This window comes from Gopherus flavomarginatus, chromosome 21, assembly GCF_025201925.1.
Source record: "Gopherus flavomarginatus isolate rGopFla2 chromosome 21, rGopFla2.mat.asm, whole genome shotgun sequence".
NCBI lineage: Eukaryota > Metazoa > Chordata > Testudines > Testudinidae > Gopherus > Gopherus flavomarginatus.
This window is the reverse complement of record NC_066637.1, coordinates 11,317,522-11,872,450: the sequence shown is the minus strand read 5'-3', so window position 1 is coordinate 11,872,450 and position 554,929 is coordinate 11,317,522. Positions and strand designations below refer to the sequence as shown.

Genomic DNA, 554,929 nt, shown 5'->3' with positions numbered 1-554,929 from the left:
TGCAGTGGAGTGAAGTGTGAAGGCCAGCTGTTTTTTGTTCCTTGTGCACATAAAAATGTTTAATTTTTAAAAAATGGGGTAAGTATTTGTGTACGTATGTGTGCACACATTCTCAGACCAACCGCCCCCCCTTTTCCCCCAGCAAACCCTCTTAAAATTAAGATTGAGAATTCAGATAAACGTAAGGGTAAAAACATTAGAGATGGTGTAACAAAACAAGCATTACAGCACATGAAATTCAGAGTTGATATGGAAAAGCACATTTAAGGCACCCCAGCCACTTTAACTCTTCTCTATAGTTAACCCCCTTCATTTTCAGTTTAAACCAATTTTTACCAAAAAATTCCTAGTTTTTACAAAAAATAATATTCCTTTTTTTCTGATTTTCACCTACTTTTTTATCATTCAAACATATACAAATAACTCGTTTTATTAGGAAAATACAATACATTGCATGAGATATATGTATTATGATAATACATTAGTCTGTGTGTATATGTAAAGCTGCCTGTTGAAATAAGGCTATGTGTTAGTCTAGAAGATACACACAGGCACACATGCAAGCTCTGAAGTGTGCGCATCTGAACGTACTGATGAATCTCATGTACACATCCAAGCTGTTAGCAGATAACAGGTTTAAAGATTTGACACGCTAAAATGGGAAGAAAATGAAAATCTGTATCAATATATTTCAGAACACTAGGAAGTATTCAAAAGTTTAAAGAAAAAACAAACAGGAGAAAAGGATGAAGTTGAGTGTATGTGCTACAAATGGTGTGGCCCAATTATTAAATGTAAATATTTATAGGCTAATAGTTCTAAGTCTACAACAGTAAACTGTTTATTCAAATAATAAGTTTTATTTGATTAGAGATATATTGTTTTCTTAAACTCAAAGGTGGTGTGTTTTGATTTGCTTTGGTTCTGCAGCAAACCATATTGATGAACGGAATTCAAAGCATTAATCTACTGAATACTTTTCCCCCGTCTTTCCATCCACCAAAATCCCTATTTTACCCATAAAAATTAATAATTTTTGCACAGATTTTCACCCGTTTTTGTTGTTGTGGTAATAAACACTGATAAATTCCCAGGAAACACAAAATAAAATAAACTGAAAATGAAGGGCCCTACCTATAGTGATGCAATCCATATTAATATTTGTAGTCCCAGATTAAATTTAAACTGACTTCTAAAGACACTTTTTTCATATTAAATTTGAGGTAAGACACTCAAACAAACATGAATCTTCCCTGTAATGACAAAAAATCAGTGTACTTTAATCTTGGATCATAGGCCCAGATGCTCAATGGTATTTAGGATCCTGACTCCCACTGATTTCAATAGGATTTAGGTGCCTAAATACTATTGAGGATGTGGGCCACAAACACTGGAATACATCAGTCGTAACTGTATGGTTATTTCGTGGGGATGTGATGGCTGAATTAAGGATACCTTAACACATTTTCTGCTGTATTTGCCCAATTCTGTTACATTTCCCCTATGCTGATTATATTTAAAACAATGAAAACACTTCTCTTGGTACTACAGTATTATAGCGTTAAAGTTTATTACAAGTAAAACCCAATTCTCTGAAGGTATAAGGGGACAGTCTGATGTCCAGCTAATTGGGATCTTCAGTCATGCAGAGCTTTCCATTCAGGGCTTACTCACTCTCTCACCACTTCAAAAGTTATTTTTCCTCTCTTGGTATCCTGCTATTCATTGATTTATCTCATTAGACTGACCTAACACTTGGTAAAGCACCCCCATCCTTTCATGTATTTATACCTGCTCCTGTATTTTTTACTTCATACATCTGATGAAGTGGGTTCTAGCCCACGAAAGCTTATGCCCAAATAAATTTGTTAGTCTCTAAGGTACCACAAGGACTCCTCGTTGTTTTTTTTCTTTTTTTTTTCTTTTTCTTTTTTTTTTTTGCTAAACTCCTGTGATGCTCCTAAGGGGACAACCTATAGCCTGGAGTTTGTTAATCAGTGTGGGAAATCATTATTATCCCTTTAACCCTTGTGGGATGTTGGCTAGAGCAGGGGACTTGTTGCTGGGACTCCTGAGGTCTATTCCTATCTCTGCTACAGACTTGCTTTATGACCGTAGTCAAATTATTTAACTTCCTATTGCTGTGCCTGCCTGTAAAATGGGGAGAATAATACATAACACTGAGGTATTTTTTAGCCTTAATTCATTAATATCTGTAAAGTTCTTTGACCAAGAAAGGTGCTAGAGATCTGCAGGGTTTTATTCTTATTACCACCAAAAGGTGGTCTTCCCCAGCCATTCATTTGGTTACAATATGTCTCTAAATCATTGCTCTTCTGCTTAGGCTGTTACCACCACACCCCCAACCTACTCTTGTGCTTAGACAGCCTTGCTGCATTCACCCTGCTCATGCAAACTGCTCCTTCATTTTGTAATTTAATTGAATACATGTTTTTTCCCTGCGCATTGTCTCAGACAAAGTTGGCAGGACCTCAAAGCATGTGAGGGGGAGGGAAAGGCAAGTTAAATGCATCAAAGGAGACAAGGCTAATGAGGCCTTTTGCTGGGAATGCAATGAAGAACAAAGTGAACAAGTTATGCAGCTTTCAGAACATAACAGGCTCCTTTGCTGAGTGCTCAAAAAGTTTGTGGAGTTTGGCTTTTTGGATGAATGAAATGTGAGATAACTGTGCAAAACTTTTAGACAAAGCGTTAGTGTATGTGACAAATGTTATGTCAGCTTAATGACAGGGTGTACTTTATGCAATGAGACAGGACCTCAGAGTTTGGTCTGAGTCTTTCTAGAGAGCCAAAGCTACTCACATGGACCCTGTCTAAACGCATGTTTCCATATGTCATCTCATTGAAACCCAAAGAAAGAAAGATCCCACATGTTAGATTGACAATCTGCTTAAACCATCATAATTCTTACATAGTGGTTGACAGGTTTGAGTCTGGGGTTGATAAATGCACTGCACAAAGCTGCATTCATAGAATACAAATTGTTTTCCTTATAGCATCTTTCATTCTCAAGGTGAATGCAGTAGTTACTGGTATTGTGGTGACTGTATAGGCAAACCAGGCAACTGTTTTCTCAGCAATGACTTGCAGACAGATATACACATTAGATACTGTTTTATGAGAGAGGAAATGTAGGTAGGGCATGTGTCCCCTTTCATTAGATAAAATGCTGGGGATCTTCAGTATCAGCTTAGTTTCATGTCTTATCCAAAGCCTAGTACCTCTAATAGCCTCATTATGCTGTCAGATCCCAAGCAAGAACTCCCATTGTTTTACCCTGAGCAAGATCTATGGCTCTTAGGCTTTGAGATTCACCTAGTACTGCTGTATATAGGCTTATAACTGGACAACACCTTCTGTAAGGTTGTATTGTAATGTTAGCAGCGCTGGTTTTGAACCTCAGGCACTTTGTCACTCATGTGGCCTCCTGTATCTTGTAAGGAGGGTTCCTCTGGTCTGTTCTCTATCTGTGATTTTACTGTGGCCTTCCCTCTTAATTTAAAAAAGAATTGACTAAACCAAATTAATTGAAATCTGGACAGGTTAATATGCAATATTCATGGAACAAGCAGCATGTGGTTCCCTGGAGCTTTGCCAAGGTTGAGAGAGAAACTATTCTATTCCTGAGTAAGAAGGAATCTCATTTGAGCATTGAATCCCCATTCACCTGTCTTCCTCATTCCCCTTTTTCATACTGCTATGTTTTGGGCAAAGTGATAGGAAGAGGTTAGAACTGTAGCTGCTGGTTGTGTACAACCCCTTCAGATGTTGTGGTCTTTTCTACAAAGGGTTGTTTGTGAGGTTCTGCTTCATGAATTTCTCTTTGTGGCAAAGGGTGTTTGTAGTGACCCTTGTAGAGAAGAGACAGGACTCACTAGGACTGAACATAGAAGGGATTTGATATTTAGGCTACTGGATGTGTATGGTCAGATTACAGGACAGGCTGCACATCTGTCCCTCCTCTGGTCTCTCTCAAGTGGACTCCCTCACATGTCAGGCCTTTACCTATGCTGGGGAGGACTCTTGCAATTCACCCACTCTTAGACTGGACCCTGGGCTAGAGTATCCCGTGTACTCACTGTGCTTACCCTACAGATCCGACTGAGTTGGGGCGCCTGTGATTCTTCCTTTCTGGAGTCTGTGACTGGTGGTATCCAGCAACCAGGCAGTCTTCCCAAACCAATGTAATGCATTTTAGCAAGAAGAACAAAGCTTCCAGGGGAAAAAAAATAGGTTTTTAAAACAACAGTCTACACAGTTTTACCACTTCCTGCTGGAAATCCTAGACAGGCCTATCTTCCTCAGACCTACGTGGTCCTGGGCCTCAATCTGGTTCTTCTTGAACAACTACACGCTCTCTTTTAGAGAGGGTCCCTTTTAATTCTGAGAGTTTTTATTCTCCTGTGTTCATGGGTCTTATCCTGTCCTGGTCAGAACCATTGGGTAGGTAGGCTGGAGAGGAGGCAAAATCATCAAAACGAATAGTTCTGGCATTGTCCTGTAACAGCTCATCATTGTTTGCTGAGAGGTGGCTACCTTGAGCTATTCTTTTCCTTCTAGCATGTTTTTCCAGACAGCCTCCTGTTGAGTTAAACCAACAGAATCCTACAGAAAATACCCCACTACCCAGACCAATGTAGAATATTCATAAATTATGACTAAGGCTATGTTTTAGTCACGGGTATTTCTAGTAAAAGTCACAGGCAGTAAACAAGAAGTTGCGGTCCATGACTTGTCCATGATTTTTACTAAAAATACCCGTGACTAAAACTTGGGGGGGCTGTCTGGGGACCACACAGGTGCTGGGGCAGGGTGGCCCAAGTACTGGGGGGTGGTGCACGGCCTGGCACCCCCACTGGTGCTGGGGAGAGGGGCGGGTAGGTGGCGGGGCTGGCAGGCTCCCTACCTGGCTCCGTGCCTCCCCCCGAGCAGCAGTAGAGTTTGGGTGTGGAAGGGGGCAGGGGATTGAGGGCACGGGACAGGGTGAGGCTGGCTCTGGAAGTGGTGATATCCCCCTCGCTCAGCTGCTAGGCAGAGGTGTGACCAGGCAGCTCTCTGCTGTGGGGGATGCAGGGGCCCCAAGACTGCCCCAGCAGCAGCTGGTGCGATGGGGCTGCCTGCTGCAGAAGTCATGGAGGTCATGGAAAGTCACAGAATCCATGACCTCCGTGACAGACACACAGCTTTAATTATGACAGAGTAGCTATAAATCCATCACACAGGGAGCCTGTAGTTCTCCTTCACTAGCACAGCCTGTGCTGCCTACCCTAACCATTCAGGATCATTCTAATTCCTGCAGTCATGGAAAGGACTGCTGACTGCATGACAGTGTTGAGTGGTGTGTTGTCCTCCCTCTCCCCGATTATACAACTTTGGGTCTCCAAGAGCCACATGGAGAGGGAGAAGCAATGGCTGTTCAGAATGCTGCTATTCCCACCTGGTATGGCTGCATTAATGACATCAATGTTCTGTTTTCCATGGGGTAGCCCTCTAGATACATTAAACTCTCTCATTTCATACTTTTCAGTGATGCTATAAAACAATAAATTAATAGCTTTTTCCACATTTTTAAGCAATCACTTTTTATATGCCTGGATAATTGCCCTTAAACATTTCTGTAAATTATTGTTTAAAAATATCAGAATAAAATGATAAACTCAATAATTGGTGTATCAGTCATATAAAACATTACATTAGTTGAAAGTCATGTATGACAGATATCTGTAAATCAATTGATTTTTCTTCAAATATATATGAAGAGGAAACCATATAATGCAAGCAGTGGGAGGGGTGTAAGAACTCCAAATAGTTCTGGCTGTGGCCTTCTTTACAAGACAAGTGGAGAGAGAACTCTCAGTATATCTTCCCCATGCAATTCCTTCAGTATTACTTAAAACAGATGGCTGTACCACCCTATTCTGGGGAGAATGGGCTGTTCCATTTTGATAGTTGTATTTATTGTGGCAATGTAGGGCTGGAAGGTACCTTGAGAAGTCATCATGTGAAGCTCCCTGCGTTCTGGTAGAAGCAACTAAACCTAGACCATCCCTGACAGGTGTTTGTTCAACCTGTTCTTAACCTCCAACAATGAGGATTCCACAACATCCCTTGGAAGCCTATTCCAGAGCTTATCTACCCTTAGAATCATAAAGTTTTTCCAAATATCTAACTTAAGTCTTCCTTGCTGCAGATTAAGCCAATTACTTCTTGTCTTACCTTCCATGAACACACAGAACAATTGATCACCGTCCTCTTTATAACAACCCTTAACATATTGAAGACTATTATCAGGTCCCCCTTCAGTCTACTTTTCTCAAGACTGAACATGCCCACTTTTGTTTAACTATTCCTATGACGTTTTGTAAACCTTTTATCATTTTTGTTGCTCTCCTTTGGACTCCAGTTTTTCCACATCTTCCTTGAAGCATGGCAGCCAGAATTGGACAAAGTACTCCAGCTGAGGCCTCACCAGTGCTGAGTAAAGGGGGACAATTACTTCTCATGATTTCCCTACAACACAGCTGTTAATATACCCCAGAATGATATTAGCCTTTTCACAGCTGCATCACACTGTTGACTTGTATTCAGTTTGTGATCCCAAACCCTTTTAAGTGGTACTACCACCTAGCCAGTTATTCTCCATTTTGTAGTTTGTGTATTTTCCTTCCTAAGTGAAGTGCTTTGCCCTTGTCTTTATTGAATTTTATCTAGTTGAATTCAGACCAGTTCTCCAATTTATCAAGGTCATTTTGAATTATAATCCTGGCCTTCAAAGTGCTTGCAGCCCCTCCCAGGTTGATGTCATCTGCAAAGTTGATAAGCATACTCTCCACCCAGTTATCCAAGTCATTAGTGAAAATACTGAATAGTACCTGACCCAGGACTGACATCTGCAGGACCCCACTAGATATACCTTCCTAGTTTGACAGTGAACGATTCATAACTGCTCTTTCAACCTGTTGTGCACCTGCCTTATAATAATCTAGACCATACATTTCCCTAGTTTGCTTATGAGAATGTCATGTTGGACTATGTCAAAAGCCTTGCTAAAATCAAGGGTTCTCTACACTATTCCACCCAAGCTAGCCTCACTTGAGGGGAGAGGGTGATTCAGTTTCTAATGCCAGTCAGACTGGGGCTAAACCAACACTAGATCTCCGTTCTAGAGGGAACGCTTCCTTGGAATAGTGGATTCAGTCTCTTGGCCTGATTTTTCAGAGGTTCTGAGCACTCATGGCTCCCATTTAAATCAGTAGGAGCAATAGGTGCTCAGCACCTCTGAAAACCGAGCCATCTATGTTGATTTAACATTAGGATTGGCCATATCAGTTAACTGGCATATCCTGACACTGTTGTGAAAGGACCATGTTTTGTATAGTTAGGTTAAAGAACTGAATTCGCTTTCCAGGTTGCCATTATCCTGAGATTCCCACATTTTCTATCCATGCTCAATGTGCATCCTAAATCCTATTTTGACGGCGCCAAGCTGGCATTGAGTCAAACAGTGTTGTTTGTACATGCTGTAAGTACTGAGCTGTGATTGCAGGCTGTCAGCATTACCAGACTGCACCATGTCAAGTGAAATGTATAGGTTATCAGTCAGACTGTTTCAAGAGGTTTCTGTGGCATTTGGCCAAAGTGACCTCTTGCTAACAAAGCATCTGGTGGTAACTTCACTAATGAGCAGAGTAAGCACCAACCGTGGACTAGATTTCACACAGGTAAGCAGCTTGGAGAGAGTGGTGAGTGAACTGTCTTGATTCAGAGTCTTGTAGCTGTAAAATAGTCAGAAAAAGGACAATTATTTGCAATAAAGACTTTTTCCCAAAGCTGGTTCCTCAGTTCTGGCAGCATACAGGCTCAGAATTAAGCAATTTCAAATCAATCTGTTCATTCTCAGTGAAAGCTGTGATTTTTGCAGCACTTTCCTTGTTATACTTTGAGCTTAATATTAAGTTTCAAGTAAGACAATTAGCAGTAGCATTTGCTAACTGCACACCGGTGAGCATGCAGATATTTAATTCACTGACTCCTCCACACCAGCAGTTCAGCATGCCCATGGGTGTAGACAAAGGCAATGCAGTGATAGTAGCCATCGTGTGTGTTCAGTTAAGTGTGCCCACAGGCACAGAACATAATCCAATATAATAACTATTTGTTGCCCTAGGCTAAGTGTGCCCAGGGGTACAAGCAAACTCAGTATAATGATTAGCCACTAACCCTCATAAAGAGCGCCCACAGGTGCAAAGGAACATCTATGGGCATCTAAATACAACCTTGTGCTAAAGAATTTAGCTATGGATACTTCAAAAACACGGAGCATTTCAGCCTGTTTCTGATCTCAGTTAGGCCAGTATAAAGAAGGAGGATTCAATGGAATGATACTGTTGTAGTTAGGATCAGAACCAGGCCTTTTGTCTGTAAATATTTCATAAACTTCGCTCCTCAACGCACATCCCCACTTACCTTCTTTTAAACCTGCATTAGTCATCCTCTCACACTAAATAGCCACTGAGTCAACCTGCCACCTCATTTTAGCTCGTTGGAGGGTAGCCATATTTTGGACTCTGCAAAACATTATAGAAGCATCAGGGTCACTATGCTGCTGCCCATTAGAAATAATTGTAAGAGTAATAATAAGGCATTCATTGCCGCAGGGCCATTGGGACTGCATCCGGAAGCAGTCTGCATCACAAGTGAAATTGCCGAGCCCATGCCTGCTCTTGTATATGTCAGCACAACCTTCTTTGCCCCACACTTTGAGTACAGCACACGCTGAGTGTCACTAGTTAAGGGGACAAACAGCAGCCTGGAGGCAGTTCAGTTATTCATTTATGTTTATAGATTAAAGCTGTTAGAACTATTACATGCAGAGATTAGAGCCCCAGGAGCCATGTCTTTGAGAGGGAGGTGCTATTCCTTGGGGAGATGAGATCATCAGAGCTTCTTGGCTGTTGGCTAAAGTTGAAAAATACATGTTTTAAAAATTAAAGTCAATGCTTTTTTGTTATCCATTTTCTTACCTTCTCCTTAACAGAGCTTTCCATATCCAGAGAAAGGAGAAGAGCTCAAGGTTCCATGAAGCCCACTAGGGACTCACCATGGGCTCACTGCTGAGCTCCCCTGCTGCACAGATCACCCACATGGCCAAACCCTGCTGCTACTCCCCTTCCCAGGCTGTTGGCCAAGGAACTGGCAAGCAGGAAGGGGGCAGAGTTGGGTCACAGTCACAATGCAGCACAATCAGTTTTGCTCTGTGATGCCCCTTCTTTAGCCTGGATAGCAAGGTGCTAATCCAGCCCGAGGCTAATATAATTAACCAGGAAGGCCTTCAGATACCATCAGGATGGGGGCTAATATGAAACTCTACAATAGATACAGTTAAGGGTTCTTTATTGCCTGAACTTTTATTTTAAATTGTGGGAAGCCCAATTTCTCATCAGCACTGGGTAATACCACTGAAGTAAGTAGGATAACCTGGGTCATTCAGCGCAGTTTGGCTCTGGGTACATATTCTGTAAATTAATGATAGAGCAGTGAAGCAACACTTTGCTTCCTGGGAATAAATGGTACAGGACATTGGTCAAACTCTACACATGCAAAGTATCTGACAGTAAAATTTGTCTTATTGCCCCAATATTTATACCCCTCTCAATACCCTCATTTGGGATAGCTTACAGTATTTTGTTAGGGAAAAGTTTCAGTGGCCACTGAGGGCTTGTCTACACTTAAAGCTGTACCAATGTAGCACTTCAATGAAGACACTACCTGCCGATGGGAGGGATTCACCTCCCTGAGAGGCAGTAGCTTGGTCAATGGGAGAATTCTAGTGCTGTCTACCCTGGGGGTTAAATCAATTTAACTGTGTCGCTCATGAGTGTTGTTTTCCTCGTATAGATCAGGCCTGATTTTTAGGTATCTCAGGGCTGGTCTATACTGGAAGCTTATATAGGCATAGCTACATCTCTCAGGGGTGTGAAAAATCCACACCCCTGAACAACATAGTTATACTGACTGTAACCCCCTGTAGAGACAGCGTTATGTTGGTGGGAGATTGTCTCACAGTGACATTTCTACCGCCTCTTGTGGAGGTGGAGTAACTAAGCCAGCAGGAGAGCTGTCTCCCGTCGGCTTAGAGCGTCTTCATCAAAATGCTAGAGTGGCACAACTGCATCAGTGCAACTGCACCAATGCAGCATTTATAGTGTAGACCAGCCCCAACCCCCAATGTAGACTGCACTAGATTGATGGAGAAATTCTTCCATCGACCTAGCTGCCGCCTGTTGGGGAGGTGGATTAGCTCTTGGGAAGAGGATTAACTGGCCACTTCACCTTGAATATTCCCTTGATATTTTGTTAACTACTTATGCTAAACAATCTGTTCCATCTTGTATTTAGCTGTGATACTCTGAGTATGTTTCCCAGACCTTAAGAAGAGCTCTGTGTAAGCTTGAAAATGTGTCTCTTTCACCAACAGAAGTTGTTCCGATAAAAGATATTACCTCACCTGCTTTATCTGTCTGGTGTCACAGAGAAACAAGCAAGGGAGCCAGTGGAATTATCTGAGGGCAGGGTTGATGTGGCTGCATTTCTTTGTACGAGTGGGTTCAACCACCCATAGATCTGATGTGCTTCCAACAGCCATCCATCTGTCCAGAACCCTGCCACAATCCGCAGGGCTATTGGGCAGAGAGCTCAGTCAGGGAAGAAAACACTACTGTGGCAATTGGAAAATCAGCACAAAATGCAGGATCCCTTCTGATTCAGAGGAGACGTCCTGAGCCCCAGGAACTCCTGACCTCCACAGCTGCTGCCTGCAGTTGGACCTCACAACCTCCATCTTTGTTTATGTGCTGTGCATAAGCCTTGGAGAACAGGAGAGATCCATGAAAGCAGAGTGAGAGACATTTCCTGGTGTATCTATTGACACTGCAAATCCCCAAGTGCAAATGTCTTTCTTGTTTTAATGAGCAGAGAGCTGCACTGAAACAGTGCTGTTATAGTCTCCTGCTGGAGTAACTGCCAGCTCTGGAGCATTTAGGCAGAAATGTTTACCTGCTCTCTGTGCAATGGGCTAGGGAAATGTTTTCCCCCCAGGTAGTGGCACATGCACTGGAAAAATGCCAGCCAGTGGGAGGGTGTGGCATTAATATTTAGCAGGGCTGGACATTATGTAATATGTCCCACTCCCTGTGGCCTATAGTCCTAGCAGCCTGCAGCATATTTGGAAGATTTAAACTGGTAAGTTTATCTCTCTGTGTCTCTCTTCATACATTAGCCTTGCTCATAGGAGCTGGCAATCAGGAGGCAAAGCATAGTGGTATGTAGGCTCTGAATCTCCACCCGCTTGTTTCAGAGAGAGCCAAGCAACTGTCAAATGGTGGCGTCTTGTGCAAGGAGAGCACATGGATCACATTCATCCCATTTTGTTTTGTAGGGTCAGCTGGAATTGTTCACAAGCCACCTCCCCAGAACTGCAGGGCCATCCATAGCAGGGTATGAGAAGAACTGTCACCATGGTTGTGTTCATCAGGGACTCATCCTGTCCGTTATCAGAGTTTAATTCTTGGTTGGAGGGTGACATGGAGTTCCCGGTGGAACTTGCTGCCTTTCACAGTCCATTGGAACTGGGAGTCAGAGACCTTCTTGTGTACTGCAACCCCCACCATGGACTGATAACAGGGTATGAACCTTCACCAGAGACCTCTGTGACTAAAGGACTAAATCCATGAACTGGGAAGAGTAGCAGGAAGTTATCCTCAGACCTCTCAATCTGCCAAGGCCCAAATATGGGACACAATATGTGACAAAGATCCCAGATGAGGAGCGCACACACAAATTATTAGTGCTGGAGACTTTAAACACTATTCTTCTAGCGTGAATAACCCCTTCTGTACCCTCTGTTTCATAAGTCTTAATTTCTCATGTGAATAATGTTCTACAATGAAAGCAAGGCGCCACCATTTGGTATGGAATATAGATCACTTTAGAACTAGAAGCAGTCATGGAAAAGTGAGACAATGGATCAGCTCCAGAGAGAGGGCACATAATACACATTGCACAGTGGGGTCCAGCTTCAAGACACCGATGAGTATTTAGATTGAGGGGAGCAAGCAGCCAGCATCATAGAACCCGATGGACTCCTTATTCAGGCAAAGTCACAAAAAGAGTAAGAGCTCCACCTGTCTCCTCGTGACTCTTCTCAGCACCCTTGTGTTTATATTGCATTTACTCACTTCGGCGCTATTCAGTTAGCATTAAAGCCAACCAATGGGGAAACTGAGGCACAGAGCAGCAAAGTGATTTGCCCAATGTCACACTGGAAGTCTCTAGCAGAGACCCATGCCTCCTGACACCCAGTCCTTAGCCTGAATTATTATTTATTTGTATTAGCATAGTGCTTGGGAGCCCCAGTCACAGACCAGGGCCCCATTGGGTTAGGTGTTGTATAAGCTTCCTCCCAACAGCTATAAAAATCTTGGCCATGAGTGATCTCATGGGAAACAGGATAAGCCCTCATCACAATGATGAAGTTTACACTGTATCAAGGCAGAAGACAGGACGAATGGATGACTCAGGGTATTGCTAATGGGCAATTGCTGCCTCATCCTCAACATCCTGACCTGCACTCTAACACATGCCAATCCAGCTCTGGCAAAGCCCTCGATCCTGACCTCAGAGAAGGTGATACATGTGACCTCAATGCAGTGATAAAAATGCCCGAGCCTGCACGTGCCTCATCTCCATTCCAGCTTCCAGTGAAGCTGCACTGGTTGAGAAATCCAACTGAGAAGACTACTAATGCAGTCCAGAGTTATGTATGGAAGTGCAGAGGAAGAAAGTGGAGGCTTTTAGCTGTTGGGAAATAAGGCCAAAGAAAGAAGGACAGGCACATCAATTATATCCTAAATAAAGAAAACAAGTGAAAGTCCTGGCTTCTAAATTGTTTCTGGCCTTGCAGCTCTGTCTGTAGTTCTCTTGGCAAATGTAGCCTGAAGAAGGCTACTGGGCCTATTTAGGTTTTCCCTTTACACAATGGCATTGAGACATTTCTGCCGTGGCAAAGGGTGTGTGTGTTATTTCCGTTTCTTTCTTGAAATCAGATTACAGAATCCATGTAATATTTTAAGGGCTCTGATGATCTCTCCTTGAGGAGGATCCACACTGCTCTGAGCATTGAACCAGGTGCCTCACTCCAGTGTTGGCTGAGGGAAGGAAATTGCATGTGAAGTGCAAGGCTGACACCTGGAGGGCAACTGCTGAGGTGTAGCTAGCTGGGTCTTAATGAGAAAGCCAGAAACTCTATGCAAGATGCAAACTCAGCTTTGGGAATGTTGCAAGGGGAAGGAAAAGACCAGCTTCTTGGATCCTCCCTCCTTTTCTAATAAAGGTTTCAGAAGCACTAATTATTTCCCCTCTTTTCCATCATTAAGGAAACAAAGCTTTTCACTCCAGATTTGCCACCTCTGTTTCTCAGGAGTGGAGATGAGTCTGAGATGAGGCAAACGCTCCATCCAATCTGGATCTGCGCTCCCTCACAGTTCAAGTGTGTTTGGATCCAGGACCCATCCCTACCTACCAGTTGTTTCACATCATCTAAGGTTAGTTTCTCATTTATTTTTTTTTAGTCTGATGCTTTTGAATAGCTGGATCTCAGATTTCTCCCTATGTGCTAGCTTCTTATAGCTGCTGCTTTATTACGTGAGTAATCTTGGCCTGTAACTTTCTGGGATAATGGCTTGCTGGGGGTTGCCTTTTGGAGAACCAGGACCCAGCAGGGGCAGCATCAGGTAGAACTTGTCCTCCTCATCCCCTGGCTCTCCCAGGAGCCACAAAGAGGCTGCTCCTGAAGTTGTTCATGATTGGGGGCACAGGGCAGGTTCAAGGACATGATCTGCATAATTTTCATGTTCAACCCCTAAGCTGGCAATTGCCCCAGGCATCCATCCCACCAATCACTCAAGCTTTTGGGATCAATTTTACACCAAGACAGGAATTGTCCCTTTGATTTTGAATGTTATTTTTATTGAGTGTGTGTTAATAACAGTTATTTACTGTACTGGTGTTACAGTATATGCAGTATCTCAGGAACCCAAAGATTATGTTGATATTATATGCCCTTTAATTCCATGCATTACGTGCAACATTATACTGTTACTGTGATTCATGTCTCTATAAATTCTGCTTAGCTGTAAATTGTCATTTTTACGACATGGAGAAAATCTTAGAATTGGCTGAAGCATGGTTCTCATACACAGCTCTACCAATACACCTATGGTACCCCTTGCTATTCCTGTCCTAGGCCTCCATACTGCTCTTCTGATGAACCTCAGTCTTGACCCAAAGCACCCCCTGGTTTTCCAGCCCTCTCAAAGCTCTGTCAATACTCCTCAGTCCTCCTCAACAGCACCCCTGCTCTTCCACCCCTACTCTACCCTACCCTACCCAACCCTACAGTTCTGCCGAAGCCCCATTACCTTGACTTGCTGGAGACCCCTGCTGGTGATGACTTTGTGTCTTTATTATGGATTATCAATTGTATTGAATTATGCCGGATCACGTGGTCATTTAGGGTCGTGGTCAAATATCCACCAAGGACTAAAGTAAGGCCCTGGCCACTAAACCCTTCACCTGTGACTCACTCCGTATTTGAAATCTGGATTTGTGGTGGTGCTTTGCTAACCCAATTTGTCAGCCTCCTAACCTCCCTATTCCAGCCCTGGCAGATTATTTTCCTTGAAAATGGTGCCATAGATTGTTTCCAGGTGAATCCTAAATAGATTCCAGGTACCTTGACGTTATCCCTGAGTAGATATTTTCTAAGGGCCCAATCCTACAAGGTACTGAGCAGTCTGGCCCTGATTTAGCAAAGCACTGAAGCACATACGTGACTGTAAGCATGTGAGTGGTCCCCTGGAGGTTCATGAGACTATTCACATGCTTTAAGTTAAGCATGAGTTTGCATGCTTTACTGGTTGGGATCAGAGTACTGAGCACCTTGGAAGACTGAGCCCATAGAACTAAATTCTTGCCCCCAAATCTTTGCATTTGTCCCCCAAAACAAAGCTCCCAAGCCGAGACCCGGCCTACTACTTTCTGGAGCATTCGTCATTTCCAGCTGCAGACTCATGGAGAGAAATCCTGGAAGCATCAATAAATCCACTTTGACAGTGGATAAAGAGCTGTGAAAGAAGTAACATCAGGCTGATGATGTGGCTTTATTTCTCAGAGAAAGATCCATTTTGTGGGGTGGAATAAAAATGCCAGCCAAATCAAACGCCAGGAAGTATCATACTCAATTGACTGCCAGTAGAAATTTAAAAAAAAAAAAAAAAAAGAGAAGGGGGAGACACGTGACATATAGGAAAATCAAATACTAACGTACACTGAAGCCCTGCACACCTGCTACCTGAATGTGACAAAGGTATGTGTTCTTACATTAGCATTAATTTGCTTTGCATGTCCCTGTTTGCTCAGACAAAGCCAGGGTTACTTGTGAGGGGCTTTAAAGACCTGGTGGGATTCACACTTTGGACATGAGGGGGCAGTGTTATCTGCTGTTTGTTGGCAGTGAAACTCATTTTGCTGTGTAATATAGGGGATGGTTCATTACAGTCAGTTCACTTCTACCTCCCAAGTTGCAGTGGCGAAATCTGGAGTGCTGCCCCTTTCCAACCAGGGGATGCAGGCTTTTTAAACCACCTCGTTCAAAGTGGGGACACTGGCCTTTTAAAAGATCACAGCTCTCTCAGCCCAAATGGGGAACAAAGCCCAGCCTAACAATTACGAAACTCTTTTTTTTATTTGAGCATGCAGGTTTTAGGGGCCGCTGCCGCACTCTGAGGTTAATAATCAGTTTTAATATTCACTTAGGGGGCAGTAAAAAAAGAATGAAAATTTCCTAATTTGAAAATGGACTTGATTGGCAGCTTTATTATCTCTGTAAGGTGCATGGCATTCCACACAATCAAGTCGTTTTTAAAAATAATCTTGCTGCTTAAGTTGTACACGCCACTAATTGCATTTTAATAAGTCTCTTTAAAATTTTTCCATATTTTTTAATATCCTAATATTAGATAAGTGATTGCTGGGGACACTGGAGAGTACTGAAGTTTATAGAAAGAGGAACACCATAATGAAGCTTTATTGGGGTGGCATCACCAAACAATTGCTGTGATAGCAACACTCCCAAGCTTGGAGAAGTGCCAAATATCCCCTCTGGAACTGACTCAGACACTAGCCTTTGTGGCTCAGGAGTGACTTGGAAAATGGATGCTTTTGGCTCATAAATGGCCTCTTTCTGGGGTGGAAATTATTCAGAAACCTGCTTCTTTTGGCTTTGGACACTGGCTTCTATGGGTATACCTACAAGATTTTGAGCCTTTGTGGGTCATTTTTTCCAAATGTTCTCAGCAACCATGAAACTGAGAGAGAGCCCTGCACTAGCAGATGTGGGATGATCTGCCACCCACATAGGTCTCATCCTGCTCTTTAGTATTGATTGGCTTACACCATGGCTTGTAAGGGGCTAGACAATGGGCTTCTTTTTGGCTAAGAAATTGACCTGTTTCTGGCTCAGAAACTGGCTCTTTTCTCCTTCTCAGTGTGTATGTTCGAAGCTGTAGCAAATCAGAAACCATCTCATTCATGAAAGAGCTTTTTTATTTCCTTGTGACCTGCCTGGTCTAGATCTTGACTGATGTAATGAAAAGTTTACCAGAGTGGCGCTCACAGATGCCAGGGGTTATGAAGTGCTTCAGTGAGAATGAGAGAATGATAACTTCTGAATGAGGATGTACAAATGGGGTGATGCACTTTTACTCCTCAAAATCAGGCCGTACGTAGGATGCGAGGGTCTCTGGGAACATGTATTAAAGTATGTGTGTGTGGAAATGTATGAGTGTGTACAACCAGCATTATTAGTAGCCTCCCCAAATGGAGAGGGGCACATAGAGATGGCAACATATTAGAAATTAATCATAATGAAAAAGAGCAAATATATTTGAACTGGTGACAGAGCTGAACCAAAACCACGGATCCAAATCCAAACTGTGAGCTGGATCTTGCACCTGGATCCACATGGGTGAACCCCTGCACTGGATGGACATGAGGATGGGGGTGGGGCAGCGCACACTGTTCCAGTTGTAGGATTTGGTGCTATCTGCAGCTGAAACAGAGTGTTCCCATAGTGTGTGGTCTCCAAGTAGACCCTGGGGCAGTCAGGTAATTTTCAGTGCCATGCTCTGGCATTATTATCTAAGTGAAAATCAATGAAAAAAAGGCCTTTCAACCACCCCCCCTTTTTAAAAGCAAGTTACAGTAGAATTGGCTCATAGAGAACCTGATCATGATGAAGCAACACTTGTGTAACAGAAGAATGAACCCTGCAATTCCAGTTATACTGCAGACCAGTTATATTGGATGCTTAGCACAGAATAACATTGTTCTGGGTAAAAAATGACTCCATAGTGTTGCCAAATCTTTCAATAATTGTTGTTTTTCTTAAAGCCCCAGCTCCTGGAGTCATGGTGTAGTATGGTAGACTCTCAGCTTTCATTAAAAACCTCCCATGTTTCTAGCAGTTTCATGGTTGCTGAGAAAATTTGGAAAAAATGACCCACAAAGGGTCAAAATCTTGAAGGCAAGTAAAAAGAATCCATAATTATTATCTTTTAAAAATGTCATTTTTAAGCTAATTTCATGATTTTTTGGGAGGCTTGACTAATGATTTAACATTTTTATAAATGACTTGGAAGAAAGCATAAAATCATCACTGATAAAGTTTGCAGATGACACAAAAATCATTAGCGTGATAAATAGTGAAGGTCAGGTCATTGATTCAGAGTGATCTGAATCTCTTGGTAAATTGGGTGCATGCAAACAATATGTGTTTTAATACATCTAGGAACAAAGAATGTAGGCCAGACTTACATCAAGAAAGATGTTGATAAATTGGAGAGGGTTCAGAGAAGAGCCACAAGAATGATTAAAAGATTAGAAAACGTGCCCTATACTAATAGACTCAAAGAGCTCGATCTATTTAGCTTAACAGAGAAAAGTCTAAGGGGTTATTTGATTATAGTCTATTAAGTATCTACAAATCCCTGACAATTTTAAAATCAAGATGGGATGTTTTTCTAAATGATCTGCTCTAGGAATTATTTTAAGGAAGTTGTATGGCCTGTATTATACAGGGGGTCAGACTAGAAGATCACAACATTCCGTTCTGGCCTTAGAAGCTATGAATCTATGAACTTTTGAATGTGTGGAGTTGATGATATTACTAATAAAAAGATCCTTTGGAGTGGTGTGTTGAAAAAGAGCTACTTTCTGACTGCCTGGAGAAAAAGATTATCTGTCTGTCTGTCTGTCTATCTATCCTCATGTGCATCGTCATAGAATCTTTCGACCTGCTCCTGCCCCTCCATAACATTTCTGGTCCTTAATTTCAGTGGGAGTTTTGCCACTGCCTCTAACAATAGCATAATTGGTCCTTTTGTTTGGTACTGTGCACATAGGGACAATTTATCCATTAGTAGCCAAATGGTTATTCCCAGTGGTGCAACTTCATTGGGCCTCCAAGAAGTGTGAGATGCTACTGAACAGAAAGCAAAACCCTTAAAATTAGCCAGGAGCTAAAACAGAGTTAGCAGCTTCCAAACTTCCTTTCTTCCTTCCTTCCTTCCTTTCTTTCTTGAAACAAAAGAGGAGAAGTTCCTGAAGGTCTTACTTCTTACTGAAAGGCTGGGAGGCACATGTTCAGCAAACTTTTGAACAGGAAGTAAATATCCAGGTCATATTTAGCCCTTTTCATGTGGTTCTTTTAATCCCCCAGATTGGGTTTCAGAGAAGTTTTACAGTTTCAGTTTTACAAAGCAAACCTTCCTTTAATGTTGGCGTTTTAAAGAAAAAGCTTCAGTCAAAACATGTGTGTTTTACATCAGCCAGATGTGACGTGCAGGGGAACGGGCCACAATGTGGCAGCCAGCTCTGCTGTGGGAGTTGGATGTGTTGCTGCAGTTGGAATAACTGGACTGATGGTGGGGGCTAGAATTCCCAGTGGAGGGATAAGCATATGGACTCTTTCCTCATGTGGTTTTCTCTCCCATCTCCTTGAACTTATACTTGCAGTCCCAAGCCAGGGCTATTATTGTTTGTGTTACAGTAGCAGCTAGAGACCTCAATTGAGATCATGGCCCCATTGTGCTAGGTGCTGTACATATGGACAGCAAGAGACAGTTCCTCCCCTGAAGAGTTTTAAGTCTGTCTAGACAAGCGACACAAAGGATGTGATGGGAAACACTGGGGAAGTGAGTTACCCAGGGTCACCCAGCCAGCCAGTGGCAGAATCAGGAATAGAAGTGAGGTCTCTTGAGTCCCAGGCCAGTGCTCTATCCACTAGACTATACTGCCTCTCATATGCTGCTTTTCTATTTGATCAACCTTGTCCCTTTAAAAATATCTTCTATATTAATAATAATACTTTGCCCTTCTGCACCACTTTTTCTTGAGGCCTTTTGCAAATCTAAATGAATTCAGCTTCAGAGCATCCCCCAGAAGTAGGTGAGATTTGATTTTTAACTTTCATCTCTCCAGCAATTGGGATAGATGACACCTACTTCATCAAGGATCTTTGCTGTGCATGCCAAGAGCATTGAGGAAAGGGCTGAGGCCGGTTTATAACTTTAGTAAATATCCCAAGTTATTGTTTTTAAAGTTCACCTCATTGATGTGAATTACCTTCATCTCCATCCAACAACACAAGCTCTTTCTATAGCACATTCTCCTCACCAGCCCTGCTGCCATCTGACTCAGGAGATTAACCCATGTTCAAGTGGAGAACATCCTTGTAGGAGTGCCTTTCAGAGGTATCCTTTGAAGAATCCCCTCCATGTTCCTTACCTGGAATTTGGAGCAACGAAATAAGGGACTGTTTCCAGAACTCCAACCCAAGTTTTATCCTAAGCCCAGTGCATGATGGGACAGGAATTGGAAAGGTTGGTCAGTGCAATGAGTATAGAATGGTCATGCTATGTAGATGTGCTCCACAAAGTGGCTAGTGCTGTATCTCACTATGGAGTCTGTGTGCCTTGATTTCTGAATCACCTGCGGCAGAAAGGAGTGTGTGCCTAGAATGATTTGCTTTCCCTTTTCCTAATTACCTGTCCACACTTATGCTCCCTTACCTAGGTCATTAAACTGTAGGATTGGTCATGGAAACCTGTGTAAAAATAACAGCCCTTGAATTAACACCATTAGTTTTTCCTTTATTAGCGTTATATTTTTATTGTGTTTTATTTTTGCCAGTATAAGGTTTTTGGCATTTGAGTCTGGGCTCTCTGGTGATCTCCTAGAAGTGACATGAATAAGACTGCACTGGATTGCCCCTCTTCCCTGACTGACATTGGATGTAGGTTTCCTCTTTGCTCTGGCTGGACATATTGATCAGATGATGTATAGTGGGTTTGTGGTGTTTTTATTGCGGGTCTGTGGGGTTGGGTGGAAGTGGGTTGTTTCTCTGCATTGAATGCATGGGATGGAATGTAGTAGGGCAGATTGTCTCTGTGTATTACACTGGAGAGGATCTGATGGCTTATCTTTTTAGAGAGGGCTGGTTTGGATGGGATGTAGGCAGTAGGTCAGAAATGACTTTGGATTGTTTGGGATGGATGGTTAGTGGGGCTGGTTCAGCTGATTGTCTCTTTGCACTGGAGCTAATGAGGGGAGATAAGAGTGAGAGGTTGTGAAATGGGCTGCATGAGATAGAGAGAGACTGGGAAAGTTGTCTCTTTGGGTTGTCTGAGATAAGGCTGGATTAGATCAAATTGGGCTGGGGTTGCCCTTTTGGTGGGCATTTTATCTGGTGGAATTAGATCCTCTTCTCAGGATGAAGTGGATTTGAAACGTCACGGTGTGATTATACCCTCTCCCCAAGACCTTTCTCTTTGACTGGTGAATGTCTTGGCAAATTGTTCATAAGACAGGAGTACCAGAAAAGTGGTATTTATTTTAATAGATGGGCACTGTGATCCTGAGCATTACTTGTCTGTATAGAGTTTTCCTCTCATCCTTTCTCTGTGGTGCCACAACTCATCAACTGCCACCCTCAGCAAAGGGTCCTTGTCCTTGTTATCTTTTAATGTGCTGTGGTAGAAGTTGGGTGTGTGCTGAGATGGGAGTGGGGGCTTCTCAAAAGATTATGGGACTCTCTCAAAGATGCTGAGCACCTGAAGCATCCATTGACATCAGCTGGACTCACAGCTGGTTATCACATCTGAAAATCAGTCCCAATATGGGGAGCAGGTGGCTAAGTTAATTCCTGGTGTCACACCACTAAAGTCAGTGGAGTCATATCAAGGATAATTTTGGCCTATTATCTGATCAGACTCCTGGCTGAAAATTACTCTGTCAGAAGAGTAAACAGAAGAGAAAACAGAGACTTTGGCCCAGGGTATAACCAGATTTTGGATTCTAGTGGACACCAAAAAGCACTTCCCTTTTTCAGACCTGCTCAGTCAGTGCTCTTCTCTCTGTTGCAAGAGGAGTGGCACAACCTGAGTGTTTGCATTAAATTGACTGACTAACACATGGAAAAGGCAGGACGGCTTCCTGGGGCATCTCTTATCTGCAGGCCCAATCAGTGGGGAAGGAGGGATGGTCCAGTGGATAGGGTACCAGACTGGAACTGAAGAGATACAGGAGCAGTAACTGACTCTGCCATTGACTCCCCAAGTGACCTTGACCAAATCACTTAATCTATCCTGTACCTTAGTTTCCTGAGAATCTCCCTGTAAGATAGGGAAGTAGTAAGAATAAAATCCATTTGTAGCTGTGAGACCCTCAGTTGCTGCAGTGATGAAGGACATATAAGTACCTAGATAACACATAGTCTGCTGAATATCTATTGATGACAATACTTTACAGGGCTATTACACCATCTGTGAAAGCTTATGAAGCACCTCACTGATGCTGCTTATGCTTTCCCTTGCCTCCAGGAGGCAGCACTTTACAATCCCCGATTACAGATGGTCAAACTGATTTTTCCCCAAGTGCCAGGATGGCAAATCTGGAGATAAAACTCTGGATTCCCAGACCCCTGCTCTAACCATTAGACATTTGCCTCTCCATGACAGCTCTGTGCAATCCCAGGACTCATTTATTTTCCCTATTAAAACAGAAGTAAACAAATATTTTCTTTCCAAGGTCCATTGGGGCTGGGGAAAAAATGGAAGTAAAATTAAAAATAAAATGACATAAGTCCCTCTTGGCTCAGAGTTGTCCAGTCTCCTTTATATTCACACTTCTCTTTGTTATGTTTCCTTGAAGTCGAACCTCCCCGGAGAAGGGAACCTTAGAGTTTCTGGTACTGTAGAAGAAATGCTTCAAGAAAAAGAAAAATAATTGCAGCTGCAATGTTAAAAATAAGAAGCTAATCAAAGGCAGCCCATGTGGGCGCCACTTTCATCTCTCATCTTCAAAGAGGTGCAAACAAACATTGTCGGCTTGCCAAACAGCAGCCTCAGCGGCTGACAATCCTATTACTCCTCCAGCATCCACCCTCCCCTTCCACGCTGCCGAGCCCATAGGCATGGGAGCCCAGGTTTGATGCCAAAGTGAGAACCTCTAGCCAGTGAGGGGAAGCCACATATGGAATTCCTCTGTGGATCCAAATCATTTCATAACAAACATACTTGTGCCCCGTAGGGGAAGGTCCACTTCTTGTTCTGTTGCCTTTAGATCCTGTCTAATAATAATAATAAAACCACCACTCATTCCCCACACTTCTAAAAAGCCTCTGGATCAGAGGGTTTTTCTTCCCCAAACGGTTCTTTTTTAAATCATATTCAGACCATGATGAAATCCAGATGTAGCTAGTGCAGTTTGAGAGTGTGGACTAGCAGTCAGAGCAGGGGACTTGGGAATTTGGACTCTTGGGTTCTACTCCCAGTTCTGCTATGGACTAACTGTGGGCAAATCAACGCAACCACCCTCTCTTGTGCCTCTGTTTACGCACTGAGGTGTTGCTGATTGCTGCAAAAGTGTTCTGAATGCCTCAAAGATACAATTTAAGAGCAAAGTGTTAAAAGTGGGATTGAATCCGGACTTTTTTCTCTAGCTATAAAATAGCCAAAAGTGTCTCTCAGGGGAAATCCATAGGGACTAGTGCTGGGAAATGCCAAAGAATAATGTAACTAGCCACAGTCTTACATTTATAGGAAGCAGAACTTGGGATAGTTTCCCTTTATAGGGAATGCAAACGGGAATGACCTAAGCAACTGCTGTATGACACCATTTCTCCCTACAGACATGATGAGAAAGGAGATTTATCTGGAACTGAAAAGACCTATTTCCAGGAAGGGACAGAGCTGAGTTTAGTCATTACATAGTGCTGTGTGAAGTCTGGATGCTAGCACCTGGCTATAAAGCACCGAGCTGTATGAAATGAAGTAGCCTCTCCCATGGGTGGGGTCTGGGTATGACCTCCAAGACAAGTTGCTCTATATTTCTTCCACTAGAGACTCTCCTGGCAGCACAGTTCTAGGTCTTTGGGATTTGGGGGAGAAGTGTTATGCTTGGGTGGATATTTCCTACCTTGCCTTTTGCTGGATATATTGATGGTTAACATTTCCACAGCAGTTTGTAAAGAAATCTCCATCCAGGAGTCCTGGCAAAGTGAGCCCAGGCATGAGACCTGGTGCTGAATCTGCCCAGAATTCTCAACATTGGTGGCTGCAAATATTCGTCAATATTAATATCCAAAGTCTTTTGGAACTCTCAAGTGGAGCTGAGGTGAGATGTCTGTGAGTGGACTGAAGCTCTGAGTAACAGCTGTCAGCTCTGCCCCAGGCCTGACCCAGCTTCACCCCTGGAGCTCTGTGTTTAATTCCAAAGACATTCACAAGGAATCTCTCCCTATAAAGAAGGGGAAGGACAACATGGCAACAATACCCCTACCAGAATGATCTATTGCAAATGGTGGCTTCTGAGTGACCAGTGTGAGGTTGCTGGGTCTCAGGCTTGCCCCAAGTGTGGCACTATTGAGAGACCAAGGGTTGAATGGACTGTGGGGAATGGACTCCTTTCGGGTCTAGAGGGGGTCAGAGTGTGAGGCTGGGCTGGAGTGAAGGAGCTGTCCTGTACAGAATGGAAGCTGTCTTTTAGGACTATCAGTGCAGGGACTCACTGGACTGGGTTCTATTCCTGGCTATGCCACTTGTCTGCTGGGTGACCTTGGACAAGTCACTTCGCCACTCTGTGCCTCAGTTTCCCCACCTGTAAAATGGGGATAGTGGTACTGACCTCCTTTCTGAAGTGCAGTAAGGTCTGTAGATTAAAGGTGTTGGGTATTGTAATTCAGCATTGAATTGCATCTTGGTGCTTGCCAGAATTTTGACTGAGAACTCTCTCCTGCTGCCCTGTACCTGTCTGGGGCCTCACTGCTCCTTGACCTCATTAGTAGCATTACAGTAGCTGTGGGAGCAGTTCACTGGTGAGGTCACCCACCCGCAGGAGCCTCCTGGGGCCTGCACTGGGTTCATAAGGGGAGGGGAAGGGGGAAGCAGGATTGAATCCATGTGCCGACTTCTCAGTAATGAGGAAAACCTGTCCCAGCCAGGGAAGGATTCAGTTAAGAGGCCAGAGGAACTCCAGTGAAGTGGGGTAGGGAACTGGGATGTCTAGGGCTGCTGCACCTGGCAGGAATAAAGGTGCATGGCATAAGCACAGGCCGCTGCCATAAAGGAAGAGAAATTGACTCCCAAGTAGCCCTGATCTCCCCTTCTCCCATACAGTATGCAACAAGGTAGAGATTAGACCATTACACCCAAGGGAAGTCACAGAGCTGTGCTCTCTTTTTATGGACAGTAGCAGGAAATCAACAGATTGGAACCAAATGGGAGGCCCAACTTGAACCAGATGTGACCCCAGGGCGAGGAGAAACTCAGGGATGCTTTCACTCTGACATATCCACTGGTGTTGGGAGGACGGTGGTAGCAGCAGTCTGTCAGACACTGCTGGATTGTGTCATCCCTGTGGTAACAGAGTGACTGGATGTCATAGTTGGGCTGGAGTGAGGCAACAGTAGGGTTTTCTAATGGAAATAACAAGCTGCCTCCCAAGGTTTTGGGTGTGTGTCCTGGGTCATCATAATGAGACCTACACCCACCCCAGCACATTCCTCTCTGTTTTGAGCTAAAAGAGTGGCTCCACTAGCTAGTTGCAATTATCCCTTGTGTGGACTTGCCTCTGTAGTCACTGCTGACCCACAGTGCCCTCTTCTTCCACCTGGCCTGCCCCACAGAATATCATCCGACTCAATTTCTTTCCCACCTTCCCTCTGGATTAACACAAAATCTAAAAATATAATAAAATGGCTCCTATTGTGGACCAAATCCCTGCACCCAAACCTTGGGTTCTTTGGATCTGGGGTTTTGGTTTGAGCCTACCCCCCCTTTACCTAGTAGTAATTCAGTTTCAGACTCTGGGGAAAGAGTGAGGGCTAGTGAAATTAAAATGTGGTGTTGACTACTCATGCAATATTTAGTATTTTTCTTAAAGCCTCAACTCCTGGAGTCAAGTGATTAGGTGACAATCTTGGCTTTCATTTAAAAAAGTCAGTTTCTAGACCTGCTGGTTGCAGAGAAAAACTTAAAAAGGTGACCACTAAAGGGCTAAGAATCAGAAGGTCAGTATAAGAATCAGCATTTATTCATATTTAACTGTCATGTTTTTTAAGCCAATCTCATGATTATTTGGGGCCTGATTCATGAATTTTGCCCACTTAGGGTTGACCATGCTGAAATGAAGTTGCCAGAGGCCAATCCCTCCTCTCTTTCTCTACCCCTTTGCTCCCTTTCTAATCTAATCAACAATTTCAGAACCAGAACCAGTTAAACTCTTTCAGAGCCCATTTAAGCATTCAGCACACTCTGCCCTGTATGTGCCCTTGGACCTGAGCCAGGCCCAGGGTGATGCTGTAATGCATGATGGAGAGGCATAGACTCACCCAACTCTTGATATCCTTGGTGCTGTCTCAGGTAGGATGGTTTGCTAATGGATTATTCCAAATGAGAAGCAGCTTGTGGGGTCCCTCTGCCCACTAGAAGAGAATCTCATCAGCTAATGACTATGAGGACTTTCATGGCTGGAGCTGGTGCTTTTTCACTATTCTCACAGGGCCTGATCCTTAAGCCCACTGATGCTGATTGTCTTTCCATTGATTTAGATAGACTTTGGGTCAGACTCGTAACTCAGATGGTGGCAGGCTAGCAATAAACCAGTCAGCAGGGTACTGTCTAGCCTGGGAAAACATTCTCATCCTCCTGTACCTGCACAATCAGCTAAGCAGGTTGGTAATTCAGGAACAGCCCAAGGGAAGCAGCAGGAAGGAGATCTGATTCTTCCCTGCCTTGCGCCATTTACTGTACAATCTATGCACCGGCGAGCATGAAAACGGCACCATTCTGATCAAGTAGCATTTTACGTTTTCCTAGGATGAGTGTAAATGACACTCAAGGTGCAAAGCAGGGGAGGATCGGGCCCAGTGGTTAATAGTGGTAACGTGCGGATGAGGAAGAAGGCTAAGTCTGGACTGAAAATAAAGTAAGATGCCATAAGGGATAAGAATGGAATGTGATGAATATGGACCTAATGATACAACTGGAGCCCACTGCCTAAGACCCTGTCAGCACGCTAACATTTTACAACCCGTATCTGAACCCTCCCGGGGGAGGCGAGGAGCGGTTAGCCTCCAACATGTTTTTAATTAACCCAGTTGAAATGTGGTGTTGACAGGGCTCTCCAAGGTTTGCTGAACAGCTCTGTTAGCTGGCCCTCCCAGGTGGTCCCATATCAATGCATGGGAGGTGGTTGCCAAATGGCTACCTTGCAAGACAGGTCGGGGTTTGGACTGGACCAGCCGATGCTGCCAAAGCTGCAGCCTGAGGGGGCTCCTGGGTTCTTTATTGACATTGCTCTGCAGAGCCGATACTGGCATAGACGAATGAGCTGGATTCTAATCTGCCCCGTGCATCATCGTTCGGTGCTGTGAGTGCAGAATCATTATTTCCTGGTGGTGATGAAAGAGACAGAAAGAACCCAGCGATGTGTTCAGATCCCAGGTGGGGTTTGTGGTGGCGACAGTCAGAGGAAACATCTCATGGATTTGCAACTGGAATGACTATCCTGCTGAGTAAGTGAGAGAATTAACAGGGAATCCTACTATGTCTCTTATGCAGAGTCACCCAGACCACAACCCCGCTGAGAGACGGGTTGGGAAGGGAAAGCAGCTCTCTGAAAACACACGAAAGCCTGTACATTGGCGCTGCATTCTGGCCTTGCACCAGCAGATTTCCAGATAAGTTCCCTCAAGTCAGCAGAGCTTCTCAGGTTTGTCAGTGAAACCAGAATCTGGCCCTATGCTGACATTAATGGAATGACAGGTGGGAGTAGTCTGACTTCTGAGACCCCCCTGGCCCTTATTGCCTCTGTTACCCTGGCAGAGTTTAAGCTGCACGGGCAGCCTGCTAGTTGCTAAAGGGAGCTGGGGCTGCAGAGGCAGTGATGGACCTGGGAACAGCCTCTCAGCGCGAGGCAGAGCAAGGTGCAAGGCTAAAAGGATGTTGGGTTGGAGCTTCTGGCTATTCTCCTGCAAAGCCTGCATCAGAGAGCCCATTAAATGGAGTGAAACCACACTCCTTTCCTGGAGAAAATGCAAGTGGGCTTGTCAACAAGGCACTTTCCGACCACCATACCAAACTCCTTCATGGAAACTTAACAGAATTGACAATGTAGTGATTTACGGCCATTTCCCTCTGAGTTTGCTTCAGTCTGTTTGCACCATTGCCATGGCAGCAAAGGAACTATTTACTCATCCCGCCACCTTGCCACATCCTGGTCTTCTGTCTGAGACAAAGCTTGGCTTGATATGAAATGGCAAGCAGAGCCACTTAGAACTGGCAGGCTTTAGAGTCACGGATGGCTTTGTCTCTGGCTCTTCTCCCTTCCAGAGATTATCTAGTCAGACTGAAAGGGGAAAAGCCTCACCAAATAATCCTACCTGCTTATAGAGCTGCTTCATTCAAGGGCCTTGGAGTGCTTTATAACCATCAGCCTCTACCTGAGATAGAAAGGAGCTACACCAGCACTAGATTTGGTCATGTATCCCCAGGAAATAAGCATTGTCGTTGGGGAAACTGAGGCATAGAGCAGTGTAAGTGATTTGCTCAGAAAGTTAATGGCAAAACTGGGAACTATCCTGATGCCCAGACCCCTGCTCTAATCTCTATTACCAGGTATAGTGCTTTGTGGGCCAGATTCACCATTGTCCTACTAGTCATGCAAATATTGACATCAGTGCAGTGGTAATGTTTCACACTCACTTTACACATTTTGCACAAGGAGCATGGCAATAGTGAATTGGACCCTCAATATTCAAACTCCATTGCAAAATTAACTAATTAATCCTAACAGCATGCCTGAGAGAGAGTTTAATAACTTCATAGAGTTTAGGATCACATGGGACCATTGGGTCATCTAATCTGACATCATGTATCACAGACCATTAATTTTCTCCCGAATATCCCTATATTGAGACCAGACAGACTAAAGCATTTCATTCCCTAGGAAACAAAAGTGTATGCCATAGGGAGAGACTGAGGTGCCAATGCTCGAGGCCCTTGCAATGGCAGGGAATTGATTAGATGAGAGATGTCCAAATGATCTCAGTGGGCAAATCATGGCCTACACTGCAGAGGAAAGTGAAAAACCCCAAGGTCCCTGACAATCTGCCTGTTCCTTCCTGACTGCCAATCTGGCGACCAATATATGACCCTGAGCATGTGGGCAATACAGCAGGAAGGCACTGAAGAAGAGGATTCTAGTCTATACCACCTCAGAGCTCTGGGTCACCCCATCTAGTGTCCCTTCTCCAGCTGTGGATAATCTCTGATGCTTCAGAGGAAGGCAAAAACACTACCGCAGAATACACCTAACCAGTTGTGCATGAGGAAAAAAATCCTTCCTGAGCCCTGCAGATAACTAGATAGGTGGGCAGTACTATTGCCTGTTTACAGATTGGACAAGGGAGCTAAATGGTTAAAAGTCGCATAGCAAAGCAGTGACAGCCTTGACTAGAATCCAGGTCTCCTGGCTGTGAACGCTCTGTGCTAGTCAGTTGGCCACACTGGTGGCATTTTAATGCAAGGTGGACAAGCAGTGGCATGAGACAAACCTTTTCCCTCTGTGTGCCACTGATGTAGGTAAAATGGATCCTTAGCCCCAGCCACCAGATCTTCATAAGAGTTCAGTATACTGAGTGCTGGGCACTGGTGAAAATATGGTCCCATATTATTGCACAAAAACCCTTCCAGCGACCCCCATATACAAGAGTATTTTTCTGATTAGTTGGTTGGTTTCCCCAGAAAAGATTTGGAAAAGAGGTAGCAAAAGTGTTTGGGACCTGAAGCCTGTGGAATAAATTTACAGGGCGAGAGCAGTGGGTCATCCAGCATGTGCTTATTTAGTTAATGTCTTTAATGTGCTTTGAAATCCTGATGGGAAAATATCCAGTGTAAATTGCCACATGTGCAGCTTGTGAGAATTGTGTCACTTGGGGCTTCCCTGCCTGGTTATGTGTACTGAGTGAGGCATGACTGTACCCACACGTCCTTTTTTTTTAAATTGTAGGGGCAAGAGAACTGTCATGGGTCAAATTTTCAAATGCAGGCAACAACATTTTACCTATGAAATGAATGAAACCTGCATTTGTGCCTGCAAATAGGCTTTTGCTTGCACACTTGAGTAACTGTGCATGTGTGTCCATTTGCTCGCACAATTACCTGTTTAGAGTGTGTGCAAATGCAGGTTCTAAGGTATGCTCAGGACAGTAGAAGTTGGTTTGGATGTGCTTTGCACAGGGTTATATTGCAGTTCAGCCACTGAAAGCTACATTGTTGCAACTAATGTTACAGTCTGAACCTGTGTCTAATTCAGTCAGGGCACAGATTTGTGCTGTGTTCAAAGGCTTCTCAGCTGTGAGGCCTTGGAATCTCTTCTCTGTTTAATGCAAGCAAGGGCTCCATGTGGGTGCTTTGCAGTGCTTAGGCACACCATAAAAACAGGCTCCTGGAAGTCAGCAGAGATGTGAGTGGATCTAAAAGAGCCCATGATGACACTTGTAGGGTAAGTCAGTTTGTCAGTCAGCCCAGCGGGAGTGGCAGAAAATCTTTCTCAGCCCTTCCCTCTATTTCTGCTGCTACACTTATAGGTGGGGTATTGCAAGTTCCAGTAGTGGATGATATCGTTATGCTCTCCGTTGTGTACTGGTTGGGGGAGCAAAAAGCAATAGCTGGGTCTTCTGTATTCCCATTTGCCCTAACTGAAGCCTAAACTGCTCTTTAACAGGACTGTGGACCTGCCTTTTGGAGCCAGAGATTGTCCAGCTCTGAATGAGACAGGGATGAAAAGAGTCCCTTCTTTTTCATCTCTTGCCACAAAGCTGTGGTGAAAGTTCTTAGGGTTTCTTTGGCCTGTGTGGTCACGGTGTGATGGATTTTCTGTTTACGCACAGCCAGGCACTGTTAAATGAGCAGCACAAACCAAAGAGAGTGTAAGGGCTTGAGAAGGGTGAGCTAGTTTTCAGGAGGTGGAAGGGAAGGATTTTTGAGGTTGGAGAAGGATCACTCTCTAAAGAGCTTGCTTTCTCTTTCTACTGAGCTGGATTCTGGGGAAGACACTGGAGGGCAGGATATGCTAAAGCAGTGGTCCCCAACCTTTTTTGTCTGGCGGGCACCGGATGATGAGCCACCGAAATGCTGCTGAGAAGCGGCAACATCAAGAGGTGCCACCGCCGAAATGCTGCCGAAAATCAGTGGCGTTTCGGTGGCGACACCTCTTGATGATGATGCTTTTCAGTGGCGATGCTTCTTGATGTCACCGCTTTTTGGTGGCATTTCGGCGGATGTTTGTCTGCCGGCCAGTACAAGAGTGCAGATAGATGTCCCAGTGGGCGCTATGGTGCCTCTGGGCACCGCGTTGGGGACCACTGTGCTAAAGCATAGTAGGCCTGATATACCTAGGTTATCTGCTTTGCGCAGGCAAAATGTGAGGTAAATGAGGGGTTTACATATGCCATGAAGGGTGCAGGCATATTTTGGGGATGCACCTATCTTTGAAAATTTATACCTCTAAAATGTGAACTCTCTTAATGAGTGGGTCTTGCTCCCTAATTCTTTGGGGCCAGATTCTTACCTCGATGCGGTAGATTTACACATGTGGCAAGTGTCAGGTTAAGGCCAGTGATGCTCCTGGTTGTGATAGTCAGAGTCCTGTGATCAGATTACAGTGGGTCTCACTGGCAGTGAACTTGGAGGTAGTGAAGCTAGAGGGCAGATCCTGATTTGCTCTGGTGCATTGCTGTTGGGGTTCTAGTAAGTCTCCATTCAGAGCGGTGGTGATCTGTGAAAACAATCACTTACTATAAGAGGATTCTGCTGGCTGTGACATGCATGTTCCCTGTGGTGCTGATAGTCTTAGGCACAGCTGTGGGTCACGTCTCATAGTTGACTAGGTGCATTGGTTATTAGCAATAGGGCTGGGACCAGTGATACAAGTGGTGGGACCGCTCTGCATTTCAATAACGCCTTTCATCCAAAGTGCCGTACTAACAGTCATTGAATCCTCTGAGTAAGTTTCATTGTCTCAATTTTCCAGATAAAGAATCTCCGGCACAGAGAGCTTAAGGAATGGGTCCAGGGTCACTAGTGTCAGTGGCTGAACTCTGAATCGAACCCAGGCGTTCTCACCCCCAGTCCTGCACTTTAACTGCGAGGCTGCTCTAATGGTTGTGCAATAGTTTGCAAATTTTGGCTCTGCTGTTGGCTGGTGCTGGAAGCACTATAGAGGTCTGTGCCTGGGGGAAGAAGGCCCTTATATTGCTCATGAGCAGCACGTTCTGGCTGACCCATGGACTGCTTAGGAGGTGGTGGCCAGGAGAATGTGGTGACAGTAGCATGGCTGACCACACCCCTCCTCCCCATATGCTGGAGAAACTTTACAAAGCCTGGTCTGAGTTCTCACCCTTGTGAGGCAAAAGGCAGAAACCTCTCGATGTGCCCGAGTTCTGCTTGTCTCCTCCAAAATCCCTGGGGCAATGGTTTACAGGGGCTTAACCGTTCAGTCCATAACAGTCTAAGTAAGGGCACTCATTTTAGAATGGCCCTGGTTAACTCCGAGAGTTCTACGCCATCCCGGACAGGCTGCTTTGTGGGACAGTGATGTCAGAAAGCAAGGAAGGCTGGAATAGTATGTGAAACAAGCAGGCCCAGCATCCTTGGGGAAGAGCTGCTGGTGGGGGAGGGGGTGTCGGATAATTCATTCTCCATGTTAATTCAGCTCTTTGGGCCAAGTACCAAGTCCGTTAAAATGTTTGTTCAATACGTTTGGACCAGAGGTAAAACTCCATCTATTCTAATACATAATTTTACTGCATGACTCATTGATGCAAATCCGTTTGGCTTTCTCCAAAGGGGCTGTGCAGGGAAGGGAAGAGTGAGTGTGTGTGTGTGTGTGTGTCGGGGGTGGGGGTCTAGACTCCAGATTAACACCCAAGAATGAGATTCTGCTCTTGGTTACACTCTCATGATCCTGCTGGACTGCAGATGGAGACCCAGGTGTTGTTTCTGGTGCAGCCATGGCTCTTTGGCAGACCTGACCTGCGTTCTCACCAAGACAACGTAATTGGGACATAAGTGAATTCTAGTCAGTTCGGGAAACACATCCTTTCAGTTCCTGAAAACATGCTATTATTAATTAAAGAGCGCAAATACTAAGGGGGCCGCACGCCTTTCGTTGGCTGGTCTCAGACTTGTGCCTCTCCATTCGTCTCTTCTTGCTAAATTTTTCAGTGTTTTTAACATCAGACTGATGTTACGTATAATTACCAACTTTGCACCAAAATTATATTTGACATGGCTTGTGTGGGAAATTAGAGCATTTCAGAGACTACAAATTCACCTGGGAAGATGAGCCAGGCAAGACAAGGCAACATGGAGTGGAAGTAATTTGAATATTACATGTGCCCTCCTGAAAATGCCAAAATCATTTAAATTGCTAGAAAGGATATTTTCCCTAATTAACTGTGTGTGCTGGAGGGTTCATAACTGTGCTTTGGAGATGGAGGCCAGGCCAGGAGAGCAGAGGCTGCTTTTGCACCACAGGGGGCAGTAAAGAATGGGCAGTGGAAGGGAAAAGGCCCCCCCCCCCGCGAAATCCTAGCATGTTAATTACTATCTCTGCAGCTGTTTGCTCTTAAAAAGAGATGCTTGTTTCTGAACATGTTTTCCAGAACATGCCACATCTCTCCCCTGTCTCTCCAGTGATACCCATAGCTGGGGGTTGGGGGAGGAACAGCAATAGCCCTTGCTCCCAATCCACACCCTGCACTAACTCCTTGTTCAGGAGGCTGGAACTGCATCAATCTGTAGCTTCTTCAATACCGTCTCTCCTTCAGCTGCTGGCCTCGCCACGCTGCCCTCAGACGTTTCTCAGGGTCCCACAAACGCTCCTTCCAGGCCCTACTCTAGCCCTCTTCCAGATATCCCTGGGCCCAGCTGACACGTGCTTGTACTTCCCTTCACATGTACAACTAGCAGCCAAGCCAAGTCTGGCTTTTTTCTCTAAATTACCCTGATTGCTGTTGACATTTGCTCCTCATATATGAGGAGACTGAGAGAGAGATGGACACACACACGCACACACACAGACAGATGCGCACACACACAGACAGACAGACATGCGCACACACACATGGATCCTCTCTCTTCCTGCGCATCGATTGTTTAAGCACTAAGCCATCCGCTGACTCTTGTGACTCTAAATGACATAGTGGTTTTTTGAGGTTTTCCTCCCCACAGCTGTGGAAACCGCACTGGCTCCCTAGTCCCTCTGATGTGAGGGCTTCCCCCTGCGACTGGGGAGTGAGGACTGGCGCACACTCCATCTCCCTCTCTACCAGCACTGCGCCTGTGGTTTCTGCTTCGTTACATATTCATTTTTATAATGCAATTATTATCTTGTGGGGAGAAAAGAGAAAAAAATGATGCCCTAATTAGCTGCTTAAAGCTCTTGAAAGGCTGTTGGTAACTAGGTTCAGCAAGACTGTTTTGGACAAGTTAAGACTGAGGAGAGCTCTGTGCACTCATGCCTTCATAGGAAAGATATAGGACCAGGATAAGAGCCTGATCCTGTGGAGATGAGCACTGCCTGCACCAAGCACTCTGCTTTCTCAGCACTGTCAAGGTCACACCCTTATAGATGGATCCCCTGTCAGTGACAGCCATGAGCAGTGATCATCCACACAGCAATCCCAGTCCCTGGTTCCCCACTGCCACCTTGCACTATGCAAAGGGTGTATCAAACACTCTTTCCACTGTAAGTGAGTGGAGAGTTCAAACTTCCCCCCTTGTTTTGCACAAGTGTAAATGATGGTGCAGGTTGCGAGGCAGGGAGAACAAGGCCCCTAATCTCTTCTATAGCAACCCTGGCCCTGGCAAATGGCACCCCACTGGCTCACAGCACACTTCACATCAGCAATTATCATCTTCTTCATGGCACATCCCAGAGGGAGGTAGCCTCCTTGCAGATCAAGCGCCAGCCAGATGATCTATAACTAGGTCCTCACCACAGCAAGGAGAGTAAATGCTGGCTAAGGACACTGAGGCACATGCCTGCTCTTCGGAGAATTGCCATGGTATCTTCAATGTCCACAGCAGGGCCAGCACCTGTTATGGTCTCCTACACAAGCCTCCCTGGCTCCTCACAGTAAACAGATCCTTGGCTTACTTACCTGGCAAAGGTGAAGGACTTGGTTGATTTTGAATGTTACTCTCCAAAGAGCTAAATTGATCCCTTATGGGTTCTCCATTGATTTCAATAGAGTCCAGCTGGGGATGACTCTGGCTCAGAAGGTTGATGTGTTCCAAACCTCCAGTCAAAGACTGAAGGCCAAGAGCCTGTCCCAGATGATGAATGCCTGGGAGCTGTTTATATTAGGGTTCAGCAATGTCATGATTCTGTGTAACTTGTTGCAATTGCCCATCCCACATCCTGGCCTGAGGGAAGGATATTGCACCTGAGCAGGAAGAGGAGGAGCTCAAGGAAAATCTGAAAATCCAGAAGTGTTATTTACACGCTGTTTGCATCAGATAGTTCAGGCAGCTGCTCACTAATCCATGCTGTACAGGAAAGGAAGGGAGTGGGTGAATAATGCGCCCTGCTGTATGACTTTCCCCTTGCTCTTGAGGTGATGATTACCTCCTCATGCAGGTGGGTGGACACAAGCATGCCAAATACACATCCTTGCTATTCCCTCCGTTATTCCCTGTCCCCTTAGTGCAGCACCTGTGCTGGGGATGCACGTGCAGATTGCTGGACAGACTCAGTTTACCCTACTCCTTGTCCAATCAACCATTTTATTTCCATGCCACTTGCATGGACAGCCTGTGTCACTTTCTCAGACTGTAGTCAGTGACCGCAGGTAGGATCCGAACTCCATGGTGATAAGCACACTGAAGATGAGATCTGGATGGTGAATGGATAGATGGGCAAATGGTGGATAAGGCAGTCAACTGGTCTTTGCTAGTGCCTGTTGCCAGAAATATAGGAGAGTGTGCAATTCTCCAATCTTCCTAATATCGCAGTGTGATGCTGCCCTGTTCCCGTTCCCTACTGTCACCTCCACCAGCCTCCCTGTCGCCTAGCCTCCCAAACATGGAGTCTTCTTCAATCCCTCTCAGTCCTTTGTTCTCTGAGGCTTTGGTCAAATCCTGCCTCTTCCTCCTTTAATGTCCCTAATGCCCATCCTTCCTCTCTTTCCCCCTGCTGGTCCCTGCTTTGGTTCTCTTGCCCTGCAATGACTGTCCATACCCTCACTCCCTATTGGCCTTCCCAAAACAATATGGTTAAGGTACTCTTCCTTTCCTGCTGTTCTTACCATGTCACCCCACTTGACCCATTCACTGTCTTTCTGTCACTGCTTAGCCTCTGCCTATGTCTCTACACTCATTTCATCCCACTCCCCCAACCCAGCTGCCTTGGTCTCCCTCTCTCACTGGTGATGTTACCTTCTTGTTTTTCCTTCATGCTGCCATTATGCCTGAAAGAACCTTCCTTCTCCTATGGGCCAGGCGGCCTCTCTTGCAGCCGAGGAGCATGACAGTCTTGCAGGCTGTCGGTATAAACCATGGAAGCCGTCAGCGGAGACCCCTCCTTGCTCTAGATGGAACTGAGAATTGTGGGAGGACTCTGCAGCAAAGGAAGTAGCATGCACAGCCTCCCAGGAGCTGACAGCACCACCAGTGAGAGCATGGCAGGAGCCCGTACCCTTTGCTCAGGTGCCATTTTCCTTCCCCAGTGGGATGCCCCCCACCAGTGAGACTGTTACAGGATAGTATCTATACTGTGAGTGCAATGGGGAAAGCCACCCTCCTACTGTAGGGCTTCCCTGCTGTTCTAGAGGAGCTGCTGGTTCCGCCTGAGCAGAGGATTTGTCTAATTTCTCTCACAGCTCTCTCCATGCTGACAGGGATGCCGCAGTCTCCTTTCTTGGCACTAGATGGTGCCAAGAACCCTCGTGCAGTAGCAGTGAGCATTAGGCCCCTGCTTGCTTTGTACCATGATGAGAAGATGCCTCTTGCTTCACATGGAGGCTTTTCAGGAATTGTTCTTTGCCGAGTCCCCAAGGGGCCATTTCCCCGATCTGCCTCTCAGTGACTGGGCTCGCAGGCCCCTGTGTATCCAGCAATCAAGGCAGAGATTTCTGGAGTGGAAAGATGTCACAGATACTAGTTGGTGTGTGGGGAGGGGAGGTTTATCTTTTGGGTCATGGCTTGAGGATAGGATTTTCACAGGGTATTTGGTTCATCTCTCTCTTTCTGGTTTTTTAGTTCTTTAAATCTGGGCTGAATGTGGTACAAATGAAAGCGAGGGGCTGTGAGGCCTATCCAGAGCCAGGTACGCTATGGGCAGGGGCAAGCTCCCCATACTCTGCTCTGCCAGTGCACCTCACTCCTGGTCTGCAGTAGATCTTGCTGTTCCATTTCTGCCCCCAATACTGCCACTTATTCAGCTCTAGCAGTGCATCTCAGGCCTGACTTGCTGTCCATGATCCTTTCCTGAACAGAGACCTCTAACACGTAATTGTTTCATGGCACGGACAAAACATCCAAAAGCAAGGTTGAGACCAGCAAACTCGTTCCACTTATGTCACCACTTGGATTTGAACAGACTCCTGCAGAGCCCCCAGTAACTATCTCCTAACAATGAGCACCTGTAGAGCTTATCTCCTTCAGAGCTCCCAGCACCTACTATCTGCAGAGCCCTGAAGGTTGACACTGGTGACACCCTCCCCCCCATATCTGAAACCACTGTAATAACTGCTTTGCATTTATATAGGGCCTCTGATCTTAGGATCTTGATGCTCTTTCTGAGCATTAGAGGTAGGGTGATGTTTACCCATAACACTTGGCTACCTCACAGGTAAACTCAGGCCCCGAGAATTGAAGTGACTTGCCTGAGGTCGCACAGTCAATCAGTGGTGAAGCTGGGGATGGAAACCTGTTTCCCCAGCACTAGCTCCCAGTTGACAGTCCTTCTCCATCTCCCAGCAGCAAATGCCCCCTGAATTGCAAAGCATCACACATCACTGCAGGAAGTGGCAATGTGAAACCCCAGCTACAGAGGGGAACAAATCCAACCTTCAGGGCCCAACCTTTCAGTTTCCTAAATTGGTCCAGGTCAGAGAACTCAGCATGCCTAACTCACCCCCTACTCTGTGCCCTGTGACCCAAGATGTGGGGCAGGTGAGAATCGGCCCATTGTGTTCCCATCTCAGGGTTCTTGGCCCCTTATATCATGTCTTGTTCCATTCCCAAAGCTGCGTAATCCTTGTTTTAATTTTTTTCCTACACCATTTCTGTGACCCCCTCCTGCCCCAGATGAGTGCCTGTTCAGGGCATCAACTGTCACATCCTCTTGACAGCCCTCCGATCAGGTCACTGTGGCCATGCCACATCACTGTGCATGATGTAATGTGACAAAGCTGGTGCAACCGTAGAGGGAAATGGGGGGGGGGTGGGGGAAGAACCACTGAGGCCTGCTGAGAGTCTGCAAGGAATGAAAAGGAAAAGCTGCTTTTTCCAGGGCGGGGTGCCCAGATGTAGAGGGTCTGAGGGGTGCTGGATCCAACTATCAGCTGGAATATTTAAAGTCTATGATCTCTGTATGCAAAAAGGAAATGTACTCAAGGGGTCAGGCAGCTTTGTGGTGTCTCTTCTCCCCACCACCCTACATAAAACTGCATTACTGATTTTTCACTTGCTAAGTCCCTAGACCCAGCTGGCTCTCCTGGATGGCATACTGACAACTCCAGCTCAACAGGACCAAAACTAAGCTGCTTCTTGTCCCTCTTAACCATGTTCTGCCTCTTCTTTCTTCCACCACTACCATCTTCTCTACCCCTCTCAGGACCAAAACGTGAGTGTCCCCTGTGACTCCTGGCTCTCTTCCTCCCTACAAAGCTAGCCTGTTGCCACATCTTGCTGCTCCCTCCTGCGAAGCATTTCAAAAATTTGACCCTTCCTGTCCATCCCAGGGACTAAAACTGGTCCAGGTGTTGGTCTTCTGCCTTGAGGACTGGAATCTCCTTCTCTCTGGGACTGCCTGATATGCTATGCATTACTCCTTTTCACTCCAGCTACAGTGTGAACGTTGGCTCCCTCCCCTGTTGCTATGAGCTCACCCCGCCTACCTTTGGCTGCCATATCCATTTCAGACTTCTCCAAGACCACAGATGACGCTGCCCTGGCCTAACTTCAGATCCTGTCTCTTATGTTCTCCACTTACTTCACCCCAGTCACACTCATTGCATTCTCCCCATACTCCCGTCTTTGTGCCTTCTTCTGTGCACCTGTCCCCTTCCCTTCAGGATTCACTTCTGTCCCAGTTCACACATGGTAACCCATGACGGTCAGGAGGCCTTCTCTGTCCCCAATGTGAAACAAAAGGAGAAGCTGTGAGGAAAGGAGGCAGTTTGAAGGGAAACTGTGGCTCCCTTGAGACATGCACATAACAAACCCAATTAACCCTGTTGTATCCTCATTGGGGCAACAGGGTGTGTGTGTCTCTGTCCCCAAAGCTGAGGTAATGTGGTGGGAGAGCGGGGTGGAAACTGAAGTGGGTTATCAGAGGTTTCTACAGAAAACTGTGCTGAGATGATCAAATCTATGAGAGATGTTTGTGTGGGATAGCAGAGCTGTGCTGGATTTGACTAGTGGGGGTAGGTTCTGTGGGAATACAAAGGAGGAGGTGAAGTCTGCGATGAGATGTTGAGGCAGGATGGTGGAGCTGGCAGCAGGCTATAAAAGTGCAGGGACATCCTAAGTGTGATGGAGGATGATATGGATGGGACGGGGGTCAATGCTGGAATGGAGGGAGATGGCCCTATATGTTGTGATGGGATTTAAGGGGGAGTAGGGTAGAAACGTGGGTGGGTTTTTGAAGGGACTGACAGTATCTGCATTAGAACTTAGAAGCTAAATGGGAGTGGTGGGCATGCTCTGCAGCGTAGGGTGGTGGCGAAAGCTGTGTGCTGACAGGGCTGAGCGAAGAAGTTGAGGATGGAGAAAAGCTGATGCAATGGTTTATGGAAATAGATGGTAGAATTTGGCTGATGTGCGCCAGGGAGGCTGGGGTCAGGTGTGGAGGGAGAGTCCCCGATGCATGCTGAAGCTGCAGGGGAGGCTCTGGGAGCTGAGTAAGGCCTGTGAAGGAAATAGTGGAATTGAGCTGCCAGATGGAAGAGAGAGGTTTTGGCAGGTGGAGTTGGGGCGGGGGGAGAGTCAGCTTCCCCCCACCCCCTGCCCTTGCTCACTTTTAGATTTTTCAGCTCCAAATGGTTCTTATCATTTATTTGTATTATGGTAGAGCTCAGAGAGCCCCATGCAGTAGGCCTCATGGTGCTACCGACAGGGTAAAAACTGGCCTCAAAAAATTGATAGTCCTAAATAGGCAGAACTAGACAAAAAACAGTAACTAGAGTTGGTGGAAAAACTTAATGACCTTTTTTCCCATTGAAATTTCAGATTTTGACACCCCTTCGCCCCCAAAATGGGCCAAAATTTTCACCGAAACACAGACTTGTCTTCCGTTCTCACTGACTCATGTCGATGTCACATCTCCAAAGTACAAAGCTCATTAATTACGCTTTCCCCGCAGAGCCCCTTTCTCCAGAGCTCAGGGCTCCCCTTTTCCCTACCAGAAAATTCCCCCAACGGCCCCTTTAAACCACCTCTCACTTCCCCATCTCTCTGATGCCGAGCAAAGAGAAGAGCAGCATTAAACTGCTGAGGAGTCCTTTGCAATCCCCCCTTCCATCATTTGCTCTAATACCTTTTTGATTATCTTGGTGGACACAGATATAAATGGTGCGCCTCCGATCCCTCACTCATGAGCCATCTCCATATTATTATTATTTTTTTTTGCATTTTCTTTTTAAAATAAAAATGACTGCTGATGTTTATGCCCCTGTAATACATTATGTATTATTTTGTTTTAAGCGCTGCCTTTTGCATCCTGACAGTAACAATAAAATGTGAGTATGGGATTCCTAATACAGACAGACTAATGTTTCCACTGCTAGCCTTCCCTATCTCTTCTTTTTTTTCTTTCTGCTCTCTAAGCACTTTTGAAAAGGCTCCTTTTATATTCCTAATAAAATTAGAGCAAAATACATCGATTTACTGGAAAAGAGGGTTTGTTTTTTTTGTTTTTGTTTTTTTTTCTCCTTGATGATAGCACTTTTCCCCCTCTGCCTCCACCTTTAAAACACTGGTGAATATTCCAGTTCAAAGTTCTCTAAATTCATCTTAACCATTGAATGATTCTGCCCTGTTGTAGAGCATTGATTGGTGCCCCCAGTCCAGGCTGATTCTTCTATGGGTGTCTGATGATATAATTTTCTCTCCTCCCACCATGTGTTTTATTTGCACCAAGCACATATTTGCAGATCCCTGGTAAATGGCCAGTCCTCCTGCACTGGGAGCTGAACTGGGAGGGACCTCATCAGTCCTTTTCTATCTCTAGATTATCCAGTCCAGATTCTGATCTCACTTACACTGATTTTTGCCTTGCTGTTACTTGTGTTGTCCCTTACCCCAGGGCCAGGGGGCTGTAAAATGCTACCAAGTCACAACGACTGGGGTTTGGCACTCGCTTTATGCTGCTGTTGATGCCCATACAAAGTGCAAGACCATGGGGACCCAGGCCCATTGACTTCAGTGGCATTATTTTTGATTTGTGCTACAGAGAGGTCAGAATCAGGCTCTCTACCTCTAGTTGGATTCCTTTCTTGTGGAGCACTCTTGCAGGCAGCCTGGTTGGAGCTGCTGGAAGAGGAGGGGAGGATTGGAACCTCTTGATTGGAAAGCTTTTGGAACCTGTCATTGTGCTTTGGAGATTTTAAATTTCCAGGATATTCATTTAGTTAAGAAACAGCCTGCCACACCAATTTAATGAGAGTGGGAGGAGACAGCCTCCCTCAGTTTTCCTTGTAACAGTTGTGTTAAAATATTGATACAACACTTAAGTTTTTCCATTAACTAGTTGTTAGTTTTTAAAAAGAGTGCCCATGCTAGAGATCTCCTGGCGAGCAGAATCTTCAAGACAGGGCACCTCTTGCTGAGCAACAATTCATCCATTCAGGAGAACGAGGCTATAGATAAGGTGGGCTAGATTTTGAAGGTGCTGAGCACCCACAGCTTCCACCAAAACCAGCAGAAACTGCTGGTGCTCAGCTCGTCTGAAAACAAGACCTCTCTGCAACTCTGGAACTGTTGCATCCAGTCAAATCTCCAGCCTATCCAGTCCAGCATCCTGTCTCTGAGACTACATCTAACACTGGCAAATATAGGTCCTGTGGTTTGCCACGGGTGGTAGTGGAGGTGGAAGCCATAGCATAATTGGGGATCAGAACAGGGCTCGACAGCCTGACGGTGAAAACTCCTGAGCCCTGTCTGTGCTCCAGTTTCCACTATTACTACCACCAGTAGTGAACTGTGGGTCCCAGTCTGAGGATGGTCTTGTGCTTAAGGCTTTGGGAGTCGATTCTGAGCTCTGCTTCAGTCTTGTTGTGTAGACAACAAGTCACTTACCCTCTCTGTGCCTGAGTTCTGCATCTATAAAATGGGGCAGTAATCTTTCCTTTCTCCTGCCTTGTGCTTGCCTTGTCTCTGTAGATTGTAAGCTCTCTGGAGCAGGAACTGTCTCTTACCATGTTTGTATTGTGCCTGGTACAATGGGGGCCCATTCTCAGCTCAAAAGTTCTGACATCCAATGACAAGAGTTGCTTGGGCTCTTTCTTGGACTGATGGTGTTCAGACCTCAAAGGCACTGGCAGGATCCCACAATTCTTCTCTCTGGGGCTAGAGGGGGACTGGTTTTCTCCATCTCCATGCAGTCTAGAGCTTCATCAATGGCTCCTGACCCTTGGACTGAAGAGTGTGCTACCTTTGTTGCTGCATGTCCATTCTCCATGTGCAGACCACGAATTGAGCCAAACTGGGTATGCTGGTGGCTGTTAATGCAGATCTCTGTTCGTGGGGACTCAGCCCAAGCTGAATCCAAGCATTCTTTTTAAGATGAAAATGAGAAAAGAATTAATTTTAATGAGTGATGTTTTTGCAGCCACTTGCCCTGCCATGTGCCCCCCTCCCTGCTGTGCTGCACGATCTGCCATCATGTCAGCATTCTGTGATCAAACTCCTTCCATGAGGGGATACCTTACAAGGGTTTCTGTGTCAGTTCCAGTCCCCAAAGAACTTTGCCAGTCCATTAAGAGCCCGACAGACTGTACAGGGAAATGCTGGAACAAGAGGGGAGGAGAGATGCAGGCTAGAGAATAAGGAGGCAGGAAAGAGGAAGAAAAGATTAGTTTGAGCAGAAATTCAGTATCTGAAAATGGCTTTCACGGGGGATCGTCTTCAGCATTCTCTTTGCTGCTGAGGGTGAGGGGGGCTGCAGAGAACTGTTCACCTTGGAGGGTACAGGCAAAGAGCCTTCTGAGCTCAGGAGTTCTACCCTGGGCTCTTGACAACATTCCCATGGTGCCCGGTTTGCTCTGCATCCCTGACTCATGGCTCCTAGGGCAAGATTCTCAAGGAAACTTGGTACATTGGGTGCTGGGCTGCTCTGCAGATCTGGCTCAATTCAGATGACTAAGTGGGAGCTGAGCCCTCTTGAGCATCTGGCCCTGACTGCAGGTACTGAGCACCTGAAAATGTAGCCCTTACTGCACAATCCAGTGCCTACCGAAGTCAATGGAAGCCTTTCTGTTGGCTTCAGTGAGCATTGGATCATGCCCCAGTGAGGAAGTAAGAAAAAAATTGAGAGTCAATCTCTCTCTCTCATATGTGTATGCCAGACTTGTTTTGCTGCTGCATTAGCCTCTCCAGAAGGCCAGGGGCAGAGAAGGGTGGTTAAGCCATAGTGCCCATCATTGCCCTTTATGGTGTTTACTCTTGCGATGCAGGCACTTGTGAACCGTGATCTGGACTGAGGTCAACCCAACCGGTTTCACCTTACTTTGACACAGTCTGCAACCTGACTCCGATCTGGATGCAGTTTGCATATAGCAGTGAGAGCATGTCCTATTGAGAACGATGCCAGGATGGGTGCAGTTCCTACACTGGAGAATGAGAGCAAGGTGAGTGATTGGCTGCTTCGGCCACAGACTATCGGACAGAGTCTAGATGGTTGCATGGTGGTCCCTGTAGCCAAGGGCAGCTCTATGTTTTTTGCTGTCCCAAGCATGGCAGTCAGGCAGCCTTCGGCGGCACGCCTGCGGGCGGTCCTCTGGTCACACGGATTCGGTGGCGTTTCTGCCTGTGATCTTCCAGTCCCGCGCCTTCGGCATACCTGCTGCTGAATTGCTGCTGAACCCACGGGACCGGCGGACCTCCCGCAACAACGCCTCCAAAGGCTCCCTGACTGCCGCACTCACGGGAACCGGCACGCCGCCCTCCGCAGCTTGCCGCCCCAGGCACAGGCTTGGTGCCTGGAGCCGCCTCTGCCTTTAGCAGACTCAGTCTGGTTCCTTGCAGGGCACTAACCCTTCCCCCAAACCATCTCTACACATGACACAAATCTCACCCCTTGATAGCAGCCTCAGCACAGAGGCCAAGCTGTGGATGGGCACCAGAGGCTCAATTAATCCCTCACATCTAAGAGCTGTCCCCGCGAGTCAATGGGGATGGAGTTTGGGGAGTCTGTGCCATAACTGAGAAGTCCAAGGTTTAGGAGGCCACAACAGCTCTCACTCCAGGCTGCCCAGGTGCATAAGTAGGTACATATCCTCATCACAGTCTGAGTCCAGTCTGAGCAGGGCTTTAGTCTGGACCTTCCTCCTGCATCCAAACTGAAAAATTCGAACTCCCACTAATGAAAGCTCTGATCACATTTAATCACAGGGTGGTACAAACCCTGGCAAGGATCCACACTGGACTCTCCAGCAGGAACTCTAGACAATGCCATTCTGCTAGTGATCAGAGTGCGGTGGCTAGGAGTCCGGGAAGCTGAGTTCTAATCATCACTCTTCTACTGGAGGATCTTGGGCAAGTCACCAAGGCCCCAGCTTTCAAAAGCAGCCTCTAATTTTGGGGTCCTCCGTTGCTGGGTGCCTAACATGAGATGCTCATGCCTGAAAATGAAGACACCCTAAATCAGTGGAGACCTTTGGAAAAAAATGAGATTTCACCACTTGCTGCCTCAGTTTCCCCACCTATAAAATGGGGATGTTCCCCCATCTTTGCTCAGCATTTTGAGAGCCTTGGGTGAAGGCTTCAAGCTATTATTATCTTCACCTGCTCCGCTGTCTGTTCCAGAGCCTGTTATGAACCCAATCCTGTTCCCATGCCCCTTCCTGGTTATTACATGTGATGCATGAGCTGAGGGCGTCCTGCTCACTTTACCCCCACCATCCAGCACAAAATTCCCAATCTAACCCTCTTTATCTGTGAGATTCCCAACCGGGGCAATTTCCTCCCTGAGGTGCTAGAACAGCTGAACCCAGCAGGAACAGATGGAGAGGGAGGAGATGGTGGATTCTTGGCATGGATTTATATATATTTGGTTCCCGTCTGATAGGGATCTTGGGTACACTCCGCGCGAGGCCATGCTGCTGGCTGTGCTCCTTTTACCAGCACACCGAGATTCCCCCAAAAACCACATGCCCAAACAACTCCATTCAGATTCGGGTGTCTCCAAATCCCAGCTCACTTGGTCCTTGAAGCAGGTTCTGAGAGCAATCAAAGCTGCTGCAGTGCAGTTTCCGACCTGAGAATTTCCTTCCTGTGTGTGTGTGTGTGTGTGTGTGTGTGTGTGTGTGTGTGTGTGTGTGTGTGTGTATTTACGTGTTTCAAAAAAAAAAACAAACCCATTTTGGTTTTGTGCACTAAGCACTTTTGAGGGCAGTATGGGGCCCCGTAATATGGAGGTTTATAACCTCCTCGGCTAATGCTCTCTGACACTCTGTTTTGATATCATTACTACATTATACTCACAATTTTTGAGTGAAAAAATACAGTACTTAGAAAGTCGAAATTCATAAATAAATTCATGTCAAACCGCACTTAATATTGATTTTGTTAGTGTTCAGATTCAATAATAAGGTACTGCGTGCATGAATATTTAAATATAATCATCATTTCTGCATCTCCTAATGGCCTCTGCTCTTCTACACTCAATTTAAACACAATTTAAAAACTATAATGTATTGAAAAATACTAGGATTTAGCAATAAATCACCATTGGGATACTCCAAGCCTTTTATAGGATGGCTCAATATGTGCTTCTCAGGGGACAGCACAATTAGATTCATGTTTTTAAACTTCTCAATTATCCATATACCATAATTTTATGTGAAAGTTTGTTTCCCTTCCTCCCCCCAACCTCGGTTCCCCCCTCACCCCCCCAGCTCCTCTCCCAGTAGGAAGCGGAGAAATCGCTAAGTGTTCTCTTAGCTGGGTTAGTATAGTAAAAAGGAGTCAAAGGTTGCAGTCCTCAAACTGAATTAAATCCAGAGACTGCCAGGGAAAGCAGAACGCTGACTCACTTAATCACATTATTTGGGGAAAAAATCTTGGGGGGGGGGAATGAAAGAGATAAAATGACTCAAAATGAACTTGCCAAGGAGGAAGCAGAGTTTTTATATTTATTTAAAAAGCAATATTCATCTTTATCAAATAGAGGCAGGATGGTTCGATGAGGATGGAACTGGCTGGACTTCTGCGCAGTTGCAGGCAGAAGAAGGATAGCCCTGGCAGTTGTTCTCCCAGGCAAGACTGGCGATGGGATGGGAGAAGGGGAGTTAACTGGGACCTCTGGTCCCCTGGTGCCATCTCTATTTGTTTATTGATAGACAGTTTCTGTGGTGCTCGTTGCTGTTGGAGCTGAATGCCCCAGGCTCTGAGGTCAAAATTCTTATCCTCATTCTGTGGATGGGGAAACTGAGGCACAGGTGGGCAAAGCAACTTGCCTGAGAGCACACAGTGAGTTGGTGGTAGAACTGGGGGCAGAACCTGTGCCCTGTACCATCAGGCCCCCCTTTTTCTTGGCATCCTGGCTCAAGGAGTTGGAAAGAGGCTCATATGTGTCAATGCAAAAAAATAATACAGTGGTGCCAACCCCCATGGAAGGTAACAGCTGCTGATGGCACACTGGTATTGCTGGCTACACAGATGCAGATGGCATGTGTTACAAAATGCAGGTAGGCCACCAGTATGATTGGATAGGGATGGCGCTTTCATGTCTGATGCACATGGTACGTTAGTATCGCTGGGTGATGCACAGAAAGCAATAAATGCAGAGGGTGCCCTGGCAGTGCTATATGCAGAGGGCACAGTGATAGCAACCCATCACATGGGTAGCATCAAAGGCTACCAGTGGATCGCTGGCATGAACGGGTTGTGCAGGGATGTGAGTAAATGATGTACACTGCACTGGTAGAGAACACCTCATGATGGGGGATGGCACAAACATTGCATTGACGTGAACGTGGGCTGGCTGCCTTTGCCACGAGTTAACTATCGCAAATAAGTGGAGGTGAACCCATTAGACCACATCACATCCACTGAGGTTATGGTTATGCCACATAAGTTTGCTAAAAAACAACATTAGGAATGTGTTTTAATGTTGCATCGGCACAATTTTTTCCTCCTGCAAAGCCAGACTGCCTTAGGGCCATGCATCCAACTGCATAGACCTCTGAGGGGGAGGAAATGATGGTTAGCGAGGGGCAGGCAGACTAACCATGATCTCAGGGAGCTGTTCTGTGTACAGAACCCTATTGGTTTGAAGGCCTGCTTGCTCACCTGTCTGGGAGGGTAAGAACCAGATTCCTTGTACCCTTGAGGAGAGGAGATTCTCAGCAATTCTCCCATGAGGATGAGGCTCCCACTTTGAGCCCTAATTATTTGCAGGAAAACCTACTTGAAATCCAGTCACCAGTCCAGGAGTTGGGTATTGCCCGTCTCTGCCCTGTGCTAATTGGCTGTTTGCACCAACCCTCTGGGGCCCCCTTCCTCTCCTCCACACTTGCCCATCTTACCCTCGTCTCCTGTGCTCTGTCCTCCTAACCCACTCCCTGCCCTTTTATTTTCATTTACCTGATTCTCTCCTAACTAATCCTCCCCAGCCACCAAAACAGTGGCACTAACATGACATTTGCCTCAATCCTCTGCTGCTTTCCCCACTCTGTGTCTGTTTTATGTATTGGGATTGGAAGCACTTTAGGACGGGAACTGGCAACTCTTCTATATTTGTGCAGCGCCTGGCACAATGGGACCCCACTTTTGGTCGGACCTGAGGCGTTACCATAACAAACATGATTAGTAATTTGGTAGCGGGATGGGATTTTTTTTTTAAATGCTGCTGTTTGCAAGGTACGGGAAGGTAGAAACAATCCCAGCTGAGAGGAATGAATGGGGAGCATGCAGGTGAGGCGATACAAGTGCATAGCAAATTCCATTTCCTGGCAATTTATCTCATGGGCCCCACTCTCAGCTGTGTGGAATCACTATGGAAAATGCTTGGACTTTGATAGATTCTAGTGGATTACTGGCATTGATGAGTGCAGAAGGCACACTAGCAATGACAGAAGCCGGGGTTACCATGGCGCTGATAGATGCAGGTGGCAGATACCAAGATCAATAGGCTGATATTCAGTGATGGAGATGGCAGATCGATAAATAGTTTCCTGGAATTGATAGATTCAGGTGAATTGGGATACAAAAGAGTCGTTGTCCTTTCCTGTGTCCTGGCCTCAAACCCAGCTTCACCCATGCAAGACACCACAGTGAGATGAAACTCACCATAGACTGTGCAGCTCCTCATAATATGATTGTCTTCCTCCTTTTTTGTGTGCTTCGGTCAGCAGTGAAATGGTTAATACTGCTGACATGTAAATGGACTTCATTAGGTTTCAGAGTTAACCTTTTGTTGAGCTGAAGAGAGGGACAGTTCACACCTTTACCAGTTAGAGCAGTTGTTCCAGGCAGTCTGCAGAGTTAGCCACACATCACTACATCAGTTACACTCAGTTCAAATTCTGAAGATTATTATCACAACCAGGAGGAATAGAAGCTTAATTTTTTTTAAATGAAGGTGTAGAATCAGTAGCTCAAAAAGAGAAGACTTAAAAAAAAATAGAATGACTGGCAGAGCCAATGCAAGTGACCCAACTCAAGCCCTGCAGATGGCACTGTTGGGTTGTGTAGACAGACCCTATCCAGAGGTTGAAAGGGCAGGGCTTAAGCCTTTTCCTCTGACCAGAAGAAGCACCCCAACTTGCCTGTCCTAAGCACAGGCGTTTGCATTACATTAAGACTGCACCAGAGAATTAGCTAATTCTCCCACCCAAGACATTCTAATGAGTGAGGTGTTTTCTAGGGGAGTGCAGGTGGCACCCTAGCACACAGGGTGCTCATCAGACATTGTTTATAATAGGTGAACCACCTCTGACAACTGTGGGTTGCAATGATAAATGTGAATAGCAAATGGGTATTGATAGATACTGTCGGTGCTTTGGCGCTGGTGGATGATGCAGATGACATATTGCTATTAGTAAATAAATGCAGATGGTACCTTGGTACTGAGAGACGTGTGACACAGTGGGATAAAGTGGCATTGATGGCTGAAGGCATGCACTATTGATAGATTTGTTTTGCTGCCCCCCTAGCTCTTTGAACCCCTCCATTGGCTGCCTGTCTTTTATGCATCACACTGAAGCCCCTTATCCTCATTTGCGAGCCTCTACATAATCTTCCTCCCTCTCTGCTGCCCATTCCCTGTGTTGGTCCCAATCCTTTGGTCCTGCTTCTCTCTACTGCTCTGCTTCCGCTTTCACCTTTGGGCCTTGTCTCATACTGCCTTCTCGGCCTGGAGTACTCCTTGTCACCCATCAGGGACCCTCTTCCTCTTCATCTGTCTCAGCACTTGCTCAGCACCTGACTGTATTAAGGGGATGTCTGTCACAGTAGGGAGTTCTCTCAAGACCAGGGAAGTTTTTTTGCTGGCTGTTGCGGGAAGGAGGTGTAGGGGTTGTGTCAGGACTGAGGACTAAAATATGGGTCCCTTTGGAGAAGCATCAGAACATTTGGCTGCTTATCTGACTTGAGCCTTCATTCCAAACTCTGTGATGTTCACTCATCACTACCTGGAAGACTGGATTCTCTAACCTTATCAGATTGTTGCTTTAGCCTTTGGAAATGGGAGACCTGGACTTGAGACCCACCTTGAGACCTAATTTTCCAAGGTGATGATTTCCTGCAGCTCTGCTTGAGGTCAGTGGGCACCTCTGAAGATTAGGCATCTCAGGTTGAGCATGTAAACAGTGAAGTGTCTACAATCCATAGGAATATTTAATTTAATACAAAATTTGTATCTGCATCTATTTGCAAACATGGTACAGAGATACCTGCAGATTTGCAGGGCTCTAGATGTAAAATTTGGATCTGCATCCATCCATGATCTGCAGTGGTCCACAGATACCAAGCTGCAGATTTGCCTGGCTCTACCGATCCCTCTATCTAAAATATCTTCAGAAACACCTCCCCTTCAAATGCTGATTTGATTTTTGTTCTTTTTCTTCCTTTATCGATTGCTGAACTAATATTGGTTAGACTCCTGATTGGCTGACCAAAATCCCCAGTCACTGACTCCAAGATGCCAAATGAGATTGGAAAAATCCATAGGAATATTTAATGCAGAGAAACAGACCAAGGAACATCCTGGCTTCCTTTGCTCCCAGCCAGACAAACAAGTAACTCTGTTGGCCATTTATTTCTCTGAGAGATCTTTGTATGTGGCCTTGTACACCTTCCTGGTGGTGTTGCTGATTAGACAAGCTGGCTGTCACATGCCCTTGCCCCTTCCTTCTGGTGACCTGTGGTGAAATGTACCCTCAGTGTGAACTCTTCCTCGAAGGTGGAGGCAACGTGGTCTAGAGGCTACAGCCCAGGAATGAGAATTAAGAGACATGGATTCTACTCCTTGTTCTGCCACTGATTCAGGGTCATCTGTAAAACAGAGCTAATAATACCTTTTGTGAAGTGTTTTGAGATCGCTGGATGGGAGGTGCCAAAGATGACAGATAACACTTGTCATCCTTATGGGTCATTGCCATACTTGCTAATTAAATCTGGAGATGGATCTAGATGTGAACTTCATTGCGCAGATCTGAATTCCCTTCAAGTTCAGTTAGTTTGGATCTGGGGCTTTGGTTCAGACCCATGACAGCAATTAGGCCCATAAAGTCAGGATCTGGTTCTCCTTTCTCCCACAACTTGTCTAGACCAGACCCATTCTGTAATTAACTCAAATAGCATAAAACTCATTGGGTACCACAGCTCCAAGTGGGCTCAGGAGGGGCCAGCTGCTTTCAATGACATGGTGGTGGAGAGCTTGGTGGTCTGTAGGGGACGTTCCTGGCACGATGGACTTGCTGCTGTATGTGCTAACGTATTAGAATTGCTGCATTTCTGATCCCTGACTTGCTGGGCCTAGATTGTGTTCTAGTTCTGGCAGTGGCAAACACTGTATGCTGGGGTGGGATGGCTCATAATTAGGGACCAGCTGGCAAGAAGAATCAGTGGGTCTTGGTCGCTAGTGGTTGGTAGTTGGTACAACAATTGTAGCCTCTGGCGGATGAAGTTATGGCAGGTCACTTCAGAGTCTGAGACTCGCTTGCTGGGAGAAAAGCACAGCTAGTGCCCAGCCCTCAGGGGCGGCTCTAGACATTTCACTGCCCCAAGCATGGCGTCATGCCACCAGGGGGGGCACTCTGCTGCTCGCCGGTCCCACGGCTCTGGTGGACCTCCCGCAGGCATGCTTGCGGAGGGTCCTCTGGTACCGCGGCTCCGGTGGACCTCCTGCTGGCATGCCTGCAGAAGGTCCGCTGGTCCCTCAGCTTCAGTGGAGCCGCGGGACCAGCGGACCCTCCGCAGGCATGCCGCCGAAGGCACCCTGCCTGCCACCGTCCCAGCGACCGGCAGAACGCCCCCCGCGGCATGCCGCCCCAAGCACGCGCTTGGCGTGCTGGGGCCTGGAGCCGCCTCTGCCAGCCCTTCTAGTGGGAGTTGTCTCCTGTCATCCCCAGCACTGGCAGCTTCACCTCCCCATGGCAATCTGCTTTGCATTACTCACAGTTCCCTGGCTTGTGCTGTGGAAGCTACAGCTCATTACCCAGCTTGCCCAGTGTGAGAATCTGCCTTCATGGTGGGCAGCAGGAGCTCTTGTCACAGAAGCTTCAGTACCACCTTGGAGCCTCCAGCTTTTACCCCACATCTCAATAGTCACTGTCTCCACCAGCACATGACATCTTGTCGCAGTGACTTGCAGTCTCTTACCCCTAATGCCCAGCAGCTGAATTTCAATGTGGTGACCTATAATGTCACACACTGACATTTTCCCAATTAAATCAGAGTGCATTGGGAGGTCAGGGGAAGCATGGCCAAGGGAGTAACCTAGAGTGGGGATGCTAAGACCCTCAATCTCTCAGATATCCCCCCACTTTTCTCCCCATATAGGTTTTGGGTTGAAATGGTTCGTGTCACCAATAACCACTGACAAAGTCCAAGGCGTAGCCACGTCTTAAGAGGTCCTTTCCCTATAGTGATGTGGGCAAATTGTGCTTGGCCTAAGTGGCCTTGCTTGGGGCCGGCCCCACAATTTCTTGCAGCCGGACTGAATAGAGTTCAGTAGCACAAGGGCTGCTCCAGGCTGCTACCACCAGCAGCATTAGTCCCTTCAAAGAGAGCAGGGATGGGCTGTGGCTTCACCTCAGTTCCTGGAAAAATCATGGAGCAGGTCCTCAAGGAATCCATTTTGAAGCATTTGGAGGAGAGGAAGGTTATCAGGAACAGTCAACATGGATTCTCCAAGGGCAAGTCATGCCCGACTAACTTAATTGCCTTCTATGATGAGATAACTGGCTCTGTGGATATGGGGAAAGCGGTGGACGTGATATACCTTGACTTTAGCAAAGGTTTTGATATGGTCTCCCACAGTATTCTTGCCAGCAAGCTAAAGAAGTATGGATTGGATGAATGGACTATAAGGTGGATAGAAAGCTGGCTAGATCATCGAGCACTGATCAACAGATTGATGTCTAGGTGGCAGCCAGTATCAAGCGGAGTACCCCACAGGTCAGTCCTAGGGCTGGTTTTGTTCAACCTCTTTATTAATGATCTAGATGAATTGCACCCTCTGCAAGTTTGTGGATGACCCTAAACTGCGGGGAGAAGTAGATATGGTCCAGAGTGACCTAGACAAATTAGAGAATTGGGCCAAAAGAAAGCCTGATGAGGTTTGACAAGTGCAGAGTCCTGCACTTAGGCTGGAAGAATCCCATGCACTGCTACAGGCTGGGGACCAACTGGCTAAGCAGCAGTTCTGCAGAAAAGGACCTGGGGATTACAGTGGATGAGAAGCTGGATATGAGTCTACAGTGTGCCCTTGTTGCCAAGAAGGCTAACAGCGTATTGTGCTGCATTAGTAGGAGCATTGCCAGCAGATTGAGGGAAAAGATTTGTTCCCCTCTATTAGGCACTGGTGAGGCCACCTCTGGACTATTGTGTCCAGTTTTGGGCCCCCCACTACAGAAAGGATGTGAACAAATCGGTGAGAGTCAAGCGGAGGGTGACGGAATTGATTAGGGGGCTGGAGCACATGACTTCTGAGCAGAGGCTGAGGAAACTGGGCTTATTTAGTCTGTAGAAAAGAAGAGTGAGGGGGGATTTGATAGCAGCCTTCAACTATCTGAAGGCAGGGTTCCAAAGAGGATGGAGTTAGGCTGTTCTCAGTGGCGGCAGATGTCAGAAGAAGGAGAAATGGTCTCAAGTTGCAGTGGGGAAGGTCTAGGTTGGATATTAGGGAAAAACTATTTCACTAGGAGGATGGTGAAGCACTGGAATGAGTTATCTAGGGAGGTGATGGACTCTCCATCCTTAGAGGTTTTTAAGGCCTGGCTTTACAAAGCTCTGGCTGGGATGATTTAGTTGGGGTTGGTCCTGCTTTGAGCAGGGGTTGAACTAGATGACCTCCTGAGGTCTCTTCCAACCCTAATCTTCTATGAGTTGTGATGAAGTTCCTCCTCTGTCTTGGTGGGTTCTGTGCCTTCTGGCGAATTTGGTCACCTGAGAGGTGCGCAGCAGTCCTCAGTTTGGCTCCTTTTGTTAGTGGCACAAACCTGCCATTCACTTGGTTAACCTCATGACCGGCCAGCATTGGGAAAAGGAAAAGAACAATCCCAGCGGTCTCTGCTGGCCCACCTAATGGGTTGGGGGACAGGCCAGAGACCTTCCCCTCTGGTTGGACCCACAGTCCAGATCAACTCCTCTTATATCAAATAGGGAGTTGAGGGGATGGGGGGGAACCCAGGCCCACCCTCTACTCCGGGTTCCAGTCCAGTGGATTGCAGCTATCTATAGTGTCTCCTGTAACAGCTGCGTGACAGCTACAACTCCCTGGGCTACTTCGCCGTGGCCTCCTCCCAACACCTTCTTTATCCTCACTACAGGACCTTCCTCCTGATGTCTGGTAATGCTTGTACTTTGCAGTCCTCCAGCAGTACACCTACTCAGTCTCAGCTTCTTGTACCTCTTACTCCTCACACATGAAGTGACTGAGGTGAGGTCCTTTTTAAACCAGGTGCCCTGATTAGCCTGCTTGTCTTACTTGATTTTAGCAGCTTCTTAATTGGCTCCAGGTGTCCTAATTAGTCTGTCTGCCTTAATTTGTTCCAGCAAGTTCTTGATTGTTCTGGAACTGCTCCTGTTACCTTACCCAGGGAAAAGGGACCACCTTAACCTGGGGCTAATATATCTGCCTTCTATTACTTTCATGTAGCCATCTGGCCCGACCCTGTCACAGATTCTGTGACCCCTCCTTATCCCATTGATACTGGCCCAGCATAGTGAAGAGCATGTGCTACAGCATGTAGAAGATGTCTTAGGTGCTGCTCTGGCCTGTGCTCCCCCTAGACCTTGGATCCTCCACCTGAACTGAGCTCTGCTGGAGAAATAAATTAAGGAGTGAAGGGAATGGGAGCAGAGAGTGGAGAGGGGCTGGATAGCATATTTTAATCTCTGAACTTCCCTTTCGTCTGGTGCAAAAGCAATTACCTTTGATTTCTGCCCTGGCTGCAACTCTTCTTGTCATCACAGTTCCCAGATTGCAGGAAATAACCTGATTCTGTGTCCGAGCTGAGACGACAGCAGGTGAAACTCCTGGCCATGGCGTGGCTGGAGCAAGCCTGTTTTCAGGGGAGAAAAATCCAAGCTTCTGTGGAAGCTGCAGCTGCATTTGGCTCGAAAGCTTCTGTTTTTTCTTTTAAAAAAACACACTTCCCACACCCCCCTCAAACCAAGCCCGAGGACACTTATTCTTTGAAAGCTGCAGAACTTTGAACAGGTGCAAGAGGAAACAGCTGCCTGGGCCCTGTGCGCAGATATTCCTGCTAATGCTTTCTTAGAACTTAATCTCCAAAACCATCTGCTTATGGCAAACACATTTCCCTGAGGGTGAAGCAAACCCTTGCCTTACTCTGCTGCAGCCAGAGCAAGGATTTTTAACAGCAACAAAAAAAAAAAGCGGGGGGAAGGTTCAAGGGATATGACAAAGGGCCTGATTCTCCTCTCTCCTACACCAAGTTGACGCTGGTGTTACTCCACTGACTTTAGGCTGGTTTCTCTAGCTTCACTCGAGCCCAGGATCTGTCCCAAGGTCATAGGGACAGTGCTCACGCCAGGATTTGGAACAGCTGTGGGTCAAGAGGAAGATCATGAATGCTGGAAACACACAGGGCCAAATCTTCTTACTCAAGCTTTTAATTAGGTCCTTACTAAGGCAGAACTTCCATGGGGCCAAACTCTGAAGATCTAGCCCTGACCTGCATACTCTCCACCCTCCCCATTGAGGGATTTACCGACCAAGGCATTCAGACGATGATGCTAAAGAACCATTCTGGTGAGACAGACAGAGTGTGCTGCATGTTTATCCAGGAACTAAATAAAGTGGAGAAGCAATTGGAAGACTGTCTGGTCTCATGGCTGGAGCCCTAGGCTGGGACAGGGGAGACCTGGCTTCTATACCCGGCTCTGCTGTTGGCCTTGTGTAAGTTTCGTGGCATCTAGTAGACAAGGAGGGTGAGAAACAGAGCAATTTGAGATGGGAATACTCTCTCACAAGGGGGCCCCTTATCTTGGTTGGTGCTCATAGGCACTGCCTTGGTAATAGTTCAGAACAAGCCAAAGAAGCTCTAAATTAGTTCAAACCTGCCCATTGTCATCAGCCATTCTACTTACTCATGACCTGTGGAAATTCAGGAGCAGAGGCCAAATCACTATCACCCAATCGGCTCCTGCTGCAGCCTGAACCATTGAGCTGCTAATGAAAAGCCAGTCTGTCAATTTCAGTCAAAAAAAAAAAAAAAAAAAAGAGAAGCTATTAGCCATTGCTGCCCTGTGACTGCCAGAGGCACTGTGGTGACAGGAATGGGTCACACTTCAGCTTGTGACTGAAGGGTCCCTAACTACAGAGAGACACTTAGAGACTTCCCCCTGCATTTGGTGCTGGCCATAAAAAATTGATCATCCTTTGTTATAGCTTCACTTCTGTCACTTTCCATCCTGGAGTCTGTTTTTTACAGAAAACAAGCTACATTCATCAAAAATGACAGAACACAGACTTAATGTAATCATGTATGAGAACATGAATTGCAAATGCAGAACACAAGCACTAAAATGTATTTTCCATTACTGCCACAAAATGAAATAATCATGAACGTTTTCCCCAAGAATGAGAACACATGTAGAGTACACCGACACCTCAAGAAACGGCACCAGGCCCTGGCTTCAGGTGCAGGTGGGCATGGGACCTGCTTATGGCACGGGGCAGCATTCTGTGCTCTGCCATCACTGGCAGAAATGGCTGCACTTGTGGGTCCCAAAATAAATCCTTGCGCTGGTTATCAGCCACTGCTGCTTCATTGCTGGCTTTTTGAATGACACCTAAAGTCCTGGCCATTTGTGCTTGCTAAAGATCCCACGGAACTTTTTACAAGAGTAGAGGTGCTAGATTGAGATGCTTTATTGTCTAGCACTTAAAGCAGAAACTGGGGAGTCCAGGAGACCTGTGTTCTGTCCCCAGATCTCCCATTGACTTGCATGTGACCTGGGACAAGTCACTTTAACCTTTCTGTACCTCAGTTTACCAGCTATGCTAATAAAAATTAATAATGCGAGTTTGACAAATATGGGTATTTTTGTCTCTGCAATTTGTAACTTGGTTAATTGCATTCTGTCTTCCCCTTCCAGATTCATTGGTGTGCTGCATTCCTGTCCTCTGTTAAACAACTGCTGTCTCACAGGTAAGTGAAATTGTATGCATCAGTTTGTGAAGTACTTTGGTGCAAGGTTCTGTATAAATGGGTTGTCTCTGCTGTTCAGGATCTCAAGAGAGAAGGAAGGCTGATAATATTGGGAATTATTTAACAGATCTGTAGATGGAAGAGAATTTAATTCATGTTAGTTATTTAGATTATACGCCTGTTCCGACTTCCCCGCTCCCCCTACCCCAAATTCTTATCCGGCCTGTAGGCACATTTGCCATATATTGAAAATACAAAGCAGCTAATGGAGGAATTGTAGTTTGCCTTGCAGGAGAGCAGTCAGGCGTCCGACATGATCGTGTCCAGAAGCAAAGCTACTGACTTTATCTAAGCATTGCGTTCAGGCAACACTAAGTGCTGCACGGAATGATATAGAGGAGGGGTTCTCAAACTTTATTGCTGCGTGACCACCTTCTGACAACAAAAATTATTACAGGACCCCAGGAGGGGGGACTGAAGCCTGAGCCTGCCCAAGCCCCACCACCTGGGTGGGGACGAGGGCAAAGCCAATGCCCCAGACCAGAGGGCCAAATCCTAAGCCCAAGGGCTTCAGCCCCAGGGAGGGGGCCTGTAACTTTAGCCCTGCCGCCCAGGGCTGAAGTCCTCAAGCTCGGGCTTTGGCTTTCCAGAAAGTCTAAGCCAGCCCTGGTGACCCCATTAAAATGGGGTCACGACCCACTTTGGGGTCCCAACCCACAATTTGAGAACCATTGGCATAGAGAGAATAAAGCAGGGAGAGAGAGGCTGGTCTCTACCAGAAGAAGGCGCTGTTAGGAGTGGGTTAGATGCAGAGCAACATGATGTTGATCTCCATTTTGGCTGCAGGCCCTGGGTTAAATGAAGGGATACACATGGGATAGACTGGTTCTTCTTCAGCCAACGGGGTGCTGAAGAGAACGGGGACTAGCAATTTGTGTAGTGGTTAGAGCAGTATATGCCTCAGGCAGTGTTGAGCACTGCAGAAAATGGAACAGTGTGAGAGATTTTATTCTCTGATTTAAAATTGTGTCTCTGCATGAGAGCAGTTCAGAGTATGAAAAATACATAAAACAAATAGGCCCCGCAGCTGTAAAATCAGAGAGAAAATTTGTGGATCTGGAAAAGATTTTTAAACTTTTTTTTTGGTATCGTATCAGTAAGAAAGAAATATGCTGACACACTTCCTCTCAGCTGCTTATGCATCTCATTCTGTCAGGCATGTTTGCTCATCCATCTTCGTGTACATATCCATATGGACATTCACACTCCTACATCCATGTATATGTGTTGCGTACTTCATGTCTGATGTACGCGGGCTCACACAAATCTTATATTCAGCCACCCAGCTTCCTGTGAGTTAACATGGATTCACATGCATGTATGGCAGTGCACTTCCTTGTACATGTATGCACCTGTGTTCACACATCTGAATATGCGAGGACTGATGTAGAAGAGGTGAACAAAATATTTACAGTGAAGCACAAAGCTGTACCGTTTTCCATTTCATGCCCAGTGGGGATGTTGGGCCTATTTTAAATGAAAGGTAACAGTCCTAGGAGTCTGAAGTTCAGCATTTTAATATTTGACATGGTTTTAACTAGCCATGCCTTAGCTCAGAAGCTCTTCAGATCAGGCAGTGTGTATACCTGTTTCTCTGTACAGCATCTAGCACACAGGGCCTGACTGGGACCTCAGGTGCTATTGCAAAGCAAGTATGGTAATTAGGGACAATAGCAATTGTCTGATTTGATGGAAATTTGAAGGGCATGAAATTGCCTCAAAAGAAACTTCAGAAACTTCACATGACATTCTGCAGAAACTTGGTCATCTGATTACTCAGCTCTGTTTCACGCACTCTGATACAGCTTTGCATGTGTCCATCTATTTAAACTTGCACTTCATGCATGCATATGTACACTCAGAAAGCCATGTGCACTCTCACATGAATGTAGATGTCTATTCACACTGCTTGCATAGATGTGCACACGTACAGATTTCCGTGTAGCCACATGTTTGTAAGTCATATCTATGTGCCCATATATTCTCCCAGGCATTCATGTACAGGATGTGTACATCATTATAAGTGTGCATGTAGAATATGTACATACAAGTGTGTGTGTATGTAAAAATATAAATATGCTTTATACATGCGTTTGTTTTTATATATATATAATGAGAGATATGTACATGTATTTGTGTACACACAGAATCAGTACATTTGTTTATCCTCCCACTATACATACCTTCCAGAAGAGGGCACCTGTCTCCCAGCCCAGACAACCTTCTGTTAGCCCACAGCCTCTTACACCTGGGCACTTAAATCTTTCTTGCCAACTAGAGGTTAATAATGCCAGCACAGAGTGAAATATTAAGGCAGGCACTTGAAATTCAAAGTGTTTCTTTTAATTAATGGGTGGATGCCGCAGGATTATCCAATCTAGCTCTTAAATTAATCTTAATTACATGGATTTTGTAATTTTGGCATTAGCCAGCCTAACAAAATATGTATTTCATAATCCTAGAAACGACTGAAAAAGGCTGCAGCTGAGTAGTCAGCCGATGATGTTATCAGCCTCTGTGGCTGTGGGTGTCAGTGTCATCAGGGAGTGTCTGAGATCTTATCTGAAAGCCCAAATTAATTCACTTCTGCAAATATCAAAACAAGCTTTTTTGGCTGGCATGCGGGGAATATGCAAGACTAATTTCTGAGGTGTTACATCTTGGAGGTTCTGTGCTGTCTAATGCTGATGGAATAGGGAGTCAGGATGGGTAGGAGGCAAGGGAAGGAAACCTGTCCTACATCCTGCTAGACAATGTACTGGCTACAAAATAATGTAAAAAGCCCTCTGTTGCTCATATTCTATTTTACTTATTGGTCTAATGGTTTGGGTACAGAACAGGGAGTCAGGAGACCTGTGTTCTACTTCTGGCTCTGTCACGGACCTGCTCTGTGCCCTTGAGCAAATCACTTAACCTTTCTGCACTTCTTTTTCTCTCCTATCCTTGGTCTGCCTTGTCTGTTTTTTAAATTGCAAGATTTCTAGGTAGGGACTGTCTGTCTGTACAGTGCATAGGACAGTGGGGCCTTGAACTCGGTGGGCTTCTCTAGGTGCTACTATATAATAATGGGTGTATGGTATTGTCCTAGGAGACTTGATACTGGGACTCTCCATAAGGGATGCACCTATGGGGTCTCTCTAAGCGGTCACTGTGCCAACCTTAAATATACAACAGAGCCTGGGCTAGATCATCTGGGTTGTTTATGAGAAATATACGCCCACCTAACCAGCCACCAGACATCCTTTGAACAAGAAGCATGGCCTTTGGTATTCACCAGGGAATAACATAGCTGCTTCTCACAAATGAAATGGAAAGATGATTGAGCTGACTGGAAGTGAATGCCATTGGGAACTGCTGTTTGGCCTCCTTTTTCCAAATGCAAACCAGAGGGACGATGCAAGGGTGGGGAGTCTGTTTGTGGCCAAGAGTGACTAAATGTAGGTCAGTGGGGTGTCACCACTCCCCCATTGTCATTCCAAGCCTGCATGGGGCCAGGATTCAGCACTGTGCCCCCAGCTCTGAGAGGGAGCTGCCTGCGTGAGCGTATCCCAGAGCACACACTTTCTAATACACACAGGCACAGCTGGCCATTCACACCTGCACATTTGATTCCCATGGCGTCACTACCCAAACATCCTCCTCTCATTAATCTACAACATAATAGAAGCCTCACAAGTGGCTGTAGCATTTTTCCCTCCACCATGAGCAGGTGGAGGCTACCTGCGAGTTTCTACATCTGTCCAGCTTTGTCCTCAATGTGTGGTTGTTTGGGTGACAGAGCAGACTATCCGAAGATGAAGTCTCCAGCATACCTGTAAGCTGTACTGTATATTCTGGTCCCTATTATCAGAACCTCTTTGCGGTTGGCTGATCTTCTGTTAGAGAAGTTTCTCTTGTCCTCATTAACCATGTTTACCTGTTTGAAGCTTTTTACGGAGAGTATTTTATCACAGCATTTTGTTTGAATCAATTTGAGTGTTTGCTTTAACAGCATTTTCGCAGGCGTAATTGAAAACAATGTTAAATCTGATGTCAATTTGCCTAATTGATGTGAAAACTTGATTTAGGCCAGGGAGGGGTGGATTTCCTCACCTTGGTCTTATGAATAAATTGCTCATCTGGAAAGAGAGGTAAAATCCAGCGCATGCTAGCAGCCACTAGGGTTCTCTCTACAGGGCAGAATTTTCAAAGGAGTCAGGTGTTCATCTCTCATTGAAAGTTGATGGGATTTGGTGCCTAACTCCCTTAGGGTTACTTGAAAAGCTGAGCCCCTGCATGTGTGTTTGTATTGACTAGAGTTGAGGGCTGTAGTAGGACACTGTTGTTCCATGTGTTAGGGAAGGGGGGAAAATGTTCAAAAGTGGGATCTAATGGAATGAGATGATCTTGGAGGCAGAGTGAAGAAGATAAGAGCAGACACACAAGGAGCCGTTCAGTCAAGACAAGGCAAGTTGCAGGATGATAAAGCAGCTGGAGGCTGAGGACCAACAGCAGCCCAATCAGTAACCAAATCAGTGTAAGAGAAGTGCCAAGGAAGCGGAGGCAAGGGAGCTAAAGCAAAAGACATCTTAGGCCCCTTTTTTACCAACAGGGAGCAACTGATCTGGGAACATGAGAGTACCAGGGAACCTGAGGTGTGTGACCCTGAGTTCCTTCAATTCAGCACACAAAGAAATTGGTTTGTATAGGAATATAGTAGCACGAGGGGTTAGATCTGAAGGAAGTGTATTATCTCTCTGTTAGTCAGTCTCTAGCTATTGGGAGGAAACTTTCCTTGTGGACAGGTTATCTCATAACTGCATTCCCTGTGGTCTCTTGCACCTTCCTCCAAAGGGGGGGAGGGATATCTTGGTGGTCTGAGCATTGGTCTGCTAAACCCAGGGTTGTGAGCTCAATCCTTGAGGGGGCCATTTAGGGATCTGGGGCAAAAATCTGTCTGGGGATTGGTCCTGCTTTGAGCAGGGGGTTGGACTAGATATTCTATGAAAGCAGCTCTTCCTGGGCCACCATTAGCTCTGTTTAACTGCCCTGTAACTGATTCTCTGTTTACTAGTTGGCTTCCCTTTCCTTTCTCCATTTACAGCATGGCTTCCAGTGTTCAAAGCAGCCTCAGATCTTTGAGACAGTCCCACATGAAGCTAAGGAAGCTGCTTCTTCAGAAGGATTGTCATTTGCCCAGCCTTAACTATGGAGTCTTCTAGGATGCCACAGCCTCCTTCCTTGCTCTGATCAGGAGGTCCAGTTGATGAGCATCCTGAGATGCTGAACGTACGAAACTGTTGGTGGATATTTTTGAAAAGTTGTAGCTTAAACGAGCAGGTCCTTGATGTTGGTTCTATCCCTGTGGCCTAGAACCAAGACAGCTTGGTACCGACCTTCCAAAAAGGCCGAGAAGAGTGATGCTGGGCAATGACTGGCTTGTCAATCAAACTTTGATTCAGAGTAAAACAATTTGATCAAATGCAAAGGGGGGAAGATCCATTGTGATAGCAGCAACACAGGCATCACAGGGCATAGGTTTATAAAGGACAATCCAGACCAACTTTAGTGCTCTTCTGATTCAGATGACTAACATCACTTGTCTGAGTCCTTGTCTGTGACGGAGAACTTTCCCTGGTGTGATAGACGCTGGTCCAGTTGTGCTGTGCATCCCCTACTATAGATGCACTTAACCTTAAACCCAGTGTACCTTAAACTGGGTTAGCGTTGTGGGGTCAACTACTGCATTCAGCTCAATCTGTTTAGAAGAGTCTGTTTTGCACCAGTGGAACTGGATGCGTTTTGGTGTAAGCTTTTGATTATTGGCAAGGCCTCAGATTCTCTTCCTCTGAATTAACTTGATTTCCCACTAACTCACATGGTGCTGTCAAATGAGGGGCTGATCAGTACCTGTTGTGCCCATTTCTAAGACCCCCTTTTGAGCTGAAGTGCTGTGGCAGCTGGTAGGCAGAGTTCCAGGGCACAGCCAAGATCAGGAAGACAACTGCCACTCCTGGCTGGTCAGGAAGGGACAAAGTCATTCTCTAGGAATGACGACAGCCAGCAGAAGGAAAGCTGATGGCAGACACCTCCCTATGACTTAAATATTCTTCCAGACCCTGCCTGCAAACTGCAGTGGCATCTCCTTCAGAAGTCCATGGAAGTCAGCAGGCAGAAACCGGGGTGTATCTGAACCTTGAAATGAAGGCTGAGCAGTATAAAAAGGAACCTGCAGAGATAGAGAAATAGGGGAACAAACTAACAGGACCTACAGGGAAACAAAGTGTGTCAGGCTGAGGTGCAAGGTCTCATCTCTTGGGTTACTAAACAAAATCGAGCTGTCTGAGTAAGGTCATTGGACAGGGTTCTCATTAAAAGTCTATTAAACAGCAACAGCTGCCAGAGGATGGACATCTGCTAGGTGCAGAGAGCCAGGGGGAAGCAATGCATAAAGCCCTTTCCCCGATGGAAGCTACTTGCAGATACAGTAGGACATGGAAGGTGAGTCCTCATGTAAGATACTTTTACTTGCAGCAGGCAGGTTCTCCTAGCTGACCGTGGCTACCAAGAGACAGTTTTACTCAGAGAAGCGATACCCAGTAAAAGAGCAAGACCATTTAATGCATGGACAAGTTCGTCTTTACTGGTACTCTTAATGCCCTTCTCTAAAGGCTGCTGAATAAATCCTGCAGCTCTGCAGCGCTTCCCCAGGTGACATATTGTTCCTAGTGATGAGCAAATTCTCTGCCAGTTTTTCCAAGGTTCCTCCAAAACACAGGTTTCTCCCGGGATGTTGGCATGACATTGAAGGCTGCTGCCTGCAGTTGTCTTCATGGTCTGTATTAACTTCTGGGCCCAGGGTGAATCTTCTCCTTTACCAAAGCACTGTTCCCTTTCTGATGTTCCATGTACTGCACTGGTCCTGAAAGTCCACACATAGGGCAAACCCATCTAATTGTCAGAGAGAGATTCCAGCGCTCCTTAGACCTCCCACTTATGGGGTATGCCCTCATTGACATCCCAAATCAATAAGCGTTCAGTCAAGTTTGTGTATTTCAAGACAGCTTGCTAAATAACGCCCACCGCTACCCTCTGTGGACTTCTTTGACATTCATATTGAGGGAGGGTCTGTGGTGGTTGATGTCTTCAGGAATACGTAGTGGAGAGAGGCAGAGGAGAATAACCTTCCCTAGGTATTTGGTACCCATATTGTTTAGAGTCTCCTGTTTGCAACGAATATGTGGAACACGTTAGCAGGGAGGCTAAGATCCTCCTGCCACTCTGTTTCAGATTCCTTCCCTTTATCTATACCTGTACACACCCCTCTGTCTGTCTCTGCCCACAATGATGCCGGGAACCCAAGCTCACAATTATTCAATTTTAAAAAATATTTAATGCAAAAATTATTTTCGTTCCATGGTCTGTTCTTTGCACAGGGCCCAGAGGGGCTCCATGTCCATTATCTGTGACACTGATTCCTAGCTTCAGGCTCCTTTTCTCTGGCCTACGCATGTATGATCCTGTAGACTTATGGGGTGAGAGCCTATCCTCCACCCTCTCCATGTCTTATGGGGAGGTCTATTGTTTGCGGCCTCAGATGGAACATGGCATCTGAACTCCCCACTCTCACACAAGGAGAGAGATCCCAGACATGTGGACCATTGGAGAAGACCAGGATTACATTAAATTTCACCACGGAGTCTGCATCTCAGGCTGACTGCAGGGGGAGATGGCATCCTTGCTTGTATCCATTGATGAAGCAGTGGTAGGATATTATTATTTATTAACATTAATACCTAAGGACAAGCCAGGTCAGGGTCCCATTCTAGTAGGCTCTCTACTGGGGCTGAACGGGGCCACTACAATTTCTCTCTTGCTTCTTCAACAGCAGAGTTCTGTTCCATGGCTTGGGCTTCCAGGTGCTTTGGTCATACAAATAGCTAGTAATAATAGTAGGCGAGCCAATGCCTGCAAGTTAAGATGGGGTTTGTTGGAGGAAGAGTTTGTAGAATTAAGCTCAATTCCCTGGGCCTGATTCTTGTTTACACCAGGGCTCTGGCTTTGCAAAGAGGCCTTAAAGCAGGGGTCAATTGCCCCCTGTTGAGTTCTGTCTCCTCCAGTTTCTCGAGAGGCCTGAGATGTGGTGGTAGCAGTAGAAGGTCAGTGTCTAGTTCTCTAGCATGGTGTCTGTCTCTCTGCTCCTGCTACAGAGCTTGAGGGCACCAAGGGCTAAATAATCACACAGGGCCAGCTCCCCAGCTGGCATGAATCAGCATAACTCCCTAGCTGTGAGCAGATCAGTGCCAACTGACGGCAGCAGAGGACCTGGCCCCTAGAATGCATTACTCTCTCATTACCTCCTTTGTAAGTCAGACAAGTCCTTCGAGTGTCCTGTCCCATTGCAATGTTAGAGAAGGTCGCCTCCCCTCACCCCACCCCCCCAGACTGTCCCTTCTCCTCTGGATAAGCAGCATTCCTCCCCCTTGCATTCCCAGTCCCTCACGCTTCACCAGAATTAAATTCATCATTCATTTTTTATGGTTTATACATAGCAGTAATTTATGTTTTCAAATATATTGAGGTCACACTTTAGCAGAAAAAGAGTGTTTCACATTTAAATTGAAGACATGTTCGTTCCATTAAAGGGAGATGTTTTGGACAATTTTAAAAGGCTAAAAGTAGTAGAAAGTAACATTAAAATAAAATTTGAGAGATGTAATTACACCTAATTGTACCATAAAATAATCAATACTGCATTACATTATTTCTGACTTCCCCGGTTATAGCCTTTTTTTGTTAAGCTTTTGAATATTGATGAGGTGAAAGGGGTCGCAGTCTACTCTCGGAGGTCTAATGGAGGTGGAATTAAGGTGATGTCCTCTCCTATTATATTTGCACGGAAGGGCGAGCGCTTGCCTTGCTCGAGCCAGGGAGATAACATGGCTTCAGAAGCCAATACCTCGGCAACATTTCTTGAGCCAATATTAGGCTGTCAGTAACTGCTGACTGGGAAGCTGGGAACAGCCGCGTGCTCTCCCCTTCGCAGGCCCACTCAATTAGACACGGCAGAATGCAGAGGAAATGATGCTCACGTCAACCGAGATCACTGACAGCTGGAGACCAGGGGGGAACCAGTTCCTTCCAGTTCAACCAACACTTTTTGCTTTGTCTCCTCTTTCCGGGAATTTGAGGAGGCTTTTTGTGGTGTGTTTATATTTGTGTAAGTTCCTTCTCTCTCCCCCTCCGCCACGCAACAGACCCTTTCTCTGTTAAAATGAAAACCCCACCTCATCTAGGGGCATTCACCCTCTACCCCCTTACATACGCACATAACCACACCAAGGAGGGTTGCTGCAGCTGTTGTGATTTGCTGCAGGTGCTCAGGTTGGAAGCTCACCTCCCTCTGCATTTTATCCCAGCGAGTACAGATCTGGATGCATGTTCCTCCATCACCCCAGAGTTCCCATGCTGGTAGAGACTGAAAAATTATGCTCTTCATTTGGTGCAGCATCTCTGTTCCTGTTTAAACTCCAGAGTTCCTCCTGGCCTATGATAGGAAGGGGTCATGTGCCAGGAGGGGACTGGCTAGACCCTTCTCCTGTCCCTGTGCAGTTTTCTCCTGAGCTGGGGATGAGGCTGTCTGTCTTTTTCCTACCCTGGGCTGGAGTTGTCTCTGCATTTTTCGAGCAGTTTTGTCTTAGTAAAAATGGAATAAGGACTCCAGGATTGGGTCCTTAACATCTGTGCCTCTCAGTGCCTCCAGCTGTAGAATGAGGATAATAGCCATCTGAGAAAAGGCCTGTGAGATCTCCAAGTCCCAGGTGCTATTGGGGTAAACTTTGCACCCATTGAATCAATGTCAAAACTCCCACTGACTCAGTAGTGACAAATCAAACCATTTATAAGAGCAACAAAGTATTATTACTGTTGTTTGATTTTCCTGAGATCTCTCTTTCTATCCCCACATCTATCTATCCATCCCTCTTTTTATATTGGTTTTGTTTTAATAAATAAACAAAATCCAGTGGTACTGCTGCATTATCCATTTCACATTGCATGGCATCATCAGATTACAGCGTTCCTTACAAAAGAAAAGATAATGAGCAGACTCAGATCATTACCATTAATAATAAAAAACAATATAATGTATTTTTAAAACTTTTCTTAATGCAACACCAGCCCATTTGCCCCAGCTGCTCCTGTCTTCCAAAATTAAACAAATAAATGAATGAAAGTGGTGGGAGGGTGGTATCCAAAGTACAGCTCCAATCCTGGGATCTTACTGTTCTCTGGCTGTGGTATCTTTGCAGAGGGCCTGTTCTCCTCCCCACGCCTCAAACATCACTGCATCCTGGGAAAGCACCTTCCCTGTGGAGCCCTGCAAATTATTCCTTCTCTTACCCCTGCCTCTGTGCACTTCAGTTTATTGCCCTTGAGCTGCTTGTTGTGCACCTCTAAGCACTCCGCCTGTACCACTCGCTCTGCACTCCAAAGTTATTCCTCACCGTGACCCCCAGTGTGTAACCCCCCAATTATTCTTTCCCTTATATTGCCCCCAGGTATCCAAAAATTATTAGTTTTTGTCTCTCCCTGGGCACCCCAAACCTTATCTCCATGTGGCACCTTGTGTATTCTCCTTGTACCCACCACAGTGTACCCCATTATGTTCCACTTTGCAAGTCAAATGTTACCCCTTTTGTTAGAACAACTGGGCAGTTTATTTGCACAAAAGCAGACTCCCTGCAGCCCCCCGTTGAATTCTGAACTCTGCACCTATGAGCAGATTGAATTTGTTTCAATTGACTAACAGAACAAGCAGCAGTTTCTTTTTTTTTTTTCTAATTTGGAAATGGAAGGGACAGTATTAGGAAATTTACATTTGCGAATATGATATTTAATTAGCAATATTAATAAATTAATAGAAGTAAAGAGCCTTGGTGAGACTCGAGATTAATAAAACATGCTCTAGCTGAGTAAATGAGGTGAGCTGGAGATGTGATGCCCATAGAGAATTGAGGGTGAAACTCATTCCCCAAATACCCCTTTAACCAATGAATGAGGGGCAGTGCTGGTCGTGGTCAGGGACTGCAGGACAGTTATGCAGTTGGTCACTTCCAGAGCAGAAGTGCAGAGGGCTGGATTCTGCCACATTAACTCATGCAAGTAAAGTCGTCCCAGAATTGATGGGGTCTCTTGCATGGGGAGTCCACACTCCCATGAATGAGGAAGGGGTGTGCAGTCAGTTCCAGGGCGTGTAGAAGTTCAATTTCAAATGAAGGCCCTGATCCTGCAGTCTTCACTATGACAGCAGATCCTCAGGCAGGTGTGTTTCTGGTGCTCCGCACAGCTGGAGGGAGCCTCTCTCACAGATCAGCTGGCAGGACTGGAGCCCTGACTTCATGTTTGTAGACCATCCCCTGGGTATTCTGGCAGCACTAGAGTTAGGGGTGGGGAGGGAACCAAATCACAACCCCGAGTCTGAATCCCTTTGGAGAAGCTTGGCTCCAGATCTACCTCATTTCTTATAGGATCCATCAGAAGAGGAGCAAACTCCTGAAGTCCATGGAGGACCTCCCCAGGCAAATCTGAGTCAGTTGGGAAGCACTCAGCTGTTAAACAAACAGTGAGGTAGATGACTGAACCTCATGGTTCGGTCTCTTTTCTCTGAGATGGGGCCAAACTCTCACTCTCCATTCCAGTTCTGAACCTGGTGGCCCACCCCATCTTGAGTTATGAATGAAGTGGCTTTTTCAGCCCTCAGCCCTTGTTCTCAGTCAGTGGCAGACACTCAGTGATGGCTTCATTCACCCTCACTTCTTATAGTGTTAGATTCAAGATGGTCAGTTACCTTGGGCTGCCAACTGTCTGAGAGGCAGCTCTGGGTATGTCTTGCCCTGCTGTTGTCATCATCCTCAGCTGCTTTCAACTGCTTTATATGTTTTGGTGGTGGAAGCGGGTTAGAGAATATCTTTTGGGATGAAAATCCTCTTGCTCCTTTCTATCTGTTGGTGTTTGGTTTATACCACGCACATTTATATACTTAAAAAACCTCCATCCCCACTACACCGCACAATATATATATGTCATTTGTGGGCTTATTGTATTAGTTTTATTATAGCCATGGTAGAGGAAGTTGAGTGACTTGGCTATAATGAGGCAGTGACAGAGATGTAAATAGAACCTGGTATCCTGGGGCCCAGAAGAGCAGGAGACCAAGGGAGAAAAGTCTTTGAAATGTTTGGACAGATCCCTAGATTTATTTACTTTTTTTAAAGCCAGAAGGGACCATTATAGTCAGTTTTGATTTTCAGTGCATCCCAGGAGTTGAATCGCACCCAGAGGTTGCTGCATCCAGCTTGGTAGCTTGTGTGGACTAAAGTCTATCTTTTAGAAAGACATCAGCTCCGGATTTAAAAACTCCTAAGTGGCAGAGAATTCACCATGTCCGTTCCTAATCTGTTCCCCTGGCTTACTATGCTCCCTGTGAAAAGTTTGCTGGTTATATTGTAGTTGGCTGCTTTTGCACTGTTCATGTGCGGGTGGGAGTGGAGGTGGGGATGGGAAAGGGGTGCAGCGGAGCAGTGGGATGTGAACTATGTGGTGTAGTGGAGAGGGTAAAGGGCCAAGGGTCAGGAGACCTGGGTTCTAAATTCAACTCTGCCACTTGCTGCAGTATGGCCTTGCATGACTCATTTGGGGCTTGTCTACATAGCGAGCCAGCATGTGGCAAGCCAAGGTGTGAATCTATAGCAGGGGTTCTCAAACTGGGGGTTGGGACCCCTCAGGGGGTCACAAGGTTATTACATAGGGGGTCACAAGCTGTCAGCCTCTATCCCAAACCCTGCTTTGCCTCCAGCATTTATAATGGTAAATATATTTAAAAGTGTTTTTAAGTTATAAGGGGGAGGGTCACACTGAGAGGCTTGCTATGTGAAAGAGATCACCAGTACAAAAGTTTGAGAACCACTGCTATAGCCTGCTGCACACTAACTCACTGTGTGCACCCTGCTGCTGTGCCTTAAAAGTTCTGTGGCAGACTCTTGTGTAAAACATTAGTGCTCAGTGGCTGGGCCCACATGGTCATTTAGCATGCTATAGATTTAGACCCTGACTGGCCTCACTTTAACATGCCACATAGACAAGCTCTACACCCCTTTTTGTGCCTCAGTTTCTCCATCTGTATAAAGGGGATAATAACATTTACCCTTTGTCAAGCACTCTGCCTTGCTTGCATGAGGCGTTCTGCTGTCCCTTCCTTTGAGGGGTCCTCGGCATTTCAAGCCAAGTCTGTGCTAAAAGGAATCACAGTTGCCACTGGGCACAGGCTTTTAGTAGCACTGAGCACGGTTTGCCCTTCTCTGCACTTGTAGCTAACCCTTGTTCTGCACCAGTTCTGCTGCCCCCACCTGCTGTCAGCCAAGGGGCGATTCCTGTAGGGCAGACAAGACCGAGGAACAGGGACTTTCTCTTATGAGGGGTCTGATTCTGCCAGCCTCATTCCTGCCAAGCAGCACTCCATAGGCTATCCCATTGAAATCTGGGGAGAAGACTAAGATTCAGTTTAACTTGAGGCAGGGCATTGGAGTGTGACCCAGCTGGGGTGCTGGGGCCTCAGTGGGAGTAGGGCTTGTGGATGCTATGGCAACAATGGAACGTGCTGTACATGTGCTCTGTGTTGTTTAAAAAGGTTTCCCCTTTGAAATGCTCGCCTGACATATCACCACAGGCAGAGGCCTCCAGCAAGCTGAGTGGCTCTGCCGTCCTAGGGAAGGTTTGCCCTAGGGAGAAAACGGGTCTGAGTGCATCATCGGATGGCTCCAGCCAAAAAGGCAGCTCTTCTCAAGGCAGACCCAGCAGGGGCGACGGCAAAGCGATGTCAGCGCGGGCTGAGCGGAGAAGAATGGACGCATTAAGCAAAGGTCTGACACAGCAGGAGATAAACTACTGTGAGGTTCCCAGAGGCTAAACGCAGCTAGGTGTCCTAGTTTAAATACAGATCTGTCTTGCAGCTTGGGGCAAGGGTGCCAATCCAACCTGAAGGCTGCTGAGAGAGGAACATACTCTCTGCTTTGGACCAATTGGCTGCTTTTAACAGAGGTCCCCCCCAGTCAGCAAAGCGCTTGAGCAGCTGCCTAAAGGTAAGCACGTGCTTGAATGCTTTGCTGAATTAGGGCCTGGGCATCCGGGGTTCATCTGCACTGAACAATGTTAGATCTTTTCACGGCAAAGGGAGAGCGGGAGTTGCCCTTGCCCTGGCCTTACCTGCCCTGCTCCATCACAGCAGGCAGTGTCCTTTACGGAATTGGGGCATCAGGTGCCCTGGCTTCCGTTCTGAGGCAGGCTGCTGAGTTGCTGATGTGGTAAAATGGGATTTTTGGGGAGTAATATTTGTATGATTCCTGTGTGGGTTTTGATTTCCTCCTACACCTTGCATGGCTACCTGGGGTGGGGTAGGGCGTGCTCTTGTTCTGCCCTCAGAGACATAGACAGGTATGTGTCATCGAACTATCTGGCCCATTAAAGAACAGGCTGAAATGGACCCAAATCAGCAGAGGATCTGGCAAGATAAAGAGACGCACCAACAACTGAACAATCCACACCCAACAGCAGGAAACCCAGCGGGCAAGACGTGAACTGAGCTGGAGAGCAAAGAGGGAAAAGGAGGCAGGTGAAGGAGAGAAGGCCTGCGCCGGGAAGGATTCTAGCAGTAGCCCTGATCTGGGTGACCAAAAGGACAAGAGAGAGAAACAGAGACGGAGTCCATCACAGCTTGGCTGGCTCGTAATGTTGCTGGTTTGACGAGGATAGACTATGGTTTAACTTCCTGCAGGAGTCTGGCTGGGCTAGATTTGCTGAAGGGAACCACGAAGAGAGACAGGGAACGCTGGTGCCAAAGTCCGAGTCTCGAAGTTTTAGAGGCCACAGAAACTGTACGGGTCCTTGGGGCCAGGCACAGCTCACTGCCTGGAGACTGGTGATGAACTGGGGCATAGATCAGTGCTTGTGACTGTGACAGCTGGGAAACCTTGATCATATCACCCCTTTGTGCCCCAGCCTCTTCACCTGTAAAACTCGGATACGAAGAGCAGAACGAAGCTGGCTCTCGAGTCTGCCCGTGCAGAGCCCGTGCAGCAAATTGCTCTCAGAGGAACACAAGCTGAATGGAGCCTTCCTGGCTGGTTCAGCACCCCCAAGCCTGTAAGCATTAACGTAGTGGAGGCTGTCACCTGGACACCTGGCTCAGGAGGGGATGAGAGGGAAGAGCAAAGGGCCCCTCAGGAACTGAGCTTCCGGTAAAGGCAGCGGCTCTCCCAGGGCCTGTGTGACGTCCCTGCGCATCGCTGTGGCTCCTCTGCAGAGCGTGGGCGAGGTGATTTTTTGTTAGTGGACAGAGCTCTGGCCCCATGCGGCCGCGCAAGGCGAGAGCCAAGGCCACGGAACACTCAAACTCATGGCACCCAGCACCTGAAGGGAAGAGGCATCTGTAGCATAGATTGGACATGCCAAGTGAACATTTCAGTGGAGGGGCAGCTCTCCTCCAGAGAAGGCAGGAGGTTATCAATAAGAGGAGGAGATCTCTTGGCTGTTCTCCATATCCTCAGCGCTCGCAGAAGCTCTTGTGCTTGAGCTATGGACTAGGCGCAAGGGGCCATGTTTCCCCACTCATTACACAAGGCCCTAGGACTCCTAGATTCTAATTTCAGCTCTGCCACTACCTGTCTTTGGGCAAAGCTCCTTGCCTCAGTTTCACCATTGGCAAATGGGAATAATAGTAGATGATGGGGCTGTTTGTGAGGCTTGATTCACTCCCTGCTCCTCTGTGTGAAATGTGACCAACTCAGAACCTTCCACTCATTCCAGGCAGCACTTTGCACTACTATAAAGGATGACACCAGGGGCCAGGCTGAAGGGGGATAACCAGTGCATGTGATTACCCCCTCTCCCCTTGTTCCTGTGCTGGCCCGGCTGCTCAGCCTCCTGAGCTCTGTTTGAGCCCAGCATGTAGCTCCCTGCACTGAGTCACGTTGGCCTTACCCAAACCCTTTGTTAGTTTTGGAACGTTTGCTGACAACACCACAGCAACACCAGGCCCAGTTCTGAGTCAGGACGTGGCCAAAGTGAGCCCTGTGCCCACAGGCAATGCTTTGCACATTCTCCGATGGGATGGGACATATGCCAGAGAGCCAGGGAGCATGTCCGCACGAGGCTCTTCCTCATTGGTGAGCTGTGCAGTACTGGCTGAGTACATTGCTCAGCCCAGCCTCCGGGACGGCTCCGTCTCTCTGACCCTCTCACTCTCTGCGCTCTGACTGCTCCTCTCCTTGGCTCTGCTCCCACCTGTGCCTTTCTTCATGCCACCCTGAATCCTGGAACAGCCTCCGTCTTGCTGTGCACCAAGCGAGCAATACTTCTCCTTCGGGGCCATATCAAAACTCATTTTTTTCAGCAGTGGCTCCCGTAGGGCTCTGCACTGCATCACTGCTCCCCCCTCCCCTATGCTGTGCAGTGCATCATTGCTCCCTGCTCCTGCTCACTTTTCCCTGCGCTGCATCACTGCTCCCCACTTCCCTACTGCTCTGCACTGCATTACTGCTCCCATCATTGCTCCCTGCTCCTCTACTATTCTACATTGCATCACTGCTCCCCTACTACTCTGGCCTGCATCACTGCTCTCTGCATTACTGCTTCTTTGCTGGCCAATGCTGGATTATTGATCTCCACCAATCCGCTCTTCTTTTCTACTCTTCTGCATTGCTGCTTTCTGCTGCAACACTGATCTCTCGTGCATCACTCTGGATTGTTCTACAATGCATCACCCATCTGCACTGAGCCATTTGTCTCTGTTGTGCACTGCACCACTGCCTCCCTGCTCCACCTCTGTCTGCTCTCACACTAGGTATTTTTTTTAAATATTGAACAAGTAATGTATGAAGCCAAGTCACATAGACAACACATGTCTCCTGAGATCATCCGTGCTCTCTTGTGGTGTCATCTCTCTCCCTTTCCTATGCCCTACATGCTGCTGCGTTTGTCTTGTGTTATCTCTGTGAGCTCCTTGGGACAGAGACCCTCTCCGTTTATTCAGCCATGCGGCCTCTGCATAACCATGCTGCCAGCTAGATGATTAACAGTCAGGGCTACAGAGCACGTTGCAGTAGTGAAAATACACATCAAATGGTGTGTCTGATGCAAAGAGCTGAGAATCCAAGGGTCTGGCCGTGCGTTCCTTGTGTTCCCCAAAGTCCCATTGGCTTCAGGAGAAGTCTGGAGATCGTAGAGCCCTAGAGAAGCTCACAATGAAGTGCTAGTAGCACAGGTAGCAGTTGGTGCAATGGCATGTACGCAGGCCTCCCAGGACAGCTGGAGTTTCCAGAGGAGAGCTGAAGGAGGGCAGAAGGGTACTAGGAGAATATAGATAATGATCCTGTTTGTGGTGTAAGAGCCCACCTGGAAACAGGAGTGGGGGAAGGAGACAAAGGAGAGGAGTGAGCTTGGGCAGGTGCAGGGTGTAGGAAGTGATGAGTTCATCGAGGCAGGTAGGAATGGAGCTCTGCAGCATCAGGAAGTGGAATATGCATTGGGATCATCCGGGGTAAATAAAAAGCCATGGTGTAATCTCCAAGGTGTCGGCCAGCATGGTACGTTCTGGGGTTTGGCTGCCTTGATGACAGCAGCACATGCACAGGCTCCGGGGCTGACACACCCATACAGGGAGGGCAGCTGTGTTAGAATCTTTTAGTGACACTGCTTCTGGGACCGTGCTAGGCAGTGAACGCCTATTGGGCCTTAGCGGAACTGGGCCTTTAAGCAGTCAGGCCGCCTTGCTTAAGTTCTGAAAGGTGAGCTGTCCGGTGTGCAACAAATGAACCCCATCTAGGTGGCAAAGCGCCAAAGACAGCATTGTCAAATAATGCAGGTCCTTCTAAGGAAGAGGCTGCAGGTGCCTGGCCCTAGGGCTGTATATATATAGGGCTGTATATGTATATATAGGGCTGACTTGTGGCCCTTGGATACTGTGCTGTGCCCACTGGGCCTTTGCTTCGGCTAAGAGGTATGAGCAGTGCTCTTGGCTGGTTATGCTCACACATGGTTCCCTTACCCCCTTTGGTGTGAATGCCAGAGTGTTGCATGCGCAGATGCTGCAGAAAACCGAATCCCACTGTATTTGTCCTTCCACCTCTCCTGGGCTTCCTTGGCCTCCAGGAGCCAACTATGGGGTCCAGATTGTACCAGTGCCTGGCTCCGTGTGGAATTCCACTGTCCAGGTGCTGAAATGTCTTGCCAAGACAATAGCTTGTTCTTTCAGCCCCACCAGCAGTATAGCAAAAGGAAGACAAAGTGATCTCTAAGTGAAATGCCCTGGGCCTGGGAGGAGTCGGGATCCTGGTCTCTGCATTTAAGACCCATCCCTGAGGCATGCACAATCCCAAGAGAGAAATAGCAGTCCCCCACACAGGGCCATGGTTGTTAATGTGCATCACGTGGAGCATGGGCCTGACACATGCCAGAGGCTGGCAAGCGTCATACGAATTCCTAGAGACACCCTGCTGCAGCACGCCACCTCCTTCCTGCCCTGCCCTTCCAGTCCTGGCTCCCTAAGCTGAGGCTGCCAGTCAGATCAGACTTGGGCGCTGGTGTCGTGAAGAGGAGAGACCAAGTGGCACACATTCCTTGGAAGCCTTATGGGGGGTTGTTGGCTGAAGTCAGTAGCCAGGGATTGGCTCTGCCCCCACTACTTGAAATGGAGCTCCATGTAAATGACTAGAGTGGATGTTGCAGGAGACAGATGAAAGGGGGTCAGGGGCACTTCAGTGGGCAATATGATATGGACCAGAATGGGCGTGGAGCCTGACTCCTGAAGGCACAGCCCAAGGACGTGGTTTCAGGCCTATTCTCGCCTCTGACTCTAAAGAGCGCAACTGTGCTCTGGGAGCTCCACTCTGCCCTTGCAGCTATGTCAATGATGACACAGGTGTAACCCTAGGCAGAAGGGATCAGGGCCAGCTTTGTGCTCTGCAAGTCCTCAAGCAAGAGGAGATCCCAACCTGCCAAGAGCTGGGGCCAGAACTGGCTTGCGAGTTTTCCACACTGGCCCCAACAGGAAGCATCATGCTTGGCTGCATCCGGAATGCCTGGGGAAGGGAGACTTGTTCTTCATCCTTCTGGTAACACAGCCAGAGGAGTGGGAGTCTGGCAGTGGCTGAGTTTCCTTCCCCTTGTGTCCAGCTGAAGGACACAAGGAGTATCGTGCTGGCCCAGAGTGAAACCAGAATGGAGAATAAAGGTTGCAGCCTCCCAGGGCACAAGGCATCCCCTTGCTTTGTCTGGGCTGCAGCCCAGCTCTGTGAAGGGTTCAAAGCCCCAACAGACACCAGGATTGCTGCCTGAGTTTGGAGTCAGGGAATTTCTGCTTCCCCCTTCTTTGCTCTGGCCCTGAAATGTGGCATCCTCAGCTGAGCAGCTCATTATTTTGTGAAATGTGGCAGGGATCCAGCATCTGTGCCAGGGAGGCAGTAGGAATCTGATGCCAGTGCACAGCTCTCCCAGCAGTGTGATCCACCCACCTGCATGCTAATGCAACGATTCACACTGCCAGCCCCAGGTAGGGATAAGAGCCTCTCACTAATCCACTAGTACCTGGATTCACACTCCCAGCTATTGAGTATGGCATGAATCTGACACACCATGCACTGGTTCCAGAAGTCACACTCCCAGCTACTGAGCACGGGATGAAGCAATCTGCTGGCTTTATTTTCACCTGCTAGAGCACCAACACACTAGCTTCCTGTAAAGATCCAAGGCGTCTTCTGTACTAGGTCATGTTCTCCGAATGCCAGAAAATCGACTTCCAAAGCAGGTCATGTTCTCACTACTGAGTCATGGCTCACGGATAAAGGGTGGGCAAAAAAAGCGCTTCAAAAACACCTTTGAAGCCAGCACAAAGAAGTGCAATATTGACATAAACTCACAGGAAACCCAGGCCCTCGACCGACCAAAATGGAAAAGCACCTTGTGGCAAGGATCCCCATAGTTCGAGATCCAATGGAGACAACAGGAATCAGAGAAATAGGAAAGGAGGAAAGAACGTGCATCCTGACTCAACAATCCAGACCTGCCCCTTCCCTTGGGAAATGTCTGCCCTAATTTTGTTAAGATATGTGGATCCCAAATCAGTCTCATTTCCCACCTGCGGATCCACCAGCAATAACTGACTATCATTTTATGGAAGACAATCATCCTCTAACTCCAAGGGCTTGCCGACAAGGATAGTTAGGCAGAACTATAACTAGAGCTACCACTAGAGGGCACTCAGAACTCTGCATGTATCTCACTACCATTACACAGCCAGGGTGGATTCAGACAACCCTGGCTGGAATCCTCCATTGCTTCCTGGAGCATTACCCCAAAAGGAATTTTCCAGAAGCACTTGGGTTTTGTGATGGGGTGTTTAGAGCCCAGAGATTGGGTGGGAAGGGGTTAATCTCTCTTTCTCCCCTACCTCTCCAGAGGCAGCAACACAGTTCACTTCCCTGAGAACATAGTTTGATGGGTAGCAGGCTTAGGCTGGCTATGGGGTCTCCCACTCAGGATGCTCTCTGGGGACTGAGTCTGGCAGTGAGACTCCTGTGGGGATGGGGGCATCTTCAGAGAATGGGCTGGGGCTGAAGTGAACCACTCTCTAGACCTGTGGGTTTTGGCTGGGGGAAACCTGGTTGTGTGTTTTTAGCCCTTCAAGGGGTGGGATATTCTTTACATATCCTCTTCTGCCATACAGCACAAGACAGAACAAAGATATTAACACCTCCCCGAGGCTTGGGGCTCTCCTGGCTTTGCCCAGCCTGCTATGCTCCCCTGTGAAATGTTCCAGCATCCCCTCCCCGAAGGGAACTCGAGCATCTAATGGGCCTACTCCATTTCTAAATAATCTGATCTCCTAAGTGCCCTTGAACATAGCCATGAAACCCCCTGGGCGTGCTGTAGGGATGGGCCTGAGCCAGCACTCCCGCTCTGAGCACCCCAAGCTTTGAGGGGGCATCCCAAATTCACATTGGGATCCAGAGTTGGCACATGGGAAACTACCTTTCTAATCTGCCGGACCAGAACCCTGGTGTTACCTGCCCCATGCCCCTGCTGGGTTGACTTTGGTGATCTGAACTAAACCCATCCCAGATCCTATTTCAGTTTCAACCAAAAGGACATTTCCTGAAGCTTTCAACTTGGAATCAAATCTCCAAGGAACTTAGGGCTTCAGAAGTCCTGGACTATGTTCAGACCCGCTCTGAACCCATAGGTATCACCTGGTCCTTGGCTTTTAACAAATGTGACCATTTCTCAACAAACACCTCATACTGTAATGCCCCAATTGGATCCTTTCAGCTGCCACCAAGGATGTACAACTGGCAAGTACAGTTTGTCCAAAGTCCTTTAAGTAGGCTTGGCAGAATTCAATTTTTAAAAAATTGAATTTATCAGTTGTTGTTTTAAAATTTTTCAGATTTTTATCAGTTTATATTTTCCCAGTTGCAAGAAATTATAAGCTGCTCAAACAATGGGGTGGGGGTTCAGAAGATAATTATTTAATGCCAGTAGATGCTGAAATTTAAAAAGTTAAAGCTTTATAACCATTAAAACTTAAATTGTCAACATCACATGTCAAAATATACAAAGTCAATATCCTTAAATCAAACTCTTAAGTTCCCAAGTAGCATTTTCTTTCTTTGCCTGTCCGTACACTGTGATTGCTATGGATGGAAATTTGTTTGAGGGTGTACAGTGAAATTGATGTTTACCAACATTTACCGATAATCTACCTTTAACTGTGACTGATTCTCTGTCACCTAGGCATAGAATCATAGAATATCAGGGTTGGAAGGGACCTCAGGAGGTCATCTAGTCCAACCCCCTGTTCAATGCAGGACCAATTCCCAACTAAATCATCCCAGCCAGGGCTTTGTCAAGTCTGACCTTAAAAACCTCTAAGGAAGGAGATTCCACCACCTCCCTAAGTAACCCATTCCAGTGCTTCACCACTCTCCGAGTGAAAGTTTTTCCTAATATCCAACCTAAACCTCCCCCCCTGCAACTTGAGACCACTACTCTCTGTTCTATCATCTGGTGCCACTGAGAACAGTCTAGATCCATCCTCTTTGGAACCCCCTTTCAGGTAGTTGAAAGCAGCTATCAAATCCCCCCTCATTCTTCTCTTCCGAAGACTAAGCAATCCCAGTTCCCTCAGTCTCTCTTCATAAGTCATGTGCTCCAGCCCCCTAATCATTGAGGCAGATCTGCCATCAGGTGGGGGAAATCTATCCCCAGTTCTTTCTGGAATAGAGGCAGTAGGATATGGATATATAGGGAGCAACGTCCTTTGGGGACTCTTGTTCAGCAGTGGCTGAAGTGTTTTCTAGTTGCAACTTTGCAGAGGTTTGTAACTTGTCTAAGGACCCTGATGTCCAGTAGGGGGCGCCTTGGTTATGTATTATTCATTGCTCGGCAGTCCAAAGTCTCTCATTCATCTGAAAGAACAATCTGCCAAGGAGATCTGGTACAAGCCATCAAAATATTTTGGCAGCTCTGCAAAGTGACAGTTTAAGTGAACACAGAGGGTGTTTAACCATTTAAGGACTGAATAATGAGACAAGCACAAAGGAAGGATTTGTCGTTCCCCAGACTCAGCTAGCTCAGTACAGTTATTAGACCAAATTGTCGTCTTGCCACATCCGAGCTGTATCCCTCTCCCCCGGCCCCACCAGCACCCCTGTGCTTTGTAGAGCACCAGAATCCAGCAGCAGCCACACTACATCATGCTGCAGGTACAGGAGCCACTGCTGCCTACACACGACGCTTCTGCAAAGCCTGGTTATACAAGGTTTAATTACAATACTTGGCTCTTGTGAAGTGCTTTCTAGCTAAAGATCTCAAAATGCTTTCTAAGCACTAAGCAAGCCACAAACACCCTCTCTCCTCCTTGTGTGGGAGGGTTTGTTACACTTTTTTTTTTTTTTTTTTTTTTTTTTTTTTTACAGTTGCGAGAAACTTAGGTTTGGGGAGAAAGGATTTGTCCGAGGTCACACAGTGAGTCAGTGGCAGAGCCAGGAATATAATCCAGGAGTCTTCTTGATTTATTCTTTGCTTTTACTGCTAGGCCACACTACCCACTCTGAGAAACTGCTGTGCATGGAATCTGCTGGGATATGGTGATCAAACTGGCCGTTGTGTTGATCCAAAGTAAGATCCCCCAGTGATCTGCATGTTCATGGCAGAGCAGGCTCCTTTTGGGAGCTGCTCACCAGTCCCTGTACAGGCAGTGCTGGGGCAAGCCTGCCCACTGCCGGAGTTCGTTTCTCTTTATTTATTTTTATGAACTGCAGGTGTGGAGGGAGCAGGTCCTCAGCTCAAGGTCTCAGCATCCAAGGCTGGGGGAGCCAGTTCGGCTGCAGCGTGTTCATGTCTTGGAAAGTGCCATGCTCCAGCACCTCCTTCTCCTCCCCCGCCCCCTGCAAAAGGTCAAGGAAATGAATGGGACAGCAAGATGTGCGATCCTGGAAATTTTTAGCAAGCCGTTGGTTTTTACATTGCAGATTTCATTCCATGTGCACGGCTGTTAATATCAGCAAGACATTAGCTCTGAAAAACACCCGTCACACTAAAAGGGCTCCGTCAAACTGGCTTGCCATGAATTACTGGGCTCAAGCTTCCTTTATTAGCCTGGTATTTGTACAGCAGGGAAATCAACCTCAGGCCCCCACCAAAGACAAAACCTCATAGCAAAAATAATTTTACCTCCAGAAGAGCTGATGGCTACTCCAGAATCTGGGATAGAGGGGAATGAGAGATCACTCCTTGTGGGGAAGCTTCTATCTTGAGAGACCACCCCAAAGTCACTCTATTCTGCTTCATCTGTATTAAAATTCCCATCTCTATGGAGCACAATTTTTTTGTCATTCCTCGAACTGTCACTTAGAACCAATTACTTTATTTAGGTAGATTTTTGTCTCAGGAAAGGGATGGGCTCTCTGTGTGCTGGGGGGAGACTGAATCCCCAGATCCCAGCAGGTCTGTGGTTACGTGTTGGACTCAGGGTCACAATTTGACTCAGATTTCGTTTCATTTGCACAAAGACTCGTTGACGCCCGGGCCTAATGAACATCAATATTCTTAATGACAAGGAAAAGATCTGTTTTATGGGACTCCAGACAGGCAGCGAGTCTCTGTGCTCCTATTTTCCTGCAGAATCGCAGGAAAGTAGCCCCTATGTCTCACATGTCCGGGCTTCCGCCCTTGCAAAGTTCGGACCCTGAGTCTTAGAGAAGGCTCCCCAAAAGAGAGCCCCTTCTATGGAAACCTCTGTCAAAGTTTTGCAGACTATCTGCTTTGCTGTCCTCCCAGTCTTGCTTTTGTGTTTCCAATAAGCAAATCCAGTCACACATTCTTCCTTTATAGTGTTGATGAGACTGCTGTTTTTCCTACTATAAGATTAGTAAAAGCATGGTTAAATTTTGAGCGGGGGGGTAGTTTTTTCTTGTTTACCAAAAACTAAAAATGCAAAGAGAGGTGAGATTTAAAAAAAAAATTGTAGCAACCCAAGTTTAAGATTCAAAGGGCTGCATTTGTCAATTTCACTTGGACTTTTTGGTTTGTTTTGGGTTTAGGGTTTTTTAAATTTATTTATTAAAAAAAAAATTTCCATATAATTTTGCATTTCTACCCTTAGCCTTTTGCATCTTTGGCTACCAGATGTGTCCCACACTGAAGAATTATTTCTCCTCCCTAGAGTGAAATAAATGCAATCAATATGAGTATTGCTCTCAGGGCCTTGAAATATTACATTAATGTTCCATGTGGTGACATTTTAGCTGGAATTTTCAAATACATTATGATGGTTCAAATTAATATTTATCAGATCAGCTTTTATATTTTGCAAAAGAGAGAGAGGGAGAGAGAGAGAGAGAGTAAGCATTATTAAAATACAAAATGCAGATGAATTCCAAAATCGATGGTCCATTTTACCAGCACTTTCAAGGAGCTGTGTTTTGCTTTCTGGTTTTGTTTTTAAATTTATTAGTTTTACAGGCAAATCTATTTATCTTCCTCCATTTTTGTTCACCCTTTCAGTATTTTCCAGTTATTTCTTTATTCCACCCCTCTTTATTATCCCAAAATGTAAATTATGATGTTAGCTGGAGTTTTTAAATATTTTTTCTTTTCAATGATTAAATCTGCTACATGACATCTTTGTCCTTTCTATAAATTAAATCATCTTTGCTTTCCACCTTTAGCCACTGCCAGCAGCAATACTCTGATTGCCAGCAATAAAAGTCCTCACTTTACGGTCTTTATTTCCTACACAAAGCAACTCCCGCCTCTTTTTCCCCTCCTCCTCCCCCCCCCCAGCTTATGGTGCCTTTTTTTTGCTGAGGGGGTGGTGGGACTTACTCCTGTTTTCAGTGTTTCTCCATAAACAAGGAATTTGCGGAAAGAGATTTTGGGGGGGGGGCCCGAAACCATATTCCACTTTATTTCAGTCATTCCTAATAGATTGTTCTATGAGGTGGAAAATCCAGGCAGATTAATGGTTTCATTTGTTTTGCCTTTAAAAAAAAATTTTTTTTGATTTGGTGAAAATGTTTGAAAATACCTTTTCTAGACTAAATGCAGCTTTAAAGATTTGCAGATTATCAGCAGACCAGCTGAATTTTTGTGTGACACAGTACTACTTGCAAAATAACCCTTCCCTCCCCTACACATGAAAAAATTTAGGAACTGTCTAAGATCTTACAGCATTGTCTTGAAAGCCTGTGCAATTCTTAGAGGAGAAATTTTGAAAGGGTTAATATTCCAGTTTAGAACCAAACAGCACTTCCAAACTTTTCCAGCTTTTTTCTCTCTTGGAGATAGTTTTGCTGAAAAAATATTTCATTGTTTGGTACACATTCTCATGGAGACGTGTGTGTGTGTGTGTGTGTGTGTGTGTGTGTATATACACACACACACACACACACATACAAAGAGACATACACATTCTCTGAGTATATAGCTACACATACACAACACTGCCCTTCCTATTTTCCTTCAGTGCTGATCTGGGCAAAAGAACGACAGGAAACTTAAAAAAGAAAAGGAGGAGGAATCGATTGTTCGACCCGCACTTGAACTCTCCTGAAAGAGATAAAGCAGAATTTTCAATAGGTCCCCTGCCCTTTTCACCAGGAGGGAAAGAGGAGAAGAAAAACAAGAGATATTTATATGACAGCAGCTGCTGAAAATAGCATTTCAGAGCAATAAAAAAAAAAGGCAAAAGAGAGTCAGTGGTGAAAAAGAAAAAGCTGAGAAACTCTTCTTTCTGTGCTCCCCAACTGGTGCATGAGTGGCTCATCCTGGAAATGCACACATGCTTCCTATAGATCTGTTTGAAATTATAGTTGTCATTGAGAGTGAATTTATGCTTCTATTGATCTGCAAAAGGAAAATATTAAATGGTTTGGTTTTGATCTTTAGCTGACCTCAGGGTCAAGGGTAGCCTAAGATTAGTATTCATAAAATTCATCACCAAATTGTAGTCTGCATCCAGTTTATGCAAACATAGGGAAAACATCCAAAGATAAATAACAAAGCAACATGGCAAGCAGTTCCTTCCCCACCTCCTCCCCCAAAAACCCATACAATCAAAACAGGGAAATATATACACATGCATAAAGCCAGAGAATCATTCACAACGTACAAAGGGGGAAGAGAAACAAAATAGCTAGAGAAAAGCACACACCCAATGAAATACACAGGAAAAAGACACCGGACCCAGAACAAATATAAATACTTACAGTAAAACATGCTCACACAACCATTGCAATACAAGTAGAGAGAAACACACAGAGAGAAACACAAATATAAAGAGACATATGCACAAGTATCCTATATAGTGAAACACACAAAGAAATAATGTACCCACCAAATCTTACACAAAGAAGAAAAACAGCAAACCCAAACAAGGTGAACACATGTACAAAGTGCAGTGTACTTACATAGTGAAACATGCTTAAAACTAATGTACCTGCCCATACACAAACATCGTGAAACCCACTAATAGTGTAAAACTTGCTTGTTCTTAAACATAGTGGTACCCAAAGTTAGTGGAACATATAGGCTTAGTGAAACACACTCATGTACTAGTGAAATACATGTGTATAGTTGTGAAACTCCTTCATAAAGTGAAACCCACTCATTTCCAGATACAGGGAGGCATGCTCCTAAGCATAGCAGAATGCATTAAAAACACCCTCTGACATAGTGAAACCAACTTACTCACAACGATAATGAAGTCCACCTACAAACACTGAGGTTCATGGCCACAGTGAAAACATTTCTGCCTCTTCACAGGCAAACACACGGCCATATACAAACCAACATGTGCACCAAAGGATATGTGCATCAGCCCCAAGAGGGATGCAAGAAACACACTCAGGACTCACTATTCAAACCCATCTCTGTCCCCAATGGCAGAAGTGTTTGGTAATGTTCACTTGCTAAAAATAAACACCAATTGCCTCATTTTGCAATGGGAAGGCACCTGTGACCTGCAGAGCCCTAGATGGAATTTGGACCATGTTAAATACTTGGGTTCAAATCTGTGAGGGTGATCAAGACGTTTCTCAGACACACCTCCCCTGTGTCATCAAACTCATGCACAGGGCCCTTATAAATGAGAAAAAAAAATGGTGCAAACCAAAAAGTAGGTAGATTTTCTATAGAGAGAGGGAGGGGGAAGAGAGTAGTAACATTTCTTTATAAAGACCTTTTTTTATTCAACTTTTTTCATGGAACATTTTCATTTTGGCTGAAATTCTCGTGTTTTGTTTTGGTTGCTTAAAAAACTGAAAAAAATTTATAGGAAAATTATTTTTTAATTTCTCTTTAAAAATCATTGGCATTTTTGACCAGCCCTAAGCTTTACACATGCTTCATTTCTATTGGATAGTCTCTGCTATAATTGTTCTTTATATCACAATATACAGGCCCCAACAAGGTCAGGGACCCATTGTGCCATGTGCAATATGAACACATTGTAAGAAGCAGTCCTTGCCCTGAGGAGCTCACATTTGAGCTAGACCAGACAGAGAAAGGGAGCATTATTATCCCCATTTTACAGAGGGGAAACTGAGGCACAGAAAGATGCAATGACTTGCCCAAGATCACCCAGGGTGTCTGTGGCAAATTGAACCCACATCTCCTGAGTCCCACTCCAGTGCTTTAATCACTAGATCATCCTTCCTTTCAAGTTAAATACTTTCTGGCATGGATTTATATTGCTGATCATTTGTATCTGTAAGGCCCCAACATGTACAAGACACAAAGAACATAGCCCTGATTCTGAGCAGTTTACAGTCTAAGCCATTGGACATAATAAACCACACCCCATATACCCTAGCGCTCTCTGCTGAAGAGTCTGTCTTAGGTCTTGTCTACACTGGAAGGAGCTTGCCTGTATCCTAGTGGAGATGCAGTATATACCAGCAAAGCGTGCTTTTGCCAGTATAGTTTATACCGGTTCCCTGAATGAAATAAGCCATACCGGGAAGAGCTATTTTTTGCTTATATAACTTTGTCTACCCTAGGGCTCTTGTTGGCATAGCTATGTTGGTTAAGGTGTGTAAACTTAGTATTAGAGCATCTTTGTATGGGCAATGACCGCATTATGGACCTGCACCAGCACTCCAGGTTGTAAGAGAGGAAGGCGTGGGGTAGGTTGGTGAATAAACAGCAAGGGAGAGAATGCCAGAGCTGGAAGGAGTTGTGAAGATGGGAGTGTGAGATGGAGATGGAGGGAGAGGTGCAGTGATATTTACTGATTCAATGGAGAGGGGAAGGAATGACTGCAGAGATGTAAATACAGTTTGTTTGAAATGGGGCCGATTCTGCGTAGGTCGTACAAACTGCATCCCCTGAACCACCTGGAGTCACTGGGACAGCGGGTGAAGGCATGCAGAACAGGTCTGTACACAAGGAGCAATCTATTGTGTCTTCCTGATGGTAAGGAAGAAACAGGCTGTAGTTATTATGGGGATGCTTTATTCAGGCTGTGGGACACAGAGCCTGTGGTTCTCTCTGGCTCTGCGAGGTCTTTGGAGAGGAGCACTATGTTTTTCCTACCTCCAGAGTGCTGGGGGGATTATATATTCTATTGCAGCATTTCCAGTATCTCCTCTCCATGGTGAAAAAGGGCCGCTTTGTGGATCAGGTGTCCCCAAGCTGCTCCTGGATGCTGGCTCCTTCCCTGGCACGACCTCATCAGCATTGGTTTTAGAGATGCTGCTTCTGTTCAGTCAGACACCGCGGGGGCTGGAAGGTCAATGGGGAGAACGAGAGTGGCCTGGACTTGGCATTTTAAACCCGCCTTGTGCTGGCAGGAGCCTGGAGCTCCTGTTAGTCTCATTTTCTCTCCCCAGGCTTCTGCCAGGCCTGCACGACAGGGAGATCCCTTAGGACCTGATCCACGCCCCTTGAAGCAAGGAGGAAGATTCCCACTGACTTCAGTGGGCTTTGGATCAGCCTCCTAGTAAGCAGAGTTAAGTGCAGATGTGCAAGAACAGAAAGCCTTTAATTCACAAAACACCAGGATCCAAAACAGGCTAATGGGCCACACCACAGATTCAGTCCGGCTGCAGCCTGGCACTTTCAGACTAAGCTGGAGCCTGCATTCACGGTGAGCACGGTGGGCTCTTGTTCCAGGAGAGCTCTTTTGCTGTGTATATCTTACTAGTCTGGTGTCCTCTGGCACCGCTTTATATCTGCTCTTAACAGGTCTCACCTAGGGAGATTTTCAGGTCTGTGCGGGATGGGGTCAGGGAGAATTTCCCTGTCCCGTGCAAACCAGCCACCGCAGTTGACTTTTTGCTGTGGTTGGAGCCTGCACAGATCCCCTGCCCACAGCCCAAGGACTTGCCTGTGGTGATGAAGTACAAATAACACTCGTGTGCCACCCAGAGTGCGCTCAGCCTACTACAGCCCAAAGGGAGAGGGGAAGGGCAGCATTTAGAATTCCAAGAGACTGGTATGTGGTCATGGCATACTGGCACCAGTGACAGCACTGGCAATTCAGTGTGTCTCTGGAGGGTGGGGGATGATGAGGGGGCAGGGGACGGTTGAGAGAAGAAGACAGGATCTGTCTATTATGGAGAATGGTGTTCCACCCAGTTGGCTTCTTCCAGCAGGTTCACTGCCTGTCAGTTTGCTCAAAACCAGGGATGATTGCAGGGCTGAATGGCCTGGTCAGAGATGGGAAAGACCCACTGAGTCATTGAGTCTTGTCTCCTGCAAGGGTGGGACACAAACCTCCTGACAGGGGACAGACTGCATATTTAATGGATGTTTGCAACAGGCCAAGAAGCAGTAACACAAAGCCCTGGATTTTGCTGCTGTCTGGGCTGCTGACTCACTGTGTACGGTTCAGTCAAGACCCTTGGCCTTTTTGTGCCTTTTGGAGAAACTGGGGAACAGGCAGGAATCTCAGTGGGTGAATCAAACGGCTCTCTGAGAGCTGAGTTTTGCTGGGAATTAGTCCTTGTGTTGCTGGGAGTGACTTTGGCATGGTTAAAAGCATGGGATTCTGCAATAGCCTGGGACAGCTCTTTGGAAGGGACTGCTCGGTTTGTATAGTGCCCAGTACTGGGGAAGAAGGGGTGAGGTTTGGCGATACTAGGATGCTAATAGGAGGAGTCTGGATTGAGTCTTTCACTCCTGTATTGAAAGAAGTCTCTTGCCTACTGTGTTGAAAAAAAGAGGACGTGTCCTGCAGTTGATCCTCCCCTGGCTGTGTCAGACCTAGGAATTCAGTCATGTTTCCACCCCTCTGGAGGAGAGGGTACGGGGGAGTGTGAAAAAGGCACAGAGGTGGAGGAGGTGGGAGAGGCCTGCTGCTGTCGTTCCTGGGCCCTATTTACTGTCTATGACTCTTCGTAGACCTTTTAACTCCGCGTTTTGGAGAACAGCTGACACTGCATGCACCCTGTGGATGTCCATGGGCTGTGGGGAGTTTGGCAGCACAGGTTAGCTAATCTGGGGAGGGGCTGGATCTCCTCCTAGCTCCCCCTTTCCACGGGGTTTGAAGCTTCAGACATTCAATGGAAACAACCTCCAGGATCTGAAATACATTTCTGTGTGGGTCTTTCCTCCATTTACCAACCCACCCATCATGTTCATCTGGCTCTTCATCACTGACCCGTCCATCTGCCAATCCACCCTACCAACCAGTTGCTGAATTACTGCCCATTCATCCACCTATTCATCTCCCCACCAGTCCACCATGCACACATTCATTCCTATCAACACTGGAAGAAGTGTAGGTGCTTCGCTTTCCCCAGGGAGTCAGTGCTGAACCTCTGCCTCCACAGTGGGAAGGGGCACTGTGCTATGGAGCACCTGTCTTTGGAACGGCATATAAAACTGTGGACTTGTCAATTTGTTTTCATTAAGATCCATGGCTCTCTGCCTCAAGAGTAACAGCCCTAATGTGTGTGTCTGGACCAACTTCCAAATGAGTGACGGGTTCTGCTGACCAAAAAGTCCCCTGCAGTTTCAGCTGGGTATGGAGTTCTCCTTCACTTCCTGTCCTAAATGGATGTGTTGTGCCGCTGTGCACTTTTAAATAGCTGCTGTGGCTGGCTGAAGTGATTTTTGTATTTATAATGGTTTGTAAAGCACTTAAGGCTAACTTGGGATGGAAAGCACTATATAAATGTTCAGTAAGATGATGTTATTTATCCATGTAATCACCCATCACTTCCACCAAACCCTTGTCCCTCCCCATCCCATCCAATCTGCCATATTATGTACTCATGCATCCAGCCGTGCACTCATCAATCCACCTTTACCCATACACACAAGCACTCAGGTACTAGGAGAGTGAGGACTAGACAGATAGATTAGATTGGATTAGATTAGATTAGATAAATGCTTCCAATCCACCCACCGGCTCTATTCATCTAATGCCATCCAGTCCCTATAGAAATGTGGTAAGGTTTTCAAAAATAGCTGCATCACTTAGATTCCTGAGCCCCATTTTAAAAAGTGACTCAGGCTACTTTGGAGCCCAAATCTCATTGAAAGTCAGCAGGGCTCAGACTGTCAAGGGTAACATTTTCAAAAGTGCCTATGGACCAGATTTTCAAAGATATGCATGGGTACTAATAGGTGCAGATAGGCACCTCTTGGTATTTTCAGAAGTCCCTAAGTGGGGTAGGTACCTAAGTCCCATTGATTTCAGTGGGACTGTGAACTTGTGAAAATCTTATCTGCATCTTTAAGCACTTATTTTGAAAATCTGGCTCCAAGTGCCTAAATTCCTTTTGAAAATGGGACTTAGGCTTGTGAGGTGGTTTTGAAAATTTTACCCTTGGCCAACATCAGAAGAATAGATTTCCTATTTTCTTAAAACTAAGTGGAGAAATGGCAACAAGCTGGAAGTACAATCTCCATCTGAAATTGGTGGAGGCAGCGCTGGCACGCTGAAGCATGAATCCTGCTGACATGAACCCCATTGACAGGTCACTTAGGCTGTTTTGAAAACCCCACCTGTAGGGCACAGACCTCAGATAACCTCAGTCTGCCGTGTAAAGACTCTTCTCTCCTCAGTGAGCAGTTTCATGATGGAAGCGAGCAACCGAGCCACATCCCACAAATTGTACATGGACCATGTGATAACTTGTCAGATCATCCAGGCCCAGCCTTGTGCATGGCAGTGTCACACTCACACGACCTTCCACTTGATAAACGTGTCTCTCTTTGGTTGGCGTCTCAGCCTTTGTCAGTATGGGACCTGTTCCTTGGATGAGACTGGGTCCCAGATAGACTGCTAGGAAAGGGCTAGGAAAATGGGGTGCAGAAAGAAGGGGAAAATTTATGAAAGGCAGCTGAGAGGGACTGAAGTATCTTCAACTACTGTATAAGACCATGACTCTATTTAACAAAGTAGGGCACTAGGAGTCAGGACTAAGGCAAGTCCAGACCTTAGTAACCCAATGTGCAAAATAGCTCTCTCTCTCTCTTTCTCATAACCCTGATATCTGAGCACCAAACTCCCTTTCCAAGCAGAATATTGATGCTTCATTAGTGTTGTAAAGCATTTGGAGATCTCTAGATGATGTAAGTGCATGGCATTATGATTAGAACCTCTCATTGGTTGGGGCAGGAAAGCAGCTGGGGTGGGGTTTCTGTAGTTCCTGACCAGCGCATATATCTCTTGAGGTCTTTGAGCATCACCGACATGCCCTCGTCCTTGGCAGTAAACCAGTGCCCTGCCTTAGCATGCCTTTGGGGGAGCCAATTCAGTGTCAGGCACCGTTGACTGGAGCAACCCTTCTTGCCAACATCTGAGCACCCTAGATTCCTGCTTGACTGGACGAAGAGTGGCAGGGATGGGGTTGGGGAGTCCCTGTGTTTTTTACTGGCCTAAAAAAATACAACCCCATCTGCTTCAATCATCAAGGGACATTACTGACAAGGATGGTTTTGGACTGAGCAGCAGCAGTCCCTGGCTGGGAATGTTCCTGAGAAGGATCCCAGACAGTGCTGGCCAAACAAAAATAAAAGAATTGGGGGGCTTTTGTGGACCTGATCTTTGAACAAGCCCAACACATTCAGTGAAATGAGGGTCCTGCTTCTGGGACAACCACTGATGCCCGCCGTGGTATAGCATCACTCCGCACCGTGAACCCATCTAAATCCCATGAAAAAACTAAATTCCCCATGAAAGATTAAGGCAAGATCCTTACCCTGTTATAAATTATACTCACCAAGGCTGAGTGAGCAAACAAGCCTTAAATGGTGACGTTCGTTCCATTTCATGGCTTGCAGCTCCCAAGAGATGGGTTCTGTTCTTTTTTTTTTCTTCCTAAAGGTGTTTTCTTGGCTGGGGGCAGCACAAGGGGGGTGGGCAGATGCTCCATGAATTTATTTGGCTGGAAGAGGCAAGAATCTGTCAGCAGAAAAAGGGGCTGTCAGCAGGAGAAAGTGAGCTGCAAATTGTCCATTTCTAAGCGGCTTGTTCATATGACACTTGTAAATTCAGAAGCCACCTGTTCGGCCATCAGTCACCAAGTGAAAATGAAGCTTTCCTGAAATCAAGATTCTGACAGATACAGAAAACTAAAACAAAACCCCAAAACCCCAACCCTTAAAAAGAAGAAGAAAAGTCCTTGTGTTTGCTCTAGTGTGAAATGAGAATTGGGACTGGTTCAATCTTTCCTGAAGCCCCAGGAAAAGGGTTTTATTTCCCTGCTTCCTCCAAAAAATATGATATATGCTCCTTTCACACAAAAACAAACAAAAATAAACAAAAAACAACCCTCCCCAAAACATCAGTAAACACCCCCTCAGACACTTTTGCAAAACTCTTGGAGTGTTTCTGGGGAAACAGGTTGCTAAAGCAAAAAAAAAAAAATGACAGTAGATTTGAGGAATGGATTTATTCCTGCTAAAAGATCATTCTGGATGGGAACAAGTGGCATGTCCCTTTGAAATTGCGAAACTAAGGAGCGGATTAGCTGTGATACCAAGCGCCGTATTGGCTTTCCCCTTTCCATGCAAGGTCAAATTAAGATTGGACAAGCCAGGGACCCAAAAGTAGACTATATAAAGCAGATGATTATTTTTCGCCTCTTAGGGTGTAATGTGCTTGTTTCTCCTAGGGAGAATTGCAGGGCAGCAGCCAGCAGGGTAGGTATTACGTGCTAGGTTTTTCTGGCTGGCCACAGAGCACATAGCCCGATGCGCCTGATCAAATAGCTTGTTAATTTCATCATTTCAGACTTTTATGGTTTTTCCAGTTGCTGCTGCTTTTATAAACAAGCATTTCGGTGACCTTCCCCTCCGGACATCAGCGCATTCAGCTCTGCAAGAATCCCAAGCTCTGAAAGTTTATAAATAAGCCTTCTATCAAGTTCCACAACAGGTGTGACCTCCCCCCCTGTCCTAAAACTGAACAGTTTCAACAAGCAAATAAAGACTGCACAGTCCTGTCTTAAAGGGGAAGCACTCCAGAAAGAAAACACACAGGCCCTGATATGGCCAACACCACGCCCGACCCATCCCCAGGAAGGGCTTGCCTGGTCATGGTTTTGGGAATCCCAACCCGATTGGGTGGATAATGTAAGCGAGAATGAGAAAGAGCAGACAATGTAGACAATAGAATATGCTGTGCCACCCCATATTTTATATCAGCACCAGAGTCAGAGGGCCCCATGCTAGTGATGCTGTGAACTGGCCTTAGCCAGTGACAAGGGGTTTGATCCTGAGAGATGCTGAGCATCGTACCCACTGATTTTCAGCGTTTTGACCTAAGGCACAGGCTTTTATGGGACTTCCTTGACTCTCAAGATATCTCCCGAAATCTCAAGACTTTTGACAGGGCCAGTGCTAGTGGCAGGGGTGGTACAACAATGATGCTGGACGGAGGAGAAGAAGGATAGAAGGAAGGGTCCTACTGCAGTTGCAAAGCGTTAAATCTCAAGGTTCTCTGGATTCTCTAAAATGCTGCAGGTGATGGATTGTTTTCCTGATTTCCAGTCATTACATTTATTTTATGTCAGGTGTTTTTCCGAAGAGAGAGAAACACTGGGGCATTGGGCATGGACTGGGGGCCTCCATCTCAGGGGGAAACCCCAGCCTATGCAATTCCTCATTGAAGGGTAAGTACTTTTGATTCCAGACTGAAATCAGTGGGAGCTGAGATGCTCAGGCACCAGCACCTGCCTGATCCCCAGGACGGAGTATGGAGATAGGATGGCTTTGCTGCTTTTGATTTCTGGAAATGTTCCTGACATGCTGATGGGCCGAAAGGTCACTACAAAGAGCGGACTGTCTATCTCTTAGGTACTTCTGTGTACCCACCACTGTGGTATTTGTTTACCTCGCAATCTGTGAGACAGGGCAGGGCTATTTATCCCCATGTTATAGATGGGGGAACAAGGATCAGAGAGGCTAAGTGGCTCATTTAAAGTCACACAGGAAATCTGTGGCAGAGCAGTGGCAAGTCCTAGACCCTAACCATTGGACCATCCTTCCTCTGTTGAGATTGCCTAATAATCCTATGCCAACTGTGAAGCAGACTGTATGGTGAATGCCACGGCCAAGCAGGTACTGTGCAGGAGTTGTCTCCAAGGCACTCTGACAGAGCTAAGAGCCTCCTATCATGGGTGTGTATAAGTTAGGACATCTCAAAGGTGGGCAACATGTTTGTAAACGAGGGCATGCCATATACCCTATAATGAAACTTTTCATCCAGCTGGACATGCTCAAGGATGTATTAGTGGATCACACATGGGTCTCAGATTTGGAATTGACAGGTCAGTTTCATCCACTGACTTCCATGGAGTTTATCAGGGACAACTGGTTACAACCTTCTTTAGGTTTTCAAGGATACAGATCGCTGATGATATCAACCCAAGCACAGGCCAATCTGAAATCATCCATCACTACCATGGCCGCTGAGAGAAATTCTGCTCTGAAATACACCAGTTAAATCTGGAGTAACTCCATGGCATTCACTGGCGTACACGTGAGCAGAATTTGTCCCACTGATTCTAGTGCAAAAAACAAACTAAAAATTCTGACAGCTTCTCTCTAAAGATGGGGAAATCAGATGGATTAAAACTCAGATCAACTCAGTCCTTCACCCAAAACTCAATTGAACCTCTGGTGATTTGCGGGGAATAAATAGGGGTTAACTTTTTCCATTTTTCTTCATCTTCATGATGGCTGCTGTATTTCCAGTTTCTGGCTAGGATTGTGAAGCACTAAAATACTGCAAAAGAGGGTATTCTCAGCCCTGATCAGAATCAGGCAGTGCCAGAGAAGGAACCCTTTTCCCATGAGATTTCTGACCTAGATCTGCAGATCAATAGCTCAGCAAAACGTCCAAACTTTTGGGTGCTTATCTGAGCCCAGTCCAACCTCTGCCACCACTATGTATCCATCAGCCTCATCGATTGCTGTCTGACTTGCTCAGATTAATCCAACACTGCTGCTCTTACTTGACAAATCAGATGTCACCAACTTCACTGCAGAAGTTCTCACTACAAAAGAGGACATGGCATATGCTTCTGTAGCCTACTGGTGAGTGTGTGTTACAGGCCCTCCTCTGTGCATGGTTCACAGGGGATAGGAGTCTGTAACAGCCCCACCTAAAAAGTGTTGGCTCTTTAGTTTAGGTTCAGGCTGTAGCAGCTCTGGAGGTCCATGGTTCAATACCCAGTCCACTGGCCAAGCGCTTACGTGACGAGTCCTATGGAAGCTCTAATTGGCAACTGTTTGGATTTTTGCTGGGAGGGGCATGGGACAAGGTAGGTGCAGCCTCATGTGTTGGAGTCAAGAAACCAGATCCACATGAAATAACTTCCATCTCTCTCTGGTGTTGAAAACTCTAAATTTTTGTCTGTCACATGTGTTGCACTGGTAAGAAATTAAGTAACTGCAGAGGGGTCAGTGGGATTTTTTATATGGATTATTGAGAGGAACATCCTGTAAAATAACAGTATCATGCACAGAGGAAAAGATTCTGAGACGTCGATGGGGCACTGGCCCCAATATAATCCATGACAAATGGGCCTCAAAAAGAGATCACAGAAGAGATTGGCTTTACCCAGTTGGAGAGGAGGTTATGATCTAATCAGTACAAGCGAGGGAACCAATATAACAAGTGAGACAGGAGGGCCCAATGTAAATCAATACAACAGAAGGAATCAGTATGATCAGGCAGGCAGGAAAGCCCGATATAATCACGAACGCTACAGTGCTGAGATACTGTGGTGATGGGCACTATGGAAAAACCTAATTCAATACAATCAAGAAACTCAATGTAGTCAATGAAAGTTGGAGAGAGAGACTAGATATTATCATTGAGACTAGAGTCGTTGATAATGATACAATCAACAGGACATCAGGACATCTAGCTTGCAAGCCTCATGCTATCCATCCCAGCGCTGTCTGCTGTTATAAAGGAACTTGCTATCCTTATGGAATGTGCAGGACACATCCATGTGGTGCATGTTGCTGTGATGTAGAGACAGCACGGATGTCACCTGGAACAAACAGCTCTTGTCCATGTGGTCAGGCAGAAGCTTATGTGGAGGACGTGCAAGCACTGGGGTGGATGAATGTTCCATCGAAGGAAGGGAGTTGGCCGCTGCTGCAGTCCCATGCTGCAGTCTCATTTCTGCTGCATTATGGAAGGATTTGGGTCTAAGAACATTCTAAGTACCCTGCTGAGAACAATAAGAGAAGCCATTTGGCTCATGGTGAGCCCGTCCCTTCTAATGCACTTACTGTCCCTCAGGGCTATGTCTAATTACTGCTCGAACACAATGGTTGTAGCGATCCTTCACACAATGGGATTTATTGTCAGTTTTTTCTTCTCTTTTCTTTTGTGCTGTGCTAGTAAGGAGAATTTAGCTCACCACCCCAAGCATAGAACGAATGTCTGCAGAACCCACATCATGCCACCAGCCCACGGATGTCCCAGGAGACCCCAGCACATGTGGGTGTAGTGGGGACCGATTACTTCTGGGCCCCATGTGAGAATAGGGGATAGTCTCTCTTGGAGATAAAGGGGCAAGTTCCCTCCTGAGGCCTGAGTATGACAGATTGTGTGTGTGCGGTGCACATGCATGTGTGTGTGTGCGTTATTCTCCAGTGTCACAAGAGAGCAAGCTCTGATCTCCACCTTCCCCTAATATAAGACTTAAAGGTTGGACTTTTGATTCTAGCACTAATGCCAGTGAATAACCTCATGTCTGCTTAGCAAAAAAGAAAAGAGCCCTCTCCAGCCGCAATCTCTATTGGAAGGCAGCTTTCTAACCAGTTGTTCAGTCACATGTCATAAGGACTTGTTGCTCTTCTCACTTAGCAACAACCTAATATTACTGTTGGATGTTGGATGGTTCCTTATTTTTGCTGTGTCGGCATGATCCATCCCAGATTGATGGGCCTTGGTCACACAGCGGAGTTGTATTTTTCCCTTCAAAAGTTACTCTAACTTCTCCAGGTTTTTTGGAGTGTCTATTGGCAATAGATAGACACAAACACAGCCCATGTGCACCTGTGCATATCCATGCACACACAACGTTTAGATGCCTGCATGTTTGCAAACACACGTGCATGTACACGCGTTGTCGGTGCACATACATATGAAGGTGGATGGTTCTATATGCCAGCTGAGCCTTGTCTAGGTTCAGTTTCTGCTTTCAGATATATGCCTACCTCAATGGGAGAAATCTTACTGGTCTAATCCTGTTTACACTACTACCAGTTCCCTCAGATCCTTCAGAGTTTGTTGCTGAAACCTCCCACAGAAGCATGGTGGAGACCTGTCCACCCAGAGATGAAGGTGAAGAGCCCAGTGATGCTCACACCCCGCTGCTTGTTCCCTCCTGTTAATCTATGAAAGTGCAGCGTGCTTTACTGCCTGAGCTGGGAGCGCAGGTAGCCCCTTATGGCTTTGGTGTCCCAAATGAAAAATGTAACCACTAGGAGGAAAATAATCTATCAGCAAATCACCCATCCAGCCCAGGAGAACCTTCAAAGCACAGTGAAGTTCAGCATAAGCCAGAATTTAACCCATGATCTTAAGTCAAGAGGGTTTCCCAATAATGATCCCGCATGCCTGGCTCCAGAACAATCTCAGATGATACATGAGGCTTATCTTCAATCTCCAATGCAGGAGTAGGGCCAGAACCAAAACTCCAGCTCCAGGAACTCCCAAACTTTAGAGAGCTCAAAATCTGGATCCGAGTCTTGTGGCTTGTGCATCTCTATGGCGTGACTCTTGGGACCAAAATCAGTCCTAAGTAACTGAACCAGGTCCACTTACTGTCCAGAGTGCAGTCAAGTACTGCATAGGGCCCTGTATTAGCCTAAAGATAGAACTTGTAAAGTGTGTTTGTGCACGTGTGTGAGAACTCAAGGGGCCTGATCCTGAAGTCAGTGGGTCTTGAAGGCTCTCACCACCTCTCAGGATCAGACCCTTAATCTAGAGCTCTGCACGAAGCCCTGTGTTGCGTTAGAGACAGAGATCTCTGTGTGTGTCTGCGGACTCTAAGGACTCTGTTCTCTGCTCAATGCACGGGCCTTGTCCCCGCTAATATTAATAGGACTTAGGTGAGCACACCCACGAAGAAAATAGACCCCTAAAATAGCTCCCCTAATAGGAGCTCTGGGACAGTGCTACACTCAGGCTAGAAAGCAAGGAAAGCATCAACCTGATAAATCTAAACCCAGAGCCTGGTGCTCCTAAATCTTCGGTTAGTGGCGAAAGTGTTTGAAAGCAAATATAGACACAAATTAAAATGATACCATTTTTGACAAAGTAGACAGTAGTTGAAATATAATGAGGCACTGTAGAAAAATGCACGAGCACTTGCTGGGCGGATTAGCCAGCATTCCTTCTCCTCCATTGAGTGGTGTCACAAGCTAATAAATATTTCAGAATTGGCTGTATTCAATCCAGCCCTTGTCCCGGTTGACGTCTGTTCTCTCAGTTTTCAGAAGGAGACAGGTGCAGAAGGATGAAAAGGGATTTAATTACTAAACATCCCGGTATCCAAACACATGCTGTACTGTACACACACACCTACTGTACATGCACAGCCCACAGTGTACACACACACAGCCACACCTACTGTACCCATGTACTTTGCAGCACACACACACTGACTGCACGCACACATTGTGCACTGGAAATGCATGCCTGCCTTTTGTACATGCATATTGGGCATTAAGAAGACTCGTGCACTCAAAATGAACAGGCATTCATTTGCACTTGCATTGTACACTAGCAACGCAGCTATACACATATGACATAGGCAAGCATGGTTCTTTTGTCCCCTCCTGGTGGACAGTCCACATAAAATAATAAAACTCCATTACAGCTGCTAGATACAGGGCCAGCTCCAGGCACCAGCCCAGAAAGCAGCTGCTTGGGGCGGCCAACGGTGACGGGCGGCACGTGTGGGTCTTTGTCGGCAATTCAGCTGCAGGTCCCTTACTCCCTCTTGGAGCGAAGGACCAGCCACCGAAGACTGAAGCAGCAGCAGTAAAGCTGCAGATCACTATCACGTTTACTTATTTATTTATTTTCTTTTTGCTGCTTTGTGGGGAGGGGGAACCCTGGAGCCAGCCCTGGCTAGATAGTAGAATTCCTCTTTCAGCTCAAGTGATAAAAGCTTATGGTTATCGCAGTGAAGGTCCTGGGTGCAATCCCTGCTAATGACCCAAAATAGAGGATAGTTATACAAAAAGTTGTGAACATGCTGTACATTGACACTCATGGCTATTGCAAATACATGCTCACACACATGCTGTGTACATACACTGTGCACACACACATACATGTGCTCATCTTCCTTACTGCAAACGTTCATGTGTATTCAGTGTGTAGACACCTTCTGCACATGCTGTACATGTACATCACACCTGTAGCACATACATATACTTACAGCAACTGTATACACACAGTGTGCACTGACAAAGATGCTCACCCTACTGTAAAAGCATTCATTCATGTAGGGCTAGATTTTCAAGTGCTGGGCACCCACAGTTGGGGCCAGGATTTTAAGAGAGCTCAGCTCCCATTTAGGCTTCTAAATAGGGGCCGCATTTTCAAATGAGCTGCAGGTTCAGTGGAAGGGGAGCATCTCCCATCTGGGTCATTGCCAATGCAGTGCCCCAGAATGGTGCTAGTGGGGAGTGAATGCTGGAGGTGCCATTTTTTCTTTCAAAGCCTTGACTACTTGTTGGGACTAAAGATCCTATCGCATTTTTCACCACAATGATTGTGTTAGCCCTGGAGTCCTGGGCAAATTTCAATATGAGCAGTTGCATTCCACCTCCCTAAAGCCCCATGTAGTTTCATTTGTACACAGAATCCTCCTTCATTTCCTGCCTAAAGTGTTGTGTAGTGTTCTTATCTGCTGTTAAACAGCTGCTGTGTTCCACCATAGAGGTAGCTGCACTTTGGGGTAGCAGTGTGGCCTAGTGGCCTCAGGAGATCTGGGTTCTATTCCTAGCTCTGCCATTGGGGGCCTTGGGCAAGTCACCGCACTACTCTGTGCCTTGGTTTCCCCAACTGTAAAGTGGGGATATTGAAACTGACCTTTTAAAAATACTTAGAGATCTACTGATGAAAAGTTTATGAGAGCTAGGTATTATGGTAAAGAGATTATTAGTGTGCTGGGGGGTGGAAAGTCCTAGAGTATATAATAGTGTTGTTGTTATCAGGTGCTTCAGGCAGGGAAGAAATAAAGAGACTATGTTCTCTAGCCTAATGGAGAGGACAGAAGGGAAGGTTAGGGGCCTAATCCTTCTCCCACTGGAAATTTACATTAACTCCAGCATGAGTGGGATCAGTCCAGAGAGTTCAAACTACACGTGATGATACTGCCTAGAAAAGCACGAACGACAGATGAAGAAACCAGACGGTTGTGTGTCTGGGATAGAAAGGGTTTCAGGATAATGTATTGCTTAGGTCCAGTAGAGAATACCACTGGTAATTAGTGCATCAGAAAATTGGGGGAAATTGTGTATCTTTGTAAGCTGGGCTATTAAAGGGAGCCATGAATGCTTAAAGAGGGAAGTTGATTTTGTTGTTTTGTTTAAGTTAACCTTAGAGAGTGGGAAGTTGCACTAGTGGTCTTTGGGACATGTGCTCTGTGTAATAGCACATATGGTCACAGTGATACCAGGTCCCTCTTGCACTATATACACTGCAAATACAGGCTTATGTACGGTACATCCACCACCCCCTTTCACAGATGCGCACACTGACTCTGTGGTCATTCCTACTACATATTCACTCACAGCATGTAAGCATGTATCTCCTCACAGTCATACTTTGTATTTGGAAGCTGCATGGACACTTAATAAAAGCACTCACACCTGATATGCGCACACTCAGGTTGTATACATAGGCATGCATAGCGTACACACAAATGCTTTACACAGACTCAGATATATGGTAAACACACTTGTAGCTTGCACAGTTGCACAGAGTTTGCACTAGCCCAAATCCTCTCGCGCGCACACACATGCACACACAAACTACACAAAATCTTAGGTGTACTCTGTGTGCGCACACAAAACTTAAGCATCAAGTCTTATTGTTTATACATCAATTCTTTATGCACATTCACACATGCTGAACAAAATGCTGTACATGCTCTTACGCTATCCACACACTCACGTGCAATACAGAGTACATACAGATATACTGTATAGAACTGCACTTGTCAAAACTCTAGACACACACTAGTATTGTACACCTCAGGCACATTTGCCCGTGCTCTATACAACATACCATACTCACAAACACTCTGTTTAGTACAGTATTCTGTCCCTCCTGTAGAAATCTGTAGGATGGTCCAAAAGTCCATAGAATTGATCTCGTCTGGGTTCAGTCCTGTAGGGTTTTAGGATAATTTCCATAGAACCCTATCTCTGTTAAAGTCTATAGAACTTTTCCATAAGGGCAAGATGAGAGGGACTGAACACTTTTAAACAAAAAAGCTTAACCGAGTTGATTTCACTCTAGCCATCCTGGTTACCTGGCTTGGGATTCTACCAGGCCATGGGAGTGTTGGTTGGATTTCATATACAATATGAAGTGCATTTTGTTTGTTTTCATAAACTGCTTTTTTAGGTCCTTATCCTTCAGACACATGTACACGGACTTAACTTTTAGCGCACGAATAATCCCTCTGAGCTCAGTAGGACTAGTCATGTGCTTAAAGTTAAGTGCCTGGTGTTTGCAGGATGGGGGCCTTAAACTGTCCTTTTCCCTGCCTGGTGCTGAGCAGCCTCAGCCCATAATGACTCCACTGGAAGTAGAGGGGACCCACAAGTGGTGCTTGGCACTTTGCAGGATTGGGCCTCCCTAGTGCTTTTGTTTGCATCATGTTTCTCTGAGAAGCTGGCATGAAACTGGGCACCTTCCTTGGCCTGTCTGGCTGCTTTGACGACTCGTCTTTGAAGAAACAAATGTGTTTGGCTTTGCAAGGAATTTATTGTCTACATGCAGTGAATGGTCAGTAACTGCAAAGCCAATCCCCTACAATTCACAAGCCAGGTGAATGTATTGTGCAGGTGGGTTTGTGCCAGAGGGGTTGCTCACCTGCTTTCAATACACCTGCCTGTGGTGACAGGAAGGGAATTAGTTCTCCCTGTTTGGTCAGTCCCCAGCTTCCACCACACAGTGACTGGGAGGTACCACTCCCCTCCTTTGGGCTGCATTCAAGGTTTGAGTGTTCCTTTAATATTTATACCCCTTTCCCTAAAATGATCTTTCTAACGAGTCAAGGCCTTGCCATTCACTGTATGTCCTAGACTTGCCCTATGAGACAGAACTTGCAAGTGTATGAAATTACACTCCTCCTGTTGGGGTTTCCAGCATTCTTCTCTCATGTTGTCCTCAGTCGGAGTCCTATAACTAGCAGATACCCCTATTCAGGACAGCACTTAAATATGTGCCTAAGTCTCATTCCAGTTGATGGAACCTCAGCATGTGCTTAAAGTTAAACATGAGCTGAAGTGATATCCTGGGTGGGGATGGACTTAAGCACATGTATAACTGCTTTCCCGAGTCACAGACTAGGAGTGAGTCTGAATAAAATCCAGTGATGCAATAAACTCAGGTATGTAACTAGGACTAGGATTAGTGTGAAAAGAGCAGATCTCTTCCATTCCATTTAGGTTTAAAAAAAAACATCATTAAAAGAATTGCTGGTTTGTTCTTAGTTGGGTTGTTGGGTTTGTTTTTGTTTGTATGGTTTGTTGGTTGGTTTGTGGTGGTGGGGTTTATTTTTTTGGTGGCACCAAAATTTATCTTTCTGTGAAATGTTCACACAACGGTGGTGGTATTTGTTTTTTTGCCACAGAACAAGTGGAATTTAGAAAGGTCTCCTGTTCTGATGTGAAAATGGGTCAGTGTTTACTGGGATGAAATGCTAAAATTCCAAATGGTGAATGCTTTGAAGATTTTGCAGCAATACTGACTTTTTAAAGAAAAACACCCTGAGGTTTGGCTCTCCGTAGGCTGTTAAGGACTACAGCAGTGAACACTGTAGGGATGGATGGCTGGGAGGACAGATAGATTCTCCCCTTAACTCCAATGAGAGTCATGGCACATTTAAATTCCAACAAATTGCTTAGAAAAATGTGTCCTTTCATATTCTAATAAAACAGCTGGGTAAATTCCCTTACTTGCAGCTAAAAAAAAAAACTTGAAATGAATTTTTAATACAGATTTGAGTGGGATTGCAGCAGGCGCCTCTGATCTGGTAATTGTGCTGGATCGTCCGCAGTCGTCACTTTTCCTGTTTGAAATGTTGTGCGAGTTTAGTGCTGGTGAGAGGTGCCAGATTGACAGCCCTGGAGGCCTCCTTGTAGCCAAAGAACAGAGTGACAGGCATGGTGAGCTTCCCCTGCACTGCTCTGCTCATCCCTTCATTCCTAATCTGGAGGCCCCAGATCCAGGGAGAGAGATGCCTCCGTGGCCCATTCAGTCCTTGGCCTCTCTGCCGAACCTGCCAAAAAGGTGCCCAGTTTGTGCCTGTTGTAAGGGAACTGAACCAAGGCCGTCCTGGCTTATTTCAGACAGCCTGCCATCGCTGTCAAGATGGGCTGAATCCAAAGTGACTGCAAAGGGGGAGCTGTGATGTATCGAGCAATGTAGCATAGGAATAGGTTTTCTCTTCATTTCACTGTTGCATTTCTAAGGCTTCTCCCTGTCTGTGGGGGCAGCTGCTGTTTTTCACGTCAGAGCTTCCAATGTGAGTGAGTCACCAGGCCCTCTTCTCCCTTTTATGGAAACTTTATATTTGTTCTTTCTTTCCCTCTCGCTTTCCTGAAAGGTCACCATGCTGATAAGTACATCTTTGGCTTTAAGGCCTAGTCTACACTAGAAAAGGTTTGCTGGTCTAGCTATGCGGATAGAGATTATTATTAACTTTTACATTAATTAGTTGAGCACCTACGAACCCCAGTCATGGACCAGGACCCCTCTGTGCTAGGTGCTGTGCAAATACAGAACACAAAGAGAGTCCCTGCCCCAAGGACCTGGCAAACCTTTGTGGTGTAGCTATAGCTTATACTGACAAAACAATGCTTTTCTCAGCATACCTGATACCAGTTCTACAAGTGAATAAGCTATACCATCAAAAGTGATTTTATGTGGGTATAATTGGATCTATACTGGGGGTTTTGCTGGTATAGAAATGCTCAAAACTCACTCCTCTAACCAGCATTACAATACAGGCAGAAGTTTCTTGTTTAGACCTGGCCTAAGTGCACCAGAAAAAGGCTCCGTGTTCTGTTACCAAGCCCCCTGAGCCAGTCTGCCTTGTGAGCCCTCTCAGCTTTGCTCTTGTGGCTCCACAAGATGGAGCCGACTGGAACGGTGCAAATGCCAGAGATTGGGAACGTGGCAGTAAATGCAGAAGGCAAATCTGAGCAGGAAATGCTGGTAAAGCCACATTGTCTTCCCTGTGATTTTCCAAGTACTTAGTTTTCTTCTCATTCTGCCAAAGCTTTCAACAAGACAGTTGTGCTAAGAGATGAAAGGGCAAAGATTCTCTTTGCCTCTCTCCGTTTTTTTTTCTTTTGGCATTCTGGAGAGCCATTGGCTGCTGCCTGAGATATCCTGAGAGATGCGGCAATTAATTTTCTTTTAATCAAGGTCGGATGAAGTAAATTGGTGCGGCTCTGCAGCCCCTCATTTTCTGTTTTTGCAGTGATGCAAAACAAATATGATCAAATTATGCTCCTTCTCACCTTATTGAATTAGGAAGCGTGACTGATCCGGGAGAGCTGAGATGTTATATACTGTACCAATCCTCACCATCCCCCTCTTCCCTGACAAAGCCACCAGGAAGCTTTTTGCGGATTTTTATTTCAATCTGGGAGGGATGTGTGTATGTGGGGAGAAGAGACAGATCCCTGTGTATTTTTCTTATGCAAAGAGGTTAAGAAATATAATTCCCGCTACAGTGATGTGGGAGTGACTCCAGTAACTGGCTGCATTCTGTGCTCAGAGTTAAAACTAAACATCAGGTGAGAATCTGACAGTAGGTCCAGAATAAAGAAATTACAGGGCAGCTTTGCAAAACAAAACAAAACAAATTAGAGCCTACAGCAGGATCAATCTATTGATCTACTTATCTGTCTGTCTGTCATGTATTTAGATCCGTAACATATGTCTTTGAGAAATGGGACTGAGAGTCAGAATTCCTGGGTTCTAGTCCCAACTCTGCCACCGACTCCCCGTGAAGTCTGAGGCATATTGCGTTGCTGCTCTGTGCCTCAGTTCCCCCTCCTGTACAATCTGGGTAATGATGATGCTTTCCTTGAGATCTGAAAATGAAAAGCATGGCATACAAGCAAAACATTATTTGCACTTTGTTAGTGCTGAAAGACTGTTTTGTGTTAATTTCAGTGCAGTGTGAGACACATGCGTGCACGCACACACTCTGTGCTGTCATGTGGAGACTTTGCTTATTGTGAACTTGTTCTCTTAATCTAAAATTAATGTTATTCTGACTGACTGTCTGTTTGCTCTTTGTATGTGGAAGAACATTGCAGATGATAATCTTAATAATATTACCTCTTTTATGCCACTTTTCATCAATAGATCTCAAAGCGCTTGACAAAGAAATTGTCATGCTGTGATCGATACCTCAATGGCCATATTGCTGTGCAGCATATAGGGATTTGTAACACACACTTGAGGCCACACAGGCCCTTGCAGGGTTAGGCTGTTAGGACACCCATTGATTTTAGTGGGCCTGCTCACCTCAGTCAATGCTGCAAGATTGAGTCCTTAGGGTTAAAACTTCAGCTGTTGCGCCCCTCTAGGGTGCAGAGCTGGGGGATGCTGCAGGGGAACTGAAAGCTGAGTGGGCTGGTCTGAACATCATCTCCTTCCATAGGAGAAGCTGCAGTGAGTGCACCTTGAGAGACTGATTTGGAGCTGTTTGTCCTGGGAGAAAAATGCTAGGGGGCCTGGGCTAAGCATGTTGCTGACTGCAGAAGGTTCAATCCCGGGCACCGGTACTACTCTGCATTGGCTGGGGGGAGATGACCAGCAATGGGGAGACAAGCCTGAAGCAGTATTAAATAACAGATAGCTGTGGACCAGTGCCCAGGGCACAGCATGGGGCTCTGAGCCCTGAGGAGTTCTGACCCTGGCTCTGATGATGCTTTTCACACTGAGTACGCCATTGCACACACAGCAGCTTTACACAAGAGCTTAAGGTCTGTAGTGAAGAAGTTCAAACAGGAATTGATTCAGGGAAGTCCTATGGCCAGTGTTAGGTAGGAGGCCAGACTAGATGATCGCAGTAGTCCCTTTTGGCCTTAGAATATGATGAATCTATGCAGACTACAATACCCAGTGAAAACACAGCAGTGGTCTGGGGAAGGGTGGTGCAGTAAGTAGGACACTAGCCTGGGACTTAGGAGACCCTGGTTCAATTCCATGCTCTTCCACAAATTTTCTATGACACATCACTTAGCCTCTCTGTGCCTCAGTTTCCCTTCTGTCCAATGCAGATAATAGCTGTGCCCTACTGGACAGGGGGTGTTGTGAAGATAAATACTTTACAGATTGTCAAGTATCAGAGGGGTAGCCGTGTTAGTCTGGATCTGTAAAAGCAGCAAAGAATCCTGCATGCATCTGAAGAAGTGGGTATTCACCCACGAAAGCTCATGCTCCAAAACGTCTGTTAGTCTATAAGGTGCCACAGGATTCTTTGCTACTTTACAGATTGTGGAATACTTTGGGTGTGTCTACACTGCACTGAAAACCCAGGTCTGTGGGACCCTGGCTTGTGGACTCTGTGTTTCCAGGCCCACTCTTGAGTGTCCACACTGCACTGTAAACCTGATCTTATAATTGCTGGACTTGGGTCTCACAGCTGTACTGTCGCGTTCACATTATGCTATGCAGACCTTCTGACTTGGGTCCTCAGCTTGAGCTGCAGCCACACTGTAAAATAACAGGGTTTGGACCCAAGTCACAGTGGGACAGTCAGGCTCTCACCCACCCCCTTAGCAGGGTCCTAGAGCCTAGGTCCAGGGTGCTTGCTGACCTGAGTCAGACTGATTTGTGTGTGGACAGAAAAGGGGCTTGGTCTCAAACCTGAGTGAAAGCCTGGGCTTAGTGTGCAGGTTAGACATCCCCTTTGAGGCCTGCTGATGAAAAATGCTATCTAAGAAATAGGTATTATTATTATTATTATTTGGAGAAGCAGGATGGCATGACCAGTTAATCCTGGAATCTGGATAGGAAGCTACAAGGAACATCCAACTGTGGCAAGAACACAAGGACTTTAAGGACCACAAGTGGTCAGGGCCTGGGTTTTACAGCTCAGACAACACTTCCCAGTGCCCCAAGCAGCAGTAGAAGACATTGGTTCAAATGTGATTCAGAGGGAAGAGAGCCACTTGTTGAATTGCCAGGTCCCCTTCCTGCAGTATCTCAACCAGAGAGTCACATGCTGACCAATCCCACCCCTACTTAGCACAGGAGAGGTGACTGCTGCACAGCCTGGTAACGCTGCGGACATCTATAGAGAAACTTGGGCTTCTTGACCCATCATTTCACAGACTGAAGCAAATAGCTAATATAGATTCTCAGCCTCTCTGTGTAATATCGACAAATAAGGAGGCGCTTTAGCTTTTTTTAAAAAATTACACTGGGGGGGAATGTATTTAGCCCTTAGATCTTAAATTATAGACTTAATGTGATCCATTGCCCTGACTCTTTGCCCTATTAGGTAAATCTTTTTTGGATTGTACAGCTCATTTTATTTAATTAGAGCATGTAACTAGCCCTGGCCCAGGAGGGGGCATAAAAGGAAGGGAAGATTCCAGCACTTTTGTCTCATTTCTTGTGTTCTTCACTTAAGCACCAAGCATGAATCTATCTATCTAGCTATCTATATTTGTACTGTCACACATCACCAGAATCTGAGCACCTTCCACATAAAATAGATTGGCAATAGAAAGATTATAATGGACATTGTAGAGTCTCTGACTTGTCTCTCATTTTGGGTTATAGAAAGCTTGGCTTGGGGCAGGGATTTGTTTGTCTAGCTATTGTGAATGTCTTTCCGATTATGGTGGAAGAGCTTTATCTCTACCTCCACAAAGAAAATTGTGTTAAGAGAATGGAGGGAAGGAAGGAAAGCAAAGCTTTGAAAGCACTGATCATCCTAGAAAACTTAAAGAGAGGCAGAAGACCCAAAGAAGGTCAGAGGAAAAGAGACACCAAGAGAGACATTAAGAACATGCTTTTATTTTCCCATTCTTTCTTTTTCTATCCCTTTTCCTCTTTGCTCCCCACCCACCTTTCTTTCCAACATTTCCTTTTGAGATCATGTCGCTCTATGCATCAACCAGTCCTGATCAAACCCTTCCCAGCAAGAGCATGCAAATGTTTGAGGGTTACTCTAGGTCTCCATCAATCTCATTCCCTGGCAGGGAGTGGGTGTAAAAGTGTCTTTAAAGCAAACAATATAGATAGGGTTACAGACTAGGCTAGACTCCTGAGAGTAATTAGTGTTTTTGGCCGAGGCGGGAGGGGAGACGCTGGCCATTTCATGGTCTGAGTCAGAGTCCTCCTGGAAATGAGTAAACAGAATCAGTAAATCCCCACCTCTCCTTTACAGGAGTATCCTGTGCTAGTAGATACTGGGGAGATCCATGAAGAGAAGCCCAGGGCTGACTGAATGTAGAGATTGAGTTATCCTTTTGGCCTCCATTCCTCCTGACCTCCCACATCCTTCAGGCCGCATAACATTCCGCATCCCTTATGCCTTCTCTCTCTCATCCGCATCCCATAAGGTATCACACAGTAGCCCATGTTCATCAGTGACCCAGATTCTTAATGATCTTTATCATCCAATATCCCTCTTGCTCTGTAGTGTCAGTGCCAATACCTCTCTGCTCCTGGTAACCCTCAATGCTCTCTATCTTTGACTGTCCTGTACCTCTCTCCTCTTCCCTTCATTCTCTCATTCTCTCAGCACCTCCCGTATTAGACACATCCAGCTCCTGCAAAAGAGGAAAGAAAAACAACAACCCACAAACCCACCAGCTCAGCAGATTTTACTTGGTGGGCTTTTGGCATTGGATCCTGCCCATATTTCTGTGAGTCATTGTGCCATTCGTGATCGGAGCTCCAAATGAAACTTACCAGGAATTTTTATTACTCCAGGAACAGTAGAGTAATAGTCTAACCTACCAATCATGCAGGCTGGCAGGACGGCTCCCATGGGAGTGCAGGGCAGAGCAGTTTTAATTGTCCTCTTTTTTTTCTTTCCCTGGCAGTAAGACAGGACTCCTACTCCCTCCCACCCCCCCCCATCCAGCCTCTTTCTTCCAAAAGCTCATGACCCTTAATTTGTCTGATCTGTGTGAAGTGCAGCGACTTAGGTTTGGAGGGAAACATATTTGGAATAATTCTTCCCCTGAGGCTAAGGAGACATTCTTTGCCCTTGGGTGTCTGGATGCTACAAATCATGAATGACATCCTCTCTGTTGGTTGGAGGATGATAATATCCAGCACTTTTCATCCATAGATCTCAAGGCGCCGTACAAAGAAGGCGTGATTATCCCCATTTTATGGAGGGGTCATTGAAGCTCAAAGAGGTGAAGTGATTTGCCCAAGGTCACCCAGTAGGCCAGTGGCAGAGCTGGGAATAGAAGCCAGGTCACCTCAGTCCCAGTTCTCTGCGCTGCACAGCTCATCTCGCAAGATGTGAGAGGGTCTTCTCAGCCTTCCCCAGTGGGAATCACCTCAACTCCTCTAGGCTAGAGGCCACTCTTTTCCAGCAGGGGGTGCTGTAACAAATGGTCTCAAGGAGATGTCCAGTGCTGGGAACGATGGAATTGCATTGACTTAGGGAGAGCTCACACCCATATCCATCATAAGAATGGCCACGCTTGGTCAGACCAAAGGTCCATTTAGCCCAGTATCCTGTCTTCCAACAGTGGCCAATACCAGGTACCCCAGAGGGAATGAACAGAACAGGTAATTATCAAATGATCCATCCCCTGTCACCCATTCCCAGCTTCTGTCAAATGGAGGCTAGGGAGAGCATCCCTGCCCATCTTGACTAATAGCTATTGATGGACCTATCCTCCCTGAACTTATCTAGTTCTTTTTGAACCCTGTTATAGTCTTGGCCTTCACAACATCCTCTGGCAAGGAGTTCCACAGACTGACTGTGCATTTTGTGAAAAAAATACTTCTGTTTGTTTGTTTTAAACCTGCTGCCTATTAATTTCATTTGGTGACTCCTAGTTCTTGTGTTATGAGGAGTAAATAACCCTTCCTTATTTACTTTCTCTACACCAGTCATGATTTTATAGGCCTCTATCATATCCCCGCCATAGTCATTTCTTTTCCAAGCTGAAAGGTCCCAATCTTATTAATCTCTCCTCATATGGAAGCTATTCCATACCCCTAATTATTTTCGTTGCTCTTTTCTGAACCTTTCCCATTTATAATTTAACTTTTTTGAGATGGGGTAACCACTGCTGTACACAGAAATGTGAGTGTACCATGAATTTATATAGCGGAAAATGATATTTTCTGTCTTATTATGTGTCCCTTTCTTAATGATTCCCAACACTTCTTTAGCTTTTTTGACTGCCACTGCACATTGAGCTGGTGTTTTTAGAGAATAATTCATAGTGACTCCAAGATGTCTCTCTTAAGTGGTAGCAGCTAATTTAGACCCCATCATTTTATATGTATAGTTGTGATTATGTTTTCCAATGTGCATTACTTTGCATCCCTGCTGGAATCATCTTAGCAGTGGTGGCTGTGGGGAAGTTTGCATCTTTTCCAGTCTCAGCCTCGCCCAGATATGGGGTTGCAGTAGAGAAGGGTGGAGGAATGCTGGGTAGGGGAGCTGAGAGCTACCCTGCTTCTGCCATGAAGGCCACCCCATATGGCTCCTGCATGGAACGATGCTGGAGTGCTGCCTGCGGGGAACTTAGCCGAGGTGGGAGCAATGTCTGTACAGATGAGAGGAGGAGCTGTCCGCTACTCCAGGCCCAGTCCAGAGTCATAATGGGAAAGCGTGAGGCATTCTGGCTGTGAGAGGGCTCACCAAAAAGAAGATGAAAGAGTTAATGAAATATCACCCTCATTGGGGTACAGTTTTCCTGGGTGTAACTCTGCTGAAGTCAGTGCCCTTATGCCAGGCCTGAAACTGGCCCGGTCTTATTTTGTTCCCATCTCTCTGTGGGTCTGGGTTGTGGTGCTTGCAGTAACTGGGGCCTGTTAGGAAGGCCCCAGGACCTTGACCCAGGTGGCGGCAGCCCCTTCCTCTCTCTGAGAGGCATGTCCAAAGGCACTTCCAATGAGAAGAGGCTGGTGGGGGGCGATGGATGTGTGTGTGTGATGTGAATTGAGACATAGGTGCCAGAGACGCATGCCCCCGGTGCAGAAGAACTTCACTGCAATGGCGAGGCTGCCAGGCTTCTGGACACTCGCCTGGGATGGTGATTTCCACAGACAGGATCTCTGGATTGAGGGGATGGCTGCTTTGCTTTGGGGCTCCTCTCCCCTCCTGGGAGGAATGCCCTTCACTCCGCACACAGGATTTTCTCTCGTCCCATTGAGAGTGGGCTCGGTGCCACTTTATACTTTGGAGGATCATTAGCAGAAATCATTAGCTATAATACAACCTCGCCCATAAATCTCCCCTGTACCTGGATCATTTGTCCATGCCTAATTTCCATCTCCCTAATTTTATGATTTGTCCCTCATTTGATGAGAGTCTCTTCCATTAATTGTGTAGTAAGTGCTTCCAGATAAAGGGCTGCAGGGTTGACCCCATCTTGGAAAGACATGGTTTGGTCTTTTTTTCTGAAGGATGGAGTCCCTCTGAAATATTCTCACTTCCCTTGAAAGGGCAGTGCTCCAAATCTTAAAGGCACCACAGCAGTTTCAAGTAGGGGAAAGGACTCTCCCCAAGGAATTCTCATCACTAGAGGCGCTGCAGGGCAGATGAAGGCAGCTGAATCAAGCCCAAGGTGTCCCCTGCATAGATGTGGGAAATGACTTACTGGACACCAGTGATGTCACAATTAAGTGCAAGCCATAGGGCAAAACCACGCCTTGGTTATCCCCTAACCCCTTTGAACTCCAGATTATCACCCTCTGCTGTGCAAAAGAGATTCCACACCCACCTGCTAAATCCTCCTCCGCCAAACTATTCCATGTTACTGTGGGACCGAGCAGAAATCCCCATCCTTGCATGATAAGGGTGAGGGAGGGAATGGGGTGTGATGCTTAGAGCAGGGGACTGGGAGTCAAGTTCTCCTGAGCTCTGTCTCCAGCTCTGGACCCATTGGTGGCCTGGGAGAAGGCAGTTACTGCTCCATGCCTCTGTTGCCTTGTGTAAGATGGTGATAGTGGCAATGGGATGCAGCGAGGGTCTAATTAATTAATTAGCATAGCACAATAAGATCCTCTGATGAAAGTCCCTGCATCAGCACAAAGTGGTATTAATCTGTGATACACATATGATGACCCCAAAGATGGGATGATCCCAGCCATAGAGGAAGATGAACCCAAAGAAACGGGCATTCCTGCTCCCCTGTCCGTCAGCTAGCGGCATCTGCACGTTCCTCACTGAGGAAGACATTTTTATGTGGCTGTCAGAGAAAATGGCTAAGTTAGGGTCTGAGCCAAAGACCACTGCAGTCAGGGGAAAGACTCCCACGGTGTCAGTGGGTTTTGGATCAGATCCTTACAGTGCAGTATGTAGAGCTGGTGGATTTTCAGCCCTTCTCATGCTGCAAGGCTCTGACAGTGGCAGCGCTTGTCTTTGCAGCAAACTGTCAGTTTGCCCCGAGGGTCAGTCCCAGAGATTCCTCCCCCTTTGCCCAGTTCTCCCTGCAGGGGCAGCAGGAGTCCCAGAAGGAGTGCTGGGGAGGGGAGAGGGGAGCAGTGCTAGAAGCAGCTTGCACATTTTACAGGTAACATTATCTTTTATTGGCATCCTAAAAAGAATGTCAGGCTCTAGAGTGTTTTTTTTTTTTTTTTTAAATTTCTGCTTCACTGCCATTCCGCTGCAGGATTTTTATCACATCCAGGACACTGACGGAAGTGCAGGCAGTACTCTGTGACCCAGCTGGCCAGTCACAAGGTTTCTGGAACTATTAGTGCATGCCTGAACACTGTTTTTCTGTTCTGAAGCAGGAAAAATTCTGGGCATGAGCAAGGCACAGACTTTTCTCACCAACCATCTGGGTAAATGGGGGCCTTTCCCATCAATCATCAGGATGAACGGGGGGCTTTCCCACCAACCATCCAGTCCAATGATGGCCCTTCCTACCAACTGGCCAGGCCAATGGGAGCCTTTCCCATCAACCATTCAGGCCAGCGGGAGCCCTTCCTATTGATTGTCTGGGCCAACTGAGGCTTTCCCGCTGACTGTTTGGATCAGTGGGATCCTTTCCATTGGCTGACTGGGTCAACAAGGCCCTTCCTGCTGACTGTCCAGGCCAATGAGGGACCTTCCCACCACAATCTAGGCCAACGGGAGCTCTTTTCACCAACCATTGAAGCCAATGGGGAATCTTCCAACTGACAGGCCAGGTTAACAAAGCCCTTCCTACTGACCATCCAAGCCAATGAGGGATCTTTTTCACCAATATCTGTTCAAAAGATTCTTCGTGACCCAAGGAGCACCTCCTGCTAGTCAAGGGGGCTGTGACCATCCTCACCGTGTTAGTTCACATTGCTCCCCGCTCTTCCACACAGCACGGCTCTCTCTGGTGACCCGCTTTGCAAAGGGGAAGTCCAACCTGCCCACAGCTGAGGTTTGGGTTGGTTCTAGTGTCAATGGGTTGCCCCTCCATTCTGGGTTTCTCTTCCCCCTTGGGTGCTTTTCCTAACTGCTCTTCTTACCAGGGGAATGTGGTGTTCTCCTTGCAATGAGGAGAGCAAAGGGCATTGGCCATAGGGCTATACCCAAACCCACTGCCGGTGGGTAAAGCAATCTGCTCCAAGGATTGCTCTCCTGTGGCTGTGAGATGTGTGAGTCAAGGAGGCCTGCACCAGCGTCAGGCAGGTGGGAAGGGCTGGCTGGCTTTGTTCATTGACCATGAATCAGAGCAGCCCGTGCTCTGTGCCGGCAGGGGAAAGGACCTTAGCTGGATCACTGTGCTCCCATGGGCAGGTCTCCAGGGCACTCAGCACGGCTTTAAGGGCCAGTCCTAACAGCCCCTCCAGAATTTCATTGCCCTACCCACGGCTGAGTAGTGGAGCTTTGCAGCATCTGCCACTCTAGCCCCAAGCCAGTTTGTGTGGAGAGCACTGTCAGACGGAGAATGCTCTGTGAGGTCATCTCTTTGGTGGATTTTTACTCAGTGACTAGCACTCCTCATCAGAGCCTCCTCGGCAGCTGCAGGGAGCCAGCAGCTGAGGCTTCTGGGTGCGGGGGTTGGGTTGAGGGTTTTCATTCTGAGTTTCACAGTTGCTGTCTGACCCTGTGAAGGCCGCTTCTCACTTCTCAGGAGGCACCAGCAACCGCCAGCGAAGCATTGGCTCCAGCCCTGTTTTCTCCAGCTCCCATCACTCTCTTCTTTCGAGGCCTGGAGCCGGGTGCTACCCCCCATCCTGTGCAATAGCAACAGGCCTGGAGGATTCTCCTCTGACCCCTGCACCAGCATATCCTGGCTGCTTAGCCTTGTGCAGCTCAAAGAACCACCCAGCACAGCGCTCGCATTGTTTCAGGCTAGGAACTGTGCAGGCAGTGTGGCAGGTGGGACTGCCTGAACAGCCAGCCAAGTGGCTCTCACACCCTGTGCTCTTCAAATGCCAGGACATGTCTTCTCTGGAGATTGATAGATTAGAGCTTTAGCTGGCAATCTCACAACCTCATGCTTGCCCTGAGTGTCTGTCATCCACCTGCATCTTTGAGTGTGATCCTGCCAGTCTGTATTCAACCCTTCCGTATTGCATGTGGAGGAGTGCAGATCCTCTGTGGTCATAAGCTGGCCTGGCTCCATGGAGCAGACTGATTCACACCCAGCTGAGAATCTGTTCAGAAATCAGACCCTAGGAGTGTTTCTGCCTGCTGTGGTTCTGGGATTTCCTGCAATAAGTGGAAATGCTTTACTGGGCCGTTTTTGCAAAAAATAGGCTATTTTTACTAACAGCTGTGAAAACGATGCTGAAATTCACACAGGGCCAGATGCTGGTACCTGGGGCAAATATGGAGTAACTCCATTGACTCCACTGCAGTTATCCAGTGTAGCTGAGATCAGAATCAAGCCCAGAATGATAGGGCAGTTCACCATGAGGGCAAGTCAAAGCCCATTGAAATAAGTAGAAAGACGCCCACTGACTTTCATGAGCTTCAGAACAGGCCCCATATTCAGAAGCACAAGACTCATGCTTTTGCGCTAAAAACATCTTTGCAAAATTCAGTGAAGTTCCCCCATTTGCCTTCCTCCTTATATTTTTAGCAGTGAAAATCTGGAAAGGCAAAAACAATGGTTTTCCCTAGCAGGGAGGGAATCTGTATATTAGCCAATGACAATAGCAGGGGCCTGCGGAGCAAGACTCCTGGGTTTTTTATCTGCCTTTGCCACTGCCTCACTGCATGGCTTTGGGCAAGTCACTGCCTCTCTCTGCTCCTCAGCTAACACAGCTGTGAAATAACACTATCTTCTTGGTCAGAATAATTTTGTTTTCAAAGCGCACGTGCCACGCCCCTGCCTTGGCTTTCAGGGCACCATGCAGCGATGCAGTGACAATGTTTTAGAAGGTGACCAGTAGGAGGTAACAAATACACCAATCTCTTCTGAGTGCCTAAGGGTAGTTAGTGAGGGTCTGATTTTCAGCAGTGCTGAGAGTCTGCAGCTCCAATTGGAGGCACTTGGCAATCCTGAACGGCAAGCCACGTAGTATTTGCACAGCGCTGTGAGGTGCGTGGATGGAAAGGGCTAGAGGAACACAAAGCATTGTTATTAGCATTGCCAAGGATCTTGATAGAATGTACCTGCATAGAATATTCAGAAGATGCTGAAAATGGAGGCCTCATGGTGTAACAGCAGGATATTTATCCCCAGCTGGTTTGGCAGGGGAAGTCCAATTTGGTCTCACCTGGCATAGTGCATGGTCAGATGTTGGCTCTTTGGAAGGGAGCTGTGACCTTAGAAGAAAAAGTAAGGAGATCCTCTTTGCCTTCTGGTTAATGTGCACTGTGGGCCACTAGGCTCAGTCCTCCCTTCCTCATCTCTCAAGCAGCCACACATTTTAAACCTGGAGAAGGCACACAGTGCCGTGTAGCATATACCAGTGAGCCAAGTAGATGGCCAGCAGCAAAACCATGGGACCATGAGAGACTGAGCTATGCAAACCTTTCACAGAGTTCTTCCAAGTGGTCAGATCAGCGGGTTTGGTTCCACCCATTGTACAGATAGGAACTGGCTGCAAAGTTCTGATACAGATTTGAAATTCCCCAAACTTAGAGCGATCCCTGTGATATGACACTGACCCAGCATGGCTAGCGAGCTGGGGCTGGCTTTGTAGCCCAGAAAACTAGGAGCTTTGTTTGAAGGTGCCCTGGCTTTGTTCTTTTAATGATCCAGACACTCTTAGTATGGACCAATCATCTCACTCCCTTTTCCAAACCAATTCTAATCCCTGCAGCACTGAATGAGGGAGTGATTTTTCTTTTGTTTGCATTATATCAGTGGATATATGCGTGGTGGGGTGAGCCTGTAGCATGCATGTGAGAGCATGTGCATGTTTCTGTGACAGCTCGTGTGTGTGTGTGAGAGAGAGAGAGAGAGAGAGCGCATGGTAAAGTTATTTGAACCTGTTTGAAGGTCGGGTCTCCCCAAGGTTATCTGCTTTTTTTCCCTCGAATCTGTAAAGTAATGGTATTCACACTCACTACTTGAGAAGTGTTTCTTTTTATAGCCCTTCCCGATGACAAATAATGCCTGTTTTTGAAGTCCTTTTTAAGTCATTGGTCCCTGGATGCAGATACCATGTTTGGGTGCAGGAGAGAAGCAGAGCACAGAGCTATTTCCCCTTTCTGTCTGCAGAGAGCTTTACTGGGACTAGTGAAATTCCAGCAAGGATCATCCAAAGAGGCTGCTGCTCTTGCAGCATTTGAGCCAGTAGGAAGCCCTTCCTGAGATACAGGGAGAGAGAAGTGAAGCCACCAGGGACTCGCCCACCACTTTCTGCCCACAGCAATTTGGGGCCAAACCTGGAAGTCCTCAACCTCCCACTGAAATCAGTGGGAGATTTACTGGAGTTAGCACTTCAAGATTTGGCCCACTGTGAATGAGCCAAACTCAAATTTAGGGGGCAGGCAGGTAACGGCATCTAAGCCACATCTAACCTCATTTGGGCTTAGCAAGTGTTGCCCATGTTTAAATAGTTTGGGTGCTGTTGTCCACCTATAGGCAGGAGGAACAGGTGGGGGGCACATCAGGAGTTCTCTCTTGGCACAGATGCATGCTGGGAGAATCCCCAAAATGTTTACTTGCCATTACCCATAATGCCCTTACTCCAGCCAGTCTCTCGCTGGGGCCTTTCTTGGTCTCTGTGTTACGCTGCACTGTTAGTCTTGATGCTCAGGTTCTTGTTAGCTAAACCCCTTTGCAATTCTGTTCCTGAGAGCCATGTTGCCCCTTCTCTGCACACTAGCCGTATGGGCCTGCCCTGAGCGCACACGGAGCATAGGAGCTGCCAGTATTCTGTGCTGGTGGAGGTCAGTGGCAGTTTTGTGTGCTTGATCCTCAGAGGGTTGAGTCCCTTATCCCCAGATCTGAAGCCTGGCACCTGGTTTAACATCTTCCCTCTGTGCTGCACACCAGGCTGAAAGTGCCAGGCCCTTGCTGGGGGCCAGATCCTGAGAGGTGCCAGGCACTCCCTGTTTCAATGGGAGCTGGTTTGAGTAAGGCCAGAATGTGGCTTTCAGGATTTGGCCCAATGGGAGTTGCTGATGTTCAGCACCTCCTAGGATTTACCTTGGTTTGGGGTGCTCAGCATGGACCTGATCCAATTTCCATTGAAGTCAGTGGAAAAACTCCTATTGGGTTCAGTAGGAGCTGAATCAGGGCCCCATCGGCTCAGACAAAATAGGGGAAATCAAGACAGAGAGAAAAGGGGCAGAGGTTTGATCTTGTGAGTTGCTTTGAAAGTCTCAGAAATCAAGAGGGAGAGAAAAGGGCAGAGGTTTGATCTTGTGAGTTGCTTTGAAAGTCGTGGGTGTTGCCCAGCCCTCTTGCCTCCCCCTGAGTCCACTGGCGCTCAGTCTTTCCCAAGAGGTGCTCAGCACCCTGCTGGATTGGACCCAGAGGGAGGTGGATTGGGGGATAAAAATAATTCCAGGAGGACAGTGGAGGAAATGGGAAGAGAAGGGTCAGAAAGGTGTGTGGCGGGGGTAGGATTTGAAAGAAGAGGAGAAGGAGGAGGAGGAGTGTGGCTGAACAGAGAAATAGCCTCTGAGCAGGAAACGATATCTGACTTAATGTATTAGTCAGAAAGAAAAATTAGATGGTGTAAACTGATCCTTCCCGCATGGGGTGCTGAACTTTTTTGGTGACTTTAGAAGGCCGTGTTTACAGTAACTTCAGCTCATGACCAGGGGCTAAAGGCGAGGTCTTTGGGACAGGGAAGGAATGAGAGTTTCTTGCTGCCAGATCCCTTCTCCCGCGGGCAGCCTGGTTTGAAATTGTTGGTGGTTTTTTATTATAAGGTTGCACTTTGCTTTTTTACAAAGAAACGTCTAAATGTGTGTGTGCGTATCACTTATCAAAGGTGATAACATTCACTGGGAATGAAACGCAAGTCCACTTTATAGCAGTAAATTGCCTTCCCCACCCTGTTGGGCTGATTAGCTGCTGAGCTTCACCCTAGCTTTCTGAAGTTTTCCTTTGCATTTTCCACCTGCTTTCTTTTCTCCATTTTAGCTAACTAAACAGGAGAGAAGTTTTCAAAAGCACCAAATGGGATTTGAGAGCAGTGGCACCCTGAGGCTCCTGATTCCCACAGGCACTTCTGAAAATCGCCCCGGACATGTTTGTGTAAAATTATTGCAGGGTTTAATTGAATAATTGGAGGCAGGGGCTACTTTATTGTGCACTGACTTCTGGCTCATCAACATGTAAATTACATGAATTTGCACTGCCTTACACATCTGTTGAGTGGGTATGAGTGAGTAGGTTTAAGGGAATCCAAGGCTTGGTCTAAACCCAAAGTTATGTCACTTTAACTAAAGGTTTGATTTTAAACCAGTTTAGTAACAGTGGTGCAGCTTTGCATGTGGACACTCTCACATTGGTCTAAACATGCCATACCTCAGTTTCACTTGACCCTGTAAACCCACCAATATAAACTATTTTAAATCAATATAAATATGTTTGCATAGGGGTGTGCACTAGTTTAACTAAATCGGTTTAATTAACCAAGTGAAAGTTTATGTTTGCCAGAGTCCTCCCTACAAACAAGATGTGCACCGGTTTAACTAAAATTGGTTTTCAGTTAATTTAATTAAAACCAGTGTGGACGTCCTCAAATTAACACCTGTCGCATATGAATTTAGCTTAATTTGGTCATTTAAGTGAGTTTAATGGAGACTAATGGCTTGGTTCTAATTCCATTGAAGTTAATGGGTATGTCTAACAGCAAAGAAAAACCTGCGGCCGGCCTGTGCTGGCTGCCTCAGGCTGCGGGGCTGTGTCACTGCTGTGCAGACTTCTGGGCTCAGGCTGGAGCCTGAGATCTGAGACCCTCCCACCCTACAGGGTCATAGAGCCTGGGCTGCAGCCCTAGCCTGAAAGTCTACACAGCAATGAAACGGCCCCACAGCCCGAGGCAGCTGGCATGGGACAGCTGTGGGTTTTCCTTTGCTGTGTAGACGTACCCCCAGGGGCTTTGGATAACTCTGTAATCCCCTGACCCAGCGAAGTACTTCAGCAGGTGAGTCACTCCGTTGAAGTCGTGGGCTCAACAGTTAATCAAAACCAATTGGAGTCAATAGGTGCTTGCAGTTAAATGTGTGCTAAAGTGCTTGGGTGGGGCTGAGGCTGAGGCTGTAGCCAGTGCAGGGAAATGGAACCGAGTGTAAGGAGGTCCAATTTACCCTATCTGGCCCCATCTCTCCAGGCCATGTAAATCTGAGGCTGTGTTGACACTACAAGCTAAGTTGGGATTCCCCTGCGTTGCACACACACTCCCGCTAGCTCTCATCTTCCTAACCTGAGTGTAAGTAGTAGTGTCGCCATAGTAGCACAGATAGCAGCAGTGGAGACACAGCTGAGCCCTGGGTACATTCCCATCGGTTTCAGGTGGGTTTGTACTCAGCACAGCTTAGCCAGGCCTGCTACCATGGCCAGTTCTACCATGGCTATTCTGTTGTTCCTACTTGTGCTAGTTCTCACAGACCTAGCGTGTGTATGTGTACACAAGTGGGGGATCCCACCCCTAACCAGTAATGTAATTGTAGCCTGAGAGGCAAGTCCTGAATCCTTTATTCAGATGGAGTGTGTGAGAGCTTAACGCAAACAGAGACTCTGGGATTCAGCCTGAAACTGTTCCAAAAGAATGTGCAATGGCCTCTCGTTGGAGGGAAAAGAGCCTTTTTGCTCTGGGTTTCCATGGGACTCTGCTTGAAGCTTCTACCTGAGCTACCAGTGGCTTCCCCATACTGATGGCATCATGGTGGAAAATGTCCTGGTCCTACTGCAGCTGGCCCTTGTGTGGGCAGAGCGCTCTGCCTTCCCTCTGGGAACCAGCCCTTGCAAACACTCCCACACGCAGTGCAGTGACCTTTGTATTTCCATAGGTGTTTCGGGTACTGTGTGTTTGTACTGCCGGAGCAGGAAGGAGAGCTATCTGGAACCTACCCAATAAGCAGAGATGGGGAAAGCCCGGAGATGCAGATTGGAGTGCATTGCGTTGCTGAAAGCTCTATGCACCAGGCCTCAGCGTAGCACTGATTCCTCTTTAAGGCATCCCAGCTGAAGCCAGGACTGTTTACTCGGAACCAAATGGGTTTTCTGTCAGTGCCCACTAAAGGAATGGGATCCCAAATGCAGAATAGATCACGGGCTCCAACACCTTCCCCTCATTCCCTGTTTGGTGCAGGGCTGTTTCTTACATGGGAGTTGTCCATCCACCCACTGGTTTTGCAGGCAGCCCTGTGCCCTGATCAATAGCGTCAATGGACTCAGATTCCATTGGCCAGACGGAGAGCATGTGTTGAAGTCAGAATACTATATTGGGGGGTGGGCGAGAGGGGGAGTTAGGGCAGGACATAGGAAGTGAGAGAGGGTAAGGATAGTCTGCAGTGTCAGTGTCATTCTGGGGGATGAATATTCATTCTCCTTGGGCTACAGCCCACAGAGTTTTCCACTGTTTTCATACTTTGTGCTGGAGAATTTATGGGCCTGCGTGTTTGTTAAGTTGAAGCCAAGAGTGGGGAAAAAGTCCCTTCAGTCTTTGCTGGTGCAAAATGTTCTGTGTGGAAACCCAGTGCACAGAGTGGTGATGAGAAAATAAATAATCCTGGTGGGAAAAGTCGAATCAGAGAGAAATAAGACAATGATGAATTGCCCTTCTGCGAGCTCTTAAAGCTCTTTATGAACAGTGAGTTTGGGCTCACAGCTCCCCTATGAACGTGGTAGCTAGCCCTGTCCCCATTTTACAGAGGGAGAAACTGAGGCACAGAATGGTGAAGTGATTTCACCAGGATCTGACAGCATCTGATTTAACCACTAGACAATACTCCCTAGACCAGACTAGGAGAAGTCACAGGTGGAAAAGACCTAATAAATTGTGGCGTCTGTCCTGCTATGAGGGTGGGATATAGTCAATCCACCGATAAAGGGCAGATCATTTATTAAACTGACACTGCCCGTACTCTGCGCCAGCCTCTGTGACGTTTTTCCTGTACTGAACTGACTCACACCTTCAAACTAAATGAGTTCTTTGAGGTTTGAAACAGACCTGTTTATTCCTCCCCCCCACCAATAGCTTCTCCTTGACCCAGCATTTTCCATTTCCATCGACTTTTGCACTCCTGGGTTTCATCCAGGGGAGGAAGCATTAAAATACCAGCAGAAAGACTGGGAACAGGGAACCTGTTCTACAGAGAATCCCAATCTAATTGTTCTGACCGAAGAAATTCAGGGGACTTGGATAAACTTTGGACAAGCACAAGCCAAATGATGATGTTCATCCTGCACTGCTTCTACAAAACTTAGATTCCATCTTGAGAAGGACTGTAGGTTTACAACATATCCACACATCAGTCTTCCTTTCCTTGTGTCTGCTCACAGATCCAAGGAACTAATTCCCTCAAAGCTCATACATGGATTCTTTGCTTTCTAGTATACCGGCGTGATTATTACATGAGTTTCAAACATAGAGCTTGGCTCAGCAGTGGGTAACGAGGCAAAGGATCTGATAGTAACAGCCTACGGATACAACAAGGGTGTTAATACTTAGGAAGGAGAAGAATCCCTTAGCATATCTAAGGGAAATGGGGCGAAATGAAGGAAGAGATCACTTAGGCTGAGTATCAGGAAAAACTCCCTGGCAGTGAGATCTATGAGGCTGTGGAGCAGTCACTCAGGGAAGCTGGTGGAGGCCTCATTGATTGTGACATTTAAATCTAATTGATATGTTCATAGAGTTTAAGGCCAGAGGGGACCAATAGGATCATCTAGTCTGACCTGCTGCATGGTGCAGACCAGATAATTGTATCCAGCAATTGTGGCATCCTCCATAGTCCTGTGCAGTAGTAAATGTCCTGTAGAGAACTGTCCTGCATAGGCCAGTGAGAGAAGGACCAGAGGGGATCTATAGATTTTTATCATTCTCTATGCCTTTAATCCAGGTATCTCATTGTGGGCTCATTCTTTAAGTCTGGACTCTGACAGGTGATTTCTTTTTTTCCCTGCTAGGTAAAAGTCAGCCCAGTCTGTTTCCCGTGTGTGGTAGTAGTGCAGGGAAAAGTCATTAAAGAAGCACCTTTAAAATAAAGAAAACAGTAAGTGGCTCTTTCCTCCAGGGACCCTCTTAAGCAATGTGCTAACCAGCCCCTGAGGGGCACTGTTGCTGCACAGAAACAAAACTGCCAGTGCATTTATCAGGCTACAAGGAAAGTGATGCTTAAAGGTAGCAGATCCAAAAGGGCCATTCAGATGCTGGACTCATTGAGAGCCATCCAAATGATTCCTTGATTGCATGTGTCATCAATGAGGCTAGCACTTGGGTGCTACTGATCCAAGAGCACAGGCCTCTACCACGTGAGCTAAAAGAGAATTTATCTTAGCTACAGAAATATCTAGGCTTTGATCCTCTTTATCAGACAGCCATTTGTAGGCAAAATATCCACACTTGAACCGTCCAGTGTAAGGCAATGGAATATAAACTCATGCACACATTCCTTCCTTTGATAGTCCTTGTGCTACAAAAATAAACAGAAGCATTAGGACATTTGGGGTGAAAGTACACATAAAAGGTGAAAATGTAATCAAAGGAAACACTTCCTTTGTAGCCAGTTACTATATGCTGATATATCAGCATTAAAGGGGATAGCCGTAGACTGATCAAAACCAATCTGTGTTTAATGATACATTTTCCGATGCTGCGAAAGGACAGAACCTGGTCCAGAATTTTGGGCCAATCTCATGAGAAATGGCATCACAGGAGAAGGTTATTTTGCAGACTCAAGGCCAAGCATCAGGAATTTGAGAGATAATGTTAATAACCTTACCCTCTGCAAAGCACTTTGCAATGGGATTTGGCCTTGCAGCACCTCAGTGAGATGGATACATAGTGAGACACAGCAAGGAGGAGTGACTTGACTGTGTCCACAAAGGGGAATCACTGTGTTAGGGTGCAATTACTTGGAAGTTTCTTCCACACTTGCACACAAACTGCCAGGTGATGCTGCTCCTCTGGACTCTCACGCAGGAGTAAGGAGGTTATATTACCTCTGTGTTTGGCACAGGTGTGACTGCTGCTGGAATACTGTGTCCAGTTCTGGTGCCCACAATTCAGGAAAGGTATTGATCAATTGGAGTGAGTTCAGAGAAGAGTCACAAGAATGATTAAAGGATTGGAAATCATGCCTTATAGTGATAGGCTTTAGGAACTCAGTCTATGTAGCTTAACAAAGAGAAGATTAAGAGGCCTTGATCACAATCTATAAGAATCTACACAAGGAGCAAATATTTAATAATGGTCTGTTCAGTCTAGCAGACAAGTGTATAACAGGATCCAGTGGCTGGCAGTAAAAGCTAGACAGATTCAGACTGGAAATAAGGCAAACATTTTTAACAGAGAGGGTAATTAGCTGTCGGAACAATGTACTAAGGGCCGTGGTAGATTCTCCGTCCCTGGCAATTTTTAAATCAATACTGGGTGTTTTTCTAAAAAGATCTGCTCTGATTCAAACAGGATCTATTTTGAGGGAGTTCTCTGGCTTTTGCTATCCAGGAGGTCAGACTAGATGATCACAGTGAACCTGTCTGTTCTTGGGTTCAATGAATCTGTGGAAAAGCTTCTTGGATTTCAAAGGAAGAGGAAGATTCCATGCATGCCCAGGAGAAGTGAGATACAAAGATCAATGTAGAGATACAACATTTAAAGAAAGACACGAACAACTAAGGGCTCGATCCAAAAACCCGTCAAAGGCAATGGTAATCCTTCCAGTGGGCTTTGGATCAAGCTCTCGCTGTTTGATATAGACAGATGTATTTAAAGTTGTTAAGAAAGCTGAGATGATGGTGAGATTGTAAACTTTTGGCATTTGTGGCTAAATAGTGTAACAGCATCCTCCAAAGGGATAGATGTGGCATTAAGATGATCAGGGAATTATGTGCGTAAAATAAATCCTCGGTCTCTAAAATAAGAAGACACTGTGGTGCTTTGAAGTGTGGTTCAGACTAAAATTTCTTGCAAGTCCAGCTCAGATTTTCTTGCTTTTCCTTCCTGATATGTTCCAGCTGAACGTAGCTGTTCCTCTGCCAGTTCCAATCACAATAAAAACAGGATACTTCGGTGCCCACTAAGGTCCCAGTCCTGCAATCTGACCCATGCCGGCAGCCATGCAGAGCCCCATCAGCTTCACTGGGACTCACTGAGTGACCTGGGGTCTGTCTGAGTGTAGCAGGTAGCAGGATAGGGACCCAACTCTGCTTTTAGGGTGGGACTTTGGCAAGCACTCAGCATTAGCCAAGCTCTGCTCCCACTGAGATCCACAGGAGCTTTGCCATATGGAAGTTTTACTATTGACTCAGTGGAGGACACAGCTAGGCCCAATTCTGAGTGCTTTTGAAAGTCCCACAGGAAAGGGATGATCAGAGAAGGGTGTTACTGTAGGCCCTGGAGAGGGGGAATCTCCTAGTTGGAGCTGGTGATCTTGATCAAACTTGTCTGAAGTGCCCAGTCCAAGGCGATTGGATCTGACATGGGAGCGAGTAAGAGTGAGCTATTAATGTGACTGAATAAATATAAAAGAATGCAGGCGCCACTGGGCTTGTTGTTGATCTGGACATTGTGTAATGCTGCAGAATCGGACTTGGCCCTTCGGCTTTGCACAGACACACCCAGGAAGAAGCACAAATGTAGTGCTAAAAACCAGTAAGAGGATCCACAGCAAATCCATTGGGGTGTGTGGGGTGGGGTGGGAGGAGCATTGTCTGGAAGGAACATGGAGACTAAATCTCCCTTCAGTCCCAGAGGAGGCAGCCAGAGTAGGGCTCATGGATTGTGATGGAAGCCCAATATTTAATGGGCCAAATGGCCCCTTCTCCTTCTGCAAGTGGAGAGAGCAATAAGCAGAAGCCCAAGGATGGAGGGGCTCCCTGATTCCTCATGACTCTGCAGCAACCGCACGTCCCAGGACACCCTAGAGGAACTGGGCTTGGAGAGTATTAATTTACCCTAGTTCCCTTCCCACCCACGGTGGGGCTGGGAAGTTGTGAAGCCAGGGCCACCAGGGTTGTGCTACCATGCAGTCCGGGCTGGGCAAAGTGCAGTGTGGTGGCCTCTCTATTAGATCCGGCCAAGTTTCCCTTCTGATCTCTTCCTCCTCAAGCCAGCAATCAGCTGTGAGTGCAAACTCATGGGGCTTCCAGCCCGCTGCATGGGAAGCATCTCCATAAGAGGTTGTCCGGCTTGGGGAGTAAATTTCTGTTTCCCCCGAAGGGCAGCGCAGACAATACTGAGGGGGTCCTGGGTTGCAGGAAGACAGAGAGTAAGCCATGGCTCAGCCTCTTACCCAGGGCAGGGTAAGGCCAGACAGGAGTAGGGGAGGTCCAGGGTGTTTGAATTCACCCCCGGATGGGGTAATCCTACATGGTTGAGATGCAAGCTCCGCTAGTTGTTTAATTTAGAAACAAAGCAAGGAAGGGAGAACTGCAGAGGTTGCAAAGAAGAGCAAAGCCCTTGGCTTGCAGAAGGTCTGCGAGGTCCCGCCAGGTCTGGATTGATTAGTATTCAGTATTTATAATATTTCCATAATGGTAAAACAAAAGAAAACAAACCCAGAGAATGCATTTTTAATCATCAATCATTGCTCTTTGTTTGTTGTGAATGAGTAGCAAGGGGAAATAGTCTCCCATAATCACCTCCCTTCACATCTCCTGCCATACAGGCCTTGCCGGGTTTGCTAAAAGGAAAATAAACAAACATGCATCAGATCTCAAAATAAATCCAAGAGCCTGGGGTGCGATGTGGGTTATTGCACCCACACTCGGGGGGCTTTTTGAAGACACAAGGTGGGGGAGGGAGATGGAAAACGGGAGAACAAAGGGAAGGGGGGAGTGTGATGAGAATACGCAGCGGAGAGCGGGGGGATATGCATTAAAGGGGGAATCTCATTGGAGAATGATGCATTTCTGAGCTGGACATCTCTAGCGCTCTCCATCCAAAGACCTCACTGCCCTTTGTGGAGATCCATTCTTGAAGCCCCACAAGCCTCTGGAAGGCAGAGAAGCATCATAGTCCTCCCTTTACAGACCAGGTAACTGAGGGTATGTCTACACTGCCATTAAAAACCTGCTGCTGGCCTGTGCCAGCTGACTCAGGCTAAGGGGCTGTTAATTGCAGTGTAGATGTTCAGACTCACGCTGGAGCCCAGGCCCTAGGACCTTGTGAGGTGGGAGTGGCAGCCTGAGCCCAAACAGCTACACTGCAGTTAAGCAGCCCTGGAGCCTAAGCCCCACAAGCTCAAGCCAACTGGCACGGGCCAGCCGTGGGTGTCTAATTGCAGTGTAGATGTACAAATTCAGAATCAGCCTTTGATGACTGCCGCGAGTGCCCAGAATCGAGGCTGATGAGCAGTTCCTATTGACTTTGCTGAGAGCCATGGGTGCTCAGTAGTGATGCTAATCAGGCCCTGAGTGTGTCTGGTTGGGCACCGAAAATCAGAGGCTAATTTAGAAAAATTGAGGCTTAAGTAACTGGGCTGAGGCCACACAGGGTGGCGCTGGCTGAGCCAGAAGCAGAACCCAGCTCTACTAGTGTCCAGCCCCCATGGCTTTAACTCAAGATGACACTGAAAATGGCATCAGGGATGCCAGTCTTGATGCCCAAGTTGTCTCCTTCCCCTATGTCCACCTTGGTGCCTTTTTCCATACCACTGTAAGCCCCCCCATGCACATGCTAGACTGTCCTGCCAAACCACATCTTCCATGGTTGCCACAAGAAGTGAAACATTAGCAACAAATCTCTGAGCTAGTGTCTCCTCAGCACTTCCCCATGTTTCCTGTCTTCGCTTTCTGTTCTATTCAGGCTTTTATGGCACACCCATCGCCATGGTATGTTATGACACCTGCTTTGTGTCTGTCAATGGGCCCCCACTTGCAAATGCATAGACATGTGCTTAGCTTGACTCCTGTGAGTAATTCCTTTACAGCCGGGTCAACTGGCCTGCAGCAGTTAGGTGGGTGCATAAGTGTTTGCAGGATGATATCCTTGGACTGTGAGCACCGTGGGGACTGGGTTGGTTGTGTGTCTCCTAGAGAGCTAAGAACACTGGCAACACTTACCAGGTAACAGGCAAGTGGATGAATTAATTAATAATGTAAGAAAAACAAGAAAAAATGAAACCTCCTTCCCCTCCTTGATAATTGACACCCTTAAGCAGGGACTGACTGGACAAGCTGATCTCTTCAGATCTGACTCATCCAACGAAGGATCTCAACGCACTTCACAAACATTGCTTATGCCCCTTGCTCACCTGGGTTGAAATTAACCCCTGTGCAGAGCATGGGACCCAGGCACCACTTAAGTGCTAAAGCCCCTGAGTACCTTCCATCTCTCCACTGAAGCTAATGGGAGTTGAGGCTATTCAGCCCCTGCAATTGCCCATGTCTTGGCAAAATCGGGGCCATTATGGTGTCATAGGGGTGCTGGAGCAAGGGTCTGCCTGACTAAGGGTCTGATCCTGGTTTCACAGGAAGCAGTGTCTTTCCATTGTTTTCACTGAGCGTTGGAGCAGATTCTCAGGGCCCAATCCTGTTCCTGTCAAAGACAATAGTAAACCGTGGACTATCGGAGAGGGCCTGGCTCTCCCTCAGTCGGCTCACCTGCATAGAATTTAGCCCAGGCCTGTTCCAAAGTGGCAACAGCTGCATCTCAGCTTGCAGGGCTGACGATCCCACACCCTCTCAGAGCGTTTAGCATCAAGCCAGTGTGTTAGTGAGATGAAAGCTTTGAGCCATCAGAATAGCCAGGCCTGTGAGGAACAGACATGCTAGATCTGAATCCTATTGAAAAATAATAAAAAGGTAATTACTTTGTCATTACTGGACACTGCTTTGTCTGGGGGAAGGAGGGTTCTTTCTGCACTTGAGCTATAAATAACGCTTTCCATTACCCTGCTAAGTGGACATGCGCTCCCCGCTAACTCCAGCTTAACCTCAGCTTTACACATACCAGATTGGTGCTGCCCACTTGTTAAACGCACTGCTCACATCCTGGCAGGCTGGCACAGACCTCTTGGAGTCAGTCAAAAAGTGGGCAGGGTGAGCCAGCTTGTTTGTGAGTCCCCAGTGAGCAAGGAGGACATAGGATAAAGCCAGCCCCACAGATGGGAAAAAGGAACCCACTTCAGAACGACCCATGTAGAAAAGTGTCTGACTCTAGAAGCTGCTGTTTTCATATGTTGCCAGATAGAAATATCCCTGGTCCTCCGCAGCGTGGGAAGGTGCTCTCTTTCTGCTTTCTGTGCACTTATCTACATGAGAAAATTGCACCTATTCCACTTGAATTGGATTAGTTAAACTGGTGCTAGCCCCTGTGTGAACACCTTTAGATTATTTTAATGTAAACTGATTCATTAAGTGACACTGAAATGAGTCTGATTTAAACCCAAATCAGAGCGTCCCCTGGAGTTTGCAAGGGTTTCAAATCACCACTTTGTTTCAATAGATGCGGCTTGCCCATGTGGATAACGCCTGTTTGGGAGAGGCATTGTGATCCAGTGACTCAGCACCTGTCCACATGAGAAAATGGGAGTAGTTTAAATGAGGTACAATTTTAAACCGATTTATTGACACTGTGGGTTTATTTACTGTGGACACTCTTATTTTGATTTAAACCAGGCCTACTGCATATTAGCTTATTTTGGTTAAGAATTGGTCTAAGCCATGACCAACTAAGCCCCTCCTAATAAGGACTTGAATAAACTTGAACTCTTAAACAGAGAAAAGTGACCACACAGGACCACCAGTTTAACTAAATCACTTTGAAAACTGATGTAAATTAAACCCGGGCAACTTTCTGTAGTAAACAAGTCTTTGGAGCTAAGGGCTGACAGTCAGGACGGGCCAGTTCTGTGCCTGGCTCTGCTACTGACTCACTCTGTGACTTTAAGCAAGACTGTGAGTCAGTTTTCCCATCTATAAAATGGGGACAATAAAACCTACCTGCCTTGGAAGGCTGGCGTGGGATTGATTAATTAGTGATTGTAAAGAACATTGAGTCATGAAGGTGGTTCTGTATCAGTACAAATTAATTACTATTTTATTTTATTATTTAGTGTGATTCTGTTGTATTTTCTTTGTATTAGTTTTATTCTCACAGACAGGATACTACAAGCACATCTTCACAGTCAGAGGAGCAAAACAACCTATATTTATTTAATGCTTTGTTTACTGTTTTTATTGTTGCTGATTTATTTTATGTATGGCATCTAGAGGACTCAGTGAGACCAGAGGCGCACAGTACTAGACAGTCTTTGCCCTGAACAGCTTACAATCTAGAGGGACAAGATAGATAAACAGTCATAGGGGAACATATAAGCAGAATATCAAAGGAAAGCACTTCATGATCATGGAAGAATTAAACCCCATACCCCCCTCTGGAGGGAGTAAGTAAATAGCCATGGTCTCATTTATAGACAGGGAAACAGGGACAGAAAAGTGAAGTAACGTGTCTGAGGTCATACAGTGAGTCAGTGGTGGAGCTGGAGTTAAATCCCAGGAAATCCTGTTCCTGTCATCAGGCCTTTAGGCCTCACGTGCTATAAATAAATATTTATCTGTAAATAAAAGTAATAGCGCCAGATCGTCAGCTAGTGCAAATCTGATTTACTTGATTTACACCTACTGAGAATCTGACATGCTTTTCTGTGGGCCTGGAACTTGACTGGGTCAAGCCTGGTTACCTAGTTTTGTTTTGTTAATTTCCAAACAAATAGTTTCTGATGTTTGAAAATGACATAAAGTGTCAAAACAAAGAGCAGTATCCTCAGCTGGTGTAAACAGCCCTAGCCCCACTGCAGTCAGTGGAGTGAAGCCAATGTACACCAGCTGAAGATCCTGCCCATCACACAGATACTGATTGTTTTAAGAATGGGGTGATTTTTTTGTTTTTGTCTGGAGTTTTGTGTAAACTCACAAGAAAAAGTTGCATGTGAGAAAATGTCACTTTGCAAACTGTGGCTTTATGATACGCTCTAATTGCTTTTGATATGCAGACAGTAAAAACCAAAACCGAAACCAGATAGGATGATGCTATTTACTGTTAAAAAGCGGCTGCTACTTCTGCAGAGTCATTTGTTTATTTTCTGACACCCCCTAGCCCCTAAATCCCTGTTGCTTTTCTTCTGCATGTCTCTGTGGCATCTACATTCTTGCGGCTGGGGTTGGGTGAGAAAAGTGGGGAATGGCTGGCATGTTGGCATGGCCATAAGATATAGCCATTGTCAGTGGTGACAATCCCATGGCTATCTGGTGGCCTGTTTGAAAAGGATCCTGGGGCTGAGTGGTCAGAGGTCTAGAGTCCCAATGTTAAAGTCCCCTTCATTCATCACATATGCCACTAATTGGCCATATGAGAAATTCAGCTCTGCTATGAGGGACTTAAAGTGACATAGGCCTCATGTGGGCCTCTTCACAGGGAGGAATGCTGTCCAGGAGAGGCAGTGTGATGTAGTGGCTAGAGCACTAGAGCAGGACTCAGGAGACTTGGGTTCTATTCCCTGCTCTGCCATTGGCCTGGTAGGTGACCTGGGGCAAGTCACGTCCCCTCTCCATGCATTAGTTTCCCTGTCTGGAAGATAAGAGTAATGATGTTGATCCTTTGTAAAGTGTTTTGAGATCTGCTGATGAGAAGAGCTAGTATTATTATTAATTGTCCAATCTGAGCAGGTCAGGAATGAGGCTTCCTAACAAAGGGCACCCCTTATATGGGACCCTCTTGCTCTGTTTAACTACAGCAGTAGCCAGGTCACAGCAGGGTGAGCTGAGGACAGAGAGCCTTCCACCTGACTTTTTATGCCTTTGTCATTTTAATCCAGGCCCATCTCTTGTTGTTTTTAACCTCACTTCCCTTGTGTGAATAATTTCTTAGGGGTAAGGCTGGTCACAGCTCAGCCAGATGAGAGAATGTTCTGGGAAGGTCGGTATTGATGATGGATGGGCAAGATTGGCATAGAAGGTGTGGTGTCTCCCGAGTGGGAATAACAGAATCAGAGCAGGAAACTTGTCTACCCTAGAAAGTTTCACTGGCAGAAGTTCTGCTAGCATAGGGCTACCGGCAACACTGTCATGCTGCAGAGTGAATTCACGCTCGAGCGCTTGTGCCAGCTCATTGTGTGCTCACAGCATTGGGATGTATTGGCAAAATGTGTGTTGCATGGAGGCAACATCCCGGTGTAGTGCTGTACGAATAACTGATTTGTTGGTTTGGTGACTAACCCCAACACATTTTCCCCAAATTAATTTTTTTCAAATTGTGCTGCAAAACAAAAAAGTCAAAAAATGCTGTTTGAGGTCAAACAAAATGTGTACTTTTGAGGTTTTTTCTTTTCTTTTTTAATGAAATGGAAGTAAAATTCTTAATGAAAAGTTGTTTTGACTTGGAAAATTAAAATGTTTGGACTTTGGGCGATTTTTTGTTTTCAGCCAAAACAACAGCAAATTCAACACAGATTTTCAAAACATTTCAGTTGACCTGAATAAGCATTATTTGAAGAAAAATTTTGCCCAGCTCTAACCTGATGTTCTCTGAGCTGCCTCTGGCACACTGCATCATGGGAAATTGTCTCTGTGTATTGGGGGGCAGCTCATTGCTGTGATATCTGAGCACTTTCCAATAGTGCATTATTCTTTGAGCGTGCCAGACGTAAAGTACACACATGGCCGGTGCCAGTCTTGCAAGCATAAGAATTCGGTAGGGCCTGAAGGGTGCATGTAGCAGGGTAGGGATAGCTCCAAGGTTTGAGCAGTGGCTTGCTAAACCCAGGGTTGTGAGTTCAATTCTTGAGGAGACCAGTTAAGGAGCTGGGGCAAAAATCAGTACTTGGTCCTGCTAGTAAGGGCAGGCAGCTGGACTCAATGACCTTTCAGGGTCCCTTCTAGTTCTATGAGATAGGTATATATTTATAATGCAGAGGGGATATGGTTGTGAGTTCAATCCTTAAGGGGGTCATTTAGGGACCTGGGGCAAAAATCTGTCTGGGGATTGGTCCTGCTTTGAGCTGGGGGTTGGACTAGATAACCTCCTGAGGTCCCTTCCAATCCTGATATCCTATGATTCTAAGAGCTTGGGCTCTAAATAAAGGACTAGACACAAACTTTTGGCCAATGAGTTGCTGAAGAAGCCTTCTGCAAACTTCAGAATTATAACTATCAAAGTCTTCATTTTATTTTATAATCAAGTGTGTTGCCAACTCTCTCAGGATAAAATTGTGTGTTATGAAATTTGATGTTTATTTTTAAAGCCTCAGCTCCTGGAATCCTATGATTGTATGAGAATCTCAGCCTTCATTAAAAATAAAAGTAACTCTATAGCCTTCAGGACTCAGACAAAAGCTTGAAAATGTGAACCCTGAAGGCTCAAAAACCAAGAGGCAAATAACCTCTCCAAGAACATATTGTTATTTTAAAAAACCTCTTGCATTTTAAATCTCTCACAATTTGAGGGAGGGTCCGACTCATGATTTTTGAAGACTAGTGGTTGGCAATATGATACAGACGGTTTACTGAGGGCAGGGGGAGTGGGGTTGGCATTATTGTTTTTAATTTTCAAGCAGAAAAGAGAGCATCAAATTCTATTCATGCAGACCAATAGTAAATATGATTAAGCCATGCTAGGAACTCATGTACTGTAATTCTATGTGGCAAATCCCACTCAGCCCCTTCCTTGTATTTCCTCAACTGAGCACTGTGGCCCTGACCTTTCAAACTGCTCAATGAGGCAGGGGGTCCGCAACTGCAAGGAACCCTACTGAAGTCTGCATAGGTACCGGGTCCACCAGCATGACATTTGTCTGGGCACTTACTTCTGTGTGATTAGGTTCCGGTCCTGTTGATGGCCTGCACACAACATTCTCAATGACTTCAAAGAAAGTGCCATGCACAGGCCCTGATTCTGCTAAGTCTTGTGCACCTGCTTCACTTGACATCCTGTGACTATATACTTGCAGTGTGTAAAGCTAAGTGCATGTGTAAGTTTCTGCAGGAGCAGGCCAATTAAAGGATATTGTCAGGTCAAATTCATTCCCAGACTTAGATCCTGATTCTACAGTAGGATCCATGTGGGTAGAACTTTCCACCTACACGGAGCCCTGTTGACTTCAGTGGGGCTTCATGAGGGTTTTAGGGGCTGTCTCTGCAGATCCAATTGTGACCTAAGTCTTGCTAAAAGCAAGCTCTTCCAAACCGTAATACCAGGAGAAATGTTTTCCATGGTTAAATATGTTGATGGCAATAGTTTTAAAACAAAGTCCCAATGCCATCAGCAGGACTTAAGCAGGTACTTCACATTAAGCCTTAAGATAGATAGATGTTCCACAGCTGGGCCCCTACTGTTTTATTTTAGTTATAGCTAAAGACATGCACTTTAGAAATATGTGATCACTAACCTGACAGCATCTCTCTAGCCTATTAATTTAAGGTTTGGATTTTTAAAGCAACTTATAAACATTTCCCACTCAGTCCCTCCAACAATCTCTTTCAGTGCTTATATTATTTCAATTGAGTTTGAAAGCATATCCCTATTTCTATCTCTATTTATTGCTTTCCCAGTGTCAGCAGGTAAAAATTGATAGCTAAACCATAATTAATAATAAACAATAGCTAAATAAACAAAGGCCCCGATCCTGTAAATACATATGCAAATACTTTTCTTTACATACTGAGACCCTGCGGAACTGGATCTTCTCACTGTGTATAGTGTTCACCATGTGTATAAGTCTTTGCAAGATCAAGGCCTAAATATTTAACTAAACATACCAGTATTGCTGACCTCAACTGTTCAATATTCATGAGTCAGGCCCCTCAGAATCATGAGATTGTCTCAAAATTCATAAGATTTTAAAAATAATTGGGGTTTTTGTCTTTTGTCCTCCAGCTTTGCATCTTTAGGGTGCACTTGGCTCATGTTTACAAGCTTTTCTGGGCAACCATGAGAGCTAGAAACTTACTTTTTAAAAAAAGAAAAGGTGATAGTCTCATGGAATCACATGGCTCCAGGAACTGGTGGTCAAAGAAACATGTAAAATATTTCAAGAATCACAATAAAATCAAAAGAGTTGGTAACCCTTCTACAAACACATATACACATGTCACTTTTACTTGCATGAGTCATCTCACTGAAATCAGTGGGATGATTGAATTATTATTATTTATTTATACTTTGATAGTACCTTGAAGCCCCAGTCATAGAGCAGGACCCCATTGTGCTAGGTGCTGTACAGTCACAAAAAAAGACAGTCCCTGCCCTAAAGAGCGTATAATCTAAGACCAGAGATAACAGGTCAGTACAGACAGGAGCACAGGGAATTAATGAGACAGTCCTGCAAGGAGCTCTGTATGGATGTGCTGACCTAGAACTCATTGCAAGGAATGGCCTGAATGAGTAAAGTTACTCAAGTGTTTATAGGGATGGGCCCCCACATGCAAACCCATTGACTTCAGTGGGTCTGTACACAGAGGTCCCCCTGCACAGAACAACATGCAGGATTAGGGCCTAAATTTATAGTTAAACACACACATGGCTCATTCCTGCAAACACTTAAGCCACGGGTGTAATTTTACTATCCCATATACTCCCAGTGAGTGCATGAGAGCAGTTATTTGTGTTGGTAAGTATCTGCAGGATTTGGCCCTTAAATACAGTGCTAACATTGAAGGCTCCAATCCCTGTAGAGTGATCCACGTGGATAGAGGGGCTCTGTCTGTGTGATTTGCTTTGCAGGATTGGGCCCATGGAAAAACTATATATATAAAAACTGATTTATTAAAATATAAGCTAACTCTAGAACTAAAAATCAAAGGAGTTTATTAGAATGACCTGCTCCTGCATGCACATATACATATACATAGGAGTAATTTTAGGCATGTGAGTACTCCCCTGGTGGAATAACTTATCATGCTGATACTGCAAAGCAGAGCAGACCCCTGTACCTGGGCAGAGCCCGCTAAAGGTTGTTGCCAAGTGCAGGGGCCTGCTGACAAGGTGTGTATTACAGGATTGGGGCCCATGGGTGCAGAGTTACTCATGTGCATACATACTTGCAGGATTGGGGCCATAAACTATAATAAACTCACAAAGTGGTTTGCTAATGAAATCCAAGTTAAAGATATAAGCAGCCCCCCTCCTTTGTCACTTAAAAGGCATAGACCATCCCATAGAGAAAGGAAGGATCTCAGCTAAATGTAGCTCGGGGAAACTAGGGTGGCAAAGTTCACCAGGCTGCAAAAACTAGGCTCTTTCATACAACTTTCAGCAAGTTGCCTAAAGTTGGGGAGTTTAGAGATTTCCAGGAGAAAGCACCCAGTGGGCTGAGGGATCCGCTTGTGACAGGGGCAGGGCAAGGAAGTGCCCTGGTGACTGGAGAAGGCGGAGTTGCCCTTGTTGACTGGGAAGTGGGGACAACCCCTCCCTTTTCCTTGCCAGGGTAGCGGGATCCAGTCCGGGTTTTACAGGTGCCCCTCCCTTGTCTAGGTTCCCTGCCTGCTTGGAGCCAAGTCCATTCAATGCTCGGCTCCCTCTGCCGCTCTTCCCCCCCCCGCCTCCCCAGCCCGGGGCAGAGGGTGGCCGGGATCCAGTCCAGGTTTTGCGCGCCGCCCACCCCCCTGCTAGAAATAGGAAAATTCAATAATCAAAGCGAAGGGGAGAGAGAGGAGGAAAAAAAAAATCCGGGATCAGGGCAAGTTTGATGGCGCATGCGCGCTGCAGACTCCATCCCAAACACACACACATTTTCCTTGACTTGGAAAGTCACCCAAAGCCGCCCCAAGTGCAGGTAAGCCTGTCTGCTCTGCCCTGCCCCGCCCCAGCCTCTGCCCCCCGGGACCCCCACCCAGCCCCTGCCGCCACCCAACTCTGCGAGGCAGGGGGTCGGGGCGCAGGCGGGGGCATGGCCCTGGCAGAGAAGGGAGGCGGGGGGGGCACATGGCAGCGCAGGTGGGCATTGCTCTGGGCGGGGGGAGGAGTTGGATGGGGGGTTATTGCACGCGGGGGGGGGGGGGCAGCGCTCTGGAAGCAGGGGTGGAGGGCACTGCAGGCTGCTTGGGGCTCCGGTGCGCTCCCTCTGCGGAGGGGTTGCACGCGCGGCTCCGGCCCGGGCACTTTGGGCGGCTGTTTGCGGGGCTGGGGGTGCAGCGCTGTGCCTCGCCGGGGAGGGGGCAGCAGGGTCCAGGACTCTCACGCTAGGCTGGCGGGGGGCGGGGAGGGCGCCTGTGCTCCAGTCAGCTCGGCTGGGGGTGGAGGGGGCCCAGGGAAGGCAGAGCTGTGCCGGCTCCGGAGCTGAGTTGTTGTTGTTGGGGGAGGCCGGTTGTGCCGGACAATTTCCAGGACTTTTAAAAATCGCCGTGGAAATGGGAGAGGGGAAGGGGCTGGGGGAGGCGTGGGATCTTCGCCGCCGCCCTGTCCCGCTCTGATCCCTGCCTGAGGCGCAGGTACCCCGGGTCCCCAGTGGCTGAGCGAGGGGGTCCCGTGGGGCGCAGCTGCGGGGGAAAGGGGAGCACAGCGGCGATGCCCCCTGACTTTTTTGCGACAGAAACTTGGGCGAGAAGCGAAGGGAAAGCGCCGAGGGGTGGCGTGAGGCTGGGCACCCCGGCGGGCCGCGGGGACAGGCTAGGGGTCCCCGGGCGGAGGCGGCAGGCGATTGGTGCCAGGGAAGTTTCTCCAAAGTGCTGCGGCCGGGCTGGAGGCCGGCGAGCGGCGCTTCCCCCCGCTGGCTCCGGACGCTCGGGTCCCGGAGCGGAGATGGAGCAGGGCTGGGAGCCGTGCGCTCGGGAACTGGGAGGTGCCCGTGCCCCCTCCGTGCGCTCCCTGGAGAGCTGCGCTGCGTTCCCGACTCGGCGCGCGAGTGTGGGGGAGCCGGTGTGCCCGGACCCCGGGCTCGGTGCGCGTTTGGGGGAGTCGGTGCCCGGCCCCCGGGCGAAGCCGTGGGTTATTTTTACCCAGTGGCATTTGCAGAATGCGCAGCTGATTTGCCATCCTGAGCCAGGAAGTTTTTCCCTCCCCGTTTTCTTTTCATTTTCTTTCCTGTCTTCAAATCCGCTGCCGCGGCCGGGCAAGGCTCAGGCTGCGTCGGGCACGGGGCGCACAGAGGGGCGCTGTAGGGGTAAGGGGGCTGTACTGCTGGGGTGGGGGCGGGTTGCTTGTCTTGTGCGGGGCGGGGGTAGATATCAGCATGGGGTGGAATGAGGAGAGCAGGGTTGAGGGTGCTGGGGGGAGGGAGGCGGGCTCTGGGATCAGTAGGGTTTTGGTGAATGCTACTCTCCATGTTTGGAGACTCCCAAGACAAGGGAACAGGTGTCCGACCCGTCAATCAAACTGGGGCCCGCCAGGAAAAGACACTTTGGGGCATTGACAAAAAAGGAGAAATAAAAAGCCTTGGAAACCCAGCGGGACAGGGGTGCACCTGTCCCCTGGATAGGGAAGGGTTAATATCCCAGGGCACTACCTGCTTTTGATCTGCCTCCCCAAATCTTTAATGGCTCCCCAGCCAGTGATGAGCCCATAAGGGTTATCTCTGGCACAGGGGTCACGCTTTCTCAGACTCCCCAGGAAATTGGAAAGAGAATTAGGTGCACTTGTTCTTGGGGTCTATAAATCCAGAGAGTTCTTTATATTTGTACCTCCCTAGCTGGGCTGGGAAGAAGTAAACCAGCATAGTCTGGGAGTGGGGACATTGACCAGTAACTTCTTGGTGCTGATTTCATGAGAGATAAGTGTGTATGTACCATGACAACCTTCCTGGAGTAGTGGAGAGAGAGTCATTCCTTCTTTTTGTTTTCCGGTTGGGGTGACAGGAGACAGAGAGGAGGAGCCGTTGGGAAAGTTGGCACATTTGGTGAAGGGTGATGAAATTTGGGGTAAGGATGAGATTGGAAGGGGCTCTCTGATCCCAGCCTGGAGGCTGGCTCACTGCACCTTCTTAGCAATTTGGTTGGAAAACTTTCTGGATGGGTTGTGTCTGAGGATTGCTCTGAATCACTCTGAGTTAGATCCATCTGCCTAGATTTTCTTGGGGGGTGGTGGTGGGAGAAAGGTGAAACTTTTGATGTACTTCACACATAAATTTCATGTGCCACCTCCATCCATGCTTAACTGCATATGCAGCCACTACAACCTTTTCCCTTTGAAAATGGTTTTCTCTCCCCTCCTCCCTCAAATTACTGAGACATATTTATTTCTGTTGTTGCTGTAATAACTTTAAGGTGAAATAATCTCTTCCCAGGGCTTTGGACTTCTGCTTCCCAGTGGTGTCCCTGCCTCCCTTCCTACACCCACTTTCTTATTTATACTTTGTTGCTACCTTGTTAGCTACCTTAGAAGCAGTTAGAAAGAGTTTATGGGGGAATATTGTTCAACTTCAGTAATCAAGTTTCAAGATCTTATGCCTCCTGTTTAATTTATTAGACTAGTTGTTTATTCTGTTGATGATAATCTGTTGCTGGTTTCTATGGAGATGTTAAACTGATCTCTTTCAGAAATCAAACTCCATATGCACTAAAACGTTTAAAGGGGCAGTGTCCCCTTTTGTTTGCAGACTTTACCTTTTCAGTGGCTCTATTGGCCTCCTTTATATTTTATATATTAAAAATAATCTGAACTTGAAGCTTTGTGCAAGACAGAGCTTATTATGACTAGCAGAAAGTCAGGGCTTTGATCCTTTAGTTGCATCATCATTTAAAACAGATCATTTTCCCCCCTCATCAGACCAGATAGAAGAACCCTTTCAAGATCAAAGAGTCTAGCTAAAAACTATTGTGTAAAAAAATTAAAAAAAGGGGGAAAAAAGTGTCATCAGGGTGATGTTTCCTTAATCCGTTCATTTTATTCTAAGAGATTTATTTTAGCAATAAAACCAAAAAACTTGTAGCAACTATATTGTTGTTCTTATACTTCCCATGCCTTTAAATGTTAGAAGAAGTTCAAAGTCAAATATCTCTCCAGATAAAGTGCATGTTAGGGTATATTTATTACTTGTTTTCTAAATGTAGAAGGTCAGACTCCAGAAGGCTATCGCATTAGAGAAGGTTTTAATAGTCTTTGTTTCAGCTTAATGAGAGCGAAATATAAAAAGCATTTTCACTGTAACATTTATCCAGTTTTTAAAGGAGAATCTCTGCAGTTTATTCAGTTTTTATTCTTTTAATTAAGAAAAGATCCTCTCTTTTCATTATCCATGGAGGAAAGGGAGAGTGTCTTACATTTCTGACATACTTAAAAATTGTGAACTCACCATGAGCTCGTGTATTTATCAAGCTGACAAACACGGTACAAAGCTATTGTGTTTCCTGCTCATCTTCTTGGGGGTAAAGTTGTAGGTTTAAAAAGAAAATAATGACCCATATGATGCATTTTTAATATCCAAGTGGACTCCCCATTTTTTCCCTACCTGCATCCTCAAAACGCTTTATGTCTTCTAAAATGCTTTCCTTTTTTCTTTCAATACACTTCTGCATTTTTCTTCTTTTAAAAACGCAAATAATAACTGGAACCAAAACAACCCTAAATATGTGTTTAATTTCACCATATAAGATTATTTTCTCTGTAGTAGTTTGGTTTGTATATACATCTCATTATTATTTTTCTACTGGCTCATCAGTGCAGTCGATCTGTTTTTCTTTTTAAAAAAATATATTTTTGTAAACCTTTTGTTTGTTTGTTTGATTTGAATTGCAAACAGAATTGACTCTGACAAGTAAAAGGGGGAGGAGGGAGGAAACACTATGGCTTTAAACTCAGGAGTTTGCATATTCTCCTTGTATCTTTCCCCTTTGCTAATTATTGTGTTGTTTTCAGAGCAAATATGTCATATCCATGGCGACCAGGCAGGTTTATTGTCTTTCAGAAGCAATAGCTCACATAAGTAATTAATGACTTCTTTTTTTTTCCTCTGGCTTAGGTTAAACAGATCATTCAAGGAAAGTCATATCTCTCTCTCTCCCTCTTTTTTCTTTTTTTTTAGCCCAGTGACATAAGAACATGAGTTAGAACAAGAGAATACTTTAACCAAGAAGTCAACAGCTTATTTTTTCCCGTTTCTTTTTAAAAGCTGTAAGTGTCAGCTTTCCCCACACATGACATTGTCATTCTTGCAGTTTCAGAGCAAAGCCCTGGTGCAGGGAAAACCCATTGAAAGCTTGAGTTCAGTTGGTAGTTGTACAACAGAAGAAGGTGGTTTGGGGAGAGAAGGGGGTTATTTCTCCTTGAGGAAATCTGTGTGTGTGTAGAGGAGGGAGTCAATGACCAAAAAAGCAAACTCATCTGGATCTGACAGATTGTAATTCAGACAGTTTCCAGGAAAGAATTAATGACTTGATTTTATAGATGTATAGATATATATTTACTCCATCCAAAACAGTGAAGCTATTTGGAAAAACAAACTTTTGGAAAAAAAAATGTAAGTCCATATAAACTTGAGACTTAGCTTACAAGAACCTATTGCAAATAGTTTATTTCAGGTGTAAGGGTGATCCTTACCTTTTCCAATTCTCGTTCTTCCTGTTAACCCAGAATCTGCTATCTGTCCAACCCAGGGATTGTGATTTACTGAACTGGTGATTTCCTGCGCGCCTCCTTTCATCCTTGTATGTTTTTGTTAATTTAATTTTCAGAAGGATTCTGTCCGTCTATATAAATTCCTGAGGAGATGAAAGCACTGTTCGATTCCATAAACCAAAGCTTTTGTGTGCATCATATATTTAAAAAATAAAAACAACTCCCATGTGATCAAATCAAGTACACTACATTGCTAGTAATATTCCATATTCCACAACACTGATACTTTAACTCTTAAAATCTGTTTCCATTCTGGTTTGTAAGACTAATCAAAGAGCCACTTCCTCCCAATTTTTTTTTTTTTTTTACTGACTTGTGTTAATGAGAACCACTTGGATCGTATTTTGTGTGGATGCTATTTTGGGGTTCAGAGACATGGGCTCCTCAGTTTACTTGAAGTAGGCACCTTTAGAATTCTGTATTATTATTTCTTTCCAAATCCATATCTCCCTCATCCCTACCTTCCAGAGAGGTTTGTAAGTTCAGTGATCGGAACCTACAGGCAATAGACAATAACAGCAATAAAAAACATGAAGCAGAAGAGATTTTGCTATTAATTTCTAAAGAGCAGAAGAGAAGCCCCTAAGTATTGTAAGGCTGAGGTTTCAGCAGAGTTGATAATTGAGCCCTTAACCTTCTGATGTCTATATCAGAAAAACAGACTCTAGCAGAGGGAGACAAAGAATAAAAGCAAATACTGGGCAGGAGGGAGCTTGGGAGATTTCTGAAATATTATAGATCAGGGCACGCTTAAAAATGTATATATTAAATTTCATTAGGTTCCGTTCTTTCCCCTTGGTGAAGTGCAGCTGGCTTAAAGGTGGCTTTGGAAGAACTTGAGGTTTCGAATGCAGCTGTGCATCAGGGCGCTTCTGTGAAGTGAACAGATCGAACTTGGGAAGACTTGTCTCTTAAAATAAAATGTCTACTTTATTTTTTTAAAATGACCAATTTGTAGTGGATTTTTTTTTTAAATGAAAAGTTAAATAGCTGGAAGTTGGGAGTTTTGCAGGCTGTGATTTCTTGGCTGTACTAAAGGGAATTGAATTGAACCATTTTAGCAACCCGTCAGAGCAGTTGTTTCCCTGTTCTGTCAGTGTATTTATGTTTCATCTGTATGTTTGCATCTACAAATATGGTGCCGGGGAAGAAGGGGCAAGTGGGCACACGAGGGGGCCTTTAAAGTTAACTTGCTTTGGGTGTAGAAGACTGGAGCTTAAAAGAGAAGCAAGAGCGCATCGTAAATTTTTCTAAAATTAATCAACCGTTTAAGAGCTCCACATTAACGAGGTTTTCAGGCAAGCAGTTTTCTTCTTCTTTTCTTGTTACAAAGTCCAAGAGGGTTGGGGTGGCGGGTGGGGGCAAAGGGGAAAGAAGGGGATGGAATTTGAACAGAAATAATAAAAACAAAAAAGGCTGGATTTATGGAATATAAATCCCCCAGTGTCCTTGATCCATATTGTCAGGTTTTTTTGGCTGGATTTGTCCTGTGTGTCTTTGACGGAAAAGGCACGTAGAGAGAGAGCGAAGGGTGGAGGCGGGGGGAGGGGGTAGGAGAGAGAGAGAGAGAGGGACGTGTGGCTGCTTTGGAGCTCATTATCATTCTTAATAAGTCTTAAGGAATAAAGAGGAGCATTGAGTGTAAATGCTGGGTAATCCTAACACTCCTCAAGGTGAGAGGAGTCTCGAGGACACAGAGAGAGAGAACGAGGAGGAGGGGATTGGCGGGGGGCAGGAGAGAAGCTGCCAACGAAAGTGGTCTCTAAGAAACCAGGCGTGGGCTAACATGGGGAGTGCCCATCGGCTGCTTCAGTTTTCTTTCACCGGCCCGTGCTGGGGAAAGTTCTCTCTGAGTTTCTCTCGGAGACAGAAAGAGCAGAGCTGGCCATCATAGTCAAAACGTCGGCCTCTGAAAGCAGCACTCGGTGACAAACTTCAGAACTGGGGCGAGACTGCCTGTCCCCCTTCCAGATTACCCCATTCTGTGTGTCCGCTCTACCTGAAATCATGCCGCACTGGGTTTACACTCGCTCCCGCTGCCCCCGTGCGTATCGTGCTTTGCTTTTCAACCATACACTGTGTAGTGCCTAAAATATTGTTCTCATTTCCCCAACCTATGGTGGTCTCTGGCTCGTGCTTCATTGCAGGCCCCCCCCCCCCAACAGCCCCTTTTTGTTTCCATCTCGTAGGAACTCCCTTCTTCTCTGTATTTCCTAAGGAATCTGCCTTTGATTGTAAGAGGAGGACACATCCTGAACGCACAGCTTCGGACACTAGGTGGCTTAAAGTATAGGAATGGTTTGGTAAGCCAGCTGGGGGAGAGAGAAGCATGTATTCGCTCCGTCTGGTGGGCTCCTTTAGTCAAACTTTAGGCTGACAGAAAAAGGCAGAGACACCTTTGGATGGATCATGGGTTCGTGCATCCTGTCGCCCCACAGCTGGGGGCTATGTCTGCGATCATGTTGGAGCATCCAAGCCTTCATGCAAGTGAGAGAGAAATGAATAAAGTGTGCTGTTGGCCTTGGCTGCCTGCACCCCCTCTAAATGGAATTGGGAGGCCATTTGCTTCATTAGAGCCTCCACTGTAATTGCACGTTTACCATGCCCACCACAGAGGGCACGCTTGTTTCTTTTGGAAGGAGGGTCTCACATCCACCTGTTTGCAGGACCCTTCTTGCCATGCTATATGTAGGCTGCGGAGCTGGGCACTTCAGAAATGCTCATAGCTCCCTGCCCCTTTGCCAGATCTTTGTTTTCTGCCCTGAGCTCAGTTGTAGGTGAACACATAGGGTAGGTACTGGCAATTGCTGATGGCATCCTAGGCCTCGAGGGCTGGAGAGAAGAGGCAGACGCAACCCTGCGTCTTTAGGTCCTTCTCTAGATCATGTGATCCTGCCAGCTGAGGGCATAGCACCTGAGAGCATCCCCTCTCTAGAGACAGCTGTGTGAGCTGACCTACCTCTGAGTGACAGTATGTGCCTATAGCTAGCATGGGAGGGTCCTCCTGATGATGTGACTTTGATCAGTCTGTGTGAGAAGCCTGAAGTAATAAGTCCATACCCCAACTAAGCCCTGAGTGCCTGTGTTCATGTGCTTCGTTGCAGTGCTGTTGGAATAGGTGAGTCCCAGGGCTAGCCTACACTTGACAAAGAATAGCTCTTAACTGGGGCCAGGCTGGCAATGCTAGGGATCGAAGGTCTCCATCTGCAGAGCAGCTCTATCCTAGGTAGCGGCAACATCCGCTTCCCCAAGGCCACCCTCCCCAGGGGATCCCATCCTGAGCTGGAGGCAGCACCTAGAGGTGAGGTGGGGGTTTAGTTTCCATGGCTCATCCAGTCCTTGACCTGTCTGCTGAGACCGCTAACTAATGCCAGTTGCGACAAGGAGGTGGAACCTTGTGCCCTGGGAACTGCACGGAGGCCTGTCAAACTCCTGTTTAGGCCACTGAAGAGCTGTTGGATAGTAAATTTCACTTGCTACCAACCTGGGCTGGAATTGAACCAGTGGTCAGGAGGTAAAAAAAAATATATATTTGTATGCCAATGCCAATGCCCTGAGCCACCCAGCCCCGAGTTTTGCATGTTAGAAGACACATGGGGCTGATGTTAGATTGCAGAGCAGCACATTGGTTTGTGCCTTTGGCCCTTTCCCTGTGCCTGACATTTTGCTCGACGAAGCCATGTTTTCTTTCCAGAAAGTGCCTTATTTTCATTCTCCCATCAGTAATGCTGAAATGAAATGAAACAGCCACCTGGGAGCCCTAAGGCCAGAGGGCACTTTGTCCTACCTTATCTGGAGACAGTTCGCAAGTCGGGTCCAAACCCGGGTACATACAGAGGGTGGCCCAGCCTAGCAGTTGCTAGGAGGAAGGGATGTAGATTGCATAGGTTCTCCTGGAGCTCTTAATTCTGGAGCAGCTCCTTTGGAAGGACAGTATGGACAGGGAAGGCTTAGCAGTAGAACCCTTGGACCCTCTTGGGATGGAGAAGATGTGGGTTGTGACCAAAGCACTTTGGATTTTGTAGGGAGTCCTGGTGCAGTTATGCCCTGTTAGCTAACTGGTGAGACAGAGGGTACAGTGCAGTCTCAGTCCTTGAGACCTATGTGTGAGTCCCTACTGAGCTTGGGCTGGGAGCGTAACTCCTGCCACTAGTTAGTCCAAGAGGCTGGGAGGACAGTCTAGTGGTTAAAATTTGCTGGGAGGCTAAAGAGCAGGGTTCTTTTCCTGACTCTACCACTGACTCGCTGTGTGACCTTGGGCAAGTCCCTCTCGGCTCTGACCCTCCAGTTACCCCGCTGTAAAATAGAGTTGGAGACGCCATTCATTCACCTTTTTAAAGTGCTTGGGGATCCTCTTGAAGAAGCTGCTGTCGAAGGGCCGTGTGTCTGTAATGATGTGTGTTCTGGGGTGCTTGGCGGGGGCAGGGAACATGGGACCCTGGGAAGCTGGTATAGATTTAAATCTGTGGTTTTGCTCCTAGTGCTGATGGCTGGGGGAGCAGGGCTTCCGCCTCCAACCCCTGCCACACTCTGCACCACTTTTGCCCCTTATGGAGTCATTGGGAAAGCCTTCTGTGTCCCGACTGCAGGCAGGCTGAGCCCAGTGGATGGGGGACCATCCCCGGCTGTTCCCTTCCACCTGGCTCAGCTTGTCCCCAAGCCCAGGGGAGGGAGGGCTGCGTAGGTTCATGCTTGTCTGGTTGTTGGACAGCGAGGCTGGCAAAACAGTTCCCAGGTTGGCTGCCATGGTCACTGTGTCTGCAGCATGCCCTCTCGGTCAGACTGTTAGTCAGTGACAGGGATCAAGGAACTGGCCCCTTCACACTAGTGCCTCAGGTCGGGCTAGTTTTCTACCGAGGTACTCTCCTGCCGGCAACCCATTGAGACTCCCATGGGTTATCATAGCCTCTCAGCAGTGATTTGCAAACAGGCTTTTGGAGATAAAGTCCTGGTGCCATGCTAGGGGCCGGCAGGACAGATATGAAATGCGGCAGGTTTATGAAAGAGAAGGTGTATGAAATGCAGCCTGCAGCTCCCATTTCACTGCACTATGCCAAAACACACAGTTTCTTATTTCAGTAACTGTGATCTTTCGAGGAGGTTAATTTCCATGACGAACTCCAGGCCACGTGCTCAGAGGATTTATCTAATTAGACTGACACTTTTCTTTTAAAAAAGAAAATTAAGCTGCCCCTTGGAGGACTTAAGTATTTTAAACTGTGGGAGCAGCAGCAGGCAGCATGATCTCTGCCCACTGAGCAAGGAGAGAGGAAATTTCCCCCCACCCCAGGCCTCTAGGTCAGACTTCACCAAAACCCCTAACTGCTTTATTTTCTTAGATGGTGGCTGGATGTTAACAGAGCATTTGATCCTGCCTGAGCGACTCTCTAAAGCCTCATCTGGCTCCTTAACTCATGTATACTCTTGATGTTCTGGGTGGTTACGTGTGCAGGACAGAGTGGAAGACAGGGGAGATGGAGTCCTGTTGATACATCTCAGCTGTGTCCAGGAGCAACTGCTTTTTCCCAGGATGGGGGATTCAGTCTCCATGACTATCTGTGTCTATGGCCCACATCATCATAGCCCTCTGCTTACCTCACAGATCTTAAAGTACTTCGCTATACAGCACCCACGTGAGGAGGGGGAGTGATGTAAACCCCATGAGGAGCTGAATCCCAGAGAAACCAACTAGCCCAAAGTGACACAGGAAGTCTGGGGAGCAGGGAATTAAACCTGTGTCTCTGGAGTCCCAGGTTAGTGTCCTAACCACTGGACCAGCCTTCCAAGTTTGTTTAGCCTTGGGCTTCTTCATTAAGAACAGCTTTCAGAGTAGAGCTGAGACTTTGATTGTAATGAGTATCAAGGGGATTCTTGACTGAAGCTGCTGGGTGCAGCCAGACCCTGTGGTTCTCTGGTCCCAGACTGAGGAGCCATGCGTAACCATCTAGGGTCTCTGGAAGTCCCGTCCTGTACTCGGTAGCCTGGGAATATGCTGCTGACTGCACTGCACTACCCAACCCTGCTTCTTGGGGGAAGAGGGCGTTCGGACTTCACGTACAGTTATGTGTGAGCCTGACCTGGTAGGGAAGCCTGGTGCCCGGTGTGCCCCTAAGAAGCTGATTGCAGGAAGGGCTCTGTTAGGTGCTGTTTTCCTGCACTGAGCCAACTCACAGCAGAGCTGGTTGCGCTGCAGGCAGGAGTAGCTGAGCACTCGCTGAGCGTGGGAGCTGGTGCCTGTGATGCCTGCTGGAGTCTGCCAGTCATAGGGGCTGGATTGTGAGGCCCTCACTCTCAGTAGGTAATACCTCTCTCCATAGGTAGTCTCGCTGGTTTCCAAGGGGCTACTTACACATAAAGTGCTGGTGGTGTGAGTGAGGGTCTCCCAATCCCGCCCAGTGGGGTTTTTATGATATATGTGACAATCCCAGCTGACTGGCGTTTTGAAGAAGCCACAGTGGATCCAGTCTGAGTGGTTGTTCGGATGCGGCTTTGGGGAAAGATGGGGGGAGAGACCAAAACAGATGCACCCTTCTAACCCCCCACCCGTCTCCTCTCCTTTATGCAACGTTAAAGAAATAATAATATGTAATGTGTTTTCAAAGATCTAACTGCTACAAGCCCTGTTGGCTGGGGAGCGAGCGTGCTGGCTTGGTCAGCCATCCCTAACAAGTTAGGAGTTGTATAAACTCCCAGCTTACAGCTGTAAATTTACTCAGTTTTGAATCCAGCCACAAGCTGGCTCAGCAGGATCTGAAACCGTCTGCTTCAGTAGTCGTGGTATGCTTGACATTCACAACTTCTGGGGCCCCCAGCTTTGCTGAACACACATGCTCCCGCCCTATTCAAAGGGCCCAGTCCTGGATTCACACACCCAGCGCGTGTGGCTGTGATCTAGGCAGGAAGAGGGTCTCCCCAGCACAGGCTCTTCTGACTGTTACTGCATCCTTGCTTAGTCCCTGCAACCTGTGCCCTCCCCCACATGGGGGAATGGCTGGCTGAGCCGCATAGGCTCAGATCCACTGGCCATGCCTCCATTCCTCCCACCCCAGCCTACTCTGCACAAATGCTCTCTGGTTGACAGGGAGCCTGCCTGGGAGCAGAGCTGCGTATGGACTGCCTTGTGCAAGGCCCCAAAATAGTGCCCTCTGCCTTTGCACAGCAGAACTGCATTCACTGCATTGTGGCTGTGGGCAGGCTTTGGTCAATATGCAGTCTAAAGCCCGCTCCCATGGTCTTTATTCAGGCTTGTTCCCACTTGAAGTCTCTGGGCGTCTGCTTAAGCACAGGCGGAGTGAAAGCTGAGCCCTGATTTCAGCATTTGTTACAAAAGGTACCGAGCCCCGTTTAACTGACAGCTCCATCACCACGGGTAATTTCAAGGCAGGGTTGGCACTCCTGGGAAGCTGAGATAATGGCTATTTTGCCGCCCACTGCAGTACAGACGGGCTTGGAGGTTATTTGCCCTGAAGCAGAACTTGGCAAAAATATACAATAAAATTTTGGTGAAAGCAGATCCCCAAATAAGCAGTAATTGGCCAACTAGTGATGGCTGGGCTGAGCAGCATGGGGGGAAGCTCGTCTTAGTGCCTGACCCTACAGCGCCTCCTCATCCCACATCCTGGCTTCCTTCTTGTTGTTTGCCTCGTTTTTCTTGTTTTAAATCTGAATGCAAACTCTCTGGGGCAGGGGCCGTGTCTAGATGTGTGCATGCGGGCTCCGATCCCAATAAGGGTCATTGGGCAGAACCGCAATGCAAATGAAAATACTAATCGTGAGCAGTAATAAGTTGTGCTTTCCAGCTGCTTGGTTGGAGTTAGCTTCAGTAGGAGACAGTCCAAGGCCTTCCAGCTCTGATTGCTAGGGTGAGGCAGACACAAGCCCAGGTTGGTTTGGTTTGTCCTGTCAGCTGGCCGGGGGTGGTGCTGAGAAGTGATCCCAGGTGGCATGGGTCTTCAGCTGACCCACTGTGCCTGCCTTTCTCCAGCCTCTCAGTGGTGCTGACTGCCTGGACCCCTCTGCTGTGGGAAGCCAGTGAGAAGTTGGAGGACTACCGCAGACAGCTGGGGGGTACAGCCCCGCCCCCCAAGAATTTGAAGGATTTTGCAAAGACAGAATGAGGCTGACCATGGGCACATCCTCATGCAGCCATTAGGGGAGCCGGATGGGCTGGACTGGCCACCTTGGCTTCACCAAACCCTGGCAGAACTTCCCAAGAGGCTGGGCAGAGGGCAGCATGAGTGGAGGCTACGTGGATGCAAGGCTGGCCCTAGGTAAACACCAAGCCTGATGCGCATTAGGCCCCACATGTTTGAACAGGTCTCCCTTGTTGTTGCTCCTTCCCAACCTGTGTACACCCTTCCCCACCCTCTGGCCCATGAGGACCTCTCCTGCTGCACATCTTGAATGATAAACTCGGGTCCAGCTCTTTCACAGTTGCTGATACCTTTTTTAAGTTGATGAACAAAACTGCCCAGCCTTGACCCCAGTAACAGATGCCCTGACCCTCCTCGTTTGGGCCCTGATTCATCAAAGCACCTAAGCGTGTATCATTGAGGTCCGTGGATGTGCTTAAAGTTGAGCACGTGCATAAAAGCTTCGCTGAACCGAGGCCTGAGTAGCTCAAACCTTCCTGTGTCCCTCTAACATCTCCGCCATGCACCTGCCATGCTATGCCACTCCTGGATGTACTGTGCAAGTTACAGACGTCCTGGGGCTGGGCAGTCTCATTTGGCACAGGGCCCTTCAGAAGCTAGGTCTGTCCCTGGCTGCATGCAGAGGCTCCTGTGAAGAATGCATCCCTCAGCACGGTTCGCTCTGGGGTTGGAGGTGCCTGCGGAGCTACTTTCCCAAGAGCAGATGGAGGTGGATGAATGTGAACCTCACGCCTCCTCCCCGTCACCTCCTGTGTTGTTACTGTTGCCTCGGCCCCCGAAGGGTTAAGGTGACTCTTCTTGCTGGATCTGCTGGCAGGAATGTTTCATCTCTAGCCTTAGATTGGTGGTGTTTGCGCTGCATTTTCTTGCTCTGGTTTTAATGAAAGCATGCAACCAGGAGCTCAACGCACAGAGGCTCCCAGCTGACAGCCACCGTGCTGCATCTTCCAACTCACCCTCGCTGTGTAAACTCAGCAGCCAGGCTTGGCGTTGGCGGCAGAGGAAAAACACAAGCTGACACAATCCTTCAGCCCAGCACGCAGCCTCTGGCCCCTTAGCTCCTCGGCCACTGACACCCGCAGTCCCCTCACAGGACCATGGCTTTACTTGTTCCCACCCTCAAGTGATGCTGCCCCCTACATCGCATGCACACAAACCACAGGGCAACCCGAAGCATTGGAACCCACTGGGTGCTTTGGAACTGGATGGAATACTTGGAGAGAGAGGGCTTCAGCTGCGCATATAGGCCCTGATCCTGCACTGAAGTCTGTGGGGCTGCTTGTATGAGCAAGGAGTGGCAGGATCCAGTCCTGGGACCCCAAACTGTACATGGCATACTGGGCTCCCACCTGGTCAGAGGACTCTGAAGGTCTAGTATGGAGGGAGAGAGGCTAAGCTACTGGCCCTGTAGAGTCTTATGGGGAAGACCTACTTGTTGCCTTCCCTCACCTACCTGGCGCTCTTACACTGCAGGGAAAACTCCCACATCTTCCATTTGAAGTGATCCCAGCAGTTCCTTGAGAGGTGGCTCCCCTGCTTAATGGGCCTCACCATCAGGAAGTCTCTCCCGATGTTAAATCCTATTGTGCCAGTGGTTGAGAAGTCACTGTATCCTCACCAAGAATGTCTCCAGAGTGGGCATGTCCAAGCTTCCTTGTTACTACGTTACCAGAACCCCTAGGCAGCTGCAGAGCTGAAATCGCCTCCTGGGGGAGATGGATGCAGGTTTATCTGTGTAGCTGCAGGAAAACAAATTCGAATTTTTGCCCAAAGAGGAGATTCTGGCATGTGAGAAATTCAGTCAAGCTGATCAGGGTTGCTGTTCTGATATTTTTCCCTTTCCATCAAGATCTATGGGAATCTGTCCCAGGACCAGCAAAGAAAATCCAGATGAGAAAACATATAAACCAGAAAATCTGGATTGTCTGTTCCTGGAAAAGCTGGATTCCTTTTTTTCAGCTGCCTCCATGCTTCATGGGCTTTGTCATGAAATGATGCTGATATTGCATAAAGTCAGAGACTTTGTCTACATGAATGAAATTACCACCAATGTAACGATGCCCATGTGCAAATCCTTAACAGAGACCTACTGCACCAGGCAGAGCAAGGTTTGCACAGGGGCACCTTGATCCAGTAATGTAGCAAAGCAAGCTGCCCCTCTGCATGCATGTCGGCGCTAAGAGTTTGCCCCCATGCATCTGTGTCGCTGTAGTTACAATATCCTGAATTTCCTAATGGTACCAGTCCTGCGTTTCAGTGAGCCGAACTGAACACTAACATCTCATTAAAAGGAAAGCAAAGAGCCAGTCCAAACTCCTCCTCCCTCTGCATGGCCTGCTCTCTATTATCAGCCTGAGGAAGGAGAGTGAACAGGTGGAGGATAACAGGGCAATTAAGAGAGGCCAAAGTGCCTCAGAAAATAAACAGAGATGACCCACGCTCCAGTTGCCCAAAATGCACCATTGCATTGTGGGGCCTTTTCATGTGCCGTCAAATGCGCACTGTGCACGCACCCTCATGGGGCATTGCCTAGGGTTTCATTTGCAGCCACTCACTTGATTACATAGTGGTAGTGCTTAGAGGTACCAAGCCATTGTGCTCGGCACTGTGTAACAGTAGATAGTTCCCTTCCCCAAAGAGCTTATGATCTAATCGGGTTACCCTTCTCCTGCATAGCTAACTGTGGTGCATGCCTAACCCGTGTGCACTTCAAACAAAAAAATCTGCCTCATTGTCCATTGTTCCAAGTTCCAGAACTTCCCCAGTCTCCAGGGAAGAGAGACTCTAGCTTTTCCTCTCTGGATTTTCACAAGAGAAGTCATGTTTGCACACAGCCCCGTTGCAAAGTAGAGTAGCCTTGTGTCACCGGAGGGATTTTTTTTGCCCCTTCTGCACGGGGGGAGTCTGCAGCTGTGGTGGGCTAGCATTTGCGTGCCATTAACTAAGCAGAGTCTCGGCTCCCCTGGCTATGCCAGCAGCCTGTGTGGATCAAGCTGTAGCGTCTCAGTGTGACTCAGTTACTGGAATTGTGCTCAGCCAGCAATGCCTTTTGTCCTTTGCCCAAAACTTCAGGCCAGTAAAAAAATAAAAAAAATAATGAAAGATAAAAATTCTGCTCTTAGTTGTCCTTTCATCACAGGTGGTGCCAGCTGGTTTTTGCTTTATTTATACAGGGCGGGGAGACAAGAAAACAAGGTGGAACTCGGACAAGGCCCAAGAAATGTTTGAGTCTGACAACAAACTTCCTTTTGTTCGGTGCTTGGCGGGGGGTGGAGAAAAAGAGAAAAGAGGGGGAAAAAAGGTGCAAAGAACCAGCTCAAACCAAGCCCAAACCCTCCTGCTTTCATTTGAACATTTACTTATTTTGTTAATAGGCCCTGAGGTGATTAGATATAGACTGGAGCCCAGGTATGGGGTGTTCCTTGAGACTGTGTGGTAGAGCCTCACTGGGAGCAGGTTTACCATTGTGTGGGTCAACTGGGGGGTGGAATCTCTAGGTTTGTTTTTCTGCCATGTTGTTTGCTTGAGTGCTGGTGCCAGCCTATTGGATAATTGGGATTGGTGAGCAGAGCCCACTAAAGCAGCAAAAGGCAGGAGAGGGGGCCCACAGGGCCCAGAAATTAATATTATGGGGCACAAAAATGGCAAAATCAGGGATAGGAGTGCAGATCACAGGGTCAAAATGAGGCCTAGAGCCCTGGACACCACGCACTGCTTTGAGCAGGAGTCGGTGGGCACTGCCGAAAGGAACTCAGTGTGGATACGTGGTTGAAGCAGTGCTAGGAAATAGGCCCCACGCTCAGAGAGAACCTCACCTGCAGCTTTCTCCTCCTGGCCAACGAGCCCTGGAGACTGAAGGCTTCTATTTCACCAGGCCAGGCTCTCCCCCACCAGTTTACCTCAACCCTGACCTGAAGGGCCACTTGTAGAGCAGAGCAGGGATTTCAGTCTCTTAGCCCTTGGTCTGTCTGACTGAGATTGCCAGCAAGCCTTCCAGCTGTGACCCACTTGCTGCACTGAGACACGCCCACCCCCCAACGTAGACTGCCAAATCATCATCGGATGGTGGTGACTTTCTGCAGCACTGTCATCTCTCTCGTGACAGATGGCTCTTCTCCCTAAAGCCCCAGTTTCTGGAGTTGTGAACACAGGGGAATCTCTGCCTTTGTTTAAAAAAATAAAATAAAATAAAGTATCTAGCCCTCTTGGTTGCAGAGAGACACTTGCAAGCATGACCCCTAAGGGCTCAAAGCCCAGAAGGCTAATAACCCAACCCCCTATTTTTCAAAAACATGAATAGTTTTTAAGCCTATCTCATGATTCTTGAATGCTTGCAGTTGGCAGTGTTATTTATTTATTTATTTATTTGTATTGTGGTAGTGCTTAAGAGCCCTAGTCCTGGACCGGGGACCCTATTGTGTCAGGCGCTGCACAAACACAGACCAAAGAGATGGCCCCTGCTCCAGAGAGCTTACTATCTTACCAGAGATGACTGGTGGATTCAGTCAGGGGAAGCACAAGGAAGCAATAAGATAATATTGGTGGGCCGTGGTCTCAGCACCTCAGCTACCTCATTGTCATTTCAGTTGTGACTGACTTGAGCCAGATTTGAAAGAGCGGCTTAGACAGGCTTCTCGTATCTCATATGCCTCTCTACGCTAGATGAATTAAGCTGGCTGAAGCCCCTAGAATGTTTGTAGAACAGAAAAATGCACTGAATGGTCTAATAGCTGGTTAGAACAGAGTAGCATGTGATAGGTTTAATAACTGTAAATCCATCCTGTTTGGTGCCAGTGTGGACCTGACAAACTGAAACAGTTCAACTAGTCCTCCTGCTACTGTTCTGCAATGCACCGGTGACCTAGCAAAATCTCCCAGAATGCACTGCTTCTAAAGTAGAGCTGGGAATTGTGGGCTAGATACCCAGAGGTCATTTGCAACTGAAAAGGTGCCGAGATGGGACAACACTTAAACTGATTTTGGTATGGAGAGTGCGGTTGCACTGACTGGTTTGTGTTTACACAGGTTCCTTAACCCATCGTGTAGATGAGGCCTTGCCACGCAGTGCCCCTTGCTTGCCTCAGTATAGCTTACTTTGGCTATAATCCTTCCCTTAGCAACAATAAGACTCTGTTTCCGATCCACACCTCCCTGACAGACAGCTGAGCTCGTGCATGGTTCTCTGCACAGTATGGAGGGGCCTTAAATGCCCACACACATGTACCTGGAAACAAACCAAGCCCTCTGTATTCAGCCAGGAATGCTCTTCTCCATGGTGCTGGCTCGTGTCTGCCAGCCATTTTCTCCCCTGTGTGCGTCTGGGGTACGCGTCTGGTGTTGTGATGACTTTGTACTATCATGGCATGGTAGCTGGGCTGGACTGTGAGTGGGGTGTTGAGGGCTGCAATGTCATTTCCTGTCCAGGCTGGAAGGAGAGGAGTTACAATGTTTTCCACTTCTCTGGCATCTCCTATCCAAAGATCTCAGAGTGCTTTGCAAACGTTAGTCACTGAAGCCATGCAATTCACTTTTGGGGCAGGTCTTAGTCCTGTCTTACAGAGGCAGCCCAAGGGGGTTCAGTGACTTGTCCAACCCCACACAGTGATGGGTAATAGGATCCAAATCTTCTGATGCCCAGCCTGTGCTTTCACCACTAGACAGTGCTCCCACTCATAATGGCCTGTGAGATGCAAGAGGTCTGTACGCTCAGATAAGTAGAGGAAAAACAAGAGGAAGGACAGGGAACTCTGTTCAGATGGGCTGGTGTTATGGTGTGGATCCAAGATGGAGCTTAGCTTCTGTGTGGGGTTCCATCCAAAACCTCCCATGTTTCAGGTGATGGCAAAGAATCATGAACACTTCCAGAGCATTAAAAAAATAAATACTCAGGAAATTAACTTTTCAAAGCTCTCCCCTGCTGCTGGAGAAGCAGATTTCCTGGGGTGCACCCGTGTGGCCTTGCTCCCTGGCATGTCCCTGGGTGCATTCTTCTCCAGAGTGGGCAAATCAGGAATTACACAGCCCAGTAAATGCACTTAATGTTGTCAGACAGAGAGCGTCCGGTCCATCCTGTGAGGCTGTTCCTATGTCAGCCAGAGAGTCGCTGTATGTCCTGATCCAGTCACTTGGACAGATTCTGAATTCAGTGAGTCCCAGTGTAAATCTGGAGTCACTCCACTACAGTACATGGTGTTATTCCAGTTTTACACTGGGATAAGTGAGCTCAGAATCTGGTCTTCAGTCTCTCTGCACCTTAGTGTTCCCCTCTCTATATAGGGGATAATTAAGCTTACCCACTGTTAATTAACGGTTTGAGTGTCTTGGATGAAAGACCCTGACCACAGGGAACCTCTAGGGAACAGGCTGGCTGCAAAGAGGCCGGCAGCAGGGACCATGGTAGGGAGCAAGTATCTTTCCTACAGTCCGTTCTGAGCGCAGGAATGACTGTGGGGAATGATTTCAAAGCCACTACTATGGAGATTAAGGGGATGAGAATGTAAATCTCAAGTAAAAAGGTAATTGAATGTAATAGCAAACACTGCTCGGGCTATGTTAATTTTAGCTCTTCCCCTGGATACAAGGCGCTGTATTAGTGTTTTATTACCATTTTGTTTGCACTAATAAAATAGTAAAATTTATTTCGAGGAAGTTGAAGGATGGTTTTACAATGCAAATTTGAAGAAATTGGACTTTTCATTTACGCCACTGCTATTTTAAACCCTAAAGAGTGTAAATTAGCCTCCCAAGCCTGGGTGAAATCCACTTCTGTGGCAGGCAGGAGGAGGATTTGATGCGGGGTATGTGGGGAGAGACGCAACCCCAACCTCAATTCTGGGAATATTTTAGGGAGGTATGAGATGGGAGGGGAGGAAGGGCAGCCTGTTTGGGCCCCTCTGTGGGAGAGGAGGACTGGAGCAGTGTTGGGAAGGGCTGTTTGAAATGTGGTTGCTTGCTTGCTAGCCGGTTTCACCAGCTGTGATTGTTCAGAGTGAGTAGGGCAAGGTAGGTATGTGTAGAGTCCCCTGTAGGCCATGCACAGGCTGCAGGTCAAAGGAACATGAAAAGCAGGAATGGGTTAATTAGAGCTGTATCAATGCACAGTATTTATCAGCTGTGCCAAAGTTTTGGATGGTCTCTGCTTCCCAGTCCAAACAACCCTTCCTCCCAGCTCACCTGGCCTTCCTCATGCTTCTGAGTCCTTGATCTTCCTCCCCAACCCAGCCCATCCGGTGGCTGTGCACTGCTCTGCTTCTGATTCACTGCTGAGTCATAGCGCCTCCAGTTGTCAGGCGCATGTCCCAAAGATCCTGTCTTAATCATTCCCTTTTGCATTGAGGAGAAACCTCCACATTATTAAACTGGAAAGGAAGGATGGAGGGTCTGATTCTCCATGGCTCTACATATTGTGCCATCATCTGCCCCAGGTGGTGTAAATGTCTGCCATTCCGATCTGTGTTTAGCTGCCACTTGGCGACCGCGCAGATGACGCCACAAGGTACAAGGCAGCACTGAATCAGGCCAAGAGAGTGGTGTTGGGATCCAAAGGGTGGAATTGTCTGAACGGGCTGTGGAAGTCATTAATTCAATTTGGAGGAGCCCTCAAAGCTCACCAGGTTCTCCAACTTCTCTGGGGTTTACAGTATGAGGCTGGGACTCTCATAAGGATGTTTTTTCTCGCAAGACTTCAGGGGCTTCCTTCCTCTTGTTTGGACCAGAAAGTACAGATGAGGGCAGGAATGGAGCCTTGATGCGGGATCTACACATAATGTTCTTCGAGCCTTGAAGGTTCAGTTCTGGTTCTCGGTGAAGGTTCTGAATTTTTTCTAAACCCTCATCGTCTCATGCATCCCCAGATCTTTAAGCAGCAGTAGCATGGAAGGATCATGCTGAAGTTCTAGGGAGTTGGTAACTGAACCTGTTTCTCTGAATAACAAGCTAGGTTCTATCTTTGTTCGCTGGTCCAAGATCCTCTGGCTCCTTGCCTGGTGGGGCAAACAGCTCTGCTGGAATAGATCTATGTATCTTATCTCTTGCATGTCAGTTGCTGGATTTCTCGAAAGGGACTAAGATGTTGGCTTTTGATGCCAAGTCAGGAACCTGCTGTGAAAAACTTCCCAGTCAGGGCTGGAGGCATCACTGGAATGGGAAATTGGTGTGAGAGGCCAACAGCTGCCTGTGGAGTGGCCATAGTCCCTCTGAACCTGTTTCCTCTGGTGCCCATGGGACTGATGCACCCAAAAAGTGTGCCTTGTTCCCATGTGTTTCCTGCCCACCAGTGTTAACAGTTCTGCCACCAGCCTGGCCTTGCTGCTGTGGTATGCTCCTGCTATGTTGTTTAGTGCGTTTTGTTTGGTGTCCTGCCATCTGATCTGTCTCAGAGCATGCTGCCACCTTTGGTCAAGTGGCACAGTATGGGCTTGGGAGGAAAAATGTACAGCCAGACAAATCTCCCAGCATCCCTTTGGGGCTTGAGTATTGTCAGCTTGACTGCAGGCTCTTGGGGCCAGAGAAGATCCTTTATTCTGTTGGTATAGCAGGATGGGGCTCTGGATCTTGATTGATACTGTTAATAATTTGTATTCTATTAGCGTCATTCCCACCTAGGGAAACTGTGTGGCACAGAAAGTTTCCATGACTTTCCCAAAGGAGAATGAGTGGCAGACTCCCAACCCTGTGTTCTGACAACATTCCCTGCTGTGTGAGTACCAGAGAGGGCAACAGAAGTTCTTAAATCTCTTTGAAGACCCAGATTGTGGCAGAGAGAAAGTTGGCAGAGCAGGGCCAGTAGTTACAAAGGGCAGTGTGGCATGAGAGGTGGGCTGCTATAGCGGATGTGGCAAAGGGGAAGCTAGTTTTGACAGTATTGCCAAAGAAAGCAAAGACTCTTCTTTTGGCCTTGAACTGGTTTCCTATTCCGAGTGAGTCTGGGGAGCAGTGTGGCTGTGTACCCAAGGATTTACGGAAAGCATTAAGCAGAGGGGTTACACTCTGGGTGGATTTCAATCAGAAACTATAATTACATCAAATAGCAAACGGAAATAGAAAAAGAGGATTACAAAGTCTACTCTGAACACTGCTGGCTGCTGAACCTGCTCCATTATGCGCACCCTCACAGGGGTGTCGTATGCGCACAATAATCCCTCCTTTTCCATTTTCTTCGTCTCTTTGATGCAGCCAGGGTCTTTTGTGTTGATATCGCCACTTGGGGGAAGGATGGAATTTGCATTGTCTGGATTCAGTCCTCCTCCACAATGCCTCCTGGCACTAGGCAGCGAGATGGGGGCAGCCACTGCGCTGGGCCAGCCAGTCACACTCCCTATCGCCTCTCATTAGCCTTCTCCTTTCCCACGTCATTCATGGCCTAGGATGTTGGATTCATCACTGCTCAAGCCCAATGGATGAAATCCAAATCCATGGGGGTCTGGAAGGCTCAGGGGTGGAAGGGCCTTCTCAGGTCTAGGTTGTGAGCTAGAATCCAGCCCAGGTGGATTGGGCCCATCTGATAGCCGTTCTATGGCCTATATTTAATAAGATGGGAGCATGGAAAAGGGGCTCTTGGTCTAGCTCTTAGTGGAGAGATGCTGTGGCACTGAGACCATGGCCATGCTCAGCACTGTTTGACCTCACTGGCAGCTCAGCAGAGAGGTCAAAGACTGAATGGAGCAAGGAGACTGAGCTCCCCTTTCACTCCATGAGGCCAGGGTTGAGATGCAGTGTTGGGACAGTGTGGGGGAAACATATGCCGAGGAGAGAGGCCTGCAGTCCCCGGGGCTGCCAGACTGGCACCTTTCATCAGCATTAAATTTGCAGAAATTATTGCTTGTTTAAAATCAAAATGTATTTCCATTTCACTGGGCTTCAGTCACCACAGAAGACGGCACAGCGCCCTCTCCGTTGGATAGCTGCCGTGTGCTATACACTGTTCCTCTCCAGAGTTAGGACCTGATCTCTTATTTCACAGTCCCAGAGCTGCTGCTTTCTCTTGACTCTAAGTCAAGGCGGGTTTCCTGGACCTGTTGAAATATGCTGTGAATTCTGAGTTGTTGCTCCTGCCTGTTGGCATCGCTACACCTGTCAGCTGCCTCCTGGTCTTTGTCTGTCTTCAGTTCCATTTGACTCGCTCTCCCAGGCCCTCCCTAGCTCGCTCTCCCTACCTATCTCAGGCCATGTTTGTCTCTGCTTGCCTGCCTGCACACCTGAGATGTGGAGGATGCATACTGAGCATGCTGGGATGGCTGAATATGTTAAATCCCCTGACTGCTTTCCAGACACCTAATCCCAGAATCCACAGACCAGCTCAGCTCCTGTTTGATGGGATCTTTTTATTTTCCATTGATGCTAAATTGGCAAGGCTCTGCCATGCAGCTGGATTTGGCTTTCAGCGACTGCGGAGCACTGCGCTCTACTCTGCTAGTAGGGGGCTCAGCTCCCATCTCACCCCAGTGGCTCACACTGAGCCTTGTTGACAAGGATTTGTGGCCCATGGAGGAGATGCTTTGATGCAAGCAGTTGCAGTGGGCAGGAGATTCGTGCAGACCCCAGCAAGAGGCCGGCCACCAGGTAGATCCGAGATCCAGGATTGATGGCAGAACTGCTCAGGATATGACTTTACCAGATTCCATTCACTGAATCAGAAGTATTTTAAGAACCAGCTCCTGTAAGGCTGTAAACATTTAATCTTGTCTGAATCACATACCTGATAGCATCTGGTGCTGCTGAAGCGGGTGGCTTAATGGTCTGAGCAGCAGGTTGGAAATGCTCATCCTCCTAGCAAACACAGCTTTGAATCTGAGTACGGCTGGTTTTGGCCTTCATTCTCCTGGGAGTTACTGTGCTGTTTCTCCTATGAAAGACCCACAGAATACTTTTAAACTCCAAGGGCTTGATTTCGCTTCCTCGCATACATTTGTGTAGCTTTCTTCACTTAATGGAGTTACTCCTGGTTTGCACCGGTGTGATGTCCTGGGATCCTGCCCTGTTCTTCAAGGAAATCCCATGGCATTGTTTATAACCTGTGCAGAGAGCCAGCACAAGACCTAGGTGCTACTTACGTCCTATTTAAATCCTATTGATGCACTTGAAATGAAGCATACACCTTGTGTTGGCTTTCTGCCCCGGGGTGAATTTCACCCAACAATCAGAGTTTGTCCCTTTGACCTTGAGCAAAACTTTCCTCCCCAGTCCATTCTGCAGAGGTAGCTGCATTTTGGTACTGCTGTATACATCTAATCATGAAGCAGTTAGGGATGAATGTATCTTTATAATTGTAAGATGATATTCTTTTCTTTATAGACACTTCCTTCATTTCTCCGTGTGAGAATAATACAAAACAGTGAATCATAAAATACTATCCAAACCCACCTTTAAAAATATCCTTTCATTTTATACATTAAAGGGACATGGTCAAGAGAGTTTAAGACGTGTGTGTGTGTGTGTGTGTGTGTGTGTGTGTGTGTGTGTGTGTAGTTATATTTAACGGACACACACACACTTACCAAACGTACTGGATCAAATTTTGCTCTGTTCTTCTGCTCTAAATCTGGAGTAGCTTCTGTTTTCTTAAGAAAAGAATTTCATCCATGACAAAAAATGTCTTTTTTTTTTCTTGTAATCTCAATGAATTTTTAAAGCATAGGTGAAGACTTGCCCTGAAACTCAAAATGGCATTGGCACTAATGCAGGAAAACCAGAAAGTGAAACTGACAGGTTTAGTTTCATTGTCCAAACTGGGTAGGATGGGGAAAATAAATGGCACGAAGTAAATTAGATTAAAACATACCAACTTTGTCTTAGTCTCAGCTGCTGATGGTAATAAAGGCTGGGAAATGAAAGAGCCCAAGTTCACTGCTGATATAAGCAGCTATGGAGCTGCCCTAGTTCATGCCAGCGGTGAATTTAACCCATGATTTCCATGACACTATAAATGCTCGCAGAATCAGACTTTTATGCAGTGAAGTCAGTGGAACTCCCCTGCTCTTGGCTTTGTCTAAACTCCAATTACCTTTCAGCGGGAGATGCAGCCTACACATATAACAAATAAAAGGTTCTGGTTTTAAAGGGGTGTTTTGCAGGTGAGGTAAAAATAGACCAGGAGGGAGAGGGGGGAGAACAGAATATGGAGTAGTTCAGGCACTTAGACCTTGATTTTCAGAAGTATTGAGAATCCAGAACTCCAACTGAAGTCTATGGAAGTGCTTAGAACCTTTGGAAATACCACATCCTTACTGTTTTTAGGTCAGGGTGTGTTTTATGGATCTGTCCTGTTTCCATGGACCAGGTTCTGCTAGCTTTGCTCACACCAATTAGCACTTGATATCAATGGGACCACTTGAGGAGTGAGATGCTACAGCTCAAGGAGAGTAAGGGTGTTGGAATCTAGCCCCTTGAGAGTTTCTGTGGTAATAGGAGGGATCTCCTTTGGAGGAAATGATCTTCATGGATTACCAGTTTTATCAGCAGCACAGCCTTTTATACAGGGAGGAGAAATTCCATCCAGTCCTGCCTGCTGAGCAGCATAAAGAGGTGGAATTCACAAGGAAAATCTTGTTGACTCACAGAGGTACTCCCATTTTTGTACTCTACTTTTTACAGCAGGCTGTTCATTAACATATAAAATTAAGCAACAGGGTGTTTTTTTTTTTTTTTTTTTTTTTTTTGTTCTTTGGTTTCTGCCGTATGGTCTAATTGCGTGACTTTTTATTTTGTGATGTAACTTCTGGGAACGCCTGTTGTGGCTCACAAAGTTGTTTGTTGGCAAAACAGTTTTTGCTTTATTGAGTGTAGGAATCAGGAGAATTAAACTACTCAAAGTAATAGATACACATATAAAAAGAAACGCAAGACATTTAGGATAGATCTCAGCTAATAGAAGAGGAGAGGGCCCACTGTGGACCCAGATTCTTATTTATTCTCAACTCCCTTTACACCATTCTGGCTGCAGATAAGTGCCTTACAATTCGTCAAAATATAACTTATTTCCATTTTAAGGCCGTTTGTAAAGGGGCCTTAGTAGAAATGATGACAATTTTCACTCCAGTCCTGCAAACATTAATGCTCAACTTTATTCACGTGATGAGTCAATGGAATGATTCATGTAAAATAAAGTTAATCTTGTGTGTAAATGTTTGCAGGGATCGGGGCCTGTATCAAACAGTAGAGAACATCTCTTAAGCAGTTACAGTCACATTCCTAGTCGTCATATCATATTGGGAATTATATTAAAGTAAATTTAAAAAATAAAACCAAAAAAGCTAAATAATGGGAAAAAATGAAAAACTCTGTTAAGGGCTTTTAAATGTTGCTGCCAGTGTAGGTATCAATCACACAAGCTGCATCTCCTTGATCTTGTGTGGATGAAGATTAGGAATCTCCATACAACACGTGTGTCTGAGAAGCAAGTAGTATCTGCAGCAGCTGATCTCTCCTCACTCTAAATATGATTATTTACCCCTAAAATATTAAGATTTTTGTAAAACCAAAAAACATTTTTACACTAAGAATGACTGGTAGAGAAAATTACATTTAAAGGGGGAAAAAAAAAAGAAAAATCCAATGGAAAATGTTGCTTTTAAATTAATTCCTGGACTGTTCACAACTCAGATGTTGCAGCCTAGAGAACCTGGAAGTGAAATTGACTAATAAATACAAGAGAAACTGACTAAATTTATTTATTTATTTTTAATTTATCCAGGAGAGAAATGCTGAAAGCAAACATGCACTATTAATATTGAAAAGTAGATAGGTTTAAAACATTTATGTTAACTGTAAATGCAGGTGTTGTATCAAATTAACTTAAGGAGTAATTTTAAAACTGATTTTAGTTAAACTGGCACAAAAGAGTATACGAATATTCTTATTTCAGTTCAGCTTAAGTCAGTCAGGGCAGGGTTCAGCTAAACCAAAAATAAGTCCCTCTTAGACCAAAATAAGATGGACAAAGATGTTTGCACTGGTTTAATTAAACATTGATGCAAGTTTGTGTGCACACAACTCCTTATTCATACAATCCCTTGTATACACATCCTTAAGAAATTGCAGCAAAACTGGAAATGTTGCTGATCGGGCAGGGATAATGTAAAAAAAAGGAAATTCACCCAAGAAAATATTTGTGAATGAAAGTTGATATATTGGTAGAAATAATTAAAACCCCTAGATAGTGATGCTCATCTGAGCTACGATTGCCTTTGAAATAAAATTAACAAGCATCATCAAAACAGTAAGCAATTCACCCAGAAAGAATTAGGTGGAAGAAACATCACTTGGCTGCTTCCCAGCAGGTGGAGGGGCTGGACAGCTTTTCCCTCCACTCAGAAGGATTTCACTTAGGGATTTCCTGCCTTCTGTTGTTTTTTCTGCCCAACAGTTGGGGCAGGTTTTCCCAAGAAGGGTGCAATAGGTGTGTCCAAATATTCTGAATGTGCACCAGTAACACCTGTGGACTCAAACCCTGTGGTTGCTTCTTGGCACAGGTGAGTGCAGGTTTGTGCAGGGACATGTACTTTTTTGCATTTTGCACTCCTTGAGAAATGGTGACCTTGAATGTTGCTTTCACTGGGGGAATTTCCCAGGTTCTGCTGTTGTGTATAACCTCTGAACAGCTAGTGTGGGGTCTGTAAACTGCACTTTAGTCCATAAGCAACAGCAGGTAGTTCTGGAATCGAACAGCCGGCAAGGCTGCCTACGAGGCATTTGGGATCTTCCTGTGAGCCCCACTGTGAGGGGGTTTGTCTCAGCCTCTCTGTTTCCTTTAGGATACAGAGAGCTGTTACTGTGTCCTTACTTAATCCCCAGGTTACTGGCTATCTGGAGAGCCCAGCTGTCTTTGAACTATTGCTGCTCTCAAAGGGTGATCTTCTGGCCTAAGAATTGCCCTTGGCTGCTCCCTTGCTGAGCATCTCTCCAGCCGCTAAGTGATTTAAAGATGTCTCTGAATATAGTTTTTTAGAAGACTTAACAGTCTCGTGCATATCTTTGCGAAGCAGTTGCTTAAAGGAGAGTATAGTTTAGTGGTTAGAGCACAGGCCTGTGAGTTGTTCCCCCCTCCAACCTAAAGGCACAGTGTGACCCTGAGCAAGCTGCTTCATGTCCCTCGTTCCCCCTTGGCATGTCTCAGGGTGAAGTACGAGGATATCCTCAGGGAAGGCTCTGATACGTGCTGCGCACGTGTGTCTGTGTGCACCTGGTCATTTAATGCCAGAAACATCTCTGCGCTCTCAGGCCCTGAGTCACTTTTTCAGTGAAATAACTTCTAGCTTTTAAAGCTAGCAAAAGCAATTAGCGTGCTGTAGGGACCAATAGCTGGCAATGTGTCATTTTAAAAAATAGATCTGGTGGTGGGGACCTCTAAGGGTTTATATCAGGTTAGAATATTTCTGCTGTAAGTGATGTCTGTTGACAGGTCCTATTCGGAGTGTTCTGAGCAAGTCAGAGCAGATAGTACTGGCTGATTGTCATATTCGTAGGACTATTGGTCTGATGTCACATTAACCGTACTAATATATATTGTAGCATGTCTATGTGAGTGCATATAGTGTGTGTGTGTGTATGTGTGTATGTAATTTATTTATATATCCGTGTCTCTGTATGTAATTTACTGCGTCTATCTGCGTGAGTATATAATGCATATATGGCATATTACTATCTCAGATGCCATAGACTATGGCATAGCCACTTATCAAATAGGCTGGGTAAGCAGAAGGCTCTGAGCACTCCCTGAGGATTTGGGGAGGGACTGGATGACTGTGACATGTTAGTCAAGGCCTCTGGTTCAAATCCGGAGCAAGTCAATAGTGACTGAAAGGTGTCACTGCCCGAGAGACACTGCATGTCCCATTGTGCTCTTACTCAGTTCCTAGTGGATGGGTATTGTCACTGGAGCTACTTTCTCGTCCGTGTCAGCAGATAGACCAAGAAGGAAGGATGGCCTTGTGGGTACAGCATTACACTGGGTCTCAAGAGTCCTGGGTCCAAATCTCAGCTCTGCCATGGATTTGCTGTGGGAACTTGAGCAAGTCTCTTAATCTCCCTGTACCCCAGTTTTTACATCTGAAAAATGGGGGTAATAACACTACCTTGCCTTCAGGGGCATTGAGAGGCTAAATCCTGAATGCTAGAGAAGCGCTTTGGTGTTAAGCAATGGGGCAGGTGTGTAAACACCTAGGTAGAAGGATGCAGTAGGCCTAGAGATTGAGTTGCACTCTCTCCTCTGTTGGTGGTCCAGGCAGGTCAGGACTGCGTTGGCAGGGTGAGGTTGGGGAAGCTGGCACCGCTCCTGCACTTCCGAACCTGTTCTGTAGATTCAGTTTCTAGGGCTGCTGCTCCTTGTCTTTCACCAGAACCAAATTCACTTTCAGTCCTCCACTGGGAGGCAGGAATGCCCCCCATAGGACTGCACAGCTTGGGGTGTGGCTGGATTGGTTACGCCTCTGCTTTTAATAACCCCATCTCAAGTTGCGATTGTCACCAGCACCTGTGTGTGGATGAAGGGTCCTTGCCTTTTCAGCCTTGTGCATAGGGGCAGGCGTCCTAGTTTGGGGGAAGAGGGAGTGCCGGCTGCAGATGTCGCTGCTTTCATGTATGTAGAGAATTGAGGATCTCTGGCTGCCCTCCACACAGCATCCAACCCCTCAGAAGCAGAACAGTGTGACATTAGAGGGCAGCTCCTGGTCAGACCCAGTATTTTTGCTGCCTTCGCTGCTGTTATAAATTCTTCACTCTCAGCCTTTTACTTCTGATATTTTACTTCAGCCAAATAAAAGCCAGTTTCGTTACCTCCGGCTCCCTGCGGACGCGGCAGCTTCAGGCTGTAAAATATGCTCCCACCCTTAAAGGGAGGATGGGGGGCCTGCTGCTGGGAATCCAAAGTGGAGAAAGGTTCCGGGAACAGGACCGAGTCTTTTGCCTGAGTTTCAGAGCTTTCTGCGTCCCTGCATATGTGTGAGAACCAGCTGGCTTACAACGGGCTGGGAGAAGAGATGGAGCATCAACGTTCACACTCCCAGCCTCCAAATGAAATGGGCCCATGTCACATCCTGGGCAATAATATGGGGGCACGAGGGCGGGTTGGTGCTCCCAGCCTCTGAGTTTAATAGGGCCCCCAGGCCAGCTCTTTGATTGCTGGTACCTGAATAGCACTACAGAGGAGTTTGCTGGGGTTCAAAGCATTTGGAAGTGGAGCGCAATGAGGACAGGAGGTGAAAGGCCCATTGGATCCGGCCCTGAGTTTGAAGGGTGGTCCCTCGTGGAATAACACGGTTGCTGCTCCCAGTCACTAGAGCTCTACGGGGTGAGTGTCCCAGCCCTGCCATGACCTGGCATCAGTCCAGACTGAAGCGCAGCAGGCCCTAGACCTCTTCCCCCGGGGGAGGAGCCCCAAGACCAGCCTCACTGAGGGGCAGCCCTGAGGATCAGAGGGTTATGGCAGAAAGCTCGGTGAGAGACCCTGCCAGCAGATCCCACACAACAGCATTCTCATCTGTCCAGGGCCAGGCTGGGTCACTTGGCTCTCTCCAGGGCTGGGAAGCATGAACGATGCCTTGGGGAATCCCTCTGGTGTGTCAGTCCAGCTTCCTCCCCCCTTTCCCCCCACCAGCAGGTCCAAAGAGCCCTTACCGTCAATAAAGAGGAAGGACAGGGAGCCCTTCCGTGGTGGGGCTGCCCCCTTTGGTGGTCCTGCAAGGGGGAGGCCCAGCCAGCAGGCAGGTGGGTGAGAACGATGCTGCAAGCCCAGTCTTGCTGATGTGGCCCTTTCTCCTGCAGCGAATCATAAAATATGGCTCAAATTTTCATTACGGGCTCTATTGATTATCTTTTGGGACGGATGAATTACAGGGAACATTAAATTAAAAAAAAAGGCAATATTTGAATGAGTCTGGGAGGTCAGTGCCAGAAAGGCTGACGCACCAAGCCTTACTGGTACTCGCCACCTCCCTTGGCCTGCTAGGCCTCAGGCCTGGTACCGTCTCTCTACCCTGAGGAAAGGACTTGCTGCTCATGGAGCCTCCAAACCCTGCTCTTTGGGAGCAGTGAATTCTCCCGAGGCCAGGGTGTGTGTATATAGGGGGGCTGTGTGGGCTAGTGGCTAGAGCCCTTGGCTGCTACTCCTGGCTTCTGTTGCTGTGTAACTCGAGAGGGCTGTGGCTAACTGGGCCTTTAGCCTCTTCAGCAGTGGTGCTGACTGGTTGGATGGCAGGTGGGGTTGGGTTAATGGATCTCTGTGAGGCATCTTGGATGAAAGGACAAAGGAACCATTGGGTACGGGGAGGGTAGTGGTTCATCTCAATAGAAAGCCCGTGGGCCAAATGCTGACCTGGTATAAGTGGGTGCCTAGAGGTAAATGGACTTTTCCCTTCTTACGCCAGGTTTGAACGGCTCTCCTGGTGCCTACAGAAAATATAGCCAGGGACATACGTGGCCTGGTAGGAAGGGAATTGTGGGTAAAAAACTTAACCCCCACTCCTAACCGCCATCTTCATCCTGTCACTCACCCCACTCTGCATAGGTCTCCCCCCAAACTCCATCAGCCCTCGGTTTCCTTCTCAGCTCCTGGGCTTGGTGGCAGGTGTGTCTGTTTTTGTCCTTTGGCTGGAGGAGGGTGAGCGGGGTTGCAAGGTATTAGTCTGCTGTAGTGGGTCTCCACTGTCAGGGCCGCCCGGGGGGCAGGGGTGGGGAGACAAGTGGGGCAATTTGCCCGAGGCCCCGGCCTCCACGAGAATATAGTATTCTACAGTATTGCAACTTTTTTTTGTGGAAGGGGCCCCCAAAATTGCTTTGCCCCAGGCCCCCTGAATCCTCTGGATGGCCCTGTCCACTGTAGTCTGTCAACCCATCCAAAAATGCCTCCCAGCCCCGGAAACTTCCCCTCAGAAAACTGAAGTGCTCCCCTCAGAATCTCCACGCTGATCTTACAGTCCCAGCCTGGCCTGAACGCAGGATGTTTGCTGACATTGGCACAGTCCCCAGATAAAGGCTGGCACTGCCAACATCTGGGTTATGGGGCAGGCAGGTCTCAGGAGCAGGCTGGGTGGATGTGTGAGCCAGGAGATGGGCACTTATCTTTTAAAAGCATTGGGACACTGTGTGCTCTACCTGTTCCATGCCATGTATCAAGCGATGCTGCCCAAAAATGGCTTCTGTAGGCACATGTCAGCAGCCCCGCGTTGGTCCCATGTTGCTGGATTAAAGTGTGGCGAGGGGTTGAGGATGCTGGAGCAGTACAAGGGGTTGATATGTGCAGACTCAGCTCTGCTCCCTGACCCTGCTTCAATCAAAGGAGATTCTCTCTCATCCTAGCTCTTAGGGTTCAGTGCTTCTCGGGGGTTTATTGGATGCTGGACGTGATAGCACATGCTTTGGTGCTTGGGTCGGGGGTGACAGCATGGTGCCCTAACCTTTGACCCCTGGCCAGATAATGAGCAGAATCAAGCCCACCACCCAAATGGGGAGGAGCCCAGTAAAGCCAGCCACTGCTTGCCCCCGCCGGCTCTGAGACCTGTTCCACACTTTGGAAGGGCCTGAAACCTTGTGTTTCTCTCCAAGTCTCTGGACATTTCTTAAGCCCATTGTGGCCTGGTCCTCCCTCCTTAGCCCAGAGTCCCACTGAACTGTAGACCACACCCTGCATTGGCCTTGGGAATGGGCTGGGGGAGGGATCCACTGGGGCTTTCTCCATTGCTGGCTTCTCCTGCTGAACTTAGAGTGGTTTTGTGTGAAGAAGGAACAGGTCAGGAGGCTGCTGGGCGACCACCAGCCCTCTGCAGAGGCCTGAACACCACTTCATTCCTTTAATGAGCTTGCCCATGGCTGAACTCCACCCTATAGTGACTAACCCCTATTTCAACATTGCATATTTTTGACAATGTCAGCAAGGCTCTGGAGCTGAAAGCTGGGGAGCCACTGCCACTTTGAGAGTCCTTGTTTGTGGTGCTCTCCTTTTCCTGGGTGAGAGATACTGAGAGGCCCAGGTGACTTTTGATATCCCCTTTTCTCTCCATTATTTTCTTGTTTTCTGTTTTTGGTGCAATCAGGCTGGCAGCTGCTGCTTCTCAGGAATTCTCTGTTTTCTTTTGTAAGATTGTAAAGAATGCAGCCAGAGTCCGTCACCAGCCAGCCGCCTTCGTATGTAAGGCACGGTCCGCCCCAAAAGGAAAACATCTCCTCCACTCCCAGAGTTACCTGTGTCCAAACACACAAAGCCTGCACACTCCTATCGCTGTGCCACTAGCTGAGCTGGCCTGGGAAGACACCTGTTCTTTTCCCCTCTCTCTTTTCTTTGCTTTCTTTTCTGGTCTGGAATGAAAACACAAGAAGATGCTCATCATCTGTAACATTTACACGTGTTGTGCTGGTGTCTTGTATTCGTGTGTGTTTGTCCATGTTTGTCTGGTCATGTGGCTGGTTGGCATGGCTCTTCGTTGGCATGCATTTGTGTACAGTATTGTGTGTGCACACCTATGTGATTATATCTGTGCGCGCGCCCACATTTGTACTAGGCTGGGTCTGTCTCTGGTTTTGGGTGTCTTCACGGGTGACTTTGTGAAGGAGTGTGTGTGTATGCGCGTTTATGTGTATGCATGTGTTCTTTGACTATGTGAATGAGATGAAGTGTGAACACAGCTGTGTGTGTGAGAGAGAGACAGACACTTCATAATAAAATGGTACAACTGGAAAGTGAGGTTCAAGCTTTTATGCTGGTGAGTTGCACACATGGGCGCTAGTGCCAGGGTGCACTCTCTTGGGTGCTCCATGCATGCTCTGTCTGTGTGTTGTTTCACTTGCCAGCAGATTGCTGTGGGTTTCACAAGCCATCCACAAAGCTTTGGTTTCACCTGGGCTAATGCAAAAAGGTGGTGGTTTCCATGGCTCCCCGGCCTCACTATAGCGACACACCCTTTTCTGTGTAAGCTGTTCCCTGGAGTGGATTGTTTTTTGGCAAACAGCTCTGTAAACTCCTCCAACAATTAAAAGGAAAAGGAGAAAAAAAATAACGAAACATGAAGTGAGACAGCAAACAGGTCGGAGCAACTCACGTGGCCAGACCCATCCCCACCAGTTCATGCATCCAGCCCCAAGCCCCAGTGCCAGGCAAGGAGAAAGCCCCTTGCTTGCTCTCTCTGGACTACACCCTGGGAAGCGCCAGGATTGCTCCAACCCCCCAAACTGCAGTGAGCTAACAAACACAAAGGAAAAGGTCATGTTATTCTTTTTTTTTTTAATTATTATTATTATTATTATGTTGCAAATGTCTCTCGGGGAGGGGAGCATCTACAGATGCCAGCTCTGATTAATTTAAATATTTACCAATCCTATGTTTTGTTTCATTTTTAAATTGTGTATGTGTTTGCTCTGTTTGTGTCCCATAAAATACCTGGTGTTTTGGGCGTACCCCGTTTACAGGGTGCATGAGATCACACTGGAAAAATGCTGTGAAAAACATTTTCATGCCACGACACATCAGATACAGTTTTGTATTAAGATGAGGATTTTTCTGTCTTTTTTTTTTATCTCCAAAATCTGGGTAAGAGGGTTTTTCCTTTGTTTTATTTATTTTTTAAATAGTTCCCTCAGTAATTTTAAAATCAGCTTTCGCTCCCATCTCACTCTGCTAAGGGGTGCTGAGGAGACCCAGCTGTACCCCTCACAGAGAAGCATGTGTGGCACTTTCATTAAATCAGAGCTGCTTCTAGGCTATTGCATGGTCCAGTGGGGAGGGCATTGGACTGGAATGCAGGACCCCTGGGTTCTGTTCCCAGCTCTGCCACTGAGCAGCTGCTTGACCTTGGGCAAGTCACTTCACCTCTCTGTGCTGCGATTTCCCCTCCACTCCCCTTTGTCTGTGAGATTATAAGCTCTTTGGGATAGGGACTCTCTTAGTCCATGATTGTACAGCACAGGGAGGGGCCTTTAGGTACTGCCATCATGTTAATAAATAACTAGTACTAGATGGATGGTGGATGCCAGGGGCTCATAGTGCCACTTGGGGGAGGGTAGCCTACCTAATGTGTGACCCTTTGCCCTGTTCGCCTAGTGCCAGATGGCACAGGAAGTGGGGTGCTTATAGGCCATAGCAACAAGCTTAGTGTAAATGCTGAGCTAGAGAGAGGAGGTCAGCTGGGCATGTTCCCCCCAGCCAGTATTTTCTGTCAGCTCTCCGTCAGCTAGATAATTTTGTGGGTTCAGTCAATGAAGGAAATACTGACATCTCCCCTACTTCCCCCTTTCAATTGCTTTCCCTGAGAGATCTGCCTGAGCCTCTTTTTTTAAGCCCCAGCTGGACCCAACCCTCCCAATCTGAGTCCAACCCTTAGCCCCTAGTTCTGAATCAGTGGTGCTGCTGCCACCTCCTGCCCCTGGGGTTGATACAGCAGTGGTTGTGGGCCCCAAACCTGCCAACCACTGCCCCTTGCTGTGCTATGTGTGTGCTGTGGAGAGAGAGGCTATGGGACTTACAGTGCAACAAGGTTGCGGTGGCCAGCAGGAGAGGTGCATGCACCCGCTGCAGCATCGGCCCTGCAGGCAGGAGGAGAGCCGCCCCAAAGCCAACCCTTGTCGTTGGGTCCCATCAGCTTTGAGTCGGGTTGCTAGGCTCTGCTTTCCATACCCGGCACGTCATCCTCTGATCCTGAGGAGCCGCATGGAAACCAGAGGTGCTGTACCAATGTATGTAGTACCAGGATTTGGCCCCCCCTCACTCCTGCCTTCCAGCTGTAGCTGGTTTGCAAACCAAAGAGAAGTATTTAGCTCAAAGGGTGAGTGTCTTGGGGCAGAGGCCTTTCTTTGTAATGTGTCCATAAAGCACTGGGCACCTGCAGTGCACCTCACTCCCTGCTTTCCATGCCCCCATCCTTCCCGCAGGCACTAGGCAGCAGGTCTGGAGAGACAAGCCGAGGAAGGAGTGGGAAGGAGGGGCAACATCGCCAGCTGTGACTGACGCTGTTGCTGGGTGCTGGCTCTGGAATTCCATGGGCACAGTCGCACTGGGCTGTGAACTGGGGCAGGGGAGGGGAGGGGAGGGGAGGGAGAGGAGGTGCACTGGGAGAATTTGAAACCTCCATTCCTGCTCCACCACAACTTTCCCAGGGGAGGGGCAGGTCTGGGGTGTGTGTGCGCAGGATGGGAGATCCACGCATGGGCCACTAGTCTGAAATTGGACCTGTTACTTTTGAGGAATGTAGGATAGTGGAAGAGAGAGAGAGAGAGAGTGTGTGTGTGTGTGCGTGCGTGTGTGCACACGCGCATACACATGCATATGGTGTGATGTGGGGGGTGCCATTGCTTCAATGTCCTAGGCAATGGTCCAGAGCGTAGGATGGCAAGGAATACATCAAGAATTACCCAGTGGCTGCACCATGCTCTTTAATCACTTATTACTTTTCTATTTCTTCCTGTTGCTGTAATTGTTACAAAATCTCTTGGCTTTGGGAGGGGCCCAGGACTCCAGGGCCGAATTGCATTTGTCCTGATTCAGAAAGTGGGTCATGCTGCTTGGTTTGGGAAGGAGATATTCATCTCGCTTAGTATGATATTTATTAGGAGATAGCAAAGGGAATGCAACTGTGCTGTTGCATAGAAAATTGCTCCCGGGGCGGGGGGTGGGGGGGACTTGTGAGGGGAATGGAGGGAGTTCTCGCGTGCCCCTTGTCTGCTACCATTGTGTCAAAATTTACTGCACCTCAATTATCTGTTTCCACTGCTTGTGGTCTCAGCTCAGATAGAATCTGAGCTGATAATGTAATGGGGAGAGAAGACCGGACAGGTAAGGGATGCATAGCTGCTTTGGCAGTGCTCTCCAGCAGTCATCCTCCAACTAGGGGAGAAGAAGAATTCTCTCCTTGGACACAGTCTGCACCCTGACCTTGGTGAAACTCCTGCTACAGGAGAGTGAGAGAGATTTTGCATGAAATCTTGTCTCCACTGAAGTCAGTGGGAGCTTTGTCGTTGACTTCTGTGGGACCAGAATTTCACTCTTAGTTTTTGTGTCCATTCAGTGGGATCTACTAAAGGAGAGAGACTGACCTGAGTGACATCCAGAAATGTTTGCTGGGCCAAATTAATCACTGGCGTGTGCTCACTGAAACCAGTGGTGTTACACCAGGCATGTGTATGGACTGCTGTGTCCACCGCCAGCCTAATGGAAGTTCTGGTGGACATTGATAACTCCATTCAGGAATCCATCACCCTAATGCCAAACTCTGTCCTCTGGGCCATGCGCGTCTGTTGCTGCCTCCCTGGTCTCCTTGTCCGTTTTCTCGTGCAGTGCTCTGAGGTCCTTGAAAGAGGCCAGGGGAGGGGGAGAACAATCACTCCCGAACAGTTACTGGGCCTGACACTGATTCTTTCAGTGGAATCCACTGTTACAAACAGTAGATCAGTCCAGTCTGTCTCCAGAAATAGTCCCCATAAACGTGAAGACCAAGTCCCTCTTCCAGGAGAGGGTGGTTCATCCAGCTGAGAGCTAAGTACACATGCAGACTTGCCCCAGCAGAGCACTGGCTGTTGGAATTCCTTGATGGAGCTGTTAACGACACCATTGGCTTTTCTCTAGAGAAATCCCAAACTGTTACAGGAATTTTCTCCCAGCTCTCAGGTGGCCTGTGGGAGCTGCTTGAGAGGGCACAGCAACACTACATGATCATTTTGCACCGGTAGTGAAGAAGGGACTGGTATGCAATTGAAACTGCAAGGGGAATGTCTCCAGGGCACTGGGCCCAAACTCCTTTCCCTTGGGAGAAGGGCTGTAAGATTGGTAATGCTCAGGGCCTTGGTTTTACACCTCATCGCCTTCAGCAGTAAGATGGAATAGAACCCTCTGACTTACCTATGCTATTTTTTGGACCCCGGGTGCTCCTTTGAGGTTTCCCATCCAAGGACACAACAAGCCTGAGTATGCTTAGACTATGATACCTGTTGCTTATGTATAGTGTGGTGTAGGCTTGGTGTAGAGGGAGGATCAGCTGGGGGTGTATTCCATTTCCATCTGTGAGGAGGGAGCAGGTAGGTCTCAAGCCTCTTCTCACATGAGAGCCTTTCCTTCCGTCTGGTATGCTGCTGGTGGCTGGATGTTACGCTGGTCTGTGGCTCAGTTGGGTTGGGGGAGGTTTTAAGGCTGCCAGCTCTCAGCCCATTTGAGCCTGAACCCACCTGCCACTGATCCTTTCGTTCCCACTGCTGAAGATGGATGTGTAGAAGTGGTGGCTTCTCCCCCTCCCAGGTGAGGAAGACAGCAAAGGCCTTGGTGTAAGAACTGGCATCTACAGTTGCCAGTTTTGGTTGGATATGTTCCTGGAGGTTTCATCATATGACATCTTTAATTAAAGATTAATCTTTAATTCCTGGAGACTCCAGGTCTATCCTGGAGAGTTGGCAACCCTGCATCGTTAATGAAAGCTCTGCTGCTGGCATGCTTTTACTGCATTGTACCTTCCCCCTCCCTGCTCTCACTGGGCTGCTGATGCCCAAATGGGGGAGATCTTGATTTCTTTTCCCTCCTCCTCTCGCAGTAAAGCCTGGTGATGCGTACAAGTGGGGAGGCAAAACTGGCTTGTACCTGAGGTGCCTTATCGTCACAGCGACAATTGAAGATCTGACTGTATCTGATTCACCCCTGGGCAGGCAGGGCTGTCCTGCTTCTCTGCCCTCCCTGGCCACAGGCAGTCCATTGCATCTCTGCGAACTCATTGCACTGTGTAGTGCAGCTCTCCAGAAGCTGACTGCTCCTGCACTAACAGTGGTTAACCCCCTCCCCCCCCAAGCTCTCGTAAATTGACTGTGGCTGTATCTGTCAACAGAGAGGAAGAAACTCAGCGAAGAGGCGGATTGACTGTATGCCCAGCATTGCTCCATCAGGGTCCCAGTCCTGTGCCAAGAGCTCTGCTGGTGTTCGGGGCAGTCGGTAAGCGCGGCTGACCGCACTGCTTTGGCTGAGCCTGCACTGCTGTTTGGTGGAAAGTCACCCTTGGGATTATCAAAGGGAAGAACTGGCAGCTCCAGTAACTTGGAGGGCTAGATCCTCAGTGGGCACGAATTGGCCCGGCTCCTGTGAAGTCAGGGAAGCTGTACTGATTTACACCAGCTGAGGATATGGCCCCAGATCTTTAGAAAGGGGAGATGAGGAAGCAGTACAGAGGCCAGACAGAGACCCATTTGTAAAGCCTTCTGGAAACTTCAGAGGGTCTCTGCGGTCTCACGATTGTCTTCTGAGAGGGTTGAGAGGCTAGTGCTTCCCCAGAACTCCCTTGAGGGGACTCTAATTCTTGGGGCTGTGGGGCAAGTGGAGCATGTACGGCTCTGTTGTCAGCCTCTAGCACCATGCTCCCCTCCAAGCAGTGCCATGTTACTCACAAGCAGCTTCCACTGCTGGTACCTCTCCCTGTGCCCGTAGACACACAGGCAGCTCCTGGCTAGGTCGTCCGGGTAGGCTTTATTCAGAGGTGGACCAAAGGATGACACGGACAAGCCTTGCTGCTCACTTTTCAGTGTCATGTGTCGCACCAGGTGTTCTCTGATTCTTGTGTCTGGCGCATTTGTCCATGTGCTTTAAGCCTTGCTGATATACTCTGTTGTCTGTGCTGCGTGGGACACCAGTACCTTAGGCAGCCCCTAACTGGCAGGCCCGTGGCAGCACTTTTAGCCTTACCCCAACAGAAGGGGTTGATCCATCCACAGTTATGGGATCCTGGAAGGAAAGACTCTACTGCCAATGGTCAGAGAGAGGATGCCCTTCATTTCCGTGGCTCTTTTCAACTGGTGGGCCTGACGGGCTTTACAAACAGTCATTTAGCCTCGCAACCTGTGGGGAGGTGGTTTACGGTCAACACCGTGGCATTGGGGGGGGCGGGCCCAGGGAGGTGAAGTGACTTGCCCCCGGTCGCAGAGAGCACAGGTGTCCCGAGCCCTAGGCCGACATCTTAACCACAAGACCATCCTGCCTGCTATTGAGCTGAACCTCTTTCCAGCAGATGGAGATGGGATGAGCCCATATCACAGATCTTGTGTTGGCTCTGGTCTCCGTGGCTTCCCTCTCGCCTGGCTGGGCAGCTCCATGCGGACTGGAAGCTTTCCCTGCTTGGAAGCCTAAGTCTGATCTGGAGGGCAACTGTACAATGGCCACCGGGGCGCTCGTGTGTTGGACTCAGTGCCTGGCTGGCATTGGATGGAGTGGGTCACCCTCCTTAGCCTCACAGTATGTCTGCAATGCTTCCGTCCGGGCTGCCAGCTCTCTGCCTGAGCGGAGCTGACTGGTGGGGGCTCACCTTTTGGGCCCACTCGATCCTGTTCTCTATATGACCAGAGGAGAGGTGCTGATTTCCCATTCACTCCACACCCTGTCCCTGCCTCTGGGACCAGGCCTCCTGCCTTGCTTTTACTCTGAGTGCCTGCTGAGCCAGGCCCATCAATCAGCTGGCTTCCCTGCTTGGCAGCGCAAAGCAGACACTTCCGTTGCTGCAAGCTGGGCTCTCCACAGGACAGCCCATTGCTTTCTCCCTGCCCAGCGCTGCTCGCAGGACCCAGTGACAGTAAATCACAATCCTACAGGCCCTTTATTCCTTTTCCTGCTAAATGTTGATAAAGGGCCAGTCACCATCACTGTGGCATCGAGGTGGCAGGGATTCCAGAGCACTCTGGACTATAGACTTCACTTCAGCCACCTCTGAAATGCAGCCACTTCTGAGGTGTGACTTGGCAGCTATTTGACAGTTGCCCTGCACAGGGAATGAAGAAGGGATAAAATGTCCAGTTGTGGAGTTTAGGGTTACCTGAGTTGGAGTCTGGCCAGGACACTGGGGCTCATCCCCCATCTGCTCCTATCTGAAGTGCCCTAGGATCTTGAATGAGCTGTCAGGACCATGGAGTGACATGGATGCAGCTGGGCTAAGTGGCTGCTCCCTTTAGTGGGTGGCGTTGTAGGTTTGACGTCACCTTTTGTTTTTCCTCGGGGTTCTCATGGGTACGTACTGCGGTGCCTAGAAAGTGTGCTGGCGCCGCTGCAGCCTGGTGGACGAAAGGCCCCTGTCTTCATGCTCATTGGAATGTGCTAATGTTTCCATTTAAAAAATACCCTTTAAAAAATAAAACAAAAAGGAAAAAAAATCAGAGGAAATTGACTTCCCAAAAATTACACTAAACTAACGCTCAGGGCCTGGCATGACTCCATTGCAGCCAGGAAGCTTGTAATTAACCAGCTCACTGCCGTGGCCCTGGGAAGGACTGGAATCTCAGAGCAGGAGTGGAGCATCAGGACATGGGTGTCTTTGAATGAGTGTCCCCAGGCTGGACTGGGTATCTGTGGCAGAATGGCAGTGGCATTTTCCTGCAGCATTGGCCACCTGCGGTCCTGCTGAGTGGGGCATTCCTTCCCAGATGCATCTGGTACTCTGTGCATCGTGGGCAGTGTCCTTGTGCTTAGATCTGACAAGTGATTCTGCGCTTGCCCAGGGGACCCTTTGTCAGTGAGTGACAGGCTGAGGGTGCTCCTGGAGACAAGGAGCCCAGAGTTAGGGCTTGGCTATGTGCAAACCTGCACTCAGCTTTTTTTTGGAGACATGAGTTCAAATCCTTACACGAGAGAGGGTGAAGTTTGGTCTCTTCCTAGTTCCCTTTGTGCAAGCTGCCATGTGGCACAAATCAGTGTGATTGACAGCTTCTGCTCAGGCTAGGCCCTGGAATAGCAGGAGTGCTGCAGGTCACAACTGGGGTGCAGCGGTGGGGCTGTTTGGGGACAGAGTTCTGCGCAGTAGGGTTAGTGGAGGAGGCTGCAGGTCCGGTGTGAGCTGTACTGGATGGAGGATGCTTGCTGGCACTATGCTTGGCTCAGCCCAGCGCTTTCAGCGCCGTATGTGTGTGAGGACTGGTTTCACTCATCAGTTTTTGTCAAAGAAAATAAACAGGCTCCTGTACCTGCTGCTGCATCACAAAGAGAGCAAGACAGAAGTCTGGCCCCGGTGCTGAACCTGCCAGCATCAGTGGGTCAGAGCCAGGCACCAAGTGTTGCTTTAACCCAGCAGTTGGGTGGGAATTTTCACAATTTGGGTCATCACAAAGAGGGGACTCTGTGTCCCAGCTGAGAGCATCTCTTGTTTCAGGGGTGGGGGTTGGTATGTGCTAAGGCTGAAAATATTTACAGGTTTGGAAGTTGAAATGCAAACAGGAAAAGCCCTTTTAAAAAATGAGTGTAGTGGATATTCAAAACAGGGATTGCCATGGAAACGCCACAATATTTGCTTAAATTGACACAAAGGTTGCTGGTTGCAGGGTTCTGACTTCTTTGGCTCCATTTTCTTTGGCCCGGCACCTATCACGAATTGATCTCAACAACCCCCCCATTTGTTTTGCTGATTTTATTTTCATCTGATGGAAATAAAAAAAAAACCTCTAGGCTAGAAATCCCCCCTCCCAGATCAGCCTGATGCTCCAATCAAATATTGTGTCAGGAACTTTTTTTTTTTTTTTTTTGGTAAAGAACATAAAAGTTTGTTAAAATTTTTTGTTCCCTCTAAAGAAGAATACAGATTGATTGGCTTACGTGGTTCCGGTCCTGGCATGTGAGGGGAGGAGGGCAAGAAATGTAGCAGAGGTGGAATGATAGATCCAAGAAAAGCTAGAGTTGAGAAGAGAGTAGCCTGGTGTTGAAGACAGGGACTTGAGAGATCTGGTGTCTGTTCCAGGCTCTGCCACAGTGTCACTCTATGACCTTGGACAGGTTTTTTAATCTCTGTGTGCCTCGGTTCTCCCCCCTGTGTACTGCAAATAATGATACAGTAGAACCTCAGAGTTACGAACACTAGTAATGAACTGACCAGTCAAGCACACACCTCATTTGGAACCAGAAGTACACAATCTGGCAGCAGCAGAGACCAAAAGAAAAAAAGCAAATACAGTGCTGTGTTAACATAACTACTTAAAAAAAAAAAAGATTTGACAAGGTAAGGAAACTGTTTCTGTGTTTTCATTTAAACTAAGCTGGTTACAAGGAGCATTTTTCTTCTGCATAGTAAAGATTTAAAGCTGTAGTAAGTCAATGTTCAGCAGTAAACTTTTGAAAGAACCATGATGTTTTGTTCATAGTTATGAACATTTCAGAGTTATGAACAACCTCCATTCCCAAGGCATTTGCAACTCTGAGGTTCTGCTGTACTTTCTTTTCTGGCTAGCTTGCAGGCTCTGTGGGGCTGGGGGCTCTCTGTCACTGTGTGGCTGTATAGCATCTCGTACAGTAGAGCCATGCTTCTGCAATACAAGTCATAGTGAATGACCTGCAAGTTTCAGGGGGTGGAACTGCTATGTTATGGGAGCAGGAAATGCTGCTGAGGAGGTTACAGGGGAAGCCCTTTTCAGCATGTGGCATGGTAGTAGGGCCTGTATCTTTGTAGGGGGGGAGGGATAGCTCAGTGGTTTGAGCATTGGCCTGCTAAACCCAGGGTTGTGAGTTCAATCCTTGAGGGGGCCACTTAGGGATCTGAGGCAAAATCAGTATCTGGTCCTGCTAGTGAAGGCAGGGCACTGGACTCAATGACCTTTCAGGGTCCCTTCTATTTCTTGGAGATAGGTATATCTCCATATATATTATTATTATTTATTACCTGGTCGATGCCCAGCTGTTCCCTAGAGTGGGATGGTCAAATGCCCAGCTGTTCCCTAGAGTGGTCTGTGGCTCAGCACCCGACTGATAATCATATAAGGATTTGTAACTTGGCCTCTGATTGTCTGTCTCACAAGATGGCTGTGCCGTGCCAGGATGGGCCAGGTCTGTTACTTCTCCCCCAGCTGGCTTGTTGTGGCTGAGCGAGTGCTGAGTTCTGCGGATCACCACTGGTACCCAGTTAGGGCACTGATTGGGCGTGTGTTATGCAGCGGCTGGATAAATAATACTCCGTTCATTTCCCTTCCTCAGGGCAAAGAGACTTCACCAAGTGAAGGGAACTCATCAGACTTGCTCTGTGTCCATCAAGGACCTCTGGGGAAAAGCTCCTGATTCCCATTCTGGCTGTGTAGGTTGGAATGGACTTCGAGCCCAGTAACTTGTGGATGGAAGGTACTGACTTTCCTTGTGTAATCTATTCCTCTTGGTTTGAGCTATGACCAGAATCTGGGTGGGCTCTGGGTGACTTTTGAGTCTCCGCGGGCTTTGCTGGAGCCCCTGGGGTGCATTTTTGGTGTGGAGAGACTGTATTTAAGTTGAGGAGATGGAGTCTGTTTGTGGGTCATGGATTCACCATGGCAGGGGTTTGCTTTGGGGTGGTTTACAGGCAGGAGTGCAGCATCCCCAGTGCTGAGGGTTTGATGCGTCCCTGATGATGCAGCCCATTTGTGCACGACATGGAGGGTTTGGTGGCACATCAGACAGGGATGGGTCATTTTGAACTACTCCTGCGTTAGCTACCAGAGCCGTAGCTGATAGGGTGGGGTATCTCCTGGGTAATGGGTTCCAGACAATGGATTCCCTCGATGGGGGATAGAAGAGGGCAGGTCATGATGTTTGATTCTGTGGTTCTTACACCTGGTTTAAATCAACGGCTGCTGATTTTCACCTGTCAGACTCTGAAGTCTTTTTCCTGAGTGTCCAGCATTGGCTCTTGGCTGGGGGATCTGCCTGGCTGGGCTGGAAGCAGTTCCTCTGCCTGAATTGCTAGGGCATGAGGCAGCCGTGGATGTAACTGGAGACCCCAGCTTGGGAAGGTCTGTGCTGGGAAGCTCCAGGGTCTGTAACGCCAATGCAAACTCTGGGGGTCGTGTTGGCTGTGAGGGTGGGACTCTGACTTTTTAAAAACCACTTTAACCTCTTCACTGCTGGCGCCGGATGCAGCTGTTCTGCTGTGGCCAAACGTAGTAGTGTTTCATGTGGTGCTGGTGATCCATTAGCCTGGCGGTCAGTCAAAGGACCCATGGGATAGCACCAGAGGTACGTTGGGCTGTGCCAAGTGGGGCAAACACTGGTGTCCTTCAAGCATTCCCCTAAAACGGGCCTGGTGCAGCGTGACCCAGGAGAGGACATATGCAGTACCTGCCACTGGCAGTGGGGTAATACTTGTCTCTCTGATGATGGCCAGGACTCAGTAGGGGCATGGAAGGGGCTGCCATATCGGGTTTGCTGCTGGCTGGAGGAGATGTGGGTAGTGGCTACTCTGTGAGGATGATTTTTTCAGAGCTTACCTCCCTGAGTTGTTGCCATCCTAATGGCAGCATTGAGAGGCCAGAATAGCGAAAAACATCCGAATTATGCTCATTCTTAGAGGGGCTCAGTGGATGTATCCTCAGATCACTCTGGAGACCCCAGCTCATGTTCCCTGTAGGCCCCCAATGAAATACTGCTCTGCCAGTATCCAGGGCTGCTGAGAGTCAGAGAAGGCCATAGGACAGAAGAGTTGGGGAGGGGAGGGTTCAGCAGAAGAGCCAAGAGAGCAGCACTGGACTGGCACAGCATGAGGAGGGGTGGTCTTGAGACTGAGACACTAGCCTGGACCTTGAGAGATCAGCATTCAAGCCTGAGTTCTGGCACAGATTTCCTGTGCAGCGCCGGGGCAGGGGGAGGGGAGGATGAGTTATTTATGCTCTCCATGCCTCTGTTTCACTGGTGTTACTATTTTTAAATAGCAGTAGCAATGCTTCCCTACCTCCCAGGGGTTCTGAATGTCAGGTGCTCAGCTGCTCCAGTGATGAGCACCTGAGCTAGACCTCTAAGGACAAGGATGCTGCGGGTCAGGAGGTTGATGGCATCGGTGTTCTCTTCTTGCATCGGTGCCTCCCCACTGTTCCGGCACTAAAACTTGCCCAGTGCCTGGCGTGGCTGATTTTGAGTGGCTTAGCTAGAGGGAGCTCCAGGCTTTATACCTGGGGAGAAGATTCCGAGCACTCTGGCAGCTGTGCAACCAGTTAGAGCCATGGCAACCCCTTGAGTTCAAGAGGCAACAGGTCTTGCCCCTCAAGGCCCTGGCCTGTTGGCGAGATTTCCAGGCTTTGCTGCTGTCAGAGCCAAAGGAGTAGAGATGTGGGGTGGGGCATTGGGATAAGGGAGCCTTGTGGGCTTCCCAAATCAGATGCAAATACTGGGACTTGTTTATGGCAGCAGAATCTCCAGCCCCTCGTCCCGGTGTCTGGCTCCACAAATGCACCAGCTCTGTGAGCCCCCAGCCATGTGTGTTCCCCCACCTGGGTGAGAGCCGGGTGCAGGCTACTCAGTTGTCTCTGCTCTGTAACTGGTGAACGGGCACATCCAGTCTGAGGAGAGAGGGCAATCGGAAATGATCACATGGGACAATGGGGAATAATTATCCAGGATTAGGCTCTGTATAAGCAGGCACAGCTCGTCCTGCAGGAGCTGCAGGTAGACTCATGGGGCATGGCGAATTGGAAGGCCCTGGCATATAATGACAGCTACAGGGCATCACAGTCTGGCAGAGGACTGTATGGTGCCTCTGAGGATCATATTTTAGGCTAGGTGGAAAAGAATGAAGATGATACACACGTGAGCAGCTGGTAGTGTGAACGCACATGAGCTCCATCTGGATATAGACCATCCCAGGGATGGCACAAACCCAGAGCAGGAAGAGAAGAGGCTAGAAACTGTATAAAAGGCTGGGTGTGTGTAGGAGAAAGAGACCTTTGCTTCTGCCAAAATCCAGACTCAGTGGCACAGGACAGTTCATCTGAGGAAGCAGCTTCCAAGGCTCCAGGTCAAATTCTGCAGTTGAAGGTGAGCTCTGACTCCGAGAGGAGGCTGGTGTAGCAGGAGAATCCTTTGGCCCTTGGTGGGGGTTCTCTCAGATCAGCAGCCTCTTCTGAGCTTTGTCTTCTCCTGCTGGACACTTTGCACAGCACTGATTGCCCTTGAGGTGCTGTTTTCCAAGGGCTGGATTCAGAACTCATTGAAGACAATACCAGTCTTTCCATTGACTCCAGTTTCCTTTGGATCGGGCCCCAAGGGCATCCACCCTGGCTTTGCCAACCTATAGCAGTTTTCTGTTGTTCCCCCAGAATTATTAAGAGTCTCCAGAGTGAAGGGGGCTGCCTGTTAGCCTTTCAGAAACTTAGGTTTGTGATTCCTCTCGTTTGTGTTCCAAGCCTCAGCCCCAGAGCACGTTTTATTCCTCCCATTTTCAAAGTAAGCTCTGTTTACTTTGGACTATGGCTGCTGCTTGCTGACTCCCTGTCACCCATCCCTTAGCCCCTGGCTCTAGCTGGTCTGTTTCACTTTCTGTTTATGCTCAGTTTCAGGTTGTCAAGCCCTAGAGCACATGAGCGGGTTCTGCCCACATGACTGCAGTTTAGGTTTCCAGCAATGGGGAAGAATGTTCAAATAACACACAAAAAACGAATGGAAACACCAGGAACCCCCTCGCAGCCCCAGGTGACACCTAAATTTGGGGCTCAAGCCACGTTGACAGCTTCTCTTTACTGGGTCAGTGAGGGCCACTGAACACCTTCCTCCAAGTGAAATCTAATGGGAGCTCTGCCCATGATAGGGTCAGATCCTGACCCACCACAATGGACCTTTTACAGCTCCTCACAGGACCTCCTCTCAGGATTCTGAGCTGGCTGGAAATGTACAGCTGCCTGGCAAAATCATTGTGGAAATTTACCAACCCTGGTATGAAATCGACTCGCCTGCCTTTGCCAGCCGGGACACTGAATGATGGTTGATTTGTCCATTAGAAATATATATACGTATTACTTGCCTGGGATCAGTGAAATTTTCCCAGTCTGGATAGTGTCTTCAGGTAAACGCTATAATATGTCTATTGACTCAAGTATACAGTGTCTATTAATAACATGCTATAACCTCCCTACTGGGGCTATCCGGTATCTGCTGTAATGTACTGACCTGTATTATTATAACCAGGACCCACCAGTAACAAGCTACGATATACAGTCTTTACTGGTAACATGCTATAACGTACCCAGCTAGGCTGCAGTATCCCTGCCAGTATTGGTAAGCTATAAACATTTGGAAATAGGAATAGGGGTGCAGACCCTCAAACTCAGCTGAAATGTATTGGGCACAACAAGCTTTGGGAGGCAGGCCAGTTGGTACTGGCAGGTGTGTTGGGGGTGGGAGGCATCCATTTTCCCAGCAACATGCCAGGTTTTGTTCCGCTTCAATCCACACTTGGCGGGAATAAGTAAAACATTGCTGGGTTGCTGTGGTGGGCGGAGAGAAGTGACTCTGGCTGCCAGTTGTGCCCAATCTAAAGTGATGCTATGCTGCCAGTTTGGGCATGCGATCCCTTTTGTCCTGCTTGCTGCGTCTCCTTGGGGGTCCCATCAGTCTGGCCTCCTGCCCTGGTTAGGGACTTCAGACCCTCGACTCATTTTTGTAACTTCTAGGTTTTTTCTCCTGGGTTTGCTGTGTGCTTCTGCCATTACCTACAGCGTGGGTTGTGCGTGAAATGCAGAACTTGCAGAAAGCTGCACCAATTCTCTGCTGCAGAAATGTTGGGGTGTGTGTGATGGTGGGGCACAGGGGGACAGGTCAGACTGGGGGCCGGAAAGCCCTCACAAAGCTAGTTGGTTTATATCTTAGATGCCCCTCCAAATAGTTTGTCTGGGGGTAGTGCCTCACCCCCGGAATGAAGCGGTGTGATCCCAGCCTACCAGCCCTGTTGATCACACTAGGTACCAGGCTAATCAGATTCACCATGCCCTCTAAAGCAAGCTCTGATTGGACCAAAGATTTAGCCTGGCTCCTGGGCAGGCTATTCTGGATGGGTCTGAGCTCTGGCTCCTTTCTGAACAGAGCAGGCCAAGCTTTGTTTTGGTGGGTGCTCTGACACCTAGTCCTACAGCCTGGCCCGGCTGGACCCAAGAGTGCTTGGACAGAGCCCTTCTGGTATGGCAAAACGGTGGAAAGAGAGGATATTAAAAGCCTGTCTGGGATAAGAGCAGGGTTGTCACATCCATCTGCTCAGGCCCTGACGAGTAGCAGATCCATATTGTTAACATATTGTCTGCCATATGGACTGGCTCAGCTCTCCAGGAACGCTTGGGAGACCTGACCTCTAGTGTGACAAGATGCGAGCATGAAGGACGGGTTGACAACAGCCCTTGGGTCTCAGAGTGTGAAACCGTGTTTCAGCCACTTCCGCTGCCTTTCGCTGTGCATGCATGTGCTCGTTCTCGGAGGGGTTTTTCCTCCCTCCCCTGCTTTCCGCATCCCTGGTCTGCACTAGATCAATGACCTTCACTCATAACCAGACTGGACAGTTCTAACTCCCTCCCCCAGGCCTTCGATCAGATGTTTGGTTGGAGGCTGTGGAAGGCTGAATGGGGGGAAGTCAAAGGAGGGGAAAGAAGATCGTGTATTCAGCAGGCCTGATAGCTAGTCCTGCCATATCTGGTCTCGGAGCAGGACTGGGGGTCCTGGGCACCCCCTATTCCCAATGATACTGAGAGATGTAGGTGCTTAGTGTCACTTTGAGGATCTGGCCCTTATTGGCGACCTAAGCAGATCGGAGAGGCTCAGAGGTGGGGGCTGATCCCAGGATGGGGGGAGGGGACATTCACCTCTCAAGTGACACAGAGCGATTGTGGAGCAAAACCCATGGTAAGCACAGGCCAACTTCCTTCAAACCTCCCTGCTGTTCCAACCAGCCCACTGGCATCACACATGCAGCCAGCTGGGTCACTGGACTGTCTCCTTCCTGATGGGGAGCCCACTGCCTCGTGGGAAAAGGTTTTACTGGGTGGCCAGCACAGGGCTTTGCAGGCAGTAAATAGGTGGGCTATAGGAGCTGATCGTCCATCCCTGAGTGCAGAGAGCTATTAGGTGGGAGCAGGTCTGCTAGAACCCAGTGGGGGCGCCAACATGCGTCTGCAGATGCAGACCCTCGCAGGGTCTCAGAGCCCGGGCTCCGGCTCCAGCCCAAGCCCGACCGTCTACTTTAATGTTTTTAGCCCTACAGACCAAGCCCTACATGCCCGAGTCAGCTGACCCAGGCTCTGAGTCTCCGTGCTGCAGGTTTTTTATTGCAGTGTAGACACACCCATTGAGACCAGAGTCCACAACAAAACCCAGTCATCTTGACTCCTCATCCTTCACCTTAACCACTCAGAGAGCTGGTGTGAAATCCTGACCTCAGTGAAGTCCATAGCAAAACTCCCATTGACTTCAGTGGGGCTAGGATTTCACCCCTGGTACCTTTAGGGAAAGCTATACCCCGTTCAGGAACTTTATCTCCAACTGCAGAATCTTTCCTTTCCACATACATGTAACCCTCTGAACATTAATCGTGTGTTTTGTGTATTGAGGGATTGCAAAATAAACGACAGTGCTGAGTGTTAGTTTATTTACTTAAGCTTTAGTGATGTAACAAGCCTCATTTTATGCTAATAATGAGTCAGTAGCAGAGTTGGGAGGAGAGCTGAGATCTGACTCTTTTAGCCACTAGACTGTGCTTCCTCTCTAATCTGAATAAATCCAAGGCAAGTGCTTTCTGCTGTAATAAACAGCCACGTGTGCTAACAGGTTGCTGCACCTTTATTGGAAGAATAACTAGAAGCAAAGCTTAATAAAAGCCTTGTAGTCTGCAGTACAGGGTCTTGCTAACTTTAGGCTCACTTTCATCTCTGGTCTAGGGCAGTCAGACAGATCCAAAGGCCATCAGCAGGGTATACTATACAGCAGGATTATACTTCAGTTCATTTGCATAGCATGATCTGATTGGCTAGAAAATAGTCCTGGGCCACTGACCTTCTGGAGTTTGCCAGAAAAAAAGGGTTTGAAAGGCATTTGGACCAATCAGTGCTAAGTATGCAAATGACTTTTCAGACATAACACTGTAAAAAATGTGGTTCCAAGGAATCTATTGATAAAACCAAACATTTAAAAAATGAGCAAATAAAGTAAAGTAAACGTGACCCCTTCTGATGCATTCCTCTGTGGGGTACATTCCAGCGCTAAGACTCTATCCATAGGCATACAATCAGTCTGCGGGACGGCATTGGAGGTGGGGCTTATCTTACTAGTTGGGTTAAACATGCTAAAGTTGTTTTGACATACTATCTTTGTCTACTAACTTTACATTTTAATTGTAGGGGGGTTGTTCTTTTTTTTGATTTACTAGTTAAAGTAACTTTAAAAATATGCCAAGTCATCAGATAATGTAAATCAAATTTAAGCACTGGTGCTATGTCAGTTTACACCAGCAAAGCTGAAAGTCTGACCCAACCTATTTGTTATGATTCTGGTTGAATTGATTATTGCGTGTCCTGTTGCTTTAAAGCCCAGAGAAATGGAGAGAGGTCAGAAGTAAAGTGAGCAAACAGTATTGCTAACACCAAGAGTTCAAAAAACACAAGTTGGGCTCCCAAAATCATGAGATTGGCTTAAAAATCAAGAGATGTAAAGAGATAATAAATTTGGGATTCTTTTTATTTTCGCTCTAGTCTCTGCGCCTTTAGGGTGCACATGGGTCACATTTTTAGGCTTTTCCCTACAACCACGAGGGCTGGGAATGTACCTTTTTACAAAATGAAAACAGAGGATCTCAGGTAATCGTCTGCCACTGGGGTCTTGACCTTTAGGAATAACAGTAACCACTGTGAGGCTCCTGGGAGCTGGCAACTGAATGTCATGCCAGTGAGCTCGGCTGGCCTGGTGAACAGACTCTCCAGGGATGCGGTGGAAGCCTCTCTTCTTGGGACTAGCGAGAGCCCCAAAGTTGGGGAATGGTTTGATCCAGGCTTATCTTTACCTAGGGCCATTTGGAACTGGATGGAATGGTGTAGAGCATAGACTGTGGGGGAGAACTCTCTCCTGACCAGGCATTTTAAAGGCCTTTGCCAGCTCTGATGTCTGTGATGAATTGGTAGCTGAGCATCCCAGGCCCTTGCAGTAGTTGATGGTAGAGCAGTTGATGTGTTTGGGTCCCAACAGGGTACAAAGTTGGGGCGTAGGAACCGCCCTTCTGGCATCCTCTCCTGTAGCAGTAATGACCTTCTTTGCCCCACCCCCAATGGATGTGGCTTGACCATAGCCTCGTTTATGCACGTGACCGTGTGCATTAGGAAGGGAAGGGGCCATTGCCTGGTGTCCTCTGAGGCCTGACTGTCCTCTCCTTTTCCCCCTAAACAGGAGACTCCCTGGCTGAACCCCCACTCTCCCGGCCAAGGTGCCTTGCAGGAGATCTCTGGGGAGGGGACTGTCAGTGCTGCTCCTAGGAGGCAACCAGTGAGTGATGAGAAGTGCTTCCTTCCCCTTGCCCTGGGGCTGAGGGCGCTGACCCCACAGCACTCCTGCCCATGGGGGGCGGGGTGGAGGGGAAGAGACCTAGCTTGGGGAAAGGGCCTAGGTTCTCTTCCATGGAATTACTAGACCCGGGATGGGCCTGAACAAGCACCCTAGGTCCAAAAACCCTCAGACACGGGAAAGGTTCTGATCCAGATCCAAACTTGGAACTATTGAGCCGCTACCTTTTGGCCATCATACTGGAAACCCAGGCATTTGCAGAGCTGCCTCTCCCAACTCCTCCATGCTCAGCCCCGAGGAGAGCTGAAAATGGCCTGGGGGTGAGAGGCGAGGGAGAGGGAGAAGGAGCAGATGGATGTTGTTGAGCTTCCCTCCAGGAAGGTTTCTGAAGCCCCTTCCCGTGTGGGGTGGCAGGATCCCTGCCACTGGGCCCCACTTGCTAGTGCCAAATCCCAGCAGCCCATGGGCACTGTGGCTCCCCTCCCCATCAACTTGTGGCTCCCCTGTTTTAACCTTCCTATGTCCTCCCCTGACCCCTGCTGTTCGTTCCCTTGGGCCACTCTTTATGAGTTCACTGGAAACCAAATGAGATTTTTCTTCCCCTTGTTTGCCTCACTTCATTGCTCCCATCTGTTCCTCTAAGTCCCTCCATTCTTTTCTTTGCTGGAGCCCTGTGGATTTGCTGCTGCTCTCTACTGGCTCAGCGGGCTGCCCCTCTGGACAAGGGGTTTGGGAAGGGTGGGGTCCAGTACATAGGCCTGAGTTGCAGGGGTGGAGAATGTGCCTCTTCAGATTAATCAGTGTTTTCTCCTGCAGAAGCGCTACTGGGGAACGGCAATTAGAGCAGCCTGGTTTTTTATTAAGTAATCGGTGGTAAGAGCTAGTAATGAAGTTTAGTGCTGTTGTGACTCGATATTTCAGCCTCACTGGGTTGAGTCAAAGCAATCCAGCCTGGGAGAGCCAGTCCCCAGCAGCAGTTGCGCGAAGGCTTTCTAGCTGGTGCAATTTCTGACTTGTAGCACAACTAAGGCCCCCCTCAGCATGACTGCTGGCCCTGGGACACTACTGGCTGTGGGTGGGGTCAGACCGTGTGGGAAAGGGGCACATGCTAAACAGGAGGAATGGCTTTCTCTGATTTAAGATGCCCATTTTGTAAATGGGGAAACTGAGGCACATTAAAGTGGGGAATGACATGTTCATGGACAGTTGGGAACAGAACCCAGGTCTCCTGTCTCACAGTGGTCTTCCCTAACCACTAGACTGTGTTGCCTCTTAATGGTGCACCTCACTTCTCATGTGTAAATCAAACTTCTGCTGGACAGGGACAGCAAGGAGGGTCAGTGGGGGAGAAGAGAGTGAGTGCCCCCAGTGCCGAGTGCCCCCAGACCACATGGGGTTCTGAAGACTTTCAAACTGCTGGAAGAAATGAAAATGTTCAACTGTGGAGGGAGAAATACCACCTGCCATTCATCTCTCCAAGCGAATCACACTTTCACATGTCCATTGACACGCATGCTCACGCTCATTCAGGCCATGCACCCCTGCATCCTGCGCTGGGAGGAGTAGGGGTGGGGAGGGGAGATGCGAGCAGCTGCGAAAGCTTCGCACCTCCCCTTTGAGAAGGCAAGAGAGGAAAAGGGATGTTATCACTTTAAACAGCCACATGCCAAGCTTCTGCTGTCCTGTTTTATCTGAAGTCCGTCTGCATGTTGTTCCAGGGCCGATCCGCTTTAGCTAATTAATAATCTGACAGGAGCCACCCAAGGGATTAGCTGCTGAGACGAGCTAGGCCAAACCCCCGGCAAATGAGCCCTGCGCTCCCTGGGGACGGGGAGGTGACGGGGGATGGGGGGGCAGAGGACTTCACCACTCGCAGCAGGGTGACGAGGCCCTGATGGGGATTTATGGCATCTGGGAGGGTGAAAGGGATGCAAAGGGTTGCGATTTATGAGATGTAAACTAATAAATCAGTTAGGGAAGGGGGGAGCACCTAATTAAAAGATAACGTCTTAAAGGAGCAGCATTAATTTATTACGTGGCTCCTAATAGGGGCTGATGGCAGGCTGGGAGGATTCCCAGTTACAGCCCAGTTACAGGTTCCTCCCTGCTGGGTCTGGGTGGTGGGGAGAGAGGAAGGAGGTAGTGGCAAAAGAAATGACATCTGTTCTGTCCCAAGTTTCATGCATGCAAGTGAGCAAGGGCTCAGTTTTTATGAGCAGCAAATCCTTCTCCTTCCCCCTTCCCCTTCCTTTCCCCTTCCCCCTGGAGCAGGGGTAGAGAGGGGAGCCTAGGCCCCTCTCCCCCCTTTGGGTGCAGGTGATCGCTGAAGTTGGGCTGGGGGGGGGGGTTGCAGGAAGCCATTAAAGCCCACGTGGTATGCAAGGGGGGCTGTGGATGCAGAATGGCTGTCTGCCTGAGCAGCACACCCCTCCCCCCCATAGGGTTCTAACCTTCCTTAGCTAATAGGCTCCTATTCCAGCAATGCTGCTGGTGACCTGCCAGCTCCTATGTATCTCCCCTCTGTGGCCGTTCCTTCCACGGATATCATGCCAGCTCCCAGCAGGGGAGATGCACAGCCACTGGAGGATTGACTGCTCACTGGACTGCCTAGTCACTCCCTACTACACAGGACTGACACAATGCTGGGATCATTGAACCTCACAACTCCTCCTGCCCCTCCCATATTGCTAAGTGGGAGAAGGGTCCTGATATGGAAAATGTTGAGAGGCCCTGGTCTGGTGGTGGTCCTTTGCCTGTGCTGTGCAGACAAAAACTCTGGTCCCAGCCCTGAAGAGCTTCCAGTCTCAGCTTCGGCATAGACTGTGTGACAGCAAAGGGTTGTGGAGAAGGTTCGACCAATCAGGTCATGTAGCTGCACTGGTTCATTACACACACTTGTCATTGTGCAGATCATACAGATCTCCAAGTATGAAACCCAGCTGCTTTTTGTGAGGCTTCCCCCTCTGCTGAATAACCCTGCTGGTCTGATCACTTGGCTGGGATCAGAGGCACCTGAATGCTGATCCTGGCTCTGACGCTGATTCTCTCTGTGGCATTGGGCAAGCCACTTCCGACTTGGTTTTCAGTGAAGCCGGGCACCCACGAATGCCTGCTGACGTCAGTTGGGAGCTGTAGGTGCTTAGCAGCTCTGCAGATGAGGCCCTCAAGCTCTCTACTTTTCCTATCTGTATAACGAGGATAATAATGTGGGTCCACCTGGAGCAGGGGTGGCTGGGGATCAGATAGTTAATGTCTGCAAAGCGCTATGAAGATGGAAAGCGCTAAGTGTTGCATTTCCCATAAGCTCCCCCCTTGAAGGATCTGAAGGTCATTCAGACAACTACCTGGTTCTGAGCCCCCTGCAGCTTCATGCTGCTCCTGGGACTCAGAGAGGTCTGGGATTTACTGAGGGTTCAGAAGAGCCATTTTGGTCATGTATTTTATTGCAGCTGTTAGGAGAACAAGCCAGGCTGAGATGCAGCATGACCTAATGGATGAGGCAGTAGCCTGGGAATCAAGAGACCTGGGGTCTATTCCCAGCTCTGACCGTTGCGTGGGAAAATCACTTTACTGCTTTCCACCTCAGTTTCCCCTCCCAATCTTTTGTCTGGTCTGATAAGCTCTTTGAGGCAGGGGTGCTCTCTCACTGTTGGCATGGTGGCCAGGTCTGTTGGCTCTGCTCTGATGTAAATAATAACACATAGTGGGATTTTCCTAAGCCTTTCCAAGGGAACCCTAAGTCTCTTCCCCTCGTGATGGTGACAGACATAAGCTAGTGCAGGAGGGCACTAAACCTGGATCAGACAGTGAAAAGCCCTTCTCCATGGGGGATCCAGGAGAAGGCTTGGAGTCCTTGCCAAAGGCCCAGCTCTCAGCATTGCTCCTGCAGAGCTGGCAGGCATCCTGTCCTGGTCTGAGTTAGGTGTCAGCTCAGCTGCCTTAGCAGCTCTAGCGAGATCATCCTCTCCATTGTAAGTGGCACTCCATCTCTGAAGGCACGTGAGGGACCTAAGAAGTTCTAACAAAGCCCACCTGTCTTACGGAAACCCAGTGGGGATGTGAGCCCAGTTAGAGGCTCCCTTTGGCAGCCTGGGGGATGAGTGGCAGATAGCTCAGTGGCTGTCCAGCGCTGAAGGTGTCTTGATGCCGGGGGGAACCACCCTGCAGGGCTCATGCATGGAGCCTGAAGATTGCTCCTTCCATGGCACAGATGGAGGTGAAGCTGGCTTTGCTGACTTCTCCTAAGTGTGCACTTGCATTGCTGGTGTCTGAGCACCCTCCGTGGCTGTGGTGGGGGACTGAGTACCATGCCCAAGCTAAAACCATTGAGACCTCTCTGCTTCATATCCCCCCTCCAGCTGCTCATCCCACTGTGTTGAGGCAGCGTCTTGTGGTGGGAGCGTGTGGGGAGGCTCTTCCGGAGGCTGGGCTAGCAGTCGCACCGCCACCACCTCTTACACACACACGCGCGGTTTGGCCTCCCTTGTGTGAAGCTGCCAATTGCCCACGCCGCCTCCTGACCAACATCATTAGTGTGGGTATTTATATTTCATTAACGACATTAAGGCAAAATGGTATTAAAAGCAACACCAGTGATAAATAGCTTATTAATAAACAGGGAGCCGGCTGCACCGCGCGCAAATTCAATCCCTTCCTTGAACGCCTCTCTTACAACTCAAGCCAGCTGTTTAACCCCTGCCATTCTGGAAGATGTTTGGGGGAGACAGGTAAATCAAGCTTGGGAGCAGTACAGTAGAGCACAGCTTGTCCCACACTAAGACAGCTGATTGGGAATGGGGCTAGGGACTGGGGGGTGGATGGGTGGATATCTTTAAAATATCAGTTCAGTATCTTATAGCTCCTCTGTCAGGCTGGGCTGTGGACTCTGCAAGCAGCAGCAGAACAGGGAGCATGAAAGCAAAAATCCAGTGAAATTTAAGACCAAGGCACACGTCTCTCTTTGATTTTGCACCGCTCCTTCCCTGCTGCCCATGAGCACTCTCTGGCTTGCTGCAGTGCGCTCTGAAAACAGCCAGCCCTGTCCTCCCTTCTCCACGCATGTTTATTTTTGGGATTAAGAATTTTAGAAATGTGGCTTTTCTGGTCAGGTTGTCAATCAGTTAATTATTATTTTTTATTTTTGTTTTCCCCCCACTCCTTTATTCTGCTAAATGACTCCACTTCCCCTCAGATACAAAGGTTCCTTTATTGCTCTTCTGTTTCCTCCTTCCAGCAATATATTTATTTCCTTAGAAACTTGGATCACTTTGGAGTTTGGTTCCCGCAGCCCCTCAAACCACATCTCCTAGCTTGGTCTCTTCCCTTCAAGCACAATACCATTGTATACACTTATCCCCGTGCCCAGAACACAAGCCTGCTTACGCGCACACCGCAGACACACATGGGAGTGCTCTGGCGTGCTCACTCACACTGGCATCTCATGTGCTACACAACACCTTTTATTGTCTCCTATTCTACCCATGCCCACTTCTTGTTACTCACACAGCACACAAGGGCATTCTCTCACTTGCTCGTACTCTAGCCAGTCTCTCATCCAGCTTGCACACTTGTGCCACACTCCCCATGTGGCCAGTCTTGCACACGCACCACATGTATGATCTTGCACACAACTCATTCGTTCTCATGTACTTCTCAGACAACACATGCAGACACTCGTGCATGCTGACGGGCTCCTGACATGCAGTCATAGTCTTGCATGTGACACTACCATGCACAGGACCTTCATATCCAGAACACGTGCAGACTCCCTGCTTTTAACCACCTGTTGGCTTGTATCCTCCAAGGGTCCTGGTTTTAGAGGGATGAGCAGTCTCTGCCACGGACCTAGGCTCCCTCCCCGCCCAGACCTATCCTGAAAGTGGCAGAGGATGGAGGGAGAGACAGTGGGACCCGGATTGTAACCAGTGCAGGATTTGGTGTCATCTTCTATATTCATATTCAGTTGCCTTGAACTTCCTAATTAGAGTTCAGCCAGGGTCTCCTGGGTGTTCTCTCCCTTCTTTTCCAACCTGCAGACTCTGCAGTTGGGGCTGGGGGAGAGGGGCTGCAAAGAGGCTGCAGTCTGGAAGGGGAAGAAAGCGAGAAGAGATGTGGCCCCAAGGGGCTGCAGGGTGGTCTTTCTTGCATAACCATCTGGCTGTGTCTAGTCCAAGATGGAGAGCTAATTAACTAGAAGGGGCAGCTTTCAGTGTACGTTGCATGTTATTGTGGCTATGGCACAGATTCGTGTGTGTTTCGCGTGTCTGTTGGTCAGCAGAGCCATGGATCGGGGGTGTGCGCGCACCTGGGTGTAGGGACCGGTTTCTTACTGCATATTCCAGCTCCCTAGAATACAGACTGTGACAGAGACAGGAACTGATGGGGAACAGAAGGGAATAGGATGACTGTAAAAGAAAAAGTTTCTTCCTTTTGCCTCTAGAGAGAGAAACTTTATACAGACACCTGGACCCCAGCTGGGGTTGGAGGCCTGGACACTTGAAGGGAGCATGGACCCTGGAGGCTGGGGACTCCCTGGTGGTAGATTTGGAACTCTACTTTTTGGTATGTGATGGCAGTGAAACAAAATTGGTCCTGGGATCCAATCCTCTTTGAGTCATGAATGAAGCCTGATGGCTTCCTTCAAATCTCCACCACCAATCCCCATAGTTTGACACAACAGATCTGAGAGGTCTAGGACTGAGAAAGCAAGGTCAGGTTTGAGGGGCTTTGACAGAGTGGGATGAGGAGCCAATGGCTGGGATAGCAGGGGGACTGAGGCTCCAGACTGAGGTGCATGGGCAGAACTGTGTAGAGGAAGAAGCTTGTACAGAACCTGTCTACACAGCATGCCTGGATTATCCCAGCAAGATCTTTCCTTCACTCTTACAAGCACTGAGACTCAGATATTTCAAAGCAGGGGGGAGTGAAGGGGGAGAAAACAGGCATCAAGATAATTATGGTTTCCCCAGAGCCATGCAGGGAATTCGGAGGCTGGCATCCAGCAGCATCTCCTCTGTCTTGCTCTTGCCACAGCATCGAGGGTAAACAAAGAAACAGCACAGCTTCCCAGAGCCAGTCCTGCAGTCCCTGCTCCTGCATGGAATGCAGAGGCAGAGGGATTCTTCCTTCTGGGTCATGAGAGGACATGGACTTATGCCCGCATTGGCTGCCACGTCCGGTCATTGGAAGGAACCACGTGGTGAAAATAGAGGCCAATTAACTCGGCACAAAATTGTGAGTACGTTCTGGTTCTGCATGTCTAGAAGAGGTGCCACTATGTGGAGGGGACCCAGAAGCCTATGGGAGAGTCACGCAGCTCCATGTGAGAGGTTCAACGGTGGAGAGAGCAATTGAGAGAAGCAGAAGTGCCTCTGAGCGTGTGATAGCTGCACTGCGGGGGACTTCTAAGGAAAGGCTTTGGAGACATGCACCCTGAAGGAGTCCCTGGAAATAGCCCTGAGTGAATCCTCCAGATTCACTCCTACCAAAAGGAGGCCACTCTCCCAACCTCACCCTGAATGGAGGCCATCTTGAGAGAGGCCTGAATTGTTGCTTCTCTAGGGACAATGCCAAGTCTCCTAAAGGCAGAGGGTGGTAAAATATGGTTTCTTTATCTTTGCTCCCACTCCCTCAACTGAGCTATTCCCCACACACATGTTGAAGAATCATGGGTTGCATATTGATTCCTGTTACCTTCAAGCTCTGAGATGATAATTTTTTTCTAGCCAGGTGAGGTCTTGCATCCCACCCTCAAGCTGCTTTCCTCCCTTTGTCTGCATAGTTCTCTGCATCTTAGTGGCTTTTTCCCAAAACCCTGAAGCACTGGGAGCTTTGGATGATGGCTTAATCTCACACTGCTGGATGTCTTCTCCTTCTGGAGGAGACTAGACCCTGCTCTCGGGGAAAGCTTCCATTCCCTGCCATGTTTCTGCTGAGGCTTGTTTCATGGGAAGTTTTCAGGCTTCTCTTATCCTGAGGAGCATCACTTGGTCAGTCTGCAATGAAATCCCTGAGGACGTTGTCTGGAGTCAGCTTCATGACCGTGTCCCACTTCACACCCTGGCAGTGTAAAGAAGAGGAGTTCCCTCACTCCCATCCCAGCCATATTGCTCTGGAAGGCTGGGTTCTCCTGGGAGCTGTAGTGAGTTATCTTTGTGACCCATGGGGGCTGATCCCAATCAGAATCCCAGAAATATCTCTTGTGTCCAACCTCTCCCCATCCTGCCACCCCCAGCTCTTCCGCATGCCCGGGAGCTGCTAGTTCCATTATGCTTTCATACATTCATAGATAGTCTAGTCTGACCTCCTGCAGAGCCCAGGCCATTGAACGTCCCCAAAACAATTCCTCGAGCAGATCTTTTAGAAGAACATCCCCTCTTGATGGTGCTGAGACCATTGTGACCCGCTCTCTGTAACGGAGCATCATCCCTTGAAAGGAATTTTAATCAAACTCAACTGAGGAGTACTGAAAAACACAAGGAAGTAATTAGAAATGTGAATTTATAGCCTACTGAAATATCTCCCCTCCCTCTCTCACGGCACCAAATGTGTTTATCCACATCCTCCCCCCACCCCACCCTGCAAGCCTGCCTCCCAGCATAGCTCTCATTGGTCTGTCCCTTCTCCGCCACGGCCTTCCTTGTCCAAGCCTGGCTTGTCGCTGAGCTCTAGCCCCCAGGGCTTCCACAGGGAAAGGAGAAGGAGCTGACCCAGTTCTGTGGGAAGCCAGCACGATCCTTGAACCATGTCTTCTTTGGGGACTTAATAAACCAACCTAGTGACAATCCCCAGTTAGCCCTTGCAGGTCTCCTGTCAGGCTGCTCCTAAGGCGGTTTTAACAGGTGTCTGTGAACCTCTTACTGCACTGGCATCCTGGAGAAGGCTGGGCTGGGGAACGTGGTGCTGGGAGGGTGGATCCAGCTGGAAATTCGGCCACAAGTTGTTGAGCTGGATGCAGCAATCCCTGGGCGCTGTTCGCTGGCCTGTGCAATCCCAGAGGTCAGACTAGATGATCCCAGTGGTCCCTTCTGGATTGAAAACCTGCAAATGTTCTAGAAAGAGCCCCTTGCAGAGAATAGTTTGGCCGGGCCCCATAGCCAAATCCCAGCGAGGAATCAGTCACCCAGACAGCGGCTTTGTACTGTATGTATTTGTCTCTGTGGTTTGTGTGTCTGGGTGTGTGAGTGTTCTGCTCTGTGTGCGTGTGGGTTGTCTTTAAGACCTCTGTGGGAGAGGTGGGGAAAAGTAGGGGAGACTCCAAACCCAGCCCAGGTGCCCCTTAGCTTTCTTTTCCAAAGTGCTGGGCTTCCCAGAGGCTAGATGGGAACTCTGTGTGGGGAGGGTCTGGGATGGCATAGGAGATTGGGCACACAGGGACCTTCCCCCCCCCCCAAAGCAACAGAACACATGGCTGGTGCGTGACCCAGGGGCTCTGTCCAGACAGCTGCCAGCCTGGGTCAGGATTAAGGAGAGCTCTGGATTTGCTGATGGAATTTCGCAGAAGGGGTAAATTAGACTCTTTGGCTGGATTAAAGGCAATTTAAACCCCCTCCTTTTTCCACTCCCTCTTTTTTGGGGAGGAGCCCAAGGGGTAGAATTCCTTTTCCTTGCCCCAGGGACAACTCCCAATAAAAATGAGGGTGAGATTCTTCTCTTTTGATAGTTGACTAGGGTGTGGGGGGGTCCTGAGCCCTGCTGGGTGGCTGGCTTGAGTCTGGATTCCACTGGGGTTGTTGGCGACAGTCTGTACCCACCAGATGGCAAGTGCCCCCTCTTCCCAAATTTGATGCCACATGGGCAGTTAACACTGGCCTCATCCCGGGCTGGTAACTGATGAGGACGGCAGGGAGAAGGTGGGGGTAGCCTAGATCCTCCCCTGGGATCCACTCTTGTGCTCTCATTTTCCTATAACCGTGTTGGTTTTTGGCTAATTCAAGACCTTGTGGTTTGCCGCCTGTGGGTTTTCTTATTTAGTTTCCCAGCAGTTAACTCTTGCACTATACTAGGTTTTGGTGGAGCCGGGCAGGATCCTCAGCTCCAAACTTTCTGATCTTTTCCCTTTTAACTTGTGTCTTGCTCTCTTCCCTACCCCCTCACCCCCCTCGTACCCACCCGTCCCCTCTACCTGCATCCCTGATACCCGCTCTTCTTGTGTTCCCTTGCTCTCCCCCTTGCCTTGCTTCACCCGTCTCCTCAAGTCCTTCTCCACTTGCCCTGACCTCTTCTCTCCCCTTGCTCCACACCCTATCCTCCTGGAAAGGAAAGGAAAGGCAGACCCAGAAGACCATTGACCCACCTTTGGACCCTGTATGGTTTTCAGTGGGCCAGGGAGCCCAGGTGATCCCACGGTTAAAGAGGCCTCAAAAAGGCTTGGTCCTGTCCACTGTCTTGCCCTGATAGTAGGCCCCTGGAGTTGGGGGTAATGTGAGGGGCAGGGCTGGCTGGCTGTCCCAGCTGTCCTACCCTATGCAGGGAACAGACAGGCTCAGCTTCCTCCTCGCTTGGCATCTCTGTCCTTTCCCTGGCACATCTCCAGAGGGCTGTCCCCTCTCCTGTCCTGCTCATGCAGCACCGTGGAGTCTGCTCCTCCCTTCCTGGCCCACATGAATTTAAAGTGTCCTGTAACAGCTGCCCAGGGCTGAAACGGCCTGCGTGTACTCTAGATTGGCAGCTCCTAGAGCGGGACTGTGTCTGGCTGGGATGCATTCCTGGGGTGACCCAGGCCGTGCCACTTCACACCCAGCCAGGGCTGCTGGAGCCATCTGTCCCCGCTTGGGCCCGACCCCACACTGATCTGCTTTATGTCTACATTGGCTTAGCTGAGAGGGCTAAACTTGTGCGGCCCCCTGCACTGAGATCAGCCCCCACTCCCAGCCCCCTGGCAGGTGAACGGTCAGAGTTCTTGTCACTCGCTTTAACTTGGAAACTTTCTGCCCAACTCTTCTGGAGTCTCCCAGCGGAACAGCTGAGCTCCTGTCAGACACTCTCAGGAGGTAACAAATGTTAGATATATTTGTTGTTCTGATGGTTGGGTTTGTTTGTTTTTTTTCTTCCCCCAAGAGCTGTTTCCTTTAAGGCCATGCAGCAGTGCAGGCAGCTGTCCATTTCAATAAGGAGTGTCAATGCAGAAGCACCTCCCTGTTCCTGGGCTCACTTCACCCTCCCTCCCACAGCACCCCTTGCAATATTGTCACACACGCATCCTTTATGCGTGTGCACACATGGCTGCAGGACACTGCGTGCAAGTGCCCCTGGGAGCAGGCAGACAGGTGGACGCTATACTCACCCTCTCTCAAGCTCACTGGGCAGATGCGAGCAGCGTGCAGTGCGCAGCCCCAGCCTGCACATACATTTACTTCTGGGTGCAGACACAAACCCGCATGCTCACATCTGCACAAATTTGCTCTAATACACATGTGCATGCACACACACCTGTCCACACAAGTACATGCACACATCACATACACACACCCCCATGCTTTCCAGCCAAACACATCCTTGCACACACAGTTCCCTATTCATGGCCACTATGCACCATACACTCTCACATGGTGCCTTCAGGCACTGCTCTTTGAAATCTGTGCAAACTTTTCTCTTTCTTTTTTTTTTTTTTTTGAAGCAAAATTATTAGCTTCTTACAAAAAAGAAGAAAACCCACAAAAACCACACATGTGCCACAAACTTTCTGTCATCTGCAGAAAAATACCCAGCCCCAAAAGCTGGAGGTCTGAGATGGTTGGAGTGCAGGAGGGAGGAAAAAACCCTGGTTTCCAAGGACTGATTAGATGGCATGCCAAGTGTATTAAATTTTGCAGACATTTTAACAGCAATATGCTAGATAGTTGGGTGTCCCCTGAGGCTGCTGGATTTTTTATATCCTTCACAGAAGGTCAGAGCCCTCTTCTGCCTGCCCCCCCCCCCCCCCCCCGCTGTCTCTCTCTCTCTCTCTCTCTCTCTCTCTCACTCTCATCATCCCTCATTCTCTTTCTTTCTCTCTCTTTTTTCAGTGCACTCTCTGCTTCTCTTCTCTTGCTCAGTGCATGTAGGAAATAAAAGGCCAATTATTTGCGAGTTCCCCAGTGAGTGGAAAAACTCTCCCATTCCCTCGTGGTCTTTTGGTGCAGGGATGGAAATGGTGTCCCTTTCTTTCTTTCCTTATTACCTCCGCCTCCCAAAACTGCATTGCCCCCTCCCCCCCATTTATTTTTATAGCAAAAACAAAAAAGGGGGCAGGAAAAGAATCCATCTGGCATATGAATAATTTAAATGGCTCAACTCCGTTCCTGTTGCTGTTGTTTGCTCTCAGTTCTTCTCTCCCCCCCTCCTCATAATATTCCTCCCCCCCCAGGGTATGGGACTCAGAGATAAGGATGTGTTGATTCGTTGGAGGGGTACAACATTGGAGCTAGGCAGTCACCATCCTTTAGCAGTTTGCCTGAGGTTAAGGGGTAGCTGGCCTCCCTATAATCTCTGCTGCACAAAGCTTCCCCTGCGTTGCTTGCTGCCCAGCTGGCCCGAGGTGCCATCCCTATGCACAGTCGGAGCCTTCCCTGGGTGCTGTCCTACTGTAGTGCTGCTGGCCTTTTCCTTGGGCTCAAGGCTTTCTTGGCAGGTGCCCATCTCAAGCGGTTCCCTCTCACCGGGGAAGGGAGAACGTGTCCCTTGTAAGTGGTGACAGGGTTTGTTCTCTAGCTTCTTTACCTCTTCTTCTTCTTGGGTCAGAGGCCTAAGAGATTTCCCCATTGTCTCCTCCGCCTCTCGGAGCGGGGTGCCTTCTGCGCTGCCGAAGGTTGGGCCACCTCCTTACCTGTTCCCCACAGCTTCCCTCCGTCTGCTCTCCCATGCTGGCGCATTTCCTCAAGCGTTCCCACCAGCATGTGGGAAAAGCCCAATACCACCTGCATCTCTGGAGCATTATTACGGGGCCCTCGTGCAGTGGGGGGACTGACGGGCCAGTGCAGCTGTGGGGTTTGCTGGGACGTAGCTCCCCAGGGATACCCCAATGGATTTCTAGGGTGAGCAAACTCCAAAGGACCTAGGCAACAGAGAGACTCTGCCACTCAGGGATTCCGTGGAGACATCAGTTCACCTGCACGTCACGACAGCAGAGCTCTGTCATGGAGCCCAGCCCCACAGCTTTTCCCTTCCCCTGGCTGAAGGAGGCTAGAGGAGGTAGAAGGAAAAATATGTGAAACTTTTTAGCAAGTGTCTAGCAAGTTTAAAAATAATAATTAGCGCCCCCTCCCCTCAGCCAGCCTGGGCCCTCAGGTCTGTCCAACCATTCACAGTCTCAGCCTGAAATGTAGAATCTGCTGCCTTTTCAGTTTCAAAGTGCCTGCGCCAGCTGAACTAACCCCACTCCCAGCATCCAGAGCGCAGCATTCACTGTCTCTTTAAAACCATTTAGAGGAAAAACAAAGAACTTTAGTGCATTAATTCTGGATGAAGATGGGTCTCCAGATGACAGCCTGATCCATATTCTTCTCCACAAGACAACTTCCATTCTCCTCTCGCGCTCCCCTCCCTCCCAATCCCTCCTTCCTCTCTCTGTCCGTCTGCCTCTGTCAACTTCTCCACTTCCCTTAGAAATGGAAGGCTGGCATGAGGGGTTGAACATTTAAATACTGCATGCACCTTGACAGAGAGACTTTTTCTCTTTACTTGGGAGAGTGTATGTGGTGGGCTGTATGATGAATATATTTGGGGTGGTGTGTATTTGTGCATGTTCTGGTGTGCTGAGCTGTTTTTATTTGTTGGGTGTATTTGGGGTGTGCATTTGCTCTGTGCTTTTGGGGGTTGAGTGGTGTGGTGTGTGTATGTGTGTTTTTGCTCTGTTTTTCAGTTTTATGTGTGTGTTGATTGTGTTAGTATCTAGTATGTGACACCATGTATTTGTATGTTTGTGATGTGGATTTGTGTGTGGGAGTGCTAGTGTATTTGTGTGTGGATTTGGGCTGTGTGCTTGGTTGTGTGTATTTGTAGGGTGTATTCAGTGTGGTTTTGTGCAAGTATTTGTGTGTGTGGAGTGTTTGTGGTGTGTACTTTACATGTACAGGTGTTTAGTATATTTGTGTTTATGCTGTGTGCTTTATATGTGGAGGTGTGTATTAGCGTATTTACTTGTGTATTTGGGGGGTTATTTGTGCTCTGTGTTTTTGTTTGCAATTGTCATGTCTATTTGTAGCATGCATTAGGTGGATATGTATTTACACTAGGGAGATTTTAGAAAGGTCATTGATGGGGAAAGTCTGGTTAAAAAAAGCCAAAGAGTGAGTATCTCTTATTGATACCATTGTGTTAGGTGGCCAGGGCCAGAAAAAGTCTTGGCAGGGGCAGGGGTGGAGGGAAGAGAGAGCAAGAAAGAGATTTTCTGCCTCCTCTGAATTTCATTTGAAAAAATGAAAAATGATGCTCAATAAGCGAAAAATGGGGGAAAAGGCAGGGGAGGGAAAATATTTTGACTGGCATTCAAATCAAGTTCGTTAATATAGAAAAAGTGTTACGTAAAGATCCCACACATGTTATAAAAGCTGCATGTAAAATCTCTGACAACCCAGTGCTCGGTACAAATAATTAGATATTTATATCCAATAAAATATCTTTTGATGGGGTAGTCATTCTCCTTCGCACAGATTTCCATCTGAGGATGAGTTTCAGTGCTTGAGTTTGTTTTTTTGACTATAAAACCTGGGGTTTGGCACTGACAAAACATATTCCCTGAAAATATCTAAATATCTGTTCTCCTCTGTAAGTGTTCAGAGATCTGCCCAATCATGTCAGAAGAGCCTGTTTATTCACTTTGTAATTTTCATGTTGGTTACAGTATGCTTTGTGGAGAGGAGGAAAGCGCGCACACACAAACTACAGGCAAACAGGCCAACTTCAAGCCCTGGGACTCACTAGCTGTCCGTCACATAAGGCAACTACAGGCTCCAGGGCACACCAGCAGTCAGTCACACAGGCCCTGGGGCACACCAGCAGTCAGTCATACAAGTCAGCTACAGGCCTCAGGATACAGGAAAATGTTGGTGATCAAACTTTCTATAAGGGGGGTTTATTTTTCACACTGTAACCCCAGGAGGCCATGGGCACTGTTGTATTGTTGCACCAACCAAGTTAAAGAAGGTTTTACTTGGCTTTTCAGGTGAGCAGCAGGCAGAGCAGTATAGCCCTGGTGCTCTGATTGGCCATGGGGCAGGCTGTGGTAATGGTAGCCTGGGAGCAGTCTGGAAGAGGTGATGCCTGACCAGTACAGGGAAAGCTGTAGAGGATGGTTTGATCCCCCCACTTGGTTCAGGGATAATTGTGTCATCCAGTCAGTAACTTGTTCTGTCTATTGATCGCCATTAACACATTTTCACTTGAAAATGCTGTGCTTCGGGCAGTTAGGACATTCAGCGAGGAGCTGAAGGGTAGTAGCTTCCTGACTAGACAGTGGGACAGATTCTGATCTTCTGTCACTCTGGTGTAAGTCTGGATTTGGAACCTTATTGTCCTCAGTGGGGTTGCTCCATTTTTACACCAGCATAACAGAGTGGAGAGTTTGGCCCGTTGCTTTGTGGAGAGGGGTTAGCTGCAGCAAGCGAAGCTTTCTCAGCAAAGAGGGGTAAAGTTTATTTTATTTCAGAGCTAGCCTGGCGGAGGCAGTTGTGCAAAGGGGGGTCTGTGTGTGTGTGTGTTGGATCAAAGAATGTTTCAGATGGAAAGGTTTTTAGTTATTAAAGAGAAAGTTTGTCTCCCGTAGATAATATTTTTTTTAAACTGTTTCTCAATTTTAGTAATTGTAGGTCATTTCATCTAGCATCGACCACTGGATGATCTTTCGGAGCTTTTTTTTTATTTTATTATATATCTTGAAACCACCACACTAACAGAAGTGGAGGCAGAGCTGGGCTTATGGCAAATATTGTTGATTTTTAACCATTTTTTAAGCTTTTAAAGTCTTTACTGCTGCACCCCACAAACCTTAATGGAGTTAATGACAGCCCCCCAAAAACATGTTTAAAACTGTGGTTGCACCTCTGGGGGTTGCAGCTGAGGATGCTGTTTAGCATAATGGTGACATGCAAAGGTTTTTCCGTTGCCCTTCCCACCTACATCAAGGGTACTGCCCCTCGGGAAGGTATATCCAGCCCCTCATGTGATAATACCTCTGTTATCTAGGCCTGGCTTATGTCTCCGTGTGCCTCTGTTTGAAGCCGGGGAGACTTTGTGTGAGAATAGGGGAGCTGTCCCAACAGCTTTAGCAGATCCTTTTTGAAAAATAAATAAATAACTTCACACTCCTCTGAGAAGAGGAGTGAGATCTCGGTAACTGACAGCTGGAAAAGCCAGTCAGATTTCCCCTCCTTACCGCCAACACTTTTGCCAGTGTGTTTGCAGCCGGAATGTGACTTTAGCAAAAAGAGGCGGGGGGGAGTTTTCCTTCATGCATATGGAGTTTTTTTTAGAAAAAAAAAAAAGGTATTTTAATGCTTTCTATTAAATTGGGACTAAAAGTGGTGTCTTAATTTGCATACATTAGCATATTTGCATATAGATCACTGAAATGGTGGAAGAGGCAAAGAGCCTATAAATGAAAAATCTTTTAAAGGCACAGGCCCCCTTTTATTTGATTGATTATTTTGTTTTTGGTCTTTGTCTTTTCTCTTGGTGAAACTGCGCTTGACCGCTATCTCGTCAGGGTTTGCCACATGAGATGTGATGCAAAAGGGAAGAGAGCCTGTGAGAGGCCCAGGTGAATAGATAGGTGCTTAGTGATGGGTGGTCTGTGCTTGGGTGCTTGTGGCCGGTATTGGAGCTTTGGTTAGGCCAATCGGGAGGAAGGAAGCAGTCATCCCCACATTGGGACAGCTGAGAGCATATGGGGTTATGGGTCCATTCCTGTTATCCGCACATCCCCCACTCCTATCTCAAGATCTGCCATGGGACAAGCAAAGTGGATGGTTTAGGAGTGGAAGACAAGGTGCATGTCCAGTGGAGTTTTACAGGAGTTGTACATCTAGCTAATCGTGCTGAAAAGCAGTACCCTCATCATGACTCTGGTGGGTCCCTTTCAGAACCATCAAAGGTGACACCCGCAATCATGCTTTTCATTCCCTTGCCTCTGCTCCTCACGCACATGCTGGTAAAGTCTCTTCTGTCTTTTAAAGAACTTTGTTACTGTAGAGTTATCTCACGCCTCGCTTTGTTTTCCTTCTAGTGAATTTTAGTGCTGATGAAAGCTGCTGCTGTTGGGGTTGGTTTTTTTTTTAATTGGGGCACTGTTGTGCAAGGTGCTGTACAAACACTTATGTATGTCCATGCTAGTGATTTTCCCTGGATTGTCAGTTAACTGGAGGTGGCTAATGCCTTTTGAAAGGCTAATCTGGATACTCCCTAAAGACTTGTTCCAGGCTACAAACTATTGTAGTTTACTCTGGGTAAAAAATTCTGGTTTGAAACAGACTCTGGCTGAAGAGTTTACAGTCGCAATAGATGCGAAGGATGAAGGGGGAAACTGAGGCACGGAGCAGGGACTAGAACCCAAGTCTTGATCCAGTGTTGCAGCATGAGTAGCAGCAGTGGAATCATCCCCCACTCTGCCCACCAGTGTATTGCCTTGATCTGGAGCAACCGCCCCTCCAGGTGACTGGAGAGTTTGGCCCCTGTGGCCCATTTGGCCCCTGGCTTCTCAGCTGAGGCTGCCCATGGGGGATCCAGCTAGTGCCCGTTGGAATCATGTCTTTGTGATGCTGACCTCTTTCCTCTGGGAACCGCAGTGGCTCAGAGACCCATCAGGCCAGCTTAGGAACCTTCAGCTCACAGGCATTTCAAGACTCCACCAGGGGCAGGTGAGTGGGGTGGAGATGAAGTCTCCCCCTACATCTCAGTCCACTGGGGCCCAACTCTAGCCTGCTGGCAGTCAGTGACCGTGGTGGAGCAGAGCCCCTTTACACCTGGGTTAAATCCTGCCCCGTTTTCCCTGAATCTTTGGGAACGCTCTACGTGCATCTCCCTGAGGATCCAGCCACCGCTGTAAGGAGTAGGCACAGCTCAGAGGGAATGGAGTGCCGCTTGCTGGATGCCCCAAAGTCCTTGGGAACGTGGAGGAAGAAGCATCCCCTAGGGAGCTGTTTGCCATAGAGCACTAGCTGACTGGTGTTACACAAGATGAGGTTGGCTTGTCATCGTCCCACTCAGTGGTTCCCTTCTTTTGGGGAGCAGCCTCATTAGGGAAAGGACAGGTTTTACTCATTGTGTCTTATACCCCGAGCTTCTGTCTCTGCTCTGGCATTTATTGGCACGTGAAACTCAGCCATAGGCTTGGAGGTGAAAAGGACCCAGGCTCTATTCTTAGAGGCCAGCAGCTGTTGGTTCCTTTGGTAAAGGGATCCTTCTCCAAGATGATTGTGTCTCTGGGCTCATGGTCTGCAAAGATATAGTGCCTGGTGCTCAGAGATGGGTTGAGGAGGGAGGACCTTGCCTGTGGCCACGTCAGCCTATGCTCTGGAGGGTGCTACTTGGGCTGTCCTCGACCAGTGTGGATGATGGTTGCAGGGGAAGGAAGGATGAAATTAACCTGAGGACCCTGGGGCATTGATGTCTTGAGTTTCCATCATAAGACCATGCTAGGAAGCCTCTGCTTCCGATCTTAGCAAGCAGCATTGTCCCTCTAATCACCCTTCCCAAGACACAGGTGCATCAGATGCATTTGCAGGTCTGATGCCCTCAGTCATCTGTGTTACACAAAGAGGAAGCTGAGGCAGAGTGACGGAAAGTGATATGCCCTGGGGGCATCAGCATTAAAGCTGGGATTCAGATGCCACGTCAGGCTGAGACCACTAGACCATGCTGGCTTGTAAGCCGCTATTGCCCAATCCTGCTTTCAAAGCACTTTAAAATAAGCTCTCTGGTGATACTGCAAGGCCTAACTCAGCTGAGTGGAAGCCTGCTGGTGGTCTGGGTTTGAGCTGACATGAGAAAGGGCACTTTTCAAAGAGGCAGGAGTTCTGGAGGGCTCTGGACAGTTGCCCTCACTTATGTTCCTGCTGAGAACATGCTGTAATAACAACAAGCAGCTTAAAGATAAACCAGCCCCTGAGGTGAGGGCATTGCCACTCCCCTAACATAGGGAAACCCCACAGCTGGGGCTTGTGGCATCGGAGCACGAGGTTCCTGCTGCACAGAGACTGCATTCGAGGCTTGGGAATGTTTGATGGGAGCAGAAAGAGAAAAGCAAGATGGGCAGGAGGCAGAGGCTGCTGCCGCTGCCTGCAGATCCTGCATTTGGACATTTCTCTGCTCTGTGCTTAAGGCAGAGGATGCCATGGGGCAGCCCTGGGGTGGGGCCACAGGGGTGGCTCATGGGAAAGGCTTCAGGGACTGCACCCCTGTCACCTTTGCCTCAGGGCTTCCCACTGCTAACAGCAGAGAGTATATTGGGGTGGGGGAGAGGATTTAACCCTTCTGACCCTGTTTATGCTTCCCCCGACATATCACCCAAGAGCTTTCCGGATGGGGGTTCACTCCTATGCCTATGAGCTCCCCAAAAGTTTTAGGAGGGTTCATGTCCTCTTCCTCATTAGCATTCAGGAGGTTTCCTTATTTGCACCTAAACGTTTTTACCGGGTCACCACCTGACACCCCCCCCAGTTAATACCAGAGTTTCCCCAGTCACTGTGCTCTGAAACAGCCGAGCCATCTGTCTGCCCTTGTGATCTCAGTGTTTCAGCGCTGACAAGAGGACCAGCAAGGTTTCCCTAGATTTCAGCTAATCTCCCTCATGCTGGGCAGCCCCAACGTATCCCATGCTGCCTAAGAAGTCCATTGACCCAGGAAGGGGAGGGTGGAGTGAGGGAGGTGCCCTCCCACCAATAGGCCAAACAACTTCTGGCTGATGGGTGCAGTTCCCTGCCCCACGTGTCGAGTGAATGAAATGGCGCAGGTGGGGGGGAACTGGTGCTCCACCGCTAATGAAAATCGGAAACCGATGGAGTAGCACAAGGTGCCCAGGCAGCAGGTTGTGGAAACGAGGGAGGGAGGAGGGTGGCTAATGGAAGCTTCTGTGAAGCGGATGTCGTATTGATTGCTGTGTGTCTATATTTATATATTATCAAGTATATAAACTTCAGCAGATGTATGGCGCATAGATAAATAAAATGCATGCTGAAAAATTAATGAAATGTACATGCAAATCCACCGCCATCGATCATGCCGGTTGCCAGGACCAGAGGGCTTTTTACTTTTAGGCTTTTTCCTTCCTTTTCCCTCCCACCATCCCCAATCCTTTCCTCCCCCTCGTCACAAAAAAAAAAAAAACAAAAAAAACCAATCCTCCCCCTCCCGAGAAATTCCTCAGTGCAGAGCCAGGTGAAATTTGGCAGGATTTTGCGAGAATCCTGGAATTTCATCTGTGTTATGCTGTTGCAGCTGGAGACTTTCCTGGGAGGGCGTTGGGAGTGTTGAGTGAATAACCGAGGGGTGTTTGAGTTGTGGGGAGAGCTGGGTTTAAACATGACTGTTGTGCCCAGATACTATGGTAATGGGCATGTTAGGGACAGCTTGGTCAATACAGGAACCCAGGCAGTGTTTTTCAGGTGGGAGGAGATGCCCAACTCATGGAGGTCTCAAAACAGCTCTTCAACTCCAGGCTGTTAGTGGGACATCTCCAGACTCTGCTATTGGCAGGTTCAGAACAGGAAGGCAAATTGTGCCTGATTTCTCCTCTGGCAGATTGGACTTCTCCTTGGGCCCCCGAACCCGCTACACAGCCTGACTTTGGGCTGAGACCCGGCCTGAGAGTGACTTTTCGGTGAGTGGGGAAGGCCTGTGGGTGCTTTCCCATCGCCAGCAGAGCAGCTGTCTGCAGAGTTGTTGGCGGGGGGATTCTCCCCTTCCATTAGAGGCTGTGAACAAGGCCTGCTGGCCACAGAGGGATGTGGGCAAAGCATTGACAGATGGATTTGGAGCCATGGGAGCTGCTGTCCTGCCTCAGGGATCACCTACAAAAGGCATTACCCTAGGCAGTTCTCCTCCTGCAGGGGTTAATTCTCCCCCTGCAGCACCCACACCCACAGTGTATCCTACATGGGTGCCCACCTGCAGGTCCCAACCCACTCTCCGTGTCCAGATCTTCTCAACAGGTCCATGTCCTCTCTGGAAGGCCTGGCTGGTCCCCAGGTTGGAAGTGCTCAGACAGTAAGGTGGGAGCAGGAGTGACCTCTTTGGCAGTCGTTCAATATGGAGGAGGGCAAGAGTCTGCTGTGGTGAAGGTGGCATCTCTCTGTGCCCCCCTCATGCTGCATGTTTTTCACTCCAGGAGCCAGGACACCTGTGTGTAGCCCATCTTCACCACTCGCTCAACTTCACCGCCATCTTCACCCTGTGCTGTGGCCGTCAGTGTCATTGACCTGTTGCTTATCTGCTCCAGTTGGGGGTCAGGGAATCACTTTTTATCTATGGTGGAGATGCTGTTGCTTCCTGTGTGTAGATTCCACACGCTTCTTATGCCAGACTGGTGGGCATGAAGTAGTGTCTGGCCCTTTAACACCATCCCCACCCTGGGGCACCATAACCGGCTGGTTCAGTGCCTATGCGGGACCCAAATAGAGAATTGTTTTACACCTCGGCTGGTGTCAAAATGTTTCTAACTGAAGCCATCTTCTCTGCGCCCCAACCCCAGCCCTAGAGGAGCAGGTTCCCCCCCACCGCTGCGAACTCCCGGCTCCCCAAGGGTTGCAGGGTTACACAGCACAGGCTGGGGCTGTTTATTTTTAGAGTCTGTTAACTGTGTCCCATTGTGAAGTGGCAACGCTCTCAGAGGGTCACAGAGAGTTTAACAGAGCAACCGAGCAGCTCCTTGATGGTGCAGCCTGTGACCTGCTCCCAGTTCTGTTGGGCCCCCTCACCCTCCACTCCCCCATTGTGCTGCCCAAGAAGGGGGCTCTGACTTAGCCCCCATCCAATGCTGCAGTCGTGTTTGGGTTTACGGGAGAGCTAGGTGAGCTTTGTGAGTACAACCCTCTGGCACAGTGCCATCCAGAGATGTGGGGAGTTGGTGGCAGATGGACACTGGTGACAGTCCACTGCCTGCCCTTTGCTAGTGAAGTCACTTGCTTTCACTCACTCCCTCTGGCCGGTGGTTTCAGAGCCTGGTTTTAATCTGCTCCTAGACCAGGCTGGAGCCAGTTCTCTGAGCAGAGACGGCAGGTCAGAGTCCTCCAGAGGTCAGCATCCCAGCACCAGGCTTGGGTGACTAGTATCGAATTGAGCAAGGGGTCCTAAGGGCAGAGGGGCTTGAGACAGTCCGATGGCCTCCACGGAGCAGCTGTCAGGCTGGGCTAGACCCATTCACTGTGGTTCTGGTTACATGATGTTCATCTGGGTAGCTCCCTCTGTCCCTGCATTTCCTAAGAGCAAATTCTTTAGTTTCCAAACACAGCGCCCCACGTGTTGGCTAGGGGCACCTTGAGTTCCTCCTCCAAACCCAGCTCTCCCCACCCCTCCAGAAACAAAGCAGGAGAGAGCCGGTGGCTCAGATGGCTGGGAAAGAGTTAGAGTGCCTGTCCGCAGTGTGCTGCTGGTTCAGATCTAGCTCCGCCCAACGGCACCGCCCTAAGGTGGCTGTCTGGTGGTCTCAGTAAAGCAAGTTTGGCAGCCCTCAATCTTGTTCCCCCTGGACAAGAAGTACAGCCACTTTCGGCACTAACCAGCACTGTGTTTTGGTCAGCGAAGAGGCCACGAATTGGTCGGAGCGCAGTAGCTGAGCCATCTGAAACTCGTGGATAGGGCGTCTCTCTGGGTTAGGTCGAGGTCATTGGTGGGAGAGGACGCAAGAAGCTTACATTGCTGTTGCCAGTGTTGTGGCTGGACAGAGGCCTTTCAGGTCTGGGTACCTTTCTCCTGCACTAAAAAGGAAAACTTAAGGAAAGCTGAGATGACGATTCTAAATCTAAAAAAGACCCCCACAGAAGAGGACCAGCAAAGTAGCATGCACGTCTCTATTTCTTTGACACTTTTTAGGGCTCCCCCCCTTCCTCCTGGTGTTTCCAGGAGACTCTCGTCGACTCAGAAAGCTGCGTAGGCCCGTGGCGGCTCAACCTTTCCCTCTCCCTGAGCCCCGGTCTAATCAACCCCTATAATTTATGCAGAAAATATGATTTATATTTAATTTCACCACACTTGCATTGTTAATTTGAGATGTAATTAACCCGTCGCTATGACAACTAATTTCATGATGCCGTAAATTACCGCCGTCTTTTCATCAAAATTCAGTTACTTTGGCTCCTGTGTGCAATGTACTGATGCAATTAGGTTGCTAAGGGCAACCCAAAAGTGTTCAGTTTCTTTTGTGTATCTGCACTGGGGTAGAAGCTGTGGTGCGTTATCCCAAAGTCCTGTTTTCTTTGGGAAAGAGCAGAGGCAGACGCATCCGTGGAGGAATGCGCGTGAGGTAGACGGAGCGGAAGAGTGTCCTATGCTCAGATTTTCCTCGCGCTAGTCTCTCCTCCTCGCCATGTGTTTATTTCTCTAATTGTTTTAAAACAGTCAGGCTCCCAATCACTCGCGGCCCCCATTCATCTCAACCCAGAGCATCCCCCGGAGCTCTCCTCCTCCTCGACAATTCAGGGAAGCACTTTGCTGTCACTTTCATCCCGGACGCCAGAAACAAGCTCCGGTCCTTCCCAAAGAGTTTGTGTCTCTCTAAATTTGTGTGCGCGCGCAGTGAAAACTTGTTTATATAGATCCCCCCCCAAACCCCACCCTCTTCTTTATTTAAAACAAAAACGCTCTGTGTTGCTTTTGTCACGTTAATTCCCATTTTGCCAACACCAGGGGCCCAGGCAGACGAGTTACCAAGGAACACAAAATTTTAATTAGTGTATTTTAATCATTCAGGCTTTCCGAGCTAATCCACATACCCTAGAGAATTCCCGAGATGCAGCACTGCTCTGCTTTACCATTTATTGTTGAGTCTATTATAATTACTGTTAGCAGGTGGGGACTGGGAGATGTTTATTATGAGTTTTTCATCTTTAGTATAATTACCGAAAAAAACAAAATAAAAAGATGTCGGCGCATTTTGTTTTCCTAGAGGTTTGTGGTGGGTTTTTTGGTATTTTTCCCGCTCCTTCCAGGCAGGTGCTTGCCAATTAGTGCCTCTTTCTCTTTATTTATTTAATTTATTTATTTATTTTATTGAATGGTGAGTCGCCTAGTACTTTTTCAGTGTGGAAGAGAAAAGCCACTCGCTCCTGGATGGAGTGTAAGCACCTAATTCAGGCTAGAGATTGAGTCGAGGCCAAGCGAGACTTTCTTAGGATCCCAGCCTCTTGTAGTTCTGGCTTTGTGGAGTGAGTTTGGAGGGATGGTCCCAGGTCAGGACAAGTTTATTGTTCCTCTGTCTCCTTGCCGCTCATCTGCTCCCATTGGTGGGGTTTGGCCAGTGTCACCGATAGGAGCAGTGAAGAGGTGGAAAAAAGTGTGAGTGGGCATTTCCAAATGTGTTCGCGAGAATTGAGATGCGTGTCTGGCTGTAAGCCTGCCGTGCACAGGAGGGCACAATCCCACAAGTGTTTGCTTGTGTGAGCACGAAAGGGGGAGTGTGCGAGTGGCGTGCACACAAGGTTGTGCCAAGAGGGCATTTGGAACGCACAGGGCAAGCAAGGACAGAAGGGGAGATGTGGAGCCACCGTCCTGGAAGGAGCTTGGGGCAGAGGGAGTGTCTGTGCTTTGTAGCCTGAGGTGTGGAGAGCTCCCTCCACTCCTGAAGGTGGATGCTGCAGCAGATGCACCAGTGCGACCCGTGGCTGTTGCCAGGCCTGCTATTGTCTCCTTTCTAACCAAACGTCTCCCTATGATGCCTGGGATCCCAGAGCCTTGTGCAGGAATCCAGCTCACAGCGGGGTGGGGGTGTCATCGGCTCTCTTCCAAGAGCAGCTCCAGGACTGCTGTCTCTTCCCAAACCCAGGGGAAAGTGAGGTGCAGGGCAAAGCCCGGGCGTGCCCTGCCTCTGATCTTTGCAACTGTCTGGTGAAAAGGAGAGAAGGGAAGGGGCTGGGTGATCTGATGGAGTTCATCACTTTCACTCTGTTTTCTTCCCTCTCAGCCCACATGGTTGCTGCCCCCTGCCCTCCTCCAGCTTTGCTCTGAGTTTAGTGTTCAAACAGGCTGAAATCCCAAAGAAAAACTCAAAGGGGTTGAAAATAGACTGCATTCAGATCTACATTGTGAATTCTGCCTGGTTCCAATGCTAGTCTCTCTCCGCCTCAGGCCCAAGCTTGCACTGAAGCAGAGATGAGCCTGAACCAGCACCCCTGACCCAGTTTGGGAGCCTCACCTGCAGTTCAGCCCCTGGGATGGGCTGTATTCAAGAAGCCAGAGCTTTGGGGAAGCTCTGATTCAGATGTGGATTTTGGATCCAGAGTTTTGGTTCGTCCCAGTATAGAAGTTCTGTTCTGGATCCTGTCTTCAGACCTAGGTCCGTTTAAGGCCTGAGCCTTGTGTGTTTTAGGAAGTCCCCAAACTAGATGAGTTTCATGTGATTTGGGACTTAGCTGGGAAAATGTGGTGCTGATCTGAGGCAAACGACCCTGAGTCCCACCAGGTACCACTGTGTCTCCCACCACCAGGATTTCAGAGTCAGGAAAGCTAGTCCCTCCCCCCCACTCTTCATCTCCAAGCACAAATATTTTTCCCTCCTTGGTGACAGTTTTCAAGTTTTCCTGGAAAATTCCACATCTGTGCACGAGGCCTGGGCTGCAGATTGGGGGAGCCCAAGCAGAATTAATTCAGTAGTTGTGTAAGGGCCCTGTGATGTAATTATAACCTCTGGGTTAGAGGCTTGTGAGAATTGCACCGGCTTGGAAAGAATACCTCTTTGCCTCCACACTCTTCTCTGTTCCTCTGGTGCTTTGAGGTTTTTTCCTTTTTCCTTGGGTTCTGAATTTTCTGATGGGCGGGACCGGAAGTAGGGCCCTGGGACTTCCACACGCCTCAGTTCTCTGCTGATTAAGTTGGCCTTAGAGCTCTTCCTGCGTGTTCGCTTCTACCCACAGTATGAGGTGGCTGCATTGTCTCCATTGCATCTCAGCGGTGTTGGGGCATTGTATGGTTTGAAGTGCCCTGCGTGGCCAGTGCAGAGCCCATGCACCTCACCACACAGGTGTATGTGGCAGCGTTGGGCTGGGCTGGACTGTGTGTGGGCTCCAATCCAGAAAGTGTGCAATTAAATAAGATGCTGGCCTCCTGTGTGGCCATTCCCATTTGCTGGTAGCCCCTTAGGGGAGATTAGGCATCCTGGAATTATTTGCTAGCCCAGTGGCTTCATTCCCAGGTGCTGGCACCCCTAAAAAGATACGACAGCTCCAAGTGTTTGCTAGCCCCGCCATTCTGTTTCTTTTCTTATTTTTAAGTCTCACTGCAGTTTAGTTCTTTGAGATTTGGGGAAAACTTTTGGAGGCATCCAAGCTGATGGCAGAAAGAGGAGGGTGCATGGCGGCATCCCCCGCCATAGAGGGGGCAGTCTGCTCTCACACGTCACCAGCCCCACGTTTTGTTTGCCTTAGGGTCTCTGTGCAGCCAAGTTCCCAAACTCTGGGATGATCCAGCCGCCAGGCAGAGACGGGGAAATGCAGAGAGGTCACTGCCTGGGTTAAGTTGGGTGTCTTACTCCCTCCTTCTCACTCCATCTTCTCGCTCTTTCTCCCACTTTCTCCTCTCTCTTCCAGTCCATGGAGCAGTCTCATTCTCCTGCAGTGTGGCCCAATCCCTAGGGAAGACGCCTTGATTGTCCCACTCCCGCATCTCTCTGTAACTACCCCAGGCTCCCACGTAAGCCACCTCCCTGGGTAGAGCGGACAGCAGGCAAGGCAGAGCAAACCCCACTGAAGCGTCCAGAGCCAATCAGGACGGATCCGTCGTACTCTAAGTGCTGGCCACGGTGGGAGGCTTTTCTTCTGCTTCCTCCAAACTTTCCCATCCCGGCTGCGGCTCTACAAAGAGGCCGTGTCCCCATGTGCAGGCCCTTCCGCACGGAGGGGTCTCGCCAGCCACTCTTTATTGAGTCTTCAAGTGCTGGCAGAGCACTCCATTAAAAAGCCATTCGCCTTTGTATCCCCAGGCCCCCAGCCGGCTCCCGCTCATGTGACACTGGCCACTGTTGTAAAACAACAACACAAATAGTTGGCAACTACTGAGGGTTTTTTCAAACCCAGGTTGTCATAGCAACTCCCCCAGTCAATCACGCCTCGGGGAAAGGGGTGCAGTGAGTGGCAGAGTAGGGCAGTGCAGCCAGGAGCCGAAAGGGGGGCAGTTCTTAGGGTTCCCTTTGGTGGGAGACTTGTTTTAACCAAAGCTTCTTTTTCCCCCCTTAAATAAATAAAATAGTGGGAAACCCGCAGGAGGACATGGTTAGTCTGAAAGAGAGAGACACCCCGACCCTTCCCTGGGCTTGGACCTAACCCCTGGGTACCCTCTTGTGAACCCTTCACTCTTGGTGCAAAGCCAGAGGCAGAATCCCCCAGATCCCTATGTGGGGCCAACGGGGCATCTGAATCCCCCAGCACCTGGCACGATGCCTGGGGGATCAGAATGTGGCACAGTGCCCCTGCATGTGGCACAGAGCCAGGGCTCATCGACAGAATCGGCCACAGTTCACATCTTGCCAGGATTATCTGGGTATGTCTCACTTAATCACTTCCCTGCCATTGTAGGGCCTCCGGCACTGGTTCACCTCAGCCCCTCCTGTTCTCTGCCTGTGGCGCATAATAGCCTAGTCTCCTGTGGCCTAATATCGGTCATTGGGTTTGGTGTGTGGGTGCTGGGTGGTGATGGTGGCCTGTGACAGACAGCAGGTCACGTTATCTGGTGGTCCCTTCTGGCCTTAAGCTCTAGGACTCTGACTTGCAGAAGGAAGGGCCAGGAAATGTGTATTAGTGCCCTCAAAAAATCATTGGTTTGGTGAGGGGCAAATAAACTCCCTAAGTCTTTATGTGGGTGGGGGTGGCAGGTGAGACAAAGGAGCCAGAAATGCCTATCTCAGTGGCCTAGCCTTCCCTGGAGTGGACCACACCACTGCCCTAATGGAGATCATGGGGTGGCAGACAGACTCCAGCTTTGTATCTGCTACAGTGGGGGCTCAGAGGAGGGGAGACCCCCTAATGAGGTGGCCTGGTGACACAGCAGTCACCTTCCCAGGGCCTGGGTTGAGGGCAGGGAGTCTTGAGCAGAGGAAAACCATGGAATTGCATGTGCCCTGAGGTCCTGTCTGAAAAAGGGAATTCCCCTAGGGAAGGAGCAGCCCATCTCACCTGTCCGTGAGCTGTGGCTAGGCCCTTGGGAGAAGCGAGAGGAAAGGGCAGGCTGGGAGCCTCTCTGAGGGCACATCTACACTACCCGCCAGATTGGTGGGTAGTGATCGATCTATCAAGGATCGATTTATCGCATCTAGTGTAGACGTGATAAAATCAATCCCCGATTGCTCTGCCATCAGCTCTTCAACTCCACCGTGGCGAGAGGCAGAAGTGAAGTCGACAGGGGAGCAGCAGCGGTCGACTCACCGCCGTCCTCACGACCAGGTAAATCGACATAAGATATGCCGACTTCAGTTATGCTATTCGCGTAGCTGAAGTTGCATATCTTAGGTCAACCCCCTCAGTGTAGACCTAGCCTGAGGCAGCTGAGGCCAAGGTGGCTGTCAGGAGAGTAACAATGGGGCAGACAGAGAATTTCCTCTCCGTGGGCGGTGGGATCAACCATTTGGCCTGTTGGCTGAGAGAACAGAAGCCACATCCCTGCCTGCATAGTCTGGCCCCAGAGCTGACAGTTCTGGGCCCCCAGGGCTTGCGGGGAAGCAGCAGCCTCTGTGTGTCCCTGCGTTTGTGGTGGGGCGGGGCTGGGACTGTGAAGACATCCCCTCTGCAGATGGTTCGCTGCGCCGTGTGTGGCAGGAGGCGCTGGGGCAGAGCGACCTCACCGAGGGCCCATAACGTTCGGTCACAACTCCCTGCCTACTGGTATGGCAGGGCAGCAGCTCGACAGCATGGAGCTATTACCATTACCAAGGGGAGCTCCCTCCCCAACGTCTCTCTCTATCTTCCCCATCCATCTCCCTGCTTCTCTCCCCCCTTTAGGCACTCTGCCAGTGGGAGCCCATAGCCCTGGTGATGTCCGTCTCTCCTGTCATCTCCATAGGCCCTAAAGAGCATGGCAAAGCTGCTTTGTTTTAGTGTCTCTCCTGCCCTTTCTTCCCCATTTAATGGATGGAAATGGTGCATGAGGCACCTGGCCCAGTGCGTGTCCATTCTGGGTGACTTATCTGCTGAGCAGTTAGCCATGCCAGGCGGGTAGCCAGCAAACGCCCCAACGGCTGCTCCAACCTGTGTCAGTGTCCCCCGTGGCATGTTCTCCAATGCTCCCTTCCCTGCCATCATCTCTGCCCAGTGGCAGGATGTCGGAGCAGAGCAGGCCTGAGGTCACCACTGCTTTCGAGGCTCTGCCTTTGGCTCCCCAGCCACCTCGAGAAACTCCTGGACGGGAAGAATGTTAAAAATCTGCACTTGCAGTAAGCTGGCACCATCCCTAACCATTGACTGCTGTGTGCCAGAGCTTCGTAAGAATGTTGGCGCGGGCTGAAGCTCTGTACCCAGTGCACCCCAGTCCCTCTTTGTCTCAGTTGTCCTGGCAGCTGCATGTTGGTGATATGGCTCCTGGTGGCATGGAAGAAATGCCACTCATCTGCAGGCAGAAAAGGGCGGGGGCTTCCCAGGTGCAGCAAAGCTGAAGGGAAGTGACGCACCAGGGTCTGAAGAAGATGGGGTAGTGAGCTGGGGTCCTGTCAGACACTTTCCTAACCTGCTGTCTATAAACACTAGTAAAGGATTGGTGGAGGTATCTGTGCCCCACACAACTGAAGGATGAGATGCCCATGAGAATCAGGCTCAAGTTGCAGGCAAGCACCAGGGTCCTCAGCTGCTAATGAAGTGAGGCTACTGCAGAAGGCTCTGCAAAACAGGGCAGGACATCAGCAGGGCACCTGGCTTTGTAAATCCTCTTCTCTGAGCAGGGTTATATGACGAAAGTTCTGGACTGGGTAAAGAGGAAACTACTACTTCTCCGCTCTGTCTGACTTTCCCTTTCTTCACTTCCTTGTTCTTTGTTGTCCACAGGTCTCTCATTCATTTGTTCCTTCTGGGGTTCTTTCTAGTTCATTTGTTAATTTCCTTCTCGCCTGTGTTTGGTGTCTTATTTGTCCATTCTTTTTTTGTTCTTTTTCTCGTTCGTTCTGGTTTTCTCTTGTTCTCTCCTTCCTTGCCCCCCCCACCCCCCAGAGTCCTGTCTCCTGTCACTCTCAGCATTTGAGATTTTTCTCTTCCATCAGTGCTCATCTCAGGTGAGCTGCTTCTCCTCAAAGAGAGAGACTCTCCACTTTCCAATGCAGAGCCCTCAAGTTCAGTGTCTCTCTTCTGATTGGGGGGTGCAGAGGTTTCTTTACCTGCAGGTTCTGGGTTAAAATATAGGGGTGTGTCCCCTTTCCCCATGATGAGTAAAGCGGGTTGAGATCGATCTGGAATTGAATTCCAGGCTGGGAAGCAATGTGGAGAAAAAGCACCTATGACCTCACCGTACAAATGCCCACTCTCTGCAGGGGACAGCACTGGCTGGCAGTTGAAGGGTAGCTGTAGACCTATTGTTCTGTGAGTGCCTCCTGCTGGCTTATTCGTGGGCAGGTTGTGCTTACTGCCTGTCATGGCAGATGGCACTGAAAGGTCAGCCATGCTAGATGGGCAGATGAGGAATCATAGAAAACACATGAAATATTGGGGCAGAAGCTCTGCTCTGTGTCTGAATTGGTCTTTGGGCTGATGCTGGGATGTGGGAGTGTGGGCATCCCTCCTGGCCATACCTGCTTCTCCTCAAAGAGAGAGACTCTCCACTTTCCAATGCAGAGCCCTCAAGTTCAGTGTCTCTCTTCTGATTTGGGGGTGCAGAGGTTTCTTTACCTGCAGGTTCTGGGTTAAAATATAGGGGTGTGGCATCCCACCTGTATATACGCTTAGGCTTGAGCATGCTTATGCGCAGAACTCTGCACTTGCACTCATGTGTCCACACTTGCTCACGCTCCCTTGCACACCAGCTCGCACAAACATGAATGATGGGCTGCACTTGTGCTGATACGTGCATCTGCTCACATGCATTCACACCCACCTGTGCTCACATTTGCCTTTATGTCTGCATGAGCATCTGCATTTGCACTCCCAGGTGCACCTTTGTACACTCCCACTTCCACTTTTGCGCTAAGGTCTTCATTCATGCTCGGACGCATGCCCCCACTTCCCACAAGTCCATTTGCACTCACATGTGCATCACATCTGCACAGCATCGTGAACATATGCTGTCACCCCTGTGGCCTGTGGTGCATGTTGTATTCATTCACACTCCCCTGAATGCACTAGGCTTTGCACTCAGAAACCCGCATCCATTCCTTTGCACACCTGTGCTCTCACACATTTTATACATGCCTTCTCACCCTGACATGTGCACGAGGACCAGTTCTCCTGCACGTATGTATTCAGCCGTTCCTGTGCACTCGGACACACATGCTGCCATGCAGTAAATTACCTTCCTTACGCCACTCTACCTCTCCTCCACTCCCCCCCTGCCCCAAGCCCCAATCCCACTAAAGTGCTGTAACATAGTAGCTGCGTGAACTCCATTTCAAAGGTTAATATCAAAATCTGGAGCGGATTACCTAAAAATTACTTACAACACCATTAAAATTCTGAACTCTTTTTGTTGTGGCCGTAAATTAATTTAAAATGTCAGTTTTTTTGAGAAATCCAATAAGAAATTGAGCCAACGGAGCAATCTGTAAACTGTCTGGCACAGAGGAAAGTGTGTCTTTCCAATCGACAAGAAAAAATATGGGGCTTAACTGGAACCATATGGCAGCGCACTTGAGAGAAATCTGCCAGAGCAGGGAGGGGAGCACATGCAGATAGAGGCAGCAGGAGAGCCGACGGAGGGGAAGGGGATTGGTTTGCCTTGGGACAGGGGAGACAGGTGCACGTGTGTGGGTAGGGGGATGCAGTGGCAGGAAGGAGGCAGGACAGCAGGAAGGGGAGCAGGCAAGGCAGATCTCTTCCCTCCTGGGAACCAGATGCAAGGCCCCGATGCTGAGCAGGGCTGCAGCAATCTGGCATGCTGGTGTTGAGCAGCAGCCCCCTGCTATTGTGGGAACAGGCTGTGAAGGCTCTGCTGGGGCATGCTGAATGGTTAGCTGGCTGTGAATGGGGACAGCTGGGGAGTCAGGCGACCAGGGGCATGTGGAGGTGGAAAATGGAATTCATTTTTCACCGGTGGCCCAACTCCCCCTGTATTATCCCACCAGCCATCCTAGCATCCCACCAATGCCTTCAGTCAGCTCTAGGCTCTGACCCCATTGGCTGATATTGCCGGTGGGATGCTCAATCAGGACGGAGTTTGCAACCTCGTGCCAAAGTTGGGGTGTGGCTATTTTGAGGGGCTCTGAGCTTCCCCAGCCCTCATTCCCCTCTGCTCTGGCTTGTCTCTCACCAGCATTCCTCTTGCTTGTGAGAAACCCCGCTTCCCTGCTGGCTCCTGCCTGCTGACATGTGTTACCCATTAGGCCATAATTTCAGAAGATTTACAACACATTAAGTAATTTGTAGGTTATTTCAACTTTAATCTACTGAAGTCAAGAAAATCAAAATTAAATTCAAAACACCCGTATCTTCAAAGAGCCAGGATGGGGAGGGGAGGGGGGTTGTTTACTGGCTCCCACCATCTCCTTTCCCCTCCCCTGCCCCTAACTTTGTATTCTCCCCCCACACACACCCAATGCGACCAACCTCTTGTCTCCTGCCCTCTTTGACTCAAGGTGCTGTGTGGACAAGGGGCAGGGACCCCCGGCTTCCAGGCAGAAGAGGAGTTAGCGATCACAGGTGGTGCCTTGCATAGATCCTCCAGCCAGAGGGACCTCTGGGATCTCACAGCCTGACCCGCATGACACAGGCCAGAGAGCATCACCCAGCGATTTCTGCCCCTTGCCCGATAGGCTCTGCTGCCAGTTACCCTGGAGTTGGACAGCCCAGGGCTGGGGTGCATGGCATGGGGGCAGCAGAGTTGCAATTGGATTTGTCCTCTATAATTCAAACCAACCCTTCCCGTCCTCTTATTTTTCGCTTTCCCCCACTTCTGCATTCCCGAGCTCCAGAAGCCCAGCCTCCCCCTGCCCCATATTACACTGGTTCCTCCTGCTCTGTGGGGGTCTCCAATCCACCTGTGCTGGCTCAGAGATGCAGCTGCGCTTCTGGATGTTCCCAGCCATCTCAGCTTCCCCTGTCGCCGGTCTCTTGGACGGGTGGTGTGAGAATCCCACTTCTGGTTGCTGGGATGATGTCCCAAGCGTTCAGGGCTCCCAAGTGCCTAGTTCTCCCTGTCTCGGGGCCACCAGTGGAGCAGTGAGCATGTCCCATCATCTTGGGACCTTGTGGCTCTCTGCTAATGCTGCCCCACAAGCCAAAGGGGCGTTATCCCCATTCTAGGGAGATCACTGAAGGTAGCGACCTGCCTGAGGGAGCTGATGTCAGACCCAGGATTCAGATTTAGTCACTCCTGACACCCAGTCCCATGCTCTGTCTATGAGCCCAAATTGTCTGTTGTCTTTCGGGGGTTACCCTGGGGAGGGTCTCTGTCAGAAGATGGGCATCCATGTGCTGTGACTCGTGGTGGCAGCTCCCCCACAGTTCCAGTCACCTTGTGATGTCACGGGGTCCCCTCAGAAAGAAGCAAAGAGATGCCACTTGGGATGCTGGTGAGGCAACTAACTCCTCTGCATGTTCTCCTTGTGGCCCATCACAGGGCTACCAGAATACCTTTGTATAACTCAGCCTGGACATCAGCTGTTACCGTCCCTGGTGTGCAGCACTTGTGGCAGGCTAGCCATGATAATTACTACTAGAGCTGGGGAGTTCTAATCCCAGCTCCACCACTTCCTCACAGCATGGCTCACACCAACTCTCTTTACCTCAGTTTCCCCATCTGTAAAATGGAGTAGTGATGACACTGCATCCAAATCCCTTGAACTATGCTAACGAGGAGACCGGTTCTGATCTGGATCCAATCTTCGCTGCTCAGATTCATCAGATCCAAGTTTTTGCCTGTCTTAGATCCTTGGCTGGGGGGGCGCTTTGCACGTGTGGCACATTGTTCTAATGCTATGGGGCCTGGTTCTCCCTGCAGCTCCTATTGAAGCCAATTAGAGGAAGGATGGTCCATTAGTTACAGTGCTTCTTGGGGCTCAGGAGACCAAGGTATAATCCTTGAGCAAGTCACTTAGCTTGTCTGTATCGCAGAGTATGTCTACACTTAAATCGCTACAGTGCCAGCATTGCAGCTATAGTGGTTTAAGTGTAGACACTACCTAGGCTGACGGGAGGGGTTCTCCTATCGGAGTAGCTAATCCATGCCCCTGAGAGGTGGTAGCTAGGTCAACAGAAGAAGTCTTCCATCAGCCCAGCATTGTCTACAGCAGGGATTAGGTCAGCTTTTTCACATCCCGACATATGTAGCTATGCTGATGTAAGTTCCCAATGTAGACCAGCCCTCAGTTCCCCATCTGTACAATGGGGATAATTGTGCAGTGTTATCTCCCAGGATACATACGTTGCAGATTGTGAGGCGCCCAGATACTATGGTGATGGGGCCTATGTAATGAGCTAGAGCTCATTATCTCTAGCTTGCCTGCATATATATACACCTGCCCCTGGAAATTTCCACTACATGATTCTGACAGAGTGGGTATTCACCCACGAAAGCTCATGCTCCAAAACGTCTGTTAGTCTATAAGGTGCCACAGGATTCTTTGCTGCTTTTACAGATCCAGACTAACACGGCTACCCCTCTGATACTTGACACATAGTTATGGGTGCATAGCACATCTGAAAAGGGGGTGCATAGTCTGGGCTCTGTATGATGTAGGTACACCTTGTGAGTAGAGCTCCGACTGACTGGCTGCAAAGAGATCAGGGCAGCTGATTGCCCCCTTCCCTCATGCCGGCGCTGCTACAGCTCTTGTTTGGAGAGGTTATGAATGCAAGTGTTTGGCAGGATAAATGAGCCGTGTTGAGAAAGGAGCAGGCCTGCTGGTGGGGCGCCAGGCTTGAACAGACTGCTTACAGCATCAGTGTACTTACCTTGCATTCCCTTGGAGCTTATAATGTACAGATGTGCTGATTTAGAAGGAGCTGGTGTGAGAAAGAGGAAAACAGTGGTTCAGGCACCTCATGGGCTCAGCAGCCGCGGAGCAGGGCAGCCCACAGACCCGGCGATACTTCATTGTCCAGGCCGTGCTTTTGTGCTCAGCTCGCCCTGTAAAAGGGGCACTAGTGGGCAGTGATACCCCCGATGTCCTGTTCTACATATTTCAGAGGGCCTTGATCTCTCCACTCTCATCCTAGAAAATGTCCAGGTTCCCAGCTCAGCTCCCAAGGCACCTCTTCCCTTTCTCCTTCCTGATCGATGCTGCCTTATCCAAGAGCCATGTGGTTTGGGTGCTGACAGCCCATTTGGCAGGGATCCATAACTGCTGAGTGTGCAGGCTAGCTAGATCTATGTGTCCCTGCACTGCAAGGGTGCCAGCATGGGAGAAGCTCTGTGGCACAAGCTCTCTGTGAGCCAGATCACCTAAAAGGCAGTTTTATCTGTGAAATGCATCACTGATGTACAGTCCTGTGAGGCTCTGGCCATCTCTCAGGAGCAATGTCCCCAGCTCTGCTCAGCATGGGATCTCCGGAGCAGGGGGAAATCTCAGAGCACTTTTCACTTCCTCCACAGCTGTATTTTTCTGTTTCATTCTTGTATCCCTGGGATACAGTGCATGGCTCTACCTTTTTCAGCTCCTTGCTCATGCTGGGGAATGCTTATCCATGCCATCCTAGGCTCATCTTTTCCCCTTAACAGCCAGCTCTGCATGTGTGGTTGCACTCCTGCTGGAAGCTGCTCTGTGTAGTGTTAGATGGCATCCCGCATCCCTGAGGATGATGAGGTGGAGAGCGGAAATGCTTGGTTAATCTCTGCTCTTCACTTTGGCAGTGTTTTTCCCACACTTTTGTCAGATTCGGTGACTCCCATCCTAACTCTCAATCTGCCCTAAGACCTCTGGTGCATTTATCCTCATGTCAGTTTAATGCAGGTGAAAGATGCTGGATTGACAGCCCTGCAGACTGAAGGGGCTCGATTTACCCCCAGAGCCTCAGCAGGAGGGCCAGCTTCCCCCACACTGGCCCACTGTTGTGCCACAATACTGCAGCCCAGTCTGCCTTTGGCCCTTCTGTAGATTCTGCCTATCAGAAGGTCAGTTACTGCCAGTTGTGTTGGTGAGTTTTGTGATGAGGACTGAGACTCTGTTCATTTCAGACAGATTGCTGGGCAGCTGTGGATGGTGACAGCTGTTGGCTCCTCCTGACCTAGCTGAGTTTGAACCAGCAACCCCTAAGGTTTTTTTTTTGGTTTTTTTTTATTGATAGTCTCTGCAGAGTTGATCCTTGGGCCTTGTCTTCGCAAGGAAAAAAAGATGTGTATGTAACAGCTGTTTGCTAACATGTTACATCCTAGTGTAGACAAGGGAAGTTGTGGTTTTAACATGTGATGGCTGGTCGAGCTAAAACCTAGGGAGAATCTAGGGTTAACTTCAACCAGCTAACACATGTTAACTTACCTTGTCTACTCTAGGGGTGAAATTCTGGTTCTGCTGAATTCAATGGCAAAACTCCCAGTGACTTCAACTGGGCCAGGATTTCCCCTTAGGATTTTAGCATGTTTTAGTTAATGTGTTAAAAATATGCTTTCTTTCCTAGTGTAGACATGGCTTAGTAAAGTTTTACTGACAAACACTTATTCATTCAGTACTGATGAGATTCTTCTCTGTTACCCCATTCAGTAGGGAATACAGGAAGGTAGCAGAGTCCTGGAGGAGTCTGTAATTGGAACTTCCTCCTTTCACTCACTGCCTGTCCCTTAGAGGCGGGGAGCGTTGTTCAGTAGTTACAGCACAGGTATGGGAGACAGGGCTGCTGTTCTCAACACTTTGCTGACTCTCCGTGAGACTTTTCAGCAAGTCCTTTCAATTCTGTCTACCTCATTTGCCTTGTGAATGGATTGGGGCAGGAACTGAGAGGCTCAGTTAATTAAAGTTTTCAAAGTGCTTTGGGATCCTCAGATGGAAGGGGCTATAGAAGCATGAAGAACAGTTATTGTAAAACACCAGTGCACAGCATTAATGAAAATACTTTGCCTATCTTTAGTGCCTTCCATTCAGGGACCCTAGATCACCTTGAAAGCATCAGTTAATTAAGCCTCACATATCCTCTGTGAGGCAGGCAGTGCATCCTGTAGGATAGCGCACTGGACTATGACTGAAAGATCTGGGTTCTATTCCTGACTATGGTGGATGGCCTTGGGCAAGTCATCTCACTTCCCTGTGCCTCATTTTCCCATCTGTAAAATAGGAATAATGATACCTGCCTCCTTTATAAAACACTTTGAGAGCTACGGATGACAAGTGCTATACAAGAGCAAGGTATTATATTATCTTTAACATATGGGGAAACTGAGGCACTGGAAAAGTTAAGTGACTATTAAGGGAGATATTAGCCTCTGACAGAGCTAGGAATGGAAATCTGAGATCCTGCCTCTCAGTCCTGTGCCATAGTCTCTAGACCAGGTGCTCCCAGACTTGTTTCAGTGGCTGGGCTACATCTTAACCGACAGCTGGTCTCGTGCATGGCCCCGCTCCATTCTCAGTCATGGAACCATCTTGTGGCAGTTGCTTACAGGAGGAATAATGTTAGGGAAGCATTTATGGTTGAATTTTCACCAGCTGACACTGAAGCCTCTAGGGGTTTTACTATCCACCTCCATAGCAGAAGAGTTGGGCTGGTGCTGGACTCTGTGGAAAATCCCACTTGCCATGTTTTATTAGCTTCTTCTAATGCAAGTGGAAACAAATGGGAGCAGCCAGCACTATATGACCAGCCAGCTCTCCATGGGGTGATCGTACTGTGCTGAGTTTCCAGATAGACCACCAGTAGGCACCTGTCAAGGCTGATTCCCCACTTTGGCACTTCGAGTGCAGAAGGTGGGGGCCTGCAAGGATTCTAAAAATTAATTCTGACCACTCCAGGCTTGTATTAAATTTCCAAGGTTACAGCTTTTCTCTGACCTTGGATTAGTACCACCCAAGTGCAGAACCTCTTTGAGAGCCCAGGAAGGTGCACTTGGGAATTCCTTCCTCTGGCGTACGCTCAAGGCCTTTCACCCGCCCTCCAGGGAAGAGCTGAGAAAGAAGAAAAAAAAATCAGCTGTTCCCACCAGCTAATTAAACAACCTGTGCATAAACCTCTTACGACACAAAAATCCAATTCTGTTCTTAAAAAAGGTAAATTTTATTAATAAAAAAAAGAAAGAGAATACATCTGGGAACTCAGGCTATTGCTAGATTTTAAAAGAGCAGCTACAAGGATTAAGCACCAAGAATAGCTTTCTTGAGGTCCAGCTTAAAGGTTACAAGCAAAACAAAAGTACCTGGGGTTAGCCAGAATGAAATAAAAGAGATAAACCTAATTGCATCTTCCTAGACATTTCCTGATCTACTTACATATCTGAGGTTTTAAATAGGTAGTTTCTAGGTATGATACTGATTTTTCATATCTGGCCCAAGCTTCTTACAGCACAGCTCTGCTCTGTCTGCCTCTCCTGAGAAGAACAGCAGCCAGACAAGAGGGGAGGCTTTGTTTCAATTTTAAAAAGTTCTAGCCTTCCCACTGGCTCTTTTGGCCAGGTGCCCACTCACTTCCTTTTACCTGTGCATAGCAGTGAGACTTTTTAACCCTTTATAGGTAGAGCATTTAGAGAACAGCTACTAAGAGGGATTTTATAGCTACTGGCTGGCTGGGTGTCCATAAAAGGGAGCTACCCTCTCCATTTATCACAGCACCGCACAGAGTAGTTCTCCCCTTCATGATATGCTGTCTCCTCTGTCCATGGGCATGTGCTTGGGAGGCTGCTAAAACCTTTACTTTTTGGTGACTGTGTTCATCAAGTGGGCACATGATTAGGGGGAGCGGCCAATTTTGACCTATAGGGAGAGGTCACGGGCCACTGAGCATTCAGACCACCCAGAAGGGGCCCTGCTGGACAGCTCCAGGGCCTGTTTCTCTCCCACTAGCATACGTCCTGGGCTCCTTCCTTCTCCGTGCTTGGCCCAGCACTTTATGCTCTCAGCATGTGTTGTGACAGGGGCACAAATGGTGTTATCTGGCCAATTGTACAGATCATGATCAGCTGCAAAGTTTGGGTTTGGACTTCCTCAGTCTGGGGGTGTTTGGATCCAGAGGCTTGGGATCTGGCCCTGCTCTATGTCGAACCACCGAGCTAGAGTGTGTTCATGGAGCAAGTTGATGAGTAGGGTGCATGGTGCAGGGAGTGAGATCCCAGCTGGCCACATCCTCCATGGGGCTACCCTGCCTGGCTTGTGAGACGCACTGATGACTCCAAACCATGGTTCATTGTAGTGCAGAATGAACATGAAAAGAGAGAGAGAGAGACTAGCAACTCTAGTGGCATTTTGGAAAAAATGGGGCTCCATGCTCAGGCAGCAGTGCAGGGGTTAGGCAGGGTCAGGAGATGGGCGCTTCACCCGCCAAGTTGGAGGATGGACTTGGGCAGAGAGTAGGCTGGGAATGTGCCAGGAAGGGAGGCGTGGGTTCATCCGAGCATGCCAAGCAGGTAGCTGGTTGCCCTGTTTCTCCTTGGTGTCTGTTAGTCTCCGAGTCCTGGTTCACAGCTCCCTGCAAGCCAGGGATGGAGGAGACCCTATGAAAATGATGATATGTGACAATCAGTCACAGCAATTAGTGTTTTGGTTAACAGGCCTTTTTTGTTTTCTCTCACCCAGACAGAATGTCACAAATAAATCCTTGCCTGCATTTGCATATTAATTGGATCGGAGACGTCAAGCATCTTTCATTAAAGAAAATGATCTGCATATTTGGAGACATAAAATAGTTATTTTGATGGGTTTTTTCATAAGATCAGGGGGTGGGGGAGGAAGGTGATGGGAGCAGTGGAAATTGAGGTAGAGGGAAGGCAGAGAAAGCAGCTTGTTGTGGTTAACCCCTCGCAGCCCAGAGCAAACTTGCTCGCGGAGAAAATAATATAAATAAATAACTGACGGGGCTTGGAGCAGCCTATGGGGCTTCGCGTGTTTTGCTTTCCACCTCGATTTGTGGATGGACCCCTAAAGGGATCTCCAAAATGGCTCCTTGTGGCTGCAGCCAACCACTCAGCTGTGGGCCTCCTCAGCTTTTATGTCTGCTCCGTGTCTGGTGGTGATCAGGGAGCAGGATTTGCACCCCAGCGAGTATTCCAGTGGCCTCGGCAGAGTGGCATTGGCAGGGAAGCCAGTCTTTGACTGGAGGCTGTAGTAGAAGCATCTGGCAGGGTGGAGGGACTGGGCCGGGCTGGGCCCAAACTGGTGATGGGAACTGGAATAGGGGAAGGGAAGAGCCACAGATTCAGACTCCAACCTCTGGGTGCTGTTGGAGGTGGAGGTCGGTTCCCCCACCTTAGCTCCGTACTGTGCTATGATGTGCAGCTAGCAAAGGAGTGGAGTGATTCTTCTTTGCTCCATTTGGTCCCTTGGAGGCAACGTCCTTGGCCATGGGTTATCTGCGGCTCACGGCCTCGCGCTTGCCAGTGCACTGTAAATCAGGATGGTGACTCTTCTCCTTCCCCCCATGCTCCCCGCCCTTCTCCCCCATGTTCATTTGGTTAGAAGTGCTGGGAGTGTCAGTGAGTGTGCACGTGGGCGTGACACGCAGCAGATGGTCTGTGCATAGGAATCCCTGTCTGAATATGCACGTGAGGGTGAGTGTGCAGGTGTACTTGGGCTTCACAGTCTGTGTGTGTGTGTGAACACGGGGCTGTGTGATGGCAGCTTGTGAACCAGTTAGTGCAGGGCTGTGTGGGTCTGTGTGTCAGTGTGCAGGTGTGGGGGCATGTCTGAGTGTGTCTACAAAGGTGAGCATGGTGGGGGGGCACTGTTCCTGGGAAGGCTGGGAAATAAGTGTTCCCATTTCAAAGTGATTCAGGGACTGTGGTTCCTCGCTGACTCCCTGGCTGTTCTAGGACCAGCGCAGGCTAGAAAAGGCTGAATCTGAGACAAAGAAAAAACTTGTCTAGAACTTTTGCCAGAGCTCCCCGTCCAAATGCATTGTTGTGCATAGGGAGCCTGACCCATTAGGTCCTGCCCTGACCCCGCCATTAACCACAGTCCTAATACAGTTTTCCTCCTCCTCCGTCTCTCCCCTGGTGATCTCTGCCCGTGTTGGTGAGAAACACTACACAGCAGCATAGGAAAGGCCATGAAGAACCTGACCCTCTCCCTTCAAGGCCCTATGGGGAAGTTATGGAGGCAGAAGGTGTTGGCCTGAGATGGAATCTGGCCAGGAACTGGGGTGAACACCGCTACTCTTTCCAAAAGTGCCATGGAATCTTTGTTCCAATGCATGGGCAGGACCTCAGCTTTGGAGCTGCCCCTGATGCCAGGCTGGGCGTCTGTTTCATGCATACTCACTCAGAAGAGCACCCCATGCTGATTCGCCAGCACCACTTCAGATGTTCCCATCCACATGCCAGTCCAGCTCAACTCTGCTTAGCTTGTGAGTGCCACAGTAGCAGGATCCACAGCGCAAGTCTGTACAGCTTCAGGGCACCTGCCAGATTTACAAGTGAGGTGACAGTGCAGCCCGTCCCCAAGCTCCCATCTAGGAGGGAAGGAGGGAGGCAAGGGGTGATGGCTTCCTAGCGTGTGTGTGTTACTGCCCTGCAGAGCCGTCTGTCTGCTGCTTAGTCTGACCAGCGCTTGCTGCCTGGGGCAGGGAGCCTGGAACCCTCCTTACCGACTGGCTGCTCTGGGCAAGACGTATAGAGAGGGTCCCTGGACCCATGGCAGGATGGAGTAGCCGAGGATTTTGAGGCAGAAAACGAGGCAAGAAATTCAGCCTTGGATTATTCTGTCCCAGTGCCTGACATTCATTAAAGCCTCTGAGCGAGTCCTTAACTGGCAGGATCTGCAACACTTCTGGGGAGCCCTCCTTATGGGAGGGGTCACAGAACAGGGGGTGCCACCCCATCTCCAGTCCTCTCTTTCCATGAACTCTGCTGCGGTGCCATGGATGCATGCCCTCCTGCCCTTTCTCTTTGGTTGGCCATCTAGAAAATGCCAGCATCTGCTCAACTGTTTGGTGGGGAGCTGCAGACTTCATGCTTCAGACCTCTGACCACCCGGCCCAGGTCTACTGCTGGGCCCGCTTGGACAGCCCTGCAGACTGAAGGCCTCGCTTTATTAGCAGCAAGGGCACAATCTGAGCACGAGTAGTGCCCACATCCCACCTCTGGCTTGGCATGACCCCCTCCAGTGCAGGAGAGGGTGGTCAGCCCCCAGGGTCTATTCACTCATTTCTCCCTCTCTGCCTCTACTTCCCCTTCTAAACGTTGTCTCTTCTTTAGACTGAGCTCTTCGGGGCAGGGACTGTCTCTCTTTAGGGGTACGTCTGCACTGCAGAAATAGGTGTGTTCTGAACTCGGGTTAAAATAGCCATGAAGACATGGCAACTCGAGTGAGCAGCTCAAGTTAAAGCCTGAAGAGGAGCCTGGGGCTGAACTTGACCTGCTAACCCGAGTGAGAGGCTGTTGCATGCTGTCACTGCTATTTTAACCAGGAGTCACTAACCCGAGTCAAGAATTCCCCCCTGCCCCCGGTGTAGACGTATCCTAGGTGTTTGTGCAGTAGCCAGCACAATGGGGCCCTGATCTCAGTCGGGACTCTGGGTGCTGCCGTAGCCCAAATAATAATAATGAGGTTGTTTTCTTTCCCTGGCAGAAGCTCCTGTGGTCAGTGCTGTGCCTCACCGTGAAATTTCCAAAGCACAGAAAGGTTTGACTCCCAGCTCCAGAAAGCCCTGTCCCAGCTGACGCCCCTGTGCCTCTGATCCCAGTGTCGCCCCATTCCTGAGAGGAGGTTTCATGGTTTATCCTGTGATTAGCCCCCAGCCCCCACTCCCCTCTCCACCCCACACATTGAGGAGGGATGGTTTTTTTCACAATCCCAATCCTCGGAAGCTGTCACTATCCAGGGAACATTATCACACACACTCGAAATAACCCAGAAAGCTGCCAGCCCCATATTAGGGAATGAATCCCTGTCGGAAAGCAAAGAGAATGCAAAATTTATTGACAGGCTAGTGTGACTGCAGGCAGCTTGCATCCCAGCCCCCTCCCCTGGCTCCCACCACCATGGACAACCGCCCATGAACCTCTCTGGCACGGCGAGCTTTTATATTTAGTGTCTTCAAGGTACCCTTGTCTCAGCTGCTGCGCTTGCACTGCGTGTGAGCCTCCTTTGGGAATGAAACACAGTCTGGGGCAAGGGGGACAGGTTGAAATCAGCTTCAGCCCTACACTGCACCCCCAATCTGCTCTGTCGTCTCCCCTCCCCAGGAAGTGACTGCACACCTTTAATGTAAGAGAGCAGCCAGCCTACAAGTTCTCTTCCTCTGCAGCTTTCTTTTTAGTTTTATTGTCATCGTCATTCTAAAGGGAGGCAGCTTTGCCAAGTGGTTAGAGCAGGGGATTGGGAGTCAGGAAATCTCACCGTCTGTGTCACAGATTAACTGTACTATCTTGGTCAATTACACAGCTGCTCTGTGCGTCACTTCCCCCATCTGAAAATTCCACCCATCACCGTGGTGTCTGAGCGCCTTCCACACAGAATGGCTACCAGTAGTGATTTTCATGAGGGGCAGTTCATGGTGTGTCTAGTAATTCTCCCTGGGTGTAAAAAAACTCTGTGTGAGGGGTGAGTGATTTGATTGCTTTGTCAGTGTTGGTTGATGTTTTTGATCAGGAACTTTGAGTCAGGATTTTGTTTTGTTTTTTTCAGTGAATAGAATGATCATCATTCTCAGCTGGCACCTCGAGCCCCTCGGATGGAAGTTGCTATAGAAGTGCGGAGTGCCACTATTAAATATTTGTATTGCCGTTTAATACACAGAAACGGGGTAATATGCAGGATGCTTACTAGCACTTCTAGGGCACCCTCCAGACATTAGCTAATTCATTCTCATGACCCCCTTTATGAGGCAGGGAAGTATCACTATCCCCTTTGTACCCAGGCACAGAGCAGTTAAGTAACATGCCCAAGGCGGCAGAGGGAGGTGGTGTTAGCGGAGGGATTAGAGCTCTGGAGCAGCTGGCCCTGCTTCAGAGCCCACATTTGCTGCTCTCATAGCGTCCAGAGCAAGTCTGTCCGGGCTGCTGCGGGTTATTTGATATGGTGCGTGCTGAACTAAAGACCAGTGCTGTTGTTGTATTTGGGACCAACTATAAACTAATTTGGGGGCAGTGGGCTGTGTTAAGAGACATGGTATTGGCCAGACAATTTTTCCTTGAAAAGCAGAGACCCCAGAAGCATCTAAGCTGCTAGCCCAGTGGATGAGCATAGGAGGAATGGTGAGTAGGGGATGAGGTTAGGGAAGTCACATGCTCGACACGACTTCGTGTTGGGGATTGTTTGGTGTGTCTGGAATGGGTAGCACAGCCAGCGGCAGGGCAGGCTTCCCTCACTCAAAGGATGCAACTAATTCTTCTTTCATTATTTCTGAATGCCGCCACCCTAATCTCGTCTCCATGGTTCAGTTGGTTCTTGGTCTGCCTGCTGACGGTGCCAGGTATGGTATTGGCCTCCCTGGGATTAGACCAAGACCAATCCCAGACCCTCGATTCATTCCACACAGGCCACAGGACAGTCATCATTGGTACCAGCCTTTGGTCACTGTCAGCCTGAGTCTGTTCTCACTTACTCGGCTTTCAGTGGGTTTACACCTGATTGACCCTGTCATTAAGTGAGAGGCAAATCGGTCCTGGGGCCTTATCCAGGCCTGGGAGCTCCACGTGAAAGGCTCTATTGACTGCTGGTTCTCAGCAGTCCCGATTTAAAAGGGATGTTTCAAAATTGCATAGCCAGCTCTCTGCCATCTTTTCCTCCCTCAGTCCCAAGAAGGGAGCTCCTTACATCCTAGTGGGGGATGATTACTGTGTGGCTTTCATGACGATCTGTCTGACTATTTGGCCACCTCCCCCTAATACCTAAGCACCAAGAGCAGGGGCCACCTCTAGGGCAGCCATTGATAGGGCAGGCTGCACACTCAGAAGGAGAGGTGGTCAGCTCTCAGGGCCAGGTCGCCACAGAGAGACCCATCAGTGTGAGCAGAAGTTTTTAGTGAAAAAGAGTTTAGTGATTTGTGGTGCATTCAGCTCAGGAGATGGGAGCTACAAATTCTTTCTCTTTAGTGAACATTGTCCTTTAGTGGCTGGCCATCACCATCAATCACATGCAGATGCCATCAGGAAATGATTCCCAATCAATTATAATTGCTCTTCACCTACTTCCTGTATATCACTTACGTTTTACTGCAGATGCCGAAGAAATAGGGGATCTGAGACTCTGTTCCTTAAAATTTTTCTGTCCGCTGCTGGCCCACCCAGCTCGTTCCCTGGGACAGCATGGGGAGAGAAAGAACAGGTGGCTGGTTTTAAACATGTGGGTGAATTTTATTGTTCCTGAAAGCCAGAGACCGATAGCTAGAAGGAGGAAGATGCTATGTACACACTGGTGCCCAGCCCTGCCCACAGGCAGCTAGAGCCTGTCCCTGTTATACAGATGGTGAAACTGAGGCTCAGAGAAGCTGCCCACATTTTCAAATTTGACACCTAGATAGAACCTGGCTGCATTTAAGTAAAAATGACCAGACTTCCAGAGGTGCTGAGCACCTGCAGCTTCCATTGACATCCCTGGAAACTGAGGTTTCACTCCGTGCTGTGCAGGATCAAGGCCCTCACCCAGACCCTTCCCACAGCACCAAAGGGGACTCTCTCAGACATCTCTTCTTATTTGCCATTACTCTTTCCCTGCTCTTTCATCTCCTCCTGGGCACAAGGAGAGAAATCAGCATTTAGAGAGAGGTCTGAATCAGGATTTAAGACCAGCTGGGTTCTGGGCTGGAGATCAAATGGGGCTTGGGTTTCGCGGCACCAAAATCTCAGGTGCTCTGCTGATGAGATTTCAGCTGCATCTGAAGCAGAACCAAATCTCTTGGGCTGAGCAGGGAGGTAGGGATCAAAGAGTCTATCTGGGCAAGGGGGACTGGAAAAAAGAGGCTGCCCAGGGAAAAGAGGACTGTGCTGGGGAGGTCTTTCCACCGGGAAGGCAATTCAGATGAAAGAATCAGGAGGCTAAGAATGTTCTATACTGGGGTTTCAGTTACTAATGTAGCTGTGCTGGTGCAAACTCCCAGTATAGACACAATTTACACCCATGCAGATCTCTAGCATGGACACAATTTACACCTGTGTAGTTGCGATTTACTCCCTCGCAAATACCATTGTTACCAGTGCAGCTGGCCCTGGTTGGGTGTGGTAGGAGGTACCTGTGTGGAAGGGAGTCAGTGGTGGGGAAGCTCTGATGGAGCATGAGCAGGGGTGGGTGGATGCCATCCAGCTGGGCAATTATTTTATGGAGTCTTTGGAAGTCCAAAGTTATGTGTGTTTGTTAAGCGCCGTAACGCTGAGTTTATTTAATGTGGTTTTAACAGCCGCACACTTTTATAAATCAAAATAATTAAAAATAATAAATTTGAAGGTTAAACAACAGCCAGCGCTCTGGCAGAGATGAGAGGAGGGCGTCTGAGCTGGGTCTAGGAGGGAGGGAAGGGAAGGATTTCTGGGGGGGTTGGATCTCGTGTGGCTAGTTAAGTCATTGTCATAGCACTCTGGGGGAAAGGGGCCTAGATGGAGGGTGAATAGCAATTGCAGAGGCCTGAGCCTCTGCATGACTGTGCCCCTCATGCCCACCTGGGGCCTGGTGTCAGGCGAGGCACATCCTGAGGCACAGCGGCAGCTTCTGTGGCCCAGCCGGCACCCCCTAGTGGCATCATCGATGCACACACATCAACCCCACGCAGCGCACCTTCTCTTCCCCGCCACCTGGCTCTTGTCCCCCGAACCCCATATTTAAAGCTCCCAGAGACACCTGGGTTTCCAGCTCCCTCATAGGATTTTCCGGTTATCAATATTCCCCCTGTTGCGAGGCATTTCTGTCGATGCTGCCCTTTGTGGTGTTTACACAGAGCTATCGAGTGCTGCCTCCCAGGACCCAGCCCAGCCATTCGGGAAGGAAACAGGCCAGGTCCCCTCACAACTTGGGCTTAGTGCTTATGAAAGGGGGAGCTTTAGGCAGATCTTCCCCCTACCCCTTTTTTCTCTTTGGTTTACTCCAAAAGATTACCCCAAAGTGACTGGGCAGGGGAGGGCACGGGGTGGGTGTGTGTCTCTTTAAATGCTCTTGGTGTCAGCACGGTAAGGAATTTGATGGCTTTATCAGAAATACCAAAGCTTTATTTAGCAGGGTGAGGCGAGCGCCACTCGGCTCCGCACAATCTGCTGATAAATGGCAAAAAAAAAAAAAAAAAAAAAAAAGAGTGGGGGAGGAAAGTCTCAACTTTCCTTGATTGCGTGCAGGCACAGCTGGGGTTCCCAGGCCTTTGGGCACACTGCCCTCCAGGTCCCAGGGTCACTTCGCTGCCGGATCTGTGCCATTGTCACCGCTACCAGGAGAGCTCTTTGAAAAGAGAAAAAGCAACTTGTTCTCCCCTCTCACGTGGCCCCCCCATTACCTTTCACTCCTCCTCCCTCACAGCTCCCTCTCATCTCCCACCCCTCCATCTTCAGGCCCTTCCCCTTCAATTTTTCATCCCTGCATATTACCCCTCTACCTCTGCTCCCTCCACTCCTGCCCCCTCACACTTCCCTCTTAGCCCTTCTCAGCTCTTCCCCCCACACTCACCCCCTTCTCCCTCTCCCTTCCCTTTTGCCTCTGATCCCTCCCTCCTCTTCACCCCCACCCCCTCACCTCCTCCCACCCCCCCTCAGGCTACGGAGGGAAACAAGACCTGCACCTTGTTATTTAAACGCCCCGATGTCCCTGTTTAATCCCTAGGCCCCAACGAGGTGCCTGGGTTTGCCTGGCTTGTCCCTGTGTTGGGCAGGAGTGCTAAGCAGAACCAGCTCTCCAACGGTCCTTCACTTGACGCATGCTCCAGTGGCGGACCTCCTCCCCTCTTCTGGAAAGGGGGCTTTTGCGAGGGAGAGTTGGGTTGGGGGAGGTGCAAATAATACCTGGAAGGGGCAGAGAGAGAGAGAGAAGTCGGGCGGAGGGGTGCCATTGGGCTAGGGAGCTCTGACTCCCTCCTCCTGATCTGAAAGAGCAGAAATGCCGTGGGGGCTGAGCCAGTGAATGCCAGGGGCCCAGAGCTCGAATAGAGAAAACTAGCATGGAGGGATGGGGAGAAGAGGAGTCCCAAAGTGCTGGGGCCTGGAGTTTAGGCTCTGAGCCTGCCTGCTGCCTGGTAAGGAGTAGAAGACTCCAGTGCTGACGCCTTTCTTTGGAGGGAGAGTGTTTTAGACTAGAGTGTCCTACCTGTGTAGAGATGTCGCTAGAACAAACATTGGCATTTAGAGCCAGAGCAGAGTATCCCTGCCTGCCCCACTCTCTGTAACAGACTGGAACCCCCAGCCCAGACACCCTAAAGATTGGGGCCAGCTGGATTCAGAGTGGAGCCTGACCTGACCAGGCCCAGCTTGCTGTCTAGTATGAAGAGTGAACTGGGAGGTGGGGAATCTGTTCCCCAGGGAAGTTTGTCCCAGTGCCCATGCTGGTGAGGGGCAAGCCTCAGCAGGCAGAGAGACTGGATTCAGGTGCTAATTTGAGTGAGTTCCCATCACCCAGAGGGATAGAGACACAACCAGAGTCAGGCTGTTGCGCTCAGTGATGCCCTGGGACCCTCCTGCACTGAACAGAAAAACAAACCACCAAAAGCACCTCGTCACTCCTATCTGCATGTTTATGGGCGGCAGGTGCAATCTGAACAGGTTCAGGCAGAGATGGCTCTGTGTTACGAGAAATGTTCACATTATTATTTATTACTAGGCACTTTGCTTTGTAAGTGAGTGGAACCATAATTTGGTGGTTAGAGCACAGGACTGGGAGTCAGGGCTCCTGGGTTCTGGGCCGAGCTCTGCTACTAACTCAGTGCAGGCAAGTCAGTTAACCTCTCTGAGAGTCTCTAAAATCAGACTAATAGTGGCTACAGTAATAATAAATACACAAGGGGATTGAGGCATATCTAGAATTAATGGGCCTGATTCTAAGCAGGGTCAAATTGGCAGAGCTCCATTTAAGTCAGTGGAGTTACACTGACTTACCCCATTGGAGAGTCTGGCCCTATGTTTCTATAGCATTTGAGATCCTGAGATGGAAGGGGTAGAGGAGGGCATAGTGTGTATTCTGATTTATGTTTGTTGTTAATGATTTCCATCTGTTATGCAGGCAATGCACACTGTAACTGTCCTGGCTCCTTCCTGATCTCGCACTTCCTCACTTCTTTCCATTAATTTCTACTCCCCTTTTTCTCGATTCCCCTCTCTCCTCTGCTTACACTCACACGCAGACATCAACAGATCATCTCCTTTTGGCTCTCACCCGCAGGCCTGTTTGATGTGGTTTCCAGAGGGTTTGAACCAAGTCCCCCATCTCTCCCTCTGTCATCAGGAAGCCTGCTGTGCTCTCTGCATCCACCCGGATCTGTTTAACTGTCTCCTGGGGATGCTCGCCACTGAGCAAGCTGTCTTTTCTGCTGTAGGCCAGACCAAAGAGAAGAGAGAGAGTGCCTGAGTCTGCGCTCAGTTACACCACTCTGCATTGCTGGTGCTGCTCTGTGTGGTTATTCCCAGTTTACACTAGTGTATCTAAGAGCAGGATCAGGTCCTAGGGGAGGGTGAAGCATCAAGGGTGAAAACTGTGTATGCTGAGCATTCAATGTTGGCTTGTTCCTGTTTCAGGATCTCTACTTCCCTTGGTCAGCTCGTGAACTGTCATCTTGTTACCTGCCTCTGTTCCTGCCCACAGCAGATTGCGTAGACCTGCATAAGAGGGCAAAGCCCTGGGACTCTGGCTATGGGATGGGTTATGTCTGCAAACTCCCTCTGGTGAGATTCCCACATGGGTGTAGACCAAGTGCAGTCACTGTCCTGGCTGTGGTCACTCATGCTGATGGCTGCTAGGTGGCCTGTATGAAATGACTATTATATCTCAGCCCACTTCCTAGCAGGCCCCTCCCAAAAAGCTGCCTTAAACTTAGCACCAACTGGCCCCCTTGTTGGCAGTACCAGTAGGGGGGCCTAGAGCTGAATGGGCCATGGAGGGTGTCCCCGGAGCCCTGCCTCCAGAATGGGGTCAAGGCACAATGACAGAGCAGTGCCTGGCGAAGCTAGCACTGCTGGTACCCAGGATGCTCTGTGGAGGTGGGCTGTGTGGGGGTGGGCTATGCAGAGGCCTTCAGGCTGCCCAGCTTGCATCCCCAGTAGTGAATTTAAAAGAGCGAGCCTCATAAAATGAGCTGTGGCCTGTATCTGTGCAGGCAGAGGGAGCCAGGGGTGCTGGGACAGTTTAGCTCCCTCCTGAAGAAATCTAATAGAAATCTGCCCTGATTAGGATTAGTCCAGCTGGCACTCAGATGGCAGGCTGATAATCTAATAAAAATTCCCAGGATTGGTTTACTCTGGGGAGGATTTGCTCTGGACACAGGAGAAGCAGGATTAGCCCAGCTGTGTTGGGTATGGGAGGGGCTGGGTGGGGAAAGAGGAGAGAGGGGGCAGAAGAGGGTGGGGGAGTGAGACAGACAACAAGAGTAAGTGGAAGTGACAGGGTCAGCCCAGGCCTTTGTCCTACAGCCTGATTAGAGAGTCTGGCCCCAGTTTCTTACACTTTGGGATGTTGTTGGACAAACTGGAGCTTAATTCTGTCAGAGCGTGGGAGAGATTGAAATTGATGTCCCGGGAACATATTCCTTGCCATGCAGAAATCCAGTCTCTGATGGGAAAATATAAAATCCCCATCAAAGCCCTGTTTGAGCTGGATGGCTGGGGAGGGCTGAGCTTGGGGCTGGTCCCCATCAAAGCTGTCACCGTGCTCTAGCGCAGAGGCATTCGGTGCACAGAGCCCGGCAGGCGGCGGTGGGGGGACTTGGGCTTGGCTCCACCAGTAGCCCGCTTGACATTGGGAATGAGTTGGCAGAGCTCTGTGGGAGTCCCTTCGGAATCTCCTCCTACGGCAGAGATGGGAAGCTCCAGAAGCCAGGGTGTCACTGTCGTCTCCCAGGCGTTGAGTGATGTGGCAGCGGCAGCATCCAGGATGCGAGAGTGAGAATCCAGCAGGAAATATCCCATTCCCCAGAGGGATCCCAGGTCTGTGCAGAGCAGCTCTCTAGCATCTGTGAAAGGGAGGGCTGCCCTCGGCTATGAGCTGCAGGTGGCTCTGATTGGCTTCCATAGGATTTGGGTAGAACAGGATCCCCATCTAGTAAGTCAGGAGTAAAGGCAGGTTGGGAAATTGCAGTGAGTTTGGGCTCTCACACTGATTGGCAAGAGTGATGCACCTTTGCCCCGTTGCAGTTTGGACGTGTTTCTCCAACCAGACTCTGGGGACCATCATCCATATATTCCACTGCGCTATGTCACCACTGTGTTGGCAGCTTGGAATACACCTATATCACACCATCAGTAGCCTGGGGAGCTATGAATGTCCCTTGTACGCTGCATGGCTGCTGTCCCAGGGGGCTGTGATTTCCCCCTCCTATTGCTTCATCCATACGCCGGGGGAAGCCATGAATTGGTTTTGTAGCACATTCTTTAAAGGCAATACTGAAGGCTCACACTTTGCATTCGTTGTCTGTGTCATATACAGTTAGGTTGGTGTTTCATTGAGCTGAGTTGGAAAGAAACACCCCCAAACTACTGCCTGACACTGTTCTCAACTGTTGGTGTTCCCTATTCCCCTACCCCTCCTCATACACACACACACCCATTATGGATTAGCCTGTCTTCCCCTTCCCTAGGAAGTTCATCACAAAATCCCAGCCTCCTTGCATGTTTTTATGCATGTTTATGCTTGGATGAGGGGGCACCGTGATGGGGGGCTCTTGGTGGCATTGCAGGGTGAGCCCTGCCTGGCGTAGAGGTACCAGATCAGCCAATCCAGATGTATGTAGACACAAGGGGAGGAATAATCCCGGATGTAGACACTCTCTCATAGCCTGAATTCGATGAAGAAATGCCTTGTCCACCTCTAAGTTCTAATGATTTTTAAATAGTGATGATGGTTGTGAATGGGCCTGGGCACTGTACCAACTGAGAGTGCGTGTGTCTATGGTTCAGAGGGCCTGCAGATTATTCCTTGAAGCTCCAGGATGTGGCGATTACCTGGAAAGGACCTCCCCTTTCCCTCCCCAAAGCCCCTTAAATGGCACAAAAATAAATAACTAAAGCACTGTCCTCTCCCAGGCTTGGGGAGCTGCATTCATGATTGTCGACTTGATGAAATCCCCCTGGATGTAATGAGCTGATTTTCTGCTGTTAATATTGCATCTGCTGATGAAGGATTCGTTAGGATAATGGAACGAAGCTAAAATATAAATGACTCGCTGTCAAGAAGCAGCTTTTGCTTGTGTTCTCCTGACAGTTCTCTGTGGCAGGGGGGTTGTGTGTGAGGGAGGGCAGGGGGCAGGCCCAACGAGGACACAAGTCTGGGTGCGTGCCTTGGGAAGTGACTCAATTGGGAACCTGGGAGCTTGGGGCATATGCCAGTGCTGGGCTGTAGGCCATGTCACTGAGTGGATTGAAGGAGAATCGGCTGAATCAAACGCTGCACGAGAAAGGGATCCGGCTTATCACTGTTCTTTTATTTGGCAGTGAGCTTATCTGATCACTATACAGGGCTCCCACAAGTAAACAGCCTGCTAATAAAAGTTGCCTCTTCGGTAACCCTTGGGACTATTACCAGGGGTGATGGAAAAAGTGCTTAAAGGAGATTATTTGCATTTTTGTCCCAGGTAATTTTTGTGACTGAAATTTTCATGCTTTGCAAAGTTGCCAATTCCACTCCCAACAGCTGAAAATAGGAATTTTTGCACATTTTGACATGAAAATCCATCTTCAGCAGAATGACTTTTAGAAATGCAAAGTTCTGCTTTCACTGGAAAATAAGAATGATTTGATAAAAGTGAGCCCGTTGTCACTCAGCAGCATTCTTATATTTGAGTGGAAAATCTCAAGATTTTTGCTTTCTTTAAAAAAAAAAAAAGGACAGTTTTCATTAGTACAGAATAAAATAAAAATATCTCCTAATACAGAGAACTTTTAATTTCATTGTGAATGTTTTTACTCAGCTTTAGCTAACATTGATTTGTTGGTCCCTTGAAGGGGTTTTGTGTATGTGTGAGAGAGAGAATGTGAAAGGGTTGTTTTTAAAATGTGTGGGAAGAGGACTTAACGTTTTCAGTTATCCTTGGTCTCATCATGGACTGTTTAGTGCACTTCATTTCAGCACTAAACTAAACACAGTGTTGTCAACTGTCATAATTTTTTCATGAGCCTGGCGATATTTCGTGTTTTTTCTTCAAGCCCCACCTTCTGGAGTCAAGTGACTACTTGCGAATCTCAGTTTCCTTTTAAAAAAAAGAAAAAAAAAAGTTTGTAGCTCTTGTGGTTCATGAGAAAAAAGACTGAAAGTATGCCCCCCCTAAAGACCCCAAGATCAGAAGGTGAATTAAAAGAACCCGGCATTTGTTGTTATATTTTTTAAAAATCTCATGATTTTTAAGCCAGTCTCATAATTGTGGGGACCTGATTCTTGACGCTTGACTGTTTGGAGTTGACAATACTAAACATGCTGCATTTCATTAGTGCGTGGCTTGTCTTGAATGGTTTTAGACACAACAAATCCAGCGTCTTGGCAGGAGATTAGACTAGATGACCCTTGTAGTCCCTTCTAACCCTATGATTCTATTCTATGGGGAATCAGGCCCATGCAGTCTATAAATCTTCTGTGTAGCTTTTCAAATGATACCTCCGTCCTAGAAGACCCTGGCTTGTGCCATATAGGCGTGCACAGGCTTTACAGCACATAAGCTGCTCTTCTATAAAAACATTTGTTTGATTCAGTCATTCTTTGCAAAAGACCATGGATTTAAATGATCTGGGATGGGGGAATGGGGAGAAGAAGACTCATGAATATAGGTGCTCAAAAAATTTTACACTGAAACATTTGGCAGAAAAAAAAATCTGTTTTCACCAAAAAATGTTAGGTTTTTGAGAAGAATACAGAATCCAGACATTTTTGTGTTTTGGTTGCCACACCAAAAAAAACCCAAAAAACAAAACAAAACAAATTATTCAAAGAAAAACATTAACTGAAAGTTTACAAAATCATTATTAAAATGGTTTGTTTGTTTTTTGGCTTGGGAACTTGAACTAGTTCTGGAAATTAAATTATGTGAGTTTGGTTTTCCTGTAATCAGACACCTGGCCTTTCGACTTCTTAGGTGGTGGGGAGAGGGGAGTGTGAGAGAGAATTCTGTTTTATAGGCCTGAGTCTGCTATCATTAAATTTAGTAGCAAAATTTCCATTGATGTCAGCAGGGCCAGATCATCAGACCCTACGGCTACCCTTGTACAAGCGTTTGAGGTTATGTGCATTTGTTTATTGGGAAGATGTGTGTTAGTGGACATGTGTCCATGTTTGCAAACGTCAGAGTGCACTCTAGAACTTTAATGCATGGTAGCAGGGTTCACATGGACAGTTAGTGTGCGGCAGGCTAGTGTGCTATAGGTTCTCTCCCGTCTTGCTGCACACCAAGACTGAATGTGGACAGGCTCTTAGCTGAATGTTTGTGAGCATTGCCCAAGGGGGGAATGGTTTGTGTGCAGGTGGCAGTGTTGCCCAGGTGACTGTTTATAACTTTCCTGAGGTTGAAGCATGCTCTCGGGTTATTTCACACTCTTGCATCCCCCTCTAAAACATTTCCAGGCCATCCCACCCACAGCCTGACATGTACTTCCTTGGTGAACTTTGGAGCCCTTCATTCCACCTGCTCCAGCCCAGTGCTGTGGCAAACAATCCGGCAGCAGCCTGGTTCCCTGGAGAGGGGAGGAGGAAGGGGCTCTGAAACTCCAAGTGCCCTTATCAGAAAAATGACCTCATGGGATTCCCTCTCCCTGCCTGCCACCACACATGGGCTCAATTTACTAGTCATATGGTACTGGCCCCAACTGGGCTCCGCAAACCCAGCTGTGCCACTCTGCCTCTTGCACCGTCAGCTGCAACAAGTCTCTGCAACGGCAAGTTGGCTGGTGCTTTGAGGCAGAATGTGATCCAGCTTGCTCTCCAGTAGCTGTCTTGGCTGCCCAGGGCTGATGGCAGTTAGTGTCAGTGAAGCCGGCAGCTCTGGCTCAGAGAGGCATTTCCTTGTCCTTTTGTTGACCATAACAACACATTTATAAAGCATTCCAGGCTCAGATGGGCCAGTCTCAACAGAAATTAGAGCATCAGGTGCAGTTGCCAAGTGCCATGTCCAGCCTTCCTTATCCTATGGAGAGCGAGGAATGCTGTAGCATCATGGGGGCGGGGGGGCTAAAAGTGATAATACAGAGATTCCATCCCTCTGCAACCCCCACCCCACCCCACAAAAAAACCCTGTACCAGGGCAGCAGAAGTTTATGGCAAGCATGGGCTTTGCCATTCTGAGTCAGACCTTCAGCCCATCATGCCAGTGACTTGCCTTTAGGAGCACAGCCCTCTCCTCCATCCCTGTGGACCTTGCCAGCTGTGCAGTGCGAAAAGTGGGAGGGAGGAGTCCATGTACAATGGCCAGTTTGTTCCCCAGAACTGCCACCCCCTCTCTTCCTCTCTTGCCAGCCATGTCAGTGAACAGAGGGACTCCTGCCCCTGGGATTTGCGTACTGATGGCTAATTTGCATTGGGGAGGCCAGACTTTCCACCACCCAGGCAAGTTTCCAAGCAGGAGAGCTGGAAGGTAGCTTGTGTCTGAGGTTTGATTTGTTTTCTGGCTGTTGGTCTTGGCATTGCCAACCCCAAGCCTCCAAATATCATGTCAGGCCCAAGGGAATGAGCTTAAAAATCATGAAAGTTTAAGAAACAATAAATGTTGGGTTCTTTTTTCTTTGCTTGCTGGGTTTTGAGCTTTTAGGGGTCACAGTTTCCAGCTTTTCTCAGCAACCAGGAGGGCTTGACACTGGCTTTTTAAAATAAAAGCAAAGCTCAGATTCTTACATAACCCCATGACTCTGGGAGCTGGGGATTTAAAAAAAGAAACAAATATTGTGAGACTTTCCATAAAATCCCAGGAGTTGGCAGCACTCTAACCCAGTCAGTCTAGATTTGTGTTTGATACAGGCTTGTACAAGCAGGTGTCAGTGTGAAGCAGGTCCAGGAAACCCTAAAACAAGACAGAGAGAGGGGCCACATTTAGCAGGGCAGAAGTGGCAGGTGGAGACCTGCACAGCCCATTGGCCAGCCATGGAGTTTTACAACCCAGCTGCACTCCTTTCTACTATGGCAACATGGCCCATGGGGACTACTAGTCCTGTTGTGTAGTGCTCCATCTTCGACAGAAGGGTGGCTGGGGGAAATGGAGAGTGGGATCTGCAGAGGAAACCTGAGAGAAAGGCAACTAGAAAGAGAGAGAGGAGGTGGGAGGAAAAAAAGAAAGGGAGGAGAGGGGGTTGGGTGGGAGAAAGTGAGAGAATGGAGATTGGAGAAGGAGACAAGGTGACGGGTGCGGGGAGGCAGCCAGAGTAGGGAGCTCAGTGTGCTACCAAAGAGTCCAAAAGCAGAACTGATTTCCTCTGGACATTTTCCGAGGAGTTTCTACACCTGCCACTTAAAGCAAAGGACTGGATCCTGAGCCGACATAAATCATCACAGTCCTATTGAAATCACTGGGGCTATGCTGATTTACACCAGCCCTTCTGCAGTCAGTGGGGCAGTGCCATAAGAAACCCAATCATGAGCAAATTCAACCCCCTCTTTGCTGACACCTTGGCCACTGTGCTTGGCAAGTGCATCCTATTGGCTTGGGTGGAGTCACTGTCTTTGGGCTGGTGCTGTTGTCCCCACCATCCAGGCAGCCAGCTTAAAAAACAAAACAGTAACCCCTAAAAACCCAACTTTCTTTGTTTCCTCCAGTCCTGTGCCAGATCCTCCCAAACTCCCAACAAACCCTCTTGCCTTTTCTCATCCAGCCTGTCACCTGGAGTGTGTGGGGTGTGTTTGTGCACGGTTTTCTTTTTCCTGGGGTCCCCTGCCTCCTCATTATCTTAATCACTGTTGTGTTAGAAGTTTCATGCTTCCTTTGACCTTTCTTTTTGGCCCGGTTATGCTGTTTAGCCGCTTCTGACACTCGTCCCCTGGTGCTATTACCAAGGAAACCCAGCGCATTGACCTCCCCCCCACACACACTTGTCCCTTTCTATTTTTTTTCTTTCCTCTCTTTTTTTTTTTTTTTTGTCTTTTAACATGGTTTTCTTAAAAAGTTTTTTAATCAATCAAATTTGAGGCAGAAAATAGGCTTGGTCACGCCTGGTCCTTGGGTCGTGTGACACTCACTCAGGATCCTGACAGCTTCTCAAAAGGGGGACTTGGGACAGAGTAGGGGAGAACAGCATGTTTCATCAGGAAAGGGCCCGTTTCCATGACACTGCCCCTCTCCCCCGCCATCCACTGGGCTGACACAGACCCGAGGCGTTTCAAAAGGCCGGAGTTGGGGAGTGTGCGGGGAAGGGGAACAAAACAGAATTGGGATGGAGGTGGCGGTGGGGGGTCGGGGGGGCGTGTTAGCAGCATTGACAGCTGCCCGGGTTCTTTGCGGCACTGGCTCGTTGGGGAGCCGGCAGGATCGACAGTAATTTAGTCAGGCCGAGCGGGGCCTGTGAGGGCCCTGTCCAAATGTGCATAATCAGGGGCTTTTCATAAATGTCCCATTTTTCATCCTCCTCTGAGGCATTTGCTCAAGAAGAGCTGGTAACCCCACCACAAAAGGAAAAAGGGGATAAGACAGAGCTACTGGGTCCTGGTACGCGCCTCCTCATGCTGCTTTCCCCTTCCTGCTCACTTCGCTCGCACTCTGCTTTCCTCCTCCTTGCTCTGTATCTGTCCAACTGCCTACAGCCGAGAGCCCAGCTGCCCTTCGCCTGAGCCTTACCCGCTCCTCCCGGAGTCTCACTGATGGCACTGTGGCTGTCTAGGCAGGAAGGGCGTCGGGCAGCAGCATCCAGCTGGTGTGTGTCTATCCATGGACTTCCCCAGAGTGATGCCAGCTTACACCAGCTGATTACCTGGCCCTCTGTTTATCCATCCATCTCTGACAAACTGTCTAATCCAATCTATCCCAACCCATCACTGTAGCTCTCCCCATTTCCCTTTGCTTTCTGTTTCGCCCTCAGTCAGTAACAGCACTAGCTCCCCCTCTCCACCCCACATCCCTGTGCCACTAGTCCCATTAACCCCACCTGGAACTGGGTTCTAGATAGATTAGGGTCCACCCTGTTCCTTCTCGTTTATTGTCTGCCTCCCCCAAAGTCTCTCTCTTCCCCCACTTTCTTTCCCATCATCTTTCTTTCCTCCCTACCCTTTCCAGCTCTTCATTCCTTCTCTCAACTTTATAATGAATTATTGGTTTTAATTGGTTTGCTTAGGCAGCCTGACAGCAAATTAGCAGGAGCCAAGCCATGGCGACCCATCGCCAAGTTGGGGGTCTGCTGTGTTTTGCAGATGGCGGGTAGGGGGATTAGGAGATGAGAATCCCCTCCCGGACTCCCCCTTTCTGCTTGTCCCTCTCCCTTCCACTCCTGTTATGCTTGACCAGTGTGGTGGGGCTTTTGTAATATGCGTTTTGTAGCCAGTGTCCATGGCCTTTCCGTGTTGACGGCATCCGCGCAGAGAGCCAGGATTGATTATGTAGGATGATTATCTTTGCTCTTGCTCATTCCATGCTGTCCCTTTTGTGGCTCTAGCCCCTGGAGAGATAGCTGGGGGTCACCTAGATAACCAGGGCATTGCCAGGATGCCCATCACGTCCCAGCTCCTCACGGCAGACTTTTGTCCTGCCCTTCCCGTTAGCAGCTGCTGGGCCACGCTCGCCTCCACTCAACAGGTGTCAGCAAAGAAAAAGGGGAGAGCGAGGACTGGGATATTCCAGCTCCCCCCAGGGGTGCTTGTTGCATGCCAGCTGGAGATCCTTTAGGACAGTGAGGGAGCAGCTTCTCCCCAGCTCACCAGAGGGCAGGTGTGTGTGTGTGTGGATGAGTCTGGGCGAGGGGTCTGCTGTTTTCTGTCATTGCAATAATTTCCCCTCTCTTTCTCTCTCATGAGAAAGAAACTGCTAGACAGAGGGGAAGGAGAGGAGTGGGGAGAACAAGCCCAGGAGGAGAGCTCTTCACAGTTACAGAGACTGTGGGCTGGAGGATGGGACATCTTGTTTTGGGGGACAGGTCATGAGCTGTTTTTGCTGCTAAGTTTGCAGTGATGGGCTCTGCTCTTTGCATGGGGCTGCTGGGGATTGGGAGCTGGCTAACAAGTCTGATGGGCATAGCTGCCGCTGCCATGGGGGAAGCAGGAAGACAAAATGTGTATCCCTTCCCTATCTTCCCGTTCAGCCTATTTGTTTTGCTCTGACAAAGCCAGGATCAATAGGAGGAGTGAGGAACTGGATGTAATTATCCAGAGTCAGAGCCAGAGCTTCAGGCTGGAGGCCTGGTGGAGTCTTCTCTTCCTGCTAAACCTGGCTTGCTCTCTCTGCCATGCCTAACTCCTCACCTCGCCTTGCCAGCCTCTCCCACTGCTCCCAGGGGCCACAGCAGGAAAGCGAACTGTTGTCTCATGCTGCTGTCTGGCCCCCTTGCGACTGTGTGGGAAGCTAGGCCAGGTGCTCATTCCAGTGCTTAGGGTTGGGCTGGGCTCTCCTCCTAGCACCTGTCCATCCTCGTGCTGCTGGGCTGGGCTAGGCCAGGCTGGGCTTCCATCCTGGCTGTGGGGGTCTGGGCTGCTCTCTTTATCTGCTTTGGTTTGTCAGGCTGGGGAGAGCCCAGGACACTTCTTCTTGCTAGTGACTCTTGGACTTCCTCAGTTGTCCCTCTTCACATCTCCTCAGTGCATTCCCTCCCTCGGATCTGCTAAGTCCCACTAGCTCAAGGTTTATATCTTAGCATGTTTTTCATGGCCACCCGGAGCACCTGTGGAACTGAAAATAGAGGAGAGCTGATGTCTTTGTACTATTTTCATCATGCAGGAACTGGGTCCTCTGCTGCATGGAAGACACAAATCAGTACAAAGTCCAGAGCCTGCGGATCGCTGGTGCAACTCAATGAGGATGCAGCCGTGACTGTTGTGGCAGATGCCATGATATGTCACCTTGCCATGGCCTGGCCCCTACCCCTCCAAGTACCCTTTTGAATACATTTCTGTTGGTTTTAGAGCTCACGAAGTGAGAGAGGCTGTTAACTCAAGTGTGGACAGGTGCAGTGCAGGTTCCTGCCAGTGCTCCTCAACTTAGACCTCCAGCACCCATTGTTCCTCCAGTCTGGTTGGTCTCTCAGCACCTCTGGCTCAGCTATTGCTATCCTAGCCCTGTATTCCCACACAATCCAGCCATTGCACCTCAGTCCTGACCTTCAGGCCTCTCTGCTAGTCCACGCCGAGGCTCTCCATGCAGCTCTGCTAACCCTCTTAGATCCTGAGCTGTTATTCTAGCTTCGGGCATCTCCAAAGCAAGGACTCTCTGTTAATTAAGAGATTTCTTTTTTTTTTTTTGTGAGTGATGTGGACAAATGTCTACTAGAGGCTGGGTTGAGACCTCCCAACTCATCTCACTTGTGGCCTCGGCTGGCTCATTCTCACTGAGGTATCTCTGCAGCACACAAATATCCATGGGGAGAATGTTCATTCTGAATAGATGGAGAAAGCAAATGTCTGGTGCAGGGTTGCTGTAACAAGTTGTATAGTAGGGGTGCTGAGAGCTATTGAACTAAACTGTAAACCTTGTGTATGATGTCAAACCTATATATGATGGACACTTCAAGCCAGGGGGTGTGGCAGTGCCCCCAGCACCCCTAGTTCCAGCACCTATGGTCTGGTGAGCCGTAAGTTTCCTTCTGCCTCTTCTGACGTGTGCTGCTGCCTGCTGGTATTTTAAGCCATTTTGGGTTTTGTCATCTTTGTCCAGCCTCTCTGCAGCTCTGGTGGTGACAAGTCCTGCACATCCGCGAGCCAGAAGAATGGGGACTGGGCAGTTGGGAATGGGCTACAGAGCTTTTTGCTCCAACAGGACGGGTTCAAATCCACCCCAAGCTCACTGTCACCTGACAGCCATTCATTGGGCCATGCAGAGGAATAATCACACCTCATCCTTCCTCTGCAAGTACTCGGTCCAGTCCAGACACGTGTCTACATTCCAGAACTCATAGCTGGGCTTGCTGCTAAGCTGGCCCACTTGTTGGCTGTTTCAGCAGAGAGCTCAAGGGCTGAGTGGACCGGAGAGACTGAACTCCACTTTCCATGTGTGTTTGGGGAAGCTGTCGGCAGGGGTGGGGGCAGGGGGAGAGTTTGCTCTGCTGCTTACCAAGCTGTAACTTGCCTTTAGATTTGTTGTTGTTTTAGATTGCAGTAGTACCCGAAGCATACTAGGCACTGTACAATCCTATAGAATGCACAGCCCCAGCCTCAGTGAGCAGACAATCCACGCTCTCCACCTTCTCACCAGCACTCCAACTCACATGTAGAGAAGAGAATGTGCACATGGATATGCTGCCCTTCTCTCCCCGTGCAGCCCCATGGCCTCTAATGATCACAATAGCTCTTTACACTCAAATAGCCCTTTCCAGCCTAGGATCGCCCACCGTTTCACCAAGGCGAGTGGTGCTAGGGTGGGGAAAAGGACTCATCTTAAAGGAACCCAGGCAACGCAGCATGGAAGTGGAACCCCTGGAGTCCTGACCTGCTCAGACCTTACTACCAACCACTGTGCCACCCACAAGCCAGACCCCAAAGCCTGTAAAGTTTTGCAGCACGCTGCCTCCTGCCATGCCCGCTGGTTTGCTCAGCTGCTGGGAGGAGACCTTCCTCCCCACCCCCCCCAAACACACAGAGTCCGCCTGTCTGGCACAGCCTGTGCGCTGTTCCTTTAAGATGAGCGTGCCATGGGAATTGCACGCCAGTGCCAGCTTTCATTCCGAGCGCCTCTCCCACTGCCCCCCTTCAGAAAGTTTCCTGCCCAATTGTTATGTGCGATCCGATCTGAAAGTTGCTCTCTAAGCTTCTTGTCACATTTTGACTTAATGAAGTGCAACTGGAGTGGGAATTGGGGTTCATCACGCCAGTCTCGCTGCGCTCCCTTGTTGTCAGAAAACAGGGGTGGTTGGGGACTGTAATGCAACGCTGCAAGTCGTTATCATTCCGGTCAGTCTGTTTAACACAAAATTAAACAAAGAACTAATTAGTGCCTCATGAATTAATAAATGCGCAGTTGCCGGGTAGGAAGGAGAGGAAGGAAAAAAGGTTGTTGAAGGAAAGATACTGAAAAAGTCGAATTAGGATGTTGTGTCAAGGGAAAAGGGGGGAAAAGAATCGGAGTCCACTTTGGAAAAGAGTTTGGGATTCATTGGTTTTTCCAGCACACGATTCCCCCCACCCCCTACTTGTCTGCTCCAAGCGGAGCTGCACAGCCGGGCGTGGGGGAAGAGGGATGTCCGGCTTGCTCCACGATGAGCCCTGTAAGCTGGGGCTGGGATCCAGAGGCTGGGATCCAGGTATAAATAATTTATAGAGAGAGGACTTTGCTGCCCAGCTGTGGGAGCTGGTGGAGATGCAGGCTGAAAGCCCCTCCTTCAGAGGGAGGCAGACGGGGTAGTAGAGGGGGGATGGCGAGTGGTCGCCTCCGCTCACCCAGAAGTTTTGGAGTCACAGATGACAACGTGCCCTGGAGCCCCGGCTGCTCTGAAGTGATTCTAAGCCACCCTCAAGAACTCCCACTCTATCCAGCTCTGGCTCCTCACTCTGAGGAAGGCACCAGTCCTGGGACTCTCAAAGTACTGCAGCCAGAAGAGGGTGGAGTGGGGAGAGGTGAGGAGAGTGGAAGGGGTAGAGCCGAGGAGAGGGAAAATTGTGTAGGTGACGAGGGGCAGGTCAAGGAGGCCTGCAGGCCGCACAGGCAGGCCATTTGGAGTGTATTTTATTTGAGAATTTGAGGCTGCCACAATAACAGTTTTTAATCCCAGATTAAACATGCCCCAGAAGCACCCAGTCCTTGCTGCACCGGACCCCCACCCCATAGCAGTGAATGAGCATAACAGGCCGAGGGATGGGGAGTGGCAGAGCCAGGGGTGGGGGTCCCTGTCAGATCCACCGCCCATGTCTGGCGATGCCCTGCCCCGCAGGTGGTGTGCTGCTGAGCGGACTGCACTCTGGCGCATTGTCAGGCTGGGAAGTCAGGCAGAGCTGGGGGAGGGAAGAGTCCATCCTTAAGAGGACATGTCAAGTACAATTAGCGTTATCTGTCTAAATATGTACTGGGAACACAGAATACAAGAGAAGGCCTGGCTGGCTTTAATGGAGACATATGCAAGGTCATATTGCCTCATACAATCCCCCAATCTGATTTGGGGATTACACATTCTAAGTAAATTGGCGTTATTCCTCTTGCATCACTGATAAGCCGAGGCCGAAATAAAGGGGGAAAAACAATTAAAAACCCAAACCCAGCAATTGGCCACGCACAGGGAGCGAAGGAGATAGAGCCAGGGAGGCAAGGAGAGTAACGAGCAGAGAGCCCAGGGAGGGAGAGTGAGAACAAAAGGGAGAGAACCAAAGGGAGGAAAAAGTGAGCCGGAAGGAGACAGACAGGCCATCCAGGAGGCAGAGGAAGAGGGAGTCGAGGTGGGGAGCTGTCAGTCCCTGCAGCTGCCAGAGAATGCAGCCGTGTCCCCAGCCTCGTTAGTGTAGGGTTTGATTGGGGAGGAAGGAGCTGGAATGGTTATGTATCTTCCTCACACAAGCGGCTCCTTTCACTCTACATCCATCCATCCATCTGGGATTTCTCATCAGCATCTTCCCACTCTGGGTCCCAGCCAAAGCCAGGCATCTTTCTCTGGCACGACGTTTGGGAACTGGCAGAGTGTGAGCGACAGGAGGTGGTTGTTTGATTGCAGAGAGCACCGAGACCCCAAAACATAAGCAACCAATTCCTGCAGGGTGGGCGGGCATCCAGAGCTGAGACCCTCTCGCTTCTCTCTTTGGTGGTATTCCTGGGAAGGGACTGGGTCGAGAGCGCATGCTGCCTTGTAAGGGAAATGCAGTGTGCTCTAGTGATTAGAGCAGGGCTTTAGGAGTCAGGACTCCTGGGTTCTGCCACTAACTCAGCACGTGACCTTGGGAAGGCCACTTTCACTGTGCACTCCCTGCAGGCCCAGCTATAAAGTGGGGTAACAGCCACCTCTCCAGGGGCTATGCAGAAAGACTCGTCAATGGGTGGGAAGTGCTTTGCCATCCTCAGATGGAAGGGACTGTATAAACAGGCAAAATCTTCTCATTCCACATAGGCTCCCTGAGTCCTCTGTCATCTTCCCAGTCTTCTTGAGAGAAGGGACCTCGTATCTGGCTGCTTTCTGAGCTATCAGCCCTCTCCTCCCACTCTCCTCCCACGATGGCTGTGCAGGATAAGCCCCCTTCGGAAGTCTCATGGTGCAGCTTTTATGCTCTGTCACATTTTTGGAACATATGGTTTTAAATAATTCAATTTACTTTTCATGCGTTTCACTGGGACTTCTTATCTTTTTTCTTTGTCCCTTCGCTCCCCATTCTCTGCTTTCCCCCAATACCTAAACCCTGCAGATGAATGACTAGGAAGCGCTGGGCCTTGTGACCCCGTACTACATCCCTCGTGGCTAGCATCACGTCTGTATGCCAGGGAGGTCAGAGCTCCTCCAACCGCTGTGACATCACTGCCACAATGCTCCTGAGCCTCTGGGAGAGGCAGGGTCAGGAGGGTGAGTGGGAGGAGCATAGTGTTGGGGGTGGAGTCAGATGGATGGGTGGGGGCGTGGAAGTGGAGGAGGGATCAGGAGAGAGTGGGAGGGGCATGGAGATGGAGGAGGGGCTGAGAGTGGGCGGGGCATGGAGCTGGAGTCAAGTAGAGGCCAGCAGGAGGAGCCTTATACATGATTTGTAGTGAGCATGTGTGAAAGAAACAGCTGCAGCAGAAAATCAGTTCCTAGAAAATAAAGGGCTTTCTACTTCATAGTTGTTGTATTGTCCCTGTTGCCTATCAGTGAAGCAGGATCCAGCCAAACCCTGCCCTACAGAGGTTGCCCTCTACCCACTTAACTATTCCCATCCCAGCCCCGTAGGCATTACCCCATCTCAGTGCTCCCTAGAGCAGTGGTTCTCAACCAGGGGTACACAGAGGTCTTCCAGGGGGTACATCAACTCATCTAGATATTTGCCTAGTTTTACAAAAGCATAAAAAGCACTAGTGAAGTCAGTACAAATGAAAATTTCGTACAGACAGTGACTTGTTTATACGGCTCTGTGTACTATAAAGTGAAATGTAAGTACAACATTTATATTCCAGTTGATTTATTTTATAATTATATTGTAAAAATGAGAATGTGAGTAATTTTTCAGTAATAGTGTGGCTGTGACACTTTTTTGTATTTTTATAGCTTATTTTGTAAGCAAGTAGCTTTTAAGGTGAAACTTGGGGGTATGTGAGACAAATCAGACTCCTGAGAGGGGTTCAGTAGTCTGGAAAAGTTGAGGGTCACTGTCCTAGAGCACCAAAGCAGGAGCACTGTGCATCTCCCAAGCCTCCTTGCAGTGCACCATGAAGCCGAAAGCAAAGCAGGGCTGCTTTGTTGCCAGGCAAATCCCATGGGCCCCATGCCTGCCGTTTCTGTAGTTGGGCTGGCTCGTTGCTCTGTCATGCCTCTATATCTGATTTGAGCACCCCTGTGTGTCATGGCTTCCTGGGCCGGGGACATTTACCATCTTTCCTCTCTTTCCTGCTCAGGATGAAGTGACTTTACGGCTACAAAAAAGGCGAGAAACCAGGCCTTGAAATCTTCGAAAGGTAGGAGAGACATCCAGGCTGCAATGGGTATGTCTCCAACCCTCCTGGGTTCTCTTTACCTCTGCGTGTCTCTCACATTCCGTGGCCTAGTCTTTGTGGCCTTGTCTGCACTAGGACTCCCACTGGGGCTAAAACCAGGGAGGCTGAACTGGCATTAGCAATAGAAGGAGAGGTTAGTGGGGAGGGTCTAGCGCAGACATGGCCTGTGTGTGTCTCTAACCCTGTGTCTTTGTCTCTACTTGTCAGTCTCTGTTGGTTCCTGATCCTGCCTCTCTGTGGGGCCTCTCTTGGACTCCTCTCTGTGTTCCCTGTCCTTGCTGATGCCAAGGCATGGATGGACACAAGGGGCCTGACAGAGCAGGCTGTGCTACCTCCTCTCCTTAGCCCATGGGCTGGCATGGCAGGAGATGGAAGAGGGCTTTGGTCTCTTTGTATCTGAGACCTCATCTCTAGAAGGTTGGGCTGTACTCAGTTTGACCAGAACCAAGCTGAGATGGTGATGTCTGTGCTCAGCCCTGACAGGGACAGAGACTCATGGCTAATAAAACAGCAGCATGCTCTAATGTGGCGGGGGCTGGGTCTGTCTGTGTCCCCCACTGCATCTTCAGCTTCTCCAGACCCTCTCCTCAGGGGTCCTGGGGCTGCCCTGTTACTGCAGTGTGGATTTCATGGTCTTCTGGAGCAAGAGCTGGAAAGGACTTTTGGTCCATGCTCCAGCACTCAGGGAGTTTGACTCTTTCCTTCAGCATCTTCTCCAGGGCTTCCCAGTCTCAGAGTCTGTAGGAGGTAGGGGCCCTAATCCTGTGAAAAAGGTTGTTGGGTGCCTAATGGCTTTAGGCTCCTTTTAAAATCCCATACTGAATGCCCTGGGTGAGGGGGCCTTTACTCCTTCTCTTGGGAGACTGCTCCACAACCTCCGAGATCTCACTGCAATTCGCAGGATAGATCTCATCCTCCCTGCCCCATAGTTATAGCCCCTACAGAATCCTGAGCCTCTCTTCTGGGCGCTTACAGCCATTCCCAGGCTGTTTTCACTACCCTTTCTGAGACGTCGCCAAGATAGTGAATCTGGCTCCTCCCATTGGTCCACCTGGGCTCTGAAGTGGTCTGGCTCGCCTGTGACCTCCCGTCACGTGGACACCATTGCGCTAGTACCAACTTGCTGGTAACAACAGGTCTCTGGAATCACTTGGGGAGGCTAGTGCTTGCTGGGAAGTGAGGAGGGGGAGTTTGCAGTGATGTATTGGAGTCCCTAGCGGAGGAAGTGCAAAGAGAGCTGTGGGATCAATGAGTTAGGGGTTGTCTTCTCTGGGGAGCACCAGAGCCAGATCTCAGGCTCAGTACTGCGCTTGCCCATTCTGCACTGCCTTACCTGCGTAGTGTACGTCTGTGCTGCAGTAAATGACCCGTGACAGCCACAGCTGGCCCCAGTGAGCTGCATGGGGCTCATGGGTTCCGCCAGTGGGATAGCAGCAGTATGACAAGGGGAGCAGCCTGGACCTTACAGTCAAAAGCATTGCAGGCTTGGGGGTTGTGGGTAACTTTCCTCCTGCCTTGACCACCATTTTGACCAAACGTGAGTGAATCTGTGAGAGTGTGAGGGATGGACAGACAGACATTAGTACCCCTCTGGCTGACCACATATGTGCTGCTTAGGCTGCCCAGCAGAGATGCTCATGCTGGCTAGCCCCACTGAATTGGTTCTGCCTTGTATGTGGATAAAGAAGCAAAGGACAAAAGCAGGCCATGTCCCCTGCCTCCCAGGGTGTATGAACCCAATGGCAGACAGGCCATTGCCCTCTGACTCCAAGGGTATATGCCCCCCCCCCACCCAAAGGGCTAGGAGGAGGGGAGGCTGCTGAATGAATCCCATTGCTTAGAGGAAAACACAGTTCAGTGATCTGAGCACAGGATTGGGAGCCAGGAGCCCCATGTTTCTAATCCCCACTCTGGCATTGGCTCCTTCATGGCCTTGCAGTCATCTCCACGTCCCTACCACTCCTCTCCACCCAGCTTGTTTTTCTAGTTCTTATGCCAAGCCCCCCTTGAACCTGTGGATTCAGGCCAAGCAGCCTCAGTGGGACTTGCGGCAGGACTGGGCAACTCTGGAGGAGCTCCCAGGCCAGACTATGTCAGAGGGAGACCCCAGGCCAGGCTGTGTCAGAGGGGCCCCTGGGTTGGGCCCGGCAGTGTCAGAGGTGACCGGTGGAAGGCCAGTGTTATGTAAATATTTCTGCTGTAACATGGCAGGAGTGAATGGCCCTGTGCGTCCATCCATCATTGCTGGGGAACAGAAGGCTCCCTTGGAGAGCGGGGGCGGACGGCGCGGGGGATGCAGACACAGGCAGCATGTGCCCGACTCATAAACTGTTTTCTTTTTGTCTCTCTCATTTTGGGGCACCCCACTGGGAACTACTCTGTTTTGTCCTCGCAACCTCTCTCCCCTGCCTGCTCAGTCCTCACTTTTTCTCTCCCCCTTCACCCAAAAAAATCCCCCGTTCACACTGCGGCTTCTTTCTCTGACTTCAAAGACTCCCCATCATTGTTTGGGATCTGCAAGCAGTGGCCCTGAAAACGTGATCACAGCCAGGCACAGTGTAGGTCACCACTGAGCACCATGTGCTGAGTGCTGAAAGGAACAGGCAGATTCTTCCCTTTTCATGCTTCACAACCCTGGTTACAGCTCTCTCCCTCACTGTGCTCCTTCTTCTTGCTCTTTTCTCATCCCTTTCCTCTCCCTCTCAGTCCCTCACTTCTCTCGTATCCACTTCCTTCTTCCTTTGCGCTCATTCTGTCCTGCCTTTACCGTTCCTTTCCCTTTTTCTTTCTCACTCTCTTTTCTCTGGCACTATTTTGGTTTTCTCTGTCCTCTCCTTCATTCTCTCCTTCTCACTCTTTTCTCTTGTTCCCTGTTTTCGCTCTCCTCCTTCCGTTTTCCCCCTCTCCGCACTCCCCTTACTAGAGGGGTCAGGTTTGGTTTCCTCAGGGGCAGAGGCAATTGTTCAGGGAGGTGCTTTCTCCCCAGGTCTGTTCTGTGGCAGGATTAGTTTTGCATTTGGGTGGGTTTCTGTCTTGTTTGTTGTGCCTTGAGTTTCTGAGGACATGTAAGCGATGGATTAGTCCAGACCAGCCTCTGGCCGTACCTCTCCAGCAAGGCACTTGCTTGCTGCCTTTATTCAGAGCTATCCTGTTCCTCCATGGGCTGTGAACTGTTAGCTAGGACCCTGTTCAGGCAGGGACTCCGGATGCTTCACTGACACAGAGGCAGCGTCAAGGCCAATTCTCTGGACTCGTCTGGTATGCCCCGATGGGGGTTAAAATTGTAACAAAACTCACAAACCCCAGACAGTTCATACGGAAATGGAGAAACAGTTGTTCACCAAAAGCCCCATGCAGGGTGATATTTCGGCTGGGGGTGGCATAGAGATACCCGGGGCTTCTTCAGGGTAAAACTGTCCTGGGGTTTTGAGCAGAAATCCCAGCTCATTTTTTCAATGCACTTTGGACAGAGATCACTTTGTTGCACTGAAACTTGGGGAGACGGGAACTTGTGCTCAATCTGACTTAGAACTGGCTGCTGTGGAGAGCAATGTTTCTGGGTTGTGAACTGGCCTCTGGCAGCACCAGGATTTCCCAGTGACCCTGCCTCTTCCTGCCCGGGGCAATCAGCCAGCACCTAGCTTAGGCTCCTCCACTGCCTTTTCCTGCAGGTCCCTGGGCTGGGTGCTTAGGTTTTCTCCTGTCCCCTGGGATCAGAAATCTCAGTGCTTGTGCCTTTGCGAGGCTGCTTTAAGAGTGAGGAGCCCACCAGCAATTGTCTCTGGCGAAATAGGGATATTAAGGGACGTTGCGGCAGAGGTTATGGTGTAATAATTTGTCCTAACGAGTTGGTGTCACGTTCTCCAAGGCCTAGCCGTGCCGAGAGCGAGAGCAGTGGCAGGAAGCAGCTGCACTTGCCGACCTGCCAACCCGGGTTAATGAAGTGCTGCTCTGCTTAGGGGTCAGAGAGCAGGAGCCTGGCCACCCTTTGCTTTCCAACCCTGGGCAGCCAGTGGGACAGCTGTGGGCTCTTTATTGAGCTGAGGGCTCTGGGGGAAGGCGCCCCCATTGCATTTGGGAATGACTTGGCTTTGCCCTGAAGGAGCGGTGTTATGCCATGTTGTGAGGCTGGCACCTCCATGCTGTGCAGGGCTGCGGCATGCTCCCTGCAGGCAGATGGCCCATTGCTCCCTTGGGAGACTCCCTGCTAGGAAGGGTATGCTCTGGGCTCACAGGGTAGACCCAGCACTGCCTGTTTGTTGATGGTGACAGCACGAGAGAGGAGAGCTCTTGACTCTCAGAGAAGCAGAGACTCCCAGGAGAAACCATTAGGATCATCGAGCCCGAGATCCTGCAGAACCCAGCCATAGAAACCTACACAGTGCCGACTTTGCCAGCCAGCGGGTCTGATGTAAACTAGTACCCAGGAAGTTAGAACCACTGGGGCAACCAGTGTGCTGCCAAGGAGAAACGCTGTGCTCGGATACACAATGATGGATGGATAGATAGAAATCGAGCTCTTCCTCTACTCCTCCCCTTCTCTGTCCCTCTCTCTTCTTTTCTCCTTGCTCCTTCTCCTTTTCTTCCCTCCATGCCAGCCTTATGCCCAAGTCAGAAGTCACTTATGTCTCTGTCAGCTAAGCATTGTCAGGTAGCAGGGACCTGGCAAGGATTTTACTGATGCTCCAATCAGATGTGTTATGGACTATGCTGTTCCCAGGTGTGGCCAGTGCCAATGCTGGACCTCCATACTCTGTGCCCCTGTGCACCTGGGACAGAGCCAGGGCTTTGCTGTTTAGATAGCACCTGGCACCTTGTGAACACTACCAGACACAACTAACGTATGGTAGTGACAGCACACTGGGGAGAATCCTCCATCCCAGGGTGGCATGGTGATTGGCAGGCTTGCTGCGGTCCCTCATACAGCAGAACAAGTCACAGACTGAGCCTCACTCAGCTGGCTCAGGGCCCTCAATACACAAGACCAATCCCATCTGCCTGTCTCCTGTTCCAAGTCTCCTTCTCTCTGCTCTCGAACCCCTGCCCTGTTCTTCCTTTCTCTTTGCTTTTCTTTCTGTCTCCATCTCCCTTCCTCTCTCTTCCTTTCATCTACTCGGAAGGCTTTACTTTACTTCCTTGTCACCATAATTGATTGCATTAACCTTTCAGTGTATTGGATTTCCCCAGCACCGTGCAGAGAGTGCTGTGCAATATGCTTATAATCTGGGCTGTAACGGACAGGGAGCAGTCAACAGGCCCCTTTTCCAACAGGTTCCGCTGGCAACTTGTTCTCCAGAAGAGATGCTGTTGCCCCCCTCTCCCCTGCCACCCCTGCCCAGCACTGCAGCCTACCAAAGCCTAGCATGTTGGCTTTGCAGCCAGAAGGATGGGGGAGAAATTATTTGTCTCCCCTGCCCTCCCATATTCCCTTCCCACATGCATACACATTGAATTCTCCTCTCCCTTTCCTACCTCCTTCCCATACCCTGCAGAATATTGGTCTGGGTGAGCAGAGCCCTTCAATTCCTGCACAGGGCTGGCTGTAATCCTGCCCTTGTTTTCCCTTGTGCCTCAGTGTGCCTCACTTTTGTCCTGCCCATTAAAGAGACACTGCCCACTAGTTTCCTCTAGGCCCTTCATTTAAATGTTGTTTTCAGAAGGAGGGGGCTACAGTGCCTCTTGGAATCTCTGTGTTTTCATACAACCATGCTGTGCTGGCGAGCTAGCAGGGGGCAAGGGCTGTGCCCAGATTGTGAGTCAGGAGACCAGGGTTTTGTTGCAGGCTCTGCCGCTTGCTCAGGCCAAGTCACTTTGCCTCTCTGTGCCCTGGCCCTGCTATCACACGGAGTTCTGATATTTATTCCCTTGGTGAAGTGTGGTGTGAGCTCGGCGGGGAATGTGGAAGTGACTGTAAACAGGCAGCGGAGCCGTGCAGCCAAGTTTCATTGCCCGAGCTGATTGAGGTGCAGAAGGAAACCTGTGAGATCACTGGGAAGAAATGTATGGGCCTGTCTGCTGTCTGGCACCCTGCATCTGTCTGGAGACCGTTAGGGTGCAGGGTGGGGGTAGGGGATGCTTTCAGCGCTTTTAATGTTTTAAAAATCTAAAAAAAAAAAAAAAAAAAAAAGGGATAACATTGTTTTGCTCTTGCCCATGTCTCCTTCCAAGGGCCAACATGTCACCTTCCCGCTGTCCCCACCTAGGCCTCAAATCAGCAAAGCACTTAAGCACACACTTAACTTTCAGCACCTGCTTAAGCACCATCCAAGCCAAAGGGATGTGCTTAAATGCTGTATTAGATTGGGATCCTGGGGCCAGATCCAAAGCCTGCTCAGGGACCACCTTTGGGTTCCCTGTCTGTGCAGTGTCTAGCACAGTGGAGGCTGATCTGTGACTGGGGTCCCTAGGGAGACAAGGTGAATAAGGTCATATATTTTATTGGACCAACCTCTGTTGGTGTGAGAGAGAAGCTTTCAAGCTTACACGGAGCTCTTCTGCAGGTCCCTAGGAGTTATCTCAATATATAATCAAGAATAATAGTGGAAGGACTACCGTTGACTTTAGTGGGCTTTGGATACAGGTCCCTGAATGGGAGAGTTACTGGTGTCTCTGTTGGGGAGTGGCCCCTGCTTCCCTTGGTATAATAACTTGTCAGTAGAGACCTTGTGTGTTACTGGCCGGTCTGCAAGGGGAGACCGGAAAGGCATGCGGTGTGGTATGTGTTGTGTTCCCAAGGCCCCTCTCTATATTACTGGGAGGGGCAGAGAGAGCATGAGGCAGAGAGAGAAGAAGAAACTTTATTCGAGGCAGTCATTCCCAGAAGTTAGTTGTCAGGAGAGGAGGTGGGGGGGGGACTTTTGTTTTAGGAGAAATGAAGGAGGGAATGGAGAAGAGAAGCAAAGGAGGAGAAAATGCAATGATGAAAGAGGGGGAGAGAGAGAGGCAGTAGCACCTCCTAAATGGAAGAGTAAACAGGCACTGGGAGGCATTAACTTAATTGATTGTTCTGCAACAGGCTGAACGCTGTGTTATTCTGTCGCTGTGGCAACAACCCAAAAAAATTGTCAGCCTGTTTGGATGAAGTGAAGCGAAACATTCTCTAATTTGCGGTGATCCTGGTGTTTGTTTTCCTTCCGAAGGGGCGGGGATCCATTGATCTATTGTTTGCACAAAGCTCTTTGTATATGGAGATTGGGGGAGAGGGGAGGGCTGGGGATGTTTCCCCCACGCACCCTGGTTTCATCAAGAGGGTTGGGAGGTGAAGGTGTGGGGGAGGCTTTTTCCTGCTGTATTTTAATTCCACTGGTGGGAGCCGTAGCTATATTTCCTAGGATCTGCCTTTCCCAACTGGTCATGTTGATGGCCCCACCGATCCATGTAAAACACCTCTGAGTGCAACCTTTTGTGCCTGGAAGAAATCTTAGGGGAGCAGGAACTTTTGAGTTTCTTTTCCTAGTCTCTTCAGGTTGCTATACTGTGCCCATTACCATGGTGTCTGAGCTGTTCTCCCTCCACCACCCCAAGCTGTGAAGTCCCTGCTTGGGGTGGGATGGAAGTGCCGGAGGGCTCCGTCATTCATGGCAGAGAGAGGAAGCAGGGTTCTGCTGCGGTGAGATCTTTGACAAGTTGTCTCTGTGCTTTCAGGAATATTCCTGAACTTCTTTCTGTGTTGCAGCCCCTGAAGCTAGGCAATGATGTCCAAACATACCTTTGGGGCAACAGACCCCTCCCTAGTCTCTGGCTGCTTGCAAAGCTCCTGAGCGTGCGCGCGCGCACACGTGCTCTCTTGAGTGTCTCTGTGCATGTGTGTGCACGTCCCCTGTGCATGTGTAATGAAGAGAAGAGAATAAGTTATAGTTTCAGCCCAAGTCCATGTTTGCTGTAAGGTTAGTGAGGAAGATAGCTCTGACACCTTTCAACTTCTTGCACTCTCTAGCAGATGGATAGATAGTTGTATAATATCCCTTCACCCGCAGAAATGCAGCCACCCCTTGGGATGGAAGATGTGCCCTGTTTAACAGCCTGCAACAGCCCCAGGTAGCTGCATAGGGCAGGAAATGCATGTGTCCAGCTGAAAGCAGAGATGGAATTTGCTGTAGGCAGGAAGGATAAAATTACCACGAGTGGGATCTGGCCCAGGCCCCAGGGAGAACAGCCTGACTCTGAAAAGGTGCCATGGGCACCTTTAGTCCCCTGTGCACCTTCCACAACACAGTCCCCCAGGGGCCACACAGGAACTCCTGGGAACGACGCTCGCCAGCCACAGCTGCTGACTTTCAAAGGGAACATCCCTGCACCAAGAACTGACTTCTGCTGAGAAACGTTCAGGCAGCTTCTGGGAGAGGGGGGAAGCCTGACAGGAGCCAGCCTGCACAGTGAGGGGAGAGTGGGCAGGCTGGACTGCTGGGTGGGAGGGGCAGAGGTGGGTTTGTGTCAGTGGTAGGAGAGCGGGCAGAGGTGGGTCTGTGCCAGAGGTTGGGGAATGAGGCAGAGGTGGCTCTGTGCCAGTGGAGAGGGGTGCGGGCAGAGATGGCTCTGTGCCAATGGAGAGGGGTGTGGGCAGAGATGGGTCTGTGCCAGTGGAGAGGGGTATAATATATTCATGTCAGCTGCTAGAGAGCGCCGCTTGGGGTGAGGGGAGGGAATGGCGCTCTCAGGGGGAGGGTGCAGCATGCTGTCTCCCCCATCTCTCTCTGTTGCCTTGTCTCTTCTCTCATCATCGTTCTTTCTCCTTCTCTCTTTCCCTCTCTCTCTATTCTAACTGGTTTTCACAGCAGTTTTGCCTTTCAGGTTGGTATGGCCTTTATCTGTAGCTAGCTGGTGTGAGACGTCCCTCTGTGGCGCCCTCTTGGTTAGAGATCCATCCCCTTGGGTGCGGGGCAGAGGAGCAGGCCCAGGGAGGAGGGCTGCATGTCTCACAGGCTGAGCTGCCAGTGAAAGTTTGGTGGTTACTGGCGTCAGGAGAAGCTAATAACCCTGTAACTGGTATGAAGGTGAATTCACGGTCTAGTGAGCACTGAAAATACGAGAGGGTCTGAGACAGGCAGAGTGTGGAGAGGGGAATATAACGCATCTGCGCAGCACTGAGAGGCAGGCAGAGAAGCCAAGCCAAGAGCAAAGGACCAAGACGTGCCCATCACCACCATGCTCCTGCATCGGAGAACTGCCCTTCAGACTAGAAGGCCACTCGTTCCCTTAACAAACATCATCTAAGAAATGTATACACACAATTGTGTGGCTACACACATGGACAGTTATGCATGCGCAGCTGGGCACACACAACCATACCCCCCCACGGCCATAATGCACACACAGTCGTGCAAATATACAACTGTGTACACACATGCACAGCCCCACAAACACGTGGTCATGCACTCTCACATGCACAGAGACTTACACAGAACTACACAAACTCACAGCACACAAATACACTCCTTTTCTCCTGCATTAGATGCACAGAGACAAGTTGAGCCCAGCTCCTTGCTGGTGTAACTGCACTGGAGTGAGACAGTGGAGTTGGATTTGCCCCAGCGAATCCTGACCATGTCTGCAGCTTCCTGTTGTGAATGGGAGGAGAGACGCGGGAAACCTATTACTCTTCCAGGCAAGGGAGGCCAATGGCTGGGGATACCGGGAGCTCCGCCGAGAGGAAACCCCCCTTCAGCCTTTCACCTGAAGCTGGTAATCTCCCTGTGCTGAGTCCCTGGAACAGGGGAATTGTGTTTGAAGCGCAGCCAGTGGTGATTTAGTGGCAGACGTTTGCAGAAGAGACTTTGATTAATTCGTAGTAAAATAAAGTAGCGCTCAGGTGCCAATGCCACATTCCAGGGTGAGCCGGCCACCTAGGTGCGCGCTGGGCCCAGCGCCAGCTGCCTGAGCAATCCCCGCGGAGGCGGCAGCGCCAGCCAACCAGCAACCTCTCCCTGCTTGGGCTTCTTAATTTTTATTTTTTTCCTTTCCCTGGCAAAAAATATGGTATTTGGTAACAAGCTCCCATTGCAAAATGCTGATGATTTGGAGAATGTGTCACTGAGGCTGCGGGGTGATAAAGAGGAGTGGGAGCCCAACCAACAATCTGGCTCAGCCAGTTTGCCTATTTATTAAAGAAAAAGCCCAGATCATTAGCTTTTTTGTTGTTCAATTTGTGGGCAACTCCCCTCGTGGCAGCTCTCAGGCACCCAGCAAATTAAACTTGGTATCGGCCTGGGCAGGTGGCAGAGGGACCAGCAGCACCTTTGTCACCTAGTTAGTGCCGCGAAACTAGCAAGAAAGCGGGATTCATTTTTGCTAGCGCGCAGGTAACGCTTTACCTGACCAGGCAAAATTGTTCTCCAGCATAGATGGCAGCTGTTAACCAGAGGTCCCTTGGCATGAGTTAGCAGTATCCAGGTTATGCTGTTGTCAATCCAGAGGAGTGCTCTTGAAGCCAGTCATGTCATTGGTATACAGGACCCGGACTGGGGGGTGCGGCATCGTTGGTAGTAGCAGTTGGGGTTCCCTGGGCTCTGTTTCATGTGGGGCTGGGGTATAGCAGCCTGTTTGATAGTGTGTTTGGGGGATTTTGTCAGGGAAGAAGTCAGGAGCATCAGTTACCATCAGCCAGAAAATCTGCAGAGCTTCTCTGTGGAGTGACAGCAGGCGTTAGTTATTGAGCTGGGGAGTACAGCAGCTCTCCTCTGCCCATCGCTTGAAGGCATGCTAAGTATCCCTTAGATACCATCCTCTGTACTGAGTTGGCCTCCAGGGCTGTTGGATGCGGGACTTAGGAGAGCCGCAGATCTGCACTAACTGGCCCTTGTGCCACAAAAACTCCCACTGACTACCCTGGGCCCTGAGTGGTCATTCCCCTAGCCACGAGCAGAGCGCCAGCTGGTTACCGAATGCTGGATGAGCGAGGTGGGAGTGCGTGATTTTGATGACCAAGCTCAGCTTCCATGGGGAGTTATCTAGAGTCCGGGAGCTCGAGCTGGAGAAGGGATTGAGAGTTGTACTGGAGCTTCCTGACCACGTTTTTTTAATAGAGAGTTGGTTTAAGAAGGGGTTGGGTTCTAGATTTTAATGACAACTGGCATCCCAGCCCCTTCCCTCGGAGACAGCCACCTTCTCTCCTTCCTCCCCAAGACCCGGTCCATGCCCTCTCCACAGTCATCCTGTTGATAAAGGCTCCCATGCCCCTCTTCACATGGGCCCTGATGGAAGGGGCAGGGTATTTTTCAAGGTTTCTGCTGGGTTTTTTTCCCTCTGAAATATAAGGATGTGCAATTTTTTTAGTTTCAATTTAGCATTGGAGAATTTTATAATTTAGTAATTAAAATCTCTGATAGGCTTTAGAAATTGCAGCTAATTGAATTTAATGGGAAGATGATTTTCAATTTTATTTGATTACCCGGACCCCTGGCATTGGTATTTATGGGAAAAAAATGGGAAATGTGCTGTGTGGGCTAAGATGGCATAATTGAATTAAGGCTAATCAGATTTCTTTCTCATGAATTTCACTATAATTTTCCTATAATTTTCCATTAGATATCTAGTTTACAAATATTCACAAAGAAATGAAGCTCTTTCGGAATGGAGATTGCTGGCTAACAGGATTACTGGGACGATAGCTCGGCACTGCCAACCCGAGCTCCTTCAGTAATGCAATCGCTGCGTCTGTCTCACACTTTCCGCCTGCCACCGCCTCTCCCTGCCCCCGCCTGGCCCATTGTCGGAGCCTCCTGCATGGCCACATTTCCTTCGGGGCCTTTATTAGCTCTGCATGTTGTTGTGTCCAGCACACACATGCACAGTATTAGCACCCTCACACACGCAAACTCAGTGTCAACACACAGGCACACACATGGTGACAGCACATGCACATGCAGTGTCTGCATAGACACATGCACACACAGTGTCAAATCACATACACATGTAATGTCATCATGCACACAGTGTCAGAACGCACATGTGCACATGTAATGTCAGCATGCACACGCATCCACCCACAATGTCAGCATGTACCCATGCATAGTATCGGCACATAAACGCTGTCAGCACCCATGCACGCTCGTGCACACGTAGTGTCAACACATACAGACACTCTCACACGCAGTATCATGAGGAGATTCTTCCCCATCGCTTCCTGTTTGCCTGATGGGGAATCTCCCCCCATTCAGTCCCTGCTGCACGCTGCATCGTGGAGCATTCTTGGCCTTCGTTCTCCACCAGACGCTTTCCCAGGGCTCTGTTCTCCGCCCTTTCCCCCATTCCATGTCTCCTTTGTCACTTGTCGTCACTCTCCCCCTATTGCCAGGCTAACCATGCCGAGTCCTGGGCCAATCTTCCAGTGCCAGCCCCGCTTGCCTCCTCGTGGGGTGGTCAGCGCTCTCCATCTGCACTCCAGGTACCTCTCCTGCTCCATGGAGTTTCAGAGCAAGGCTCTGGCTTGCTGCATCCTCACCAAGAGAACCCATCAACTGCAGAGGGAGCTGGGGATTTCCCAGCCTGCTTCTAGTTTCCCTCCTTTCTGCCCTGTCTCCTCTCCCGTCCCAGACAGTTCAACTTCAGAGACCATAGTAATTGAAATGCGCCCCCCCACCTTGTCCATGGAAGAATCCATCTGCAGTTGCTTCTGCTCTTCCTGTCACCACTCCGTCCATCCCATCCACCCTCCTCTTCCCCGCTTCCCCCTCATTCAGGTCAGCCCTGAGCATTGGCACAAGTTCACTTTCCATCAGGGTGTGGGAACTCTATCCTAAAAGCCGAGCCCATGTCTGTCTCTCTATCATCTCCACCTTTCTTACCTGCCGGGGGACCATGCCCTGCACCATGCACCTGCTGAAGCCCCGTCCCGCCCTGAAGCCTCGCACAGAGTCATTGCCCGGGGTTGGGCAGTGAGAGAGGGGGCAGTGCCGCCATGTGCTCCTCTATGCTTCAAGCCAAACTCTGCTGCCTTGGCTTAGGGGCAAGCCTTTGGGACCTGCCCATTCACACGCTGCTCTGGGAGTGGGGCACAAGAATATGCCTCCTCCTTGGCACGTGGGCTGCAACCTGGACTTAGAAGGGTTTTACTGCTGATACCCACTTCACTATCACAGCCATAATCTTAATGCGCAGGCAAGACCCAGGAGCGGTTCTTGGTATGTGCAGTATGGTGGTGTTTGCACCACTACGTGCTTACGTGTGAGTTCATGTATGTGTGCATGCTTTTTTGTGTCTGTGCTTGGACACATACCTTTACACGTGTGTCTTGTGCATGTATTTGCACACGAGTGTGCGCCGGAGGGAGACAGATTGGAGCAGGGCCTGTCTTTTTGTTCAGTGTCTGTACAGCACCTAGCACAACGGGTCCTGGTCCGGGACTGGGTCTCTCAGGCGCTGCAGTAAAACAAATAATAAATAATAACGTTAATTAATCCTGATGGGCCTGCCAGTGCCTTTCAGAGGGTTCTCTCTGAGATGGACTCTTGGGTAGTTTCAGGGCAGGAAGCTCTGGGCTAGACCAAGGTGGCATTTGCTGGTTTCATAGGCAATGTCCTCAGGGCCATGCACATTCACTCCTGGACTCAGTTCCATGGTAAAACTGCCCCCCCTTTGCATCCACCCCAAATCCCCAGCTCCCCCCAGGGCTGCCCTTTAAATCTTCATTGTTCATTGTAGGTCTTTGTGAGTTGCTTTGAACACCTCCCCCCGAGCACCCTCTGGGCTCCTGCGCAGCGTGTGGCCTTACTCAGTGTACATTCACTGCTTTGTGGTCTGCTTCTGGTACAGTAAGTTCCCCGGGGGAAGTGGTCAGGTGGCAAGCAGTGCTCGGCTGGGACACCTGCTGGAAGAGCTGGGATCGCTGGCAGAGCAGGAGGGAAAAGGGGTGGGGGGAGGGAGACTAGTGTCAAATGGCTTGAATAAAGCCCAAGGAATCGTAAGTAGCATGAGCTGGGCCCTGGTGCCAAGGCCTGTTGGCCCTGCACAGCCCCACCCTGCACACTGATACTCGGCGTCGTCTCTCTGGCAGTGCTTGCCGGGCTTGTCATGCCAATAAAGTGATTGAAACTGAATTGAGAAGGAAGGAGAGAAAGAGCAGGAAAGGGGAAGAAAGCACGGATTGTCTGCTCCCGCCGCCCAGGCCCCGAGGCCTCTGGGCGCCTCCCTTGATGAAACAGAAATCAAACAAAATTACAGAAATAGGGCAAGAGCATTTGCCTAATAAACTCCCTGAGCAAGAGGGAGTGGAGAAGCCTGGAGATGCCAGATCCCCAGCCCAAGAGCCAGAGCCCAGGTGGGTCTAGAGCAGAAGGTGCTTGGGTGAGCCCCGGCGGAGGAGAGGGAGGGAGGGATGGAAAGTGAGAGAAATAGAAAATGAAGAGGGAAGAGATGGGCAGAGGGGGATGTCCCACATAACACTGTCCCTCTGAAATGTGCCATATCCCTTGATCAACCCTGGTGCAGCCTTCATGGGTAAAACATTAAACTGTAATAATAATAATTAATCATCCCTCGCCCTCTCATCACAGCTTTCATCTGAGGATCTCCGAGCGCCTGGCAAACATAATTAATTAAAGTTCTTAATGCCCCTTGGAGGCAGGGGAGGGACATGCAGAGATTGTTTCGCTTGCCTCTGAAGTGCAATCACCTCTGGGGTGGAACGTGGCAACTGCTAGACATTGCAGGCTGATACTGCAGTACAGTTCAGGACAGGGTGAGGGGCTCTGCCCTCTCTCCAGGCATCTCAGGGGTCAGCATGTCCAGGAGCTAGAGTGTGGTCTGAGCCAGCTCTGCCTTTGGGAGGGTCAGACCCAGTGGTGGGGAGGGGGGCAAAGCTGCTGTTTAAATGGTTTCACAAGGGATCCCAGCAGAGCAGGAAGCCAAGTGGTCCCAGTGGGAGAGAAGAGCAGCCTTTTCTTGGGTAAGAGGCAGGGAGGGAGGATGGGGAAATAAAGCCTGATCCTGTGACTGGAGATCACTGAGATAGGAAATCAGCCTCCCAGTTGCGTCAGCTCCAGGGCGTGGACTTCACCTGAAATGCTCCTCAGCAGGTGGCTTTTGGAGGAGGAGCAGGAGTGATAGTGAGAGTCCGCACCAGAGTCTGCAGCGGGAGTCCTGGGGGGAGAGAGAGAGAGTGTGTGTGTGTGTGATTGCATGTGCTTGTGTGTGCATTTGACTGTGTGAGCATGTTGTTTTATTGTAGGAGTGTGTCTGCATGCCGTGTGCATGCTGTGTACACATATATATTAATGTGCGACTCTTCATTTTTGTGTGTGCAGGAGCACAGGGGTATTCAGGAGGTGTGTGTGTGTCATTGTGACAGTGTGTGTACACTGTGCATGTGCCTACTTGTTGACTGGTGTGTGTTGTTCTGTGTGTGGTCCCTTCATCCTGGGGTCTGGAATACAGAGCCCAGGCTCTCAGGGAATGATGGTGATGGGTAAAAGTGCTCCTACCATTTAATTATTGTATGTTTGTAGGAAATATTAGAGTAGAGAAATCTGCGTTCATACAGGATGTTTCTCATGGTCTGGAACATAAGGGAGACTCAGGAATTTTAGGTCCCAAAAGGAGGTGCCAGGCCAAAATCAAGTTGTACAAACCCTGTGATTAATAGAAATACAGGAGCAAAATATTCCCTTGCAATGTCCTGCTGGGGCCTGGGAACAAGGAAGGGGCACTGACTAGAAACTGGCTGGCTAGGCTAGTGTTACTCTCTGGTCTGCATGGGTATGGAGGGGTGGTTGGCAGATTTAAAAGATGAGACCCAGCAATCCCGGTGGTAGGAATCACCCAGCAGCAGAGGCCAGGCATGTTGGCCGACAGTCCCTTTAAAGTAGGAGTTTTATTTCTTTAAGCTGGAAATGAGCATAGTGGCCTAATGATGTTGGGGTCTTTAAATAAATGAGTGAAGCAAGAAGCCATCAAGATATCAGGATCTGGTTCATCTGGCTTCTGCTGGTGTAAAACCTAGGTGAAGGGCTCCACTCCAGCTAGGTGCCTGGCCCTGATCCACCATGGGGCCCACAGGCCCGAAAGTTGGCTAGGCCAGGGAGGGAGGGGTATGGCCTGGGGGTCCTCCGATTGGGGGCACTGCTTTTCTTCCCCAGGTGTGAACGCCCCTGAGCTGCAGCTTCCCTACTGATTTGAGGGCTGTTCCAACACTTGGGCAGGGCAGACAGTGCCCTCAGTATCTTAGGGCATCCAGTCCACATCCCCTCCCTGTGTGGCCACTCCCACTTCCTGGCCTGTGAATGGAGCCATGGTGGACTCCCTCCTTCTGGACTTGAGCCCAGTGTCTGGTTTTGTGCCAGTGGAAGCCAGGGTGGCTAGAGCCCAGCAAGACAATTCAAACCCTCTTTGGGTCACAGTGATGCCCCATACCTCCTGGTGTTGTCCTAAGAGGTTTTACACATGCAGATTTAGGGCCTGCCATGATGGCACCCATGGGGTCCCTGAGCTATGGAACAGCTCCAGCCCTGTGGGTTGTAGCTTGGGAATTCTTTGGCTATTCCTAAGCACTGCCTGAGCGTCCTGCTCTGCCAGAATCCACATGGCCCAATACAGAACGTTTTTAAAAAAAAAGAGCTCACAACCTGTTCAAAATACCTATTTAATCAGGTAAATAATCTGTTCATTTGTTTTAAAGAAAGAGACATATGAGTGTGTTTACCCAACACGCCTCTGAGAACCTCCCTAACATTCTTTTCTACTTAAAAATAAAAGCAACAAAAAATGAGGAAATTCAGGGCACAAAAACCATAGCCTTGTTGGAGCCAAACACACCCCTGCTATAATGGCACTGACTTCCTGAGGCCTGCGCTAGCAGTGGGATTGGCCCAGTGTGTTTAAATAATGTTAAAGCTTACGATATAAACCAGTAAAATACTGAACTATTCAGAGTGAACATTGCTGCTCTGGCCTGAGTTTGTTTTGTACTGCGTGCACACACCCATGTTACACTTGTGTGTACACACACGCACTCCTGTTACGCTGTGTGCGCACACACCCCTTATTACACTTGTGTACACACACTCATTTTACACTTGTATACACACCCATCCCATGTTACATTCATGTACACCCCCATATTACACTGTTGTACACACCACCCTCCTACATTACGCTCATCTACACCCACCCACCCCATATTACACTCATATACATGTACACACACACACCATATTACACTCATACACACACATACACTAGTACACACTCCCTGCCTTACCCAATGCACAGTCATTCTCTCCCACACAACATTGCCTACTACACAGTTAGAGACAGGGTGACCAGACAGCAAGTATGAAAAATTGGGATGGGGGTCGGGGGTAATAGGAGCCTACATAAGAAAAAGACCAAAAAATCGGGACACCTGGTCACCCTACTTAGAGACATCTCTGCACACAACACACACTGTAACACACCCATTTGCGCCCTCACACACATGCACTGATTCATTCCCACATGCAGTCATTCTCTCTCTCACACTAGCACACACTCATAGACACTCTGCCTTGCACACAGCACACCCCCTCGGACTCATTCACTCCAGCCTTTCTCTCTTTAATGCTGCAGGGATTCCTGTGACCAAATCAGTGTGGGAGAGCTGCTTGGTTCCATTGGCTCTTTATTCAGGTCAAGCTTCTCCAGGATAATATCGCTGCCCTGTTGGCGCAAGGACTCAGAACCTTTCTAGGTGACTCCTTAGAAAAGGGGATGTGGCAGCTCACCTGGGATTATTTTTATTATTTATATTGCCCTAGCACCTAGGAGCCCCACTCAGAGCCCAGTACCCCATTGTGCTCAATCTGGAGTCAGCAAACCAGATCCTGATCTCAGCTGTGCCAGTGTAACACCATCCCTTGGGGTTACTCCAGATTTACACCCATGTAACTGAGCTCAGACTGTGGCCCAATAGGTCCCAACTCTAGGGCGTGAGGGAACCATGTGCAGCCTTGAGGGGGCCAGTGCCGTGGAAGCATCGATCCCTGACGCCTGCCATCTGTGTGAAGCAAGCCAGAGCACAACACAAATGCAAAGGCATATTTCTGCATAATTTTTTCCTCTCCACTGGTGGGTTTTGTTCTCATTCAGAGAAACAATAAGTAACTCCCTCCCCCTCACCCCCATCCTAGGGAAGGAGTGGAGAAAAATACCCAACTCCTTTGCAAACCAAAAGCCCCCGCAAAGCGATTGCATCTTACGTTCTCCTCTGCCGAGCAATCCCTAAATTAAATACTGTTTGCTCAGTGCTTTGAAGGGCCTAGGCTGTACTCTCCTCTCATCTGTACCCACGGGCTTACTTCAGACTAGGGGACAGATTCTGATCTCCTTTACACTGACATGTATCTGGAGTAATTTAAAGCGTTGCCTCCAGCTGCACCAGGTCTGATTTTGGACCTTTGGAGTGGGTGTAATCCAGTGCAGAATTTGACCCAGGTCAGATCTTGATTTCAGTTACCACAATGTAAATCCAGAGTCAACTCCAGTGAAGTCAGTTGCTATTGCTAGTATCAGCCAACTTTTATTTAACATAATCTTCCCTACAGGGTGCATCCCTCTGGCACAGCACTTTGCCCAGTTAAATCAGTCCAGGGCGTGGGGGAGAGAGACATTGAGCCTTAAATCTCTATCCCTCAAGTCCTTGCCACTGAGCTCCCTGGCTGCTGGGGTTAGTTTCCTGCAGGGGCTCGCGTTCTCTGGCCTTGTGTGTCTTGTCTTTTCTTTTTTCTTGGGGCCCCGAGTCCCGCCTCTCCGCCCGGGGAGCCAAAGGTTTGGGAAAGCAGCGAGCCAATAAGGCTGGCCCCTAGCAAGCAGCCCTGATAGGGTAACGCTGCTTGGCTGGGCTTTTTTTCAGAACTGCTCAGCTCGCTGGCTGGGAGCTGGTTCCCTCAGCATCTTCCCTGGGAGGCAGCAAGCAGAGGCTGGGGAAGGCACCCTGATCTTTCACCTGCCCTCTAGCCAGAAGGGAAGGCCAGGCACGGGGGTGTGGCCAAGCTCTGTCCTGCCAATCACCTTCACTTTTGACAGCCAGCCTTCTCCCCAGCCCCCCCTCCCACCAGTGAACTCTGCTGCCAAAGTGTTCTCGGGGAGGACCGTCAAAAGCAATGACATCAGTATTTTAAACCAACTTGTTATTCGGGGAGCAATCAGTTGCAATTAGGTATTAATTAAGTATTATGAAAGTTGATTATTTGAGTGAATTCGGCTTTCGTCTCTCCGACTATGGTAAGTACAGCACAATTGTTCTTTTCCTGTCCCTTGTTCTTTCAGTTTGCACACACACAAAAAGCCCCTTCTGTGTGTGTCTTTTCTTTTCCCTTTCATTCTTTCATTTGTTCTTTCTCGCCCAGTGCAGCTCTCTTTTTTTTATTTTTATTTTCTTTTCCTCTCTCTGCCCGTGTCTCTTCTCTCTCTCTCTTTCCTGCGGGTGCGACCGATGGGGCTGGTTCGTCTATAAATAGTTTCTCTTTTAGTTTAATAAACTACCCAGCACAGCTGATCAGCTTTGGGTGGCCTGGGAGAGGGAGAGAGAGATATTTTAATTTCTGTCTGTCTTTTTTTCCTGTTTGTGGGGAGAAGAAGAAACTTTTTTTATGTTCCCAAGCTGGTACTGGGAAAGTGGAAGGTGCCAGGGGTGTCTGTGTATGGAGGGGCGACATGTCACTCTGATGGGGGAGGGGTATCGTTTGGGGGGTGGGGGGATTCCCCCGCTAGAGCTTTAGATGTTGTGTGGAAGCTTGTGAGAGTTTTGTGGGAGCAGCTCAGAATCAGGGTGCCTGACCCCCAGGTACAGCTCAAGGTGGGGACTCTCAGACTCTTTCACTTTTCTTTCAGTTGTTTTACGGAAGTTCCTTCCCCCCCAACCCAGCCTCTCTCTCTAACCAGATGAAGTAAGGAGGTGGAGGGAACTGGCTTCAAGAGGATCTCTCCCTCCCGGTAGATTTCAGATCCAGATCTGTTTGGGAGGCTGTCACTGAGAGAGACCATGGGGTGAGAGAGGGGAGGAGGGACAGATAAATGGGGCAGAGAGAGAATGATACAAAAGGGGGAAGTTTGTGCGGATTTTGAAATGATTCTGCATATATATATATATTTAAGTCATATGAGTTTTTTTTTCTTTAATTTTGTTACCTCCTTCTAAGCTCTGACATCTTGTTGGTAAAGGTTGCTTGTCAGGTTTCTGTGCTGTCTAAATGAAAAGGAATTTAATTTATTTGGGACAAGGTAGTGTCAGATGAAGAGGATGCTTATTACATTTAATGAGTATTTTTTTTCACCTGGGCACATCTGGGATGGGTTTGTTTTTGTCCTTTCCATGGGAGGTGTGTAGGCTCTGGGAGGAGGTATGGCAGGCCCCCTTCTTCCTGGTTTTGGTTTCAGATTACAAGGCCCAGTATCAGGACTGGATGCGGTTATGATAGTAGATTTTGTGGCCCAGTCTCTGGTTTTCAGTTCTGGTGTTGGTCCGGCAGGGTGTGGGGGGCTCTCTTGGCCTATTATCAGTCTGGGGCATGGGTTGGGATTGAGAGATGCTACCTGGGTGAGGTGAGGTTTAGGGTTGTGATTTCACGGCCCAGTATCAGGCTGGGATGTGATTTCAGCATGAGAGTTGGTGGCAGGCTGGGTATGTTGTGTTGTCAGGCCTGGGGTAGGCTTTGGGCTTGGATTTCACAGCTTTGTCTAGGGGTTCAGTGCAGGCAAGTTTGGAGTTTGTCAGGAATTCTCCATTTCCCACTATATGAGGTTCCAACACTTAGTCTTTTTTGACCCAGTCCTACTCGGAAAGTGAAACACCATCCTTCTCAATGATTTAACTCCACTCTCCCCTTGTTAAAAACTAAATGATGGCAGTGGGCCAGACCAGCTTGCACTGGTGATCCTGTCACTATTTGGATCATTATTGTAGTACATTTTTACAAGGGATAAGACAGTAATAAACTGGTTGATGATTGACTGGCCTGAACTTTGAACTCTGATATTTTGCTTTAAAAGAAAAAAGTTTTTTTTTAATGATACCAGGAATCAAAAAGAGCAGGAAGGACTCGCACACCTTGGTTTGAGATCTCGGTTGGCCCAGGCCTGGGAATGTGCTGTTACCTTTCTTTAGTAGACCAAGGAGCTGGGAGGCTGAGTAGGCAGGGGCAGTGGTAAGGATGTGGTGATGAATTTAAGGAGGGTGGATAATTTTAAAGAGAAATAATGATTTCCACCCACCGCCCCAATCCCCATATCCGGGAACTGTGGCAGCTCCTAGATCGAGGATTGAATTGTAGCTGTGCTAGGTGTTTTCAACCAGGGTTGGCCTGGTTTCAGGACCTCTCTCCATTTAATCTCCCCTTTCTGGAGAGATAATGTCCCCTGCTGGCTGGAGCTATACCCTGTCAGCCAATCAGTGTCAAACGCTCCCTCACATGGAGAGTCAACCAGCTTCACCAGTAACCAGTGCTCAGTCACGCAAGTATAACGCAGGGATGGGCTTCCCCGCAGTACTTGCAGGTAACACAGACCTTCCGCACTCTAATATGGGAACCCAGGGTGCTGGTAAGCTATGGAAATCAGGATCTGGAAGATCTGTTTAGGTCAGCATTACAATCTGCATGTGGGTGAACCCATCCATTGTGATCATGGGGCAAAGACCTTCCCCATGATCACCACCTCTAACCATTATCTTCTTGAGATCTGGCTTACCTCCCTCAGTCATTGTGGCTTGAATTCTCTCCAGTCCCTTAGGCCTTGCATCCCCAGGGCAGTACCTGAATGGCAGCTCATGAGAGAGAGGGGGAAGTCAATGGGGACCCAGCATATAAAGTATGGAGGCCTGGTCCTGCTAAGGGCGTTGTACACTGAGTTGATGCATGTATGGGACCTCTAGGATCAGAAACTTCCATAGAAGTTAAAGGTAGGAAAGATCTCCCAGGCCAACTGATCCACCTGGGGCCAGGGTAGGATTATTCCCTACCTGGGATTGTGTAGGAATCTGCTTTTAAATATCCCAAGCAGTTGGGCTCCCATCACTTTCTCTGGGACTCTTTCATCATCTGATCAACCTCAGTCTGAGGAACTGCACTCAGACTGGGGACAAGGAGCCTAGATACTTGGGGTGGGAAATTAATACTGAGATAGTTGATGCACCCAATTTTCCGTTGGGGGATAATTTTGTACTTTCATTGTGTTAAAATGCTGTTTTCAAATGAACCTGGAAATATCCCCTGGGGTGGGGACACCACTCTTGTTGCTTCTAGAGGACAGCTACTGGATTTTAAACAACATTTAGAACAAAAAAAAAAGTAGGGTGTGTATGTAAATGCAATGTACTGTATCCTTCCACTGTAAAAATAAATAAATAAATAAAATAGTGCCTACTTCACAAATAGAGAAAACAGTGTGGAAGTGGATGTGATCAATACAGATACTCAACCTGGGGGGGGGCAAGCATTTATTATGTAATTTTTTTAACCTTTAGTCTCTCTTTCTATGGTTCCCTGAGCTGTTTGCCCTTCTCCCCATCTGCTTTCCACCCATATGGGGAAGGCCATACACACAGGGAACTTTTCTACAGTTTGTTTTGGTTTTGACTGGATGGGTAGAATTCTGCAGTAGGGCTCTCATGCTCTAGTCAGTTCTCAGCAGCCTCCCTGATAAACTCTCGCAGATTTTTCCATAATAGCTGGGCTGCACTTGTGTCTTGGGCCTTCTTTTGACTCACTTTCTACCATCAGAAAGTAAATCTGGGCTGTGGAATGGCTGCCTGTTGAGGTTTCATACTCAAAAGTTGACAGAAAGTGATTGGAAAGTATCAAGCTGGTGCAGAGAGAATGGCTTGGGACTTTGGAGAGAGGGGCAGTGTCTTTCCCCTCTTCTCTCCCACCTCCACCCCATTGCCTCTTTTCATCCACAGGGATATTTTGTTGTCTATATTTTTTTAGGGTGGTGGGTTTCCAACCGGGAGTCAGTTCACAGGAGTGCCATCATGGAAAAGGCCCAACCTGTTGGTTGGCCAACCAGAAGATGGTTTGGGACAATCCATGTCCTGAGCAGCACTTTGCTAGCCAAAGAGGGGGCATAGGAGATTTTATTTGGGGAGGGAAGGGGCAGAACCCACCCCCCAAAGTCCCACATGGTACTGTCCCCCTCGGTTTAACGCGAACTGGATCAATTTGGACGTCTTCAGCAATAAAAAATGCCAATGTCGTCCTAATTCACCAGGCCCCGAGATGACAGCAAATTTACATTTTTTAATTAAACTAGCAGCCAGTTTTTACGAGAGGGGGCTGGGTTATGCAAATCAAATGGTTGTGTACGAAAGATTAGGAGAGTTTGGGAATAAATTCCACAAATGCTAATAAAAAAAAAAGAGAGAGAGAATGACAGAGGGACATTGTTCCATTAGCCCCTTTTAGACTGATTTCCCTTGAGAGAAAGGGATGTGGGAGTAGGGGGGAGAAGGCTTTCAGAGACAGGTAAAATCCGTTTTGAGGATTGAAAGCCTCCTTCGGACCAGGACCCCGTTGCTCCCTGTTTCTTCTCCCAGAGCAGAATGGCGCATGGGGGTGGGGAGAGGCACCAGAGACAGGAGAAGGAACTTATTAGCTTCTAATTCTTACCATACAAGTTAGAAATACGAACTGGGAGCCACTGAGCTGCCAGAAACATCTGTCTTGGGTGACTGCGGCCAGGCCAGATGAACGAGGGGGCACTCTGTGGGTGGAGGATGGGGTGGCACGGTATAGAGTGAGGCCCGATCAGGTGAGGGAGTGGACCGTGGATGGGCAAAGGGCTAGGCCTTTTGTAAGGGGAGAATGAGACAATACTTGATGGGCCATATGAGGAAGTGGGGCCTGGACAAGCACAGGACCAAGCTGAGTAGGAAAACTGTGGGCTAGATGGGTACAGGGCTTGGCTAAGGAATTATGCAGACAAACAGGAACATACACTTGCTCCACACTGGATGTGTACAGGGCTGGGCCAGCATGCTGCATGGATGGGTACAGGGCTCGGCCAGACAGGTGCAGGGCTGGGCCAGCATGCTGGATGAGTGCCGGGCTGGGCCAGATGGGTGCAGAGTTGAATTGTTTGGTACAGTGGGTGCTGGGTGGGTATGAACATATTGTTCCCTCCCGCAAACTCCAAACCCTCTCTTCCTCCCTCCTTTGGGCTCATTGGTGCTGAGTCCATAAGTAAGACTCTCACAGCTTCACCTGTCTCTCCCGCATCCCACTGGACCAGCACTGCCCTTCCTCCTGTTTCTCAGGAGACTCCCTTTCCATCTGGACACACAGGTACTGGAAGTATCCCTGTCCCTCGGCCCATGGGGAGAGTAGCTGACAGCACAGCAGCAGTGGGATCTGGTGGGGTTCTTCCTCTCCCAGATGCTTCCCTGACAGCCCCATTGAAATGTAAATGTGCAATTCATCTGGTTACAACATGTCGCTCTTTAAAGTTCATAAAGTCCTTTCCTAGGGACCGCTGGGGTTTCCCATCCTCATCTTCTGGCTGCGTTGGAGGTTCCCTGGTGATTTGGGGGCTGGGGTCCTGGCTCAGGTGCCAGGTACAGAGCGGAGCAACTGTCAGCCACTGAAAAACAAACATAAAATGTTCCTGAGGTGGGAAAGTGTTTGGAGCTTCCAATCCTGGGGCAGTTTCAGGCTCAGAAGGAAAGCTGAGCAGCACATACAAGCTGGTGAGCGAGCAGGAGGGGTAGGGAGGATGAGAAGGGAATAGGGGACAGGCATGGGAAGCACTAGGTGCAATTCGCCTGCTGGTCCAAGTGCCCACAGCACCGAGCACTCATTGGCCCAGTGTGGAATTTGGATCCCCCATTCCCAGTTTTGGGTGTGAAATGATAATTCACCAGTGCCCCTCTGTGAATTGTGGGAGGGGTTGTTTCAGCAAAGCTTCTTGTGAAATGAAAAGTAAAGATCTGCACAGGTGTATCTGGGGGCAAGTGGAACTCACAGATGTGCACATACCCCCAGCCGTGCTGCACACACATGCACCTGCTCTGGACACACCTGCACAGTCTTTATGCACACACACCCAGCTGCGCTGCACACACCCCTCTTCTGGACACAATCCTCCACACTCTTTTACACACACACCTACTTATGCTGCACACACATCTGCTCCGAACACAGCATACACACTCTGCACACTGCCGCGCTGCACACATACACACACACACACACCCGTGCTCTGGATATGCTCCCTCTAACACACTATTGTTCACTCACATGTGCTGTGCTGAGCCTTCTCTTCGTTGATTCTGTTTCTGGAGGGGTTGGTGTCTCAGTGTTTTAGTTCTGTGTGTGGCATCAAAGCCCTGGACCCTGAAGGCATTTCTTTACTTATAGACAGGCCCAGCATGGCCTGTTCCTCTACACTTTTCTGTCTGGGCTAGTGTGCCTCAAGTCTGGCCTGATTGTAAGAGGGAGCTCAGCCTTCTGTGCATATTCGCTCCGTGGCCTCTGCCGAGGTTGCTACCAACAGAAGTGGTAGTAGTGCTGGTGGCTTTTCTCATGTAGGCTCCTGAGCTGCCCTGAGACCAGAGACCTCTGAAGCTACCAAGGAGGGGTCTATGTCAGAGCCCTAGTTCTGGTCTTCGTCAGGATCACAGGGGTCTGCATGACATGTGAGCGTCTGGGGCACCACCACAGATGTGAGCACAGGCTGGGGGAGAGATCTTTAAACCACCCAGGCGCCTGGCCTGTTAAATGCTTCACCACTGCAATTCACTTGTTCCAGTCAGTCCCGTTCTAAAGAAAGCAGGTAACCTTCCAGCCTAGGGGCGAATGGGGATCGTTCAGCACAGCTGGCCCTGGAGGAGATTCAGAGCTAAGGAGCCCTACACCCCCTTCCACCTCATCTCTGCTGCCAGCCAGTCTCATCTACAGAGCATCAAGCACACGCCAAGGCGGAGTGTCAAACTGCATGGGACAAGAGGAGGATGTGGGCGGGGAGGGTGTGCCTGCATGATGGGGACCATCTTGCTGACCGCCAGAGCGGAGGCCAAGGGGCTGCTGGAATGAAGGGTCTCAGGAATGAAGTCTGAGTATAGCAGAGGGCCCTCTCCCCTGGTTATTCTGGATCCCTTCTCTTGGCTGGGGGAGGCTGTGTAACTGCATTGGTAATTGCAGAGGAGTCAACCATATGCGACCTTGTAAACTCAGGAGGGAGAGCGGCCTAGTGGTTAAGGTTTGTGGCTCAGGAAACCTGGGTTCTGTTCCTGGCTTGGGCCCGTCACTTCCCTTCTCTTTGTGCCTCAGCTTCCCTGTCGATAATATGAGGATAACAACTTGCCACCTGTGCAGCCCAGAGCCAGGGGTGGCACTTCAGCGATGAGAATAAATGAATTAGGGCTATGGCCTATCCATGGGCAGAGTGCAGGGCTAGGGCCAGGGATGCTGCTTTCCCTAGGCAGAGCAGATCTTACTTCTGCCCCCCATCCCCACAATCCTCCTGCCTCCTTGGGTCCTCTCTGGGCTCCCTCTGTCCTGTTCCTGTTCCTTAGCATTCATGACTTCAGCAGAAGGGTCTTTTGAAGGCCTGTGAGATCCTGGGACGAACGGGACAAAGTTCCAGCAGGTTGTGAATGATGTCACCATACCTGTCAGTAAATGGAGGTGATTCCTGGGACAGCAGCCCCCTTGGCCTGGGATTCTCTGGGGAACAGCTGCTGGTGGCATAGGCAGGGCCAAGGGAACACTAGGAAGTGGAATGTACTGCAGCTTCCCAACCTGGGAAACCATCAAAAGCCAGGCAGCGCCACTAGTCCTCATCTGGTATTTCCAGAAAAACCTGGCGGGATCTGGCATCCTAGGGCGGAATTTATGATGGAAAAATAAAATAATAATAATAAAAAAGTCCTGATCCCTTTGAGCCCTGAGTCATAAATGCATCTTCTCATTAAAGCAGCTCCACCTCTCTGCAAGGCGTTTGCCAGCTTAGTGCCTGTGCACATCCGCATGTTGGACGGACCCACCTGTGGGAGGTCTCCCCTTCCTCACCAGGAGTTCCTAAGCATCAGAGCTCCTCTCTCTTGTGGTCCTATCAGTGCCCCTTTCTCTACTGAGAGCAGACCTGGCTTCTCCAGATCCCCTGCCACCACTCTCTCCCAGGCCTTTCTTCCTTGGGCTATCTGTCATTTTGTGGGCACATGCATGGTGGTTTGGACACCTGCTACCCCAGTTCTGCTGTGTAATTCTGTGGGCACATGCCCAGCTTTTTGAGGACCCCCCCCCACCCCCAGGTCTGCTGTGTAATTCCTTGAGCACATGCCTGGTTCCCCTATCTCCTCAGGGTTGCCAACTTTCTAATCCCACAAAACCAAACAGCCTAGCCCTGCCCCTTCCCTGAGGCCATACCCCCCTCCCCGAGGCCTTGCCCCCCACTCGCTACATTCCCCTTCCCTTGGTGGCTTGCTGTCCCCCACCCTCACTCACTTTCACTGGGCTGGGGCAGGTGGTTGGGATGCGGGAGGGGGTGAGGGCTCTGGGGTGGGGCCAGAAATGGGTTCAGGGTGCGGGAGGGGGCTTCGGTCTGGGGCAGGGGGTTGGAATGCGGGAGCGGGTGAGGGCTCCGGCAGGGGGTGTGAGCTCTGGGGTGGGGCTGGGGATGAGGGGTTCAGGATGTGGGAGGGGGCTGCGGGTTGAGACAGGGGACTGGGGTGCAGGGGGGCTCCAGGCTGGGGGGTGAGGCAGAGGTGTTCAGGGTATTGGAAGGGGCTCTCGGCTGGGGTGGGGGTTGGGGTGCAGGGGGGGTGAGGGCTCCATCTGGGGGTGCAGGCTCTGGAGTGGGGCTGAGGATGAGGGTTTTGGGGTGCAGGAGGGAGCTCCTGGTTTGGAGGGGACTCAGAGCTGGAGCAGGGGGTTAGGGTATGTGGGGGTGAGGGCTCCGTCTGGGAGTTCAGGCTCTTGAGTGGGGCCAGGGATGAGGATTTTGGGGTGCAGGAGGGGACTCTGGGTTGGGGAGGGCTCAGGGCTGGGGCAGGAGGTTGAGACGCGGTATTGGGGTGCAGGATTACCTGAAGCCCCTCCCAGTCAGTGGGGGTGGGGAGGAGCTAAGTTAGGCTTCCTGCTTGTCCTGGCATCATGGCCCGCGCTACACACCGAGAGCAGCTGGCAGATTCAGCTCTTAGGCAGAGGTACGGCAGGCGGCTCTGCACCACACTGTTCTTGTCCGCAGGCCTCCCTCCTGCCAGCTCCCATTGGCCACAGTTCCTGGCCAGAGGGAGTGCGGACCCGGTGCTTGGGGTGGAGAAGCGCATGGAGCCCCATTGCCTAGGAGCTGGATCTGCTGGCTGCTTCCTGGGTGCAGCGCAGTGCCACACCAGGTAGGGACTAACCTGCCTTAGCTCCACAGCACCACCACCTGGACTTTTAATGGCCCGGTCGGCAGTGCTGACTGGAGCCACCAGGGTCCCTTTTCGACTGGGAGTTCTGGTAGAAAACCGGACACCTAGTCACCCTACTCCTCTTCCTGCTGGATAGTTCGGTGGGAGTTCAGGGTGTTTTGTAGTTGTCTGAAGCTCCCCTTCCCATGCTTGTTTCAAAGTGGCACCCTGCACAGCTGGCAGAGGAGGAAGGAAGCCACTCCTGGAGTAATTACTGTGTCTGTGTGTCCTGAAGGCGAGAGCAGCTGTTCTTGCGAAGCAACCAGGGTGAAAGGGAGTTGGGGGGCGTGGAGAGGGGCTGGTTTGGTCTTTCAGTTGAATATTTTTTAATGGAAACACAGTCAGGCTGGATCCTTTCCGATCCCTTTGCGGAACTCAGCAAGGGCTCAGGGGTCCAGGCCCCTCCAGAGCAGGGATAACACTGCTTTGCTCTCGCTTGCTGGCTGCCACTCTGTACCTCTCCTTCCTGCCTTCTTATTCTCTCCCGCCCTTCTCACTTGCCTCTGTTCTTCTCACCCTTTTCCTTTCACGGGCTCGCTCTCTCCTTTCCCCTTCTCTCTCTTTCACTCACTTTCCCGTTTGCCCTCACTGTTTCCGTCAGTCTCTTTTCCACACTCTTCCTTGTTCTTTCTGTCATTCTCTCTCTCCTTTCCCTTTGTTCTGATTCTTTCACTCGCTTTTCCTTTCACTCTTCCCCTCCATTTCTGTCTTTCGCTTCCCCACCAGTTACTGTGGCTGAGTTCAGATGAGCAAATGCCTCCCAGTTAGAGGATTTTATGAGTTCTGTGACTTTCCCACCTAACTACTGAAATATCACTCAAATTGATACAAAGAGGCGGGCCGGTCAAACTTTTCCTTTCTGTAAACCATGTGCCTGTTTAAGAGAAACCACCAGCCCAAACACCCTGAGCAATTGTCTCCTCATCACAACTGCTGCGGGCTTGCGAGTGTCTGATGATGTTTTTTCTGTTACTGTGAGTCTGTTCTCTGCAGACTCTTGGCTCCTGGGAGCTCCAGGTCTGGGACAGGTAGGGGCGGGATGTAGATTTTGGCAGGATCCCAACCTCTTTGGAGGACGGTTTGTGACATCACCTGTTTGATTTTGTTTGCTTTGTTTTATTTTCAAGAACATTTTGTGTTGAAAAATTTGCAGCCTTTGCGCTGGTGATCGGTGGCGGGAGCTCAGAACCAGATCTAGCTTCCTACGCTCCAGCTGAGGCCAGTTGGGGGATGGTGGAGATGATAGAAATTCCTGCCTACTCCTAGCCCTTCTGGGGTGGACTAATGCTGGCCTGGAGTGGGGGTGATACTTTGGAGGAAAGTTCTAGTTAGGCCTGGAAGCCAGCATGTGGCTGCAGAGGACCCTTGGTTGGATTTCCTGTAACCTGCTAAATGTTGCTAGGCTGAGAGAGCTGAGCCCCTTGTGCTGGGAAGGTCTGTTGGGACTGACTTTAGGATACCCCTGGCTTGTTGGGGTTAGGGGTTGGGTCATACTTAGAGCTGCCAGTATGACTGAGGCTAGGTCTAGGTCTGCAGAACTGGAAGGGGGTAAAATGGGGCCACTTCTCCCCCCAGCACTCCCTAGGCGTAGAACTGTGCAGAGGAGACACCCGTTTGGAGGCACTCGGACGCCTGTGGCCTTGGGGAGAGAGCCTGCAGGTTGCAGCGAGCCAGAGAGTGAGGCTGCCGCAGCAGTGCAGGAGCCATTTCAGCAGGGACTGTGGGATGCTGATGATGATATCAGTATTTCCCATGGTTCTGATGGCTGTTCCTGGAGTGATGCTTAACAGCGGTGGGCTCCAACCCTCTCTGACTCCCTCCCTCACGACCTCTTCACCTCAGCCCCACCTGTTCCTCACACTCTCCCTCTTCCCCCTACCCTAGCCCGTCTTCCTCCTTGCCTTCCTTTGCTGTTTAGCTGATCCGCCCACAGCAAACCAAACACAATGGCACTAGCACAGTGATGGCGGCTGTTACGGTGTTCCCTCTGCTTGTGTGTTACCCCCACCCCACCCCTGTGGTTGTCTTATCAGTTAGACTGTGCACTCCTTGGGGCAGGGGCTGTCTCTTACTCTGCCTGTGCAGCACCCAGCACAGTCATCTCGGATCTCGGACAGGGCACAGGCATACCCGTAATAAATATTAATAATAATAATGGGGTTCAGGTCAGAGCAATGGTCATTGGTTTGATGTTTTTTAAATTCTGTGAATATTTATTAGTTCTCCATTTTGCTGTGGCTCTCCAATGTGCTAGGCCGTGTGCAGCCATATGTAGGAAGCTACAGCCCCTGTCCTGAAGTGCTGGCCGTGTACCCTCCAGTTCGTAGAGTGGGGTCTAGTGCTCATCCCTTTCAATGTCACACCTTGGTGATTTGCAGAAAGCCCCCAGGGAGATGCCTCTATCCTGTTAACTATTGGGCCAAGATCTCCTGAGAAGATTGTCTGCTCCTAGTAAACCACACCTCCGTCGGGGTCAAGGTGACCTGGGTGACAGACTAGGACAGGGAGCTAGAAACAAGTCCAGTTCAGGCAGAGTAACTTTGCACAGAGAGAAGGATGCATGGGCGGGCAGGTGGTATTTGGCAGGCAGCTGGCACAGAATGTCCCTGATGTAGGTCCTAGACAAAGGTTCTGCCCCCTTCTACCTTCCTAGCATGGCTGCAGCCTGAGTATCAGGGTCTGGGATCTGAAATCTCGTGGTCTTGGCCTTATTTGTGCCCACAGAAGCTGTGGCTGACAGCACAGAGAGAAGACCAGTAACAGCCAGGAGCAAGAGGAGGTGGAAGGGGGAGGAAGGCAATGTTGGTGAAAGGGTCTAGGAAAGGATCTGCACACAAGTCTATTTCAGGGCTGCCGCTGGAGGAGGATCAATGACAGGAAAGCAGGTCTTTTTCCCAGCCATGTCCCTAGTTCATTGATGTCCAAGATTAGTGTCTGTGGCTTTGTCTGGACTGTGTGGAAAATGTTCCATTCCTGCAACCACTGATCAGCTTCACTGGTGGAAGTGACACTGTGGGGGCAAGGCTTAAGGGAACCAGAAACAAGAGGCCATCAGGCGGTCTCTGAATATTGTGAGATTAACATGGTGACGATGGCAGAGACTGAGGGCAAGGTGCAGGCGTTGATCTTTTGAGGCCTTGTTCCGAACTGACCCAGACCCAGACTTTGTTTGTAGTCACATTCACGCCAGTCGCTTCCTCTGCCACAGGCCCTGCCCAATCCCCACCATCTGTTCTCTTCCCAGTGTGGACATGGCCCCCCAAACCTGAGAGGTGTACAGCCCATCCTCCAGGGACAGGCACTCTCACCCTCTAAGGCAGGAGCTCTCTAAGTCTCGTGTCCCCTGAATGAGCAGTGTCTGTCTACCAGCCCCCCACAGCCCAGCCCCGTGTTACTCTGTGCTGGCGCTGCATACACCACAGGACTCTGTGAACACAGAGTTTGTTTTGCCAGGGTGACCTGTTTAATCATCTCATTTTCTGGTGGCCGTTTACTCCTCGTTTCCACGGTTACGGCCCCATTAAGGGGAGAAGCAATAAGGCAGCGAGTCAAACAGGTAATAAAAACATTAAAGCCATGTGCGCGATGGGGTGGGGGTGAGCAGGAGTGCAATGAGATGAGACGGGCCACACTGAGGAGACAGCAGGGTGTGGGGAGCCTGCACTCAGGGCAAGTAACGCCCCAGCCAACCTCCCAGTCTCAGGAAAGATCTGGCCAGGAAAAAAATACTACAGTATTCTACAGCACTAACCCAAACCACGGCAGCCTAGAGCAGCGTTACTGCAGTACTGCAAATGGCTGGGAGCGTTTCAGAGCAGAATACTGTTACTGCAGTACTCTGAGTGGTTGGGAGCACTTCAGATCAGAGTACTAATACTACAGTACTGTGAATGGCTGGTAACATTACAACTTATAATTTGATTACAGTGCAGTTAGTATGGTACCTGTGGACCCAAACGTTAAGTGTTGCAATAGTGCTGTTGCAGTAGTTCCGAACACCCAAGATATTTCTGGTTTTCGGTAGTGATATTATAGCACTATTGATGGCTCCAATGAGTGCAACTTACAATAGTATTATACAGTGCAGTTCCTGCAGTAATATCCGTAGCCCAGAGCACGACAACTTGCAATAATGTCACTAATACTCTAGTGATATATTTACTACAGTACTGCTAATGGCCTCAGTCGGCATAGTTTGTAGTGTTCCTGTAGTGGTTTGTACCGTTCCTAGATAGAGCCCTAGTATTTGTTTAAAGAACACTGCAACCTCAAGGAGAAGGTCACACTCCATGGAAACAGCCAACAGAGCCCTGTTCCCCCTGCCCCATTGAGACAGTCAGGCTGCCAGCAAGTGTGCAGACTGGAACCATTTGCCCATGAGTCTGAGTAACAGACAGACTTTAGATTCACAGCTATGGAGGTAGTCATGGCTGAAAATCTAGAGGGAGCTGTGGAGTTTAGGCAACATGGCTGGGAATGGTCTTCCTCCCTTGGCAGTATGATGGAGGGAACCCTTGGCTGACTTCTCCACCATGATCTGGAGCAGGGAAGCAGCACCCTCAGACAGCACTAGAACTAGGGAAGGGCAAAGGCCTTCGTCCCTTTTAAAGAAAGAGATGGGGGACTTTCAGCACCAGTCAAACTGTCCGGGGTGTAGCAGCCATGGACAGTTCATTTCATAGGGGCAGTGTTTCTTATGCTTGCTGGGAAGATCAGGGCTTTTGTTAACACATGCTATCCTTCCCTAACTGGCCTGTCTGTGTTAGTGACCAGACAGTAGTGCCTCCCCCTTGAGAGATGGTAGGCTGGATCTGATTGCTGATTTGCTGGTGTCAATCCAAATAACTCCATTGACTTTGTAGTTAGTCCAGATTTACACCTGTGTAAGTAGGATGAGTCTGGTCACATGGGTCCTCTATAGATAGGGGCCATGGCCCAGCTGATGTGTATGAATTTAAAATCACTAATAATGCCCCCATACATTTGAAATATGAATGGAAGTCTAAGCCCATGCCAACAGATGATCCCATTTCAAAGTATATAGGCCCTGTTGTTACTGTTCCTTCTCTCCATCCTTTCCCATTGTATGTTTTACTTGAGGGTAAGGAGGCCGAGGTGGGATTATGGTGTGAGATGAAGAGGAGATAGCTAATGAGATCCACCTCTCCAGTAAGTGCCAGGTGCTTGTTTTATGGTTAGATGGAAATGATATCACTGAGAAATTATTAAAAAAAACTTTGGACAATATGAGTATTAGGGCTGAGATTCCCAAAAGCAGCACACAGATTGGCCAAACTTTGATCCCATTGAAGTCAACCGGGAGATTATCAAACTCACAATATCTTCTGGGAATAACAGAAGCCAAGTACTCAGTAGAATCATACTGGGTCCTGACATGTGCAGGAATGAGACAGAAGCTCAATGAAGTTGTGTTCTAATCTTCCATCTGGCCAAGAAGGTTCAGACTATAGAATCATATCATAGCATGACAATAAAGCTAGAGATGGGAATGGTCCATTAGGCCACCTAGGACCATTTCCTGCTCACTTTATTTGTGTGAATAGCCTAGTCTCCTTAGTAAACTTACTCGCATGAGTATGGTGAGCAGGCTTTGAACTCCTTAGTCTGTTCCCAGGGCAGTGCAGGATTGCGCCATACAGTATATTCCCCCATTGCTTTGTTCAGTTCATTTATGAGCAATGGTCTTGATGTAGATTATGAGACATCTTGGAGAGCTGAGAGCTCCCCTGCTCAGTGAGGGTGTAAGTCACCCCTGTGTAGAGGGTCAGCACAGAAGACCCATGCACACAGGGACTCTAACCGTCCTTGGCCTTTGCACAGGGAATGAATTTCATCCTGTGTGAGAAGAAGTTAAATGTAACCATCTTCCAGGATCAGGTTGTGCAGCCCTAATGGCAGAATGAAAATGTTCAGAAAAACAAACAGGCAAGGGGGTGGAGGGGACACCTTGGGGAAAATAACTAACTCCGGACATGTTTCCTTTGCCAGCTGTCTCTGCTGAATGATTTTACTCTGTTGCCCGCCCTGCCTCGCCCTGCTGGAGTTTTTCTATTTCTGATCTTGTTTTGGGTTTTATAGTTTCTTTTCTCCCGACTTTATCAGAAAGCATATTTGTGGTGAGCGCCTGTGAAAGGACCCAGGCTGCTGAGTAAATATTCAACGTGCAAACGAGCAGTGTGACCTTGAGAGAAGGGGAGAGAGGGAGGGAGGGAAGCAAAGGGAAATTCATAAAAAGCTGAAAAAGAAAAAGAATGGGGAGAAGGAAAAAAACCCCAAAGACCTGGCTAGATTGGACAAGGTAACATAAAAGGCCAAAATGTTGGCCTTGATTGCTAAAAGTGGGGACTGGGCATCTAGCACAAGGTGTTTTAAAGGGGCCTGATTCTCAGGGAGTTGTGAGCACCCACTCTGTGGAAATCAGGCCTCATGGGGCACTAAAAATCAGTCGTCACTGTAAATAATCTTGGCCCACATTCACAAAGGGTGAAATTCACCCTTGTGTAAAATCACAAAGCCTGCACACCATTCCAGACTCCGAGAAGGGTGTAAGTGGAACATAGGCCTCATGCTGGCTCCTCTGCACACAGGTGAATTTCACCTGCTGTGAAATCCTCCTGCTGAGTTTCCTCCCACCTTCTTCAGCTTAAAGGGTTCTAATGGTGCCCATTTCTAACACTGTATGTAGTGGCATTGCTCGTGTGTGTTTTTTTGCTGGTGCACCTGTTGTGCTCAGAGAAGACAATTTGGCCCAAATTGATTGGGGAGTTATTTTACACTTTTGGGTTGAATTTAGTACTTGGGAAAGGTGCCAGATGAACAGCTGTGGAGAGCAAAGGCCTCTGTCCACTGAACAGAGACAGCACAGGCAGCAGCAGTGCAGGCTCCCCCAGCACTCCAGTGTGCCCCCGCACTGTTCCCGGCAAGTCTTGGCCTCACTGCTGAGACAGCCAGTGACACCACCTGTGATGGCTAACTGTGGTGATGGTGGAGAGATGTGGACGTTTCTCTCCTGGGCACTAGACTGAGACCCAGCAGACCCGTTGCAAGGAGGCTACCAAAGAGCAGTCAGGTGAGATGGAGTTATGATCACTCCGGAAGTTGGGCAAAGCTGCAAAGTTCAAATCCTGTGTGGAGTTTGGGTTCCCAGAGTTGTGGGGATGTTTGGCTCTGGGGTTTTGGTTTGGGGCCCATTTCTAGTTATAGCTGATCTGGGCTGGAATTGGAGGTTATGTTATGTTAACAGAGGTGTGTGTGTGTGTGTGTGTGTGTTGACATTTTATTTTGTCTCTGTATATAATTCCCTCTGATTAATGTCTGACAGTGAGAAAAATTGTGGGGAAGGGACCAGATGAGTCTCTAGAATCTGCCATGGATTTTAGGCAACGGTTCTTGTGGCCTTTGATACTCTGATGACAGCTGCAAACAGGAGCCCATAGATTACTGCAGCTGCACACTCCAAAGGTTTTCTGCCTGTTAGTCGGGTCAGGAAAGGGACCCAGGGGAACCAGGAGATCAAGTGCTGGGGGAGCTCTACAACTTCTGAGTAGAGGTTGTGCCAGGTTCCAAGGGAGACTCTTCCATGACCCTTTGTACTCAAGTGTTTCTGCTAGTTTGGGGCACCTTGTTTTTCATTTGACTCTGTTTTAAACAAATCTCTGTGTGTGTTTGGGATCCATTTTTGGTTTGTCATTTAAAATTTGTCCCCAGCCTCCCTACATGCTGCAGATTTGACTCCTCTTCATTTCAAAGCAGGAGAACAGAATTCTCTGGTCGCTTTTTGCACAAGCAACTTATTCTTACTCAGACCCATCCAGACTTACTTCTCCTCTTACCTGATCATTGTTTTTTGGTGGGGAGGGATCCTGTGTTGCAGGACATAGAGGTCAGACTACTGGGAGCTCTGGGATTTCAAACCGCAGGGCAGAGGCAGCGTCTAAGATCGTTTGCATCCCTGTGCCTGGTTTGAACAATATTGATCAAAGTTCATCTATCAGAAAAATAGTTATTTGTGTAGAGATGCTCAAGGAGGCCAGGTCCAGAGCTGGGATAGGGCTAGCCTAGGGCTAGGGTTTCAGGCTGAACCAGGGCAAGAGCATGTGTGTGACAATGCCATATTTTGTGAAGTGTTCTCTTGAGGTTTCAGGCGAAGTCTTGCGAGAACAGTGGATCTCTGGTAGGTTTTAGATCCAAGCTGGAATTCAAACCACAAGGGTACAGTCAGCTTCAGGAATTCAGATCCGAACCTCTCCCAAAGCATGGACCTCTTTGAATTGGTGATTTCAGATTGAGCCCTTTGATATTCAGAGACTAACGGGTGCAATGGCAGGGCAGCCTGTTAGGCTGAGAACCTGCGGTCGGAAGCTGACCTAGAGGAGTTCATATTCTAACCAACCAATACCAAGCTGGCACAGACCCAGTCTCAGATTCCACCATTTTACCATGACCCTTGCGACCCCACCAGCAGGATCATGATGCAGGTGGAGATGCTGCTTTTCTGACAGAACAAGCTGAGGGAGCTGCATTGGGGAAACTTGCCCTTAGTGATCCTACCTCAGCCATAAGCACAGACCACTTAGTGAGGAGCTGAGCCATTGTCGGTCAGTGGTTTGGGGTGGCCATTAGCTGCGACCGTCACTGCTGTGAATTAACTGACCAGTGAACTCACTAGCCAGTGTGTATCCCTGGGCAAGGATGGGTGATTCTCTGTAGGGAATGAGCGAGCGGATGAGACTATTGTGGCCTGGCTGGGAAGCTGCACTTAGCCAATACCCTGTGTTACTATGTGAGAAGGAACCTAGATTGTCATCCTGGATCAGATGAATCCACCCGATGCCTGGCAGGAAGGGGAAAACCACCCATTAATGCACCTGGGTCAGCTATGAAATTATGGATGTGGATGAAGCAGGAGGAGTTAAAAAAATAAATGGGCAAAGACTCTGAAACCCGCGTTCCTATGTAAATCTTCCCCACACCCCTAAATTAGCCCAGTCTGGGACACTCCTGCCAACTAGCCCTACCCCCGGAAGGATTTTAATGCGTCGCCGTAAGACACTCATAGACTCATAGACTCCTTGGCTGTGCTCAGGCTCCTTCAGTCCTGTTTGTTGTGTTCATGTGATTTTGTGGGGCAGGGTTGTAAATCTCTCTGGCAAGCCCAGAAATTATAGAAACAGTTTATCCCAGTTACATTGGAGAACTTTATTGGGGAGGATCTATATTGGTCTCCCTTTAACTGGAGAGTAAAAAGGAGGGGCAGCTTGTCCAGTGATAACTTCAGAATCATTTCCGCGGTGATGCTGTGTCATGTCGGGGATGGAACGTTTGCAGCTGGACGGAATGTGAAGGAGAGGGGGATGCTGGGGAAAACAGGAGTCTTTGAAATAAATAAATAAATAAATAAATAAACCACTGAAGTTAGAGAGGCAGAGAGGAGCTGAAGCAAAGTCAGCAGTGCAGATGCCACGGCAGGGAACTGTGACTGTACGTGTAATGGCTTTGGATGTTTGCTTTTATCTGACAGTTGCTGTTCAAGCAAACAGATTGGAGAATTCCAGACTTGCAGGGATTGGGGTTTTATTTATTTATTTGTATATATCTTAGTTCGCCTCTCTGCACAGGAGATGAATGGGCCAGGGCCATTTCCAGATGGAAGGAAAGGAAAGCGCCCTGAGCTGTCACCCCTTTCGCCCATTAGCTCTTGCACTCTGCGGTTGCTCGCCTCTGGTTGGGCTTAGCGTTTAACCCACTGCCCCTGGCCCCCTCCTCTCTTTCCTGTCAGCACTCACACTCTGAGGTCCCACTCCCTCCACAGCCTCTCTCGCTTACTGGTACCTGATGTTCCTATGGCTGTCCTTGGCCCTTAGGAGCATCTGTTAACTGCCCTCTGGTGTGGGGAGGTCCTGTCTCTCTTAACAGTGGCACCCCCTGGTGCTTGTGCACATTATTAACCCCCTGTTGACCAGTGAATTAGCCAGTGTGCTGAAGCCAAGTCTGTTTTGAGACCTATTGCTAGAAAGCAAGTAGGACTGTCACCCTCCTGATGTGCCCTGGGGGTCTGTCCTGGGAACACAGGAGTCCTGCTGCCCCACCCCCGCCTGGAGCATCTCTGATCTTCCTTTGGCTCAATTGTAACAGTCCAAAGAGAACCAGTGGGAGTGGGGGTGTTCCCAGTTTGCACTCCAAATGGAAGGCCCAGAGGGGGTGAGGGGCAGATTCCTTGTAGTAAAGGTGATAACAAATAGCAGGTGATTAAACATGACAAGCAGTGACATTTCTGTTTGGGGTTCTCAGTACCAGCAATGCCAAGAATGAAGCTATAAACCCTGACATTTTGTGTTATGCACTCAGGTTTTTAATAGACATCTTTTCCTCCCTCCCTGCTGTTTGTTTATTTTATTCTTTTTCCTTCTTCTGTCCCCTTCTCCCTTTCCGCAGTCCTTTCTCTTTCTGCCCCTCACACGTATTTTTCAGCCCTCTTGTCCTGCCTGCACTCTGTTCCCTTGTTTGCTCACACCTGCTTGTCTTCCGGCCTTCTCTCTCCCTTTCTTTTCTGCTGCTTGTGTATCCCTCTTTTCTTATCTTTCACTCACCCTCCCTCTTTTTTTCTTACACTTTCCCAGGCACTTTTTCTCTCTGTGGCATTGTCCTCTCCTTTCTCACTCTTCTCTTCCTCCTCTTTGATTCCTCTCACCTTCTCTACTCTAGGCTCAGCCCTCCGCCCCCTCCCCACCCATTCTCTCACTCTCTCATGTTCCCTCTCTGACATATGCACACTCTCTCTTTCTCACACCCACTCTCCCACGCTTGCACATTCTCACACTTTCATACACACACAAGCGCTCTCAGAGCTTTCTCTCTCATGCACACTCCTCTCTTTCTCTGCTCCCCCTTTCTCCCTCCTGTCTTGCTGTCTCTCTGACTCCACTCCCTCTGTCTGTTCTTTTCCACTCTCTCCCCCTCTCCCTCCCTTCCCGTTCTCTTTTTGGGCCCTGATGTAATACGCTAACCATCGAGGGCCTAGCCAGTTGCTTGTCTGGGAGCAGGTGTCCGACCCCTGAGTGATGTTTTTGTTAATAACATTTTCACCCTGACTCAGAAGCTGGTGTTTTGGAGATGGGCTGTAAGGGTTTTTTTAAGGGCAGGGGCTGAGGGGGCAGTGCTTTTGGGAACAGTTGCCGGGTTTATTCTAAAAGGACTGCAACAGTTGTTCTGCTGAGCGAGAAACGTTGGAACAACTGCAGATTCTCACTCTCTCTCAACTTGTCTCTCTGAAGGGCATTTGGAGGTGACACCCGATGCAGCGTCCCCATCGCAGCCGGCTCTAATCGGAGCAGGCGGCCTTGCAGAGACTCTTGGCTTTAGTGAGGGGGCTCTCCAGCCACTAGGGACAGCCTCACCGGGCAGCCTTCCACAGAGCCCCCTATTCCCAACTTGATTGTAGTGCCTGCTCCCGATGGCGCCATTGTTGGCATAAGAACTAGGGGAACAAAGCTCTCTAGGGGTTAGAGCATGCTCTTGGTGCCAAGAGGCTTGGTTCTGTCCTGAACCAGCATGGACATGTCACTATGCCTCTGAACCTGACAAATGGATCCAGTTACTTGGTCTGAACATCAGGAGGCAGTCTCCAGGTGCATGACGGGGGTTGGTTTGAGGAGACCCTTTGAGGCAGGAGAGAGGAAGAGGTCATGTGTTTCCTCGTGCAAGCTGACAGCAGGGCTTCAGGAGAGGACATGCCAATGTTCCCTCTTCCCAGGGCCAGGCCTCCTGTCTTGCCTTGCCACGCTCAGTGCTTCCTGACCAGGCTGGGACCATCATACATGGGCCAAAGGATCCCTTTGTCCAGAGTGCTCATTTCCTTTTGTCAGGATTGGGCTTGCTTGGGCCAGGGGGTGGGTAGAGGGGCATTAGTTCCTGAATGTGTGTCTTCACTGCAGAGTTAGTCTGAATGACTGGCACCCTGCTCTGATCACCTAGATCAGCCTCGCCTGGGTGTGAGGAACCACACTGCAAAGCCAGACCCGAGTTACTGGGTTTTCACTGGTACTGCTCTCCCCCGTGTATGTGGTTAGGACTTCTGGAGGCATTCCCCTGGTCCCCTGGTTCTTTGAGCTGCTCTAGAATTCTTTCCCAGTGAATTGAAGACTTGTTCTGTGCTTGGGTGGGAGGTGGGGGAGAGATTGTGGGAAGGTATTGGAGGAGTATTAGCACTTAGCCCAGTGATTCTCAAATTTTTGTACTGTGACCCCTTTCACCCAGCAAGCCTCTGAGTGTGACCCCTCCTTATAAATTAACAACACTTTTTTATATATTTAACACCATTATAAATGCTGGATGCAAAGCGGGGTTTGGGGTGGAGGCCGACAGCTCATGACCCCCCATGTAATAACTCTGCGACCCCCTGAGCAGTCCTGACCCCCAGTTTGAGAACCCCTGACTTAGCCTATTGCCCCAGGATGGGCTGGCTAACAGGAAAGTGCTTATCGGGGATAAGAGGTTTTGTGTGTGGACAGGAGGGGGTTGGGGCTAATAGCTCGGGCCAAGTCTTCAGGTCAGGCATATCCAGTGCCTCCCCGGCCCCTCCCTGTGCACAGCGGGTCGTCCGGCCCCGGGATGAAAGGCTTGGCAGGCATTTGAAGTGGTCCAAACTCAACCTCAGCCTCTCCAAGCATCTCTCTTCCTCTGCTCAGCAAGAGTGTTAAAAGCCAAAATACTCCTCCCAAAGGCTCTGCCTCCCCATAGAAGCACCTCTCCCGCCCTGTCCACCCAGGTCATATTGATCCATCTCCACAGACGGTGGCTGCAGATGAGTTGCCAAGTAGGGCAGATCGATACAGACTTGGGATGGGAATTTGGCAGCGGGGAGTGTCCGTTTGTCCCTCAACACGCTCCCCCCAGGGAACCAGCCAGCCAGGTAAAACAAATCCCTGTCCTTAGAGCCTCCATCTCACCTTGTCCTTCCCAGTCCTCCCTGCTGCTGGTGGGATGGCAGGCTTCCTAAGGGAAGGAACAAGCCTGGAGCCAAGAGCAGCAATGGGACAGGAAGCCCTAGAGTGGCTCACACAAGAGCAGTGACAGGCACCAAGCTATTGGGCAAATTCTATGCTCCCGACCTGGTGTAACCTCGCAGAATTCATTTTCCCACTGTGGTTACTGTTACTCCTATCAATGGCCAGATTCTGCTCTCAGTTACCCCAGTACCATCCTATTGCGTTATACTGGGGTCGTTAAGAAGAGAAGTTGACCTCTGGTATTGTCGTAGCACTCTTTACAACAGGCTCTCCTCCCACTCACGCCAGCCTGAGTCCAGGGTAACTCCACTGGTGTCAGCCTGTGTTTACACCACTGTCACTAGCATCCTCATCCTGCAGATGGGGAAACTGAGGCATAGTGAAGTGACTCGCCCAAGGGCCACCCAGGAGGTACGTGTCAGAGCCAGGATTAGAATGCAGGAGTCCTGGCTCCCAGCTCTGTACTCAGGCCACTTGACCATGCTTGTGTGATGATGCTTTCTCCACGCCTACAGTGCTAGCCATGGCAGGAGGGGTAAAGGGCAATGGGGCATTCTCTCCGAGCTAGCTCATGTCCGGGGGGCTGGTGGGACAGGAGGTAGCAGTGAGAAGGAGAAGGCGCTGGGGAAAGGTGCAGTGAGCCAGCAGTGTGGCAGAGGAGAGAGTGGTCAGCACTTTAATAAGACATCTAGCAGTTAACCCTTGGAGCCCTCCTGGCTGCCTACTCTTCTGACAGGTGCCGAGCTCCGCACACAGTAAAGTTAATGAAATGAGTATTTCAGGGCGGGTGAGGAGAGAGGCTCTGTACTGCACCCTGGGGCCCTGGGTTTATTAATGGTGACCTGCCATTAAAGACTAAAGTGCTAACCTGGTCATATTTAGCAGCTTTCAATGGCGTCCCTGCGGCCTCCGCCTGCCGTATCAACTCCTGCCTTCCCCCCCTCAGCCCCAGGCCGGCAGGAGCTGACTCTGGCATTTCTCTGTTAGGATGAGTCTGCTGGGTAGCACTAAGAAGTCTCCACATGCTGCTGCTGCTGCTGCTGCTAGACTGACCCACCCCCACCCGTGCTGCTTGGAGCAGCTTCCTCTTCTTATTACTATCATGGAACTGCCAGGGCCTGGGAGCAGAGAGTGATTGGAGGAGTGGGCCAGATCCTGACATCAGTGCACTCCTTGCTCAGGCAGAGCCGTGCAGTCATGAAGAGCTAGAGGGGGGTTTGCTGTGGGATGTGGCCCCAGAAGGAGTGATGCAAACTCAGGCCCTGCAGCCCTTCAGAGTAAGCACTGGCTAGTTATCCCATGTCTCAGCCAAAGCTTATAATGGTGGGACCTGGGGAATGGGTGTCACCCCTTGGATTTCTCCCATTCTGCTTGTGCTTCATGTGGCACAAGAGGGACTCAGCCAACCCCTGCAGGGGCAGCAGGGGACAAGAAGTGGGAGGTCACCCCCAAGGAAAGTGGAGGCTAAATAACGTGGTGATGGAGCCTTAGAGACACGGTGGTGGCTGCTGCTGATCCAAGCAGGGAACATTAGCAGGAGAGGATAAAATCCCAAGAAAGGTGCCTTTTGGGTCATGTCTGCCCAGGGTGCCCTCGCTTGGGCTCCGACTGCATGCTGTCAGAGCTGGACCCCGTGTTGTGTCTGTGTCAGTTCAGGTATCTTCCCCAACCCTTCTCCCAGCCCTGGTTTAAAAACTCAGCATGCATAATTTGGCTGCCTGGTGGGAGTTTTGGAAATGCTGGTGGATGGATAGATGGAGAGAGAGCGATTTAGTGGGAATCGAGGGACAATGCTAATATTATCCCCTTAAGTCATATGGGGCAGACAGGCCCAGTGATGCCCCCTTGCTCCCCCCCCCACGCCTCTTTTGTGCCCCTCGGAAGAGGGCATAGAGAATGAGGCCTTTAGCCCCCAGTGATCCCTGCCCTTGGGGTTCCTAGTCCCCCCCGACTCAGCTAAGTGAGCTTTGCTGTGTGGTCTTCAGTCCATCCCATGCCAGAGCCAGCAAGGGCAGGTGCCCAGTTGCAGCTGAGCACTCAAAGCTCCCAGGCTCCTGAAAGAATGAGCGCTGGCTTGGCAGTGGGGCCAGGGGCAATCCTCGCTCTCTTGTTTGGCTCTGTGCCCTGTCTGATCCAGAGCCAGGTTTTACTGTAATCTCTACATCCTGTTGCAGGTCCTTAATCAGCTGGAGCCAGCATGCAAAACCCCCCCCCCAACAAACCTGTTGTGGTTAAAACTCCTGGTTCTCCGCTCCAGGGAGGTAGGGAAAATGTGAAGCAGCGCTTCCTCGGGCAGAGGGCAGTGAGCTGGACAAGGCAGGGTGGGCAGGGGAGAATGATGAGAGGTCATCAGCTGGCAGTGGGAATGAGCTCAGGAGGAAATGGACCAGTGTACATTTCCAGCAAGGAAATAGGCAGGGACCCACTCCCGTCTGACTCCTCTGCAGTTGGGGTGAAGTTTGCTGGAATTAGGGGCAGCAATCCCCCTGTGGCTAGCACAGTGGGAGGACACTGCGCCTGTTGTGGCCCTCTCTGGGCAGGGCCTGAAACTCTCTGAGTTGTGGTGGGTTGTTTTTTTCCTGTTTAATACCTAGAATAACACTGATGGGTCTGAACAGCTCCAGCCAGGCGACAAGGGGAAAGAATAACAAGCTCCTGAATGTCAGGCGAGATTATGGGCCATAGCTATTTAGGGTGAGTCTGGTGGATTTAGGGCCGCTTGTGTTCTATTGTCCCGGCCTCTCTGAGCACTGAAGCAGGCGAGACGCGAGTGGGGAATTTTGTTGCAGGTTGGTGTGGACGGTGGAGGTGGGGGATGGTTCTGACTCTTACTCTTCCCAGATTTGAGTAACAAAGGGGGGTGATGGCAAACACACAAAAAATCCCAGGAGATGCAATGCTAGGGACTGGAGTTGACGCATGGGTGGGGATGTGGCAGCATTTGGGGAGTGGTCTCTCAGCCATGAAGGTAGAGGTTGGAGAGATGTCTCCACCCCCAGGCGCTTCCTTGTTCATTTCAGGGTTCAGCACCAAATTGTCCTCCTGGTTTATAAAACTCTCCAGATTCTCCACCACCCTGGTGCATCTGGGACTGGCCTCCCCTCTGAGCTATCACACACAGTCTGTCCACAACACTGTGTGGGAGCCTTCTCCTCTGCAGCTCCCGCCTTCACTCATCTCTACCAATCTCCCCTCAGACTCAGCTTCCCAGCCTCTCCACTCTTCCCTCTGTCATCTGGGCAGCCTTTGGGGAGGCCACTTATACAGAAGCAAAATAGTATGTGGGGTTGGTGGAGGCTGGAGATTGCAGGTCCCCCTCTTGGAGTGCGTCTGGCTGGCCTTGGGGTTGTGCACCAAGACTGGCAGCTGCTTCTAGAGGCTCAGCTCCTCTGTGGTCTGCATGGTAAAGCCGCAGGGCCTGGAGTAGCAATATGACAGAGCATACAGTGGCCTGGAAGGGTGGAGTGCAGCAGGAGGTGAGTGATTTAGCTCTGGGTGTGTAAGACCCGAGCAGGGGGTTCCTGAAACAGCTCTGCTCCTGGGGAGCAATGCAGGTCCCACGCTGATGGGAGGAGGTGTTGGCGGAGGAGTGGAGGGCAATCTCGCCTTGCAGGCTTTGTAGAAACAAGACTTGGGAGGTTGAATTCTTTGCCTCTTTGGGGCTCTTTTTCTTTGGCAGGATTAAAAGGCCTATTTGAGTTTCTTAAACCATTTAATCTAAAATCCCCAGGTAGATGCGTCTCTGGATTCGGTTTTAAGCTTATAAACAAAATACGTCTGTGTTTAGTGGTTCTTCGTTTTGTTATTAAGAAATGAGGGCCTGACTTGGCCCCACTGAAATCAGGGGGAGTTGGGTTCTTACACTCTTGGATCCCGTTGGGTTTTTAGGAGTGCTGGCATGCGTGGAGCCCAGCTCACTGGTGTGACCCTTCTCTTGCTCCGAGGTGGGTGAGTACGTGGGACCAGGCAGCTAGCAGGGGCAAGGAGTTGAGGGAGAGCCATAAAGGCTTGGGTAGGTGATTGAGGAGCACTTGTGAAAATCTGACCCCTAGTGAAGGGACAGGGACTGTAGACCCAATCCTGCGAGCCCTCCTCACATGGAACTCCTGGTTAAATTCACCAGGCTCCTGCTCACAGCAGGCCTGTAGGATTGAGCCCTTCAGTTAGGAGTGCTGTGGTGAGATGCGAGAGGGATAGAACACAGGGGGCTGGGGAAAAGGGGTCTGCAAATGAAAAGAAGTTGAAAACCACTGGCTTAAGCCAATTGCATCTCAGAGCTTGAGTGTAATGAGTTTGGTGGGTCTCGGTCCATTCCCTGTCAGAGAGGTGCCCACATCACGGAATCCATCCCCTCCATTGGCCCTTTGCTTGCAATCCCAGTGGAGAGGCCAATAGGGACTGAGCAAGCCCTGGGGACTCAGTGCCCCTTTGGAGCTCCAGAGAGGGTTCTTCCACATCAGGGTTGCACAGGCAGGGCTGTGGGGAGAAGCCAGATCTGCTTGCCCACACTGTTCCCTTTCGGTGGATAGACAGAGGTTTCCAGTCACCAGGGCTGTCAAGGCAACACCTTATAAAAAGAGGAGAGGGGACCCCCCTTGCCTTTGAAAGGCAATGTAATTGAGGAAAGACAGAGGGACAGGCGTATGTCCGACAGCAAAGGGGGGAACCCTGTTGGCTTTGCCGAGGGAGCCTCTTTCTATATGGAAATGAAGAATTTAGGGTAATGGAGCTCAACCATCTCTAATTTTGCGATGGCAGGAGGATTTTGATTGAAAGTAATTAAGCAAGCTAGCTGTAAAATTAATTAAAGCAAAAGGGGGGGATTTTTTATTGGATTGGAGAGCGATATAGCGGCTGTCAAATGGGGGACGGATGGGGGTGACCTGAATTCTCTGCCCTCCCTCCTCCCACTCGGGACGTTTATGTCACTTTAATCTCCTTACAGCGGCTGGTGTGCATTTGTTTGAAATAATCAAGGAAATATGGTCAGAAATTGTCAGCTTTCAGATCTAATTTACCTGACAGCCCTGCGCGGACCAGCAAGCCTCTGTGTGTGTGTGTGTGTGTGTGTGCACGCACACAATTGTGTGGTCATGGAGGACATCACTCCTCCTCTCTTTCTCCCCCTTGCTCCTCTTGATTTCCAGCAAAAATGCCTTTTGACACATCCAGGACCACCCTGCGCCTTCCTGGGAAATAAAGAAAGTTTGACCATTTTCTAATGGTCCCTTCACCCCCTCCTTCCCCATTACTGCCTCCCCCAACCTGCTGCCTCATCCCTGCACTATAACCAGCTTTAAGGGTTTAGGGACTATAGGATTAGGGGAGGTGGCTGTAATTCTTTATTCCAGATGGCTGACAACCGCTAAACCCACTGTCACAACTACCACAGTTTTAAAAATACTTTAAATTAGTCCCTTTGTTTCGGCCCAAGTCCCTGCTGAGCGGCACTCAGGATGTTATGCCAAGAACTCTGCCTGCCTTGCAGTCATGGGGGGTGCTGAGCCAAGGGGGACAGGGAGGAAGGCAGGAGTGGGGAGATGCCAATCTGTGCCCACACCTGTCTGTATTCCCTCACTCGTCTTCGTCTCTAGAGTCAACATTTAAGGCCCAATCCTGCAAAGTGTGTCGCTTCTCCTGGACCTTCAGAATCAAAGCCAACTCCCATTTTGGAGTCTCCTAGCTGCATCTGTTATTCCTATGGCAGCATGGCTCCCTGTGTGCTGAGCAGTGCTTTCCAGGGGTAGGGCATCAGGGAAGGGGTCACGAAACCTGTTCTGTTCCTGGCTCCTCTGCTCAGTTGGGCAAGCTCCTTTACGCCTCCGTGCCTGTTTCCTCACTTGTAAAATGGGGATAATGAGATGTCCCCTCCTTTGCAAAGTGCTTTGAGATCTCTGGATGAAAAGACACCAAAGAGCGGGGAGGGAATCCAGCCCCTCTGGACTGCCTGCATGTTTCCTTTCCGAGCAGACCCTAATAGCTGCCGAGTCTCGTATCTGCCTGCTGGGCCTGCTGTTAGGGGTAGTGTTTATTATTTGTTAAGTGCTGACAGTGGTGGGGCTCTTGTTTGTTTTGCTTGGGACTCCATTTGCAAATCTTCACTGAAGCGATCTTCTGTGCCAGGACTTAGGAGCTTTTACAATAATAGCCAGGGATCCTGTTGTATAGTTTATGTAACACCTTTCAATCCAGGGTGTTCTGGAGTGTTTCAGAGACCAGGGCACCCAGTGGGATTCCCTACACTGGGGAGAGAAGAAGAGAAAGTATTGGTCAAAGGAACCAGGGCAGGAGATCTTTAATGGCCACACAGAACAGCCAGGAGTTTAAAGTCGTACTCCAGAAACCTACACATCAGAAACTGCGGAGAGCTCAATTAATCTACCACGAGAGGAGGAAGAGATGAGTCAACTCAGCTGGGATCTGAACATGTGGTTCCAGGGCATCTCAGTATCTCATACCTGATGCTTCATCTATTGTGTGTCTGTCCATCTGCCTCAAAGACAAACAGTGTGGAGTTCTTGTGCTACTGAGTGTCCCTTGGAGCACTGGGGTCATGGCCATGGTCACTGATTTTCAAAGTTAAGTCGCTCGGCTTAGAAAAAGCAAAATTTGTTTTAAAAATAAAATTAGTAATGAGATGACCAAGTGCTTCCAGGTCCCAGCTTTGGAGAGGAACCTATTATCTTTCTGATTAGGTATGTAAAGGTGCTTTGAAGACAGCATCATGTAGCCAACTGAAGAAGGTTGTGTGGGGAGCTTGGCACCAGGATTCCTGGGTTCAGTGCCCAGCTCTGCCATTGATTCATATTACAACTGGGCAGATTGCTTCATTTCTCTGTGCCTATGTTTCCCCATCAGTAAAATCGGTATATTAATGCTTCCTCAGTTGAACAGAGCTCCTGAGGCTTAATTAGCATTAGCTAAATGCTTTGGTGAAAGGGCGTATAAGGCCCCTCCCCCAGTTTTTAGGGTGAAAGGTTGCAAAGTGATATTTCAGCCACATGAAAATTAAAATGGCTGATTTATAAATCTCTGAAACACGCCTTCCCTGAGGGTCAGGTCTGTTGTGAAGCGGTGGCTTCCCCTACACTCCTCCCATTGACTTCAACCAGAGCAGAGTTAGGCTAGCACTAAGCACTGTGGAAAATGGAAGGCTGTTGAGACTTCAGCAGGTGGAAGTTCTGATCCTAAGTGTTCTCTGCAGGCGCAATGGAATTCAGTGTTTAGAATCTCCTAATCAGGTTTGTGGACCTTTAAGCTGAGAGTGAGTTTAAGTTCTGGGATGCAGACAAGGCCACCCCAATAGTGGTCTCCTAAGTCAATGGTCCATGGAACTGGTGGTGAGTGAAGAGCTGGTTGGTCACATGGTGCCAGCTCCTCCTCCTTATTTCCCTTCTCTAAATTGCATGGTGTGGGAGGCAATGGGACATTCACTACTTCTCTGTTCTTACATTTCCACGCAATTGCTAGAGTTTCCACAGGGGTGTCACCAGTGGTGGCGGTTGGGGTGTGTGTGCATGAGGCAATCTCTCTGTTGAGAGGTGCTGCATTCTGTCAAAGAGTTTAAGGCCTGCTGTACTGAACAGTTTTCTGTTCTGACTTATCTCCTGGGATGCGCAGATGTGACAGATGGAGTGAGGTGAAGTCCTAAGTTTTAAGGGGCAAATGCTGCTATTCTGCACCTCTCTGCACCTGCCTCTGCTTGTTCAAAGTCCCCAGTATGAAGCAAAGCTGATAGGGTCTTTTCCTTCCAGTCAGTGCCGCTTGTTTGCAAATGTGTTTCCAACACAACCAGGAGCCGAGGGATGTTCTATAGTTGGACAAATGGCAACGAAAACCTCTGAACTGGGTTGGGGTTTTGTCTTGCTCAGTTTGGGGTCGGGGAAGGGGAGAAGCAGTGGGACTGATTCTCCTCGCACTCACGCCAGTGTAAATCGGGAGTAACTTAACTGAGCTGAGTGTAAAACCAGTGTGCTTGAGAAGAGTCAGGCCCCATGAGTTTGGGAACTGAGACAGACACTCGCCTTGGAGTGACCAGGGCATTTGGGACAGATAAGAGGTGGACGATGGGTTTGATTCTGTGTCTGTTTAGGACTAGAGATGAGCCTGAACCATATACTCCTGGACTATGGGGAAATTTTGATCCAATTGCAACTCTTGCAGTACCTCCGGCCCAGGGCAGTCTCTGACGGTGCAGGCTGCTAAGGACTGGCTGGAAAGATGAGAGCTTGAGAGCATGCAAAAAGGAAAGGCTTTGGGGCTCTCCTGTATCTGCCATTTCCAGAGAGCCAGTGCAGGCTGTGAAGCACGCAGCCTTTAACTACTACACAGCATCTTGCTCCAGTGCTAAGTTCTTGCTGCCATCCTTGTTCAAATCCCCCAGCCTCTGCCTTGCAGAGCAGCCTGGGCTGGGTTAGGGAGGGGGAAGAAAGAAGTAGTGACTGCCAAAGGCCCAGCTGAGCAGGGTGTTCCTGGCAGAAATTGCTGTGCGTGCCTAGCTGTCGATTCAGGGGCTCGCTGGAATAGGCTCCCGGGGCAGGTCTGAACAAGCCAATGATTCTCTTAATTTCACACTGAGACGGAAAAGCCACCAGGAAAATATGAAATCTAGAGATAAAGGGCTGCTGGGGGGAGGTGGGGAATGGCTCTGCCAGCTAAGCAGAGTGCTTCAATGATGTGTCTGAATGATACCACCACCCCTCAGCCATCATGGGGGTGGGGGGAGTTAGCTCTCTTGCTCCCCATACGTTGGACGCTCCCCTTTAGTCTGGTCTGATTTGGCAGCGAAGTTTGAGCGGGGTCTAGGAATAGCCCGATGGGCTATAAACAAATGCTATGGTCCCCACCCTAAGCACCTCAGTCCCTCCAGCACAGACTGTGGGACTGTGGTGCTCTGGGATGTTACTGCAGTGTACTGGAGAACAGGCCATGAGCCTCATTTGTGTGTGGCACCCACTGGGGCCCCCTACTCCCTATGGTGTTTCTTCATGACTTTCATTTCCATTCACCTTTTGGTCCTGTGTTGGTGGGGAGGTGGAGCTGGTGCTTTGAGACTCGGTCTGAGGTGGATGACTTTCCCATGGGGCTGCGTTACCCGCTGCAGGAGCAAAAGTGATGGATCTATGTCTATGCGAGTGGTAGGAGACTGGACAGGGCTGTGGTTAGTAGTATCAGACCCAGCGCCCACCCGAACCAGGGCTACTCCCGTAGGTTTCCTGCAGTTCTGGCCCCCTGAGCAGCAGCCCAGCTGGCGTGGCTGTTTAACACTCTGTAGCACAACAGTTTCTGGCCTTTCTTTTTGCCTCTTGGGCTTTTCCCCCCTTAGTACCTAGATGCTGTGGCTCTAGCGGACGGGAAAATACTATAGCAGAGAGGTGACCCTTGGGAATACACAGAAAACACCCTAGAAACAAATGAGGCCAAAAACTCCAGTGTTCCACCACCCCCACCCCAGAGCTGTGGGGAGCAGCGTCCTGCTCTGGCACTTTGGGGCTCTCCTCTTGTAGTGGTGTTTTGTGGCTGTGGGGATAAATAGGGAGGAGGTTGGATTTCCCTGCTACCCCCTTGTCATAAACAGATAGCTAAGGGTTAATGTCTCTTTCACCTGGAAAGAAGTAACCTGAAACACCTGACCAGAGGACCAATCAGGAAACAAGACTTTTTCATGGGGATAAATAGGGAGGAGGTTGGATTTCCCTGCTACCCCCTCCATTGCACACTGACTCCCAGCGCATGGTGACCTCTGCCCTGCAGAGCAGAGAACCCTGGGGAATGGGCAGCATGGCCTTTCGGGGCTGACTATCTGGGAGCGCAGCACCGACTCCCTAGCACTGTCTTCGAGCAAGACAGGGAGTGCCCAGTGCTACACTCGCAGTTCATCCCCAGCTGTCACTTCGTTAATATACCCCGGGGGGAGAGGCATTAACCCCATCCCCCATTCACCCTCTCCCCCCTCCCTCCGCCCCAGCTCTGATATAAGTTTAACAACCTACATGGAAATGCAATAAAGTCATCGGGGGGTGCCGAGGTCTCGGTTTCATTAATTCCGAGCCCCCCGCAATGCCATCCCCCTGCTCTGGCGCTCGCTTCCAGGGCTGTCACTGCTAGTGCGGGCTCGCCTTGCGGCTTATTAAACCAGCACCTTTGAAACCTAGGCTGAATTCAGATTCATAACGTCTGATTCTCCCACATCCCTTGTTCCCCCGGTGTCGGGAAAACAGCTTATTAAAAATCTCCACTGGTAATTGGCTGGGAATTCACCTTTTTAACGCTTTCCTCTGGAAGTTTTTAAAGCTGGGCTGTTCCCTTCTCCAACTGTGTCCAGCTGGGTGCTTGGACCCAGCGAAGGGCCATTATCACTCCTCTACCCAGGCTCTTGGGAATGTTCCCCAGGTGTCCCACGACCACCTGGGCACAAATCCTGCTCCCATTGAAGTCACTGAATTCAATTGTTTAGGCCTGAAATGAACAAACCTTTCCCCAGGGAGTGACTTTGAGCCCCTTACTCAGGAGGTGCAGGAAGAAGCCAAGCAGTGCAGTGGCTGCATGGGAGCCTCTGCCCATCACCGCTCACTGTCTGCATCACCCACAAAGCGCTTTGCCTCTCAGTCCCCACAGAGGGGCTTGGAAGTGGGAGAGAAGAGCAATTTATTATTATTTATTATTTGTACTATTGTGGCACGTAGGAGCCCCAGGCAAGGACAGGATCCCATGGTGTTAGGTGGTGTACAAATGCAGAACAAAAGACAGGCCCTGCCCTGAAGAGTGTGTTTCCCCAGTTGCCGCTGCTTTTCCCTATTGGGAGCTGAGACTTTGGCCTATTTTCCCCATTCCCCAAATGGTGGCAAAACAGCAAGAAAATCCCTGCCTTGCTGCAATAGATCCTTCTCCAAGGTCTTCAGGGAGAGCAGGAGGAGAGAGGGAAAACCAACAAGTGAGTGACCCAGCAAACTGTGCCTTGTCTCAGCCTCGGGTCTGCACCAGAAATTTCAGAATGGTGTGTCTGAGTTTGGGACGTTATGGCTTTGGTCAAAATATCTTGGACCACAGGACCAGTACAGGATCTTTTCTAATGTGCATTTGCAGGCAGGGGAGCTGACTAATTTGAACTAACCTAAGCTACTTAGTTGATGTCAGTGGGTTACTTATTGTTATTATATAGTTGTGATTAAGTGACTTTGTAAAGTGGCACCTTCTTACTCATTGGATCTCTTGCCTGTGGTATTCAGAATTGAATCTGCTGATTTTGCTGGCAGGAATGAGGTCCTTCCTGCTTTTTGTTTCTGATAGCCCTGCAGAGCCAACACAGCAATGGGAGTGCGAGCTGGCTTCTACTGTGGCTTATGTGTCATTTGCAGAATAGATTGCAGAATCCTCATCACTTGAGATGAGAAGTGAAGCAGAAGGAACCCAGCTTGATATTCAGATTCCAAGCCAAGTCTGTGGTCCTGGCACATGGGATATGTCTTCACTGCAGACAGGGCCGGCGCTACCATTTAGGCAGCCTAGGCAATCGCCTAGGGCGCCAGAATAATTGGTGGGCATCATTTTGCCGGACGGTCGGCTGCTCGCACGGTTCCGGTGGACCGCCCGCAGGCATGACTGCGGCAGCTCCACCGGAGCCACAGAGCACCGGACCCTCCGCAGGCACCATTGCGGCAGCTCCACCGGAGCCGTGGGACCAGCGTGCGGGGCGGCGAAATTACCGTCCACCTAGGGTGCTCAAACCCCTAGCCTCGGTCCTGACTGCAGAGCTAGTTCAGGTGATCAGCACCTGGGTTAGCCTAGTCTAGGTCTGAGCAGCCACACTGCAAAGACCTACCCAATTTACTGGATCCTCACTAGCATTGCACTCCATCATGGTTGTCTCTAGGACTTTTGGGGGTACATCCCACGGTTCTTAGTGCGACAGTAAGATGAGCTGCTTGCTCTGTGATTCTTTCCCAGTGAATTTGTGAGAGAACTTGCCTGTCCTTCTGTGCACACGGGGGGATTGTGTGGAAGTGTTGGAGGACTGTCAGCACGCTGGCTTAATTTGTGTCCACAGTGCAAAGTAAGCGGGTTACCAGTCCAATTGAAAGTCTCACTTGGGTTTAACCTACAGCCTCCATCAAGCCATCTAGCCTGGATTGAAAGCACCAAACTCCGGTGAACTGCGGTGGGTGGGTGTGTGGATGGGAGGGGGGCTAGGGCAATAACCGGGTAAAAGACTAGGATAACTCTGCAAAGCAGACACACCCACAAGCAGTCTTTATTTGCAAATTGAATACATTTGCACTGGAATCTAGGAGCAACAACATACTGAGGGGCTATGTGATGCCATGTGCATGGAGTGTCATGTCAGGGTTAGAGTCAGCAGCACTCTGAGCCTGTTAAAACACCACTGAGGCAAACGTTTGAGCACAACTACCAGAGATACCAAAAAGAACCCCAAATGAGGTCTTTCTTCAGTGCTGAACATGGGCAGGGAAGCCTGACAACCTACTCCCAAAGCCCACCTGCTCACCCACACTCTCTGGGAGCTCATCCTGCCTAGGGCAGGGCATTGGGTGTGAGGAGTGTATGGATTTTTAATATAATTATAGGAAATACGATTTGGCTCCTATAAATGGAGCCCAGAGGACTGTGACCAATTGTTTGTGTCCACTGGCAGTGGGACAAGAAGTAATGGGCTTAATCTGCAGCCAGGGAGATTTAGGTTCTATACTAGGAAAAACTTTCTAACTCTAAGGATAGTTAAGCTCTGGAATAGGCTTCCAAGGAAGGCTGTGAAATCCTCATCCTTGGAGGTTTATAAGAACAGGTTAGGCAAACACCTGTCAGGGATGGTCTAGGTTTGCTGAGCCCCGCCTCCACCTCTCAAGGTCCCTTGCAGTCCTGCATTTCTAGGGTTCCGTGATTTGTCTATAGCACCTAGGCTAAAAAAGTTCTGATGTAGGGAAGGAAGCAAGGATCCAGACCCTCCATTAGGTTGTAGGATATGACCCCGTGGTAATGGCTCTGATTGGATTACAACAGAGAACGATCCTAGAATCCTAGACCTGTCTAACTGTAAAGCATCCAAGCAATGATGCCTCTTTTAGAAAACTCCTCTGCAGTATCATAGATCTCACTGTCGGAACTTTTTTTGCTGGGATTTACTATGGGGTAAGTATCTGTCGCCCTCTTAAAGCCCGGGGGATGATGGAGACAGATGGAGCCTTACAGTTGAGATCTGGTTCTAGAGCATACAAACCCAAAGCACAGCTCCAGGAGGTTGGTTTGGGCCCATCTCTAATTCTTTGGTGGGAAAAAGGGCTATGGAGATACTTCGTCCTGCCACCAGCTTCCCACAGGCAGCACGAAGCATCCCACCAGCTTCCCACAGGCAGGAGAGCCTTGGAATCGGCAGGGCAGGAGAGTGCAGGGCACTGTAATCATTCATTCTCTGTGGCAGACAGCCACGTTTTTTTAAAGATCTTTCCCAGAGAGGTTCAAACTGGATAACAGGGGAACCTGGAAGCTGCTGGTTCAGGCCAGGTAAGGGCAGTTTAGAGCACTGGCTGCAGGAGGCACCAAGTCAGACTCTACTTCTGTCAACTGATTACCCATCTCCCTTCCTCCCGGCACCCATCTGTCGTCCTCTCTTCATCCATCTTCCCAGCACCCATTTCTCCTGCCTGCCCCCATCTCCCCAGCACCATCTATTTTCCTGCCTGCATCCATCTTTCTGGGACCCATCTTTCTCATCCTTGCAGCCCTTCTTCTCCATGTCTCATTCTCCCATGCTGCGGCTGTATTGATGACTCTGAACTCAGCCTTGTCTTGGCTTCCACCCTAGCTCCGCTCGCATGATTTGTCCCACTGGTTTTGCAGCCGTTTTTTGCTGCCAGCGCAGGGCACTGAAAAATGCTGGCACTGCCAAAAACCCTGTGCGCACTATGGCTCCCCAAACATCCCTTTGTTTTTATTGTTCTGTTAATTACTGTTTAAACTTTAATAAGTCACTTCGTCAGGAGGGGGGACCTGCCGCGAGGTTTCTGTGCAAACACTGGGCCCGGCAGTGACTCTAGTGTAACATAACCCTTTATACAATGTGGGAATGTTTAGACTGGAACAGGAACTTGTCATTTTAATGACAGTTAAAGCAAAAAAAAAAAAGAGCGAGTGAAAGAGGGAAGTGAGTTTGATGGGGCGATGGCTCATCTAAATCTCCCTGGCTGGCCTCTGCTCGCCTGGCTATAACAGCAGCTGGGGAGGGTGCTTCTTTGCCCTTCCTGGGGCAGTACAGGTCTCTGTGCTGGGCAGAATGTGGTGTTCTTCATCATTCTGGGCATGGGGAGAACGGCAAAGGGATGCCGGAGAAAGCAGCATGGATGGTAATAAGGATGTAGGGTCAAATTCGACTTGACCCTGCAGCCTTGACCCAGGCAGGATCCCCACCATCACTGTTGATATTGGCTGGAGTTTTCTCCACTGCTTCAATTCTTAAATTGCTTCTGAGTAACATGACCTGGCATCAGGGCCGGCTTTAGGAAGTGCGGGGCCCAATTCGAACAGTTTCGACGGGGCCCTGGCAGGGATGACTAAAAAACACATGTAAAAAAAACACATGGGGCTTGTACTCACTAGGCGGTGCTCCAAGTCTTCGGCGGCACTTCAGCGGCGGGTCCTTCACTCGCTCCAGGTCTTCAACGGCACTGAAGGACCTGCCGCCGAAGTGCTGCCGAAGACCCAGAGCAAGCGAAGAACCCACCGCTGAAGTGCCGCCGAAGACCCGGAGCGCCGCCAGGTGAGTAAAAATTAAAAAGGCGCCGCTAGCCAGGGAAGGGATTCTCACTGGGCGCGGGACCCTCTTAGGCGCGGGGCCCAATTCGGGAGAATTGGGGGAATAGGCCTAAAACTGGCCCTGGCTGGCACAAGCAGATACTGTGAGAAGATGGCCCTCCCAAAGCCAAGGGAAGCTTCCTACTCTGCCTGGTAATATGTGGCTTCCTCTCGCCATCCCATTCTCCAGTTCCATAGGCCTTGTGATGCACGTCATCTTTCTGTGTTTCTAGGCTGTCTATAAACTCCCCCTGCTCAGCCTCCAGCAGGAGATGCCTCGGTAATGGGCACCATAGAAATGCCAAGATAAAGTTACCTCTGTGGTATGTCCCTTGATGCAGGGAGGGTGGCGGGCTAGGAGCCACCCTATGTAGTGTATTGTTGTTGTTGATGTCCACAGCACTTTGGAGCAGTGGAAGGTGCCCATGAAGTGGCTGGTGTCCCTGCACCGCAGAGCTGAAGTCACCTCCACGTTTGGCTTGGCTATTTTTAGCGCTCGCTGTAGATAGACAGTATGGAGAGTGATATATACAATCTGAAAAGCCTTCAACTCCTGCTGACCTCTATGCTGCTAAAGCAAATTTTCCCAAACCCATGCAACCTGGAAGGGGGTGAAGTGAGACCAGGAGAGGGGAGAGCTCTCATCTTCCACCTGCCTCCCACCCTGTAACTTAGGGCAGTCTGGGTCCAGCTGGATGGCTGGCAGTGTGGCCTCATGGGCAGCCTGCTCCCCCTCTGTGCTAGGACTGAAATCTCAAAGGGGACCATGGGAACAGAGGTGGGAAGGGAGGGGGTGGACATGAGGGGGAGAACTAGGGGCTGTGAGGGGGAAGGGGCGTGAGGGTGAGAACCGGGGGCTGTGATGGGTGAGCAAGGGGGAGTGCAAGGGAGGAGCTGTGTTGATGTGCAAGGACTCCCTCTCTCCGGAGAGCCCGGTTTCCTTCTCCTGGTCTGTTTCTGGGACAGGCAGGAGCCTGGACAAGTGGTACACTATGAGGGGAGGGTTTGAGGGATGGGATGTGGGGATGAAATCTCAGGCTGTGTTGGGGAGCTGTGTGTGTCCCAAGTGAGGGAGTGTGCAGCAAGCCAGCCAAAACAGCTCACACTTTCCTCACCTGATGCTTGGGTTGGGAGTGGTATTGATTGGTTTCGCTGTTCTCTGCACGTTGTGCTTTTCCAGCTGATCATTGGCTAGATGTTTGTTTATTTATTTTTGCACCTCAGTTTTAGTTCAAGTGAATGAGAGTGTGTGTGAGTGGGGGTGTAAACCAGTGTTTGCACAAATGAATGTGTCAAGTTTATTCACAGTCAGGTGTGTGCGTAAACTAGTGTAGGTATGGCTAGTTGTATAAGCAAGCATGCACAAGTGTTTGTTTACTTGTATTTTGCAGGGTGTCTGTGTGCATGGAAAACACATTTGTCTGCTGGCAGGGTGCATGGGACAGAAGTGATGCCGATCCTGGCCTGAATCTGAGCAGGGAAGTCAAATAGGTCTGGGTTGTTTTCCCCCAAATTCCTTCAATGAGATTGTAGTGGCTCCAGGGATAAGCTTGGTCATTGCACACTGGCTACTGATTCTAGTAACTGAGTAGCTCAGGTAAATGTTCCCTGCATTTACAATGCACAGACATGGCGTTCAGGTCAAACACAACTACCTCCCCCTTTCCCTCCTCCTGCAAACCCCTATTAAAATAAATTCATTCGATATACATGGAGGGGACTGGGAAAGGGGTGTTAAAACATTGACCATTTGGGCAGACAGAGCAGGCAGAGAGACCTGTATAAAGATCCTGCCTGTGCTATTGGGAGCTCTCTCGCTGTGATGTACTGTGCAGGACTGAGTATTGGAGGGGGCACTCCAGCTAGTTCTAGGACCCTGGGACTTTCTCTTGGGGGCTTCCTCCACCATGTGCTTCTGGTTCAAAATACGAAAAGTTTTATCCCAAGGGCAAAGGGACCAGGAGACCAGTAGCTGGGTGGTGGGTGTGTTTCGTGTCTAACCCTATGGTCATGATCATGGGGCAACCTTTGGTCCCAGGATACCCCAAGGTACCACGCTGATCCGTGGCATGTGGCCATCATGTTACCCCAAAGCCCCAAGGACATAGCAGTGCCTTGATAATCTCTACTCTGCACCTGTGCAGGGACCTGTGTCCCCCTAAAGTCATCCAGCAGCTGAATACTATTTGCCCACACATGAAAGCTATAAATAGGAACCTTTGGGGAGAAAGAACAGGCTTCACTAAAATCCTCTGGACAGGCTGAATCTTACAGTGGGAAAAATAATAGGTGCTTCTGGGCTAGGGACACTTAAGACCAGTGAACTCCCAATAAAAAACAGCCTTTGGGTGTGAGGGTTGCTAGATGGGCAGAGATGAGCATCCCAGCTTAGAATTGCCAGTCATCTGCGTCTCTGAGAGCAGCCACAGCCTCTTCCCCCCTGTCATTCCATGTCTCCCCCATGGCCGGTTGGGTCACTTTGGTTGGAGAGCACAAGCTGAGCTCAAGGGTAGAGCCCCCTGGACGGAGCCAAGGAGCCGCTGTATAAAAAACGCTGAGGTTTCCTTTTTCTGTACAGCGCGTTTCCCTAAATTGCCTTTGACTGTGTGCATCGCTAATGAAAGTTTATGCCCTTGTTAGAAGGACAGACAGGTCCGTTCCAGTTAGGGCTGGGTCTATCCTTCTGCCAGCTGCCCTCCACACAGACACACACACCCCCCTAGTGAATAAGTGGAGGCTGTTATAAAAAAAAGGGGAGGGGAGAGAAAAAAATTCCATATTTGTGTAAGTTGCTTTAAAAGCATTTTATCATGTCATAAAAAAAAAGGAAAGTACTTTCAGAAATTGATCCTGCACATGAGCCATTGGACAGAAGGACGACGGGATGTTAATGGCTATTTTGCTTCAGGGTGGCTTATTAAAAAATTTATACATAAATGTTTAAAATTACATAAATTATTTAAAAAAACCCAACAAAGTAAGCAATTTGCAATCCCAATTCTCTGTTTCTTTTTTCTTCCTGTCATCCTTTTCTGCTTTTCTTCCTTTTATTTTCTTTTATAAAAATTTTCTCCTTCCTTTTCTCTCCTTCAAATCCCTTTCCTGTCTGAGAATTTGGTGCAACCAAAATACTAAACAATAATAATAATTACTTTTAAATGCCCCGCCGCCAAGCTGGGGATGGAGGGATTGAGGGGGAAAAAAAGAAAAGAAAGAAAGAAGTTTGGTTGTGATGAGTGTTTCTCGCAGGCGTGGAATGTCACCCACATATCCTGGAGATTGTACTGGGGAGGTTTATGATGGTTTCCCATTGATTTGTTTCCCCGACGCAGCTGCCGACCTCTATTGAGGGACAAACATAATCAGCACTGACGCAAATTAGATGGTTATTCGTTTTGAAAATTGACAGAAAAACAATAAAAAAGATGAAATGCTCCCAAATCAATAGATATAATGAAATTCAAATAATCCGAGAGATGAGGTCTCCATGGCAACTGATAATGTGGAAAAGAAAACAATTTAATAAAGGACAGACACACTTTGAAAACAGATTGGGCAAAGGGAAGGCGGGGGGGCAAGGGAGGGAGGGGGGCTGTGGGTTGGTTGAGGGGGGGCAGCGGGGAGGAGGAGGTGGTGGTGATGGGGAGTGGGGGGAGCCTGCTGGTTCTCCGGTTGGTTAGCGGTGCTGTAGTGAAGGATCACTGTCCATCCCAAGGACGCTTGCCATAATTAAGAGAGGCTTTCGGTCCAGAAAGTGCAGATTCAGGTTTTAATACACAAAATTATTTCAGGAGCACTGAATCGGAAAGTCGTTTGTTATGACCTTCCTGAGAGGCCTGGAGCAGGGCATGCTGGAGGCGCGGCGGCTGAGCCAGCTGAGTTATGGCATATTTGTGTTTTTATAGTGTGGAGGGGAGGGGGGAAGGGGGGAAGAAGGTTAAACAGTATTTACAGCTCAGTTGTTTTCAGAAAGGAAAGAGAAATAGAGTTCATGAAAAGATGCGAGTGGAAGAGGGAGAGAGAGATTCCCCTGCCCGGTGTATATACTCTGCTGGGACTCTAACTCCAAAGAGACACTCTCCGATGCTCTTTTTGCCTTAAGGTGTGAGGTGCAGAGGGATTGGGGGAAAGAGGGGCTCTTTGGTGGGATGGGAACTTGCCTGTCCCTGCCGCTAAGTCTGTCTGTAGAGTCTGGATACGATCCCACTAGAATCTCACTCTGAGCTGCATAATAAATTGCTCTCTGCATGTGAGCTTGTGCTGAAAGTCTGTGTGTGTGTCTATTCACAAGTGTGCTTTTGCATGTGTGTGTGTGAATGCGTAATAAATTGCATGTGTATGCACAAATGTGTATATGCATGGTTATGTGTGAGTGAATGTATACTGCTCTATGTGTGTGCACAAGTGTGCTTTTGCCTGTGTGTGTATGAACACATGCTGCTGCGTGTATATGCACAAGTGTGTATATGCATGGCTACATATGTGTATGTATGTGTGAGTGCATCTCTGTGGGGGGAATGTATGAATGCACAGCTTTATGCTTGTATGCATGCACAAGCATGCCCCTGAGTGCATGTGTATGTACCATATATATGTGTCGGTGTATCTCTGATCATGTTTTGGTGTGTGTGTAGGTACGTGTGCACATTTGCGTGCCTCTGCTTGTGTTTGTACATGTTCATCTTCACGACCTTTTGTGCCTGTTTTTGTGTGTGCTTGCATGTGTCAGTGTGCATGGCCGTGTGTGCCTCCACATGTGTTTGTGCACTTGCATGACCATGTATGTGAACATGTGTGTGCCAGCGTTGACGTGTTTGCAATTAAACTGAACGGCTGTAGCACATGGATCTGCTCAGGGGGCAGGATAAATAAGATGAGCCCTAATGACCAGAAGAAACATCAGCAAAAGGCGAGACAGAGAATTAGGCTGGGTCTGAGCCCAAGGGCTGCTGGTGTAAGCCCCCCCACAGCCCTGTTCACTGAGGCTTTCGCGTTCACTGCTGACTTTGACAGGACTGCTGAGTTGGACAGTCCCATGGATGACCCATTTAGTTTACATCAACAGGCACTTTCCTCTTGCAAAGCTATTAACCTTTTCCACACAGGACAGACAAACGTACTCATCGCTCTGCTGCACCGAAGTTAGGGGCGCCAGAGCTACCACGCAATTCAGAGGCCCCAGGGCTCCCAGTGCTGCCATGTGGTTACAGACCTTGAGGACTCCTGGGAACTCCATGCGGTGACAGGCCCCAAGGCTGCTACACTTGAACCCCACGCTCCTCTCCCAAGGATCATGCACTGTGAGTTCTGCGCCTTTGCTCCATCCCACCACTGATCTTAGCCGCCACTTGAATGTCCATGGACCAGATGCCCACATGCCTAGATCCCACACGTGACACACTTCAGCCTGGGATTTTGAGGAAAGATGCAAGGACAGGCTGAGCTGCCATGAATGATCTAATCTTCCCTCCATCATGCAGCTCCTGTTGAGCCCCCAGTTTAGGGATAACACCCTGATTTAGGACCTCTCCCTCAGAGCCCTGAAGAGAAGACACAAGAATGAGCAATTTCTGACCCTGTGCCCAGCAATCTCTTAGTGACTTTAGTGCTGGGCAAAGGGGCTGGCTTGACAGCCCAGGTACAAACTTTCCCCACATTACCCTGCTGACTTGCCTCAAACTTGATAGGCTGAAGGGAGAGTCCATTCCCATGGCCCACTCAACCCATGGCCTCCCTGTTGAAAATGCTCACCCAGAGTCCAGTTAGTGCCACAGATTGTAGAGACTTTGGACTTGATCCAAAGCTAATTGAAGTCAGTGGGCAGCTTTCCACTGACTTCAGTGGCGGCTGGATCAGGCCCTGCATTGAGAGAACTCATTTCACGCAGGCTGCTGACAATGTCCAATAACATCATGGAGCGATTCTCCACAGAGCTGAGTTCCAGAACACACTGCCAGTCCCCTGAGCCAGCTAGTCCCCATCACAACACCTGCAGTCACACACACACGCATGCCCTGTGCCTCTCTTGCCAACAGCAGGCTGCCACACAGCTCTGTTTTAATGAAGTTCCCCTCTGCTGGAGCCCCCTCACTGCAGTCTTTGTCAGTCCTGGGGCGCAGCTTTTCACACAAAGAAGGCCCTGTAGCAATTGGGATGGACTGGGTGTCTCCATTGCGGTTCCGTGCGATGGAGGCCTGACGTGCTCCCTGGGCTTGCTCCAAAGATCTTTCTTCTTGTGTCCTGTGATGCTGGAAGTTCATGTTCTCTCTCCTATTCCCATGGCCCTTCTTGTTCCAAGGCAGTTCCCAGCAGCTTGGCCAAGCCACCTCGGATACAGGCCTTCCTCCTGTGGGTGTTTCCTGCCTGGGTGGATGCAGCCTGTTGGCCCTCCAGAGCCAGGCAGAGCTGCTGGGCTTTCCTGTGCCTGGGGAGCTGGCCACAGGGAAGGGAGAGCACGGGAAGGAAATCCTCAGAGTTGAAATAGGAAGGAGAGAGGAAACCTGGCCTGAGTTTAATAGATCAAGGAGCTGTTTGCCAGAGCTCTTATCTCAGGGTCTCTGCACGTCCTTATTGCCTGGGATCCCCCACGATGACTCCCTGCTACAGCCATCGTGTCACTTCCCCATAGCTTTTTCTAGAGGTATCCTGATCTCTTGCTATCTCTCATGGCCCCCACACCAACTCCCCAGTCTTTCTCTATGTCCTCCATTCCAGATCCCTCAGTCTGTGTTAGGATTTCTTGTCTCAGCCCTCTCTGGGCTTGTTGGGGTCCCCCTGCACCGGTCCCTCAGCATTCACAGGCTTCCGTCCAAGATTAATCCCTCATCGTCATCAGGGACTGTCTCCCATACTGGCCTCTTGCACCCACACTGATCCCTTGATCATACTTTGAATCCTTTTCTAGCCCCCCACCCCCTGATCTTTTGGTATCTTCCCTTCGGTGTCTTCTGGGGTTACAGATCTGCCCCAGCCCCTCGTTGTCTTTGCCAGGAAGCACTTCCTCCTCTGGCCCACACCTTAGCCCTGTTCTCGCTCTGTCTCCTAGACACAGCATCCTGAGGAGCTCTGTCTCTGTGTGTGTGGAAAGGTGAAGTTAGAGACTGTGTTTGCATTTAGTAACCCTGACAACATGCCTACTTTGTAGAGAGCTTTCCAAGAGCCTCAGCCAGCGATCTCAGACCTGACTGTTCCTCCTTTGCTCTGCCTTCCTCTCTCTCTCTCTCTCTCTCTTTCCCCTTGTTTTCCTCAGGACCTGTGGGGAGATTGATGGCTGGATTGTAATGTCGATGTTAACAGTACTGCCTGATTTATAGAGTTACTTAGGCTAAGTGAGGCCACTTAGACTCGTCTGGATGGCAAACCTTTTAACTGGACTAAAATAATAATAATAATAATTAATAATAAATAATAATAAAAAATAAGGAAAGGACAGGAACCCAGATGAGAAAAGGAGATCCTCCTGGCTTTCTGTTATTTTTTAAAAAGAAAGAAAAACTCTGTGAGGCAGAAGGTGCCTTGGGAGCAGCCTCCCTGCAGCTCCGACTCAGTCAACAGCGAAAACCTTGCTGACTGCTCTCACAACCTGCCCCTGCACTGGAGATTGGGTTTCCTCAGAGATGTTCCGTAAAAGCCCCTGCACTGTAGGGTTAGTTGGAAAGTGGCTGCAGGACAGAAAGGACTCTCAAGCCAGTTCTAAAACTGTTCAGACTTTCCCTCCTTTTATCATCATTTGTATTCCAGTAGCACCTAGAGGCCTTGACGCTGGTGCTAGGTGCTGTCCGTACACACAGTGAGGGAAAGTCTCTGCCCCAAATAGCTCACAGTCTGAATAGACTCACTGGACTGAGGTTGGGAGGAGAAACAGAGGCACAGCATGGGGAAGTGGCTCCCCTCACCAAGTGTCCCACAGCAGGTCAGCAGCAGAGCAAGGGATAGAACTTTCATTGCCACTTCCCCCTCTCTTCCTTCTCCCTCTGCTCCTTTTCTTCTCTCAGTGAGTACCACAGGTTAACTGCATGTTGTGAAAGGGTCCCTCTTGTGCCCTGGAAACCCAGAGCTCGTGCACTACATACCAGTGTAATGTGCGGGACAGAGGGGGAAAAGATGGGCAGGACAGTGTGGCAAGCCAGTATTTGGAGGTGAGCAGAGTAGTAACAGCTAACGCAGTGCCACGAAGCAAGACACAAATAATTCAGCAGACAGGACCAAACCACATGCCGGATTGAGCCAGTAACCTGCTCAGAGCAAGGTTCGGGCACGTTTTATTCTGAATTGGTGCTGAACGTTGTAATTAAATCATTTTCATCATCCTTTGAGCCGGTTGTTTGGGGAAAGGCTTGTGAAGAGCTAGTGCAACAGAAATGGACCAGTGCAATGAGAGGTGAAGGGGTCGGTGCAGTGTGAGCGAGAAGCTCCGTGCTGTGTAAGGAGGCCAAGGCAGGGTGAGGACGCAGTGCAATGATGAGTGTTAGCAGGTGGGTCTGCTCTGCTGCATGTCAGCCAGGTCTCTGGTCTCCAAAGGACTTTGCGTTGCAGCTCGTTGCACCATGGCAGCAAGAGCTTCTGTGTCTTGGTTGTTCTAGGGCCAGCTCCCAGTGTGAGGTCTGTGTTGCCTCTCTCTCCCTGGACAGTGATATATGGCATAAATTAGGCCTCTGAAGGGGGATACTGCATCCTTAAGAAGAAATATGTCCTCATTTTTCTTAAACACCGTTTGCACTGAGTGAAATGTTTAGAAGGGACGCTGAGGGATAACTTTATTTCTTACCAGGGAGTTCAGAGCCGTTCAGTTAAACCCATAAAACACTGGGAGTAGGGAAGCTGACAGCCTGCCCGTGCATTAGAAAAGCCATTACTCATCCAGGGGAAATTCACCCCACGCTGGGGCCTCACATTTACCAATGGGGCAGTTTGGGGGAAGATGCAGGGCCCTTACTCTTGGCTGCCCAAGGGTTCCCCAGGCTGATCAGGTGAGGGTAGGAAATAACTCCATTTCACAACAGCAGTCCTGCGCTTTGAACGTGCTGCCCATCTGGGCTCTCACAATACTGCAGCTGATTAGATAGAGCCATGTGGATAATTATCATCATCCTCATCCTATAAGTGAGGAAACAGAGTCACAGAGGGCTGAAGTGACCTGCCCAAAGTCACACAGTGAGTGAGAGCCCAAGAGTCTTGCCTTGCAGTCCCCCTGCTCAAATTACTAGGCCACAGTCCTTTCCAAAGCAAGAAATAGAACCCAGGAGTCCTGGCTCCAAATTCCCTGTGTGAATCACTAGGCCATGTTCCCTTCCAGACCCAGAGGTGGAATCTAGTATGCCTGGCTTTGAGTCCTCTGCTCTAATCACTAGATCTTTCTTCCTTAAGAAAATTCATACTCCACTGAACAATGAGGCAGAGGGTCTTGAAAGGGGGACGGAGGGTTGGGGGATCCCTGACTAGGCAGGTGTGTATGGTGGCAAGACCTGTTATAGAGGTGGGAAGGGATTGGTCCTGGCTGGGATTCTTTCTCCAGTAGCTGGTGAACAGGACATCAGGCACCCAGGTAATGCAAGCTGACATGCCATCCCTGAGGCCCCCAAGTCCAAGGGCACAGGGCCACAGGTGCATGACTGGGAGGCACGCGAGGCATCAGCCAGGGAGAGGGCGGCGTTTTTATTTTTATTTTTTTTTATTTTGAAGGCCTGACGCCAAAAGATTTAATATTTGTTTGAAATGAGAAACGGCTCTCAAATGAATTTGGAGAGCCTGGGAATTAATGTAACCCCCCCCCACGCCCCTGCTCGCCAGCCTCCCCCCCCCTTTCAATTTCTGAAGCCTGCTGATTTGAATATTTATAAATATCAGTAAATTATTTATTGTAGCAATCTGCTGTGCCATTTCACCAATCGCCGTTAACACTTTAGGGCTTGCTCTTCAGGAGAGCACGGCTGGAGAGAATGGGTACCTGGGTGCCAGGGCAGGGGAGTGCATGCCTGCAGCCAGGAGGGGAGGGCTCCCTCGTTGTGTGTAGCCAGAGGGCTGCATGGGTGGCTTGCTAGTGGGATTTGCCTGTGTATGTCACATGGGGCAGGGGAAGGTTGGAGGTTTTTGCAGAATGGGTTAGGAACCCTTCTGTGTGTTGCCAGGAAAGATAGAGAGGGTGTTGCTGGGACGATGGAGTTAGAGAAGGTGCGTGGCCTAGGGAGAGTCAGAGAGGGTGTGTTGGCAGGAGGGGAGGGCAGGAGCGAGTGTGTTAGCGAGAGGGGAGGGCTGGAGTGAGTGTGTTGGTGGGGAGAGCAGGAGGGAAGGTTTCCTGGCAGTGTATTTCCTGATGCAGTCCTAAGAGCTGTGCCCCGTGGTGGGGTGGGCACTTCCACTGGCAGCTCACAGCCTAGCACTCACCCTACTTGTTTCTAATTTCCACTATCTGTGGATGGGAAATTTGTCTAAGACCCCCAGTAATTAAGTTTCTCTAGTGAAAATACATCCAATTCATATCTGATGTGGCTGCTTTGGTGGGGACAAGGAGGGTTGGGGAGTTGATCTGTTAATGAGTTGTATTGGCAGAAGGTCCTTGTCAGAAGTCAGGAGGATCAGAGTGGTCAGGGCTGCTGGGGTGGTAAAAGAGTGGGACGCCCCCCCACAAAATGGCTTGCATAGAAAGTGCTCGCATGTTTGAGGGGAGCCCACTCTGTCTCTCCTTGTCGCTGGGCAAGGAGGGAAACTCCTCTCTCTGGGCCGGATTCGCTCTCACTCCTTCCTCTGTTTTCTGTGCCCATCCAGTGAATACCGGCTTCTGTGTAAGCGTGCCCAGGCAGTGCCACCTGCACATTGCCCCATCGCTGCCACCAGCCCACAATAGGTTAACTCGGCAGTGCTGAAATGCCTATGGCTAAGCCAGGAGAGCAGTTTGTCTGCCCAGCCCTCTAGACTGTGCCCACGACCTTTCTCCCAGCCCTCTGCAGCTGGGTTGAGACAGGCTCTGGCAGCGGGGAGAGGCAGAAAGGGTCACTGTTGCAGGTTCTAGTGCAGGGCTGAGCAGTCAGTGCCTGGCAGGGGAAGGCAAGCAGCACAGGGCTGAGCTGGGCTGAGTGCAGGGAGGCACCTCTGGCAGGGCCTGGCGGCAGAGAGCTCCTCCTTCCTTAGCTCTTTGGGGGCTTTTTCCTGTTCACGTGGGGGAACACCGAGGTTGAGGGGAAGCAGGGAGTGCAGCTGGCCATGCTGTGGGGAGAGCTTTCCATTCTTTCTCTCTTCTCTCTCTCTCTCTCTCTCTAGCTGCCCTGTACAGGGCAGACCTGGAGCCCTTTCGGTCTGATTTCCACACTGTGGGCTTTCCCCGGCCTCACACACGCTCACGCAGGCGGGATCCATGCTAGCAGGGCAGAGGAGACTGTTAAAGAGCCATTGTGAACTCCCCAAGGTCAGGCAGAAGAGACAGCATCCACTAATCCAAGGTCATTTCCTAGGCTAAAAGCAATAAAATGTTTTATTGATAAACTGAAGAGGGGAAAATATACACACTAAATCCGCTCTCACACATCCTGGGCCATGCACGGGCCGCAGCTGCCTCCACCATAGCCCTGCCCAGGGTAATGCAGGAATTGTTTCCCTAACTGTCTGGCTGGTGTTAGCAGGGCACTCCTGTGGGGGAAGCACGCCATGCTGGTGTCCCAGTTGGCACTGACAGGGCACTGCTGTGAGGAAGCTCACCACTCCGGAGACCCAGTTGGCACTGGTAGGGCACTGCTGTGAAGAAGCATGCCATGCTGGAGACCCAGCAGGGAACGGCTGTGAAGGTTTGGCTCTGTCTGAGGCAGCTCACAAGTGTGAAAGGCTCCAGCGTGCAGCATCCTCCGCTCTTGCTTGGCTCGCTGCCCTCCCTGCTCAGGGCTCCTTGGTGGTGTGGAATATCTCCATTCACGCTTGCACAACAGCCGTTAAAAAAGAAAAGGACTGCGCAGTGTCCCCTATCCCAAATAGCGCCATTAATAATTGATCGAATGAGAGCTCGCAGCTCCTGGAAAGCTGGCACTGGGGCCTCCCTCCTGAACGGAGCTGCTCAGCTGGGCTCAAAACTCTTCAATAAGAATATGAAAGCTCCATCTGTTCAACATACACGGCCCTCTGAAGTGACAATCCTCACAGTCCCTTCCCACTACCAGACCCCAGCTCCAAAGCCAGAGCCCCTTTCTATCCTCTTCCCCGAGCCAGGACGCCCTCCCCACAGCCAGGAACCTCTCCTCATCCCCTCCCCACAGCCAGAACCCCCATCACACAGCCAGGAATTGCTCCTCATCCTCTCCTCGCAGACAGAACCCCCTCCCCACAGACAGGAACCCTGTAATTCCCTCCACACAGCCCAGAACCCCTCCCTACAGCCAGCACATTCTCTTCATCCTCTCCCCACAGACAACCCCCTCCCCACAGCCAGGAACCCCACAATCCCCTCCCCACAGTCAGGACCCCCTCTTAATCCTCTCCCCACGGCCAGAACCCCCTCCCCATAGCCAAGAATCCCGTCATCCCCTCCCCAAAGCCAGGACAAACTCCTCCTTCTCTCCCCCTAGCCAAAATCTCCTCCTCACACCTGGGATACTCTTCTCTTCCTAACCCCACAGCCAGGACCTCCTCCCTGTAGTTGTCCCCCCACAACCTACTTGCCCCACAGCCAGAACTGCCATTCTCCTCTTGATCCCGTCCCTCCTCAGCCAGAGTCTTTTCCCACCCCGGTCCTTGCCCACAGAGCTGGAATTTCTCTCCCCAGCCACAATCCTTCCCTCTCAGTGGGGATTCCCCATTTCCCACCTCAATCCTGCCCCTGACTCTCTGTATTCCTTATATGCATCCACACTCCCCCTCCCCATACAGACAGAGTGCCTCCTATCTACCCTGGTCCTTCTTTATAACACCTAGGCTCCCCTTTTCCCCTACCCCCCAGACCAGGATCATAAGGGCTGGATTTGCCTCTCACTGACGCGGGAGTAACTCCACTGCACATAATGGGTTCAAAGCAGGGTGAGAGGGGACGCAGGAGTCCTGTTCTGAAGGAAGGCAGGAGGCGTGCAGAGAGAGGTCTGAGTGTGTGTAGTATGACTGTACGGGGCAGGTGGGAGGGAGGTAGAGACTCCATTGCAGCTCCTGTGGTAGAGGTAGCCTTTCTTGGAGCTCCCTTGCTATTCCCTTGGTTTTGCTCCCTTAGAACTCCCTGCACTGTTGTCCTTTCAGCCTGAAATTGTCCCGTCTCGGCGGATTATTTGGAACTCCGGCTGCCCTTTCAGAGTATGGGGTGGGGGAGTGTTTTCCCTTCCCTCCCCCATCTTGCTCTGGATTCGTCTGGCTCCGGGAGCTCCAGCTGGCCGTCATTCAAAGCTGGGACTCAGCAAGGACCTGGTGCTCATCCTGGTGGAGGACGTGGTCGGATGTGATCTGAAAAGAGTGTGGGTTTTGGTTAACAAAGGGTCCAGTCGTGAGAGGCAGGGTGGCCTTGGATGGGGACTTAGGAGATCTGTGTTCGGTTTATGGCTGTGCTACAAGCCTCCTGTGTGATTTTTAGGCCAGTCACTTAATCTCTCTGTGCCTCAGTTCCCATCTGTAGAACTTTGACACATCTGTTTCAATTGCAAGCTCCTCTGAGCAGGGACTGTGTCTTGCTTCATTTGTACAGCACCTAGCGCATTTGGGGCCCTGATCTCACTTGGGGCCTATAGGTGCTTCCAGAATACAAACAACAATATTAGTACATCCTGAAGCCCAGACTCCACTGGCAGCAGAACTGAGCCAGCTCGGCAGGGTGAGGACCATTCAGGGACCTTGTGCTGGACTCAGTTGCTATGTGATGTTCACTACCTCAGAGGCAGGTTTCCAGCAGGGTCACCGCACAGGCAAGTGGCATTCTGCAAGGGCAGCTTTACCGCTGTGAGGTTACTCTTGGGGCTTCTTCCCTTTAGTCTTTCCTCCCGCCTCTCCCTCTTCGCTTTCCCTCCCTTCGAGTGAGGTGCGGCCCTCCGTGCTCTCAGACAGCAGCTCACAGCTTCCATCCGGGCCCCCCTTTCTGGCTCCCCCCAGGAGCGCGGGGCCCTCGCTGGCTAAGAGGGAACAGCTAGACTCTTGGGTGCAATGGCAGCAGGTTAGGGATAAAGGAGGATCCTGTTGGGGTGGGGCGGGGGTCAGTGAACTTGAGAGGGAGGTTCTACTCCCTCTCCTCCGGGGCCCTGTGCTCCATCTGCACTCCTTGTCCTTCAGGCCTGTCCCCCTTTGTGCTGTAGGAGGTCTCAGGGCAGAGCAAGGGGTGGCTGCATCTCCTCCACCCCGGGGCCATGGTATACACTTGCGGCAGTATTGTTTTCAGAGGAAGTGCTCAGTGTAAATAGAGCATGTGGGAGAGTTTGTCCTGGGCAGAGATGAAAAGTCCCTGTGACAAGCTCGGGTTATAAATGGCTTCCTCAGATTGATGTGAAATCAAAACATTTTTGTTTGGGGGAAGAAAATAAAGGGGGATGTTTACTTAGCCAGGAATCTTTAAACAGTGCAATGGAGACGCAGAGTGGTGTGGGGTGTGGTGGGGGGGCAGAGTGTGCGGGGGGGGGGAGAGGAGACTCTGCTTAGCTCCCAAAATCCACCCACCTATCCACCTCTTGTGCAGAGGAGACCAGTGAGGATCCCTTGCTCAGCAGCTCAGTTCCGCCCCCTCTGCCTGCGTGAAGGAAGCACAGAGAGTTCAGCATCAGTGGGTTGAAGGTCACCTAAGGCGTCTGTGCCTTTACAAGCCAATGACCTAGGGAGTGTACTCTCCTTCTGCACCCTTGACCCAGCCTGGGCAGAGGGGGAATCAGCTGTGCTTATAAAGGGCCCTTCCTCCAGGGCGGTTGAGCGGCAATTGAAGCCCACCATGTTACAGATAGGGAAACAGAGGCACAAAGCGGCAAAGTGACTTGCACAGGCTCACACAGTAAGTCAGCTACAGAGCTGGCAATAGAACCCAGGGGTCCTGATTCCCAGCTCCTGTGTTGACCGTTAGACCACATATCCCACCCCATCCTCTCCAGCTGACAATGGAGCCCAGAAGTTCTGACTCCCGGTCCCTTGCTCTGACCACTGCCACATGGAAGGGCACTGTGTGTAGGCATGGCATTTGAAAAAGTGCCCCTGCCTGGCCCCTGACAGCACATCGGAGCTCAAGGGTTTCTGACAAAACTGCTGGGGTGGGTTTTGTGGGGTGCTGAGGGCAGTTACAGAGGTTCAAACTGTGCTCCAGTGCTGGGCCATGAAATCCAGGACACAGTCCCCACCATCAGAATAACAGGGTTCCTGGGAACCAGGGTGTCACGGAGTCACCGGGCGATGCTCTGGAACTGCTCCCCACCAAGCCAGGCAGGACTTTGGGGAGCCTCCTCTCCTTTGGAGCAGACTTGTTCAGGGCAAGAAGCTCACACGGCTTCACCTCCTGGGTCTCTCCTTGGAGCATTCAGCATCCTCTGCCCCTCTGTGCGCTTCCCACAGCGAGTCCACCCCAGCGGGGTCCTGGGGAAGCCACCGGGTCCTGCACCCCCACTTTGCAGTCAGACGTGACTCTCAGCCAGCCAGTAAAACAGAGGTTTATTCGATGACAGGAACAGGGTCTAAAACAGAGCTTGTAGATACAGCGAACCGGACCCCTCAGCTGGGTCCATTCTGGGGGGCAGTGAGCCAGACCCTCAGGTCTGCACTTCACTCGACCCCAGCCAGCTCCAGACTAACAACCCCTCCCAGCTCCTCCTCTCTCCTCAGCTCCTTTCCCGGGCCAGGAGGTCACCTGATCCCTTTGTCTCCAACACCTTCAGCTGGCACCTTTGCAGAGGAGGGGCCCAGGCCATCAGTTGCTAGGAGACAGAGGGTCAGGCATTTAGGTGCACTGGCCCTTGGCTCTGCCAGATACTTAAGAACTGCCATGGGGACACTGAGGCACCAATACAGTATTCAGAGAAAACATTAAGAACTTTCCCAGTTCGTCACATCTCTCCCCCCTTCGAGACCGAACTGAGCGAGGTCACTCCAGCCAGTGACCTGGGGAAGTTCGAACCCACCAAGGTTCCCATGGATGCCCCAGCATCTCTCCCATCCCTTGGTCTGAGTTACACCAGGACAGTCCAGTCTTACGCCCTCCCTTAGGTCGGGTGTGCTTGATGGCACTTGCAGGCCGCATGTGGGAACGTTTATGCAGCCCACACCCTTTGCCACCCCAGTACCCCTGGGCTTCAAGCTGGGATTGGGTCTTTTCCCAGCACTCTGGTCTGTGATTCGGGCTCCCTTGGTTAAGAGCCCCCATCTTGGCCTTTGCCAGCTCTGGGCTTGGGCAGCCGCTTCCCACTTTGTGGCCCAGACACAACACCTCTGCCGTCCCCCCTTGCACTTTCCAGCTTTTACCGTCAGTCCCACCTCCTTGAGGCAGCCCAGCCCCCTCTTCACCTGGGACACCTGTTCCTCCCAGGTCTGGCTAAAGATGCACATGTTATCAGTGTCTGCCAGGGCCAAGTTCTCCATCCCTCTCAGCTTGTCTAGAATCTCCCCAGGCCTAGGCATGGGGTCGGCATCGGACACTGTGATGGCTTTAAGCTTCTGATAGCCCCCATAAAACCAGATCATCCTGTCTCGCTTGGGGATCAGCCCCACGGGTGAGGCCCATGGGCTGTAAAATGGCTGGATCCCATCTAAAGCCAGCATATCCCTGACCTCTCTCTCCAGGTTCAGGGGTCCCCTCACTCTCCTCCCATCCAGCAGCTCGAAAGGGAAGAACCCTGTGGATTCCTGGGGCACCACCAGCTGTCTCCCGATTCCCCCCAGTTCTACTTCCCCTTGGGGAGCCCATTCCCGGTACAGGAATCCCTTCTCTTGCAGGACTCTGTCCCTGCAGCCTTCCCCAAGGGGGTTTGCAGCGCTGTGGCCAGCAAGTTCTCTCAGCTTCTCCAAGGAGGGATCCTTCTGCAGCTCGGTCTGGGATCCAGCAGCTGGGGCAGGGAGTGGGACCTGCTCCCTCTCGCTGGCTGGGCCTGGGGTCACAGCCCCCCTGAGCCCTGTCCCTGGTAGCTCCCTTCCTGCTGTGTAATCACTTCCCAGCAGCACGTCTGGACCAGGCAAACCTGTTTGGCAGCCGACCTGCCCTGCCCGGGTGTCCCCCCACTCAGCTGGGGTCTCAGCTCCCCCCGTGCTCAGCGCTGCCCTTGCTGTCCCAGTGGGGGCAGGCAGCGAGCTCTCTGCTCTGGTCACAGCATCAGAGCCAGCATGAGCCCCCTCTCCGGTGTGCAGGGGGGCGGGGAGCATCTCTCCCTCCCTCTCAGCCCCAGGGGGCTGGTTACAGGTAGGCAGGTATCCTGAGCCCAGCAGCCCCTCCCCCCTGCCAGCCAGGTTATTTGCATTTTCACTGACCATTTCAATCCTAGCCAATTGGTTCCCTGGATTTGAATTCAAACCCTCGGCCGTTACAGGAGCGGGGCCTGGATCCTGTCCCATGGGAAGACAGTCACCCCCCAACAGGGCCTCCCAGCCGATATCCTGGAGAACCCCAACTACCAGCCAGCCCGACCCCTTCTGGGTCTGCACAGGGATCTGGGCCATAGGCAGGCCGAGGGGCCTCACCCCAGGGAACTTCACCCAGGTCCCACAGTCCCTCAGCATCTGGGGCTGCACCACCACAGTTCTCTCTGTCCCAGGGTCTCGCCCCTGCAGGCGTGTTTCCCCACTGACCCCTGGGCAGCCCCCTATGTCTCTCTGCTCCACCATCACCAGTCCACGCTGCTGCTGCTGCTTCTGCAGCTTTTCCTCGGGCTCTTCCTTTCTCTCATGGTCCTCTCGCTCTCTCGGGCTCTGCTCCCATCCCATCCGTCTCCAATCTCCTGATGGGGAACCCAATCGTGAAGACCCTCGTCTGATTGGGGACCAGACTCCCGGGGATGCCTGGCTGATGCTCCAGCTGCTCTCAGATCCTCTTGTAGCCCCATCTGGGCCAGGAATCTGCTCCTCAGAGCGGTGCTTCTCCTTCAACTGCACGATTAACTGTGCCTTGGTGAATTTCCCCATGCGTAACCCTCTCTTTGTGCACAGGATCACAATGTCCTTCTCAAGGAGATGGTGATAGGCCATCACTTCACCGTTCCCAAGTGGCTCTGGACTCACAGGCCTGTGTGCTCTTGGCTCCCCCATGGTTTCCAGGAAGAACCCCTGGTGTGCCAGCCCTTCTCGTGATCACCACCTGTTTGCCAGGGTCGAGCTGCAGACTCCTCCGCCCCTGGGACTGCTCCTGCAATCCCCCGGGGAACCCTGCTACTGCAAAAATCCTTCTCTCTCCCAGGGTCGAGCGGCAAGCTCCTCCGCCCCTGAGACTGCTCGCTGCAGTCCTCAGGGGGACCCCGTTACTCCAACAGTCCTTCTCGCTGGTCACACACTCCCAGAGGTTAACTGCCCCCTGAAACCGTCCCTCTCTGAGCCTTCAGCACGTCTGGTCCTCATTATCCCTCCTTTGTTTTACTGCTCCCCAGTCACTTACTGCAAGCAGCGCCATTCACGGGGTGCAGTACGTCCCGCCGCTGCCACCAGTTGTCACGGAGTCACCGGGCGATGCTCTGGAACTGCTCCCCACCAAGCCAGGCAGGACTTTGGGGAGCCTCCTCTCCTTTGGAGCAGACTTGTTCAGGGCAAGAAGCTCACACGTCTTCACCTCCTGGGTCTCTCCTTGGAGCATTCAGCATCCTCTGCCCCTCTGTGCGCTTCCCACAGCGAGTCCACCCCAGCGGGGTCCTGGGGAAGCCACCGGGTCCTGCACCCCCACTTTGCAGTCAGACGTGACTCTCAGCCAGCCAGTAAAACAGAGGTTTATTCGATGACAGGAACAGGGTCTAAAACAGAGCTTGTAGATACAGCGAACCGGACCCCTCAGCTGGGTCCATTCTGGGGGGCAGTGAGCCAGACCCTCAGGTCTGCACTTCACTCGACCCCAGCCAGCTCCAGACTAACAACCCCTCCCAGCTCCTCCTCTCTCCTCAGCTCCTTTCCCGGGCCAGGAGGTCACCTGATCCCTTTGTCTCCAACACCTTCAGCTGGCACCTTTGCAGAGGAGGGGCCCAGGCCATCAGTTGCTAGGAGACAGAGGGTCAGGCATTTAGGTGCACTGGCCCTTGGCTCTGCCAGATACTTAAGAACTGCCATGGGGACACTGAGGCACCAATACAGTATTCAGAGAAAACATTAAGAACTTTCCCAGTTCGTCACACAGGGGAAGGCGAAAAGCCTGGCAGAAAGTGTGAGTGGAGCAGGGCAAAATTGTTGGTGGAGCAGACATGGGGGCAACATGATGGGGATTAAGGGGAGACGTGATCTGCAAGAGGACCCCACAGATACAGGGGGAGGAGAGAGAGAGAGAGCCGTTGGATGGCACAGAGCCACAGGGGATGATGAGGTGAGGCAGAGGCAGGGGGTGGGCAGAGGCTGGTGGGGCGGAGGCACAAGGGGTGAGATGGAGAGAGGCACAGCCAGGAAGGGAAGACGAGTTGCAGGCTCCCTCGAGCTGCGACATACGCAGCGAGTGCAGCCTCGCGAACGTCTGTTCTCCTCTTCCTTTGAATAAATATTTATAGATTCATTTGTCGTCTGATGCGCGCACTTGGTTGCTCACCTCCAGGCCAGAATAATGGGACCTACCCTGACTGTAGGAAGGAGGGGGAGCGGCAGAGTGGGGAGAATCTCCTTCATCCTAAACCCTGGAAGTAGGGGCGTCTGATATTCTGCTGTCCCATTACCTACAGCTGTGAACTTGTCTGGTCTCACTAGCCTCATGAGAACTTAGGTAGGCATGGCTAGAGAGAGTGGTGCTGGTAAGCATAGATGATTGAGTGCCGAGTACCTTGCCCCATGCCAGAGCACCTCATACTGCTGGAGATGCTGTCCTAACCACCTGCAGTCAATGAAGCTCCCCTGGCCCTTTTCCCAAGCATACGGGCTTAACCTCAGTGTCCTGACCTGATTCCAGCTGGAGTGATTAGCAGTTTCTGCTGCCTCCTTAGATTCCCTCTGCAGTTCCAATAGTGCATGGAATCCTTCTTCACTTCCTGTCCTAAATATGGATGGTGGACGCATGGGTGGCTGTGTAGAAGTGCACAGGTGTATGTGGTTTTGCATCCTGTCAGTTTCGGCCTATGTTCATTTGGGGATGCCGTGTGTGTGTGTGTGTGTGTGTGTGTGTGTGTGTGTGTGTGTGTGTGTGTGTGTGTGTGTGTGTGGAGGGTGAGCGTATACGGAGTAAGTGTGAGCAGGGTGTATAAGTTTATGGGTCTGTGGAGATGTGTATGCCTCTGTGTGTGTATGCAGATGTGCATGTGTGTGTGACAGATGTGGGTATATTTATGAATGCATGTGTCTGCATTGGGGGAATTATACGTGTTTTGCTTGGGTCTGTGGGTGGGCTGTGTGCAGAAGGGGATGCACCATTATAAGGGCACAGTGTGCATTTGTGCCTCCCTGTGTGTGTGAGGGTGGGGGAGGCTGACACATGTTTGTCACGGAGTGGAGGTGTATTTTTCTTACACTCCTTGACAGGAGATTGTGTCTGAAGCTGTCAGGAGTTTACGCTAAGCAGCCGCTCTCTGGCTCTCGGACAGAGTCTAAAGTTTCAGTCTGTTTGTATTGGGCTGTCATGTTATGGGATTAGGGGCTGTCACAATGGCTTCTGGGTGCATCGTAGGGGGTCTGATCAAGTGCTTCTGTGCAGCAGGATCTTCGGGGATGACCATCAGAGTTATTGGGGGAGCCTCAGCAAGAGGCACTTTTGCATGGAAAGCACCAGTCCTCTGCGATGAGGAGGAGATGGCTTCCCTCTGCCTTGCCACTCTGATGGACATGAAGTCAAAGGGAGGGCCTGGAAATGCACTCACATCTATTGGCCTGCATGAAACCCCAGGCTTATGTGGGCACCTAGCCATTTTGTGGGTGCCTTTCCCAGAGTCCCACATGGCTTAGGAGAGAAGTGGTTGAGTTCTAGTGAGAGGGTTGCCTGTGCTTTCTGGCCTCAGGAGCCCAAAGGAGACATCAGGTGAGTCTTTGTGTGACTCAGGGACAAGGGGCAAGGATGGAGAGTGTTCACACTGGCCTTTGCAGGGCTGGTTGTTACTAGAGAAGAGGGAGGAGCAGAGAGAATAAGCAGGATGAGAGAGTGAGTGTAGCTAGAGGGACAATAGGGGAAGATACAGGCCCAGAGTAGAGAGGACTCAGAGAGTGAGTGTGTGAATAGTGTGCAGCAGGCACAGCTGGAGAACAGGGGAGTAGCAAGAGCATCAGAGCACAAGGAGGGTGAAGAGGATTAAGGGGATGGCAAGAGCACTGCAAGCGTGCAGAGGCCACGACAAGGTGTGGCGAGATAGCAGCTGGGGTGCAGAAAGTGAGGGCGTGGGTGACACTGTCTGGTTTTGAGGACAGGTGTGTGACCGCAGGGGTAGAGCGAAGGCTGCACGCTCCTTTCCTGCCTTTGGAGCTTTAACCCTTTCTTAGCCTGGTCACTCTTAAAGGCACTCAAAAACAACAACCACGCAGCCCTAATGTTCTCTTTGTGCAGTTTGCTGCTTTTAATTGGATTAAATCTTGTTAATAGTTATTAATTATACAAATGACTTTGTGGTAGGGACTGATCAGTTCAAGACATTCCCTCACCTTGAAGTTAAGGTCCTTCCTCCCTTCTTTCCTCTCCATTTCCATCTTGACTAGCTGTCACATATGAGTAAACTACACTAAAATGACAAACCCCAACTAAGATTGTGCAGAGAAGCGTAAGGATGGAATTTCCTATGTGTGTGTATGAGGTGGAGAAGGGGTGTTATTGACTGATACTAAACCCCAGTACTGTTCCCCCTTCTTTCCCCTCCCATCTGATTTTCCTGCCTTAGGATACCAATAAATTGCACTGAGGCCAATGGGGGAGTTGCTTGCATTCCCTGGGGCTAGAATTTGGAGCCCCATCTTTCCTACAGACACCTCTGATGTAACTCTATTGGCTTCAGTGCAGTTGTGACAGTGCCATCTTGGCCAATGCACCAGCCATTGAACTGGGGACCTCCAGAGCTAGAAGCCTGAGTAGCTACAACTTAAGAGAAAGAATCAAGGCTCCCTAGGTAGGGCTGCATCCAACTTGTATCCTCCGTGGCTCAGACACACAGGGGGATCTGTAAACACACTCACCAGTGGGTTACACAGTTATACCAGAGGTGAATTTTGCCTGCGACATTCAGGGACTCTTTCCAGATTCAGTCCTGGCGTAAATGGCTGCATGCTGAAGTCAGTGGCATTACACGCACTTAGATCAGGACTGAATACGGCCTGATGTGTTTTAAAGGAGGCCTCTCTCTGTGGTGTTGCTGAAAGACTGTGGGTGAACTCCACGTTACACTCCCTGAGACGCAGGTCCTCCGCAAGGCATTGGGAGTTCATGGCAGTTCCTTCTTTCAGAGGGTAAACACTGTCTGTCTGTGTTTTAAGGCAGCTGGGTGGGGTCAGATGTTTGTAGATGGGCTTTGAGTTTCTGAATGGCAGAGCTTTCCCTCTAATGTGGTGTATTTCTCCCTCTGTCTCTTTCCAGCTGAAAGAAGTATATGCACTGACGCAACCTCAGGAAAATCCAAGATGGCTGCCAAGCGCAAAGGCGGCCTGAAGCTAAATGCGATCTGTGCCAAGCTCAGCCGCCAGGTGGTCTTCGATCATGGGGGATCGGAACAGGTGCGGTTGGACAAGGGTCCCCAGAGGGAAAGCGGCAACAAGGAACCGCCCCAGCCTGAGACCAAGGACCTGGGGGCCAAATTTTCTGATGGACTTAACCGTGTTCAGAAGATAGAAGAGGACAAGCGGAGGGAAGTGATTGAGAAGTGGGTGAACGGGGAGTACAATGACGAGACCCTGCTGGGCCGAGCAGAGGGCAAGGAATGTAAGGCCACCGAGAGCGTGGAGGTGCCTCCCGAAGGGGTTTACATGGTACAGCCCAAGGGCTGCAGCGATGAAGAAGATAACGGGGACGAGGCAGACGGCAGCTTCCCGAACGACAGGGATTCGGATGGGCCTAGCTCCAAGGATGAAAGTTACCGACCTTCCAGCGGCCAGACGGTCTCCAAGCTGTCTGGAGGAGCTGCCTCAGGTAAATCATTGCCCCATTTACCATCCCGCACAATGGAATCCCGAGACCAGCATTTTAGGCAGGGTAGTGTGAGTGACCTCAGTTGCCCTATGTCCGTTGGGTAAGCTTGACTATCGGAGCAAAGGAGTGAGCTGCATTTTCAGAGCCCCTAAGTTCTCTACTGCAGTGGGCGGGCTGCTCTGTGATTTACAGCTGGAAGCTGCTCTTGAAGTCCCACTGCCTTGGAACCCCTTCTGGGGATTCCTTCATCTGGGTAGATCCCAAATCCCACCCCTGGATTCCTTCAACGAGTGGATCCCAGATCCCACCCCTGGATTCCTTTATCTGGGTGGATCCCAGATTTCTTTATCTAAGTGGCTCCCATCCCACTGACCCCTTTATCTGGTTGAATCCATCCCCCGCCCCACAGATCCCTGTATATAATTTAGGTGAAGATAAAGGCATTTGGCACTACATTTCATGTTCAGGTTTCCCAGTGGAGGACAGGACCCAAGCTGCTCTCCTAGCCGAACCTCCAGTAGACTGCCAGTGTATTTATACACACACTTGCCTGCGCGCTCCCCAGTATATGGCAGGCAGGTTTGTGTAAGGAATATGGATGGTTAGACCACAGGCTTGGATAAACAGAAGGGCTGTGCTGTGTGTGTGTGTGTGTGTGTGTGTGTGTGTGTGTGTGTGTGTGTGTGTGTGTGTGTGTGTGTGTGTGTGTGTGTGTGTGTGTGTGCTGCCTTCAGGATATTTGTGTCTGTTGCAAGTAAGTTCATGTGCACATACATGTTTGTTGCATGTGTTCACATTTATGTATATGTGGTGTGTCTGTGTTTTTGTGTGAATGCTGCACACGTTTTTGTGTGTGTGCATGTAGGTTGCATGTGTCCATGCAAGTCTTTGGCTGCTGTGCGTGTTTGTTTATGCCCATGTGTGCAGATTGAAGGCAACAGCTCTGGGTGTAACTTGCAAGCTATTGTTATTTCTTCTTATCTAAGGTGAGCCTTGAAAAGAGTCCAGGTGAATGAAGGAGCTGCAGTGTGGGCAGATTAGCTTGGAGATTAGAACTGAGTGTAAGGCTGTGTCTACACTGCCACTTTCAGCACTAAAACTTTAGTCATTCCGGAGTGTGAAAAACACACAGCCCTGAGTGACAAAAATTTTAGCGCTGAAAAGCACCAGTATAGACAGCACTTTATCGCTGGGTGCTGGATAAAGCTACCACCTCTCATTCGGGGTGGGGCTTTTTATCACTGAGAGAGCTCTCCCTTGGCGATAAAGCGTGTCTATACTGCTCATGTCACAGCGCTGCCGCGGTCATGCTGTAACGTGGGCTGTGTAGACATACCCTTAGAGAGGACTCCTTACCCTCTCCTTCAGAGGAGCAACACTGCCACTGGCCCAGTGACAAACACCTCCGACTTGGACACCACAATCTTCCACTGCTTTGTTTAGTTCTGTGAAGAAACCAGATTTCTCCTGACAGAGAAAACTTCCTTTCGTTCTTCCTGTGATTGACTGATTTATTATTGTCAACATCCCCTCTATTGATATTAAACCCAGCCACATAACAGACACACTGTACATCCAGGTTCTTTCCTCAGTTCCAAGGTTATCCTAGCCAGACAGGCTGAAGGGAGTTTGAGGTTTACCCCCGGAGTGGTGATGCCATCTTACTCCAGTCCTTTGTAAGGTGCTTTGTGGAAAGCTCTGTCCTGCTCTTTATACCCTGTTAGGGTGACCAGATAGCAAGTGTGAAAAATTGGGACAAGGGTGGAGGGTAATAGGCACCTGTATAAGACAAAGCCTTGAATATCGGGACTGTCCCTGTAAAATTGGGATACCTGGTCACCCTGTACTCTGTGGTAACACTCGCTGCAGTCAGGGACCTATACTCATGACTCAGAGAATCGATGAATTCCCAAGCCCTCGGGCTCTCCTGTCTGCCCCTTACTCCCCAGCACACCAGTGCCTGAATTCTGATTGGTGCATTACCCCTTCTAGGGGTGTTTCCCCCTCGTGGTTACGTGCAATTTTAGAATTTTAGTTTACTCCTGACGCAGAGAAATTCAGGGTCAGATTTGGCTCAGGCTGAATTTATCAAGAGGCACTGGTGGCCTGTATGTGTGTGCTGGGGGGAAGCCCAGGATGAATTATTTCATTCCTGGAGTGGCCAATGTCTCCAGATCAACATCCAGGGCCATTTAAGTACCAAGTGTGGATGGAAGCTCAAAACTGACGGAATTCCCCAGTGTAGAGTTGGCCCCTCCTGCTGAGATCTAGATCTGTCACACACTTGGGTTGAATCTCTTGATAGAAAGATCACACCTCCCCCGTCTGAGCATTTTGCAAATCCATCAAACTTTCCCTCTTTTGTGTGTGCATGTGTTTTCCTCCTCCTGCTAATAATGCAGCCGAAGCTCATCTCCGTCTGTCCGTTCCCCTTCTGGAGAGGCACATTCTCTAGTCTTTGCGAGTTCAGTGGCAGCGCACATAATTATGCATATAAGATATAAACAGAGCTGTTTAATTATCCTTCGCCACATCAGTGACAGAGTAATTAACAAACATTGCAAGATCAATGAGGAAAAGTGTGACCTTCAGTTTCCTTTGATAGGAAAGCCCTTGTCGTTCCCAGACACAAGGTGATTGCGCCTGGACTCCGTTTGTAGTTTGGTTTAATTCCCCTTCATTGGCCCTTCCCCCCACTGTTTGCAGCTCAGATTTGCAAAAAAGCCAAAGGGGGTGGGGGAAAGGGAGAAAATAGAAGTATGTGGCCAACCTGTGGTAACTAAAGAGGAGCTAGTGGTAAGAGGAAAGAGGGTTGCCAGCAATGTGCCTTTTTACATCCAGAGCATCAAAGGATCACAGGCGAATGCATTCAGTTCTTGTGAGCAAGCAGGCCATGAGTGTGCAAGGTAATAGCACATACTATGCCCGAATGGCAGGCACAGCCATAGGGGTTGACACACAAACAGAGGCACGTGCAGGTTTCATGCATGTGTTTTGAGAGTCCTATTGGAAATGTGCCCCTGACTTCTCCCTGTAAACCATGGGCTGAGGATTTCTTTCTTTGGGAAGGGTTGAGTTATCCTTGTTTTCTCTATTCATTTAAGCCAGTCCAAATTCTGGGCTTGTCCAGATATTCAGACCTGGTATAACAGGGTGCAACTCCCATTGACTTAGATGGGGCTGCAGTTGCTGACACGAGGGAGGAATTTGACCCTGTGGCTTGAAAAAGAGGCTGTCTGGGCTTAGAGCAGGTGTATGGGAGGCAGGATTGTAGCTCTAGGGTTCTGGCTTGTCAGGGCACTCGCCCAGTTTATGTGGCCTCCAGATAACTACTTAGAGACCTTTCATCAGGGCTCCTTCCTCTTTCATTCACGTCTTCCACTAAACTCTCCTGGGATCTGATCCTGCATCTCTGCCAATTTGCAACTTGACACCTTCTCCAGGGGATTTCTTTCTGCTGCCCAGAATCAGAAGTCCTATCAGACTGGATTGAGTGGAGTGTGCAGAGAGCTTGCTGAGGACTGGCCTGAGCGTCAGCCTTCAGGGCCAGCTTTTCGAGCCCCCAAACTGAGAAGCAAGATGGGACTCAGCCCAGGAGACACAATGAAAGGTGAAATCACCTGTGGAGGGGCAGTCTTTTTCTCTGCCTGGTTCCCTCAGACACAGGGGGTTGACAAGAGCTGATCTGAATGCGAGTCAGCTCCCAGCCTCACCTTGTGTGTCTTCCCAAATCTGAAAAGCGGGTGTTTGTCCGGAGATGGGTGACAGAATCTGTCACCAACACACAAACATGACTCCTTCGTTCTCACACATCCACAACCCTTGTACCCGGACTGATGCACGCTTCCCTACACATACTTTTATACACACCCACACGGCCGTACGCACACCAGTCTTACAGTCTGTCCCACAGTAGGATGGTAGGGATAGTCCCCCGGAGCCTTTTTCTCTCTGAGCTTTCAAAGTTTCTTTCATTTAACTATTTATTTATTTGTTTGCTTTATTTATTAAGCCTACTCCATCAGAAGGTGAACGTCTCCTCTTCTTCCCCCAGACCCTCCCATAAAGGGGTTTCCTTCCCACTTACAATTTCCTGGACAACCTCCCGCGCTAAGAAGCATTTCAGGGGCATGCACCAGCACCCAGTTTCTCGCTTCTTTACCCTGTATCCCCAAAATTGGCGTGGTTTCCCCTCCTGGCCATGACAACCGACAAAGCCCCATCTGGGACGCCCCATCCCCCGGTGTCCAGACCTTGCGCTCCATTTGGGCTGTTTTGCTTTTCCTTCCATATATAGTGTGCTGCTGCCGGCTATTTTTAGCCCCTTTTTTTTTTGCTCGCTCTGGATCCTTCATGATACGATAGCTGCTCCGAGACACACAGATCTCTGCTCTTTGGCAATGCCCACAAATGGAGAGCAGCGGCAGGGGGAGAGGGAGCCCTTTGTTATCGTGCAGAAGGGGAGAGAAAAATGTGCGGCAGGAAGAAGAGGACGGTGAGGGAGAGAGGCAGACCCAGGGACCGTGCTGCCCAGGGCAAAGGGGGTTCAACAGTTATTGGGGAGGAGCACAGCCTCAGTGCAATATCCTCTCCTCAAGGGTTCACCCCCCCTTCGCCCGCCCCACTGTCAGGAATGGGGGACCAGGTGGCTCAGTGAATTGGGATCAGGATAATGCAGCTGTTGGCCTCTAGGTCTGTAGTTCAATAAAATAGTTCCCAGCTATTGTGGCTCTTCGGCGGTTTGTGTGAAATGAAGTGGGTGGGTCTCCCAGTGGGCAGCTGTCCATGCTGTAGCCGCCACAGCTGGCTCTCGCATGCCTCTGTCTTGGAAGCCAAGGGCTGGCTGGGCTTTGGGGACTCTCTCTCGTGGGTGCTCCTGCAGGTCTGGGTCGAGGCACGCCAGCTGGGCAGAGTGCAGAAGAAACCTGTCCTGCTTTGCCTGAGATCTGCTTTGTTGGGGATAAAGAGGGGCCACCAGGATGGTTGCTCTCCCAGAACCTTTAATGTGATCATCCAGTATCAATTTGATCAAAGGAGAAGCAAAGTGGAGGCTGTGGCTTGTGGGACTGGAGGTGAACAGCCAGTTCAGGTGAAATGAAAAGGGACTGCTGCAATCCTCCTTGGGACCTGAGCTCCGCCCCAGACTCTGTCCAGGTTTAGAAAAGCCCAAGAGCCCCTCTGTGTGCCCCTCCACCCCCCTCATTTTGTGTTTTCAATTACCAAAGGTGATTTCCAATCCCAGTGGTGCAGTTTCCAGCAGCTCACAGGGCAGCATCTCCCAGCCTCAGAGGGAAATTCTGGGTTTCCCAGGTCTCTTTTAAGGGTTTGGGTGTTTAATTTGTGCAAGGTCTGAGCCAGCCTGGGAGCTGCAAAGTTGACCTGGAATGTGGGATCCAAAAATGGGGTCTCCCAGCTGCTTCTTCCTTTGCTTGTGCTTCAGTCTGGGAATTGGGAAGCCCAGGGCAAGGAGGTGCAGCTGGGACAGAGGGAAGGGGGGTTGTTTCTCACCTCTTTGATCTCTCCACCAGTTCTGCTCTGAGATGGGGCAAAGGTTTTGTGGATTTTACCTAAACCACAACTTGGTCTTCCACCTGTTATGACTTCTGTAGGATTCCTCTGTGTGTGTGTGTGTATGTGCGCGTGTGTGTGTGTGCGCGCGTGCACATGCAGGTCGTAGACACAGCAATGTTCTGATGAATACGGATCATCCCCACCCTTCAAGAGAAGGGGTAGGGACTGGCTGGCCCTGCCTTCCAGGGCAGCCATTAAAGCCAGCAATCACTGACTGGTTTAATTTCCTTTCAGATCCCTCCATGCTGCCCTTTTCCCTTTGCAGTTTGACTCGGGGTGGATGGGGTTTCACCAGGCCTGGGAGTCTGGGGAAACATGAGGGAGACCAAGGATCACTTTACAGGTCCAAAGAGAGATGAAAAGCAGAAGAGGGGAGACCAATTTAGCAGGAACAGGAAAATCGTAGACCCAGGGGGCATTTTATGGGATTAATCACTTCCATTGGGGCTATAGGGTTACGTTTGGGGTGGGGGTGGAGAAGAGGGAAAGGCAGCAAAAAAGTGAAAAGCATTAAAGCAGCAGGAAATGCTTTAATGCCTCGGCGTGTGTAAGTGAAAGGTGATGCCCTTGGGATCTCAGAGTGGTGAGGGGCCACGGGAGGGTGGGAAAGGAGGAGGTGAAAAGGGCCCACCCCTGTGAGAGGAGCTCTAGATTCCTGAGGTTTTTTTCCTCCTTTCTTCTTTTGTGATGTATCATTTTCTGAGCCTAGTTATCAAGTCCTAAGTAAGGGGGCCCGGTTCTGCATTCAGGCACCTGTCTAGACTGACACTGAGAAACTCACATGGCTATTTGAGGGCTGGTATGCCACTTAGGGACAGTACATAGAGGCCTGGACATCCTGCTGGAGGGGAAATTGCACCCCTGGTGTGTGACTGGCTGGTCAATCTGTTCTTATTCCTAGTGTCTGGGTATAGTACAGGTAGGAGCACACGGTCTTTGGATCCAAGACACTGGTGCTGAGCAGTGGAAAGGAGCAGTGTGCTCGACCGGCTCTCAGTGCCACTGTCCTGATTCTATATCCTAGCTTAGCAGGCACCTCCTCAGACCTTTGCTGCAAGCGTCGGCCTCATGCTCTGTGTCAGTGGGACTTTGGCAATTCCATGGCCATGTGCCAGGTATACAGGCCAGCACTGCAGCAGGGTTTATGCCCCATGTGCCTGGCTGCATTGGGCATCACTGATGTAGGCCCAGCAGAAGTTTTCAGTGCCCATTGCAGGGTCCTGTTTTCTCCATCAGTCTCTTCCCCTGCACACCCTGGGGAGTCAAGAAACCCCTGGACCTAGGAGTCTGCTTCTTGGTCAGGCCGGTGTGTTCAGGAGCATTTGTGCATGTGTGTGTGGCACAGCTATCTGTCAGATCCCTGGATCCCAGGGATCTATTTTAACCCCTGGGATCTGTCGAGCTCTCGCTCTTCCTTTCCTTCCTCTCTCAGCTCTCTTCCTTTCCAGCCGTCTTTCAAGGCAGTGCTAATTCTCTCTGCGAATCAAAACGATTGTGGCTTCCCCATGCCAGGAACCCCCTTCCTGCTACTGCCGTACCTGCCCTCGCTGGCTCTCCCTCTCCCTATGAAAGATGGTGCTCGCCCGCAAGAGTTAGAGTGAGTGATTGGGAAAGATGACGAGGGAGGTTTGAAGGACTCCTGCACACAGTAAATCTTCACTCTGCAGGAGAAAGGGAGAGGAGGAGGAGGAACGCTGTGTCAGACTGAAGCCTAAATGAGTCCGAGCTGGCACGTCCTAGCAATCTTTATTTCCTCCTTTACACTGATATTGGGTGACCTCCAGACCCATGTTCTTCCCGTCCTGGTGACCAGCAAAACTGCCTGAGGGAGTGAGTGGGGGAGGAAGGGAGCTCCAAGGAGAACAGCCCTCCCCACTCTCCTTAGCACACCCCTAGAGAGAACAGCCCTCACCTCCAGCCCCCACCCAGGCAGAACATCCCTCCCCACCACGGTCAGCCCACGTCTCAGGGAGGAACAACCCTCCTCCACCCAGTTTGCGTAGCCTTCGGCCAGCACAGCCTGCTTCCCACCCTAGGGCAGGGTGGGGGGGATATGGATGCTCATAGCAGGGATACAGCTGTCTTTCCTGAACTGTAATGCCTTTGGGGGTCAGTAGGGGCTCCCCACCCGCCCATCAGGTCTCAGAGGGAAATGCTTAAGAGGAGCTTCACGGGAAAGAGACTTTAGCAAAACAATGGCAGGGGTTGGAATGGCCATGGAGCAGTGGTTCTCAACCTGCGGCCCAATCAGCACACAGTTGCGGCCCGTGTGACATCCTCAGGGCCATACAGGTAGTCTATATAATGTGTGGATGTCGCCCACATAACACATAGAGAGCTGCATATGTGGCCCACAATGGTAAATAGCAGGGGTCGGCAACCTTTCAGAAGCGGTGTGCTGAGTCTTCATTTATTCACTCTAATTTAAGGTTTCGCGTGCCAGTAATACATTTTAACGTTTTTAGAAGGTCTCTTTCTATAAGTCTATAATATATAACTAAACTATTGTATGCAAAGTAAATAAGGTTTTTAAAATGTTTAAGAAACTTCATTTAAAATTATATTAAAATGCAGAGCCCCTCCTGGACCAGTGGCCAGGACCCGGGCAGTGTGAGTACCATTGAAAATCAGCTCGCGTGCCATAGGTTGCCTACCCCTGGTAAATAGGTTGAGAATCGCTGCCATGGAGATTAACCCCCCCCACACACACACACAGCCTCCTCCTCTCTCTTCCTCCCCAACCTCTCCTTACCCTTCTTGTCTTACCTCCACTTCCCCCCTCGCCCCTCTTCATTTTCTCTCTCACCCCCTCATCTCCACACCTCTGCTTCTCTCTGTTCATGCCTCCTACCCCCTCCTTTTCTCCACTCCACTTTGCCTCTCTCCCCTTGCCCCAAACACACGCTGCCTTCCCCCTTTCCCCTCGCCCCCATCCAAACACAACCTGCCTTCTCCCCTCACCCTCCCCCCCCACCCGTACATACACACCCACACCCACTGGGATGCAGTTGCACAAACCCTGGCATATTGGCACTGGCCTCACTTTCAGTAAAATTACTTTTTCTTCATATTAGGCCAAGGCAAGAGTGCAGAGACATTTATGAAACTTTGTTTAATGTACTGAAAAGCCATCGGCTAGAACATTTAGGAAATTGATTTTCCTGGCATTGATGAACTCTTTTTATTTTACCCCAGTATTAATTACTTTTTTTTTTAAAACAAATTAATTTAAGAGTCGTAAAACCTAACAAGTGAGCCAAACGTCAGTAGATCATATTCCCCTCTTCCCCCCCTTCCCACTGCCGACGCTGGTACGGGAGAAGAGGAGAATCCACCCCTTGCATGACTCTTTGTCTCTCCATCTCTCTGCAGGGGAAGCTTCATCCCTGCGCGATTATGCGGCCACCACCATGAACGAGTTCCTGGGCATGTTTGGCTACAATGACCAGAACATGCGGGATGAGCTGACCCGCAAGATCAGCTTCGACAAGCTGAACGCTGCTACCTCAGAGGCTTCCTCTGCCACTGCTTCCCTCCCTGGCGAGGACGCCATGAGCAAGCGAGCCCGCTTCTCTAAGTACGAGGAGTATATCCGCAAGCTCAAGGCCGGTGAGCAGCTCTCCTGGCCCATCCACCCGGCCAAGTCTGAGGAGCTGAGCTCCAGGCTGGGCAAGGAGGCTTCATCAGTGCTGACACAGCCCATCCGAGCACTGCCGGGGCCTGATGCCACCCTGCTAACAGAGACCAAAGCCACCATTCTGCCCTTGCCCTCTCCGAGCAGCTCCCAGATGCAAGGCCTGATGTCGCGGGCCTCCAAGTATGACTTCTTCATCCAGAAGCTGAAGACGGGTGAGAGCATCAGGCCGCAGAACGGCAACACCTACAAGAAGGCCTCCAAGTATGACCTGGAGAATGTGAAGTACTTGCATCTCTTTAAGCCCGGCGAGGGCAGCCCAGATATGGGAGGAGCCATTGCCTTTAAGACAGGCAAGGTGGGCCGGCCTTCCAAGTACGATGTGAGGAACATCCAGAAGCTCACTCCAGTCAAGGCTCCAACACCTAGCCTGGCCCCCAACCCTCTCTCCAGTACCCCCAGCAGTGCTCCAGTGGCTGGGCCCGAGCAGCCCGTCTCCTTGCCGTTCAACACCCCTGAGTACCTGAAGTCGACCTTCTCCAAGACGGACTCCATCACGACCGGGACAGTCTCTACGGTCAAGTAAGTCTCCTCCTATTTTTCTCTTCTTTGCATTCATCAAGGAAACAAACCCAGTTGCGGGGGGGCAGATTAAAAAGATATTTACTCTCCTCTGACACTGTCCTCCTCTTGATTTCTTCAGTAGGAGCTTTTTGATTCAAATTCTGGCTAATGGCTGAGGATGGGCACGGGCACCTTCTTGGTTCTCACAGTCCCAATTCTTACCCTGAGCCTAAGCTATTGGGCCTGCATTGGACCTGGGAATACAATAGAGAAAAGTGCTGGAGTGATCAGTTCACCAGTTCCCATAGGGCAGTGGTTTTCAAATAGGAGTACGCGAGAAAAATCCTGTAATGGCGGATAATATCCCTTACAGACCTTTTCTTTCTGTTTTCATCAGTATATTATGACCTGATCTCAGACGGGGGTATGTGGTAGACTACACTATTTGGGAAAGGGTATGCAACCTAAAAAGTTTGAAAACCATTGCCACTGAGCAAAGCCAGCATCAGCAGCTGAAGCCAGGAGCTAAGTTCTGGAGCCCGGCACCTTAATGCAAAGATGTAGGAAGCCATGAAACTTAGCAGAGCATGTTAGTGAGAGGTACTAGGCTGTGAAACAGTCTCCCAAGGGAAATGGTGGAAATCCTGTTGTTTGGGACATTTAAATCTAGGAACTCAGCCTGCAGTGTGTGGGGTATGGATTGGTTGTCTGATTGGCCCACCTCATCTTTAATGTCCTGATTCTAAGCAAGGAAAACTTCAATTAAGGGGTTGTGAGGAACAATCCCCAGCATTGATGGGCTTCTAGCCTTCTTGAGCCCATCAGCTCCAATAGCCATGCACAGATACTGCTGTCCCCTTGGGAAGTGTCTGTGGAAACAAGATGCAGAAAGAAGAGCTGCCATCGACACTCACAGGTCAGAATCATGGCTGTTTTTTTTCTCTCTGTCTTCCAAATCTCCTAAACAACCAGCCCTGCCTGGATTAGGGCCCAAATCTGTTCCCACTGAAGTCAGCGATTTGATGATTAGATTAGATGTTCCTGTGCTGTATGACACATGAGGCAACCCAGTGTTTCCGCCTCCATCTGTCTAATGCCACATTTCTTGCTCCATTGTAATCTGTTTCCAAAATAGCAACATCTTTCTCAATGGTTTTATTATAGGTCATCTGTAGTCCTCCTCTTCTCCATCTTTCACCAAGTGGTATCCAGTCACAGGCTTGTCTAGGAACAGCGTTTTTTGACATGTGTACAACATATCCACCCCCTTTCTCGAATCATTGTCTGCTGGCCAGTCCTTTATAACACATCAGCATTGGTTCCTTTATCCCACCAGCAAACCCCAAGTATTCTCTGCAGGTATCTCTGATGGAATGTGTTAAGTTTCTTGTTGTGGGCTTCCAGCATTTTCTAAGTTTTGTAAGAAGATAACAATATGGATATCACAGTGACATTGTATAACCTTATCTTGGTCCTTGTGTGAATCTCTCTATTTTTCCAAACATTTGTCATTCTCAGAAAAGCTTCGGTTTCCTTCCCAGTTCTTGGTTTCACCTACCTGTGAGTTGGCCATCAACACTGATTGTGCTTCTGAGATATACAAATTTGTTAACCATGTTGTCTTCTTCACTATCAATCACATATACACCAGTACTGCTGGCTCTTTCAACCATCATAACTCCTCTTCCAGCGACCCCGAAGTCAGTTGCATAACGCCCATTGACTTCACTTAGATGTATCTTTTCAATCTGACCCATTTCTTGCATTGACAGCCACGGTTGAGTAAAACTTCTTCTCAGCTGTGGCAGGGAGATTCACATGCCATGTCTGACAAACCCACTGCCTCAGTTGGCACTAGTAGCCACCTCTGCCTTGTTGGCAGACTCTGCACAGGGGCCAAGGATTGAATGAGCTATGAAGAAACCCAAAGACTTTGTCTGCACAAGGATTATTTCTCCTTTTGCTATCCCTGGTGCAGCTCCACAGGCGGGAACACTGGGGGAGACACCCATGTAGACAAGGTGCCCATGGCCACCAGCACCTTAACAACCATGTTTTGTAGACCTGCTCTGAGTGAAGTTAGATGCCATGGCACTTAAAACACCAGGGACTGCTTGGAGCCTTGTCTGTGCTAAGTTCCAGACGGTGCCACTGGAATGATAAAAACAATGGTGAGGAATCCTAGTATAGACACAGCCCTAGAGGTGTCCCCTTGAGGTAAAGGCTGAGGCACATTGGCTGGCATTGAGGACAAAGCTAATACAGCTTCCACTAATCTTCTGTAGATAAACAAAACTTGGGCTCTCCCATCAATCTGGCATTCAGTTAATGAAAAATGGCTCAACATCCAGATTTGCTCCGCTTTCCCCAAGACCTCACACATAAGAATAACCAAACTGGGTCAGAACAAAGGTTCATTTAGGCCAGTAACCTGTCTTCCAGCAGTGGCCAGTGCCAGATGCTTCAGAGGGAATGAACAGAACAGGGCAATTATCAAGTGATCCATCCCCTGTCATCTAGTCCTAGCTTCTGGCAGTCCGAAGTTTAGGGACACCAAGAGCATAGGGATGCATCTCTGACCATCTTGGCTAATAGTTATTGATGGACCTATCGTCCAGAAATTCTCTCATTCTTTTTTGAACCCAGTTATACTTTTGGCCTTCGCAACATCTCCTGGCAACGAGTTCCACAGGTTGACTGAGTGTTGTGTGAAGTACTTCCTTATGTTTGTTTTAAATCTGTTTCCTGTTCATTTCATTGGGTGACGCCTGGTTCTTGTCTTAGGTGAAGGGGGAAATAGCATTTCCTTTTTCACTTTCTCCACACCATTCGTGATTGTATAGACCTTTATCATATCCCCCGTTAGTCTCTTTTCTAAAAGGAACAGTCCCAGTCTTTTTAATCCCGCCTTATATGGAAGCTGCCCTATACCCCTCCTCATTTTTATTCCCTTTTCTGTACTTTTTCCAATTCATTTTCTTTTTTTTAGGTAGGCCAACAGCATTCAAGCTGTGGGCGTACCATAGATTTATACAGTGGTATTAAACTATTTTTTCTCTTAATATCTATCTTTTTCCTAATGGTTCCTAACATTGCTAGCTTTTTTGACTGCCACTGCACATTGAGCGAATGTTTTCAGAGACTTATCTACGATGATGCCACAATCTCTTTCTTGAGTGTTAACAGCTAATTTAGACCCCATCATTTTGTATGTAGCATTGGGATTATGTTTTCCATTGTGCATTACACAACACTGAATTTCATCTGCCATTTTGTTGCCCAGTCACCTAGTTTTGTGAGATCCCTTTGTATTGCTTCACAGTCAGCTTTGGACCTAGCTATCTTGAGTAGTTTTGTATCATCTGCAAACTTTGCCACCTCACTGTTCACCCCTTTTTCCAGATCATTTATGAATATGTTGAACAGGACTGGTTCCATGTACAGATCCTTGGGGGACCCATTGTTTACCTCTGTCCACTATGAACATTAACCATTTATTCCTACCTTTTGTTTGGTATCTTTTGACCAATTACTGATCCATGAAAGGATCTTCCCTCTTATCCCATGACTGCTTACTTTGCTGAAGAGCCTTTGATGAGGGACGTTATCAAAAGCTCTCTGAAAGTCCAAGTAGATTATATCTACTGGATCACCACCCTTGTCTAATAGATTGGTGAGACATGATTCCCCTTTACAAAAAACATGTCGACTCTTTCCCAATATATCGTATTCATCTATGTGTCTGATGATCCTGTTCTTTACCACACACCAAGATCATGTGAAGAAGGGGGGCACATGATTGTGGCCAGGTGTAGAGTTTAGACAGGCTGTTTCTGCAATGGAAACTCTGCTGCCCTGGTACATGGGGTCAGACTAAATGATCTAAAGGTCCCTTCTGACCTTGAATCTCAAAATGTCTGGGTGCAAATACGGAGGAAGGGACATGGTTTGCTCCACTTCCTTGTTCCTTGGTTTGGATTCTCTTGCCTCTCACTTGGCACCTTGTTGAGGCCTGAAATATTTTTTGTGTGAGATAGCTACTGTCACCCATTACCACGGCTGCCTGGTTTTGCTCCCACATATTCACCACAGAGACCTCTGTGGCAGCTGAGGGGAGAGGCCCCTGCTTCCTGGCCCTCTTGCCTTTCCACTGGTTTAAGCACCAATAGCTTTGGGTTGTAGAACTCAGCTGGGACTTTCTGATGTCAGCCCCTGTGTGTATACAGCCTGTTCAGTGCATCAGTCTGCTTTTGTCAGCCAGGCGTCCCCTTGGGTCATTGATAGCAGGGCCAGCACCTACATGCCACATGTCGTGGGATGACAGATCCCATTGAGGCCACCCAACTGCCTCTTTCCTGTAGAGAGGAAGGCTGATCTTGTGGTCAGTTTAGAGGCCTGGAGCCAGGAGACTTGGGTTGTTTCCCTGAGTATGCCAAAGTTGCACTACGCAATCTCAAGCAAGTCACCCTCTCCCATGCCTCGGTTTCCCTATGTGTAAGGTTGGGGTAATGATGTCTACCTCCTGTGTGGCACTGATCAATACATTACTGTCTGCAAACAGCTTTGGGTTCCTATGGTTAAAGTGTATGGAAAAGGGCAAAGGTTTGTTATCAATTGCAGCTAAATTCACCTGGGCCCCAATCTGGGGAGCCCTCTAACCACCCCAAAATGCCCTGTCTGTTGTGTGGCATGTTGTTTCGTTAGACGGTAGCATTATCCACTCTGCTGGCTGTGCTGTGGAGCCCATGCCTGCCCCGTGGTGCAAGTCTTCCAGCTGTGCCAGGAGCCTGTTGTAAATGCCTCGTTACAAAGCTCTCACTTGCTCTCTCTCTCCTGGGTTCATCGGTGTCTCTTGCTCTAGACGGCAGGTGGGGGCAGTTGTTGTTATGAACACTGGATTATAAATATATATATATGCACAGCATCTTATCGTGATCAGTCCTCAGGTCTGCAGCTCCTTGACAGAGGAAGCCAGTCAAGAGTCTCAGGGACACCTGGACACCCCTTCGGTCTCTCTGCTCCCACGCCCATGCGTGTTGGGCATTCTGGAGCTGCACCCGGGGGCTGCTCACCAACCCTGCTTCACTTTTGCTTCTCCTCAGGATTCCAGTTTTATTTCCTTTCTCTCACCCTTTCGCTCTTTCATTTCTGCGGTGGATTGGGTTCACAGTGGCTCAGTGATCCCTTCTCTAACCGCAGGACTTCCTGGGGCTGGGGGAAGTGGGAAATGCTGACGGGGGTGCATCTGGCAGTGGGGTTTGCACTGAGGCTTCTCCCCAGCTGCTCTCTCTCTCACACGCACACGTGCCTGTGGGTGCATTTGATCCTTTGTAGCTCGAGTGGGGGTGAGCGTGTTTCCATAGGGTTGTGATTCCTCCTCCTTCTGGACTTTAGCTAGTGCCCACTAGGTACAGTCCCTGGGGAACCCACTTCCACCAGAATAGAGGTAGTTCTCTGTCCTCTGGTCTCTACACACATGGCACCTGAACTGGATACAGACCAGTAGTAATATCAGGCTTCTCCCTCACCCATCAGCTGACCACACCTGTGGGTAACCTAGGCATGGTGGGTGCCGGCATTCTGCCTTTCCCTGAGACAGCCCTGCCACGTAGATGGGATGTTGACACACTCCAAATTTTGGCATTTTCTGGCTCTGTGTCCCTTAGATGCCAACACAGTCCCTATCCCCCACAACTCCAGCAGAGGACTGCGCTGCACTTCTCAGCTCAGGGACTCCCCCAAACTGTGCTGTCCCTGTGTTGGTTTGAAGGATGGCTGCGAAGCATCCAGAGCAGTCTCCCAAGGAGATCAGAGGGGTGCAGGAGACAGAATATTAATTGTGCTAGTGAGGATGGTGCTAATCATGTGACCTGGGACCTGGCCTTCCATTCAGAATCCCCTCTAGGACCAAATGCCATCGTGGGAATCACCCCCTCGCTGTCACACACACGCACAAGCCAAGGGGGTGAACTTTCTAACTCCTGATGCTGTTAACCTGGGCAAAACTCATGTTCCGACTTCAAATGACCGCTGTGCAAGTTATAGGTGTCCTGCTTTAACCAAGGTGCGGAGCTGCCTTGCAGCCATCCGGGTGGCCCAAGGATGCAGAAGGAAGCCCAGTTGCAGTCCACTCTCGTCAGCCAATGCTCTAAGAGCAGCAGCCATGTTTTTAGAAGGCTGGGGCCCAGGCCTGTGGGTCTGTTCTGTGACTTTTTCTCTCTGTTGCTGGAGACCATCCACCAAGACGTGCTTTCTGGCTTCGTTTTAAGGAAGATGCCTGTCCGAGCAAGTGTGATGCCTGAGTGAAGTTTGGGTTTGATTTTTAATTACAAAGCCTCATCTGTGGCCTGACTGGTGTGACTGAGTTTCAGTGCCCTGTGACAATGAGGGCTGTCTGGGTGACTGGCAGGAAGTGTGGAGAATGCAGTGAACGCCATGTTGTAGAGGCCAGGTTATAAATGCACCCTCTCAAATGGTCACAGCGTGGATCTGTTCTGTAGTGCATAGTAGTGCTTGCAGTGCCCTGATCAGTGCTAGAGTCATGTGCTCTCCAGCGGTTCCACAGTTGGAGTAAGTCCTTAAAGTCTCCCTGCTTTACAAACTGGAGCCTTGTAACAGAGCTGGGGTGGTCCGTGTTTTGACTCGGCCACTGGTTCTGTGTAGACAGAGCCAGTGGTGCCTATGTGATGTTTACAAGAGCATAATTTAAGGATAGGTCTTCTCAGCCCCTTCAGCAAATGAAATTGAGCCCTGGGGGGAGGAGATCTGAAGAAGGGGAGGTAGGTGGGTTACATTAGCAGGAGTCCAGTGCCCCTAGAAAAGAGAGGGCACACGGGCATGGGGGGAGGTTACACAGGCATATATCTCTGCTGCTTAATGTTCCCAGAGCCCTCTGCCCTGGCACCCTCAGTGCTGCATGAGAGACAAGGAGCTTGGACTGTGCCCTGACACTGCCTGCTAACCAGCTCTGCCCTGTGTGTTTCTCATTAGGAATGGATTACCCACTGACAAACCAGCTGTCACCGAAGATGTAAATATTTACCAGAAATATATTGCCAGGTAGGCAAATCCCTTGGCTTTCTTGGGGAGAAGGCTGGGTGGGAGGGGGCATGGGATGGAGGGGAGGGGTCTCGTCTGTCTGTCCGGGTGAAATGTATAAACCAGTCATGGACACTGAGTCTTCCATTTCCCTCTGACATCCACACTGACTCTGTTCCCCCCTCTGGACAGTAGTAGCTGGGGGAGGCATGCAGGGAGCTGAGAACAAACCAAGGCTTCACGCCCATTAGAGTTCTCTTCTCCCCACACCCCTTAGCTAACCCCATAGAGCGTGGAGAAGTGTTTTGGGGCAGAGGTTTGGGCCTTAACCCAACGCCTTATCTCCTGGCTGACGTTCTGCAGGCCCCTTGGTGTGGACTCCAGCCTGTATCGCCTGTCCTGTTCAGCGTTTGGAATCTCAGTGCTGGGGTGGGTCACACCAAGCAGTTCTTTGGGGACCCACCTCAGAGTTTGAATGGGGTCACATGTGAAATGAGCTTCTGAAGGGCTCAGCGTCAGCCCAAGTAGATATAATAAAAATCACAGGTCAGACGGCTTGGCAGCTTCTTCACAGGAGAAACCCAGCGCTGGACGAGGGTGCAGGATGGAACAGTGTGCCAGAGCTGGACCAGCAAGGGGGGCTGCAGGACAGGAGTGAGGGGCATTGGCAGAGCTATGGGGGAAACCCAGGGCTGGAATAGTGGAGGGAGCTGGTGCAGGTCAGGAGTGAATGACATTGGCAGAGCTGGAGGGAATGTTTGCACAGCACCTGCCTGTGCTATCCTTGGCCCTAGACAGTGCCATCAGCCCCTGACCTAAGCCTGATGGCTCTCCCTCTCTGCTGCCAGGGAGCCAGACCTGAAAGCAGAGGGCCTTGGGTGGCACAAGAATTGACATCCTTCAGGGGAAGCAGCCAAACCAACCTCACCTCAAGAAATTAAAGCAAAAAGGTAGCTCCTGTCAGTGCCAGGGTGTCAAGCCTGCAGGGAGGCTCCCTGGCGTGGGCCATGGGCGTGGTTAAACAGGAACGGGGAGCTCTCCCTTGAGCTGAGGAAGAGGGAGAGCTGTGGTGGAGGACTGCTCCCCCAGCCCTGGGAGAAGAAGGGGAGGTGTGCTCCCCCGATTTCAATTACCTTAACCACTGCTGTAGGAGGTGAGGGGGCAGCAGGGAGGGTGAAATGGGAAGACAGGAAAAGACAAGTCCATTGCCAAGTCACAGTCCTCCAGCAGCAATGCCTCTGGCTGAGACTGCTGCTCACCTGGCCTAGGGAGAACTGGGGACCAGGTCAGTTTTAGGCCCAGGTTTGCCTAGATGGAGGCAGAGAGGGGCTGATAAGAGCTGCAGTTGGCTCCTTCCCTGGGTACCAAACCTCCATCCTCTGTCGTTGCCAGCAGCTGTGCAGTGTTGAGGGGACAGTAAGAAGCTGGGAGACAGAGCTCCTCTCAGCTACACTCCGTGGAGAACAGTGTGGCTGCGCTGCACAGCAGAGAAGAGTATTCATCCCTTTATCCCCGGGTTCTCCCACAAGCAAAAGACCCCTTTAAACACCTCCGCTCCTCGTCCCCTTTTCCCCAGGCTCAGACAGTTCACCCAGGGAAGCCTATAAGACAGCTTTGGAACACCACTTCCTGCACAAAAAGCTTTGCAAGCTGCCCGTTGGCAGTCCGGCCACTTCTCTTTAATTTACATGTGGTTTTAAAAATTGTTTAAAGCTTTAAAATAAACGGGGGGGGGGGAGTTTGGGGGGCTGGGACGACAGTGTGTCTTTGCTGCACAATTAGCTTAATGAGTTTGCCAAAGCCATTGCCAAAAGCTGCCCAGGGATAATCCATTGTCTCACATAACAAAAGAAAACTACATACTTAGCTAGTTTGCGCTGGGTTGGTTTTTTCCATCCTGTATATTTATAATTTTTTTTCTGTGGTATTTTATTTTATTTTATTTTATTTTATTTTATTTATTAGTGCCTGAGCAGATGGTACTTCTGGCAGCTCTTGCTTAAATATTTATTTCTGTGGGTATCCCCCTGCCTTGTAACTGAGGTGGGGTTTTTCCTCCTCCTGTCACATCATCGTTACAGGGTAATGAGTCTGTAAACACTCGCTAAGCACGCTGACGACTTTATTTATTATTTTTATTATTATTTATTTATCTTGGTGTTTCTTGCTAACTCCTGCCAGATCTGGGACTGGCTCCCGCTGGCAAAACAAGGGAATGAAACAAAATGTGGGGAAAAAACGTGTGTGTGCATATGTATCTGTGTGTGCAAAGCGCATCTGTTTGCAGGTAGGTGTGTGTGGAATTGTGATGGAGTGCACATGTGTGCATATGTGTGTTTGCACATAAGTGCATGGAATTGTGTGCATGTGGATATGAGTGTGTTGTAAATGAATGTGTGCTCTTGTAAATTGAGTGGGCATAAGTTAGCAGGTGTGTACGTGTGCATGAGTGTGCGTGTAAGCTAGTGTGTGGTGTGTAAGCTTTCCTGTTTTGAAAAACTAAACAGATGCTGTGTGTTAAAAATTAATTGCTTTGAACTGTTGCAAGTGTCAGAAAAAGCAGAGGATGAATATAACCCTTTAGGAGCCTAACCTTTTAATATTGAAACATAGCGACAATTCTGCATGTCTGTTCACTTGGCCCTCCTTTCACAAAACAGAGACTCCAAAACACACTGTACCTCAGAGTGCCATGCCTTGGCCATCCCCCAGAAGAGCCCACTTATCCAATGAATTTCCCACCCCACACTCTCTCCATCCCCTCCCCCTATTTCAGACGCACAAACACTTCTGTAGCATCATCAACTCCAGAGTGGAAGGAGACCAGGAGTTTGAAGTGCCATCCCCAATATTACTAAAGCACTTGTCTGGCTCCTTCTCTTAAAGCTGAGCCCATTAGTTCCTCCTGTCGCCTCTAGTAACTCGTGCCATATGTGGGATTCCTTTAGTGCCTGGCCCTTTCCTAAGCGTTAGTCAGCATCCCTGGTTGTTGCTCAAATAGCCTCACGGGCAGCTCTGTTCACTTGTGAAGTGCATGTATCTCAGTGAGGTCCTATCTTCATCTCCTCTCTGCCTCACAGTGCAGGTCGGCTTCTCCAGCCCTGCATCTCACTCGTTATCCTTTGTTCTCACTTCCCCATCTCACCAACAGGGTTGGGACGAAATGTTCCTATGAGCAGGGTATCCCATAACTGTGGTATTTCCTACACCTTCTTCTGAAGCTGCTGGTGCCAGCTACTGTCAGAGACCGGACTCTGGACTGGATGGATCTATGGGCCTGATCTATTGCAGCAGTTCATGTGTAATGACAAGGTGGCCAGGTCTGCAGTCACCTTTCCAGTCCTAGTCAGGCAAGTCCCCTTTAGATAGGGCTGGCCTCATTTCTTCTCCTTCCTGTTACACACCTTTGTTTGCAGCCCAGCATCATTTGCCTTTTGGTTTGTTTCTCCACTGTTGCTAAGGTTTGTTCCAATTTCTCAATCACCTGTTCTGGCGTGATCCTGATTTCCTGCAGTATTTCTTCTCTGTCCCCTGGGAAAGGCATGTCTGCTTCTGACATCTGTCCCCATCTCCCCTTGTGAATGCTGAGGCAAAGAAGTCATTTAATTTTTTAGCAGTGTCTATCTCCTCTGTCAATTAAGTCCCCTTTCCATCTCCTGAAGGCCCTGCTGTCTTCACAATTGACCTCCTCTTCCTTATGTACTTCAGAAATGCCTTATTTATTGCTGCTCTTTGCCCCGGCTCCCTTTCATCCTCCAGCTCAGCTTTGCTGCATGGTCTGGCAATCTGAAACTTTTGGTTCTTTAATCCCCTTTCCTATCCTGTCCCTGTATCATTCCTTCCTGCACCCCCTCCCCCATCCCACCTACCCCTTTGTTTTACCCTTCATGCCTTTCTGCCCTTTCTTGCTTCTCTCTCATGCCTTTTCTCATGTGCAGTCCTAGTCCTGGGTGACATGTGGAACCCTTGAGCAGATGGTAATTTATCTTTGAATGTTTCCTCTCTGAGTCCCCTTCCCTCCACTGCTTTATCCCTTTCAAGCAATCCAGCTCTTCTACGTTCCTCCACAATATACTCAGTAAAATTCATTGTCTTGATTATCTCTTTTCCAGCTCTTCCCTTATTGCCAATTACAGATCTTTCGTTCTTTCGTTCTTTCATGTGCTCGGTTGTAATCTGTGGAGCAGCTGCTGGTGGTCTGCAGAGAGCTGGCTATGTCACTTGGTGCTGACTGTTCCTACTTATTTCTCACTGCTAACTTGCACTAAAAGACAGCCCAAAATACACGTGTACCCTCCTAATGCTACTTTTCTTTGGAAGCAATTGCAGCAACTGCCAGGGGGATGCTTTGCAATTGTGAATGATAGGTAGTGATCTGTTCTGTTGTGACTGAGAGGAGACATGTCCACGGGACAGTCTTTCAGCTGTCTGTGTCATTTACCTATAGAATTACAAGTATCTTCTCTACAAGTTTGTCTACAAGTATCTTATCTGATTTATCTCAGGTATTTTTTTCTACCAATCTAGCTGTTATATCTATATCTATCCATCAATCTGTCCCACTGTCTAAGGTATCTATGGTATCCATTCTCTGTACTAGTATCTATCTAATACACTGACTCTTAATCTTTTCCATCATGTGACACCCCTCTCCCCCACTTCAATCTAGCCATACATAAAGGGAGGGTGCTTGTGACCCCCTGGATCTGATTGAGACCCCCTAGGGGGGTCATGACCTCCAGATTGAGAGCCTGTGATCGATCAATATATCTATCTATCAATCTATCATATGACATTTCTTAAGCTCTCATCACTGTAATATCTAGGTTCCAAATACATAATTAAGAATATTAGGAATCATATTAATTTTTCCTCAAAGAAATATGCTCTCATACCCCTCCCTAGATGCAGACATTTTATTTAATGGGACATCCATGTTTTAGTCTCTCTCCTTTCACATTTCCTTTCTCTGTCCACGATGGCCAACTGTTCTTCGGTCATCGTTATTGGGAGAGGCTTACCCAAAAATATCCTTCATGGCATAACTACCTCCCATCTTATCACTTCTTCACCACACACTGAGACACTCCTGGCTTCCACACCAGCCCCAAGCTGAGGGTAATCTCCTATATGCTAGTCATTCACAGTCTGATTTTGGGCTGTTGCCTCATACCACTGCCCAACTATATCCAATGCTTCATAGTACCTTTGTAGTAACAACTGGAGCCAGAACAAACATTGCCCACCTGGAGTCAATTCAGCATCTCTGGTCTCACTCTTCCTGACTCCTCCCTTCTCCTCCCTCTAAAAACCCTTGGATTTACCCCCCACTTGATTTTCTGTCTCTGCTATGTCTCCGCTAAGCCCTGATGCCAGAGACTCCCTGGCAAGGAGAGCACTCCCTGTCTTTTGCTTACTTCCTAGTCTTGTTGCACTAGCAGTCTGGGGCATCTTAGCAGTGTCGCCCATCCAGAGCGACTGTATTGCCCTCTGAAGTGAGGTGGGGAGAAGAAACCTCCCTAGAGGTTTCCTCCTCTCTCTTCTCTTTCCTTTAGACTTCTGCATTCCATGTATCATTCTGTAGTTTACCTCCTCCCTGCTGACCATGCCACATACTCAGGTGGCATCTTCCTTCTATTATTCTGGCTTCTGGAGGGGCTTCTTCCCCTCCTCAGACACCTGCCCCTTTCCTTCTGCAAGCTAGGTTTACCCCTGACAGCTCTGGCACGTGTACCCAGTACTCTGTGTCTGAAAACCACAGCTTCTTGTGCTGTACAACACTCCTGGTGCTTTTTAGGGCTCCTGGGATTCCAACAGGACATCAGTTTAAAGTGGCAGCACAGCAGTTATGAGGGCAGAGAGGTCCACAACTCTATCCATCCCTCAGTCATTTACTCCCTTCCCTTTTGGTGTAGCCTATCCATCCTACAGCAAGTGCCTGCTGGACCCAGCACCCCATTAATACTCTGAATCGTTGTCATCTGTTGTGACAGCCAAAAGGCATCTTAAGCTCATGACTATGCACCCAGTTTTTTTCATATCAAGTCACTGCCTGCCACCAGCATCTCTCCCGTCTCTCTTTTCTTCTTCCCTCCCCATGGGTGGGTTCTTCACCCTTGCTTTTCCCTGGTGAATTTGATAATACCCATCTTTACCATCCCCCATGTACAAGCCCATCCTCTGCTTCTGCCTCTGACAATGTCACTATGCAGTTCTCTCTCCCTTCCTGGAGCCAGCTGATGCACTTGCCATCCAAAATGGACCTGGCATCAGACTTCTGTTCCCTCACATATAACATCATGTGGCAAGTTTCCCTCCTGGAGCCATTGCCCAGGACACCCTGGGAGAGTCCATTGAACTTCGGTAAATATAAGTGCAAAGTGTCCTGTGTTTAGGAAGGAAAAATCAAATGCACGTCTGCAGAATGGGGAATGACTGGCTAGGTGGTAGTACTGCTGGAAAAGATCTTGAGGTTCTAGTAGATCACAAATTGATGAGTCAACAATGTGATGCAGTTGCAAAAAAGGCTAATATCATTCTGGGGTACATTAACAGGAGTATCATATGTAAGACATGAGAGGTAATTGTTCCATTGTACTTGGCACCAGTTAGGTCTCAGGTGGATACTGTGTCCAGTTCTGGGTGTCACACTTTAGGAAAGATGTGGATAAATTGGAGAGAGTCTCGGAGAGTGCAGCAAAAATGATAAAAAGGTTAGAAAACCTGACCTATGCAGAAAGGTTAAAAATACAAGGCATATGTAGTCTTGAGAAAAGAAGACTGAGGGGGGACCTGATGATAATCTTCAGTATGTTAAGGGCTGTTATAAAGAGGTGATCAATTGTTCTCTGTGTCCATTGAAGAGTAGGACAAGAAGTAATGGGGTTAATCTGTAGCCAGTGAGATTTAGGTTAGATGTTAGGAAAAACTTTCCAACTCTAAGGGTAGGTAAGCTCTGGAATAGGCTTCCAAAGAAGGTTGTGGAATCCCCATCACTGGAGGTTTTTAAGAACAAGTTGGATAAACACCTGTCACGGATGGTCTAGGTTTGCTTGGTCCTGTCTCAGCGCAGGCACTGGACTTGATGACTTCTCAAAGTCCCTTCCAGGCTGACATTTCTAGGATTCTATGACTTCAGTAGGCTTGCCTGGCATTGTGCCTTTAGAGCATCGGCTAGGACTGTCTCTCTTCTCATGCCCAAACAGAAACTCCAGAGCAACCAGTCACCAAGGAGAGGAACAGCCTTGTCTGAGTCACAGAAGGTGGGAATAGAGGGTGTGTGGCTCAGGGCTGGAGCAGGCTAAGCAGCCTCTCTCTGCTAAGTCACGCGTTCAAATCCTGCCCAGGTATTGACCAGAAGTTGCAGCTATGTGATGACTGTTCTGTGACTCCTGTGATATGAGTTGGTGGGCCTTATTCCACAGCAAGTGTCATAAAACCTACGTCTACTGCCCCCCGCTTTTTGTTGGCAGTCTCAGCAGAGGCCAAGGACTGATTGGACCATGGATACTTCTGTGTTACCCCTGGGGAAGGCCCCCTGCAGGACAACAGGCTGGAGCACAGTGCTTGGGAGAAGCTTGCAGTGCTGCTGCCTTGTTCTGTAGAGAGAGGACTTCAGTCTCCTGGACAGTTGGGCAGGGTCATTAAACACACTCAGAGCACTGGTTTTGCTTCTCCTCAGGCTCTCTGTGGGCATAGAGGAGGCAGAATTTGCCCCCCAGAGATGAGCCTGCAGAAGAAGAATCACGTGTTTCTCTCTCCCCACTTCCAAAAGCATAAGTAACCCCCATTTATTATCTTGTATTGTGCCGCCGTGAGACACTCTAATTTCAAGTATGCTGCTCTTGGACTCTCAGTGAGGCAGAAGAAAAAATCACCTTTGTTTATGGTGTAGCGGAAAAGCAGCTGCTGGCACCCTGCTTAATTGAAATGCAAATATGGCACATTACAGCTTATGCCCCATCTCTCTCCTGCTGCAACAAGTGGCCTTTGCAATCCTTTAGTCTTTCTGCTCCAAAGGAGCCGAGAACCGCACACCTATCTGCAACCTCTCTGCAGCCCTCAGGCCTTCTCCTCTGTTTTGTCTTGCCCTTTATTCTGGTGTGTTGGCTTTTGCCTGAGAATGGTAGTGCTTTCTTCACAGCTCCAACTACAGCTCCCTCGATCTGATGTCCTAGATTCTGGTCCTCAGCTCAGGACAGGCAGGAATGGGACAGTGGGGGAAGGATGTTTAGCTATGGGTGGAGGGGAAAAATTGATCAGGTTCCAAAATGGACTTCTTGTTCCAGATCTGCTGTGATTTCTTGGAAAATGGCGTGTCAAAACTTTGCATCCCTGCATCCTGAGAGTAGCAGCAAGAGACGCACCAGACTCAGGAGTGATCCAGTGGGGTGGGATGAGAATAAGGTCAATTTCAAAGAGCTGAGCAATGATATCGGCTTGGGATGTAACAATGTAAAACCCTGTTAGAAATGGAGCTTCTAACTGGAAGAAGACCCTCTTTCCTTCAGCTCAGTATCACTGAGGAGTTGCATTTTTCCTGGGGACAGAGAGAATAGGAATCTTTGCCTCCAAGGAGTCTCATGTCTCCTCGGTACACTCGGAGGTGACAGATAGGTGTAGACTGCACTGCAGGAGGACAGGGAGAAGGCCAAACTTGTTTCACTTGCACCTTGATTTTCAGTCATCATCCTCAGAGATCGTCAGTTTCATTCTTTCTCTCGCTTGTGTTTCCAGGTTCTCTGGGAGTCAGCACTGCGGACACATACACTGTGCATACCAGTACCGGGAACATTACCACTGCCTCGATCCGGAGTGCAACTATCAGGTAAACAGGGCGAACATGAACTGCCAGAACCCATTGCCTGTCCTTACTGTCAAGGGATACAGCCTACAGGACTCCATCATGAAACAGATCATCTGCTTTCTCCATGTCCTGGGAAGAGCGGGAGATACAATTTGAAACTATTGGAGTCAAATTCTGTTCCCAGTTACAACAGCCTAGCCAGATACACACCACTATAACTGAGAGCAGAATCTAGCTTAATCTAAATCAGTGAGATTTACACCAGTGTAACCAAGAGCAGGATCTGGCTCAGCTGAAGTCAAAGGAGTTACTTCAGATTTACATCAGCGCAGCCAGGAAGATAAATTTGGCTATAAATTTGGCCTGAAAATAAGGCATGCTGTCTGTCAGTCTGTCTCTGCGGTTGTCCATGCAACATAAGAGCAGTAGCAGCAACAAAACACCCAATAAGACCAGCAGCAGCCTTGGATCTATGGTTGGGGAGAGGGTGGGGGAAGGGGCATGTGCAGTAATTGCTGGGAGAATTGCCAGAGTAGCAACATCGAGCCAGCTCTGAGTCACATGCTGTGTTTGTTTACCCTCTTTCCAGGTCTGTGAGCATGGCTCTGCCATCTCTGTGGTCAGACTGTGTGGGGGCGGGGGAGGGGGGGAAATCCCAGAGTTTGCCTCTACTCTGCACCCAGCATGACTCCTGCCCCAGCCTAAGGAGGCACTTTGGTCTTGGGGGAATGAGTCTGACCACAGCAAGGGAAACCAGTTTGGCTCCACTCTGTTCAACTTCAGGTTTCAATTAGGGTGACCAGACAGCAAGTGTGAAAAATCGGGACGAGGGTGGGCAGTAATAGGAGCCTATATAAGAAAATTGGGACTGTCCCCAAAATCGGGTCACCCTAGTTTCAATAGATCAGACTGGGGCTTTTCCTTGGGATGTTGCTAGTGACCCAGACAGGGACGATCAGATGGAGAGTCTCAATCACAGCACAGAGGTCTCTGTACACAGAGAGCAGGGAGGACACAAAGGATGGAAAGACAGAAAAACCTGTTATTATGATTGGCCTCATAATTATTTCCCAAGGAGTCCAGGAGCTGCTTGCAAAGGAGCTTGGCTGGTCTCACAGGGGAATAAGGATTTAGGCTGCTTTTTAAAATGCAAATTATTTTATGGCTGAGATATAGTTTATAATAAGTAACGCTCTGTAATAAATGGGCACAAATTAACGGTGATTGGCAATGGGAATCCTGTACGTACGCCATGGGAAATAGTACCTCTAGCCTCCGCGGGCTTCCTACTGAAATCCATATCCATATATCCCCTTGCCAATACCAATGGAATGATCAGGATTGATATTATAGGAGTACAGAGTGGAAGCAATAATCATTTGTCTCTTGTAAAGGGAGGCTGGAAAAGTTGCTAAATATTAGAATACAGGGTTTTTCAACCACTCCTCACAATAAATGGCTATTGATTTTTTTTTAAATCAGATTTCCTTTCACACCTTCACTGTTGAATATCAATGTACATGGGAAATAAAAATGAAAAGCTTCGTATTAAAGGCACTTTGTCTGCATTGATAATGGGGCACCAGTTCCTTAGTTCAAGTAGGCAGAGGATGAAGGGGACGGTCTGGTGGTTCTGGCATGGAACAGGGAGAGTTAGGGTCAATTCTCAGTTCTGCCACTGACTTTCTGTGTGATCAGGGGCAAGTCACTTCTCTCTGTGCCTCCAGTTTCCCCATAAAGCTGGTTTTCTTAATAAAAACCTGCCTATGTTCCGGGGGGTTGTGAGGCTAAAATTCAGTGATGTTTGTAGAATACTTGGAGAGCTCTAGATGGAAAAGGCACTATAGGAGAGCAAAGTATCTTTTCCCCTCTTCCTTTTGACATGGATTTAGTAGCCAGTGTCTTGCAAACCCCTAGCACGAGTGATTTGAAAACTGGGATTATTCATTTACAGCAGGTATAGTTCACTGGTTTCCTTTCCAGCTGTAGCAGCTCTTCAGAGAGCAGCAGCTAAAATCATATCAGAAGAATCATGTTCAAGACTGCAGAAAGCACATCTTGGACATGAGACTATTGTATCTTTCACTCCTGCCTTATAGTTACTGAAACAGTTTGTGTTTGCATATATTGTCCCTTTAACAAAAAACAGATTTCTCCTTTAATCTAACCTGACCCTCATGGGGTGTCAAATGCATTGTATGGCTGAACTGTAAATCTGCAGTATAAGGGGTTTTTAAAGGAAGTTACCCAGAAATACTCACCTCAGCCACCCCTTTCATATGTGTGTCTCACTTTCTCTCTGTCTCCCCAGAGATTCACTAGTAAACAGGATGTGATTCGGCATTACAACATGCACAAGAAACGTGATAACTCCCTCCAGCATGGCTTCATGCGCTTCAGCCCCTTGGATGACTGCAGCGTGTACTACCATGGCTGTCACCTGAATGGGAAAAGCACACACTACCACTGCATGCAGGTAACACAGCTGGACTGGGGAGAAGGCAGCAACATGGCTGGGGAAAAGATTACAGGCTGTAGGGAGAATGAAGAACCCAGAGCCAGTTGACCTGACCCATTCCCTTTCTGTAGCAAACCTAAAGGATCCTGAAATTCTGGCAACCCAACACTTGCCTTTTAGGGAGGACAGGAGCCTCTCCTACAGCAAACTGTTTTAAAGAAGAACTTCCAATAGCTTAAATGTAGCCTCTCCTGGTCCTTTCTGGTTCAGTCACCTCTGTGAAGAATCTATATTCAGTTTGCATGGACCTTCTCCTGCCAAGCATGATTCTGATCTGTAAGAAGGGCAATGGTCTGGTTTTGGGTTGGCGGGGCTGGGTTTAAGGTTTCTCCTCCGTTCTGTACCTGACTTATCCACACAGATGATCCCTTTCTGTGGGACTGGTATCGGGACAAGTGGTGAAGTCTCTCTAGAGTGCCACTTCCTGTGCCCAAACAGATCATCTGACCTGCCACAGCTTCCCTTGATATATGGCCTCTCTCTGCACAACATCTGTCCTTTAAAACTGGATTTAGTTCCTTTGTAGCCAGCTGCTAGGACAATCAAATATTAATGGTCCTCGGTTTGAAGGAAACCTCAGCTCTGCCTTCCTCACCAGCATTGCTAGAGGAGAAGTTCTGAGAGATATTGGGCATTACGTTGGGAATGTGGTTAAATTTCAAGAGCAAATGGTTTGACAGTGGTGTTACAGGAATTGGAATTACCACATAGACAGAACTTTCAGCTCTTTGTCCCTTTCTAGCCCAGAGGCAGTTGGAACCCTGGTTACTTTATCCATCTCTTAGAGTGGGATCAGCCCTGAAGCAGAGTAGGAATGGGGATACACTGAATCAGCACCTAAAACATTGCTATGGAATTTTTAAGCACACAGGAAATAATCAAACACCCTCATAAGTTTTTACTACTCTAAAATCCCACTTCTGGATTATTCTACAGTCATACGACTCCAGTTCAGCAAAGCAGTTAAGCATGTGCTTAAGGCTGAGTAAAGCCAGAGGGTCTTAAACTCATGCCCAAATGAATAGGGACGGACATATTTAAGTCAAGTCAGCTTTTGACGTCAATGGGACTTAAGCGCAAGCTTAATGTTAGACAGGCACTTAAGTGCTGTCCTGAATAGGGTTGGACGTAAGCATGTGCTTAGTGTTTTGCTGAAATTGGGGCTTCATTTGGGTCTCTGCTATGGACATTTTAATGCTATTTCTCCTGTATTTTCCTTGTGCAGTTTCCTGCTGAGTTGACTAGGATGGGAATTATTTAATTTTTAAAGGGCAATCAAGATTACTCAGTCTGCAGCCACTCCGAGGTTCAATAAAGACCCCTATCTAAGCCTCTATATAAGGGTAATTTAGCCCCGTGACCACTCCCTTCCAGAAAGTCAATGACCATGTAAGCAGTGTCTTACAGGAAAGGTGTCAGAACATAAACTTGCAATTAAAATGAATATTGCTTAAATGGCAGGATTTGTGCCATCCACCTCATGTTTTTTTTCTTTATGTCCATAATTGGTGTGGATAAAATTCAGTTAGTTGTTTATATAAACTGACATTTTTTAGGCTTTAACACCAAGAGCCGCATTGCAAATTATTCCTAAGGAGGTTTTTGTTTAATTCTTTTTTTTAATGCTGCACAGGGTCTGTTTTTTTTCAAGGTGTCAGCATGGAGAGAGAGAGAGGCTCTTTTATATTGGAAATAGCTGGAGATCCTTTTTTTTTCCCCCCCCTGGGTATTTGTTATTGCCTGTTTGAATCAACCTGGGCTGAACTGAGAGGTGGTGTTTTCGTTCTCTTCACTTCTGAGATGGTGCAGGCGTTGGCACACACTGTGCAAAAGAAGAAAGGGAAAAAATAAAACCCGCTGTCAGCAGCTCAGCAGGGGTGATGGTGTTTTCAGATTCCACTTGTTTTTTACTCAATATGGCAAAGTTGCCCGCTTTGCCCGGGGGCAGGCAGGTTTTCAGCATTCTGTTCTCATCACACCATTCCCACTCGCTGCAGAAGGTTAAAATCATTGAGCAAACAATGTTGGGGCGTGATGGGGAAAAGCCACCGGTTCCTGGTGACCAACTGACTGGGATTTCCACTCCGGTCTGTGTCTAGCTAGAGTAGAACAGACCCTAGAGCTGTGTCCAGCTTGCTCTCCACCACCTCATCTCCCAGAGAGAGAAAATGAATAGATGAGTAACCACCAGTCTCTCCAGTGCTCCACAAGTAGGTAAAGGGCTGGAGTAGAAGCCCTAAGTCTCTCCAAATCTTCCCAAGATGACAAAGGGTCATGACAGTATTTGTCAGTCTGTCCAGCTCTTTTCAGGAACAGGACCCTCCCTGCCCTGTCCCTGAGCAGTAGCCTTAATCTCTCTACATCTCCCCCAATCCTCTGCTTTCTTCTCCTGTTCTAATTGTTTCATCCCTATAGACTCAGGCTTTTCTTAGACTCTTTGTAGCATCAGTCCTTAGGTTGGCAACCAAAGCGATGACTCAGTACTGAGGGGAAATGCACAAATACAATTAAAATATCTCTGTGTTGCTTGTGTGTGTGTTACTTCTGGTACTAATAATAAAACAGTAGGCTGCTGCTGGGATGGTTTGATGTCTCTTTCCCTTGGTCCTGGGCAGGTGGGCTGTAACAAGGTCTATACCAGCACCTCTGATGTGATGACCCACGAAAACTTCCACAAGAAGAACACACAGCTGATCAATGATGGGTTCCAGCGGTTCCGAGCTACAGAAGACTGTGGCACCGTGGACTGTCAGTTCTATGGGCAGAAAACCACTCACTTCCACTGCAGGTGAGATAGTGGGGGAGGGCAAAAATCCTACCTTATTGATGCACATCTGCTGGCCTCCTTCTGAAAAGTCATAACCTGAGGATTATACACAGTGGGGCAACCTACCAGGAAGGCCTTTCTGGATGTGAACCTCCCAGGCATCTTCCTGAAAGGACGTAAACTCCAGAGTGGGTGTAATCTGGAGAGAGCTCTCGTAGTAGGAGACACCCTGATCTCTCCCTGATGAATCAAGGCAAGTGTGCCCATTGGGAAATCTATGATAGAAATCTCTCAGGAAAGAGACCACATTACCTTTGCTTGAAAGGTCGTCATTGAGGGGTACTGTTCTGTCTAGAGACCAGCCATCCAGCTGTCCTAATTTAAGGCCAAACTCTGCTTTCATTTACTTGAGTGCCCTTCCAGTGACTCCATTGGGCATCCATATCATTTGAGAGAAAATCAAGGCACAGCTAGGGCCTATTTTTATGTCTAGGAATGACCCTCAGTCTGCCTTGGGCTCGTGTTCTGTTTGAGATGACTGGTGGGCAGGGCTGGATCCCTGCCTCTATTGTGTTGGGTAGTCTTCAGAGTGAGGGCATTATCCCAGCTCTCGTATTTGGTCGCATCCTTGCTTCCCTTGGCTGGAAAGGCCCTTCTTGGTGCATCCCAAGCCAACTCTAAGAGGGGTCAAGAGGTCTCTTGCTATCAGGGGTCAGTACTTTATATTGATCCCAAACCTCATCCCAGAGAGGAGGCAAGTGATGCGGCAGCCCCGTGGTGCTCCCAACTCATACAGCCTCCCACCCTCTTCTGTGCCCTTGTAGGCGACCCGGGTGTACGTTCACTTTCAAGAACAAGTGCGACATTGAGAAGCACAAGAGCTACCACATCAAGGATGATGCCTACGCCAAGGACGGCTTCAAGAAGTTCTACAAGTATGAGGAGTGCAAGTACGAGGGCTGCGTCTACAGCAAGGCCACCAACCACTTCCACTGTATTCGGGCGGGCTGTGGCTTCACCTTTACCTCCACCAGCCAGATGACCTCCCACAAGCGCAAGCACGAACGCCGGCACATCCGCAGCTCAGGGGTGTTGGGCCTCCCCACCTCCCTCTTGGGAGCCAAGGATAACGAGCAGGAGGAGTCCAGCAACGATGACCTCATTGACTTCTCTGCCATGAGCTCTAAGAACTCCAGCCTGAGTGCCTCCCCTACCAGTCAGCAGTCTTCCGTCTCCCTCATCATCCCGGCTGCACCTTCTTCCGCTGCTGAGCTTGCCTCCTCTCAGGCCTGCAAGCCCACCAACAGCATGCCACCGGCCACCAAGATCTCTGGCCTGCTCTCCCAGGCCCTCCCCAGCAATATACCTTTGGCCCTGGCACTCGCCAACTCAGCACTTCCCGGAACGGCCAGCTCCTACTTCCCCATCATCCCCAGTCGTGTCTCCACGCCACATCCCACCAGCTCAGCCAATCTAATGACTGCTGGTTCCTCCAGCACCAATCCAACATCCTCTACTGCTGCCACTTCCCCCTCCCAAGCCGTCTCAGGGTCCAGTGAGCCGACAGCCACTTCTTCCCCAGGTGCAGCAGCATCTATTATGGAGAGGATCTCCGCCAGCAAAGGATTGATCTCACCCATGATGGCCAGGCTGGCAGCGGCAGCCCTCAAGCCATCCATGGCGCTCGAAGCAGGTGAGTTCCCCAGCCCTCCCATCACACTGGAGCTGGGTAAAAGGTGGGAGAGTTGGAGACATCTGATTTGGAGAGAATGGGTCTATTCAATGGGCCACTCGCTGGCAATAGGGAGGTTGTACAAGAGCATTGCTGGGAGAAGTGATTCGGCCTTGTCCAGTTAAAGCATTGGGTGCCAAGGTACAGTGTTGGCTTGGGGGGTTTCTGTGGAACCTGGATGTCTTCACGTAGCCGGGAGAGCAGAAGCTGCTGCCTACACAGAGCCAGGCTCCTCTTAGCCCTGGAGGAGGAGTGTTCTCCTGTGTGGTGCCTCCCTCCCCATCTAACTGTAGGCTGGAAAGCAAGGGGCATTTTATTCAAAATGGAAATGGATAAAGAAATCACCGGAGTCCCAGGGTTACAGAGCATACTCGAGACACGCTTCCCATGGTCCATCTTGAGGATCCGAGCATTGGGTCTTGATGGCAGCATTGTCCTCCCCTCCTTCCCACAGGAGAGCAGGGTGAGTCAGACCCAGTCGATTCTCACAGCCCAACATGGAGCTCCCTCCCTACCCCCCTCTGTTTCTTGTATATTGGGTGGACTCATCTGTGCAGATCCTACCGCTCATTGCCCTCTTGCCCCTCAGACTCACTCCCTTCTCTTCCCCTGCCCCCCCCCGCCCCCAGCTGCTTGTGCTGGACTTCTGAGCCCTGTCTCTGCCATTTGATTGGTGTCCCGAGCACCAGCCATGCCCCCAGAGACCTTGCCGACATGCACCCCTGATCAGAATCTTTTTCAGTTCATCAGGAGCATCTGGTGAGGTTGAATTTCTGCTCCTCAGGAAAACAGGGCAGGGATGAGGAGTATTAGGAGAGAAACTGGACCTGGCCTGGGGAAAAGGACAGCAGCAAGGACCTTTCATTGCTTGGTCTGTTGCTGTAGCAGGGGTAGTCAGTTATTGTTTGGCAAGGTCCAGATTTCTTGGTAAAGGTACAGTCAAGGTCCAGATGCCAGAGACAATAATAAAAAATAACAATGATAAGTAAATAAAAAGATTTCGGGGTCCATTCAAAAGTGCCTGGATTTGACCCGTGGTCTGGCTATTGACTACCTCTGCTGTAGATGATCCGTTAAGCATCAAGAAGGCTGTGACTGGGTTGTTCTGCGTAAGAAAGAAGGCTGCACTCCATGGAAGGCAGGGCTGGCCTGGAAAGGGGGAAAGGACTGTGAAGCCAGTGAAAGGCAGAGGGGAAATGGAGTCAGAGAGGGTTCTGTATCTAGCAGCTTTTCAGGCGAGCGTGAGAGCTGAGCTGCACCGAATGAGACTCTCCCCCTCACCTTGCACCTCTACTGCGGTAATTACAGGACAGACAACAGTGATAGCTCTGGATCTGTGCCAGGAGGTGTACTCCTGTGAGCCGTCCAGCCCACCCAGCGCTCTCTTCTCACTGTGGCTCGTTCTAACTCCCTCATCTCCCTTTTTCTCTTTCTTCTTGGCTTGGGGGAGGGGATGAGCTTCTCCCATTGAAGCATCTGGTTGATCCTCTTAGGAACCACTGTGTTCTCAGATGGGACATTTTACCTTCCTGGGTCTGACAGGCAGGTTGCTTTCCTTCCCTCCCATCCTACTCACACATAGTCCCTTGACAGTCTGCAAGGAACCATGAATCCATGGCAGAGTGGATCCCCCCACTGGGACTAATGAAACCTTTCTTTGCTGCCCTCTAGAACCTAAGTAGACAGTTCATTTTTAGCCATCCCTTTCAGCCAGAATATCTCAGGCCCCTTCTGACGAACAGGGCCAGACTGCTCTTGGTGACACCGCTATAAATCCAGAGTAACCCAACTGAAAACAATCAAGTGCCTTTGGATTTCCACTGATGTGACCAAGAGTAGGAGCTGGCCTGCAGGCCCCAGCGACATCACACTCTGCTCCCACAATTCCTCTCTCCCCTCAAGGCATTGAAAACCTTTCCAATGTCTGGTGCCTGAGGCAAGCTGGTTGGGTCTGGGTGTGTCACCTCTGCCTCCTCCCTCCTTCTCAAACAAGAGTCCTTGCTTAATGAAGAAGAGATAAGAATGACGTGATCTGGTTAAAAGGGGGGGAAAACTTTGAAATATTTTTCCCCTCATTATTAAAATAATTCTTTCCTAAAACACAGAAAGGTCATCGAGGGAACTATTTCTTTTATTTTTTAATAAAATGCCACTTGCTGTCTGAAACAGCTCACCGTCAGCGGTAGTGCCTGAGGGTAAATTAATATTTTAGTCACTTGGGGATTGTGGAAAAAAGCTCAGCGGACATGTTCCTGTCAGCAACTTTTCCCCCCCTTTCTTTATCCCCCTCTTCTTCTTTTTTCTACTTCATTTTTTCTTACTTTCTTCTTTCCCATCATTTTTTCTTTTTTCCATCCTCCTTTTGTTTCATTCCCTTCATTTAAAAATTATATATTTCATATCTTTCTCATTTAAAAAATATATATATTTCCCCCTTTCGTTGGGACAACTTGATGGGAGAGAGGTCACGCAGTTTGAACCAATCTGATTGGCTGTCAGCTTTAATAGACCTGACACAGCAGATGTTCCTTCTGGGCATGCTCAGTGGAGGGCCAGAGTGGTCGCTAAGGCAACAGTGAGATTGGGGAATGGAAAGGGGGCTTGACTAGCAGTCGAAAGCTGCCACATTGCCTCAGCATTAACAGAGTCTTTAATAAACGCTTAAGAGGCAGCCCCGCAAATTAGTTATGACAGTTTGTGCAGAGAATCAGGTCTCCCCCACGCGTCTTCCGCTCTTCTCCTTTAAAGGGCCCGTAGCCTGGACAACTTTGACATAATTTTGCAATAATTATCACTTGAAGAATTTCCATGCTGGAGTGGACGTCAGAACCCATCAAGTCAGCCCAGCAATAAACGCTGACCAGCAACCCGAGTGCTTCCCTTCCCCCTACTTGTTTTTTTTTCTTCTCTCCCATTATTTGGTGGTGGTGGTTTAATTCATTTATTTGCCTCCATCGCCTCTTTCTGACACTAATTCGTGTATTTTTCATGATTCTCTTTGGTCTCTGTCTCCTACAGGGAACGGGCAACTGATGACTCCCAGCCGGTTCAATCCAGTTCAAATGAAGCAGGAGCCTGTGGAGAGTGTGGTGTCCTCATCCCCGGCGACCCAGGATTCCTTGCAGGAGCACAGCCTGGATCTGAGTGTGAAAGATCACGGGTGAGAAGGAGAGGCCGGGATACTTGGCTCTATCACTGAGGCTCTCAAAGGCCATTCTCGCATCCAGTAACACAAGGGAGAACAGTTTGATCTAACTTGTTTTACCTGTGGCTGCTAACTTGTGCTGAGTCAGAAAAATCTGTACATTGCAAAGTGAAGCGCTTTAGTGAGCCTTGGATGGCTGCTTCAGCTTCCCATGGCATAAGGTGTTTGTCCTCGATGGCATTCTTTGCACTCATAAACTCCCATTGACTTCACTGGGCCCTGTTTATGGATTGAGAGCCCCTGTAACTTGGAACACATCCTCCCTTAAGTCAGAACACCAACAGGCCTCTGGCCAACCTTCTTCCCCCAGCATAGTGTTTTTGCAACCACCGTCAACACCATATATGTGATTGAAGACTAATGATGTGTCTCCATTAAGTGCCTGATCCAATGCCAGCTGACACTCATGAGAGTATTTCCATTGACTTCAGTGGGCATTGGATCATGGCTGAAGCAAGGAAACTGTTGGAGAAACATCATCAGCATGAAACAGCTACTTGTGTCGCTCATCCTTGCAGATGTTTAGCACATCCTTACAGCCCTGCAGTTTTTGATAGCCATGTTGGTGTATTCTGGGACTCATGAAGCACCTATCCAACAGTGCCTGAGAGCAAGAGCTTTGGGGTCATTTTCCAAGAGGGACTGCATTGTGGAATGAATGGCCTTTAGGGGACTTGCTGAACCAGGGCAGCCTGCAACACGTGTGGTTTCCTCTCCATGCTGAGGTTCAACCAGGCCTGAGTTAAAGACTTTGTCCCAGTTGTTGTAATCAGCAAGGTCCTGCTAATGCTTGAAAAATACCTGGATTGCTCTTGTGTGAGTGTCTCAGACATTGTACCCTAGTACCCTAGACTTTTTTTTGCAGTGCCTCTTCATCTACTACAGAGAGGGCCTTTCTCAATTCACAACTATCACCCTGTGGTTTTGTTACAGGAGCCCTGAGTGTTCTGTGGCATGTGTGTTTTAACAGTCCTGCCTGGCCTGGGGCAGGACAAAGAGTAAAGCAGAGTGAGTGAGAAATGAGCTAGGTATCAGGTGATGAGGAGGGAGCTGGGCTGGACACTTGAGGTATGAACTGGAATACTGAATGGCCAAGAGATCCATCTTATCTCTGGAAGCTTGAGACCCTCTTCCCTTGCATCCTAGCTACTATATAGAACTTGACCTGCCCGAGGGAGAATGGGCATTATCTCTTCCTCCAGATGCAGCAGGTGGGAAGTAGGGGAGGAGGTGGGGAGAGGACACAATTTGAAAGGAAAAGAATTAATCTCAGTGCTCACGGTCCCTGTGCACGTCTTAACTAAACCCTATTGGTTTGTGTATTCCAGTAATGAATCAAATGGCCACACAGTCTCAGCAAATTCATCTCTTTTATCCTCGCTTATGAATAAGGTAAGAGCCATCCATCAAATGCCTTTCATTGCCCCCACCAAGAGAAATTAAAGCCGCGATGGCAAGGGGGGGAGATGCGTTTGTTTTTTAATGTTTTGCCTCTAATAAGATGAGTTTGTACCATTTAAATTTTGAGACCATTTGTCATCGGGTATAATTTCAGAGCCCCTGCTTACGAATTAATTTAATGAACTGGCTGAAGAAATATATTGCAGCCCCTGACACTTTTTTTTTAAATCGCTTCTAGCTGGAGGAGGGCTCGAAAGAATTTTTTAAAAATTCAATTTCTAGAACCTGGCAACTTCTCTCTCTCTCTCTTTACAGTTATCTATTTTATTTATTTACTGTAAAACATTTGTTTCATGGCGGGTGAGTTTGTTTTTGCAAAAGAGAGCAGAAGAAAAAGATGAAATTACAAGTTTTGAGCAAAAATCATCAATTTCCGCCTTTCTGGCATGAGTAATGGTGTCCGACTGAGCCTGTTCTACCACGCTCTGGAATATTTACTTTAAATAATGCACAATTTCTTTTTCTTTCTTCCTTAAATTATACATCATCTCAAATATATTTTTCCCTTCCACATGATAAATTTTACTACAGCGAGATTAATTTTGCTACTGTATACAACTGCATTAGCGATCAGGGCAGCCTCTGAGCCACACTTTAATATCCTAGTGTGTGATAGGCTTTAGAGGCATAACAACTGCCATTCTCTTGGCTCTGGGCATTATAACCAGCAAGGCTATATAACCCTCAAGAAAGGGCAAAGTGACTTTGTCTAGTGCTCTCCCTCCTCCTCCCTCTTTTCTTCCATCGGCCTTTTACTCTCCATTTTTTCGTTTTTACTGTATGTCGCTTTTCTCCTCCATTCTGCTTTTTCCTCCATTTGGTTTTCAGTGGTTCCTTTATCACATAGTTATGCGCACACACTCTCTCTCTCTTTATATCTTCCTCTCCATAGTCTGTGGTCTTGGATCTGCAGCTCTTACTTCTGAGAGTAGTCCCACTGGGTCAGAATCTCCATTGCCTGGCATCTTGAGTCATCTTAAGGCCCCAGCTGAGGAAAGCTTAACTTTAAGTCCCATGGAAGTCAATTGATTTAAGCACATGTTTAAAGTTAAGAACTTGCTTATGTGCTTTCCCAAATCAGACATCTTACTCCTGTGCAAAATAAGTGCAGCATGGGTGTAAAACACTAGTGAATCAGATCGGTATAATTTAACATATGCACAGGGTTAAATGGTGTCATAAAGTGCAAGGCAAAGGAAAATCTGATCCATTGACTCCAGTGGGACTATTCACAAGAGTAAGAGTTACAGGATTGTGTGTCTCTCTCCCTCCCACCTTTGTCTGCTCTATAATGTCTATCTCCTTACTGAGGAATTCTTTCTTTCTTTGTGTGAATTTCTCTTTTAAAAATGCCCTTCCAGGAAATTGAAGTGAGAGCTCCAAAGGTTCCAGAGAAATAAGACAAACTGAATTTCTGACTCCTAGCCTCTAAGGATATTTCTACGCTGCAACTGGGAGCGAGACTCATGCTAGTGGGACTTGAGCTAGTGCGCTGAAAATAGCAGTGTGGCCGTTGTGGCTCCGGTGCAGACTCAGGCTGGCCACCTGGGCTCAGATCCAGTTGTGACTTGAAATCCTGAGCCACCGCCAAAGCTGCAGTGTCCACACTCGTGCAAGTCTGTCTACCTAGGTTGAGAGGCTCACTCTCAGCGGCAGTGTAGACATAGGGTGAGAGATGCCGTCTCCAGTTAAGAGATGTATTGTAGCAGCAGTAGCTTCACCTTCTGGGGGTGTTTACAGAGCTTCAGAATAGCCAGGGATCCCATAATGTACGGCTGTTCTTATGCAGTTTATTCAGAGTGGCTGTCGGGTTTAGTTAATTAATGTTTATAAAGGGTTTTGAGATCTGCAGATGGGGGCGGGGGGTGATTTCTAAATGCAAAGCTTGGGCCTGTTATTGCACTTTATTTGTGCCTGGAGTTCCACTGACATTACTGGAGCTATTCATGTGAGTAGGTGAGCAGGATTGAATTGTGGCATTACACTACATATTATTAGGAGATAAAGTTGGCTGGCTAAGCATTATTAAGTAATTTCAGTTTTTCAGCTTATATGTCTTTTTTTTTTGTACAACCTATGCCTGATCCCATAGCACTCTGTACTGGAATCAGTGAGTCTCTCTCTCTCTCTCTCAATACACACAAACATTCACACGTCCCTGTCTGTACATAAAACACAGAGGCTGAAATCATGACTCCACTGAGGTCATTAGGAGTTTTCCCCTAGACTTCAATGGAACTGGGATTTTATATAGCCTTTAAATAAATATACCTTACAGTCATTTGATAGGGCAGAGTGCCGTCCTGTGGTTAGAGCAGGATGGTTGGGAACCAGAATTTGTGTTTCCTTTACTGACTCTGCCACTATGGGGCTCAAGTCACTGAGGCGCCAATCCTGTACTAGAAACACGGAGTCAAGAGTTTTCCTTTAGGCGCAGGGATCCATCCACCTGGTTCTCAGTGCAGGGCCTATTTCTGCATCAATTTTCCCATCTGTAAAATGGGGATAATGCTTCCACACCAAGTGCTTTGAGATCCTCAAATAAAGGGTGCTGGAGAAGGGCAATGATGAGTTATTGATTTATTCTGGAGCCATGTGCAACCTGTGCAAATCTTTTGCTTGATCTTTCCTTTCAATCCTGAAAACGTGACTTTTCATGGTGTGCTTTTGAGTGGAGCCAGATTGGCCGGTGACCCGTATCTGATGCTGTGTCTATGTTCTTGCCACAGATGAACCAGTCCAATGCCAGCCTTGGCAGCCTGCCAAGCTTGAAGACAGAAGGAGATGGCAACCAGGCAGGGGCTGGTGAGCCAATGCAATACCTGGGCAAAGCAGTGAAGGCGCTTGTTCAGGAGAAACTCTCTGAGCCCTGGAAGATGTACTTGCGCAGGTAAGGGAAGCGGGAAGTTATTTCCTGCACAAAGGGACCAACTCCTCCTGTAGCAAGTTTTAAGACCACTTACAGTCCCACCTGGATTCAATGCAGTCAATGATATTTGAATTTGAAGTCTTGATCCAGTGAGATGCTGAGTATCCCCTGCAATGCACTGAGCCCTCTCAATTCGCTTTGACTGCAGGGGAGAGAATTAGGTACTTAATATCTTGCAGGAGGTGCTCAGCACCTTGCAGGATTGGGCCACAAGTGTCCCTTGGGTGGTATCTAACAGCACAGACTCTCATGTGGCTTGAATGCTATGGCATGCACATTCATTCTGAAACTCTCCCCCGTATACCAGGCAGTGAATCCTACGGATATCCTGTAGCTGCGCACTTCAGCAGTGAACCAGTGTTAGACCATGCACAGTTAATACATGGCGACCACAGTAGCCTTGAGAGTACTTGCTGTGGAATTAGCGCCTCTTGTCTGATTCTGTGAGTGGACTAGTGATACAAAGCAGGGAGCCCAGGGGGCACTGTGCAGACAATTGGTTCTTGCTCTGGGGGACTGTTTTTCTTGTCGACAAGGAGGCTTGCAGGGAAAATGGAACAGAACTCGCATAGAACTCACCCACACAGACACATGCACATACGTGCCCAGACTGACACGTGATTTGAGCACACATGGATATGCCCAAACAGACATGAATGGGTTTGTGCTCTGACAAAAACACACTTGACTACAAGTGCCTGTGAACATATTATAGGATTGTAAACATTGAAGATGAGAAAGATCTCTGAAGTCCAACTGCCTCTGCCAGTGCAAGCTCAATCCCTGCAGTCTGTTTGCTAGTGTTTTATCAAGTCTAGTTTTAACTATGCGAAGCAATGTAATTGTCTCCACGCCTCTTAGAGGATTATTTTACTACCTAATACATTTCACTGTCAGGATACTTTTTTTCTTGATATGCTGCCTGAATTTTCCCTTTCTTTATTTTGTTGCAATTCTCCTAATTATACCCCTTAAACCACAATAGTTAATTCCTCTTCCTGCCTGGAATTTACCCCCTTCAAATATTCACAGACTAGTAGCATATCATCATTTATCCAAGCTATAGCAATTTAGTTATTTGAATCTCACTTTGTAAATCAGTCCCTCCGGGCTCCTACTCGTTCCTTTGGTTTGGTTCGGTTTGATGTGGGGTTTGTTGCTTCTCTCTGAACTCTTAGGTGTCCAGAAATGGATCCCCTACTCCAGTGCCATCACACCATAAGGACTGTAAGGTTCCTGCTCTGTGTATGCAGCCCAAAACTGCACTGCCTTTTTTGTATCCATCTCACATTGCACACTTGTGTCACGTTTGTTGTGCACTGTGTCTCTGGGTCTCTCATTGCAACACTGCCTTCTAGGTTCCTCTCCTATTGAATATCCCCCCAGATGTATTAGTTGCATTTTTCCAAATATGAACCTCAATTTGTGATTTTTTCCCCCCCAGTCTCTCTAGGCCCCTTTGCATTATTTCTCTTCCCTTGCACTAGTGCTTCCAGCTACTCTGGTTAGTATCATCTGTGAATTTGTTAACATACTGTTTACTCCTTCTCCTAGATTACTAATGAAGATGTTAAATAAAATCAGACCTAACTTGACTCATCCTTGCAGCACTCATGAGATACCTACTTCCAGCCCAGTACATTGCAGTTTGTCATTACTCTTTGTTTATGGTCCTTCAGCCAGTTTTCAGGCCATGTGGCAGTGTTCACATCCAAGCCAATTTGAATTAATTTTAAGCATATGTGAGACTCTGTATCAAAATGCTTTACTAAAGTCCAAATATATTGCAGCCCTTCATCCACTAATTGTATAATTCTATCAAAAAAAGCAATTAAATTTGTTTGGCAAGATTTATTCTTTATAATCCCCATGCTGTTTATTGCTCATGGTTCCTTTATCCTCTAGATGTTTAATGATTTTCTCCCCTCTCTTAATATTTGTTCCATGACTTTACTGGGAAGAGACACTTAGACCAGAGGTACCATAATTGCCAGGATCACTCTTGTTTTTTCCTTAAAGAATATGTACCATATTTATTTTTTCTAGTCTTCTGGCACCTCCTCAGTTCTCTATGACTTCGATATGCATAATCCAGTAAATTTCTGAGTTAATTCAAGCATGCTCTCAGATGAGAATCATCCAGACTGGCTGATTTATGCATATTTACATTTTCTAAGCATTCCTGTATCTGCTTTTCTGTAAGATCTTCATTTCATCCTAACTATCTGCTTTGTCTTTATTTTTCATGTTAGAGGAAGATTTTAAAAGGCAGTTGAGTAGCTCATCCATTTTTGAGACATAACCCGCCATCCTCATTTTTTAATGGCTCTATTTTCTCCCTAAGTATGGTACCTCTTCTCCCTAATAAAATAACCCCTTTAGTTTACATTAACTTGTGCTGTTATTGCTCCTCTTATCAGGGCCTCACTCTCTCTTATCTTCTCCCCGCAAGCTTTAACGGACCCCATGTATTCTGGATCCCCTGTCATTTTCCTTTCCCAATACAAACTTACTTTTGTTTCTTTTAACCTCAGATATTTAAGGCCCCACCTGGGACCACACAGGCTGCTGCTTGTTTTTGCTTTCCTGATCTTCAGAGGAACTGTAGTCTATCACACCTTAATTATGAAGATTCCCCAGTCCTTCCACACCCAGGGAGGTTTTAATACTTCCTGCTATTGCACCTTACTCACTAGGTTTTTTAAGTCCCTGCAATTTTGGAATTTGCTTTCTTGAAATCTCATACCCTTATGCTGCTATTCCTCACTATGGTGAATCGAAGCAGCTCATAGTCACTGGTACTGGGTTCCCCTATTATTCTTGCCTTCTTGATTAGTTCCACCCTGGTGGCAAGAGGCAGCTCCTGCATGGCTTCTCTTCTGGTTGGAGCCTCCCACTTTCTGCATCAGAAAGTTGTTTCTTCTTCCAGTGATTGCTCGTGTCCATTCAACTTAGGTGTGTGTGCTTGCCACATGCACCAGCGCTGGAAGTTTTTCCCTCAGCAGTATCTGTAGGGGACTGGCTCTGGTGCCCCCTGGAGTGGCATGCATATGCCGCAGCATATAGGGCACCACTGGCTCTTTCAACCCTCAGTTCCTTCTTGCTGCCAGTGACGGTGCATGGGACTGGTGCTGCTTCAGCTAGAGCTGTTGCTTTTCATTCGTTTGAATTCATTTGCCTTGCAAATATTACTGTATATAGTTCCCCTCTAGTTTACTTCAACCTATTTGTTAAGTTTGAGGCTTAGTAGGTCCTAAAGGGACTTTGCGTCAGGATGGGGCATGCGCCGGTCCCCAGGCCTTAAACCCTGCGATCGCTGTAAAAGGCCCGTGCCTATTAGTGAGCCACAGAATAGTTGTTTATGGTGCTTGGGCAAAAGTCACATTAGTGATATATGTGCAAAATCTGCAAGTCCTTCAAGCCCAGGACAAAGAAGGGTTGTGACATTCGTTTGAAGACGCTCCTCATGGAGTCTGCCCTTACCCCAATGCCGAAGCAGTGCTCTGATTTGGCACTGAGCACCGTGACCTTGGTGCGCAGCGCCCCGCCTGTCTATGAGCCAGCACCGGACCCCTTCCATGGCTCCAACCAAGAAACCCAGGAAGACGGGGCGAGGAAGGTCTCCAGCTTCCCGCAAGGGAAGGGACAAGTCTGAGGTGCCCCAAGGCCCTGTCTCGGGCACCTCCTCACCCCCTTCAGGATCCTGGGCCCCAGCTCAGGTCGAGCGGCGTAGCCTAGCCCATCCCAGCCAGCTACCCCAGATAGCAGTGGAGGTTCTCATCAGCTCCAAGTTCCATCCACACCGGAGGCCCTCCAAGCGACGCAAGACATTATGTCCCTCCCAGTACCACCCACTCTGGCCCCTGCGGGGTCCCAGCCCAGGGTAAACCTGCATTCGGACAACCACAGTCTCCACCTTTCTGGCAGCACTCCCCATCGTGGGGCAGGTCCCGCCAACAGTCGCCCTCTCGCAGCCGACACGCTTCTGACCACAATAGGCAGAAGCTTCATAGCCCCATCTGGTCTCCGGACCTAGGACAAGGGCAGAGAGGCTCAAGGCAGGGCTCACTGGTGACCGGGTGCAGACCTCTGGAGGCACACGCCCCCCAGCAGGAGTTTTGGAGCTGGCACCCAGAATCTCTGCAGCACCGGTACGGCTCCAGGGACAGTTGAGGGACCAACGGTACCGTTCTCTTGACTGTCACCAATCTCACAGGGTGACATCACTGTGTGTGGCTACATCATGACGCCAAGCCCGCTCTAGTTCCCGATCCTGCTCCACATCCCAGTACCCCTCGTTAAGCGTGAGGCGTAGATTGCCAGCCTGGGGCCATTGCAGATCCGCTGATTGCCACTGGCAGATCACCTAAGCAAGGACTTCTCCTCTCACCATGAGTATGTGCTTCACCCGGAGGTAGCCAGCATGATCTTCCAGAGGTGGGGAACTCCGCAAGTGGATTTGTTCTCTACCAGGCAGAACAGAAGGTGCCACAGGTTTTGCTCCAGACAGGGTCTGGGCAAGGGCTCCCTCTCTGACACCTTCCTCCTTCCATGGGCAGGAAACCTGATGTACTCATTCCCTCTGATTCCGCTCATCAGCAAAGTCCTAGCGAAAAATCAAGAGGGACAAGGGACAGGTTATCATGATCACCCTAGCGTGGCCTCGCCAGCATTGGTTCAGGATGCTATCAAGCTTGTCAGCGATCCCTTCCTGGCCCCTGCCGAACCAATTGGACCTGCTGTCACAGGATCATGGCTGACTCTTGCACACCAACCTGGCATCCCTCCACCTTACGGCATGGATGTTGCTTGGCTGAACCTAGATGAACGGGCCTGTTTGGACGGGGTCCAGAAGGTCCTCCTTGAGAGTAGAAAGCCCTCAACTAGGCAGACCTACCTGGCAAAGTGGACATTTGGGGCATTCTTCGGTGCAGTCCATCTTGGACTACCTGCTTCATTTAAAGAACCAAGGCTTGGCGCACTCTATCTGGGTACACCTGGCGGCCACGTCGGCCTTTCATCCACCAATCCAGGGGCAGACTGTGTTCTCCCATGACATGACGGTCAGGTTCCTTAGAGGCCTCGAGAGGCTCTTCCCTCAAGTCCAGTCCCTGGTTCCTCAGTGAGATCTCAGCTTGGTTCTGTCCAGGCTCATAGGTCTGCCCTTTGAGCCTTTGGCCTCATGCTCCCTCTCACCTATCATGGAAGGTGGTTTCCCCATGACGGTGATGTCAGCGAGGCAAGTCTCCAAGCTGCGAGCCCTGACCTCAGAATCGCCATAAAACAGTCTTCTATAAGGAAAAGGTCCAGCTCTGGCCCCACCCGGCCATCCTTCCCAAGGTGGTGTCCACTTTCCACATGAGCCAGGACATCTTTCTTCTGATCTTCTACCCTAAACTCCATGAGACCAGTGAAGAGAGGCACCTTCACACTATGAACATAAGATGGGCTCTGGCTTTCTACCTAGATTGGACAAAACTCTTCTGTAAATTGACTCAGCATTCTGTCTCTGCTGATAGGATGAAGGGCCTCACAGTGTCCACACAAAGGATTTCTAACTGGATCACCTCTTGCATTAGGACCTGCTATGAGTTAGCGGGAGTCCCTCCGCTGCTGATCATCAGAGCCCACTCGACTAGAACGCAGGCATCCTTGGCCGCCTTCCTGGCATGTTTTGATCCAGGACATCTGTAAAGCCATGATGTGGTCCTTGGTGCACATGTTCACAGCCCACTACGCTATCGTGCAGCAGGCCAAAGACAATGCTGGGTTCGACAGAGCTGTGTTGCAATCTACATGTCCGTGAACTCCTTACCTGCCTCCAGGAGTACTGCTGGGAGCCACCTAAGTTGAACAGACATGAGCAATCACTCGAAGAAGAAAAGACAGTTACCTTTTCTGTAACCGGTGTCCTTCGAGATGTATTGCTCATTCAACAACCCGCCCTCCTTCCCCACTGTTGGAGTTTCCGGCAAGAAGGAACTGAGGGTGGAGGGGGCCACTCCATATGTCCACATGCCACATACGGATACCGCTGAGGGAAAAACTTCCGGAGCTGGTGCATGTGGTAAGCACACACACCTAAGTTTGAATGGACATGAGCAACACATCTCAAAGAGCACATTACCATAAAAGGTAACTGTCTCTTCCTGTGTAATTTTGGGACTTTCTGATGATGCCTGTTGAGCTGTATTTGTTACATAGTAGACATCTGAGAAGTTACAATCGCTCTCAAAGGTGCTACGCTGTGGTTTCAAGTAGAGATGTGGAAAAGCCAGGACATTTGGCTCTAGATTCAACCCTTTCCCATGCCCTTCACTGCCTTCTGAGTCAGAGGGTGTGGCTTTGGACCCACCTCAAGTTTCAAGTCTCATTGGAATTGGCCAGAGTTATTCATTCTCACTGTCTTCCTGTCTTGTTAGTCTTTGGTTTGTACTTCTTGTGTTCTCAGACCCTGACCTCTGGCTTCACCCCCACATTTCTTCCTTTTTTGGCACTCCCAGTGCCATTCTAGCTGAGAGAATCATCCCATTCGGTTTGAGTGGTGCTCCCTAGATCAGAATCCCCTTCCATTTGCATCTTCTTTCTTGCTCCCCAGGCCCAATGCTTCTGTGCACAGATGCTTTAGAACTTTACTACTCTTCATCGTTTGTTTCAGGAAAACTCCACAGCCTGCTCCTAATGAAGTGAATGCTAGTTTTGCCATTGACTTCAACAGGAGAGAGTTAAGACTCCCAATTTGTATGTTGAGGTACATGCCAGGTTCTTGTAATTGAGCAATAGTGCCAGAGATATCCTTTGCGCGCGCACACACAGAGTGACATCAGAGCTGTGGCCTGTCCAGCTCCTCGGATCTAGGAAATTAAAAAGAAAAGTTTTGATGCTAGAAACTCATGCCAGTTTGTTTCCCCACAATTCCCTTCAAATGATGCTGCCACCAAAGGGCTCTTTGTAAGCCATGTGCTTGTCTCCTTTGGCCAGGTTTGGTACCAAGGATTTCTGTGACGCCCACTGCGACTTCCTCCATAAAGTGCATTTCCACTGCGTGGTGGAGGAATGTGGTGCCCTCTTCAGCACCTTGGATGGGGCCATCAAACATGCCAAGTAAGTTGAGGTTCAAGAATCCAGAGACATGCTCCAGGGAAACCCAAAGGTCACACAGTGTACACAGCCCGGGTCAGGGCTGGGGGGTTCCTTCTGTAACTGCCTTTATGAGTGGGGCTGTGGGTTTGCATGTTGGCTGAGAGGGCAGCAGCTGGAGTATCCACAGGCCTGTTTTAAACATATCCAGCTGAATTGCCTGCAGAATAGCTGGGCATGCTCTTTAATTTTCAGTGACTCACAATAAGTGTGCACCGGCGTTGTGCTCAGCCTTTGGCAAATGGGTGTCTCTTGTTTGCAGTGTCAGCAGGGCTGAGAAGTGGCCAGTCCGGTTTTCCCCTAAGCTGCCCAGGAGGCTGTGCACCAGGAACGCAGCTTCCCAGCATTGTAGAATTGTGCAATAGGAATTATCAACATAGGAAAGACAGATGGGAGCACCGTTAAAAACCTGCTATTCACTGCCCCGGCACCTTTCTTGGAGTGGTGTTGGCAGCGCTGCAGTCACTGCAGAGTAGCAAACGTTGCATTTTTAATGGTGCCCACTGTATTTGTCTCTGCAAATCCCGTTTAACAAGCACCTTCCCTGATTACCCAACACAGGAGAGAAGCTGCTTTCTAGGTCCCTATTTCTATGGCTCTGTTTGCTTTAAAGATCTTCTCTGCGGTGTAGGCAGGGGGCTTGGAGCTAAGGATTCAGCCAGCCCAGCCCTAGCATCCCTCTCAGCATGGGCAATATAGCCTATAGCCCTTCTTGTCACCCTCAGAGTACTTTGGAGAGCAGTGGACGGGCAAGACTGAGGAAGCCAAAAAGTACTCGCATATGGGCCAGATCTTGAAGTCTATACCGCACCCAGAACTCCAGCTGACTCCAGTGTGAGTCTTGCATAAAGAAGGACTTTGGGATTTGACCCCATTGTTGCTACAACGAGAGCAGTGAAGGAAGGATTGGCCCCAAGTTCCATCTGCACTATCTGGAGGCAGAGAGATTAGAAAGTCTAAGAGATATTTTCTACCTCAACTTCCAAGGGCCACTTACTTACAGCAGTCCCTACTCAAGCACAGTTCTTATTGAAGTCAATGGAAGATTTGCCCAAGTAAGGACTGAGCCAGGACTTCAGGGTGTGGCCATATGACTGTGGAAGTCTGGATAGTTTTAAATGGAAGGAAACTCAGAGAAAACAGAGCTGGAAAGACCTGAGAGGCCATCGATACTATCCAGGGCAGGATTGTTTCCTGTTGCATTTCCACTGCTTTTTTCAGCCTGTATACCAGTGTCCCAAGCAGTGGGGTTCCCATGCCTTCACAGACTCGTGGCTCTCACAGCAGGAAGATTTTAGACCTAAATGGCTCACCTCAATTTTAGCCCATTGCTCCTAGCTACACCCTCATGTGCCTCCTTAAATAATTCCTCTCCCTGTTTGTGACCAGATCCTGGGGGGGACCTAAAGTCCATGGGAGCTGGGGCTGCTGAACAGCTGTCCTGCACATCTCAAAATTTGGGTCAGGGTTTACACCTGTCGTGTACTCTGAGCTTGTCTTCATGTTCCCCTGACCCTTGGTCACCACTTAGCCAGCCTCTCCATAATCTGCTCTTTTTTAAGTCAAGGACTCAGCAGCGCGTGCTTGCTCTCTCTAATGTGAACGGTTGTCTCTTCTCATTGCAGTTTTCACTTCCGAACAGAGGGTGGAGCTGTGAAAGGAAGCTCTGAGTCTCCCTTCCCAAGTGCTGCAGAGACCAAGACTTCCTTGGCCCTCTCATCGCCATCCACTACTTCCATCACTGTGGCAAGTGCTCCCACCCTGGATGTGCCCACTCCGAGCCCAGCGACTGTGCCCTCTGCTCCCACATTGCTAGCTTGGAAGCAGCTGGCTTCCACCATACCCCAGATGCCTCAGATCCCAGCATTGGTGCCTAACCTGGCAACTTCACCCTTGGCAACAACTTCCCTAGAGAACGCTAAGCCTCAGGTCAAACCCGGATTCCTTCAGTTCCAGGAGAAGTGAGTTCCTTGGGTAACAAGGGGATGATTTCTTGGCTGCCCCAGGAGCCTCCATGTGCCCTCTTCAGCCCCAAGAGAGTAGACAGAGGCTTCTTCCTCCCCACTTCACCTCTGTTCAAAGCTTGATCAACCACTCTATGTCCACCTGAGGCTTTCACCCTGCGGCTGGGTGAGAGACCGATCCAATGAGAGGCAATTTATTCCGTTCCCCAGGGTGCTCTCAGCACTTCCACCCCTCCCCCAATCTCGCAGAAAAGCTATGATCCCAAATGTTTGAACATGTTTGGGAATCCTTTTAGATAAAGTCGGGGGGGGGGGGGGGGGAAGGTAAACCTGCTGACATGTCTCAGTTTTGCTGTACCTCCAGGGGTGTGAAAGCAAAGGTACTGGGCTTTGCATTGTGATTGAGGCCAAATGGTATGGGTCAGAGCACTGCAAATCCTTCAGAAAGAAACCCTGGTTGCCTGGTTCCAGGCTTTGTTGCAAAGCTAGACTCAGGCAATGTTTGCAAAAAGTTTGGTGAAACTGGTCTGGGTTTGAGGCTAAGCTGAACCAGGTTTGGGATGAGTCTGGGCAAAATTGGACCAATATGTGTTGAAAACTAGGAAAAATTTAGTGAGTGATTTCTTTGACCTGAAACAAGGTGAAACTTGTTTCGCTCAAAGCAAGGACTGGTGTCTGCAAAGCTAACTAGGAATGGGTTGTACAGACCCCTGGGAAGGAAATTGCTCTCGGCTCTGCCCACAATAACACCTGCTGCCTCTTTGTTAGAATGTCAAATCTATATCTTGGACTATGCAGCACATCTTCCTTTTCTCACTAAAAAGGATAAACTGGAAAAAAAGAAAGTGCTCAGACTCTCTGATCAAACCAGGAATGGGGGGAGGGGAGCAGATACCATCACTTCCTGCCTTGGAAGAGCTTTGGCATCCCAGCTGGGCTGCTGTGAAAGGGTAGCAGGTCTCCTGAAGTGCTTTGCTCCCATTTGCAGTGTTATTTGCTGTTATTTACAAGGTAATTCAGGGGCTAAGCATTTGCCTAAGTGCAGCTGTAAAATAACACCACCGCTTAGCACCTTGTTAGAGTTTTCTGCTTTGAAGTCTTTTGTAAACATTCATTAAGCTTCATAACACTCCTGGGAAGCAGGCAAGAGTCTCCATTTTACAGATGGGGAAAAAGAGGCAGAGAGGTTAAGTGACTTGCCCAGGGCCAATGAAAGAGTGAGTCGCATCTGGGATTAGAACACTGCAGCTTCTGGCTCTCCATCATGTGCTTAGGCTGGTAGGCCATGTCTCTCTGGGCTAGTAATTGACCCACTTATGTCTTCTTTCAAGCAAGCTTACTACAGGAAGCTCCTGTAGCAGGGCAGGTAGCACTGGGAACTGTGACTTGAATGCACAAGACAAGTGTTTGGCCATCTTATATACTAAGCCCTAGAAATTCCCCTGAGTCTATATTTACATGGCCTTACAGTTTGAACTATGGGGATATGAATCGCCACATGAACACACATGCTGCGTTGCAACTCCCCCGTGTGGACACTGCTTGTGCAACCTAAAAGGTACCTAGTTCGCAGTGACAATGACATAGTCCTCTTTAAACAAGTATTTTTTCGTTTGCGCCTGCAGCATTCACCTGGGGGAGTAACAACACAGCTAGTGTGCACTGCAATTCACATCCCACAGTCTGAACTGTGGGGCAGTGGAGACAAGCCCTTAGAGTTCACAAACTGCAGCCGTAAAACAATGGAACAAGACTTCCCTGGGAGAGGCACCAAGGCCATTTAGGTCATCAAATAAATCAAGGTTGCACCAGTTTCTTAGCCGAGGGTTACCTTGGCAATTTGCAACGTGCAGCCCAAGTGCTTCACCTAATCTGTGCAAAAAATGGAGCTAAGCACAGCTCTCTTCGTCCATTAACAGGAAGAATGTGGGGTCAACAGGTCCCAGCATGCAGTGCTCCATCTTCACACACTCCTGTCAAGAGCATGCACTGCCTGCTGGGGCTGATCATGTCTGCAGGCTGCAGCTCCATGTTAACGAGGCTGGCCATGGGAGCTCTGTGGGCCACACGTGGCCCATAGGCTGCACTTGGGCTACCCCTCAATTAAATGAGTGAATGTTGGGAAAGAAGCCAAGGTGTGAGGGAAGAAATGAGGATGATGTCTGGATTTTGGCTGTGTTCCAGTGACCCCTGTCTGGCAACGGACTGCAAGTATGCCAACAAGTTCCACTTCCATTGTCTCTTCGGGAACTGCAAGTACGTGTGCAAAACCTCTGGCAAAGCAGAGTCCCACTGCCTGGACCACATCAACCCCAACAACAACCTGGTGAATGTGCGAGACCAGTTTGCTTACTACTCACTGCAGTGTCTCTGTCCAAACCAGGTAAGAGTAATCCAAGAAGAGTGCCCATGGAGAAAAGGAAAAGATAAAAGCCTGGCAAAGACAGGAAAACAAACTGGGGCCAAGTCATCCCTCATGTGACTCTGCTGAACCACTGAATGAATCTGGCCTCTGATGCACAGAGCTATTGGAAGGGGATAAACTAGAGAGAGCAAGACTTGGGAAATTGGCTCCAGACCAAAATATAGGCAGTTTGTATTTGTTCAGAGTGGGGGTGTGGGAAGGTGTTGATTTTGGACCATTTTTAGTGTAAACGCCAGGTAAGGCAAGGAAATTGTCTGGGTGGGAGAGGAAATGAAACAAAGGCAAATGGAGGCTGAGTATGGGCGAAGGGTGCCTGTTAGTGGACTAGTTTCCCAAGGGAAATGGTAGAAGTCCTATGGTTTGAAAATAAATGTCCAGATGAAGAGCAAATGTACTGTGCCCCTTGAAGAATGGACAGTGTGTGACATGCAGCTGGAGGTCTTGCCCTCCTGTGACATTAACAGCTCTGTGACCTTCAGAGAGAAAGCAAGTTGAAGCAGGCAACTGAGAGCATGGTTGTTAAGTCTAAAACAACTTGTCTCATTGGTTCCTCTACAGCACTGTGAATTCAGGATGCGGGGCCATTACCATTGTCTTCGGCCTGGCTGCTACTTTGTGACCAACATCACCACCAAACTGCCCTGGCATGTGAAGAAACATGAGAAGGCAGAGCGAAGAGCAGCCAATGGTTTCAAGTACTTCACCAAACGGGAAGAGTGCGGCAGGCTAGGTAAACCCACCCTATTCATCCTGTAACCAAGCCATGGGCTATAGTGCTTGACAGCTCAGGCTGATAGCAGACTCAGTCTCTGGGTTGCTTTCTCAGTCTAAGGGGTGTAGCCATTCTCCCGATACACTAGAGACTCCAGTCATTATAAACCTTTCTTTGACAATATTTTTCATATTCTCTCTGGGCAGAGGCACCAGTAGTTTAGCTTACGGGACCATTTGACCCTATCTCATCTTTGAAGAATGGAAGTGAAATTTTCCCTCAATGTTTATAGTTGTAGTACTTCTACATCCTCTATCAATGATATATTTTAGATCACGTGACCCTGTCTTGGCCAATTTGGAGTAGGGTAGCCCAAATAGGTATAAAAATGACCCATTTAGGCTTCTCCATCCCCAAATGGCCACCTAGTCAGTTCACTCCTGTGAGTTTATTTGTAGTAAGTGTTCGTTTATATGATTCTGAACAGCAGTGGGCCTTAACGCACTTGACACAGAGATTGATTAGATAAGAATTATCATCCCCATTTTACAGGTGCACAGAGGTTGATTTTTCCACAGTCATTTTGTAAGTTTTAATAGCAAAATCAGGAACAGAACCCAGTGATCTTGTCTCCCAGGCCCCAGCTCTAACCATTACAGAACACTGCCTTCTGGAGCCAGGAACAGAAGCCAGGCGTAATGGCATCCAGACCCTATCTAAATCGTAGACTGCACTGCTTCACTATAGCTGACGCAGAAACTGACAGATGTCAAAGATACAAAGAGTTAAAGGGAGACACAGCAGCCCCCACACTCGGCACAGGCGAGGCACAACCCCTAACTTCTCCTCTAAGGTTCTCTTTGGTGCCTAAATATTGGAGTATATGAGATCCATTTCTGCCCTGGCTGGACAGGCTCCAGCTTGTATCCCCAGTGTTCTAATCAGGGGCCTGTGAGCTTAGATGCTATGGCCATCTCCACACTGGCAGGAGAGGGCTGGAAGGCCTCTTCATTCCTGCTCAAAGACGGCAGCCTGTAGTTCTAGTGGGAAATGCCTTTCCCCTTTCTTCTGGATGGAACGACCAGGCCTCTGGAGGAGCAACTTCCCCCTTTCTGATTGTTTGAGGTCTTTTCTCGCACCATGTGCTCTGCTGAATTTGCTGCTTGTTTTGGACTGGAGTGGGCTGGGCAGAGAATGTTTTCAGTCTGGGGGTAAGCAGAGAATGTGGGAAATGTTTCCGTTTTGATGACTGTTTCTCCCTCCTGTGAGAAGGAATTTTCACACCTGCCAATAGCTATTTTGCCTGATTCCAAGCAGTTTAAGATGAAACTCTTTGATGTGCATTGCCAGGACTGCATATCAAAAGCCAAAGGATAAATATTCCACCCCCCTGGCCTCTGCGGTAGCTTCTTTCAGTGCCAGCGTTCCACTGGAGTGTCAGCTCATCAAAATATCTGATACAAAGCACGGTGCTGGGTGCCTTGGTTTGCCCCCTTGCTAGATTCGTCAGGTAGCACCAAAGCACTTAGGAAATATCGGTGCCTAAAAGCATCCAGCAAAAAGCAGGGGAAACAATTACCCCACAGAGAGCTTGCCGGAACCACAGTCCAGCCCACTGGATTAAGGGAATTCCTCACAGACAGTGCCCCAGAGCCTCCACCACACTGCATGGGACTCACATGCCCATTACTCGTTTTTGGCTTAAGGAAAGCAGCCTGCCCGGTCAGCCCTGGTGGGAGGTTTGGCCTCAGCAGGGTAGCTCAGCCTCTTGTCCTTTCCTACTGCTCCCTGGGAACAGCTTACTCCAGAAGCAGTCAATTATTTTATGTCAAGGTGTAGGCAAGGTCCAGATTCCAGAAAAAATAATAAAAGAATAACAATGAGTAAATTAAAGAGATTTTGGGGTTCATTCAAAAGCATCTGGTGGTCCGGATTTGACCTGCGGTTCGCCTATTGACTACCCCTGGTACTCCGTTGAGAAGCAGGAGAGGGGGAGTCAATGGCCAAAAAATACAAACCTGTGACAGCCAGAACAAAAGTGTTCCCCTTCAGCTTTTAATTCATAAAAAATGTATGCCTGAGCGATAAGTCGTCCATGGTAACCAAGGCAACAGGTGTCAACACACCGAGGCTGGTCCTTACCTGGGTCTCAGTTTACAAATGTCAGGAGATTGAGCAGTTGCTGTTATTTACTCAACTTTTGGTGTTTCAGGTGATAGCCGGGGCTAGACAAAGCGGGGCGATGATATATGACACTCAGCCTGCCCTGCTGCCCTAGCAACGGGCAAGTCTTCACCTGCCCTTTGCTGATACTGTTTCAGTCCCGCCAGCACTGTTTGTTCTTCATCCCAAAGAACAGCACAACATGCTGGGGAGGGCAGATGAGGTAGGAGTGTGGGGGGAGGAGGGGCAGAATATCGAAACAAACACAAACTTGGCATACACCTAAAGCACCATTTCCACCTTAAAGACAGGGCGAATGACTCAGGAGCTGTTTGGCAATGGCATGTCTACTGTGTGTGTGGGCACTGTGGGGATGTACGTACATGTAGGGATGTCTTTCCACATGACTGTAAATGAGTGTCTGTGTATGTCTCCATACAGGCATGTGTGTGTCGATGTGGGCAGCTAGCTGTGTTCCTGCATCTGTATGCAAGTGTGTCTGTTGTTCTGTAGGTCTGTGTTGTGTTGTGTTTGTATGTACAGCAAGTGCCTGTGTTGAGGTTTGTGAGTGTGTTTTCATCAGGTGTATGACTGTACGTCTCTGTCAGCGTGTAGACATGCCTATGGTTTTACTGCAGCCAGCTATACTTCAGCTACAGGACATGGTCTGGGGATTGTCTGGTAATCAGCCACACAGATGTGTTATAATTTGCATGAGGCAGCCTGTGTGTGAGGCAGAATCCAGCATTTGCCCATGAAGAAAACACTAGTGGGGCTGTTTGGAAAATAATGGATTCTCCTTGGAGGCAGGTCCAGCATGCGAGAATCCATGTAAGCTGTTTCCATTACTCTCAGCCTGGTACCAGCCCCTAGGTCACCAAACCAGGAGTAGCAACAAACGCTTCCTGGCTTCTCCACAATTGGCCTTGGAGCATGCACTGGTCAGAGCTGGAAAGTTGGAGATGGGATGGAGGAGCCTCGTGGCCCAGGGTGTTAAAGGGACTATCATTCTGCTTCCAGAGCGCACAGATCAAAAGGAGCTGGCTGTTTCCAACATGGAACAATCCTGGATATTATTCTTACTTTCAACTTCAGTTGTAAGCTCCTTGGGACGGGGCCTGTCTTTTTGTTCTGGGTCCTGGTCTAGGATTGGGATCTCTAGGTGCTGGCATAATGCACATAATCAACATTAATAATACATTTCCCCCTTGTCCCCTCTGTCACAAGAAGGATGGTGGTGGTACTCTGTGGCTCAAGCCCATTTCCTGTGTCTAAATCAATTACATCCTTTCTCCCCATTACTCAGCTTGGGAAGGATTTAATTTTGAGTCTGGGGGTGTCACTGAAGAATCCACAGAGCACTTCCAACCATCAAGATTCAATACAGCAGCAATCTGGTGCTCCCTTCAGTGTATGCTGATACAACCCTTTCTCTTGCTATTTTAATGTACCAGATTTGTATTGGTTTTGTGTCTGCAGGTTGCAAGTATAACCAGGTGAACAGCCATTTCCACTGCATTCGAGAGGGCTGCCAGTTTTCCTTCCTGCTCAAGCACCAAATGACATCCCATGCCAGGAAGCACATGAGGAGGATGCTGGGGAAAAACTTTGACCGAGTTCCCACGCAGGTGAATCCACTGGTTATTTAAGCTGCAGATACATATGTAGTGATGCACCTTTGATTACTCACTGCAGAACGACACTGGGCTGAGTGCTGCTGGGTAACCTCCCAGCGGCACTAGAGCCAAGACTCACACGCCTAATCTCTGAATGCTCCACCTAACTAGGGCAGGAGTGCTAAATGTCACACCCCCAACTTCTAAGTATAGTAGGATACACACGTTAGGGCACCAGTGCCAATGTACACACTCCCATCTGAATACATGAGAATCCACACACTAGGGTACTGGTGCCAAGATTACCACTGCCAGCCTCTGACTGAGGTAGGATTTACTCTCTCGGCCTCAGTGCCATAAGCTCCACTTGCAACATCTTCCAACTATCCCTGAAGAACAGTGTCAGAGAAACCTAAACGTGTAAACAGATGGCTTTGGTCTTGACATCTCGCTTTTGGTGTGAAAAGTCCCCATCTTAATTTCTTGCTGCAGGTTATTGGCCACACTTCAAGAAATGAAAATCTCCCCCACGTTGGCAGCCTGGCACCCAGCCCAGCTTCATCAGGAACCCCAGCTTCCTTTCAGGGACCCCAAAGCATGATGGACACTGAAACAGATGAGTACATGGATTACACTGGCTGTAGCCCTGGAGGCATCTCCTCTGAATCCTCCAATATGGACCGCAGCTGCTCCAGCACTCCAGTGGGCAACGAAAGCACATCAGCAGGTAAGGGGCGGCAGGGGAGAAATAGATTTGCAGGTCTCTGCTGCCAAGAACCCTAAACTCCCCAGCCAGACGCCAAGGAGAAACTGCACCTTCTGACACATGGTGTCAGCCCCTGGCTCAGCAGAATATCACCTCACGCTAGCCTAGCTCCCCCACATCATTCACAGGGATGGAGTCATATCCACATAGTTCTGGGCTGTCCCTTAACTCCTGACAGTCCCTTCTTTTTCTCCCTCTGAAGAGGTTTTTGTCCTATCTTTCGGAGCTGGACCTTTTTGAATAATTGAACAGCTCAATATCTGTACCAGAGCTGTCGAGTCATTAGGTCTGTAAGGTTAATTTCCCTTGCTGTTCTGCTCCTTGCCTTCCCCTAGTATCTTCTGTGTTTCTCTGTGCCACATCTAGAAGTCAGAGGTTTCCCTGCACTCCTAATGCTTAATAAACTGGACAACAGAGACCCTCTGGCTTCACTCTTTCAGGAAGTGATGTGTAAGTAAATGATAACCTCTGCCATCATTTTCTCAGGAAGTGACCTATAAAAGCAGTCCGCTGAGCTCCTCTCCCCTTACAAGTGGTGATGCAGAAAAGAAAATCTCCAGTGTCACTACCTCCTTATCAAAGCAGTGCACAGAGCAGATTCCCCTGGTGTCATGTCCTCTTTTAGAAAGGGATGCATAGAGCAAACTCTAACATCCCTTCCTATCTTGAGGATTAGTAAAAGCAGCAAAGAATCCTGTGGCACCTTATAGACTAACAGACGTTTTGGAGCATGAGCTGTTATGCATCCGACGAAGTGGGTATTCACCCACGAAAGCTCATGCTCCAAAACGTCTGTTAGTCTATAAGGTGCCACAGGATTCTTTGCTGCTTTTACAGATCCAGACTAACACGGCTACCCTCTGATACTATCTTGAGGATTGAGATCTGACCATGCCTGACTTCCATAAATTATGGGATTCTCTCTTTGGCAGGCAGATACAGAACTCATCTCTAATACCCTAAAGCAGGTGGGTATGGCTCCCTTAATTGTCCTTACCTCTGGCTGCCTGTTAGTATTCCAGGAAAGCCTTCTGTGAAGTCTCCCCAGGGCGACTTGTTTCTGAGTCTCTTTATAACATTTACTGTCTCTTGGGCCCTTAGTTTCAGACTTATTTTTTTCCTACTTTCCCTTCCAACACTGATTAAATTAAAGGTCAGATGACAACTTGAGCCCAGCATTTCTCTGCTGAGGGGGTTCAGCTCAGACCTCTCGGCTGGGGTGGATGTTCATCTCCATTACTTGTAAACAGTAATGAATAAGAGTAATGAATTATTCCCACTGACCCTGGGTGGGAACAAGACTAACGAAGATGTCCTGACCTCTCACATCACATGGGGCACTAACACAACCTCTGCATGCTACCCTGACATAAACATTCCATGATAACGACACCTGCACACAGTGCTAAAGCTCCTCGGATTCTCTGTTAACTAACTGCACCATCGGAGCCATCAGTCACATCTCCTGGAGAACAACCCACTGACTAATAACCATGTTATGAGTGAATCCAAAAGCCTCTGGGATAACACCCTGGGACAGAGTCCTCTCAGCCACAGGCTGGTGCACGCTGGTGCCACGTGGATGAACAGACTAAACAGGGCAGGAATTTCTTTTTGGAAGCCAGGTGGCTCCACCCCCTGCAATTGAGGCCACTCCTTGTTTTCTGCCGTGACAACCATTCCTCCTGCTGCTGCTGTCAATCACGCATCTTCCATCTCCTCTCTGTTACAGTTCTGTTTCGTGTGTGTGAATGTATTTTCCATTTTCATCATATTGCTTCCACTCTTGGGTTCTCATTTCGGTTCTTTTGTTTTTCCTTTTTGTTTTGTTTTTTCTGCTATTTTTTTCTCTCCACATTCTCCAGGCTGCCTGGTTCCTCCTCCTACTGCTGCTGCTGCCGATGACGCTACCCACAATGCACCACAACCTCCACCGCCTCCTCTGCCTCCATCTTTCTCACAAGCCTTGCTCAGGTCTCCTCTCCCCTCCCTCCCCTACCTCTTCTCTCCATCTTGTCTCTCATACTCTCTGCTCAGTGCCACTCTTGGATCCAGCAGGGGCATTGTCATGCCTGCCACCAGCACACCTGGTTTCTCGCCCATCATTGCTACTCCAACTCCAGTAAAAAGTGATGTTCCCCTAGTTCAGGATGCAGCAGGTAATTGTTATGTGCTTTATCTATGAGTCACAGCTCCCCATGCCCATAGTTTCTTCCCACCCCTCGAGTTCTGTTAAGTCATAAATGGAGAAGACATCACTGTGTCTTTCTCTGTCTTGTTTAACTCTGTCCAAGGGCTCCCCGACACATAAATACACCCTCCCTTCCACTGCTGGGATAATAATGTCATGCTGTAAACATGCCCAAGAAAGATATCTGAAAGCACAGTAAATCGCTGTGAAAAATTTACAAGACCAGAAGCAATTCCTTGTCAATCCCAACCCAAATCCAACAGCAACATTTGTAATGAAACCTGCTATTTTTGAGCCACCTCCTCCTGTTAGGTGGCCAAAACGCAACATGTTGACCATATTGCATAACAGGACTTGGAAACTGCTTTAGAGCTCTTTGGCCATCCAGTCTAGTAGCTCCCAGCCCTTGATACACATCACTACAGGCCATTCCCATGTGCACCATGAGCTTGGGACTGGCTTTCTCCATCCCATGTTTTGGGGTCTCATGGGCATAGGTGATGCCTCTGACATGATGCATCTCAGTTGAACCCACAGTTATTTACATCCACCAATTACAGCTGCAGAAAGTAAGGCTGGTTTTCAAACACGTCTGGCCCTCAATGCTTCCTACATGACAGAGCTCAGGGACATCACAGATGGGGGTGTTTTATACCAGCTGGGAATGGCTTTTCAGGGCGTGCCCAATTTGGCCCTCTTTTCCCAGCCTGCCTCCTTCTCGGTTAATTGGAACCATATTTGTGCTGGCAAAGTATGTTTTTAAAAGGATCCAACAGCTCAGAAACCTGAGCTATCCTTTCCCTCTGCCAGCCAGGCACAGTGTAAGCATGCAGAGGTGTGAAACTCCCAAACAGTCGTCATTGCCCTGCCCAGAGCTTCATGGGGATTTTGACTGCTTAAGTGGGATTTAAATTATGCATTCATCTGTGGTGGCCCTCTGCAGAGGGGTGAATTTCACCCCAACAGCAGGAGTGTGGTCCAACAGACAGTCAGTCACAAAACTGAACTCTTCTGACAGGCAAATCACATCACCTTTCTGTCTTAGTTTCGTCATCTGTAAAATGAGGATAATGATACTTTTTAAAGTTTTCTGACGCTGATAGGTGAAAAGTACTGTATAAAATCATCCCCTGCTGACAGTACGGGCCGACTGTAAGCTACTTACAGTTGAGACCTGCTTCGGCCTAAATTTGTTGAGGCATGTTTGCCGCTAGTTAGTTATTAGGGAACGAGCACAGTCTAGTGGTTAGAGCCAGAGACACAGAATCAGGACCGCTGGGTTCTTCTCTATCTTCACACACCCTGTGCAAGGAAGTTGAACTAGGCTAATTAAATATGTGATTTTAAACAGCTTTAGTTAAACTGGTGAAAAAGGCTGGGTGGAGACTTCATTTAAGCTGAGCTGAAATAAACCCGGCTTAACCAAACTGATTCAAAATTGTCATAAGCTAAACCAAAACAAGCCCCTCTCACATTAAAGTATGTGTCCATACTGGCAGGGGGATACACACTGGTTTAACTAAACATGCATTTCAGTGAGGACAAGGCATCAGTGTCCTTGGGCAAGTCATTTAACCTCTCTGTGCTTCGCCTAGCTCATCAGTATTGGTATAATGTCTTAGAGACAGTGGGAGGCTCAATTAGTTACTCTGTATAGAGTGCTATGAAAATATAGTGTTGTTCATGTGCTAGGGGTTATTCAGTAATGTACCCACCTCTTTAAAACCATTAGTGGATTAATACTTCTTTGTAATATAGACACATGGGGCCGCATTCTCTGTTCACTTACACTGGCTTGACTTCTGTGTTGCTGTTGTTGTTTATTGTTTGTTTTACAGCAGCAGCTAGAGCCCTCAAAGGAGATCGAGTTCCCATTATGCTAGGGGCTGTATACACCCAGCAAGAGATGGTCCCTGCCCAAAGGGTTTGCACTCGAAATAGAGAAAGAGGATGAGAGAAAGGGACACTAGCAGAAGAGCTGGGAACTGAGGCAGAGATTACATGATTTGCCCACAGTCACACAGTGAATCTGACAGAGCCAGGAATTGAACCAAGTCTCCCAAATTGCCATCCAGTGCCTGAACCCCAAACTATGGAATTACTCCTGGTTTATCGTGGCATAAATAAGATCTAGAATCAGGCCAGTAACTAGACTCTTGCAGCCTTTTTTTTCCCTCCCCAAAATGGGAGTCCAGCAAGGAACTGGCCTGGAGCCCAGTGTCCTATACCAGCACCAGAGTGCAGCCTGCAGAGCGCTCCTGTGCCTCGCCACCCCATAAGCACAGATTTGTGTCTGCTTTGGGGGACCTGGACCCTAATGGGAAAGGGATTCTGTAACCTTGAAGTCACTGCTTTGAATCTGGTTGGGCTTGATAGTGATGGAGTGTTCTCTCCAGGGCGGCTAGTTAGAGGTGCAGATTACATCAGTGTAAGGGGGCTTCGTCTAGTTCCTAGTGAACATCACTAACAACCATCACCGTGAATTGTCTCCTTTGTTGCCAGTGTCACCAGAGACACCATGCAACCTGAATGGGCATGTGAGACTTCTGTCCTCTGCCTTGCTCTCCTAGGTGTGGGCTCACTCCAGAGGGATGTTGGCATTGCACTCGGGGGGGTGGAATTTGGCCTACTGCTGTCCATGCTGTCGCTGCTTGGTGGAGAGTTTGAACTCTTCTGTCTCCCAGGTTTTCAGTCTGGTGCTGTTCCTCAGCATTCAATGGTACTCACCATTTTGGAGAGTCTATTTGATAAGCACCATCCTAGCTTCAAAGGGCATCATTTGAGGCCCTCCCATGGCTGACATGGTAAAACCAGCATCCACTACCTTGAGTACATGCTTACAGTCAGCAGAAGAACTTTACAGCATTCAAACATGAGTGAGTGTGTCTTCAGACTCCTAGAGCAGGATGCAAACCGCTTTGGTGCTGGGACCCAGACACTCTTGACGCAGACCATGCCTCTTTTCAACAGGATGGCAGCTCAGGAAGGCCCATTTTAGTTGGAAACTGTAATCTCCAGTGAAATTCACCATTTTGCACCTGGTGAGAAAATCTTCCTACCTCCCCAAGCCCTGCTCTGAGCACATTGGATCTGGAGCTGGGGTTTTCATCTTCCTCTGCAGCATGGGGCACGGGTCGCTGCCAGGTGCAAATGGTGGATTCTCTGTAACTTGAAGACTTTAAACCATGATTTGAGGACATCAGTAAGTCAGCCAAAGGCTAGGGGTATGTTATAGGAGTGGGTGGGTGAAGTTCTGTGGCCTGCGATGTGCAGGAGGTCAGATTAGATGATCATGACTGTAAAGTCTCAAAGTCTGTGAGTCGACCTGAGGAATAACCAGTGGGCAGAAGAGGAAGGAAATGTGGATGTAAGGTGGTCAAATTCTTGGTATCAGGTTCAGTCCTCTGGGACTCCGGCTCCTATCTCCAAGGATGGGAAACTGGCATTGGTCCCTTAGTGGCAAGCGGGCTGATTGTTGAGGCTCAAGGAAAGGCTTTAATGGATAGTCATTTGAGAATTACCCCTCCTGAACATCTCTTTGTGTGCGCTCACCAGTGGTATGTTACATTATAATGGCCAAACTGCATCCTGCTTCTAAAAATCCCCCCTTGCAGTTTTAATTAGATGTGGCGAGTCTTCTCCACTTCCTGTCCTAAATAGCTGTAAAGTGTTGCTGTGCCCTGTTAAACAGCAGCCAGGGAAGACGACACTGGGTATAGTTTATAAAGCACTCGGGGATTGTTTGGGGTGAAAGGAGCAATCAAAGATCAATGAAAGTGCCGCATTCTGTGGGCTGGGATGAGCTTACTCGCGGGGAAGGAAGACAAAGTGACAGGAGAGGCTGGGAGATTTTTGACCCTGACAAGAAGCAGCAGCTGATACTTGGACATTATCATGTCTACAAGAGTGGCAACTATAAGGATTTCCTGGTGCCAAGCAACATAAATAGCCTGGGGGTAGAGTGTGTCAGGAAATCGAGTTCACTACTGCCATAATACTGAATGAGCACTAATAGGCACACCTTCCCCAGCCCCTGTGCAGGATACAAGGCTGATCCAGAGACTTACTGGGTGGGGGGCTGCTTCCCCTACAGCATCATGCATTGGCCATGGGTCGTAGATAGAATACGGAGTATGATCCAACCTGGCAAGTACGATGCTGGTTACAGGAGGTGATAGGAGTTCCTGCTGCCCCTCTATGAGTAACGCCACTCTCCTCTTCCTGTCCCCAGGGAACACCATCACCATGCCAACTGCCTCCGGGGCCAAAAAGCGCTTCTGGATCATCGAGGATATGTCTCCGTTTGGCAAGCGCCGCAAGACAGCCTCCTCGCGCAAGATGCTGGATGAGGGAATGATGCTGGAGGGTTTCCGACGCTATGATCTCTATGAGGACTGCAAGGACACCAACTGCCAGTTCTCCCTCAAGGTCACCCACTACCACTGCACCCGGGAAAACTGTGGCTACAAGTTCTGCGGCCGCACCCACATGTACAAGCACGCCCAGCACCACGATCGCGTCGACAACCTGGTGCTGGATGACTTCAAGCGCTTCAAGTCCTCACTGAGCTGCAACTTCCCCGACTGCCAGTTCTCAGGCAACAGCACGCACTTCCACTGCCTGCGCTGTGGCTTCCGCTGCACCGACAGCACCAAGGTGACCGCCCACCGCAAGCACCATGGCAAGCAAGATGTCATCAGTGCTGCCGGCTTCTGCCAGTTCAGCTCCAGTGTGGACTGTGAGGTGCCCGATTGCAAGTACAAACTCAAGTGCTCCCACTTCCACTGCACCTACCCTGGCTGCAAACACACTGTGGTGGGCATGTCACAGATGGACTCGCACAAGCGCAAGCATGAGAAGCAGGAGCGGGGGGAGCTGCCAGCCATCTCTCCTGGCCCCGAGGGCCTCCATCATGCCACCTTGGAGTACGACGTCCAGAACTCTTCCGTCAACCTGGACAGCTCCCTCAACCTCAGCACTGATGCCAACAGCTCTCTCTTCTTCCTGCAGAACGCAGCTGGCGTGGGCCTCAATGACTCCTTGGACCTCAGCAAGAAGCTACCCGAGGCTGCTGCTGGCCCATCACCCAGCAGAGCAGGGACAAGCCCTCACGAGAGTGGGGTGATGGTATCCAACTCCGGCGATGTGGAGGACGAAGATGACTCATCCCAAGATGAGGAGGAGGAGGAGGAGGAGATAAATGAGGAAGAGGATGATGATGAAGAGGATGACGACGATGATGACGATGACGAAGACGAGGAGGAAGACCTGAATACAGACTCTGAAGAGTCACTCCCCGACCCTGAGGGCCTGGCCACTAAAGAGGATGGGGAAACAGGGGAGGCCTCCACTTCCATAGACCACGGTGATGCTTCCAGGCCTCTGGGCGAGCCAAACCCAGACCTCACGTTAGCCCCTACTCCTGCTCTGGACCCCACCCTTGCCCTGACCCCAACCCACACCCTCGCACCGGCAGCTTCTCCTTAACCTTAGAGACAGCAGGAGGTTTGGTTTTGCTCTTAAATAAAATTACTAAGAGGACCCCTTATGAGGCGAGAACAAAGCACCAGGACGGTAAGCGACAAAACGAACTCCACACCGCAGGCACGAGCCCCACGGGCTCAACAGGACAGACATGGTCACATGGGGCCAGCGCACCATCACTTCATTCTGCGGATGACAGAAGATAAGGCAGGATGCAGAGACACAAAACCCTTCTAGATGGACACTAGCTCTGAGGGTGACATCTGCTCTCCTTTCCTCCCCCCGTTGTAGGGCGTGTGCCCAGTCTTGGGACCCCCTCTTTTATTTCTGGAGTTTATTTTTCCATGTTTTTAGTTGTATGATACTAATAATAATCTCCACTCCTCGGAAGGGGGGTACGGGGATGGCAGGTGATGAATTTTAGAATTATGTGGGTTTTTTTAAGCACGTGGAAGGAACTGGTAGCACAAAGGCAACTAGCTAAGCCTTTACCAGTGTGGGAGGGAGGGAAGGGGTGTCTTTTTTTTCCCCCAGCATTAAATAAATGGGAGAGACTGATGCACCAGACAGCAAGGGTGGGAGGGGGTATTTATTGTCTTACAAACGAGGAAGCATTAATGAATCAGCGGGGCTGGGAATGGAACACTTCTCTGTTCTTCCAGATCCTCTTTATTATTAATAATAATAATTTTTTAAATGCTATTTATATTGTTACGCTTCCCTTTCTCTAGAACTGTTGGAACAGCTGTAGGTCACCTCCCCCAGCTCCTGCTGATCTCCTAGTAGTGGTATAGCTGCAGTCATGGTAGGGAAGGTCGCCATATGGCGGTTAAAGGGTCTGTCACTCACACTGGAGGACTGGGGTTAAACCCCCACTCCCATCCCCAGGTGCTACCCCTCTTTCTCCAGGTTTAGGCTTTTTCTTTTTGGTGCTTCAGAGAAAGCACCACTGTCTCAGGCAGGCTGTGAATGGAGGCAGGAGCAGAAGGTGAGATTAGCATCCTTTGCCTTGGTGCAGCTGGAGGGGAAGAGCAATGCCTTGCTAAATGCCACTTGCCCTCTGACGCAGGGCGACTGATTTTTTTAAATGATGAGCAAGCAGCATATCCTCAGTGTTTTCCTCCTCAAGGTGAGGGTGGGCAAGTAGATTCTGTGCAAAGGCTAATGCATTTCCCAAAGGGAAGAGAGAGCGAAGCCACAACCCACACAGAAAGGGTAGGGAGATTAAGGCAGACACTGGGCTGGCAATGGGACCTCAGATGCTGGATGGAGAGCCATTGATTGCTCAGGTCCTGCACCCAAATACCCTTGGCTGCTATCTTGTGGCATGGCATGCAGTGCAGCAGGGTGTCAAGCCTCTTCCATCTGGGCGAATCACACCAAGGCCAGCAGCACCATGGTAGCTGGACAGACCTACAGCACTCAAATGGTTACAAGCTCTCCCACTGTTCTCTTTCCCCAACCCCGCCAGTAAAGGGTTTACACACACACACTACAGGAGACTATCCAGCATTCTCATAGATGGCAGTTGCTGTTTGACGCCCAAGTCCTGAGACAGAGAGCTTGTCTACACGTGTGCACTGGCCCCAGAAGGACTAAAGGTGGGAATTACGCTTGATGCAGTGATTTCGGTGCCAGTGTGTAGACCAGCTGGGCATTTTGCTCCCTGGTGTCTAACACTTGGCCCTTGTTTATTTTGTTCTGTTTTAATTATTTTTTTCTAATAACAAACCCCCTAAGCCCAAGGAATCCCTGTCATTCATTCTACCCTGCACAGAAAGAGGCCACAAGCAGTTTGGGTTGTTTTCTTATTATTTCCCTAAAGAGCCAGCGTGGATCTGGGTCTGAACGACACAAGCTCCTCAGCTGTTTAAATGCAGGGACATGTTCAGATAACGATGCTTAAAAAGGAAAGGGGGGAGGGGAGGAGAGAAAAGGGAAAAAAAAAGATTGTACAGTATTTTTCCTTTAAAGGTTATTCTATATAGAACAAACAGAAACAATGCCTGCCGGAGGGTCACGGGCCTGCCTTCTGGATAGCCCTTAGAGCCTAGATATGGTTACTTGTGTGCAATTTTTTTTTCTCTTTCAGGGTTTGGGTTTTTTTTAGCATTTATTGGTAGGGGGCAGCGGGGGGGAGGGGCCTTAACCCCATGGTTTGAGGCTGTCTTCATACTCCTAGCACTGACTGGAGCTGCACGATTCCGAATTTTAACTTGAATTTTATAGAGACGAAACAAACAAATGGCGGTTGTGAAAAGAAGTTTGTAGTTCATGGTGGGAGGCGGGGGTTTGCTAGTGGTTATTTGTGTGGCTTTTATTTTTCATATGGTTTTATTTTTGTTACTCCCCCCCTACACCTGCTTCTTGTTTTCTAGTACAGCTCCCATTATCCCCCCATTACCAATATAAGGAAGAGAGCTTCCTCAGTGGGTACAGAGAGGGACTTGGGGCATGTTGTCCCAGAGCAGGATGGGTTAGATTGGCTGTACTTAGAGCATTTAACTGCAGGTTTTATACTGTGTTGCTCTTGTCCAAGTACTTACCTACTAGCTTGATGGGTGCTATAGAAAACTCTCTAGTCCTAACATGGCTCCAAACCTGCAAATACACACGGCAGTGCATAATTTGCACCAGTGAAGTCGATAAGAGTTTTGCCATTTACTTCAATAGAACTATCACAAGCTTAGAATGCCATACAGTCATAAGGGTGTTCAGGACTGAGGGGGACACTGGAAGAGGTAAGATAATAGAGATGGCTAGCTCCCTGCAGCTAGTGATTGCTATGCAGGATGAACATGGCCAAGCCCTGTTTGAAAGCAGTTCCATTGGGACCTCTGCTGTAAATCAGCTATGAGCCTGTATCTTCAATTTTGCCTCAAACTCACTAACCTCCACTGACTGAATCCTATAAGGTGGCAGGCAAAAGCAGCTGTGTAGGGCAGAAGTGTGAGAAGACAACCACCATCCCTCCTCCACCATCAACCCCACAGTGCCTCAAGCAGGAGCTGCGTTTATGACTCATCACTGTCTCCCATCTCTGACCCATACATCAAACCCTCTTCCCGCCAAGCCTCCACCCACCTTAGATAGTTCTTATTTTCAGGAGCTGGCACTGGGAAAGGACAGGCTGGTACCAGACTCAGCCTGCCCAACAAGGGCCTGATCTGGCAACGCGCTGAACCCCCCACTGCACTCACTGGGAGTCCCCACCACATCAAGATGGGGGCCTCAGGTTGACCCACCTTGCCTGTCCCTGATTGCATTTCCTTTCTTTCTTTCTTTACAACTGAAAAATCAAGATGGGTTAAACCCACCAAGTCTTTTTTGCCACATAAAGACCCTGATTCAACAAAGCCTTTAAGCATAGGCTTAAACATGAGCTTCTAGTTAAGCATATCCTTAGGGGAGTTGCTGAACAGGGATGGATTTAAGTGTGTTCCTGAACTGAGGCCATGTACAGGACTCCAGTTCAGCAAGCTGTGTATGACTTTAAGCACTGGAGTCAGTGTGGTTGCTCATATGATGAAATTTAGGCATGTGTTTAAAGTAGCTTGCTGACCTGAGGACCAGGGAATTCAGCTGACTGACTTAGGCATGGGAGAGACAAGACGGAATTAGTCTGTTCAAAAACACACAAACAAAAACCCCAAAGGCCCTTGACAAACCCTCCTGATTCTGCCACCATTCGCTGCTGAAGAGAGGAAAAAAAATCAGCTAGGCCGTAATAGACACACACTCAACTGGATTAATGTCTGTGTAGAAGGAATTTTGTAAAAAAAAAAAAAAAAGAAAAAGAAAAAAAAAGTTTAAAAATAAACTTTTTTTCAATGTAGCAAAAAAACAAAACAAAAAAAAACCCCCAAGATTTAAAAAAAAAAAAAAAAAAAAGGAGGGAGAATTTTAGCCTTTTGTAATATCCATATTGCACACTAGGACTATAAGCCATTGCTAGCTCATTTTGAATTTTAAATGTGTAATTTTGTTTTGTTGTTGGTTTATTTTTATTTCCATGGGAGGGGGGAGGGAAATTAATGCTTGAACCACCAATGCTCTTTTTAATGTTTTATAAATATGTATGTGTATATATATAAATATAAAAATAATATGTATGCACATATATATGTGTGTGTGTATATATCTATATGTATATACATATATATATAGATATATAGCTAGATATATATAGGTTTTGAGACAAAAAAAAAATGCAGAAAGTGAAAAGAAAATAAACCACCCTAAACAGGACGGTGTGCTCTGATTTACTTGAATCTGGTCTCTTCGGCACCTGCATTATTAAGAACTGAATATTTTTCCACTTGAATTTAGTGCTATTAGAAATTTAATATATGTGTTTTATTTATTTGATTTTTTTTTTGCATGACTGATGCAAGGTTTGACATTTTCACTCAATAAAAACTGGAAAAAAAAAAAACAACCAAACAAACAAATTATGAAGTTGCCTTATTCATTGGGTTTGTCTGTCTCTGGCTTGTTTATTTTTAAGGCTCTCAAAGGTTTCTGACTGATTGTGGTTTCTTAAGACCCCCATCCTTGTGCTGATACCAGTGCCAGGGCAGAGCCTCTCTATTAACCAGCCACGATTGGCACCTGAGTGATGTTTTCATCTGGACTCAAAAGAGTTGAGAGGCTGAGCGCTACTGATGATGCCCCCCACTCCTGCAAACTTTTAAGCACATGAGTAATTTTACTTAAGTCACTGGGGCTACTCACATGTTTAAAGTGTATCCATGTGCCTTCAGTGTTTCCAGGACTGACTAGCCTACCCAAGCGAGAACAGGGACCTCCTGGAGTCATGAGATTGAGATGTAAAGGCAGCAAAGAGTCCTGAGGCACCTTCTAGACTAACAGACGTATTGGAGCATGACTATTTGGGGGTGAATACCCACTTCGTCGGATGCATGTAGTGGAAATTTCTCCTCCCTTGGTGTTCACACCTCAACTGCTAGAAGAGGGTCTCATCCTCCCTGATAGAACTAACCTCATTATCTCCAGCCTGATTCTTGCTTGCATATGTATACCTGCCTCTGGAAATTTCCACTACATGCATCTGATGAAGTGGGTATTCACCCATGAAAGCTCATGCTCCAATACGTGTTAGTCTGTAAGGTGCCACAGGACTCTTTGCCGCTTTTACAGATCCAGACTAACACGGTTACCCCTGTGAGATTGAGATGGTGTTGGGAAAAGGCAGGCACCTTTGCTGGAAGGTTACACAAGCTAGCTTCTATAAACTGCAGTGTTTAAGTCCTATGCCAGTGGTTCCCAGACTTCTTCCATTGCTTGTGCAGGGAAAGCCCCTGGCGGGCCAGGCTGGTTTGTTTACCTGCTGCATCCACAGGTTCGGCCGAGGGCAGCTCCCAGTGGCCGTGGTTCACTGTTCCAGGCCAATGGAAGTGGCGCAGGCCAAGGGACAAACCGGCCCAGCCTGCCAGGGGCTTCCCTGCACAAGCAGCGGAACAAGTTTGGGAACCACTGTCCTATGCCATGGTCGGGCTAGTAAAGAACCCCCTGCCAGGCAGGGCAACCAACCAACAGGCAGGAGAGAGCCCAAGTCCATTCTGACATAAATTGCTGTTTACCTGACTTTTAGCAGGGATCTGCCCACATCATGCTGCATATCTGGAGGCTGGTGTGATTACCCCCTGGGATGAGACGCACAGGCTGTTGCTTTGAGCAGGGCATTCCAGCGCTGCCCAAGTGTGATGCGGCACCGCTCCAGAGCAGCAGATCCTACAGTGCTGAGTGCTGGCTGGAGAAACAGATACTAGATTAGCTAGAGCTCCGGTGGATGTGCAGTACAGTTTGCTCATGCACCACTGCTGTATTCCCAAACAAGAATTATTCCAGGCCTGCCCACTTGGAAAGAGGGATGTGCCATCCTGTCACCTCAGCTCACTTCCCCACCTCCACACTATGTAATAAAGCTGTCCTCTGTTCAGCCTGTGTCTATAGATCCGCTGTACCTAGGCAAAGGAGCTTCCGCTGAACTGATGTGCTGCCTACATGTCTCATCCAGGTACAGTGAAACCTGCCTTAAAGGGCCACCCTCAGGCCCACACAAATCCAACGGCCTGCCACGCAGGGCTGGGACTGATTGTCCTCAAAGCACACATGGCCCCCAGACACTGAAAGCAGGCGTTAACTCTCATCACCTTGCAGCCTTGTTCCTCAGCCCTGGCAGTGCCAGATGAGATGCTCCTACAGGCAGGCCCAGCCCAGAACCTTGCGCCTGGGCTAACCATTTCCCAGTCCCTCCAACCCCACCACAGTCCGAGCAGCTCATGTCACGCGAAAGAAAGCAAAAAGAAAGACGCCCCGCCTTGCCCCTCCCCTCAGCTGCCCTTGGCAAGGTGTCTATTTGTGCCACGTTGCCCTCTCTGCCACCCATCAACATGAGCCCAGAGGCAGCAGTGCAGAGCCTGCCAAACATTGCTGCCTTCCTTGGCAGCTGTTGCTTCCTTGTTAGCAGAGGGATTAAGACCCCCTCTCTCTTTCAAAGCCCCCTGGTTGCTCCGCTGCTGCTCCCAGCCATCCTGTTTTCAGATGTCATTATCCAAACACGCTCCTAAGCTGCCCTCAGAGCACAGAGGTTTGTTCATGCTGGAGCTCTGCCCACAGCACGTGGGACGTTTCCAACAGGCAGGCAGGCAGGCAGGCAGGCGCTCTCACACACACGCACGCAGCTCAGAGGCTCGCGTTGGGACTTGCCTGCTCTTTGTGAGGCTCTCATTGCACTTAAATAAAAGCGTGAGTAATTTATGGGAGACAAAGCAAACGCAACAAATTAAAGCCATTGCTGCTACACTCGCTTCAGGCCCTCCGCACTACAGCCTTCGGTGCATTTCAGCACACGCAGGCCCAAATGCACAACACAAACTTGGGGATGCACTGCCTTACCCTTTCCAGACAGGTTCGCTGCCCTTCACCTGGATGTGGCTACGGTACAGGCCTGCCTGACGGTAAATAAAGACCATGCAGCGTAACTGAGGACACACTATTGGGGGCACGTGGGTGCCCCTTCATCATAAGGGCCAGCATGAGAGAAATCAAGAGCTCAGGTTATCAGTGTTTGTTAGTCTGAAAGGGGTTCTGGACAGTGTGGCGGTACAAGGCACTGACATTTGCTCTAGCTACAGGCCAACCCCAGCCTCTGTCTGAACAGGGGAAGTATAACGTACATTAGGAAAATGGTGCTTTTAGTTGTGCCTCTCCTGATGCCCCAGAACTGCATACGTCTGAGCTACGGCAATCTCTGATTTTTCTCATCAGGTACCTGTCCAGCTCAATCAATCACCACAAGCCAGAGCCAACCCTTGACCTAGCAAGGGCCACAGAGAGCCAGAAACCCAGGGAGCGAGCCAGGCAAACAGTCACTGTGTGTTGCAGCAGGCAGAGTGCAATTAGCCACACCCTAAGGTGTGCGGAGCCATGGCTAGTGCCCAGAGAACTGCTCCTCACAGCTTGTTCAGCTGAGTAGAAAATGCAGTAAAACGTGTTTTAGTCTGGGAGGTAATTGGCAGCACAATGCCTCCTACACCCAAACTGAGGCAAATTCAGGACTTTGGGAAGAGGGAGAAGCAGCCATCTGGGCTTCCAACTGATTACAGTCTCTACCTCAGCCATGGACAATCATGCAGAAGCATCATGGGAGTTCCAAAGCGTGGTGCACTTAAGGGAGGCCCAGTGAGTTGCTATAGACAAATCATCTTCAATTACTTAAGCCAGGCCTTCAATCATCTTGAGAACCAAATCTGAACTGGTCTAGTCCCAGCTTCGCAGGGCCCAGGCCAGGAACAGCAGGGCAGGGTCTCTAGTCAGAAATGTGGGGCATCGGTAAAGCTGGGTGGGAAGCCCAGAAGTGAAATAGCTGGAGGAGCAGTACGTGAGGCTTGAAGCACTGAGCAAGCTTCCGCCACAAACCTCCAGGCTCCTACTACTCACGACAAAGAACAGAGTATCTCCCACAGAAGGGCAGGGATGGAGCCTGCTTGCCTCCTTGAAGGGGGAGGGATAGCACAGTGGTTTGAGCCTTAGTCTGCTTAAACTCAGGGTTGTGAGTTCAATCCTTGAGGGGGGCATTTAGGGATCTGGGGCAAAAATCTGTCTGGGGATTGGCCCTGCTTTGAGCAGAGGGTTGGACTAGATGACCTCCCTTCCAACCCTGAGATTCTATGATTCTATTCTATGACAATGAAGAGCAACTCTAGGATGGTCTCCTGCTTGCACCATGGCCTGCTTAAGAGCTGCAGTTTCCCTGGGCAAGCTGGACACCAGAGAAGGGACAAGAGAGAAAAGATGAATGAATGAAGGCAGCTCTCTCCATGCTCTGGCATTGCCCTTCCCACTCAGCCTTGGGCTGGAGGCCAGCTGCTGCCTCCTGACCCCTCCCAACCATGCTACACCATGGGATTTATCTCTGGGAAAGATGATTTTCATTGGAGGACCTCAGGGATGAAAAGGGTGAGGAGTTTGGGGTAATAATGCAAAACACCCCAGAGAGAGATTACGTGAGTGTCAGATGACAGCGGGCAAGGGGGTTAAAATCAAACAGAAACAATAAGCTCAGTTTTGCAATCAGCCTCTCAAATCCCCTGCACATTTTTGCATAAATATTTCCCAGAGGTAAAATTTTACTCATGAAACAAAGTGCACCAGTTGCTCTGCACAAACCATCTATGCCCGTGATTTGCACTCCCAAACCCAGCACCTTCACACACAAAAGCTCATGTCAACCACTTGCAGGTGCCATTTTGAAATCCCAGGGGAAGCCCCTTTGAAAAGGAAGCTCTTGGGGTAGCAAACCAGTGCTTGTGTCGCCATGGAGCAGAGGGAACGTCAGGCAGGAACTTTACAAAATGACAATAAAATCTCATTTCTTCTCCTATGAGAACAAACTTTAAAGCCATAGCCAAAAGTCCTTGCGGAGCCTGTACCCACTCCAAATGAAAGGCACCCAGGCTGCAGGGATATTATGAGAGTTTCATATAAGAAAAATTGTCTTTTTTTGTACAGATATGGGAGGAAACTTGTGGACAAAGCCTAGAAAGAGTGAGTGTGTGCATGTGTGTATACACTCTGTGTATATAAGTTTGGAGTCCGGTGGCACCTTAAAGACTAACAGATTTATTTGGGCATAAGCTTTCATGGGTTAAAAAAAAAACAAAACGTTTATCCACAAAAGCTTATGCCCAAATAAATCTGTTAGGCTTTAAGGTGCCACTGGACTCCTTGTTGGTTTTGTGGATATAGACTAACACGGCTACCTCCTGATATACAGGTCTCGGCATTTGTGTACACATATAAAAGAGAGTGACTATGTGTGTGTGTACATATAGTATGGAAGGGGGTCTCTCTCTGTGTATAAAAGTCTGTGTCTAAGTTTGTATGTATGTGAATCCACCTGCACACACATGTACATGCAGTATACAGGGTTGTGTGTGTATTTGAATGCCAACTTCGGAAATGGCCTGTGAGGGTGCCTGCAGAGCATATGGGCATGCAAGTGTGAATGTGACAGATCAGACTTGTGTAAGGAAGGGGGTGTGTGAGAGACAGAGACGGTCTGGGTGTGCATGTGCACACAATAGAAAGGTGAGCGAGGGTGATGTATTGTGGACACAATTGTGTCAAAATACAACAGTCTGGCAGGAAGCCCCAGCTTTCCCTCTCCCTGTCTCCTGACCTGACCTAGCTGTGCTGGAGCCCAGAAGCTGACAGTAACTAACTCTGTAGGGGGGGGGCATTGCTGCAGGGGAGGGGTTGTCTGAAAAACGCTTGTTGGGGTGGCGGCTAGGATGGCCATGCAGGCTCTGGAGCAAGAATGGGCTGAGATATAATCTCTTTTCCTTTAGGGCTCCCAACTCTGCAGTCCATTTGCTGTGAAGAACTTTTTTCTCACCTGGGGCTGATTTTTTTCACCTTACCCTGGTGGTGGCCGGGTGATCTCTATCCCTGGGCTGTGCCCTGGCCCATGGAGCATCTTCCCGGCAGAGGTAGTTTGGCCAATGGGGTAGCTTCCCTCCTTCCTTTTGCTCTTTTTTGGCAGGGAAAAATTTAAACAAACAAATGAAGAAACACTGAAGATTTAAGTAAACAGACAAAGATTTATCTGACAGGCCGGCTAAGCAGCCTTCCCCTGGCCCCTCCCCTTCCCAATAGCCACTATTTACTGGGGCAGTCTGGGGAGATGCTTTTCACGCTGTCTGGGAAACCAGACCCCCAACAGCATTTACTCTAAGTCCCAGCTGCCACAAGCAGGGACCCACCACCCAGGAGCTCACACCAGCACCGCCTGGGCAGGACCCCACAGCAAGGGGCTCATTACCATCATTACCACAACCTGGGAGCTTTGAGCAGCCTCACACCCACTTTGTAATGACCTTAAACAATCACATGTGGGGGGTATTAAAGGTAAAAGGAGGACTCTAAATAACCCAGAAAGCCTCGCACAGCGGGACACCAGCTCCACTTGCACCACTGGAGAGAGACAGATGTAGGAACTGATATAGCTCTGCTCGAGTACCTCACCCACATCCACCCCAGCTCTCCCGGTTCCAGCCCCTAAAAGCAGAGCCACTCGAGTACCTCACCCACATACACCTCTGTTCTCCCAGTTCCAGCCCCCAAACGTGGCACCACTCGAGTACCTCACCCACGTCCAGTCCTGCTCTCCCGGTTCCAGCCCCCAAACGCGGCGCCACTCGAGTACCTCACCCACATCCTGTCCTGCTCTCCCGGTTCCAGACCGCAAACGCGGCGCCACTCGAGTACCTCACCCACATACACCTCTGTTCTCCCGGTTCCAGCCCCCAAACGCGGCACCACTCGAGTACCTCACCCACGTCCAGTCCTGCTCTCCCGGTTCCAGACCGCAAACGCGGCGCCACTCGAGTACCTCACCCACATACACCTCTGTTCTCCCGGTTCCAGCCCCCAACCGCGGCGCCACTCGAGTACCTCACCCAAATCCTGTCCTGCTCTCTCGGTTCCAGACCGCAAACGCGGCGCCACTCGAGTACCTCACCCACATCCAGTCCTGCTCTCTCGGTTCCAGGCCCCAAACGCGGCGCCACTCGAGTACCTCACCCACATCCAGTCCTGCTCTCTCGGTTCCAGGCCCCAAACGCGGCGCCACTCGAGTACCTCACCCACGTCCAGTCCTGCTCTCCCGGTTCCAGCCCCCAAACGCGGCGCCACTCGAGTACCTCACCCACGTCCTGTCCTGCTCTCCCGGTTCCAGACCGCAAACGCAGCGCCACTCGAGTACCTCACCCACGTCCAGTCCTGCTCTCTCGGTTCCAGGCCCCAAACGCGGCGCCACTCGAGTACCTCACCCACGTCCAGTCCTGCTCTCCCGGTTCCAGACCGCAAACGCGGCGCCACTCGAGTACCTCACCCACGTCCAGTCCTGCTCTCTCTCGGTTCCAGGCCCCAAACGCGGCGCCACTCGAGTACCTCACCCACGTCCAGTCCTGCTCTCTCGGTTCCAGGCCCCAAACGCGGCGCCACTCGAGTACCTCACCCACATACACCTCTGCTCTCCTGGTGCCAGGCCCCTAACTCATTTCTACACAAGTACCTCACCCACGTCCACCCCTGCTCTCCGGTGTGAGGCCACTAGCACAGGTCAGCCCAGGCACTTCACTTGTAGCACCCACCTCCCAATGTGAGCAGGTTATAGTCAAAACCCCCATAGGCCACACTGACCAGGCTGAGTGCCCAACTCAGACCTAGGACATTGGAGGGAAGCAGAATTTTTGGCTGTCCCATATGCAGCACCTGGGCTTGTGAGGTTTCCTCAGGATTGTCTCTTCCTGGGGCAGTGCAGTGGTACGGCTGGGACGGGAGTGAACCACTCCTCTAAGGATCATCGAATATCAGGGTTGGAAGGGACCTCAGGAAGTTATTTAGTCCAACCCCCTGCTCAAAGCAGGACCAATCCCCAACTAAATCCCTGAATACCTAAGTGGCCCCCTCAAGGATTGAACTCTCAACGCTGGATTTAGCAGGCCAGTGCTCAAACCACTGAGCTATCCCTCCTCCCCAAAAGTACCTGAGCTGCATCCCTGACGACCCAGACTACTGCCACTTCCTGGCATCCCCCATGCTGCAGATTTGCTGTGAGGGCAGCAAAGAAGAGGACAGCCTATGCCATTAATCCATGTGTTTTACAAACGCGATTGAACTCAGCCTATCAGCCCCCACGAAGCAGGCAGCTTTACTCCAAACTGTCCCGGTTTTCAGCTGAAGAACCTGAGGCAAAGGGGGTCGTCTACACAACTTGAGGCCCACACACTCCTAATCTAACCACTAGACTGTACCCCTCCCCCACATCCTCCGAGAAACAGAAGAGGATAAAAGTTGTTAGGGAACCCCAACTTCCTCTGGTTATCAGAGCTCACTGTTCACTGGCGAAGGTAAAGCAGAACACAGGAGCAAGCTGGTGAACAGGCAGTGGGGGCGGGGGACTCCTGCTGGTGATGGTGTAGCGGGGGTGGGAAGGCAGAGCTGACAGCAGGCCCTAAATCAGAGCTTGTCTATAGGCAAAAGTTGCACCAAGTTACCTCACCTTATCCTCTGTGTGGTCCAACTTACTTCAGCTTAAATCACTTTAAGCAAAACCAAAATAAACCTGGTTTAAACTGAAGTGAGAGTGTCCACACAGGAATTTGCACCAATTTAACTAAATCAGTTTAAAAAACCATTAAAGTTAATTAGTGCTATTTTCTCTTGTAGACAAGGCCTTGGATACTAGCTTACGGCACTGCAGGATAGTGTTACATTTCTGCATGTTGCACAAAGAGATAGAGACAGAGCAGAGAAAGAGACAGATGGACTGACTGACCAACAGAGATATGCTGTACAAGACGGGCACAGTGACAAGAGACAGTCAGTCCAGCAATGTGACAGACAGACAGGTATACACAAAGAGAAACATGCAGCAAGTATGCCAGCTGTACTTCTAGAGGTACTCAGTGAGCCAATCACCTCGCCTGTCAATCACAATCCTACTGAAAAGTAGGGGTTTTCTCTAAACCAGTCAAGAAAATATAAATCCCAACTCCTCTTTCTCTCTAATCCCCCCAGATGCATTCACGCCACATCCGTGTCACACTAGGTTCCCCATTCTCTGGAATCCAGGGGGATGGAAGACCATTAAGGGTTAAACCTTAAAGCAGACATAGAAAAGACAGGGTGAGGGCCCTCGGGGAGATTTCTAGTCTGAAAGACACTCAACAAAAATAAATTGTAATTGAGTTTAATAATCTTCCTCTTTCCAGAAAGGGTCTGACAGATGTTGCCTAGTGCTCACTTCTGCCCCATTTCAAATATTTTTACCTTATTTGGATGAAATATATTATTTTTCTAATTAAAGGATTTTTTTTTCCTCCAAAGGGCTGGTTTTCTCCTCCGTCCAGCTGGTGCCTTTATTAGGTTAGTACTCGCTCCCTTTTGGGGATGGGATTGTTTTTTTCCCCTGAGCCGAGAGAGACCATGCCAGCCCTTCAATCCACAAACGCACAAGCTCAGCACTCCCGCTGCACAGGGAATCGGACTGGCTTTCCCGTCCCCTGCTCTCTTCCCCCGATGCATCTCAGCTGTGTTTACTGTCTTAGAGCAGCACAGGTAACCGCCAGGGCTGGGCAGGTGGAGGACGCCTTAGATGCACATACAAAAGTCTACATCGGATGGACTCCTTGGGAAGCTGCAGTGTGGTCTAGTGGGCAGAGTATCGCACAGACACAGGAGACCCAGGATCTACTCCCAGCTCTGCTGTGCGATCTGGGGCAAGTCACTTCCCCTCTCTGTGCTTCTGTCCCCCCGCCCTGCTTACTCTGGCTGGTCTATTTAGATTGTCAGCTCTGTGAGGCAAGGTCTGTCCCTCGCCAGGTGTTTGCCCAGCACCATCTCGGCTGGCGGCTCTAGGCACTACCCTGATACCAGTATGACGCATGTGAGAGCGTGCGGGTCAGGACCAGCTCCAGGCTTTGTAGGGGCAAGGCAGAGTAACACAGTGGGGACCTACCTCCTCTCTTGGCTTTCACGGCCTGTTTCAGGAAACAGAGCTGAAACATGACTTAGCCAAGGGACCCCACGAGCTGCTAGCACCAGAAGGAGCTGGGTCCGGAGCCCTACTCAGCCATATAGGCCCAAAGTGTACAGCAGGGTCACAGTGAGAGGTGGCCCTAAGGCTGCTATGGTGCCTTTGCTCCCAAGAACCCACAGCCCTTTACTGATGTCACAAAGGGAAAATGGGGAGCCAGATTTCTGTGCTGGACCCTAGCAGACCCTCCCACCCCAGTCCTCCCAAACCAGACTACACAGGACAGACAAGGGGCTATTCACCTTCCCTGCCTCAGGAAGCCCTCGTGGTGCTGACGCCAGCATTCCCACAATCCACTGCCTCTCTCGGCTATCACACACCCAGATGGGCTGCACCGCTGCTCGTGACCTCCTTGGGTCACAGCACATCTCCAGCCAAGGCTGAGACGGCCCCCGAGAGAAGGTGCCATCTCCCAGTAATAAGGGAAGGAAAACACAGCCGGAGTTAAGGGAAACCTTGTAGCTGGGAGAGGGCGAGACGCAGCCAGATCCAGCATGGCTACCTCAGGGCTGCCGCTGCCTGGCTCAGCCACATGTAAAGGGCCAGTTCCAGAAAGGCATGCTGGGGAAAAAGTTCCTGAGATACTCCAAACTTGGGAGGAATGAGGGCCTTCTGCACAGGGCATACCACTTTCTCAGTCTCACTCAGGAGAGAGCCTGGGGAGGAGGTAATGCTTCTTTGGGGGTCATATAAGGACCCTCAGTAGTTTTGCTTTGCAGTTCTTCTTTAAGATGGGGAAACTGAGACACATAGAGGTAAAGTGATTCAGCCAAGGCCACACAGTCAAGATTAGAACCCAGCACACTTTTCCTTATGCCTGGAACTGCCTCCAAATTGCGTATGCAAAGCTCTCTCTCAAAGATACCATGGAACCTGCCTCTTCTAGGATGCATCCCATCTACCATCCCCTCCCACCACTAGACTAACTCAACTCCCAGTCTCCTTACTCCCTATCCCAAACTGCCTGGCTGACACTCTGTGAGCACGCAGTGCTGGCTGTTCCCCACATCATCTCAAGAACTCTCCTGTCTCCAGCAGCCCATGAGGGTGGCAGGGTGGCACTCAGACTGCAGTGTACACAGCAGGACGCCAACTCTGGAGTGAGAACTCCCCAAAGCTGCCTGCCCTTAGTGTTAGGATGGGGGAGAGAACAGGCACTGGTTTGAGCTGAGCAAGGAACACCCAACAACAGGGGATAGCCTCTTCCAGGTCATGTGGAGACAGGACAAGTGAGGAAAGGGAGATGCTTACAAGTGGTGGTGATGGTAGGGAAGGCATGGGGAAGCAATGTGGTTTTGAGCAGATGGAAGCACGTGGGGGGAAAATATAAGGAAAATCTAGAGCAGGGGTGGCCAAACTGTGACTCGCGAGCCACATGCGGCTTTTTTACAGTTCAAGTGCAGCTCTTGGAGCTCCCCATGTGCCCCCCCCCTCATTTTCCACCTACCTGGGGGAGCTCAGGACTTCTGCCTTGCAGCGGGGTGGTGAAGTAGGGGCATCTGCCCAGCAGGGAGGGCTTCAGCAGGAGCAAGGCTGAAACTCGAACCCCAGCAGGCACCTCCAGCTCTTGAATGTCTGAAGATTATTGTATGCGGCTTGGCAGGTCAGCAAGTTTGGCCACCCCGCTATAGAGCTACAACCACTCTCTCTCTCTCTCTCTCATACTCTCACACAAGTGGGGGCTGCAGGACAGAAGTGAAGTGTGCCAGCAGACAGCATGTGGGAAACCCAGGATTACAGTGCCTGGCCAGCACTGTGCAATGGGGGGATTTGCACAATGCCTGGCTCCAGCCAGTCTCTCCCTTCCTGAACTCCAAACTCACCTGGACAACCTTGCTGAGCCCCGCATGACTTTATGCTGTCTTGAGAACAGATCCCAGCTCGCTTGTCATCTGAGGTGGAGTCAAAGACGACTTGGGGACTTCCCTCTCCTAATTCCTTCCCATGTTGGCACACTTCCTGAGATGTCCTGGCATCTGTGCTGCTGCTGCTGCTGCTGGACACTGGAGCATGTGTGCATCCACTCGGGGAGGCGGGTTGGTGGATGGTGTCTCATTGAAGTGCTCCTCAGCTGTTCATTGGGGGGGGAAGGCCTGGATCAGTGATCCTTTTTCTCTGGCAGCCTCATCTCCTTCTACCTGATCCCCTCTCTTCATTCTGCATCAGCCTCCCTCCTTTGTCTCACTTGCCCACTCCTGACTTCATACCTTCTTCCACTTTGTCCTTTATGCCTGAACAGCCTCCAGATGCACTTATGCAAACCCCCTTCCCATCGACACCATGGAACCTGCCTCTTCCATGAAGCATTCCAGTTACCCTCCCCATCCACCACTCCACTCCTCCATCACGCTGCTCCACAGTGTCCCCCCTTGGTGCAAGGGACTTATCAATCATTTGGCACAGTTCTCCTTTTTCTGTACAGTAAACACACATAGGAGGCTACTGGTGGAGTAATCTTCACCTGATAGACAGAGGCTGCTGTCATCTCTCTTGTCCTGCAGAGAAAGGAGTCCATTCTCAGGGATTTGTCAGCTAACGTGAAGGTGTTCCCAATGCATACTGGCCACTGTATGAGTAATCAATTCCCAGAGCTACTGACTTAAGAAGCCAGGTCCCAGTAGGGGCCTGGGGTAGAAAGGCAGAGGTATTATGAACTGCAGGTCAAGCTCCACTGTTTATCAGGACTAAAATACTGGCCTAAGCATCCCAGCATCAAGGCAAGGCAATCATGAAAGGCCTCTGACAAGAGCTGTTCCATCACCCTTCGTTAGCTTGTCAATACTTTCATTACGTGGATAGCTGGAAAGCAAAGACAAGATGTGATTGACATAGGAACTAATAGCACCCTGCATGCCTGGGAATAACTGTTGGTAAGTAGGCCTGGCTCTCCAAGAATCTCCTGTGGATGTGCTGGGTCTCCTTAGACAGCACTTGTGAAAGAATAAACAGTATCAGCAGCAAGATGCCCAGAGTTAAGTTGAGTGACCAACAGGAGCTCTGATCCTGCTGGAAGGGGACGTACATAGGGTAAACAGGCAGGCTGTGACTTAGCGAGACAGCAAGGTTTTCAAGGCCTGGAAAATCTGGGAGGGGGAGGAGAATCACTTTGTGCCGCTGCACTAGAAAGCAAAGCAAGGTTTGAAAAACCTGTAGCAAACACATCTTGTTAATGAACCAACCATCTACTGGGAGCATGGAGGGAAGGGAAAAAAATCTTCGGGCTGCCTGTGCTGTAAACCTCGTAAGTCACTCCGCAAGGCACATACCTCAGCAACATATTTTCCACATTTCACTGACTGCTCTTGTCCAGGCACTTTCTATTTTCAAACCCTTCTATGTATATAAAATGTACACGGGCAGGGCAATACTTTTTCATTACATCCCCACGTTCGCCCTGTGTTTCCATTTCACAAAGATTCTTGGCTTGGGGAAAAAGAGAGTGCCATCGCCCAAAGAAAGCCTCTGCTTTTAAACACTCTCTAATTTGCCCTGTTTTAGCTAAATGCAACGTTCTTTGTGAACGTTAAAGGAGAGAGAGAGGGAGAGGAGGGGGGGGGGAGAGAGAGAGAGACTCCTGAGGGAAGATACTCATCCATTTAAGGAATGAGAAATCATCACATTCAACAGCAGGTCTAAATACAGTAATCTGAAGGTCCCTTTCTCTCCCCCTGAGCAGGAAAATGTCACCATGCACCAGACACACAAATACCCAGGAATCAAGTAAATCCCTCGTTTTTAAGAAGGAAGCCAAATACTCCAGTTGAGTGAAGATGGTACTATAGCAGCTATGAGTTGCTATACGCCATGCCTTGCAGAGAAGGCGGGGCTAGATAGCCAAGAGACACCACACATCATTCCCTGCAGCACCTCCTACTGGATGAAAGGGGGACTGGAGTAGCTGTGTGTTACCTCAGAGGTGATGCATATCCCCTGAAGTGCCTCCTGCTAAGAAGTTTAGACTAGAGTAGTTTCAAGTTATGGCACAGCCAGAGCTACTTATATTGTTCCCTGCAGTCGCTCCTGCTGGGACAGAAGGGCACTGGAGTAGCTGTCAGTAGCCCCAATCAAAGCTCACCTCCATCATACCTTGTGCTACCCCTTGCTGGGAGAGCTGTGCACTGCAGCAGTTGAACACAAAACCAACCTTAAATGTCTTTGCCAATTATCTTTCAAAAATGTTTTTATAGGGGCTCCATTTCTGGAGCCTGCCCTCCCTTTCACTTCCCTCCCCACTCCTCAGAAAACAAGAGCAGAGCAATCCTGGCAGCCTGGTGTTAAATAGTGGTAACTCATATTTATTACAATTATATACAATCGTATTTTATATTTGGAATCTATACATGATCACACGGACGAGCACGTTTGCTTGGTGAGGACGACAGTGAGACTCAGATGTTACAGGAATTGCTCTACAAAGAGGCTCTTATGCAGTGAATGAGAATCAGACACCACCATTTTACCAGCTGATAACACAATGCTGCAAACAAGAGGTTTCAAAATGTGTTGGGTTTTTTTTTTAGCCCCTGTAGGGCAAAGAAGGCTGAGGTGGGGTAGGCGGGGAGGAGGAGGGGTGCTTCTCTGCTCTGGAAGTGCACTCCACACTGCGAGCAGCACCTTGCTGAGGTGGGTATGTGTACTTTGCTCTGACACAAGTCTCAACTGATTGTTCCTGGCGGGCTTTCTCCTCATTTAGGGAGGAAGATAGGCTAAGAACTATTGCAGAGTTTCAGAACTAATCAACTGCGCCAGCAGCCAAGACACCTGATCCACTCAGGCTGGGCTGTACATAGAACGGAAGACATCACATGAGCTCCCCTTCTCTGCACAGGAGAGCAGCAATGAATTGAAGTGGGCAATCCAGGTGAGACTCATACTAACAGACGGCCTTTCACCTGAGGGTAATTAGTAATGAGGCTGCCTGCTCTCATGTGCATTACTATGATCATGAGGCATGGGTCTGGCCTCTAGCAAGAGGCCGCAGGGGTGTGGAGGAGAGAGCGGGGCCAGGGGTCGGAGTACTGTTCTTTGGACCCCACAAGAACTTCAGGGTTTCTCTAAGGCTGGATCGTTTCAGGAACTAGGCCTGGCCCAAGGTTTGGGGAAGGGGATGGCTGGACTGGGAGGCAGATCTGACAGGCATCTCAGAGACAGAAACAGCCTGGGGGTGGCCAGTTTGGGGATGGCACACCATCTGATTTCAGGACTAAAACCTGATGGGACATTTCAGGGGTTGGGCAGAAGTGGATTCAGACTGAGATGCAGTTAAAGGATTGGGGTTGAGAAGGGGCTGGGACAGGCCATCAGATGGAAGATCTCTAGGAAGCAGCGAAGAGCAAACGGGCCAGCTGGTCCAGGAAGGACGCTGGACACAAGGGAACTGCTTTCTCTAGCTGTGGTGCATGGTCAGGTGAGTCCTCTTGTAGCCCAAGCAGCGACCTCCAGCTCAGATTCCTGCGGTGGTGCTGGGGCAGAGAGGGAAGAGAAGCCACTGCAGTGCTGCATGGCCCTGGCGTGACACAGGACCTGCCTTGCTCACTGGAGGATCATGACGCTACTTGAGGTGAATCATGGGCGAATCACTGGGGGGTGCAGGGCAGGGCCGAGGGGAGACTTCTCTCCACCAAATGAGAGAGGCACCAGGGGGTGGGGGAAGGCTGGACAGATGCAGGGTGGGATGGAAAGAAGCCCATCACCCTAGTCAATCTCATTCTCATTGCTGGCCCCTTCCGGTCTCCGTAGCTTCTCCACCTGCTCGTTAATCTGCCCGTCCCCTCCTCGTCGGTCCTCGGTCTGTACGTCCAGGCACTCCTCTTCGTCCACATGGCTGACATCATCATCCTCATCGTCCTCTTCCTCTTCCTCCTCATTCCCTTTGTCCTCCCTCTTCTCCTCCTCGCCCTGCACTTCCATTCGCACCTGGCCCTTGACGTCCATCACCACCTCGCCCTCCTCCTCCGTACCCAGCAGGTGGCAGCTGACTGTTGCCCCCTCTGGGCTGTGGTTCTCCTTCACAGGTGACGAGGAGGTGGACTCATTGCTGACGGGTGAGATGTCACTGCTGCTGTTGTGGTTGGTAGCAACAGGGTTGGAGGGTGAGGAAGGCTTCACCGGGATTTGCCATGATGGAATCTTCGGAGCCGAAGGGGAAGGAGGGAACTGCCTCCTTTGGGGGAGGGAAAGGAGAAAAAGGAGCTTTTATTACAAGCACTGCAAAGGGGAATCATCAGAGAGAAGGGAACAGCCTCCCGGACGCACAACATGGTCAGGGAGTCACAGAAGGTGGGACTGGGATCTCAAGTCTCCTCTGTAATAAATGAATAGTAATGAGGCTCCTTCCCCTCTCATGCCAGGACGTCAAAGCACTTTACAAGCATCCAGGAATTGAGCCCGTGCATGAGAAGGAAATACCATCCCTGTTCAGAGCTGGGCAAACTGAAGCAGTGAGAGACTGAGAGTTGGCCAACTTCATAGAGGGAGCTCGGACTAGAGCTTCAGGGTCCTGACTCTTAAGTCCCCCACCCAAGCAGTAGCCACTAGAGTGTGCTGCCTCTGGACAGACAGGGAGGTTTCATTGTCCCTCCACAACCATTGCAGCTTGGGGAAGATCATTCCCATCCCTGTGAGGAGTCGGGAGCTTCAACCCCAGCCTGTGTCTGAGCCGCAGTGAAACGGCAGCCTGGTTCCCCACCTTTTCCCCCATGCACATGTGCGCTCACACACGCACTAAGCTCACTGAAGTCCAAGCTGCCCTTCCTGGGCCCACTGTGCATTGTACCCATCTGTGCTAACGCCTCAGCAATTGTAAAGCTGTTTAGCTCCACTGACTTCCATGGAGTTATACCAATTTAAATCAGCTGAGGACCTGACCCAACTGTCCCTTGCAGAAGCCCAAGTAACCACATGGGAGAAGAGGGAAGGCGGCGGTGTGGTGTGGGGCATGCTCCACCCAGTGCCTTCAGAAACACATCCATCACCCAGAAAGGGACTCACCAGGACCCGATCCTGTATTCCTCATGCAGCCCCAGCTCCCACTGACGACAGCGGGAATTCAGCATGCATGGGGATATGGGATCAGGCCCTTAAAAAGGAAGTGAGTGAGGGGAAGGGTTCACACGCTCTGTGTATTAAGCTGGCTTGTGCCAAGGATTGTTCCAGAGGAGACCCAGGGAGGCCAGCTGCCTTTCTGCAGCGAGCGTTCAAATGAGGCCAAAGCAACAGATTTAATTTTCTTCGGCAGACCTAAAATCAACTGCACTCACCTCCCTCCCTCTGCCAGTGGCCATGGAGGAGCTCTGCCATTCTAGCCTCCTTCTCGTCCGAGTGCAAACAAGCTAATGCCTGCATTATTCACCAGGATCATAAATGCTATCAAGAAATTCAATTTGGAGACTTTCTTGGCTCCACTGTTGCTGCCGCCTGCTCACTGCAGGGAGATATGCCTTTTTTTTTTTTAATTTTTCTTTTCCAAAAGCACTTAACCCCCTGGCTGCATAAAAATAATGAATCTCCCTTAATGACAGCTGTCCCCTCGCCCACCCCAGGGAGCACTATCCCCTTGCTGCCCATCAGCATCAAGGAGCAGGGACCATCCAGGCCAAATACATGAACCTGGGCAGAACCCTCCTCACTGGAAAGGCAAAGGGATAAGCAGTCCTGTGAGTTGTGCTGTTCATCTAGCCTGAGACAGAAAGCCATGCCAAAGGGCGGCCAGGCTTGTGAGCTCTGCCCAAACATCTCTGAATGACACACTTCTCCCCCAACCCTCGCCCTCAGGGAGGGGCTTCAATAGCCAATGCCCTTGCTCCTAAACCAAGGCTAGTGTGACCCAAATGGATGGAGACAAGACCTGTGACTTCTGCCATAGAGTGACATCACATGAGTACGATTCCCCAGAGCTTTCTATTGTGATTCCCACTGGAGTGCAGCAAGTTCCCTCAGGTGCGGCTTAAAAGAAAATCAACCCCAACCCAATTTCCAGGCCTCTGCACCCATTTAGTGCACTTGCTTACATCCAGCAGCTGTTTGGTCTCATCTTAAATGAGTCTTTGACCCTACCTGTGTCACAGAGCAGTGATGATGGCAGACTTTGTTACATTTGGGCAAATAGACAAGGCCGAGGTGGAACAACTAAGAGCCAATGAGCACAAGAGATGCTTCAGGGGAAGAGGGTGATCTTGTGGTCAACTCAGAGATGTGAGCCCCATTCCTGTCTCTGCCACTCACTCACTCACTATGTGTCAGACAATCTCTATCCCAAATGGAAACAATAAAAGTTACCTATCTCCCAGGGGCACCGTGAGGTTCAATGCATGTTTGTAAAGTGCTCTGAGACCCTTGGATAGAAGGCAATAGTGAAGTGCAAAGTAATATTATTAAAGAGCATTGACAGAGGGGAAGGGTTAGTTCTAGTTCCTCCCGATAATGCCCTCCTCCTTCCTGAGGGAATCCCAAAGAGCGTCACCCCTCCCCGCAGCACTATCCCGCTGACGCACCCCTCCATACCGGTTTAGGAGGAGCCCTTTTAATGAGTAGATCTCAGATTTCAATTCATTGATATTCTGTGACTCCAGGATCCAGTTGGTGGAAGTGGTGGCCTAGGACACAAATGGAAGAGGCAATGGTGAGAGAGTGGATTTGGAGATAACTCAGAGTGGTTCTCCCTCCTACCCTCCCTCTCCACCCCTAGAGTCTTCAGTAATGGGCCACTGTGCCTGGGCTCTGGCATTTAAAACCTCTCGATACTGGGTAGAGGGATTTCCACAATGTGAGCTATGTACCTGAGTGGCTCCCAAAACAGGCCAACTGTCCTATTGGCAACCTCCTAGGAAAACTTCTTTGCTCTGATGCTAGGAGGAGTCAAAGATTTCTCTTCCATTCTTGGGAAGGTTAACCCACTTCCAACACACTTTGCGCAGGCTAGAATCAATGCACCAAGCCTGGCCTTTGCTAAAGCACCCCAAAGGGCGTTTTCTTCTCTCTTTTTTTTAAAAAAAAGCTAGTATATCCTAGGGTGCTGAACAGAGATCCCAACAGCAAGGTGTCTGTAAGAAAACCGAGGGCAGCCACCAGCCACAGAACCAATGCAGAACATCTGAGAAGCAATGCAAGCTTCCTTACATGGGCTTGCCAACATGCTCAGCCCTGACCTGGACACACCACTTCTAGAGAAGAGGGCATGAGATTTTGAGTAAAAATTTCAAAAGCACATGAGTGATTTAGGATCCTATGTCCCACTGAAAGTTGGTGGGATTTACGTGATTTGAAATTGTAACCTCGTGTCTATAATGTAGATAGAGTCAGTTCCTTCTCTCTTTCCTGACATTGCCCTCAGTCCAGGGAGCAGATTATAATTGGAGTACCTGCATGCTAGAAACTTGACTGAGAGCACGAACTCAATCTCTTCTAGATCACCAAAAAAAAACCCCACCACCAGACTGTACTGCATGGAGTTTCTAGGGGGACTGAGCAATAGATGTGTAAAAGCCTGAAGGACTCTCCTCTAGATCAGAATAATTAGAGCTGTGCCTGAGCTACCAGACTCTATCTCCCGGAAGCAGCTGTACTAGACATTCTCCTCTGGATATTTCAAGGCAAAGAGCCCAATTTGGTGAGGAAAGATGATGAGCAACTCACGGAACTCTGATACAGCTGCTTTTGGCACCACATCAATATTGCAGAGTAACGTCTGTCAGATAGTGGATAGAAACTGGGGCAAGGCCCTGCTTTAGGAAGATTTGCTGCAAATAATAACTTGGCAGTTTTTGTTTTATATATTCATGGGACTAGAAGCAATATCTGATTTTGCTTTCACATATAAACGCGACTAAGAGAAGAGCACTCAGAAAAAGAAATAATCTCCTGCATTGACAGTGCCCCTTATCCAATCCCCACAGCGAATACAAGAATGGCTATACTGGGTCAGACCAACGGTCCATCTAGCCCAGTATTCTGTTTTCCAACAGGGGCCAATGTCAGATGCTTCTGAGCAATAAACAGAATGGGGCAATTATCAAGCGATCCATCCTCTGTTGTCCACTCCCATTTTATGGCAGTCAGGGACATGCAGAGCATGTGATTGTGTCCCTGACCATCTTAACTAACAGCCATGATTTATATCCTCCATTAATTTATATAATTCTTTTTTAAACCCAGTTTATACTTTTGGCCTTCACAACATCCTCTGGCAAAGAGTTCTACAGGTTGACCGTGCGATGTGTGAAGAAATACTTTCTTACGTTTGTTTTAAACCTGCTGCCTATTAATTTCATTGGATGAACCCTGATTCTTGGGTTATGTGAAGAGGTAAATAACACTTCCTTATTCACTTTCTCCACACCATTCAAGATTTTATAGATTTCTGTTATACACCCCCCCATCGAGTCATTTCTTTTCTATACTGATCAGTGCCAGTCTTTTTAATCTCTCCTTATATAGAAGCTGTTCTATACCCTTAATCATTTTTGTTGCACATTTTCCAGTTCTAATATATCTTTTTTGAGATGGGGTGAACACAACTGCATGCAGCATTCAAGGTGTGGGCATATCAAGGCTTTATTTTGGGAGGGATAGCTCAGTGGTTTGAGCATTGGCCTGCTAATCCCAGCGTTGTGAGTTCAATCCTTGAAGGGGCTATTTAGGGATCTGGGGCAAAACTCTGTCTGGGGATTGATCCTGCTTTGAGCAGGGGGTTAGACTAGATGACCTCCTGAGGTCCCTTCCAACCCTGAGATTCTATATAGTGGCATTATGATATTTTGTCTTATTATCTGGTTCCTAATGTTCTGTTAGCTTTATTTGGCACACTGAGTGGATGTTATCAGAGAACTATCCACAATGATGCCAAGATCTTGGTCTTGAGTGGTAACAGCTAATTTAAACCCCATCATTTTGTACGTATAGTTGGGACTGTTTTCCAACATGCATTATACAACGTTGAATTTCATCTGCCATTTTGTTGCCCAGTCACCCAGTTTTTTGAGATCCCTTTGTAACTTTTTGCAATCAGCTTTGGACTTAACTACCTTGAGTAATTTAGTATCTTCTGCAAATTTTTCCACACTGCTGTTTACTGCTTTTCCCAAATCACTTATGAATATGTTGAATAGCACTTGTCCCAGTACAGATCCTTGGGGGACCTGGCTATTATCTCTCTCCATTGTGAAAACTATTTATTCCTACTCTTTGTTTCCTAACTTTTAACCCAGTTACTGATCCATGAGAGGACACTCCCTCTTATCCAATGACTGCTTACTTTGCTTACGAGCCTTTGGTGAGAGACCTTGTCAAAGGCACCACGAAAGTCCAAGTACACTCTATCCACTGGATCACCTTATCCATATGTTTGTTGGCACCTTTTAATAGATTGGTGAGGCATGATTTCCCTTTATAAATGCCATGTTGACTCTTCCTCAATATATTGCGTTCATTGTTCATCTGATAATTCTGTTCTTTACTATAGTTTCAACCAATTTGCCTGATACTGAAGTTAGGCTTACTGGCCGGTAATTCCCAGGATTGTCTCTGGAGCGTTTTTTAAAAATCAGTGTTATGTTAGCTATTTGACAGTCATCTGGTACAGAGGCTGATTTAAGCAATGGGTTACATGTCACAGTTAGTAGTTCTCCAATTTCATACTTGAGTTCCTTCAAAACTTGTGGGTGATACCATTTGGTCCTGGAGACTTATTATTGTTCAATTTATCAATTTGTTCCAAAACCTCCTCTACTGACAGCTTGATCTGGGACAGTTCCTCAGATTATCACCTAAAAAGAATGGCACAGGTGTGGGAATCTCCCTCACATCCTTGGCAGTGAAGACTGATGCAAAGATGTCATTTAGCTTCTCCACAATGGCCTTGTCTTTCTTGAGTGCTCCTTTAGCACCTCAATCATCCAGTTGCCCCACTGATCTTATGGCAGGCTTTTGAAATACTTTAAAAAATTATTTTTGTATCTTTTTGCTAATTGCTCTTCAAATCCTTTTTTGGGCTGAATAACTATACTTTTGCACTTGACTTGCCAGAGTTTAGTGACTCTTGCTAGAAGGAGGTTCATATGGAGTAACTGTGAATTCCCCCACAGCCAATGCTCCTACTCATTCCTTACATAGACTTCAGCTGAGGCTGGACAGACAAGAGCACCTTCACAGCCAACATTCCCTACAATGATTCCAGCTGGGAGAGACTCAGTCTGTAGTAGCGGTGATATACACAGATGCGTTCCCTTGGGATTCACACACTCAGCCCTCCGACAGCAAGAATCCAGGAGCCACTGTTCTGGCTCTCCAAGACTTTGAAAGCTACATCAGCACATTAACAAGGGAGTGATTTCCACTCACCGGCCTGCACAGGACTCAAATTTCCAAAACACATATGGTGCCAGATGCCTAGGATTTAGAAATAAAATCTGACATCTGGGGCTTTTTAGCTAGTCTCTTTAAAAAACAGTTGTAGAAAATTTAAGGCTTGAGTTTTTATGTAGGTTTTTTAATTACTTAAACCCCCTCTTTTTAATTTTTTACAGCATGCCAGTAGCAGTTGGAAACGCAGATATAAAAACTTACATTACAGCTGAGAAAACACAGCTTTTACTCTTTGGTTTGTGGGGCTGCCCAAGTCTTTCTTTGTTCATATGAGCTTGAGATACCATAACAGTGTGTGCTACCATCTCAGTGCAGAAGAGGGAAAGGAGGGAGAACTTTTTAAAGACTCTCTAAATCACCAACACTCCTATGCCCTTTTCCTTTCTGAAAGCCCAACATGTGATCTTAATCTTAACACTTACAACCTGAAAACAGTTTTCCAATTTCCGGACTAGCTCCAGGCTATTGATGGGCCACAGTTCCCAAGGAAAACTGGAGTGGATAGATGTGACCATAAATTGACTTTCATGGCTGGGTTTACAGTTGATTCCTACTGAGAGGTATACTCACGGCACAGCCAGAGGTGGCCTACTGGTTACACACTATCAAAGGGTTTACAAGAGACTGGGGCCCGGGCAAGAAGGACTGTTACTGCTGTAGATGGAGGACTGTTCTACAAACACCTAACTGTTTCAGGGATCTCGCTATACAGAGGGCTAAAGCTCCCATTCTGCAGAGGTTGTTGACAGTTAAAGGAGGGACTAACTGATCCCAGGCTTCAATAACAGGAGAAAGACTTTCACCTCTAGGTCACTGGTTCAAATCCAGCCCAATTCAGGAATGACTGACATCTGGTGACTGCCAGGAGGCCAAGGACAATGAAAAGTGCTGTTGCTGACACAATGTGAACTGATTTGGATGGGTCTCAGCCCAATTCCCAAACTCACAGGTATTCACAGGGCAAAACCACCAGCCATTATTGGCAGTAACTGGTCTCCTTGCTGGCAGTCTCAGCACAAGCACCAAGGACTGCATGAGCCAGGGAGACTGCACTCGATTCTCAGCCTGAGAGATGACCCCTCTTGTTCGGAGCTCACACTGCTCCTGTGCTTGGATTGTTCTGTCCTTGCCCTCCCCACTGAGAGTCCCAACAAGGCTGCCAATTAGTGCCAAATGTGGTAGTGGCGCCACCTATTGTACTGAGAACATCAAAACCATTCACGCAGGCCACCTAACAGCCATTGGACAGTGGTAACCTTTAGTCACTACCTGGCCTGGAGTGGAACCAGCAACTTAAATGCAGAAGAGTCCAAAGCGTATTTCCATTCCCCTGAGTCATATAATCCAACCAATCTGTGTCTGACTATGTTGGACTGATTTGCACTGCGATACCCTGGTGATGGGCATAGAATATATACATTGGTTAACAGACATGTAGACAGACAAGATGAAAATACACACAAAACATCTACCTCTGCCCTTTTCCTCCTTCAGTCCATGGGTTGGCAGGAGGGCCAATCCTGCTCCCTATTGCTCCAGCTGGGTATATAATGAGCTCTCCTACAAGGGACACTAGTTGCACAGCTGAGATCAATTAAGGAGACTGTGAACATGAAAGATGCAAATAACATCATGGAACAAAGCCCTCTCAGAAGCCATATATGTGTAGCCTGTGGCACCCAGTCATTGCTCTATACTAACACCCTTGAGAGACAAGGCTGCATAGAGAAACTGGCCAGACAGGATGAAGTTATGGGCTAGGGAAGCCATGTACACTAAAAAGGGCATGAGAATTTCTGAAGGGTGACCTAGCAAAGAGATGGAGGTGAGTACCTTGGCGGCAGCCAGCTCTTGGGTGAGCTCTTGGATTTTCTGCTGTTGCTGCATCAGCAGTTCCTGGACGGAGGCTAAAGTCTTCTGCAACTGAGTCACTGTGGGACGAAAAAGCAGGAGAGTTTCTGTTAAAAACACACACACACACACACACACACACACACACACACACACACACACACACACACACACACACACACACACACACACACACACACACACACACACACACGTCCTTCCTGCTGTCTAGCTACAAGATGCCTCTATTCCTGCTATATCTAATTTATCTACAGACGCCCGCTCGCTCTAATCCATATAAATTATCTGCACTCTGGGTAATCTACCTGCACTGCATCTAACCTCCAGTATTTCTAGTTTATCTTTCCATTGTATAGATGTCTATAGCCCACAGTATATCCGTCCAAAACCTCTCCCTTCTAATTATATCAGTTTATGATTTGTACATCTCTCTGAATTTATATGTTTGTATTATTTATCCACCTCAGGCCTCACACAGGCACATGATATTTGGGGTTTATCTCTAGTCTGGAAACAGATAGGTGCCTGGATCAATCCCAGGATGTAGTGAGAAAAGAAGGCAAGCCTCTTTTATCACTTCCTCCACCAGCAGGTCCAGTTAATATCCTCTCACCATCAGACCACCTGCTCTTTCACCCCACGATGGCGGTAACAAACCTGCCATGCTCTCTCTTCTCCCAGCAGCTGGACACACATTTAGCACCCTCTCCTCTCCCCACTGGAAAACTTCTACTGGAACAGGAACTTGTGTCTGGATGGAGGGGAACTGCCTACAGCTTTGGTGGTTTTAGCTGGAGTTTCCATCCAGTAAACAAGTTGATAAAAAAAAAAAAAACAACTTCATTGGCGTGACAGGTAACAGCTAATCTGGGCCATCATTAGGGCACTGGGTAATGAACAGGTGCCCTATGGAGTCAATAACAGAGAAGGTGGCTGGTGTCAGCGGAGGCACAGTAATTACAGACTCTCTTGACCCTGCTTTGGATTCTTAGAGGCAACGGGGGGAGAAACCACCAAAAAAAAAGGCCCTGAAAACCTCAGAGAAGCAGAAATTAAAAATGAACTTTACAGCCCTCCGAAAGGCTGTCATTTTATTCCCCTTATTAATATTCTGAGGTTGGGAGCCTTTCCGTAAAAACATAATTAATTGAGGCCGCGCCGACAGTAAACAAGCAATTTCAAATTAAACCGAAATGACGGCAGCTTCATTTGCAAATGTGAACAGATTCTCAGAGCAGATAAATGAAGTCACCACATAAAGTGGAGATGGAGGGGGGGTGCCTGGGTAGATGGAGGATGCAGGGAGAAGGGTTTTGAGGGGCGAATTGATGGAGTCATTAATCTTTACCTGTCTGTGTCACGCTGCCACTCATCTCGGAAATGTTTGCCTCAATCCTCTGAAGTTGTTTTCTGTCTTCTTTGCCTCCCATGATGAGAGGAAGCAGGTATTTCTGCACAGAGCACAGAGATGTTGTTAAGAGATGGAATATGCAAGGGGTTCCTTCTAACCCACCCCAAGCACCTCAGAGCTTGCCAGACATCTCTACCCCAATCCCACAAACTACCATGATCACAGATGGTGAGGAGAGGGGTCCCTTGGAAGAAGGCATTCACATAAGTCACAAGAAAACAGGATGGTAGGAGTTTTGTGATCTTTTTTCCTGAGGCACTGAGGGAAGGTCCTTGGCTGTATTTAGGAAAATTCTCAGCCTACAGCCACTTCTCTACCTACATCCAGAAGGATTTCAATGCCACTGCACTCACCTCTCATGTGACTCCAGCTGTACCCACAGGGCAGGAGATGCAGAGCATTGAGAAGAGCGGAGCACAGATATGCAGGGTCCAGGGGGCATAAGAGTAGAGGGAAGGGGAAATGACAGAGAGTATAGAGACGGGGAGGCAGGATAGTGGCGGTAAAGAGCAGAGATCTGGGGAAATGGGAATGAGAGAGCAGAGGAGATGGAGCAAAGGTAGAGGGGATCTGAGTTAACAAGAATGGAGGCAGAAAGCCATGGAGGCAGAGGCAAGGGAGGTGCTGATACAGAGGTGTCAGGACGCTAGAGGAGTGGTGGCAGCTCTCTGACAGCATACACAGTAGCAACGAAATCAAACTCAGCCTCCCCTTGTAAGGGACGGACTTGATCTAACATGTTTGTAGCCATCCCTAATTCCTGCAGCCACTCCTGGGGCACAGAACACTTGAACTGAGTGTGGAGTGTAACAAGAGCACATTCAGACACAGCATGATTGGGGCAAGAGGGATAAAGGAGAGAGGAGGCTAACCAAGATGCAGAGACAGCCTCAATTACAAAGGAACAGTTTGTCTATCCCGGCTTTTGGTGTATACGCTTCCAGAGAGACATATTCAAAGGTCCGAGAAAGGCCTGAGGGGTGTGGGATAGCAACATCCTCCTCTTGAACTCAGTGCTGTTGGTTATATAGAGATGTAGCTGTCTCCACAGATAGCTGTCATACGCACACACAGTCACTCCACTTTCTTACATCCACTATTCTGAGAAGCAAGCTGCTTCTGATGACTCCTATAGAAATCATAAAGTGCAACAAACAGAAGGTTCTGTTCTGAACCTCCTGGAACACTCATACCTATGGCTTGGTAGGGTGTCTTTATTTTTCAGATAAGGACCACTAGCACAAGCACAAAAATTGAATCATCGGACAAAGGAATTTATGCACCAGTTGCACTTGGGGAGCTGACCCAAGGCATCTTTGGCTCTCATAAGGGAACAGGGGCCTCTGCTTGTGTCTTGTATGTCTGGATTGGGGTCGGCAAACTTCGGCACGCGGTCTGCCAGCGGATTACCCTGATGGTCCACGTGCCGAAGGTTGCAGACCTCTGGTCTGGATAGAGAGGTGGAGAGGGGATCTGCACACAAAGAGAAAGGCAGTCTATTGTCACCATCACTGAGACTGTGTCAGAAATTTTAAATAAAAAAATTGACATTTGTGGTAGTTGTCATTTTACACTAGCAATAAGGCCCTCCAGGCCAGCCTTTATGAATCCAATAAGGACCAAGTAGCTCCTTCCTCAGTGCCACTCTGGGCATTTATCAACCCCCCCACACACCAGCCTTTACAGTACTGAATGGACCAGGAAGGCCAGCATCATTGCTCAACATGAAGAGTCAGGAGCAAAGGGACAATCTAAACAGCCATCAAACAAGCTACCTCTTGCAATCCTGGACATACTCCCCATACTGACCTTCCCCAGGCCAAGGTAATTAATAAAAGGAAAAAATAAAAAGGATCAAGGGCGTCCAAAAAAAAATTTGTAGCTTTAAACATGGGCCTTGCCAAGCACATCAATTTGCCCAATTTTTTTTTTTAAATCTTTAATAAGCCAATTGCTAATTTCCATCTCATTCCAACCTCCCAAATCACATACAGGCTTTACAAGTGAAACATAATGCACCAGAGTGAGTGGCTGCAGCACTCCACTATTGCTGGAGTCACTTAGCCTTTGCCCCACGCCTTGCTATATAACCAATGTGTTGGGTTCTCTCTCAACAGCCTCTATCATGTTATGCCATATAGAAGTGGGGAACAGGTCTTTAGCGACAGAGAATGAGAATATGTCCAGCCAGACAAATGCAGGGTGGGTGTGTACGTCTACACAGTTACTATACATATCCACTAGGAAGCTGATAGAGCTGGAGTTAAAAACGTTTCCTTCAACTTCCTGACCAGACAAAGGAGATGCGTCTCTAGTTCATGGAGGCAATGTGATCTAGTGGTAAGAGCAATGGACTGGACTCGGGACACCTGGGTTCTATTCCTGGTTCTGCCACTGGCCTGCTGGGTGACCTTGGGCAAGTCACTTCATCTCCTTATGCCAGTTTCCTCATTTGTAAAAAATGGTGATAATGATACTGACCTCATTTGTAAAGCACTTTGAGATCTGCTGATGCAAAGCAGTAGATAAGCACTAGGTATGATTATTATTTGTCTAAGAGACCTGCTCCCCACTTGCTGCATTTCCACGTCAGACTGTCCATACAGCTCCACACATACACCCAAAGGAGAACTGATAAAAGCAGTGGCTCCAGAGATTTCATCACAAACAAGAGCCAGCATGGGACATGGGCAGCAATATCATGGTTGTTTCAGAGCACCGAGGCACCTTAGGAGAGTAGGGAGAGCACCGCTTACCTTGTAGAGCTGGTAGAAGCCAAAGGCAATCCCTGCCATAATGATCGCCAAAGCACCATAGTCTCGCCATCTGGAGCCTGGGGGACCTAATAGCCAAAAGCAAGAGAGAGGCATGGTCAGAACTTGCATGCGGGGAGGCCTTTGGGGATTTGCATGCATCACCAAACACCTAATTCAGGCAAAGGTGAGCAGGGCGGTGTCAACTCCTGTTTCCTAAAGCTTAACAGGGACTTCAGGGTAACTCCAGAGAGAGTGAGGAGGGGATCAAAATCACACCAGCAATTAAGAGTCACATCAGCTACCTGCTCTTTTCTCGGAGAGTATCAGAGGGGTAGCCGTGTTAGTCTGGATCTGTAAAAGCAGCAAAGAATCTTGTGGCACCTTATAGACTAACAGACGTTTTGGAGCATGAGCTTTCGTGGGTGAATACTCACTTTGTCAGATGCAACCACTTGCATCTGACCAAGTGGGTATTCACCCATGAAAGCTCATGCTCCAAAACGTCTGTTAGTCTATAAGGTGCCACAGGATTCTTTGCTGCTTTCTTGGAGAGGACTCTCAAATCTCTGCTGCATTGACCCTGAAAAGTGTTTGCACTTAGTATTAGCTTAGTCTAGCCCATAAGAGCAAGCTGTGAGTACTTTCACAGATCACTGTTTCTGAAACTGGGGAAGGAGAAGAAATTTCAGAAAGTGGAAGAGGACTAGAGAAAGGAGCAATGTTCTCTAGAAGTGGGGAGAAACTCCTGAAGGCGGGGAAGGGGCTAAGTGGGTTTACAAGAAGGACTAGCTAAAAGTGTTGTGTGTCAGTCTTTATGGATGGCTTCCTTAGAATACAGGCACTAATGAGGATTCCATGGCTTTCTTGGCTGAATTAAGAGCAGGGGCCAAGGCATGCCAGAGGTAGCAGAGCCGGAATATGCACTACGACAACTAGAGAAGATGGGAAGAGGAGTGTGAGATACTTAACACATAGTTTTGCACAGGAGCATAAAGCATCAAAGCAAAGTAAAGATTCAGTCTGCTCCTCTCCTGCAAGTAGAATCAAGAGACAACTGTGGTTCTCCACCAGCTTCACCCTTTCACTTTCCCCTTGCAGCTCCCATAACACTCTTGCTAAGAATCTTGTACTGCCCCTGGTTTTCACGAATAATAAAGAGGATGCAGTGATCTTTCCTAAAGTTTGGTCGCAGGATGTGGCCAGACACCAAAGAGGTGAAGGCTGGCACACAGCCTCTAACCAGACAGATCCAAATTTTCACGTAACCTACTAGCGTTTAGGAAACGTAGTCTCCCCTCCAAACTGGGAGAGAGAGGATTAATTGGTGGAGATAACTGGAAACCTGCCTCTCTTCTATCTTGCTTGCTCAGTGCTAGGGCCCCACCAAACTCATGGTCCATTTTGGTCAATTTCACGGCATAGGATTTTAAAAATCATGAATTTAATGATTTCAGCTATTTAAATCTGAAATTTCACAATGTTGTAATTGTAGGGGTCCTGACCCAAAAAGGAGTTGGGGGGGAGGTCACAAGGTTATTGTAGGGGGGGTTGCAGTACTGCTACCCTTACTTCTGCACTGCTGGTGGCGCTGTCTTCAGAGCTGGGCAGCTAGAGAGTGATGTCCGCTGGCCGGGAGCCCAGCGCTGAAGGCAGAGCTGCCACCAGCAGCTGCACAGAAGTAAGGATGGCATGATATGGTATTGCCACCCTTACTTCTGCGCTGCTGACTGCAGAACTTGGCCCTCAGTCAGCAGTCACCACTCTCCAGCTGCCCAGATCTGAAGGCAGCAGCTTGGAAGTAAAGGGTGGCATGGTATGGTATTGCTACCCTTATTTCTGCACTGCTGCAGGTAAGGTGTTGCCTTCAGAGCTGGGCGTCAGCCAACAGCTCCCACTCTCTGGCCACCCAGCTCTGAAGACAGCGCAGAAGTAAAGGTGGCAACACTGCAATCCCCCCAAAAGAACCTTGGACTCCCCTGCCACTCCCTTTGGGGTCAGGTCCCCCAATTCGGGAAATGCTGGTCTCCCCCATGAAATCTGTATAGTATAGGGTAAAAGCACACAAAGGACCAAATTTCATTGGGGGAGGGGGAGAGAAGACCAGATTTCACAGTCCATGATGCGTTTTTCTTGGTCGTGAATTTGGTAGGGCCCTACTCATTGTCCATGGAGATTTCCTGCTGCTTACCCCTTCTTGCCGGTGTCTTATTGCAGGAATTCTTCTGAACCCCAGCCCCCCAGGCTCTACAGATAGAAAATGTGCCCATTAAGGAGGCATCATGGGAACCTGCTACCTTAGGACATGGTTCCCAGCATATCCACCAAGTGGAAATCTGAATGAATCAGAACAAAGCCTGTGCCACCTGAACTGGTAGAATGGATGAACAACAGTAGTTTGGAGAGCTAAATGAGTGGGGAACCAACAATTTCAGTAAGCGCAGCACCTGCAGCTTTAGCATTTGAGAATCTCTTATTTATCCATTTTAATGTCTCCAGAACTCTGCTCAAGATACGATACCCAGTTCTTAATAACACAACTTTTCTAATCCCATTTCTCATCCCAAATCTCATCTCATCACAACTAGGGCTGGAATCAGACAAAAGGAAATCTAGTGTCACTCTTGGGGATCAGTGGCTCTGTTTGGATTTGAACCCTAGATCTCCTTGGATTTCCAGTTCTTTGCACTGAACCCCAAACTAAAAACATCCTTCCATGACAAAGTAACTCAATCGATGGTGAGCTCCCAATCATACAGGGTTAATTAATCCCAGAGGTGCTATGGGTCCCAAATGTGCCCTGTGCATGGACTGTCAGGCCTCCCCTAGTTGTCCCCACCTACCTCCCTGCTGCTCTGACCTCCGGTGGAATTAAGAGACACCTGTAGGTCCCTGTCAGCTTTGCCCTTTCACCTCTCTCATCTCTCCCTGTGTTCCTGTAACGCTCGTGCTAAGAACATTTTATTGCCCCCTGGTTTTCATTATTAATGAAAAGGGACCAGAATGATCTTTCCTAAAGTTCAGAGAGTCTATAAAGACAAGAAGCTGAAATGCCATTTTACTCATTTTGGAGATGTGTGAAACAATTCTGTCTTGTGGCAAAAAAAAAAAAAAAAAAGAGAGAGAGAGAGAGAGAAAGAAACTAAACTGGAGAGGGACACAGGGAGGACTCTGCATCCACCATGTGATATTACAAAGAGGGGAAGGCCACACGGAATCAGAATTGTGCTTAAGATCCCCTCTCAGGCTCTCTACCAATTGTTATCTAAGCACAGGACTGAGACTTGGAACTCCTGAGTTCTTCTACATTGACTTCCTTCTACAATCTTGGGCACTTGCCAACTGCCTTGACTTAACCTCTGTGCCTCAGTTTCCTCATCTGTAACATGGGAATAGTAAGACTTATGCTGTGAGGGTCAATGAGTTAATGTGAAGGAGGTGAAAAGCACTAAGTCCTTCAAACTCTAATATTCAGTCAGAAACTGAGCAGCGCTTCCCTCATTCATAACTGGAGATACTAGGCTTCCATCTGTCCCTCACCACTCAAGGTTTCCATAGGCCAATATTGCACTACACTGAAATACACAGTTGTGGTGCTCTAGCTTCTATTCTGAACTAGTCATGGGGAAAGGAGAAAAATAACACTTGCCACTTCCATTAAGTGTTCTTTCAGAGGGTCTCAAATGTTAATGAATCTTCACAAGCCCCTGTGAGGCATGGAAGGGATGTTACTCCCTTTTACAAATGTGGAAACTGAGGCACAGAATGTTTAAGTGATCTTTTAAGGTAGTTCACTTGCTACAGGCAGCTTCATCTACTGGACGGTGATAGCTTGATAGGTATTTGCCCAAGGTCACACAGGAAGTCTGTATAAAATCTGCATGAATGGAGTCATGGTGAGGGACGTAGACAATCCCTGGGTGATAAGCAAACAGCTTTGCGCATCTATCTCAGAAATTCCCCTGAGTTTACTTGTAATTAAGGGGGCTAGAAAGGTAAAAAAATATATAAACCCAATTAATCATTTAAATATTTGAAGTCAGATTTTTGTCCTCACTCCCGGATTAGTGTATTTCATAACACCAGGAGCAGACAGCCCATTTTTTGTTGTTGTTGTTGTTGTTTTTTTACTGGGGGTTCATTTCAGAGCATGTTTAAACTAGTCAGATTGAGTGATGCTTCCAGCAACTAATCGCATGTCAAATAAAAGATATTTTATGTAATAAATTACTGCTACAAGTAATTCAAATGTCATTTATCAGTTTTATTATCAGTCAGGCAAAGTCTTGTTTCTCTATATTAATCAAAATCAAGCTTTTTTTTTTTTAAAGCAGTTTTGACACCTCTTGGCAAAAGTACAGGAAAGGAGAGAAAGAATTTCCCCCCTGGAGAAGGGGTGAAAGGGTACAAGAGGCACCAAGCTCAAGGACAATCACAGGAAACTTGAGGAATTTAATTCCCTCTGCCTCCCAAAAGTTACTGTTGCTGCTCTAAAGACAAACCAGGGATAGCTTCTACCTCTGGCAAGATCTATGCTATTTTTAAAGACTTACAAGGCTTTTTTTTTTTTTAAAGTACTTATATGGCTAATAGCTATTGCCAATGAAAGATCAGAATTTACTCTACTGCCTCCACTCCCAGCACAATCTGTGCAGCAAGAGGTATTTAAATCGTATAATTTGTTTCCTGCATCATCTCCTTCAGAACAGACGGCGTTACCAAGAGTGCAGGAGCCCAAGCACAGTGGCATCTGGTGAGGTTCAGAGGATTTAAGTTCAGCTCTCTGACTGGCCTGTTTTGTCCCTTGGGTATTTTTGAGCACTACCTACAGAAGTGCTCAGACACTATGGTGGTGACGGTCATGTAAGAATATAGAGTAGATAGAGAGCAGAAATGGGTTCTTTCCTATACAGTGCAGCACCTGGTGAATCTACCAAAGATTAAGTGGCTTGGTAAACTATCATGGAAACAACTGACCTGGGGCAGATGTGGGCCTTTGAAGAAATATCCATCAAGCTCTCACCGTCCTACAGATAAAGCTGCCTGTAGCAAATAAGCTACCTTAAAAGATCATCGGTCAAGTCTGCAGGGACACTCTGTCCTGCAGCAGAGTGTAACCCGCCAGCCATAAGGCAATTCATAGATTATTACTTGTGCATTTCCAACAGCGTGCAAAGCGCTGTATGGGCAGATATGGAGACAGGCCTATATCTAACTAGACAACATCCAGCAAGGGAGGGGCAAGAGGAATGGCAAAAAGCAATGCAACCAAAGGGTGAGGTTAGGCATGCATCTTTTTCATTGCACTATTATTCTTTTTATAACCACACTTAGAAGCTCAGTGTACATACAAGGGTCTTCAAAGAAGCAACGGGGGAAGGACAGAGGGGTAGGATACTGCCTACGCTGGCCTCCTTTGTGCTATTCCATGTGCTTTGGGATTGCTAGAGAACGTAGTGTTTGGTTCACAAGTAGAAGACCCCGCACTGTTGCCAACCCCAAACATTCAAAAAGCAAAAGTCAGGTCTCAAAGAAAAAAATCACAAGACTGGCTTAAAATTATGAGATTTTGAGTTCTTCTCATTTGCCTTCTCATTTTTGAGCCTTTAGGGGCCATGTTTTCAAGCTTATCTGTGCAATCAGGAAAGCTAGAAACAAACATTTTTTAAAAAAGCAGAGATTCTCCCCAATTCGCGGAACAACAAGAGTTGTGGCTCTAGAGGAACACCATATCGGTCAAAGCCTGTGATAAAGTTGTGAGAGCTGGCAACGCTGGCCTTGTTTTCCAGTTTACCCTATGTGCCCTTCACAGCTTTGGTGGTTTTAATGGGACTCTATGACATAAATCGAGCAAAGACTCCGTCTGCGCTGGGACCTGGAATTGAGCTAGTTAAAACTGCACTTGGAACCAGCTGTCACTAATATGGGACTAAGTACAGTTTCCCTGACCAAGATAGTGAAGGTCTGGTTTGGGGGCTATTTTCTGTGACCATGAGAGCTAGAGATTAGATTGAGACACAAAATTCATATTTCAACCCCCCTTCCCAAATGTCTGGAGGCACTGGAATCTGGATTCTTGTGCAGCCCATTACAGACAGAAAAGCTCTCATTCCAAACCTTCCTCTCGCCACACCAAAGTTCAAGGTATGTCAGAATGAGGGAGGTCATTTTGGACCAACTCTAATGATAGCTACATTGTGCCATAAACTAACCACTCCCACCCAGTGCAAGTCAGCATACAGGGTGTGGAACTGTGCTCAAATTCCGCTACTGTGTTTAAACAATGTTGTACCTTGCATGAGGCTTAAATAACGTGCCAAGTTCAGTGCAAACAATAGAAACACTTTATGCCTCACTAGGCAATAACACCACCACTTAGCATTTACATGGCGCATTTCATCCTAAGACCTGAAACCACTTTACAAAGGAGGGTAAGTAACATTAACCCTGTTTCAAGAGAGGGTTCCTGAAGCATAGAAGTTGAGTGATTTGCCCAAGGTCACACAGCTAAACCAGTGACAGAGCTAGGCATAGCAGCCAAGTCACCTGACTCCCAGTTATGAGCCCTATCTGCTGGACCACAGAAAGGACACGGGTAGATGGGTGCATTACCTTCAACACCAGAGGGCATCAACATCATCACAATAACACTGTTTCAGGAGCTACTGACTGGTAGGAACAATAACAAGCTCAGGCCTTGGTACCTGGCAGGTAAGTGAAGGAAGAACTGCTTTTCAAACGGCCAGCCACACATGTGAGATGAACAGTTCCTCTTGATGGATTTTTAATGGTGTGCGCATTTTGGTTTTTATTGCATGGAGCTTAGATACATTTGCATCTTAAAACAAACCTAGCAAAAAGTATACGTAAATCTTAAGTCTACAGAGATTCCATTGGGACTTTAAAAATGGTGTGTGTGTGTATTTTAGTACAACACCCATATATACACATATACCCAGTATACCCCAACATTTTGCAGTCCCTCTTTGAGATTGGGGGTGTGATTGGATAACACTAGGAAAAATGTTTTTGAAGATAAATAAGCACCATATTATATTTATAATTATTTGTAATGCCATAGCACGCAGAATCCCAATCACAGGTGGGGACCTGTTCTAGATTTTGCATACACACTAGGAAGACATAGTCCATGTCCTGAAGAACTTACAACCTAGTTTGCTGAAATTCTTTATTCACCTGTCTTAAGCAACTACTCAAGAGATCAATTATAAAAATCAGTCACTTATAGGAGGTAAGTCTTCCAATGAACGTGGAGCAGAATTATACTCAGTACCTTTCTGGATAGTTTGTGATGGATTCCTAAAAGCAGGAATTTGCCTAGTAAAGATGAACTCTTGTACAGGTTCCGTTGTAAAATAAATAACTTTGCACTTTTATAGCACCTTCTATCCAAGGACCTTATTCTACTATTCAAATATTAATGAATTCAATCTCATAAATCCCCTATGAGGTAGGGAATTACTAGCCCCCAATTTTAGGGTGGGGGGAGATATGAGGCCTACAAAGGTTAAGGGACTTGTCCAGAGCTATATACTGAGTCAGCGGCAGAGTTGGGAACAGAAACTAGATCTCTCTACACCATGCTTCCTAAGCATAAGCAACGACAGACTGTAATTTACCACATTAGTCTGTGGACTAATATAGCTTTTACCTCAGCTGCCTTGTGTGTGACACCATCTTGTCATTGTGTCTGCTGTGTATTTATGTCATTTTCATCAACAATTAAAAAAAGTATATTTCAAGTAAGATCAGGGGTGTGATTCTGACAACAAGTGGGATATTTGCTAGAAACAATCACAGCAGATTCTACTGTTTCCTGGGTTTCAGCATTGCAAGCTAGTATCACTAAAGGATTACAGAGGTAAGAAAGCAGATAGGGAATAGGATAGGAAAATCATTGCATAAAATGATAGGACCAGGTGCTTTCAAGAGGCTACTTACTGTACGGCACAAGGTGAGAGGGCTGCGTTGGCACCAGCTGTGTGGAAGGACCAAGGAACTGTGGTTCATCTGTGGTAGTACCCGACTGCTGGAAAGCCAGGTCAATTTCTTCATCTGTCAGTCCTGGGAGAGAAGAGGAAACGAGATTAGTTTAGCATCTTTACTCATTTGATGCACCTGTAATTAAATCTGCAAGCCTGGCAGAACCCTTTCAAGCCGCAGAAGGATTTTGGTAGTGATTCGAGCAGCACTGCCTCCCCGATTTTGGATTCACTAAAATCACTCCCTCTCTTCTCTCTGTTGCAATTTAACCTTAAGCGACAGAATATTAGCCTCAACACTGCTTCCAAATGTGGCTCATTCAATTTCCTTAATTTATCCTTGAGTTTATTGCTGCTTTAGAAGTAGTTTTCTATTGCAATTCTCTACTCTTCCCCTGAAAAAAAGATACCATCAACTGCAAATGTGGCTCATTTTAATCTGTAATGGTGTAAAAAAAAAAAATGGGGAAAAAACCAACAATAATGCATGAAAACAGACAGAGAAACAAAAAACTAATTATTGGGTTAGACGACTAATTAGTCTAGATCATTTCCAAAGACGGGAATAATTTGCTTTATTTTATGACAAATGCAGAAATAAAAAGAAAAAATCAGGACTGCCTGTGATTAGTATGAATGGGACACAGAATGCAAGGAGGAAATAAAGCTAACAAAACAGATCAAAACAAGGCCAAGCTCAAACTTTCAGATTAGCACTGTCCCAGCCTACTACTGCCTGATTATATTGCCCTAGGCCAGCCTGGTTTTTATTTCGCACATCACTGTAGCCATGCTGCACACATGGTACATTGTGGTGCAGTCTTTCCTGTCACTGGAAAATGCGAAGGTGCCCATCTGTAAGCGGCCACAACATATGGAGAGAATTTGCCCTATGAGGGGAAAGAGAACAGCAGCTGAAAGATTCATGATGACCAGCATCTGTGAAGGAAGCAAGCACAGCTGGATGGCTTTTTCAACAGGAAAAAATGTGCTCTAGCAAAAGAATGCAGTGCTAGGATGGAGACCGCAATGTGGGGCCTGGAAGAGTGTGCACTATCTGTCGAATGCCATATACAGCACACAAAAGCAAGTAAAAGGCCAGGTGCCTGCCCTGAGGAGCTTACAATCTAGCTCAGGCATCACCACCACATGGGGGTGCTTATGCAAGAAGGTGTTGAAATACTGGGAATGAGATGATCAGAGTAGCAGGGCTTGCAAAAGAAACAAATTTCAAGGGGGCTGGGATCTGGAGGAGAAGAGAGGCCACTTTGCTCCCTTGGAAAGCTGCTCCAAGCAGACAGGACAACCAGGAAGATGGCATGAAGCTGAGAGTGGGGAGAGAAATCAGAGGGAGCACTTTTTCTCAAGCATGAGATTGGCAGAGTACTGCCGCATGGTTATTCTTGGTACTATTGGCGGATAGAATGCTTGGAACTTCCCCCCCAGAGCACTTAACATCACAGTGAGGAGTAATATAGGACACATCCAGGATTCTGAGAGCATTACTCCTGCTTGGAAAAGTTAACCTAGGATGTAAAATCTGACTGCACGTTGTGCATCCACATAGAACAGACTAATCCATAACACAAACACTACTGCCAGAAGCAGGTGTTTGTGGCTGTCTCTGGACTACTACTTATTAATGCATAGCACTGACAATGCTTCTGATCTTCAGAGGGTTTTATATTTATTAGCTGATCTTCATAACACTCCTGTGAGTTATGTTACATATTATTATCCCAATTTTACAATGGAAAAACTGACGCACAGAAAGGTTAAGTGACTTGTCCAAGGTCACAGGGAGTTGTCAGTGTCACAAATAGGATACTAAATCTGACGTTCTTGGCCCCCAGTCTTGTGCTCAGACAACACACACACACACACTCCACCTGTGTTGGACGCGTGCCTCATCAAAGCAGAGACTCAGAAAGAGACACATGAAAAACAAAAAGAGATGGTCTACATCAACTCAGGCTTCTATTTTAAAGTCCCAGTACAATATTTATGGTATCTAAACCATGTTAGAAAGCAAAGTCCTAATAAGAAAGGAACGGCTTTAACCAGTTCATAATTATTCAATAGAAGAGAGAGCATAAGCAGATGCCACTATTGTAGATCACGAGCAACCGTAGAATTTTATAAAGCTGGAGCCAGACACACAAGCCAATATTAGCTGCTGGCTGCAAATGCGGTTCTCTCTAAAAAGGGGCATTTTGTTCTATTTCCATGCAAAGGTAGCAGATGTGATAACATTTAACATTGAGGAACAAACAGTTAGTTATGGAGGATACTTTGTCCTTGAGATCTTCGGGCTATGAAAAGAACAGGAAATAATGCTCATTGTTTCCCACCCCCTCAATTCTCAGCCTGTTTGGGAAAAAGAAAGTTTTACAGATAAAATTTCTTGCATTATTCTGGTCATGCCCACTAGCGACGTGACAGTGTCACTATTTCCATTACATAATCCTGTTTTACTAGGGAAGGAAAAGCTCATGTGAATGGTAATGAGATATGGAGCCTTTCATATCTAGGTTGCTGGTTTGAATCCAGCACAAGTCAGGAGGGAGTGAAAGTTGCTACCATCCAACGACTATTCTGTGGCCTCCGTGAAGTAGTCTCATTCACATTACTTGTCAACAAATGTCTGTATCACAGAAAACACTACCATATTGGTCCCCCTGTTAATAAGCAGAGGACAAGATTGTATCAAGCACAGAGACTGAACACTGTCAATGTGGCACTTTTCACAAATGCTAACAAAAATGTACAATATATTTGTAAAAGTATTTTCTCAGCAGTATATAATTTAGCCATCAAAGTTTACTTTGGATTGAAATTTGCCTCACACACCCCCACACCCCAGTAGCATTTTGTCCAAACTCAGGTATGTCTAACTTTGTTTTCCAGGCTTGGGAATGCAAAAAATGATATAATTATTATAAGGACATGGGAATTTATGTACTGGATCAGACCAGTGGTCCATCTAGCCCACCCTCCCTGCGCCATCCCTCCTCCCCCGTGTCCTGTCTTGACTTACAACGATGGCTGGACTGCTCTTTATTAAACAAATTCAAATAACTTGACCTTCCGCCACCTATCTCCCTTCTGGCTTGCCTAAGCCAAAATGAAGCCAAGGGTCTTGGTACTACCCAGAGACAATACTTCAGTAGAGCCCATCAGCTATTTAGAGAAGAGAAAGTGCTGATGTAAGTGACACCAGGTCACTATGTTCACCGTGTATCATGGCAGAAGAATATTTCCACTACTTGGCTCTTCTTGGATTGGTGCTGATTCATGGACAACAAACCTCAATTTGAGTTCTAGAGTCCATCAGCTTCCACCATTCGCCTCCCAGTACAACTTCCACTAAGAATGTATAGTCCTTCATCATAGTGGCATCTAAAAAGCATTCACAGTCTTGTTCATTTCTCTCATCTAGTATGAATTTAGCAACCCAAATATAACACAATCTCTCTTGGGTGTACAACAGTGCCACAAAATCTAAAGGCTTGTACTTAATAGGATTGTCTTTGGGGACAACTGATAGAATCATATCAGTATAATAGAAGATGCCCCCTCCCAATGCTTGCCTCCCCCCAGTTTGAAAGGCAAACATTTTAGATCTTCTGGAGTTGCAGCAAGATCAAGACCATGCAGAATCCAAAAGGTTAAAAGGAACAATAAAGGAAACTGCCAATTGTAAGTGAATTATATTTGGCTTTGAAAGCTGAGCCACAGCTATATTATAAAAGGCATCTCTTTGCGTTGTTTACCATCACCCTGACTAATGCAGGCCTTTTTTTTTGTTTTAAATAATCTCATGCAAATTAGACACACACTTCCTTCCAGTTGATTGCTATCTGCAAGGAATAATCTAACCACAGAGGGTACTGAGAAAGGACTGAGCCGAGAAGGATGTCTTCACAGCCCTTCAGAATGCAAACCTCCCCCGCCTCCCATCTCTGGTCCATCTATCTCATTCCTCCTTAGAGCCACTGACATGCATCTGAGGAAGTGGGTATTCACCCACGAAAGCTCATGCTCCAAAACGTCTGTTAGTCTATAAGGTGCCACAGGATTCTTTGCTGCTTTTACAGATCCAGACTAACACGGCTACCCCTCTGATGCTTTTGTAAGAATTAGTCATAATTTTTCACAAAGTCATCAAAATTTCTTTTTAGGTTTGAGGGTGTTGATTTGCATTATCTGACACCTAGAAGTGCTTTGCATTCAGATGTTCTTGTTGCCTTTCTTTCAGGAACTTCAGTATTGTTGCCATTTCCGATTTTCAGGAAAACCACCCAGCCTCTGTAACTTGTAGTTAAACACAGAATCAAAACAAATTAGAGAATAAAGCAGGGAGGTAGAAGTCCCCTCTGTGTCTGGGATTTTACAGTTGAGAAAGTGATGCAGAGAGAGATTAAAGTGACTTGTCCAAGATCACACAAGCTGTGTCTACTCTACAGACCTATATTGGTATAACTAAGTCACACTGGGGTGTGAAGAATCCACACCCCTGAACAAAGTAGTTATAGCGATCTAATGCACCCTCTCCCTGCAGTGTAGACAGTGCTATATTGACCAGAGAGCTTCTCCCACCGACATAGCTACCGCCTCTTGGGGAGGTGGATGAACTACACTGACAGGAGCAGCTCTCCCACCAGCATAGTAGCGTCTTCACTAAAGCGCTACAGCAGCTGTGCCGCTGTAGCCCTGTACATGAAGACAAGCCCACAGTTAGTCTGTGGGAGAGCTGGGAACTGACCCCTGATCTGCTGTATCCCAGCTCCGTTCCTTAATCACAGGGCCAGCACTTCCTAGATAAAACATGAGGATAACATATCATAGGGAAAAACCCTGCATGAGCTGGGAGATGGACTAAATGAGCTATTAAAACTTTTTAATCTTCAACATATGCTCCTGTTAGGGCACTTTGTTCATTCCCCATCCTGTATTGTTTCCTACATAATACACTTGTCAGAGCATCACTGAGTTTAGTGACTCAAGCAACAGGATTTTCACTAGTTCTCTGAAGGCAGAATTGGTTTTAACGAGAAAATTTCACAGTAGGAAAGGATGAGAAACTTTATCCCTCCCCCAGCAGAAAAAAATGTAGAGTCAAATTCTTTTGTCGTTTCAAAAGCCGGCTTTACTTTCACTTTGTCTGATAGATTCACTCGAGGGGTTGTCGCCACACCTGCACTTCTACAGAGACAAACTGGTGGGGGTTTTCCCCTCCCCCTCACTGTTTCTGTTAAAAAGCAAACAAAGCAAAACTGGCTGACTTTGTTTAGTTGCAATGAATCACCTGTCTGCATGATGCCTGTATCAAATCACATAACTGAAAGGAAGACCTATCAGCAGGTATCCTGAAATGACATTACAGTCCTCTGTTCCTGACAGCTATTGAGTCACCTGTTCTCGTAAGAACATGGTCACCGTTCAACAGAATCACCATACAACCATCCTGGAATCTGATCCACATTAATGATTCCACCTGTTCAGAGTCAGTTCCATGCACTGCTACCTGGGTCCTTTTAATCAAGATGCCAGTACTATTTTTCTTCAAACACGCAGTCCTTTGAAAAAGTTCATAGAGTTTCATACATTTCACTGGGATCAAAGGTACAGTCCCTTGATCCTTCTCCTTGCATATGTCCTTGATAAAGGGCCAACATCAGGTCAATTTCAGCTTAAGGTTTTACCAAAACCCAATGTCAATAGAAACATCCCTGTGATTTTTTTTCTACATTTAAATGAAGTCGTTTATTTGGATCTGGACACTTCCCAGATGCACTTGTAACTCCAGTATTGGACAAGCACATGTGAACCTGAATGTCAACATGAAAATGACCAGTCTAGTTTAATTGTCAAACAGAGAAAGGAAAAAAGTAAAGCAATTTTCAAACTAATTTAGAATGCTTTGAATTATTTCTGCTTTAATAATCTACGGTACCGTTAATTACACAACTGTGAACTTTATTTATTTATTTATTTATTTCTGCACAACTGTTTAATGTGCCAGAGGTCCCTCTAAGCAGCATCCTGACTTGACAACAGTGCCTTCCTCTCAGTTATCTTGCACTAAATTAAGAGAAAACCTGATTGACAGCACAAGGCTAAATATTCAGCTGAGTACCCAGAAAGAAAATGGTTAAAAATGGCATACCCCCCCCCCCACATTAAAAAAACTCTGGCAGCAGTTTCTCTTCCTGGGCTTTTGGAGTCTATAATAAAATGAAGTGTAATGGAGGAGAGGAGAGCAATGTCAGAGGGTGAGGGTTTGGGAGAGAGGTTGTTAAGTATCTCCCTCTCCTCAGCCGTGTTTATTACATTTACAGGACCCTGAGTGATTGATATATGGACAGAGGGAGAATGAGCAGGCAGTTGCTGCCTCCCCAAATATCAGAGTGGTGCAGGACACACCCCAAATGCCTAAAACCCCCAAACTCTCTTTAAAGTGCTCAAAATTAAAAAGGCAGAAGGAGAGACTCAGTCAGGGAAAGAAGAAAAAGTAAAACAGGGGGGAAATTTTTATTTATTATTAACATTTTGTTGGAACAGTGGAGTGCAATAAGGACTCTCAGAGCCGTTAAAAGTCGTTGGGTGACCTGCAGACCCCTATTTCCCAGAGCCTTGTATAAAATTGAATTTTTTAAACATAAATTACACGTAATGACGACACTGTAAAAACTAACAGTAATGGAAAGCTGTGCTGTATTTCATTAGCCTGTATTATTCCGTGCCACCTGATCCAGCCGGGCCTTGTTTATGAGTTAGTGTGTTAGCAGATGCCGATGGAAGCATTTGCTTCGACCTTGCTCTTCTCATTGGGGCATGAAATTACGACGGCAGCACCTTGATATTACAGCCATAAATACAGTAAACTGCAAATTTAAGCCAACGGCTCCTATTGTCTCCGAACATAAAGCTGATCGGTATTTATTTAAAAGGAGAACGAAAAAAAATATTATATATCACCTTGTTTATGGGTCTGGTCCCCTCCCCCACCTTAATCTGCCTTATTCACTTGGTTAAATACTAAACAAACAAACTAAATCCTCCCTATTTTCTACTGATTAAATATTCTCATGAAATGAGTATTGTTTTCAGAAAGCTGGATCAAAGTATTTCCACCCTGAACAAGAAGGGGCTGACTGCTGGTTTAGCGCATCTTTAAATGAAAAGCCAGGCACAGGTGCTGCAACTTTTCTTGTTGTTTCTAAATATGAGAAGCTGAAAATATAGTATGAAAAAGTTGCTACTGCTGTGTGTGTGTGTGAGAAAGAGAGATAAAACAGAAAGACAGAGATACATACATATTGTGTATGTTATTTTGAAATATGCCCCTTGTTAATGCTATTTCAAAAGGTGGCAGCAAAAGAACAAAAATAGAAAAATAAATTTACAAAATTAAAAAATAGGTACACTCAAGAAAATGGTAGATCTCTCCGCTTAAGAAGCAGGAAAAGCTTGGAGTATTATCTTCCATGGGCATTTTGGGTAAAACACCCATGCACTAAGATGCCCACAAAATATATTAAATATAGGAGAGAAAAAAATCAACACAAAGGCAAAAGGACACTGGGTTATTGCAAAGCATATCACAGCATAAATCACAGCATTATAAGCTAGTGCAAAATGTATTTCATTGGTGGTTTAAAGGAGAGGAGACACAGTTTTGCCTGTCATAAGAGAGGTCAAGTCTTCCTCTTCTAATGCAAAGAGAGCTCTCCATTTGTATGAAGTATGTTATCTCTGTCCCACCCAGGAAAAAAGGGAGGATAGCCAAAGCAAAGGCTTCCAGTACTAAATTATACATTTCAGGGACCCAAATTAGATTAGATAAATCACTAGAAATAGAGTATAGGGAACAATCATGGAGGAGGAGGAAGTGGTTTGATTATGTGATGTAATATAGGAGGTCTTATCTATTTCAAAATTCCATGAGGCTGCCAGATGCAGTATGATGGCCCCAACAGGATTTGAACTCATCACCTTTGAATCAACAGACTGCTTACTTTGGGTGTCACAGATTTTGCACAAGCTCAGAGAAGATCAGATGTGCTCATGGTCTTAGTTACAGGGCGTTCAAAGTTTTGTCCCTGAATATGGTCAAATTCCTGTGTCACTACTATATGCAAAAACAGATATGGACTTGTCTCTTAGCTCCCTACAAGGAAGCACTTGTCTATTAGATGGTGGAATAGCTCAGTGGTTTGAACATTAACCTGCTAAACCCAGGGTTGAGAGTTCAGTCCTTGAGAGGGCGACTTAGGGATCTGGGGCAAAATCAGTACTTGGTCCTGCTAGTGAAGGCAGGGGACTGGACTTAGTGACATTTCAGGGTCCCTTCCAGTTCTAGGAGATAGGATATCTCCATAAATCTAAGTCTTTCTGGGTAGTGGTAAATCCAGCAAACAAGACAGAAGTGAGCTACCCCTCTATGTAACCTATATAGAGATTCCGGGGGGGGGGGGGGGGAAGAAACCTCCCCTCCCATATTTACTTTTAGGTCTCTTGCCTGCAGCCTTTCATTTCTATCATCAGAAATTTGATATCAGAATGATGGGACAAGCAAGGGGAGAGGACAGTTTCTGCCCACTACAGATATGCTTTCCCTTCCACGCTGGATGAAGCCTATCTGGCTAAGCTGGAAGCTAAAGTCACAGCAAACGGCTGTGAGGCAGTGACCCTCTGTCGCGTAACTGACTCTGAGAGGAGATGGCCTGAGATTGCCACATGCAGGGCCAAGAGCCTCAAGATAACAGAAGTGATTTTCAATACAGCTCCACATTAAGGTTAGGGAAGTCCACAGCAGGAACCCAATTCCGAGGTTGAGTAATTTACCAAGAATGGAAGATGATGGAGACTAAATCGTCTCAGGAACATTTGCTTGAGAGCCAACATGTAAATCCACCCCCTAAACACCCCAGATAATAGAGGAGGTTAGATGCTAACCTAATAAGCCTAATGCTCTCATAATATAAACACTTGTTACCATTATGACTAGGCCTCCTTGGAAATGGGGCTCTGTATTCAGAGATATGGACTCCTGATGCACCTTGCGACTAATTCCTGTTCCAAAACATCAGATCGCATACTGTGGTCTGAGAGTCCTTGCACATGGACAGCTGGCAGGTCACATGGTGCTGGTTCCTCCTCCTCATTACTTTATTTGTATTAGAAGTAGTGCCTAGAGCCCCCAACAGAGATCAGGGCCCCATTGTGCTAGGTGCTGTCCATACACACAGTGGGGGGAACTCTCTGCCTAAGAGTTCACAGTCTAAATAGACAAGACAGAGCAAGGGTGAGGGAGGAAATCGAGACACAGAGGGGGGAGGTGACTTTTACAAAGTCACAAGGCAGGTCAATGGCAGAGAACCCTCTTCCTGTGAGTCCTAGTCCAGTGCCCTGTCCACTGAACCATGGTGCTCCTTTTTTCAAAGCTGATACTACAGGCATCAGAAGGGTCTAGGTACCTGTAAATGTTGCTGGAACAAGGAGCGGAGGCCAGCCTAGATGCCTCCATTATGGCCCATGACTAAAATAATAAGAAGAGGAAAAGAGGAGGAAGTAACAGGAGGTGCCGATGGGGATCTTAGACAACAGTAGGACTACCAGAGCTACCACCAGGAGATGCTGGTGGGAGAAGAGCAGGGGACCAGGAAGCATATGAAGGGGAGCCAGTGGGCAGATTATCATGCGGAATAGGTGTCAAGTATAATTCCCAAATCTGGACCTTAGCGTCCAGGATATGGGAATTAGCATAAAGTCCTCTAAGCTTAATTACCAGCTTAGATTCTGTAGTGCTGCCACCAATCAGGAATTTTTAGGGCCTGATACCCTCTGGTCCCCCCAAAACCTTCCCAGGGGACCCCAAGACCCAGATTCCTTGAGTCTCACAACAAAGGGAAATAAACCATTCCCTCCCACCTCTTTACCTCCTCCCAGATCTTTCCTGCCTGGGTACACTAGGAGATACCGTGAATCAATTCCTTGAAACACAACACAAAGAGATCAAGTTTCTCTCTCCCCCTCACCCAGAGGCAATACAAATTTACCTTTCCCTCCTTGCTTCCCACCAATTCCCTGGTATATACAGACTCAATTTCTTTGAGCCTTAATTAGGAGAGAAAAATCAACAGGTCTTAAAAGCAAAACTTTTAATAAGAAAGAAAGAAAAAAAGTAAAAGGTTTATCTCTGCACTTTAGATGGTAAACAGTTACAGGGTCTTTCAACTTATAAACAATAGAAAGAAACTTTCTCCAGCAGAAACACAATTTAAGCTACTTCCAGCAAGTACACATATGCAAATAAGAAAACAAATTAAAAGACTATAACCGCCTTTTTTCTTACTCACAATTCTGAACAGATAGAGAGACTGTAGCAGGGAGATTGGCAGAAACCTGGTTGCACCTCTAGTCCCGTCCAGGACCCAGAGAAAGCAAAGCCAAACCCCAAACCCACAAACAAAGGCTTCCCTCCCCGAGATTTAAAAGTATCTTGTCTCCTGATTGGTCCTCTGGTCAGGTGTTTGCAGGTCACTGTTTGTTAACCCTTTATAGGTGAAAGAGACATTAACCCTTAGCTATCTGTTTATGACAGTAGGTATCTAGGCAGCACACAAAGGGAGCTGAAACAAGAGGGAAGGGTACCGACAGACTAGGCAGCATGTTCAGGGAGTCGGTAGCTAAGAGCTGTAGCACACATGCAGGGGAGAAGGGAACCAGACAGCAAAGAGGTATGTGCGCGGAGAGAGAGGACTCAGTCAATTTGTTGTATCTACCTGCTTTTTCTTGTCTTTTATTTAAGATTGTAAATTCTTTGGTGCAGGGACTCTTGTTCTGTGTCTGGACAGCACCAGGCACAACAGGGCCGCGATCCATCAATGGAGCTCCCTGGTGATGTCACGATACAAAGAATATATAACAACAATGCATGGAAGGGGAAGATGACATTAAGAACAGATAAAGACACAGTGTGATCAGTTGTTTGGTTGGGGTTTTATTAAGGACAAAAAGGTAATTGTATTAAACGCAATTAAATTATAGCAATATTTTCCTAATCCTAATTTTTCTGGTAAGCAATTGCTATAATCATCATAGTGATGCTGTGTGGCTGAAAATGAGATTGGAAGGTAGTCCATGAAATCTATTCTTTGCTAAAGTGGAGCTAAGAACTTATGTTCTGAAGGATCCAGGAGGAAAAGGCAATTTATTTCTATGATGGGCTCACTTCTCTGACACTTGAATAGTTTTTGGTCTACACAGCACACAAATTAACCAGTTGTATTATTGGGGCTGGAGAGGTGGGGAAGAAAACCCTCACCAAATCTTAGTTTAAAAAAGTTAGCTATAGAAAGCAGCATGGCTCCCAATCTTAACAAGAAACAGAAAGGTTGAAGAACTTTGATATAGTTCCTAAGCGTGAAAAAAATGTCCATCCTTAACTCTTTAAAAGTTATTTAGTAGCGGAGAATGATTAGAACGATACTGACATTTGGCTGATGTACAATCTGAGAGAACATTTTTTCTGGGTGGAAAAGAAGAAAATGTCAGTATTTTGGGGGTACAGAGGGAAAAGCTTGAGGTTCTCTTCCAAAACCAGGTGACAATTCTCCCCCTTCCCCCTTGAATTTCAGAAGGATTTTTTTAAGCCTTATCTTTAGAATTAAAATATTAAACTATATTTTCAACTCACATGAGCTGACTCATATGAGCTGACTTGCACCTTCAAGGCACAACCCGCCATACTGATCCCTTCAGAACCTAGGCTGACTGATTAACATCACTACAGAATTCTAGCACAGAAGACGGTGGGGGGCACCCTGGAGGAGGCAGCAGGAACTCAAACAGCTCCTTTGTTATTGCAGGGGTGCTCCAGCAGCAGCAGGAGCAGCAGCAAAAGCTCAAGTGGCTCCTTTGATGAGGTGCTAGAATGATGCTCAATGGCCAACTCTGAAGAATCTCCCTTTGCAAGGTGGCTTGCTCGCAGCACTGAAAACTGAAGGCACAGGCCTCCAGTAGTCCAAGGTACGAGAACTGTTGGCCACATATGGACCTTTCTTCAAAGTTCCCATGTAAGATCAAATTAACTTGAAGAGGAAACGTTTTGAATGGTGGAGAAGAGAGGCAACATTTTATAGATTGACAGGTTTGGTTAACTCTTTTGGTCAGGATTCCCTTGCTGGAAAGTGGTTCTGGAATTCACTGTCCAATCGTCCCCAAACTTTCATAAAGAAACATTTATAAAAATTCCACTTTCTTGTATAGGTTTATCCACTATGCCACATGGCTCTGCATCTCTTGAAAGACTTGGAATGAATTTAGATCAGAAAATTCAAGTTGACCTGCAGGACTGGAAGACTAGTATGAAATTCCAGACCCAGAGTTTTTGAAGTCTGAGGTTTTGGAGTAACAAATCTTACAGAAGTACTGATGACAGCTTGCTAGCAAACTCAGGGCATATTAAAGAATCATTTAACAGGATTTGTTACGATGTCTGGGGTATAGCAGAATTTCTGTATAAAAGAATGAAAAATCTTGTCTTCAAATTGTCATTCCTGGTTCTTCATTTTACTCTAGAATTTCTTATGGCTCCACTTGGAAAGGAATCTGGCATATTTTACATTACACAATGGCTATCAGGGAGTACTCTCTACAGTTAAGATTGATTGGAATGTATTTGCCTTGATGTTTCTTGCTGCCTCTATCACTATCAACATTTTAAAGTTCACAAATGAACCAACTACACAAATCAGCCTAGCCTAATGCCAAGAAAAAAACATCTAAAATGTGTAGCTGTTGACCCTTTTAAGTGTGTGACAGGCAATGAGATGCACCAAAGGCACACTAAGTCACATACTGCCATGTGTATTATGCCCTCCTTACATCAGGAAGTGTTGCTGTAATGGGATGAGCACAATTACCTACTACTGCCCAGTCCCAAAGCCGTAGGAGAATGCTCTAAATTAATGAACACAGGATGGAAGCCAGGAACTAGGGAGTTCTAAATCCTTCTCTGTCACAGATTCCCTCTATGCATCATGCAAGTCACCTCACCTTTCTGCCTCAACTTGCCCATCTGTAATATGTTGCACACCTATATACTCCATCAGGGTATTGAGTAGATTAACTTGATAAGGAAAAATCCATCTCAGTGGTAGGCATTATTATGGCACCTCTGATTTGCATCTCCCTGCCAATATACTAATATGAGGAAGCGTGGTAGCTAATATTCATTACAGATTACAAATTACACCTGGTTCCTTCATTCTTTTTTGTTTTAGATCTTTCAAATGCCATTAAAACAATGTTTGCTGAATGCTAGTACAAAGCTAGCCACCTGTAAAATTAAAGGCTGATGGTGCCAATAAAAGTGTTGAAATACATTCTATTTAAGAGGTAATCCTGCTTTGTAATTTTAAAATATATCTTTAAATTATATCTACCTGCCCTTCACAATTCTGTTGGTTACCTCATATGCATTTATAAAACAACTGTCTATGTCATCACACAGGACACTGATCTCAGGTGAGGGGTACGAAAAAGCAGCAGATGAACTTTTAAGAAACAAACATTTTGTACTAGGGTTGTGTGTACTTAGTAATAAAGGAGAAGGAAAGAAAGACAGAAAATACAAGGGACATGCAAATCTAACGGGAAATGTTCCATTTAGACACAAGAGTGTTTTTTTCCATGAGTCTTCAGCAGTTCTTCAGAGTTCTCATGCTAACAACATGCTAACAACAGTAAAAATAAGGAACCAGTGGAAAATACTATGGTGACTACACATACGCACACAGTGTATTCGAGTGGTAAGGTATAAAAGGAGTTTCATCATTGCTCTCTCTGGGCATACACAAAACATGGTTCTCTAGGGTTATGATTACCATGCCAAACACACCTCCAGAGTCTTCTTACTTGTATAATAAAAAGTCTTTATGCATTTGGGTTCTATTAAAGTCAGGTTTCTGGGGTGAACACTCAATTGTGATTTCAAGATTTGCTTTCCATGAACAGTGGTTGTTTTCTGTCAGTGAGCTCCTTGGCTGGAATCTTCACAAAAAGCAAACAAAAGAGAGGCAACAACATGGTTGAAGTAAATTCATTTAAAAACTGGCGTGAATATTCAGAAACATTTGTGTGTATGTTACTGAGCATTTGTTAGACTAGATGGTGGGGCAGCTGGAGATTTTCCAGTATCCTTTCACATTGTGCCAGGACAGGTCTTGAAGTTCTGGTGTCTGGAAATACTCTCTAGACAAATGAAACATCTTTCAAATATAGTGGGGGGGATGAGAAGAGGCAGACAGACCCTAGATGGCATTGAACAGGAAACTCACTTAACAAGGGCCAAAACGCTAACAAACTTCATCTCTCAGCACACAGGGGTGCACAAACAGCTTCCTCATTATCGGCACAGAGCTGGGCTCAGTGATAAAAGGGGCAGGAAGGGCATGCTTTGCTGATTCCTGTCACTCCATATCAATCTGAAAAGCTACATCCTCGAAGTGCAGGAATGATGCCAGGTACAAGAGGACCACTCTCTGTTGCAGCAGAAGCTGCTGTTTGATGTGATGTTTAAGTGGCAGATCTCTATGCAGTAGCTTGTTCTTTGGGATCCCTACCCCCACATTCTTGAGTGCCAAGTGCAACGACCGGATAGAACAACTTATCCTTTACAACAACTTACCACTGCTGGTAGGCAACTTGCAGCCCGTGGGCCGCACGCAGCCCGTCCAGGTAATCTGCTGATGGGCTGCGAGACAATTTGTTTACAGTGACCGTCTGTAGGCACAGCCACCCGCAGCTCCTAGTGGCCGTGGTTCGCCACTGGAATCCGTGCCTGCAGACGCTCAATGTAAGCAAACTGTCTCACAGTCCACCAGCAGATTACCCTGACGGGCCGTGCGTGGCTTGCGGGCTGCAGTTGCCCACTGCTGCTTTACAGTCACTGCAGTGTCTGAAGTGCATCAGAATGACTCCATTCACTTCTTCCCCCATTTTCTCCCTGGTTTTCTTTAACAGTTCCTCGCACCTGTCCCAGGCGGCCTGGCATCAAGCAAGTTCTGCCTTTATGATGCAATACCTGGAATTACGTGAGGCCCCAACTCCTCTGATAACTTAACCAACAGGCAACAGCAGCTTCTGTTCTTATTGACAGCACACAGGTGCTAGTAAATACCAACCCCCAGGGTATTCTCTGTAAACACATAGCCGCTGCCACCTTCTCCCCGTAGCTCCTAACACACACATGCTCGCTTTACCGACACTGAACTCACACCTCACAAACAAATTATTTAACTACTCTGTTCCCCGAGGAATACAGTGATCATTTCAAATGCAGCTCCCTGCTCGCCTCTCACATACACGCAACAGCCTGATAGGTTAAATGTTGCTATTTAATTACCATAATGGAAGCTGCTATTTTTTGGTTCCCCTGAACTCCTCTTCTCTCTTGCTCTTTTTAAACACACTCAGAGTCATCTTTTAAACATGTATTTTATATTTCTGGGTTTAACAGCTGCATGCTCCTGGTTACTCTAGGAGTGGGAGCAGGGATATTCTTCACTTAAGATATGAGAAACTGGTCTTTTAAATGCCCAAAGAGAGGGATTGGGGGAAATGTAACAGAAAGGGGCAAATGCCAAGCATTGTAGAGACAGCCTGCCCTTTCATCTACTTACATGATTCTGTTTGGACTGTGGCGAATACAACTAGTTACAAACGAAGCTGGGGCCTGTAGAAGGAAATACATAAAAAGTAATCTGAGAAATTATGCTGTCTCAACAACAACATATTGATTTATATTGGCACCTTAGCACAATATGGTGGTCTAAGCTCAGGACTGGGAGCAAGGAACTCCTCTATTCTAATTCCAGATGTGGTACACTGACTCCTTTTGAACCTCTGTACCTCAGTTTCTTCATCTGTAAAATGGGGATAATAATAGTTTCCGTCTACCTCCCAGCAGTGCCCTAAGGATTAACATTTGTAAAATGCTTTTAAAATGAAAAGGGCTAACCAGATGAGGAAGTACAATCAGAAAGGAGTGTAGAAAAGGAGATGATAATGCTTTGCTTCCACACAGCATGTTCTGAGGATTAGCTAATGTTTGTACAGTGCTTTCAACATGTAAATTGCTCTAGAAGTGCAGGATATAAATTTATTCATTTCCTGGCCATACTGCAAAGTATCTCTTATTTCAGGAATTCAGGGAGGGAGCTGAGGAATTATTATAGTTTATTACTGGGGAGGAGTATAATAATTGTGAAATTATGAGACTACATCAATAATTATTTGTGAATTTTATTCTTTGTAGTGTATGGTAATTAGAAATCACCTAAGAGCAAAATATAGGCATTTAAAGTCAAATTAATGTTTTACATATTCTCATGCCTCAGCATTCCTAGAAAATACCTGAGCTATACCTGTCCTATACCTTATCCGCCCCCAAAATATGAAATGCTTCCATGGCAGTATAGATTTCGATATGTGATTTGTTCAGTGGCCTCCGGCCACAGTCCAATGTCCTATCTCTTTGTGCAGGGACACAGCCCAGTCTCCCTCTGGAGTAAGGCCACCTACTGGCATCCCAACCCACCCCCAATGGAATCTTAAAGGTGAGACAGGGCAGCAGAGCAAAGACAAATTTAATTTATCACCATAAAAAGGGACATTTCCACATGGACAGCAAGGACATGAATATCGTGTGTATGCAGGGGCAGAGGGGGAATTATAAACGCATTTTTGGCGAAATTCAATAAAGCTGATTCCACCGCATAAGGTCAGCAATTTACTTTAAAAAATGATATGATTGCAACTTTTAATATAACCCATGTATTTGCTGCAAGATGTTCTAGAAGACTGTAATGTAACCATCCGACTGCTCCACAAGAGCAGAGATCACCCCATTTACCCTTTATTGTCTTGATAAAAGCAATGCACATTTGCACAATATGACAAAGTCAACAATTTTTACTTAGGAGAGCCTCAGATTTAATGGTGAATGAATTCTCCTCTCTCATCCTAGGGCTGGGGGTCCATTCTGGGCTAGGATCCATCAGGAAGAGCCAGAATGAACAAACTCAAGACTTAATTCCCCTCCTATCTAAGGAGGGTCCTCCCCCAGGTTAAAATTAGGAAGGGAGTAGTTGGGAGCAGAAAAGAGTAATGTGATTATAGCAACATGAGCACTCAGTCCCCTTGTCACTACAAAATATGTGGTCTATTACACAACAAAACTGTGTCCAGGAGAGCCCACAGACTAAATTAACATGGAGACTTAATTCATCTCTCCCATCCCACCCCGGGCAGGGCAGCACCAACATGAGTGGGATGGATTTAATCTGAAGAGTAACATGGCACGTCCCAGATTACATTCCCCACTCCAGCCCCAGGGGAGAGGGCTGTCCCTCCAAAACTGGAAGAGAGAATTCATTCATGAGTGGGTTACAGACTGAATTTCCCTGGGCTGGATGGCCATGGGGACTGAACTCCTCCTTCAACCCGAAAACATATTTTTATACAAGCGTATATAGATATCTTTGGCTGTCTGAAGGTGAAGCTTGCTTCAAAGGTCAGAGCTCCAGGCCCAGATTAGGATTGCACGCAATCTGCTTGAGCCTTGGCATTCTGACAAACTTCCCCTGCCTTATATGTCCAATTGAGGTAAATTCTCTGTGTCTCTGAAAGTGTGGTTCAAAAATCACACATTGCAGGATACACACTTGTCAAGCAACTTCGATATGAGGATCCCAAATCCCTTCACAAATGTGAATGGGTTAAAGCTCAACATGCCTGTTAGGTGGAAGTAATCATCATTATCCTCATTTTATAGATGAGGATGCTGAGACCCAGACAGCTTATGTTACTTGCCCCAGATCATGCAAGAAGTCCATGGCAGAGACTGAAATAGAACCTGGATCTCCTGTCACCTGGTCTGAGCTATAACCATCACACCAGCCTACCTCTAGCTGCCCTATATTTATTCTCTCACTCAAGGATATCCACAGCTAAATTTCTTAAATACATACATCAAAAGATGACTTTCCTAACTGTCCCTGCCGCAATCTCAACGTAGGGTCTGAAGATCTAGCTGTGTTCTCTCTGCCCAGCACCATCAATACTAAAGATTCAAAACTCAGAATTAGCTGACAATTTGATCCAGAATGGAATCCAGCTCACTCTGCCATAGCGGTATGAGCTCTGCAGTACTAACAGGAATGGAAACAAGCTTTTGACAGTAACCAAGGCAAGTGTGACTCAAAACACACACAGGAAGCAAAAGGAGCTAATTTTGCAGAGTCACTTTTAATCACTTTTACATTACATAGTTACTGTCAGATAGCCAGAATGAAAGTCACTATTATAATAGTAACATTCCATCTATTTGTTAAAATAAAGACTACATCTGGAGCAAACACAACTTTCTAGGCACTGTCTGAGTGTGTTCTGGGCACTGTATAAATGTATTCCAATCTACCAATACTTTGCAAACTATGAACACACAACAGAGGTGCTGATGGACCCTGTTCCACTGAAATACTGCTGAATTTCCTGGACAAGTGAGCTGAGAGAAATGGGAATTATGCCTGATTCTTCACTCACTGTACTGTAAATGAAATCAGTTCTCTTTTTCTGTGGAATGCACATCTAAATGGCTCAAGTGTGTCACAGGGTGAGCCTGAAGTAAGAGAGAGGCTATTGCTACTCATGTGACTTGTACCCTCTGTTATGAAACAAATAAATGAGCATTTAGAGGATGTCAACTCCATGAGTCTCTCTCCCTCAATGGATTCTTCAGCAACATCATTAAAACATCAAATGGGTGCTTCATGCAATGCACTTTCCAGAGCCTTGCACAGAAACCAGATGAAAAAGTCACAGCAATTTTCATGTTTTTGGCATGAAATTGCAAAGCACTTATCAAACCCCACTGAAAATGTTTCTTAAAGGGTCATGCTGTCAAGGTTGGTTGGCCCTAAGTTTGCCCTGCCTTTTTTCCTCGTCTGTCTTTTTGCAAGTCCAAGTGGGGGTTCCCCTCATCAGAAAATGTTGCAGTTCAACGCCAGCAGCCTTGCATTTCATGAGCAAACCTGCAAGCACGAAACAAGTGTGCTGCTCTGGTCCTGGGAGCAAGCATACAAAAACAAACTATTAGATACTTATTTGGTTGCTGGAAAGAACTTCCGTAAAGAAGCATTTCAGTTCCAAGTAGAACTGATCAAAATTTTTCAAAAACATTTTTTCCATTAGAAAATGCGGATTCAACTAAACAGAAACATTTCATGGGACGATCTCAATTTCATTGATGTTTTCAATGAGAAGTTATCCAAACATTTTGTTTTGATAACGTCAAAATATTCTCTTTCAATTTAATCATTTTGCCTTTTATGTTATGTTTTATTACAGCCATCCCTTATATTATAAATTATAATATCAACAAAATATTTTGGAATACTTAATTTTGAAAAAAATTCTGAACTTTCAACTTTTTATTCCAATTCAATATCTCAGAATTTCCCATAGGACAGAAATTTCATTTTTCAACCAGATCTAATTTCAAGCTTTTACAGTGTTATACAAAATAACTTTAAAAAAAATTATTCAGCATCCCTTGACCACAGTGGAGTTTCAAACACAAAAGGTATCATCTCTAAAGTTTCCTGACCAGAACTAAACATTTAGAAGCATTCCTGTGCTTCCCAGTTCCATTCTTGATTCCATCCCTGCTATTTCCTATCAAAAATAAAGGCTGGATGATTTTTCAACAATTGATAACATTTATGCTAAGCAAAGTCCATGTGTCAGAACACAAGATGATCTCTTGCAGTGATCAGGAAGGATCTCCCCTTCTTTTGTCTCCAGCATCAACAAGCAGCTATCCCGGAAGTTGCATGTTTTTTGTCATCTTTTAAATCCCGGGGCACTGTCCATAATCAGAGGCAGGATGTGAATCATTCTCCCCATTTGTATTGGGGTCCAGTGGCTTGCCCCCTATCTTTCTTCCAAATCTTGGAGGAAGGGGGAAGGAGGATTTTCTGTCCCTCATCCTAAAAGCTCCACCTTTTTCCAAAAGCTCAGCAGCCCCAAGGAATAGTCCTGTCTAATCAACTCCCCGGGATATCCTAACAGTTGATCAGTTGGTGAAGCTTTGCTGGCACTGCTGTTGCACATTTCCTCTTGGCACAAAGCTGAGAAAATCTGTAGAGTTCATAACAAGTTCAGATAACACAAGCAGTGGGAAAATTGATGGGGGAAGAGTCAGCATGATGAATAAGCTGGCACAGAACACCAGATGACGGATCCGCACATGCGAGACTGGCAGGATAGGGAGACATGGCTTCTTAGCAGATGGATGGAGATTCTCAATCACTTTCAGGAAAAACAAAATTAAACGAACAACACAGAGCTGTGGTCCTAATCTCCAACTCATGAATGCATCTGTACTATTGGGTCATGAGCAACCTGAAGCAGGAATCTTCTCTGTATATGCTGAACATTATCAGCATTGGGCAAACATTAGCAGAGTGCCAAGAGCAGATGTGACTACAGATAACTTGGATTCACATGGAAACAGTTGCAAGTTTGCTAGTGCTGAAAAGTGTTCAGTCTCTTCATTCTATGGCATTTCTAGGGAGTCCATCAGATCTCCCAAGATAAACAGGGTCATCTTGGCTCAATACATGGTAGCGAGGCCTCCAAAGCCCACTGTAATAAATGAAGGGGGAGGGGGTAGCTCTCTTTTATGGACACCCAGCCGGTCAGTAGCTATAAAATACCTCTTAGTAGCTGTTCTCTAATTGCTCTACCTGTAAAGGGTTAAAACGTCTCACTGCTATGCATAGGTAAAAAGAAGTGAATGGACACCTGGACAGAAGAGCCAATGGGAAGGCTAGAACTTTTTAAAATTGTAAAATGACTCCCCTTTTATCTGTCTGGGTTGTTCTCTGGGGACAGGGGGACAGGACAGAGCTATGGTGTAAGAGCTTAGCTGACAGGTATGAAAACCCATAAATATCATACCTAGAAACTACTCATTTGAAACCCCAGATATGTAAAGTATCAGAGGGGAAGCCGTGTTAGTCTGGATCTGTAAAAGCAGCGAAGAATCCTGTGGCACCTTATAGACTAACAGACGTTTTGGAGCATGAGCTTTCGTGGGTGAATACCCACTTCCTCAGATGCATGTAGTGGAAATTTCCAGGGGCAGGTATATATATGCTAGCAAGCAAGCTAGAGATAACGAGGTCAGTTCAATCAGGGAGGATGAGGCCCTGTTCTAGCAGTTGAGGTGTGAAAACCAAGAGAGGAGAAACTGGTTCTGTAGTTGGCAAGCCATCCACAGTCTTTGTTCAATCCTGAGCTGATGGTGTCAAATTTGCAGATGAACTGAAGCTCAGCAGTTTCTCTTTGAAGTCTGGTCCTAAAGTTTTTTTGCTGCAGGATGGCCACCTTAAGGTCTGCTATAGTGTGGCCAGGGAGGTTGAAGTGCTCTCCTACAGGTTTTTGCATATTGCCATTCCTAATGTCTGATTTGTGTCCATTTATCCTTTTCCGTAGAGACTGTCCAGTTTGGCCGATGTACATAGCAGAGGGGCATTGCTGGCATATGATGGCGTATATTACATTGGTGGATGTGCAGGTGAATGAACCAGTGATGGTGTGGCTGATCTGGTTAGGTCCTGTGATGGTGTCGCTAGTGTAGATATGTGGGCAGAGTTGGCATCGAGGTTTGTTGCATGGGTTGGTTCCTGAGCTAGAGTTATTATGGTGCAGTGTGCAGTTAGTGGTGAGAATATGTTTCAGGTTGGCAGGTTGTCTGTGGGCAAGCACTGGCCTGCCACCCAAGGCCTGTGAAAGTGTGGGATCATTGTCCAGGACGGGTTGTAGATCCTTGATGATGCATTGGAGGGGTTTTAGCTGGGGGCTGTATGTGATGGCCAGTGGAGTCCTGTTGGTTTCTTTCTTGGGTTTGTCTTGCAGTAGGAGGCTTCTGGGTACACGTCTGGCTCTGTTGATCTGTTTCCTTATTTCCTCATGCGGGTATTGTAGTTTTGAGAATGCTTGGTGGAGATTTTGTAGGTGTTCGTCTCTAATGGTCCACCAATGTAATATACGCCATCATATGCCAGCAATGCCCCTCTGCTATGTACATTGGCCAAACTGGACAGTCTCTACAGAAAAGGATAAATGGACACAAATCAGACATTAGGAATGGCAATATACAAAAACCTGTAGGAGAACACTTCAACCTCCCTGGCCACACTATAGCAGACCTTAAGGTGGCCATCCTGCAGCAAAAAAACTTTAGGACCAGACTTCAAAGAGAAACTGCTGAGCTTCAGTTCATCTGCAAATTTGACACCATCAGCTCAGGATTGAACAAAGACTGTGAATGGCTTGCCAACTACAGAACCAGTTTCTCCTCTCTTGGTTTTCACACCTCAACTGCTAGAACAGGGCCTCATCCTCCCTGATTGAACTGACCTCGTTATCTCTAGCTTGCTTGCTAGCATATATATACCTGCCCCTGGAAATTTCCACTACATGCATCTGAGGAAGTGGGTATTCACCCACGAAAGCTCATGCTCCAAAACGTCTGTTAGTCTATAAGGTGCCACAGGATTCTTTGCTGCTTTTACAGATATGTAAGTATATCAGGAAATGTCTAGGAAGAGGCAATTAGCTTTATCTCTTTTATTTCTTTATGGCTTGTGGATTCCTCTGTGCTAACCCCAGGTGCTTTTGTTTTGCTTGTAACCTTTAAGATGGACCTCAAGAAAGCTAATCTTGATGCTTAATCCTTGTAGGGTTTTTTTTTAAAAATCTAGCAAATGTCTATGTTCCCAGATGTATTTTCTTTCTTTTTCTTTTTTTTTAATTAATAAAATTTACCTTTTTTAAGAACAGAATTGGATTTTTGTGTCTTAAGAGGTTTGTGCACAGGTTGTTTAATTAGTTGGTGGTAACAGCTGATTTCTCTTTTTTTTTTTTTCTTTCTCAGCTCTTCCCTGGAGGGTGGGTGAAAGGGCTTGAGGGTACCCCACAGGAAGGAATTCCCAACTGCGCCTTCCTGGATTCTCAGAGAGGTTCTGCACTTGGGTGGTGGCTGCATCTACCCATCCAAGGTCAGAGAGAAGCTGTAATTCTGGGAGTTTAATACAAGCCTGGAGTGGCCAATATTTATTTTTAGAAAACCTTGAGGGCCCCCACCTTCTGCACTCAAAGTGCCAGAGTGGGGAATTAGCCTTAACAACCACAACAATACTGCAGAAAGGGGTGTTGGGTGTTCCTTCCTCAAACTTAATAAGGAGCCAGTGTCCTAGAATAATATGAAAGGATACTTGGCTGTGCCTTTCATATGAGACATAAAACAGAGAACCCGACTCTTCGTGGTTGTTGAAGATGCCCTGGTCCTTTCAAGTATCTTAGCAAATTTTTAACTCAGGTAATTACATTCTCCATCCCCACAAGTCTCCCCCTGCAAGATCACTTGGATACAGTATTCTTCACTTCCTGTCCTAAAACTCTTGCAATAGTGTTAAACAGCTGCTGCATTGTACCTTCAAGGTAGCTCCATTTCAATAGTAGGTGAAGTGATCTCATCATAACCCTTTTATACCTTTTAAGAGGGTGATGAGAGTCTGAATCAGCTGATGGGTGTAATGTGTTCCAAGAGCCTCAGATGAAATGCACTAGAGAAATGTAGACAATTATTTACTTTGCAAATACTCTGTTTCCATGGGAAAGTGCCATCCAACCTCTCTTCAGCACTCTTGTTTTATCTGTCTACAAAGGTTTTTATCATATCTGAGCGGCTGTTCCAAACTTCTGAATCACTGTCTGGAGTAAGCATCCTCCCTGGTCTGGGCCATTCCATTCCGCTCTTTTCTCTTACTCTGGTCTGAGGTTCTTGGCTCCGGTTGTATTGTATGCATAATATAGTGAGAATTCTCATGTAATTGCAAAACAAACTAAAGTTATTAACAGTCACATTTTCAGCTCTGGCCTTTAGTTTTCCATCTCTTTTTTGTTGTCCATGCTACTCATGGGGTCTGCACAGTCATTTGCACACACCATTTAGACTGCTGGACAGCCAGTTATCCAATCTGCATGTGCGATAAGGGATAAGCAACCCCTAGCACAATCAGTTGCATGCACAGAAGTAGGCACACAAAAAACAAAGGCTGGCTGAAAATCTGTCTCTTAATGCCTTAGCTCCATTTCTTGCCCCTCTCCTCCTAAATCTATATCCTGCTAAGTCAAGAGAGAATGACTAGACTAGTCTGGATCTACGACCCCCTCTACATATCCCTGAGTGAAACTAACTGTGTCTTCAGAAGCTGGAGGAGAAGACCTCCACAATCCTCCTGGGATGGCTGGGTCTTGAGAGCACATTACTAACTGGATCTTTTTGCATGAGCTGTCACTGGAATCCGTTGACTTGCACTGCGTTTTGTGCTCAAGGAAAAGCTTTGTAAAAACTGTTCAAGCTTCACTGAGACATGTTAAAGAATTAATTACAAAGTAAAGCTGAAGGAGAAAATTAATTTTCGAAACACAAGAGGTTACTTTTCTTTTCCTCCCTTCACTGGAGGTGGAGGAGGAAAGGCCGTTATTTTCACTTTCATCGTGGGGGCAGAAGCTGGGAGCTGTCCAGTCGATAACCTGGCCATCAGAATAAGGTTTGTAATTAAAAGGTCAGTGACCTGGAAAGCTAGGGCCTCACTTTCAGGGCTTCTCAGTAATGATGGAGCTATTAAATTAAGACTTATGAAATCAATGCTAAAAAAGCTTTCATGGTAACAAGATTCCATTCAAGGACATGCAAACTGCCTCATGAAATGGACTTAAATTATAAAAAAGGAAAGTAATAAAAGAGAGTAAAATTGAAATCTGCAGAAGAATTTACTCCCCTTAAAACTCTCCAACTGCAGGCTGTGGACCCTCCTCTCCCATCCTCAAGGTGATCCACCAGGGTTTTCTGTAGCAGCTTGTCTTCAGCAAAGAGGCTGTTTAGTTACTGGTGGTGGTTCAACTTCCAGGAACGCAGTTGATTAAAAGGAGGAAGAGAAGTGAGCTGATTTTCTACAGCAGATTCCTGGATTCAGTACTTTTGTTTCCTGAGGATTAAATACCTTTGGTCCTTTCGTGGAGTGAGGCACTTAAAACTCCATAATTCATGCATTGCCTCTTTATCAGCAGCTTAGGAACCCTCCCTCCAGCTGCCTTCTGTCCTCCAGTCTGACAACCACCTCCCACTTCTGTCATATTCTTTACTTGAACTGCACTGCAAAAGCTGCGTGGGACCCACAGGCAACAGAGCCGCGGAAAAACTTCTGTATTAACTTGCTTTCTAGAAGACAAGGTAATGAAACAGATTAATAGACCCAACATGTTAAGGGCAAAGCTTCCCACTGACCTCCTGCACAGCTCATCAAACAGAAGTTTGACTCGGTTGGGAAGCAGGTGTATACGAACATACAAAGCACCAATCAAGGTAATAAGTGTTCTAAAGAGTTTCTGACCCCGCAAATTTCTGGATTTATTCTTCCCCAATGTAATTCAACAGCGACCATAGTCTATCTAAGGTACTTATAAGGCCCCCAGCACTGTAGTTCCTGAGGACCTCACAATCTTGAATGAATTTATTCTCCTTACTCCTGTGAGGTCAGGCAGTGCTATGATCTCCATTTCACAAATGGGGAACAGAGGCTAAGTAACTTGCCCACGGTCACACAGGAAGTCTATGACTGAACAGGGATTTGGACAGAGGCTCCCAAGCCATAGCCTAGCACCCTAACCACTGGACCATCCTCCCTTTGCAGTCACATGTTATAGATTCAAAACACACAATTTTAACCTGCATTAGCTACTGGATGGGTAGTTGAGCATTACAGGACATCTGAGCCACAACAGCTCAACAACAGACACATTTCCACCAGGGTTTAAACCCCACATGCTGTCTAATTACTCCCCAGGCGCCACTGATTCTCTGTTGCGTATCATCAGCAGAATCAGCTACTTGGACAAAAAACAAACAGCATCTTTTTTTTTCTTTCAGATACTCTGAAGGAAAACAGCTGCTTTTCCCCTTCATCTGAAGAAGTTCACAATAAAAAGGAGGAAATGTCATAAATTACACAAAATGCCAGTGTAAGCTTTAAAGAAAATGATAAATGATTCTAATAACTTCATGTTTCTCATTAATGTCTCTGTATTCAGAAAGTTTTAAAGTGTTCAAGATGACGCAGAAATCTCATTGAACTTTTGCAGGACTTTAAATTCAGGACACTTTCCTCACCCTCTCCATCTTCATCAGGCTTATTATCCTAAGCCTGTAATATATGACCCCCAACCTCTTAACTGGACAGAAATAGGGGCAGCCTCCCTCCACTACCACCCAGCTGCTGTTTCACAAGAAAACAAACCCAACCCAGCTGATAATTCTAAAGTAACCTTAATTTTCCACTGAACTGACATGCAACTCTGGGACCACAATTTCTATATTAAATAATGTTTAAAAATAACAAAATTGAATTTGCCTTTTCACGAAAGACATGTTTATTTAAAAAAAGGGATTATTATAATTTAAGGTATTATTTCACTGCAAGTCCCAGACGTGAAATTTCCTAAGCAAAACTGAGACTGCAGTACCTGGGAGTACCCCTGCTGCCAGTGCTCTTACCCCTACATTCGCTACATCCACTTCTACTGGAACAGATTGCAACTAGGGCAGCGGAGAGCTCCCCCACAGCCAGTGTATCAATCTCTTTCCTTACAGTTCTCAGAAAGCCAGTGGTCCTGCCCCACTCTCTGCAGCAAAATCTGCTGGAAGAAACTACAACCAGACCAACTGCAAAATCCTCCCAGGAAATGATGCCTCTGTATTATTCCCTACAGAGATATGTACAAAGTTATTTTTAACACAGAGGTTCATAGAAATGTTTATGATATGGTATGATAGATATGCTAGGATATATGATATAAGGAAGGTGTCTAGGGGTTTAACAGGGGACTGCTAGTCAGGACTCCTGGGTTCTATTCTTAACTCTGTCACTGCCTTGCTGTGTGCCCTTGGGTCAGGCAGCTTAACCCTCTCAGGGTATGTATACACTGCAATAAACCATTCATGGCTAGCCCATGTCAGCTGAAGAGGGCTCACAGGGCTCAGATTGCAGGGCTATAAAATTGCACTGTAGATGTTCGGTTGTGGGCTGAAGCCTAGGCTCTGGGATTGGTGCTGAGTGGTGTCAGTGGCCTGTGAAATATAGCAAGGCTAACAAGATGATCTGGTGGTTCTTCCTGGCCTTAAAATCTATGATTCTTGAAGTCACAAGATCCTTGATGCAACATGCTGCAGACTTGCACAGTATTTACTAATGAATACATGGACAGGATTTTTTCCTCAGAGGATAAGTCTTGAAATTTCTACTCCAGGAAGTCCTGGTAGAGTCCACTTGACTAGAATTCAGGAAAAACACTGGATAGTTACTTAGAATAGCAATGGGTAGATCTCAGGGTGTAAATGGAACTGAATACTCAGCCATGTTAATGCTCCTTCATATGCGCCCAGGGTTGAACTAGTCACACCTAGGGTTAGTACAGAATTTTTCCTGCCCCTTAGGGCACAACTGGCATGATGTACATGTGCGCCTCTTTGCTCTGGAGCACTGAGCAAAGGTAACATTATATGATCAGGTGGGCAGATCCCGTATGATCAAGTTCCCAATGACTCCTGGGTGCAGGTATTGCTGGACTCTGTTCCTTCCTTTCTCCTACAGTTAAGTTTCCATATGAGCAATTAGCACAAAGGGGAGGGAGGGAATTAACAAACAGGAACAAACAGTTCTACCAAACAGTTTCTCCTCTTTGGTAATTATTAGCAAAGTAATTCACAAGTAGTATTAGTCGGGCCACAGTGTCTCTCTGCCTCCTTCTTCCCACCCCTCCTCTTCTCCCAGTCAGGGATTTATTAAAATTAAACAGATTAGATGGAGCTCCTGATACTAAAAACTGCTCAGCGAAGCCTGTGGTGGGGAAGTGCAGAGCAAACACCAGAGACATTTGTCTCTAAATTGCTCTAAATACCTTCTGCAAATGAAATTCTAACCCAGCTACGTTGAGAGAGAAAATGAGGAATAACTGGTCATTGTCAGCAGAGGAGAAGATCAGGCGGTTATAATATTGCACGATATACTGGGGGCTAAGAATCTCTCGGCAACAATAGATTTTGTATCAGGTTACCCCGGGTAGTCAGCACAGCTTTTAGGCTCAGCTTTCCCCTGCTTCATTGCTTCGATGATAGAGTTGAAATCCCCAAGCTTTTATGATTAATTGCTCCCCGTAGGTCCACATATTTCAAGGAAAAACTCACAGAGGAGAGTGGCCAACAAGCTCCAAATTTTGCAATACTGGCAAATCCAATGCCATCCTGATGGCAGAGCAGGACAAACAACACACCTAGCAGAGTTGCACCCCATTGCTGGGCTGCTTTGTAACTAACACTAGGGTCAGCGGGGAAAGAACCCTATTCCAAATGATGTACCTGCACAGAACTCTCTGCGGCAAAGCTGTTAGAACACAACTCCTGCCATTCCATCCTTGTGCTTTCTGCCCCAAGATGAGCAGGGGTCCCTCTAAGTAGATTATCTCTTGCCATCAAGTCTCATGGATTTCACTAAACAATTCATATCTCCAACCTGGCTAATATAGCCCTGGAGTTTCTTACCTTCCACCGCTCAAGGTCTTTGGCTGAACAATTCAAATTACACTGTAATATTCACAACATTAATGTTAAAATGGGTTCCCATCCCCCATAATTTTGTAGTCTGCACTTACAGCCCACCCACCCTCCACCCCCATCCAGCACTTAAACTACCTTTTCTAACTCTGTAAAGCATGAAATTCACTCCAGGGCATGAGCCTCTTTATCATGTAAGTCCCAGGCTAAGGACTTAAGTGATGTGGAGGGTTCTTGGTTGGGCAATCTGCACTGGAATAAACTTCACCTGAAATGTGCTAGTAAATTCCTAAATTGTTGCCTTAAAACTTCAGAACATCAAAAGAAAAAACAAAGTCAGTTCCTTTATAAACAGAAGGGAAAACTATTATCAGGCTGTGGCCAAAGCAGGTTCCACTGGCTTGAGACGATATTAGATTTGTCAGGATCTGTCCTGCTCCTGCTATAGAAAGGGCCATGCACAGTCAGTAATCTGCCATTTCAGGCTGAAAGTCAGGCTGACCCCAAGCTTGACCTTAACCTGACCTTGTTTACTCTTACCATGTCCCTCTTCCTTCATTCCTCTCTCCAGCTCTCTTCTGAAGCAGCTGACCTTTTAACTACAGCTGGTCATTTTAAAGCCAATGTCATTAAGGAGTTAGAATTGACCATCTAGCCTGTAACTCTAAACTATCCTCGCTTCTGAAGACCTCTACTGGTAGTTAACCCCAAAATTCCCATAACTCATTCTACAATGCCGTGTCTAGTGCCAATATTACCACTGACTTACAGGGAGTTAAAAGGAGCTGACTTGACCCCACACTAAAAATTTCCTGGGACAAGAGATCTTTTTCCCCTCAGTACCTAATTTCCCACAGCAATAACTCCTGGCCTGCATCCCACCCCCAAACCCCCTCATTAATACTAAGAACAGAGAATGAGACTGATGAATCTGTACCTTTTTTCTTGAGAAACGCTCTTCTGGTTGCGAGCGGACTTTGGCGGACCCGGGAGTTCTGTAGAAATTTCACTGCTGTTGCGATCTGATTAGGGTGAGAAGATTGGAGAAACAGAAAAGTGAAAAGCTCTGAGTTAAGAACATTCAAAATTCTGATTCTAAATAAATTCTGAACTACATCATCAAGGCATCAAATTCAGCATCAGCTGTTGACGAACTGGACCAGACACCGGATCTGACTTTGGGGAATCTTTGGATCCAGATCAGAATTTGTGGCTCAGGCTCATCTCTAATCAGATAGTACAGTATTAATAATTTGACTAAGAGAAGTTTCTCCTTGAACATCTTTTACCAAGCTGAAACACTGCTTAGTGTGAAATAAACTCCATTAGGATACCTGATCCTGTTATTAGCAGGGGAGAGGTTATTTTTCTTGTCCTGGATCACACTAACCTACCAAACACATAAAGATTAAGTTTTATTTTTCAAGTGACCCAACTGGGCAGATAAATGGTTATATTTATGTTCTTCTGTGGTAGAAGCTATATACAGTTTTGGTCTAAGAACTCTGACTTCATGATGCTCTAGCAGATGAACCTCTAAGGGGCTTGGGACTTAAAGGCCCATATTTCCATAGAGTGTAAGGATTGGGATGAAACTTGTTGCACCTACACAATGATTGCAGTCCCTTAAAGTGCAAGTGAAAGGTGCTGGATTCCTCTCTATGTATAGAGCGTATATAACAGGGCAAATCTCCACACACACCCCTGCCTACGTCCCTCAGGCCTGTTCTGGAGGAATCACTATTAAGGATATGAGGGGAGTTGACTCTCCATAGCCCATTCAATCCTTTGTCTGTCTGCTGATATTATCTAGAAGGAGGCCAATTTTGCATCAATTGTGATAGTGCTTTTGATGCAGTGCGCAGAGCTGAGGCCCACCAACTCATTTCACACAGTCTGCTGAACAGTCACCACATTGTGACTACTAAGGGTCATACCACACAGGACAAAGAGAAAAGCTCCATATTCCAATATTAATCCCCTTAGCCATCCAGTCCCATACACGGTACATCCTCCTGCGGCACTGTGGAAAACCATCTGATCTGCCTCTAGAAAAGACATCTGCTCTGGATGTGGCACAGAAGGGGATAACCTGCTTGAAGTTGACTTAGAAGACAGACATATCCATACTGAGGTGAGAGATTGCTCCCTCCCTGTACTTAGATGAAGCTGGTCTTCCATGTACAAGGAAGAAGAGCGTGGTTTTCACCCCAAATGGTGGCATCTGCATTCCCTATAAGCTGTACTGAGTGCAAGGGGAGAAAAGATTTGCAGGTCTCAAGAAGTGCAAGCTACAATGCAGCTTCTAGAGTTAAGATTTAAAGTTGTTTTAAAAAATTTCATGACAGAAAAAAAAAAATCTAGCATCACTATTGAAATGAACAAGTTTCACCTTGGTTTTGAATCCAGCCCTTGGAATATGCATTTCTGGTCAGAGAGCAAAGTTCTGATGGGTTTAATGGCACTTTCAATGTACTCCTCAGTACATTCCATCAATGTGTTTTTTTTTTAAATTGCATCTCTTATTTCTTTAAATACATTAATCAGACTAGTGTAGGCAAAACGGATCCATTGGACAATGCAATAAACATGAATTATCATCTATCCAACATGCATAATGGCTTAAAAATACATAATAGCAGGTGTAGTTTAAATGATTAGTTATTACACCTGTGGTGGGTCTGATTCAATTGGGGAAAATCATCTTTAATAGGTTAAAAGGTTTAGATCACCAGGCTTCCCTTAAAGTGGCTGTAGAGAGGGTATGATGGAGTACGCTGTCATTACTAATTCATTTAAGAAAAACGTGGGGGATACAGCAAAGAACAGCATAAACGAGCGAATCCAATTTAAACATCAGGTAAAGCAGAAAACACCTTTTAAAAAAGCATGATAAATGAATTTGGAAGGGAGATGAAATTGACATCTTTATTTTAACGGGAATTTGACAAAGTCCCGGCACACTTCAAAGTTAGGGGGGAGGGGAACAGTTGGATTTTTTTAGTTTACATTCAATAATTTCAAGCCATAAAATAATACAGCTGAACACCCCACATAAAGTACATTTTGGTCTCATTTATGTGCTGCTTGATCTGTCCCTTGGAAATGCTGGCGACAGGCAAATCACGCATTTAAATGGCTCTGATATCACTACGCCCAATGCAGAAATATAAAGCATCCAAACTAATAACTTTAGGATAATGTGCTGAATAAGAAAGATGCCCAAATAAGCAGACATATAGATGTGCGAACATATCAAAACCACTTTCCTTCTTATGTTAATTACTTGTTTCTTTGGGAACTCTTGCACATTCCCCTCCCGCTTCTAGTGAGCTTGTAAAACAGACACAAAGGACTTGTCAGAACCAGAATGTTGCATGCTCTTGGATTCATACATTAATATTATCAGTTTATATTTAAAAAAAATTAATCTAAAATGAAACATTTTCCCTTCGTTTATTTTTAATGTTATATTGATTGCAGCCATTTATTGGGAGATATTTTTGTTTTGCAAAATGTAAACATTTCAACAAAAACATTTATTAAAAATAATATGATATACCATCTCCAAAATGCCTCCTGAGCCTATATTTCTCTAGTTTAGAAGTCTGTGCTTGCTTTTAGAGAAGAGATATATTCTTTCCTTATCCTCACCTGAATCTCTTTCATTTTCCTCATGTATCTTGTGTATAAAATGTTCATATGAAACAATTCTGGCCGTGGTAACATGCCAATTTTTTTACAAGAAGGGACAAGAGAGCTTTCCTACTTTCTAAGGATCATTCTATTTGAATGAACAAGAACAACTGCAGTCCATTAAAAATAAAATAAAATAACACAAAACGTTGCAGTCTCATGCATAGATGAAAAACCATACAGCAAATAGAATTCTGACTCAGCTGGAAACATATTGTTCCATACTATTTATGTAACATTTGTAACACTTGACCAAATTTTTCTAATATTAGGACTTTGCCAAGTAGCGTGAATCATCATATTATCAACTCAGATTCTCAGACTCCCAGCACACAGTGGCCAGCAGACCACATTTAACCAGTAGATCTTGGTCCTTTATTTTTCTTAATGAAAAATAGTGTATTCAGTTGTTAAAAGTATAAAAGCATAAACCTGCTATCCCATCAACCCTTCTTCTGCAATGGAATCAGACACACTTTTGATCAGAAATATTGTAGGGGGAATGCTGCAACAGATCTTGGGATATCGTTTGATTTTCTAATTAGAAGATGAATGTGGCTATTCATGGGATATATTTGTGTCCAGCCAAATTACATAAATTCAGGCAAATATTCCATCTCAGTGTCACAGATGTAACATGGAGACAGGAACTTTACTGCAGATGTTGCGGGAGTGTAGCAAGCTGGGGAAATTCCAGGCTAAGGCACTGCACTTTGACATTGGTCCAAGATCCCTCACCCACACCCTCAATCTCCCTCTCCTCTGGTGTTGGTGAGGAAGGTGAAGTCAGCCCTCTTTACTATTATTCTCACAGCAACAGGGTTTTTACATACGGAACTCAAGCTGCTTTATCAGCTGCTGGCATGTGAAAAATAAAACACATGGTTCAGAAGATGATGCAGGTGCAAGCAACCCCTTCCCCACCCCCTTCCAAAAAATCATCCCGCACCCTCACAGCTATTCAGGACTTGAAAACAGAGATGAAGATAGAAAACAGACTAAAGTGCCACTGGGGGAGCAATGAGTGAGACATTTATTAGATCCCCTAATATTGGGGATCCTCTGTAAATTATTACTGAGTAGTATTTGTTCACAGAGCAAGACTTCAGGATGACCTGGGAACTAAAGGTTGTGCCTGAGATTATACATCGTGAGGGGAGGTCTGTCTCTGAACAGCTTTGTGTCTGTTTAAATGCAACCTTCCTTTTCATTAAGCAGCAGAGGCACAGGCCATGAACTATGCCCAGTTAGGTTACATTACATGTGCGGAAGGCAATCAACACTGAAAATATATATGACGTATGTACAAGTATTGGGAATTATTTTTTTAAGTGTATTAAAAATAATATGGCAGTATTAACAAAAGCTAACCTTATTTTAGCCAGAGCATAAGGCCACAGCTACAGGGCAAATGGAACTGATCAATACATAGTCTACTGCAATATCCCCTCTCCCATCCCACCCCCCCTGTGAAAGGCTGCACATTTGCAAAACTCAGAAGATTAAATTGTCTGTGAAAGGCTTCTGTACTCCTACTCCAAAGGAGATACCCAGAATCCTGTTAACAAGCGTCAGGCTAAAGCCAGCTTGCATTGTAACAAGGGCTGACTTAAAAGCCTGGCACCGTGAGCAACAAGAAAACCCCTTCAAACAGAAATGCTGCATTTTAGTAAGAAATCAGTGCTCTGTCAGGACTAACTTGACAAATATGGTCTTCGGTGGCACAAGGAAATAGTTGCAAAGCAACTGTTAATCAGGGAAACACATTGTAGAACGCTGATGCTAGCACTCATGAAAAAATGCACAGGGCTAATTATGAAGCCATATATCTCACTAAAGAGGCAATGTTCCTTGAGATTCCAGGCAGAGCTCTTTAGAGTCAGGGTCCTGGGACAACACACATTGAGCTCTCTCTAATCCAAGCTTCCAGTTCCCAGTTCAAACCCCCCTTTTCTTAACTCAGGGTTCAGGGTCCCAGGACCCCTAATTTATATATCACAAAAAGTACTTGTTCTTTCTAAGCAGAATGTCTGGAAGTCGCTAATGAGAGAGACATGGCTCTAAAGCTCCAATTTACATTTCCCTGATGCACAGAGCTTTCTTTCTGGCCCCCAACCAGGACCGGGCCCCCTTGTGCTGCATGATGCACAAACACATATTAAAAGACAGTTCCCAAAAGTTAACAGGCAAGAGAAACCTACACAAACTTTATTTTACAGTCCTAGGAAGTCAAATTTAATAGCTCTCACTCAAAATAGAGAGAGAAAAATGAATGAAATATAAAGCAAGAGTCCCAGGATCCAGAACCCGAAGGAATTAAGGTAAGAAAAAAACCAATCTCGGCATGAGATCTACATCAGGGATCCTGAACTGAGAGAGCAAAACAGTAACGAAAGAGGAAGAAGGGTCAATAAATCTAAAATCAGAAGTCTCAGGAATCCAGAAACTCAGGCTAGAGAGAGTTCTATGAATGAAATCTAACTCAAGAATGCCAAGATGACAACACCCTGGTGAAAAGTAAAAAATATTATGTGCCACAGACTGCCTAGAATTCAGCAATACTGGAAAGAGCAAAGCACTCTGAAACCAGATTAAAGGTTGGGCATGGGAGGGTGGGGGTGAATTCCCATTCAACACTCAGAGTAAAACCACCAGGATGGCATGAGAGGCATAACCTTGGGACAGACAGAGCTGCAAGGCTGTGTAAGCACAGAGCCAGTACTCCCCCTAGCTGAGACCCAGGGGAGGCGCAGGATCTGAAAGGCTGGGTTCACCAAGGAACGCAGCCCAAATTAAGTGTTTTCACTCAGTGGAAATGAAATGTTTTGCAAGATGAAACAGAAAGAAAATTGAGGTTTTAGGTAATTACTAGTTGGCATTTACATATCACAGGCTGGTTCAACACCTATTCATTTTCCTCTTTTATTTTCAATTTTTTAAAATTGCTAATTAAAATGAACATATGACAGGGATGGGGGGGGAAAATTACTCTTCCTCCCTTTCTCCAGGACGACGAAATCCAGATCTACTTTAAATACATTTATCTATAATTATCACACACACAAAAGCCCTGCTTAATTTACATTAAGATGGTGACAGAAAAAAATCAATAAAAGCCAGAAAAAAACCAAGCTAAGGCGCCTTCATCTCACCTTGCTGTGCCTAGTTAATACCAAAGGCAGGAGACATCCTCCACTGAGCTGAGACTCCTGCCACTCCCTTAACACAATGGAATGGGTTAGAAGGAAGAAGTTGCAAAATCCCAGTTATTCACTGCTATCCTGTTCTCATTGATTTGAATCAAAATCTTGTAGTTATCTAGCCATGTTTTGTGGGACTCTTTCTTCCTTGACTTACTTTTCCTCCTCTTATTTTTTCACTGTTCTCATATCCACAGAAATGAGACCACACAAACACCTGCCCATCCCCATTCTCAGCTCCTTTGGTCAGGAGCCATTTCACATTTGCTCCAGTTCAATATAGGGGCCTGATCTTTCCATGCCCTCTGCTCAGGTATAACCAGCCCCCTCTCTTCACAAAACCTCACCATTGTTTAAGAGCCTTCTCCTCTGCAACATTCCTCTCTCTCTGCCCTGTGGACTCCCCATCTAGTTTTGAATCTCATCTCAAAATACCTTCTCCTTCACATATACCTCTTAATTTTTCTCCCCTTCAGCTTTTTAAAGTTAACTTTGTAACTTTTTTATTTAACTCCACAAAGCATTCCAGGATACAGTTGTATGAAAAATGCTATAAAAAATAAAGTTTGATTCTATCATACATTAAGGACATAAAACACCCTTGATATCAGTGTACGAGAGCTGTCATGATAGACTAATATATTTTAAGGTCTATTGTGTAAATATCTATTTAGGGAATTCTAAAGCATGGTATTATTGACCCAAGTCTCTCTTAAAACACATTGATATATGTAGTAAAGACCCTTATGAAAAGTGGCGACTTCGTCTGCGCAGTAGCCACCTTTCAAAATGAAATATGTCTGTCATCTTACATTTTTTTGGCTCTGGTTAAAACATGATGGACAACTTGCCAAAATTTCACTCTTAAAAGAACAAAGCTGATATTAAGTATTATACATTTGCAATAAACAAACACCAGAAAACACTACACACACTTTAAAAGAAAAACAACCTTAAAACAGTCAGACTCTACAGAGATACATACATATATGTACACACGTACACTCGCACACATTACACAAACAGGGTACAATGTGTACTTTTTTTAATCTCAGAAAGGAGGATGAGACATTGCAGTCCTAAGTTCAACTCAAAATAAATTGTTATCCTCAAGTAATAAATGCCTGAAAAACCAATTTATAAAGAAATCACTAATAAAACCTATAATTACAGCTATATTAACAAATGTCTATATAAAAATCAAGCCTAGCCAATAAGCTGCATACACCTTTATTCCTGGAGTGCAAAGGCAGATTTTTTTTTGGAGGGGACAGTGAAGAATCATATTTCCTTCCATTCCCAAAGAAAAATAAGCATACTAAATAAACTTTTAAAAGCATCTTTTTTTCTTATATTTTTGCCTTTGGAAACCTTCCTACAATTGTTGATGCTACCACCAAAGGAGATTTTAGAAAGTGGGGGGACAGGAGGAGAAGAGATGACATTTGCCATTTGCTTGGCTTTGAAACCAACTGTCAGGAAACTATTTGAAATCCTGTTTACAGAAATAACTGCAGTAACCTCAGTGCTGAAAGTGCTGGATCATTATGGATATACATGGATCAGCAGGTCAGTGCCCCAGGGAAGTGGGTGAAGGGTCTGGCCTCAAAATGTAGATGATGCCAGCACGCCACGGGCAAGTAAAGGACCTGATCCAATGGGATAGGAACTAGATGATGGGGCAAGGTAAGGAATTTGAATTCTTGACTTACATAGGCTCCCATTTTATAACTCTTCAGAGTAGCATCCCAGTTATGTATTAGCTCCCTTTAAATCTATCCTTTGTAAAGGAAGCTTAGAGAGCACTGAAGTTCTGTGCTGTAAAATTAATGAAGGTGTCAAGCTGTTACGCTGAATCACTCCAAAGGAATGTAATGACTCAGTGTCCAAGATGCTCACTACAGGAGAACCGTGAGATCACCCTGTTGACTTCAGGACTAAAAATATGCAGAATATAATAATCAGAGTCAGCTGATGGCAACACCCCCAGCCCCTCCACCCCACTCTGCTGACATTCTAAAAGAGCTCAGTTCTGACAGCTTTTGAAGGATTGTTCCTTTTACCCTAACTACAGTATCTTCAAATGTGCTAGGATAAAACGATAAGTAACTGTCTCATCATTTTAAGCACAGGACAAACAAGAATTGGTGGCTCTCCATCCACATGCTATTTACACTGTAGGATGACTAAGGACAGGGAGATGGGAGGCTTGTATCCTGGCTAATGACAATATCCAAGCATTACAATTTTCATTGAATGTTAGACTCTGGAAGGCTCATCACCCAAGAGAGATGCACCTGAACAGGGTCACTGTTCAGACCAACTTGGCTTCCTGAGATTCCACAGGCAAGAGGCTGGCTAACCAAACTGCATAAATGATTTAGATTCCCTTGAAGAAGGCCCAACATGTGTCTCATTTGTGGAGGTTACTACAAAAGATGTAAGCAAAGGAGATGAATCTTCTGCACTGGAGAATCAGCAAGCCACAGTTTCTTGAACTTCCTGTATAGAGAACTGCTTGATGGACCTCCCACTTCTTGGGCAATGCATGGTGAGAACTGGAAATTGTGTTTTCTTTGTCATGACAGGAACCCATGTGACTGGGGCTGAAATAGGGGTTTGTGGTTGGGATTCTTACACCTAACGGTTAATTTAGTACTCATGCACCAGTACCTTGGCCTGTACCTCAAAAGCTTCAAACATGATTGCATACAAGCACAGCTGATTGAGGAGGGAGAAGGGAGCCAGGCCTGCTAGAAGAAACTAGCAAACAAAAGGTCTGATACTGGAAATGGTTGAGAAGCTGGAAATACAGACAAGTGCACAATAAATCATGCAAGCCACAGCAACTGGGAAGTGGCAGAGAGAGAGGAAGGATATAGAACATCTAAGCAAATGATACTTTTACATAAACATCTTTAGATTGTCAGCTCTTTGGGACACGGACTTTTAGTTCTTTGTTTGTACAGCACCTAGCACAATGGGGTCCCGGGTCCAGACTGAGGCTCATAGTTGCTACTGCAATACAAAATAATAACATGATGAAGCAGCCTATGCACTTTGTAACTGTTGTTATTGCTGCATTAGGAGAGCAACTTAGTATGGGTCAGAAAAACTGACTGTCAAGGGTTGGATGGTCTCGAGGGGGAGGGGTTGTTAGAGGCATACAGTTTTATTAGTTCAAATTCAGCTACATCACTCATCTTTATCCAGTTTCCAATGGACAGACGCCACGTCACAAAAATTCTCCTTCAAAAGTGGAAACCTATGTGAGCAGTTTCAGATGAGAGCGAATTGATATGGAGACTGAACTTCATTTTTAACCCCTAGGGTGCTCACAATGCAAGGGCAAGTTTGGGAAAAGCTTACACTGCTGCTGTCCATGTTATAAATATTCTAAGAACAAAGAGAAGATTTCACATTCCAGTGGGGTCATTTTGTCAGCGTTCAGAGATCTCATATTCACTATTTAAAAAAACAAAGCAGATAAGTGCCATGATACATTCAAGATAAGGCTCAACCAATACAGCAGCATATATGCACAAGGAATTCACACACCTTGTCTCCTGCCTTCTCCACCTAAAACCTCTCAGCAAATTCCCACAATCCAAGATTAAGTTCAAATGTCCAAAAGGATTAATACCACAGAGAACTATCCTGGAGAGATCGTGCCCCTGCACAGTTTCAATGCAGAAATCTTCGTCTAAACCGGGAGACACTGTGAGTGAGGTACAGAAGATACAAAACAACATTGCTTATTCCTTAAACCCTGAACCAGTCAGCACATGTCAAGGATTATTACAATTACACTTTTTGCCTACTAAAAAATTAATAAACAATTACCCGCTTCAGGGAAGAAAAAAAAACACCAGCCTTTACCTATAAAATGCTGCAGAGAGCATTAGCACCCACCCTGAATGCTAGTCCATATTACTGCAAAGCATTAGCACCAACATAATGATTGGTCCATGCTGCAGCAGAGCACTGGCACAATACTGACTGTCTGGGTCCACGCCACTGCAAAAGCATCAGGCCAATATTCAATGCCTGGTCCAGAACAGCAATCTGACGTTTTCCCATCTTTAGAACAGAAAGAATATGGTTTGATCTTTTCTACTTCCCTGGCCTTAGTACATTAGTAGGTTCCTTATAGAGTTTCCTAATCATCTAGGGGTACCAAGGTGTGTTTTCACTAAAAGGTTTCCAATTTTCTTTTTTTGGAAAAAAAAAAAAAATAAACTCCACATATTTCTTCTTAAACAGAGCAGTGCTACTTAGTGTCCTCCCCAGCCCAAATCAATGGTAACCCAATTGGAATGCCTTCAAGCTCTGTCTGAGAACTAGTGGAGAGATCAACGCTTTTTATCTGAAGCATTATGGATTGCTACTTGGCCACATAACACACCCAGCTGGCCATTTTAAAATACCGCAAAGGACATGCTGCCTCACTCAATTTTGAGAAAGCACTGCAAAGATTTCCCCCTTCCATGCCGTGGTCCTTTGCCTGCCTGCCTGCCTGCCTGCCATTTTCCATGCTTTAAACATACAAAGATTTATTAACCTTTACAGTAAAAACAAATAAAATAATGATGAAGCAAGAACGCAGTGAGGTAAGGGCTACAGCTAGCACCATTTATCTGCGGAAATCCAATTAGCGTTCAAGTGGCAGAGATACCTGGAAAAGTGCTCACAATCGAATCAAAAAATGATACAAAAACATTAACCTGATGGCTAAAAACTCCACATTTAAGCAACTAAAGTAATAAAGGCGCTTTTATAGAGTATTTTCTATATTTCATTAGGCCTCAAATTGACGAGCAGCCCTAGAGATGCACTTCCTGGGCTTTGGGAACCTCAAACTAAATAATCCACTTTTTTGTTTTAAAACAAAAAAGGGAACAGCATTTCTTTGTAAGAATGACAGGATTAAAGCTTCTCTCTGCAACAGCAACATGTGCAATGAATGCAAACACAGGAAGCACCGGGGCATACACAAGCCCTTTTCGGTATGTATGCTTTCATTCTGTACCCACCCTAGGTTAGCACAGAACAAGTTTGGGGTGACTCTGCCATCCAAGAGTATCTGGATTTATTGACACGCCTGTGCTCTGCCAAAACACTACAGTGGATAGAATGCAGTTCTCTCACATCATCCCATGAACATTAGCAGGCTGGGCAAACTGGCCCAGGTGATATGAGTTGGTAGGCACAGCATAGTTCTTAGCAGGACAGGTGTCCATAGCAAAACTGAAACTTTTGTTGGTAGTCTCAGGAGAGAGAGTGAGGATTGAATAAACTCTGAGACAGAACAGACTCCTAGAAATGGTGCCCTCCAGATTAGTCAAGTCTTGTTAGCAGGGCTGCGAGCTGGGAAGCCCGCAGCGCAACAGTCCATGCTGCACTTGATTTGAGGTACTTCAATTACTTATGCTATCACTGACTCTTTCTACCAGCATTAAAAGAGGTAAGAGGAGTGTTATATGCTCCCATCATCAAGGAACCACTAAACCTCTATGGAACAATCTACGCCATCTTCAAAAACACGTCAGATGAACTAACACTTCATAAGTTTGATGTCCCCACATTTGGCAGAGTCTTCCCCCAAGTTTGCTAGTATTAAAATGTTATGGTTGTTTCCAGTATCAATTCATGAATACTGCCCTTGAGCTTTACACAGACTTGACTATCCACCTGGGGCACATTGCATTAAATGCAAAATACAATGCACTGAAATGTAAGTGATGATCATCCATGGAAGTCATTCCAGGATAGATAAGCTGTCTCAAATGCAACAGCCTCTCCTGAAGTGCTTCAATCAACAGAGCTCCACAAAATCACAAAAACTAGAGAAGGAAAAGACCTAACAGGCCATCCACTCCACCCCTCTGATAGTGCAAGACTGCTCCCTACAGTTTATTTTTAATGCGTTGTCTAGTATACTTTTAACACCACCATGCCTCCATCCTCCTCCTAAGGAGACTATGCCACAGCCTAATACATTATACCAGTGGTGGGCAACCTGCAGGCCATATGCGGCTCGTCAGGGTAATCCACTGGCAGGCTGTGAGACAGTTTGTTTACATTTGCGTGGTTGCGATGCACCATTCCCAGCCAATGGGAGCTGCGGGATGCGGCACAGGACGTGCTTGCCGCCGCTTCCTGCAGCTCCCATTGGTCAGGAACAGCGGCCAATGGGAGCTGCAGGCGGCCATGCAAATGTAAACAAACTGTCTCACACCCCGCCAGCAGATTACCCTGATGGGCCGCAGGTTGCCCACCATTGCATTACACAGTCAGGAAATTTTCTTGATGCTAACCCTAAATTTCCCTTTCTTAATTTCACCACAGTACTCTGAGTTAAACTCCCAGACCTCACAATGTGATATGAACATGTTTAGTTGTAAATATCTGGAACTGGGAAACAGTTATTTCTTCCTCTTACTGTTCTACTCGGCAGTTACACAGACTGATATATACTGGACTGAACAGCCCTATGTGTGGTATTCTCTTTTTGCAGAGAGTATTAATGAATCAGCTTTTGAATGTCTAGAAGCAGAGCCAGCCTTCAGGAAGCACATTCTTGTGTATTTTTATCCCTTGTGTATCAGTTTATGAGGAGGAATATACCACCTGTTTGTGCTGTGAAAATTAAATAAATAAATAAAACCACCCACCACCATACCAAACAGATTCAACACAGCAACATTCAGACATTCTCTTGTACTATCAGATGGGCATTGTGTAAGAAGCTTAGTAGATACAGAGACCTCCTATGCCAGTTTGGAGTATAAAAATAACTTTTATTATTCTATGTTTGCTTATTGCCACAAATGTGTAAATATTTTAATAAACAACCATCACCACCACCACCACCACCCACTAGTCTGGAGGGGGTGTGGAAGGGAGAAATATAAGTGGGAGAAAGAGGATGATGGGGGAGAGAAGAAAACAAGCTTTCTGGAATATGTCTGGAAACCAGAAAGCTGAAAGAGAAATCATTAGCAACTCCATAGTGCATTTACAGTGATACAGTGCGGATCAATTCATTTAACGCTGCCCTGTACATTTACAGAAAAGTACCTTTGATATAATAAAGGCTCATAAACACGCAGAAATTGGGTTAGACCTGTTTCAAATTCCTGCCAAACAATGGTTCAGAAAAATGAAGCTCTATTTTAATTAGCTGGACTCACGAGTGATTTGATAACAGCAGATGCTGTCTGGTTGCTTTCAACTTGATGGGCTCTACATACATGAACTTAGAGTGGGTTTGATGCAATTAGGTCTTTCTTACTGCTCCAACATGTGTCAGGCTCAGTAACCACTGCTTGGTATATTTGGAGATATTAACTTATCTGGAGGAGAATGAGAAGAGTGACTATTCTAGGTTACACAGAGAGATAAAGTTTTTTTGGGAAACTCACTTCCGTAGGCTATGTCTACACCTGGAGCTGGGGTGTGATGCCTAGTTCAAGCAGACATACTCCTGCCAGCTCTCATTGAACTAGTGTATTAAAAACAGTACAGTAGTGTATCCCGGTAGCATGGGGTAGCCACCCTGAGTAAAAACCTGTCTACTCAAGCTGGGGATCGTAACCCCAGCTTCAAGTGTAGACATAGCTTGTGTTTCAGCAGTTCTAAGGCAGAGGAAGGGGAAAGGCCACACAGCAAATTGTGAACAGTGTCTGAGCACAGCCAGATGTGATTCTGGATGTAATGAATAAGGATCTATTGATCCAAGCTTGTTGTTGGCATGTAGACTTTATAAACCATACCCAATCCCAGACCAACAAAACTCTGCCCTTTTAACTGTGGTTTCAATTCACGCCATCCTCTGTGAAAGCAAGAAACACTCCTTAGCAACACCTTGCATTACTGGAGGGGTTTCTAATGTCTACTCTAATCAGTAAGGCAACAACTTCTTCCCAGCATTGACCCTTGTACCCTCTTCTTGACAGTTAACATTGACTGTGCCAAGAAACATTCAGACATTTTGATATCTTGGTAAGCCCCAGCCCCTCTAAACTGATCTAAATGCCTCACTCAATAGCCATAATATGCAGGTTTCTGCCAAAGGACATGTGCAATGAAGGAGCCGTTTCAAAGCATCGGGGACAAGACTAATAGGAAGCCTTGACTTGTTAATTATCTGTCAGTTTGTCACAGCTGGACTGTAAGGAGTGGGAGTGGGGAAACTTTCTGCACAGTTCTATCCTTCCCTAAATGCTGAATTAGGCTGTCAAAACCTTTATCCCATTGCAAGAAGCTGAGAGGAAGGAGTCCTGGGCTATCCTCCCCTCCTATTCCTCCCACTCCCAGTAGGAGATGCTGCTCTAGACATCCAACCTCCCACCACTTGTTCCGAAGCAGACGAGCCACACATAGAACGACCTTCATACCATCATCACTGCGCCCAGCTCAGGCAAGGGACGTTGATAAGCCTGAGCATCGTAAATCAGGGATGAAATCCCAGTGCCAGGAGAGAAAGCAACAGCCATTTATTCTGCCAAGAGCCTAAAAGATGCTGCCTGCTTCTTAATCACCATTTCAGGGCAAGGTTTTGGAAGACAGGAAGCTTGGCTCCCAGGAAAGTGGATAGACAGAGATACACAGATAGATACGTAGACAGATAGATAAAGGGGTGGTGTAGTGGTGGGATTCTCTCCCTTCTTACATCTCTGCCTCATGTAATCCCCTAAGCAGGGGACAAAGGGTCCAGGCTGTGAAATGGGATAAAGCATGCAATACCCACACAGAGACAAAGCCAGCAAAGCGGAAAGCAGGCTTTGACACAGCATTAGGATTTGCTATAAATGCTTCTGCCTCTTAAATCCAGCCAAACATGGCCAGTAAACCGTGCAAGCCTTGGGAGATCCCCAGCCCACCCCTCCTCCTCCCTGACAACTTCATCCAGGGTAGCTTCTCACCCAGTCTTTCCTCAGCAGTCCCGATAGTACTTAACACCCCCGGGAGGAGGTTCCCACATCTAGCACACATCCCTCCCTAGCACCAGAGCTGCCTCCCACTCCAATCTATGCACACAGTGACCCTGCCATTTTTGCACTGGGGGAATCATGGGGACTCAGATTAGAGTACTTCTCCCCACTGCTCCTTTGGCCACTTTCCCCTGTAGTTTGAAGCACGCTTTGCTTTAAGCATCTTTCACCCAAGAATCCCTTTAACACAAAAGCACTATTGTTCCCCTTTTTCAGAGAAGGAAACACAAGCACAGACAGTGACTCACCCAAGCAAGTCAGGGACACAGCTGGAACTCAGGCCTCCTGAAACCCAGTCTCCCACTCTAACCACTACACCTAGAGCAGGGCGACGGAGTGACAAGATTATGGCAATCAACAGATGGCTCAGGCATTGGTGTTATAAGGAGGGCTTTGGGATGTACGGTCATTGGGAAGCGTTTACGGATAGACAACTGTTCGCTCAGGATGGACTTCATCTAAGTAAGGAGGGAAATAGAATTCTAGGATGGAGGCTCGCCGACCTCATCAAGAGAGCTTTAAACTAGGAAGTTGGGGGAGATGGTTGGGAGATGTTCAGGAGATCTCCACGCCGGAATATAACCTGGAGAGAGAAGTAAACAAAGTGAGAGGGGATACCCTTGCGGACCAAAGAATTGATCCAAGGAGGAATAGTGGAGTAGAAACCATATTAACGGGTGATGCTGGTAGTAGAAGATCTGTGCACGATGGGGGAAAGAATGTCACTGACGCCAAACGCCAAAAATTAAAATGTCTGTACACTAATGCGAGGAGCCTTGGTAACAAGATGGAGGAACTGGAGCTACTGGTGCAGGAAGTGAAACCGGATATTATAGGGATAACAGAAACCTGGTGGAATAGTACTCATGACTGGAGTACAGGTATTGAAGGCTATGTGCTGTTTAGAAAAGACAGGAAGAAAGGCAAAGGTGGTGGAGTAGCCTTGTACATCAATGATGAGATTAACTGTAAGGAAATAAGAAGCGATGGAATGGATAAGACAGAGTCTGTCTGGGCAAAAATCACACTGGGTAAAAAAGCAACTAGAGCTTCCCCTGAGATAGTGCTTGGGGTGTGCTATAGACCACCGGGATCTGATTTGGATATGGATAGAGACCTCTTTAATGTCTTTAATGAAGTAAACACAAAGGGGAAATGTGTGATTATGGGAGACTTCAACTTCCCGGATATAGACTGGAGGACGAGTGCTTGCAAGAATAATAGAGGTCAGATTTTTCTGGATGTGATAGCGGATGGATTTCTTCATCAAGTAGTTGAAGTACCTACGAGAGGGGATGCCATTTTAGATTTGGTTTTGGTGAGCAGTGAGGACCTCGTAGAAGAAATGGTGGTTGGGGACAACCTTGGTTCGAGTGATCATGAGCTGAATTCAGTTCAAACTAGATGGAAGGATAAGCGAATTTAGATCTAGGATTAGGGTTTTCGACTTCTCGAGGGCTAATTTTAAAGAGTTAAGGAAATTAGTTAGGGAAGTGGATTGGACGGAGGAACTTGTGGATTTAAATGCGGAGGAGGCCTGGAATTACTTTAAGTCGCAGCTGCGGAAATTGTTGGAAGCCTGCATCCCAAGAAAGGGGAAAAAAACCATGGGCAGGAGTTGTAGGCCAAGCTGGATGAGCAAGGAACTCAGAGCGAGGATTAGGAAAAAGCAGAAAGCTTACAGGGAATGGAAGAAAGGCGGGATTAGCAAGGGAAGCTACCTTGGTGAGGTCAGAACATGTAGGGATAAAGTGAGGAAGGCTAAAAGCCGCATTGAACTGGACCTTGCAAAGGGAATCAAAACCAATAGTAAAAGGTTCTACAGCCACATAAACAAGAAGAAAACAAAGAAAGAAGAAGTGGGGCCGCTATACACTGAGGATGGAATGGAGGTTAAGGATAACCTAGGCATGGCCCAATATCTAAATAAGTACTTTGCCTCAGTTTTTGATAAGACTAGTGAGGAGTTTAGCGTTGATGGAGGGATGATAAACGGGAATGTGGATATGGAGGTGGATATTACCGCAACTGAGGTAGAGGCCAAACTTGAACAGCTTAATGGGACAAAATTGGAGGGCCCGGACAATCTCCATCCGAGGATATTAAAGGAACTGGCGCGTGAAATTGCGAGCCCGTTAGCGAGAATTTTTAAGCAATCGATAAACTCGGGGGTTGTGCCGTACGACTGGAGAATTGCTAACGTAGTTCCTATTTTTAAGAAAGGGAACAAAAGTGATCCGGGTAATTATAGGCCTGTTAGCTTGACGTCTGTAGTATGTAAGGTCTTGGAAAAAATTTTAAGGGAGAAAGTAGTTAAGGATATAGAGGTCAATGGTAATTGGGACGAATTGCAACATGGATTTACTAAAGGCAGATCGTGCCAAACCAATCTGAGCTCCTTCTTTGAGAAGGTGACGGATTACTTAGATAAAGGAAATGCGGTAGATCTAATTTACCTCGATTTCAGTAAGGCGTTTGACACGGTTCCACATGGGGAACTGTTAGTTAAATTGGAAAAGATGGGGATGAATATGAAAGTTGTAAGGTGGATAAGGAACTGGTTAAAGGGGAGACTCCAGCGGGTCGTCTTGAAGGGTGAACTGTCAGGCTGGAAGGAGGTCACTAGTGGAGTCCCTCAAGGATCGGTTTTGGGACCGATCTTATTTAACCTTTTTATTACTGACCTTGGCACAAAGAGCGGGAATGTGCTAATAAAGTTTGCGGATGACACAAAGTTGGGGGGTATTGCTAACACGGAGAAGGACAGGGATACTATTCAGGAAGATTTGGACCACCTTGTAAACTGGAGTAATAGTAATAGGATGAAATACAATAGTGAAAAGTGCAAGGTCATGCACTTAGGGATTAATAATAAGAATTTTAGATATATGCTGGGGACGCATCAGTTGGAAGCGACAGAGGAGGAGAAGGACCTTGGGGTATTGGTTGATAGCAGGATGATCATGAGCCGCCAATATGATATGGCTGTAAAAAAAGCAAATGCGATTTTAGGATGCATCAGGCGAGGTATTTCCAGCAAGGATAAGGAGGTGTTAGTACCGTTATATAAGGCGCTGGTGAGACCCCATCTGGAATATTGTGTGCAGTTCTGGTGTCCCATGTTCAAGAAGGATGAATTCAAACTGGAACGGGTTCAGAGACGGGCTGCAGGGATGATCCGAGGAATGGAAAACCTGCCTTATGAAAGGAGACTCAAAGAGCTTGGCTTGTTTAGCCTGGCCAAAAGAAGGCTGCGGGGGGATATGCTCGCTCTATATAAATATATCAGGGGGGTTAACGTTAGGGAGGGAGAGGAATTATTTAAGTTTAATACTAATGTAGGCACGAGGACGAATGGCTACAAACTGGATATTAGGAAGTTTAGACTTGAAATATGACGAAGGTTTCTAACCATTAGGGGAGTGAAGTTCTGGAACAGCCTTCCGAGGGAAGTAGTGGGGGCAAAAGACTTATCTGGCTTTAAGACTAAGCTTGATAGGTATATGGAGGGGATGTTATGATAGGATAGTTTAATTTGGGCAATTGATCTTGGATTATCACCAGATAAGTCTGCTCAATGGTCTGCGGGGAGATGTTGGATGGGATGGGAACTGAGTTACTGCAGAGAATTCCTTCTTGGGTGCTGGCTGGTGAGTCTAGCCCACATGCTCAGGGTTTAGCTGATCGGCATATTTGGGGTCGGGAAGGAATTTTCCTCCAGGGCGGATTGGCAGGGGCCCTGGAGGTTTTTCGCCTTCCCCTGCAGCGTGGGGCATGGGTCGCTTGCTGGTGGATTCTCTGCAGCTTGAGGTCTTCAAACCAATTTTGAGGATTTCAATAACTCAGTCCTGGGTTAGGGGTTGTCATAAAAGTGGATGGGTAGGCTTCTGTGGCCTGCCTTGTGCAGGAGGTCAGACTAGATGATTATATTGGTCCCCTGGCCCCTGCCCCCATGCCCCCCCCCACTTTTTGCCCCCTGCTGGCCCCCCCTCCCAGGACTCCTGCCCCATCCAACCCCCCCATTCACTAATGGCCCCCCGGGACCACTGCCCCATCCACCCCCCTGATGCCTGTCACCTGACCGCCCCCAGAACCCTCACCACCCCATCCAACCCCCTCTCCTTTCCGGGACCTCTGCACCCATTCAATGCCCCTGTTCCCCATCCTCTGACCACCCCAACCCCTATCCACACCCCCGCTCCCTGACCACCACTCCAAACTCTCCTGCCCTCTATTCAACCCCCCCTGCTCCCTGTCCCCTGACTGCCCCCCCAACACCCCATCCAACCCCCCTCTCCTTCCTGACTGTCCCCTGGGACTCCTGCCCCCATTCAACCCCCCTGTTCCCTGCCCTCTGACCGCCCCGACCCCTATCCACACCCCAAACTCCCCTGCCCTCTATCCAACCCCCCCGCTCCCTGCCCCCTTACTGTGCTGCCTGAAGCACCTGTGGCTGGTGGCGCTACAGCCATGCTGCCCGGCTGGAGCCAGCCACAGCACAACACAGAGCGCCAGGCTCTTCAGCTGCACTGCCCGGCCAGCCAGAGCATTGTGCCAGTGCTGAGGCTGTGGGGGAGGGGGATAGCCAAGAGCTCAGGGGCGGGCAGGAGGATCCCATGGGCCAGATGTGGCCCGCAGGCCATAGTTTTCCCACCTCTGCACTAGACCAATGCTGACTCCCTGCACAGACAGCCCTCTAGTCCCCACTGTGGGACCCACCTAGAAATCTGCCTAGAGTGAAGCAACTGGATGAATAGATCCACTCGGGAGAGGGCTGCAGAGCTGGTTCCTAGAGGGGAAAATGCTCTATGGAGATTGGAGTTTCCAACAAGAGGAGAAAAGGCATAATACACACAGCATCTGTTTGGATTTCCCACACCCCAGAGTTACACAAGAGTTTAGGAGCCACCTCCCAGCTGGCTCTGGGGACCCACAAAGTTCCTTCCCTGCAGCGACGTAGATACAAGGGTGTGGAGATGATAAATAGGGCAAACACTCAGAGGAATCACCAACAGTACAACCAGAGGAGTGATGGGGTATCGTTAGAGCCAAACTCTTTTCTGGGCAGGGTCTGTGTCTCCAACAGGATTTGGCTCCCAATCTCCTTGGTTTTAATAATATCACTTTTCCAGTCACAAGGTGCAACTTGTATTGCATGCAAACGCACACACGCACACGTAAACACACATACAGGTTTAGCTCTCTGTTAAAAGAAATGAATAAAGAGGAATTCAATAAGAAATTCTGCCAAAATGTTCCAGAATCTGGTTTTGCTGCATTCTTGCCCACAGCCCGCAGTTCTGGGTGCCTCCTTACACTTCCCCATCTGCACAGCCCACTTTAGCTTCAGATTTCTTGCACCTATAATTAGCTGCCCTGTGCCAGGCTCCTTTAATTAACGAACATCTTGTCTCCTTTTAGAATCAGACTAAGCACTTTTTCTTTTTATTAGCACCCATCACCTCGCTATCTAAGCTAAGCAGGATACCTCACACCACTCTGTGAGGAGTACCGCAGGGCGCAAATGGCCTCCAAAGCAACTGCTTGCATGCTGCCCTGTAGAGAAGTCAAGGAGAACTAGGATCTGAACCAAAGGGAGATGCAGTGAGGGGCTGATGCAACACCTTTCAAACTTAATTACACCCAGAGAAATGACACAACTCAGTCCTGAGGAAAATGCCTGGCATGAGAATCTTGGTGTGCTAGTCAGATGCTGCTACAGTGATGAGGGTGGTTCAGTCCAAAGGGGAGGTCAAAAGCAAGAACAGACAGAAGCATGCACACAGTCAGTATGCTGGAGATGGGGCAGCCTTATGACCTGCAGTAGGGCATGACTGGGCAGATTGGTCTTCCCTGATACAGCTGCCAAAGAATGGAAGTTGGGCTGGCCAGTGAATTATGGGTCCATGAAGAGCAGGATCCCCATTTCATTGCTTGTACTTAAGGCAGGCTCTCAACCTGGGCCTCTCTCCCAGGAAAACAGGAGATTGGATTCCAGATGTCTTCCACCAGCTCTTCTCCCCATCATCGCAAGCATAGGCCCTGTCTCCTGCCCTGTACAATGCCATGGGAACGGAGGGCCCTGTAACTTCCTCTCAACTCCTGGCCGTAGCAGCTTCTTTAACCATTGTTGGAGTTTTGTTTTTAGACAGAACTCTCTCTTTTCTTCAAAGTTGTTGCACCTGATTTTCAGACAAATTGCAAGTTATGTGCCATGGAGAGAGAGCGCAGAATTCAGGATACAGGTTGGATTTTTCACATCATTGAGATTTGAGTAGGGGAGAGGAAGGAGCAGATGAGATGGCGAACATCCAGGGATTTCTCAGGACAGGCGGTCATCTAGCTGCACAGCGCGACTTCCCCAGAGAGTTTTCTCAAGGGGAAACCAGCCATCGATCTTGGGACACAGAACTTCCAGGACCGTTCCTTATCTCAGAACAGCCTCTGCTGCGAATTCCTGCATGCGCTTTAATGTTTAAATTATTAAATGCATTAATGTATTTACATTATTCAAGTCTTATGTGCATTTTTCTAAGATAATTTATGTATAAGAGTTTGAATGTCCATGACTGTTAATGTCTACAACCCTTCCTGTTCATTATTGATTCTGGAAGGGAAAAAAATGTCAGTGTTTTAATGCCTTATTTTTAATGTATTAAGAGTCTGAATAAGTGCATTCTCTTTTTTCTTTTGTAATTTCATAATTTAAGTAGTGCATTTATTAAACTGACACAGTATGAATTGTGGTGAAGTCTGGCACAGGTCCATGCTGCCAATGCAGCTCGACCGACCATCCCGCTACTCTGCAAATCAAGTACAAGCTCAGCTCCTCTTGTGGCAGCTTTTACTCCCTACCTGAAATCAGAGGAGGAATGGGGGGAATGAAGGAATCTTTTTAAAATGAATTTTCTTTGCTTTTTATAGGATTTCCTCTCATACCTACACAGTTTTTTTTTTTAAGTAGATGAAAGCTTCCTTATCCACTTTAGATATTTCTCTATTGTAATACAGATCTGATTTTGGCTAGGTATAAGTAACACATGTGGATGTGCCATGTGCATGGATGGAAGAGCTACTTACATTTCTATAGCGCCTTCCAACCCAAGCAGTGCCAAAGCTTTTCACAAATCTAAACTGAATGTTACTGTTTGTTGTTTCCACAGGTAATTCTGCACATCATAAAAAGTTTTATTTCTAAAAACCTCAAGTTTTAAACTGATATCAAAATTATACACAGGGGTCATGTTATCCACTGCTGAAGCGCAGCTACTTCTGGTGCAGAACACAGCAGCTGTTTAACAGCGCATGGCCATAACACATGAGAGTTTAGGCAAGCAGGCTACAATATCTAAACGAAACGGCAAGGAATACAGATCAGCAGAATATATGGTTCTGCTAGATATATCCACCTGCCTCTACATACAAATGAAATAGGTATAGATATGAATATATAAATTGTACCTTAGTTGTTTACAGACAAAACTGCTACTTTGAAAGTCCAGTTTTTATGGCCACACAAACTCTCTGCCAGCTGCATTTAAATGGAACAATACTGACACCCAATGGTTTGTTAGCTTAACCTCTGGACACACATTCCCTGTGGATAGCCCTAGGGATGAATCCAGGGGGCACCATTTCCTATATCAATATGGTAGCCTCAACTCAAATCACCTATCAAACTGCTAATCAAGACGCTGAACTGCTGAGAGAGAGAGACTCACTGTACTTCGGCACCATATGTAATTATGCGTGTGTGACTAAGCTACACAGTATATTCTGCATAATTACAGCTTGCCTGGCACAGTTGCCAGCACAAGCATGAACACACACGCACACATAATGTATGCACAATATTGTACCTATGGACTTGGGAAAAGAGAGAGAGAAAGTTGCTGGCTGCTGTTTTAAGAGCTGACTCTGCCATTTCTAATGTTAAGTTTGTGTTTTTTTTGCTACTCATTACCATTCTTTAACTGTTACAATTTATATCAGCATATAATGTTAAATAATTACAGGGAGCGGAGCTCACTCTAGTGAGGATATAAATGCGCTGTGGGATTCTACAGATTTAAACAAATAACACTCACAGCAGGGGGTGAGCAGATGAATTAGCATTAATATCCTGCCTGGGAGATCCCAGTGCAGTGCTACTGCTTAAATACAGATCTTTTCTGTAACAGGCAACATGACAGCTCCTAGCAATACAGTCCATTGCATTTACCAGTCAATATAACAACGGCAGCGAAAAGAACGCCCTTGTAACAATCCATACAGAAACCAGCTAAAATAAATAACTTCCCTTTAACAGTCTATATAGCAGCCAACTACATTAAAACCTTCCCTTTTAAAGTATATACAATAGTCAGCTAAATGGAAGAATTGGCATGCTTCTTTGCAGCCTCAGAAGAGAAGCCAAGCATCGAATGGGCTATGGAGACTGAACTCTCCTATCGTCCCTATTGGGGGTCCCTTCCATACTGAAGTGGGGGAAAGCTTGCAATGCCACCCCCACTGTAGCATCTGTCCTACAAGCAGAAGGTTTCTGTTTCTGGGGCTATCAATTTGTTAACTTTCGCAAGCACTGAATTCCTTTTTCGTAAAAATAAAATAAACGAGACATTCTTTTTCTGGTCAGAACAATCTGATCAGAGCAACCCTCTGATAATGGATGTACGCATCCAAACTTTCTAATATTAGCAGCAGCCCCTTTTTCTGTTTCTAATAACTGTTTTGCCATTAAACTGAGAGATGCTCCATCTCAATCATTCTAAAAGGAGACACCAACCACAAACTATTTCTTTAAAGTTTAGCCACTAATTTGTCACTTTCTAATACACTGTGACATGCTAGAAAGTGTCCTCTTCTCTCCCTCCCCCCCCCCCCGCCCCCGGGCTACGTCACAGTTCTTTGTGTTGTGACAGGAGCTGCAACAGATCACAACATGAGCTGTGGCACAAAGTGGTTATAAAGAGTTGGGGCCTGAAAACTAAGCTGGGGGAAATCCATAACCACAAGTGGATTCCATCAGAAGGGAGCTATGTGCCGTTTTCACACATAAGGCCCAATTCTGAGCTCACAAACCTGAGTTTTACACTGGTGTGACTCCACTTATTTGATAGAGTGGCTCTAGATTTACACTGAATTAAAGTTCAGAATCATGCCTGCAGAATTTAACAAATAAAATGCATTTCTATTTTTTTACAATTAGAAAGTACTGCAGATAAAAATAATAACAATTCATATTGAATTTACAATATACGAACTGCTGTACAAATAGTAATGAATCACTAGGAAAAAAGATTTCTATATATCTTTTCTGGTTTTCCATATTGCTAAAAGATTTTATTGCTATGGAATTCGGCCATTGACCTACCCTCAAGTTTGCTAGCTTCCTAGAAAGGAAATACTAGAATTTTGTTAGAAATAAGAAAGAAAAGCAGGAATGGCATTTATTCCTTAAAATTCCACAAATGAAAAACATCTGTCTGCTTTCCTTTTGAGAAACCTGTCCCTTTGGGCATATATTAAAAAACACAAAACAGGGGCCCTACAACCCTCACCAGATGTTTAGCACCTGGGGGCTTTTCAAGTAATTGATCCAGACAATATTTTTCAGGTAGCAGAACAAAATGGATCCCTACATATTTTTATATTGTCAATACATGCAATTTTCAGCTCTTCAGAGAAAGCTCAGTTACAATTACTTTTAAAATCTTCCAAAAGAACCATGAACACATACACCACCTCAAACTCCAATAACGGTGGTTTGAAGCTTTAACAGTATTTTTTCAAAATGACAGTTAGTAAAACAACAAACATGCATAACAGTGAGTCATCTGGTTTCTAACTTCTGAGCCAAAGGAGGCCGATTCCGCACAAACCGAAACCTGGCTCTCTGACTGCTTGCATGTTTAATGATTGTATCTCTGCACCACAGATTCAGAACAGGATGTGGAAGAAAAGAATGAAAAGAGGACGGGGAAATAGAGGTGGGGGGTTAGTGAGGGGAGAAACACACTTCTTTACTGGTCCCAGTATCATTGCAAATAAAGGCCACGTCAAGATTTAAACCATAATAATGGAAGAGCTATAAAGGTCCCTGCTATAATGTTTCCTCTGATATTCCTTTTCATAAAATGCCCTCTTTATGTTGCATGCTTTGCAATAATACATGTAATGTTTGTGAACTAGCCCCAGCGGGGAATCTGCATCGTACAAAGCTTTACAGAACACAGCATTCAAAACCAGACCGTCCACTTCCCAGCTCCCCAACACTAGTGCCTGCTACACCCATCTCCTCACAGAAAGTACAGCAAACATGAGAAGATAAGTCACTTATAGCAACCTACAACAAAATCTGCTCAGCTGAAAACAGAGCTGTGCATTCCAACACAGTAGCACACAGCACAGGGTTACCCCTTTATCCATTCCAACACCTCACAGGCTACGGATTACAGCCTTTCCTCCAGCTCCCACTTGTATCAGCAGCAGGACCCTTATACCTCTTCACAGCAGTGGCAGCCAGGAATGCCAGCATCGTGCTCTTTCTCTTGGCCATGCCGGGTGGGTTTGTCAATTCTGTAAGCCTCTGCATGCCAGTGCCCTGACAGTGCTGAGAGCTTCTGCACAGCGGTGTATTTGCAGTAGACAAACATACCAGTTGAACACAGGACACACAAGGTTAGAATGCTGGAATCTCTATCTTTGTGTCTGTATGGCAACCCATGCTCCTGTTCCTGGCTGGGGCAGCAGTAACCACACCGTGCCGGGAGTTCAAGGCTGCATTCCCAGAAGGAATGACCCACAGTGACCCATAGCTTGTGTACAGACTGCATAAAGGGAAACACTTTCATGAAAATCCAGGCTTGATTTGGACCCCCAGGTGGTTTAAACCTTGGATGTCACAACTGACCAGTAATGGAGATGGACCTAGTGCTTGGTGACCCCTACCAGCAACATGAGAGACTGAGACACTGCGGAATGGGGTCGAGGCAACCTGGCGTTGAGAAAGGCATTACCAAAAATAAGGCTTGGGGAGGGCTCATCACAATCTTGACTATAATTCTCAATCACTGCATAGAAAGTATTTATATCCTGTTGGCAGCGTGTGTAACCAATGCGACTCTCCGTGTCAGGGCTGTCAATTACAGCATTGACTTATGAGGAAAGATTAAATGAGCTAAATATGTAGAACTTGGCTAAGAGACCAGGATTTGGAGTGGGGGTGGGAGAGGCAGAAACAACATGATAACTGTCTGCAAACATATGAAGGGTACAGATGCTAAAGAGGAAAAGGGCTCATTTATGGTGGCATGGGGGAATAAACAGGAGTCACAGAATGGAATTAAAGAAATTTAGGCTGAATAACAGGGAAACTTCCTGACAGCAAGATATACTAGGCTGTGGAATTATTATTATTGTGGCATTTAAGTAGGAGCCACTTAAAACAAGACTCTACAAAGCACTAGTAAATGCACTGGCCAAGGAGAGAGAGAACAGCTAATCTAATACAGTGCCTCTCACTGTGGCCTAGTGATGGTCCCAGCAGATTATACAATGGTGCTTCTTTTCCTTGTTCCCATTTTGTAATAATTGTTAATAAAAGCTAAAAAAAAATATCAGTATCTCCTACCATTCATTACTCCTCCCATGAGCAATTGCCATACGGACTGTCAGGGATGGTCCAGACAATGCTTAGTCCTGCCTTTAGTGCAAGGGACTGGACTAGAAGACCTCCTGAAGTCCCTTCCAGTCCTATGATTCTATAGCTGCCACTGCTGTGGATGTCATAGGATTATGAACGGGAGGGAGATGGTCTATGCAATTGTGAATGGGAAGAGAGACGCATCCCTCCATGAAGACGTGTGAGAATGCCCAAGGTAAGCAATTGCCGCAACTGCCACAGAAAAGTTTTGAGAGTGGGAGAGGGGAGATGGCCCATGCTATGAAGCATTAATGACACCCTGATCTCAGGTTTTTCCCAACTCTAACCTTTTTAATTCTATTAACCTGGCTGCTGCCCTCCATCTCAGAGATGGCTGCATTACACTGGTGACATGATTCCTGTATATTTATCTTGTAAAGTGCTTTGTGATCCTTGGGCAAGTCATTCCATCTCTCTGTGCCTCAGTGACCCCAACTTCAATAGATAGATAGTGCTACTAAGCCACCTGCCAGGGACCTCTGGTGAGTTTCAGTGGTTTTGTAAAGCACTTTGAAATCTTCAGGTGGAAATGGCAATTTGTTATTACCGGAGGGGAGCTCAGGTCTCTGCCACTCATTCAGTCCTTGATGGTCAACAAGGGAGTCAACCATGATGATAGTTATGCCAATATGGGCACTTGTCCATTAGGCATTGAACTAAGCCCTTTCAGGGACACCGAAGGACTCATGTTCCCCTGAGTAAAAGCGAGAGGGAGATAGAATCAAGGAAAGTGAAATATTTGCAGGCAGGTAGAGTTTGGGAGTTGAATTTTTCTCATAGCTTCTTTATCCACCAGTCATATTAGCCCTCTCTGATTAAGTTAAAAATTGATAAAGGCAACATGTGTCTGAGCACAGCAGCAGAGTCCAACTGCCCAGGAGCACTAGAGGCAGGGGGAGAGTTAAGATTCTCGGGAAAGGTTTCAGGGTGGGAATTAAATAATCTGGAGGCAAATGATTCCCTGAAGAGCAAGGCTTCTGCACAGAGTTCTTTCAAGAGTCTGGAAAAGCAGCGGATGCGGTGAACTTTTGAGACTGGTGTCTGTCTCTCTCTCTCTCTCTATGCAAGAGGAATTGTGAGTGGCTGCTGCCCTCTATAAGCCATTCTGCACACAGCACATTCTCCACACTCATGCGTGTATGCAATGCAGGCGCCACCTTGCCACGCGCCATCACCTGTGCAGAATTAATAGGTGCCCTTTCCAACAGCCAGGATGCAGGTTACAAAAGGCTCCCAATCTTGCTGGGCAGGCAGGGAGTGGGGCTGCCAAGCAACACAGACTCACCAGCTGGCAGCTCAACACTCCAACGGTAAGAATGCTTAGCAGGTATAGAGAGCTTTACACCTCAAAAGCATCATACAAGCATAGTGAAATTCATCATGATTAAAGGGACATTCTCATATTGAAAATGATTGCCAAAAACTTTGATTTTGGGTGCCTAGCACGCACTCAAAAAGTGGGCTGATTATCAGAGCAGCTGAGCAATCCAAGCACCCACTGTCTTCAGTAGGAGCTATGGGGGCTCAGCACCTCTGAACGTCAAACCACTTACTTAGATGCCTTATGTTCAACACCTAAGTTTTGACATTTCTGGCCTGACAATTTAAAAATTAAATTTCCTCACCTGTTTTAGAACACCTTTGAGTATAACAATTATTTAAAAACAATTTTAAAAGTCTAATGAACTTTTGACCATAATGCTATTTGCATGAAGAAAAAGCTTAGTCACTTTCCCTCCTCAAAACTCACCTCTGCCAAAACGCATATAGAAAAGTGCAAGCTGATGACAACTAGGCAGGTGATGAGTTATGACCACTGCTACTGAATGGCTAAGCGTTTTTCACATCCTATAATTTGTTACCCTGTCTCCCTCACCCTCACAGCTTGCTTGTTTGTCTTATCCCCCTGTTTTGGACAGTCTTTTGGATTGTAAACTGCAATAAAGAGTCCTGTGGCACCTTACAGACTAACAGATGTATTGGAGCATAAGCTTTTGTGGGTGAATACTCACTTCGTCAGACGCTCTCTGGGGCAGGGATTGTCATTTGTTATATGTCTGTACTGCACCTACCACGATGAGGCCCCAACCTTGCGTAGGCCCTTCAATATTACTGCAAATGTTAAAACAGCAGCAAATTTCCATCTCTCATGCACTAGCAGAATGCTGCAATGTTTGGGTTATAAACACAGCAAGAGGAGGAAGATGAGTGACAGCCACATAAAAATACTTACAGTAGAGCCTCAAAGTTATGAATACCTTGGGAATAGAGGTTGTTCGTAACTCTGAAATGTTTGTAACTCTGAACGAAACATTATGGCTGTTCTTTCAAATGTTTACAACTGAACATTGACTTAATACAGCTTTGAAACTTTACTATGCGGAAGAAAAATGCTGTTTTTAACCATCTTAATTTAAATGGAACAAGAACAGAAACAGTTTCCTTGTCAAATCTTTTTTGTTTTAATTTTCTCTTTATGGGCTTTTTTAGGAGTTTATGCTTACCACTGTGCCACACTGTATTTACTTTTTCTTTTTTTTTTGGTCTCTGCTGCTGCCTGATTGTGTACTTGCAGTTCCAAATGAGGTGTGTGGTTGACCAATCAATTCGTAACTCTGGTGTTCATAGCTCTGAGGTTCTACTGTAACTGGGTTTTTAAATAATTTCAAGAAAACCTTCCTATTGATTAGAGATCTGGGGCCTAAACTGACCTTGACAGAGTTCTGTAACTATGCTCTAAGTACATTTGTGTCTTCATGTTGTGTACGTATATTTGTCTAAAAACACAGTAAAAGGAATCGATAAATTAAGAGAGTACATTTTGCATGAACCACAAACAAACAAAAGTCAATGAACACTCAGCAATAAGAGACAAAACCAGGCCAAATTAAAAAAAAACAAAACCCCTCATCCAAAGGTCAAACACAACAGAAAATTGATTGATAAATTAAAGCATTCTCTCTGCAGCAAACCAAAGGATATTGCATAATGTAGAAACACAATTCAAACTCGCCCTTCCTGGCCTGAAATCTGCACAGCTATTGCCCTCTAAGACCTGATGGAATCATCCTCCAGCACTGGAAATCCACAGCAACATACCCAGGAACTCCCCAAACAAACTGAAGCATTATCGCACCATTAGGGTTACTGCCTGTACATGAGGTCACGAAGCTGATAGTGTCTTTCTGTGGCTGACAGTGGTAAATTATCTTGACTAATGTTTCGCTGGGGGCTATAAGTTAGTTGCCTGCTGACTCCGGCTGTCTGGGAATCCCCTCTGGATAGATTTACTTGTAGAGACTCACTCAATGCAGGCCGCCACTCTGGACTGTTCAAACAAACCCGTTGTGGCAGAAAGAAAATTTGTGTTGCAAAGAAGCATAAATCTTGTTTTTAGCTGTAAACTATAAAAGGTGTGAGGGAGAGAGAGAGAGAATGGGGGCACAAGGTCCCCTCCAGAACATTTCTGTGTCTCCTAGCAGCTTTCAAAAGCTGAGAATTCCTTCCAAGAAGGCTGCATGTACACTATTGCTAATCCCAAAACACAGACTACGATTCTGGATGCTGAAAAAGTCCAAGGGCCCTAACTGTGCATGTGTCCTGAGTTTAAGTCAGTCGAAGCAAGAAGCTTTGCAATTGAAATCCCTTCCTTGCATTCACTCTGAAGGCCAGTTTCAGGCAGAGGAGAGACTTTCACAAACCCTATCACGGGTTCTTGGGTTCTTAAAGGACTGTCAAGCGATTAAAAAAATATTCGCGATTAATTGCACTGTTAAACAATAATAGAATACCATTTATCTCTTCATCATGAAAGTTGAACTTACAAATGCAGAATTATGTACAAAAACTAACTGCATTAAAAAATAGAACAACATTAATCTTTAGACAAGTCCACTCAGACCTATTTCTTGTTCAGCCAATCGCTCAAACAAGTTTGTTTACATTTGCAGGAAATAATACTGCCTGCTTCTTGTTCACAATATCACCTGAAAGTGAGAACAGGCATTCATATGGAACTGTTGTAGCTGATGTCACAAGATATTTATGTGCCAGATGTGCTAAAGATTTATATGTCCCTTCCTGCTTCATCCACCATTCCAGGGGACATGCGTCCATGCTGATGACGGGGTCTGCCTGATAACAATCCAAAGCAGTGTGGACTGACGTTCATTTTCATAACCTGAGTCAGCTGCAACCACCAGAAGTCTGATTTTCTTTTTTGGTGGTTCGGGTTCTGTAGTTTCCGCATTGGAGGATTGCTCTTTTAACACTTCTGAAAGCATCCTCCACACCTCGTCCCTCTCAGATTTTGGAAGGCACTTCAGATTCTTAAATCTTGGGTCGAGTGCTGTAGCTATCTTTAGAAATCTCACATTGGTACCTTCTTTGCGTTTTGTCAAACCTGCAGCAAAAGTGTTCTTAAAATGAACATGTGCAGAGTCATCTTCCGAGACTACATGAAATATATGGCAGAATGCAGGTAAAATAGAGCAGGGGACATATAATTTTCCCTCGAGGAGTTCAGTCACTAATTTAATTAACACATTATTTTTTTAATGAGCATCATCAACATGGAACCATGTCCTCTGGAATGGTGGCCGAAGCATGAAGGGGCATACCAATGTTTAGCATATCTGGCACATAAATACCTTGCAATGCTGACTACAAAAGTCCCACGAGAACACCTGTTCTCACTTTCTGGTGACACTGTAAATAAGAAGCGGGCAGCATTAAGTCTCATAAATGTAAACAAACTTGTTTGTCTTAGCGATTGGCTGAACAAAAAGTAGGACTGAATGGACTTGTAGGGTCTAAAGTTTGGCATTGTTTTATTTTTGAGTGCAGTTATGTAACAAAAAAAGTCTACATTTGTAAGTTGCACTTTCATAATAAAGAGACTGCACTAAAGTACTTGTATGAGGTGAATTGAAAAATACTGTTTCTTTTATCATTTTTACAGGGCAAATATCTGTAATCAAAAATAATAATATAACATGAGCACTGTATGCTTTGTATTCTGTGTTGTAATTGAAATCAATATATTTGAAAATGTAAAAAAAATCCAAAAATATTGAATAAATGTCAATTGGTATTCTATTGTTGAACAGTGCAATTAAAACTGCGATTAATCGCAATTAATTTTTCTGAGTTAATTGCATGAGTTAACTGCAATTAATCGACAGCTCTAGTTTTTAGGGCAATTTTTTTTGGTGGCCTCAGAGTGCAGCCACTAACCCCTGCTGGTGGCCGCCCTGACAATTTTTCCAAGCCCAAGCCACGCTGTCCTGGGCTGAAACCCAGAACTAGAGCCCAAGGGCTGAAGCCCGAAGCCCACTGAACACACACACTGGCCCCACATGTCTGCAGAGGCACTGCCCGAAGCCCCCAGGAGGCTGTGTGACGCAGGGCGCTGACATCTTGCTGGCGGTGCCAGCAAACACAAGGGCAGCCAGGAGCAACAGCTGGGCGCTGCTTGTTCCTCCCACCCCATATCTTGACTCAGGAAGCTGTCGTGGCCGCAGAAAAATCCCTTGGTATTGCATGCAGCCACAGTGGCCACATTTGAAAAACACTGTAGAAGGCCCTTTATTCTGCAGTACCTTTTAGTTATCACTTCTTGGATTTTGGATGCACTTAATGATTCATTCAGAAAAACAGCAACAAGTTTGGGCCCTGATCCTGAGAGAGGCTGAATGCTCTGAACTATAATTGGCTTCACTGAAGACAGTCAAGCCCTTGCAACATCAGGGCTTTAAGCTAAATCCTGCAGCTCTTAGCCATTCAACTCAATGGGCTTGGTCATATAATTAAGGGCCCCAGGACTGAATAGCCTGATCCTGTTTGGTCCTGAGTACCCACAACTTCCATTGACTTCAGTTTGAGCTGAAGGTGCTCAGACTTTGGGTTCAAGCCCTTAGCTCCTCCCACACAATTCTAATTGAAAAACTCTTCCTCAGCCTCATCTAGAAAGGCAGGAGCGTGAGATAATGAGCAAAGCTTGGAATGGGGAGATGAAACAGGAAGGGCCTAAACACACTATTCTGTCTGCCACTGAATGCTAGATGCTCAAATCCAGCCAACTGAGAGAGGATATAAATCATGGGGAGAGTCCAGCATCCTTTTCCTAGAGGGTTTACCCAGCATACGTATTTACTATGATTTTTACTGGTTTTGTTGCTCATTCACATGGCTCTGACAAAACATTTGGTACTGGGAGCACCCAGGAATCAAACTGTCCTTCCCAGATACTCTGTGCTCACACAAAATGACTGAGATCCAGCTGCGCTCCAAGATGCTTTTAGAAAGAATATTTAAGGCTCGTGGAAAGGTGCCAGACAGCCCAGGAGACTGAAGTCCTGTTTGCCCACAAAGCATTTACAGAATGGGAAGCAGCAGGGCAAGCTTTCACACGTACACCTCATCCATGTCCTGGAGAGCCCCCATCTCAGGGAGAGAGGTCAAGTCAGTTTCCATGACCCCTTCAGCCTTTGGCACTTCTGCTCAGACTTCCAGGAAGATGACAGACAGCATAATCACCCAGCAAACATTTACTCTAAGAGAGGGAGCCTGCAGGGATGAAAGATGACCATGATACAGGCATCTCACCACAAGGAACTGGACTGAGACCACCAACTCATTCCACACAGAATACTAGGGTAGCTTTCAGATAACTTCTGATCACCACAAAGGTAGTCCAGAATTAAACCACAACCCACAAGGAAAAGGATTCACATCCCATTCTCCAATTCCTACATTGCAAGCATCATCCCATGTGCAGACCACCCTTTATGGTAATCACAGTACATCCCAGATCATCCAATACACTCCTGCCACATGGGCATCTCTGCAAACATACAGTACCAGGATCTGAAAGCACAACCAGGCCTTGGCTCACACAAGTTCCTCTGAATGTCCTTCCTCAAGTCAACTGTAGTGTGAAGATCCAAATATCAACATTACCACTGTGAACCAAGACCTCAGCGGATGGTCCAGGAAATCAAACCCAGATACAAACACTGAACTTGTTGACTGCAGCTGTGAGATCAACTTGTAGGATTAAGAGCCTGGCAAATATTTTGGATACAACTGTTTAATTCTCCTTCCTCCCTCTCAAATTTATTTTAATTCACATGAAAACGGTGAAAAAAAGAAAAAGAACCAATTAAAGCAGCAACCCTATAAAAACAATGAAGCCGAACTGTCCCCATGTTCTAACAGGCAGCAAAATATATTTTCTCCAGGGAAATTCAGATGGTTCCAGAGGAGACTGTGTTTTGCAGCCTACACTGGGAAAGGCTTGGAGTACAACAATGGCTCTAAGTAGTTGTGGTAGAGGTAAGGTGCAATGAATATCACTTTAAAGCAACCCCCTCCCATGCCAACTCAAACGCTGCACTGAAGATGAAGCAGCCAAAAGCTTTCCTGAACACAGACGTAAGTGCACAGTGAAGCATCAAGATGAGGGTGTGGTCTAGTTATTGGAAGAGGGGACTGGGATTCTGGATTCTATTCCTAACTCTACCACCATCTTGCTGTGTGACCTTGGGCAAGGCATGTAATCTGTGTCTCAGTTTGCTCTTTTGCAAAATGGATATGCCACTTATACACCTCACATGCATGTTATGAGAATTTAATAAACTAAGGTCTATGAAGTACTTGGAGATCCTTGGATGGAAGGGGCTTTATAAGTATCATGGCAACTACTAGAGGGGAAAGAGAAGATGAAAGGATGATGAGCCAGAAGGGGTGCATGAAAGGCTTAGGACTTCAATGGGTACCTGCTAATTCTACACTCTCTGCCTGAGAGGCAATACTAACCCTCTTTACAATATACTCTGCCTGGGCCCATTAAGCAATGCCCATGCTCCAATGCCTGAGGCCATCACCTGCTACATGAAACAAAAGGGGAAACACCACACTGACAAGAGAAAGAGAAAAGCTAAGTGCTTCTGCAAACACAAGAGAAGGTGGAACTGCTAAGGGAAAAACATCCTGCTCTCCATGCCAAGAGTCCTCACTAGAAACCGGTTCAGTGATTTACATTTACAAACAGAGCTTCTCCCAGACACAAAACAGCAGGTGGGGAGCAAGTATGTTTTGTGTCAGGAAGACTCAAGCAACTTGTAGAAGGACCTCACTTAAGTGCTTTTAAAGACAGCAAAATAATAATGGGTCTGATTTTTCAGGTTCTCCCCCAACCCAGGTTCAGGTCAGGAGACTGGAGAGATATATTTATTTTGTGTGTGTGTGTGTGTGTGCGTACACACACTTTACAGTCCCTACTTATGCTGCTGCTGTAGGTTTGGCAGAAACCAGATCCTGACATCAAACACACTGGAGAGCTATTGAGAAACACTTCTGGGATGGCAAATTAGATTTAAAAGGCTACACAATGTGACTGCCGAGAGACCGAGAAAAGAAGATAGATTAAAAGAGAAGGAGGAGAAAGGAGAACGAAAAAAGGAATGAGACAGAGAGGACTAAAGAAAAAGGATAGAAAAGGAACAAAAAAGAGGAAAGGAGAGGTCTGATATTTTAAGCCAGGGAGGGGTTTTTTCCTCTGTAATTAGGTCCTTTACACATCCCAGGATTTTGCTTTCAGTGCCTGCGAAAAGACAAACCTATTCAAATTCCACAAGTACTCAGAGCATTATGGGAGATGGCTGCACAAACAAAAACTGGGGGCAGCAGAAAGGGACCCAGCAATGACAGTGATCAGCCGGACTCAAGGAGAGGCTGATCCCACACCAACAATGACAAATGCAGCTGTAAACAGCAGCGGAGCGAGATGCTGACACTCTGTAACACAAGGTTACGCTTCCCACCACCGAGCTACAAGGCAAATTTTAATGGGCCAAGACCGACAGCAGGGAAATGAGTGTCCGCTCTTCGCTGCAAAAATGACAGCTTCCCCCACCCCCTGCCCATTCCCCACTATCAATGCTCTATCACATTGACCTCTCATTAGGGAGGATTTTTTACATGTGGACAGTTTATCATAAGAGGACTGGACAGCTCACGGGATTAATAAATGGGACAAGGAGCCCCTGGCCTCCAGTTTGGTTGTTCCAATCACACTCAGGTCACAAGTGGCTAAAACTGGAACTATGCAGTGGCTTCAAGGAGATCAGTGTGAAATCAGTTTGGTATGGTTCCATCTTGCAAACTCCCAGTAACCCTGACAAGCTGTGCTGTAAATGCCCACAATGCAGCAGAGAGTATGCATATCCTGTTTGCCTGATCCTGTGGAATGCCTCCTGCAAGATACTGAGCACCAACAGCTCCCACTGAAATCAACGAGCCTGAGCCTGCTCTCTTGCTGAAACTGTGGGGTGATTGGTGCTTAGCAGGTAGCATGCACCATTTAGCACCATGCAGGATCAGGTGCTTGGCTAGCCCATTCAAGTCACACACAAAATGCAAGCAAGATTTGACCCTAACGTGGCATTTGCTGACCTGGCATAAGATGCCTGCCTTCAACCTTCTTACCACACAGCTATCCATGAAAGCACTCTCCTCCCTCCCTTTCAGGCAAGGACCCATCCTGTGAGCTGCTGAGCACCCTCAGTCCCAAATGAAGTCAAAGGGAGTTGGAGGTACTCAGCAGATTTTGGTCACAATTCTTTTCCAGCAGTAGCTTCTATGAGTCTATAAAAACAGGCCTCCCTCTTTCGTTGCTTAGTTTATACCAACTCTGAAGTGAGTGGGGCTAAGCCGGGATGCGGGGGGCTCCCCCCCCCCAACACAGAGCCCCCTCATGGATTGGAGGAAAATTTTGTTCTGCTGTTTATGTGAACATTTTACAGTCTGGTGCTGCCCCAGGATGACTGGCCCATCAGGATGAGCTAGGACCAGTGCACCTGTGCCTTATCAGTACACCCCTAGCATGGAACAATTAATTCAGTTTAAAAGAAGTTTTAAAAAGGGTTTGAGGCCTTCTGGAAAGTAATTTAATTGTAGTAATTAATTGTGGGGAGTGAAACAAATAGAGCTGGGAGTTCAGCAGTAAGGTGGGAAGGGCTAGGGGTCAGCAGTTGCTGGAGAGACCCACCCCAGATCAGTGAAGTGCTGGTAGAGCAGAAGCTGAGCTCCGGAGAAGGGACTCTGAAAAGCGGCCTGGAATTGAGTGGGACTGTGACCCAGAAAGGGGTCGTGGGAATCCCCTACCCATCTAGTGGGAAGAGGACTGGGAAACAGCTGAGGAGGCTGGAGTTTATGTTCAGTGTTGAACAACTTAAGGAGATATCAGGGGAAAAGAACTGTGTTTGCCCAGATGGCGAGGCTGGGAGAGACTGAATATGTCCTGCTGAGAGGTGAGGAAACAAGACTGTTGCTTTCTCATTAAACCAGCCCCAAGAAGGGCGTTTTGTTGCACAATCCCAGTCGCACTTTTTTGTTGAAGTGTCCCTGGGAGAAGGGAACTACAGGATGGGCCCTGTGTAGCCACTGAGGTAGTGCAGAGCACTTCCAAGCCTGTGACAGGTACCAGCTGCCTACAAGGCTGTTGCCTGGGCCCAAGCCCCACTGTATACATGGGTGGAAGTGTGCATTTTTGTGGGGGTGCAGGAGCTGCAGAAGAGAGTGTGGGGCAAGTCATCTAGCTCACAGAACTGAACTATTAATTTAATAAGGCTTCTACAGATACTCAGCTAAGCAATAATGACTCAAGCAGATGTGACAGAGGCTCAGAGAGTTTAATATACAAAATTAATTAAAAAATAAGGAGAAAAGCTCCACCTTTCAACAGGGCTCTGGCTACCCCACATGCAGGATTCACCATTATGCAATCAGAGTTAATTTTGGGGTTCTTTGTTATTTATATTTTATATCTATATACACACCCACATATATATAGCTGCTATGTGTTTTCTTTCCTCTGAACACTTATGTAGCTGTGTATAAAGAGGAGGAAAGATACTAATTAAATAAAAGACAATGTTAGAGTTGGCCTGGAGAGAGAGCGACTTCTAGACCAATGCCAGCTGTGAGGGTTTGCAGCATGCTCTGGGCTTCCTGGAAAAATATACTCTCAAAGAATAGGACATCAGCAAGCAACAACAATGAGGGCAAATCTTGGCACAGGGAGCTTCAATCAGTTAGGGCATGCTCACACTGGCATGAGGCTAGAGGGATGTTCATTACAAGGCTTGTGTGCTCAGATTTCCAAATTTACTGGTCCATGAGCAGCATCCCTTCCATAAGATGTGTCTTCAGCCTCACTTGCTAACTTACCATCTCTAAAGAAATGTTAAAAAACAGCTCCTGGATGCTCCAGCCAAAGAATCCAAGACACAAGAGGTTTTAATGTTACCAGTGCAGGGCCCTTACAGAAAGAAGTTGGGGCTTAACATTACAGACAGAGAGCCTGGTCCCACATTCCTCATGCACTCAGAACTCCCACTGAAAACAGCACAGAGGATAAGCTACTGAAGAGACTTAAACAACACATCACTCCTCTCTTTAGGTCAGCAGAGGGGAGAACTATTTTGGCAGTGTTTTGGTTGGGCTAAAAGGCCAAGGAGAGAAACCAGGAGATGATAATATGAAGTTATTGCAACCCAGGAGAGAAAAATGCTGGCTCAATTCCCAACTCACAGCACTGAAGGAGAGAAGGTTTCTCATGGTTATCATCACACACACAAATCCCAGAGCCCTTTCCAAAACAGTACAAGTCAAAACATTGGATCACATGCAATACCTGCTGCCAGCAACCTCTGAGTTCACTCCTGGCTTATTTGAGCGTACAGTCAACTTGGGATGAGGTTTCTGAATAGGGAGGTCAGTTTTATTGGACAGTAACTTTCAGGACCCAAGCTCAAATCACGTTTCAGAGGTCTTTCTTCAGTGGGTTCAGTCTCCTTACTAACACACACTGATCAACAGCACACACTACACACATTTAGGACAAGCAGTTCTTGCTCAAAGACAGCCCAGGGCTCAGATAAGCAAGGAGGACTGACTGCCCCACAACTAACCCCTGGAAAGGAAGAAGGGGATGGGCAAAGGTTACAATTCAGAGGTCACCAGCAGGGCAGCATGGAGTGGTTTAGACCTTCTCTCAGCACAACACATGCGCCTAAGAAGAGAGAAAGTATTCATGCAAAATGGTGCAACTAAGGGAACAATTTGTAAAACTCAGTTTAATAGTCTGAAAGGAAATTATATTCTGCATCTTGATAAACTCACCAGTGGCTCCCGAGACACAGCATTCTCAGTCCCAGGAGAAGAGCCAGTCTGCAAAGCAGAGAGAAAAGAAGAGTGAGGTTACAGTGCCACCTGATGGACACAACTAAGAGTGCTTATATGTTAAGGCCTCACAGTACCGGACCAGGATCTAGGCACACAACCACTGACATGAAAGGCAGCTCTGTCATGGACCAAAGATCACACATGACCCAAAAGGCCTGGACATCAGAGATGCTGAACTGCTGCAACTTCCATTTAATCCAATGGAAGTTGCAAGTGCTCAGCACCTCTGAGGAGTCATTAGTTACCACGAGTCAAAGAAATCGCTGACAGACAGATCATTCATGTCATTTGAAAGAAACGTACCTGATAATTACACTTCAGAAGTAAATAGGAAGGTGACCTAAAGGACAGATCTTGAGACTGGAAATCAGTATGCCTAAATTCCTAGCTGCACCACTGGACTCACTGTGTGATCCTGGGCAGGCCATTTCCCCACTCTGTGCCTCAAGTTTTCCATGTGTAAACTAAGGATAAAAATTCACCCACCTCCCAGGATTTAATGTTTGCAAATGGCTTTGAATTCCATAGAGGGGAAAAGTTGCTATAGAAGTCCAAAATATCATTATTAAATTGAGTTCAAAGGTACCTCTCTCTGGTCCAGTGTTTTATTATCCTGTGTAGAAAGACTGAATTTAGTCTGAAGCTGGGCATGTCCCATTTATGGGATATAATAATGCTTTGAATTTCTTTAGCATCATTCATCCAAGGATTTCAGACCAAATTCATAGTAATTAATTAGGCCTCACAGCAACTTTATGAATTTATGAATGATATTTAACACTTGCATGGGAGTTTCTATTTCCAAAGAGCTTTACATTTAACCAAGATACCAAGGCAACAGGCACCTCAGAAATATATTCAAGCTTACGACTCCCCAGTGAGCCTGGAATTATCACTCTCGAGTTACAGATGTGGAAACAGAAACACAGAGAGTTGAAGAGAGTTGACTTGCTATCTGACCTAAAGCAATGGTCAAGCTGGACTTAGAACTCAGGAGACCCTAGCTTTCAGGCTCAGATCATATTTTAACCTTGCTGACTGCCTCACCAGTCCAAAAGCAGAAATAACTTTATCAAAGACCCATGTTTCACCAGCACAAAACACTGAGTCTACTTTAGTGTGCAGAGGCCCCTTTCCCTAGCAAAAGCTGGAGTTGTGTGTGCATGCAAGACCCTCATCTTAAAAACCATCAAGTAACACCACAAAGTCTCATGCCATACCTACACTACAAAATTATGTCGACCTAACTTACGCCGGCACACAGCCATCACAGTTATTTAATCGCTTGCGTGCGCACACTTGGCTCCTTGCATCGGCAGAGCACATCCTCATCAGCCGCACTTGTATAGATTGAATTGTCAGTGTGAGGTATTGTGGGACGGCTCCTGAAAGCCAGGAACAGTTGTCTGCACTGATACTGCGTTTACCCAATTACATCACCAGTGACTCTATGCTGCTCAGGGAGGTGGTCTTACTAAATTGGCACAGAGAGATACTTACATCGGTGAGAGCGAAATTTAACTGAAGACACTTCCACAGCTAGATCGACACAAGGCAGCTTACATCAACCTAACCGTGTAATGTAGAACAAGCCTCAGAGACCTTCTTCCCCATGCTGTCTGACTCACTCTTATACACCATATCACACCTCTTAAGTATCTCAAATGTTCTCCATGCTAAAAAATAAGACATTGTGTGTTAGGAACAAGCATTTACCACAAGAGGGCGCCAGTAATTCACTGCACTGCAACCTCATTGCTCCCAGTCATACTTGCAGCAGTACCAGGGCTCAGATATAGCCTCTAGGTCCCCATATTGCAGGCTCCATTACCCTTCTGAGTGCAGGAGACAGTATTACATGGCACCAAGACAAGGGTGTCCAAGTGCTAAAGTGCATGACAGGGTGCGGAAGATAGCTCAGTGGTTTCAGTACTGGCCTGCTAAACCCAGGGTTGTGAGTTCAATCCTTGGGAGGGCCATTTAGGGATCTGGGGCAAAAATCTGTCTGGGGATTGGTCCTGCTCTGAGCAGGGGGTTGGACTAGATGACCTCCTGAGGTCCCTTCCACCCCTGATTATGATTCTATGACCCCATCTCCAAGCTACTAAGAGGGGGACACTATCTCCCCACTACAAGCTCTTCCATTGGCCTCACATTCACTCCCTCTTACATATGCACCCCTGCTTTTGAGATTTTATAGCAGGGTCAGAGCAAGCCACCAAGTGAAGGTCTTCCCTCCAAAAAAGTGGGAAAAATCTACAGATTAAAACAAAAATGCAGTTGGTGTGGTTTATTTAGAGATCAGGGCTAAGCTAACCCCTTGGAGACTGCAGACATCTGCATACCTCACAGTAAACACTCTGTAGTCTGGCTGGTTTTCTGGAAAATGCTGGTGTCCAAAGGGTTAGTATCAGGAGGAGGCTTTCAAGGACCCTACAGAGTAGAATATCAAAGTGTGGGGAGGGCACCTTTCTTCAGGACATTGTGGGAATTCGGTCAGGTGTTTAAGATGGGAGCTCAGGTGTGGGGATCCTGAGTCCTACCTGTTCATTTTTCTCACTCTGGGAGCCTTAGGAGTGGCCTTGTGGTTATCTTGTCTGGGGAGCTGAGCGAGTTCACTTAACAGCACTTATGAGCAATCTGCAGAGGATGATGCTGGGAAAAAAACAGGTTCACCCTCTATCAGCATCACCCCTTCTGAGAGGTGAAACCGATAACCCTGCAGTCTCCCCCACCTTTAACAGGTGGCAAACTAGAGTTTCTGGGTTGCTAAGCACACAGCACCAAATCCAACCTCAATCACAATTCCCAACAGTTTGGACAGCTAAGAGTTCACTCTTCCAAGTCTAGAAACCATGTTGCAAGCTCCCACTGTGCATTATCTGGAGGATAGACATTGAAACATCCACTTATCTATTTACCACCAGTGAGTGTGAAGTTCTCTGTAGTGAGTTTGAGGATATAAGCATTTCTGCCGATTTTAAGCCTTTTTTTTTTTAAATAAGTTTATGGCCCTTATGATTGCAGAGAAACCCTACCAAACATGAAGTGTAACTTATGTAACCATGTCTGCTCAAGTCTGCAGTAAATCAGCTGCAGTGCCTCTGCAGCTGCTCATTTCTGATGATTGGGAAAGCTAAGTGAACTGACACAACATTGGTCTGTTTTACTGCTGTTCTTTTGAACCCAGGGGTTAAGAGTGAAACTTACAAGAATCAGGTCAGGTTTACCATGTTGATGCTTGGGAAAGGACCAGAAAAAAATAATGGAGCTGTTGCCTCCGGATGTAGCTTGTGGCCCTCCCCACAATCTTTCCTTTTGCTCTCTGGCTAGTAGGTATCTCGTGCATCTTTCAAATCCTGGAGAAGGACAGTAGGAGCCTGTGTGTGATATAGGTCTCCATTCTACAATCCTGCAGGACTACTCATTAACAAAAGCCTATATTAGGGCAGACATATCCTATGACAGCGAACACAGCTTTGCACAGCTGGTGAGGTACTTAGTCAAAGGGAGTCTATAAACCACAAAATAACTGAGGCATAGAGTCCTGAGGCCATCTCACCACATACTGACACAATGCCCCAGCACCAAGGCCACAAGATCCTCCAGGACTTACTCTGACACACTGGTTGGTAACTCTTCTCCCCATGCTCTCACCCCAGCACCTAATGTACTTAGGGACCATAAGAGGAGCCCTCTTGTGGTTAACACTGTGCTGTCTATGACTGAAAACCAACTGAAGTCAATGGAAAAAATTTCTGAGAACAGGCAGAGCAAAAGGTACACTGATAAAACTCTTAATGAAACCCTAAAAGCTACACACAGCTATGGAGCAACACTCCTCTATGCCACTATTCCATAGATCTTCTGCTTACGAAAATTGGTTATTCAGAATAAGTACGTTTGGCCCTTCTGTAGTACTTTCCAAGGAATTCAACGTAATTTTTCTAGTACTAATTAAGCCTGACACCCCTAATGTGAGGTTTAATTATTCCTATTTTGCAGCTACAGAAACTGAGGCAACAAGAGGTTAAGTGATTTGCCTAAAATCACAGAGCAAGTCAGTAGCAAAACATAGAAAAGAACCTACTTCCCTGATGTAACACTGCAGATTGTACAACTGTAGGATATTCCACTAGTTCCCTGAATATGCCCATATGCACTTCCCTCTGGAGCCTAACCAATATTTGCTGTGAACTCACTCCGCACATGTGGAACATTTGGCTATTCCTGGAAGTTGTCTGATGCTGGATTTGCAATGATTAACTCCTCCATATAAAGCACACGTTACTCTGGGAAACCATACATTACACTTATCAATAGGAATTTGGATTCTGAATACTCATAGGACAAATACTGAAGCACTCTGATTGAAAGCTGCCTTGAAATTGACTAACCATATGCATCTGACTTATGAGTTATTTATGGTATCTTGATTGTATCAGCCATGTTTACAACTGTTCATAATGTAGAGGGAGAGGGTGCATTTCCCTTGCAGCAAAGCTTCCAAACACAGGAAACTCAAGGGACGATTCAAAGTTTAAGGAGCTAGTCTCATATGACATGGAGCACATCTCCTCCAGTTCACTGGCTGAGACAATATATTAGCGCCATGTGATGGCTGTTCAGAAGGCTGAACGTAGAGCTCAGGTGTCTACATCACAGAACACCTCATCCCTTGTTGCAGTCTCAGCAGAAAGGTCAGAGGATAAATATGTAAGAGACAATGGCAGACGTGGGGTAAGGTTGCCCTGATATTATCTCTGAAGCAATTAGAGGAATTAAGTCTCTGCATCTGTAAAAACACTAAAATTTGCTTTGATCATCCCCTCCCCAAAACAAAACAAAAGACAGCTGGGCATTGGGACCACCCAGACCAGATCAATGTGGCTTTAAAAGTGTTATTAGCCACACATGTAACATTTTAATCTTTAGGTCCTGGTGGTCTCCTTTATCTCCACTCTTAATCATAGATATTGTATTTGTAACTATGAAAGGTGTAGACCAACAGTGCTTTCCATCCACATGACCATTTCTCCTGTTTCTGTCCCTCACATTAAAAATAGGTCCAACCTGTCTTTAGCCCACTCTGCTCTGAAGAAAAGAAAAACCTTGTATACTGCAAGCATTGTGCTTATGGATTATCCTACCCTAGTGGATACAGCACCCATATTAGTACCAAGTCCCACTGTGGTGGTCTATACTATTATGGTCACCATTTTTATTAGACTATGATAAATTTTGTACAAAGTATATGTTGAAAGGTATTACTTGAAGACTCATAATCTGCTGAATATTGTTGTCTTGGTAAAATGTGTGTATCAACATTGTATGAGACAGTATTAGATTCCACTAAGTATCTTTGTTATAACATGCCCCAAGGTTAAGACAAGCAGGCACAAACCAGTTTTTAAGAGACAAAGACACACTGGCACCCCCAAATAACTATCAACATTGTCAAGAGGGTTATTGCTTACTTAAGCAGCTAATCTCCAGCAATGGGAAGGTGTGATTAAGAAATTTACATTGAATCACAGGAACATTTCAAATCTCAGTCCACAAGGTCCAGAACAGACTACCTGTCACCACGACTCAGTAAGGATGTTTCTAGCACAAGAAATTGAGTTATAAAGCAGGGGGGATTCTTGATCGTACCTCTCCTGCTCCCACTTCTCCCCTCATGACATCAGTGACTCCCAAAGAACTGAAGTAAGGGGGGAGTGGTCCCAGGCCAGAAGGAGACCCAGCCTGTGAAATTCACAACAGCATATGCTGAGACAAAACCTTTGCTTTTAGGTTCACTTAGCTTTTTAAGTCAGGTATTAGCTTGCCTTTTACTCTTTTATTTCTTTTGTAAACAATCTTGACTTTTATGCATTATCACTTGTAATCACTTAAAATCTTTCTGTAGTTAATAAACTTATCTTATTGTTTTACCTTAACCAGTGTGTTTGGATTGAAGTGTGTGGGAAGCTCCATTTGGGATAACCAAGACTGATGCATATATCACTTTCCTTTGATGAAATGACAGGCTTTCAGTAGTGTGCTGGACAGTACAAGACACACGTTTCGGGGGGGGGCGGGGCCAGGGAGGGGAGACAAGGCTGGGACTAAGGGCTTGTCTACACTGGCACTATACAGTGTTGCAACTTTCTCGCTCAGAGGTGTGAAAAAACAGACACACACCCCCAAGAGCTGTAAAGTGCCAGTATAGACAGTGCACCAGCGCTGGGAGCCGTGCTCCCAGAGCTGGTAGTTACACTCCTAGTGGAGGTGGGTTTTTTAGAGTGCTGGGAGCCAGCACTCTGCCATGACCACACAAGCCATGTTAAAGCACTGCCACAGCAGCGCTTTAGCATTGCCAGGGTAGACTAGCCCTAAGAATTTGCAGGTATCATCCTGTACGTAATTCATGAGTGACTGGTCACAATGCTCATGTATTTAGCGGGGAGTGAATCTGCATGCTGAAGGCTGTCTGAGCAGACCAGGTGAGGAAGTTCTGACAGCATAACAGTGTAAAAGGCACCCCATGCTAGAGAATTAAGGAGACAGCTCTTCAATGGTCCAGATTGTACCCCGGGGGAATGTCACACCCACTCAGGCAGCCACTCCATAGTTTCAACCCTTTTCTCACTCACACAGACATACTATATGCTAACTTCTGGGTGACAGGAGTCTCAGCTTGTGTGTGTAATTATACAGCTAATTAGGTGTCACTTGTATCCCAAATCAAGTGGCCTGGAAATTTAAAACATTGTTAGCTGACCCAACAGCATCACTGCCAAAAGTTTTAAAAGAAATTCTAGATTTTCCAGTGGTATCGGGATTCAGAGTTTGCCAGAAAAATCAGAGGCCAGGGCTGGTGGCTTGCTGAGCTTGAGCAATCGAGTCTATTGCCACAGAGTTTCTTGGTAGTTCATCGATCCGATGACGACAAATCTGAGCAAATCATCTATTGTTGGTCTCATGGTGTGCCCTCTGATGGCTATACAAGCCAATTCTAGAGGTGCACATTTGACTGCAGATGGTGCATGGAAAGTTCGCAGTCAGTGGGTTGTGCGTTGCTGGTGCTCTGTGACGTCGTTCGCATGCCTCTTGTAGACGCCGGCAGCGGTCTTCCTCAAAGGCGATGCAGGTATTTCTGACTGTTGCATGCCACTGTGTTCTGTCGATGGTGGCGTCCTCAAAGTCCCTGGGTTTGATACTGCTATACTGCAGATTGGCGCCAAAGAGTTCAGGGTTAACAGAAAAGCTGATGCCTCAAGGAAAACTGGAAAACTGATCTTTAAAAACAGTCCTGCTCATCTCTTTGCACTGTTTCTCTACTCTTCCCCTGGTTATATTATTAGGGACATTCACAGAAAAGAAGGATCTTTATTGTTATTTGATTTCTTAAAGGAGGCACTGTCACAGTCTATGAGTCTAAAAAGACATCAAAAGTATATTTAGTAAACAAAAAATAAATCTTTTACAAACCTCAATAAAAACATTTATGGCCTTTTCAGAATTTTAACAGGAAACATGCTGAGGACTAAGTATTAATAGACCACACCGGGTGGTGATAATACTCCACACCTCATGCTGAACTCTGTGCAAACAATAAACAAACAGCATCCATGGAGGAAAAGGAAGTGCATTTTTTAGTTCTTTCAGCTTCAATGTAAGGTACTGATGTCAAAATTCCCACTGATTTCAATGATAGTTGGATTGGACTCTGCATTAGTTATATTGGTAAAGACTTTCCAAGTGGCATTACAGTTTATCAGATTCCTTTACAGAACGTTTAAAGCTAACAGCCCGGGCAGATTTCCCAGGTGACCCACACGTCAGTCCCAACCTTTCCCAAATTTTCATCCTGCTGAGATGTTCACCCAAGTGAGTGAGAATGGCTCATAATGCCTGTGCCAAAAAGTACCACCAAGGATGACCGGCCAGTCAAAAGTCCAGCAAACCTATCCCTAAACTGCTAGCATCAGCTTAGGGCTGGGTCCATGTAGAGATCTGCACTGGTACAAGCAAAGGTTTGAGTTTAAAATAATGTATCTAAACAAGTGCAAACCTTTGCATGAACAGCCTTACTTACATTTTCATGGATTCGTAGATTGCAAGGCCAGGCAAGACCATTGCAATCATCTAGTCTGACCTCCTAGTGCACAGGCTAGAGATTTCCCCCAAAATAATCCCAAGAGCAGATATTTCAGAAAAACATCCCATCTTGGTTTTAAAATGACCAGCGATGGAAAATCCACCACAAGCCTTCATAAGCTGTTCCAATGGTTAATTACCCTCACTTGTAAAAATTTGCACCTTATTTTCAGTCTGAATTTGTCTAGCTTCAACTTCCACCCACTGGATCATGTTATACCTTTCTCTGCTAGACTGAAGAGCCTGTTATTAAATATTTGTTCCCCAGGTAGATACAGGCTGTAATCAAGTCGCTCCTTAATACTGTATTCTCTTTGTTAAGCTAAATAGATTGAGTTTCTTGAGTCTATCCCTATAAGCATGTTTTCTAATCCTTTCATCATTCTCATGGCTCTTCTTCGAACTCTACAATTTATCAACAGTGGCATATCAACATCCTTCCTGAATTAGGGACACCAGAACTGGATGCGGTATTCCAGCAGCAATTGCACCAGTGCAAATACAGAAAGTAAAATAACCTCTCTACTCTTACTTGAGATTCCCCTGTTTATTCATCCAAGGACTGCATTAGCCCTTTAGACCACAGTGTTGCACTGGGAGCCCATGTTCAGCTGATTATCTGCCATGACCCCCGAATCTTTTTCAGAGTCCCTACCTCCCAAGATAGAGTACCCCATCATGTAAGTAATGCCCCACATTCCTTGTTCCTAGATGTATACATTTAGCCTTATAAAAAGGCACATTGTTTGTTTGAGTCCAGCTTAAAAGTCGATCCACATTGCTCTTAATCATTGACCTGTCTTCATTATTTACCACACCCCCAGTTTTTGACCCATCTGCAAACTTTATCAGTGATGATTTAATGTTTTCTTTAAGGTCATTAATAAAAATGTTAAACAGTGTAGGGCCAGAACCAAGCCCCGCAGGATCCCACTAGAAACACCTGTTTGACGATTCCCCATTTGCAATTACATGCTGACACCTATCAGTTAGCCATCTTTAATCCACTTAAAGTGTGCCATGTTAATTTTGTAACGTTCTAGTTTTTTAATCAAAATGTCAGGCAGTACCAAGTCGACTGCTTTACAGAAGTCTAAGTATACTACATCAATACTATTATCTTTACCAACAAACTGGTAATCTCATCCAAAAACATATTAAGTTAGCTTGATAGGATCCATTTTCCATGAACTCGTGTTGATTGGCATTAATCATATTACACTCCTTTAATTCTTTATTAACTGAATCCTGTAACAGCTGCTCCATTATCTTGCCTGGAATCAATGTCAGATTGACAGATCTATGATTACCTGGGTCATTCTGTTTATCCCTTTTAAATATGGGCACACTTGCTTTCTTCTGGAACTTTCCTTGTGTTCCAAGTCTTATTGAAAATCAACATTAACAGTCCAGTGAGCTCCTCAGCTAGCCTTTTTAAATCCTTATATGCAAGTTATCTGGACCTGCTGGTTTAAAAATGTCTAACTTTAATAGCTGCTGTTTAACATCATCCTAAGAGACCAGTGCAATGGAAAAAGTGTTATCGTATGATATGACTTCATTGTCTGTTTCTTTCCCAAATGTGGAACAAAAATATTTATTGAACATTTCTGCATTTTCTTCATTATTATTGATCACTCTAGCATTTCCATTTAGTAATGGACCAGTACTATTGTTAGGATTCTTTTTTTGTTCCTAATATTTATAAATGCCTTCTTACTGTCCTTAACTCTGCTGGCCAAAGATTTCTCCTTGTGTCTCTTTGTTTCCCTTATAAATTTTCTACAATTCCAAGCTTTTGATTTATATTCATAACTATCAACTTCAAAGTTTAGTTTAAACCTGCTTCCAATCAATTTAAACTAATCCAAATTAGCCACTCTCAAACCAAAATAAGAGTGTCCATACAGGGGTTTACATTGATTTAGTTAAACAAGTCCAAGTTTGTATGTGGACAAGGCCTAGGAGTCCGTGAACTCTGTTGGAGGCAGATATTAACTTCAATACATTCCTCCCTACTGCTGAAACCTCACCCAGGCCTTCATACCTCCCTTCCCCTCTTCTTTATACTTCAGCTCTCTCCCCTGTCACCTTCCCAAGTACCACCATGTGCAGAACTGCACACATACAGAGCAGCTACATCCTCCATCTCCTCCTCAGGCTTCCTACATTCGCTTCAGGATCCAGTTTAAAATTGTCCTTGTAGTCTTTAATACCCTCCTAGTGCTTGCTCCAGCCAACCTCACTGGCCTTGTGTGTCCCCACTTCCCTCCCCACTCAGAGTATGTCTACGCTACAGGTGCTACAGCGGCACAGGCACAGTACTGAAGTTATGCCACAGTACTACCATAGCGTAGACGCTTCCTACATCAACTGAAGAGGTTTTTCCACACCCGTCATGCTATTGTAATAATCTTTGTACAAAATATGCCTTGCGAAATATCATCTGAAAACTAACAGCGCACCGATCAATAATATCATGATTAAATATATGTAGCAACATTATATGTAAATTTATGAACATAAGCTGAAATCATGACTGAAGTGGGTTTACCAGACAAGTCTGAGGAGTTGGTAAACCTGTTTCTCAAAGACAAAGGACAAGATGATGCCACTAGCCAAGTGTCACCAAACCTGATGGTCAATCACCTATCAAGTGGCCATTCTTTGGCAAGCAATGGGGGCTGGAACAAACAAATATGCATCTTAGCAAACAACAGAGAGGAACCTCTTTCACCACCAGACTCCTTGACTCCACTCTCTCAGAGGAAATGAACTTTATTTAGGGGTAACCCTCAGGAAAATGCTTTTCAAAAGGTGACTGAACTATAAAAGTGAGGTCCATAAACACCTCAAGTTATCTCTCCCTATCCTTCTCTCTCTTTTTCACCTAAGAACACAAAAGAAGCAGCCATTAGACTTTGGGAAAGATCCTGACCTGAAAGCTGGTCAGCCCTGTTGCTGTGAGTATGTGGTAAGAATTTTATCTGAACCCAAGTCTAGTGTGTTGAGTTTAGTAATGGGAAGCATTTTATCTTTACTTCTCTCATAACGATTTCTGACTCTAATGCTTTATACTTATAACTTAAGTATAGTACTTAAGTTAGTACAAGTATAAAGCACTCCTCGAAAACTTGTTTTATTCTTTAATCAAAACTAATCCAGCATTGTGAACTGTGTGGGTAACTCCATTTATGCTGGCAAACTGTTGTATACTAATCCCTGTAGAGGAGCAACAGACCTAATATAGCTGGATTACCCAGGAGAGGGATGGACAGTGCAGAACTCATGTTTTGGAGGAAAAGCAGGGACTAGGAGTGTATTGGGATCATCATGCAAGCAGTAATCAAGGCTGGTAGAAGCCGGAGTGTGACTGACTGGCAGGCTGCAGCTATACACAGACATTCAGGGTGTTATCTGCATGCTGGAAGGCTATTTGTGAGCAGCTCAGGTGGGAGCTACAGTAGCATAGCATTGCAAGGCACCCAAGTTTGCAGGGCAGGGGTGACACAGTCCCTCACTGATCTGCATTGCACCCCAGAATGTCATAAAAGGTAATCCACCTCCCCAAGTGGCAGTAGCTAGGTTGATTGTTCTGTTGACCTATCCACACATCACGGGCTAGGTGGGCTTAACTGTGGCACTCAGGGATGTAGCTGTGTTGATCTAAATTTGACATGTAGACCAGGGCCCAGTTTATCAAAGCATTTATGTTGTACTCGTCGCAGTGATATCCTTAACACAGTTGGTGCACAAACCTTTTTCTCTGCCACACCTGCTAAAACAACTATTATCACACACTACCCCACTAACTGTCTAACTCATTCCAAATCCCAGCTGAAATGAGTCAGATCTCCCTTCTCTCTCTAACGATATTTTTTCTATTTCAAACGCTTTATCAAATTTTACCAAAAGATGCAAAAATAAAAACGCAGGTACTGTCTAGGGGCCTGGCCTGAATGTCTCTCCCATTTAGAATTGCATTTGATTATTCTAGTGTATTGCGCCTCATAAATCAGTTCCTGCTGAAGCACAGACTAGAGAGTGGGACTAAGAGGCCCGATTCTGGAAAGTCTATCGTTAGCAGCATCACATATACCTACCAGACCAGACAGACAATCTGGAAAAAAACTCACTGCAGCCAAATAAGGCAACTCCCTCCCTAGTCACAATCGAAGTAGACCAAGGTATCATATGATGACAAGGGAGTCATTTACAGGGCTTCAGCATTCCCAGCTGGAAAGAGAGCACCCATGCACTTTTCTAACCCATGGCTCACAGACTCCCTTCCCTGGAGAGCAAAATGGCTCAAGCTGGGGAAAGAAGAGGGGGACCTTGTTGCACACACATACACGTAAACTCTCATGGGGTGGAGGAATATAGGCAAGGGGGATCCATGGCACACATACCCTCCATTACACAGGGGGCAAGGTGCAACCCCCCATCCCCAGAGGTTATACGGGGGGGCTACACAGAGGGCAGGGCACACACACTCATCCCCAGAGGAGGTTACATGGGGGGTTACACAGGTGGCAAAGAGCACACCCCCCTCCCCAGAGGAGGTTACATGGGGGGGTTACACAAGTGGCAAAAAGCACACCCCCGTCCCCAGAGGTTACCTGGGGCGGTTACACAGGGAGCAAAGAGCACACCCCCATCTGCAGGGGAGGTTACATGGAGGGTTACACAGGGGGCAAGGAGCACATCCCCATCCTCAGAGAAGGTAACATGGGGGGCAGATTACACAGGTGGCAAAGAGCACACTCCCATCCCCCGAGGAGGTTACATGGGGGGCAGATTACACAGGTGGCAAAGAGCACACCCCCATCCGCAGGGGAAGTTACATGGAGGGTTACACAGGGGACAAAGAGCACACCCCATCCCCAGAGAAGGTTATATGGGGGGCAGATTACACAGGCGGCAAAAAGCACCCCCCCGAGATTACATGGGGGGGTTACACTGGGGGCAGAGCACACCCCCTCCCCAGAGGAGGTTACATGGGGGGGTTACACTGGGGGCAGAGCACACCCCACTGCCCAGAGGAGGTTACATGGGGGAGTTACACGGGGGCAGAGCACACCCCCTTCCCCAGAGAAGGTTACATGGGGGGGTTACACTGGGGGCAGGGCGCACACCCCCAACCCCAGAGGAGATTACATGGAGGGGTTACACTGGGGGCAGAGCACACCCCACTCCCCAGAGGAGGTTACATGGGGGGTTTACACTGGGAGCAGAGCGCATACCCCCATCCCCAGAGGAGGTTACATAGGGGGGTTATACTGGGGGCAGAGCACACCCCACTCCCCAGATGAGGTTACATGGGGGGGTTACACTGGGGCCAGAGCACACCCCACTCCCCAGAGGAGGTTACATGGGGGGGTTTACACTGGGAGCAGAGCGCATACCCCCATCCCCAGAGGAGGTTACATAGGGGGGTTATACTGGGGGCACAGCACACCCCACTCCCCAGATGAGGTTACATGGGGGGGTTACACTGGGGCCAGAGCACACCCCACTCCCCAGAGGAGGTTACATGGGGGGGGTTACACTGGGGGCAGAGCGCATACCCCCATCCCCAGAGGAGGTTACATGGGGGAGTTCCACGGGGGCAGAGCACACCCCCATCCCCAGAGGAGATTACATGGGGAGGTTACACTGGGGGCAGAGCACACCCCCCTCCCCAGAGAAGGTTACAGGAGGGGTTACACTGGGGGCAGGGCGCACACCCCCATCCCCAGAGGAGATTACATGGGGGAGTTACACGGGGGCAGAGCACACCCCCTTCCCCAGAGGTGGTTACATGGGGGGGCTACATGGGGGCAGAGCACACCCCACTCCCCAGAGCAGATTACATATGGGGGTTACACTGGGGGCAGAGCACACCCCCCTCCCCAGAGAAGGTTACATGGGGGGGTTACACTGGGGGCAGAGCACACCCCCTTCCCCAGAGGTGGTTACATGGGGGGGCTACATGGGGGCAGAGCACACCCCACTCCCCAGAGCAGATTACATATGGGGGTTACACTGGGGGCAGAGCACATCCCACTCCCCAGAGGAGGTTACATGGAGGGTTTACACTGGGGGCAGAGCACAACTCCTTCCCCAGAGAAGGTTACATGGGGGGGTTACACGGGGGCAGAGCACACCCCCCTCCCCAGAGAAGGTTAGGGGGGGGTTACACTGGGGGCAGAGCGCATACCTCCATCCCCAGAGGAGGTTACGGGGGGGGTTACACTGGGGGCAGAGCGCATACCCCCATCCCCAGAGGAGGTTGCATGGGGGGGTTACACTGGGGGCAGAGCACACCCCACTCCCCAGAGGAGATTACATATGGGGGTTACACTGGGGGCAGGGCACACCCCACTCCCCAGAGGAGGTTACATGGGAGGGTTACAGAGGGGGCAGGGCGCACACCCCCCTCCCCACGGGAGGTTACATGGGGGGGTTACAGAGGGGGCAGGGCGCACACCCCCCTCCCCATGGGAGGTTACATGGGGGGGTTACAGAGGGGGCAGGGCGCACACCCCCATCCCCATGGGAGGTTACATGGGGGGGTTACACTGGGGGCAGAGCACACCCCCCTCCCCAGGGGAGGTTACATGGGGGGGTTACAGAGGGGGCAGGGTGCACACCCCCCATCCCCACGGGAGGTTACATGGGGGGGTTACAGAAGGGGCAGGGCGCACACCCCCCTCCCCACGGGTGGTTACATGGGGGGAGGGGGACCTGAGGCGCACACCCCACCCCATGGGGGCTCAGACAGTGGGGCAGGGCGACACCGCTCCCCATAGGGTGCAGCAGGCACATACCGCTCCCCCTGGGGAGTTCTGTGGGGGAGCAGGGGGCGCACACCCCAGCCCCGCTACCAGCGCGCGAGGGGAAGCCTCCGCCCCGTTTACCTGGCCGGGCTGCTCTGCCTGCTCTGAGGAGGCCATGTTTCCAGACCCGGCTAATCCACCCCCTTCCCTATGGATGGAACTACCTCAGCCCCGAACCCAGGCAGAAGCAGTCACTTTCCGATAAACTGATGGGTCTCTTGCTTGGGGGCTGCCTTGACCGCTACCTGCAATGAGTCTGTCCGGTCTCTGAACTCCCTCGCAGGGCACAGCTGGCGGGGCGGTCGTGAGCAGTTTCAGCTCTGAGGTAATTTTTCATTTATTCTGAGGTTATTTTTGGGTCATAGCATAATTAAAAGCAACTGATTTATCCACTATTGCTTCCATATCATTTATTTATAGTTCATAGCTATTTATACAGTGTGTTCCATATTTAGTATATTATGTTATACTTGCAATGTATTTAAAATAAGATACAGTGACTGAGGCCTCATCTGCATGCAGGATTTAAAGCCTATTTATTGCCATAGCTATCAATATTAATAATAATAAGTGGAAATTGTACAGCAACAAATCTGGCTTAGTCTAGTTAGTTGACTTCAATGGGACTGTTTTCATGAGTAAAACAATAAGCTTGCCAATGTGAGTGATCCTACAAGATCAGGCCTTTAATTAAGCTTGATAAAGGGGATTTAAAAGTCCACTTTTGCACTGCTTAAGTTAATGACAAAACTCTTATTGATTTCAGTGGTGTCCTATTGCCTATTACTATTTCATTGGTTTGGTTTGCACACACAATTATTTTTCATTATTATGTTATTTTGATAGCTCCCAAAAGCATACTAGGGGCTAAACAGGACTAATAATGGGTCAGATCCTGCAAATATTTATGTGAGTAACTATATTCTTGACTTCAGTTGGATTACTCACATGAGGAAAGTTAGGACGGGGCTACACAAGAGCTTCTTCACTGGATTGGGGCTATACTGTTGCACTTGTGTTCACAGAAGCACACTCAGAGAGCTATACATATAGTTTCTCTTTATATATATCCTGATGGCCGTTGTAGGCCGGTCGGGTGGGAAAGGACTACATCTCCCAGCATGCAGGGGGAGAGGGAGAGTGCGGCCGCGTTAAGCAGTAGCTGCGAGGCTGATATGTAAAAAGACTACGTGTCCCGGCGTGCATCGGGGTGGGGTCTGTGGAAGAGCCGCGCTCTGGGAGCAGGACTACAAGGGCCGGCATGCACCGCGCTGGGGCTCGTCTTTAGGCTAAGGTGCGAGGGGAGCGGCTTAACGACTGTTGCTCCTGAGCCCCAGGCTAGGAGGGGGAAATGGCGGGAGAGGGTCCCGGAAGCGGGGAGGGGGTCTCTCCGCTGAAGCAGTGCCTGATCCGGCGGAAGAGCCAGCAGGAGCACCACGGGGTGGCGGCCTCCTGCCTGCGGGAGCTGCGGAGCAAGGGTGAGGGGGAGCGGGGCAGGGATCCTCTGGGGGGGGGATGTAGGTGATGGGAGAGGGATCCTGTAGGAGAGGGGGTGGGGACAGGGAAACAGTATATGAGGGAGAGTCTGGGAAGAAGGGGCTGGTGCCTGAGGGGGGTGTGCTGGGGCTCGGGCATGTTTGTTTCAGCCCCTCTCCCCCATCATACCATGCTGCCTACATTACTCCAGTGAGCCCTTCCTGTTGTGGTGGCCCCTTCTTTTCACAGCTGGGCAACCCCACGTTGGCATTGTGGGGAGGAATAGGGCATAGGAAACGGTGTGAGGGAGGTGCCGTGTGACTGGGAGGGTGCTGGGGTTAGGTAGAGCAGTGGCTCTCAACCTTTCCAGACTATTGGACCCCTTTCAGGAGTCTGATTTGTCTCGTGTACTCCCACGTTTCATCTCATTTTAAAAACTACTTGCTTACAAAATCAGATATAGAAATGCAAAAGTGCCACAAAACATTACTGAAAAATTGCTCACATTCTCATTTTGACCATCTAATTATAAAATAAATCAATTGGAATATAAATATTGTACTTACATTTCTGTGTTTAATATATAGATCAGTATAAGCAAGTCATTGTTTACATGAAATTTTAGTTTGTTCTGACTTCGCTCGTGCTTTTTATGCAGCCTGTTGTGAAACTAAGCAAATATCTAGATGAGTTGATGTACCCCTGCGGTAGCGATTCCCTTTGTGGACTGTGGGTAGGCTGCTGGGAAACTGTTTTATTTCAGTACTGAAACTGGCACTGTGCCACACTAGCCCATTCTGCTTCCTGTTGCGGGTCTCTCCACAACTGGTGCTGGGCATCAGCACCTTGGCATCATGTATTACATTCCTGAGGGGCTGCACTTGAGAACTTTCCCTGGGCAGCTATCCGTTCAACACATGGCTTTAAGATTATGAATTTTAAATACTGTTGAATCCAGGCTTTGCCCATGAAATGTGATACCTGGCATTAATAGCTGCCTGGCTTATGAGTGGTGTGTGTGTGTGTGTGTGTGTGTGTGTGTAGAGCCCCACTGCTGGTTTCTTTAGGTTCTAGGAGGCTGGCAGAGTTAAATCTCCCACATGCCCAGAGGCACTGAGCTATCAGGTCCCACATACATCGCTGTAGATGCTTCTCAGATAAAGCTCATGTCATGTTAAAGGTTAAGCTTTGTAATTGCATTAAGGATTTTTAAGCTCCATTAGAGATGAAAATTGTTTGGGCTAAATCTATACTATTCCCTTCAGAGAATACAGGCTGTGTGTACTTGTCTTGTGCTCTTCTTTAAAATGACTAGGTGGATTAGTATTGCATATGCAAGTAAAAATGACTAAAAGCGTATTCTGATCTCTTAAGTCTCCTTGCCCCTGTGGGTTCCCCTCAACTGCCAAGGTGCTGATCGGCACTACAGCCACTTAAAACTGATGACAAGCTATAGATGTGTATTGCTGGACAAGCCTTGAAACCTAGTGCTGTTGGAAAGGCCTTTTTATATATTTGTGTTACCTGGTCTGGCTGGGGGAGCTCCAACCCAACCTCTCTACACCCACCTGTTTCTCCTTGATCTATCCAGCAACATTTCATGAGTCTGTATGTCTGACTTTACCACCTTTTATGTCATAGACCAGGAGGCTAGAGGATTAAAATTGAGGACCTGTCCTGGTGTCAAGATAGGGAGATTTGGAAAATGTATAAGTGAAAATGTAGTTTCTAGGCTGCTCGGCCTAGGGTGAACACCCAGGAAAGGAGGATTTTTTTTGAGCTTGTATCAGGAACAGCATTAAAAATCTGTATTGATGGAGACAAATTAGTAAACATAAACCAGAGAAGAGTTGATGTACAGGACCTGCATGTGGACAGAGGCTAGTCACTGACCTGACCTAGCAGTAACCCCAAAGAAAATTTGTGTTTATCATATGTGCATAAAGGACTTTGTTTTTGCCTTTCCACGCTTCCTTCTGCCTCATGAAAACACTATCTTCTGCAGCCTGTGACATTCTGGCCATTGACAAGGCCTGGGAGCCCATCACCTTAGTTCTGGCAGAGGATGGCACCATTGTGGATGATGAAGATTATTTCCTGTGTTTACCACCCAACACCAAGTTTGTGGCACTGGCCAGGAATGAAAAGTGGACCAGCAGCTACACAGGTACAGGGCTGGAGGGGAACTTATTGTGACGGATTCCCCTCCTCCCTCTTCAGGGTGCCACCTGGGACTGAGGTCCCACTGAGCCTGCCTGACCCACCAGCCTGGGCTCCCTTTACACTATTGCTGAGGCAAGCCAGCCAAGCCCTCCCTCAGGCTTCAGACTGCACTTTACCAACACACATAAAGGTAGGGACACACCCAGCTGCAGAACTTACAGGCTGCTGAAGTCAGCTCTACATGGGATGACTCAGCTAAGAGATTGCCCAATACTCAAGTGCACCCTCCCCCCAAGAGGGTAAACCCAAAATTGTACCGTTTTGCGCTGCACAGAGAACTGTACAGTGTAAGCTCATGAAATTCGACCCCTCCTTCAACGTGGAGAGGGATATACAAAGCTTTCTGCCACAGGTTATGATTTCTACACACAGTGGTTTTAAACAAAACAAAAGCAAGTTTATTAACTACATAAGATAGATTTCAAGTGATAGCAAACAGATCAAAGAAGATCACCTAGCAAATAAAACACACACACAATCTAAGCTTAATATATTTAAGAAACTGGTTATAAGTAGGAAATCCTCACACTAAATGTTGTTTTAGGCAGATTGCAGAGATTCTTGAAGGCAGGCTGCATTTGCTTGCAGCTTAAAATTCTAGATATTCCTTTCACAGGCCAGACAACCCTCTAGCCTGGGCTCAGCCCTTCTCCTCTAGTCCAGTCTTTTTGTTCTCAGGTGTTTCCAGCAGTCCTCTTTCTTGGATGGGGAATCAATGAAGAATGACCAAACCCTGATGATGTCACTCCCCTCCCTTAAATACTTTTTGCATGTGGTGGGAATCCTTTGTCTCCCAAGGTGATTCCCATCCCCGGTCAGTGGAAAAACACTGGTATCATCATGGAGTCCAGTACCAGATGACTTGGTTACATGTCCCTGCAGCCATAATTCAGAGTCTGTTTGCAGAGTCCCCAGGAAGACTTTCTAGGAAGGTGGGAGATTAGCATCTTCAAAGACCGGTTGTTTTTCCTAACTCCCCTTCCCAGCGAGCCAGCAACACTGATTGCATTCTGTCTAGTGGGTGTTCCTCAGGTATAAACACATTTGTTATAGTGTATAGACAATATTCCTAACTTCAGTTCCCAAAATGATACATGCATTCACGTAGGATAATCATATTCAGTAAATCATAACCTTTCCAATGATATCTCACATGCCTTATCTTGCACAAAATACATCATAATTATGCCATACTCATATCATCATAATATTACTATGAAGAATATGGGGCATAATACCACACTTATGTCTTAACTTTCCAGACACCAAGACCTCCACTGAAGATAGACTGATGACTCTGATGGAGGCCTACTTTAAGTTACCACCTCTGCACTCTCCCTCCTCAGGCTTGAGAGGAACCAAGTATTACGGACATAGTGATATTGGTCCTTCACCCTCCTATTCACTTACAGAAACTCACTTGTGCTGAAAACTGAGAAAAGGGCAGGGGATGATGATAATTAAGGGGTGGGGAGAATAGCAGCCAAGATTGAGGTGTGAGGGACCATTCTTTCTTCACAGAAATTCTTGACAGACACCATGAAAAAAGAATTTTAAAAAATACTTTAAATGTTAAACACCTCATTCTCCCTCTAATCAGTCACACAGACAGGTCAGGGCAAGAGGCTGAGTCCAAAAGGCTAATGATTATTTCCTGGAAGCAACATTTTGAACACATTCTAATTCTAGTGTAGATTTCATAGCTGTGATTCCAACTCTGAGATAAGAAAACTCCAAAGCTCAAAGCTAAGAAGCTGTTTAATTTACCACATTTATCTCCTGTTCAAGAGCTTTGTCCATACACCCCCTCAGTAAGGGCTGTTTAGATTTTGTTGTTGTGATCTTTGCAACCATGAATTTTTCCACTCTTATGACTGTGGTCATTTCTCATGTGTCAGATGGGGGCACAGCCTGGCTCTCAAGGGAGTCCATAGATGAAGTGGACTGTGGTGAAGAGAAGTGGAAGCATCTGGCGAGACAGCTGAAGGATGACCTGTCCAGCATCATTTTGATGTCTGAGGAAGACCTCCAGGTATAATGAGAACCCATATGTCACACTTCTCTCCTTCTTTCAGTTTCCTCACTAGAGGGGAGAGGGTGGAATCTTAGAAGAGAAAAATGCATCAGTTGGTCCAAATTCAAATTCTGTTGACTTGGCTCTGGTGCAGGAGTGAAGTTCTGCTCTTGGGGAAATGTTCTCCCAATGGAATGAATAGGCTTTTAAAAATGACACTATGTAAATTAGTTTACACACACAACACACTGTCTGTTCTCCATTTCCTCGCTCACTTGATCCAGCGTCCCTCCTCTCCATGCTGACTCTCATCTTTTCTACCTTCTCTCCCATATTGATGCTGTATCCCTACTTTTTTTGGTTCTTAGACATAGACTGATTCATCTCTTATCCCACATTTTCTCATTCCTCACTAAGCTCTTAGTTCCTTCCTATAGGATTTGCATCCTGGCCTCCAACTACACCTGTCCTTTTTGTTTGTCTTGCACTTTGGTCTTTGGAGGGGTTTGGAAGACTTGAGTATTGGTTCCAAGAAAATGATCAGCTGCATGCCAGAACTCTTCCTACCCCTTAATATCTGCACATAATAGGATTTGGTCTTAATGATTGTCACTTGTAGTACATATTCAGCAATATGGATCAAAAGTTACTTTCCAAAAGCCAGTCCTGTTGGTGTTGGCATGTCTCACTCAAACTGATCAGTGGGGTTTTCGCTGCGGAATTGTTAGAATTTCTCTGTGTTGTTCCAAAAGTAGGTGGTGATTTCACACCTGAGAGGCCTTTGACTGCAGGTAAAGAACTTTGGCTTGTGGGAGTGCCAGTTAAAACCACTTATAACCTGGCTGACTTGACTTGGAAATGGTTAATAAAACTTTCTGTATCCTTGCAAGGTTGAGACTTTGTTTCTCTGTACATGTAACTTGGGAGATATGCCATCTTTACAGCTCTGTTGTAGTCAGTCCGATAGAACAATCAAAATGAGGCTTACCTAAATCAGTCCATGTAGCAGGACTCCACTGTTTTGTTTAGGTTCTCATTGATGTACCATGTTCAGACTTGGCCCAGGAGCTTTCCCAAAATCAACCAAAAACCCAGATGTTACAGGATACCCTGCAGCAGGCGCTGGACAGACGAGAGGAAGAACGCCAATCCAAACAGCTCCTGGAACTCTACATGAAGGCCTTGAAGAATGAAGGCAGCATTTTAACTAAGGCATCTGGTAAGGAGCATGAGCAACTTTCCAGAGACATCTGAAAGGGATGGGGAAATGAGAAAGCTCTATAAGCCATTGCTGCTGTGAAGGAGCTTCTGGTGATGCTGCAGTAGTTGGTGCAAACTGATCAAACCGCATTCCCAGCCCTCCACTTGTGTTCATGCTGCTGGCTAATGTTAAACACTGTCTCCCTGCTACTTTTCAGAACCTGATGCTGCACCCAGGGAGGAGATGAATCTAGTCGACACTGATAGCAGCAGTGCAGGTGCCTCCACCAAAAGACCACTCAGTAGCGAGATCCTTGTTGCACTGAAAGAGAAACCTGCCCCAGAACTCAGCTTAGACAGTCAGGATTTAGAGGTTGGTAACTTTGGTCTTCACCATGTTCTAGACAGGCTGACTGGCATCTCCCTGTGGAGAGAGGGGATGTGGGGGAAACTGCCCTTTCACCTCTGGAGACCCAACTGTTGCTCTAGTTTAAGGCACAAAGATAATGAGATTTGGTCTTATTTCTCTCCACTTTATTAAACCCCAGTACAGTATATCTTTTGTTCAAAATCCCAGCACTGTAGAACTTTGCCGCAGCATATACTTCGTCCATGCCTGGAAATCCCCTGTGGTATCACCTTTTCTTTTTCCCAAGCAGTAAAATTACTCAAATACCCTTCTCCCCTGAAAGGAACCTATCATGGGAACTTGTTGTGAGCTTTGTTACAATTCATAGGAAATGGCCACCAGGAGTTCAAACTAAGACTGTTTTACGAGCTAGCTCTTTGAATGCAAATCTGCATTTAGCAGTATTTTTTTTATATTATCAGGCCAGCATAAAGGTCCCAGTAAAACAGAAAAACAATGTAAATAAACCCCTATCTTGGAAATGTGAAGATTTCTAGAATTGCCTCTCATCCTGAAGAGTTTTCATCTTGGTTGCAAGGACCAGTGACTTCCTTGTTTGCTTCTTTCTACTGTAGACAAAAGGAGTGAAAATGTATTGATTTTGTTTGTCTGGAGGTAAGTCATTCAGGCACCTGCTGGACCTTTCCAGCTCCTAACTTCCAGATGCCAAGTAGAATTAAAAACAAATTAGGCTTGAAAGGTAGAAACTTTAATTGAGAGAAGTGTGAAGCTCAAGAATAAATGTGTTAGACCCCAGTGAGTTTTTGGTCTTAATTAAATATACCAAATCATTGCTAGTGTTTCAACAGTTCTCTCATGGATCCACCTATTTTTACTGGGGGGAAGGGGGTTCAGTTCCAGAGGAGTGTACCATTAGGGGAAATTCTGGCTGTTGTAAAAGACAAGGCGTGGGGCACTGAGGATTAGCATGTCCAACTTTTTCTTTCACAGCTGGTTTTCAAGGAAGACACAGAAGCCTTGGCTCTGGCACTGAGCTGGGATAAGGAGAAGACTGAAGCTCTCCAGCAGGCCTGTGATCAGGAGCTCTCGAGGCGCCTACAGCAAGTGCAGGCTCTACACTCCCTGAGGAGTATATCAAAGGGCAAGAAAAAGCTGCCCTGGGGAGACTGGTTGAGTTCAAAACGCAAGAAGTAAGAGACTTTACAGCACTCCTGCTGGCAATGCTTTAAATGTCAAGGAAACATGGGTCTCTTGTGTATTAGAGCCAACACAATCAAATGATGTGTTAAATTCCCCATGTACCGGTTTGCTGGTCATACTATGCCCTGCCTCTAGAGAACTAAAAACTGGGCTTGTCTCTGCCTCTGTGTTGTTAACTGACAGGTTTAATCCCTCTAGTGATAGTCTAGGATCTCATGTAACCAAAAGCTTTATTTTTTTTCCAGAGTAGTGGTTCTTGTCCAATAACTTCTGTAAACACAACCCCCCCGCACCCCAGTAGTCCATCGATCTGATGATGACAAATCTGAGCAAGTCATCTATTGTTGGTCTATACAAGCCAATTCTAGAGGTGCACATTTGGCTGCAGATGGTGCATGGGAAGTTCATAGTCAGTGGGTTGTGCGCTGCTGGTGCTCTGTGACGACATTCACGTGCCTCTTGTAGATGTCGGCAGCTGTCTCTCTCAAAGGCGATGCAGTTATTTCTGACTGTTGCACGCCACTGTGTTCTGTCGCTGGCGGCATCAAGGTCCCTGGGTTTGATACTGCTTTACTGCAGATTGGCTTTGATGGTGTCCTTGTAATGTTTTCGTGGACGACCTATATGCCGGATGCCCTGGGAGAGCTCACCATAGAGAAGCTGGTGGGGGATTCTGTTGGCATCCATGCGGCTGACATGACCGGTCCAACGTAGCTGTGACTTCATGATCATCATTTCGATGCTTGTCATTTGGGCTCTCTCGAGGACCTCAAGATTGGGCACTTTGTCTTGCCAATGGATCTTCATGATGCTGCGGAGGCAACGCATGTGGAATGCTTCGACACAACCAGTGTCCTGCTAAATGTTGCATTAGAGAGAGAGATTTTGAATGCAGGACTGGGAGCCAGATGCTCTTCAGTTCTAATCCTGACTAACCTTCTCTGGGGTCTCAGGCATCTCACTTGTCTCTTCCCTCCCATCTTTCAGATGTGGGGAGTTACTTACTCAGAGGGGTATTGTGAGGCTAAGCCTTGGTGTATACTTAAGTTTTACTAGCATACCTATGTCAAGTGGGAGGGGGGAAAAAATCCCACCCCCTAACCAACATAGTTGTGCAATCAATGGGCCAACTGTAGGTGTATTTCTACTAGGAAAAGAATTATTTTACAGGTATAGCTTACTCCATTCAGGGAACTGGTTTAAGCAAGAGAACTTTTGCTAGCGTAAGCTGCATCTCCACTTGGGTATTTGGGTTTCTTCTACCCATATACTGGCAAACCCTTTCAAGTATAGACAAGGCCGAAGTTAGAGGGCACTTTGAAGACTGCTGTATGAGCATGAAGGTTTCCACACCAAATTCTGAGGCTGCACAGGAGAGTGCAGACCAGCACGCTCTCTTCAGATTAATTTCTACACAGAGTGCAACAGTGAGAGATGCAGTGTTCTCAGTGCCTGTTCCTGGTGAGGCTTATTACAGTTTGGTGTAGTCATTACTGCCAGTGTGCAGAGTTTTTCCAGCTACCACTTTATGTGGCATTGACTGAGAACCAGCCTGGGATCCAGGGACTTGAGGTTCAAATCCTGGTTCTGATAATTTCTTGCTATGTGACTGACCAAATCATATTTTAACCTTTTGTGCCATTATTTCGACATGCTATTACCTCCCCGCTGTGGGAGGAGAGTGAGAACTGATATTTGTAAAGCATGCTGAAAATTAAAATGCTTGTTTTTTAAAGGGCTTCAGAGAGCAAACTTCATGTTTGGGCTTGTCTATATTCCTATCTTTTATACAACATCATGACAGTTCTTATTGACTGACGTATTTTTTTTAAATCATTTGAAACACTTTTTTAATGGAGAATTTTAATATTAAAAGCTTATTATACTATTAGGCTGTTTGTGATGCTCACACACACTGCCTGGCTTGTTGTATATCTCCAAGAACATGACTGTCTAATTACTGGAAGCACCCTGATATCACCCAAGCACCAAGGGGGCTGCTTGTCTCAGATTTTTTGTTTTTTTTTTTTAATTGTAGTGTTTGTGGCAATTAGCCTTCCCAAAGGTGCCACTTGGCTTTGACCCACATTAATGTTGGTAACAATGCATTAGCACATACATCCTCTGTTCTATTGATAGTTCTGTCCTAGGAGAGCAAAAGATAAAAATGCTGAAGCATTTAAAAAAGAGGCAGTAAATGTTTAATATACACAATTATACAGTATTTCCAACACTGCAAAACCAATTAATCTAACATTAGGTTAAGCAGTGGAGTAGATAATTCACTTAATGTATAGCAAAGCAGAACATTCAGATATGCCCCTTGTGTACAGATGTTGCAATCTAGTTTTTAATGAATGTGCCATAACTACGTTTACTATAGTGATAATGAACATAACCTCGAACCAGTTCTAGTGTCTCTGATGTAACTTGAGCAAAAATCTGCTGTCTTATAGGAAAACTAAGTTTAACTTTTATTTCCTACAAAACCATGCTGAATCTTAATTAGGACTAGATCTGACTTAAGGGTGTCACTTACATCTTTCTAATTGAAAGGTATTACCTAGACTTAAACCTGGGATCCCGATTGCCAAGTACTTACTGAAGTGCTCTCTCATCTCTATGAAATAAAAGCTCATTCTTGGCCTGAACTGCCCTTTTCTTTTACAATGGAACAATGTGTGTCCCTGAATTGGGCAGGGAAAACAACTGTTTGTCACAATACTTGTCTACCTTCTCACATTGTAAGCAATTTTCCTGCCACAGTAGATGAAATTTTTCTCCTGTTGTAGGCTGCCATAACTGTATTGAATGTTGATTCGGGATAGAACATATGCATCTGATATACTGCTCAGACAAGGCCATGCCTTTTTCAACTGTGTAAAGATAATTTACTCCTGAGTACAAATTCAGCAATGAATTAGACCAGACAGCACCATGCTTTGTCAGTTTACTGATTCTCCTACTGGGCAAAGAACAGTTGAAGGCTTGCCAGATTTTTTTATTCTAAAACCTTATTTTCTGAGGGGTACAATTCATGCAAAGCTGAAACTTAGCAAGCAAAAGTTCATCCCAGTTTGGAAATCCTGTTGGCTTCCATTTATGTAAGAGAAACAAAAGTTGCTCTTTATAGTTACCTTTTATATTATAAATTTATTGCATGCCATTTTAAGTATGAAATGTGCTATCCTTTATCTGCTGTCTAACTCATTGCAGATTGCACTAGGTCCTTTTGGCTATTAAGTAACGGAGGCCACACTGCTCTGTTTTATAGTAGGGCTGCAGTGTTGCGTTTTATCTAGTTTTTCCCCACTCTAGATTTAAAAAAAAAAAAAAAAAAGACGATAGAGGTCTTAAATTGCTTTCCACCCTATATACTGTTATATGCAGAGCCATGGGCAGGGCTCCTTAAACCTGTAAAGCTCTATATAAAACTATAGTTCCATATAAACACATTTGATCTTGCAGAACTTGATTGATTGACTATAGACCTACCACAGCATGACTTCCAGAGTACTCTGAAAAAAAACAGGTATGGCTGCTTCCTACAAACAAGGTAACAATTAGACTCACACTTAATCTAGGACAAAACACTTTACCTGATACAGACACAAAATAAATGCAGCTTATTCAGATTTTCCAGATGTTTTGGACCTACTTTTCTTACTCATCTAGCATTTAAAACACTCCCAGATGTTTGCCTTGCGTAAGTTTGAGATTCAAGTTTGGTTGATAAAGGTGACTAGTATTGCTATAATATATTTAGACTTCTGTAAGGCATTTGAATTGGCATTGTCCAACATTTTGATTTTAAAAAACTAGAGTGTTACAAAATTAACATAGTAAACATTAGTGAATTAAATTGGCAGATAGGTCTTAAAAATGTAATTGTAAACAGGGAATCGGCGTGGGTATGCATGCAGTGGGGTCCTACAGGGCTTCATTTTTGGCCCTATGCTATTTAATATTTTTATCAGTAACCTGGAAAAAAACAAAATCATGACTGAGAAAGTTTGTAGATGACCCAAAAACTGTGGGAGTGGTAAATAACAGAGAGGACAGGTCACTGATTTAGAGTGATCTGGATCTCTTGGTAAACTGGGTAAAGGCAAACAATATGCACTATAATATGGCTTAACTGTATATGTCTAGGAACGAAAAATGTAGACCATACTTACATGATGTAGGACTCTATCCTAGGAAGCAGTGAGAGAAAAAGATTTGGGGATTGTAGTGGATAATCAGATGAATATGAGCTCCCAATGTGATGCTGTGACCACAAGAGTTAATGTAATAACTGGGATGCATAAACAGGGGAATCTCAGGTAGGGTAGAGAGGTTATTTCACTGCTGTATTTGGCACTGATGTGACTACTGCTGGAATACTGCCCCAGTTCTGCTGCCCATAATTCAAGAAAGATGTTAATAAATTGAAGCGGGTTCAGAGAAGAGCCATGAGAATGATGAAAGGATTAGAAAACATCTTATGGTGATACTCAAGGAGCTCAATTATTTAGCTTAACAAAGAAGATTAAGGGGTGATTTAATTACAGTTTACAAGAATCTACATGGGGAACAAATATTAGCTCTGCATTCTAGCAGAGAAATGTATAAAATGATCCAATGGGTGGAAGTTGAAGCTAGACAAATTCAGACTAGAAACAAGGTGTACATTTTTAAAATTGAGTACTTGATAATTGGAACAATTTACTAAGTGGTGGATTCTCCATCACTGACAATTTTTAAATCAAAATTGGATTTTTATAACTGAAAGATATGCCATAGGAATTATTTGGGAAAATTCTATGGCCTGGGTTATACAGGAGGTCAAACTAGGTGATCACAACAGTCCCATCTTGCCTTGGAATCTATGAAGCTTACTTTTAATTTATACTAAACAGTAATGTGTCTCATGTATAGGTTAATGTTGACACAAAAAGCACACTACTGGTAGTTGTAACAGCATTAAAGAAAGATACAAGTGCAGATATTAGAAAAAAACAACACAAACTAGGTCTTCCAAGAAAACTTTAAGAGAAGTGAAAAGTCTTTTCCAGAGCAAGCTCTACAGTAATATAGTATATAGTAGGTGGTTGTACTAGATAATGGTATGAATAACTTAAGGAACAAGAATTAAAAAAAAGCATGATCCTTGCAGCTCCTCTATAGATAATGCCATTGTAACTATTTATTAAACCTGCTCATGCAGTCCCTCCTCCCCTTAGAGGATTTTGGGAAAATGAGAACTGCAGGATCAGACCAAAAGTTGTTGGGCAGTTGACAGTCAGCCTTTTATCTGAACTGTAGTGCAAATAGTAACAACTTAGTACTTTTCAAGAAGCTCAGTCCTTATGTTTGCGCTCCATTTCAATCACAGAATTATTTTTATCTACAGTTCTATTCAATTTTTATTAGAGAATGAGGATGGGGAGAGTCTAACTACACTTATTACAAAGAGACAGTGTTGGTTCACGTCAGAGACCATATTCATCCTGATTGAGGCAGCTGTTGCTAAAGTCACTCTAAAATAGATCTTCAGGAAGCTATTTTGTTAGCAGGAGGAGAAAGTCTTCCAGAAGAAGTTCCTGCAGGGAGACTTTTCCCATGCTCGAGGTTGATGAAAGGCAGATCTCTCTTGCCAGTTGGCCAGCTGTACCTCCTCCTCCAACTGGGATATCCAGACAGCCAGTGCAGAGAGGAAAGTGAGCAAGGTGCTTCTCTTTGCATCTGTCAGTTCCTGGAAGTACTTGTAAAAAAAGAAAATTATTAAACTTGCAGGGAGAAACCCTTCCTCCAGGTGAGAGAGGGCAGCCTAAAGTGTGGCTGAAAGGCACATCCTGGCACAGAGAAGGAGGTCACATAGCACTTATGTCTGTACTCCCAGTAACAGTTGCCCACTGTTTCTATTAATGTATTTCAGCAACGCTGGGGCAAGCTAGCAGCGGGTAAAATCACGATTTCCCAATTACTGGTACTTTTTTTCGCATGCTCTGAGTCCAGCAGTGAGACATTAGGGGGATACTTAATGTTTATAAAACACTGAATTCCTCATTTGAAAAGAGCTGTTGCTGGTCACAATATTATCTTTAAGTTAGCACAATCATTCAGTTTTCATATGGAGAGGCAGAGCCATATAATGATAGCTTAGGCATCTTAAAGGAACACCACCTGGAAATCTAGTCAGATATTAAGAACTAAAAGATACTGCACCTGCCAATTTCTTTGGTCATAAAATCATCTTCCTCTTTGTTTTAAAATTACTTTCTTTTCCCTATTGCACGAGACCAAGGCAAACAAGCTGCTTATATAAAAGAAATGGAAACTGCATACACAGTAAACTGACTTTTTCCTCTCTAATATTTCAATTAATAGTAGTCTTAATGTTACTTGCCACAGCAGGTATAAAAGACAGAAGCATTATTTTTAATCTGTGTCCTTTTAAAAATTCTGTTACTGTCTTCAACATCCTTTAAAAGTCCCACCAAAAAAATGTCAAGAGCTATCAGCTAATAAACTACCAAACTACAATGCTGTAGCTCGTTCTATAATTTCAATGAAAAATCCTTTTTTAATGGTCAAGTTTATGTACTGGTTCTTGGATCTTTTTCAAAAGAGTATAGTAAATCAAATACTTAAAGCTGAAAACTCTTTAAATGGCTAATTTAATGACATTTTTTAGAAACCAGTAAAAGCATTCAATTATCTTTATAAATTAAGGCACTTTTTTAGTGTAGACATATATAGGCAGCTAAGTGACTAGGCCATTATGTTATTGAAGTATTCAATTCAGAGTCGAGTTCCCTGTCTGGGGCTGACAAATCTCTTACGGCAAGATAGGATCATTTATCATGAAAGATGCTAACGCACTTCAACAAACTGCAGCTCCATTGAGTTGCGACCATTTCTGGGGTGGAGGAAACAGCAGCCAACTGACATGATGATTGTATGTGTATGTTGGGGAGGGGAAAGGGGGAATTTTGGTCAGAGACAACTGATCAAGCCATTATGCTTACTGAATTTCCCTAGGACTTTAATGTTAGGGGAGCAAAGAGAGGACTCCAATGTTGAAGGTCTCATCTAAATGATGTATAAACAACATGATACAAACAAGGCAGTTATTGTACTACCAAAGTTTATGCTTTTAAAGGCAGGTCAGCCTCTGAGGAAGTACCAAATCCCCACTAAAGTAAGGAGTGGGATAAACAAGAAGAGGAAGTAGAGGGCACAGAGCAGAAAAAGGGGGAACTACAACAAACCAATGCCTTGGGTTCTCCTGTTATTAGATCTTGGCAATTTGAGTACCCTGTGCCCCCAGATGATGAACTGTTGTTGTTCACCTGGGTACAGTAAAAGGAAAAAGAATGAATAACAAGCATTATAGACATAATGGTTTTGTATCCATTCTCAGCTTACCTTGCTGTCTTTCAATATGTGTCTTTCCTGTACTGGATGTGCAGCAGCCCCCATCATCCAGGAGACAGAAGTCAGCAGGAGAAGAAAACAGGCGGAGTGGTGGATACATGTGGAACACTGCCTGATACAGCTCTGCAACAAGCTACTTCCCTGCCTTGCAAGTTATCTTTTTTCCTTTGGGCAGGAGCAAAACTTCCAGCTCAATTATTTTTATATTTCAGCAGCCCCACCTTTTCACATGAAAAAACAAAGAGCAATTAACTTCCCAACAATACATTGTTTGGATTTAACCCTTAATTAGAGCTTCTGGATTGTGCTGCTATTAAGTGTGAATTTGCTGTTAATTTAAAATGCATATGCATTGTTTGCTAAAAAAAAAAAAAAAAATTCCTCACCATTATTCCTATAATGACCAGGCAGTCTTGAGTACAAAATAGGGTGATTTAGCTGCAAATGATTCATGATTGTGGATTTTGTGCAGGGGTTTGGTGATGGGAGGAGAGGCTGCAGAGAGACAACTTAAAAGCAGAAGCACTGCGCCTTATGCTATCCTGAATGATCAACATTTAACCTCTAAACAGGGCCAAGAATCCTCCACTGCAGCAACCCACTGAAGTCATGGGTTTCAAAAATGTAATCATTACTGCATCTGAGCAAACTACATCCTGGAAGTTTTTTCTTTTTTGTGGTCACCTGGTCAGAAAGAAGCTGCCCTGGCTGAATATCCTCATAGAGTGACATGTCCTGAGTTGCCCACCTAGCCTCAGTGGTTGTCTGTCTTCCTAGGACCATGGCTGCAGACTCAACACTCTTCAAAGGGACCAGAAACCTTGGGAATGGATACAGCGCTGCTGGAGGGTCTATCAGAGAAGCCTTGCTTTGTTTAAAACAAGTTTGAGATCACTTACAGTTAATGTAAACAACTGAGCTGTTTTTGATCTTAGTGCTGTGAAGTGTAGCTATATCACTTTCAAAGGTTTCCACATTCTCTTCACAGAAGTGAGCAGTAGCATCCCAACAGTTCTTTGAAGATGATGTTAACAGGCAGCTGGAATGAAATCTTAAAAATGCTAGGGATCCGCAGAGAGCATCTAAAAGGAGGAGGATGCAGTTTGGATCTGTCTGAAGTTCTTTGGGTGAGCATATGAGGCTCAAAGATTCAATTTCTTTCCTGCACCACAACCCAACCCAACAATAGCTGGAACCTTTGACAGACTGAGTATAATTTGGATCAAGGAGTCCTAGCAGTGATTTGGTGTTAAAGGACAGAGCTGAAGGCATACTGGTCTTTTGGTTTGTGAATGTAACCAACATATTTAAATTTTATACTTAATAGTTTGCATTTTAAAGAGATTTGCCAATATTAACTAAATAGCTGCCACCAGTCATGAGGTGTATAGGCTCTGTCCAGCAGGTGGCAAGGAAAGGGTTAACCTTCTGCCTTGGGGAAGCATCTATCAGCCCAGAGTGCAGGAGTTTCCAGGGAGGGCAGCTGTGTAGAATGAATTATTTCCTCCTCCCAGGCCATTATAAGAGGGGTATACTCTGGAGACCCAGGATCTCTAGCGCTTTGCCTACAGTATAGAAAATTTCTGTGCTATGCCTGGACCCCACCCCCCCACATGCTTTATGTCCACCTAGTGCTCCAAATGGTTTACATGCCTACTAAATATAGCTAGATTGATTAAGCTTGCTTTCAGCAGAACTAAACACCAGTTTAGTCTGCACAATGTAAGTGCTAGTGTGGATGGCACTAAAATAGTACCCATAGTCTTCTACCTACTGTCCCACAGGGTACTACAGCTTTTTCAGAATCTGTTGTTTCTGCAGGCCTCGCCAGGAACTGTGGGAGATGTACCCAGAGAACACTGACCCTGTTTAGAACAGTGCTAGTGTGGAATAGTTCAGAACACTAATCAGCACGGGTCTATTCTCCCCCCCTCTGTTCAATTAGGAACAGTTAATTCTTTAATTTAGATGGGAGAGTAATATTAGGGAAGGAAATAATACTCAGTCATTCCTGGCTCTTAAATTCTGTGCTCATTCCTATAATGACGGATGATTATCCCCTTTCTAGAGATGGTAAAACTAAAGCTGAGAAAGGTTGCACAGAATCACATGACAAGACAATATCAGAACTGGGAAGAGATTTTAGAAATCCTGATTCTGAAGCCTCTTCTCTAATCAGTAGTCTTTGCTATTCTGCTTTCAGATCATAATTCTAAAAATATTATCCTATCTCTGCAGTCTTGCCAACTCTGAGCATTTAAAAATCATGAGTCATGTTTATTTTTAAAAAATAGATTTGGGGTTCATTATATTTGCCTTCTAGTTTCTGGGTCTTATAGGGTACACTTGGTCATATTTTCAAGCTTTTTTCCACAACCATGAGGGCCTTTTTTTTTTTTTTAATTTAAATTAAAACAGAGATTCTTATGAAATCACTTGACTCCAGGAGCTTAAGCTTTACAAAAAACACCAAATATCACAGATGTTCGCAACACTGTCTCAGTTGCCATAATGCTAAGATGCAGTTAAAGAGAACTCCATGCTGAGTGCCATCTGAAATAGTAGTTTAAAGAGACTCACTCCTCATGGAGTCAGTTCCACCCAAAAATTCGACAGCTGAAGTCTTCCACAGCTCATACAGGAACAAATTCACACAGCACCAGAAGTTCTGTGGAGCAGACAGTATCAAATGGCAGATCAGCCTCAACATTAGACACTTCTATGGACTTTATAGCCTCTTTCTCATAATGGCCAAATAAATAATCTGATTTAAAAAGTGAATAATTTAAATATCACACGGAGTAGTAGGAGGACCCAAATGATTAGAAGATTGAACAATGTCAATGGCACAAATGTTCTTAAGGATATAGCCACCAGGGGCTTGGGGTCATAATAAGCCAGTCACATGTTTCAGAATTCTAAATATTTCTGATCTGGTTGGCTTGTATAGTGGTGAAGAGCACTACCCTACTATGACTCCAGAGACTCCAGTTTAATTTTCAGACATAATCCCCAATTCCCAGCCCCTCTGAAGGTGACAATGCTATGGAGGGGTCACACTCAGCTAGATAGTGATCCCCCCTGGTGGTTGCTTTGAAAGCAGCACTGAAACTCAGAAGAGAGGCTTCCTTGGTATGGGATTCAAACTGCTATTTCAAAGTTCACTGGGGACTGTAGGGACCTTTGAGGAACAAAACTTTTGTGGAAGCTCAACAATCAGTCTTAGCTAGAACAGAGGGGCACAGAGAAATTCCATTATGAATGTCATTTCTTCCCTGGAAAGAGAGTCTTATGGTGATATATAACTCATCCAGACAAATCTTTGAGCATATATCCTCTTCCCACAAAAACAGGCCAAGGAAACGAGGTATTTGTTAATTTGGGAGAGGCATCTGATTGGTATATTCAACGGTAGAAGTGCAAGGATTCATTTAATTTACTGTTATATAGGAGTTTTGAAATAATAGAAATGTAGGGCTGGAAGGGAGGTCACCAAGTCCAGCCCCCTTCACTGCAGCAGAACCAAGTAAACCTAGACCCTGACAGGTGTTTGTCAACCTGTTCTTAAAACCCTCCAATGATGGGGATTCCACAATCTCTCCTGAAAGCCTATTCCAGAGCTTAACTACCCTTAAGAGTTAGAAAGTTATTCCAAATAACTAACCTAAATCTCCCTTGCTGCAGATTAAGCCCATTACTTCTTGTCCTACCTTTGGTGGACATGGAAAACAACTGATCGTTGTCCTCTTAACAGCCCTTAAAATATCTGAACACTTACCAGGTCTCTACTCAGTCTCCTTTTCTCAAGACTCAACATGCCCAGTTTTTTTAACCTTTCCTCATAGGTTAGTCTTTTTAAACCTTTTATCATTTTTGTTGCTCTTCTCTGAGTTCTCTCCAATTTATCCACCTCTTTCCTAAAGTGTGGCACCCAGAATTGGACAAGTTATCCAGCTGAGGCCTCACCAGGGATAAGCAGAATGGGACAATTACCTCCTAGGTCTTACATATGACATTCATCTTAATATACCCCTGAATGACAATCTTTTTTGCAACTGCATCACATGTTCAAATAGACACAGGTTCATTGAGCTGAGAAAGTCCATAAGGCAGAGCGCTAACTGGGAACAGCTCAGGATGACTGAGCTGCACAAGTCTAAGTTCTGGAAAGGGCAAAAAAGAAGCTACTGAAGAGGCCAGTCTTATCCCCCTACATATTAGAATCAGAATAATTATTTAGAAGTGACCCTGACTCATCGATCCCATCCACTGTAAAGAAAGTTGAGGACACATCCAATAGTAGTCCAAAGCTTTGACTTCAGCCAGAAGGTCTGGTAGCAGCAGAGAAGATGAACTAATTGTAGGATAGGTTGTCAGTATCTTCTGTTTCATCTAAACACAAGGGCTTGAAGTACAGCTTGTTCATCTTAATTAAAATGAGAGTGTTGCACACAAATAATTTCACTTGGGAAAATTATGCAGGAAAATTTACTTTAATAGCCAAAAAGAATGACAAGCTGAAAAATGTTTATACACTTCAGTAAAGCAGCAACCAACAAGTGTGGAGTATCACAATTCAGACTGGCAATTTGAAGAAGCCAACCACAAATGACATGGAGGATTGCCAGAAAGAGCCCTTCACACTCTCTAGATTATTTTACGTGGCTAGGTAAAGGATACCTTGCTTTAGAGTTTCAAGCACACAATAATAAATTCTCTTTTGGGAAATATAAATAGAAAAACATGAAAATATTATGGCAATACTTGTCTTTGTAAACCTTCCTTTGATGACTTCTAAAAAGCTTTTGGTATTGATGCCTATTTTTGCAGATGGAACTAAAATATTAATCATGTTCACCTAAAACCTAAGGACTCAAAGCTATAGCTACCTCACAAAGGCATCTCCCAATGGAGTTCCCATACAAATAGGCTGCTGTTTCCCTAAGATAGTATTAGATCCTTACTGCTCCATGTTTCAAAGCAGAGAGCAAGCAAAGAAGCGGTTTGAGAGGAAGATCACGCCATGTTGGAATCCTCACTCTCAGCCATAACAGCCTCCACTTGCTCATCAGAGGTGGTTCTTCCTTTTGCTGCGCTGGACTTCTTTTTCTTCCTTTCCTTTTGTTCCAGATTATTCAATGCAAGCTCTTCACTCTTCTGGGTGATATACCTTAGCTAACAACAGAGAATTAATCAGTCATTTGTTGGGGACTCAGCCTGTTTACACTCCCTAAGAAAACAAGCTGGCCAACTTCCAGCTGTTTTATTTTTTGTATAAAACCTTCATTCTCAGTTGGATTTCTGTAGAAACATCTTAGAGAGCTGAAATCCCAGTGCTGGATCAGGGCCTTGGCTTCGATGTTGTGCCCTGTTCCCTGACTAGCACACAGTTACTAACAGCTATGTTTACACAGATCTGTAGCTAGCACAGTTGTGCTTTCAGTATGGAGAGAGCACAATAATCTTGTTTCTCCTCACAGACACACCACACCCAATTAAGTTATACTGCATCGGGTAGTTAGGAATATAAAATAAAGCTCCAATCCTCACCAATTCTTCTGAGATGGGCTTGTGTCACATGTTCCACATGGAAGGAAAAAGTTACCCAGATATGGCTAAAATTAGCAGCTGTGGCATGCTTGCAGAGAAGTGTACAAGCTTGCACAGAAGTACCTGTTTAGATTTAAACTCCTCAGAACAAGGGCTGTATCTCTGGTTTCTGTGCAGTGCCAAACACAATGTTGGTGCTTAACAAATACTTGTTCTAATGTGAAGGATTTATGTTCTCTTCCTGATGAAGTTTAGATGCTTACCAGGATAACTGTTACATGTAACAGCTAAGTTACGTGGAATGGACATCGGATCTCATTCAGGCCATCATATGACAGAATATTTACAGAAATCTGGGAAGAATAATCCCCACTTTACTGATGTGTTAGGTCATTTAGCAGCATTGATGAGATTTTCCTGACCCAAAACTCAAAAACACGATGACAGGAAAAACAAAAGACTCTCTTTCCAAGTCTGAAGATATTGTAACATGTTCATTGGGGGTTATGTTCTGTACCTGGGGCCTCAGCAGCTTTGCTGTATCTAGAACACGGCTGATGCTCCAGCTGTAATCAGATCTGTGCTACTATACTGAGGAAGAAATGTCAAAAACTAGAGCAGGATAAAAAAGAAATCAAACTGGTTGCCAAGGATGCTGGTTGGAAGATTGGTCTTGCCAGCCCACTATCCATATCTTTTACTGGGTTATAATTCAACAACAGGTGTTAATTTCACCACCTATTGTTTTTATGCAGATAATCCTGGGAATACTCTTGTAATTTATTAGGAATAAAATGGGGGGAGGGGAGGGAGAGGTGTTAATCTCACCAAAGAGTTGCTTCTCCTGGCCAAAAGCTTCACATCTTCTGAATTGATTACAGTTCGTTTTCCATGCCTGCATTAAATTAAAAAAAAACAACCAGTTTTCAGTATGTTTGCTGAGACCTGTAGCAAAGGGGTGTTAAAAAACACTACGTAAAAAAGGTCTGTACACCTAACCATGGGCTCTCTCACCTTTATCTGACTATCTTAGAATGAGATGGATCAGCAAGAGTCCCCAGTCACTCTTATTTATGATAATAGGTGATATTTAGACAGACCACGGGTCTCAATGCTCTTTACAGAGATGCATATTATCCCAATTTTGCAATGCCCCTTAGGGTGCTAAGCATTTCACAGAAGACTTAAAAAGAAACAGTCCCTGCCACAAAGATCTTACAAGTTAAATTGAGGAGAAAAACTGGCATTGAGCATTCAAGCCACTTGTCTAAAACTTACATAGCGAATCAATTTCAGAACTGGCAACAACCCCAAGTGGTCTGGGTCTACAGATCCTGCTCTAAGCCACACTCATTTGAACCCAAGCAGTCTCCTAAAGCTCTGCTGTTCTTGAGATAAACTCCCATGTCCAAACCTGAAAAGGGTGGCAGGGTCCACAGAACATGTTAAAATGGTTTTAAAGTCCTTCCTGAAGGAACGTATCCAAAAAATAGTAGTGGGTAACTGTACCTCTGCAACCAGACCCCTCACATGCAGAATTCCACCATGATCAATTATGTCTCCAGTCCTATTCACCTATTAGCCATTATGAGAATTGGTAAGATGACATGGACTCCAGTGCCAGCAATACGCAGATGACACACAGCTCTACTTCTCCTTCACCATCATTGCTAAGATGGCCCAGGGCTTTGATTAAATCAGCTCGTGGATGAACAGAAGCTGGTTGAAGCTGAACCTAAGCAAGACTAAGGTGATGCTGGTGGGAAGAGGAAAACACTTCGAGGAACTCGCAGTTATGGTGCAGTCTCCTTTGGTTGAAGGTACACAACCATAACTGGATAATTCAGTCCATTGTTTAGGAGGGCTCTTGAGTCCTCGCTGATGCTAAGCTGTCACATAACAGCATCTATGAGAAACATTTTCTACCATTTCCAGTTGCCTATGTCTGGGTCTTAGCTAGTCACTATTTCTAACTCTGAGTCTAGGAATGTGACCTAGCTGACATCCTTCCTTGGGATGTGGGATGCTGTAATCCAGCTGCCTAGACCCTGAAACCAGTGGCTTAGACCTCGTAAGCCTGCCAATCACTCACACATGCACTCAGAGTTTCACCTGAGCTGTGGGAACTTTGGCTTTCAGTTTACGGACTTTGGGGACAACATGGCAGAAAAGCAAGGAGAACAGACTCGGAAAGGAAGTTCTTAACCACAGAAACTTTTCTCTTAAGGCAGTTGAGAGTCCCAGATTTGGAAAACAACAAGAAGTCCTGAAACACACCCTCTCATCATCTGATCTCACTCTTCCTGCAAGTCTTTGTTACACACTGTGACAGTCAACTCCCCTGCACAAAGAAGGACCTTGCTCTTAAACAGGACCTCTATCTCTCTGCCACATATTCACACTGAGAAGCTCCAGACCCGGGAGTCAGCTTTGCCCCTTTCCTGTGGGCCCCTACATAGAGACACCACTGTTCCATGGGAATGTGCCAGTAGTTGAGACAATCAAAATCGGCAGCCTTAGATCAGAGTCTTGATGGCTTTGCAGTCCTTCAATGGGATGTTAAACACCTTTCCCGGTCAGTGAGCACGTCCAAGATTGTGCAGTCACAGCACCAAATATTTCCACACATCGTATGAAATAAGTTCATAATCTGACATGGACATCTCCCATTCTGTCACACTCACCATCATCCACTTCAAGTGCAAGGCACATTTCTTCAGCTAGCCTTCTCTAACACAAACATAGTGCAAGTATTTGTTTAAAAAAAAAAATCTACCCAAACACTACACACAATTTCCTCTCTAGGAAGAGAATGAGAGAGAAAATGAACCACACATGATGGATGTTAGTCACATCACTTAATGGTTTAATGGAAGGTGCTCAGATTCTATGGTGATGATGGCAATAGAAGAACCTATATAGAACTGAAAATTGGCACCTCAAACAACGCAGCTCCCTCTAAACACCATCTGAGGTTACTGGGTCAGTTTTGACCCAGAGTGCCACCTACTGAATCCCCAGCACCACTTTAAGCTCCCTAGTTCAGCTGGATAAGACACCCCCATACTGCTAAGCACTGAGAGCTTGTGAGTCATCTAGTCCCACTCATTTAGATGATAATGCATTTCCCTGTCATCTAAAGGCACTGATTTAAAGCTATCACGTGCAAAAAATAAACCCTTCCAGTGACCCAGAGGAAGAAGTGTGCTGGCAGGCAGCCACACAGACAGATGATGGAACACTGGGAGGGGAAGGCCTCTTGAGAGGAAGGAGAGGCCTGAAAGAGAACAAGGTGTAAGACAAGAGTGCAGAGGCTTCAGAGGGGTGTTTAGGAAAGAAGCCTTGGAAAAGCAATGAGAGTGAAGATGTAGATATGGGTGAAGTTGTGCAAGGTCTTGATGGAAGGGACAACAAGCTTGAACTTGATTTCAAAGATGTGGGATTCAAAGAGGGGAATGATACAGTTCCAACAGCTGGGAAAGGAAGGCAATTTTAGCAGTAGTGGTTTGTACAAGCGGAGGAGTGGCAATAAATGAAGGGATGTTGAAAAAGCAGAGATACAAGGATGCTTGGGCACTTCATGTTATAAGAGTCGAGTTGACCCAAAACAGAGATTTAAGATCCCCAGGGTTTTTGCATACAGAAATAATACAATTGGGAGGACGGACAGTTGGCACCAAACCTGACTTGTTAGTACACTGAAAAGCTTCAGCCTCTAGAGTCTTCAGTCATTCAAATGGTTTCATAAAAACTTTCAATAGCAATAATTTTCTGTTACCCGAAGTTCTAATTGAACGGATGAGCACAAATCAAGGCACATCACACAGCAGAAGTTTTACAAGCTTAAAGCCAACTACTGTTACTCTGTTCTTCAAGAAACACTACTACTGGTAATAAGCATAGCAAAATGATAACCTCTGACTGTGGTTACTGTGCTGTATTTATCCAGACACCTGCATGCAATTACATTAGAGAGAACACAATTCACACACAAGACTACACTCAGGAAGCAACTTTCAATACTAGGGCTTTATTGTCCTCTAGATTATTTATTTATTTTGTATTGTGTATGGTTTTTTTCCTTCCATGGTACAAACTGACAAAGAAATTCTGAGACCAACAGATAGGAGGGGAAAAACAAGCCACAGTATTATCCAGAGTCCTTAAGACGTTATTCACATCCATTAAAACAGTTTCTGAGTCAAGCACTCAGCAAACTTTGGAAAATGCCCTGACAGCTTTGAATCAACACTACAAATACAGACAGTGCACTCAGATGAAAAAAAATTCAACTCTTGACCTCAACCAAACAATGAACACTGAATAAAAGCTATGTTCTAATTCAGCAAGGCTTCAGTATCTATTACCTAACCTCACAATCGCCCACCAAATGAAAAGCAGGCTGGGCCCCTAGAAAAACGCAGAAAGTATAGGCACTCTCAAATACAATGAGATAGGAGGATAGGAAAGAGGTAATTCTGTATCCAAATAAGTCACTGAATAGAGAGCAAAAAACCAAGACTTTGTAAGGATTAAGTATTCTTGCAGTACCTACCTTGCAAACATTTCAAGGTCTTTTGCAAAATTTTCTGAAAGAAAAATTTTAAAAAGACATTTCACACAAACACTTTCTAAAGTCAACACGATGAAATCTATTTCATTTCTATAGCAATTATGGTGACCAATAATAACATCTCACGTACAGAACACCTTTTGACTCAAATCATTTCAGAAAATACATATAAAAAACAATGCTTGAAATGTCACCATCCTTAGGAATGAAGGGCAGCACCCATGCAAACAAGCAGAGTAAAATATGATGCACAACAGCGTGCGGATGTGATGGATATTTTTCGATAGGGACACCAGGGCAAGTCTCTGTGTATGATTATATAATAGCAATAAACTTCTACTCTTACAGACATTGCCCTGGGACCTTTTACATCCATGCAGAGCAAAAAGAACCTCACACTTTTAAAGTCTCAGTCTGAAAGACACAAACAGCATTATACTCAACTTATCTACCTTGGAAGCACGATGGGTTGCGTTGTTCTGCTAGAATTTGAAACTGTGGTCTCATGACTTCAGGTATTACAAACTTGAATATTAGACCCTTAAGCCATCTACTCTGGCCAAACACCTATGGCTAATCTCAAGTGATTAATGTTTATAAACCTCTATCAGTGCTAAACATTATTATGGTTTCCTGTGATACTGCTGGAGAGGCCCAGTCCACATCGTGGCTCTATGGCAGAAGTTGTACCTGGGGAGAAAATGACACCCTTTGGGGCTAATACCCAAGTGTTACAAGAAGTCCCGTGCACACAAAGTAGCCATGGCCTTGTTTGTTTTTTTAAAGCATTCCACTAATTGCATTTATTTATTTCAAAGACTAGATATAAAATGGCAGTGAAGACTGCTGGACCATTGTACATGATAATTTCTAGTTAAGGAGAGAAATGAACAATAAGCTGACTTGGTAAATAAAGCTAGGTCAGAGAGATGCTAAGCAAGCATAAGCTCCCCAGATGGCCGAAGAATTTATATAGCAGTTATCGTGCAAAACCACCTGAAGCATTTTCAATTTAGCGAAAACAAACAAACAAGAAGTGCAGAAAACACTTTCAAGAAACTGAATAGCTACCACACAATAGAAAGGCAAGCCTCATCCCTGCAGTAAGAAAAGGCACACACTGCTTTCCACCATCAGGCATCAGCCAGAACAACCATGTTATCTGGAACCATTATCATATACATTCTTGAGACCAGTTTCTTAATGTGGGCCATTTTGTTGCATAGATGAGGCCATAAATGAGGTTTCACAAACCATGTGTTAAGTACCCCCTTCATGCCAAGAAAATAAAGTTCATCTTTCTTGTACCCTTTAAAAGTGACCCAAGACACAGTCTAATTCCAGTTCTATTTTTTAAAAAGCACTCAGTCTCCACTGATTGTTCCTGTGTACAAATATAGATATGTATGGACATACCACATTGCCTAAAGGTGATCTCTGAAATAGCTGCAACGGTTTGTTTGCTGAACTGAATGCCTTTGTCTTCTGCAACTTCTTGGCACAGACAACCAACAGTGTAGTGAACTGCAGCCTTTAGCCTCTGCAACAATCCAAAACAATTACACAGTTGACTTTACATACCAATACATCATCTCTCACTTAAATTATAAAGAAACATTCACTGACTGAAAGGATAAAACATACATCATTGTTTAACAATACAGAACAAAATAATTGCAACAACAGCACATTATGAAGTGTGTAGTGCCATAAGTGGGTATGATGCTTTAAAATACAGATAAAAATGGATTCCCTTACCCGTAAGGGGTTACAGTCCAAATTAAATTGGGAAAAAACAGGATGGGAAAGGAAAAGAGAGTCAATATAAAATATATTGGGAAAGGTCTATGTCCCTTAAGGATATCAAAGACTTTTAAACAAATTATTAATATTATTAAAATATTCAATGAATGTTCAGTCAAATCACAGCATCAATGACACCTTGCCCTTTGCTTTTCTGTTACAAATGACCTATGATAGTTTCTGTTTACTTAGGTTGAAACCAACTTTTTTTTTTTTTTTTTTTTTTTTTTTAAGTTCACAGTGAGCTCAGGCCACCTTTGTACAACTGATCTCATTTGTACTATTTGTGTGTATACAAAAGTAAATCCTATTTATGGGCCTGATCCAAGGAGATGCTTGGCATCTTTACATCCTATTAACTTCAGTAGGAGTTGCAGATACTCAGCAGCTCCAAGGACGTCCTTAGGGCCTGATCCATCTGGCAAATACTTAGGCCCAGATCCTCAAAAGGCACTGAGGCTCCTAACTTTCAATTATTTCAACTGATGTTAGGAGCCTAAATACCTCTGAGGCTCTGGGCCTTATATGCTTATGTAGAGCTTGTTACTCTGAAGAGTCTATGAGATCACCCACAGTACTAAGCACTGCAGCAGGTGGCAAGTAGCTGAAGAATCAAGATTTGAGTGGAGATGTATGCCCTGTCCAATATCCATAACTTAATTTTTTGGGAGAGCCAGAAAAAGCACAATAATAATATAAATTAAAGATAGCATCTTTGGTGCTCTGAGGCCTTCTCATACTGTTGAAATGTACTTATTTTTAAATGCTGGACTTTTTTTTTTGTTTCCTCTGGACAGTCTGATTCTAATTTGATTCTTCCATTAGGAAACTGAAAATTTAGCACCTTGATTTAGCTTTAGGGTCTTCCAAAAATGTACAGTGAATTTTATAGCACAACCATTTACTACATTATAGCATGAAAGAGGCTAGTCATGTAGCAGTTCAGATACTGGCATAACATTATCCGCGCATACCCAGTCCAGCATAGAAACATATGGGAGGAAGATAGTAGAGCAATATCCCACAGTGGAAGTGGGTGGGAATGAACTGGAGGGGACACCATGGCTCTAGAAGGGGGTTAATGACACTTTATAGGGTATAGAGATTTTTTCAAAGGCACAAATGGGAATCCTCCCCCTAGATAAAATACCCTCCGCGGGGGGGGGGGTCCTTCATTCTCTAAATGGGTGTGGGAATAGCATCCATGGGGATGAATGGGGAGGGGGGAAACAGAGCTATTCCCAAGAGCAGGTTGCGGGGAGGGGAGGAAGGCAAGAGTTAGGGAGAGGGAACAGAGTTAGCGCAGTTGGGTGCGGTGGAGGAACATGACCCAAGGAATGAGCTGGGAGAGACCACCCCAAAGTGATGGTAAACGCCGGCGGGGGGTGGGGGGCTCCTATCCCAAGGGGACTGGGGGAGGAAGGAGCGCCCCAGGGTGACTGGGGGAAGGCGCAGCACCCTTGGGGGCTGTGTATATTACACAGGAGGGGACACACTCGGGGCGGTGCCACCCACGGGGTAAAAGAGCGGGGCGGCCATTCCCCTCCGCTCCTGACAGCGGGAGGCGGCCTGGCGCCCCGGACCGGGTCACCTCACCCTGTACCTGGCTGTGTAAGAGGCGCTCGCGCTCCTGCTCTCCCAACGGCTCCATGGCGCGCGCCCGCTGTCCCCCGCGACGGGCGGAGCCCAAATCTCCCGCCCAGCGCCCACGGGGGGCGGGGCGGGGAGGCGGTGCCGCCGGCGGGCGGGATGCGGCGCTGGCCCGGCCCGGAGGAGACAGGTGAGAGGGGAGCAGGATGAGGTGTGAAGAGCTGGGGGGCGGACGGGCAGGGGAGCCCGGGGCCGTAGAGCGGGGCGGATGGGAAGGGAGCATAGGAAACGTTTTAGTAAAAAATCCCCTCGCCATCTCTTCAGCTGTCTGAGCCTTGACACGGTCTGCAGAACCCTTGGCCTCAATAACACACAACAGCAGTAAATTCCACAGCTTCCTGAAGATGCATCGAACTCATTCCGTTTTCTGGTTGTTGCTTGTAACAGTTTCACTGAATGTCACCTTGTTCCTATATTGAGAGCAAAAGGAGCGTTCAATTTACCTTCTCTGCCCCATTGATTCATCCGGACATTTCTGTTATATCGCCCGTTTCAGCTAATCTTTCCCATCTCTCCCCATTTCCATGGCAAAGCTCTTTCCATTTTTGTCTTCCCCTCTTTCTCCACTGTAAAACTGTCTTGAGTCAGATACACCTTAACTAGCCACTAGCTGTCAGCATTTTCCTATGCAATAAATTTTGATAATTTCACACATGAATTATTCTCCTTTTATTCCTGAATTTTCATTTTTAAGAAAGCATAAAGGTTATTATGCTGTAGCACAAGGAACAGCCTTGCCTTAATCTTGCCCTGAGATGCACAGAACTTTTAGCAATAATATTCAACGTATGTAAAGTTAGAAATTACAACCCTCCAGGATTGTCCTGGAGTCTCCAGGAATGAAAGATTAATCTTTAATTCAAGATTATCATGTGATGAAACCTCCAGGAATACAGACAACCTAAAGTGGCAACCCTAAAATACAACCCCAAAACAAGCCAAAAGCAGCAGTTTTCAACTGTAAACCCTTTCAGTTTTCTGGTGTTCATCAGACTGAAAAGTTTGATTGCAACATTGCCATGCTTAGCTAGGTTGCGAGGCTTGGCCCTGTCTCATCACATTGGCCATCTGTGAGCTGAGGGCATTTATTTGTGATGGCAGCTCATCTGAGATACTTATGTAAGCAGCCTGTGCTCAGGTAAAAATGCAAGTAATTGTACTAACTGTGGAACTTTATTTTTATAAATAATATTTAAAAAATTGTTGGTGCTGAAATAATATATCTAATTTCTAAACTAGAAATATACAGCTCTCTCAAATACTACAGGCTGATTGGATTAGGAATGGTATATATTGTTGTATCTCAATCTAACAGTACACAACAAATCCTATACAGTATCTCGGCAGGAGGTTAGACAAGATGACCCTTGCAGTCCCTTCTGACCCTATGAGTCTATGAATCCCTTTGCCTGTAGGTCACAATATTATTAACATGTTTATTATGAATCAGTGCTTAACAGACAACCCAGAGTAGTGCCCTAATGTGTCCCAAAGAGTCTACATAGACAAGACATACATAGGATGGGAAGAGGTATAACAGGTGAACAATATGATGGCTGCAAACATCATGTTAGTTCCATGTTTGTGTGTTTGTTTATTTGGTGAGGACGTTGCGTTTGCTGGGAGGGAAGGGAGGGATACAGGGCTAGCGATGGACAAAAGGGGCAAGTGTGGAGAGAAGCTCAGATGAAGACACTGGGAAAGAGAGGAAGTGCAAGGGTTGGAGCAAGCAGGCAGTCAGCACAGGGCAAAGTCCAGTCAAAGCTGTAGAAAGTTCTTCAAGTGTTCCTGCTTTGGCTGCTTCACCTGTACTGGCTGGAGTCTTTGGCAGGCTCCTCTCTGCTGCCCACATCAGGGAGGGACAGGCATCATCTGGGTCCTAGTGCCCCAATAATGTGGGGTATCTCCCCTGCACAGTTCCAGATACAGGGGGATCTAGGGAGAGGGATGGTTCAGGCTAGACCCCATTTTACTCCCTTCCTCCAGTTCATCAGTCCCTGCTTCAGTAGCTTCTGTCCCTACCTGCTGGAGTCTCTGGTTGGCTCCACTCTGCAGCCCACATGTGGGGAGGGGAGGCACCACCTGGGTCTTGTTGCCCCCCTGGGGGGGGGGGCAGGTCTAGATCCAGGAGGATGCAGAGTTTTGGGTCCATGGTGGTGCTGGGCGGGAGAGTGGCCCTGTCTGTGCCCTATTTTACCCTGTCCCCCCAGTGCAGCAGTCCTTTTTTTGGCTGCATCTGCACTTCCTGGATGAAATGTATGGTTCCTCTCGGCAGACCACTTTCGGTGGTTTGAGAGAGAGGGGAAGGCACCATTATTAGGATCAAGATAAGGAGGCATGATGAAAATAAATCCTCTTTACAGTCATACGTGGGGCCTAGCTGGTTACATCCTTGTTTTATTTTTTTTATTTCTTGGGTGAAGAACTTGACATATTAGCTCAGTTTCCCCTTTTATGCCTGCATCCCTCACTGCTATGACCTCTCCAGGTTATTTTGATACTGGGTTCTGTCCTGCTGTGCTTTTTGCTACACCTTCTGATCTGATGTCCCCTGTAAATTTGATCCTGATTGGATTTACACCTAAGAAATACAGGGCAAAATAAGACATGAAGTAGCCACAGCCATGCAGGTTGCAGAGACATATGCAGTTGGTCAAGGAAGCCTCTGCAAAAATCTACAGCAAGTCCTGGCTACACACTAGCAGGATGTATCACCACTTGAAGTTTCTTCATCACTGTGACTGAAGCAATAGCAGATGAGTCATCAAACCATAGCAATGGTTGCCATAAAAGAACCTAGATAAATAGCTGGAGCACAAGGAAGGGATCCACAAAGCAATTTAAGAACCACTGCCTTAGGTATGTGGTCTCCAATCATTCAGCAGTCTAGTTTCAAGCAATGATTACACTGGGAATTATGGTACCCCAAATATCATGTACAACCCTTATATAGCCCCAGCTAATGAGGCCCACAGGTGCTTCTCTTCTAGCAATTAGGCATGGCATACTCAGCCAGCCCCAATGAATACTACTTAATTGGACCTGGGCTAACAGGGGCCTGGCTCAGGACCTCCTGGCTAGCACTATTACAGAAGCAAACAGGGAGAGGCAAGCTTTGCACATTAATATAATAATTTTAAAAACCAAATTGTGAAAAAGCATTATCTTAAACCTCCACATAGCAGGGGAGCTAAAGCCAGAGGTGATGGCTTAGTGACTTTAGTATCAATCTTGAAATATTTAGAATCC

General features: G+C 47.5%; 4 protein-coding genes and 1 long non-coding RNA gene across 18 annotated transcripts; 2 read left to right on the top strand and 3 right to left on the bottom strand.

Annotated features, from left to right (window-relative positions):
• The first annotated feature begins 135,749 nt into the window (after positions 1 to 135,749).
• On the top strand, positions 135,750 to 402,548 carry CASZ1 (castor zinc finger 1). 7 transcript variants are annotated; one of them, XM_050931811.1, is made up of 22 exons: positions 135,750 to 135,825; positions 179,640 to 179,780; positions 187,815 to 187,910; positions 254,018 to 254,104; positions 332,877 to 333,425; positions 342,369 to 343,212; positions 350,185 to 350,253; positions 358,969 to 359,059; positions 361,350 to 361,514; positions 364,172 to 364,344; positions 365,148 to 366,016; positions 369,074 to 369,215; positions 370,589 to 370,652; positions 373,451 to 373,611; positions 380,632 to 380,754; positions 382,416 to 382,751; positions 384,939 to 385,137; positions 385,738 to 385,909; positions 389,534 to 389,682; positions 390,163 to 390,397; positions 392,302 to 392,595; positions 396,859 to 402,548. In XM_050931811.1, exons 4-22 carry the CDS (start codon positions 254,101 to 254,103, stop codon positions 398,112 to 398,114), a joined length of 5,895 nt encoding a protein of 1,964 aa, XP_050787768.1. In that variant the 5' UTR covers positions 135,750 to 135,825; positions 179,640 to 179,780; positions 187,815 to 187,910; positions 254,018 to 254,100; the 3' UTR covers positions 398,115 to 402,548. The 7 variants fall into 7 exon arrangements, with proteins under 7 accessions (XP_050787768.1, XP_050787770.1, XP_050787765.1 ...); XM_050931813.1 differs by lacking the exon at positions 187,815 to 187,910 and having other exon boundaries at positions 254,018 to 254,077; XM_050931808.1 differs by lacking the exon at positions 187,815 to 187,910.
• On the bottom strand, positions 399,927 to 415,504 carry LOC127038816 (uncharacterized). Its single transcript, XR_007770807.1, has 5 exons — positions 414,063 to 415,504; positions 412,482 to 412,648; positions 403,715 to 403,884; positions 400,658 to 400,712; positions 399,927 to 400,012 (listed from the first exon to the last, which is right to left on the bottom strand). It is a non-coding gene; the product is annotated as an uncharacterized LOC127038816 (long non-coding RNA).
• Positions 415,505 to 416,508: 1,004 nt separating this feature from the next.
• On the bottom strand, positions 416,509 to 522,338 carry PEX14 (peroxisomal biogenesis factor 14). 2 transcript variants are annotated; one of them, XM_050931820.1, is made up of 9 exons: positions 522,281 to 522,338; positions 507,174 to 507,221; positions 468,329 to 468,413; positions 438,598 to 438,720; positions 430,639 to 430,724; positions 427,820 to 427,922; positions 426,433 to 426,530; positions 420,742 to 420,833; positions 416,509 to 418,402 (listed from the first exon to the last, which is right to left on the bottom strand). In XM_050931820.1, the coding sequence occupies exons 1-9, from the start codon at positions 522,314 to 522,316 to the stop codon at positions 417,934 to 417,936; spliced, it is 1,140 nt and encodes a 379-aa protein (XP_050787777.1). In that variant the 5' UTR covers positions 522,317 to 522,338; the 3' UTR covers positions 416,509 to 417,933. The 2 variants fall into 2 exon arrangements, with proteins under 2 accessions (XP_050787777.1, XP_050787778.1); XM_050931821.1 differs by lacking the exons at positions 468,329 to 468,413; positions 507,174 to 507,221; positions 522,281 to 522,338 and adding an exon at positions 440,528 to 440,601.
• Positions 522,339 to 523,499: 1,161 nt separating this feature from the next.
• Positions 523,500 to 539,375, top strand: DFFA (DNA fragmentation factor subunit alpha). Of its 7 annotated transcripts, none has more exons than XR_007770821.1 (7): positions 523,500 to 523,677; positions 525,681 to 525,842; positions 527,797 to 527,930; positions 528,942 to 529,131; positions 529,331 to 529,485; positions 529,944 to 530,136; positions 530,473 to 530,560. XR_007770821.1 is itself a non-coding variant. In XM_050931869.1 (7 exons), exons 1-7 carry the CDS (start codon positions 523,551 to 523,553, stop codon positions 538,354 to 538,356), a joined length of 1,185 nt encoding a protein of 394 aa, XP_050787826.1. In that variant the 5' UTR covers positions 523,500 to 523,550; the 3' UTR covers positions 538,357 to 539,375. The 7 variants fall into 7 exon arrangements, 6 of the variants coding, with proteins under 6 accessions (XP_050787826.1, XP_050787827.1, XP_050787830.1 ...); XM_050931869.1 differs by lacking the exon at positions 529,944 to 530,136 and adding an exon at positions 538,140 to 539,375 and having other exon boundaries at positions 530,473 to 530,672; XM_050931870.1 differs by lacking the exon at positions 529,944 to 530,136 and adding an exon at positions 538,091 to 538,298 and having other exon boundaries at positions 530,473 to 530,672.
• Positions 539,376 to 542,578: 3,203 nt separating this feature from the next.
• On the bottom strand, positions 542,579 to 549,733 carry CENPS (centromere protein S). The gene is made up of 3 exons (XM_050931875.1): positions 549,644 to 549,733; positions 544,483 to 544,549; positions 542,579 to 543,279 (listed from the first exon to the last, which is right to left on the bottom strand). The coding sequence occupies exons 1-3, from the start codon at positions 549,646 to 549,648 to the stop codon at positions 543,121 to 543,123; spliced, it is 231 nt and encodes a 76-aa protein (XP_050787832.1). The 5' UTR covers positions 549,649 to 549,733; the 3' UTR covers positions 542,579 to 543,120.
• Positions 549,734 to 554,929: the final 5,196 nt, after the last annotated feature.

Coding starts and splice junctions, on each gene's coding strand:
- CASZ1 (XM_050931807.1), top strand. CDS start 273,259: ATGAAAGTTGATTATTTGAGTGAATTCGGCTTTCGTCTCTCCGACTAT. Junction 364,345..365,147: donor ACCACTCACTTCCACTGCAG/GTGAGATAGTGG, acceptor GTGCCCTTGTAG/GCGACCCGGGTGTACGTTCA. Junction 385,910..389,533: donor GGAAGAGTGCGGCAGGCTAG/GTAAACCCACCC, acceptor TTGTGTCTGCAG/GTTGCAAGTATAACCAGGTG.
- PEX14 (XM_050931820.1), bottom strand. CDS start 522,316: ATGGCCTCCTCAGAGCAGGCAGAGCAGCCCGGCCAG. Junction 427,923..430,638: donor GCTTCTACCAGCTCTACAAG/GTAAGCGGTGCT, acceptor TGCTCTGTGCAG/AAATACCTGCTTCCTCTCAT. Junction 426,531..427,819: donor TGGCAGCGTGACACAGACAG/GTAAAGATTAAT, acceptor TTCGTCCCACAG/TGACTCAGTTGCAGAAGACT.
- DFFA (XM_050931869.1), top strand. CDS start 523,551: ATGGCGGGAGAGGGTCCCGGAAGCGGGGAGGGGGTCTCTCCGCTGAAG. Junction 523,678..525,680: donor GCGGGAGCTGCGGAGCAAGG/GTGAGGGGGAGC, acceptor TATCTTCTGCAG/CCTGTGACATTCTGGCCATT. Junction 527,931..528,941: donor TGTCTGAGGAAGACCTCCAG/GTATAATGAGAA, acceptor TGTTTTGTTTAG/GTTCTCATTGATGTACCATG.
- CENPS (XM_050931875.1), bottom strand. Junction 543,280..544,482: donor CCAGGAGAAGCAACTCTTTG/GTGAGATTAACA, acceptor CTCTGTTGTTAG/CTAAGGTATATCACCCAGAA.